The sequence below is a fragment of the Aotus nancymaae genome, unplaced genomic scaffold (genome assembly GCF_030222135.1).
Source record: "Aotus nancymaae isolate 86718 unplaced genomic scaffold, 86718_ANA_hifiasm-v0.15.2.pri h1tg000004l, whole genome shotgun sequence".
In the NCBI taxonomy this organism is placed as follows: domain Eukaryota; kingdom Metazoa; phylum Chordata; class Mammalia; order Primates; family Aotidae; genus Aotus; species Aotus nancymaae.
This window is the reverse complement of record NW_026988415.1, coordinates 65,580,436-66,046,070: the sequence shown is the minus strand read 5'-3', so window position 1 is coordinate 66,046,070 and position 465,635 is coordinate 65,580,436. Positions and strand designations below refer to the sequence as shown.

The 465,635-nt window shown below is 40.1% G+C and overlaps 7 protein-coding genes and 4 pseudogenes across 16 annotated transcripts; 5 read left to right on the top strand and 6 right to left on the bottom strand.

Annotated features, from left to right (window-relative positions):
- Positions 1-5,769: 5,769 nt before the first annotated feature.
- On the bottom strand, positions 5,770-73,949 carry MAGT1 (magnesium transporter 1). The gene is made up of 10 exons (XM_064362916.1): positions 73,689-73,949; positions 47,490-47,659; positions 43,954-44,071; positions 31,369-31,509; positions 30,757-30,897; positions 29,837-29,926; positions 28,556-28,619; positions 17,775-17,849; positions 11,145-11,235; positions 5,770-8,659 (listed from the first exon to the last, which is right to left on the bottom strand). The coding sequence occupies exons 1-10, from the start codon at positions 73,884-73,886 to the stop codon at positions 8,644-8,646; spliced, it is 1,104 nt and encodes a 367-aa protein (XP_064218986.1). The 5' UTR covers positions 73,887-73,949; the 3' UTR covers positions 5,770-8,643.
- Positions 73,950-81,115: 7,166 nt separating this feature from the next.
- LOC105719611 (cytochrome c oxidase subunit 7B, mitochondrial) lies at positions 81,116-87,893 on the top strand. The gene is made up of 3 exons (XM_012455760.2): positions 81,116-81,258; positions 84,583-84,707; positions 87,691-87,893. The coding sequence occupies exons 1-3, from the start codon at positions 81,219-81,221 to the stop codon at positions 87,769-87,771; spliced, it is 246 nt and encodes an 81-aa protein (XP_012311183.1). The 5' UTR covers positions 81,116-81,218; the 3' UTR covers positions 87,772-87,893.
- A 5,028-nt stretch (positions 87,894-92,921) lies between these two features.
- On the top strand, positions 92,922-265,960 carry ATP7A (ATPase copper transporting alpha). 10 transcript variants are annotated; one of them, XM_064362894.1, is made up of 26 exons: positions 92,922-93,098; positions 108,207-108,311; positions 120,234-120,345; positions 131,857-131,930; positions 163,593-163,733; positions 180,348-180,837; positions 181,346-182,071; positions 203,513-203,719; positions 207,575-207,738; positions 213,797-213,958; positions 215,840-215,916; positions 216,117-216,342; positions 217,538-217,771; positions 219,570-219,661; positions 220,704-220,831; positions 226,001-226,155; positions 226,704-226,838; positions 241,539-241,733; positions 244,139-244,321; positions 246,328-246,544; positions 251,950-252,096; positions 253,700-253,842; positions 255,388-255,591; positions 256,114-256,231; positions 261,119-261,221; positions 261,890-265,960. In XM_064362894.1, exons 5-26 carry the CDS (start codon positions 163,614-163,616, stop codon positions 262,164-262,166), a joined length of 4,503 nt encoding a protein of 1,500 aa, XP_064218964.1. In that variant the 5' UTR covers positions 92,922-93,098; positions 108,207-108,311; positions 120,234-120,345; positions 131,857-131,930; positions 163,593-163,613; the 3' UTR covers positions 262,167-265,960. The 10 variants fall into 10 exon arrangements, with proteins under 10 accessions (XP_064218964.1, XP_064218958.1, XP_064218966.1 ...); XM_064362888.1 differs by lacking the exon at positions 131,857-131,930 and adding an exon at positions 114,994-115,375; XM_064362896.1 differs by lacking the exon at positions 120,234-120,345.
- LOC105719610 (large ribosomal subunit protein eL15-like) lies at positions 147,291-147,892 on the bottom strand (annotated as a pseudogene).
- On the top strand, positions 156,478-157,205 carry LOC105719572 (renal cancer differentiation gene 1 protein-like; annotated as a pseudogene).
- Positions 199,532-200,470, bottom strand: PGAM4 (phosphoglycerate mutase family member 4). The gene is given in 2 exon segments (XM_021676190.2): positions 199,532-199,866; positions 199,868-200,470. Coding segments are annotated over 2 exon segments (762 nt in total). The 5' UTR covers positions 200,437-200,470; the 3' UTR covers positions 199,532-199,673.
- A 97,495-nt stretch (positions 265,961-363,455) lies between the features above and the next one.
- Positions 363,456-385,027, top strand: PGK1 (phosphoglycerate kinase 1). The gene is made up of 11 exons (XM_012455753.2): positions 363,456-363,617; positions 369,319-369,369; positions 373,158-373,313; positions 373,430-373,574; positions 376,735-376,838; positions 377,789-377,908; positions 381,470-381,584; positions 381,834-382,013; positions 383,648-383,825; positions 384,099-384,197; positions 384,554-385,027. The coding sequence occupies exons 1-11, from the start codon at positions 363,553-363,555 to the stop codon at positions 384,592-384,594; spliced, it is 1,254 nt and encodes a 417-aa protein (XP_012311176.1). The 5' UTR covers positions 363,456-363,552; the 3' UTR covers positions 384,595-385,027.
- Positions 385,028-388,461: 3,434 nt separating this feature from the next.
- Positions 388,462-398,703, bottom strand: TAF9B (TATA-box binding protein associated factor 9b). Its single transcript, XM_012455750.3, has 7 exons — positions 398,569-398,703; positions 397,847-397,928; positions 396,973-397,109; positions 396,757-396,891; positions 395,624-395,699; positions 392,320-392,430; positions 388,462-390,472 (listed from the first exon to the last, which is right to left on the bottom strand). The coding sequence occupies exons 1-7, from the start codon at positions 398,617-398,619 to the stop codon at positions 390,309-390,311; spliced, it is 756 nt and encodes a 251-aa protein (XP_012311173.1). The 5' UTR covers positions 398,620-398,703; the 3' UTR covers positions 388,462-390,308.
- Positions 398,704-412,062: 13,359 nt separating this feature from the next.
- On the bottom strand, positions 412,063-415,976 carry LOC105719582 (solute carrier family 52, riboflavin transporter, member 3-like; annotated as a pseudogene).
- A 2,891-nt stretch (positions 415,977-418,867) lies between these two features.
- On the top strand, positions 418,868-419,188 carry LOC105719606 (large ribosomal subunit protein eL36-like). The gene has a single exon (XM_064360406.1). It carries the CDS (start codon positions 418,868-418,870, stop codon positions 419,183-419,185), a length of 318 nt encoding a protein of 105 aa, XP_064216476.1. The 3' UTR covers positions 419,186-419,188.
- An 11,525-nt stretch (positions 419,189-430,713) lies between these two features.
- LOC105719592 (nucleolar and coiled-body phosphoprotein 1-like) lies at positions 430,714-432,742 on the bottom strand (annotated as a pseudogene).
- Positions 432,743-465,635: the final 32,893 nt, after the last annotated feature.

Sequence of the window (465,635 nt, the reverse complement as noted above, 5' to 3'; positions counted from 1 at the left end):
AGAACCAAGCCAATATAGGGTCGACTGACAGGACATCAATGGCAGAGATATGAATGTCTAAAGCTTTCATAGCCTGGGTAATATTACGTGAATAGTCTGGAACATACACACAACATTCGGTTTTTATCAAAGCGCAAGGTCTCCCTTGGGCCACTGTTAAAATATTCACATACCCAATAGTTTGTTTGATTATGTAGACAGGCTAAAGTCTGTGCCCACTCAGTAAATAAATTACTGTCTCCATGATTCCAACTTCTTTCCAAAAGTAGAATGCCAATCCATATCTTTCTATTACCCATCACTTTCATATCTTCTCAACAGTAGTCGGAGGTCACTGATTGGTTCACAGGAATAAACGGGATCAGTCTCTTGTGCTCTGTCGGCCTGTGGGACTTCATAAGAGACAGGTTTAATTCCAGATAAGTGAACTCAGCTGCTTATTCCCAGAAGTTTAACTGCAGTTGGGGTACCAAAGAGAACTTGATAGGGTCCCTTTCATTTTGGGGAAAATTGATCTGCTGGGGAATCCTTCTTTCCAAGTTTTTAATAGGATCCAATCTCCCAGCTGGGTTGTAACAAGATTCTCTTCCTTAGTGGGGGAAGGGAGTCTTCGATTTCCATATTCAAGGAGTGCCTTTTGCACTTGTCTTAAGTTGACCATTCAATTCTGTAGTTTGAAAGTATCTATATCTATTAGGAGGTCCGCAGTTAAGAAAAGCCTTCCATACATTATTTCAAAAGGGTTGAGCTGCAGATTTCCCTTAGGGGCCACTTTAACTTGTAATAAAGCTACAGGTAATAAAGACAGCCAGGTTTCTGATGTTTCTTGGCATAGTTTAGCAAGAGTCCTTTTTAGGGTTTAAATCTTTCTATTTTCCCTGAAGACTGTGGTCTCCACACTGAGTGAAGGCGGTACTGAATGCCTAGGGCTGAAGATACGTTTTGGGTAACTGTCTCTGTGAAAGATTGACCATTATCGCTCTGTAAGCCTTAGGCAGCCCAAATCTAGGAATTATTTCCTTCAGGAGGAGTTTAGAAATGCCTCTGACACATCTACTGGTCATAAAGCCATGAGCAGGCACAATAAGCTGGAAGGTTTAAAACAAATGGGTCATTTCTGAGCCTGGATATTGGATGGAGCTGACATATCTTAATGAGATTTTCCCAGCTGGATGTCATTATTTATGAAGCACTCATTGGAATATATTAATACAAATCATCACTGATGCTGTAGGCAAGGTTTAGCCAAATGTGCTTAAACTATCACCCAAAAGTGGCTGAAGACCATCTCCCAATTTTTCCACCATGAGTCATACTCTATTCAGCTGTATTCATATTTTCAGGACCCACATGAAAGAACAAATACTAATTGGTGTCAGTGGAGATGTACCAATACAGGTTTGGGGTCCAGGCACGGGTATTACAAAAAATTGTAGTAAAACATGCATAAAATTTACCATTCTAACTTTTTTTTAGGAGATGGGGATCTTGCTATGTTGCCCACATTGGAGTATAGCAGCTATTCACAGGCAGGATCATAGCACACTGCAGCCTTGAACTTCTGGGCTCAAATGATCCTCCTGCCTCAGCCTCCGGAGTGGCTGGGACTAAGATGCACACCAGTGTGCTCAGCTTAATCATTTAAAAATATATATTTAGTAGTGTTAAGTGTATTCACATTGTTGTGCAACCAATTTCCAGAACTCTTTTCATCTTGCAAAGCTGAAACTCTACACCCATTAAACGACTCCCCAATCCCCCTTCTCCCCAGCCCCTGGCAACCACCTTTCTTCTTTCTGTCTCTATGAATTTGACTACTTTAGGTACCTAATATAAGTGGAATCATACAGTATTTGTCTTTTTGTGACTGGCTTATTTCACTTAGCATCATGGCCTCAAGATTCTTCCATGTTGTAGACTGAACTTGCTTCCTCTTTAAGGCTGAATAATGTCCCATTGTAAGTATATACCACATTTTATCTATCTATTCATTCACGGATGGACACTTGGGTTGCTTCTACCTTTCGGCTATTGTGAATAATGCTACTATGAATATGAGCATACAAGTATCTTTTCAAGTCCCTGCTTTCAATTCCTTTGAGTATATACCCTAAAGTAGAATTGGTGAACTCCGGTAATTTGATTCTTAATATTTTGAGGCAATTCTAGATTGTTTTCCATAGTGGCTACAACATTTTACATTTCCACCAATGGTGCACAAAGGTTACAAATTCTCTATATCCTTGCCAATATTTTGTGGTGGTGTTTTTTGTTTTAGAGACAGGCTATTGCTGTTGCTCAGGCTGGAGTGCAGTGGCATGATCATAGCTCACTCTAACTTCAAACTCCTGGGCTCAAGCGATCTTCCTGCCTCAGCCTCCTGAGTAGCTAGGACTACAGGTGACTGTTTTTTTGATAGTAGCCATCCTAATGGTATAAGGTGGTATCTCATTCTGGTTTTGATTTGCATTTCCCTTCTTATTAGTGATAGGCATTCATATTTAACTCCCTTATCATGCACAGGCAAAGTGAGAACACAGAGTTTAGGGGATGTACAGACACAAAGTTCTGAAGAGTAATCTCTAGGTGATTGTTCCTGCCTCCTTTCTAAATAAAAGTCTGTCTCTGTGATGGTTAATATTATCAACTTGATTGAAGGATGCAAAGTACTGTTCCTGGGTGTGTCCGTGAGGGTGTTGCCAAAGGAGATTAACATTTGAGTCAATTCACTGGGAGAGGCAGACCTGTTCTCAATCTGGGTGGGCGCCATCTAATTTGCTGCCAGCGTGGCTAGAATAAAGCAGGCAGAAGAACGTGGAAGGACTTCACTTGCTGTCTTCTGGCCTTCATCTTTCTCCCGTGCTGGATGCTTCCTGCCCTGGAACATTGGACTCCAAGTTCTTCAGCTTTTAGACTCTCGGATTTACACTGGTGGTTTGCCAGGGGTTCTTGGGCCTTCAGCCACAGACTGAGGCTGCCCTGTTGGTTTCCCTACTTTTGAGGTTTTGGGACATAGACTGACTTCCTTGCTCCTTGGCTTGCAGATGGCCTACTGTGGGACTTCACCTTGTGATCGTCCCTTGTGAGAGTCAATATTCCATAATAAACTCCCCCTGGCTGGGCACGGTGGCTCACACCTGTAATCCCAACACTTTGGGAGGCCGGGGTGAGCAGATCACAAGGTCAGGAGTTCAAGACCAGCCTGGCCAACATGATGAAACCTCATTTCTACTAAAAATACAAAAGTTAGCCAGGCATGGTAACATGTGCCTGTAATCCCAGGTACTCAGGAGGCTGAAGCAGGAGAATCGCTTGAATCCAGGAGGCAGAGGTTGCGGTGACCTGAGATCGAGACACTGCCCTCCAGCCTGGGAAACAGAGCGAGACTCCGTCTCAAACAAACAAACAAACAAACAAACAAAAAAGTGTCGAAGTACTGGCCTCAAAGTGATCCATCCACCTCGGCCTCTTAAAGTGCTGGGATCATAGGCATGAGCCACTATGCCCGGCCTAAACTCCCCTTCATATCTTATTAGTTCTGTTCCTCTAGAGAACGCTAATACAGTCTCCCCACCTAAACCCTACTTTTACAGATTAATGGTAGATCAAACTCCTCCTTCTTTAGGAAGTCTGCTCACTAGGGAAACATCTCTCCCATTAGGACTCTTCCCCCAGCAATCCAGATGTCAGGAAGCAATCCCAGTGAGCATGAACTACAGCAACGGTATCCAATCTTTTGGCTTCCGTTGGCCACATTGGAAGAATTGTCTTGGGCCACCCATAAAGTACCCTAACACTAATGATAGCTGATGAGCTAAAAAAAAAAAAAATCACAAAAAAAATCTCATAATGTTTTAATTAAGTTTATGAATTTGTGTTGGGTTGCATTCAAAGCCATCCTGGGTCACATGCAGCCCATGCGCTGTGGGTTGAACTACAGTATGGTTTCCAAGTGTCCACGGAGTAATTTGCATCTACACTTGAAATGTAATCCATAGGGAATTTGCAGCTAAATAGGAAACCTGTAGGCATTTCCCTGGAATAAACTTCAGTAAATTGCTTCACTTCTCTATGGCAGGTTTCTTCAGTAGTCAAAATGAAGGGGCTGATTTAAATGGTATCTAAGGTCCTTTTGGCTTTGACTTTTTGTTGCAACAGCATACTATTACAGTTGCTGATCACATTCTTGCTCAGAATCGGGCAGAACCCATGTAAATCAAGACCTCGAGGCTGGGCGCGGTAGCTCACACTGGTAATCCTAGCACTTTGGGAGACTGAGATCGGTGGATCACATGATGTCAAAAGTTTGAGACCAGGCTTATCAACATGGTGAAACCCTGTCTCTACTAAAAATACAAAAATTAGCCAGGAGTGAGTGGTGCTTGCCTGTAGTCCCAGCTACTTGGGAGGCTGAGACATGAGAATCACTTGAACTTGGGAGGCAGAGGCTGCAGTGAGCTGAGATTGCCCCACTGCACTTCAGCCTGGGTGACAATGTGAGACTCCATCTCAAAAAAAAGAAAAATCATATTAATGTTCCAGTATAATGTTCCATATAATGGTTCCAGTATGGTTTGGATCTCCGTCCCTACCCAAATCTCACATTCAATTGTAATTCCCGATGTTGGAGGTGGGGCCTGGTGGGAAATGGGGCTTGGTGGGAAATGGCTGGATGGGGGCAGGTTTCTCATGAATGTTTAGTACCATCCCTTAAGTACTGTTCTTGCAATAGTGAGTTCCCGAAAGATCTGGTCACTGGAAAGTGTGTGGCAACTCTCCCCGCCTTTTTGCTCCTGCTCTGGCCATGTGATGTGTTTGCTCCCCATTTGCCTTCCACCATGACTGTAAGTTTCCTGAGGCCTCCCCAAAAGCTGAGCAGATGCCAGCATAATGCTTCCTGTACACCTGCAGAACTGCAAGCCAATTAAACCTCTTTTCTTTAAAAATTACCCAATCTCAGGTATTTCTTTACAGCAATGCAAGAACGGTCTAATACAAGTTCCAAGTGCATCCTTTCTAAAAAATATTTCAATGTGTATTAAACAATTTGTAGTTATAACGGCCTCCACCAGCATTTCCTAGCTTCTTCAGAAATCTGACTGCAGATCATCCTGCATTTCAATTAATTTTAATTCAGCACCAAATCTGGATATAAAATATTATCTATCCAAATTTAAATGCATCTTTAATATTTTGCATAATAGAATAGAGCAGGAAAGACTACTAAGGTAATTTAGTCTAATACACTCTACTTAGTATAAAGAAATAGGTTCAAAGAGGTTCAGGTGACACCTCTGGTCATATAGCTAGACAGAAACAGAGCAAGGGCTAAAAGCCAGATCTCTACTTCTTGTTCAGTGTTTCCACTCCATGTTTGCAAATGAGCTGCTGTCTAGTTTCATATAACCTGATAATCTGCCAGGGTAAATTTCAAACCAAGTTTTTATTACCAAAAGGAAATTATCTAGTCAAGGAATGTTCACTGTCTGGGATGAAAAGTAGATCAATTATTGCAAACAGTTATTTATCTACTGATGTTGGTTGTTTTGACTAAGCTAATGGGTAACAACATTAATGAGGGATAGATTCCTAGAAGAATATATCCCAACCCAGAAATACTTAAAGAAATTGTCCCATCAAACTGTCCTTAGGACAATATGAAATTTAAATGAATTTAATTGTAACTTCAAAATGAAATATCTTAATTTGAAAATTCTAGCTTAGTGTTTAAAAATCACTCCTCTTTAGATGGTAATCAAAAACTCAGAATTTAGATTGTAAAAGTTTATTGATACGATCAAAAAGCAAACAGCCAGACATTTGGTTATCTTTATTACTACAATGTGTCATTCTGAATAGTATCTCAAAAATGCATAACAAATGATATTTAAACCATTACTAGAAAAGTAAATGAAGAGTCTACTTAAGGCACTTCATCTGAAAGCTAATTTGAAATTTTCACAAAAGTAACACTATTTTATAAGTGTAGTAAATTAGCTTTCCACAGATTTTAACCAGAATGCTGCCCTTCTCCTTATAGAGAATGTGCTCTTAAAGGGATAAAAAGCAAATACAAAAAACTGTCATTCTGCCAATGTTCATGGTAAATTATCTGGAACTATACAGATTACATGGCAGTAGTATTCCCCTAGTCAATCTGTACAAATCAGGGCATCTTCATACAAGTCTCATAAGAACCACAGCATAGATTTGGCCTGAGACAAGTATAAGAACAGCAGATAAGGAATTCAGAATCTCACAACAGACAGGTGAGTCATTAACAAAAAGTGGCTCCATTAAAGAATAAAAGGTCAACCATATCCCCTCATCCATGAAATCTAGTAATGAAAAAAAAAACCCACATAACATATTTCTTCTGAGACTACTATATCCATCTCTTTCTGCAAACCACATGGCAGAGTTATTAGATGGTAAATAGCAAGAGGCAGTCATAGTATCTTTTTAATGTAATACTTGTAAGATTTCCTTGAAATTATTTTTTCACAATTACAATTCTCCTATTTCCACAATAGTGGCATTTCAGGTTACTCTTTATAACTATGGGGGAGGTTATAGTTAGATATAATGATAACCATGAAAACATTCTTCACAGAAATGGTTAGTACATATGGTTATTTTCACTGACAGAAAAAAAAGACAAAATAAAAAAAAAAAAACCTTCAAATTTGTACTTTGTTTCTCTACCCAAAGGAAGAGAATAAAGGCTAACATAACAGCAAAACATAGAAGAGCTTTCAAGAAATACTTAATTTCTATAAATAGGCAACAAATCAATATTTTGATTTTCCTTTCCCATTCTAAGGGATTCCTTTTCTTTCTTTCTGTCTTTTAATTTTTTTAATTTTTTTTTAAACAGAGTCTCGCTTTGTTGCCAGGCTGGAGTGCAGTGGTGAGATCTAGGCTCACTGCAACCTCTGTCTCCTGGGTTCAAGTGATTCTTGTGCCTCAGCCTCCCAAGTATCTGGGATTACAGGCGTCCACCACCACACCCAGCTGATTTTTGTATTTTTAGTAGAGATGGGGTTTCACCATGTTGGCCAGGCTGGTCTTGATCTCCTGACCTCGTGATCCGCCTGCCTTGGTCTCCCAAAGTGCTGGAACTACAGGCATGAGCCACCATGCCCAGCCAGGGAGTCCTCTTCTAACTGAGCCTATTTTTCTCTTAGGCACAAATGGAATAAGTGGCAAATTCTAATTTGCAGAAACATTTTAGACCATGTATAAGTTACATTAATTTTAGCACTAAGTTATATTTTTATTACAGATAGGTCACCTTAAAAGAAAACTAAGGAGATGGAATGAATCTGAAATCTTTCTAAATACAAGGTAGTTAACACTATGCTCAGGCAGAAATCATAATCCTGTATTTAGAGATACTTTTTTTTTTTTTGAGACAAGGTCTCACTCTGTCATCCAGGATGGAGTGCAGTGGCGTGATCTCAGCTCACTGCAATCTCCGCCTCCCAGGTTTAAGTGAGTCTCGTGCCAAAGCCTCCCAAGTAGCTAGGATTACAGGCATGAGCCACCAAGCCCAGCTAATTTTTGTATTTTTAGTAGAGATGGGGTTTTGCCTTGTTGGCCAGGCTGGTCTTGAACTCCTGGCCTCAAGCAATCCACCTGCCTCAGCCTCCCAATAGAGGTCCTTTTTCATGTTCACAGCTATGGAGATGCACAGGCAGTGCTGGTGTGGTAGCTCACACATGTCATCCTCGCACTTTGGGAGGCCAAGGTGGGTCTATCACTTGAGCCCAGGAGTTCAAGACCAGCCTGAACAACTTGTCAAAACCCCATCTCTACTAAAAATATAAAAATTAGCCTGGCATAGTGGTGCACATCTGTAAATCCCAGCTACTTGGGAGGCTAAGGCAGGAGAATCGCTTGAACCTGGGAGGCAGAGTTTGCAGTCAGTCAGGTTCACACCGCTGCACTCCAGCCTGTGTGACACAGAGAGATGCTGTCTCAACAAACAAAAAACAAAACAAAACAAACACAATCATAGACGGCATTGTATTTCAGTAGGAAATATGCAAGGAGGAGGAGAACTGTCTTTCTGAGGGCTAGACTTGTGCTCTGAAGAATGCTGTTCCATTTTCAGAAGACCATATGGCACATATAATTTCTCTACCCAAAAGGAAAGATGTGTAAAGTATACACATCCATGCAAAGATGGAAAAGCTAAGAATGAATTTCTGATGTAGTTATCTGTAACAGGCATATGTGGGAACACTGAGTCAGGACTTACTTTCCCCATCTTTGGATAAGGCAATATAAAATCAGATGATCAAGTTAACTAAAGTAGTTTTGAACTTTGTTCTAACTAAAACAAAGTAGTAGTTTTACCAATTTTATAATATACTTACTTCTACTAAATTAAATGTTCCATAAAGTTCACTGGGAAGAGAAAGTTAAGAGGAGAATCATTTTCAAATACCTCATGATTTTGACGGAAAATTGCTTGTTAAGGCACTACACATCATCTTTGGTTAAATGATTAACTATTTAAATCACTTGAAAAAAAGAGGTAATACAAAATATACAAGTTGCATTTTTCTTTTCAAACACACATGACTTTTGTTTTTCAGTTTCCAGTACTCCAGTGTCTGTGTATTTCTGGAATCCTTTTTAACTCATCAGAAAGCTGAAACAAAAATATATACCAATCTATTAGTATCTGAAAGAAAAGTAGGCTTTACTTCTAACCACTAAGCAGTATCTTGGTTTTAACAGATAAAAGAGCATTTTTGGGCCGGGCGCGGTGGCTCATGCCTGTAATCCCAGCACTTTGGGAGGCCAAGGTAGGTGGATCACGAGGTCAAGAGATCGAGACCATCCTGGTCAACATGGTGAAACCCCATCTCTACTAAAAATACAAAAAATTAGCTGGGCATGGTGGTACGTGTCTGTAATCCCAGCTACTCAGGAGGCTGAGGCAGGAGAATTGCCTGAACCCAGGAGGCGGAGGTTGCAGTGAGCCGAGATCACGCCACTGCACTCCAGCCTGGGTAACAAGAGCGAAATTCCGTCTCAAAAAAAAAAAAAAAAAAAGCATTTTTGTACATATGTGATCATCTTTGGGCATCAATAACAAAATCTGAGAAACACTGAGAAACCCGTTAGTCTTATGACAAAAGGAAACAGAATAACCTCAAGTTAAAATATCTCCTGAATAGAGTCACTAATTAATAATTTTTTTTCGGCCGGGCGCGGTGGCTCAAGCCTGTAATCCCAGCACTTTGGGAGGCCGAGGCGGGTGGATCACGAGGTCAAGAGATCGAGATCATCCTGGTCAACATGGTGAAACCCCGTCTCTACTAATACAAAAAATTAGCTGGGCACGGTGGTGCGTGCCTGTAATCCCAGCTACTCAGGAGGCTGAGGCAGGAGAATTGCCTGAACCCAGGAGGCGGAGGTTGTGGTGAGCCGAGATCGCGCCATTGCACTCCAGACTGGGTATCAAGAGCGAAACTCCGTCTCAAAAAAAAAAAAAAATATATATATATATATATATTTTTTTTTGGTTTTTTTTTTTTTTTAGAGATGGGGTCTCACTATGTTGCTCAGTCTGGTCTGGGACTCCCAGGCTCAAGTGAACATCCTGCCTTAGCCTTCTGAGTAGCTGGGACTACAGGCACATGACCCTGCTATTGAATCAACACTGCTGATCAAATAATTAACAGAAGTCCCAGCAAAATTACCCTCACGTCCCAGTTATTATTCTGTAGAGGATACATATTATAATTATTATTTTTGAGATGGGGTCTCACTCTATTACCCACACTGGAGTCCAGTGGCACTTTATTTCTAAAAAAAAAAAAAAAATGTAGAGGTGAGAAGTTTTTAAAAACATTTAAAAAATAATTTCTTCTTCAAAAGAAAGTATAGTATGCAGACAAGGAGCTATGTGAATAGATAATGGTATAAAATGTTCTAATCATTATGTATTATAGAGATTTCTAGAATAAATTAGGTGATGGCAGAATAAACCTAAAAGATGTTCCTAAGAAATCACATACAAATATTGTCCATTATAATTATCTTAAATTTTTTTTTTTTTTTTTTTGAGAAGGAGTTTTGCTCTTGTTACCCAGGCTGGAGTGCAATGGCGCGATCTTGGCTCACCGCAAACCTCCGCCTCCTGGGTTCAGGCAATTCTCCTGCCTCAGCCTCCTGAGTAGCTGGGATTACAGGCACGCGCCACCATGCCCAGCTAATTTTTTGTATTTTTAGTAGAGACGGGGTTTCACCATGTTGACCAGGATGGTCTCGATCTCTTGACCTTGTGATCCACCCACCTCGGCCTCCCAAAGTGCTGGGATTACAGGCGTGAGCCACCGTGCCTGGCCAATTATCTTAAATTTATATGCAACATATCTGAATTACAGCTGTCTGAGCATGGTGGCTAATGCCTATAATTCCAGCTCTCTGGGAGGCTGAGCAGAATTGCTTGTGGTCAGGAGTTCAAGACCAGGCTGGGCAACATAGCAAGACTCTATCTTTACAAAAAATAAAAATATTAGCTGGGTGTGGTCATGTGCAACTGTAGTCCTAGCTACTTGGGAAGCTGAGGTGAAATGATTGCATGAACTCAGGAGTTCAAGGTTACAATGAACTATGAACACGCCACTATACTTCTGCCTGAGTGACAGAACAAGGCCCTGTCTCTAAAGATAAATGAATAGGCCGGACGCGGCTCCCCACTATAATCCCAGCACTTTGGGAGGCCAAGGCAGGTAGATCACTTGAAGTCAGGAGTTCAAGACCATCCTGACCAACATGGTGAAACCCTGTTTCTACTAAAAACACAAAATTAGCTGGGCATGGTGGCACATGCCTGTAATTTGAGCTACTGGGAGGCTGAGGCAGAAGAATCACTTGAACCCGGGAGGCGGAGGTTGCAGTGAGCCGAGATTGTACCATTGCACTCCAGCCTGGGCAACAAGAGTGAAACTCCATCTCAAAAAAATAAAAATAAATAGATGAATAAAAATAAAGCCTATGGTCTTTCCTTTAGAAGCTAAAATAGTTTGGAAGTAAAGCAAAAAGAAGGGTATTATAAAGTAATATCAACTCTAATCATTCCAAGTGTTGGCAATCACTTTATAAATAAAAAGTAAGAATCATACCTGTATGGGTATCCATGATATTTAGATCTAAAAATAGAGAGCATCCAACTGAAGAATAATACAACAAGTCCAATACCAGCCACACACATTACTGCAGAAAAATAAAAGGAGAGTAAAATGAGCAAGTTGAATATATTAACTAACCAGGGCAGTCTATACTTTCAGAGAGTGAAAAGGAAGGGGGGTATACATTATTGATAAATCTCAACTTTTCAACAATTTTCATCCTCATTTCTTAATCTTCAGGAATGTGCCTTCCCCTTTAATTTGCTCCATTATCATATAATAGAGTAACTCCTTTACATAATTATGTAAATTCAAATGTGTGAATTCTTTTAAAGCCATTACACTCAATAGTTTACTGTTAGAAACACTGTCTTACTACTGACAAGAAAATTACCTTTTTTTTTTTTTTTTTTTTGAGATAGGGTCTTGCTTTGTTGCCCAGGCTGAAGTGCAGTGGGCACAATCACAGCTCACTGCAGTCTCAACCTCCTAGGCTGAAGCAATCCTCCCACTGCAGCCTCGCGAGTAGCTGGGACTACAGATGTGTGCCACCATACCTGGCTAATTTTTTTTTTTTTTTTTTTTTTGAGGAGACGGTGTCTCACTATGTTGCCCAGGCTGGTTGGTGTTGATCACCTAGGCTCAAGTGATCTTCCTATCTCAGCCTCCCAAAAAGCTGAGATTACAGGTGTGAGTCACTGTGCCCGGCTTATTTATTAAACTTTAAAACCCCTAAAAGTGGCTTGTAGTATTATCGATAAATATTGACTTAGACATCTGATGACATCATTGTGATAGCCTCATTGAAAGTACTTTATTCATGCACAGGTAACTACACAGCCTTATATATGTAACTCAATCAACATGGATCCCTTATTTGAATGAGAAAAAAATTTCTGATCCTTAGCTCTAGATTCATAGGTCTCTCCACTAATCCCACATATTCTACTTTAGCACAGCAGTTACTAAACTGAACTACAGATACTAATCCCCAAATACTCAAGTATACATTGCCATGACCAGAGGTTCTTTGAATCCGTGGAATAAAAATGGCTAAGAACTACAGAGATAGGGATAAAGGAAAGCATGTGTCCAACAGCAATGGAAACTCTAGGGCAGAGGTGTCCAATCTTTTGGCTTCCTGGGGCCACAATGGGAGAAGAACTGTCCTGGGACACACATAAAATACACTAACACTAATGTTAGCTGATGAGCTCAAAACAAAAAAATTGCAAGAAAATCTCATAATGTTTTAAGGAAGTTTACAAATTTGTGCCACATGCAGCCTACAGACCTGACAAGCTTTCTCTAGGGAATCATACTTAGTGACTGATAAGAAATCAACTTTTGGCCAGGCACAGTGGCTCATGCCTGTAATCCCAGCACTTTGGGAGGCCAAGGTGGGCGGATCACGAGGTCAGCAGTTCGAGACCAGCCTGGCCAATACGGTGAAACCTCGTCTCTACTAAAAACTACCAAATAATTAGCCAGCCACAGTGGCAGGTGCCTGTAATCCCAGCTACTCAGGAGGCTGAGGCAGGAAAATCACTTGAACCTGGGCAGCAGAGGTTGCAGTGAGCAGAGATCAATCACGCCACTGCACTTCAGCCTGGGCAACAGAATGAGACTCTGTCTTTAAAAAAAAAAAGAAAAAGAAAAAAAAGAAAATCAATTTTTCAGTTTTGTTTTACTTATGGAACAATTCTTTTTCTTTTTCTTTCCTTTTTTTTTTTTTGAGACAGAGTCTTGCTCTGTTGCCCAGGCTGGAGTGTAGTGGTGTGATCTCAGTTCACTGTGAACTCCACCCCCGGGGTTCAAGTGATTCTCCTGCCTCATGCTCCTGAGTAGCTGGGATTACAGGTGTGCACCACTATGCCTGGCTAGTTTTTGTATTCTTAGTAGAGATGGGGTTTCGTCATATTGGCCAGGCTGATCTTGAACTCCTGACCTCGTGATCCACCTGACTCAGCCTCCCAAAGTGCTAGGATTACAGGAGTGAGCCACCGCGCCCAGCTGGAACAATTCTTTTTCTAATTTTCACACAATATGACTAGGGGCTAATGTGTAAATGTTAAACAATATTTCTCTTTAATTCTTTTCTCATTTACAAAAAACAAGTGCAGCTTGCTGCCAAGGCTCATTTAATGTAATCGTGCTCTTTGAGGTTGAAGCAAATCTGACTGCTTTTCAATATTAAAATAAAACAGAAAAACTGTTCTTGGAGTTGTTACCAAACAGAACTAACATCAGAATCATCTGAATCATCAGAATCATCTACTTCGGTAAAATCGGATTCATCAAATGAATCTCTGGCCAACAACTGTTTGAGAACAATGTTAACATTACACATGGAATGCTACATTTTCTATGATTTGACATTTTCAGTGGTCAAGAATTACTATATTTTGTAAATAGAAATACCACTATAATGGAAATATAAATGGAATGATATCTAGTACATTATTCTATTTACAGCACTGTTTTCAGTGATGGTAGTGGATCACTTGAACTCAGTGAAATCTATTACGTCAATTTTGTTCCCAAAGTTGTTAGAGTGGATATGAAAATAATAATAAAAGCAAGATATTTTGTGGCAAAGTTATCTCAGGGTAAATACTGCAGCCACAAGCCCTGCTAGGAAGTATTCTTGGGGCAAATGGGAAAAGGGTTAACTTAACCAAAGAAGTAAAAGAACTCTATAATGAAAACTATAAAACACTGCTGAAAGAAATTGAAGAGGACATCAAAAAATGGAAAGATATTTCATGTTTGCGGATTGGAAGAATCGATGTTGTTAAAATGTCTGTAATATCCAAAGCAATCTACAGATTCAATGCAATTCCTATCAAAATACCAATGACAACTTCACAGAAATAGAAAAAACAAAATTTATATGAAATCACAAAAGACTAAGAATAGCCAAAGCTATCCTAAGCAAAAAGAACAAAACTGGAGGAATCATATTACTTGACTTCAAATTATACTAGAGAGTTATAGTAACCAAAACAGCATGGTACTGGTATAAAAACAGACACACAGACTAATGGAACAGAAGAGAGAACTCAGAAACAAACCCATACACCTACAGTGAACTCATTTTCGACAGAGCTGCCAAGAACACACACTGGGGAAATTGCAGTCTCTTCAATAAAAGGTGCTGGGAGAACTGGATATCCATAGCCAGAACAAAACTAGACCCCTATCTCTTACCATATAAAAAAATCAACTCAAAGTGGATTAAGGACTTAAATCTAAGACTGCAAACCATTTTTTTTTAGTCTTGCTCTGTCGCCCAGACTTCCGTGTGATGGTGTGATCTCAGCTCACTGCAACCTTTGCCTCCTGGGTTCAAGTGATTTTCCTGCCTCAGCCTCCCTAGTAGCTGGGGTTACAAGCACATGCTACCACACCCAGCTAATTTTTCTATTTTTACTAGAGACAGGGTTTCGCCATGTTGACCAGGATGGTCTGGAACTCTTGGCCTCAAGTGATCTGCCCGCCTTGGCCTCCCAAAGTGTTGGGATTACAGGTGTGAGCCACTGTGCCTGGCCTAAGACTACAAACTATTAATATGAAACAACTACAAGAAAACATTGGGGAAACTCTCCAGGACATTGGTCTGGGCAAAAATTTCTTGATTAACACCCCAGAAGTGCAGGCAACCAAAGCAAAAATGAACAAATGGGATCACATCAAGGTAAAAAGCTTCTGCAGAGCAAAGAATACAATCAACAAAGTGAGGAGTCAATCCACAGAATGGGAGAAAATATTTGCACAGTACCCATCTGACAAGGGGTTAATAACCAGAATATATAAGGAGCTCAAACAACTCTACGGGAAAAAAAATCTAATTAATCAAAAAACATAAAATATCTCAATAGACATTTCTCCAAGGAAGACATACAAATGAAAAATAGGCATATAAAAAGCTATTCAACATCACTGATCATCAGAGAAATGCAAACAAAAACAGCAATGAGATATCTATCCTTTCACCCCAGTTCAAATGGCTTATATCCAAAAGACAGGCAATAACAAATGCTGGCGAGGATGTGGAGAGAAGGGAACCCTTGTACACTGTTGGTGGGAATGTAAGTTAGTATAACCACGAAGGAGAACAGTTTGAAGGTTCCTCAAAAAATTAAAAATTGAGCTACCATATGATCCAGCGATCCCGCTGCTTGGGTATATATCCACGGAAAAACAAACCAGTGTCGAAGAGATATCTGTACTCCCATGTTTGTTGCAGCATTGTTCCCAATAACCAACATTTGGAAGCAACCTAAGTGTCCATCAATAGATGAATGGATAAAGAAAACATGGTACATATATACAATGGAGTACTATTCAGTCATAAAAAAATAAGATCCTGTCACTTGCAACAATATGGATGGAACTAGAAATTATTATGATTATTATTTTTGAGACGGAGTCTTGCTCGGTCACCCAGGCTGGAGTGCAGTGGTGCCAGCTCGGCTCACTGCAACCTCCACCTCCTAGGTCCAAGCAATTCTCCTGCCTCAGCCTACCGAGTAGCTGGGATTACAGGTGCCCACCACCACGCCCGGCTAATTTTTGTATTTTTAGTAGAGACAGGGTTTCACCACATTGGCCAGGTTAGTCTAGAACTCCTGACCTCAAATGTTCTGCCCACCTTGGTCTCCCAAAGTGCTGAGATTACAGGCGTGAGCCACCATGTCTGGCCTTGGAAATCATTAAGTGAAATAATTCAGGTACAGAAAGAAAAACATCACATGTTCTCACTTATCTGTGGGATCTAAAAATCAAAACTATTGAACTCATGGACACAGAGAGTAGAAGGGTGGTTATCAGAGGCTGGGAAGGATAGCTGGGGAATGCTGGGGGAGGTCGGGATGGCTAATGGGTACAAAAAAGAAAGAATAAATAAGACCTACTATTTGACAGGACAACAGGGTAACTATAGCCAATAACAACTATACATTTAAACATAACTAAAAATGTATAACTGGATTGTTTATGACACAAAGGGTAAATACTTGAGGGATGGATACCACAGTCTCCATGATGTGACTATTACACATTGCATGCCTACATCAAAACATCCCATGTATCCCACTAATACATACACCTACTATGTACCCACAAAAATTAAAAATAAAATACTTTTTCTGAGTATTAAAACATGCTCAGTGTAGAAAAGTTAGTCTTTTATTCTCTAAGAAAATGTACTCATAGGCTGGGTGTGATGGCTCATGCCTGTAAATCACAGCATTTGGGGAGGCCAAGACAGAAGGACTGCTTGAGTCCAGGAGTTCAAGACCAGCCTGGACAATGTAGTGAGGCCCCATCTCTTAAAAAAAAATTACCCAGGTGTGGCGATGCGTGCTTGTAGTCCCACCTACTAGGGAGGCTGAGGTGGGAGGACCACCTGAGCCAGGGAGGTCAAGGCTGCAGTGACTTATGATCTCTCTATAATACTCTAGCCTGGGCGAAAGAGTGAGACCCTGCCTCAAATTTTAAAAAAAGAGGCCGGGAGCAGTGGCTCATGCCTGTAATCCCAGCACTTTGGGAGGTTGAGGTGGGCAGATCATGAGGTCAGGAGTTTGAGACCAGCTTGGCTAAAATAGTGAAACCCCGTCTCTACTAAAAACACAAAAATTAGCCGGGCATGGTGGCGGGCACCTGTAATCCCAGCTACTCAGGAGGCTGAGGCAGAAGAATCACTTGAACCCGGGAGGTAGGGGTTGCAGTGAGCTGAGATTGCACCACTGCACTGCCACCTGGGTAATATGAGCAAAACTCCGTCTCAAGAAAAAAAAAAAAGAATGATGCTTAAAGTATCATGATAGTTACTAAAAAATTATTATAATTGAAATTAGGAAAAAACTAAACGTTTTTAAAAAATCAGAATAGTTAAATTACAACATGGAATATAAGTTGGCCAGGCACGGCAGCTCATGCCTGTAATCTCAACACTCTGGGAGGCTGAGGTGGGAAGATCACTTGAGTTCAGGTGTTTGAGACCAGCCTGGGCAAAGTGACAAAACCCCATCTCTACAAAAAGTACAAAATACTAGCTGGGCATGGTGGCACACGCCTGTAGTCCCAGCTACTCGGGAAGTTGAGGTGGGAGGACAGCTTGAGCCTAGGAAGCAGAGGTTGCAGCGGGCTATGATTATGCCACTGCACTCCAGTCCGAGTGACAGAATGAGACCCTGTCTTAAAGAAAACAAAAACAGTATAAGTTTAAAATTATGCATATAGAAAAAGTTATTAGTTATTAAACTCCAGTTTAAAAAGGGGGTATAAAGTGCCAAAATTTTATATATATAGTTTTTAAGATGTTTTTATAAATGGAAAGAAATATATTATAATTTAAAAATAATTAGTTTTCTAGTGGTGGAATAATGGGTGTATCTCCCACAAAATGTTTCATGCTTCTGTTTTTTTCTACATTTTCTATAATGAGCATATGTTACTTTTATAACAGTAAAGGGGTTTAATAACAGACATGACATTAAAAGAAAAAAAGTAGTGAAGGGGTAAAATAACATACTTATACATAAGAGGAAAAGTGATTAAGAGATCACTCTTTTTCCATATTATAGGCAGCATTATTACATTTTGAGTAAGGTAACTTACTCTTTCGCTTTCCAATATCCATGTCAGAGGTAGCAGCTTCACATAAAAGCACCATTCCTAAGGTAACTCCACCATCTTAGAAAAATTGTTTAAGGAGAAATTCACACAGACACAAAAGACACCATTTTACTATTCCCAGTTCTTCATGAAGAAAATTAAAATGAATATATAAACCTTCAACTCTTAATTATAAAAAAACAAAATAAGGAATCTTGTATCTATACAGGATGACAATTATTTACTATAAAGATATAAAAAATTAAAATTGGAAGATTACTTCATTTGTGCAAAGAAAAATTGATATTTTAAACAAATGTCCCACTATAACTTACAGATAAAATATGAATTTTCCTGAAATTGCACTTTGAAATAAACTGTCTGGACATTTAGTTATTGCCCTGACCTCAAACACATTTAAAAATATTAAACAGACTTTTTTTTTTTTTTGAGACAGGGTCTGGCTCTGTCACCCAGGCTGGAGTGCAATGGCGCAATCTCAGCTCACTACAACCTTGACCTTCCAGGCTCAGGCCACTCCCCCACCTCAGCCTCCTGAGTAGCTGCAAGTACAAGTTCTCATCACCATGCCCAGCTAAATTTTGTACACACACACACACACACACACACACTTTTTTGTAGAGACGGGGTTTTGCCACATTGCCCAGGCTGATCTTGAACCCTTGACCTCAAGCAATCCACCTTCCTTGGGCTCCCAAACTGCTGGGATTACAGGTGTGAGCTACCGTGTCCAGCCCTAAATAGCCATTTTGAATATTTCACCCCACCTCCCCTAAAGAACATGTTTGAAATATATAACATTTAGGGAGAATAGTAACTACTTTTCATTTGAAAATTAATTTCTCAAAAATTTCTCCTGGGTGGATTTATTGGTTCACACCTGTAATCCCAACAGTTTGGGAGGCCGAAGTGGGCAGATTGCTTAAGTCTAGGAGTTCGAGACCAGCTTGGGCAACATGGTGAGACCCTGTCTCTACAAATAAATACAAAAAATTAGCCAGGCATGGTGGCACATACCTGTTGTCCTAGCTGCACAGGAGGCTGAGGTAGGATCACTTGAGTCTGGGAGATTGAGGCTGTAGTGAGCTGTGATCATACCACTGCACTCCAGCCTGCATGACAGAACTAGACCCTGTCTCAAAATTCTCCAGATTTTCAATACTTTATTTTTTAATTTTTTCCTGTGGCAAGATGCCAAGTGCATGAATAATTAGCCTTTAAAGCATAAATTAACACATGGACACAGGGAGGGGAGCACTACACACTGGGGTCTGTTGCAGGGAAATAGGGGAGGGACAGCAGGGGGTGGGGAGTTGGGGAGAGATAGCATGGGGAGAAATGCCAGATATAGGTGAAGGGGAGGAAGGCAGCAAATCACACTGCCACGTATGCACCTATGCAACAATCTTGCATGTTCTTCACATGTACCCCAAAACCTAAAATGCAATTAAAAAAAGCATAAATTACTACTAACCTAATTTTATCCTATTCTAATAAAAAAGAAAAATTCCAGCCATGCATGGTGGCTCACGCCGTAATCCCAGCACTTTGGGAGGCCGAGGCAGGTGGATCGCCTGAGGTCAGGAGTTCAAGACTAGCCTGGCCAACATGACAAAACCCCGTCTCTACTAAAAATACAAAAATTAGCTGGATATGGTGGCAGGTGCCTGTAATCCCAGCTACTTGGGAGGCTGAGGCAGGAGAACTGCTTGAACCCAGAAGGCAGAGGTTGCAGTGAGCCGAGATGGCGCCACTGCACTCCATCCTGGGAGACAGAGCAAGACTCCATCTCAAAAAAAGAAAAGAAAAATCCCACACACGCCATGATCACACTTTTATTCAGCTTAATGGGAGCTACATAAATACAAAATAGAATTACCCATGCAAATAGGCAACAGATGGCATGGTTAAATGTTAAAATAAGCAAATTCAAATTTTAAAGCAAATAGAATGTTCTAGTAGAAAAGAGAGACAGATTCACCCTGCAGTTTAGTGAATACTAACAGCACTAAAACACTCCCAAATCAATTCTGCATATATACATACACACTGTATGCTACCACATGTGGGTATCATTAAGCAGAAAGGGAAAAATATGTATTTAGATGAGGCCTGAATTTAGAATTGGCTCTAAAATTTGACTTTTCATCCCTTCATTACCAATTTGCATTCTTTTTAAAATTTTTTTGTTTTGTTTGAGACAGGGTCTTGCTGTCACCCAGGCTGGAGTGCAGTGGAATAATCACAACTCACTGCAACCTTCACCTCCTAAGCTCAAGAGATCATCCTGCCTCAGCGTCCTCAGTAGCTGGGACTACAAGTGCATGCTACCATGCCAGGTTAGTTTGGTTGATTTTTTTACGGTAGAGACAGAGTCTCACTATGTTGCCCAGGCTGGTCTCAAACTCCTGGGCTCAAACAATTCTCCAGCCTCAGCCTCCCAAAGTGCTGGAATTACAGACATGAACCACTGTGCCTGTGCACCATCTTGCATTCTTTCTTCAATAGCCTCTTGTTAAGGATGATGTCCATTCATCATGTTTTTAGTTGTTCAGCCAAGTCTCTTCTCCAGCAATTTTTTTTGAGTTCTTTATATCCAGGTTTGTGCAAAGATTCTCTCTCTTCTCTCTTTCTTTTTGGGACGAAGTTTTTCTCTGTCGCCCAGGCTGAAGTACAGTGGCATGATCTTGGCTCACTGCAACCTCCGCCTCTGCCTCCTGAGTAGCTGGGATTACAGGCGCACACCATCATGCCTGGTTAATTTTTATATTTTGAGTAGAGGTGGGGTTTTGCCATGTTGAACAGGCTGGTCTCGAACTCCTGACCTCAGGTGATCCACTTGCCTCGGCCTCCCAAAGTGCTGGGATTACAGGTGTAAGCCACCGCACCCAACCAAAGATTGATCATTTCTATAAGCTTTGATTACTGGGTACTCTCTGATTAATGACTGAGACTTGTTCTGGGGAAAGCTTGTCTTTGTATCATGGTTTATGTGCTTTTTCTTTGAATGAGCTTTCTGTCTTGCTAAATACCTCAAGGTCTTTTGTGTACTGTTCTTAGCTGTCAAGAGCTATGATGCCCTTCCACATATATTGTTTTATTTCATTTACTGAATCTTTAAAGTTTACTAACACTGTCTACTATATGGCAGGCACTATAAACTGTTGGAAATAAAAAGCTGAACAACATAAAGATTCTAACATGGACAAGATAACACTCCAGTGACAAATATAAACAATACATAAATTACACAGTCCTGATTAAATGTTACTCTAGGAGAACTGAGCAGAAATAGAGGAAGCAGTATTCCATAACATAAAACAACTAGGCTATTAAAAGCTAGCAGAAGGCCAGGCATGGTGGCTCATGCTTGTAATCCTAGCACTTTGGGAGGCCAAGGCGGGTGGATCACCTGAGGTTAGGAGCTCGAGACCAACCTTGGCAACACGGATGTGATGTATCCATTATATAAACATTAAGAATATTGACTACTTTTCTTTTTGTTCATATTTTCAGATTTCTTTGTAATCTTTTTGTTATTTTTAGTTTTTCTGAGATGGAGTCTCACTCTGTTGCCAGGCTGGAGTACAGTGGCGCAATCTTGGCTCTCTGCAACCTCCATCTCCAGGGTTCAAGCAATTCTCCTCTCTCAGCCTCCCGAGTAGCTGGAATTACAGGCACGTGCCACCATGCCCAACTAATTTTTTTGTATTTTTAGTAGAGACAGGGTTTCACCATGTTGGCCAGGATGGTCTCGATCTCTTGACCTTGTGATCCACCCGCCTCGGCCTCCCAACGTGCTGGGAATATAGGTGTGAGCCACTATGCCCAGCCGTATTTTTAGAAATATAAAGGCCATACAACAACATAGAAAATGCTTGTAATATATTAAGATAGCAAGCTCCATGCAAAACATGTCTGTAAGTTCAAAAAAGGAATACCCTACTCATGAAACAGTCATATAGAAATGAATGCAAAAGAATATACAAAAATAAACATACTTTATGATATCAGGGCTTCAGGTTATAGGTAAACATTTTCCATACTGCTATTTTATTTTAAAAATTCAGGAGGCCGAGGCACGAGGATCGTTGGAGCCCAGGAGATTGAGACCACCCTGGACGACAGGGTAGGGCAAGACCCCATCTCTACAAAAAATACAAAAATTAGCTGGATGCAGTAGTGCACACCTGTAGTCCCAGCTACTCAGGAGGCTGATGTGGGAGGATTGCTTGACTCTGGGAAGTCAAAGTTACAGTGAGCTATGATGATCCCACTGCATTCCAGCCTGGGAAATACAGCAAGACTTCATCTCTATAAAATAAATAAATATACAAATATATTTACTGTGGGATTCCATTTACTGTGGTTTTTAAAAAAATTTTGAGACAAGGTCTGGCTCTATGAGCCAGGCTGGAGTACAGTGGTGCGATCTTGGCTCACTGCAACCTCTGCCTCCCAGGATCAAGCCACCCTTCTGCCTCAGCCTCCCAAGTAGCTGGGACTACAGGCACACAGACCCACACCCAGTTAATTTTTGTATTTTTTTTAGTAGAGAAAGAGTTTCATCATGTTGGCCAAGCTGGTCTCAAACTCACGGCCTCAGGTGATCTGCCTGCCTTGGCCTCCCAAAGTGCTGGGATTACAGGCGTGAGCTACCATGCCCAACTCTGTAGGATTCAATTTATGTACATTTAAAAAATAAAACAGGAAAAATCAACCCATAGTGTTAGCAGTTACTTCTGGGTGGGAAGGTAGCAATCAGAAGGAATGATGATGGGGAATGCTCTGAAATGTGGGTAAAATTTTATTTATTGATGTGAGTTCTGGTTACACAAGTGTGTTCATTCTTTGAAAATTCATCAAACTGGGCAGGGTGCGGTGGCTCATGACTGTAATCTTTGCACTTTGGCAGGCCAAGGTGGGTGGACCTGTTGAGGTCAGGAGTTCGAAACCAGCCCCAGGCTGGTTTTTGCACTAAAAATACAAAAAATATTAGCTGGGCATGGTGTCAGGTGCCTGTAATTCCAGCTACTCCAGAGACTGAGGCAGGAAAATCGTTTGAACCTGGGAGGTGGAGGTTGCAGTGAGCCAGGATCGCATCATTACACACCAACCTGGGCAAGAGAGCGAGACTCTATCTCAAAAAAAAAAAAAAATTACCAAACTGTAAACTGTTCATTAATTATTTGTAAACTTTCTGCATGAATGCAATACTTAAAATATAATTTTAAAGGTTGCTTAGATCAGACAACTCATTATATAGTTTGCTTTATCATGAAATAAATTGTACAATATTAAATTAATGATAAATATGTGGATATTTTCCAAAATTGTAACTCCTACTTAGTGGTGGCCTCATTCTACTAATTCTTATCAAACCACAAACTGCAAACTATGTTACTGGTGTTGAGGTTTCATATTTACTTTAAAAGAAAGTAGGGCTGGGTGCAGTGGCTCGCGTCTGTAATCCCAGCACTTTGGGAGGCTGAGGTGGGTGGATCATTTGAAGTCAGGAGTTCAAGACCAGCCTGGCCAACATGGTGGAAACCCATGTCTACTAAAAATACAAAAATTAGCCAGGTGTGGTGGTGCACACCTCTAATTCCAGCTACTCAGGAGGCTGAGGCAGGAGGATCGCTTGAACCTAGGATGTTGAGGTTGCAGTGAGCCAAGATCACGCCACTGAACTCCACCCTGGGTGACACAGTGTGACTCTGTCTCAAAACAAAAAACTAACTAACTAAATAAATACATAAGAAAGAGGGGTCAGGTGTGGTTGTGCATGCCTGTAATCCCAGCTACGGGAGGCTGAGGCAGGAGGATTGCTTTAACCTGGGAGGTGGAGGTTGCAGTGAACCAAGATGGTGCCACTGCACTCTAGCCTGGGTGACAGAGCAAGGCTCTGTCTCAAAAAAAAGAGGGGGAGAGAAGAGTGTTTAAGCCTTCTCTAATATTCCTTACCTCAGACAAAATTATTCATTTTCTCACTATTTCTGGAACACAGCAGTTAAGGCACTGTCTTATAATCTGTTTAAATGCCTGACCTTGAAAAATGTTCACTTTTTGCATTCTAATAACCAAACACAAGACATTCTAAACTGTTCCAAATGTATATGAAACCTTAGGCTAATGTTCAATCTTTAGGCAGAAGTAAAAATAAAATTTTCTAATCTCTTAAACTTCTTATATATTTAAAAATTCAAGACAAAGCTAAAAGACCAACAAACCCCAAATCAACTAATTAATATTTTACTATTTTAATTGCTTTTGCTCCATTATTTAATTTCAAAGTACTATTGAGACGGATTAATTCAAGATACTGAAAATATTCCAAGGTATAATAATTTGTTAATCCATCAAACCATACTTTCCTGTTCTTTTTTTTTTCCCTATGAGACAGAGTCTTGCTCTGTTGCCCAGGCTGGGGTGTAGTGGCAGTCTCGACTTACTCCAACCTCCACCTCCTGGGTTTAAACAATTCCCATGCCGCAGCCTCCTGAGTAGTTGGAATTACAGGTGCATACCACTGTTCCTGGCTAATTTTTGTATTTCTTGTAGAGATGAGGTTTCGCCATGTTGGCCAAGCTAAATCCATCGAACCATAAATGAACATTTTCCTTTTTTTTTTTTTTTTTGAGACAGGGTCTCGCTCTGTCATGCAGGCTGGAATGCAATGGCACCATCTCGGCTCACTGCAACCGCTACCTCCTGGATTCAAGCAATTCCCCTGCCTCCACCTCCTGAGTAGCTGGGATTATAGGCACCTGCCACCATGCCTGGCTGATTTTTATTTATTTATTTTTTGGGGGACAGAGTCTCATTCTGTCGCCCAGGTTGGAGTGCAGTGGCACCATCTCGGCTCACTGCAACCTGTCTCCCGGGTTCAAGTGATTCTCCAGTCCCAGTCTCCCCAGTAGCTGGGATTATAGGCGTGCACCACCATGCCTGGCTAATTTTTGTATTTTTACTAGAGACAGGGTTTCATCAATTTGGCCAGGCTGGTCTCAAACTCCTGATCTCAGGTGATGCGTCCACCTTGCCTCCCAAAGTGCTGGGATTATAGGCCTGAGACAGCATGCCCGGCCACCTGGCTAAGTTTTGTATTTTTGGTAGAGATGGGGTTTCACCATGTTGGCCAGGCTGGCCTCGAAATCCTGACCTCAAATGATCTGCCTGCCTCCGCCTCCCAGAGTGCTGGGATTACAGGTGTGAGCCACCATGCCCAGCCCATAAATGAACATTTTCAACAAAAATTTTAGAATTAAAAAAATTAAGTTTGGTTAATATTTTTCTTTCAGTCCTCTTTCTTTTAATATGGACCAGGTGTATATTGTTAATCTTTCAGCTCACCATTTCATGGCTAGATGAACTCTCCTAGGTTTGGACTGGATGTTAAGCAGTAAGCATATTTTCCATAGTGGCATAAGAACATTTCCCCAAATGTCCTTCAATTAAAATGAAAAGCTTAATATTTTTTCAGAATGCTTTCCTCTCTAATCATCAACATAGTATAATAAAACTGCGAAAGATGCACACATTTACTAAAGATAGAATTTTCAGCAGTTTTGAATTTTTTTTCTTTATACTTATTTGTATTTTCTAAACTTTATTTAATCTGTATTGCTTTTACAATCAGAAAAAATATATTTAAGTTTAAAAAAATTTTTTTAAGTTGTACTTTAAGTTCTGGGGTACATGTGCAGATCTTGCAGGATTGTTGCATAGGTACACACATGTCATGGTGGTTTGCTGTCTCCATTCCTGTTACCTACATCAGGCATTTCTCCCAATGTTATCCCTCCCCAACCTACCTGCCCCCCACTGTTCCTCCCCTAACCCTCCAACCTTCAACAGACCCCAGTGTGTGATGTTCCCCTCCCTGTGTCTATGTGTTCTCACTGTTCAACACCAGCCAATGAGTGAGAACATGCGGTGTTTAGTTTTCTGTTCCTGTGCCAGTTTGCTGAGAATGATGGTTTCCAGATTCATCCATGTCCCTACAAAGGACATGAACTCATCGTTTTTTATGGCTGCATAGTATTCCATGGTATATATGTGCCACATTTTCTTTGTCCAGTCTATCATTGATGGGCATTTGGGTTGGTTCCAGGTCTTTGCTATTGTAAACAGTGCTGCAATGAACATACGTGTGCATGTGTCTTTATAGAACGATTTATAATATTTTGGGTATATACCCAGTAATGGGATTGCTGGGTCAAATGGAATTTCTATTTCTAGATCCTTGAGGAATTGCCACACTGTCTTCCACAATGGCTGAACTAATTTACACTCCCACCAACAGTGCAAAAGTGTTCCTATTTCTCCACATCCTCTCCAGCATCTGTTTTTTCCAGATTTTTCAATGATCACTATTCCAACTGGCGTGAGATGGTATCTCAATGTGGTTCTGATTTGCATTTCTCTAATGACTAGTGATGATGAGCATTTTTTTCATGTTTTTTGGCCTCAAAAATGTCTTCTTTTGAAGAGTGTCTGTTCATATCTTTTGCCCACTTTTGAATGGCTTTTTTTCTTGTAAATCTGCTTTAGTTCTTTGCCAATTCTGGATATCAGCCCTTTGTCAGATGGGTAGATTCCAAAAATTTTTTTCCCATTCTGTTGGTTGCTGGTTCACTCTAGTCATGAAATCCTTGCCTATACCTATGTCCTGAATGGTATTGCCTAGGTTTTCTTCTAGGGTTTTTAAGGTGTTAGGTCTTATGCTTAAATCTTTAATTCATCCGGAGTTAACTTTAGTGTAAGGTGTAAGGAAGGGGTCCAGTTTCAGCTTTCTGCACATGGCTGGCCAGCTTTCCCAACAGCATTTATTAAACAGGGAATCCTTTCTCCATTGCTTGTTTTTGTCAGATTTGTCAAAGATCAGATGGTTGTAGATGTGTGGCATTGCTTCCGAGGCCTCTGTTCTGTTCCACTAGTCTGTATCTCTGTTTTGGTACCAGTACGATGCTGTTTTGATTACTGTAGCCTTGTAGTATAGTTTGAAGTCAGGTAGTGTGATGTCTCCAGCTTTGTTCTTTTTGCTTAGGATCGTCTTGGCTATGTGGGGTCTCTTTTGGTTCCATATGAAGTTTAAAGTGGTTTCTTCCAGTTCTGTGAAGAAGGTCAATGGTAGGTTGATGGGGATAGCATTGAATCTGTAAATTACTTTGGGCAGTATGGCCATTTTCATGATATTGATTCTTCATAACCATAAGCATGGAATGTTTTTCCATCTGTTTGTGTCGTCTCTTATTTCCTTGAGCAGTGGGTTGTAGTTCTCCTTGAAGAGGTCCTTTACATCCTTTGTTAGTTGTATTCCTAGGTTATTTTTTTTTTTTAAAGACGGGGTTTCACCATGTTGGTCAGGCTGGTCTTGAACTCCCAACCTCAGGTAATCTGCCCGTCTTGGCCTCCAAAGTGCTTCGATTACAGGCGTGAGCCACCACACCCAGCCTCCTAGGTATTTAAAAAAAAATTTTTTTTATTAGAGACAGGGTCTGTGTCGCCCAGGCTGGAGTGCAGTGATGTGATCTTGGCTCACTGTAGGCTTGACCTTCTGGGCTCCAGTGATCCTCCAACCTTAGCCTCCCTGGTAGCTGAGATCACAGGCATGCATCACCATACTTGGCTAATTTTTTGGGTGTATTTTTTGTAGACACAGGGTTTTGCCATGTTGCCCAGACTGGTCTCAAACTCCTGGGCTCAAGCAATATGCCCACCTCAGCCTCCCAAAGTGCTAGGATTACAGGTGTGAGCCACTGTGCCCAGCTGATTCTAGTGTATCAATGTCAGGACACCTTGGCTGAGAAGCACAACTCCAGGAACATTACATTTGTCACTTTGTTGATTTGTTCCAGAGTCACTGCTTATGTATTCAGGTGGGTCAACTATGTTCAGTAATATTATGAAATTTAGATTCTTACTTATCTGACATCACTCTTAATTATCTTTGCAGCTTACAGAGGCATCTGCTTTTAGATGTAACAAAATAAAAATTAGCTCAGGCCAAGAAAGTAAAAATATTCCCTGTCATTCAAGAGGATGGAACAACACACACATAAAGCAGCTGCAAAGTCCACAGGAAGTATTTTTGCCTAGCACACACTTCAGCTGTAAAATGTCAAAATATCTCCATCTTTGAGTAACCACTATTTTCTTACTGAGGAATATTGGTCTTTAAAGTAATAGACTGCTTGCAATTATATGAGTAAACATGAATATTCTTGCTTGGCAGATCTAAGTCACTCAATTTACAAGTATAATTTCTATGTAGCCTCAATTTACAACCAAGGTATAGAGCTTCAAATAAGAAGTTTTTGAAGACAAAAATCCCACATTTATGTTAACTTTGTTGTTTCCAAGGAAATAGAACCCTGGGTCCGCTTCACTGTTCAGACAGACCTGATGTTGACCCCTTTATACAGCCTTACACTGTTTTTAGCCTATCAAAACAATGCTTTGTTTAAATTTCACATAAACTCCACTGTTCTCCCAAATCCTATTACAACTCTACCTTTTCTTTGTTAAGATGTTCCATGGTTCTTCTGATACAGAGCCAATAAACCTTGCCCTATCAGACTACAGATTTGTCCCTAGTAGTCTTTAGTTGATTGGACTAGAGAGGATGACACAGTAATGATTTTCAAAGGATATTATGACCTGCATTAAAAGAACAACTCCAGCCAAAAGCTGTAGAGAGAATACTAGACTGTGAAAAAATAGACAAAATACAGCAAGAAAGACTTATTGTAAAAGGATACTAAACAGAAGAACAATGTGTGTTTCAGCTACAAACTGGGCTTGGCTGCTTCCATGGATATAATTCTAGGAGGGAAAAAAGACAAAATGAAATCTTTAAGTATATACATTAAATGTTAGTATGCTAACCCTAAAATGGGATATTTTAAACTATGAAATTATTAATTCACTTGATAAACCATGTGACATACTCTGGGTTTGTGGCATTCATCAGTAAGTTTGATTACTATAAAGTCATTTCTGTATTATCTATTCTCTATTTGTCTTTTCATTGTACTTACACTACGTTTTTTTTGAGACAGGGTCTTGCTCTGTTACCCAGGCTGGAGTGCAGTGGCATGATCATAGCTCACTACAACCCCAAAGTCCTGGCTGCAGCGATCCTCCTGCCTCAGCATCCCAAGTAGATGGGACTTCAAGTAAGCACCACCATGCGTGCTCAGCTAATTTTTAAATTTTTATTAGAAATAAGATTTTGCTATGTTGGTCAGGCTGGTCTTAAACTCCTGGGCTCAAGCAATCCTCCTACCTCTGCCTCCCAAATGCTTGGATATTGTACTTATATTTTCAACAACAGAATATGTCAGAAAACTAGTTTTTTTTTCTTTTCTTTTTTGTTTTTCACAGAGATGGCGTCTCAGTCTGCTCCCCAAGCTGGTCTTGAACTCCTGGCCCCAGGAGGTCCTCCCACCTCAGCCTCCCAAGTGACAGGATTACAGGTATTAGCCACCACACCTGGCCCTGTTTTTTTTTTTTTTTTTTTTAAAGGAGATGAATCTTGCTATGTTGTCCAGGCTGGGCTAGAACTCCTGGGTTCAAGTCATCCTCCTGCCTCAGCCTCCAAAGTAGCTGGGACTATAGGTGCATAACACTGTACCTGGTGAGAAAACTAGTATTTAAGTGTACAAGACCATGAGGTACAGTAAGGTAGGCTCCATGAAGAAAGGGATCACGTTTTTCTTGTTTATCACCATATTTAATAATACTTAGCACAGTGCTTAGAAACAGTAGATGCTCAAGTACTTAATCAATTTTTCTATTTAGTTGAAGCCTGCCTTTCATTCTTAGCTAGCTTGGTTAGAAGGACTCACCAAATGCGATAAGGCACTTCCCACTTGTAAGAGCACTGCATGGTCTTACCAGTGATGGAAGCTTGTTAACACAGAGAGATTGAAAAGTCAAGACTAAATCTACCTCCTTCATATGCTGGCACTGTTCTCACAGGGTAATAATCATGAGTTAACTTTGGTCTACAAAGGAAAGAAATCCCAGACTTCCCTTACCACATGTCCTGTGTGGGGATTCTTATGGGCATATGGTGGTCCTCTTATATGGTTCCACATTTGACCAGATGTCATAGCAAGCACAAAACACTAGGAAAAAAAAATAAAAAAAATTCATGGTCAAACTGTTCTTGCCTTGATTAGATAATAGAAATATGAAAATGTGCATCTGTTTAGCTAAGACGTAGAATTTTTTACAGATAAATGATTTATTAATGCTTATATTTCATCCCAAGGACCATAATTCGATAACGCTTACTTCAAAAGAAAAACACTGCTTTAAAATGATAACTATGCACACACAAATTTCAAAATTGAATACTAAAAAGGCTTTTTAGAATATTTTCTGGCCAGGCATGGTGGCTTATGCCTGTAATCCCAGCAATTTGGGAGGCCAAGGTGGGTGGATCATCTGAAGTCAGGAGTTGGAGACCAGCCTGGTCAACAGGATGAAACCCCGTCTCTCCTAAAAATACAAAAAATTTAGCTGGGCGTGGTGACACGTGCCTGTAATCCCAGCTACTTGAGAGGCTGAGGCAGGAGAATTGCTTGAACCCAGGAAGCAGAGGTTGCAGTGAGACGAGATGGCGCCACTGCACTCCAGCCTGGGCAACAGAGCAAAAGTCCGTCTTAAAAAAAAAAAAAAAGTAATATTTTCTGAACAAATGGAGATTTTCATAGAGATGACAGTCTGTCATTTAGGTAGAATAAAGTGTAGGTACAATCAGTTCCTTGAAGCTCTGGCCATCCTAATGAGATAATGAATGAAACATACTGATTTTAAGACAAAATGAAAATATAAAAACTATTTTCCTCAGCTAAGAAATAAACAAAATGTTACTTCTCCTGTAAAAGCTTACCTAAAAATACATTATTAGGAGTTTTATTCAAATAATTTTTTGTCTTCTAAATTCACTCACCAAAGCTGCAAAAGCCCATCCAGTTTTATTAAAGAGAAATTCCATATTGCTTCTTCGAAGATACACAAGTCCACCAATAACAGCCAAAAGCAATCCCAACATAAGGGGACCAGCATAATTTGGGGGTCTAATCACTCTAATCTAATGGAAAGGAGAGAAAAACATGTTAAAGTATAAATTTCTTTACTAATTATATGGGTCAAAATAAAATCTGAAGTGAAAGCAATCAAAATTAGTGTGGTTACTTTCAGAAAAAATAATCCTTTTATTTTATCCCAATCAAAATAGTCTATAATGTAACCTAAAATAGGACAGAATAGGTACAATATTCTATTTAACCACAACATAACATCTTTTAGATTAAGAAGGATTTGCCAAGTACAAATGGATAACCCGCAATCTTGAGAAGGTCGAAAGAGTGGTTTCAATGCTGAATTCAACAGGGTAATAGAAGGTGTTTGTAATTTCACTCATTCATCAGGACGATTCTGTTTAATGCTACTTATGAAGGGACTGCCAAACTACTACCATCACAGTGATATGGGGACAAGACTAATTAGGGCCTCCCAGTTAGATTCAAAAAGAAACTGTCTATAAAGTGGGGAAACTTACATTGACATCAGTTCTGTCTGCGATCCACCGGGCAATCTGCTCAGCTGAAAAACCCCGCACCTGCAACTCATATGTATCACCCCGTTTGGGTTTCCCTTTTGCAGGAAAGTTGATGAAAGTTGGAGCTGAATTCATGTTTAGCTGAATAAAAAGGAGCCCATGAAAATATACATTATCAGGAAAATAATCTTAATTGCAGTTAACATCTTGAAATTTAGGCATTTTACAAAGACAAGGAGGCCTGGGTTTAGATAGGTTAAGTGATTTGATTTGCCTAAGGAGAGTGAAAACTGATGGAGCCAGGCTTCAAAAGCAAAGCTGCCTGTGACCTTAAGTATTACACTTGACTGACCAAATATACATTTCTTAGTATTTCCTGTGTTGTCTTCTCAAATATATCATCATGTCATGATGGAGAATAGAGGAATGTGATGCTCATCAGTAAACATTTATGAACCTTCTTAGAGTTGACTACTTCTGCATATAGCCACCATTTTGTATTGTTTTTCACTGCCATTTTAGAGCATTATCTTATTATCTTGGTTCCTTCAAATTGAGAATGCACTCTATTTGGAGCTTACTTTAGCTTACATAAAATTATCTTAGTGCTCATAAATGTATTCATTTTGCATAATCTCTGAACAGATTATATTATCTGTGGTATGGCAAAGTTTCCATCCTAGTGGAGTAAAATACAGGTTTCTTAGCTAGGAATGTATATTTGGTCAGATCTTTTTGACATATATGTGTATATACCACCAGAAAACATATAATATTGTTATCTGTTTTATTTTAACATAAATGGTATATTAATGGTATCATTCTGCAATTTGCTTTAATTCAACCATGTTTGAAAGATCTATGATATATATACATATGTATGTGTATATTACATGTACACACATATACATCACTTATATGCACCTGCATTTATGTAAATGCATGTGTATATAAATATATAAAGCCAACCTCACTCTCACAGTTATTACGCTGCTGTTGGACTTAGAGAGTTTTTTTCCTTTTTATCAACTAAAAATTATGTTGCAGTGAGCATCCTTATGCTTAGCACCCTATACCCATGTGAAAGTGATTCTCTAGAAATGGGATTGTCAGATCATCATTTTTAAATTAGCTGGGTGCGGTGGCTCACGCCTGTAATCCCAGCACTTTGGGAGGTCAAGGTGGGCAGATCATGAGGTCAAGAGACCATCCTGGCCAACATAGTGAAACCCCATGTCTACTAACAATACAAAAATTAGCTGGGCGTGGTGGTGCGTGCTTGTAGTCCCAGCTACTTGGGAGGCTGAGGCAGGAGAATTGCTTGAACCTGGGAAGGGGAGGTTGCAGTGAGCCGAGATCCCACCACTGCACTCCAGCCTGGTGACAGAGTGAGACTCCATCTCCAAAAAAAGAGAAAGAAACATTTTTAAATTAAAATGGATATAGTGGCGAGGCGTGGGGACTCACGCCTATAATCCCAGCACTTTGGGAGGCCAAGGCAGGTAGATCACTTGAGGCCAGGAGTTTGAGATCAGCCTGGCCAATATGGTAAAACCCCGTCTTTATTAAAAATACAAACATTAGCCTGGTGTGGTGGTGGGCACCTGTAATCCCAGTTACTCAGGAGGCTGAGGCACGAGAATCACTTGAACCCAGGAGGCAGAGGTGGCAGTGAGTTGAGATTGTGCCACTGCACTCCAGCCTGGTGACACAGCAAGACTCTGTCTCAAAAAAAAAACAAAACAAAACGTGGATATAGCCAAATTGCCCTCCAAAGTGGCTGTGCCGAAATACACTACTACCCAACAATGTAGTGATATATCCATTTCCCTATATCCTTGCCAAAAGTTGATCTGATGGGTGAAGACTGAACTTTATCATTATGGTACTACTAATTTGTGTTTCCCTGATTACTAATAAGATAGCTTTATAACAAATTAGTTATTTGAAAACATCTTTTTGTTTTGTGAGGAGTCTCACTCTGTTGCCCAGGCTGGAGTGCAGTGGTGCAATCTAGTCTTACCTCAACCTCCACTTCCTGGGTTCAAGTGATTATCCCGCCTTAGCCTCCTGAGTAGCTGGGATTACATGCATGCACCATGATGCCCAGCTACTTTTTTTCATATTTTTAGTAGAGATGGGGTTTTACCATGTTGGCCAAGGTAGTCTCAAACTCACGACCTCAAGGGATCCACCCGCCTCAGCCTCACCAACATCTTATAGCCCAATGACACAATCAATGGAGTGAAAAGAAAACCTGTGGAATGGGAGGAATTATCTGCAAATCATTTATCTAATAAGGAGTTAATATTCAGAATAGTCTGGGTACAGTGGCTCACGCCTATAATCCAGCACTTTGGGAGGCCAAGGCAGGTGTATCACTTGAAGCCAGGAGTTCGAGACCAGTCTGGGCAGCATGGCAAAACCCCGTCTCTACTAAAAACACAAAAATTAGCCAAGCATGGTGGCGCATGCCTGTAATCCCAGCTACCTGGGTGGCTGAGACATGAGAATCGCTTGGACCTGGGAGGCACAGATTGCAGTGAGCCAAGATTGCGCCACTGTACTCCAGCCTGGGCGACAGAGTGAAGCTGTCTCAAAAAACAAACAAAGAAACAAAATACAACAACAACAACAAAATTTATAAAATATAAAGACCTCCTACAACTCAGCAACAAAAAACAACTTGATTTAAAAATGCACAACACACACACACACACAATGGGCAAAGAACTTGAATAGATATTTCTCCAAAGAAGATACACAAATGGCCAACAAACGCATGAAAAGATGTTCAACATTACTAATCACTACGGAAATAAAAACCAAAACCATGAGATACCACCTCACACTCATTATGATGGCTATTATCCAAAACAAACAAACAAAAAACTAGAAAACAACAAGTGGTTGCAAGCATGTGGAGAAACTGGAACACCTGTGCACCATTGGTGGGAAAATAAAATGGTGCATCTGCTATGGAAAACAGCATGAAGGTTCTCCAAAATATTAAAAATAGAATTACCATATGATCTAGCAATTCCACTTCTAAGTATATAACCAAAAGAAATGAAAGTAGGTCTTAGAGAGATTATTTGAATACTCATGTTCATAGCAGCATTGTTCATAATAGCCAAAAGGTGGAAGCAACCTAAGTATCCACTGACAAATGTATGGATAAACAAAAGAAGGTGTATACATACAATGCAATACTATTCAGCTTTGAAAAGGAAGGAAGTTCTGACACATGCTATAATATGGATGAACACTGAGGACACAATGCTAAGTGAAATAAGCTAGTTAGTCACAAGAAGACAAATACTATATGATTTCACTTATAGTAGGTACCTAGGGTAGTCAAATTCATAGAGACAGAAAGTAGAATGGCAGTTGTCAAGGACTGGGGAAGTGGGGAACTGAAGTTCTTTAATAGCTATAAAGTTTCAGTTTTGGAAGATCAAAGAATTCTGGAGATTGGTTGCACAACAATGTGAATGTACCTAACACTACTGACCTGTACGTTAAAAAAATGGTAAAGATGGTAAATTTTACATTATGTATATTTTGCCACTATTAAAAATTACAAAAATAACCCCACCAAAAACCCTTGTAGACTTTGAAATTCCTTGGAGGTTAATGAGCCAAAATAAGATATACTATTTTAGGTAGGTATCACTTTTCATACATGCTTAGCTTTTGTATACTATGGCATATGACACTGTTACTTGGAGAAAGATTTAAATCTCTTCCACAGATGGACACACCACCATCCCTATACCTTTAGCTCTAAAATCTAGTTCTAAGATAGGGTAATGGAAAATAATATTAAAAACTATTCAAGGTAAAAAAGTGTAAGCAATAAAAACAAAAATAGACAAATGGGACTATATTAAGCTAAAAAAGCTTCTGCAGAGCAAAGGAAACAATCAACAAAGTGAAGAGACAATTTGTTGAATGGAAGAAAATATTTACAAACTATTCATTCAACAAGAAACTAATATCCAGAATATACAAAAAAACAAACAATACTAAAAAGAAAACAAAAACCAAAAAAATTCAAATTACTCAACAGTAAAAAAGCAAATAATCCCATTAAAAAGTGGGCAAAGGACATGAATAGACATTTCTCAAATGAAGACACACATAGCCAACAGGTGTATGAAAAAAATGCTCAACATCACTAATCATCAGGGAAACACAAATCAAAACCACAGGGAGATATCATCTTCTCCCAGGTAGCACGGCTATTATCAAAAAGAAAAGCTCCTTTCTGCTAGTCTGTCTGTATAAAAAGAAAAGCTCCTTTTCTGCTGGTCTGTCTGTTGCCTCTTTTCAATGTATTTTCCTACTTTCTCTAATAAATCTGCCTTTCTTTACCTCAAACAAACAAACGAACAAAAACTGGTGAGGATGTAGCTGGCAAAAGGGAACTCATGGCCAGGCATGGTGGTTCACACCTGTAATCCCAGCACTTTCGGAGGCCGAGGAAGGCGGATCACCTGAGGTCAGGAGTTCGAGACCAGCCTGGCCAACAGCAAAACCCCATCTCTACTAAAAATACAAAAATTAGCTGGGCGTGGTGACATGCGCCTGTAATCCCAGCTGCTTAGGAACATTTGATCCAGCAATGCCACTACTGGATATGTATCTAAAGGAAAGGGAATCAGTGGAAAGGAAACGAAATCAGTGTATCAAAGGGATACCTGCACCCCCATGTTTACTGCAGCACAATAGCAAAGATATGGAATCAACCTAAGCATCCATCAACAGACGAATAGATCAAGAAAATGTGGTATTAGGCTGGGCGTGGTGGCTCACGCCTGTAATCCCAGCACTTTGGGAGGTCAAGGCAGGTGGTCAGTTGAGCTTAGGAGTTGGAGACCAGCCTGGCCAACACGGTGAAACCCCATCTCTATTAAAAATACAAAAAAATCAGCCAGGTGTGGTGGTGTATGCCTGTAATCCCAGCTACTTGGGATGCTGAGGCAGGAGAATCGCTTGAACCTGGGAAGTTGCAGCGGGCCGATATCGCGCCACTGTACTCTAGCCTGGGCGACAGAGTGAGACACCATCTCAAAGAAAAAGAAAATGTGGTGTATATATACAATGGAATACTACTCCACCATAAAAAAGAATGAAATCATGTTATTTGCAGCAACATGGATGGAACTAGAGGTTATTACATGAAATAAGCCAGGCACAGAAAGATAAATATGGCATGTTCTCATATGTGGGAGCTAAAAAAGTTGAACTCATGGAGGTACAGAGTAGAATGGCAGATACCAGAGGCTGGGAAGAGTGTATGTGTGGCAGGTGGGGGATGGGGCAGAGCAGGCAATGAAGAGAGGTTGGTTAATGGGTACACTCATATAGTTAGATAGAAGGAGTAATATCTAATGTTCGGTAGCAGAGTACGGTGACTATAATTAACAACAATGTATTATATATTTCAAAACAGCTAGAAGAGAGGACTTGAAATGTTCCCAATATATAGAAATAATAAATATTCAAGGTGACAGATACTCCAACTATTCTGACTTGATCATTCTATGCAGGTAACAAAATATCACATGTATACATTTATAAATATGTATAAATATTATATTATCAGTAAAAAAAACTATTTGAGGTAGAAAAAACTGGGTTTTCTATTTTTACAAATCACTAACAGAAGTTATGTGTTATCATCTTAAAATAAATGGAATTAAAATTTTTAATTTCTGAAATAATTACAACCTAAATAGTAGAGAATTAAAAAGCAATTTTTTTTTGAGACAAAGTATTGCTCTATCACCCAGGCTGGAGTGCAGTGGCATGATCTTGTCTCATTGTACCCTCCACCTCCTGGGTACAAGCAATTTTCCTGTCTCAGCCTCCCAAGTAGCTGGGATTACAGGCATCCAATACCACGCCTGGCTAAATTTTGCATTTTTAGTAGAGATGGGATTTCACCATGTTGGCCAGGCTGGTGTCAAACTCCTGAAATCAAGGGATCCCCCCGTCTCGGCCTCCCACCAAGTGTTGGGATTACAGGTATGAGCCACCATGCCCAACCTCAATTTCTTAAACTCTAGAAATTGTTTCCTTTGGTCTAATAAATTCTAAATGCACTAACCCTTTAGGTTACAACATTTTTATAAATGCACTGATTTTGATTTATGGAGATTGCTATGTGAGATTGGAATATGAATAGCACAATGAATGATATATTGTAAAATGGGAACATTAAGCTATTTTTTCAAAATTTACTGAATACCCATTATGTGATTAGCACTGATAGCTATAGGATATGGCTCTGCCATTAACTAAGTAGTAACTATATTCTAAGGGAGACTTTCAAACAACTACAGAGCTAACTCTACTGTAAGACAAAATGTGGATAAACGTATAACAGAAATTTAAGGCAAGTAGTATAACAATACAAGCAAAGGAGTGACTCACTTTTTATCTGGAGAAGTTGAAAAATCTTACGGGGAGTATCTGAAACAAAGCTTAAAATGTAAGCAGAATTTTGAGAGTGGAGAGAAAGCAGGCAGGGAAGAAAGGATGCTTTATGTTGTTGTAAATGAACAATCGACAGTGCTGACATAAGAGAGTGCATCAAAGAATATGATTATGGGAATGGTGTGACTGCAGTAAAGAGTACACGAAGTTAGAAAGACTAAGGAATTCTGGCTTCAGTCTATACACTACTCCTTCCAAAAGTGTGTTGCAAACTGGGGGCGGTGGCTCACACCTATAATCCCAGCACTTTGGGAGGCCAAGGCGGGCAGATCAGAAGGCCAGGAGTTCGAAATCAGCCTGGCCAACATAGTGAAACCCTGCCTCTACTAAAAATACAAAAAATTAGCCAGGTGTGGTGGTGGCTGCCTATAATCCCAGATACCCAGGAGGCTGAGGCAGGAGAATCACATGAATCCGGGAGATAGAGGTTGCAGTAAAACAAGATCAAGCCATTGTACTCCAGCCTGGGTGAGACTCCATCTCAAAAACAAAACAAACAACAAAAAAAAGGGTGTTCCATGGAATCTAGCCAAATGCTCCATTAAGTGATCTGACAATATGAGAAATTCTATATATTAGCGCCCCTACTGGAAAATATAAGACATACCAGCATCAGCATGTTAACGTCTCTGATCTCTGAAAAGCTGTGTTGGGAGACAATTCATGACTTTCTCATGATTCTGCACATCTTGTGGGTAAAGGCACTATCTGCCTTTGTTCTGGACAATCTTCTCAAGGATATTTGTATATCTTTGGAAGACAGTTGAAACTGCCTTTGCAGAATGACTGAGACAGTGTGAAAGAGATCTAACTTAACTGACTCCAACTTGCTTTGAACCTCCAAGCCATCCTTGTTCATTCCTGGTTGTAGGCTGAAGTAACTTTAGGAGAAATTTAGTTTATAGTTTAAACAAAGATGGTGACAGCCCTTTCCCAAAGCACACTTCCTTCTTGCCTGGGAACTAGACTGTCTTTGTATGACTAACATTAGCCACAAGATGAAAAATTATGGTTTAGGAGTCATGCAGCTGGAGGCTACAATATTCTGACCCTCCCTAAACTGTTCCTAAGATCAGTGCTTGAGATATTTTGCAGACCCTGCACTTGATGGATCAGCTCACACCACCCAGATCAATAAACTGGCTCATCTGATCTTGTAACTCCCACCCATGAACTGACTCAGCGGCAAGACAGCTCTAACTCCCTATGATTTCACCTCTGACCAATCAGCACTCCTGGTTCACTGGCTTTACCCCACTCACCAAGTTATCTTTAAAAACTCTGCTCCCCGAATGCTTGGGGAGATTGATTTGAATAATAATAAAACTCTGGTCTCCCGCACAGCTGGCTCTGCGTGAATTACTTTCTCTATTGCAATTCTTCTGTCTTGATGAATTGGCTCTGTCTAGGCAGTGGGCAAGATGAAGCCCTTGGGTGGTTACACAGTCTCCCTCCATAGCAAAAGGGAGGCACACTTACTATCCATTACAGAAAATGTGGGTCCCCAGAACTTGGGTGTTCCTCTCCCATAATGCAGCCCATTGGCCCTCTTTGTTGTTTTCTTAAGAGTTGGTGAGCCGGGCGTGGTGGCTCACACCTGTAATCCCAGCACTTTGGGAGGCTGAGGCAGGCAGATTACCTGAGGTCAGGAGTTCGAGACCAGCCTGACCAATATGGTGAAACCCTGTCTTAAAAAAAAAAAAAAAAAAGAGTTGGTGGGAGTGTAAATTAGTTCAACCATTGTGGAAGACACTGTGGCGATTCCTCAAGGATCTAGAAATAGAAATACTATTTGACCCAGCAATCCCATTACTGGGTATATACCTAAAGGATTACAAATCATTTTATTATAAAGACACATGCACACCTAGGTTCGCTGTGGCACTGTTTACAATAGCAAAGACTTGGAACCAACCCAGATGTTCATCAATGATAGACTGGATAAAGAAAATGTGGCACATATACACCATAGAATACTATGCAGCCACAAAAAGGACGAGGTTTTGTCCTTTGCAGGGACATAGATGCAGCTGGAAACCATCATACTCAGCAAACTGACACAAGAACAGAAAACCAAACATTGCATGTTCTCACTCATAAGTGGGTATTGAACAATGAGAACACATGGACACAGGGAGGGGAATATCACACACTGGAGCCTGTTGGGGGGTGGGGGGCTAGGGGAGGGATAGCAGAGGGGAGGGGGATTGGGGAGGGATAACATTAGGATAAATACCTAATGTAGGTGACGGGGATGGATGCAGCAAACCACCATGGCATGTGTATACCTATGTAATAATCTTCCACGATCTGCACATGTACCCCAGAACTTAAAGTATAATAAAATAAAAAGAATTGGAGTCTTGCTCTGCTGCTCAGGCTAGAGTGTAGAGGCATGATCACAGCTCACTGCAGCCTCAAACTCCTGATCTCAAGCAATCCTCCTGCCCCAGCCTTCTAAGTAGCTGACCACTGACCTTCTTTGGATTGCCCTATGGGAAGTGGGGCTTGGGGAACCTATGCAAGAAAATGCTGACACTATGGCTACTTATTGTGAGTAGTAAAGTCCTTTAACTTGAGCCAGGCATGGTGGCGAAAGCCTGTAATCCCAGCTACTCAGGGGGTTAGGAAGGGAGGATTACTTGAGCCCAGGAGTTCAAGACTAGCTTGGGAAACATAGCAAGACCTAATCTCAAAAATAAACAGCAAAAAGTCCTTTGGTGGACTCTGACTCAAGAGTGTCATATTTTCTGCCAGCATCCCTGAAACTGTAGCAGGCTAACATGTTAGTTTGCAAGTAGGGTAAGAACTTAGCCTCTTCCTAGTTCTTGAACCCTGAAGTAAAAAGAAAGCTTAATTTTGTTTAAACTAGGTTTCCCAAATTTATATTTTTCCAAGAATTCTTATTAATACCGTGTAGAAAAAACTCTGGGAAATGTTATAGCAGGTAATATGGAGACAGTGCTAAATGGAAGGTAAGTAGACCAGTTAAAAGGCTACTTACTACATTAGCTTGAATGAGAGATTAATGTGGGCCTCGGAATATAAAGGAGGTATGGCTATGACATATGTTGTACAAGAAGATGAAGATGACAAAGAAGTGTCACTAATGATGCAGAACACAAGATGAGGTTTGGGTGAAAGTAGAAGAGACAGGAGTTTAATTTGGGACATGATAAATTTTTAGATTGGGAAGTCATTGATATGAAGATGTATATCAAGCCATTATATTTAGCTTTTTCCTTTTATGTTTTATACAAGTAAAATATGTTCAAATACATGAGTTAAACACATTTATAAACAAAGACAAAATTGAATCTATGTCCTTAAGTATTTATATGCAAGGGGGAAGAACTAGTAGAGAGACTGAAGTTAAAAATAGACTGGGCGCAGTGGCTCACGCTTGTAATCCCAGCACTTTGGGAGGCTGAGGCAGGTGGATCACCTGAGGTCAGGAATTCGAGACCAGCCTGGCCAACATGGCAAAACCCCATCTCTACTCAAAATACAAAAATTAGCCGGGCATGGTGATGGGCACCTGTAATTCCAGCTATTCAGGAGGCTGAGGCAGGAGAATCACTTGAACCCAGGAGGGAGAGGGTTGCAGAGAGCTGAGATCAAGCCACTGCTCTCCAGCCTGGACAACAGAGCAAGACTCTGTCTCAAAAAAATTAAATTAAATTAAATTAAAATTAAAAAAATTAGCCAGGTGTGGTGGCAGGCGCCTGTAATCCCAGCTACTTGGGAGGCTGAGGCAGGAAAATTGCTTGAACCCAGGAGGCAGAGGTTGCAGTAAGCCGAGATTGTGCCACTGCACTCCAGCCTGGGCAACAGAGTGAGACTGTGTCTTAAAAACGAACAAAGAAAAATAGTTGTGAGAGGTCATGACTGACAGGGCAGGTGAGTATGGGATACAGGGTACAGGAAAAAGGTTCAGTTCCAAACAAGAAAAGATCTACTTTCGTACTAAGACTAGAGGTAAGGGAGCAAAAATATCAACTCAAGATGGGCCAGAGACTTAACTCTAATACCTGAAATCATAAAAATTCTAGAATATAACATTGTAAAAATCTTTTTTTTTTTTTGAGACTGAGTCTTGCTCTATCACCTAGGTTGGAGTGCAGTGGTGCGATCCTGGCTCACTGCAACCTCCACCTCCTGGATTCAAGTGATTCTCATGCCTGAGCCTCCCGAGTAGCTGGGATTACAGGCACCCGCCACCACACCTGGCTAACTTTTGTATTTTAGTAGAGATGGGGCCAGGATGGTCTTGAACTCCTGACTTCAAGTGATTCAACTGCCTCGGCCTCCCAAAGTGCTGGGATTACAGGCGTGAGCCACCGTACCCAGCTGAAAAACTCTTCTAAACATTGGCTTAGGCAAATAATTCATGGCTAAGACCCCAAAAGCAAATGCAACAAAAATAAAAATTTTAAAAATGGGACCTAATTAATCTAAAAAGCTTCTGCACAGTGAAAGGAATAATCTGCAGAGTAAGTCAACAACCCACAGAGTAGAAAAAAATATTTGGCCGGGCGCGGTGGCTCACACCTGTAATCTCAGCACTTTGGGAGGCCAAGGTGGGTGAATCACAAGGTCAGGAGATCGAGACCATCCTGGCCAACACAGTGAAACCCCATCTCTACTGAAAAAAAAAGATTAGCCCAGTGTGGTGGCACGCGCCTGTAGTCCCTCTACTCGGGAGGCTGAGGCAGGAGAATCGCTTGAACTCAGGAGGCGGAGGTTGCAGTGAGCCGAGATCAAGCCATTTGCACTCCAGCCTGAATGACAAAGTGAGACTCTGTCTTAAAAAAAAAAAAAAAAAATTTGCAAACTGTGCTTCTGACAAAGGACTAATATCCAGAATCTACAAAGAACTCAAATCAGCAAGAGAAAAACAGTCCCATCAAAAAGTGGGTAAAGGAGAAGAACAGACATTTCTCAAAAGAAGATAAATGGCTAGCATCACTAATTATCAAGGAAATGGGAATCAAAATCACAATGAGATACTACTTTATGCCTGCAGGAATGGCCACAATTAAAGTAAAAAACAATAGATGTTGGTGTGGATGTAGTGAAAAGGGAATACTTTTAACACTGCTGGTGGGAATGTAAACTAGTACAATCACTATGGTAAACAGTATGGAAATTCCTTAAAGAACTCAAAGTAGAACTACTATTAGACCCAGCAATCCCACTACTGGGTATCTACTCAAAGGAAAAGAAGTCATTATATGAAAAAGACACATACGCACACATATTTATAGCAGCACAATTCACAATAGCAAAGATATGGAACCAATCTAATTGTTGATCAACCAACGAGTTGATAAAGAAAATGTGGTATAGATAAACCATGAAATACTACTCAGTCATAAAAAGGAATGAAATAATGTATTTTGCAGCAATTTGGATGGAGCAGGGGGCCATTATTCTAAGTGAAGTAACTTAGGAATGGGAAATGAAATATTTTTATGTTCTCATATATGAGTAGGAGCTAAACTATGAGGATGCAAAGACTGATATAATGGACTTTGCGGGGGAAGGGTCAGAGGGGAGTGAAGGATTAAAGACTATATATTTGGGTACAGTGTATGCTGCTTGGGTGATGGGTGCACCAAAATCTCAGAAATCACCACTAAAGAACTTATCCATGTCACCAAAAACCACCTGCTGCCCCAAAATTATTGATATAAAAATAAAAATTTTAAAAAAGAGGTAAGGGAATAAAGATAGGAACCTGGCTGTACTAAGGACTTCAATATCACATAATGCTGGGACTCATGTTGTGGTTTCAAAATTTCCTTAATAAATTATATACTTAAAATGGTTAAAATGACAGTTTATGTATTTTACTACAATAAAAATACGTTATTTGATTACTATTCAATTTTCATATTCTAGTAAGTTAGCATTGATAACTACATTTTATGGTTAGCTTGAGTTTAGCTTTTAGCTTGCTACTCTAGATCTTACATAAGAGCAATCCTATTTAATGACTTATAACCACTGAAAAAAATGTATTCTACTTTGACTGTATTTTACCTATTTTTACATAGCAGAATAAACCAAAGATCTTACCATCTGAAATACATCAGAGCCTTCATCAAAATCCACCATGGCAAAAAATATCCTGTTGGTGAATGCACTGGAGTATCGCCAGGAGTTTGCCAAGATCTGGAATTCTTCATCAGCTTGCCTGGATGCAATGAGATTTGTGAAGATAACATATAAAACACTTTTTGATAGCAATCTCATTTACACTAGTAAAACAAGTCCAAGCAAGCAATAGAAGTTTTTCCAATGGGAGAGATAATAAAAAACACTGACAGGTCAGATTGTGCTGTCAGGGTTAAGACAAACCTTGTTTTGGCATAAGAGAAGCCTTATCCTAAGTTAGGGATTTCACCAGAAGTAGTAATTACCTGACTCCATTTCATACTTTGTGCCTGTTTCTTATCCCACAACTCTTTCAACAATCATTGGAAATACACAGCTAATTGTCTCTACAATAACTTTCAAAACCCTACCTTACTTCTAAGACTTCAAAGACGTGGCAGCAATATATTCACTAAAGAAAGTAGAAATACAATATTAATCCATTTTTAAAAATCTGAAGTACAAATGCTATGTGGTAAATAACATAATCAGATAAGTTATTAGGATGAAAGATAAGAAGACTCTAGGAATTGAAATTAATTGAGGCCAGCTCACGCCTCAATTAATTTCAAAGTGCTAATCCCAGCACTTTGGAATGCAGAGGTAGGTAGATAACCTGAGGTCAGGAGTTCAAGACCAGCCTGGCCAACATGGCGAAACCCCGTCTCTATTAAAAATACAAAAATTAGCCAGGTATGGTGGTGCACACCTGTAATCCCAGCTACTCAGGAGGTTGAGGCAGGAGAATTATTGAACCCAGTAGCACCTAATTTTTATCTAACCTTATTACTAATCAATCTCAAACAGAACCCTTTATTCCCAGTATTTTATTTACTCCTATCCTTCTACCATTGTGTACATCATGCTTGTAACCAGAATATCCTGACTGTATCAACACTTGACCCACTTGTCTAGCCCTAGCACAAGTCTTATTTCCTCCATTAGGCCAATCCTAATCACTCCTATTAACTTTCTTTATGGGAATTTTATAGGATTTATTATATGTACAGTTGATCTGGTAACCACAAATTGCCTCATATTGCCATCTAAATTTTCATAGGTGTAACTCATTTCCTTAACCAGATGATAAGGATAGGACATCTATTTTACAATTCTCATTCCAAGAGCACCACAAATATAGTATTATTCACATTGCTGTTGCTTAATTTTTGTTGAATGAGTGTAGAAAAATTGGGGTTAATATTAAATTTGGTCTTACAGAAAGTAAGATGCTGGCTGGGCCCAGTGGCTCACGCCTATAATCCCAGCACTTTGGGAGGCCGAGGCAGGTGGATCACCTGAGCTCAGGAGTTCAAGACTAGCCTGGCCAACAAGGAGAAACCCCGTCTCTACTAAAAATACAAAAATTAGCCGGGTGTAGTGGTGCAGGCCTGTAATCCCAACTACTCAGGAGGCTGAGGAGGGAGAATCACTTGAACCTGGAAGGTGGAGGTTGCAGTGAGCCCTGATCACACTACTGCACTCCAACCTACACGACGAGAGTGAGACTGCCTCTCAAAAAAATTTTAAAAAATAAATAAATAAATAAAAAGAAAAGTTATCAAGGCTTAGGGTAGCAGAACACACCATTATGAAACAAGCTGTCTATTCCTTTGCATGTCTCAGGCTGTCAGAATCTGGAGCACCTCCTAGTTTTTACTAATTTCTCATACAGTAGTTTGGTCATTTTTTCTTTCCTTTTTTTTTCCACCCCCTCCCCTCAGTCATTTCATTTAAAGTTACTTACCTGATCAGATACACTGATCTAAAAATATAAGTAAAAGGACACAAATTTTTTAATTTTTGAGCACAAATTTTCCCGAATGCTATTTTATTTTTTAGTATCCACCATTTTGAATTGTCCATGGTGTTTTTATTTAAAATAAAAATAGCAATCTTTGCTCCTAAGATAATTCAGAAACAACAAAATAAAATCAATAAACCACTGTTTGATGAAAACATCAGCAAGATTAGTCTCCACCTCCAAGGTTTATAATCACTACACAACAATTGGGAAATTAGAAACATTCTTCAATCATGGATCTTTGGGATTTAAAAAAAAATAATTAATGTAATCATCACCTTACATATTTATTCTTTTTTGGTGGTGAGAGCATTTAAAATGTTATTAGCAATTTCAAAATCTACAATACACTATGGCCACCATGCTGTGTAATAGATCACCAGAACTTACTCCTCTTATCTAACTAAAACTTTATACACTTCCCCTCATGGCCTCTCCCGAGCCTCTCAAAACCACCATTCTACTCTGCTTCTAGGAGTTCAACTTTTTTAGATTTCACATGAGATCACATGCATCTTTGTTTTTTGTTTGTTTGTTTGTTTTTGAGACAGGCTCTTGCTCCGTCACCCAGGCTGCAGTGCAGCGGGATGATTATAGCTCTCTATAGCGTCAACCTCCCAGGGTCTAGTGATCCTCCCGCCTCAGCTTCTGGAGTAGCTGAGACTACAGGCACACCACCATACCCAGCTAATTTTGTTTATTTTTATAGATACAAAGTCTCACTATGTTGCCCAGGCTGGTCTACAATGCCTGGGCCCAAGTGATCCTTCTGCCTCAGCCTCCCAAAGTGCTGGATTACAGACATGAGCTACCACATCCAACTGCATCTTTGTTGTTGTTTTTTTCTTTAAATTACCAGTTTTCTTGTATTCCAAACTTGGATGAAGCCACCATCATTGCACTAGTAAATATCTCAAGCATTGGGTAGACCAGTTAAAATTCTGGAGCCTGTTTCTTCTAAAAATGGTAGGATATTTGTTTTTCCTACCTTCTGGGATTTTGACAATACAAGAGTATGAAGTTGAAAGCACTTATAAATAATAAAATGCTACACCAGTGCTACTGGCATACATTTATATAAGTTGATATTAATTTTTTTTTTTGAGACAGAGTATCACTCTGTTGCCCAGGCTGGAGTGCAGTGGCGCGATCTCAGCTCACCGCAATCTCTGCCTCCCAGGTTCAAGCGATTACCCTGCCTCAGCCTCCCAAATATCTGGGACTGCAGGTGTGCACCACATGCTTAGCTAATTTTTGTATTTTTTTTTTTTTTTAGTAGAGACGGGGTCTCACCATATTGGCCAGGCTGGTCTCAGACTCCTGACCTTAAATGATCCACCTGCCTTGACCTCCCAAAGTGTTCGGATTACAGGCATGAGCCACCGTGCCTGGCCAAGTTGATACTAATTTATAAGATGATTGTTTGATTTTTAAGTTAATTTTATGATGGCTACCACAATACTTTATTTATGCTCCCCCCACTAACATGGATAACCACCAATTGACTATAAAAGAGCAGTAGTATTGCTACCACAGACATCCTAAGTAAGGTATACATATTATTTAAGTACCCACTGCACTAATTTGGCTCTTCTGGGATTGAGAAATGGTTAACGTTTTATGAGTTATTTAAAGTGTAGTTGAAAGTTCATACTTGCAAACGACACACTGTCTATGAAGTTGGAGAGCAGTGAACATGACAATAACAGAGTAATTTCTTGGTGGGGCTTTCACAAGGCGACGGAACTTGTCTCCATTCATTCGTATCACGGGTCTTTTGTTAGTCCATTCCATCAGCTGACTAACCTTTTCAGATAACACCATCTAAAAAAGATAAAATGAGCATGCTATTAATATATTCAACTTGCCATTTAAAGTTCTTTTAATTAGGCAACTTACTTAAAATCAATACTAACAAGCAGAGGTATACAGAAAATGTGAGCCCTAAAACCAAAGTTGGTAGTTGGGCTGGATAATTATTAAGATACATTATTTTATAATATTTAATCAGACATTACACTTTTAATGTGATTGATTATGAATGAATGAATGAATGAACGAACGAACAAATGACACTGTCTTGCTCTGTCATCCAGGCTGGAGTGCAGTGGCAAAATCAGGGCTCACTGAAGCCTTGACCTAGTGGTCTCAAGTGATTCTCCCACCTCAGCCTCCCAAGTAGCTGGAAATACAGGCATGTACCACCATGCTCGGCTGATTTTTGTATTTTTTGTAGAGATGGGGCTTCTCCATATTGCCCAGGCTGGTCTGGAACTCCTGGGTTCAAGCCATCTGCCCGCCTTGGCCTCTGACACTGCTGGGATTACAGGCTTAAGCCACCACACCTGGCCCTTATATATTTAATTTTTGTAGAGACAGGGGTTTCACTATGTCACCCAGGCTAGTCTTGAACACCTGGGCTCACATAAGCCTCCCACCTTGGCCTCCTAAAGTGTTGGCATTACAAACATTAGCCACTGCACCCAGCCAGAATCATTTATTATTTACTAATAAATAACTTAAGATAAAAAAAACAAAATCTTTCATTTGCCAAAAATTTGAAAGAATGTTGACTTAAACCAATGGCCAGTTTTATATACAATTTCATTTCTCTCAAAAAGAAAATACAGTGAAAATCTTGAAAACAAAGAATTAAGTGGGAGCAATCACTCTATTCAATTTTAAGGTTGACTGTGTAGCCACAACAATCAAGACAGTGTGGTACAGATGAACGGATAGGATCACAGACCTACAGAACAGATAAACAACCCAGAAATAGACCCATACAAGTGTAGCCAAATGATTTTGCACAAAGGTGCAAAAACAACTCAGTGTAGGAAGAATAGTCTTTTCAACAAATAGTAATTGGTTATACATAGCCAAAAATATGAACTTCACACCTTATATAAAAAATTACTCAAAATAGATCATATGCTTAACTGTAAGACTATAAAACTTTTAGGAAAACAAATAGGAGAAAATATTCAGGAGCTAGGGGTAGGCAAAGGGTTCTTAGACCTGACAAAAGCAGAATCCATAAAAAGAGAAAAATTGATATAATGGACTTCATTAAAATTCAGCCGGTTGCAGTGGCTCATGCCTGTAATCCCAGCACTTTGGGAGGCTGAGGTGGGCAGATCACTTGAGGCCAGGAGTTTGAGATCAGCCTGGCCAACATGGTGAAACACTGTCTTTACTAAAAATACAAAAATTAGCCGGGTGTGGTGGCACATGCCTATAATCCCAGATACTCAGGAGGCTGAGGCATGAAATTTACTTCAGCCTGGGAGGAGGAGGTTGTAGTAAGCCAAGATAACAGTACTGCACTCTAGCCTGGGTGACACAACTAGACTCTGTCTCAAAAAAATTATAATTAAAAAATCTTACTCTATGGGCTGGGTGCAGTGGCTCACACCTGTAATCCTAGCACTTTGGAAAGCCGAGCCAGGTGGATCACTTGAGGTCAGGAGTTTGAGACCAGCCCTGGCCAACATGGTGAAACCCCGTCTCTACTAAAAATACAAAAATTGGGGGGGAAGATCCACGATGGCCGACTAGGAGCAGCTCAGGATTGCAGCTCCCAGTGAAAGAGCAGAGGGTGAGTGGACGCCACATTTCCAGACGGATTTTTATTGCCCACAGACCAGGAGATTCCCAGGGAGAGGAGCCCCACGGGTCACCAGTGCGGCTGTTTTGCCGGTGCCCCGGTGCAGCGGTTCTCCATACAAAATACAGCGGTCTAGGTGCTCTTTTAGTTGGCGATTGGAGCTCCGTGAAGGCAGAGTCGCCGATTCATCTGATTAAAAAAAGGGGGCTGAAACAGGGAGCCAGGCCAGGAGATTCCCGGGCAAAAAAAGTGCCACAAATCGCAGCACCGCTGTTTCATCCGGCGCAGTGGGTTGCCGCACGGGAAATCACACAGATCCCGGCGCCTTTTCAACAGGCGACTGGAACACCTGGGAGAGAGTCGACCATTCAACTTAAAAAAAAAAAAAAAAACGCTCTGAGGCAGGGAGCCAGGTGATCAGGCTCGGCTGGTCCCACACCCACAAAAAAACAGCAATTGGAAATGCTCTGGGTTGAGAGTTTCACATCAAGCACAGCTGAACCTGGGACTGTCCAGCTCTGTGGGGGAGGGGCATCCGCCATTTCCGAGGCACTCCACCACTACGGAGGTAGTCTGCCATTGCTGAGGCAGCCGGCCATTGCCGAGGCAACCCACCATTACAGAGAGAGCCTGCCATTACAGAGGTGGGCCACCATTGCCAAGGCAGTTCTAACAACACCCATATAAACAGGACTGTAGGGAAGTTCACATGGCAGCTGGGCGGAGCCCACAGCAGCTCAGCAAAGCCTCTCCAGGCAGACAGTGACTAGCCTGCCTCCTTGCTGGGCAGGGCAGCCCCGAAAAAAAGGCAGCAGCACACTGGAAACTCATAAATAAAGCCCTAACTCCCTGGGCCAGAGCACCTGGGGAAAAAAACAGGTCTATGAGTTCTGCTGCAGCAGACTTAAACGTACCTGCCCAGCAGCTCTGAATGAACAATGGAGCACACAGCTCAGCACTGGAGCTCCTATAAAGGACAGACTGTCTCCTCAAGCAGCTCCCTCAACCCCGTATACCCAAAGAGTCACCTCATAAAGGAGAGATCAGACTGACATTTGGTAGGTAACCTTCTGGGACAAAGACAGCAGAAGAAGAAACTGGTAGCAACCCTTACTGTTCTGCAGCTGCTGCAGGTGAACCCCAGGCAAGCAAGGCCTGGAGGGGACCTTAGCAGTCCTACAGCAGAGGGGCCAGACTGTTAGAAGGAAAACTAAGAAACAGAAATAACTTCATCATCAACAAACTGGACGTCCACTCAGAGACCTAATCTGAAAGTCAGCAACTACAAACATCACAGGTGGATAAATCCACAAAGATGGGAAGAAACCAGCACAAAAAGGATGAAAACACCCGAAACCAGAACACCTCTCCTCCTACAAGGGATCACAACTACTCACCAGCAAGGGAACAAGGCTGGATGGAGAATGAGTGTGATGAAATGACAGAATCAGGCTTCAGAAGGTGGGTAATAAGAAACTTTTGTGAGCTAAAAGAACATGTTCTAACCCAATGCAAAGAAACCAAGAACCTTGAAAAAAGATTTAATGAAATGCTGACGAGAATGAACAACTTAGAGAGGAATATAAGTGAATTGATGGAGCTGAAAAACACAACATGAGAACTTCGCGAAGCATGCACAAGTTTCAACAGCCGAATTGACCAAGCAGAAGAAAGGATATCAGAAGTCGAAGATCTACTCAATGAAATAAAACGAGAAGGCAAGATTAGAGAAAAAAGAGTAAAAAGGAATGAACAAAGTCAACGAGAAATATGGGACTATGTGAAAAGACCTAATCTACATTTGATAGGTGTACGTGAATGTGACGAAGAGAATGAATTCAAGCTGGAAAATACTCTTCAGGATATTATCCAGGAAAACTTCCCCAACCTAGCAAGGCAGGCCAATATTCAAGTCCAGGAAATACAGAGAACACCAAAAAGATATTCCTCAAGAAGAGCAACCCCAAGGCACATAATCATCAGATTCACCAGGGTTGAAATGAAGGAGAAAATGCTAAGGGCAGCCAGAGAGAAAGGTCGGGTTACCCACAAAAGGAAGCCCATCAGACTCACAGCAGATCTCTCAGCAGAAACCCTACAAGCCAGAAGAGAGTGGGGGCTGATATTCAACATCCTTAAAGAAAAGAACTTTCAACCCAGAATTTCATATCCAGCCAAACTAAGCTTCATAAGTGAAGGAAAAATAAAATCCTTTGCAAACAAGCAAGTACTCAGAGATTTCATCACCATCAGGCCTGCTTTACAAGAGCTCCTGAAAGAGGCACCACACATAGAAAGGAACAACTAGTACCAGCCACTCCAAAAACATACCAAATGGTAAAGAGCATCAACACAATGAAGAATCTGCATCAACTAACGGGCAAAACAGCCAGCTAGCATCAAAATGGCAGGATCAAATTCACACATAACAATATTAACCCTAAATGTAAATGGACTAAATGCCCCAATCAAAAGACACAGATGGGCAAACTGGATAAAAAGCCAAAACCCATCGGTGTGCTGTATCCAGGAAACCCATCTCACATGCAAGGATACACAAAGGATCAAAATAAAGGGATGGAGGAAGATTTACCAAGCAAAAGGAGAGCAAAGAAAAGCAGGAGTTGCAATTCTTGTCTCTGATAAAACAGACTTTAAAGCAACAAAGATCAAAAGAGACAAAGAAGGGCATTATATAATGGTAAAAGGATCAATGCAGCAAGAAGAGCTAACGATCCTAAATATATACTCACCCAATACAGGAGCATCCAGATACATAAGGCAAGTGCTTAATGACTTACAAAGAGACTTAGACTCCCACACAATAATAGTGGGAGACTTTAACACCCCATTGTCAATATTAGACAGATCAACCAGACAGAAAATTAACAAGGATATCCAGGACTTGAACTCAGACCCGAAACAAGCATTTACAGAACTCTCCATCCCAAATACACAGAATATACATTCTTCTCAGCACCACATCACACCTACTCTAAAATTGACCACATAATTGGAAGTAAATTACTCCTCGGCAAATGCAAAAGAATGGAAATCATAACAAACAGTCTCTCAGACCACAGTGCAATCAAGTTAGAACTCAGAATTCAGAAAGTAACTCAGAACCACACAGCTTCACGGAAACTGAACAACTGGCTCTTGAATGTTGACTGGATTAACAATGAAATGAAGGCAGAAATAAAGATGTTCTTCGAAACCAACGAGAAGGAAGACACAATCTACCAGAATCTCTGGGACACATTTAAAGCAGTCTCTAGATGAAAATATATAGCAATAAGTGCCCACATGAGAAGCAAGGAGAGATCTAAAATTGAGACCCTATCATCAAAATTGAAAGAGCTAGAGGAGCAAGATCAAAAAAACTCAAAACCTAGCAGAAGACAAGAAATAACTAAGATCAAAGCAGAACTGAAGGAGACAGAGACACAAAAATCCCTTCAAAAAAATCAATGAATCCAGGAGCTGGTTTTTTGAAAAGATCAACAAAATAGACCACTAGCAAGATTAATAAAAAAGAAAAGAGAGAATAACCAAATAGATGCAATAAAAAACGATAAAGGGGATATCACCAAAGATTCCACAGAAATTCAAACCATCATCAGAGATTATTACAAACGACTCTATGTACATAAACTAGGAAACTTGGAAGAAATGGATAAATTCCGGAACACTTGCCTCCTCCCAAGCCTAAACCAGGAAGATGTCGAAACCCTGAATAGACCAATAACAAGGTCTGAAGTTGAGGCAGCAATTAAGAGCCTACCACCCAAAAAAAGCCCAGGTCCACATGGGTTCACAGCCAAATTCTACCAGACACACGAAGAGGAGCTGGTACCATTCCTACTGAAACTATTTCAAATAATCCAAAAAGAGGGAATCCTTCCCAAATCATTTTATGAGACCAACATCATCCTGATACCTAAACCCAGCAGAGACTCAACAAGAAAAGAAAACTACAGGCCAACATCCATGATGAACATAGATGCAAAAATCTTCAATAAAATACTGGCAAGCCGATTGCAACAGCACATCAAAAAGCTTATACATCATGATCAAGTAGGATTCATCCCGGGGATGTAAGGCTGGTTCAACATACGCAAGTCTATAAATGTAATTCACCACATAAACAGAACCAAAGACAAAAACCACATGATTATCTCAATTGATGCAGAGAAGGCCTTTGACAAAATTCAGCAGCCCTTTACGCTAAAAACTCTCAATAAACTAGGTATAGACGGAACGTATCTCAAAATAACAAAAGCTATTTACGAAAAACCGACAGTCAATATCATACTGAATGGGCAAAAACTGGAATCATTCCCTTTGAAATCTGGCACTAGACAAGGATGCCCTCTCTCACCACTCCTATTCAATATAGTACTGGAAGTTCTAGCCAGAGCAATCAGGCAAGGAAAAGAAATAAAGGGTATTCAAATAGGAAAGGAGGAAGTCGAATTGTCTCTATTTGCAGACGACATGATTGTATATCTAGAAGACCCAATCGTCTCAGCCCAAAATCTCCTGAAACTGATAAGCAACTTCAGCAAAGTCTCAGGATACAAAATCAATGTGCAAAAATCACAAGCATTCCTATACACCAATAATAGACTTAAAGAGAGCCAAATCAAGAACGATCTGCCATTCACAATTGTTACAAAGAGAAGAAAATACCTAGGAATACAACTAATAAGGAATGTAAAGGACCTCTTCAAGGAGAACTACAAACCACTGCTCAACGAAATAAGAGAGGACACAAACAGATGGAGAAACATTCCATGTTCATGGTTAGGAAGAATCAATATCGTGAAAATGGCCATATTGCCCAAAGTAATTTACAGATTCAATGCTATCCCCATCAAGCTACCAATGACCTTCTTCACAGAACTGGAAAAAACCACCTTAAACTTCATATGGAACCAAAAGAGAGCCCGCATAGCCAAGTCAATTCTAAGCAAAAAGAACAAAGCGGGAGGCATCACACTACCGGACTTTAAACTATACTACAAGCCTACAGTAATCGAAACAGCATGGTACTGGTACCAAAACAGAGATATAGACCAATGGAACAGAACAGAGGCCTTGGAGGCAACACAACATATCTACAACCATCCGATCTTTGACAAACCTGACAAGAACAAGCAATGGGGAAAGGATTCCCTGTTTAATAAATGGTGTTGGGAAAACTGGCTAGCCATATGCAGAAAGCAGAAACTGGACCCCTTCCTGACACCTTACACTAAAATTGACTCCAGATGGATTAAAGACTTAAACATGAGACCTAACAGCATAAAAACCCTGGAAGAAAATCTAGGCAAAACCATTCAGGACATAGGTGTAGGCAAGGACTTCATGACCAAAACACCAAAAGCATTGGCAACAAAAGCCAAAATAGACAAATGGGACCTAATCAAACTCCACAGCTTCTGCACAGCGAAAGAAACAGTCATTAGAGTGAATTGGCCACCAACAGAATGGGAAAAAATTTTTGCAGTTTACCCATCTGGCAAAGAACTGATAACCAGAATTCAGAAAGAACTAAAACAGATTTACAAGAAAAAAACAAACAAGCCCATTCACAAGTGGGTGAAGGATATGAACAGACATTTTACAAAAGAAGACATACATGAGGCCAACAAACATATGAAAAAATGCTCATCATCACTGGTCATTAGAGAAATGCAAATCAAAACTACATTGAGATACCATCTCACGCCAGTTAGAATGGCGATCATTAAAAAATCTGGAGACAACAGATGCTGGAGAGGATGTGGAGAAATAGGAACACTTTTACACTGTTGGTGGGAGTGTAAATTAGTTCAACCTTTGTGGAAGACAGTGTGGCGATTCCTCAAGGACCTAGAAATAGAAATTCCATTTGACCCAGCAATCCCATTACTGGGTATATATCCAAAGGATTATAAATCGATCTACTATAAGGACACATGCACACGAATGTTCATTGCAGCACAGTTTACAATAGCAAAGACCTGGAACCAACCCAAATGCCCATCAATGATAGACTGGACATGGAAAATGTGGCACATATACACCATGGAATATTATGCAGCCATCAAAAACTATGGGTTTGTGTCCTTTGTAGGGACATGGATGAACCTGGAAACCATCATTCTCAGCAAACTGACACAAGAGCAGAAAATCAAACACCGCATGTTCTCACTCATAGGCAGGTGTTGAACAATGAGAACACATGGACATAGGGAGGGGAGCACTATACACTGGGTTTTTTCGGGGGAAATAGAGGAGGGACAGTGGGGGGTGGGGAGTTGGGGAGAGATAGCATGGGGAGAAATGCCAGATATAGGTGAAGGGGAGGAAGGCAGCAAATCACCCTGCCACGTGTGTACTTATGCAACAATCTTGCATGTTCTTCACATGTACCCCAAAACCTAAAATGCAATAAAAAAGAAATACAAAAATATCCGGGCATGGTGGTAGGCACCTGTAATCCCAGTTACTTGGGAGGCTGAGGTGGCAGAATCACATGAACCCAGGAGGCGGAGGTGGCAGTGAGCCGAGATCATGCCATTGTACTCCAGCCTGGGAGATAGAACTAGACCCATCTAAAAAAAAAAAAAAATCTTAATTAAAGAGCTCATTAAGAGGCTGAAAAAACAAGCTACAGAGTAGGAATAGCTAGAATATATATATATTTTTAATTATCGAAACTCAAAAGTAAAAAACCAAACAATTCAATTAGAATATGAGTAAAAGACATGAGATATTTACTCAAAGAGGAACAACAGATGGCAAATAAACACATGACAAGATGTTCAACATCATTAGCCATTATGAAAATGCAAATTAAGAGCAGGAGACAGCACTACACATTTGTTACTAAAATAAAATATACTGACAGAACGAAATGCTAGTGATGATGTGGAGAAAATGGAACGCTCATACCTCACTGTTGGGAATGTACTATGGTGCAGCCACTTTGAAAAACAGTTTGGCAGTCTCTTAAAAAATCAAGCAACTGGCTAGGCATGGTGGCTTACACCTGTAATCTCAGCACTTTGGGAGGCCAAGACGGGTGGATCGCTTGAAGTCAGGAGATGGAGACCAGCCTAGCTAGCATGTTGAAATTACATCTCTACTAAAAAAAATACAAGAATTAGCTGGGCATGGAGGCACACGTCTGTAATCCCAGGTACTCAGAAGGCTGAGGCACAGGAATCGCTTGAACCCGGGAGGTGGAGGAGATAATGCCACTTCACTCAAGCCTGGGAGACAAGAGCAAAACTCTGTTGCAAAAAATAGCCGGGCATGGTGGTTCACGCCTGCAATCCCAGCACTTTAGGAGGCCAGAGAGGGCGGATTCTCTGAGGTCAGGAGTGTGAGACCAGTCTGACCAACAGGGAGAAACTTTGTCTCTACTAAAAAATACAAAATTAGCCAGGCGTGGTAGTGCATGCCTGTAATCCCAGCTACTCGGGAGGCTGAGGCAGAAGAATCGCTTGAATCTGGGAGGTGGAGGTTGCAGTGAGCCAAGATCGTGCCATTGCACTCCAGCCTGGGCAACAAGAACAAAACTTCATCTCAAAAAAAAAAATAGCCAGGCATGGTGGCGTGCGCCTGTAATCCCATGTACTTGGGAGGCTGAGGCAGAATTGCCTGAACCCAGGAGGTGGCTGCAGTGAGCTGAGATCGCGCCACTGTACTCCAGCCTAGGCAACAGAGCAAGAGTCTGCCTCAAAAAAAAATCAGGCAACTAAACATACACTTACCATACAACCCACCAACCACATTCCTTGGCATTTGTCCTATAGAAATTAAAGTTTTGTTTGTGTGTTAAATTTTGTGTTTTTAGTAGAGATGGGGTTTCTCCATGTTGATCAGGCTGGTCTTGAACTCCCAACCTCAGGTGATCCACTAGTTTCGGCCTCCTAAAGTGCTATGATTACAGGTGTGAGCCACTGTGCCCAGCCAGAAATGAAAATTTACATCTACATACAATAAAGAGCTACTGTTTGTTTGTTCTTTTTTAATAGCTAATCATCATGAGGCAGCGGAAAGAAGCATGGTTAGTTGATAGGATTTCAGTTTGAAATTAAATGCGATCATATTTATTATTCCCCTCAATGTGCGCCTCCCACCCCCACGCCCCGCCCCGAGATGGAGTCTTGCTCTGTTGCCCAGGCTGGAGTGCAATGGCGCAATCTCGGCTCACTGCAACCTCTGCCTCCCAGGTTCAAGCAATTCTCCTGCCTCAGCCTCCTGAGTAGCTGGGATTACAGGCACGCACCATCACGCCCGGCTCATTTTTGTATTCTTTTTGTTTGACATGGAGTTTCACTCTTGTTGCCTAGGCTGGAGTGCAATGGCATGGTCTCAGGTCACTGCAACCTCCACCTCCCAGATTCAAGCGATTATCTTGCCTCAGCCTCCCCAGTAGCTGGGATTACAGGCAACTGACACCATGCTTAGCTAATTCTTGTATTTTTAGAAGAGATGGGGTTTCACCATGTCGGTCAGGCTGGTCTCGAACTCCTGACCTCAGGTCATCCACCCACCTCGGCCTCCCAAAGTCCTGGGATTACAGGCGTAAGCCACCATCCCCAGCCTAATTTTTGTATTCTTAGTAGAGACGGGGTTTCACCATGTTGGCCAGGCTGGTCTCAAACTCTCGACCTCATGATCTGTCCACCTCGGCCTCCCAAAGTGCTGAGATGTGAGCCACCACACCCAGCCCCACCCACAATGTTTAATTCTTGTCACGAACGTTAAGAAGGCAGGAGGGGATAACAAAGAAAACAAGAATCTCAATGTAGAGTTAATGCTAATTTATGATTTCTCATCTTTATAGGGTTATGTCTAGAAAAAGCTGGGAAATCATGGAGTGGCTCATCATTCAGAAGCATTTGACCAGTTACATTTCCTATTACCTATATTCTGGCAGTTGCCATTTTAAGACACTTTGACATTTGATTCCCTTTCTAGACTATTAGCTACAAGACAGCAGAGACCCTCACAATTCCTTACCATATGGTAGGCACTTAATAAGTGTGTACTAAATTTCTAACTAATGAAATCTAACTGGGAATTGATTAACTTGCTTACATTAACATGTAAGAAATAAAGGATAATTGCACACATAAACACATAGAAGCAGAACTTTTTTCACTTTAGAAAGTAACATGGATTATAAAAATGCATAATTTGCTTTTGTTTTTCTTTTTTGTTTTTGTTTTTTTTTGAGACAGAGTCTCGCTCCGTCTCCCAGGCTGAAGTGTGAAGTGCAGTGGCACAATCTGGGCTCACTGCAACCTCCGCCTCCCAGTTTCAAGTGATTCTCGTGTCTCAGCCTCCAAAGTAGCTGGGATTACAGGAAGACACCACCACCCTTGGCTAATTTTTGTATTTTTAGTAAACATAGGGTTTCACCATGTTGGCCAGTCTGGTCACAAACTCCTGGCCTCAAATGATCTGCCTGCCTCGACCTCCCAAAGTGCTGGGATTACAGGTGTGAGCCACCATACCCAGCCTGATTTGCCTTTAAGCATATCCAAATTCATCTAATACTGAACACATTTTTATGTCCCAAGTATATCTCTTAAGAATGATGGAAAAAAGACTACATAAAAATTAGTTTTGTAACAGATACAAAAAAATTCTGGTAAGGGCCACAAAATGAATATGCCACAGATGAGAAATCAAACACACTCTAAACCCACAGAAAAATATATACACTCTTGAAAGATTGGTTTAACAGGCTAGGCGTGGTGGCTCTCACCTGTAATCCCAGCACTTTGGGAGGCTGAAGCAGGTGGATTACTTGAGGTCAGGAGTTCAAGATCAGCCTGGATAACATGGCAAAACTCCATTTCCACTAAAAACACAAAAGTTAGCCAGGTGTGGTAGCATGTGCCTGTAGTCCCAGCTACTTGGGAAGCAGAGGCACTAGAATCACTTGAATCTGGGAGGCAGAGATTGCAGTGAGTCAAGATGGCGCCGCTGCACTCCAGCCTGGGCGACAGAGTAGGACTCCATCTCAAAAAAAAAAAAAAAAAAGAAAAGAAAAAAAAGAAAGATTGGTTATAACAAATAATTAACAAGACTGTGGAACAATGAAACAAGTAGTTGGTAAAGGCTGTGGGAGAGAGTGAACCAGGAGGAAGATAGGGTAATAGGCAAGTAGTAATCAAGATAGTCTCAGGAGACTGCTAGTTTATCAATTCAACAGTAGAACTAGTTACCAGTAATTGTCAAGAGTAGGGGATATTTGATTTAAATTAAGACTGCATAGATCAAATTTACTCAGTTTTCCCAACAAAATGAATTGTTATTACTTGATACTGCTTTAATGATTCTCACAGCACAGACAATATGGTTTCACATTTTAAAATACACATTCTATATTTTAAAGCAATCATTACTTTTGCCATATTTTCAAATTAAATTTGACCGTTACCGGCAAATATAAATATGATTTGGCTATTTTATTCAGGGTGACTACATATTCTTATGGGCTGAGAAAAACAAGTGTGAAGCAGTAACAGGTATTTACATAGTTTTACATATTCCTATCTCTATTCAACCATATAGATACGTAATCATGCCAACAGAAGAAACATGTCTTTTGAATTAGTTATAAATATGTGGAGTTTTCTTACACAAGAATTATTGAATAACCTTTTTCAAGCAGGTCTACATAAAAAATTTATGGCCATGCATAGTGACTTAAGCCTGTAATACCAGCACTCTGGGAGGCCAAGGAGTGAGGACTGCTTAGGACCTGGAGTTCAAGACCAGCCTAGCCAACATAGTGAGACCCAGTAACTACATTAAATTATAAAATTGGTCGGGTGTGGTGGCATGTGCCTGCAATCCCAGATACTCAGGAGGCTGAGGCAGGAGGATCACTTGAGCCCAGGAGTTAGAGGCTGTAGTGAGCTATGATCACACGTCACTGAACTCTAGCATGGACAACAGAGCAATACCCTGTCTCTAATATATATATTATTCCTCTTCCTGTTTATTAACAGACAGGAGAGACCAGACTTCTGGCTATTCTTCTCCCAATAATTATCAAGTAGAAGAAATTAGTTCAAAGGAATTACATTGTTTTTTCTCAGGCTCTTATAAAACAAAATCACTTCAAAAGACTGCTTAATGCAGAGGCAATTAGATTATATTCTGAGTTCATTTTTTTGTTTGTTTCTTTTTGTGTGTGTGACAGGGTCTCACTCTGTTGCCCAGGCTGGAGTACAGTGGTGTGATCTCGGCTAACTGCATCCTCAAACTCCCAGGCTCACGTGATTCTCCCACATCAGTTTCCCCGAGTAGCTGGGACTACAGGTGTGCACTGCCATGCCTGACTAATTTTTATAGAGATGGGGTTTCACCATGTTGCCCAGGCTGGTCTTGAACTCCTGAGCTCAAAGGATCCTTGGCCTCCCAAAGTGCTGGGATTACAGGCATAAGCCACCTTGCCCCCACTGGGTTCATTAATGAACCGAAGACAGATGACAACAAACGAATTAGTTTTAAACTTTTGCTGGCTGGGCACAGTGGCTCATGCTTGTAATCCCATCACTTTGGGAGGTCAAGGCAGGCAGGTAACTTGAGGTCAGGAGTTCGAGAACAACCTAGCCAACATGGTGAAACCCTGTCTCTACTAACAATACAAAAATTAGTTGGGTGTGGTGGCACGTGCCTGTAGTCCTAGCTACTCGGGAGGCTGAGACACGAGAATCACTTGAACCCGGGAGGTGGAAGTTGCAGTGAGCCGAGATCGCACCACAGCACTCCAGCCTGGGTGACTGAGTGAGACTCTGTCTCAAGAAACAAAAAAACTTTAACAATAAAATTACATGAACATAGCCTGAAACATTATAATTAGACATTATAATCCTAATTCACAATGACCTAATATTTTAAGATATCCTAAAGCAAGCCTCTCTTGAATTGGTTTTATGGAGAAAATAGCAGCTACTATTTGGAAAGTCTAGCATGTGTCAGGCAGTTACTTCTTGCTTTACAGAGTATATAATTTAGTTCAATTTTTAAAAAACTTTAAAATACAAAAAATAAAAATAAAAAATAAAAATTTAAAAAACACTTTTAAAAGTACTCTTTTTACATTCACTTATCTGTTGAGAAAACAAGATTGGAGAGGTTAAATAACTTGCCCAAAATGCCACAGTTAGTAAAATACTAAGGTAGAAATTCAAACAGGCCATGATCATTCTAAACCAGGGTTTGTCAACAGCAACACTACTGACATCTTGGGCCAAATAATTGTTGTGAGGAGTGATCCTGTCTGTGCACTGTAGGATGTTGAGCAGCATCACTGGCTTCTACTCACTGGATGCCAGTAGCACCCTCCTCTCCCAGCTGCAACAACCACAGATATCTCCAGACATTGCCAAATATCTCCTGGGGACCAAAATCACCCCACTCCCACAATATTGTTCTTAAAAAAAAGAGGGAGACAGGGTCTCACTTTGTCAACCAAACTGGAGTACAGTGGTGTAATCATAGCTCACTGAAACCTCAAAATCCTGGGGTTAAGTGATCCTCCCATCTCAGCCTCCCAAATAACTGGGACTACACGTATGCACCACCATGCCTAGCTAATTTTTAAAAACTCTAATTTTAGAGATGGGGTTTTGCTACGTTGCTCAGGCTGGTCTTGAACTCCTGGCCCCAATAGATCCTCCTACCTCATCCTCTTGAGTGGCTGGAATTACAGGCTCAAACCACCATGCCTAGCTCAAAAACAACTGTTTTGAACTGAAAATAATTTACATTTTTATAATCTTATTTTTATGTATTCAAAAATCTTAAAAAATCATTACTGATCAGAATACAACATAAGAGAAAGATTTAGTGATAAAGAAAGTAAACCAAAACTTCCTAGAGCAAGCCTTTATCATAATAGATAATAAACTTTTTAAACCTGTGTTTCTCAAAGTGTGGTTGGTATAAAGGAGCTTGTTAAAAATGCAGACTTTTTGCAGGGTGCTGTGGCTCACGCCTGTAATCCCAGCTCTTAGGGAGGCAGAGGTGGGAGGATAGCTTGAGTCCAGGAGTTCGAGACTTGCCTGGACAATATAGCGAGACCCCGTTCCTTTAAAAAAAAAAAAATTCAGGCCTGGCGCGGTGGCTCACGCCTGTAATTCCAGCACTTTGGGAGGCCGAGGCGGGTGGATCACGAGGTCAAGAGATCAAGACCACCCTGGTCAACATAGTGAAACCCCGTCTCTACTAAAAATACAAAAAAAAATTAGCTGGGCATGGTGGTGCGTGCCTGTAATCCCAGCTACTCAGGAGGCTGAGGCAGGAGAATTGCCTGAACCCAGGAGGCGGAGGTCGCAGTGAGCCAAGATCGCGCCATTGCACTCCAGCCTGGGTAACAAGAGCGAAACTCCGTCTCCAAAAAAAAAAAAAAAAAAAAAAAAATGCAGACTTTGGCTGGGCATGGTGGCTCACTCCTGTAATCCCAGCACTTTGGGAGGCCGTTTGAGCCCAGGAGTTCAAGACCAGCCTGGGCAACACAGTGAGACTCTGTTTCTATTTTATAAAACTAAAAAAAAAAAACCATGCAGACTTCCGGCCAGGCATAGTGGTGTGGGCCTGTAATTCCGCCTACTCAGGAGGCTGAGGTAGAAGCATCATTTGAGCGCAGGAATTTGAGGTTGTAGTGCACTACGATTGCACCTGGTGATAGCCACTGCACTCTAGCCTGAGCAATATAGTTAGACTCCATCTTTAAAAAAATGCATATTTCTAGTTTTTATCCCCCCAACACATTTGATTCAGTAGGTCTAGGGTAGGTTCCAAGAATACTGAATTTTAACACATACACATTATATACACTGAAGTTTGAGAATGACAGTTCTACAATCTGATTCACATGGGATAGGACTATATGTTATATAAATTTCTATGGATAGCAAAGGAAAATCAAATAAACATCAAGTGGATCAAATGATGAAGAACAGGAAAAAAAATGCCATTTCTTTTCTTTCCTTTTTCTTTTTTTTTTTTTTTGAGATAGAGTTTTTCTCTTGTTGTCCAGGCTGGAGCACAGTGGTGCGATCTCGGCTCACTGCAACCTCTGCCTCCCGGGTTCAACTGATGCTCCTATCTCAGCCTCCTGAGTAGCTGGGATTACAGGCACGTGCCACCATGCCCAGCTAATTTTTGTATTTTAGTAGAGACAGGGTTTCATCATTTTGGACAGGCTGGTCTCAAACTCCTGACCTCAGGTGATCCACCTGCCTCGGGCCTCCCAAAGTGCAGGGATTACAGGCGTGAGCCACTGCACCTGGCCAAAATATATCATTTCTAATAATAAACCATCCCCTGATCCTCCTGGAACAGTTGAAGAATGTGATATTCTACTTAAATATAATGTCTTAATACTTCTTAGACACTTCCTTCACTGGTCCTCTATTTTGTCTTCTCTAGTTAATAGATTTATAAAGGAATTTCTTGTTTCCTCTCTCTCTTGTTTCAATGTAGAGACAGGGTCTCATTCTTTCACCCAGGCTGGAGTACAGTGGTATGACTGTTACCTCACTGCAGCCTCAAACTCCTGGGCTCAAATGATCCTCCTGCCTCAGCCTCCTGAGTAGCTAGGACCACAGGTACATGCTACCATGCTTGGTTATTTTCTTTAATTTTTTTGCAGAGACAGGGTCTTGCTATGTAGCCCAGGCTGGTCTTAAACTCCTGGGCTCAAGCAATTCTCCCACTTTGGCCTTCCCAAAGTGTTGGGATTACAGGCATGAGCCACTGTGTGTGGCCAGGAATTTCTTCAAATTTGAATTGAAAGGTTTCTTGATCATGGTAAATCTCTATCCCTAAAGAAGCTTTTTCTGCCGGGCATGGTGGTTCATGCCTGTAATCCCAGCACTTTGGGAGGCCGAGGCAGGTGGATCACCTGAGGTCAAGAGTTCAAGACCAGCCTGGCCAACATGGTGAAACCCCATCTCTACAAAAATACAAAAATTAGCTGGGCATGCTGGTGCCTGTAATCCCAGCTACTCAGGAGGCTGAGGCGAGAGAATCGCTTGAACACTGGAGGTGGAGGTAGGAGTGAGCCGAGACAGCGACACTGCACTCTAGCCTGGGTGACAGAGCAAAACTCTGTCTTGTAAAAAAGCATTTTCCTAGGGGTGCCTCTTGTTCTTTGTCAAGAGTCCATTATTTGGGTATGGAAAGGCATGGTTCAGAAATAAAAATTTTGTTCCTCTATTGCCACTACACTAAATCCCACTATTCATTTTCCAGATACTCCTTTTATCTTCCAAAGTCACAGCCTTCAAATGGAAAAGTTAAAAATTTCATCTGTGTCCTTCAGGTCATTCTATGAATACTTGAAAATTATTAGGAAGAAACACATCTTCCAAAGACTATAACATGTAAAGATAAGAAGTTTATTAAGTGAACTACTCAGCAACTCCAAAAAAGCAATTAATTTGTAAATAACTCTTAATGAAAATACTTTTTCCCCTAATAGTTTTTTGAGATGGAGTCTAGCCCTGTCACCCAGGCTGGAGTGCAGTGGCACGATCATGACTTACTGCAACCTCTACCTCCTGGGTTCAAGCGATTCTCGTGCCTCAGCCTCCCAGGTAGCTGGGACTGTGGACGCACACCACCACACCCGGCTTATTTTTGTGTTTTTAGTAGAGACAGGATTTCACCATGTTGGCCAAGCTGGTCTTGAACTCTTGACCTCAGGTGTTCCGCCCAACTAAGCCTCCCAGAGTGCTATGATTACAGGCGTGAGCCACTGTGCCTGGCCTCCACTAACAGTTTTTAAACATTCAAGAAAATATACCGATCTAAAGCTTTTAATTTGTATTGGATATATATGAAAGATTTAGTGATAGATATACATATGTGTATATATAAAGAGAGATTTTTTTTGTTTTGAGATGGAGTCTTGCTCTGTTGCCCAAGCTTGAGTGCAACGGCATAATCTCAGCTCACTGCAACATTCGCCTCCCAGGTTCAAGCAATGCTCTGCCTCAGCCTCCCGAGTAGCTGGAGTTACAGGCACCTGCCACCAAGCCTGGATAATTTTGTATTTTTAGTAGAGATGGGGTTTCACCATCTTGGCCAGGCTGGTCGTGAACTCCTGACTTCGTGATCCACCCACCTCAGCCTCCCAAAGTGTTGGGATTACAGGCGTTAGCCACCGCGCCCAGCCTTGTATTGGATATATTTTTTATAAAACAAATTACAGGATTACTATGAAAAAACACATTAGATTTATAAGATATTCACAATCAATTTATTTCTCTCCTTCTCCTTGGCATACATTAGTCTATTTTCTACCATTCAAATAAAACAAAAATAGCAATAATACTCCCAACTGAAATACTTACCAACAAAGTATGTTTAAAGTCTTTCTCTTCTCTTGAAACATTTTAATATGTCTAAAAAAATCACCTCACCACTAGAAGTCAATGTCTTTAATCCTATTTGTAATAATCAAGTGTTAGATTCAGAGGCCCAAGAAAGAGCAGTGAGACATCAGTTTAATTTCATCTTACCTGTTTGCATAATATTTAACTTGATTAGCTCTACCAAAGTAGCTGAAGCTTTAATAACCACAAATTTTCCTATTGTCACAGAGTATCACTCATCAAAAATGGAATATAGGATCTATTAATTACGATTTAAAGCTAAAATCTGATCCTGTCAGCCATTCAAATTTCTTTTGAATTTCAGAAGCAAGAAAGCTAAGTATTACCAGTCTGAATTCCTCTAAAATGCACCTTTCCCCAAAAGTGTATTTCTTAAAAAAATTTTGTGGGTACGTAGTAGATGTATATATTTATGGGGTACATGAGATACTTTGATATAGGCATTCATTGTGTAATAATCACATCATGGTAAATGGGGTGTCCATGCCCTCAAGAATTTATCCTTTGTGTTACAAACCATCCAATAATACTTTTAATTATTTTAAAATATACTACTATGTTATTATTATTATTTTGGGACAGGGTCTGGCTCTGTCACCCAGTACAGTGGCACATCTTGGATCACTGCAGCCTGGAACTCCCAGGCTCACGTGATCCTCCCATCTCAGCCTCCCTAGTAGCTGGGACTACAGGCACACATCACCATGTTCAGCTAATATTTTTTTTTTGGTAGTGACAAGGTTTTGCCATGTTGCCCAGGCTGTCTCAAACTCCTAGGCTCAAGCAATCCACCCACTTCGGCCTCCCAAAGTGCTAGGATTACGGATGTGAGCCACTGCACCTGGCCTCATTCTTTTTTAAATTTAAATTTTTGTGGGTACATAGTAGGTGTATATATTCATGAAGCACATGAGATGTTGTGATACAAGCACAAAATGTGTACTCATCATATCATGTAAAACGAAATATCCATCTCAAGGATTTATGCTTTATATTACAAACACTCCAATTTATACTCTTAATTTTTTAAAATCTACGATTAATTATTATTGACTATAGTCATTCTGTTGTGCTATCAATAGTAAGTCTTATTCATTCTATTTTTTTTTTTTGTACTCATAAAGAATCCCCACCTCCCCTCACCACCCTGAGCTTCTGGTAGTCATCATTCTACTTTCTATCTCCATGAGTTCAAGTGTTTTGATTTTTAGCTCCCACAAATAAGTGAGAACAAGTAATGTTTGTCTTTCTGTGCTTGGCTTACTTCACTTAGCGTAACAACCTCCAGTTCCATTCATGTTGCAAATGACAGGATCTCATTCTTTTTTATGGCTGAATAGTACTCCCAAAACTTATCTGCGTCTTTGTTCTAACCATTAGGGTTTATTCATAAAAATTCTTCATACTTTCAGCTTTTCTAATCATCTACCAGTCTTCAGCTGTTAGTTAAATGAAACGAATTCTTAGTTAAGGTATACATTTCCAACTCCCTCCTTAAGAGATCTGGAACATTTTTGGAAATATAACTGGCAGACAATTACTGAAGAAGACAGTCAACAGAGAAGTAAGCATTTTTAATCCTTAAATGCCATCTGCTCCATTATCAGTCCACCGACTTCCTGGATAGGGCCAAAACCTATCATTGTCTCCTTTCCTTAGTTTTTAATTTTTTGGTGGTGTCTCCATTTATTTGTTTTCAAACTGCTACTAAGCCTATTTCTCTGTAATCAGATATTTTCTAGAGAACTGCAGGGTTTTTTGCACATGTGACGCTTTCACATGTCAGTTCTAAAAGCAGTTTTTTTTTTTTTTTTTTTTTTTTTGAGACGGAGTTTCGCTCGTTACCCAGGCTGGAGTGCAATGGCGCGATCTCGGCTCACCGCAACCTCCGCCTCCTGGGTTCAGGCAATTCTCCTGCCTCAGCCTCCTGAGTAGCTGGGATTACAGGCACGTGCCACCATGCCCAGCTAATTTTTTTGTATTAGTAGAGACGGGGTTTCACTATGTTGACCAGGATGGTCTCGATCTCTTGACCTCGTGATCCACCCGCCTCGGCCTCCCAAAGTGCTGGGATTACAGGCTTGAGCCACCGCGCCCGGCCGAGCAGTTTTTTTTTTTAACATTTACCTAACGTCTTCTATATGCCAGGTACGGCATTAGGCACTTTACAGCCCTCATCTCATTTAATTATCACAACAGCCAAACAAATCAGTATTTTTTCCATTGTGATGAGGAAAATGAGACTCAGAATAACTTGTTAAAGATCATTGGGGGTGGATTAAAGCATATCGTCTTTAAAAGACTTTTTTGGAAAACTAAGGAGGGAGACCTATCTGCCATCCTAGCGTTATGATGATCATTTTCTATTATGGTTTGGTATGCATTGTGTGTCGATCACTTTTCATATTTCATATTATTTCTCTATTATTAGATTCCCAGAAGTAAAAGAATATGAATAATTTTATCAAAGACCACGATCTTTCATTTTTATCATGCTGCCTCTCTAAGATAACACCAGATACGAGGAAGAACAACTTCCCTTCCACAACAGAGGGAAAGGATTCACCATAAAAATAAAACCAGTCACCGCATGCGGTGGCTCACGTCTGTAATCTGAGCACTTTGAGAGGTCGAGGTGGACAGATCACAAGGTCAGGAGTTCGAGACCAGCCTGACCAACATGGTGAAACCCCCATCTCTACTAAAAATATAAAAATTAGCCAGGCATGGTGGTGCTTGCCTGTAATCCCAGCTACTCAGGAGGCCGAGGCAGGAGAATCGCTTGAACCCGAGAGGCAGAGGTTGCAGTGAGCCGAGATCATGCCACCGGCACTCCAGCCTGGGTGACACAGTGAGCCTCCGTCTCAATAAATAAATAAATAAAACCAGTCACTGCAAAAACAAGCCTTTGTTGCCTAGAAGAAAACACAAGCTTTGGAACTAGACAAACCAGTGTGGGATCCCAGCTCAGTTTCTTAGAGCTGTGCTTCTCTGAGCAAGCCCTCAACCTCCCTCTTGCTTACTGTCAGTTTCTTCATCTTTCTTCTACATATATATGTAAAAAATGTATACATATGTATGTATAGTACATATTTAATATAACTGTATGTGTGTGTGTATGGGTGTATGTGTATATATATACACATATAGGGTGAGTAGACACGAGTCTGGCTATATTGCTCAGGCTGCTCTCAAACTCTTGGCCTCAAACAATCCTCCCACCTCAGTCTTCCAAAGTTCTTGGATTATAGGCATGAGCCACCATGTCTGGCCAGTCCCTTTGTCTTTCAAAGGGGGTTAATACTTACTCTGCAATGTTAATGTGTGGATTATAGATAATGAGTGTTAACTATGGTGCCTGGCATGTAGAAGGCATTTGATAAATATCAGTGAATAAATTGCTGGGCTCAGTGGCTCACATCTATAATTCTGGCACTTTAGGAGGCCAAAGCAGGAGGGCTGCTGGAGGCCAGGAGTTTGAAACATATGACCAGAGTGGTCAACATAGTGAGATTGTGTCTCTACAAAACATTTTTAAAAATTTAAAAAGGAGAATAAGTCCACGTTCCAATGAAAACATTGTTAAAGGTATAAAGAATAAGCAGGGCAGCATTCCATTTACCAATAGACAACTATGAGGAACTTGAGTGATTTTTAATCATATTCATTTAGGGGAGGTATCTTTTAAAAAGCATAGATTTTTTGGCCGGGCGTGTTGGCTCATGCCTGAAATCTAAGCACTTTGGAGGCCAAGGCAGGCGGATCACCTGAGGTCGGGAGTTCAACACCAGCCTGACCAACATGGTGAAACCCCGTTTAAAAAAAAAAAAATAGTTTTTTTTTTTTTTGAGACAGAATCTCGCTCTATCGTTCAAGTGATTCTCATGCATCAGCCTCCTGAGTAGCTGGGACCACAGGCATGCCCAACCATGGCCAGCTCATTTTTTTGTATTTTTAGTAGAGACAGGGTTTCACCATCTTGACAAGCCTGGTCTTGAACTCCTGACCTCAAGTGATCCACCTGCCTCAGCCTCCCAAAATGCTGGGATTACAGGCATGAGACACTGCACCCAGCAAAAAAAAATAGATTTTAAGATCAGACATTACCCTATTACATAAAGTCAAATTTACTATAGTAGATAGATGTGGAATTTTTTAAAATAATGTTTTCAAAAACTGACAAAAAAAATGTTCTGCAACAGAACACCCTATTTTGAAACTGTGTCTAAGGAGTATCACAGTAATCTTTTTAAAAACAGCCTAAACCATTCTGAGAGAGAGAAGGAGTAAAAAACTAAAACATCTTTAGCAACCTATATAAATTCCATGCTTACTGATAAGAAAAATCCAATTTTACATTGTGAAATCTAAGAAAACCTACAACTGAACGAACAGATTCCTGGCTGAACACAGTGGCTCATGCCTGTAATCCCAGCACTTTGGGAGGCTGAGGTGTGTAGATCACTTGAACCCAGGAGTTCAAGACCAGCCTGGGCAACATGGCGAAACCCCATCTCTATAAAATATGCAAAAATTTATTAGGCACGGTGACACATGCCTGTAGTCCCAGTTGGGGAGGCTTAGGTAGGAGGATCACCTGAGCCCGGGAAGGTCATAAGGCTGTACTGAGCCATGATTGTGTCACTACACTCCAGCCTTGGCAACAGAGTGAGACCCTGTTTCAAAAACATTTTTTTAAATACATATATATATATTTTTTTTTAAAAGAAAGAACAGATTCCTGATTTTATGTAAGTATATAGTTAATTCAATGTTTGTTGAGGACATTTTGACAGACAATGCTGGCTGTGATGGAAAGAAAAATTAAGAAGTTTCTGCATTCAAGATGCTTACAGTGTTATGGCAAAGACTGGCCTATAAACAAGGACAATACATGTCAGGCACACAGGCTCACTCCTGTAATCTTAGCATTTTGGGATGCCAAGGTGGGAGGATCACATGACCCCAGCAAGTCGAGGCTGCAGTGAGTCATTATAGTGCCACTGCACAGCATGCAGCCTGTGCAACAGGCCCTGTCTCAAAATAAATACATACATACCTACAATGACAATATGATGTGCTGAATTCATTTCAATTCACATGGAGGCACCAAGAAAATTTTAGCCGAGGAAGAAAGAAGATACAGTTTGAGGTAAGATCTGAAGAGTAAGAATCTTCAGGTGAATGAAAGGGTGGGGTAAGAGAGAAGGAAGATATTCTCACTTAAGTCCTATACATGCATGAAAAGGGTTAATGCACTTCCAAAAGAGTACAGAACGATCAAGGAAGGCATGTAACTTATTGCCTTAACATAAAACTTACATAACATAAAATTCACCATATTGACTATTTTAAAGTATACAACTCAGTGCTGATTTCTTTAAAAAAAATTAATTTTTTTTTGGCTAGGCCCTTCTGCTTCCAGTTCAGTGAGAGAGTCAATGAATAAATATAATTTCACTAATAGAAATGCTAAGTTTTAAAAAGCCTTCACTTTTCTTTTTTTTGTTGTTGTTGAGACAAGAGTCTTGCCCTGTTGCCCAGGATGGAGTGCAATGATACGATCTCGGCTCACTGCAACCTCCACCTCCCAGGTTCAAGCATTCTCCTGCTTGAGGCTCCAGAGTAGCTGGGATTAGAGGTGCGCGCCACCATGCCTGGCTAATGTTTTGTATCTTTAGTAGAAACGGATGGGGTTTCACCACGTTGACCAGGCTGGTCTCGATCTCCTTACCTTGTAATCCGCCCACCTCGGCCTCTCAAAGTGCTGGGATTACAGGCATGAGCCACCACGTCCAGCCGAAAGCCTTCACTTTTTAATTAAAAAGAGTAAGTGGAGTAGGCACAGTGGCTCGCACCCATAATCCCAACACTTTGGGAGGCCAAGGCAGAAGCATCACTTGAGCCCAGGAGTTCGAGACTAGCCTGGCAATACACAGAGACTCCGTCTCTACAAAAAAATTAAAAAGTAGCTGGGGATGTTATGGCATATGCCTGTAGTCCCAGATATTCGGGAGGTGGAGGTGGAGGTGGGAGGATCACTAGAGCCCAGGAAGTCGAGGCTGCAGTGAGCCATGATCCTGCCACTGAACTCCAGCCTGGGGAACACAGCAAGACCCTGTCTTAAAAAAAAAAAAAAAAAAAAAAAAGCAGTCATTGTAGAAATGCAGGTATTACCAGCAATACTAGCATATAAGGTGAAATGTGAAAACGTTCCCCTCATCGAGAATCCCAACTGCCCAGAGATAGCCACTGTTAAGGGATTGTCATGTATCCTTACATACACATATACTTATGTATAAGGGATGCTGTTGTTTTTAACATAAAAAACTTCTAAGACATAAAATTATGTATTGCTCTGCATCTTGTTTTCCACATAACAACAGCTTAGAATCCTCCCAAAGAAGGACATCAATTTCTAGTTTCAGTGTCTGAGCCTGCTCACTTCACGGTACTTTTGATAACTGTATATTTTTATTGTACTATTTGCCAATCTAATAAGTAACTCACAGTTATGTTTAATTTCCTAGCTTAGTTTTTCTTCTTATGGAATAGTTCAAATACTTAGGAACATAGAGAAGATAACTTCTTTCTTCCTTAATTCAGCTCAAGTAGACAAGTGTCTGAAGTGCTTAACTGGTATTTGTAAAGTATGTGTACAGTTTTTCTGTATTAGAGGATGCACAGAATGTACAGGAAATAGCATTAGAATGATTGACGTGGGGTTTAAGTCCTTGTTAATTTTCTAAATTTAAGACTCTATTTTTCTTATCTATAAAATTAGAGGGTATAAATAATTGCTAGTAGTCTTAAAGTTGTAGGAATATATGACTCCAAATCACAAAGGTTTGAAAACACAATTTTTTTTTTCTTTTTTTTTTTTTTGAGACGGAGTTTCGCTCTTGTTACCCAGGCTGGAGTGCAATGGCGCGATCTCGGCTCACTGCAACCTCCGCCTCCTGGGCTCAGGCAATTCTCCTGCCTCAGCCTCCTGAGTAGCTGGGATTACAGGCACGCGCCACCATGCCCAGCTAATTTTTTGAATTTTTAGTAGAGATGGGGTTTCACCATGTTGTCTAGGATGGTCTCGATCTCTTGACCTCGTGATCCACCCGACTCGGCCTCCCAAAGTGCTAGGATTACAGGCGTGAGCCATCGCGCCCGGCTGAAAACACAATGTTAAACTTCCTCTACTTGGATTGCTTAATGGTGAGAAGAGAATATTGTATCTCCTCCACTTCCCAAAGCCTATAAATTCCATAAGATCTTAGTTTTGTTCATTTATGTATACCAAGCACCTAGACATTGCCTAGCATGCTTATATTTATGGAATGATTAAAAATGGTTAGGAGCTTTCAATTTGGTAAATTGCTTTGAAACAACTGTACTCTTGGCATAATTTCACTCTTCGGTCTCACTCCTGAAATGAAAATGCTAAAGAGAGAACTCTTGTACATCATTCAGGGAGTTACATCTGCCAACAGTAGAAAGACTCTCAGTCTACTCCCGGGAGGTAAAGTCGAACTCCTCACCCCCAACACCTGATGGGGCCCACACTCAAAAGTGTCAAAACTCATAGCTATGCACGTTCACAAGCCTATAGAAGCCAAGCTGTCACCTACTCCACCCCACTCTCAGACTCTACATCTCCGGAACACGAAGAGTTACAGTTCCTTCTCTCACGAATTCCAACTCCGAAAACCGCGGAACTGAAGCCACCAAAGGCAAAGAAGCGGCAGGGAAAGGGGGTGGGAAGAGGCGAACAGACTCTCAAGCCCCAGTCATTCGGAAAAGCCCGTGTTGCTGGAAACCGCGTCCTCACCTCCTTCTTTCTTTGGGCAGAGGCCGAGGGAACGTCGTAAACTATGAACAGCGCCACTGCCATTGTCGCAGAAACATACCAAAACGACCAACGCGCTGCCATGTTCGCTCCTCTCCCTTCTATAAGCGAAACTTTGCTCTGGCTGGGTCTGAGGGTAGGGCGTGAGAACAGGCAAATCGGCCCCTTGCCTTTCCTCATTGGTCCAGCTCAGTCCTGCCGGGCGGCCCACACACATTACGTCACAGTGCGCTAGCGCTACACGCCCGCTAAAAGAAGGTTCATTTCTAATTGGCCCCCGTCAGCCAATAGAAAAAGGATAATCTGGAGGTTTTTCAGTGGTCCGCTGAAGATAATGACCCGCCCCTTTCTCGATACGTAAGCATCAAGCGCTCGGCCGCTTTCCAAACACGCATGCGCAGTTGTGAAATGTTGCGGTGTTTTCAGAATCCAAAATGGCTTGAAGTTGCTAGAACGGAATCTTTCACGCAAAGACTCATTTAGAAGTCCTTGAAATTCGCCTCTTTCATGTAATATTCTAGAAAAATGGGACCTAGCCTTGTGAGGAATAAGAGCTATCTAGTCCATCATCTTGCCTCCAGCGTACTTCAAAATGAAAAAATAAAAGTAGGAAAGGAAAAATATACTTAATATAACGGAGGGAGATTTTTAAAGGTAAACATGAACAAGAGCTTGTTGAATACCTATTGTGTCCTAGAAACTGCCAGGAGCACTGAAAAAAGGACATCAAAGATTATTTTTAGAAATTGTTTATGGCTTTTTTTTTTTGAGACGGAAATTCGCTCTTGTTGCCCAGGCTGGAATGCATTAACGCGATCTCGACTCACTGCAACCTCCGCCTCCCGGTTTCAAGCGATTCTCCTGCCTTAGCCTTCTGAGGAGTTGGGATTACAGGCGCCAGCCACCACGCCGGCTAATTTTTTGTATTTTTAGTAGAGACGGAGTTTCGTCATGGTGGGCAGGCTGGTCTCGAACTCCTGACCTCGGGTGATCCGCCCACCTCAGCCTCCCAAAGTGTTGGGATTACAGGCGTGAGCCACTGCGCCCTGCCGGCTTTTTTTTTCTTCCAGTTAAACTCCTTGACTTACTATTTAAAGCACCAACAAAGACTTGAATTGCTGGTGATAGACAGCAAATGCCTTCTTTTTATTTATTATTTTGTTTGGAGGATGGGTGCAAAAGTAAGGTTGTAAAGAAGCACTTTCCCTCTTTTTAAAGTTTTTGTGATACTTAGTTTTCATTAAATATCCAATTCTCTCATCTAAAAATAGTGGAAATCCTACATAGATGAAGAAGCTTCCATTTATTTGGACCATTGTGTTTTACCTTAGTGGGTTGTTAAACTGGGATAATTTTGAACTAGAGAATAATTTCTCAAGAAGAAAAACAACAAGATAAAATCAATTTGCCTACAATTTGGATTTATTTTGATGGTGTGGAAAATATTTTATGACTATTATTTTAGGCCCTACTGGAAAAAAAAAAAAGCACCGGAAAATAATTTCAGTATGTTGGAGAGACAAGGAGATGGGATGGAAAGAAAAATAGCTGGTTCGGAAGTGAAGAGATGTAAAATAGAGATACGAAAATATTTAAATCATTTATGGAAACATATTAAGAAAATGCAGGCGGGACGCGGTGGCTCATGCCTGTAATCCCAGCACTTTGAGAGGTTAAGGTGGGTGGGTGGGTGGATCACCTGAGGTCAGGAGTTCAAGACCAGCCTGACCAACATGGCCAAACCCCGTCTCTACAAAAAATACAAAAATTAGCCAGGTGTGGTGGCTCAGGCCTGTAATCCCAGCTACTTGGGAGGCTGAGGCAGGAGAATCGCTTGAACCCTGGAGGCGGAAGTTGCAGTGAGGCGAAATTGTGTCATTACACTCTAGCCTGGGCAACAAGAGCAAAACTCCGTCTCGAGAAAGAGAGAGAGAAAGAAAGAAAATGCACAATAAAAGTACACTGAGAAATGCTGTGTGATTCAATTTATGTGATATATGACATTCTGGAAAAGGCAAACTCATTGGTACAGAGAACAGATTATTGGCTGCCAGGGGTTGGGGGTAGGAAAAGGGGTTGATTATAAAGAGGTCAAATAAGGGTATTTTTATGATGCTGGAGCTATTTTGTCCTTAACTGTGCTGGTACTGACACAATTTTATGCATTTGTCAAAATGCATAGAACTGTACACCAAGAAGAGTGAATTTTACTATGTGTATGTTTTAAAAATAAAAATAAAAATTTTTAAGTTTAAAAGAGATATCTTACCTATCAGATTGGCAAAAATCCAAAAGTTTGACACTACATGCTATTAGCAAGGCTGTGGGGAGATAGGCACCCTTTATATTAATACAGTGCTGGCAGGAAGGCAAAATGTTACAACTGTGGAGGGTAATTTGGCAATATCTAACTAAACTACACATGTATTTATCTTTTAATCCAGCAATCCCACATCTAGTAACCTACCTTGAAGAGATACTTCCAACAATATAAAAATGTGTGTGCACAAAGTTATTCATTTCATCATTATTGAAATTGAAATATTCTTGAAACTGCCTAAATGTTCAAACATAGGAGATTGATTGAATATACTATAGCACATATACACCACAGATTTTGCAGCTGTAAAAAAGGAATCAGGAAGACTTATGTAAAATGATAATGGATTTTATGCTACATTTGTGTAAAATAGAGAAATAAGAAAACATACAGGTATTTGCCTATTTTTGCAAAAGGAAATACACAAAAGATAAACCAGAAAGTAACGAAATTGTTTACCTACAGGAATTGGTGGAAATGGAATGCAACAGTTAGGGGAGGGAATGACTTAGGTACATCAGTCTGTTTAGTTTTGACTTTTGGAATAATGTTAATATTTTAAATAGTCAACATGTACAATCAAATCGTTTAGTTTTACAAGATGAAAAAGTCCTAGGGATGGATAATGGTGATAATTGTACAACAATGTGAATATCACTAATGCCACTGAACTGTATATATTTTATTTATTTATTTATTTATTTGTTTGTTTTGAGATGAAGTTTTGCTCTTGTTGCCCAGGCTGGAGTGCAATGGTGTGATCTCAGCTCAATGCAACCTCCGCCTCCCGGGATCAAGAGATTGTCCTGCCTCAGCCTTCCAAGTAGCTGAGATTACAGGCATGTGCCACCACACTTGGCTAATTTTTTGTATTTTTAGTAGAAACAGGTTTTCGCCATGTTGGTCAGGCTGGTCTCAAACTCCCGACCTCAGGTGATCTGACCGCCTTGGGCCTCCCTAAGTGCAGGGATTACAGGTATGAGCCACCACACCTGGCCTATTTTATTTATTTTTGTTTTTGTTTTGAGATAGGTCTCAGGCTGGAATGCAGTTGTGCGATTTTGGCTCATTACAACCTCTGCCTTCTGAGTTGAAGCAAGTCTTATGCTTCAGTCTCCGGAGTAGCTGGCATTACAAGCGTGTGCCACTGTGCCTGGCTAATTTTTTTGTATATTAGTAGAGACAGGGTTTTGCCATGTTGACCAGGCTGGTCTCGAACTCCCGGCCTCAAGTGATCCGCCCACCTCGGCCTTCCAAAATGCTGGAATTACAGGTGTGGGCTATCACACCCAGCCCTGAAATGTATATACTTTACAAATGTAAATTTTATGTATATCTAACAACAAGTTGTTTGGTGTTTTTTTTTTTTTTTGAGACAGGGTCTCATTCTGTTGCCCAGGCTGTAGTGCATGGCATGTTCTTGGCTCACTGCAGTCTCAATCTCCAGGGCTTAAGCAACCCTCCCACCTCAGCCTCCCGAGTAGCTGGGACTACAGGTGTGCACCACCATGCTTGGCTAATTTTAATTTTTTTTTTTTTGTAAAAACGAGGTATTGCTATATTGTACAGGCTGGCACAAGATTTTTCTTTTCTTTCTTTCTTTTTTTTTAAATAAAATCTATAAGAATGGGAGAAAAACTAAAATTTAATACAAACAGAATAAAGGGAGCCCAACTTTCTTTTTTTTTTTTTTTAAGACGGGTTTTCACCATGTTGGTCAGGCTGTTCTTGAATTCCCGACCTCAGGTGATCCACCTGCTTTGGCCTCCAAAGTACTTGGATTACAGGCATGAGCTACCACGCCCAGCCGAGGGAACCCAACTTTCAAATTAAAAACACAATCACACTAAAGATAAAAAAAGAACTAAATACCTTATCAACACACTACTTTGACTACATATTCTTAGTCTAAGGAAAAAAGTAACTGAAAGCAAATCTTGAACTCTACTTTGTAGGTTTGTTTTTGATATGGGTGTAGCAATTCTGAAAATATATTGTGTGTAATGTAATATGGGAAAACATTGATGTTGTTGAAGGCCAGAATTCTCACTGTGGAAGAAGGGAGATACAGATATGCAATGAGGGAAAGTAAAGAACATTTGGGCATTGAACAGGAATTGGATGTATTAGCATAAACTTATCATTCATAACATATATTCTTAACCATATTTATTGAAAATACTAGCAGCAATTACATCCCCCACTTGTGCTGGTGCACAAACTTAAGTTACTAATTGTCATCCCCACTAGAATGGATTAAGGTTCTTTAGAGACATAGCTGATTCCAGTAGTGAGGCAGGGAAAGTACAACATCTTGAACATCTTGTGTCAGAAAATAAAGATGGTCAAAAAAATGATGGAGACATTTCAAAAAAGACATAGGAGCCAGCTTGAAGAAAATCCTAGTGACCACATGTGGGATCATTAAAATAAATAATGACAGTAATGAATTATAAGTAATCAAATTCATGAATCCATACTGATAATAAATAGAGGAGAAAATAAAATTCTTTCTTACAGAATACCTGCTATTAAACAGAGAAGGAGAAAATCACTGTTTTACAACCTTTTAGGCAAAAATCATCAATGGGTATAAAAACTTAGTGGAGTGAAACTTTGATGAAGGTCAGGATATTCACATAGTTTCAATGTATTCTTCACAAGTTACATATTAATAACGAAGGGCTAACTTTATAGTGTAGAAACCTGGAGGGCACTACTTCAACCACTTGATTAAAATTGTCATTACCGGCCGGGCGCGCTGGCTCATGCCTGTAATCCCAGCACTTTGGGAGGCCAAGGCGGGTGGATCACGAGGTCAAGAGATCGAGACCATCCTGGTCAACATGGTGAAACCCCGTCTCTACTAAAAATTCAAAAAATTAGCTGGGCACAGTGGTGCGTGCCTGTAATCCCAGCTACTCAGGAGGCTGAGGCAGGAGAATTGCCTGAACCCAGGAGGCGGAGGTTGCAGTGAGCCGAGATCGCGCCATTGCACTCCAGCCTGGGTAACAAGAGTGAAACTCCGTCTCAAAAAAAAAATGTCATTACCAATAATGAGACAAGCTAAGATCATATGCCTCCTGATAAAGATGCTCTAAAAAGAGACATCTGTTATGTAGTATTTCTGCTAGTACATAAACAGTCCCTTCATGAGGAAACATCAAATGAAAACAAATTGAGGGCACTTTTACAAAATAACTGGTCTGCACTCTTCAAAAATATTACAGAGCACAAGGAGGTCCATTACCAGTTTTGCCACTTATAATTGCCTGATCTTCAACTTAGTCTGAGCTTTATCTTGATCACTTAAGAATTCTGCACCTCATTTCCTCCAAATGTAAAATTGAGAGAATAAAGTTTACCAGTAGTGAGAAAAAAATACTGCCATGAAATACAAAGAAAAGCTGAGGAACAATTAAGTTTTAATGGAGACTTCCAGCCTGGGCAACATAGTGAGACTCCATCTTTTAATAAAAGTTAGCTGGTGTCTGGTTGGTGGAGGACCTTTGGGCACCCCCCCCCAACATGGAAAGTGCCTAACTTCCGGATGAGGAAAGCCCCTCCTCCCTCGCAAGGAGGGTCCCTTATCTCACTCTGTCTACCGCCTTGGCTCGGCCCGATTCCCGGCAGACAGTCCCCGCCCCCCCAGTCCCTTATCTCACTCTGTCTACCGCCTTGGCTCGGCCCGATTCCAGCAGCCTTCCGGCCAGGCAACCGACTGAACCAATCACCATCCGCCCCATCGGCTCTCCAGTAACTTCCGGCCCGACAAGCTCCCCGCCCGGCAGACATCCCCCCCCCAACAGCCAACCTGACTTATTGCCACCTGCCAAATCAGCTCTCCACTCCCCCAATCCTTCTACCCCTATAAAAACCGCCGAACAAAGAAAGCCAGTGCGAGACTGCTGACTCTTCCCCCGTTACGAGTCCAGTCCGCCCGGAGACTCTCCAATAAAGCCTGAACTCCTCTTTCATCTGGTCTAATTCGGTCGCGCCTTGGGGTCCAAGTTATGAGGGTCCGGGCAGGTCAGACAGCTGGGTGTGGTGGTGCACACCTGTGGTCCTAAATACTCAGCATGCTGAAGTGGGGGGACTGCTTGAGCCTGGGAGTCAAGGTTTCAGTAAGCTATGATTGCATGACGGGACTCTAGCCTGGGTGACAGAGGGAGATCCTGTCTTGAATAAATAAGACTAAGACACATGACAAGTAATTCAATGCAGGGACCTGAACCAAATTCTGGGTAGAGATCTTGGAATAATTGGTGAACTTGAAATATGAGCTGCATTATATCAATATTAAGTTTTCCGAATTTGATAACTATAATGTAGTCATGTCAGTTAATTTCCTCCTTTTTGAAAATGAATCCTGAAGTATTAACAGGTAAAGGCACATGATATATACAAGTTATTCTCAAATGGTTCAGAAAACCCACCCAAATATATATATGGAGAAAGAGAACACAAGTGGCAAAATATTACCAATTACTGTATCTGGGTAATAGATATACAAGAGTTCTTCCCCCCAATATTTTATTATGAAAATATCCAAACATATAGAAAAATTCAAAGAATCCTACTGTAAACACCTACCACCAAGATTCTACAATCAACAGCTTTCTAAATTTCTTTTATCACATATTTATCTACATATTACCGAAGATTTTACTATTCTTGCAACTTTTCTCTAAACTTGAAGTTATTTGAAAATTAAAAGCTAAGCCAATTAGTATAGCAGTAATAGCAGACCAAAAAATATAAAATAAGTAAAGGAAGTTTTGGGGAACAGAAAGAAGAAAGAGCTAGTGTGGAGATACCAAACCAAAGCTTTTGGAACTTGAACACCGTTTTGAAGCTAGTGCCTTAGACAATTCGGCCAAAGATCAGTGTCTCGGCTGCCCTCTACAGAGCTCTAAACCTGGCTTCAAGGAGTTCTTTCGTGCTTCATTAAATACCACTATACGTCATTTTAAAGAGCCGGGAACTACATTTCCCAAAAGGCCTTTATTTTTCCTCGCGGTAACAGGGATTGCAATTACTATAGGTTTTACAAATCTCGCGAAATTTCATCAACTCTCATTACGGATCCCGGCTGAAAGCCATTTTGTTTTTCAGCGCTCTTCAAGGGTACTTGAAGCGAATTTGCACCAAAGCAGCAGCTGTGTTGCTGCAGTTCGATCTTCACCTTCACGATGTTTCCGTTGGTCAAAAACGCACTAAGTCGTCTCCAAGGTGAGTAAAAATTACGCTAAATCGTTTACAACAACCTTATATCAATTTTTCCTCGCGGCCTCTCGTGTCCTTTCCCTGTACCAACATCTCGGCCTTCTAATCTGAATGCTGTCTGTTTTCCGTCTGTCCCAAGTCATTGGGATGATGTCCTTACTGACTTTATCACCCAGTGTTTCTCTTTCGGTTTTCAGCTCTCTTTCTGTTATCAGAGTGGTAATCTAGCACTGCTTTTTAATTCTTCAGTAACCTTCGATTTCAGGAAAGGACACTCTTGGTAGACACCTCTCGTTCCTTAAGTGATGTCCTACATTTTAGCTTTGGGGATATGTTTACTCCTAACCTCGTATAGAAGAATATCTTCTCGAATTCCTATTACTGTGATAGACGGCAATGGTAAATCTAGCTCTTCACCTGGATTAATTGCAGGGAAACAACTCATATGGTATCGATGCACCTTTTAAGTTATTTGTGGGTTAACAGTGTTAGCTGACCGGGCGCGATGGCTCACGCCTACAATCCCAGCACTTTGGGAGACCGAGGCGGGCGGATTCACCTGAGGTCAGGAGTTCGAGACCAGCCTGGCCAACATGGTGAAACCACATCTCTACTAAAAATACAAAAATTAGTCGGGCGTGGTGGCAGGCGCCTGTAATCCCAGCTACTTGGGAGGCTGAAGCAAGAGAATCGCTTGAACCCGGGAGGCGGAGGTTGCAGTGACCCGTCTTAAATAAATAAAAAATATTAGCTGTCTCGAAAGCAGTCGTGGTCATTTTTTCTTACCAAAAAGTTTGGCAAGTACAGGGAATTTTGAGACCAGCATTATGTAGTGAGAATGCAATAGATTGAGGAGAAAAAATTAATTTTAATACTTGATTTGCACTGAAGGTCACCTTGGGTAACGTGGGCAGTTGTTATACAATGAAGATGCCCCTGAATTACTATTTAGTTTGTTTAGCTCTCTTTTGATTTTCACTTAACATAATCATTGGAGGATATTATTAGGTTGTGTTCTAAACAGTTAAGCAACTTTGAAAATAACCACAAAATATTAGCAGGACTATTTTTATATTCCAAAAGCAGCATTTATTATTTCTTTTACTTTGTGCATATAACTTATTTAGCCTCTCTCAATCTCAGTTTCCTTCTTTGTAAAATAAGTAATTTGTAAATAATGCCTAAATTGTAAATAATGCCTGCTTCATGGGGTTGTTGAGGATTATATGAGATCATGAATGTGTGGTAATGAAACAGTTGTCACAGAGGAGAGGTCTAATGATATCCACCAGAGTTACTTGAGTGTGTTGAAGTTATGAGATGTTGCAGAATTTTTTGGTAGTCCTAATTTCTTTGCTCTTTGAGCAAATAGAGCCATTTTGTACCTTAGGAAAGATTTTTTGTTTTTTTCAGTGTGGAATTCATATGCCCACTTTTTATCTTTTCTGGAGCAGAATATATTATGAAATGTTTGTAAATTTGCTTATCCCAGTGTGACTAAAACATGAAAATGGAAAGCTATGTAAGGCACTTAGAAAATCCAATAATGGTCAAATAACTATCTCGAAGTAACTCATTGTACCACATAGAAATCATTCTATTATTAATTGCTAGTGAATGGGCAACCTTGCAGTCAGTTTCTTTCTTTCTTTCTTTTTTTTTTTGAGACAGAGTTTCGCTATTATCCAAGCCCCCCTTTTTAGTTCCTCCAGGGGCCATTTTTAAAAATTTTCTCCTCTTTCTACTAGTATAATAATAGCAGCAGAGTTTATCATTCTGCTCAAAAACTTTTACCACCTCCCCCTGCCTACCAAAAAAAAGTGGTCTTCCATGGTCCTTTCTAGTTTTATCCCGTTACTTACTTATACACCTTGTCCTTCAACCAAACTTAATTAGTTTTCTAGTATGCTGAACTTTTCTATGTCTGCCTTTTGTCAGATTTCCCTTATCTCACGTTTCTATAACCAAATCCTGTCTGCCATTCAAAGTGCTTAGCTAGGCTGGTCTGAAGGTAGTGGTTTGTCTCAACTGATTGCTCACAGTCAGTTACAGATTGAACTTCCTTGTTCTACTCTAGTCTTAGGGAAAAAACAACAACAGCAACAACAACAAAAAGTGCTTAGCTAATTCTGCTTCCTTATACGATATTGATTTGTGTCTACATGTGTAATATTCTCTAGACTGGAAGTTACTTGAGGACAGGATTTGTGTCTTAACACTTTTTTATATACCCCATTTATTTTAGCATGGTGCCATATTCATTAATTTTAAATTTGTCTCATTTTTTATTTTTAGAGATAGAATTGCTCTGTTACCCAAGCTGGAGTGCAGTGGTATGATCATAGCTCACTGTATCCTCTAATTCCTGGACTCAAGTGATTGTCCAGCCACAGCCTCTTGAGTAGCTGGGACCACAGGTGTGCATGTACCACCATGCCTGGCTAATTTTTAATTTTCAATTTTTCTCTAGAGACAGGGTCTCACTATGTTTCCCAGACTGGTCTGAAACTCCTGGCCTCAAGCGATACTCCTATGTTGGCCTCCTAAAGTATTGGGATTACAGATGTGAGTCACTGTGCCTGCCTATTAATTTTTTACAAATCAAGATTACTCTAGTTTTGGCAAGTTTTTTTTTTTTTTTTTTTTTAAAGATGGGGCTTCACCATGATGGCCAGGCTGGTCTTGAACTCCTGACCTCAGGTGATCCACCCACCTCGGCCTCCCAAAGTGTTAGGATTACAGGCGTGAGCCACTGCGCCCGGCTGGCAAGTTTTTTTGTTACTATAGTAATTTTATGATCATAAGCATTTAGTGTGCTTTAATTTGAAGTTCATTTGAGTTTCTTTGCCCTTGTATGTTGTAAGTTGTTGGACTCCACTGAGTAAACTTTAATGAAAATTTAAGTCATAAGTATTCATATTAATCAATGGGAGCTGAAGTTTCAGGGGTTATGCAAATACCACCTCATAGAGAATGTTACATCATTCATTCTTTGCTTTTTTTCCCCGACACTATTATGAAAACTCTCAGATATACTGAAAAGTTGGAAGAATTGTATGAATACCCATATACCCGCCACATATATTCTACAGTTAACATTTTGCTATATTTGTTTTATCATATATCCATCTGTCAATCTTATTTTTGGTGCATTTCTAAGTACATTGGTTTGCCTTGATTAATAGCTAAAATATGTTTTAACATTTTATTGAACTACATAATACTGTAAAATTAACTTCCTTGGCTTTCCTTATTGGCAATATCAATGGCATATGTTCTCTTTTCCTGACAATTGATAATAATGCTTCTGTATTTTTTTTTTTCTGTAAGTTCGAAGCATTCAGCAAACAATGGCAAGGCAGAGCCACCAGAAACGTACACCTGATTTTCATGACAAATACGGTAATGCTATATTAGCTGGTGGAGCCACTTTCTGTATTACTATGTGGACATATGTAAGTACTATTGATTGATAATTTCTATTTTGGATGTTTTCATTCTCATTTAGTCTGTGCATTCAAAGTATTTTAACACAGTAGTGTACATATTTAGTTAGGAGGGACTTGAGAGATGTAATCTAATTACTCACCCAGTGCAGAGATTACTTTCCCCCAGCATTCATCTATCTTCTGTTCTTAACATTCCCAGTAATATATTGCTTAGTGGATCACAAGGCAGCCCTTTCCATATTGCTCCTTTCCTGGAGCCTCCGTCCCCCAGGTTCAAGTGATTCTTCTGCCTCAGCCTGCTGAGTAGCTGGGACTATAGGCACGTGCCACCATGCCCATTTTTTTTGTTTGTTTTGTCTTGTTTTTTGAGATGGAGTCTCCCTCTGTCACCCAGGCTGGAGTGCAATAGCATGATCGCGGCTCACTGCAACCTCTACCACTACCTTCAGACCAGCCTAGCTAAGCACTTTGAATGGCAGACAGGATTTGGTTATAGAAACGTGAGATAAGGGAAATCTGACAAAAGGCAGACATAGAAAAGTTCAGCATACTAGAAAACTAATTAAGTTTGGTTGAAGGACAAGGTGTATAAGTAAGTAACGGGATAAAACTAGAAAGGACCATGGAAGACCACTTTTTTTTGGTGTTTTTTCTTTTTTTTGAGACAGAGTCTCACTCTGTCGCCTAGGCTAGAGTGCAGTGGTGCGATCTTGGCTCATTGGAGCCTCCGTCTCCCAGGTTCAAGTGATTCTTCTGCCTCAGCCTGCTGAGTAGCTGGGACTATAGGCACGTGCCACCATGCCCATTTTTTTTGTTTGTTTTGTCTTGTTTTTTGAGATGGAGTCTCCCTCTGTCACCCAGGCTGGAGTGCAATAGCATGATCGCGGCTCACTGCAACCTCTGCTTCCCAGGTTTGAGCGTTTCTCCTGCCTTAGCCTCCCGAGTAGCTGGGATTACAGGCGCCCGCCACTACGCCCAGCTAATTTTTGTATTTTTGGTAGAGACGGGGTTTAACCAGGTTAGTCAGGCTGGTCTCGAACTCCTGACCTAGTGATCCGCCTGCCTTGGCCTACCAGAGTGCTGGGATTACAGGCATGAGCCACCACACTCGGCCTTGTGTAGCTGTTAAAAGGTTCATATGGTGAGTTAAAATCTGACTTTTTATTTTTTTTGAGTTGGAGTCTTGCTGTGTCGCCCAGGCTGGAGTGCAGTAGCACGATCACAGTTCACTACAGCTCTGCCTCCTGGGTTCAAGCAGTTCTCCTGTCTCAGCCTCCCTAGTAGCTCGGATTACAGGCACCCAACACTATGCCTGGCTCATTTTCTTGTATTTTTAGTAGAGATGGGGTTTCACCATGTTGGCTAGGCTGGTCTCAAACTCCTGACCTCAGGTGATCCACCTGCCTTGGCCTCCCAAAGTGCTGGGATTACAGGTGTGGGCCACCACGCCCGGCCCTGACTTTTTTTCATATGTTACCCATCATTTCATTGTAACACAGAAATTCTGACCTACTTCCTTGTAACAGCTATCAGATAATAGAAAATTGCTATCATGTCTCCTGAATTTTCTTTTTCAAATTAAACATCCTTAGTTCTAGTGGTAATTTTTTTGTTGCATGGTTTGACAGATGAGATGTAATGTAACTTTTTATATTTTAGTTTCTTTACATCTTAAATTTGACAATATATTTATTTATTTATTTATTTTTGAGACGGAGTTTCGCTCTTGTTACCCAGGCTGGAGTGCAATGGCGCAATCTCGGCTCACCGCAACCTCCGCCTCCTGGGTTCAGGCAATTCTCCTACCTCAGCCTCCTGAGTAGCTGGGATTACAGGCATGCGCCACCATGCCCAGCTAATTTTTTGTATGTTTAGTAGAGACGGGGTTTCACCATGTTGACCAGGATGGTCTCGATCTCTTGACCTCGTGATCCACCCGCCTTGGCCTCCCAAAGTGCTGGGATTACAGGCATGAGCTACCGTGCCCGGCCGACAATCTATTTTTTAGTCACTGTACTTAATGGCTAAAAGTGGGAGTCTTGAAGTCTTAATACATAACTTGGTTTAAAAACATACAAATTAACCCTCACCTTAATAAAGAAACTTTATTTAAATAAATAGGCCTTTTAAATTTTTGTTTTGATCATCTGAAATCAAATATAATATTAAAATGTGCAATTAGGCTGGGCACAGTGGCTCATGCCTATAATCCTAGCACTTTGGGAGGCTGTGGTGAGCGGATCACCTGAGGTTAGGAGTTTGGGACCAGCCTGGCCAAAATGGTGAGACCCCATCTCTACTAAAAATACAAGTTAGCCAGGCATGGTGATGGGCACCTGTAATCCCAGCTACTCGGGAGGCTGGGGCAGGAGAATCACTTGAACTCGGCGGGTAGGGGAGGGGTGGAGGTTGCAGTGTGCCACTGCATTCTAGCTGGGGGAGAAAGCAAGACTGTTTCAAAAAAAAAAAAAGAAACTGTGCTTAATTAGAAGGATAAACAGATGTTGAACAAATGTGTGATCAGAAGAGCTTTTGGAGGTGAAATGTTCTTTAATGATAAGGAGAGTACAAAGCGCTCTCTGGCAGTTATTTAGGTAGTTGTGGTTGAGGGAATCAATGTTTTGAGGGGGTAGTATAGAAATGTGAAGCATAAATTTGAATTAAATAAAATTTAAAAAATTCATTTCCTCAGTGATACTAGTCACATTCCAGGTGTCCAGTAACAACATGTAGCTAGTGACTACTCTTTTGGACAGTGAAGATATAGAACATTTCCTTCAGCTCAAGAAGTTCTGTTGAACAACAACACTGCTCTAGAAAATCAGGATAGCAATTAGGTTTGGCCTGTATGGAGGGTACTGTATCCCAGGTGAGTTTTTGTGTATTTTTAACCTATAGAGCAGAATGTCTGTCATTTTCAAGAAATAGTCTCCAAGGGAGAATGTACTATGGTTTAAACACATAACTGACAGCATTTTAATTCTTACAGGTAGCAACACAAATTGGAATAGAATGGAACCTGTCCCCTGTTGGCAGAGTCACCCCAAAGGAATGGAAAACTCAGCAATAATCCCAGCTGGTGTAATAATGAAGTGTTGAAAAAAACAGCTCATAATTGATGCCAAGTTAAAGCACTGTGTACCCATTAAGATATGGCATTATTGAAGAAATAAAGTATATTTGAAACCTTCATTTTAGGTTTTGTTTCTTTGTAAATGAAACCAAGCTTGATCACTTTAACCGTTGTGTTAATATTAAAGTCAAATGCTGTGCCACTTCTTTAATAGGTTTTTTTGTTTTTGTTTTTTTTGAGACAGAGTCTTACTCTGTCCCCCAGACTAGTGCAGTGGCGCCATCTCGGCTTACTGCGACCTCTGCCTCCTGAGTTTAAGCTATTCTCCTGTCTCAGCCTCCCAAGTAGCTGGGACTACAGGTGCATGCCACCACACCTGGCTAATTTTTGTAGTTTTAGTTGTCAGTGTTTCACCATATTGGTCAGGCTGGTCTTGAACTCATGACCTCAGGTGATCCACCTGCCTCAGCCTCCCAAAGTGTTGGGATTACAGGCTTGAGCCACGGCACCCGGCCCTTAAATAGCTTTTATGAGGTAATGTGAAAGGAAAATTTGCTTTTGACCTGGAAGTCAACTTCATAGTAAGCTGAAATTATGTTTGTAAATAACTGATTACATAACTATTTTAGATCACCTTTGAGCCAAAAATTTGGCCCGCATTTTGGTTGTGCCTATACTGTCTGCCTCTCGCGTATTTATACTTGGAATTAGCATTATTAACTCCTTTTCACTTCTGCCTAGAGAACTTAGAGTCTCATCAGACCTAAGGGAAGAGTGGTCCTATAAAATGAACTCCTAGCCTGTCTGAAGACTAGCTACTAGTTCATTTGCTGTTTTGACATACTCATTTTGATTATAGCTCTAGGTTTTTTTTTTAATCATACTTATTATGGATGTTTATGATATTAAAGAATCTATCAAATGCAGTCTGTTCCCAGTTATCTACTATTAGTCACCTCTCCTATTGATATAACAGTGTTTCGATTTGTGGATTATCTTGAGTTTAGTATATAACATTGGATTTTATGTATGTTACCTGAATAAAAACAATACCTGCTCCACATATTTCATTACTTTCTTGGCTGAGAGCTGTAATCTAGTAGATTTCTTGATAGTGATCAAGTAAGCAGAAAGTAGAATTTCAATCAAGTAACCCATCTATATTAACTAAATTATTTTTTGCTTATTACATAGAATGCTAGAAGTATGCTGCCATGGCATATATCCTCGTTTCTCATCAAATGGACCAAAGTCAGTGATTTTATTTGAATAGGAAAAATCAAGCATCATTGTAAATTAAGTTGCACATTTAATAACCATATTGTATCACTGTTTAATTAATTTGAACCAACACTTTATGATATTTCGTATTTAGAGTGTTCAAAATGGTACTATTCAAATGCATATAACCCCAAGACATACTGAAGTAAAATAGACATGTATTTAAGGAAGTGTCAACCTTCAATTATATACCGTTTTGTCACTGAATTAACACTTTATCACGATGTGGAGGCAGTTTCAGTATGATTTGTAGTACTCAGGTAAGTGATAGTTGTCATCTATATGACAATTTAGAATGTTTTCTGTGTTCATTTGCCACCAATATTATATGTTGCTTTGTGTGATAAAATCTGGTGGTGGTAGTATCTTTGAACAAACTTCTTGAACTTAATTTTGTAGTTAATCTTGTCCTGATGAGTAATTCTAAAACTACTATGACCACTACTAGAAATGAAGCAGTTTTTTTGTTCCATCACAATATATACTGACCTGGGAGCTTTCCTAGTGCTCTCAGAGCCTAGTGCTTTCCCCCAAATTTTCTCAACTTACCGGCAACGTCAATTTGAGTTTTAGTCATACCTAGAGTTGCAAGGTCGTCAAATTAGCCTTCCATCCTGAAGTATCTGTATGTCTGAAGAATTTAGGTAAGTTATTTACCTTAAAAGCATTGCCAATCCTTTAAACTCTATTTGGATGGCTATGAAATATTTTAAAATTAGGGTGAACGTCATAAATCCCATTCTTTTTTCTTTTTTGAGATGGAGTCTTCCTCTGTCGCCAGGCTGCAGTGCAGTGGCGCAATCTCGGCTCACTGCAACCTCCTCTTGCTGTGTTCAAGCGATTCTTCCACTTCAGCCTCCCGAGTAGCTGGGACCACAGGCGCGTGTCACCACGCCCAGCTAATTTTTGTATTTTTAGTAGAGACGGGGTTTCACCATGTTGGCCAGGATGGTCTCGATTTCTTGATCTCGTGATCCACCCGCCTCGGCCTCCCAAAGTGCTGGGATTACAGGCGTGAGCCACCGTGCCTGACAATCCCATTCGTTTTGTTTTGTTTTTTTTGAGACAAAGTTTGGCTGTGTCGTCCAGGCTGGAGTGCAGTGGTGCAATCTTGGTTTACTGCAACCTCTGCCTCCTGGGTTCAAGGAATTCTCCTGAGTCAGCCTCCTGAGTAGCTGAGATTACAGGTGTCCACCACCACACCCAGCTAATTTTTGTATTTTTAGTAGAGAGGGTTTCGCCAAGTTGGCCAGGCTGGTCTTGAACTCCTGATCTCAGGCGATCCACCTGCCTTGGCCTCCCAAAGTGCTGGAGTTACAGGCATGAGTCACAGTGCCTGACCTCATAAATCCTATTCTTTTATGTATTTATATATTTATTTTGAGACGGAGTTTTGCTCTTGTTGTCCAGGCTGGAGTGCAATGGCGCGATCTCGGCTCACCACAACCTCTGCCTCCTGGGTTCAAGCGATTCTGCCTCTTGCCTCCCAAGTAACTGGGATTACAGGCATGCGCCACCAGTCCTGGCTAATTTTGTATTTTTAGCAGAGACGGGGCTTCTCCATGTTTGTCAGGCTGGTCTCAAACTCCGGACCTCAGGTGATCCTCCCGCCTTGGCCTCCCAAAGTGCTGGGATTACAGGCATTAGCCACTGTGCCCGGACTTTATAAATCCCATTCTTAATTTCACTCTAGAACAGGATTATTTTAGCACCTGTGTTCTGTTATTTTAGATTCATTTAACTTACCTAGAAATAGGGTACTGTGGTAGTTGTAGAGGTACAGATGTTGAGTTCCCATCCTCCTGGTTTAACGTCATTGGGGTTATTAATACACTTCATAAGCATTTTAGGGACACCTGCTATCTGTTCAACCTCCAGCAAACCTGATTACTTCTTGAAGACATTCCCTTCTATGCTTGTGCATTGGTAAGGAGGATTAGGGATGATGCATTTAAAGATAGAGTTTTAGGCTGGGCCTGGTGGCTCACACCTGTAATCCCAGCACTTTGGGAGGCTGTGGCAGGAGGATCATTTGAGGCCGGGAGTTTGAGACCAGCCTGGGCAACGAAGGGAGACTCCCATCTCCACACACGCAAAAATAAAAATTAGCCAGGTGTGGTGGTGTGTGCCCGTAGTTCCAACTACTTGGGAGTCTGAGGTGCAAGGATCACTTTAGCCCCAGAGTTTAAGGTTACAAGGACCTGTGATCACACTTCTGCACTCCAGCCTGGGAGACAGTGAGACTCAAAAAAAAAAAAAAAAAAATATATATATATATATATATATATAGGTTTTTATGTTAAATATTAAAGTGAGTAAGAATGTACATGGTTGGCAGAGGATCTTGCAGCTCATAGTGATAAACTTTAATATTTACATAAAAATACTAGTGAGCTAGTAGATTCAATATCCTGCTTCTGATAAAGCTGTATTTTTGGTTCCTGCCTTTTAATGAATTTCTTTTGGAAGCTTAATACGATGTTAATAATAGTTACAAACCAACTTGCTAATATTTGGAAACCCACTTAAAAGCCATATTCATTTCATATGATCTGATTTTCAAGATTTTAAATTTGGGGCTGAGTTTGTATCTTAATTAAGGCTGTGCACATTGGCAGAGTCCTGAGGCTAATTTTATATTTATGTGGATGGGTATAGAGGGGAATAATAATTCTGAAATACTTAATCACAGACCTAAAATGTAGATCTATGGGTAATTTTAAATGTTGCCTGTCAAGGTTTAATAGGGACTTGACAACAGGTAGGATGGAAATTATTTTGACACTTAAATATGCTTGCTTTGTGCCAGACACTGTTCTAAGTCTTTTGCAAATATTTACTTGATATTTGTATTTTGTGTACTATTCTGATTTCTGCAACATTATTAGACTCTATACTCGTCCGTGGGAACTGAGTTCAAATGGTTCCAGATGAAGATACAAACTGTCCTGTGATTAGTTTTGTTATACATCTTATGACAGATACTTCATGAAAGGAAATATGAAAAGGCTACATCATGCTTTGAAATAAGTGAGATGGAGCCTCTCCCTCTTTTACTGTTAATGTTCATAGTTTTAAAAAATCCTAGACTTTTCCTGCTTTTTAAAATGTCAAGTTGGAAAACAAGAATAAAATAATACCCTTTTCTAAAATGTTTTCTGTACCACTTACTGCATTGTATTACATTTTATGCATCTCATTTCTATATTAACTCATGGAAATAAAAGACTAACATTTTTGTGTCACTGGAATCTTCTAGGTGTTTAAAATGATGGACGAGTGAATAAATGGGGGAGTGGGTCAGAGCTTAGAATGGCGACATGAAGGTGGTGAGGTGACGTCCCTGCCCCCTCAACACACATATAAATTATGAATTTATAAAAATTTTCCTCTTGATGTCATTTTTCAGTGGAGGGACCAGGGGAAGTTCATAGCTCTGGCATTTACATCTGGAATTAGGCTACACGGTCTACCGGAAGCAAGTTAACACAGTCTAACAGATGCACGCTAATTTCATGCTGGGCAAAGATGAACTATGTGGAAGATGACTTATAAGGAGCTTTTATGTTACATCTTCGCCTGAGGTTAGGAAACTACAGATGACAAAGGCACTATTTTAGTATGGGTTTTCTAGTTTTGTTTTTGTCGTGGAGGCGGGGTGGGGTAGCGGATTCCTACACTAACAAAGACCCACCAGAGGCTGCGTGTCGGTCCGGGGGCAGCAGGGGGCGGGAGAAGCTTGACTCTAGACCTTGCGTTCCTTTTCACGTGACCTGTCGCTCTCTTTCCCGTGGCGGCCCTGCTTCCGGCAGGGGCATCACCCGGAAGTGGGGGTAGTCGAGGGAGGGAGGGGTGAAGGCGGCTGGTCGCGGCGGCGGAGGGTGGGAAAAGAGAAGCGGAGGGAGGAGTTGTTGCTGCCGCCGCATCCGCGGCTAGTGTAACTTCTCCGATTGTGTGAGCTTTGTTGGAGCCTGTGTACGTGGATTTATCGCTGCCACGGTCTGCGTAGCTCCGGAGGTTTAACCATAGGATAGAGAAACCAGGTAAGTCCTACATTGGCTTCCCGTCGTCCATTCTCCTAGAGGGGGTCTTCTGTGCTGTTAGTTTGTACTTCGAGTGTGGTAAGAAGGTCATGTTAGTCTGGGGCAGTCTCGAAAGTCTCACTTCTCCACAATTCAGGTATTTACTACATTTATGTTTTACCTCCCCTAACAGGGGATAGACGAGGGGATATGAAATCCTGATCTGTGTTACTTTCTTGTGCCCTCTTGGAGGGAGTGTCCTGATCATCCATGGCCTACGTTACCCAATTAGTTGAGGGTACAATAAAGTTTGTGGTAGGTATTGGAAATCACATGGACTGGGGTTTTTGCTTAGTGACACCTCTTTATGCTTTGGAAGCCAAGGTTACTAAAATGACCATAACAGATGAAATAATAATTGAAAAACAGGTGTTTGGCTTCTTGTCTTGCTCGGGGAGTGTAAGGTAAACTGAGAGAACACTCTTGTTTCCACTTAGTTTTGTTCATTGTGCCCCCTTTCCAGTAAAGTTACTCTCCATTCTTGTCCAACCCTGTAGCATCTTATCTTTGACACTTTCTTCATTGTAGACTTTGAGATTATCTTAAGCACAAACACTTACCGTTTCACAATTCAGCATTTTCCCAGGATCTAATCTTTGTTTTAATCACAGACTCTTTATCTACAACAGTATGGCTTTGTATTGAGACTTAATATGTGCAGAACATTGAATTAGATGATAATAAGGTTATTATTTTGCGGGGTGCAGTGGGGGGAGCGATGCACAAGAAATAAGACAGAGTTCCTGACCTCAAAAGAGTTTACATACAGTAGGCTGGGTGTGGTCACGCCTGTAATACCAACACTTTGGCAGGCCGAGGCAGGTGGATCACCTGAGGTCAGGAGTTTGAGACCAGCCTGGCCAACATGGCGAAACCCTGTCTCTACTAAAAATACAAAAATTAGCTGGGTGTGGTGGTGGGCGCCTGTAATCCCAGCTACTTGGGAAACTGAGGCAGGATAATCGTTTGAACCTGTGGAGGTTGCAGTGAGCCGAGGTCAAGGCATTGCACTCCAGCTTGGGCTACAAGAGCAAAACTCTGTCTCCAAACAAGAAAAAAAAAAGAGTTTATGTACAATTGAGTCTGAATTGAGTCTGTTGAATTCAGCCATGAAAACAATGGTTTCTAGTAGCCCCACTGACTGAATTACTAGGTTGCTTATTGCATCCTATTTAATGGTTATTTTGAACTGGCATCTTACTATGTTTAAAATGTTCTTGTGTCTAAGGTCATGACATGAGAGGGTTTTTTTTTGTACTTGAGGGTCTCGGTGTAATAGGAAAGAAAGATACACGATTACCTAAACGTTTAAAAAAATCTCACTAACATTATATATTAGAAACAGGAAGTGTTACGAGAGTGCAGGGAAGCGAGAATGTGAACTGGGCCTTGAAAACTAGATAGGGTTTAGCTTTGCAGTAATGGAGGAAGAGGAAGACAGTCCAGATAGAAGAAATAATGTGAACAAATCTGTGTGGGTGTCTGGAAAGTTGTCTGACATCCAGTAACACACTGTGTGTCAATATCCCTATGTCTAACAGTCACATCTTCCAAGATGTCACTGATTAAAATCAGAAAAAATATAGAATACAAAAAGCTAGTCAGCTCACAGATGTATCCAACTGCCATCCAGCCAATAAAAAAGCTTATACAGGGGAAAAAATACATGGAAATGACAAAAACAATGTTAATGTACGAGGCTTAATTATGATGTAAACTCAAATCTAAAAGAGAAAATAAAGTAAAACTTGCTATACTTTAATTCTGATTGAGTGTTGTGCCTTAAATATAAATCGGAATCAGTTTTTAAATCGTTGGGAATGAATAACATTTTCTGAAGTGAGAACCTGTTCCAGGTTTTCCCCAAGGAATCTCTGCTTTTCCTTTTTTCCTCTAAATTGATTTCTCTTTATTGGTCTTCTTAACTTAATAGGGATTATTCTTTTCCCATCACAGCCTTAGACAGATCTTCTTGATTCCTGCCCTCAAGATAAGGTTAAACAGCAATTCCTCCAAAGGATGGGTTAACATCTCTATTCTCTAATGCGGAAGGTTGATTTTCTTTGAAAAATGCATGCAGAAACAGTAAAATGTGCTTACAAAATAAGAGAGAGAAAAGAGTGCAAAATAACCCCAGCTAACACACTTCAATCTTCACTTCTGTGAGGGCGCTAAAGGGAATACATTTTTAAAAAATAAATTCCTTATTATAACTGCTTTTATCTATATATTTAAAAGCTCTTGGCAAACTTTATTAATCAAGACTTTTGACATCCTGATGAGTGAAAATAATCTTCATTTGCCTGTTGGGAAAGTAAATTGCAAGGAGAGATTTGTCTGAGTTCATAGAAGCACTAGCACTGTTTGCAAACTGAAGTGATTTCCTAATTTTTATGAGCCCAAATGTATGAGATATTGGTAGACTACATCAGTTTTCACAGATACTTCTTTCTTTGAAGGAAATGAGGGTAAAGTACCCCATTTTGAGCCAGTTATGTGTACTTGTGTACCATGTTTTCTGTCCACGTTTGGAATCATACAGCTATGTCTCAAGGAAGAATAAAGAATTTTACTTATTTTTCCTATTAATCTCTAGTGTAGAAGTCCAGTTTTTCAGATCTATAATCAGGAGTACATTTTTAACAATTTACCAATTGAAATAAATGGGTTATTTCACATTGTAGGGATATTGTTTTAGACTGACCATTAACCTTATTATTATTTTTAAAAGATGTTATTGTTATTATTTATCTGTGTATTTATTTATTTTTAGAGACAGGGCCTCACTCTGTGGCCTAGGTTAGGATGCAGTGGCACAATCAGAACTCACTGTAGCCTTAATCTCCTGGGCTCAAATGATCCTCCGGTCTCTCAAGTAGCTGGAAACACAGGTGCATGCCACTATGCCCAGCTACTTATTTATTAATTAATTATTATCTTTAAGAGATGGGGCTTGCTTTGACACCCAGGCTGGAGTGCAGTGGTACCATCATAGCTCACTGCAGCCTCGATCTCCCAGGCCCAAGCAGTTCTTCCACCTCAGCCTCCTGAGTAGTTGGGACTACAGGCGTGTGCCACCACTACCAGCTAATTTTTAAATTTTTTGTAGAGACAGCATTGTGCTGTGTTGTCCAGGCTGGTCTCAAACTCCTTGCCTCAAACAATCCTCCTGCCTCAGCCTCCCAAAGTGTTGAGATTACAGATGTGAGCCACTGTGCCCAGACCCTTAGTTGATTTTGTTTGTAAAAAGGTAAGGTGTTTTCTCCATCTGACTTTGGACCAAACCAAGAACAGAGCAGAGCCTCCTAAAGATACCCATTGCCCTGCTGCTGTACACTTCAACAGCTTGCACAAGGGAACTCACTTGGAGAAATTGTGTAGTTTTAAAACATATTTTGTGTAAAATAACTTGCTCTGCTATAAACCACCATTAAAGACCAATGTTTTCATTTGGTACTTAAATGTTTTTGGAGTGAAAATTACCAGTAAGGTAACATGACCCCAACAAAAAATATGGTTTAATTATATTAAAGAGTACCATATTGGCCAGGCGTAGTGGCTCACGCCTATAATCCCAGCACTTTGGGAGGCCGAGATGGGTGGATCACGAGGTCAAGAGATCGAGACCATCCTGGTCAACATAGTGAAACCCCGTCTCTACTAAAAATACAAAAATTAGCTGGGCATGGTGGCGCACGCCTGTAGTTCCAGCTACTCAGGAGGCTGAGGCAAGAGAATTGCTTGAACCCAGGAGATGGAGGTTGCGGTGAGCTGAGATCGCGCCATTGCACTCCAGCCTGGGTAACAAGAGCGAAACTCTGTCTGGAAAAAAAAAAAAAAAGAGTACCATATTGGTTTGTAACTTAGTAAAGGTATTCACTTCCTTGGATTTGTACTTTGTGATTTAGTATGTTGTACTCTGGACTGGTTATGTTAACTGAAAAAATAAAGTACTTACCTGGAAAAAAAAAAGGTAATGTATTTTGTTTTGTGCCATCATAATTGCTGCTGATCTTGCATGTGCAATTGATGTCTCAATCAAAGCAGATACGGAGGGAAGAATATCTGAATTACTTCTCTCCCTTACTCCCACTTGAGAGTTTGCAGAGCACTCATTGTATACTGCTTGGAATTGTGAAGAAAATGGTTTCTGCTTTCTTGAGTGTTCACCTGAAGTGTGCTACCTGCCACTCAGGAGAGGAAAGCATTAAAAGAGCTTCTATTAAGACCTGAGAAACTGTCAACAGAGATATAAGAACAGAGAGAAAGAAGTTAAAAATGGAAAGCCCTCTAAAGAAAATTCTCAGTACTATTTAGGATAAACTTGTAGCTGACCCACAGTGTCATGAGGATACTTGAGTTGATCCTTGAGCTAACAGAAGCTTAGTTGTTAAAGAACTCTAAGTGTAATCTCCTTTGTTGTGGTAGGAATAAGAGAAGATATCTAACTTTTTTGATGATGATAAAATTGTTTGCTCTAAGACTTATAAATTTATTGTTAATATTATTTTAATTATTAAAGTAAATTATTAAAGTATATGTATTAATTGTTTTGTTTTTTTATTTTTTATTTATTTATTTCTTTTTTTACTGTATTAATTGTTAATGAATGGATTGTATTATTAAAACAATAATATTAAATTATTTGCATACAGCCAGTTTCTTTTCTTTCTTTCTTTCTTTTTTTTTTTTTTTTTTTTTTTTTTTTTTTGAGACGGAGTTTCGCTCTTGATACCCAGGCTGGAGTGCAATGGCGCGATCTCGGCTCACCGCAACCTCCGCCTCCTGGGTTCAGGCAATTCTCCTGCCTCAGCCTCCTGAATAGCTGGGATTACAGGCACGCGCCACCGTGCCCAGCTAATTTTTTTTTGTATTAGTAGAGACGGGGTTTCACCATGTTGACCAGGATGGTCTCGATCTCTTGACCTCGTGATCCACCCGCCTCGGCCTCCCAAAGTGCTGGGATTACAGGCTTGAGCCACCGCGCCCGGCCCCTCTTTCTTTCTTTCTTTCTTTCTTTCTTTCTTTTTTTTTTTGAGACAGTCTTGCTCTTTTACCCAGCCTGGAGTGCTGCAATGGCATGATCTCAGCTCACTGCAACCTCAGCCTCCTGGGCTTAGGTTATCTTCCTACGTTAGCCTCCCAAGTAGCTGGTATGTGCCACCATGCTCTGTTAATTTTTTTTATTTTTAGTAGAGAATGAATTTCACCATGTTACCCATGCTGGTCTTGGATTCCTGGCTTAAGCGATCTGCCTGCCTCAGCCTCAGCTTCAGTACTGGGATTACAGGAGTGAGCCATCATTCCTGGCCCACTTTCTTTTTTATAATTTTTTTATAATTTTATGATTTTACACCATTGGCCTGAAGGAAAAGCCAGCTTCATTTTGACCAATAAATGCTTGCTTCTATTTTGCTGTTAATTCTAAATATTACTTTTTACTTCAGATTTTAGCTACAATATCTTGTTATTAATTTCTAATCACAACTGTTAGTGCATTTCTTATGTTATTAGTAATCAGATTGGTATCATATATCCTCAACTATTGTTCATCTAAAGCAAAGGGTTTATTTTGCACATTTGTTTCTGCCTAGGTCATAATAGGATTAATTTTGGCCACAGAAATCTTTATAGCCTTCAGATAGTTTTAGAGCCTTAAGTTCTTTCAGTGATGATGGGAAAAGTGGATAATTTATTTAGTACAGAATATTATTTGACCTTGAGTGCCAAGGTATGATTAGAATTGCTTAAGAGTTTGTCCACTGTGTTTATTACAAAAATAACCCACAGATTCCTGTTTCTTCTTTTTTTTTTCTTTCTCTTTTTAGATTCCTGTTTCTTAACTTTAGGGCAAGTAATAAGTTATGGGACCATGACTCTTTTACTGTTTTTTTTTTTGGATGCAAATAAGTGAAGGTGACCAGAACTGTTCCTCTATCTGGTGTGAAAAATAGCTCTGGTACTTTATTGTTTGCATTTTGGTAAGAGTACACATACTGTTTCATAGGGCCACATTTTATTCCCAGACCTAGCAAGTAGTTAAACTGGGATTTAGATCTAGTCAGCCTTGGATTCAGAACCTGTGCTCTTACCTAACATAAAGGAGCTGTATTTTTAAAAGTATGTAGACATTTGAGCAAAGTAGGTATATTGGAATTAAGTTCCTTGTTTGCCTTAAAATTCACACATTATCTTTTAATGTGTGAATGAGCAAATTGATTTTGTGATTAAATGATTAAGATATTGGTAGGTCATAATTTCCTTGGTAATTTTAAGCTAATCTCAAAAGTAAGGAACCATCATTTTGTTTTTTAGCTAATTACGTTAGCCAAATATATGCTAGGCCAAGCGCTGTGGCTCACGCCTGTAATCCCAGCACTTTGGGAGGCCGAGGTGGGTAGATCACTTGAAGTCAGCAGTTCGAGACAAGCCTGGGCAACATGGTGAAACCCTGTCTACTAAAAATACAAAAATTAACTGGGCATGGTGGTGTGTATCTGTAATCCTAGCTACTTGGGAAACTGAGGCAGGGGGATTACTAGAACCCAGGAGGCGGAGGTTGTAGTGAGCCGAGATTGCACCACTGCACTCCAGCATGGGCAAAGGGGAGTGAAACCATGTCTCAAAAAAAAAAAAAAAAAAGATATGCTAAAACACCTAATGTTTATTTTTGTTTATTTATTTATTTTTGAGATGGAGTCACAGTCTGTCACCCAGGCTGAAGTGCCATGGTGTGATCTTGGTTCACTGTAGCCTCTACCTCCCAGTCGCTCACGCCTGTAATTCTAGCACTTTGGGAGGCCATGGCAGGCAGATTGCTTGAGCCCAGGCATTCAAGACCAGCCTGAGCAACAAAGGGATATCTTGTCTCTACAAAAAATACAAAAATTAGCTGAGTGTGGTAGCACATGCCTGTAGTCCCAGCTACTCAGGAGGCGGAGGTGGGAGGATCCCTTGAGCCTGGGAGGTTGAGGCTGCAGTGAGCCAAGATTACGCCACTGCACTCCAGCCTGGGTAAGAGAGTAACAGAGCGAGACCCTGTCTTGTCTGGGAAAAAAAAAGAGCCTGTCTTGTCTGGCTCAGTCTAGGTGCTGGACTGTCTGGGTGGGATCCCAGCCCCTCTGCTTACTACTTGTATGACACTGGTCAGATTTCATACCCCTCTGTGCCTCAGTTCCTTCAAATTTGTAAAATGGGGAAAATAACAGTACCTGTCTCGCAGGATTATTAATGATCTAATACATGTACAGCCATAAGAACAGTGTCTGGCAGATAGTAAACATACAATAAAATGTAGTTACCTTGAATATTTTAATATATTATTTACTGTAAAAGTAATTTTAGTATCCTATATAATAAAATTATAAATTATAGTTTTGCTATACTATAAATTTAGTAGACTACAGGAACAATAAAGTAATCAATCAATACTTACAAGCAATATTTAAATTCCCTTTTTAGAAAATTTTTTTGGAGACAGAGTAGCCCAGGGTAGAGTTGCAATGGCACAATCTTGGCTCACTGCAACCTCCCAGGTTCAAGTGATTCTCATGCCTCAGCTCCCCGAGTAGCTGGGATTACAGGTGTGTGCCACCACACCTGGCTAATTTATTTATTTTTAGTAGAGACAGGGTTTCGCCATGTTGGCCAGACTGACCTCCAACTCCTGGCCTCAAGTGATCTGCCCACTTTGGCCTCCCAAAGTGCTAGGATTACAGGCTTGAGCTACTGCTTCTGGCCCTGCCACCACGCCTGGCCCAATATTTAATTTCTAAATTACACCATAGAAAATTGGCCAGTGTGGTGGCTCACGCCTGTAATCCCAGCACTTTGGGAGGCCAAGGTGGGTAGATTGCTTGAACCCAGAAGTTTCAGACCAGCCTGGGTGACTAGGTGAAACTCCATCTCTACAAAAAAATACAAAAAATAGCTGGATGTGGTGGCGTGCGCCTGTAGTCCTAGCTACTGGGGAGGTTAAAGCGGGGAGATTGCTTGAGCCTGGGAGGTTGAGGCTGCAGTGACCTGAGATCATGCCACTGCACTCCAGCCTGGGCAACAGAGCAAGACCTTGTCTCAAAAAAAAGAAAGAAAGAAAGAAAGAAAGAGAGAAAGAGAGAGAGAGAAAGAAAGAAAGAAAGAAAATGGAAAACTCAGATTGAGAGGGCCCAGTAGCCTACAGTATACCTTCATATGCTAACATGGCATCTGAAATCTCATTATGACAGCTGGCAAATCAAATCACTGTGATGCACTCATCCTATTTTTCTATCAAGAAAACTCATAACAATCTGCTTCTGTAATTAACCGCAGGCTCTGGGCCATTGAGATGTTCCACATTCCGTAATTGTCAAATGCTGAACCATACTTCTACTGAATAAGTTGTGAGACAATGTAAGCAAGAGAAAAGGCCTTATGTATGTCTAACCTACTCTGAAAATAGCTGCATTCTTACAAAGTTGTGTGTAAGTTCAATTTTTACAAAGCATGTCAGCATTTTGATTAGTAAATTTTTATTGTGTGCTTATCGTATATCCAATGTTTATGGTGAGCTATACAAAGAAGCGTAAGGCATATGCTCCCACATCTAGCAAGAGAAAGAAGTTTAATACCAAGCAAAGAGAAATTCGGTACTACTAAACTATGAAACTGATTCAAGGGTATGTGGAATTTAAAAAGAAAGTGGCTAGGAGTATTTGACATGATTTTTCATGAAGAAGGTGGGACGGACATCAATTCATTTACTTACTCAATAGTAATTTATTTATTTAAGACAAAGGCTTGCTCTGTCGCCACACTGGAGTGCAATGGCATGGTCTCGGCTCACTGCAACCTCCGCCTCCTGGGTTCAAGCGATTCCCCTGCCTCAGCCTCCCAAGTAGCTGGGATTGCAGGCATGCACCCCACATCCGGCTAATTTTTTATATTTTAGTAGAGACGGGGTTTCACCATGTTGACCAGGATGATCTTGATCTCCTGACCTCGTGATCCGCCAGTCTCGGCCTCCCAAAGTACTGGGATTACAGGCGTGAGTCACTGCTCCTGGCCTCAACAGTGATTTATTGAGTAGCTACCATGTTCACTGGTGGTATGATAGTGAACAGAGGAGATATGGTCCTGCTTTTGTGGAGCTTACAAAATAGTGAAGTAATAGGACTTACATATGTGCAAGAAAACATTCTAGGTGAGGGGACCAGTTCTAAACAAAGTCATAGAAATAAATGGTAAGATCATGGGCTGTATGGCAATCAGTGAAGGGACTTGCCTGACTGTAGTAGAGATTTTATGTTGGGGAGGAGCATTGCAAGTGATAAATGTGGATCATCTTTTGAATGCTTTGAAGAACTATTTAAGTCTCTCTAAAAGTCCTTTGGATATACAGTTTTGAAGAGTGTTTGGGGCTTTGGGGTCATACTACCTTGGTTTGATCTCATCTCCACTCTAATGAATTTTATTTTTTTAAATTTTTTAAATTTATTTTTTGGTTTTTCTAATGAATTTTATAGTAAGTTTTATGTTTATGTTTAGAATTTTATGGTAAGTTTTCTTAGTGACACAACTCTATAGGCAATAAAATGATACTTACACTGAGTGGCTAAGGTCAGTAACACTTGTATCAGTTAAGCAATTTGCACAGGAGGTCCAAGGAAAGGTTGGGAGAAATAAAAAGAGGTTAGGCAAGGAAAGAGAAATAAATGCATTCTGTGATGGTTGGTAGAATGTCATCAGAAATGTATTTAAGCAAAACTATACATTTGCCTAGCTTTTGTTTCTAGTTGTGTTTCTTTTCTTTCTTTCTTTTTTCTTTTTGTGACGGAGTCTCGCTCTGTCGCCCAGGCTGCAGTGCTCACTGCAACCTCCGCCTCCCGGGTTCAAGCAATTCTTTTGCCTCAGCCTCCTACAGGCACACACCACCACGCCCGGCTAATTTTTACATTTTTAGTAGAGACAGGGTTTCACCATGTTGGTCAGGCTGGTCTTTAACTCAACCTCATGATCTGCCCGCCTTGGCCTCCCAAAGTGCTGGAATTACAGGCATGAGGCACCGCACCCGGCCCTAGTTGCGTTTCATTAACAGTAGTGTGTTTTCCTTGTCTAAATATGAGGAAGATAAACTTAACTGCAACTATTTGACTTGGGCATCTGAGAGCTAACAATGGTTAGTTTATGTTCTACATTTGAAGCATCTGGTCAATTTTAGATTACCTTCTATATTTGAAGCATCTGGCTAGACCAGTTGTGTCCCAGTTTTGTATTTCACCTAAATTCAACTTGGTCAGAAGCTTATGTAAGTAAGTATTGTTTGTAACCTGTGTTAGTACTCTCTTAACATGGCTTAAGGCATGAATGGATTGCCAAATTAATACCTGTTATGACCTGTATTTTTTCTTGTGACCTTTGGATTTAATGTAAGTATAACAATGCTCTAAGAACATTTGACAGTATTGTTCAGGAACTTGTTTTTGGAGACAGGGTCTGGCTTTATTGCCCAGGCTGGAGCGCAGTGGCACAATTACAGCTCACTGCAGCCTCAACCTCCTGGGCTCAAGCAATCCTCCTACTTCAGCATCCCAAGTAGATAGGACCACAGGCATGTGCCACCATGCCTGGCTAATTAAAAAATTTTTTTTTGTAGAGGCGGGATCTTACTTTGTTACCCAGGCTGGTTTTGAACTCCTGGGTTCAAGTGATTCTCTTGCCTCAGCCTTCCCAAAGTGCTGGGAGTACCCAGGTATGAGCCATCATGCACAGCTGCTTATTCAGGTGCTTTTAAGACATTTTTTCCACCAGAAAAGTAGAAATGATCATATCAGACCCCCTTTGTCTCCTCCCAATCTTTTATTATGGTGATTTTTAACCTTGTTATAAGGAAGAGCTTCTTTTAATCTCAGTCATGAGATCAGGGCAGATACTGACAGTGTAGTCCCTGAGAAATAGTTGCTGGCTGTGCTCTTCTTCCTTTCACACTGGGAATCTTAGCTGAGATTGTAGCAGAGATAAGACATTGTGGGGAACCAACATGGAGTTTTATAGGAGGTGAGGTGTCTAGATCTACCAGTAGTTCTTGATTTGCAGGTTTGAGACTCCTACCTTATTTCATCCATGGCTGTTGCGTTATACAAATCTAGTGGGCAGCAGCCACTGTCTGTAAAAATTATGACATGGACTTATGCAATGTGGCAACCCTGGAAGCTACCCAAACCACTTGTATTTCTAGTCCTGGATTCCCTTCAATACCTACTACATACAGCGGCCATGATAGTCCCAACATGTTTGTCATTTGAATCTCTTTGCTTCCCACTTTAAGATTCCCCTTTAATCCAACAGATAAAATTTACATCTTTGTCTAAGGATTTCAAGGAGTTGCATAAATGTTCTTATTCTATTTAAGTATACTCATCAAAGAAAATGATAATACCTGCCCCATCTAATTCATAGGTTATCAGTATCAAGTGGAATAATGTATGCAAAAATACTTCATAAATTAAAGAATACTACACAAATATAATATTCTTTTTGGATGTATTATGTTGTAGTGGAAAGAACACTAATTTGAATCAGATTTCTGGCATCTCAGTTCATTCTGCTATTACCAAACTGTGACTTTGGACAAATTACTTTGTGCTTTGGGGGCTTTGTTTCCTTACCTATAAAAGGAAACTAATAATGCCATTCCTATTTACCCAGAAACCTAAAAGTTATTTTTCCCTCCCTCCACATTCAATCACCAAATTTATTGTCTAGTTCTTAAAATTTCTTAAATTGGTCTTCTCCTCTCTGTCTCCATTCAGTTCCTAATCATTTCCCTTTGGGGCAGGAACCTGTTAAAAAAATTGTGGTAAAATATACGTAATATAATATTGACCATTTTAACCTTTTTTTTTTTTTTGAGACAGAGTCTTGCTCTGTCACCCAGGATGGAGTGCAATGGTGTGATCTCTGCTCACTACAACCTCTGCCTCCCAGGCTCAAGCAATTCTTCTGCCTCAGCCTCCTGAATAGGTTGGATTACGGGCACATGCCACCCCTGGCTAAGTTTTGTATTTTTGTAGAGTCAGGGTTTCACTATGTTGGCCAGGCTGGTTTCAAACTCTTGACCTCAAATGATCTGCCTGCCTTGGCCTCCCGAAGTGCTGGGATTGCAGGCATGAGCCACTGTGCCCGATCCCATTTTAACCATTTTTAAAGGTACAAGTCAGTGACATTGAGTACATTATCAATGTTGTACAATCATTACCGCTATGCATTTCCAGATTTTTTTTCATCATCCCAAACTGAAACTCTGTACCCATTGAATAATAGCTTCTCATTCTGCCTTCTCTCACCCCCGGTAACCTCATTCTATTTTCTGTCTCTATGAATTTACCTAGTCTAGGTACTTTTTGAAAAATAATTTTGACGTTTATTTTTGATTCAGAGAGTACATGTCCAGGTTTGTTACCTGGGTATATTGCATGATGTTGAGGTTTGGGGTACAATTGATCCTGACATCCAGGTACTGAGCAGAGGACACAATAGTTTTTCAGCCCTTGCCCCACTCCCTCCCCACCCAGTAGTCCCTAGTATCTATTGTTGCCATCTTTATGTCTATGAGTATTCAATGTTTAGCTACCACTTATAAGTGAGAACATGTAGTATTTGGTTTTCTGTTCTGTGTTAGTTTGCAAAGGATAATGGCCCCCAGCTGATTCCATGTTGCTGCAAAGGACATGATTTTATTTAATTTTTTATGGCTGCATGGTATTCCATGGTGTGTATATACCACATTTTCTTTATCCAATCTACCATTGATGGGCATCTAGGTTGATTCTATGTCTTTACTATTGTGAATAGTGCTGCAGTAAACATACAAGTGCATGTCTCCTTTTGGTATGACAATTTATTTTCATTTGTATATATACTCAGTAATGGGATTGCTGGGTCAAATGGTAGTTCTGTTTGAAGTTCTTTGAGAAATCTGCGAACTGCTTTCCACAGTGGCTGAACTAATTTACATTCCCAGCAACAGTATGTAAGCATTTCTAGGTAGTTTTAATAAACGGAATCATACAATATTTGCCTTTTTGTGTCAGGCTTATTTTACTTAGCATAATATCTCAAAGTTTTATCCATGTTGTAGTATGTGTGAGAATTTTGTTCCTTTTTATGGCTGAATAATACTCCATTGTTGGGTAATAACATTTTAACTGGTTTTCCTAACTCCAGGCTTGCCCCTATCAAGTTTGTCCTTCATGATCTGACCTCACTTACCTTTACAACCTCCTTGTTGTTACCATTCATGCTATATGCCTCAGCCATACCAGCGGTAGTCCATGCTGTTTGACAACTCTGTAACTTTATTTATGGCTCCTTTGTCTGAAATTTATTTCCATTATTGTGGAAAACTCCTACTCAGTCTTCAAGACCCAGTTTACCTAACAATAGTGGATGGGTTAAATTATGATACATTCATATAGTGGACTTCTCATCAGCCTTTAAAAATTATGGCATATATATTAGTGGTTGAAAGCACAGACTCTGGACCAAGCTTACTGGGATCAAATTTCAAATCTGTCACTTACTAACTATGTGACCTTGGGAAAGTTCCTTAACCTCTCTGTATCTCAATTTTGTCATCTATAAAACAGGCATTGTAATTGTATCTATCCCATGAGGTTGTTGTCAACATTTGATTACTTAAAACTATTAGCTAGGCTGGGCGCAGTGGCTCACGCCTGTAATCCCAGCACTTTGGTAGGCCAAGGTGGATGGATCACTTGAGATCAAGAGTTTGACACTAGCCTGGCCAATGTGGCCAAACCCCGTCTCTACTAAAAAATATATATATAAATTAGTCAGGCATGGTGGTGGGTACCTGTAATCCTAGGTACTAGGGAGATTGAGGCAGGAGAATCATGTAAACCCAGGAGGTGGAGGCTGTAGTGAGCTAAGATCATCCTACTGCACTCCAGCCTGGGCAACAGAGCCAGATTCTCTCAAAAAAATAAAAATAAAAATATTAGCTATTATTTTTCTTTTATTTATTTTTTAGTTTTTAAATTTTTTGTAGAGACAGGGTCTTGCTATGTTGCTCAGGCTGATCTTGAACTCCTGGCCTCAAGGAGTCCTCCTGCCTTGGCCTCTTAAAGTGCTGGGGTTACAGGTGTGAGTCACCATGCTTGGCCAAAAGTATTAGCTATTGATATATATTAATATTTACTGTCATAGAAAAACGTTTATTATATAGTGTTAAATGAAAATAAACATGCTATAAAACAGAATATTATATCATTTTTGTTAAAAATGTGTATGTTGTTGAGTGTGGTGGCTCACGCCTGTAATGCCAACACTTTGGGAGGAGCAGGCAGGAGTGTTGCTTGAGGCTGGGAGTTTAAGCAGCCTGGGCAATAGAGGGAAACCTCATCTCTACAAAAAATAAAAAATTACCTGGGCATGTGGTACATGCCTGGAGTCCCAGCTACTCAGGAGGCTGAGGTAGGAGGATTGCTTGAGCCTAGGAGGTCGAGACTGCAGTGAGCTGTTACTGTGCCATTGCACTCCAGCCTGGGCAACAGAGTGAGACCCTGTCTCAAAAAAATGTGTGTTTATATGTATACACACATATTATACCCTCCTAGAATTACACACACACAGAGACACACACACACACACACACACACACACCCCTCAACATGTTAGCCTTTATTATTTCTCGGTGATAAACCAATTGATTGCTTATTTTTTATATTTGCTTATCTATATTTTCTGTTTTTCTCCATTTGATATTTATTTCTTACATTGGAGAGGGTGAAAAAAACACAATTAAAGCATCTCTTCTGTGAAGCCTTCCCTGAATTCCCTTCCTTCATCCTTTAGGCCACCAGCATACCTTGCATCCCTGAACTACTTAAAGCCTGTGTCGTATTCATTCACCTTTTAATTCCCAACTGAGACTAGTTCAGAGCCTAAAAGATACATATACTTAGCTATATTAGTAAGGTGAAAATGGAATTATGTCCAGGCATTTTACACATGTTATCTCATATACACCGCTCAACAGTCTCATGAATAAGAGTTACCTGTATTTTTCAGATGAGGAAACAGCATCAGAAGAGACCAAACAATTTGCTGAAGGTATACAACTAACTAGTAAGCAACAGAATTTGGATTCAAATTCAAGTCTGTCTGATACCAAAGGTATTCTTTTCAATGTATATTGAATGAATGAATGACCTAATAAATGTATCTGCTGTCTCAGGTGACATAATTTATGAAAGATTTATTGGTAAACAAATATGCTGTATGAATGTAAAGATATGTTATTGTTATTTTCTGTTATAGTTCCATTTGCACCCTAGATTGTGACTAGGCAAACCAGCTTCCCTTCTCCCATGCACAGTTTTTTCCCTCTGTTATTATAAATTGGCAGTTTTGGTTCTCCATTTGTCTTTTTATACTGCCCATGCTCTTTCCACCCTTTAGGAACCTGACTCATAATTATGATATGAAGCTTTTCAGATTAATCTAGCCACGTTTGTCAAATTTACTGTTGGGTGTGCATGTTCAGGAAACTAATTTAAAAATATCTGGCCAGATATAATTTGTTTCAGTGATGCCAAAGTATGGTTATTTCTAGTTTAATCTCTTTACCCTTTTCTTTTTTTTCTTTCTCTTTTTTTTAAGACAGAGCCTGTTTACCTTTTTTGTGCTGATATGTCCACATTTAATTTCCTTCATTCATATTTATACCGATTTCAAAAGAAGGTGTTGTCAATGATAAAACATTAGACAGAATTAGTTTTTAGACAGAGGATGTTAGTAAGTTCAGCTTATGTCTTATTTAGGTTTATATTTTTGTGTGTATGTGTGCACACACATGTACGTGTGTACAGTCTTCATCAAAAGAAAAAGTGCAGATAGTCAAGAGGTGTTTTAATAATTTATTTCACAGATACAACAGAATATACTAAAGCAAAATTTAGAATTTGATTATAGCTTGACTCCCTACAATTTTTTTCAGAATTAAAAAGATGAATCCCCTTTTAATCAAACTAACTGAAGGGAATATCTACTCTGTGAAAATTGCCTGTCTAAAATGGGGGGGGGAATAATTCCCTTTTAAGTAAAGCACTTTTAAAATTCTGCCAGAACCAGGTTTCTAAAGATTTCAACCTATTTTTGTAGTGTTAGTTTTGTGAGATGACAAAGTTCATCTTAGTGATTTCTAACTAAGAAAACACACAACCACAGAACTGAGGAATGGATTATGGAAAGGGAAACTTCCTGCAATTTATGATGAATTTACGGAAATAGCAAATACTTAAATTCCATAAATATTGTTACTGATAGTTACTTGTCTTGATTTCTGTTGAACAAGTGTGCATTTGAATTAGCACACAATTTCTTTTATTCCTAACAATTCAGTATATTTTCCATAGCCATCAATATTTGGGATTCTGCTTGCTTATGATTACAAATCACTTGAAACCTGCCAGTTGAAAACTCTCAAGGGTATGAAATGATATGGGCCTTCTGTGAATTCATTCTTTTTTATCTGTATAAAATACTTGGCTAAACAGTTGTCCTTGACAATTTTAAATTACTGTTTCCTTTCTTAAAAACTCCTTTCCTGAAGCTGATCTCCTACGCATTTCCAGTACATAGTTTCTCATCCTTATCTGTCCTGACAGTGATTAAGCTTTGAATAAGAGAGAGTGTTACCATATTTTCACCTTTATTGGCCTAAGTCTTTTTTCTTTCTTTTTCTTTTTTTTTTTTTTCAAGATGGAGTCTTGTTCTGTTTCCTAGACTGGAGTGCAGTGGCATGATCTCGGCTCAGTGCAGCCTCCACCTCCTGGGTTCAAGTGATTTTCCTGCCTCAGCTCCCCGAGTAGCTGGGACTACAGGCATGCACCACCACACCTGGCTAATTTTTGTATTTTGGGTAGAGATGGGGTCTCACCATGTTGACCAGGCCAGTCTCGAACTCCTGACCTTAGGGGAACTGAACTCCTGAACTCCTGACCTTGGCTTCCCAGAGTGCTGGAATTATAGGAATGAGCCACTGAGCCTGGCCAGCCTAAGTCTTTAAAACAGGACATGAAAGGAATTGAAGGGTTGGGTATGGGTGGGGATGTAGATCTAGACTATATTTATGGAATGTTTGCTTCCTTCATGCTGAAAATTGTTCTTTGGACCTTGGGGTGAAAAGAGAAAATATATGAAAAATAAGAATGTTATGAAAAGTGTAAGTATTCTGAAAAATACATCAGTATACTACTTTGTAATCATACCGTGTAAATATTTCAGTTATAAAAATTATAGATTTTCTCCCAATATGTCAACCGCTTTAAGAAAGTATTGGCAAGATTGATTATATTCTTTCCTAAGAGGAAAGATAACTTTGCATAACCACCAAGGTGGTTTACTAACATACACCACATATGAAGAGATTTATAGTCTTCACCAACATGAGTCAAATGCTAGTGTGTATAGGGTTGGTGGTAAAACCTACCTGGTACCTTTTTGGTTTTCCTGATTAAATGGTGCTAATGAAGCCAGGGTTATAGGCTTCTTCTCTGTGGGAGTCACTTGTCCTTTGGAGTCATTAGGTATACCACTAACTCTGCTCCACAATTTTCCGAATGAAGTTTGTTCATCCAGTAAGGGAGACTAGTACAGAGTAAAAACTGTTCAGCAAAAAGCCATCATCAGTACCCATGCCCTTATCCTCCTGATGGGGAGGGGAGGGTCTGTAATGTCCAGGCTTTCAAACTTGCATATGCATTTTTATTATTTATCAATGGAGGGTGCACTTAGAAATTTATTTCTTTGGACTTCTGCACTATTCTGCTTATAAAGTGTTTCTGTGACTGCTTGAACCTGGGAGGCGGAGGTTGCAGCGAGCTGAGATCAGGCCATTGCACTCAAGCCTGGGCAACAGTGTGAGACTCTGTGTCTAAATAAATAAGTAAGTAAGTAAGTAAGTAAGTGTTTCTGTGGTTTCAACTCTAGGTCCCTTTTTGCCTTTATCTCCCGACTCTTTTGTCTCAAAACTTTACGCTCTCAGAGAACTAAGGAAAGACTTGGCTCATTATATGCATTTGCAGAAAGTAATAAGGCTTTTTTTTTTTCATCTCCATAAAGTGATCTCAATACATTTCTCTAGAGTGACAAATCTACAGTTTCAGAATTGAAACTAAACAACTCTTTTGGGGTTTATTAGATTCTTCTATATGAAGTAGAGCAATTTTAGGTGAGCCTCTGGGAATCTCAAGAAACTGAATTTCCAGTGTGGCTCATAGTCTTTTGTAATCTGTACAAATCTATAGTATCTTTTATTGAGTATCATTGAAGAATGAGGTACTTTGGAGAAGGGAATTTCCAAATAACTGAAGTATACCCTTTACATTTTTGTCATTCAGAGATCTTAATGGGGATCTGATGCATACATCCTACAAAGGCATCCTTGAAATACATTTACTTTTCCAAAATAAAAATTCTTTTTTTGCTGATTAGAACATTGACAAATGGTCAATGTAAAAACAAAATCCAGTCAATATTTATTTATTCATTTACTTTTTGAGATGGAGTCTTGTTCTGTTGCTCAGACAGTAGGGCAGTCTCAGCTCACTGCAACCTCTGTCTCCCAAGTTCAAACGATTCTCCTGCCTCAGCCTCCCAAGTAGCTGGGATTACAGGTGCCTACCACCATGCTCATCTAATTTTTGTATTTTTAGTAGAGACAGGGTTTTGCCATGTTGGCCAGGCTGGTCTCAAACTCCTGACCTCAAGTGAGCTGCCCACCTCAGCCTCCCAAAGTGCTGGGATTATAGGCGTGAGCCACCTCCCCTAGCCCCAGTCAATATTTAGATATCTCTCCTTTCTGAGATTTATTTTTTCTTACAGCATTTATCACTACTTGACTTTTGCAATTTTTTTTTGTGAAACAGAGTCTCTGTCATCCAGGCTGAAATGCAGTAGTGCAATCTCAGCTCACTGCAACCTCCACCTCCCTGGTTCAAGAGATTCTCCTGCCCCAGTCTCCCAAGTAGCTGGGATTACAGGTGCACACCACCACACCTGGCTAATTTTTGTGTTGTGTCACCATGTTGGCTAGGCTGGTCTTGAACTCCTGATTGCAAGTGATCCTCCTGTCTCAGCCTCCCAAAATTTTGGGATTACATACGTGAGCCACCATGCCCAGCTCACTACTTGATTTTATACATTTCTTTGTTTGCTTATTGTCTGTCTCCCTCACAAGAATGTGAGCCCCATGAAAGAAGAGACAGTGACCCTCTTCACTGCTGTATCACCAGTACCTAGATTAGTACCTGAAACAAAATAGGACTTCTATAATTATGTGCTGACTAAATGAAGAAAGTAGAAATCACTGTGAATTCCACCATCCAGGGATTAGCTACTGTTAAAATTCTGGTATCCTTCCTTTCCTTTTCCCTTTCCCCTTTTTCCCCTTTTCCCATTTCCTTTTTCCCCTTTCCTTTCTTCCTTCCTTCCTTCTTTCTTTCTCTCTCTCCTTCCTTCCTTCCTTCCTTCCTTCCCTCTTTTTTTCCTTTCCTTTCCTTTTCTTCCGTTTCTTTCTTTGGAGTTTCACTCTGGTTGCCCAGGCTGGAGTGCAATAGCGCGATCTTGGCTCACCACAACCTCTGCCTCCTGGGTTCAAGTGATTCTTCTGCCTCAGTCTCCTGAGTAGCTGGGATTATAGGTATGCACCACCACGCCCGGCTAATTTTGTATTTTTTTAGTAGGGATGGAGTTTCTCCATGTTGGTCAGGCTGGTCTCAAACTCCCAACCTCAGGTGATCCGCCTGCCTTGGCTTCCCAAAGTACTGGGATTACAGGTGTGAGCCACTGTGCCCGGCCTCTTTTTTTTCTTTTTTAAAGAGCAACTGATCTGGTATGATTTATAACAAAAGTATTTTTCTCTTACATACACATTCTCATGTGTATATATAAATTTATACAACATTTTAATAAAAATAGGACTATTGTCAATGTTTGACTTTGTAGCCTCTTTTTTTCACTTAACTCATCAGAGATGTGATGTCATTAAGCAAACAACTATGTGTTTTTAATGGAGATATGACAATATATTTTTCCAATTCCATATTGATATTTAGGTTGGTTCCAGTTTTTCACTCACATAAACAACCTTGTGATAAGCATCCTTAGCCATACATCTTAGTACAGTTGTCTGTACCTTTCCTCCCCTTTGAATATATCCTTAGAACTGGAATTTCTCGGTTACAGGATATGCATATTTTAAGGCTTTTTTTTTGAGACAGGGTCCCACTGTGTCACCCAGACTAGAGTGCAGAGCTGTGATCATGGCTCACTGCAGCCTCAAGTGATCCTCCTGCCTCAGCTGCATGAGGAGGTGGGACTATAGGTATGCACCACCATACCTGGCTAATTTAAAAATTTCTTTGTAGAGACAGAGTCTTACTATATTGCCCAGGCTGTGTATTTTAAGGCTTTTGATAAATATTGCCAACTTGTCTTTTGGAAACCCTGTAGGGATTGGTGTTAGTTTATACTAACATCAGCAATATATCATAGTTTGTTAACTCAAAATTATTTTGATATTAATGATTTTGAAAAAGACTTTCTAAAACACATTAAGTATTTTAGTGCTTTATTGCTTTTCTAAGCAGAATACCTATATCTGATTTATTTATTTGTTTATTTTTGAGACAGAATCTCACTCTGTAGCCCAGGTTAGAGTGTAGTAGCACGATCTCGGCTCACTGGAACTGCCGCCTCCCAGGTCCTGGTTCAAGTAATTCTCCCGCCTCAGCCTCTGGAGAAGCTGGGATTACAGGCACGTGCCACCACGCCCAACTAATTTTTTTATTTTTGGTAGAGATGAGATTTCACCATATTGGCCAGGCTGGTCTTGAACTCCTGACCTCGTGATCCACCTGACTCAGCCTCCTAAAGTGCTGGGATTACAGGTGTGAGCCACCACACGCAGCCCCACCTGACACACACACACACACACACACACACACACACAGACACACGACCTGACATGTGCTCCACCTGTTATTGCTGGGATCACAGGGATGCACCACCACGCTGGGCTAATTATTGTGTTTTTAGTAGAGACGGGGTTTCTCCATGTTGGTCAGGCTGATCTTGAACTCCTGACCTCAGGTGATCTGCCTGCCTCAGCCTCCCAAAGTGCTGGGATTACAGGCATGAGCTACCGCGCCTGGCCTGGCATGGTGCCTTTTGACCAGGCATCTCTTATCTTGGAAATGGACCCCTCATTCATCATTTGACTCCAAAGTGAAGCTTTGGCTCTATTACCTTGGTTTCATCACTGCCTGAAATATTCTTCTGACAAGTAGTGTGCCTGAACTTAGAGTATAGACTTCCCTGACATATTTTTGTTGCTCAGTGCCAAGTTTTAAAAACTTATGGTAAAATACACATACCATAAAATGTACCATTTAAACCATGTTTAACTGTACCAGTTCTGTGGCATTAAGTATACTCACATTGTCGTGCAACCATCACTACCATCCACCTCCAGAACTTTCTTCAGACCAAACTGAAACTCTATACCCATTAAACAACACTAGTGGCAGTTTTTGCTTATTGTTCTTAGCTTTGTGACCAAGGCTGCTAGTTAGGAGAAATGTTACTCTATTTGTACAAAAAAAGACTTTAAAAGAAATGTGATTAGAAATCTATTATTATCCCGAAAGCATAATCCATAAATGAAAAAATGGATATACTGGGCTTTATTAAAATGAAAGCTGTTGCTATGTGAAAGAAAATGAAAAGACAAGCCATAAACTAGGAGAAGATATTTATTTATTTATTTTAGACAGTGTCTCACTCTGTCACCCAGGCTCTGGAATGCAGTGGTGCGATCTCGGCTTACTTCAACTTTTGCCTCCTGGGTTCAAGCGATTCTTCTGCCTCAGCCTCCCGAGTAGCTGGGACTACAGGTGCATGCCCCCATGTCCGGCTAATTTTTGTATTTTTAGTAGAGACAGGGTTTCACCATGTTGGCCAGGCTGGTCTCAAACTCCTGACCTCAAGTGATCTGCCCACCTCGGCCTCCCAAAGTGCTGGGATTACAGGCGTGAGCCACCGCGCCCGGCCTTGGAGAAGATATTTTTAATCAATTTTTTGTTTAAGAGATACAGTCTGTGTTCTCCAGGCTGGACTTGAACTCCTGACCTCAAGCCATCCTCCTACCTCAGCCTTCTGAATAGCTGGGACTACAGGTATGTGCCACTGTGCCCAGCTGCAAATCACATTTTTGACAAAGACCTGTATCCATAATAAACTTCTAAAGCCCTTCAAATTTAACAACAAGGAAACAATCAGACAACAAAATGGGCAAAAGATGTGAATAGACACCTCACCTAGAGGATATGAAAACAGCAAATAAAGGAAATGATTAGGCAGATGAAAATTAAAACCAAAGTGACAATTATAACAAATGTACTACTCTGGTGTGTGATGTTGCTAACGAAGGAGGTTATATGTATATGGTTGTAGGAAGTATTTGGGAAATCTCTGTACTTTCTGATCAGTTTTGCTGTGATCCTAAACACCATCTATAAGTAAAGTTAAAGTGAGTTTGTTTGTTTTTTTGTTTGTCTGAAAAAAAAACAAACAAAAGCGGCAATACCAATTGTTGGCAAGTATGCGGAGCAACTGGAACTTTTATACGTTGCTGATGGGAATACAAAATAATACAGCCACTTTGGAAAACAGTTTGCTAGCAGTTTCTTATGAAATTAAACCTATATCTCCAATATGACTCAGCATTTCTACTTCTAGATATCTCTCCAAGAGAAATGAAAACCTATGTTTACATAAAAACCTGTATATGAATGTTTATAGTAGCATTGTTCAACATTAGTCACCAAAAATTGGAAACAACCCAGTTCTTTCAACTGGTGAAAAAGATAAATAGATTGTGGTATATTTATACCATGGAATACACTCCTTGATTTGTGCAATAACATAGATGAATCTTAAAATGCATTTTGCTAAGTGAAAGAGACCAGAAACATAAGGCTATGTATCATTTCATTTATCCATTTATATGAATAATCATTCCATTTATATGAATAGCTAAAAAACCAAAACTACAGAGAGGAAAACAGTGGATGCCAGGGTTTGGGGGTATAGGGAAGCATTGATTATAAAGTAAAGGCATAGCATGAGGGAATTTTGGAGGTGATGGGATGGTTCTGTCTCTCTCTCTCTCACACACACACACACACACACACACACACACACACACACCCCCTCTACCCCTCTCTCTCTTGTCAACTGTCACCAAATTGATGGGCATGTTGTCAGTGTTAATATTTGGTCTGGTGTACTAATTACCCCCCCAAATCTATATTATCAACTTGGTAGCATATATAATACAGTTTAAAGGAAACAAATGATGATTTATTAACTAATATGTCATATGAAAAGTCAGAGAAATGTGTTTTTTAGTTTAAAAATATGAATATGGATATACACATACATTTATTTATCAATAACTTCTTACTTCAGTGGAACTTACTGGTTATACCAGATAAACTTTTTCCACTGCTTGAGCTTTCAGTAGACCATTTGTGTCAGTTAGTGATAAATTTTGTGAGCATAACACCTACGTAAGTTTCTCAGACTCTGTTACAGAAATGCATTTATCTTGCAGTTTAGGCAGCCTGGGATGGAAGGTAAATGCTTTCTTTTTATAAGTATCTTGAAATTTCAAGTGTTAGAGAGAAAAAGATTTTATTTTTATTTTTATTTCTTATACCTCTCACAGGGTTAAGATTTTAAACTAAATTTTCAAAAGACCTCATTCAGTTCTAGTTCCTTTTATTTACCCATACAAACTTAAATCTCTTCATAACCATCAGATGCCATACCACCCTTGTGAAACAACCTGCTGGAACCAGACATGTCTCAGGATTTTTATAGGATTGGGCTAACCAAAGTGAGATTTGAAATTGTTTAAGGAATATACATGGGTAGTGAGCTGACCTTTTAATTCCTAGAATTTATGGACTTAACCCTACAAGGGTTGTTACTCTGTTTATTTCTGTAAATAATTAAGACACGTGTATTGTAGGAAACTTCACAATGTACAGCAGAAATTATGAGTACTACCAGAATTACTACTCCTGAGGTAACTATTTATTTAGTCTTCCAAACTTTGCTATGTAGGTATATACATGTGTGTCTGTCCAGGTCTCCTTTTAAAAACAAAAAACCCTCATTTTAATATTCACTGTATTATTGACTGCCTTTGTATGTCAGAAACTTTCAGTATAATAGTTGTGTATTCTACTCAATATATGGAATATTATTTATTTTACCAATTCCCATTTTATTAGTCTTTTAACTTATATCCGCTTGTGTGGTGGCTCACATCTGTAATCCTAGCACTTTGGGAGGCCAAGGCAAGTGGATCACTTGAGGCCAGGAGTTTGAGACCAGCCTGGCCAATATGGCGAAACCCTGTCTCTACTAAAAATACAAAAAAATAGCCGGGTGTGGTGGTGCACACCTGTAATCCCAGCTACTTGGGAGGCTGAGGCACATGAATTGCTTGAACTTGGGAGGTGGTAGTTGCAGTGAACTGAGATTGCACCACTGCACTCCAGCCTGGGTGACAGAGCGAGACTCTGTCTCAAAAAACAAAAAAAAAGAAATACATATATCCACTTAGTTTTGCTCTGATGAACATTACTATATTTATATCTTGGAGTATTTCTCCATTATCCCTCCATTTATTTCCTTAGGATATATTCCTGAAAGTAGTATGGTCAGGTCAGCAAGTGACACTTTTTTTAAACTTACTTTTTATTATCAAAGTAGTACATATGCTCATAATAATGAAAAGACAAAAGGTGCAAAAAGGTATAAGGTAAACAGTAAAATGCTCTGACTTAACAGTAGCCCTCTCAGAGGAACTGTAAAATGAAGATATAAATTTATGTTAATTTATACATTCTATATATAATTCATGTGTGTTAGATGATGTATTTGTTTTCTTGAAACATATACTCTAATTACAGAGTTTACTAAGGTTGAGTTAATATAGAGAGATATTAGAGAGTTTAATAAGGTTGGCAGTTAAATATATCAAAATAGTTATACAATTATATCATGTATATACCAACAATCATCTAGAAAATATAATGAAAAAAGCTCTTATTCATATATCCTCTTATTTAGTTTATTCCTTAGTATGTTTTTTTGTTTTTTTGGGTGCCCTCCCAAAAAAACCAGAAATATATGAAGGAATAAACTTAATAAGAAATTTGCAGGAAGATTCAATATTGTAAAGAGAGGTTAAGTCTATTCAAGTTAGTCTATAAATTTAAGAGATTTTGATGGAGGGAGGATCTGACACAATGATGTTAAGGTTCATATGAAAGAGTAAATATTTGAAAACACACAGACAAATTCTGAAAAAGAAGGATGATAAGAGGGATGTGCCTTATTAGGCAAAAAATACATTAAAATGTACAACAATTTTAAAAAGTAACATTGTACCTAATGTATTGTTCACTTAAAAATGTGTTAACTCTCATGGTAAGTGTTCTTACTTCAATAAAATAAAATTTTAAAGAATTACTTCACCCCCAACAAAAAAAGTACTGGTACCAAAATAGAATAACAGATCAATGGAAGAAAACATCCAAAAGAGACCCCCGAATAATAATTTAGTATAAAATAGTGGTAGATTTTCAGGTAGATGAGGAAAGAGTAGCTTACTTAACAAATGGCATTGGAGCAACCAGTTAATGATTTTAAAGAAAAAAAGTTTCTTATGTTATATACTGAAACTACAATAAATTCTAGATGAGTTAAGGATTTAAATGTAAAGTACAAAAGGTACTAGAAGAGAGTATAAGTTGAGGTAAGGAAGGCCTTCCAAAGCCTGATACCAAAGGCATGGTACTTAAAAATTAAAACCTTTGCTGGGTGTGGTGGCTCATGCCTGTAATCTCAGCACGTTGGGAGGCCAAGCTGGATGGATCACTTGAGGTCAGGAGTTTGAAATCGGCCTGACCAAATGGTGGAACCCTGTCTCTACTAAAAATACAAAATTAGCTGAGCATGGTGGTGCACACCTATAATCCCAGCTACTTGGGAGGCTGAGGCAGAAGTGCTTGAACCCAGGAGGCAGAGGTTGCAGTGAGTCAAGCTCGTGTCATTGCCCTCAAGCCTGGGCAACAAGAGCAAAACTCTGTCTCAAGAAAAAAAAAAAAAAAAAAATTAAAACCTTCTACATAGGGAAAAAAACCACAAATAGATAAAAGATAAACAAGAAATTTAAAAAAGACTAACAATATATGACAAGTAAATGATGACTATCTTTATTATGCAAAGATCTCTTGCCTATCTATAACAAAAAAGGTAAACACCTAAAAGAAAAATGCACAACGAAAGTAAACAGGAAATTCACAATTGAAGAATACAACTGGTCAAAAAATCTCATAAAGTTATTGGAGATAAAAAACAGATGATAATTTTTCGTATAACAGATTGACAAAGCTTAACAAAATTTTCATAATACCTGATAAAAGTGTGGATAGACAGTCTCCTATACTGCTAGTGTAAGCGTGACATGATATCTTTCCAGAGAGCAATTTACAGTATGTATCACAAGCCTGAAGAAGTACTATTTATATTTAGAACATGTGGAAAAATTAAAAATAAATAAGTACTATTTATATATGTTGTTAGTTGGAGTATAAATTGATACAGTTTTTCTGGAGGGTAGGTAGGAACTATTTATCTAAGTTTAGGATATACATGCCCTTTGTCCTAGCAATTACACTTCCAGGAGTTTTATCTAAAAGATATGCTCATGAAGATGTATATACAAGGATATTCACTGAAGCAAGGTTTATAATAGCACAGAACTGAAAACAACCTAAATGTTAATCAAGAAGGAACTCATTAAATAAAATATAGCACATCTACACAATGGAATATTACAACTATTTTATAAAAGGGTAGTTCTATCTATCTTTTTTGGGGATAGTTTTTTTTTTTTTTTAAATTGTGGATGTCTGTATGTTCTTAAAAACATTTTTTTTTCTTTTCATTAATTAGAGATGAGGTCTCACTATGTTGCCCAGGCTGGTCTTGAACTCCTGGCGTCAAGCGATCCTTGGCCTCTCAAAGTGCTGCGATTATAGGCATGAATCACTGCACCTGGCAGGAGGTCTGTATGTCTTGATACAAGATGTAAAAGATATGTTAAATGGAAGCTGCAAGGTGTAAAGTAATACACGTAGTATGATCCCATGTGTGAAAGAAGAAAAAATAGGGAAGATGGGCATTAAGGAGGCTTTAAAATGCACTGGGTATAATAAAATTTTCATTTTTATCTTTAGAGTATAATTTGTGAGTGAATTATTTTCAATTTTTTTCCCACTTACCTTAAAAGCTTTGTTGATTGTGGATCTGAGAACATCACATTATAAAATGTAAATTTTGTAGATAGAAAATTTAAAGATAGAAAATATCTTTAAATTATTAGACAGTTTAAAGCTTATGAGAATATAAGAATAATATTATTGCATTCCTTTGCTTACTAATTAAGTATATCACACTAATAGAATTTGTTTCTATGGAAGCAGTGTTAACTCATAGGCCTCAGATGGAAATGATATGTCAGGGTAGAGATTCAGATCTTTGAGCCTTTTGAATAGATTTTTCTCAGAAAAAGAAAGGTGTTCTCTCAGGTTTACTATTTTTAGGCAGGTTGAGATGACCATAATGTCTTAGTTATCCAGGCAGTATGACTTCCAAAGTTATTTTGCCCAATGTAGATTGATCGATATTTGTTGAATTGAGTCTAAAAAAGAATATTTTCTCAACTCCAAACCATCATATTATCTTCTAATGTCAAAATCTTCATTTAACATGACAACTTCTGTAATTGCTCATTCATGGGGTTTTATTGTAACTTACCCATGACTTGTTCCTAATTTGGTAAATTTTCTATGTTACTAGTTTTGGAGCAAAAGATTTAATTCAAATGTTACAAATTCCTTTGTCCCAAATCTATCCCCAAAGTCAGAACAGGACCTGCTGTTTTCCTCAACCAGTTTAGGAACTCCTTTCTTTCTTTTTTTATTGCTGGGGGAAGAGCGTTTTGCTCTGTTACTCAGGCTGGAGTGCAGTGGGGTGAACATGGCTCATTGCAGCCTTGCCTGGTCCCAAGTGATCCTCCTGTCTCAGCCTCCTATGTAGCTGGGACCACAGCCACGTGCCACCATGCCTGGCTAATTTTTTTATTTTTTATAGAGACAGGGTCTCATTTTGTTGCCTAGGCTGGTCTTGAGCACCTGTGCTCAAGCAATGCTCTTGCCTTGGCCTCCCAGAGTGTTGGGATTACAGCCCTCTTTCTCTAAGAGTATTATTTTCTGTTCACAATTGAAGTTTTCTAGGCTTTTACTTTTTGTTTGTTTATTTATTTTTTTGAGACAGAGTCTTGCTGTGTCACCCAGACTGGAGTGCAGTGGCATGATCTCAGCTCACTGCAAACACTGCCTCCCGGTTTCAAGCAATTCTCGATTCTCATATCTCAGCCTCCTGAGTAGCTGGGATTATAGGCAAGCACCAGCACATCTGGCAACTTTTTGTACTTTTAGTAGCAATGGGGTTTCACTATGTTGGCCAGGCTGGTCTTAAATTCCTGATGTTAGGTGATCTGCCTACCTGGGGGGCTCCCAAAGTGCTGGGTTTACAGGCATGAGCCACCATGCCCTGTCTTTCTAAGCTTTTAAACTAATTATAGAGAGATTTTTTGGTGCTGCTTTTTAAAAATTCTCCTTTTGTGGTTGAACAAAACTGTGTCTTTTTTTTCTTTTTGATTCTCTTACAAATTTAAGATTAAATAATCTTACAAATTTGAAGACTAAAGAATCACATTCTGCTCATTATTTTAGTGCCCAGCACTCAAATAATTCCTTTTTTGATATGTTTTCTGTCAGCCCTCTCTTACTGTTGTTTTCTTTACTTCCTTAATTGCAGTCTCCTCTTTGTTATTTTTAACCTTTGCTCATTTCTGCTTTTAAGCAGGAACTGTATATGACCTGCTTACTCTTGGGTTTTGGAAAAAGCTATCTACAATGTCAAAGCTATAGAAGAAAATAAATGCATCCAATTCAGGCAAATAAAATGTTTGGCTAATTTCAGCATTTTCTTTATTATTTTCCTAGATAATAAAGTAATACATGCAAAAAATAAAAATAAAAAAATACAAATTTGTTTTAATGAAACTAAAGTAATATAGAATTATATACAGTAAAAAGAGATTCACTCCCTCAAAGGGTAATCACTGTTAATAGTTTGTATTCTTCTAGACAGTTTTCTAGTCACAGATATGCTTTCATGTCAGTATATGCATATTTAGCTGATTCTTAACTGCTGTATAGTATTCTATAGTATAAATACACCACAACGTATTTATTTATTTCCTAATTGGTAGACATTTAGAGCGTCTCCAAATTTTAACTTTTTTTTTTTTTTTTGAGACAGAATCTTGCTCTGTTGCCCAGGCTGGAGTGCAGTAGCATGATCTCGGCTCACTGCAACCTCCGCCTCCTGGGTTCAAGCGATACTCCCGCCTCAGCCTCTTGAGTAGGTGGGATTACAGGTGCCTGCCACCATGCCCGGCTAATTTTTTGTATTTTTAGTAGAGACAGGGGTTCATCATGTTGGTCAGGCTGGTCTTGAACTCCTGACCTTGTGATCTGCCCACCTCGGCCTCCCAAAGTGCTGGGATTACAGGCTTGAGCCACTGAGCCTGGCCTTAACTACTTTAAATATGCTTACACCTAAAACTTTATACATCTGTGTAAGTATTTTGTAGTTAGATTCTTTTAAGTACAATTGCTGGGTCAAGTTATGCACATGTTGTATGTTGATAAGTATTGCAAAATTGCCCTTCAAAAAAGGCTGTAGTGACTTACACTTCATTAACGGTATGATAAAATGTTTTTGTATGCCCTTGACCATCCTTAATAGATAGATACATAGTCTTTTAAATTTTTTCCAACATTATAAGAAAAAACACGATGTCATTGTTTTAGTCTGTAAATTTCTCAAATTTGTGTTTTTAACTAGTTTAGTTGAACATCTTCTAACAACTAAATTATATGTCAAAAAAGTTTGTAAATTAGAACATACACTATAAACCTCCAGCAAGAAAAAAGTATACACAGAAGAAAGTGTGTAATCATTTATCCCTCTTTTTCTGCATATGTTTGGAATAAAGTAACGTAATATACGAACTGATGATCTTTTCAGGTGCCTATAAAGAACTCTCAACTGGTAGACTTCAGCATCTGTTGGCATGATAGGCCAAGTGGTATTTAAAATTTTTTTAGAGACAGGGTCTCACTCTGTAGCCCAGGCTGGAGTGCAGTGGCATGATCATAGCTTACTGTAACCTCGAACTCCTGGGCTCCGGTGATCCTTCCTCAGCCTCTGGAGCAGTTGGGACTACAGGTACACTACCACGCTCAGCTAATTTTTTTGTAAAAAAGTTTATTTGAAGACGGAGCCTTGCTATGTTGCCCAGGCAGATCTTGAATGCCAATCCTCCAGTGATCCTCTTGTGCCAGGCCCCAAGTGGCTCTTTTCTACCCTGGTCTCTCGCTTGTTATCTGGCTGAACAGTCTCAAGTCTGCCAATGAGAGTAACTGAGCTTTGTGGATCGTTGTGTCATTCCTCAGTATGGTAATTTTTAAAATATATTAAGGAATTCATTCATTCATTCATTCGAGACGGAGTCTCACTCTTGTTGCCCAGACTGGAGTACAATGGCACGATGTCAGCTCACTGCAACCTCCACCTCCTGGTTTCAAGTGATTCTTCTGCCTCAGCCTTCCAAGTAGCTGGGATTACAGGCATCCGCCACCACGCCCGGCTAATTTTTGTTTGTTTTTTGAGATGGAGTCTCGCTCTGTCGCCCAGGCTGGAGTGCAGTGGCACGATCTCAGCTCACTGCAACCTCCGCCTCCCGGGTTCAAGCGATTCTCCCGCCTCAGCCACCTGAGTGGCTTGGATTATAGGCGTGCGCCACCATGCCCAGCTAATTTTTGTATTTTTAGTAGAGACAGGGTTTCACCATGTTGGTCAGGCTGGTCTCGAACTCCTGACTTTGTGATCCACCCACCTTGGCCTCCTAAAGTGCTGGGATTACAGGCGTGAGCCACCGCACCTAGCCGAGGGCTGAGGATGTTATTTAATGTTTGTTGTTGTTGTTTTTTGAGACAAGATCTCACTCTGTCGCCCAGGCTGGAGTGCAGTGGTGCCATTTTGGCTCACTGCAACCACTGCCTCCCTAGCTCAGGTGATCCTCCCACCTCAGCCTCCTGAATAGCTGGGACCACAGTCATATAACACCACACCCAGATAATTTTTTTGTAGAGATGGTGTTTCGCCATGTTGCCCTGGCTGGCCTCAAACTCCTGGACTCAAAGTGATCTGCCCACTTTGGCCTCCCAAAGTGCTAGGATTACAGGTGTGAGCCATCATGCCTGGCTGGCAATTATTTTTGACTTTATAAATTTTTCTTATCTTTTAGATAACCACACCTGGCCTGGCAATTATTTTTGACTTTATAAATTTTTCTTATATTTTAGATATCTGCTTTAGCTCGCTACTGTTTAACATTAATCTGCCTTGGTAACTCTTTATTTTGTGTTTATAGGCCAGAGTCCCTGTAGACATATGTACTAATTACCAGAATTACACAATAAAATTGCAGAGCTAAATAGTAGCAGAATTGTAATTTGCCAAATTATTTTAATAGGTCAATACTGAAAGGACAGTATTATTTGCTGACTTTTATTAAGACCTATATTAAGATTCTATAGTGTTATATTTCTAAGGCTACAAGTTTTTTCAAGAATAAAAATATGTTTAATTCCGAGTTTTACTCTCCATCCCAAGGTGTGACATAAAATAAATTTACAGGTGTGACGAGTTGGACTGAGTTACAATTTTTTAACCTCAAGATCGTTAATGGCTAGTTCCCACCCTTAAGGTCATCTTATGTGTCCATATGCGGTAATGCTTTTTTCATTAGATTTTACATTTCAATCACAGACATTTGTTGAGAAAGATGAGGTAGGCTGGAAACTGTGACTCACATGTAATCCCAGCACTTTGGGAGACCAAAGTGGGAGGATCACTTGAGTTCAAGAATTTGAGACCAGCCTGGGCAACATAGTAAGACCCCATCTCTACAAAAAAAATCAAAACTTAGCAAGGTCTGGTGGTACATGCTTGTAGTCCTAGCTACTCGGGAGGCTGAGGTGGGAGGATTGCTTGAGCCTGGGAGGCAGAGCAGAGCATCACACTACTGCACTCCAGCCTGGAGGACAGAGAAAGAGCCTATCTAAAAAAACCCAAAAATCAACAATGTACTGTCTATTTCAAAATAGCTAGAAGATTTAAATGTTTCCAACACAAAGAAAAGATAAGTGTTTACGGTGATGGATATCCTAAATACCCTCATTTGATCATTACACATTGTATGTATGTATCAAAATAGCACATGTATCCCATAAATATGTAAAATTATAATATATAAATAAGAAAGTTTTCCTAGTCCTGAAAAAAGGAATTTAAGCAACCACGACCTGCTCTTTTTTTTTTTTTTTTTTTTTTTTGAGATGGAGCCTTGCTCTGTCACCCAGGCTGGAGCACAGTGGCACAATCTCAGCTCACTGCAACCTCTGCCTCCTGGGTTCAAGCAATTTTCTGCCTCAGCCTCCTGAGTAGCTAGGATTACAGGTGCGTGCCACCATGCCTGGCTAATTTTTGTGTTTTTACTAGAGATGGGGTTTCACAATGTTGGCCAGGCTGGTCTCGAACTCCTGACCTCAAATGATCCCCCCACCTCGGCCTCCCAAAGTGTTAGGATCACAGGCGTGAGCCACTGTGTCCGGCAGAGTTGCTCTTAAAACAAGTTATGAGTATGTTAATAGGAAAATATTTGATAAGAACTAATTCATAATAATTTGAAATGACTTATTCCATCATTGTATTAGTTACTTGGTCTTTCAAACACATAACTCTATTTACATAGGAACCTTAGTTCCTTACCATGCATAAGCAGTAATACTGGAAACTGGGCATCTTGGTTCAGTAAGAGGAAAGAGTCAAATTGAGTGTTTTACTAAAGCAAATCCTTGATTTGTTAGTATACAAAAGGAGCCATACAAATTGTTTAGTTGTTAGATAACTGTAATTATTTTTTATCTATTCTTTCTAAACTAAATTTGAACTTCAATTTTTTTAAAGTTATCATGGTAGCTGGATATATTGGTGATGAAGCAAAAAAACATGTTAACTGTAGAATCTAAGTGATGAGTACGTGTTTATTGTATACTTCTTTCAAATTTTATGTATGTTTAAAAATGATTAATTCATACTGTTAGGATTACAGTACTACCCACAGCAATCTACAGATTCAGTGCAGTCCATACCAAAATCCCAGTGACATTTTTGCAGAAATAGAAAAACCCATCCTATAATTTGTAGAAAATTTCAAGGGACTCCAAATAGCCAAAACAATCTTGAGAAAGAAGAATGAAGTTGGAGGATTCACATTTCTTGATTTAAAGCTTGCTACACACCTACAGTAACCAAAAAGCAGTGTGGTGCTGGAATAAAGACATATAGACCAATGGAATAAGATAGTCCAGAAATAAACCCTCACATACATGGTCAAATGATTTTCAACAAGGGTGCCAAGACCGTTCAATGGGGAAAGGACAGTTTTTTCAGCATATCATGCTAGGTAAACTGGGTATCTACATGTAAAATAATGAAATTAGACCCTTACCTTATATATTAGCATTAACTTGAAATTGATCAAAGATGTAAACTTCCCATTCTGTTGGTTGCCGAATCACTCTAATGACTGTTTCTTTTGCCGTGTAGAAGCTGTGGAGTTTGATTAGGTCCCATTTGTCTATTTTGGCTTTTGTTGCCAATGCTTTTGGTGTTTTGGTCATGAAGTCCTTGCCTACGCCTATGTCCTGAATGGTTTTGCCTAGGTTTTCTTCTAGGGTTTTTATGCTGTTAGGTCTTATGTTTAAGTCTTTAATCCATCTGGAGTTAATTTTAGTGTAAGGTGTCAGGAAGGGGTCCAGTTTCTGCTTTCTGCCAGATATAGGTGAAGGGGAGGAAGGCAGCAAATCACACTGCCACGTGTGTACCTATGCAACAATCTTGCATGTTCTTCACATGTACCCCAAAACCTAAAATGCAATAAAAAAAAGATGTAAACTTAAGAGCAAAAGCTGTAAAACTTTTAGAAGAAAACATAAGATATGATATTGGATTTGGCAATGATTTCTTTGATAATACCGAAAGCATAGGTAACAAGGGAAAAAAACAGATAAATTGGGCTACATCAAACTCTAAAACCTTTATGTATCAAAGGACACTGTCAAGAGAGTGAAAAGATAATCTGTAGACTGGGAGAAAATATTTGCAAAGCATTTATTTGATGAGGGATTAACATCCAGAATATTTAAGGCCGGGCGCAGTGGCTCATGCTTGTAATCCCAGCACTTTGGGAGGCCGAGGCGGATGGATCACGAGGTCAGGAGATCGAGACCAACCTGACTAACAGGTGAAACGCCGTCTCTACTGAAAATTAAAAAAAAAAAAAATCCAGAATATTTAAACAACTCATCAAAAAACCCAATTCCAAAAATAAGCAAAAGACATGAATATATATTTCTTCACAAAAGATGTACAGATGAACCACACGTATATGAAAAGATACTCAACATCACTAGCCATTTAGGAAATACTGCTTCATACTTATGAGGTTGATTATAATTTTTTTATTTTATTTTATTTTTAGAGACAGCGTCTCATTCTGTCACCCAGGGTGGAGTACAGTGGCCTGATCCTAGCTCACTGAACCCTTAAACTCATGGGCTCAAGCGATCCTCCTGCTTCAGTCTCCCAAGTAGCTAGAACTACAGGCACATGACACCACATACGGCTAATATATTTAATTTTTATTTTATGTAGAGACCCACTATATTTCCCCAGGCTAGTATCAAACTCCTGGCTTCAAGCGATCCTCCTGCCTTGGCCTCCAAAGCACTGGGATTATAGGCATAAGCCACCTCACCTAGCCTATACTTTTTTTTTAAACAAAAAATAACAAGTATTGGCAAGGATGTATAGACATTGGAATCTTTGTGCACTGTTGGTAGTAATGTTAAACATAAAATTACTGTATGACACAGTAAGTCCACTTCTAGTTGTATAGCCAAAAGAATTGAAAGCAGTGACTTAAACAGATACTTGAACACCTAAGTATTCTTTTTAATCTTTAACAATATGAGAGGTAAAAAAAATCTCATTCTTTATGTGCTTCTTAAATTATTAATGAGGTTGACAATCTTTTTTTGTTTGTTTTTTTTGAGACAGGATTGCCTAAGCTGGAGTGCAGTGGCATGATCATAGTTCACTGCGTCTTCTAACTCCTGGCCACAAGGGATCCTTCCACCTCAGCCTCCTGAGTAGCTGGGACCACAGGTGTGCACTACCACACCTGGCTAATTTTTTTATTTTTTGCAGAGACAGGGTCTTGCTATGTTCCAAGACTGGTTTCAAACTCCTGGGCTCAAGTAATCCTCCCACCTGGCCTCCCTAAATGCTGGGATGATAGGTGTGAACCACTGGTGCCCCGCCATTGACAATGTTTTCTAAGTTTCATAACAACCTAACATTTCTTCTCTTGTGGATTGCTTTCTCCAATACTTTGACCACTTTTCTGTGTGTGTGTGTGTGTGTGTGTGTGTGTGTGTGTGTGTGTATTGGGGGGTGGTATTCTAACTGAAATAAGCATTTTGAAGACTCGACACATGCTGACAAATTTCAATAGCTAATATTTATGCTTTCATAATAAAGCTGATTCACTCAGCATTTACTGAATTCAAACTTTATATAAGTATTGAAATAGAGACAGTCTTCAAAACCTTTACAAATCAAAGGTATTTTCTGTACAGAACATACAATTATAGGTTTGATTACCTCATCCTTTTTTTTTGAGACAGGATTTCGCTCTGTTGCCCAGGCTGGAGTGCAGTGGTGCGATCTTGGCTCACTGAAACCTCTGCCTACCAGTCAAGCGATCCTTCTACCTCTGCCTCCCAAAGTAGCTGTGACCACAGGCGTGCACCACCACACTGGGTAATTTCTGAAATTTTTTTGTAGAGACGAAGTCTCACTATGTTGCCCAGGCTGCTCTTGATCTACTGGGCTCATGCTGCCTGCCTCAGTCTCCCAAAGTGCTGGGATTACAGGTGTGAGCTACCACGCTGGGCCCATTGTTGTTAACTATAGTCACCCTACTGTGCTATTGAACACTAGAACTTATTCCTTCTATCTAACTGTATGTTTTTTAAAATTTTTAATTTATGTGGGTACGTAGTAGGTGTATATACTTATGGGGCACATGAGATACTTTGATATAGGCATGCAATGTGTAATAATCACATCAGGGTAAATAGGGTATTCATCCCCTCAAGCATTTATCCTTCATGTTGCAAACAATCCAATTATACTCTTTTGGTTATTTTAAAATGTACAATTAAATTATTATTGACCTTGTCACCCTTTTGTGCTATCACATAGTAGGTCTTATTTATTCTTTGTATTAATAACTACTTTTTGTACCCATTAACCGTCTCCTCTTCCTCCTGCCCCCACCAACTACCTTTCTCAGCCTCTGGAACTATCCTTCTTAACTGTATGTTTGTACCCATTAACCAACCTGTCTTCATCTCATCCCCACTGTTCCACACTTCCCAGCCTCTGGTAACTATCATTCAACTTTCTATCTTCATGAGATCAACTTTTTTTTAGCTCCCATATATGAGTGAGAATGTGATATTTGTCTTTATGTGCCAGGCTTATTTCACTTAACATAATTACCTCCATTTCTATCCATGTTGCTGCAGATGACAGCATTTCCTTTTTTATGGCTGAATAGTATTCCATTGTGTATATATATATCACCTTTTCTTTATCCATTCATTCGTTGATTGACACTTAGGTAGATTCTGTATCTTGGCTATTGTCTTTTCACTTTCTTGATGGCGTTTTTGCAGGACTTAATTTTGATGATATACAGTTTATCTTCTTATTTATCGTTTGGACTTTTGGTGTCATGTCTAAGAAACCATTATTTTATCCAAGGTCACAAAGATTTACTCCTGTGTTTTCTTCTATAAGCTTCATAATTTTCTGATATTTAGGTCATGTTGTTCCATTTTGAGTTAATCTTTGTATGTGCTGTGATGTAGGGATCCAACTTTATTCTTTTGTATGTGGATATTTAGTTGTTCCAGCACCATTTATGGCAAAAGACTGTGCTTTCCTCATTGAATTATTTTGGCACTCTTGTTGAAAGTCAGTTGTTGTTAACACATAGGTTTATTTCTTGATCCTCAGTTTTATTGCATTCATCTATAGTCCTGTCCTTAGGCTAGTACCACACTGTTTCTTCAACACTGTAGGTTTGTCATAAGTTTTAAAATCAGGATGTGTGACTCCTCCAAACTTTTGTTTTTTTTGATACAACTGTCATTCCAGCTGGAGTGCTGTGGGGCAGTCATAGCTCACTGCAGCCTTGACCTCCCAGGCTCAGGTCATCTTCCCACCTTAGCCTCCGAGTAGCTGGGACTACAGTCATGCACTACCTATAGTGCTCAGGCTAATTTTTTGTAATTTTTTATTTTGCCATGTTGCCTTGCCTGGTCTCCAACTCCTGTACTCAAGTGATCCACCCGCTTTTGCCTCCCAAAGTGTTGGGAATTACAGGCGTGAGCCACTGCTCTCAGACTTTCTCCAAACTTTATTCTTTTTCAATACTTTTAGCTTCTCATATCCTTTGCATTTCTATATGAATTTTTAGGATGCTTGTCAATTTTTAACAAAAAAGCCAGCTGAGATTTTATTAAAAGTTTTATTAAAGTTTGTATTGAATCTGTAGATTGATCTTGTTGGTGAGTACTGCCATTTTAACAATGCTAAGTGTTCCAGTCCAGGAGTCCCCAACCCCCAGGGCTTAGACTGGTGTTGGTCCCTGGCCTGTTAGGAACCAGGCCACACCAGCAGGAGATTAATGGCTGGCAAATGAGCATTACTGCCTGAGCTCTGCCTCCTGTCAGATCAGTGAGGGGCATTAGATTCTCATAGGAGTGTGAACCCTATTGTGAACTGGTCATGCAAAGGATTTAGGTTGCATGCTCCTTATGGAGAATCTAGCTAATGGCTGATGATTTGGGGTGGGACAGTTTCATCCCCAAATTATCTTCCACACCCCTGCCATCCTGGTCCATGGAAAAATGTTCTTCATAAAACCAATCCCTGGTGCCAAAAAGGAAGGTTGGAGACTGCTGTTCTAATCCATGAACATGGAATTTCTTTCTACTTATTTAGGTATTATTTCATTTCTATTGAATTTTCAATGTACAAGTCATGTACTTAAAAAAAATTTATCCTCGAGTATTTTGTTCTTTTCTATGTTATTACAAATGGTATTGTTTTCTTAATTTCATTTTCTAGTGTTCATTGCTAGTATATATAAAAGCAAGTGATTTTTATATATTGATTTTATATCTTGCAACCTTGCTGAATTCATTTGTTAACTCTAATAGTACTTTTGTAAATTCTTCAGGATTTTCTGTGGATAAGATGATCTCATCCTGTTGGAAGAGTTTGTGAAGGACGAGTATTATTTTTTCCTTACATGTAGGTTTCCTTTTCATTCTATTGATTGTGTCCTTTGATGCACAGAAGTTATTAAGTTTAATGTATTCTCATTTGTCTGTTTTTGTTTCCATTGTCTGTGGTTTTGGTGCCTTATCTAAGAAGTCATCTCCAAATTCAATGTCATGAAGCTTTTCTCTGTTTTCTTCTAGGAGTTCTATAGTTTTAGGTCTTATGTTTAGTCTTTGATCCATTTTGAGTTAATTGTGTATGTTATAAGGTTAGGGTCCAACTTCATTCGTTTGCATGTGGATATCCAGTTTTCCCAGCACTGTTCGTTGACACTGTCCTTTCCCCATTGAGTGGTCTTGACACCCTTGTTAAAGTCATTGGCACCTTAAAGGTAAGGTTTTGTTTTGCATATCTGTAAGGCTCTCTATTCTAATTCCATTGGTCTATATGCCTGTCTTTTTGCCAGTACCACACTGTTTTGATTACTGTAGCTATGTAACATGTTTTGAAACCATGAATTGTGAATCTTTCAACTTTGTTCTTCTTTCTGATTTTTTTTTTTTTGGCTATTTGGGGGTACCTTTAAATTTGATAGAAATTTTAGGATGGATTTTTCTATTTCTGCTAAATATTTTGTTTGATTTTTTTTTTTTTTTTTGAGACACAGTTTTACTCTTGTTACCCAGGCTGGAGTGCAATGGTGCCATCTCGGCTCACCGCAACCTCCGCCTCCTGGGTTCAAGCAATTCTCCTGCCTCAGCCTCCCAAGTAGCTGGGACTACAGGCATGCGCCACCACACCCAGCTAATTTTTTTGTATTTTTAGTAGAGATGGGGTTTCACCATGTTGACCAGTATGGTCTCGATCTCGTGACCTCCTGATCCACCTGTCTCAGCCTCCCAAAGTGCTGGGATTATAGGCGTGAGCCACCGTGCCCAGCCGGTTTGTTTGAGTTTTGATAGAAATTGCAGTGAATCTGTAAATCACTTTGGATAGTATTGACATTTTAACAATATTAAGTCTTCAAATTCACGGACACAGGATGTTTTCATTTATTTGTGTCTGATATTTTTGTAATTTTTGGTATACAAGTCTTTCACTGCCCTGGTTAAGTTTATTCCTAAGTATTTTGCTTTTCTTTGATGCTATTGTAAATGGAATTCTTTTCCTTAATATCCTTTTTGGATTGTTCGCAGTGTATAGAAATACAACTGACTTTTGTGTGTTGATTTTGTATCCTGAAACTTTCCTGAATTGATTTATTAGTTCTAACTCTGTGTGTGTGTGTGTGTGTGTGTGTGTGTGTGTGTGTGTGTTCATGTTCATGTGTACAGTGTTCAGGGTTTTTTTTTTTTTTTTTTGAGATGGAGTCTTGCTCTGTCACCCAGGCTAGAGTGAAGTGGCATGATCTCAGCTCACTGCAACCTCCACTTCCCAGGTTCAAGCGATTTTCCTGCCTCAGCCTCCCAAGTAGCTGGGGTTACAGGCATGAGCCACCATACCCAGCTAAGTTTTTGTATTTTTAGTAGAGACAGGGTTTCACCATGTTGGCCAAGATGGTCTTGAACTTCTGACCTCCAGTGATCCACCCACCTCGGCCTCCCAAAATGCTGGAATTACAGGCCACTGCACCTGGCCTAGGGTTTCATATGTGTAAGATTATGTCATCTGTAAACAAAGATCATTTTACTTCTTTCTCTCCAATTTGTATGCCTTTTATTTCTTTTTCTTTTATTTACTTGTTTATCTATTTTTGCCCTAATTGCTTTGGCTAGGGCTTTCTATATACCATGTTGAATAGAAATGATGAGAGTGGGCATCCTTATCTTGCTCCTGATCCTAGATGAAAAGCTTTCAGTCTTTCTCCATTGAGTAGGATAATAGTTGTGGGTTTGTTTTACTTTATTTTGTTTGTTTAGAGACAGGCTCTGGTATGTTGCTTAGGCTATACTTGAACTCCTGGGCTCAGGCTATACTTGAACTCCTGGGCTCAGGCAATTCTCCCACCAATTTGGTATCATGTGGATACAACACATAACAAAATATATGTACATACAACATAAACACATTAAACACACACACACACACACACACACACTATAGCTTTTACTTCAGAACTCTAGCCATGAGATAGCAACACAAACTCACTGGTTTACAAAAGATGGTTGGCTCCAAATTATTTCTGGCAAAATTGGTACCTGTTCACGAGGCTAAACTTTAGTTGCCCTGATAGGCAATGTAATAAAGGCTGTTGACCAAAATTTGAATAAAGCAGTTTTCATGGTGGTTTGATTTTAAAAACCTCTTTTACTCTTTTTTTCCCCTTTCCAAATGAGTTTAGGGTTAAATTCTCAATGTTTACATTTTAGCCAGAAGTGGCCTCCAGGTGGCCTTGAATTAGTAATACTATAAACAGTAGGTTTTACCTCAACACAAGTGGAAAAAGTAACAGCAGATTTAAAGCAGACAGAAAAGAAAATAGAGAAATAGAGAACTTAAGAGACTTTATATTTAACCCCATAGTTGCAGGTCAACCATTTGAGCTCTGAATTCCTCTTGATGTAATTCGCCCATTAGTTTAAAAATGTGCACAAGAACAGGCCATTATATGTAACCAGTTGCTGTCCTAGAAAACCTTGCATGCCCTTGAACTTTCCCATTTCACAAATACTTGCAAGTAGAGGTGCCATAAAATCAGCTGGGATGCCTGAAGGGAGTCATTCTCCTTGTCTTTTCTCATTCTTAAAGGATTTATTTCCAACGTTTTCTTTTCATTTTTTTAAGGGAGGAAGCAAGCTGTATTTTGGGGTTCAGTGTAGTGGAGCTGAGAAACTCAGTCTCTAATTCATCTGTGAATAGGACAGTTCAGTTTTTCAAGCAAATGCACAGGCTAGCCAATTGAGATTAATTTTGGGAGGGAAAGGCAATGGAGAAGACCCTTTAGGATGTACCTCCAAATCAAAATTAGAATGCCAAAGCACGACTTCCTAGGAAAAGAAAAGACAGCACAGAATGATCCACAAGATCATCAACGAAGCATGAGGTCCAGGGCTCAGGAGGACTTACCAGTCATCCAGGAAGAAGCTTGAAGTTTGGGGGTCTTTCAATGAGCCCATGCTGGTACCTTAGTTCTCAGTTCGGGTGATGCCTTCCTGGAGTCCTAAGTCTTCTCTGAGCCCCACGTTGGGCACCAGTTAATTGTTAATGGAAAAACCAGAACTGATGCCTTCCTGGAGTCCTAAGTCTTCTCTGAGCCCCACGTTGGGCACCAGTTAATTGTTAATGGAAAAACCAATCTCTGTAAAATATTTTAAGAGGTCTATTCTGTGCCAATAAAGTGACTGTGGCCTGGGGAACAGTCTCAAGAGGTCCAGAGAAAGTGTGCCCCCTTTGTTCTAGTTTTTAAAGGTGGAACTTGGGATCACTAATTTGACACCTTTCTTCTGTTCTCATATAAGCATTCAGTAGTATAAAGTTTTCCCTAAGCTACTGCTTTAGTGGCATGCCAGAAATTTTGACATGCTATGTTTTCATTTTAATTTGTTACTTTCTAACTTCCTTTTTGATTTATTTGATGCATGGGTTATATAGAAATGTGTAGTTTCCAAATATTTAGAGATTTTTAGAGATCTTTCTGTTTTTTTTTTTAATTTTGAATTTAATTCCAATGTGGTCAGAGAATATACTTTGACTTTAATCCTTTCGAGTTAAGTGTGACTCATTTTACAGCCCAGAATTTGGTTTATCTTGGTTAATGTTCCATCTGCATTTGAGAAGAAAGTATATTTGCTGTTAGGTAGAAAAGTCTATGAATGTCAATCAAGTGAAATTGTTTGATAATTTTGGACAAGTCTACTATCTCCTTGGCTAGAGACAATACTGCTACTTGTTCTGTCAGTTGTTGAGAGAGGGGTGTTAAAATTTCCTACCATTCTTGTGAAGTTTTTTGAAATTTCTCCTTGCAGTTATTTTACATTTTGCATCATGAATTTTGAACCTCTGTTATTAGCTACATCTGCATTTAGGATTGTTATGTCCTTTTCATCAGTTGGCCTTTATCATTATGAAATGCTGGTCTTTATTCCTGCTTATATTTTTTGTTCTGAAGTCTACTTAAATATTAATATAGCCTTTCAATTTTCTTTTGAATAGAAGTAGCAGGGTATGTCAATTTGTCTCATTAATTGTGATAATAATTTGGATCATTTGCTTGAGTATTTTTTTACTGTAAAGTTAATTATTGGAAGACCAGCTCCCAATATATCAATGTGGATTCAAGATTTCTCAAAGTGATCAAGTGGTCGGTGAAAAAGAAAAAAAAGACAAACAGTTTTCTTCAAAGCTGGGCCCAGGAGAGACACCACATAAAGCCCCTCTGTGGATGGCTGGAATTCCCCTGAAAACCACAGTTTTTTATGAAGGAGGGGGAGTGAGGCTACACAACAGTGTGGAAATGATCATATAAAAAGAATACATTTGCAAAAACTGGTGCACAAAAATCACAGCGTGGTATTATAAAAGCAGAACAATGTAAAGATAACTTTCTGTGTGTCAGCATAGAAATCATACACCTTAGCAAGAGTAGAGGTTAAACATAAACTTATGATTATCAGCAAGAATACAGTGGGCTCACAGCTGCAGGAGGAACAGGATCTAACACAGGACAACCAGCCTGACCACAAAGCTGCAAGAGGAGGGACCTCCATGCAGGCCTGGAAGAGCAGTGGGAGAAGAAGACTTTCACATCCTTATCTCCACCACAGAGGTTTTTCCTCATGACAGACGCCCCTCATGTGTCTGTTTACAGGCTCTCCATAAGGGTCGCATTCCCTTTCCAGGGCCATAATCAATATGCCTTTCCTGGGAAAGGAATTTGGGTAATAAGCCTCTCCGTTACACGTCCATTTATAGGCTCTTTGTAACGAGAAGCTTATTATGTGCTGTCATCTCTCTCCGGCAGTCAAGCTATGTGGTTAGTCCCTTTCACAGAGTTCCTGGTTTTACAACAATAGCTCAGCAGAGCCAAAGTTATAAGTTACAGCTCAGCTTTTCACATTATTCTTCATTTTTTCTCAAATATAATCGATACAGTAAGTAACAAGCATCACAAAGCAAATAACTCATTTCAGGTAAATCAAATTCTAAGAGAATTTACAGGTTAAAAATCAACAACAGGCTGAGTGCGGTGGCTCACGCCTGTAATCCCAGCACTTTGGGAGGCTGAGGCATGCGGATCACGAGGTCAGGAGATCGAGACCATCCTGGCTAGCACGGTGAAACCCCGTCTCTACTAAAAATACAAAAAATTAGCCGGGTGTGGTGGTGTGTGCCTGTAGTCCCAGCTACGTGGGAGGCTGAGGCAGGAGAATCACTTGAACACCTGGGTGGCGGAGGTTGCAGTGATCTGAGATCATGCCACTGCACTCCAGCCTGGGTGACAGAGCGAGACTCTGACTCAAAAAAAAAAAAAAAATCAACAACAATTTCTTCTTGTTATTTCAGAAAGCTCGAGTTTTGCCAATTCTTCCAGAAGCTTAGGGTTGCTCAGTCACCACTGAGGGGTCCACAGTGTTCCCAGCAGTTAATTATTTAGTATTCTATACTTATTTATTAGTAACTAGTTAAGTAGTTTGTAGAGTGGTACTTTGAGATTATATAAAAATCATTTCTCGTCAACTTTTTTCACTAATTTTAACATGCATTAATAGTGTTTTTCCTCAGTTGGTTATTACTATGAAGCTTGCCAAATGGTGATTTTCTTGCTTTATTATTTTTTCTTCACTTATTAGTTGGCATTTTTCTGTGAGGCAGAACTTTCCTTTCTGAAGTATTTGTTAACATGTTGAATTAAAATATGTGATAGTACTAACACAAAACATAGGAAGGATATAGTATACAGATGCCATCCCCAAAGATTTCCACATCCTAATACCTGGAACCGGTGAATACCTCACATGGCAAAGTGAACATTGAAGATGTAATTAATTTAAGGATTTTTTTTTCTGTAGATACATTGGCTGGAAATAATTTAAGGATCTTGGGCCAGAGGAATTATCCTGGGTTATTTGGGTAAGCCTAATATGATTGCAAAGGACCTTAAATGTAAAAGACAGCCACAGGAGAGTCATAGAAGGAGATATGAGGACAGAAGCAGAGGTTGGAGTGATATGATTGGAGGCTGGAGGCCGCAATCTAGTGAATGCCAGCAGCCTCTAGAAGCTGGAAAAATCAAGGAACTGGATTCTTCCCTAGAGCCTCCAGAAAGGGACACAGACCTGCCAACACTTTAATTTTTTTTAAAACTCTTTCTTTGACTGCAAGATTACATCCTTTAGTCTCTGTTATTTCCTGTAAGTTGAAAGGTAGCTTTAAAGGCTTGTTTAGATAGGAGTTAAAGCTTTTTGCTGAGAATGCTTATAGGTGATGCATAGGAGGCATATGATGCCTTGTCATTCCACTATTAGTGATACTAATATTGATTACTGAGTTAAGGTGGACTTTGCTCCCTTTACCTCAGTTTACCCAGTGAGACCCATTTTGGACTGCTGACCTCCAGAAATGTAAGAGAATACATTTGTATTTGTGGAATTTGTTACAGTAGCAAAACAAGGAGGTATTAACTAGAGTTAACATGTTTTAAAAATTTCTGCCTTCTCCAGGCTGAGGTAAAAGTTCTAATTTAAGGTAGACTGTAATACATCAAGGAGGCATGTTATAATCTCTAGGGTACTAAAATAATAGATTTTTGAAAAATATAACTGACAAGCTATTATTTGGCTAAAAAGAAATAAAGAAAAATATTTGGTTAATCCAAAAAAAGGCGAGAAAGGATAAAAAGGATCAAAGAACAAATAAACAGGTAGCAAGATGATAGATATAAACCCAGATATATCAGTAATGTCACTAAATGCAAATAGACCAAATAATACAGTTCAGAGCAGAGTTTATTAGAAGGTTTGAACAAAAACAACTAAATACTGTTCACAAGAGACACACTTTCAATGTAAAGGTCACAGAAAGTTTGAAAGTAAAAGGATAACAAAGTATTTTATGGAAATAATAAACATATTATGGAAATACTATCTGAAAGATAGCTGATGTGGCTATGCTATTGTCAAAGTACACTTAAGAAGTATTACTTGAGAGGAGAACACTTTGTAATGTTAAAAAGGTTAATTCAACAGATAGATATAATATTCCTAAGTTTCTACACACTGAATAGCATAGCCTCAAAATATATAAAACAAAAATTATCAGAACTGAAAGAGGAAATAGGTCCATAATCATAGTTGAAGATTTTAATATACGTCTCTCAGTAACTCATAGCATAATCTTCCCACAAAAAAAACTGGAATCCCAAATGACTTCTGTGGTGATTCTTCTATTTAGTAAAGAAATAACACCAATCTAACACCAGCTTTTTCTGGAGAATTGAAAAAAGTGAACACTGCCCAATTCTTTTCTGAAGTAACCTTTATATCAAAGGTTACCTTTATATCAATGTAACCTTAAAACCTGACAAGGAAAATCTCTTTCAGTAAGTTGTGACATCAGTGGAGTGTCCACATGGGGAAAAAATTAGCCTTGATTACTGCCTCATATGAGCCACAAAAAGCAGCTGCAGATGGCTCACAGACCAAAACTGTAAAGACAAAAAATTGTGAAATGATAATTATTCTAGACCAGCATTGTTCAATAGAAATATGTGAGCCACATATGTAATTTAAAATTTTCTAATAGCCACAATAAAAAGTAAAAATAAATGTGAAATTAAGTTTAGTAATATAGTTTAAGCCAATATCTCAAAGTTACTGTCATTTTAATATCTAATCAATCAATATAAAATTATTAATGAGATAGTTTACATTCTTTTTTCCTACTAAGTCCTTGAAATTCACTATGTATTTTGCACTTATAATGCATCTCATTTCGAACAAGACACATTTCAAGTACTCACTACACACATGTCATTAGTGACTACTAGATTGGACAGCATAGATATAGAACATTTTCACTGCAGAAAATTTTATTAAGCAGTGCTATTCTTGTCTCACCTATAGTTTTTGAATTGTTTCTTCATATTGTCATTTAACTTCATCCTTTATTCTCTGTTATTTCCTATAAATTGGAAGTTAACTCTAAAGGCTTAATTAGATACAGATTAAAGATTTTTGGTGAGGTCAGGTATGGTGGCTCACCCCTGTAATCCTAGCAATTTGGGAGGCCAAGGCAGGTGGATCACTTGAGCTTAGGAGTTCGAGACCAGCCTGGACAACATGGCAAAGCCCCATCTCTACTAAAAATACAAAAATTAGCTGGGGCTGAGGTAGGAGGATCTCTTGAATCCAGGAGGTAGAGGCTGCAGTGAGCCAAGATGGTGCCACTGCACTGTAGCCTGGGAGACAAACGTTGTGGGGGGCAGAGACAGGGAAGATTTTTCATGAGAATACTTCATAGAGGGTACACAGAAGGTAGGTAATGCCTGGTTGTCCCCATTATTAATGATACTATTGATCACTGAATGGAGGTAGACTTTGCTCCATTAATTTTCATCTTGCAGTCAAGAGAAAACTAGAGTATCTGGCAAGGATCTCAGAATGTTAGTAGTTTCCCACCATATCTGGCCATCTGACCAAGAAGAAATCATTTCCCTGCTTTCAGCTTTCTCATCTCACAGGAGAATTGAGAGATTATCTGTCCATTCATTCAACTGACCATGCACCCAACAGAAAACTCTTTATCAAGCAACTGTATTGGTGCACTCTCTCTTTCACTCTCTTATGCTCTTGCACTGTTTCTTTCCATTCTGGTTTTCTCCCTTAATTCACATTTGGAAGGTTTGGAATAGAAGATTTTCATCCCGGTAAGAGGGTGAAAAGTAGAGGCATATATCAGTGCTGCAGCCTTCCTTGTTATCTGCCACTAGTTAGGAGTCCCTATGGAGACTCACAAAAGTGATTATTTTGGAGTCTGTGATTGGCCAAGTATGTGTGACTTGGACCCATGCCATTAATCTCTGCTTTTTTACTGTACAGTAATAATACTTATTGTATAATTATAAGTAACACTTATTTAGCAATAACTACTGCTAGGTACTACACATATATATTTACCTAGTTAATAATAGGCATAGTTTCCTTCTTAAGTTTTCCTGAGATTTCATGCAATTTCATTGGTCTGAAATGTATTATAAATTATTTCATTCTTCTGTGGGAAGTATTTATTATAAATGCTTAGGTGGGTTGAGGGCAGATATTTGAATAAGTAACTTCTAATGATAATTCAGTTCCTCTGATATTATTTTCTAAAGTAGATATAACAAATTGTTCAGGATGATAGAATAATATGTTCCTAATGATAGACAATGGAGACTCAGAAGGGTGAGGGGGGCAGAGGGGGATGGACAATGAGAAATTATTTAATGGGTACAATGTATATTATTTAGATGATGGATACGCTAAAAGCCCTGACTTGACCAATACGCAATCTATGCATGTAACAAAATTGCACTTGTACTCCGTAAATTTGTACAAAAAAGAATAATATGTTCCTAGATTCTAGATATTGCCCACATCATCTTAATTAGTCAGTCCACTTTGTTGTAATAATTGTGGACTGTATTGCTTTATTATTACTTGGCTATTAATTTACAGTGCTGAAATGATAATATTGTATCTACTCCTTTAGTATATTCTTACTACTTTTAGGAGAAAGTTTTGAGAAATGTGTTTAAATCTGAATGTTATGTTTGTGAAGAACTAGTATAAAGGAAATTCCATTTTTTAATATCCACTCTAAAAAATTTCATTTCCTTTTTTATATCCACTCTAAAAATAAGCGTATGATGAGCCAAGAACATCCACTAATGACTAGTTGTTACATTCTTTTATCTTGATCCGTTTGAACTCATTCCAAGTTATTGTACTAATCTATTAAGCTGATTGTTCATGAAATAGGAATCAAAGCCAAGTATTTCACATTTAAAGTATATATTACAACCAGTTCTTGCCAGAAAATCAGAAGAGACAGGAAATAGTCAAGAAAAATTATAAGAATACATTATAAATGAAATAAAATTACAAGGAAATGACTGACAATGAAATGTATCTTTCCATGTATTCATAGTTAATTTTGATTCTCCAATTCTTCATTGAAATTTCTGAAATAAAAAAATAAGTGTGTTACCACTTCACATCCATTAGGATGGCTATTACAAACAACAACAACAACAAAAAACTCAGAAAATATCAAGTGTTGGCAAGGATGTGGAGAAACTGGAACTCTTGTGCATTGTTGATGAAATGTAAAATGGTCCAGTCATGGTGGAAAACAGTATGGTGGTTCCTAAAAATATTAAATATAGAATTACCACATGATCCAGCAGTTCCACTTTTGGATGTATAACCAAAACAATTCAAAGTAGGGACTTGAACAGATATTTGTATGCCAGTGTTCATTGCAGCATTATTCACAGTAGTCTAAAGGTAGTAGCAGCCCAAATGTCCATCAACAAATGAATGAATAAATACATTGTGGTATGAATATATATATATATATATATATATATATATGATATGATAGAATATTAGCTCTAAAAAGGAATGAAATTCTGACACATGATCCTACATTGGTAAACCTTGACTGTGTTATGCTAAGTGAAATAAGCCAGCCACAATAGGACAAATATTATATGAGTTTACCTATATGGAGTACCTAGAGTAGTCAAAATCATAGATATATAAAGTAGTACAGTGGTTACCAGGGTCTGAGGGTGAGGAAGATAGGCAGTTATTTTTTAATAGGTACAGAGTTTTAATTTGGGAAGATGAAAAAGTTCTGAAGATGGATGGTGGCGATGGTTGCACAACAATGTGCATGTACTTAATTCCACTAAATTGTATACACAAAAATGATTAAAATGGTAAATCTTGTATTTTACCACAATTTTTTTTTGAGACAGAGTTTCACTCTTGTTGCCTAAGCTGGAGTGTAATGACATGATCTCAGCTCACTATAACCTCCACTTCCTGGGTTCAAGCAATTCTCCTGGCTCAGCCTCCCAAGTAGCTGGGATTACAGGCACATGCCACCACGCTCGGGTAATTTTTTGTATTTTTAGTAGAAATTGGGCTGCACCGTGTTAGCCAGGCTGGTCTTGAACTGCTGACTTCAGGTGATCTGCCTGCCTCAGCCTCTCAAAGTACTGGGATTACAGGCATGAGCCACCATGCCTGGCCATTTTACCACAATTTTAAAAATCTTTTTAAAAAAGTGTCTGCCTTTCTCAGAAAATATTCATTTTGCTATAGCCCATACATACTTTTAGAGAAAAGATAAATATTGTATAAAACTGTGTGAGGAAAATCATCTCTGACTTCTACTGAGTATTCTGAATGGCAGCAACTTAAAGAATAGCCACAAAACCTGTTGGACATATCCATTTATAATAGGATATTGCACCAATGGCTTTATAGTGCAAACATCGGGGAAAATTCAGTGATGGGAAGAACAAAATGGAAGTCGGTAGTTTTTCTTCTTTGTTCTGTGATATAGTCCAGACTCTTCCCTCACAGACAATGGAAACATGGTAGAAACTCTCTACCATGGTTGGTCAGTTGAAGAAGGAAATCATAAAAATTATATAAATAAGCCAGGTACGGTGGCTCATGCCTATAATCCCAGCACTTTGGGAGGCTGAGGTGGGCGGATCACAAAGTCAGGAGTTTGAGACCAGCCTGGCCAGCATGGTGAAACCCTGTCTCTATTAAAAAAAAATTATGTAAATATAGGTTAGTCATTTTAGAAAAAATCTAAAATGTAGATTCATTTGTTCTTCAATATTTATTTTTATTTTTTTATTTTTATTTTTGGAGACAGAGTCTCTCTTTGTTGCCTAGGCTGGAGTGCAGTGGCATGATCTTGGCTCACTGCAACCTCTGCCTCCTGCGTTCAAGCAATTCTCCTGCCTCAGCCTCCCAAGTTGCTGACCACAGACAATGCTGCCACACCCAGCTAATTGTTTGTATTTTGGTAGAGATGGGGTTTTACCATATTCCCAGACTGGTCTTGAACTCCTGAGCTCAGGAAATCCGCCCACCTTGGCCTCCCAAAGTGCTAGGATTACGGGCGTGAGCCACTGCTCCCGGCCTTATTCTCCAATATTTATATGTAGGGCCATAACCTTTTCTTTGCATATGGGTCCTTTGGAATTCTTCCTTTCCTTCCTTGTATAAACCACACCCGTATTGCTTCCTTCCAGATTTCTAGCTTCTAGTTTGGTTTTATTAAAATAGAGAACAAATTTAAGAGATGAGAATTCTTTTAGGTTTTTATGATTGCCCCCCAATCTATTTTAGCAGTACTTTGCTACTCACCTTATCGAACATTCCTAATGCATTCAATTTTGTTTTCATAGAAAGAACAACTCTCCTTTTTGCTGTTATTTAATCAGTGTACATAATATTTAATTAAATCACTTGGCCATGAGAAGTTCAGTGGACATAAACAGCTTGAGAGCAAATACAGCTTAATCTCTATATGCCAACAATTCTACTGGTGGGAACAAAGAGTGTGCATCTAAGTACTAAGCATGCTGTGGGCATCTGAATAGTTTAGTGATAGAAAAGAGACCATCAGTTAACCCATTGGAGGTTGGTTAAGAGGACTTTTTACGGAATAAAATTTGCTTTCTCTTAATGTATCCTAACATTTTTCTTGTCTGAAAATGGAGATCTACGTCATTGTTTTTAATGGCCACATGGTATTTATTATACACGCATTAAGCTGGGTTCTTGCTTGCAGACAACATAAAACAGTTGTGACTCTCTTAACCAGAAATAGGAATTTATTGGTTAGGCCATTTGGATTGCATATAGAGACAACAGAAGTCAATCAGCGTCAACCAGGCTTGGAAAATGGGCAGGAACACAATGAGACTAAAACAGGCCAAGGACATGCCCCATGAAGTCTAGTGAGGACCTCTTCACTGGCACTGGCTTTCTCAGGACTTTTGCCACTGCCATTGTTGGCATCTTGACTGTGTTGCTGCTTTTGCTGAGAATGATCTTGATCTGTCCTTGTGTATTCATGTTACTTTCTCATGATTCAAAATCCTGAGCAGAAGCATCTGACTAGCCAAATCTAGAATCACTTAGCAGCATCTCAGCTTCAAGGGAACAGGGAAAAGGCATATCTGTCTCCTCCCTTCTCCCTTCCTCCCACAACACACACACTTTGGCTTTAATAATGGGAGCCAGGGTTGTACTGTTTATTTCCAAGATGCTCGAGGTGGGGGCATTTTCTTGACATGGGATGTGTGTTTGAATGCTGGCTAGCCAAAAATAAGACAGCTATTACACTGTGATGCACTGGAGTTTATTTAATTAATATCCTATTGTAGAAAATTTAGATTATTTCAATGTTTGTTCTGTTTTAAGCCACATAGTAATGGACACATGTGAGCAATCTACTAGGGGGAATAGTTATCTTAGCTGTTTTAATTACTTAATTTTAATTTTTAAGTTGCTATAAACATCTGTGTGCAGTTTTGGTATAGACATGTTTTCAACTCTTTTGCGTCAATACCAAGGAGTGCAATTGCTAGATTGTATAGTAAATTATCTTTAGTTTTATAAGTAACTGCCCAGTTGTCTTCCAAAGTGGCTGTACTATTTTGCATTTCCACCAGCATTAAATGAGAGTTCCTATTGCCCCACATCCTCTTCAGCACTTGGCATTGTCAGCGTTTGGATCTTGGCCATTCTGCTAATAATAGGTATGTGGTAATGTCTCATCATTGTTTTAATTTGCATTTCTCTGATGACATATGATGTGGGGCATCTTTTCATATGCTTGTATATTATCTGTATATCTTCTTTGGTGAGGTGTCTGTAAAGGTCCTTAGCCCATACCATCAGGTTGTTTTCTTAGCACAAGACTTTTTAATAATTAAAACTTTTAAAGACACTTTAATGTCTGGCTGGGTAATTAGCGTTTAGCATCATTATTTTTTAGTAATGACATTCATAAAATTAATGGGATACTTGAAATGTTTGGCTAAACTAAGTTGTCCTTTTCAGCCTCACCAAACTTTTATTTTTTTTGTAGTTTATTCGTAACAAGTTACAACATAAAATAAGTGTTTTTTCTTATTAAGAACTTATTTTATATTTGTAGCTGCGACTACAGGCATGTGCCACCGTGCTCAGCTAATTTTTGTATTTTTTTGTGGAGACACAGTTTGAACTATGTTTCCTAGGCTGATCTCGAACTCCTGGGCTCAAGCGAGCTACCCACCTCGACCTCCCAAAGTGCTGAGATTACCCATGCGAGCCACCATGTCTAGTCTGTTTTTTCAACTTATTCTACACAAGTGGTTAAATACTGACAGTTATTTTAGTTTTCATAGGCACTTAATGTTTTTGCATTTGTAGGTTTTGGTACTATTTTGTCTTAGAAGTAAAATTGTAAGTTGGATTTTTCCCTATAAAGGAAGCAATAACATTACAGGCAGTTCTTGATTTAGACATAGATTGTGTCTGACAAGTTAAATCAGGTGATTTAAAAATAAATTTTCTTTTCTTTTTAATATTTTTATATTCAGGGGTATATGTGATTATTTGTTATATGGGTGTTACATATGTAATCAAGTGATTGTTTTGATGAGGGAGAAAAGGCATTTCAGTCCCCAGATAGTCTTCATAGACTCTAAGATTCCTGCACTAAGACCATATTTAACACATAACATTGTTGAAAAGTAGCTGACTCCGTTGCAATTCCAAATAGTTGCATTCTATTTCCCCCTACCTTCCTGAGATAATGATAGCTGCCTTGCAAGAAAAGTTTCACACACACACTAAAAACATGTTTCTACCTTTTATCTATTATTGACATGGCAGCAGTTGCTCAGCCCCTGTTGGAAAGGCACATAGATACCTTAGGCATATTTCTTACTTTTGGGGAACCTGTCTTTACCTGTATTTATCGCAGGGTATTGGTATTTTTCAAGCATTCTCTCCACACCACTCTCACCTTTGGCTGGTTTTACTTTATGCCTTTTGCAAATATTGCTCTGTTAAGTTAATCTTTTGAGGTTATTGTTAGCTTTGGACTCCAGCCTGAATTGGCTGTATGAACATAGATAAGTCTCAGCTTTAGCTTCCTTAATTTTAAAAGGAGGTTATGATCTTATTTACGTAGCAGGATTGTTGTGAGATGCATGCAGTGCTATAATAATCTGAAGTATCTGTATTATTATCATAGGACAACTTATTTGTAATGTAGAAATGCTATGACTAGCCTAGGAGTCACAAAAATGGCCAGTGAAGTACATTGCCTTTTTTTTTGTCCTAAATTGTTTATTAGGTATGAATTTTACAAACTTTACTTATATTAGCGGTAACAGTGGAGCTGGAGAGTATTGCACCTTCTCCAAGCTGCCCGGCGAGAACCACCAGTAGTGTAGTGGAACTTATGGCCCTTTCCGAGGCCACAGCTCTTTTGGCCTGCAGATGTCAGCCCACGCATCTCCTTGTGCTTGTGGACTGGTTTGATGATCCATTGGGTGTCAGGATTTCTTCTGATAGCTTTATGGAATGGATCAATGAGAATAACCTCAAAAAATTTGTATGTGGAATCTTCACCAACCCAATGAGAATTTAGACTTTTAGAGCCCAACAGTGGTATCCAGCTCGCTCCTCTGCAACAGACTGAAGGCTTCGAGCAGACTTTAGCTGGTTAACACCATGATGGACAGGCTTGCCGTAAGTTGCACTCTTAGGAACTGGGCGTTTTTGGCCACCATGGCGAACACGAATCCTATGTATAACGATAACCTTGCTTGGCCTTGTAGCCCAGTTGGGCTAGGTGGGGTGGAGAGTCCTGTGGAGAGCAGAGAGCTGGCAGTACTGCCAGCAGCAGACCCTCAGAAGAAAGCACATGACATCAGACTGCTTCTTTCTCCATAGCTCCTGGATGTACTTGTATGCACCCATCTTGGCTTACCTGATGGCTGCCGCCAGAAGGAAAGGCATACGTTGCCTTTTAATTTGAATGTTCTGTTCTTTTTTGACCTTATTAATGTGTAAGTGTTGCTACCTAATCTTTTAGGAATGGTCAAATGAAAAGAACTGTTATTTTATTTCCCAAGACAGAGTCTCACTCTGTCACCCAGGCTGGAGTGCAGTAGTGTGATTTCAGCTCACTGCAACCTCCACGTCCTGGGTTCAAGCGGTTCTCCTACCTCAGCCTCCTGAGTAGCAGGGATTACAGGTGTGTGCCACCATGCCCGGCTAATTTTTGTGGTTTTAGTAGAGACAGGGTTTCACCATGTTGGCCTGGCTGGTCTCAAACTCATGACCTCATGACCTGCCCGCCTCATCCTGTCAAAGTGCTGGGATTACAGGTGTGAGCCACCACATCCAGCAAGCACTGTTATTTTAAAAACATACACCTGTCTACTCTAGCTGTTTCATCTGGAATCTTAGTCCTCTGTTTATATAATGCTGGTCGTTTGATGAAAGAAATTAGACACTCAGTATTTTGGAAACAGGTTAAGTATTAAGATTAATTTTCATTTTAAAGGTTTATACAATTTAGAAAAAGGAGATGCATTATATAAAATAATGGAGAAGCTAATGCTTTCCTCTTCTGTTTTCATTTTAGAGGTGGTAGTGATTTTAAATAAATAAAAGCAAATGAGTAGGAAAAAATTAATTGATCTGGAAATATGTTATAGATACCTTGAAGGCCACTAGTTGAATGTTATTTGCATAGCTAGAAATCATCTATTTATTTAATAAAATAGGCATGTTTTATAGCCTTGGTATAAATAAAATGGGTTATTTGGGCTGTTTATGTGTGGTGGAACATATATATCATTGGTTTTACTTATTGAATTATTTCAGTTTCAGTAACTTTTCTGTTAATTTCTGCACACTTCCTATATTTTTTTCTTTTTCATTTCCCATTAAAATGAGCTAGCTTTATGAGATGAAATAATTTAGGCCTACAAAGAGTATAGGGAGTCCTATAACATACCTGTATATTCACTACCCAGCCTAAGAAGTTAAACATGAAATATATAGTTGCATTTCCCTTTTGTTCTCCTCTCCAGTCACTCCTCTCTCCACCTCAATCTCTTGAATTCGGAGTTTATCATGTCTGTGCACATTTTTATATTTTTACTATCACAACTATATATGTGTGCATACAAAAACAATGTATAACATTGTTTTATGTTTTTAAACCTTTTAATCCTTTTTTTAGATATAATGTCAACATTTTATTTCATTTTTTATTTATGAATATTGTTTTATTTTATCTTGCATATTTTTAAAATGTATTAGATGGTTTCAAACTATCACAAGTATTCATATTTATGGGGTACAGTTTGATGTTTTGAAACATCTACATGTTGTACAATGATCAAATCAGAGTATTTAGCATATCTATCACCTCATACATTTATTATTTCTTTGTGATGAGAACATTCAAAAGCCTCTCATCTAGCTATTTTGTAATGTACAATACCTTACTGTTAACCATCCGCACCCTACTGTGCAATAAAAACTCCAGAATGTATTCCTTCTGTCTAAATGTGACTTAGTACCCATTTACCAATTTCTTTCCCTCCTTCCCTCTCCAGTCTCTGTAACCACTGTTCTACTCTTTGACATCAACTTTTTTTCTTTTTTAAATTCCACATGAGCAAGATCATGTGGTATTTGTCTTTCTGTGTCTGGCTTATTTCACTTAACATGATGTCTTTCAGTTCCATTCATGTTTTTACAGATGGCAGAATTTTATTCTTTTTTATGGCTAAATAGTATTACATGTATATATATACACCATGTTTTGTTTATCCATTTATCCATTGTTGGACATGGATTGATTCCATATTTTGGCTATTGTAAATAGTGCTGCAATAAACATGACAATGCAGTTAATCTCTTCAACATACTAATTTCATTTCCTTTCAATAAATAGTAGTGGGATTGCTGGATCATATGGTAGTTCAATTTTTACTTTTATGAGGAATCACTATACTGTTTCTCATACAGGCTATACTAATTTACAATCCCACCAACTGTGTATAAGTGTTCCCTTTTCTCCATATCATCAGCACCCCCTTTTCTTTTCTTATTTTGATAATAATCATTCTAATTGGAGTGAGTCGATATCTCCTTGTGGTTTTCATTTGCATTTTCCTGGTGGTCAGTGGTATGGATTGGATCTGTGTCCTGGCCAAATCTCATGTGGAAATGTAATCCCCAGTGTTGGAGGTGGAGCCTAGTGGGAAGTGTTTGGAACATGGGGGCATATCCCTCATGAATGGCTTCGCATCATCCCCTTGGTAATAAGTGAGTTCACATGAGATCTGGTTGTTTAAAAGTGTGTGGCACCTCCTGTTCTCTCTCTCTTGCTCCCACATCACCTTCTATCATGAACAAAAGCTTCCTGAGGCTTCACTGGAAGCTGAGCAGATACCGACACCATGCTTATACAGCTTGCAGAACTGGGAGTCAGTAAAACCTCTTTTCTTTATTAGTTATCCAGTCTCAGGTATTTCTTTCTTTTTTTTAAATTGACACAGGGTCTTGCTCTTTCACCTAGGCTGGAGTGCAGTGGCCTTATCACAGCTCACTGCAGCCTTGACCTCCTGGGCTTAAGTGATCCTTCCACCTCAGCCTCCCAGGTAGCTGGGAATACAGGTGTGTGCCAACAAACCTGGCTAATTTTCGTATTTTTTGTAGAGACTGAGTTTTGCCATGTTGCTCAGGCTTATCTCAAACTCCAGAGGGCTCAAACATTCTGCCTGCTTTAGCATCCCAAAGTGGTGAGATTATAAGTGTGAGCCACTGTATCTGGCCAGGTATTTCTTTATAGCAATACAAGAGTGGCCTAACACAATTAGTGATGTTGAGTGTTTTTTCATGTGCTTGTTGGCTGTTTGTATGTCTTCTTTTGAGAAATGTCTATTAAAGTCTCTTGCCTATTTTTTAGTCGGGTTACTTTGTTGTCATTAAGTTGTTTATATATTCTGGATATTAACCCCTTGATAAATGTATAGTTTGTAAATATTTTCTTCCATTCTGTAGATTGTCTCTTCACTTTGTTAATTGTTTCCTTTGCTGTGCAAAAGCTTTTCAGTTCTATGTAATCTCATTTGTCTACTTTTGCTTTCGTTGTCTGTGCTTTTGTGGTCCATTCAAAAATTCCTTGCTAAGCCCAATGTTGTAAAGCATTTCCTGTATGTTTTCTTCTTGTAGTTTCATAGTTTCAGATTTTACATTTAAGCATTCAATCCATTTTGAGTAGATTTTTGTATATGGTGAGAGGTAGGGGTCTAGTCTCATTCTTCTGCATGTGGCCATTCAATTTTCTCAGCACCGTTTATTGAAGAGAACTGTATGTGTTTGATATGGTTTGGATGTTTGTCCCTTCCAAATCTCATGTTGAAATGTGATTCCCAGTGTTGGAGATGGGACTTGTGGGAGGTGATTGGATCATGGGGGTTGATGGTTTGGCATCATCTCCTTGGTGATAAGTGAGATCTAGTGGGTTTTCTTTCGCTGTCTTTTACAGGAAGGAGAAATCTGGTTTAAAATATTCTGGGAGCTCTCCCTTTTCTCTCTTGCTCATTCTCTCACCATGTGACATGCTGGAGTCCCTTTGCCTCTGCCATAATTGTAAGCTTCCTGAGACTCTCACACGAAGCAGATGCCAGCACCATGCTTTTGTACAGCCTGTATAACCATGAACCCAAATAAATTCTCTTTTTTTGAATTGCCCAGTCTCAGGTATTTCCTTATAGCAATGCAAAAATGGACTAACAGTGTTCTTAGCACTTTTTTTTGAAAATCAGGTGACTGCAGGTACATGAATTTATTTTAGGGCTCTGTTCTGTTCCATTGTCTGTATACTTGTTTTTATACCAATACTATGCTGTTTTGATTACTATAGCCTTGTAGCATATTTTGAAGTCAGGTAGTGTGATGCCTCCAGCTTTTTTCTTTTTGCTTCATATTGCTTTGGCCTTTTGGGGACTTTTGTCATTCCATATGAATTTTAGGGTAGTTTTTTCCTATGTGAAGACTCTCATTGATATTTTTATAAGGATTGCATTAAATCTGTAGATCACGTTGGGTGGTATGGCCATTTTAACAATATTCTTCCAGTCCATAACATGGGATAGCTTTTCATTTGTTTGTGTCTTCTTCAATTTCTTTCATCAATGATTTATATTTATTTATTTATTTATTTATTTACTTACTTACTTATTTTGAGACAGAGTCTCACTCTGTTACCCAGGCTGGAGTGCAATGGCAGGATCTCAGCTCACTGCAACCTCTGCCACCCAGGTTCAGGTGATTCTCCTGCCTCAGTCTCCCACGTAGCTGGGATTACAGGCTTGCACCACCATGCCCAGCTAATTTTGTATTTTTAGTAGAGATGGGGTTTCATCATGTTGTCCAGGCTGGTCTCGAACTCCTGACCTCAGGTGATCTGCTCGCCTTGGCCTCCCAAAGCACTGGAGTTACAGGCATGAGCCACCACACCCGGCCAGTGTTTTATAGCTTTTAGTGTAGAGATCTTTCACCTCCTTGGTTAAGTTTATTCCTAAGTATCTTTTTTTTTTAATAGCAATTGTAAATGGAATTGTTTTTTGATTTTTTTCAGGTGGTTTGCTATTAGCATATAGAAACACTACTGATTTTATTAAGTTGACTTTGTATCCTGTGACTTTACTGAATTCATTTTTTAGTTCTTTTTTTTAGTAGATTCTTTAGGGTTTTCTGTATGTAAGATCATGCCACCTGCAAACACGGACAATATGATATCCTTCTGAAACTTTTTTTTCTCAACTATGTTTATGGGATGTATCCTTGTTGCTACTCCTAGCTCTACCTCAGGGTTTCTCAGTCTCAGTGCTATTGACATTTGGGGCCAGATAATTCTGTTGTGAGGGGCTTTCTTGTCCATTACAGGGTAATTGGCAATATCCATGGTCTTTATCCACTAGATGCCAGTAGTAATCCCTTACTGCACTCTGAGTTGTGACAACCATAAGTGTCTCCAGACATTGTGAAATGTCCTGTTGGTGGTGACGTCACCCCTTCTCTCAGTGAGAATTGCAATTGTAGTTCATTCATTTTAACTTCTATATCATGTTTCATTATAAATATACCACAACCAATTTTTTAATTTTCTTGTTGATGGACATCTAGATTATTTCCAAAGTTTTAACTATTACCAACACTATTGCAATGAGCATTTTTGTTCTTCTTTCCTTGTGTACATGTGTGAGATTCTGTCTATGGTAGTATGCTTAGGAGAGAAAATGTTGAGTTTTAGTATATGCATATTCAGCTATCACAAAGCAGTTTCCATAATTGTACTAATTTACACTCTAACCAATGGAGCAAGAGAAATCCTGTTTCTCCACATTCTCACCAACACTTGGTATTGTCAGATTTTGAGATTTTTATCTACCTGGTGGAGGTGCATTATATTCATTGTGGTTTTAATTTGAATTTCCTTGATTACCACAAGGATCACAAATTATGCAGATAGAGTCGTATCCAAAAAAGAATTAAGGCTGGGCGTGGTAGCTCACGCCTATAATCTCTACACTTTGGGAGGCTGAGGCGGGTGAATCACTTGAGGTCAGGAGTTTGAGACCAGCCTGGCCAACATGGTGAAACCTCATCTCTACTAAAAATACAAAAATTAGCCAGGCCTGGTGGCATGTGCTTTTAGTCCCAGCTACTCAGGAGGCTGAGGCAGGAGAATCACTTGAACCTGGGAGGCAGAGGTTGCAGTGAGCTGAGATTGTGTCACTGCACTCCAGTCTGGGCAACAGAGTGAGACTCCATCGCAAGAAAACAAAACAAAACAAATCAAATTTAAAAAAAATTAAATCTTACTGCATGATAATTTATTGAGAATACAGGAGCCTTTCCCAAATTATAAGTACTAATTATTTTAGGGGAATTTTAGAATGATATTTGAGCTTCTGTGACCAGCTTTAAGAAGTGGTTTTGACCAACAGAATGGGAAAAATTTTTGCAATCTACCCATCTGACAAAGGGCTAATAACCAGAATCTACAAAGAACTTAAACAAATTTAGAAGAAAAAAACAACCCCATCAAAAAGTGGGCAAAAGATTTGAACAGACACTTCTCAAAAGAAAACACTTATGCAGCCAACAAACATGAAAAAAAGCTTATCATCACTGGTCATTAGAGAAATGCAAATCAAAACCACATTGAGATACCATCTCACACCAGTTAGAATGGCAATCATTAAAAAATCTGGAGACAACAGATGCTGGAGAGGATGTGGAGAAATAGGAACACTTTTACACTGTTGGTGGGAGTGTAAATTAGTTCAACCATTGTGGAAGACAGTGTGGCGATTCCTCAAGGATCTAGAAATAGAAATTCCATTTGACCCAGCAATCACATTACTGGGTATATACCCAAAGGATTATAAAACATTCAATTATAAAGACACCTACACATGTAATTTTATTGTGGCACTGTTTACAATAGCAAAGACTTGGAACCAACCCAAATGCCCATCAATGATAGACTAGATAAAGAAAATGTGGCACATATACACCATGGAATACTATGCAGCCATGAAAAGGATGCATTCATGTCCTTTGCAGTGACGTGGATGAAGCTGGAAACCATCATTCTCAGCAAACTGACACAAGAACAGAAAACCAAGCACCGCATGTTCTCACTCATAAGTGAATGTTGAACAGTGAGAACACATGGACTCAGGGAGGGGAACATCACACACTGGGGCCTGTTGGGTGGTGGGAGGGCTAGGGGACGGATAGCAAGGGGTGGGGGGATTGAGTAGAGATAACATTAGGAGAAATGCCTAATGTAGATGACAGGGCATGGATGCAGCAAACCACCATGGCATGTGCATACCTGTATAACAAACCTGCACGATCTGTACATGCACCCCAGAACTTAAAGTATAATTTAAAAAAAAGTGGTTTTGAACAATCAGACTTCATATGTGCCATGTTTTGTACTCAATTTCTGTAGTTTCTGTTTCCAAACCAGAGATGATCATCTAGTCATAATATTGTTCTTCCTCTTAGAAAATGGTATTACTGATGGTGATTACCATCTGTGCTTAGGGAGTGGCTCAAAATACATTAATAACTTGAAATTATTCCTCTCAGTGTTGTTGGATGCTCTTGTTCTCAGAGTCACTCATCACTAATAGCTGCATGCCAAATTTGTCTCTTTGATACTGTGGTTTCCTGGAAGCCTACATTTTTTTCTGTACCATATGAAACTGTTTATGATCTTACTCTGTTTTCTGAGTCATTTTGCTAAATGCAATGGGATGTTACAAAAGATATTCCTGGTTTTGTACCTACCTTTAAGACATTTAAAATGAAAAAGATGGACATAACATATATAACAAAGTCAATTAGAGTTGTGTGTACATGTAGTAGAGTAGTGAGAGTGAGATGGAATTCCTCAGGTTTTGTGTGTAAAGTCCAATTTAAGTAGAGTTTTGAAAAAAACAATGCAGGTGAATTATGAAAGCAGAAAGAAATATATATTAAAAGCTGATATTACTTACATTAAGATGTAGTGGGAAAAGTGGCTTTATTAATGTAATTTTTATTTGTGCTCACACATTGTAGACTCCTCAATACCTACTCCCTGGGTGAATTATCCAGTGCCTCTCTGCCTAACTGGTCTCTATCAGGTCCTCAGTAAGCCTGAGAGATAGTCCAGTACTTTGGTCTGGAACATACCCTATAATAAAACTGTATTTCAATCTTACATTCTTAAACAGATAAACTAGCCTTCATCTACCAAAGGTGTTCTATTCTAAAAGTTTATTGCCAATTCTGTTTGTTGAATTCGATGTTTTCCCATAAAATGATGTGGTCAACTTTGGTAATCCTGCTAGATCAGGCCTCAAAAGCCCCATTTGACCCATAGCCAAATGCTACAAGAAGAATAAGGAAGAGTGTCCTTTTTTAGGCTCAGGACCATCCTTAGATAAAATTTTGATAGGATCTGTTTGTTTTAGACATTCTTCTACTTCCATTTTTATACCCTTGTATTGTTTCCCACTGACCCCTCCTGGGTCCCTAATACCTTCATGCTTGCCTTAAGTACTCCATCTTGGACTCTCCACCTGAACTCATCCTATTTGTCCTTTACTCCCAAACCTGCCTTTCCTGTCCAATCTGGGCTTTTGTTCTCTTGTAGTAACATACCTTATGTAGGTATTAAGAGATAAAATTCCAAGTATCAACCCCCTAATTATCAAAAAAGAGTTTATATTTTAAAAAGAAGATACACTGGATGTTAAGACAACTGACCTTCAAAAAGTCACTTCATGGGGGAAAAGAGATATTGAAGGAGCTATTCTAGATTAAATGAGATAAAAGAGACATAATAACCAAATGCAATATGTGAACCTTGTGAGGGTCCTGAATAGTTAAATTGGACTTCTTCAGACCAGAAAAATTATATACAAAAGGACACTATCAAGAGAATGGAGGCTTTGGGTAAAAGCGGCTGAAAGATGGTTTGGCTGCTCTGGTTGGATTCTTCCATCCCAGTGAGACTGGAAAATAGGGTCTGTAGGCAGGAACATAAGGCTGATTCACACTTCAGCTATGACAGGAAATATCTCCTCCATAGAGCATAGGCCAAGTAAATGACTTTGTAACTTTACTTCATCCTCCCCTTTTACATAGGGTGTACTCCAAGTAGAGGGTATTTAAACTCACAACAACTCTGTAAGAGGGCCTTTTCAGCCCCTGTGGTCAGGCCTGCTCCCACACTGTGGAGTGTACTTTCATTTTCAATAAATCCCTTCATTCCTTCCTTGCTTTGTTTGTGTGTTTTGTCCAATTCTTTAAAATGTCAAGAACCTGGACACCCTCCACCGTTAACACCAGCCTTTCCCTGTGGCTGACCCTGAGGAGTTAGGAGTTTCTTCACAGCCCTTCTTTCTCTCTCTTCTCCCTTATCTTTAGACCCCTTTTCAGCATCTTCCCTGGGCATTGCTGTGAGTTTAGGCTGGCCAGTTTTAAGCAGGAGCAGTGGCCGAACAGTAGACCTGCTGAAGGAAGTGGAGTTGCAGATCTGAGACGCAGCATTTTCATTAACTAAACTTCTTGAAGCCACATCTACAGTATCAGCTCAAGTGAAAGAGCTTGCCGTCAAATGTACAGAAAATGCACGTTTCCTAAAACATGACAGGACCTTTTGAAAGAAGGCTGTGATTCTTGGAAACCTGACAATTGATTTGTATGCTTAGTTGTTTGATACTGACTGTGTAATAATTCATACTTCCTCATATGTGATCATTTCACATGTGCCACATATATAGGATAATTTCTAGCAGTTATCTATATCCTCAGAGTGAAATTTTACTTGGTTCTCTTGACTTTTGTAAAAGCAGAATACTGATGCTATTTTTGATGTTGACCAGTACTTGTTTATTCTTACTTTCTGCCCTTTAAACTTTCTTATTTATGTATTTATGTATTTATTTATTTATTTTTGTTTTTTGAGATGGAGTATCACTCTTGTTGCCCAGGCTGGAGTGCAATGGCGCGATCTTGGCTCACTGCAACCTCCACCTCCTGGGTTCTAGCAATTCTCTTGCCTCAGCCTCCCTAGTAGCTGGGATTACAGGCGCCTGCCACCACACCCAGCTAATTTTTTTTTGTATTTTTAGTAGAGATGGGGTTTCACTATGTTGGCCAGGTTGGTCTTGAACTCCTGACCTCAGGTGATCCACCTGCCTCAGCTTCCCAAAGTGCTGGGATTACAGGTGTTAGCCACCATGCCCGGCTGCCCTTAAAACTTTCATAGAATCCTTTATGAAATTTAATTATATCAGTAGTTAATATTAATTGTGCCACGGTGCTACCAGTGGCAAATTAGGTGGACCATTATTTGTTGTGCAACAAGATGCCAAGTATGGTAGAGTTTGAAGTTGAGCTTCATCTTATGGACCAAGGGAGGTAACTTTAAGGTTGCCAAAGGTAGTTCCAGCTCCATTAAGCTAAGTTCTCTAGAGCAAATGATTGTCTTATTTACTTCAATACCCCTGCACCTAAAACAGTGTCACACAGCACTCACTAAAGGTTTATTGAATAAAAGAGGTGACTAACATAATAAAAAGGTATTTTTCTTCCTATATTTAGCATGAAGACTATAGTTTTGTCTCTAAAAAATGTATGAATTGGGCCTTTGTTGACTTGAAGAAAAATGTTATCTTTTTCACAGAGATTTGAACTTTGACAATAGCTTTTAAAAATGTGATAAATATTTTTGTCCTTCTATGATTTTTTTTTAAAGTCTTTATTTCAGAAAATGAAAGACTGTCTAGAAAACAGAATTTTTTTTCCCTATTTCCATGATTACTGCTTTTACAGTTAATATTTTTTGTTTTTGGTATTTTTATATGTTTGATTGCTGTCTTCAAAGTGCCTTATCAGATTTATGGCTCTGTACTATGACTTTGGGAGCTTTACAGGTTATTTACATAATTCTAAGTTACTTTGCTTCCAATACATCAAATTTAAATAATGTGATTGTTTTTATATTATTTGACCTTAGTGACAATGTTCTATTTTGCTTGTTTTGTATCTTCTGTTGGTTTTTGGTGGTTTGTGTTATGTGTCAGTGATCAAGCCAACTAATTCTCTAGCATATGTAACTTCTGGATATCTTTGATATGACATCTTAATTTGTAGATATGGAGATTTGTATAGCATGATATTCTGAAGCTCCACAATGGTGCAATGAAAGGCCATGGATGGGCAAAGAATAGTTTTGTTTAGCATATTAAGTCTAGTTCTGGACCCCTCCCTTTTTTTTTTTTTTTTCGAGACAGAGTCTCGCTCCGTCGCCAGGTGCCAGGCTGCAGTACAGTGGTGCAATCTCAGCTCACTGCAACCTCCGCCTCCTGGGTTCAAGCAATTCTCCTGCCTCAGCCTCCTGAGTAGCTGGGACTACAGGCGCGCAACACCATGCCCAGCTATTTTTTTTGTATTTTTAGTAGAGACGGGGTTTCACTATGTTGGTCAGGATGATCTCGATCTCTTGACTTCGTGATCTGCCCGCCTTGGCCTCCCAAAGTGCTGGGATTACAGGCGTGAGCCACTGTGTCCAGCCTGGACCTTTTTTTTTTAAAGTTAAAGATCACATATAAGGTGTGATTTTTATAGCAAAGAAATGCTTATTTCAGTATCAGGAAAAATATTTTTCCTACATGTCCTGAAAATTGCAATTTTAAAAATGTACAAAATAAATTATAATTAAAAGCAAATTTTACTTCTAAAAAAAAAAAGAATGGAAGACAACCAACTGGATAGGAGAAAGTATTTGAAAGTCATATATCTAATAAGGGATTAATATCCAAGAATATAAAGAACTCTTACAACTCAACAACAACAACAAAACAACCTTATTAAAAATTGGATAGAGTACTGTAATAAACATTTCTTCAGAGATATAGAAATAGCAAATATGCACATGAAAAGATGCTTGACATCATTAGTAATCAGAGAAATGTGAATCAAAACCACAATGAGATACCACTTCACACCTGCTAGAATGTCTAGAATAAAAAAGTCAGATAATAAGTATTGGAGGTGGAACAATTGAAGCCCTCATATACTGCTGATGGGGAGTGTAAATGGTACAGTCACTTTGCAAAACAGTCTGACAGATCCTCAAACAACTAAACATAGAGTTATTATATGACCCAGCAAGTGTACTCTTAGGTATTACCAAAGAGATATGAAAACACAAAAGTTTCTACATGAATGTTTATAGCAGCATTATTTGTAATGCCAAAAGATGGAAACAACCCAAGTGTTCATCAACTGACACATAGATAAAATATGGTATTACCTGTGCAGTGGAATATTATTCAGCCACAAAAAGGAATGATGTACTGATATGTGTTGTAACATGAACACTGAAAACATGCTATATGAAAGAAGTCAGTCACAAAAGACCACATATTACATGATTCCATTCATATGAAATGTCCAGAAGAGGAAAATCTATGCAAACAAAGTAGATTAGCAGTTGCCTAGGACGGATGGCTTAGCAGGTGATGAGTGATAGCTAAGGGGTATGTTTTGGTTTTTATTTAGGTGATGAAAATGTTCTGAAATTGCCTGTGGTGATGGTTGCACATGTCTGTGAATATACTAACAACTATTGAATTCTACACTTTAAATGTGTGAATTATGTAATATGTGAACTACATCTCAAGAATGTTTTAAAAATGGTGTTGGGAAAACAGGGCATCCACATGTAAAACAACGTATGTTGGATCTTTACCATACACCGTGTATAACAATTAACTGAAAATGTATTAAAGACCTAAATATAAGAGCCAAAACTACAAAGACTCTTAGAAGAAATCATAGCAGTAAATCTTCATAACTTTGAATGTGGCAATGGTTTCTTAGATATGACACCAAAAACACTAACTAAAGAAAAAAGATAAATTGGACTTCACAAGTTAAAAGCTTTTGTGATTCAATGGACACCATCAAGAAAGTGAAAAGAATGGAATGCCAATACATTTTACACATCGATGTACCTTGAAAACATTATGCTACGTGAAAGAATCCATACACACAAGGACATATATTGAGTGAATCCATTTATATGAAATGACCATATAGGCAAATCCATAGAGATAGGAAATAAATTAGCGTTTTCCAGAGGCTGTGAGTAGGGAGGAATGGGGAGTGTTGCTAATGGGCATAGGATTTCTTTTTGGAGAAATGAAAGTATTCCGCAACTACATAGTCATTATGGTTGCACATCCTTGTGAATATACTAAAAACTGCTGAACTATATACCTTAAAAGGCTGATTTAAAAAAAAGTTTCTTCTAAAAAAAACCAAGATACATGTGCAGAACCTGCAGCTTTGTTACATATGTATACGTGTGCCATGGTGGTTTGCTGCACCTATTGACCTATCCTTTAAGTTTCCTCCTGTTACTCCCCACCCCCCAACAGGCCCTGGTGTATGTTGTTCCCCTCTCTGTGTCCATGTGTTCTCATTGTTCAACTCCCACTTATGAGAGAGAACATGCGGTATTTGGTTTTCTGTTCCTGTGTTAGTCTGGTGAGGATGATGGCTTCCAGCTTCATTCATATCCCTGCAAAGGACATGATTTGATTCTTTTTCATGGCTGCATAGTATTCCATGGTGTATATGTACCACATTTTCTTTATCTAGTCTATTATTGATGGGCATTTGGGTTGGTTCCAAGTCTTTGCTATTGTAAATAGTGCTGCAATAAACATACATGTGCATGTGTCTTTATCATAGAATGATTTATATTTCTTTGGGTATATACCCAGTAATGAGATTGCTGCCTCAAATGGTATTTCTGATTCTAGATCCTTGAGAAATCGCCATACTATCTTCCACAATGGTTGAACTAATTTACATTCCCACCAACAGTGTAAAAGCTTTCGTATTTCTCCACACCCTCACCAGCATCTGTTGTTTCCTGACTTTTTAATAATTGCCATTCTTACTGGTGTGAGATGGTATCTCATTGTGGTTTTGATTTGCATTTCTCTGATGATCTGTGATGTTGAGCTTTTTTTCATGTTTCTTGTCCGCATAAATGTCTTCTTTTGAGAAGTGTCTGTTCATATCCTTTGCCTACTTTTTGATGGGGTTGTTTTATTTCTTGGAAATTTGTGTAAGTTCCCTGTAAATTCTGGATTTTAGACCTTTGTCAGATGGGTAGATTGCAAAAATTGTCTCCCATTCTGCAGGTTAAAAGGCTGAATTTTATAGCATGTGAATTATATCCCAATTTTTAAAAGAATGTATATGTTTTAGTTCAGGCTTCTATAACATAATACCACAGAATGGGTGGTCTAATTGTTTAAAGCTCCACAGAAACTAGTTGGAGAAGTTACAAGAGTCCATTAATCATCTTGCTTTGTTAGTATCAGCGGGTATGGTTCAGCAGCATTTTCTGTTAAAGTTTCTCTGAGCTCAGCAAAACTAAAATGATACAGTAATACTTTTTATACTATTTGAAGTAAAAGGTACAAAAGGTTATACACTGAAAATTCTTTTTCCCACCCTTATTCCCTAACCACTCATTTTCCCTCACCAGAGAAACCACTGTTTCCATGGGCTATATTAGATTGATTTATGTGAAATTACCAGTGTTTGATTATTTTGATTTCATGTGGTTCAGCCTAATATCAATGAAAAAACAGAGCCCTGTCTTCATGGAGTTTTTATTCTAGTGGGAAGTATATTACTTAATTATTGCAGTGGAACAAATTACCCCAAAATTTAGTGGCTTAAAGCAACAAGCATTTATTATCTAACATTTCCTATTACTCAAAAATTTGGGAACAGCTTAGATGGGTGGTTCTGGCTCAAGGTATCTCGAAGTTGTAGTCAATATGGTGTCTGGGGCTGCAGTAGTTTAAGTTTAATTTGGGTCTGAAGGAGCAGTTTTCAAGACGGTTCACTTACCAGGCTATTGGCGGGAGGCCTTAGGTCTTTGCTGGTTTTTGACATGAGGCCTCAGTTTCTTGCCGTATGCATCTCTCCACAAGGCTGCTTGTATGTCTTCATATATGGTAGGTGGCTTACCCCAGATTGCATGATTCAGGAGAGAGGACAAGGAGGAAACCACAACACTTTTTTCCCCTCTTGCAATGTTTTTTATGACCTAGTGTTGGAAATCACACCTTATCACTTCTACCTTAGTCTATTCATTAGAAACAAGTCATTAAGTTCAGGCCACACTGAAGGGGAAAGGGTTAAAATCCACCTCTTGAGGGAAGGAGTTGCAAATAATTTGTGGACATATTTTAAAGCCACCACAGGAAGACAGATAATAAGCAATAAACAGAATAAATAAGCAAATTATGGAGTATGTTAGAAGGTGTTAAGTTCTATGAAAACGAAAGAAAAAGAGGTAAGGGGAATCAGAGTATGTTTGTGTGGAAGGGATGTAGGTTGCAGTTTTAAATAGGGTGATCAACATAGTCCTTATTAAGGTTAAATTTGAGCAAAGACTTGGAGACAAAGAACTTAGCCAAGAAGTTATCTGGAAGAAGAAAGTCCCAAAGCAAGAGAATAGCTAAAACAAAGGCTTTGAGGTAGGAGTCATCCTTGCATAAGGAACAGTCAGGAGGCCAGTATGACTGGCACAGAGAGGGATTTGGTGAGTGGTAGAAGAGGAGGCCAGGTAAATTTGAGGGGGACAGGCATGACAAATCATGTGAGACTTCGTTGGCCATTATAAGGATTTGGGGCATTTTTGGTTAGTTCTGAATTTCTACTTGGAGATGTTAAATGAGATTATTTATGGGAAACCTTAGTAATCAGGAAAGCACTCTATGAAGTCTAGTTACTTGTATTAAAGTATTGGAATTTTTATTTTTAGTTAGCATAGCCAAAGAAACAACATTTTTTTTACTTCATCAAAGGTGATAAGAATTTTTTTTCTAAGCAAGAAGAATGTTTACCGTATTTTATTACTAGCATATTTTAATTTTTTAAACATGATACTTAAGAAACTAGCATATTTTTAATTGGGGAGGTGGGGGAAAGGTTGAGGAAAGATTATTTGCATGGTTGAAATTAATGAGTTTATTGTTTCTAACAGGAATGTAAAGAAGAAATCAAAATGGATCCAAATATGGGTGTGAATTCTGTTACCATTTCTGTTGAGGGTATGACTTGCAATTCCTGTGTTTGGACCATTGAGCAGCAGATTGGAAAAGTGAATGGTGTGCATCACATTAAAGTAAGTTACTCTTTGGAAACTGAAGTCAAATGCCATTGAAGAGAATTCTACTAGGAAATTACTTCTAACACTGAGATAGAAGCAGACACACTGACACATTTGGGAACAAAAACCATCGTACTTATCTTGAAGCTAAATAAGTTTTCTTTGACCCATTAATTCCTCTTATGATATAAAGAAAAAAGATATATTTTCAATTTAAAAACATCTGAACATGGAATCTTGATATTATGGTTGTATATTTATAGATTTATATTTTATAAGTATATGAGTATTTATATACTGTTTATTACTCTGAATCTCATACTGAACTAAAATGTATGTATATACTGTTTATTACTCTGAATCTCATACTGAACTAAAATGTATGTTCTCAGATGATGAGTTGGGGTTTTCTTTTTCTTTTATAACATGGTGATTAATTTGCAATGAAAAATTGAAGGGAAAATGTCTAGAGAATTACTAGTATACTTTGGTTTTTATTTTGAATTTTTTTTCAGACAGGGTTTTTCTCTGTCACCCAGGCTGGAGTGCAGTGACAAAGTTACAGCTCACTGCAGCCTAGATTTCCTGGGCTCAAGTGATCATCCCATCTCAGTCTCCCAAGTACCTAGGACCACAGGCGTGCACCACCATGCCAGCTAATTTTTTAACTTATTTTTTGTAGAGATGGGGGGTCTCACTATGTTGCCCAGGCTCCTTTCAAACTCCTGGACTCAAGCAATCCTCCCACCTGAGCCTCCCAGAGTGCTGGGATTACAGGTGTGAGCCACCATGCCCAACCAAAATTACTAGTACACCTTGTATGGTATACCTAAGGAAGACTCTATTATTATTTTTTTTCCAGACTCTTGGGCTTTAAGTTGAAGACTCTATTGTTTAACATTCCTTGAGCATCAATAGCATTCTAGAAATATCTGTGGTTAAATATGTAGTTCAGATTATAAAAAAGCCTTCTGAAGACTGCATGAAGTACCTGTGTTTATCATAAGAAACTTCATGCATGTATAGCAGGAATTGGAAAATGATGGTCTGCAGGCCAAATCCAGTTTGTCAACTGTTTTCATATGACTCATAAGCTAAGAATGCCTTTTATATTTTTACATGGTTGAAAAAAATCGAAAGAATAATACTTAGGAACATATGAAAAGCACATGAAATTCAAATTTTTGTCTCTGTAAGTAAAGTTTTAATAATGTAAAGTTTTATTAGAGCACAGCCACACTCATTCATTTATGTATTGTGTATGACCCTTTTTTTCACTACAAAAACAGAGTTGAATAGTTGTGGCAGAGCCCATATGTGGTGTCCTCATTGGTAGGTGATATACTGCCAAATGATTTACCACAGTGGCATGACCATTTTATCTTCTCACCAGCAATGTTTGTGTTCCACTTTGAGATTGTTCCATTTTCTCCACATTCTCTCCAACACTTTGTATTGTCAGCCTTTTAAATTAAAGACATTCTAATGGGTATGTAATATTATGTCATTGGGTTTTTGTTTTCTTGTTACTGAATTTTGATTATATATCCTTAATATAAAGTCTTCTCTCAGATATGTGTTTTACAAATACATTTTTCCAGTCTGTGGCTTGTTTTTTCAGACTCTTAAAAGTTCTTTTGCTGGGCAGAAGTTTTTATTTTTGATGAATTCATTTATCCACTTTTGTCCTTTTATGCCTTACGCTTTTGGTATCATATCTAAGAAATCATGGCCTAACTCAAGGTCACAAAGATTTTTCTCCTGTGTCTTTTCTAAAATCTTTATAATTTTAGGTTTTACATTTAGGTCTATGAGCCATTTTGAATTAACTTGTATACATTGTTAGGTACCGGTTGAAGTTAATTTTTTTTCAGATGTGGATGTCCATTTTTCCCAGCATCATTTGTTAAAAAGTCTATTCTCACTCCATTGAATTGCATTCGGACTTTTGCTGAAAATCAATTGACTATATATTTATATTGGTTTATTTCTCTCTGCCCTATTCTGTTCCATTGATCTATATGCCTGTCCTTTGGCCAATATCACACAGTTTTGATTATTGTAGCTTTATAGTAAGTATTAAAATCAGATACTGTGATTCCTTAACTCTTTCTCCTTTTTCAAAATTGTTTTGGCTATCCTAGTTGCTTTTCTTTTCCTTATAAATTTTAGAATCAGTTTATAAGTTTCTACAAAAATGTCTGCTGGGATTTTCATTGAGATTGTGTTGATTCTGCAGATCCATTTGGACAGAATTAACATCTTAACAATATTGAATTTTCTAATCTATGCACATAGTATATCTCCATTTATGTAGGTATTCTCTGATTTATTTTATCAGGGATCTATAGTTTTCAGCATGCAGTTTCTGTACATATTTTGTTAGATTTATATTTAAGTATTTTTGTTTTTGAATGCTGTTATAAATTGTACTGTTTTAATTTTAAATTTCAGTTGTTCATTATGAGATTTTTGTATGTTTACTTTGTATCCTGGAATCTGGCTAAACCGACTTATCAAACCTATTAGCTTTTTGGTAGATTTCTTGGGATTTTCTATGTAACTATGTCATCAAGGTATATAAATAGTTGTTGTTGTTGTTGTTGTTTTTGAGACAACAACAGCCTGTGGCCCAGGCTGGAGTGCAGTGACACAGTGTTGGCTCATTGCAACCTCCATGTCCTGGGTTCAAGCAATTCTTGTGCCTCAGCCACCCCAATAGCTGGAATTACAGGTGCATGCCACCACAGCTGGCTAAGTTTTGTATTTTTAGTAGAGTTGGGGTTTCGCTGTGTTGGCAAGGCTGCTCTTGAACTCCTGGCCTCGAGTGATCTGTCCACTTTGGCCTCTTAAAGTGCTGGGATTACAGGTGTGAGCCACTGTGCCTGGCCATATGGTTTTATTTCTTCCTTTGTAGTCTGTATTTCTTTTATTTTTCCCTTGTATTATTGAACCTTCATTACAATTTTGATTAGGAGTGGTGAGAGTGGGCGATGGTGGGGGGAACATTCAGTCATTTACCATTAGCATTGTGTTAATTGTAGAGTTTTTGTAGATGCTATTTATCAGATTAATGAAGTTCTTTCTATTCCTAGTTTGCTGAGCATTTTTTTAAACATCATGAATGGATGTTGAATTTTGTCAAGTGATTTATCTGCATATAGAGATGATGGTATGATTTTCCCCCTCTAGTCTCTTAAGCTGGTGAATTACATTGATTGATTTTCAAATGTCGAACCAGCCACACATTCCCAGGATAAGCCCCACTTGATCAAAGAAGACTTACTTTTCATTAAAAATTTTTGGGTGGGCACGGTGGCTCACACCTGTAATCCCAGCACTTTGGCAGACTGAGGCGGGCAGATCACGAGGTCAGGAGTTCAAGACCAGCCGTCAATATGGTGAAACCCCGTCACTACTAAAAATACAAAAATTAGCCAGGCGTGGTGGTGCATGTCTGTAGTCCCAGCTACTTGGGAGGCTGAGACAGAAGAATCGCTTGGAACCCGGGAGGCAGACGTTGCAGTGAGCCGAGATTACGCCATTGCACTCCAGCCTGGGTGACAGAGCGAGACTCCATCTCAGAAAAAAAAAAAAAAATCAAGCATATACGAAGGTGGAGAAACTAATAATAGTACAAGGATCCACCCTATACCCATCACCCAGAAGAATCCTTGCTATTTAATTTGCATGCCATTCTCATCAGTTGAATTTTATAATGTATTTTGCTGATGGTTCTAAGAGTTGGTCCAGGCCTTCCTGCCTATTGTAATCTGTTAAGGTAGATGTCTCTGACTAGTGGATTGGAACTTCCTAGTGTATCTTCACACCAGTTCCCATTTCTAAGCCTTTTGGCCACTCCCTGGCACCACCCCTGACCACCCCTTTCTCTTGTCACTCTTCCCAATTCTCAGCACTAAATATGGTGTGTATAATTTCAGTACTCTTTCCCACGCTTTATGCAGTTTATTTTTGAACCTATTTTTTTCCCATCTCTCCAACTTGTATCTCAGGATCCAAAGAAATTAACAATATCTCATGCCAAAATGTTGAGGATTCCTACTGTAATGACAATAACATACAGAAGATTTTGCTTAAATATTATGCTTACTCTTTTTTTTTTTTGAGACAAAGTCTCACTCTGTCGCTCAGGCTGGAGTGCAGTGATGCCATCTCTGCTCACTGCAACCTCAGCCTCCTGGGTTAAAGCAATTCTTGTGACTCAGCCTCCCAAGTAGCTGTGACTACAGGTGCACGTTAACATTCTCGGCTAATTTTTTGTATTTTTAGTAGAAACAGGGTTTCACCATGTTGGCCAGGCTGGCCTCAAACTCCTGATCTCACGTGATCCACCCACCTTGGCCTCCCACAGTGTTGGGATTACAGGCATGAGCCGCCACACCTGGCCTGAATTGCTTACCCTTAAACATGTTTATTTTTGCTGTTAGGCCTTAATGAGTCAATATTGGATGTGTAATTTTAGCTGAGTTGTATTCTCATTTGTGTAATATGCTTATCATTTTAATATGTTATTTTATCATTAAAACAACTATTTTTTTTGAGATGCAGTTTTGCTCTTGTTGCCCAGGCTGGAGTGCAATGGCGCGATCTTGGCTCACTGCAGCCTCTGCCTCCCAGGTTCAAGTGATTCTCCTGCCTCAGCCTCCCGATTAGCTGGGACTACAGGCATGTGCCATGACACCTGGCTAACTTTGTATTTTTCGTAGAGATGGGGTTTCTCCATATTGGTCAGGCTGATCTCGAACTCCTGAGCTTAGGTGATCTGCCTCACCTCGGCCTCCCAAAGTGCTGGGATTACAGGTGTGAGCCACCGTGCCTGGCCTAAAACAACTTTATATAGGTAGTGATTCTATTTGCTGGAGGTTCTCTGTAATTTTGCTTTTATACAATGTTTATTACAGTAATGGTAGAAATTTGATCAGCTTGCATCAATACCAGAATGGTTTTCCTATGACTAGTTGAGATCCACATGCAATACATTTTTTGACCTACCAGGAGCAGATGTTAATATTATAATAAAAGCTTTGTCCAACTGGACATCAGACTTAGCACAAAATTCAAAATTAGAGATGTGATGGATTCTTTCTAATTATCAGAAACTCATTATATTTTTAAGTATGTGAGTGAATATTTTGTGTATCTCCAGGTCACATACTTGTGAGAACTCTACTTTTTAACTATTCTTGATCTAAACATTAATTTTTACCTATTTATTTTTCAGAGATTTCAAAATGGTTTTGGCTCTTTAGTGAAATACAGGATTTATACTTTATCTCTGCAGTATTCTTATGTAAAATTCTGACTTCTCATAAGATCTTGAGTAGATTGGTTTTAGTTTGCCTTGTTTTTATTACCCTAAATTGGCTAATTAGCTCATCATTATTCTCTATGAAGTTTGATACATTTCCTTAATTCAGGAGACCTATGAAGTGTGGTGCTAATATGTGGACAATTCTTCTCTTCCTAATCTGAAAGTATAGGTGATTTTTTTCATGTCTAAGTTTTATATTCATCTTGGCCAGAGAGGACAAAGTAAACTTTGGATCCATATTACTATTTGTATGGGGGAAAAATCAGTTTTTCTCATTTGTTCACTGTACATTCTGATTAGCTAAGTCTATGTTGATAGATGTGGCTAGAAAATATTTATTTACATAGTGCATATTCCTTCTCCTAAGTTTTCTGTACTGTGTTGACATCCATGTGAATACTTAAATATGAACTTTCCATTTTCACATGCTCCAGAAATAGAGGGTTTTTTTTTTTTTTTTTGTATTCACCATCTACCTTGGCATAACTCCAGTCTTAGAGGCTCCCACATTGCTTCTTCCTGGCAACATCCCCAAATAGGGATACAGTTGCCTTTAAAGATCTTTGGGGATAGAGCCAAGTTGGAAAAGCTGAGAGATGACAGGTAATTATTTTATGTATTTATCTTCAAAATATTCAAATTTATATAAAAAATTTTTCCCTTAATCATAACTATGCAAAAATTAGATGCATATTTTGCAGTTTGTTGATTAGGAAAGAGAATAGTAAAAGTAGCTCTGCAACCTTCAGTGCTAAAGCTTTAAAAATGAGTTGCTTAATATCAATGAGTAATAGGTATGACACATGCATTTGATTTATCCTCAAATGAAACTAATTAAACCTCCTCCACTTGATCTAAGGTGGGGCTGGTGTTGAAGGCCAGAACAGAAGCTGAAGCTTACTAATTAACTAATTATATAGTAGTGTCTGTGTTAATTCCAGTAAAGCTGTTTTAACCATTTGGAAACTAGTTCATGTAATTTTTTGCCAAACGACTTAGGTACTTATTGTCCACTGACAGCTAAAGTATTTTCCAAAACTCTCAACTCTCTGTCTAGCAAACTATTGTAAGTGAATATTTGTCTCTGCCAACATATCCACACATAACTATAAAACCAGATTCTGCTTTGATGTTTGTAAGTACATTCTTGCTTCCCAAAACAGCCTATTTGTACCACACTCATATATAAGATGGCTATTTCCACTGCATCTTCCCAAAGTTTACTACTGCTTAATAAGGTCTGTTTAAGGTCAAACAAATGCAATTGGATTTTGATTACATTGAAAATGAAGAATAGCAGCAATATAATATGAAAGCACTTTGTGTTGTCAACAGTGATTTACACAAATCGCAGTGACAGATACTCAAGACTACTTTCCAGGGCACATTCATAATTTGATTGCCAAAAATAAAAGAAAACACACTTGTTCTGTCTTTTTCAGTTCTGCCTCTCCTCTTTCAGTCAAAAGCCCTTTTAGTAGTAACATTTATTCCTTTTTTCTTCTTTTAAAAAATATTTTACTAAGGGTAAATGTCTTTTAGGCCCAGAGACAGATTTTCTGTGAAGTTAATGAAGCTTAAGTTTCAGAGCTCGTCATTTGCATTAACCTTCTTCTAAGACTCTAGAAGCAGTATTAGCAATGTGTTCACATAGTCATGCTTTTGTACAATTTGAAAAAGTAAAAAAATTTAAGCACGGCCCTTCAAGACTGTTGTCCACTTCTTCAACTCTTCTTCTGTTAGACCTTCCCTTTGAGTTGGTGTGATACTGGAGTGGCCATGAGTATTTTGGGGATGTGACTAAGGGGAGGTTGAGTTGGGGATATGTTTAGTTCGGGGTTAGTAGGCTATTTGGCTATAGGTGGTTCTTTATCACTTCTGTGTTTAGTGGAGTTTTTGCTAAGAATTCCGATATAGGGATGGCTTCTTGGAACACCCCTACCCTTCATGGTGCCAACTCACTCAGCATCATGACATGAAGGTGTGGGGCTCAGTGTAAAACTGGTAAATGAATGTTACCAGTACAAAGAATATGTAAGATTAGTCACTTCACAAGTAAAGTTGAAATGCCCTGAAATATTATAGCTCATATATGAAAGAAACTCAACAGTTTTCTCAAATTTGACAGCAGCTCAAAAATTTACCAATGCCTCGTTGTTATGTTGAAAGGAACCTTTCTAAACTGTCATTAATTAAAAATTTTTATCTAGAGGAAAGACTGAACTATTTTTATTTTCTTTATATACAAGTGATTTTATAAAGTTGTCAAATGAAGCACTAAAAAATATATAGTCAAAAACATAGGAAAAGAAAGTATCAGAGAGCTATATCAGGCGTTGTTAATAGAAATGTTATTCTTACAGATTTTTATGATATTTGTTAGCTTTAAAAATTTATGACTTGTGATTTTTTTTAAAAAAAATTTTATTTTTGTGATGGAGTCTTGCCCTGTCACCCAGACGGGAGTGCAATGGCACAATCTCAGCTCACTACAACCTTCGCCTCCTGGTTTCAAGCAATTCTCCTGTCTCAGCCTTCTGAGTAGCTGGCATTACAGGTACCCGCCACCATGCCCGGCTAATTTTTGTATTTTTAGTAGAGATAGGGTTTCACCATGTTGACCATGCTAGTCTCAAACTCCTGACCTAAGATGATCTGCCTGCCTCAGCCTCCCAAAGTGCTAGGATTATAGGCGTAAGCCACTGTGCCCAGCCATATAACTTAAGATTTTGTTATGCACTCAGAATATTTTCTTTGGTACAAAATTTTGTTGTTTATAGTTTTGTGTTGTTTTTTAAAGAAGGCCCTTCAAATTGTTTAATTTTGAGACACCACAAAGTGTGGATTCACCTCTTTCTAGACATCATATAGAAAACTATCTTTGCCCAAACATAATTTATAGTCAAAAGGTAGCTCAACATGATCATACATAAATATTGATTACTTTTTATAGAATGTTAAAGCTTAAAATTTCTGCAAATAATTAATGGGAACTAGGCCTAATACCTGGATGACAGAATAATCTGGACAACAGACTCCTATGACATAAGTTTACCTATATATCACAAACTTTCACATGAACCTCTGAAGTTAAAATAAAAGTTAAAAAAGAGTGCACACAAAAATAATATTTCTGGATTATAACTTCTAGGATTATAATTAAGACTCAGGTGCAGTTAATTTAGAAACCAGATTTGGGGAGAAGAGTGTTTCAACTAAGTCAAGGAGCTCTTGCTTGTGTTTGGAATGAAGTAATATAATTGTGATACTAAATTATATAAAGTTGCTTTATTGAAAAATGCAACAGCAGAACAGATTAGAGCTTTAATTAACATAATTCAAAGAGAGTGAATAGTCAGGAAATCTCTAATTTTGGAATAAATAGAATATGACTATTCGCCTCTGCAGCTTTAGTATTTAAATACATTCTGGGAATTGTGTCCTAAGTTATACAATAAAATAAATGTAATTTTCTTGTTTGTCTTGCTAGTGCTAAGACTGTAGACTTTAAAGGGATTAACCTGAAGTTTAATTTAATTACCCTTGTGGTCTGTTCAAGGGAAAAGTAGAATAGGCAGATAATGTGAAGATCTTTCCCCGGGGTTGTTTGGACTTTTTGAAAGTGGAAATGTAAAAACAAATTTAATTAGATATAAGTACTGAATGATTCCAAAGGTTAATGCCTTATTAACAAATTAGTTTGTCCCTGAAACTTACAATGCTAACTTTTTGAGTGCTTTTCCCCTTTAATTAGGTAAAAGCTATAGTCCATTCTCGTGTTTTTTTTTTTTTTTTGAGACAGAGTCTCACTTTGTCACCCAGGCTGGAGTGCAGTGGCACGATCTCTGCTTACTGCAACCTCTGCCTCCTGGGTTCAAGCGATTCTTTTGCCTTAGCCTCCCAAGTAGCTGGGACTACAGGTAGGTGCTACCACGTCTGGCTAATTTTTGTATTTTTAGGAGAGACAGTGTTTCACCATGTTGGCCAGGATGGTCTCCATCTGTTAGCCTTGTGATCTGCCCGCCTCGGCCTCCTAAAGTGCTGGGAATACAGGTGTGAGCCACCTCACCCCGCCTCTTAATATAGACCACATCAATAGAAAAATGACCACATCAATAGAAAAATGACCACATCAATGCTAGCAGTTACTAAATTCCTCCTTTGGATCAATAAATACATTCCTCACTCCCCTTAAAATTAATTGGTGTTTTTATTATTGAAAAAGTAACACATATGCAGAGTAAAATTCCTTTCCCAAGGGAAACCAGTTGTCCTATATATATATGTATTCTTCCAGAAAGACTATTAATATAAAACTTTTTTTTTTTTTTTTCTGGGGAGACAGAAAACGTCCTCTTATTGTCCAGGCTGGAGTGCAGTGGTGTGATCTCAGCTCACTGCAACCTCCACTTCCCGGGTTCAAGCAATTCTCCTGCCTCAGCCTCCTGAGTAGCTGGGATTACAGGCACCCGCCACCATACCTGGCTAAGTTTTATACTTTTAGTAGAGACAGGTTTTGCCATGTTGGCCAGGCTGGTCTCGAACACCTGACCTCAGGTGATTTGCCTGCCTTAGCCTCCCAAAGTGCTAGGATTACAGGTGTGAGCCACTGCGCCCAGCCAAAATTATTTACATGTACATAAGTCTATCTACTTGATGCGCGTGTATCCCCTTTTTCTGAAAAATGGAAGCGTACTATCTACATCATTCTATACCTTGCTTTTTCTAAAATTAGCAAATATGCCTTAGATATTCTTCCACATCAATATATAGAGACCCATCTAATATTTTTCTTTCTATATGGGACTCTTTTTTTGGCTTCTTAACTTTTTCTATGGCAAATGACAGTGCACTGAACATTTTGTTTATCAAACTGGTACTCTGTCACCAATACTATATTAGAGTAGCATAGGCATTTTTATTATTATAAATTAGTAGGTAATAATCATTTATCCATGAGGATGTAGAATCAACTTCAAAGAGGCTTAAGTTTCTGATTTAGTTGAACTCTATTCTGAGGATCAAAGGAAGGTCAAATCCAAGACAAAAAATTTAGCAGTGAAGGAATGGTGTGAAGAGGAACTTTTACTATTTCTTTTGTATATTTTTGTATTTAAATTTTTATAATGAACAATCATGCATTTGTTGTATAATTTTTGAAGCAAAGTGAAAATACATTAAAAATGGCCATGCTGTAATCCCAGTACTTTGGGAGGATGAGGTGGGAGGATTGCTTGAGACCAGGAGTCGAAGAACAGCTTGGGCAACATAGCAAGTCTCTGTCTTTTAGAGAGAGAGAGGCGGGGAGAAGAGAGAGAGAGAATGAATATATTAGAAATGAAAATTATGACAGAGTACTCAGTTTAAAGATAGGTTAGTTCATGAAAAGCAATGCTACAACTTAATAAAAACTAACAGAATCTCTGCATCTTTTTCATCTTAAAATATTTGATTTTTGAATTTTTAGATTTATTTTGGACTATTATTTAGTTTCTAAGAATTGTCTTTTTCTAGTTTGTAACCTCATTTAATAGTTTTAAAGTGGTAACTTTTATTTAGCTCAGTCAAATAGGATAAATGTTCATGGAGCTTGATGTCTTCCTCTTATGATATTTTAATTTTCAGTATTCTATATTGAAGCATCAAATAGTGTTACCCTATTAATGTAAACACATTATTTTTTTCAACAAACTGTAATGGAATTTGTATTGAGACTATATGTATTACAAATGAGAATCCTTTTGTGTATTATAAATAGTTTTTAGTTCATTCAAAAATATGGGTGGTGAATCAAACATATTAGAAATTCAGGATAATTGATTAATCATGTCACTTTTCTGACGTCAATCTCCATATCTGTAAAATAACAGAATCCTTTCAAGCTGTGAAAAATTTATCACCTTTATGTTGAGTTGCTATATGAAAATGTAAGAAAGTAAGATTTAAACTATCTGAAGACTCCCACACTGAGCAGCATGTGTACCTGAATTTATTATGATCATATATAAATTGATTCCTGGGGGATAAAAAGGAATTTCAATGTGCTAAAACTTTAGCTAAGTTATTTTCCCATAGTGACTTTTAAAAATGTGGAAATATTAGAACGTCCTGATTGTCAGTTCTGCTAAAAATTCAAATATGTTTTAAAATCACTTCAAATTTAAAGTAGCATGGGAGAATATGTAAAATGTGAGGGGGAAAAAAACAATTAAAATTTCATTCAAACACTAGAAATATTATATACTTTCAGATTATTTATAAGCCACACATTGCTCAAATCATAGACATAGAATTTTAGTTTTTCCAGGGAAACTGTAGATCATCCAGCCTAATCATTTATAGATGGAAAGAGTGTAGACTTTGGAGTTACATACACCTGCATTTGAATCCTAGCTCTTTCATTTTCTTGTTGAGTTTCTTGGGCAATTTATTCAATTTCCTGGCTTTCATATAGGAACCTGGGTCATCTTTGTCTTAGTCTGTTCAGGAAGCTATAAGAAAATACCATAAAGTGGGTGGCTTATAAACAACAGAGATGTGTTTCTCACAATTCTGGAGGCTGGGAATTGCTTGACCAAAATCAAGGTGCTGGCAAATTTGGTGTCTGGTGAGGATTGACTTCGTGGTTCATAGATGACGCCTTCTCCTTGTGTCCTCACATGGTGGAAGGGACAGGGCTGCTCTCTGGGATCTCTTTTTAAGGGCACAAATCCCACTCTTGAGGGCTCTATCTTCATTACCTAATCACCTCTAAAAGGCCCTTGGCCAATATTATCACCTTGGGAATTAGGACTTCAACATATGAATTTTTGAGGGACACTTTCAGATTATAGCGCCTTTCCTTATCAAATAAGAAAGAATATAAAAGAAAAAAGATATACTGATGACACCCTAAGAAGTGGTAGTAACATAGTTTTTTGAGCTTTTATAGAAAGAACTAAAAAGACTATTTTATCTAGTCTCTCAGGAAACAAGCCCTCAGAGGTGTGGTGATTTGTTTAAGGTTCTAGCTTTCATATTGCCTAAGAATAGAAGATACAGTCTTTGTGGGTTTATGCAAACTATACAGAAATCATGTGCAAATTCAGGCATATACTGCGCCTGAATTTCATGTTTGACATTTCAAGAGACACAGAACACCACAAAGATTAAAATAATGGATCTTTACAATCCCTGTGACAGTCAGCACTCTCTACACCACCATTAATACTATGGAGGCCACAGAGTACATTTAGTTTATTTTCCTTTTTTCTCTCCCACTACTGCCTTCATCAAAATACAGTGAATAGTCCTCTACCTTGAGTCTTTCCTATGAGCTGTATTCATAATTTGTAGGCTGTTATATTTATTGTCAGAGGAACTTTTTTTTTTCTTTTTGGACGGAGTCTGGCTGTCTTGCCTAGGCTGGAATGCAGTGGCATGACCTCAGCTCACTACAACCTCTGCCTCCCGGGTTCAAGCGATTCTTGTGCCTCACCCTGTTGAGTAGCTGGGATTACAGGCTCCCGCCACCATGCCTGGATAATTTTTATATTTTTAGTAGAGACGGGGTTTCACCATGTTGGCCAGGCTGGTTTCAAACTCCTGGCCTCAAGTGATCTACCCACCTCGGCATGCCAAAGTACTGGGATTACAGGCATGAGCCACCGTGCTGGCCCAAAGGAACTATTGATACAATGGAAAAATATTTCCTCTGAAGATAAAAATTACACCATTGGCTCCTAATAAAACATTCTGAAAAAAAGAAGCTGTTGAAATATTGGAACAATGTGGGGAGTAGGAAGGTGGGGTAGGGCGGGGAAGGGAGGTTATTTTTGGAAGAGGGGTCTGGGTTAGGGGACATATGAAAGGAGAGCAGCACAGACCCAGAATCAGACTGCTGCCAGCACTTTCCAGCTCTATGGAGTCTGCCTGGTTTTGCTCACCATTGTATCTCTAGCAGCTAGTATAGTGCCCGGCACATAATGGGCATTCAGTAAATGTTTGTTGAATAGATAAGTACCTTTTTTTTTTGAGACAGTGTCATATTCTGTCACCTAGACTGCAATGCAGTGGCACGATTTTGGCTCACTGCAGCCTCAACCTTCGGGCTCAGGCAATCCTCCCACCTCAGCCCCCTGAGTAGCTGGGACTACAGGAGTGTGCCACCATGCCCGGGTAATTGTTGTATTTTTTTTATAGAGACAGGATTTCACCATGTTACCCAGACTGGTCTGGAATTGCTGAGCTCAAGCCATCTGCTCAACCACCTTGGCCTCATAAGTGCTAGGATTACAGGTGTGGGCCACCCAGCCTGACAAAGTGATTTTTACTTTTAAAATGAGAACAATTTCTGACTGGTTATGTTGGTAAATTGATGTTTTTGGTGTGTGTGTAGGGGGGTTGCAAGGAACCCCTGCAGGGGATTGTTTAAGGTGTACCAGATATAATGTGTTTAATGGGCAAGAATCCTTTACATTGGTACTTTATCAGAAAAAGTATAGTAGTAACTAGAGTAATACCACCTAAGAATGGTCTGTGATGATGGAAATACTGTGTATCTGCCCTGTCTGATGTGTCTAACCACGTTGGCCAGTGAACACTTGAAATGTGGCTAGTGCAACCGAAAAGCTAAATTTTTAATCTTATTTAATAGTTTTTTTTTTTTAATAATCATCCAGTAAAAATGACTTTTTTGGGTATATAGTTCTATGAACTTTCTTTTAGTTTTGTGAATGTTAACACATGTATAGATTTAACACTACCACAACCAGGACATGGCACAGTCCTGTTACCCCAAAAAACTCCCTCTTGCTACTATTTCCCCTACCTCTTACCCCTGGAAACCACTGCTCTGTTCTCCATTTTTTTTTCTAGTTGGAAAGTTTAAATTATTTAAAGAGTCATTTTCTTAATCGTAAAATCACCTCAGGGAGTGAAATTAAAGTTTAAAAGAGGCCCTCTTTAAAAACACAAGGACACAAAAACCTTCATCTGATGGTGGCTACTGTTATATTGCATCTCTTTCAAAAGTATATATCAAAAGCATCTTTCTCAACTATATGTGGTTTGACTATTCTGAGTTTTTTTTTTCATGGAAAATGTCATATAGTATAAATCAAAACCAAATATAAATTATTTCCCCACTTCTGTTTTGGATCATTTATGCTATAGTGATCTCTTCCATCCCTAAGAACAAACTAGCCAACTAGAATTATCAGAGTTTATTTAGAAACTTTCCATGCCATGGGTATATTTAATATTTTCACCCAAAGACATAGTCATCAATTATCAAGCTAAAGGAAGAAATAAAAATATGTTCATTAAAATAAGTGAAAGATTTAACTAACTATTGTAGACAATTTAAAGAGAGATTTTCTACTCTGAATTACTTTTAATTATATTTTTGAGTTTTTATTTTGTGGAACAAAGCTTTTCACTGGAAATTAGTAACACCCATATTTAACTGGTTTTTGAATATTAATATCCTACTGCCATCTCAAAATCAATAGGCCCAGTGCTAAATTCATCATCTCCACTTTCCCTCCACTTTAACCTCTTAATTTCCTCCTCTTTTTCTGATATCAGTTAATGGCACCACCATCTATCTATCCACTGGCCCAAGCCAGATACCTTTAAGTTACCCTAGTCACCTCCTTTACTCTACACATCTTGTTAGGAGGTCCTACCCTTCTAAATGTATCTTGGAGCTGCCTCTTTTCTCTTTGCCCCCAATATTAATACCTTAATTCAGACCCTCTATTGTATTATTGTTACAACTGCAGTAGCCTCCTAGCTGATAGCCCTTCCTCCTATATCACTCCACCCTACTCCACTATCATCTTCCACACTGCCTCCAAAATGATCCTTCTCTAAAATGAAAATTTAATCTGCTGAACTTTTTCATAGCTTTCTATTACCTATAGGATAAATTATAAACCATTATTGGCGTATAGAACCCCATAATAGAACAGTTGCCTAATTCTCAAGCTTCTTATCTTTCTCTATTTTTTGCTTCCATTTGTCTGGAATTCCTTGCCTCATATATCCTTGCTGATTCCTGTTTGTCCTTTAACACTCAGGTACTACCTCTCCTAAGAAGACTTTTCTGACCTATATTCCCAAGGATGAATGGGTATCCCTTTTCTGTATTCTCTGTCCTATTGTTCCTGTGACATGTGCAGCTTTGTATCCTGAGAATTCCAGTTCCTGACACACATAATAAGTGCTCAATAAATATTAGTTGCTCTGTGGTTAATCTTATATAATTAACTGCTGTTACAAAGAACTTTCCTATTTACTTACTCATATGACCCTTATAATAGCCCTGGAAGATAATAGGGCATCTTTGCTCAGTTTTCAGATGGTAGAACTAATGAGTATAGTTGGCTAATAAGTGGAGTGCTACTGTTGCAATTACAGTAGCCTCCTAGCTGATAGCCCTGCCTCCTGTATCACTCCACTCTATTCCACTGTCATCTTCCACACTGCCTCCAAAATGATCCTTCTCTAAAATACCAACCCAGTATTTGTGCTTGTGCGTGTGCATGTGTGTGTGTGTATGTGCATCTTCATCATGAATCTTTGTAAGACGTCAGCCAAAGAGATGCAGTCATGACAATAAGTTAAATTATATGCAGTAGCTAAGCTTTAAAAATATAATAGTTGTTTTATTATCTAATTGGGAAAAACAATAAAGATGTTCTTATTTTGAACAAAATTAATACTATGCTCTAGTGACTTAGGGGGATATAGGAGTATATGCTATAAAATCCTATGAATACTGCCTTCACTCATAAACTGGCATGTTTATACCTTTTCTTGCAAACAAAGTTATCCTAATTGGACATTATTTTTATTTTTTAAATTGATATATAATAGTTGTACATATTTTTAACAAATTGAACATTTTAAAAGATTAAACTTCATATTACCTTTTATTTTTCTGTAGCTGATTCTGTTTCATGTATAACATTTTCAATTGGTAGAGTGAGAATTGTTGGAGTAATTTATGAAAGGAGGTAGAAGGAAATTGTACTTTGTTGTGAAATTCTAGGGTGTGTTTGTCAATATACATGTTTCAAATACCTGATAGGTACCACAGTCACATATATCTACATATATAACTTTACCATTCTTGTAGGTACACAAGACATTTTATGTTTCTTTCTAACAAGAATAGTAAAGATGAAAACTAATAGGGAAACTCCGTTAGATTGAGTTGTCCCACTCTTCTTGAATGCGGTGTGATGATTGATATTTTAAATCCTATGTCATAGAATTTAATTAAACTGACTTTTAGAATTTCTTTCCAAAAGGTATCACTGGAAGAAAAAAATGCAACTATTATTTATGACCCTAAACTACAGACTCCAAAGACCCTACAGGAAGCTATTGATGACATGGGCTTTGATGCTATTCTCCATAATCCTGACCCTCTCCCTGTTTTAACTGACACCTTGTTTCTGACTGTTACTGCTTCACTGACTTTGCCGTGGGACCGTATCCAAAGCACATTGCTCAAGACCAAGGGTGTGACAGACATTAAAATTTACCCTCAGCAAAGAACTCTAGCAGTGACAATAATCCCTTCTGTAGTAAGTGCCAATCAGATAAGAGAGCTGGTTCCGGATCTCAGTTTAGATACTGGAACACTGGAGAAAAAGTCAGGAGCTTGTGAAGATCATAGTATGGCTCAAGTTGGTGAAGTCATGCTGAAGATGAAAGTGGAAGGGATGACCTGCCATTCATGTACTAGCACCATTGAAGGAAAAATTGGGAAACTGCAAGGTGTTCAGCGAATTAAAGGTAATGTGTCTAGTGTTGTTTGATTGTTTTCTTAGGTGTCTGTTTTGATATTTTAACTTTCTGCTTTCTTCTTAAGCATAAGTTTTGAATGCATGAGACTAGAGTGCTTGCTGTTTCATTGAGGTACAGCATATTCCCAGGATTAATGTCATTAAAGTTAATGATTATAATTAAAGGTTACCTGAACCTTGAACTAAAGAAAAGGCAGTGGGGTTGACAATTCATGGAATTCAGGGTTCTTAACACAACATGATTAGGATACTCTTTACCTCTAATGTATTTCTACTAAGGCATGGAGAAGCTTGGAGACCATAGCTACAGTGGTCATATCTCCTACTTGTTTCTAGTCTATGCCAATAATATGTTCTGGAAAAAAAAAGTTAAAAAAAGATGATGATGAGAATGAGAGAGAAACAATTATTTGTGGTTATTGATTTAGAAAACAGAATGTTTTCTGAAGTAGCCCTGGAATAACTGAATTAAATAATTGTTTCCTTTTATTAACTAGTCTCCCTGGACAATCAAGAAGCTACTATTGTTTATCAACCTCATCTTATCTCAGTAGAGGAAATGAAAAAGCAGATTGAAGCTATGGGCTTTCCAGCATTCGTCAAAAAGCAGCCCAAGTACCTCAAATTGGGAGCTATTGATGTAGAGCGTCTAAAAAACACACCAGTTAAATCTTCAGAAGGATCACAGCAAAGGAGTCCATCATATACAAATGATTCAACAGCCACTTTCATCATTGATGGCATGCATTGTAAATCATGTGTGTCAAATATTGAAAGTGCTTTATCTACACTCCAGTATGTAAGCAGCATAGTAGTTTCTTTAGAGAATAGGTCTGCCGTTGTAAAGTATAATGCAAACTCAATCACTCCAGAATGCCTGAGAAAAGCAATAGAGGACGTATCACCAGGGCAATATAGAGTTAGTATCTCAAGTGAATTTGAGAGTACCTCAAACTCTCCCTCCAGCTCATCTCTTCAGAAGAGTCCTTTGAATGTAGTTAGCCAGCCTCTGACACAAGAAACTGTGATAAACATTGATGGCATGACTTGTAATTCCTGTGTGCAGTCTATTGAGGGTGTCATATCAAAAAAGCCAGGTGTAAAATCCATACGAGTCTCCCTTGCAAATAACAATGGGACTGTTGAGTATGATCCTCTACTAACCTCTCCAGAAACCTTGAGAGAAGCAATAGAAGACATGGGATTTGATGCTACCTTGTCAGGTAATTATAATTTTTTCTTTGATTCCCCTAATGTTCTTTTATTTCCATTTTGCTGCTTCTTTTGGTATTTATCGATGAGAAATGATTCATGGGCACTGTAATTTCACCTTTGCAAATAAGTCCTATGGAGGTAGCCAAAAGTGTATGCAAAGATGCATATGGATGTTTGTATAATTGCTCATAATATTTAAAAACTAGAGACAATAAATAACTTATGGTACAACAATAAATAACTGATGATGAAGTGCTATAAAGCCACAAAACGTTATGGTATTAAAGATAATTAATGCCACAGGAAAGTGTCTGAGATATTTTGTTAAATGAAAAAAAACCTGAAAAGCTATATATACACTGTGATGAAAATTTTATTAAAAAATGTGCCTGAATTAATACCATGTATATATTGTTATGTGTATGAATGAGTAAGATTCCTGGTAGGACATGAACCATAATTTTAACAGTGATTATCTTTGGGTGGTAGGATAAATGTGATTTTTGTTTCCGTTGTGCTTTCCTGGTTTTATAAGTTGTTTTTACAACAAGAATGTATGTATGTAGCCATGTATTTATATAATGGGTGAAGCCAGTGCTCTTTTAAAAAGAAAAGTAGTTGAAATAAATAATAGGATTAACTGTAGTTTTATATTTAGGCATTGAAATTAAACTGACTTCAGAGCTGTCCCAAAGTTTTCATATTTCCTGACAGCTCTTACTTTTGAACTGAAACAAAAAATGTATATCCAATAGAATTTAATTATGTGAGAATTTTCTTTTGAACCAGAATTAAACCTGACCTTGAATTAAACTGAAAAATGCCCAAATGAAATTTTTGCTTGAAATAACAATTGAAAAGTTATACAACCAATTTCCAGACAATATAATTAATCTTTGCTATCCTGATTAGAATGAAAGATATCAAATAGTAATATTCCCTTTTTAGGCTCACTAAAACTGAGTAAAACATTTTACTAAACGTATCTCCAAATTGTTATGGTCGATTAATGTGAGAGAGGACTCAGAAACATACCATTATTAATTTTTAGTTCTTAATTTTAGTATTGATGACAAATGGTAGAAATGATAGAATTCTTACTTTTTAAAATTGACACATAGTTCACACACCATAAAATTTGCCCATTTAAGTTATACAATCCAGTGGTTGTTAGCATATTTGCAGAGTTTTCCAGCCATCATCACTATATAATTTTAGAACATTTCATCACTCCCAAAAGAAATCACATATCCATTGGCAGTCATTGCTCATTTCTCCTTCCCCTCCCCAAGCTCCTGATAACCACTGTTCTACTTTCTGTCTCTGAATTTCATTATTCTAGGTACATCATTTAATTGGAATCATATAACATTTGTCCTTTTGTGCCTGGATTCTTTTATTTACCGTAATGTTTTCAAGGTCCATCCATGTTGTAGTATATGAGCGCACAGTACATGAAGTCCATACTGCCATAAAACAACAGGAACAAACCTTAACTACCCACCTACAGCCACAGTCATCTCCGTTTTCCTGGCTCACCTTCCTTAAAGAAGGCATTACACTAGCCAACCTTTCCGGGCTAACCAACCAAGCTTCTATTGGATTCCTAGAGAGGTAGAAACAGCATTAATAACTTTAGAGATGAATGCTGGGCCGTTGTCAGATTGTATGGTAGCCGGGAGTCCGAAGCGTGGTATGATGTCCTGGATAAGGTGAGTGGCTACTGTTTCTGCAGATTCAGAGGCTGCGGGGTAGGCTTTGATTCAGCGTAGCTGATGAAGCTGACGCCGAGGATGACAGGTACCCTGGGAGTTGGTTTTTGTACAAACAGTGCAAGAGGATTGGACTTCCTGTATTGTATTAAGGAGGTGGTGGGGGTGAAAGAGCGGGCTGAGGAACTGGTATAAAGCTTTAGGTCCGATGTGGAGTGAGTTGTGTATGTCTTGGATTATTTGATACTTTTGTTTTTCAGGGAGAATAAGGAGGTTATGTTTGAAGGCCTATTTGCTTTGGAATTGAACTTCGGGTGAGGACTGAAGGTTGGCTAGTTTAGTGGGGGAGTATTGAGGGTTGTAGGTTTTGGAAAGGAAGCAGAGGGTGGCTGGAGGGGCTTTTTCGCTTGCTGTGGCTCTGGCAACTGAGTCAGCAAAGGCATTGCCTTTAGTTACAGGAGTAAGTGTGGATTGGTGTCCCTTGCAGTGGATGATTGCTACCTTGCTGGGGAGCTGGATTGCCTGAATAAGCTGAGAAATGAGCTTTTTATTGAGAACAGGGGTACCTTTAGTGGTGAGAAAACTTTGTTTTTTTTATATTATGTAATGTGTGTGTGTAATTAGGAAGGCATATTTGGAGTCTGTGTAGATGTTTACTGCTTTTTTGGTTGTTTAGATTAGCGCCTGAGTGAGAGTGACTAATTCAGCTTGTTGTGAGGTAGTTCCCAGGGATAAGGGCTGAGTTTTAATGATGTTAGTGTCTGTGACGATGGCATAGGCAGCCTTTTGGGGTCCTGGGGTGTTAAGGGTTGAATTACTGTTGACGTAGAGGGTGACTGAGGCTGTTGGTATTGGCTGGTTAGATAAATTTGGGCGCGGGGACTGGCTGAATTTAAGAATTTTTTGAGCACGAGTGTTGTGCTGGAGGTTTTGAGGGGAGAGGGACAAGAGTGGCAGGGTTTAGTGGAGAGCAATGTGAAAGAGTGATAGCAGGGTTTGGGACTACTGAGTGTACAGGTATGACGGCTGCATTGATGAGGCGGAGATTTTGGACTAGTTTATACTGGCTAGAGGGTTTTTGTACTGGCAAAATGGGAGTATTACATGGAGAGTTAACTGGGATTAGCAGACCTTATTTCTTTAATTTTTTTTTTTTTTTTTTTTTTTTGATAGGGCGGAGGCCTAGTTGGTGAGTTTTGGAGATTGGAAATTGGGGACAGGCGGGAAAGGAGGTAGGATTTTTTTAGGTGGATGCGTACTGGCTGGTGATGGGAAGCTACAGTTGGAGTACTGGTGTCCCAGACTTGGGGACAGACGTCAGGGAGAAGTTGGGTAGGTTGGCAGGAGGTTGGTGGGTCTGCAGCAAGGGAGAGGAGGAAGGCATTGGCGTGAGGAAAGAAGATAGTAGTTTTCAGTTTGGCTAAGATATCTCGTTTCAGGAGAGGCACTGGACATGAGGGAATGACTAGAAAGGAGTGTGTGAATATAGAGGAGTTAAAAGAACACGTAAGTGGAGGGGTTTGGCTGGGAATGGAGGGAGTTCCGTTAATTCCCATGACAGAGACCTGGGAAGGGAAAGGTTTTCCAGAATAAATGGGAAGTACAGAGTAGGCAGCCCCCTGTGTTAAGCAAGAAGGAGACACTTTTACTCGCTACTTTGAGCACGACCCTGGGCTTAGCAAGGGTAACCAGGTCGGAGAGCCAGGGTCCTGCTAGTTGTCCACTAGCCCTAACAGTTCTGGGAATGGAGAGTTTTGGATGCCTGGCTCCTGGACAGCACGAACAGGTTCCAGGCCTCCAGTGACTGTCCCCTGTTGTCCAGTATGCCGATCTGGAGAGACCGGGACCCTGGATGAACTGGGGCAGTCAGACTTCCAGTGTCCCATAAGCTGGCAGATGGGACAGGGCTTGGTGGGTGGACGAGGCTGGGGACAGGCCTTAGACCAGTGTTCTTTTTTTTTTTACATTTAAAACACGCACCCGGAGGAGTGCGGGAATTGCTTCTAGGTTTCTGGTTTCCTGCCGGCTTCAGGGCTGCCACTAGAGCTTGGGTCTGTAAAGTGACCTTCTGCTTCATTCGGGCTTGGCGGGCTGCCTCAGCTGTGTCTTCCCTAGCATTAAAAACTTTAAAGGCCATTTTCACTAGGTCTTGTATGGGGGTTTCCGGACCTTCCTCTACTTTTTTGGTTTTTTCTGGATGTTAGGGGCCGATTAAGAGATAAAATGGGAGGCTAGGACAGTGGCCCTATTCTGGGAGGCAGGGTCTAGTCGGGTGTAACGGACTAATGCTTCCTGCAAGCGGGTGAGGAAAAGGGCAGGGTTTTTATTGGGGAGTTGAGTGACTTCCTTTAATTTGTTATAGTTTACGACTTTGTTAGACATAACATTTATGCCCCTGAGGAGGTACCGGATTATGCGGTCCTTCTGGGGTATATTAGACCTATGACCAGCCTGATAGTTTTACTGAGGGTCTTTATTTGGGACTACTTTAGGGCTTAAAGGGACCTGGTTATTTATAGCGTGGTCCTTATCTGCTTGGTGTCTGGCTGCAGCAAGGATACGCTCATGCTCCTTTACTGTGAGTGTGGAGGTACAGATAATGCAGATGTTATGCCAAGTGAGGCTGTGTGCCTGAGTGAGATATTGGAATTCCTTGATATAATTGGAGGGGTCTGCTGGGAACGAGCTAAGTTGCCGCTCAATTTGTGACAGATCTTGGAGTGAGAAAGGGACATGGACCTGAACTAAGCCTTCTGTGCCTGCTACTTCTTGAAGAGGGGCTAGGATTGTGGGTTGATGAGAGCGGGTATGGGCGGCTACTGGGGAGGCAAGAGGAGGTGGGGCCTCTGAAGCAGAAGGCGCAGAGAGGGTGGGGGCATGGGCTGCTGTCGGAGAGGTCAGGGGAGGCGGGGCCTCCGGAGCGAAAGGCACGGAGAGGGTGGGGGTATGGGCTGTCGCCGGAGAGGTCAGGGGAGGCGTGGCCTCCGGAGCGAAAGGCGTGGAGAGGGTGGGGGCATGGGCTGCTGCCGGAGAGGTCAGGGGAGGTGGGGCCTTTGGAGCGAAAGGTGCGGAGAGGGTGGGGGTATAGGCTGTTGCTGGAGAGGTCAGGGGAGGCGTGGCCTCCGGAGCGGAAGGCGGGGAGGGGGTGGGGGAGGAGCGAGCGGCTGAAGGTGGCTCTTCTCTCTCCTCTTCTTTTCTTTCCCTTCTCTTTCCTTTCTTTCCTCTCTCTTTTCTTTCTCTTCTCTTTCCTTTCTTTCCTCTCTCTTTTCTTTCCCTTCTCTTTCCTTTCTTCTCCTCTCTCTTTTCTTTTTTTTCTCTTTTTTTCTAGCTTTCTTTTCTCTCTTGTCTTTTTCCGTTTATTTGTGTATTGGCAGATTTTCTGACGAGGGATAAGGAGGGGGAGAGGCAGTGAAGGAGGGTTTATGAGGGGTGCGAGCTAGAAGAATTTGATGGGTGGAGCAGGAGGAGCAAAGATCAGGACGGGTACGGAGATCCCAGAAAGCCTGAACATAGGGAATTTCATTGTCTTTGCCAGTGCGGCGGCAGAAATTATTGAGATCCTGAAGTATGTTGAAATTGAAAGTGCCAGTCGGGGGCCAATGTGACTGGTTATTAAGTTTGTATTGGGGCCAAGCAACCTGGGACAAGAATATGAGCATTTTCTTGTGCAGGGTTTGCGAATATCCCAGTCTAGAAAAATTTTGGAGTAAACACCCTAAAGGGGTGTTTGGGTCCACTTTAGACTCCGTGTTCCCCATGACCGGGTGACGAACCTACCGGTGCTGGATAGGGAGAAAGCAAGGAGAAGGCGTCCCTTCTCATTGCAGACCCTACGGACTGGTGAAGTTAACAGTCAGAAAGGCGTCCCCGTCTGTCTGTTACCTTCGTACGGAGGCTCCAGGAGCCGGAGGACTGCCTCGGCTCGGCCGAGTCTAGGGCGAGGAGTCCGGAAGGTTTGGCACCGGGAGGCTAATCACCGTGGCCACTAAAGAGGAGGAGGGATAATAAGGTAGGTAAAAGCCTTACCTTATCCGGAGTTCTGCGGCGGTGAGGCAGGCAGACCGAGGTTGGGGGGGGCCGCAGCCGGGCCACGAGGGCCAGGTAACGGACCGGCCAACCCCTCCCGGGTTTCGGCACCACTTGTCTGACCTGCCCGGACCCTCATAACTTGGACCCCAAGGCGCGACCGAATTAGACCAGATGAAAGAGGAGTTCAGGCTTTATTGGAGAGTCTCCGGGCGGACCGGACTCGTAATGGGGGAAGAGTCAGCAGTCTCGCACCGGCTTTCTTTGTTTGGCAGTTTTTATAGGGGTAGAAGGATTGGGGGAGTGGGAGAGCTGATTTGGCAGGTGGCAATGAGTCAGGTTGACTGTCGGGGGGGTGGGGGGGGGATGTCTGCCAGGCGGGGAGCTTGTCGGGCTGGAAGTTACTGGAGAGCTGATGGGGCGGATGGTGATTGGTTCAGTTGGTTGCCCGGCCGGAAGGCTGCTGGAATCGGGCCGAGCCAAGGCAGTAGACAGAGGGAGATAAGGGACCCTCCTTGCGAGGGAGGAGGAGCTTTCGTCATCCAGAAGGCTGCTGGAATTGGGCCGAGCCAAGGCGGTGAGATAAGGAACCCTCCTTGCGAGGGAGGAGGGGCTTTCATCATCCGGAAGTTAGGCACTTTCCATGTGGCGGGGGGGGGTGCCCAAAGGTCCTCCACCAGACAGTATATATTAGAACATCATTCCTTTTTATTGCTGAATATTATTCCATTCTATGGATATATCACATTTTTGTTTCTTCATTCACCAGTTGATGGGAATTTGGATTGTCTCCACTCTCTGCCTATTATGTATAATACTTCTAGGAACATTTGTATGCAAGTTTTTATATGAACGTATGTTTTTATTTCTCCTGGGCATATAACTAGGAGTGGAATTGCTGGGTCATATGGCAATTAAACTTTTTGAGGGACTGCCATACTGTTTTTCAAAGTAGCTGTACCATTTTACATTCCCACCTCAAATTCTCACTTTAATGTAGAAAATCACAAAATCTTAATCTTTTGAGATTTTAGATTAGAATCTGGCCAGCTATGGTGGCTCATACCTATAATCCTAGCACTTTTGGAGGCTGAGGCAGGCAGACCACTTGAGCCCAAAAGTTCGAGACCAGCCTGGGTAAATGACTAAACCCTGTCCCTACAAAAAATACAAAAAAATCAGCTGGGCATGGTGACATACACCTGTAGTTCTAGTTACTCAGGAGGCAAAGCTGGGAGGATCACTTAAGCCTGGAAGTCAAGGCTGCAGTGAGCCGTGAGCGTGCCATTGTACTCCAGCCTAAAAAAAAATAGATTTTAGATTAGAATCTAATCTAAAAAATTAGATTCTTTTGCTCTAAAAAAGCGATGCATCGTTCTCTATTAGAAAATTTTCAGAGTAAGGAAAGATGGCCGCTTAGGAGGAAGTCGGGATTGCAGCTCTGAGAGAAGGCACAGAGGGTGAGTGGACGCCGCATTTCCAGACAGATTTTTACTGCCCACAGGCCAGGAGATTCACAGGAGAAGCCCCACGGGTCGCCAGCACCGCTGGTTTCAGTGGCGTGGCCGCTCAGCCTACGCCCTGGGGCAGGGGGCAGTGGCTTCTTATGCAGAGCGAGAGAGTCAGAGTTCCCTCTGAGCCAGCAAGGGGAGCTGAAGCAGGGAGCCAAGCCACGAGACCCCGGGCAAGGGAGCACCACGAATCTCAGAGCCACTGCTTCGGCTGACGCAGCGGCACACAGGGCAGCGGATTTTAACTGCCCACAGACCAGGAGATTCATAGGCGGAGAAGCTCCACGGGTTCCCAGCACCGCTGGTTGGACCAGAGCAGCCGCTCGGCCTGCACCGGGGGCGGGGAGCAGCGGCTCCTTGAGCAAAGTGAACGAGACTGTGTCCCCTCTGGGCCAGCAAGGGGAGCTGTGGCAAGGAGGCAAGCCAAGAGATTACCGGGCAAAGAGGGCCCCTCTGGAAACACGGCTGAACCCGGGACGGTCCAGCTCTGTGGGGGAGGGGCGTCCTCCATCGGGAAACACCCTGCAGTTCCCGGGGCAATTTTCCGTAACCAAGACAACCCGCCACTACAGAGACTCCGTCACTACAGGGGCGGGCCAGCATAGCGGAAGCAGTTCTAACTACACCCACAGAACTGCAGGGAAGCTCACATGGAAGCTGGGCGGAGCCCAAAACAGCTCAGTGAAGCCTCTGCAGGCTGAGTGTGACTAGACTGCCACCTTGTGGACAGGGAAAACGGTAGCAACACAGCTGAACAGCATAAAGCGCTAACCCCCTGGGCCAGAACACCTGGGGAGAAGAAAAGGGGGTTTATGAGTTCAGCTGCTGCAGACTTAAAATTACCAAAATCAGAAAGACAGCAACTGCAAAGTCAATAGGCAGATAAATCCACAAAGATGGGAAGAAACCAGCGCAAAAAGGATGAAAACACCCAAAACCAGAACACCTCTCCCCCTACAAGGCAGCATAACTCCTCACCAGCACGGGAACAAGACTGGACGGAGAATGAGTGTGATGAAATGACAGAATCAGCTTTCAGAAAATGGATAATAAGAAACTTCTGTGAGCTAAAAGAACATGTTCTAACCCAATGCAAAGAAACTAAGAACCTTGAAAAAAGACTTGATGAAATGCTAACGAGAATGGACAACTTAGAGAGGAATATGAGTGAATTGATGGAGCCGAAAAACACAACACGAGAACTTCGCGAAGCATGCACAAGTTTCAACAGCAGAATTGACCAAGCAGAAGAAAGGATATCAGAAGTCGAAGATCAACTCAATGAAATAAAACGAGAAGGGAAGATTAGAGAAAACAAGGTAAAAAGGAATGAACAGAGTCAACAAGAAATATGGGACTACGTGAAAAGACCTAATCTACGTTTGATAGGTGTACCTGAATGTGACGAAGAGAATGCATCCAAGCTGGAAAATACTCTTCAGGATACTATCCAGGAAAACTTCCCCAACCTAGCAAGGCAGGCCAATATTCTAGTCCAGGAAATACAGAGAACACCACAAAGATATTCCTCAAGAAGAGCAACCCCAAGGCACATAATCATCAGATTCACCAGGGTTGAAATGAAGGAGAAAATACTAAGGGCAGCCAGAGAGAAAGGTCGGGTTACTAACCCACAAAGGGAAACCCATCAGACTCACAGCAGATCTCTCAGCAGAAACCCTACAGGCCAGAAGAGAGTGGGGGCCGATATTCAACATCCTTAAAGAAAAGAACTTTCAACCCAGAATTTCATATCCAGCCAAACTAAGCTTCATAAGTGAAGGAAAAATAAAATCCTTTGTGAACAAGCAAGTACTCACAGATTTCGTCACCACCAGACCAGCTTTGCAAGAGCTCCTGAAGGAGACACTACACATAGAAAAAAACAACCAGCACCAGCCACTCCAAAAACGCACGAAATGGTAAAGAGCAGCAACACAATGAAGAATCTGCATCAACCAATGGGCAAAACAGCCAGCTAGCATAAAAATGACAGGAGCAAACTCACACATAACAATATTAACCCTAAATGAAAACGGACTAAATGCCCCAATCAAAAGACACAGACTGGCAAATTGGATAAAAAGCCAAAACCCATCAGTGTGCTGTATCCAGGAAACCCACCTCACATGCAAGGATACACAAAGGCTCAAAATAAAGGGATGGAGGAAGATTTACCAAGCAAACGGAGAGCAAAAGGAAGCAGGAGTTGCAATTCTCATCTCTGATAAAATAGACTTTAAAGCAACAGAGATCAAAAGAGACAAAGAAGGACATTACATAATGGTAAAAGGATCAATGCAACAAGAAGAGCTAACGATCCTAAATATATATGCACCGAATACAGGAGCACCAAGATACATAAGGCAAGTTCTTAAAGACTTGCAAAGAGACTTAGACTCCCACACATTAATAGTGGGAGACTTCAACACACCATTGTCAATATTAGACAGATCAACGAGACAGAAAATTAATAAGGATATCCAGGACTTGAACTCAGACCTGGAACAAGCAAACCTAATAGACATTTGCAGAACTCTCCACCCCAAATCCACAGAATATACATTCTTCTCAGCACCACATCACACCTACTCTAAAATTGACCACATAATTGGAAGTAAATCACTCCTCAGCAAATGCAAAAGAACGGAAACCATAACAAACAGTCTCTCAGACCACAGTGCAATCAAGTTAGAACTCAGAATTCAGAAGCCAACCCAGAACCGCACAGCCTCATGGAAATTGAACAACTTTCTCCTGAATGTTGACTGGATAAACACTGAAATGAAGGCAGAAATAAAGATGTTCTTTGAAACCAACGAGAACGAAGACACCACATACCAGAATCTCTGGGACACATTTAAAGCAGTCTCTAGAGGAAAATATATAGCAATAAGTGCCCACATGAGAAGAAAGAAGAGAACTAAAATTGACACCCTATCATCAAAATTGAAAGAGCTAGAGGAGCAAGATCAAAAAAACTCAAAACCTAGCAGAAGACAAGAAATAACTAAGATCAAAGCAGAATTGAAGGAGATAGAGACACGAAAAACCCTACAAAAAATCAATAAATCCAGGAGCTGGTTTTTTGAAAAGATCAACAAAATAGACAGACCACTAGCCAAACTAATAAAAAAGAAAAGAGAGAATAGCCAAATAGATGCAATAAAAAATGATAAAGGGGAAAGCACCACAGATGCCACAGAAATTCAAACCATCATCAGAGATTATTACAAACAACTCTATGCACATAAACTAGAAAACCTGGAAGAAATGGATAAATTCCTGGACAGTAGCCTCCTCCCATGCCTAAACCAGGAAGAAGTCGAAACCCTGAATAGACCAATAACAAGGTCTGAAGTTGAGGCAGCAATTAAGAGCCTACCACCCAAAAAAAGCCCAGGCCCAGATGGTTTCAGAGCCGAATTCTACCAGACATACAAAGAAGATCTGGTACCATTCCTACTGAAACTATTCCAAATAATCCAAAAAGAGGGAATCCTTCCCAAATCATTTTATGAGACCAACATCATCCTAATACCAAAACCCGGCAGAGACTCAACAAGAAAAGAAAACTACAGGCCAATATCCATGATGAACATAGATGCAAAAATCTTCAATAAAATACTGGCAAGCCGATTACAACAACACATCAAAAAGCTTATCCACCATGATCAAGTAGGATTCATCCCGGGGATGCAAGGCTGGTTCAATATACGCAAGTCTATAAATGTAATTCACCACATAAACAGAACCAAAAACAAAAACCACATGATTATCTCAATTGATGCAGAGAAGGCCTTCGACAAAATTCAACAGCCCTTTATGCTAAAAACTCTCAATAAACTAGGTATCGACGGAACGTATCTCAAAATAATAAAAGCTATTTATGACAAACCGACAGCCAATATCATACTGAATGGGCAAAAACTGGAATCATTCCCTTTGAAATCTGGCACTAGACAAGGGTGCCCTCTCTCACCACTCCTATTCAATATAGTACTGGAAGTTCTAGCCAGAGCAATCAGGCAAGAAAAAGAAATAAAGGGTATTCGATTAGGAAAGGAGGAAGTCAAATTGTCTCTATTTGCAGACGACATGATTGTATATCTAGAAGACCCTATCACCTCAGCCCAAAATCTCCTGAAACTGATAAGCAACTTCAGCAAAGTCTCAGGATACAAAATCAATGTGCAAAAATCACAAGCATTCCTATACCCCAATAACAGACTTAAAGAGAGCCAAATCAAGAACGAACTGCCATTCACAATTGCTACAAAGAGAAGAAAATACCTAGGAATACAACTAACAAGGAATGTAAAGGACCTCTTCAAGGAGAACTACAAATCACTGCTCAACGAAATAAGAGAGGACACAAACAGATGGAGAAACATTCCATGTTCATGGTTAGGAAGAATTAATATCGTGAAAATGGCCATACTGCCCAAAGTAATTTACAGATTCAACGCTATCCCCATCAAGCTACCAATGACCTTCCTCACAGATCTGGAAAAAACCACCTTCAACTTCATATGGAACCAAAAGAGAGCCCGCATAGCCAAGTCAATTCTAAGCAAAAAGAACAAAGCGGGAGGCATCACACTACCGGACATCAAACTCTACTACAAGGCTACAGTAATCAAAACAGCATGGTACTGGTACCAAAACAGAGATATAGACCAATGGAACAGAACAGAGGCGTCGGAGGCAACACAACATATCTACAACCACCTGATCTTTGACAAACCCGAAAAAAACAAGCAATGGGGAAAGGATTCCCTGTTCAATAAGTGGTGTTGGGAAAACTGGCTAGCCATATGCAGAAAGCAGAAACTGGACCCCTTCCTGACACCTTACACTAAAATTGACTCCAGATGGATTAAAGACTTAAACATAAGACGTAACACCATAAAAACCCTAGAAGAAAACCTAGGCAAAACCATTCAGGACATAGGCCTAGGCAAGGACTTTATGACCAAAACACAAAAAGCATTGGCAACAAAAGCCAAAATAGACAAATGGGACCTAATCAAACTCCACAGCTTCTGCACGGCAAAAGAAACAGTCATTAGAGTGAATCCGCAACCAACAGAATGGGAAAAAATTTTTGCAGCCTACCCGTCTGACAAAGGGCTGATATCCAGAATTTACAATGAACTAAAACAGATTTACAAGAAAAAAACAAACAAGCCCATTCAAAAATGGGCGAAGGATATGAACAGATACTTTACAAAAGAAGACATACATGAGGCCAACAAACATATGAAAAAATGCTCATCATCACTGGTCATTAGAGAAATGCAAATCAAAACTACATTGAGATACCATCTCACGCCACTTAGAATGGCGATCATTAAAAAATCTGGAGACAACAGATGCTGGAGAGGATGTGGAGAAATAGGAACACTTTTACACTGTTGGTGGAAGTGTAAATTAGTTCAACCATTGTGGAAGACAGTGTGGCGATTCCTCAAGGACCTAGAAATAGAAATTCCATTTGACCCAGCAATCCCATTACTGGACATATATCCAAAGGATTATAAATCGTTCTACTATAAGGACACATGCACACGAATGTTCATTGCAGCACAGTTTACAATAGCAAAGTCCTGGAAACAACCCAAATGCCCATCAATGACAGACTGGACAGGAAAAATGTGGCACATATACACCATGGAATATTATGCAGCCATAAAAAATGAGGAGTTCACGACCTTTGTAGGGACATGGATGAACCTGGAAACCATCATTCTCAGCAAACTGACACAAGAACACAAAATCAAACACCACATGTTCTCACTCATAGGCGGGTGTTGAACAAGGAGAACACATGGACAAGGGGAGCACTATACACGGGGGTCTGTTGGGGGGGAGGGGGAATAGCGGGGCGGTGGGGAGTTGGGGAGGGATAGCATGGGGAGAAATGCCATAGGTGAAGGGGATGGAGGCAGCAAATCATACTGCCACGTATGCACCTATGCAACAACCTTGCATGTTTTTCACATGTACCCCAAAACCTAAAATGCAATTAAAAAAAATAAAAGTTAGTAAGGCATTTTCTCTACTCACAAGACATTGCAGTTTAGCAGGAAAGACCAAAAAAAAAAAAAAAAAAAAAAAAAGAAAGTTTTCATACAGAACACTAGAATGTTAAAGAGCCTCTAATACCAAAAGTCTGAACAAAGTATACGAAATCTATTATTGCAAAAGGAAATAATTATGAAACCAGAAGAAAAATTTAAGTTGGAAATAAGTACAGTTATATCAAGGAGCCATAAAAATGACTAAAATTAGTTTCAGCAAAATTTCGTTTTACCTATCACCACTTAATTTTTTTTTATTTTTATTTTTTGAGAGGAAGTCTTGCTCTGTCGCCCAGGCTAGAGTACAGTGGTGCAATCTCGGCTCACTGCAACCTCCACCTCTCAGGTCCAAGTGATTCTCCTGCCTCAGCCTCCTGAGTAGCTGGGATTACAGGCTCATGCCACCATGCTCAGCTAATTTTTTTTGTGTTTTTAGTAGAGATGGGTTTCACTATGTTGGTCAGGCTGGTCTGGAACTCCTGACCTCAGGTGATCCCCCCGCCTCTGCCTCACAGAGTGCTGGGATTACAGGCATGAGCCACCGCATCTGGCCCAGTTAATTTTTTTTTTTAATTTTCAAAATAACAGTGTTGAAATTATATTGATTCACATTTCACTAAATCGTAATGTTGGGTTATTTCTCAGAGTTTCTATCAGAATACTTTGACATGCATAATGGATTATGCTGTAAATGATGAACACCACATAAATTAGTTTATATTAGTATCACTAAAACAAGTTACTTACATTATAATATTCCTATGCCTCTTATATATAGGAACTCGAATATCATCATCTTATATCACATGTGGTATAAAACTGAAATATTTTTCATGTTCAAATGTGGTATCTGTTATTACAGTAAGCAAGGGCATCATAAATTTTTAGATTGAACTCAAAAACCCAACTTTTTCTATTCATTTGGGTTTATGTTTTTGCAACTTTCATTTTTGCAAGTGTGGTTCACAAACAAGCAGTACCTGGGACTTTGTCATAAGTGAGACTGGCCCACCACAGACCCAGTAAATCAAATTCTACATTTTAATTTTAATGAGCTCTCCAGGTAATTCATTTGCACATTAAAGTTTGAGAACACTGATCTATATAATGTGATTCATTGACCTTTAAAATCTCTAAATTAAATATGTATTAACTTTGTTTACACAAAGGAGTCCAGAAGTTTGATTGAAGGTAATATTAGTCATAATAACGTTTTGATCAACAATGGACCGCATAGACGATGGTGGTCCCATAAAATTATAATGGAGCATATATAGAAACCTCATATAAGGCATTTGATATTGGCATAGCAGATCAAATAGGAGAAATGTTCTATATTCATTAGCTAGGACATTTGGTGTTCCATCTGAAAAAAATACATAAATAAAAATAAACATAGCATCTAGGTTTGAGTAAGTATACTCTGATGGTCACACAGTGATGAAATTGTTTAAAGCATTTTTCAGAACATATTCCCATCATTTAAGTGAGTCATGACTGTATAGTATTATATAATATAATTTAAAATAGTGGTTTTTTTTAGGAGAAAAGGCATATAAATTTATTTGATCATAGTTTTACATGACATGAGAGCCTTCAGAATGAAGACCCAAAGATACAGGAGAAACTGCCCATTTCTGTGCTTAGATTTAACACAATATGGATAGCTAAAATAGCTAGCATTTTATTATTATTATTGGAGACAGAGTCTCACTTTGTTGCCCAGGCTGCAGTGCAATGGTGTGATCTCGGCTCACTGCAAACTCCACCTCCCGAGTTCAAGTGATTCTCCTGCCAAGTCTCTCAAGTTTCTGGGATTACAGGCACGTGCCACCATGCCTGGCTAATTTTTGTATTTTTAGTAGAGACCGGGTTTCGCCATGTTGGCCAGGCTGGTCTTGAACTCTTGATCTCAGGTGATCCACCTGCTTTGGCCTCCCAAAGTGCTGGGATTACAGGTGTGAGCCACCGTGCCCAGCCAAAATAGCTAGCATTTTATAAGGGTTTATGTAACAAATATGAGCAGAGCAAAAGCAACTTTTCAATTACCTTAGGTGATCAAACCAGAAAATGGAATTCAAGAGTACTTGGTCAGTCTCTGGCACCATGTATAGCATCTACCTAGTCCTTAGGAACTATGACTGCAGCACGTTCAGTAACTATTTTTTGAGACCAGCTCTTGCTCTGTTGCCCAGGCTGGAGTGCACTGACACAATCATGGCTCACTGAAGCCTTGACTTCTGGGGCTTAAGCAATCTTCCCACCTCAGCCTCCTGAGTAGCTGGGACTACAGGCATGTACCACCACACCCAGCTAATGCTTTTCTATTTTTTGTAGAGATGGAGTCTAACTATGTTGCCTAGGCTGGTCTCAAACTCCTGGGCTCAAGCAGTCCACCCACCTTGGCCTCCCAAGGTGCTGGGATTATTGGTGCGAACTACCATGCCTGGCCTCAGTAACTTTTAACAATGTCTTTTACATCAACCTACTATTGTTAAGGGCCCCGGGAATCAATTATTCCACAAATGATTATCAGGAGCCAGTTATATGCCCTGCATCTGTTAGGGCTTATAACATATATACTAATGGCCATGATGGGTAGGTAAAAAACCTTGACATAGTGAATGTCACCATAAAAGAATTGATAGAGTTTAACTACAGTGACTCATATTATTGGGACAAAAGGTTGATATGAAATGACTGCATTCTGTGATTCTGCTAGAGATGAATTTGAGATGTCACCAGAATTGTAACTACCCATTTTCAAAGTGTAAGTGTCAGTGCTGATCCAGGTCTCACAGCCTCCTACCTCTGCGACCCATTCTCAGACAGAAGGATGAACACATTTTGCCTTTGTATCATACTAGTCCTAGATGAGCTATAAATCTTAAAAGAAATAGTAAAAGGCCAGGCGCAGTGGCTCATGCCTGTAATCCCAGCACTTTGGGAGGCCGAGGTAGGTGGATCACCTGAGGTTAGGAGTTCAAGACCATCCTGGCCAACATGGTGAAGTCCTGTCTCTACTAAAAATTCAAAAATTAGCCAAGTGTGGTGGTGGGCACCTGTAATCCCAACTACCCAGGAGACTGAGGCAGGAGCAATGCTTGAACCTGGGAGACATAGGTTGCAGTGAGCTGAGATCACGGCATTGCACTCCAGCCTGGGTGACAAGAGCAAGACTCCATCTCCAAAACAAAAAAAGGTAGTGAGAAAAATTGGAGATGCCTTTTATCCTATCTATATCATCATTTCCTTAAAGTAAAAAGATACAATATTTGAAGTAATCACTAATCAATTAAAGCAAACTAAATACTTGATTAAATTCCTTCCTTTTTGTGACTTTTTATTTATTTATTTATTTTTTTATTGCACATCACTCCTTTATTACACTGATCTGGAAAAAGGATTTAGTACAGTTATGCTCAAGGGAACACTGGACCCATGTGGCAGAGCCAAGCAACTAGAACGTGATTCAGAAATCAGTGAGACACTTGGACAGGACCAAGAGGCATTTCACTGCCACAAAACAAGGTGGGGAGGGATTTGGAAACACACAGCAGGAAGCACTCCTGCCCCTCAGAGGTCAAGGAGCTGATCCCATATTGGTATGAGGAATGGTTTATATTCTGATGACCATATGTGGTACTATTTCAACCGCCACAAGAAACCCCAAAAGGGCTATTGTTTTGTACTATTTATATATACTATACTTTCTTTTTTTATATAAAAGTAAATGTAACACCTAAACTAAATTCAGGATTCATCCCAACCTTCGAGAGCCAGCTTCTCTGGGGTCAGGGAGGAAACAGTTGTCACATCACCATGCAGGTTACATTCGTCTGCCACTGGAATGATTAGAGCCCCCAGGCAGTGGCCTGACTGCAGATAAGCAGAGGACTGGCTCCTGGGGGCAGACAGGCTCTCTTGCTTCTCTTCATTGATCACAGCTTAGCATGTTCCTCCCTTCAAGTCCTTAGTAAACAAAGCACTTGCAAAAGCCCATCACTACCTTTCAACTCTCTTGGATAAGGGGAGCCTTTCTACAGCTTGGACTGAGAACCTATGCCCTACAAGTGCAATTCTAACTAGAATGTATGAAGGGAGTGGGTACAGGAGACAAAATGGCTAAAATGAAAATGGGAGCCACCAGTCCCCATCTGCATCTACACCTCAAGATGTCTACAGATGTGGTCAGTGTGACATGTGCAGGAGGGAGGGGTAGAGGGATGCAACAGGCAGGGAGGGTGCTCCTGGGGACAGCAGCCTGCCCGCTGGCCTTCACTTCTTGGCCTTCCCCTGGGCAGCCACAGCTTCCATGGCTTTACGCACAGTCTCTTCATCCCCCAGGAACTGCATGGGCTTGATGGGTTTCAAATTCTTGTCCAATTCATAGACAATGGGAATACCAGTCGGCAAGTTCAGCTCCATGATAGCCTCTTCAGAGAGACCCTCCAGATGCTTGACAATGCCGGAGGCTGTTGCCATGGGCTGCAATCAGTACCCGTTTCCCCTCCTTGATCTGGGGAACTATTTCTTCATTCCAGAAGGGCAGAGCTCTAGCAATCGTGTCCTTCAGACTCTCACAGGAGGGTAACTGATCTTCTGTTAGGTCTGCATACCTGCGATCCTTACTGATGTTGCTGTAGAAAGGATGGTCGGGCTCCATGGGAGGTGGTGGGACATCATAGGAGCGCCTCCATATCTTCACCTGGGCCTCACCATGCTTTGCAGCAGTTTCTGCTTTATTGAGACCAGTTAGACCCCCATAGTGCCGCTCATTGAGGCGCCAAGTCCTCACTACTGGCAGCCACATCTGATCAATGGCATCTAGCACTGTCCAGAGGGTCCGGATCGCTCTCTTCTGCACTGAGGTGAAGCAGATGTCAAACTCATAGCCAGCATCTCGCAGCGCCTGCCCGCCACGCTTCGCCTACTCGTGGCCCGCCGGGCTCAGATCGGCGTCGTACCAGCCGCTGAAGCGGTTCTCCAAGTTCCACGCGCTCTCGCCGTGCCGAATCAGCACGAGTTTGTAGGCGGCCATGGCTGCGGGATGGGGATGCGGCACCGACTGGAGTTCGCAGATTCCGGAGACGACTTTTTATTTTTAACTAATTTCAAACTTACAAAAAACTGCAAGAAATAGAGAATTCCTGTTTACCAATTTCATGCAGATTCCACAGTTAATATTTTACATTGTTTATCATTCTCAACAGATATACATTTATATATACACATACATGTATTTTTTCTGAACTATTTGAGAGTAAGCTGCAGATATGATGTTTATAATTATTTTAAAGCCACTTTAGATTATTTATTTATTCTTAACATTACACCAGAGGCTGAATCTCACATCACTTTTGAGTATCAGATTGGAAATCCTTTCTTGAAAAATTTGAGTCGGTTTGTAATTGTTGCCTCAAGTGCAGGAAAGTCAACTTTCCTTTGAATTTATTTAAAAGTGTAAGTAATGCTGTCACAGCTGGTAGAAAAATTCGTTAAAAGAAGCCAGCCATTTTATTCATTGTTACCTTGTAACACCCTTACTATCTCTGTGGCGGACGGAGAAGCCTTTGGTCTTTTTTTTTTTTTTTTTTTTAATATATATAATTTAGAAGAGAGAAACAGGAGAAGGAGAAAGAAACAGTTAACTCTCACACTGAGTGAGAGAATCCAGAAAGATGGAATCCAGGAGAGGAAAGCAGCTTCCACATTGAGTAGAAGAGAATAGAGAGAGATGGAGTTCAGGAGGGGAAGACAGGCTTCCACCAAGGGAGTGTTCATGGAAGCGGACTCCAGAGGGAAAATCCAGGAGAGAGAAAGATGGCTTCCACGAAGGGAGTGTTCGTGGAAGGGGATCCAAACATGGAGTCCCGCCTTTGCTCTTTTGCTTGCCACACGCACAGAGGTAAAAGACACAATTTTATGGATCTTTGTTTAGAGGTCATGCTAAGGTAGCTAAAAGGGACTACCTCTATGACTTATAATACTGTACTTCCAGAGTGTGAAAATTGCAGCTGGTATTCCAGGTTACCTGTGGTACCTAAAATAATGAGAATGCTCTGGAACAACAGGTAAAGTGATTGGCATAATAAGCTTTTTTTCATTGTCCAAGTTCATAATTAAGCCTCAAGAGTAATTATGAGAGAATGAAGGAACCTTCTGGTTAGATTAAAATAATGGTTTTATTCAAAAACAAAGCAATTTCTTTTTGGCTACTGAACCTCCTTTTTGTTTTTCTTTGTTTTTTAAAAAATGTAACAGCAGTACTATTTGGTAAATTTCACAGTCTGTGTTCTAAATAATGTTCTCACAATCTGAATCAGTATCTTTCTAAAGTGATTCCATTAAGACCAGAGACAGGCTAATTAAGGAACACTTTACCATTCAAAGTGTCCTTTGCTGGGATCATCCAAAATCCAAACCTCAGTGTCATGTGGTATTTCCATGTGACAGACTTGTACATCTACCCCCTGAATCTAAAAATAAAAGTTGAAATTATTTTTTTAAATTATCCTTTGCTATACTCAGACCTAGGCTGGCAGCACTGCCATCACCTGAGAGCTTGGTGGTAATGCAGAATCTCAGATCCCATCTTAGATGTACTGAGTCAGAACCTGCATTTTAACAAGCTCCCCCAGGTGATTGTATATGCATTCAGATTTAAGAGGCATTAATATACTTATTTGAGAAGTCGACATCATTATTCTTGAGGGAAATGGTCAGGCTTTTGTTAAAGTTTTTTTCCAAACATGCTCTTCTTCACATCCTGAAAACCAACTCTTCTGTGCAGGGGTTCTTTTGTGTGTTATCTAAGTAGGCATGAACTGGTGTTTTGTCCAAGGACAAGAATGAACAAATTAGATAGGCTAGTGGGAATTTGCTCTTTTCCTCCTTTTCTCTATAATGGAAGAGAAAATTTTTGGCTTTTTTTTTTCAGATGCAGGGATGTGTTAGAATAATTTCTCCCTTCTTGGAAGGTAATTAATACTGCAGTGGATAACCTAAAACAAAATAGCAGATTTTCAGAGATTTCAAGAGAGCTTCTGGGATGATTTCAGCTTCTACAGTCCATAAAGATTCTATAAATACCGTTGTGCAAAATAGACTTTTTGCTGACTTATTCCTTGCCTCTTCTTCCACTGTCCACAAAGACATTTAAAAATTTAAAGATATTATATATGTATATTAAAAATTCAAATAATAGGGCCAGGCATGGTGGCTTATGCCTGTAATCCCAGCATTTTGGGAGGCCAAAGCGGACGGATCACAAGGTCAAGAGATGGAGACCATCCTGGCCAACATATTGAAACCCCATCTCTACTAAAAATACAAAAATTGTCTGGGCGTGGTGACGCACACCTGTAGTCCCAGCTACTTGGGAAGCAGAGGCAGGAGAATAGCTTGAACCCAGGAGGTGGAGGTTGCAGTGAGCCAAGATTGCATCACTGCACTCCAGCCTCGCGACAGAGCGAGACTCCATCACACACACAAAAAATTCAAACAATGTAGAAGCATAGTTAGAGGAAATTTATTCATCTGTCTGTCATTGTATTCCTGCCTTAACCCTATTCCCCAGAAGTAGCCACTGTTAATAGTTTGGTATGTAACACCCAGCCTTTCTTATGCATGTTCTCATCTATGCATACACTAAAATTAAAAATAGATATGTCAGCACACTGCAATGCTGTTTTGCAAATTGCTTTTTGTTCCACTTAATATATTGTGAATTGCTTTGATGCCAGTATGCCAATTATCAACATGATGGTAAAATTTCATTATAAAAATAAGAACTATCCATTAACAAGCTACTCTCTCTCTCTAAGATTGGGAGTAGAGTTAATGGCTAGAAGAAACAAAGTTTTATTTATTCAGGTAACTCAGATTTTCCTAGAATGGGATGGGAAGTATTGAAATTGGAAGTCAAAAAAAAAAAAAAGAAATTGTAAGTCACTGCAGAAGAAAGTATAGAGATAATGCTAAGGCATAGTAGGAAGTTGCTGGTTTTAAAGGAGTAGATTATCAGTGCCTGGAGTTATGGATTATGATGCAAGACAAGGATGCTTTTGAAGAATGTTCAATACTGCATATGAAAAGAATCTTTCCCTTTCCACCAGACATGAATGAGCCGTTGGTAGTAATAGCTCAGCCTTCATCGGAAACGCTGCTTTTGACTTCAACTAATGAATTTTATACTAAAGGGATGACACCAGTTCAAGACAAGGAGGAAGCAAAGACTTCATCTAAATGTTACATACAAGTCACTGGCATGACTTGCGCTTCTTGTGTAGCAAACATTGAACGGAATTTAAGACGAGAAGAAGGTGAGATACTCTTGAAGCTTGTTATTTTATCTGCTAGTTTGGGAACTCCATCTTTTTTGTTCTTTTACATGTTTGGTAAGTATGTTTATGATTCTTGGTAAGGCCTCATAAAGATTTTCAGTAATGTGTGGGCCAACCCTGATGTCCTGGAAGCCAGTTTTTGTTAGTTATTTTGTTCCCTTAGATAAAGTTTCTATCTTGTTTACCTCATGATCATATTCGTATATGTGTGAAATTTGTAAAAAGATACAGAAGGAAATATACAAGATTACTATTTTTTATGGATCTTCGTTGTGTTGGAGTTTAAGGAACATAAATTTTCTTAAGCTATGCCTAAAACTGACAATTATAATACCTAAGAGTTTCATTATTACTATACCCAGACTAAGCACCAGACCAAAAACAAGTTTGTTTAGAATTATATTGTTCTCTTTGCTTCTGGTAAAAATGTTCACAAGTTACTTAATATTGTATACAAGTATTAATTTTAAGTTGCAAAATCTTAGAAAATCTATACCATAGTTTTTAAAATTCAGTCACACTCAGATGTTTTAGCTTATTAATTTGTACTCATATTTATAGACTTCCCAGTATAACACAGTAGATTTGTTAACCATGAAGATATGTGATGATGGCCAGGCTCAGTGACTCACACCTGTAATCCCAGCACTTTGGGAGGCCAAGACAGACAGATTGCCTGTCTGTCAAGAGTTCAAAACCAACCTGGCCTACCTGGTGAAACCCTATCTCTACTAAAAATACAAAAATTAGCTGGTCTTGGAGGCGCATGCTTAGAATCCCAGCTACTTGGGAGGCTGAGGCAGGAGAATTGCTTGAACCTGGGAGGTAGAAGTTGCAGTGAGCTGAGATCGTGCTAGCCACTGCACTCTAGCTTGTGCCACAGGACAAGACTCCACCCCCCCCCAAAAAAAAAGATATGTGATGAAGTGTCATGAGATCAAAGTCGTAGATTTGGTACTTAGGCTGCCCTAGCCCTAGGTGTCTTAATGATACATATGATTAGTCACAGAGCTGAATAAAGAAGTATGGACTAGTGTAAACTTATCCCCGCTATTAAGAAAATCACTCAAAATGTATGTAGTAATCACATCACCTCATATATTAATATTAAGGGCAGAACATCATTATAACAAAATGTGTAGTATTCAGAGCCATCTTCAGTTCAATATTATCTTGTCTGCATTCTATGATTTCTGCTTCAGTTTAGCCTCCATTATTTCTAACTGGAGTGTACTCAAGGCTAAAGTTTCTATTATTCTTTTTTAGATTAATTAAAAAAAGAAAAGGAGGGAGGTTGCCAAGCAAATGAAAGCAAAAAGAAGCATTCGAGGTTTATATTATTTAATTTAAGAACCAACTATTTTGGGGCAATTCAGAAATAGCTATTTTCATGAGACAAGGAATGTCTATGCCAAATACAATTTTTTTTAAGTCTGTTAAGCTGATTCTTCCAATTACTTCCATATTTTCCCCTTTCCATCCACTTAACCCAGTTAGAAATAACTTTAGCCTACCTGGGGTCATTACATTCACTTTTTTTTAACTAAGTAGTGTTGGTCTTCTCTCAATTTAGTCTGCAATATACATATATATATTTTATAATATGTATCTATAAATATATATTAATATAATATATAAATATATAAAATATATATGTAATATATATTTTGAGACAGGTCTCACTCTGTTGCCCAGGCTGGAGTGCAGTGGTACCATTTCGGCTCACTGCAACCTCTGCCTCCTGGGTTCAAGTGATTTTCCTGCCTTAGCCTCCTGAGTAGCTGCAACTACAGGCATGTGCCACCGCCTGGCTAATTTTTGTATTTTTAGTAGAAACAGAGTTTTACCATGTTGACCAGGCTGGTCTTGAACTCCTGACCTCAAGTGATTCACCCACCTGGACCTCCCAAAGTGCTGGGATTACAGGCATGAGCCACCACACCTGGCCCTATATTATATTTTAAAAAAATAAATAGAGTTCTTATTGTAGTTTGAAGAGTTTTTAAAACTATATGCAATTTAAATAAGTATTGAGCTTATGTTTTTGACATTTGAAAAATCAAATTTTCCCTTCTGTTTCTGTTTGCACATAGATCACATTCAGCTGAAGCAAAAACATTTTTTCCTACTTTCTCTATACCTTTTCTATATTACTGACACTTCGTCATGAACTGATCACTTGAATTGTTTGATAGCAACAAAGCCCAAAATGTAAGCACTTTATGTAGAAAAATTAGATTATATTAGGTATTTTGTTTTTTTTCACTGTGTATATGTTTATTTTTTTAAAATTTTTGTTAGTATATAGTAGGTATATATATTTATAGGGCATATGAGATGTTTTGATACAAACATGCAATGCATAATAATCACATCATGGAAAGGGGGATCCATCCCCTCAAGCATTTATCCTTTGTGTTATAAACAATTCAATTATACTCTGTTATATTTAAATGTATGATTAAATTATAATTGACTATAGTCACACTGTTGTGCTATGACATACTAGGTCTTATTCATTCATTCTTTTTCTTTGTACCCATTAACCATCCCTACTTCCTTTTGCACTCCCCCACTATCTTGTTTACTGATTTAAAGCTATTAAATTAATATTTAATCATTTTTTATCAAACTTCAGACTTGATCTATGGATTATTGATCTCCATTCCCTATCAGATAGCCATCAAATGCCATAGATTCCTAGAAAGAGCTTCTATTTTTGCTCTGTAGAATTAATTTTCTTCCTGCCAATGATAGCAATTGCTGGCCTAGAGAAGTAGAATAGTTGTTAAAAAAGGTTTGCAGTAGTGAACAGCATGAATGCCATAAAATGAACTCCTCTTTTTTTTTTTTTTTGTTAACAAGTTGTGTGGGACTTCTTTTCTAGGAATAAGAGCTTTTTAGATTACTGTGTGCCAGACACTAAAACCTGATAATTTAAATAAATGACTATTATTTGATAACATTATACTGTATATGTTGGTATATTATTGGATTCTTTCCTGCAATTATGATTTCCTAAGTGCATGAGTTCCTTTCTCTCTCTATTTTTTTTTTTTTTTTTTGAGACAGGATCCTACTCTGTCACACATGGTGCATTGCAGTGGCATAAACACAGCTTACTGCAGCCTCGACCTCCCAGGCTCAAGCAATCTTCCCACCTCAGCCTCCTGAATAGCTGAGACCACAGGCATACACCACCATACCCAGCTAATTTTTGAAATTTTTTGTAGAGATAGGGTTTTGCCATATTGCCCAGGCTGGTGTCGAACTCCTGGACTCAAGTGATCCGCCCTCCTTGGCCTCCCAAAGTGCTGGGATTGCAGGCATGAGCCATCATGCCCAGCCAAGTCCCTTTCTCTAGTACTGTGTCTTATTAGCTTCTAAGATACAGTCTCAAGCAAGTGCAAGAGTCTTTATTTTTTAAAAGATATGTATTTAAGTATTTACACATGAAATGATGTGATATCTGGGACTTTCTTCAGCGTAATCTGGGTAGAGGGCAGTGAGTGGAGGGTGTAGGAATATATATGAAATAAGATTAGCCTAGTATTATGAAGCAAGGTGATAGGTACATAAAGTTTATTATCTTCTTATACACACACACACATACATAATAATTGAAAATTTCCATTATAAGAAGTTTAAGAAAAATGAGACTCTTTTACAATAGTTCTAATTATTTGGGGTCAAGACTGGTATAAAAGTTAAATAATAAATTTCTCCAGATTCACTTTAATCCTTTCATACTTGAGAAATGCTAAAAGGTAATTATAATATTACTCTTTTTATAAAGAATGTTATCTGTATTATATTTCTTATCAATGCTTTTAGGAATATATTCCATACTTGTGGCTCTGATGGCTGGCAAGGCAGAAGTAAGGTATAATCCTACTGTTATACAACCGCCAATGATAGCAGAGTTCATCCGAGAGCTTGGATTTGGAGCCACTGTGATAGAAAATGCTGATGAAGGAGATGGTGTTCTGGAACTTGTTGTAAGTAAGAGTTTTTGTGTGATTAATAAAATTTCTAGAAAAAAACTTGGTAAGCGTTCAGAGAAGAGTTGTGAAGATAATTAAAGGTGGGAAAAATAAGATATGATGAAAATCAAGGAAACTGGAAAATGGAAGGATATGGTATGATTTAATAGTAGTCTTCAAGCATGGAATGTAAAAAGATGATTGTTATATCTCTATTAACCAAAAAAGAATTGAGTTTGAATGAACAAATAAAAATTAACTTTTAAAATGTAGTATGATTCCTATTTGGTAGCATGTAATTAAATAAATTCCAGATGCATTAATGACTCAAATTTTATAAAGTCACAAAACCAGGTGTAAGGCATATTGATTTAAAGGGATCACTTTCTCCAACCCAGCAAATCAGCTGCTGGGATTCTTTCCTATGGAAATATCATATAGGACTGGGCACGGTGGCTCACACCTTTGGGAGTAATCCCAGCACTTTGGGAGGCTGAGTCGGGTGGACTCACTTGAGGCCAGGAGTTTGAGACTAGCCTGGCCAACATGGTGAAACCCCATCTCTATGAAAAATACAAAAATTAGTCAGGCATGATGGTGTGCACATGTAGTCCTAGCTACTCAGGAGGCCGAAGCATGAGAATCACTTAAACCCAGGAGACGGAGGTTGCAGTGAGCCGAGATCACACTACTGCACTCCAGCCTGGGTGACAGAATGAGACTTCATGCGGAAAAAACAAACAACAAAAAAGAAATATGCACACCGGGGCTTGTCGGGGGTGGTGGGGAATTGGAGAGGGCTAACATTAGGAGAAATACCTAATGTAGATGACAGGGGGATGGATGCAGAAAACCACCATGGCACGTGTATACGTATGTAACAAACCTGCACATTCTGCACATGTACCTAAGAACTTAAAGTATAATAAAAAAAAGAAATATGAGCATACATGAGATTATATTTATTATATAATTTTAAGAGCAAAAATTTAGAACCAATCTATAAATTATATATAGACATTATAGAATACAATACGGCTGTTAAAAATAGTAAAATAGATCAATAGTAACTGACAAAGATTTCAAGGACATATTATTTACTTAAGCAAAACAAGTTGTAGTGTAATACTTATGGTATAATCCAAAACTACATGTGTGTGTACTTATATAATGTATATGTATATAAACACCTAGAGAAAGGACTAGTGTATACACATGATTAACAGTGTTATCTCAGAAAAGAGTGGGATTGAGAGAGAAGAGCAAAGAGAAACTTCCATCTTTTCAAATTGTTTGAAATTTTTACAGCTAGAATGTATTTAAGTTTTATTTGTATAATTTAGAAAAGTAAAACAAAAAAATTAATCTTGTACCAAAATAAATCCCAGTCTAAGCAAAAATTTGAATGTAGGCTGGGTGTGGTGGCTCATGCTTATAATCTCAGCATTTTGGGAGGCCGAGGTAGGAGGATCACTTGAGCCCAGGAGGTCAAGACCAGTCTGGGCAGCAAGTGAAACCTCGCCTCTACAAAAAGTAAAAATTTAGGCTGGCTCACAGTGGCTCACGCCTGTAATCCCAGCACTTTGGGAAGCTGAGGTGGGTGGATCACCTGAGGTCAGGAGTTCAAGATCAGCCTGGCCAAAACATAGCGAAACCCTGTTTCTACTAAAAATACAAAAATTAGCTGGGCGTGGTGGTATGTGCCTGTAATCCCAGCTACTTGGGAGGCTGAGGCATGAGAATCATTTGAATATGGGAGGCAGAAGTTGCAGTGAGCCAAGATCATGCCACTGCACTCTAGCCTGGGTGACAGAGCGAGACTCCATCTCAAAAAATAAAAAATAAAAATAAGAATGAAAAATTTAAAAAGTAAAAATTTAGCCAGGTGTGGTGGCGTGCACCTGTAGTCCCAGCTACTGGGGAGGCTGAGGTGGGAGAATCACTTGAGCCTGGGAGGTTGAGGCTGCAGTGAACTGTGTTCATGCCATTGCACTCCAGCCTGGGTGACAGAGCAATACCTTGTCCCTGCTTCCACCAAAATTGAATGTAAATAATGAAACCGTGAAATTACTAGAATAAATATTTGGACCAATTTTTTCAATATTATGAAACTTCCAGACATACAGAAAAGTCAGACAAATTGTACATTAGATACCCTCTATACACCAGCTAGATTCTACAATTAATATTTTGCTATATTTGCTTCATCATACATCAGTCCATCAATTCATCACTGAAATAATTTTAGACTCACAAGAAAGTGCAAAAATGGTACAGAAAATTTTCATGTAGCCTTCATCTAACTTTTGCCAATGATAACATCTAATTCATCATTTAAAAAACAATATTGGAGTAGGAAGCATTTTTCTAAAATGTGATACAAAACTAATAAAAGAAAAGATTAATAGATTGATGAATTCAGACACCTAGCCATTTCTTCTTGGGAGAAAAACACCAAATAGAAAGTCAAAAGGCAATTAAAATAATTGTAATTCATATCATAGATGAAGGTTAATTTTCTTAATATATAAAGAACTTTTATGCATCAATAAGACAAGAGTCAGCAACCCCAAATTTCTTTTCGATGATAAAGGATATGAACTGTCAGGTCACAGAAAAGCAAAAACAACACCTCTTAAACATGAAGAGATGTTCAACTTCATTTGTAATGAGTAAAGCAAATTAAAATGGCACTGAAATACCATTTTCACCTATTGGATCGGTAAAGTTAACAATTTTGTTAACACGATGTTTCTGATCTCTCTTATGTTGCTGGTGGAGTGTACATTGATACAGGCTGCCAACAGAGGAATTTGGCAATATCTGTGAAAGTTGAAATTGCACATAGTCTTTGCCTCAGGAGTTCCACTTGTAGGAATTTATCCAACAAACATGTTTGCCTATGTATGAAATGACATGTATGCAGAGATGTTCATTATAGTATTATTTACAATAGCAAAAGATGGGAAAAAACTAGATTTCAGTCATTAGGGACTAAATAAAGTATGATACATCCGTATCATGGGATGCTGAGTAGCTGTTAAAAAGAATGAGTAGGCTTATTTTATTTTTTTCAGATGGAGTTTTGCTCTGTCGCCTATGCTGGAGTGCAGTGGTGCGATCTCGGCTCACTGTAACCTCTGCCTCTTGGGTTCAAACGATTCTCCTGCCTCAGCCTCCTGAGTAGCTGGGATTACAGGCATGTGCCACCAGGCCCAGCTAATTTTTGTGTTTTTAGTAGAGGCAGGGTTTCACCATGTTGGTCAGGCTGGTCTTGAACTCCTGACTTGGTGATCTGCCCGCCTCGGCCTCCCAAAGTGTTGGGATCACAGGCGTGAGCCACCATGCCTGGCTGGCTTTTATATATTTTTAAGGATTGAAAAATAATAGTTTTTTTGAAATACCATAAAACTCACCTTTTTAAAGTGTACAACCCAGTGGTTTTTAGTATATTCATAGACTTGTGCAGCTATCACCACGATCTGATTTCAAAACATTTCATCCCCATTAAAATAAAACTCATACCTATTAGTATTCATTCTTTAGTCCTAATCTCTTCCCGGTACTAGTTTTACTCTCTCTACCCTAGGCAACCACTAATCTACTTTGTATTTGTATAGATTTGCCTATTCTGGACATTTTCATATAAATGGAATAATATGTGGTCCTTTGTAACTGACTTCTTTTATTTACCATAGTGTATTCATGCTTGATCCATGTTGTAGCATGTATCATTACTGCATTCCTTTTTATTGCCAAATAATATTCCAGTGTATGAATATACTACATTTTCTTGATTTATTTATCAGTTGATGGACAGTTGGGTTGTTTCTACTTTATGAATATTGCTGCGATTATAAATAATGCTGCTATGAACATTAATGTACAAGTTTTTGTGTGAACTTATGTTTTCAGTTCCCTTGGAGAAATGCCTAGAAGTGGAATTACTAAGTCATCTAGTAACTCTATATTTAACCTTTTAAGGGACTACCAGACTGTTTTCTAAAGCAGCTGTACCATTTCATATCCCCACCAACATTGTATTGATGTTCCAATTGTTCCATATGCATGTCAATACTTGCTATTATCTTTTTTTTATAGCCATCCCAGTGGAAGTGAACTGGTCTCTCATTTTGGTTTTGATTTGCATTTCCCTGATGACTAATGATGTTGAGCATTTTTCCTTGTGCTTATTGGGCTTTAATAAACACTGTTTGGAGAAAGAAACAATTGGATTTTTTGCCCATTTTAAATTGGATTGTTTGTCTTTTCATTACTGAGTTGTAAGAATTCTTTATATATTCTAGATTCAAGTCCCTTATCTGATATATGCTTTTCATATATTTTCTGGTATCGCCGTTTTACTTCCTTGGTGATATCATTTAGAGCACAGAAGTTTTGTGGGTACAGCATAGTTGCATATATTTATGAAGTACATGAGATGTTTTGATACAGGCATGCAATGAGTAATAATCACATCATATAAAATGGGGTATCCATCCCCTCAAGCATTTATCCTTTATGTTACAAATAATCTGTTTATACTCTTTTAGTTATTTTAAAATAACTAAGGGAAGCGACCTGCTTGATGGCCTTATTATTAAGTTATTATTGACTATAGTCACCCCGTTGTGCTATAAAATACTATGTCTTATTCATTCTATTTTTTGTACTCCATCTTATTTTCTTGAATAAATGCTTCCTAGATTACTGTAAGCTTTTGTTTGATTTCCAGATTTCTGGAAAAAGATGATTCTTACAATTTCTGCCAGTTTTCTCATTGCTTTAACAGAGGAGAGAGTTTTAGAGGTCTTACTGTACCATTTTCACTGATATCCCTTCATTAGATATTCATGAATAAATCGTTCTTAATTTGTTGTATGCCCTTTGGTCAATTTCCAGAGTATTTCAATGGCTGTTTTTTGATACTTTTGTCAGTTTTATCATTGCTTTTTGAGGAAAGAATTTGCTGAGCTCCTCACACAGTCATTCTAGAAGTCATGCCCATCCATTTTAGAATTTAATGCCCAGCTAAATTATAACCCCACTCAAGATATAGGGAAAAAATACATTTTTAGATATACAAAGTCAGAACACTTTTGCCATCCATTAACTTCACTAGAAGTAATACTAGTGGTTATGTACTTCAGCAGGATGAAAAAAAATCCAGAGAGAAGCAAGGCTTTGGATATAAGAAACAATGATAAATGTCAAGTCCTCTATCACTGAGTAGTAGTGACAGGAATTGGGAAACTTTTGGTTTTTTTTTGAGACTGAGTATCACTTTTATTTCCCAGGCTGGAGTGCAATAGCATGATCTCACCTCATCGCAACCTCTGCCTCCTGGGTTCAAGCAATTCTCCTGCCTCAGCCTCCTGAGTAGCTGGGATTACAGGCATGTGCCACTATGCCTGGTTAATTTTGTATTTTTAGTAGAGATGGGAGTTTCTCCACGTTGGTCAGGCTGGTCTCGAACTCCTGACCTCAGGTGATCCGCCTGCCTTGGCCTCACAAAGTGCTGGAATTACAGGTATGAGCCACTGTGCCTGGCCTTGGGAAACTTTTAATGAGATCCTCTTCTATCTGGGACCATATGTTTGTTCAATGTGATATAAAAATGGCATTCTAATGATCATATATAAAGCATACTAGCAATGCAATTAAGTCTTGTGTGGCAATCCCATGAGTCTTTTTAGTTAAAAGTGGTAACTCAGGCCGGGTGCAGTGGCTCACGCCTATAATCCCAACACTGTGGGAGACCGAGGTGGGTGGATCACTTGAGGTCAGGAGTTTGAGACCAGCCTGGCCAACATGGTGAAACCCAGTCTCTATATAAAAGACAAAAAATTAGCCAGGCACGGTGAAACATGCCTATAATCCCAGCTACTTGAGAGGCTGAAGCAGGAGAATCACTTGAACCTGGGAGGCGGGTGTTGCAGCGAGCCAAGATCACACCACTGCATTGCAGCCTCGGTGACAGAACGATACTCTGTCTCAAAAAAAAAAAGTGATAACTCATGTTTAATGGTAGAAAAAGTGTATTCCTGAATAACAAATTCTTTGTCTTTAATAGGTGAGAGGAATGACGTGTGCCTCCTGCGTACATAAAATAGAGTCTACTCTGACTAAACACAGAGGGATCTTATACTGCTCTGTGGCCCTGGCAACCAACAAAGCACATATTAAATATGACCCTGAAATTATTGGTCCCAGAGATATTATCCATACAATTGAAGTAAGTGCCAAGAATTTATGTTTCTGTGTTCTTACCTATTTAATCAGCACTCCAGTGAATAATTTCTGGTTTGCATCAGATAGAGGCAATGAAAAAAAATCTAACTCCTTTGAATACTTCAAACAAGATCTGTCTCAAAATTTACTGTAAACGTGTCTGCATTTTTTTTTTTTGGTATTTTTCAGGAAAAGTTAGGCAAAAGTACATTTATGCTATTAATCAGGAACAAACAAGTTAGAACCGCAAAACACTTAAAATATTTAGAAAATGGAAATAAAGTTTGATTTGTTATAAATGAGATTCATATAGTTATTAAAAAAGTGAAACATCCTTCTTGATGGTCTTTTGTTTGTTAGGTCAAAAGGAAAGACCTATTTTTAAGTTAAAGTAAGAAATTTAAAAGACCAAAGCCAGCTGGACATAGTGGCTCATGCCTATAATCTCAGCATTTTGGGAGGCCTAGGCAGCAGAATCTCTTGAGGCCAGGAGTTCAAGACTCTCCTGGCCAACAGAGTGAGACCCTATCTCTGCAACAAAAATTAAAATAATTGGCCAGGTCTGGCGACATGCACCCATACCATTAGCCACTTGAGAGGCAGAAGTGGGAGGACTGCTTAAGCCGAGGAGTTCAAGGTTACCGTGAGAGAGACCCTGTCTCTAAAACAAACACACACAACCCTTTCTTTGTGACAGATTCATCCTGTGTTCTTCAATAAATCTTAAGTGATAATACATGTGAATGTATTTTAAAAGTTTCGGTATGTTATAGAATTGGCATTCAAGTGATTTAAAGCATTTTAATAGTTCAGTTAAGATCCTATTAGTATAGATGACATTACCATTACCATTTTTGTGAAACTAGTGTTACTGAGTATCTACTATGTGCCAGTTACCAAGATTGCAAAGCTTCAACCCTTAATTCCCACAGCAATGTGGTTATATTCATTTTGGAGGTGAGGAAACTCAGGTTAAGAGAAGTTACTTATCCAAAGTCACATAGCTAGTAACTGTCATAACTGGGATTTGAGCCTAATTACTCTGACTCTGAAGCTCATGCTTGCTCTATTCACTGTGCTGCACTGCCAACAAATGTAAGATGGCAATATTTCCCCTAGCAGTTGGAAATATAATGTGTAGTACTATCTATGGTCAGATAGGTCTTGCTTAGGGGTAGTTTATTTTTTATACTTTGTTTTATTGGGGTAAAGGATTTTTGTTCATGTTCTTTTTCTGATAAAACAAAAGTAAATACTGCATATGTAAGGCCTTGAATAATATATTTAGTATGGTGCTTTTTTTCTTTTTTTTTGAGATGAAGTCTCTGTCGCCTGGGCTGGAGTGCAGTGGCACAATCTCGGCTCACTGCAACCTCCACTCCTGGGTTCAAGCAATTCTCCTGCCTCAGCCTCCTGAGTAGCTAGGACTACAGGCACCTGCCACTATGCCCAGCTAATTTTGTGTGTTTTTAGTGGAGATGGGGTTTCACCATGTTGGCTGGTCTCGGACTCCTAACCTTGTGATTCACCCACCTCAGCCTCCCAAAGTGCTGGGATTACAGGCATGAGCTACTGTGCCCAGCCTGGTGCAAGCTTTTATGGCCTATTAATGAGAACCTTTACTGAAGACAGTTGTACTTGAGTTAAACTGTTACATATAGGATAGATATTAACCAGAATTAGGGAAATATTCATTTCTTTGATCAAAGATTAGAAACAAAGATAATCAAGAGCAGGAAGCACATCTTCATCTTTGTATTCCCCAGAGTGACTTGCCCTCAGTAATCGAACTGTCCTTAATGACAATACCATGGCTTAGAATTTCTCTAATATTCATAATATTTATATATTCAGTGAAATAATTTTTTCTCATGAATTTCCTTAGAGCTTAGGCTTTGAAGCTTCTTTGGTCAAGAAGGATCGGTCAGCAAGTCACCTAGATCATAAACGAGAAATAAGACAGTAAGTACTTTTGGAGTGTCATTAAAAAACAGATTTTGACTCCTTGTTACAAATGTAACATCCTTTTTGCATGTCAGTTTTTATATCATCCTTATACTGGATGAAATGGTCATAACGTATATTTCTCTATAGTACATAGAATCTTTACCCATTAGCTATTGATGAACATGATTTTTCTTTTCTTATTTTTTCCATATAAGATGGAGACGGTCTTTTCTTGTGAGTCTGTTTTTTTGTATTCCTGTAATGGGGCTGATGATATATATGATGGTTATGGACCACCACTTTGCAACTCTTCACCATAATCAAAACATGAGTAAAGAAGAAATGATCAACTTTCATTCTTCTATGTTCCTGGAGCGCCAGATTCTGCCAGGATTGTCCATTATGAATTTGCTGTCCTTTTTATTGTGTGTACCTGTACAGGCAAGTGAATTGTTAGCAAATATATTTGTTAATAATGAAAAATAAGCAAAATTTGGCAGGCAAGGTTTGTTTTCAACTGCAAAATAGATGTTAGCCAGAAGTCTGATCATTTTATGCCATATGCTTTACAAAAATAATCTTCAACTAAGTAGTTATTTAAGTAGATAATAGATGCCATTTAACCTCTAAGAAAGAGTTTAAGTTTTCTGGATTTGGTATTTATATCTGCTACTATATATAACTTTCTTTTATTTTTCAATTTTTATTTATCTTTTTTTTTTTTTTTTTTTTTTTTTAGAGATGGGGTTTACCTCTGTCACTCAGGCTGGAATACAGTGGTACAAGCACAGCTCACTGCAGTCTTGAACTCCTGGGCTGAAGCAGTTCTTCTGCGTCAGCCTTCTGTGTAGCCGGGACTTCCAGGCACTAGCCATTGCACCCGGCTCAATGACTTTATTCTTGTTATTTCTTCCTGGCACTTTAGTTCATTACTTTCTGTATGTTTTAAACTCTTTTTTCGAGATAAACTTTTACTGTGGAATAGAACACTTTTATCAAATAAATTTTATCTGATCCTTATAAAAGGCAATAATAATTTTTTTTTAAATCTTAGTTTCTCTGTTTTAATGAAATAACCTTTCCAGTTATATTTACCAACACAAACAGCCAACGGATTTGATAGCTTGTGATACACTTAGTTTGACTTTTGGAAAGATGGTTGAGTTTTATACAAAAAATCCTTGAAGAAAATGTAATTCCTTTCCTAGTTCTTGTTTTTGCTAGCCTCAAAAAGAAAACTCTGCTGGGTCTGATGGCTCAACCTTGTAATCTCAATTACTTGGGAGGCCGAGGCAGGAGGATTGCTTGAGGCCAGGAGTTTGAGACAAGCCTGGGCAAGATAGCAAGACTGTCTCTTAAAAAAAAAAAGAAGAAACATCTGATTTTCTTTGTCTTATGGAATATTCATTGGATCATAGATGATAGCCCCCAAAGGCTTGTGCAGCGATTTGAATACCTCCTTCTGCATGTACATCTATTGAAATACAAACACTATTGTTTTGGCTTAATATCCCTTTAGTGTTTATGGATTAGCTAAAAGCCAAAGAAAGAGAATATTGATACTTTAAGTTATTGAGATATATATGTGAATTTCAGCATTTTAAAAAATTCAATGATTATCATTTCTATATTGCAGTTTTTCGGAGGCTGGTACTTCTACATTCAGGCTTATAAAGCACTGAAGCACAAGACAGCAAATATGGACGTACTGATCGTGCTGGCAACCACCATTGCATTTGCTTACTCTTTGGTTATTCTTCTAGTTGCAATGTATGAGAGAGCCAAAGTGAACCCTATTACTTTCTTTGACACACCTCCTATGCTATTTGTGTTTATTGCACTAGGCCGATGGCTGGAACATGTAGCAAAGGTAAAGTAAGAAAGGGTGACATTTGTTAAAATGTTGGGTGGGTAAATGACATTAACATTTTTTAGGCCAATCATTGGAAATACATGTTGTTATGTAGTTAACCATTTACTGAAAGAAATATTTTCATTTTGGCAGTATTTTAAGTTAAATATCCATTTAGAAGATATACCAAATATGGAATTAATACTGTAGATAGTACAATATGTTCATTTATTTTAAGAGAGAAAGACAAATGAGAAGTACTTATCACTTACTTACTTATATCACATCATTAATTGAAAAATTGACATGACCACATGGTTTAAAATAATGTTAGAAAAAAATTTACCCATATTCCCTTGCTATAATATAAATCATGTTCTAATTCCATTCTACATACCTTTCTATTTAACAGAGTTGCAAATATAGTATGAATACTACTTTGTATGCTTAACATTATCAAGTTTTTCCACCATTTTTGCAGTCTAGATAATTATCTAATATTTTCTGACTAAGTCTGTCAAGTCAGTTTGCTCTAATTTACTAAACCGTTCAGGTTTTGTTCACCATTAAATTGTTTCTAATTTTTTATTTTTAGATAATCCTGCATCAGACATATTCATGTCCAGTAGTTTGTCATTTCCATTGAGCTAATGTCTTAGAAGACATTATAAAGGATGCAGTTAGTGGGTTAAAGGGCATAAATATTTCTTTGGTGCATGCTACAAGTTGTAACAGTTTTTGCCAGCAAGGGTATGTCAGTGAAGTATTTTCACTACAACTTCACCAGCATCACATCCCCTCCAAATTCTTGCTAAGTTAATAGACTTTAAATGGTATTACAGGGTTATTTTAGTTTATATTTCTTCCATTAATGGTGGGGATAAACATTTTTTCATCATCGTATATTTATATTTCCTTTTGAATGATTTGGCTGTATATGCCCTTTGCCTGTGTGTTTATTGGGTTCCTCATGTTTTTCTTATTAATTTATATAATTTCTTCATAAATTATACCTAATAATACCTTTTTTTTGAGACGGAGTCTCACTCTGTCACCAGGCTGGGGTTCAGTGGCACAGTCTTGGCTCACTGCAACCTCTTCCTCCTGGTTCAAGTGATTCTTCTGCCTCAGCCTCCCGAGTAGCTGGGACTACAGGCATACGCCACCACACCTGGCTAATTTTTTTTTTTTTAAGTAGATATGGGGTTTTACCATGTTGGCCAGGCTTGTCTCAAACTCCTGGCCTCAAGTGATCTGCCTGCCTTGGCCTCCCAAAGTGCTGGGACTACAGGCGTGAGTCACTGCACCTGGCCCTCCTAATAATACTTTTAAAAATATTTTGTGTACCTTTAGGCTGGGTACAGTGGCTCACACCTGTAATCCCGGCACTTTGGGAGGCCGAGGTGAGTGGATCACAAGGTGAGGAGTTCAAGACCAGCCTGGCCAACATGACAAAACCCTGTCTCTACTAAAAATACAAAAATTAACTGGGTGTGGTGGCACGTGTCTGTAATTCCAGCTACTCAGGAGGCTGAGGCAGGAGAATCGCTGGAACCCAGGAGGTGGAGGTTGCTGTGAGCCAAGATCTCGTGCCACAGCACTCAAGCCTGGGTAACAGAGTGAGATTCTGTCTCAAAAAATAAAGTAAAATATTTTGTGTACTTTATCTTTTTGAAGTGAAACATTTTCTAGTTTGTACAAATTAATATTCCTAAAGCTGTCTTTTGGGTAAATGCTAAAGATTGTATTTTTATTTTCGTTAAGGCCTGAACTTTTTCTTCCTTAGCATTTTCAATGTGTTTGTTTTAATTTATAGGGCAAAACCTCAGAGGCTCTTGCAAAACTAATTTCACTACAAGCTACAGAAGCAACTATTGTAACTCTTGATTCTGATAATATCCTCCTGAGGTATTTATCTTCCCTCTTCCTCTTTTTTTAACTTCTTAAGAAAAATTTCAAATATACACAGAAGTAGAAAAAGAACTATCATGAATTCACATAATCTATCTCCCAGAGATAGATTATGTTCATGATAGTGGGCTGGGGCCACTATCTTCATCTCACAAAATTATCCACACTTTACCATACTTCATATATCTATTTTATCTTTCTTTCTTGTTGCAGTAGTATTAAACCAAATTTCAGTCATATTGTTTTACCGCTAACTATTCTGTATTATCTCTAAAAAAGGACATATTCACATGTAACTATACTACCATATTGTACCTAACAAAATGAACATTAATTCCTTAATGTCACCTAAGACCCAATTCATATTCACATTTCTCCTGTTATCTCCAAAATGTTTTAAGTCTCTTTACCTGAAATACAATTCAAACAAGATCTGTGCATCATCACATTTGACTATCATATGGCTTATGTTCTTTTAATCTAAAACAGCTCCTCCCTTATTTCTTCTCACTCTCCTTACTTCCCTCCTCCCCACAGAACAATTGACTTGTTGAAAAAATAGCCATCAGTTGTTTGGTAGAATATCCCACAATCTGAATTTGTATCTTTGCTTCCTTGTGGTTTCATTTAACTTGTTCTGTAACTCCTGTGTTACTTGTCAGTTGGAAGATAAAGCTAAAGACTGGATTAGATTTCATTCTTTTGTTTTTCTCATTTTTATACTCATAAAATTGTTTAGACAAATTTAAATAAATTTTTAGTTAAATGAAACCCATTACATTATTTTTTTAAAGTTTCACTTTTTAATTTAATGACTGTCCAAAAAAATAACTTAGAGTGCCTAGTTTGTGCCAGCTACTGTGCTGTTCACTAACAGTAAGCAAGACTGACATAGTAGTTCCTAGCTTAAATGTTGGTTCTAGCTTCCATTGTTAGTAATTATGGAGCCACAAGTTTGACGTGAACTAAAAAGCTTGCATGGAGAGGTCAGGGTAGGAAGCATATTATCATGATGCTTTTTATGTTAACTTATATCCAGTGAAGAACAAGTGGATGTGGAACTTGTACAACGTGGAGACATCATTAAAGTGGTTCCAGGAGGCAAATTTCCAGTGGATGGTCGTGTTATTGAAGGACATTCTATGGTAGATGAGTCCCTCATCACAGGTATGTTCTTTCAAAGGATCATGACCAAAATATCAAGAAAAATAGGGATGAAAGGTTAAGCACTTTTTGTAGAAGCTATGAATAAGTAAATTATGAACAAAGAGAAAAAGTCATTTTAAGACTGCATTAAATCAGTTTTCTCAGATTTACTTTGTGGTTTTAGTTATGCTGTTAGTCTGTTTTCACACTGCTATAAAGAAATACCTGAAACTGGGTAATTTATAAAGCAAAGAGGTTTAATTTACTCACAGTTCTGCATATCTGGGGAGGCCTCAGGAGACTTATAACCATGGTGGAGAAGAAAGGGAAGCAAGGACCTTCTTCACAAGGCAGCAAGAGAGAGAAGTGCTAGCAGGGGAAATACCAGATGCTTATAAAACCATAAGGTCTCATGAGAACTCTTTCACTACCATCACAACAGCATAGAGGGAACTGCCTCCATGATTCAGTCATCTACCCCCCTCAACATGTGGGGATTACAATTCCAGATGAGATTTGAGTGGGGACACAGAGCCAAACCATATCATCCCACCCCTGGCCCCTGCAAAATGTCATGTCTTTTCACATTTCAAAACCAATTATGCCTTCCCAACAGTCCCCCAAAGTCTTAACTCATTTGAACATTAACTCAAAAGTCCACAATTTAAAGTCTCATCTGAGACAAGTCAAGTCCCTTCCACCTATGAGGCTGTAAAATAAAAAACAAGTTAGTTCCTTCCAAGATACAATGGGGGTACAGGCATTGGATAAATGCTTCCATTTCAAAGGGGAGAAATTGGCCAAAACAAAGAGGCTACAGGCCCCATGCAAGTACAGAATCCATTGGGGCAGTCATTAAATCTTGAAGTTCCAAAATGATCTCCTTTGACTTCATGTCTCACATCCAGGTCATACTGATGCAAGAAGTGGGCTCCCACAGTCTTGGGCAGATCTACCACTGTGGCTTTGCGGGGTACAGCCTCCCCCACCTCCACCAGCTCCTTTCACGGGTTGGTGTTGAGCGTCTGTGGCTTTTCCAGGTGCACAGTACAAGCTGTCGGTGGATCGCTACCTTTCTGTGGTCTGGAGGATAGTGGCCCTCTTTTCACAGCTCCACTAGGGAGTGCCCCAGTGGGACTCTGTGTGGGGGCTCCAATCTCACATTTCCCTTCTGCACTGCCCTAGTGAAGTTTTCCGTGATGGCTCCTCCCCTGCAGCAGACTTCTGCCTGGACATCCAGGCATTTCCATACGTACTCTGAATTCTAGGCAGAGGTTCCCAAACCTCAGTTTTTGACTTCTGTGCACCTGCAGGCCTAACACCACATGGAAGATGCCAAAGCTTGGGGCTTGGCCAGGCGCAATGGCTCATATCTGTAATCCCAGCACTTTGGGAGACCAAGATGGGAAGATTACGAGGTCAGGAGATCGAGACCATCCTGGCTAACATGGTGAAACCCCGTCTCTACTAAAAATATAAAAAATTAGCCAGGTGTAGTAGTTCCAGCTACTCAGGAGGCTGAGGCAGGAGAATCACTTGAACCTGGAGAGATTGAGATTGCAGTGAGCCAATCATGCCACTGCACTCCAGCCTGGGCAACAGAGTGAGACTCTGTCTTAGAAAAAAACAGCTTGGGGCTTGCACCCTCTGAAGCAATTGTGTGAGCTGTATTTTGGCCCCTTTTAGCCAGGACTGGAGCTGAAGCTACTGGGATGCAGGATGTGGTATCCCCAAGGCTGCACAAAGCAGCAGAGGCCCTGAGCCCCAGCCCACAAAACCATTTTTCATCCTAGGCCTCAGGGCCTGTGATGGGAGGGGCTGCTGCCAAGATCTCTTGACATGCCCAGGAGATGTTTTCCCCATTGTCTTGGAGGTTAACATTTGGTACTTATGCAAATTTCTGCAACCAGCTTGAATTTCTCCCCAGAAAATGGGTTTTTCTTTTCTATTGCATTGTCAGGCTGCAAATTTCCCAGGCCTTTATGCTCTGCTTCCCTTTTGATTTCAAACCATCTCTTTGTGAACACATAAAACTGAATGCTTTCTGAATAATCCAGGTCAAGTCTTGAATGCTTTGCTGCTTAAAAATTTCTTTTGCCAGATACCCTAAATCATCTCTCTCAACTTCACTATTCCACAGATCTCTAGGGTGGGGGCAAAATGCCACCAGTCTCTTTGCTAAAGTATAGCATGAGGAACCTTAACTCCAGTTCCCAATAAGTTCCTTATCTCCATCTGAGACCACCTCAGCCTGGACTTCATTATTCACATCAGTATCAGCATTTTGATCAAAACCATTCAACAAGTTTGGCTGGGCGCAGTGGCTGACACCTGTAATCCCAGCACTTTGGGAGGCTCAGGCAGGTGGATCACTTAAGGTCAAGAGTTCAAGACCAGCCTGACCAACATGGTGAAACCCCATCTCTACTAAAAACAAAAAATTAGCCAGGTGTGATGGTGCATGCCTGTAATCCCAGCTACTTGGGAGGCTGAGGCAGGAGAATCACTTGAACCAAAGAAGCAGGAGTTGCAGTGAGCCAAGATCACGCCATTGCACTCCAGCCTGACAAGAAGAGTGAAACTCCATCACAAAAACAAAAACAAACAAAAAAACCATTCAACAAGTTTCTGTGAAGTTCCAAACTTTCCCACATTTTCCTGTCTTCTTCTGAGCCCTCCAAACTGTTCCAACCTCTGCCCATTACCCAGTTCCAAAGTTGCTTCCACATTTTCAAGTATCTTCATAGCAATGCCCCACTCCCTGCGGTAATTTACTCAATTTACTACATTAGTCCGTTTTTACACTGCTCTGAAGAAATATCCATGGGAGGCTGAGGCAGGAGAAATGCTTGAACCCGGGAGGCGTTGCAGTGAGCCAAGATCGTACCATTGCGCTCCTCCCTGGGTGACAGAGCAAGACTCTGTCTCAAAAAAAAAAAAAAAAAAAAGAAGGAAATATCCAAGGCTGGGTAATTTATAAAGGAAGGAAATTTAATTGAGTCACAGTTCCACCTGATTGGGGAGGCCTCAGGAAACTTAAAATCTTGGCGAACATTAGAGAGAAGTGCCAGCAGGGGAAATGCCAGACACTTATAAAACCATCAGATCTTGTGAAAATTCACTCACTATCACGAGAACAGCATGGGGGAAACGGCCCCCCATGACTCAATCACCTCCTTCCCTTGACATGTAAGGATTATAGATCCCTCCCTCAACATGTGGGGAATACAATTCAAGATTAAACTTGGGTGGGGACACAGAGCCAAACCATGTCAGCTATTGAAGGCTTTTATCACTGGAGATTATTAGTTATAGGATGCATAACCAAAGGAAGTTGTCTCGGTTTCCTGTAGACTTGATAGACTTTGGCAAATTTTCCTGGGCAAATACCTATTCTGCCTTTCTGCTGTAAAGACTAGTCTAATCTGAGCTATGATACAAGTCCAGGTTTTCCACATTAGGATCTACTCTAAGCGAATAGGCCTGGCATAGTTTTAGTGATCTTAAGTAACTAAGGCCAATCTGAAGCAGAACCAAAATACCTTGCCCATCTCAACTCTCTGATAGTCCTAGAAGAAGCTCAGTTTATGCACCATGTGAAAATAATTTAGGACTGTATGTTTCTTTATTTTTTTTGAGACAGAGTCTTACCCTGTCACCCAAGCTGGAGTGTAGTGGCACAATCTTGACTCATGGCAACCTCTGCTTCCCAGGCTTAAATAATCCTCCCACCTCAGCCTCCCGTGTACCTGGGACTACAGTCATATGCCACCATGCCTGGCTAATTTTTGTATATATATGTATATATATATATATATATATATATATATATATATATATATATATTTTGTAGAGATGGGGTTTTGCCATGTTGCCCAGGCTGGTCTCAAACTCCTGAACTCAAGCCATCTGTCTGCCTCAGCCTCCCAAAGTGCTGGGATTACAGGCATGAGCCACTGTGCCCAACCAGACTGTGTGTTTCTCAATAGGGGTGCTATTGCCCGTTTGGATGGGCAATTCTTAGTTCTGGGGGACTCTCTTACACACTGTAGTACAATTCAGTGTCCCCGACCCTGGCACTGGCACACTAAATGGAAGTAGTAGTGTAGTATTGGGATGCGAGATTAAAATAATTCACCAAGACAAAAGTATGCCAAATTGCAGGGTCTTTATTGCCGGCGACCGCTGAGGACTCACGTCTCTCTAACCCGCGGCCCTGAGGTGGGAGTGTCAAGGCTTTTTATACCCGAAAGACCACCTTGGGAGTGGGGTTGAGGAATGGGGAGGGGGATCAACGGGCCCCAGACATTCCGAGGGCTGGTGGGTTCTGTAAATCATCTCCTGGGCAGGGACGGGGGTGGGGGCCTCCGGACATTCCGAGGGCTCAGGGGCTTATTGTCACTTAAATTGCTACATAAATGATTCACAAAAGTCAAGACAAACATTAGTTTACATATTGGGTACCGACAAAAGTCAAGATAAACGTTAGTTTACATATGGTTTGGGTACTGGTGGAAATTACAGATCTTAGTTCACAGGGGCCAAGATGAGATTAGCTTGGGCTGTGCGTTCCGATAAGCAAAGGCCGGCAATTCTATCAGTTACTGATGAGAAAGGTAAACAACAGCAAAGGCCAGCAATTCTGTCAGTTACTGATGAGAAAGGTAAACAACTTCACCTGGTGGACATTATCCAGAGCAGACTAGCAGTCTTATTTACAGAAACCAAGTCAGCAGTTATTGCAAGGAGAATGGGGCAGTTATTACAACTCATTTTTGGAGATTCATCTTTGTCATATAAAATGGCATTGCTCAGGTTCTGGCTCCAGGCCAGCTATAGCACAGTAGCACCCCCTTCCCCATCCCATGCAGTCTTTATTACAAGCAGAAACTGCCTCCCACATGTCTAAATGTTCCTTGAGAACAGGTTAAGAACCAATGTTCTAGGACTAGGGTGAAACTCTAAAAGCGTCTGCCAACAAGAGTTACCATACAGGTTTTTCCAGTTCAAGGTTTATATTCCTGGGTTTGACCTAGAACTGTTATAAGGAGAAAGGGAAAGCAACTTTCACCTAGGCATTTGTTCAGATTCTATTTTATATCTAGATATTTTTGACAAGTAACAAATAATAATATGTTTCACGAAAGTGATCATTTATGCTCCTTAAATCTATCTTTACTCTCCATATAGGGGAGGCAATGCCTGTGGCTAAGAAACCTGGCAGCACAGTGATTGCTGGTTCCATTAACCAAAACGGGTCACTGCTTATTCGTGCAACTCATGTTGGAGCAGATACAACCCTTTCTCAGATTGTCAAACTTGTGGAAGAGGCACAAACATCAAAGGTAATTTAACTCCCTAGGAGAAACACAAACTATTTTCTTTAAAGCCTTCTCAGTATAAATCTTCACCTAGTTTTTATGTTTTCCAATGAAAAATTTTAGTTGCATTAATATGGGGTTTGTTTGTTTTTGTTTTTGTTTTGAGACAGAGTCTCACTCTGTTGCCCAGGCTGGAGTGCAGTGGCACCATCATGGCTCACTGCACCCTTGACCTCCTAAGTTCAAGCGATCTTTCTGCCTCAGCCTCCTGAGTAGCTGGGACTATGGACACATGCCCCCACACCCAGCTAATTAAAAAAAAATTTTTTTTTTTTGTAGAAACAGGATCTCCTTAAGTTGGCCAGGATGGTCTCGAACTCCTGGACTCAAGCTATCATCCTGCCTTAGTCTCTCAAAGTGTTGGGATTACAGATGTGAGCTACCACACCTGGCCATTAACATGAAGTTTGTTAAAATATTTCCATTTGTGCTAACTCCTAAAGATACTCTGCATTCAGTATCAGAAAAGACTTTGATATGCTGCTTCTTATTATTGTTATTTTTAATTCTAGGCTCCTATCCAGCAGTTTGCAGACAAACTCAGTGGCTATTTTGTTCCTTTTATTGTTTTTGTTTCCATTGCCACCCTCTTGGTATGGATTGTAATTGGATTTCTGAATTTTGAAATTGTGGAAACCTACTTTCCTGTAAGTGACTTGTAATAACTTTTTACTATATGCAAAACAATTTGTGAGTTTTTCGCATAGTAATTCAGTGGAAATAACTTTAATAATTACCAGGATCGTTAAAGGGATGGAGTGGGAGGGTGATAAGAATAATATTTGCATTTTTATAATATAAACGATTTCCTTTTGAAAAAAAATTATGACTTGTCACTTTCTAAAAGGAAATACCAAACTTTTACATGTTATGCTTAGTCTCATTTCTGACATGGTTTTGCTTTGACAAAGGACTATAGATATATTGAGGAAGAACTCAGGATTTCAGCTCTGTCATTTACTATCAATGTGATCTTAGACTACTTAATTGCTCTCTGAGCTTCAGTTTCCTCAACTATAAAGTGAGATTTTAATAATACCCATTTTGTGTAACTTAAGGTTGTTGTGAAGGTTAAATAAAATAATATATTAGAAAGAATTTGTAACTTAGTAAATGCTTTATACATATATTATTAGTGCCTACTCATCTAATTCTGTGATGCTGTTTATGGTGTCATAAAGTGGTAAAGTAGAACTGGACTGTACCTCAAATTAGATAAACTTTAAATCATGTAACTTTTGCTATTCTCAGTTTTCTTATCTATAAAATAGCGAATATAATACCTAAGATACAGGATTGGAATTAGTATAGGTGAAAGCATCTAACATACTGCTAGATGCAGGAGACAGCCAGGAGTCCCCCAGCAAAACCGCACCTTCAAGCCTAAAACAGCCTGAAGGTTGAAAAGCTGGACTGCTGTTCACAGATGAAGCCTGCCCTTCCACCCAACCCTGCACTGATTCTTTCTGAATATTGTCCACCTACGCACTGGGAGAATGGGGGTGGGGCCCTGGGAAGTTCACACTGTTTGTATAGGGATGGAGCCTGGCCTGTCCTGTTCCTGGGTGGTACCTGGGGTTCATTTGGTGAGGTGGAGAGCCTGTTAACAGGACTCAATCTTGTTTTGCCGAGTTGTTTTTCCTTTTTCTTTTTGCCCAATAAATTCCGTTCCCCCTCACCCTTCAAAGTGTCTGTGAACCTAATCTTTCCTGGTCGTGTGACAAGAACCTGTTTTTTTCTACAACAACATGTAAATATGTACATACATGAAGTTTATGAAAGCATAAGCCCAGATATCTATGAAAGCCCCTTCCAACTCTGTTTCTGTATAGATCTATAACTCTTAGATGAATATTTAAGTAGTTGAGAACTTAATAAGAACCTTACACTGTAAAACTATTACTGATAAGAGCTGCAGTGAGCCATGATTGCACCACTATACTCCAACATGGGCAGCACAGCGAGACTCCTATTCAAAGTAAATAAAGAAAGTCTTACTTTGTTGTGTTTATTTTATTTTTTATTCAGGGGGTACATGTGCAGGTTTATTTATTTATTTGTTTTTTTGAGACAGAATCTTGCTCTGTCGCCCAGGCTAGAGTGCAGTGGAACAATCTCGGCTCACTGCAACTTCCACCTCCCAGGTTCAAGTGATTCTCATGCCTCAGCCTCCCAAGTAGCTGGGATTACAGGCTTATGCCACCATGCCCAGCTAATTTTTGTGTTTTTAGTAGAGATGGGTTTCACCATGTTTGTCAGGCTGGTCTCGAATTTCTGACTTCAGGTGATCTGCCTGCCTTGGCTTCCCAAAGTGCTGGGATAACAGATGTGAGCCACCATGCCCAGCCCATGTGCAGGTTTATTACATGGGTATATTGGGTGATGCTGGGGTTTAGGCTTATGGTGACCCCATCACCCAAATAGTGAACATAGTACTCAACAAGTACTTTTTCATCCCTTGCTTCCCTCCCTTCCTCTCACCTTTCGGAGGCCCCACTGCCTATTGATTCCATTTTTATGTCCATATGTAACCATTGTTTAGCTGCCGCTTATAAGTGAGAACATGTAGTATTTGATTTTCTGTTTCTACATTAATTCACTTAGGATAATGGCCTCCAGCTTTACCCATGCTGCACAAAGGATGTGATTTCATTCTTTTTATGGCTGCATAGTATTCCATGGTGTATATGTACCACATTTCCTTTATCCAGTCCACCATTAATGGGCACTTGGGTAATTCCATGTCTTTGTTATTGTGAAGAGTGCTGTGATAAACATACATGTGCAGGTGTCTTTTTGATAAAACAGTTTAAATAAAGGAAAATCCTTTGGGTAGATATCTAGTAGTGGGATTACTGGGTTGAATGTTAGTTCCATTGTAAGTTCTTTGAGAAAATCTCCGCACTGTTTTTCATAGAGGTTGAACTAATTTACATCCCCACCAACAGTATATAAGTGTTTCCTTTTCTCTGCATCGTTGTCAACATCTGTTATTTTCTGACTTTTTAATTATAGCCATTCTGACTGGTGTGAAGGGGTATTTCATTGTGGTTTTAATTTGCATTTCCCTGATGATTAGGAATGTAGAGTCTTTTTTCATGTGTTTTTTGACTACTTGTATGTCTTTTGAGAAATGTCTACTTACGCCCTTTGCCCACTTTTAAATAGGGTTATTTATTTTATATTTATTTATTTTGCTTATGTTTCTGACAGATTCTAGATATTAGTCCTTTGTTGGATGCATACTTTGCAAATATTTTCTCCCATTCTGTATGTTCTGTGTTTATTCTATTGATTGTTTCTTTTGCTGTGCAGAAGCTCTTTAGTTTAATTAAATCTCCTTTATTAATTTTTGGTTTTGTTGCAATTGCTTTTGAGGTCTTAGTCATAAATTCTTTCCCTAGGCCAATGTCCAGGTTTTCTTAGGATTTTTATAGTTTGAGATTTTACATATAAGTCTTCAATCCATCCTGAGTTAAATTTTATATATGGTGAGAGATAGGAACCCACTTTCATTCTTCTGCATATGGCTAGCCAGTTTTTCCAGAACCATTTATTGAATAGGGTGTCCTTTCCCTATTGTTTGTTTTGGTCAACTTCGTTGAAGATCAGCTGGTTGTAGGTGTGTGGCTTTATTTCTGGGTTCCCTATTTTGTTCAGTTGATCTACATGTCTTTTTGTATCAATACCATGCTGTTTTGATTACTATAGCTTTTAGTATAATTCGAAGTCAGGTAATGTGATGCCTCTAGTTTTATTCTTTTTGCTTAGGATTGCTTTGGCTATTTAGGTTCTTTTTCCATATAAATTTTAGGATTGCTTTTTAAATTCTGTGACAAAGGATATTAGTAGTTTTATAGAAATTGTATTGAATCTATAGATTGCTTTGGACAGTATGGTAGTTTTAATAATATTAATGCTTCCAATCCATGGGCATGGAATGTTTTTCCATTTGTTTGTGTCCTCTTCAGTTTCTTTCATCAGTGTTTTATAGTTCTCTTTGTAGAGATCTTTCACCTCCTTGGTTAAATGTATTCCTAGATATGTTTTGTGTGTGACTATTATAAATGGCATTGAGTTCTTGATTTGGTTCTCAGGTTGGACATTGTTGGTGTATAGAAATGCCACTGATTTTTGTGTGTTGACTTTGTATCCTGAAACTTTACAGAAGTAGTTTATCAGGTCTAGGAGTCTTTTGGAGAAATCTTTATGGTTTTCTAGGTATAGGATTTTGTCATCAGGAATAGAGATAATTTTTTTCTTTGAGATGGAGTTTCACTCTTGTTTCCTAGGCTGGAGTGCAATGGGCAATCTCAGCTCACTGCAACCTCCACCTCCTGAGTAGCTGGGATTATAGGCGTGCGCCACCATGCCTGGTTGATTTTTGCATTTTTATTCATTCATTCATTCATTCATTTTGAGATGGAGTCTTGCTCTGTCACCCAGGCTGGAGTGCAGTGCCTCCATCTTGGCTCACTGCAACCTCTGCCTCCTGGGTTACAGCATTTCTCCTGCCTCAGCCTCCTGAGTAGCTGGGACCACAGGCGTGTGACACCACACCCAGCTAATTTTTGTATTTTTTAGTAGAGATGGGGTTTCACCATATTGGCCAGGCTGGTCTCGAACTCCTGACCTCGTGATCCACCCACCTCAGCCTCCCAAAGTGCTGGGATTACAGGTGTGAGCCATTGCGCCCAACTGAAATGCTTCCATTATTTACCCAAAAGTTATTCAGGAGTTGGTCGTTTAGTTTCTCTGTACTTGTGTGGTTTTTAGAGTTCCTCTTGGTATTGATTTCTAATTTTATTCCACTGTGGTCTAGGAAGATGTTTGAGCTGATCTAGTTGTTTTTGAATTTATTGAGACTTTGTTTATGACCAAGCCTATGGTCAATATTAGGGAATGTTCCATGTTCATATGAGAAGAATGTATATTCTTTGGTTATTGAGTGGAGTATTCTGTAGATATCTATTAGGTTCGTTTGGTTGAGAGTCCCATTTAAGTGCAGAGTTTCTTTGCTAATTTTCATCCTTGATGATCTCTCTAGTGCTGTCAGTGGGGTATTGAAGACCTCCACTATTATTGTATGGCAGTCTACCTCTTTTTGTAGGTCTAACAGTATTTGTTTTATAAATCTGGATGGTCCAATGTTGGGTGCATATATATATATATATATATTTTTTTTTTTTTTTTTTTTCTTTTTGAGACAGAGTCTTGCTCTGTCACCAAGGCTGGAGTGCAGTGGCGCGATCTTGGCTCACTGCAACCTCTGCCTCCTGGGTTCAAGTAATTCTCCTGCCTCAGCCTCCTGAGTAGCAGGGATTACAGGCACGTGGCACCACGCCCAGCTAATTTTTGTATTTTTAGTAGGGACGGGGTTTTACCATGTTGCTCAGGCTGGTCTCAAACTCCTGACCTCATGATCTGCCGGCTTCAACCTCCCAAAGTGCTGGGATTACAGGTGTGAGCCACCTCGCCTGGCCGGGTCTTGTTTTTTTGTTCCAATTTGCCGTTCTATGTCTTTTAAGTGGAGTATTAAGGCCATTTACATTCAAGTTTAATATTGATATATGAGGTTTAATCTTCATGGTGGTGTTCATTAGTTTCTTTGTAGTCTCAATTGTGTAATTGCTTTATATGGTTTGTGAGCTTTGTATTTATATGTGTTTTTGTGGTAGCAAGTATCATTCTTTTGTTTCCATGTTCAGAACTCCTCTGAACATTTATTGTAGTTCTGGTCTGGTGGTGATGAATTTCCTTACTGTTTGCTTGTCTGGGAAAGACTTTATTTCTACTTCATGTATGAAGCTTATTTTGGCAGGATATGAAATTCCTGGTTGCCAGTTTTTTTGTTTTGTTTTGTTTTGTTTTGTTTTTGTTTTTAGGGAAACTAAAAATAGGCCCCCAATCACTTCCAGCTTGTAACATTTCCACTGAGAAGTCTTCTGTTAGCCTGATGGGTATTGCTCTCTAGGTAATTTGGCCCTTTTGTCTAGCTAGCTGCCTTTAAGATTTTTTTCTTGTGCATTGACTTTGGATATTCTAATGCCTGTGTCCCTTGGATATGGTCGTCTTGTATAGTGTCTTGCAGTTCTCTGAATTTGAAATTCCTTTACTGAATTTTTCAGTTCCAGCAGTTCCATTTGGTTTTTTTCTTAATATGGCTACTTCCTCCTGCATATCCTGAATCGTTTTTCTGGTTTCTTTATATTGGATTTCAAATTTCATTTGGATCTCATTGAGGTTTCCTTGCAATCATATTTTATTTATTTATTTATTTTTTTTATTGCATTTTAGGTTTTGGGGTACATGTGAAAAACATGCAAGGTTGTTGCATAGGTGCATAGGTGGCAGTATGATTTGCTGCCTCCCTCCCCTTCACCTATATCTGACATTTCTCCCCATGCTATCCCTCCCCAACTCCCCACGCCCCCGCTGTCCTCCCCCCACCAACAGACCCCCGTGTATAGTGCTCCCCTCCCTGTGTCCATGTGTTCTCCTTGTTCAACACCCACCTATGAGTGAGAACATGTGGTGTTTGATTTTGTGTTCTTGTGTCAGTTTGCTGAGAATGATGTTTTCCAGGTTCATCCATGTCCCTACGAAGGATGTGAACTCCTCGTTTTTAATGGCTGCATAATATTCCATGGTGTATATGTGCCACATTTTTCCTGTCCAGTCTATCATCGATGGGCATTTGGGGTGGTTCCAGGTCTTTGCTATTGTAAACTGTGCTGCAATGAGCATTCCTGTGCATGTGTCCTTATAGTAGAACGATTTATAATCCTTTGGATATATGCCCAGTAATGTGATTGCTGGGTCAAATGGAATTTCTATTTCTAGGTCCTTGAGGAATTGCCACACTGTTTTCCACAGTGGTTGAACTAATTTACACTCCCACCAACAGTGTAAAAGTGTTCCTATTTCTCCACATCCTCTCCAGCATCTGTTGTCTCCAGATTTTTTAATGATCGCCATTCTAACTGGCGTGAGATGGTATCTCAATGTAGTTTTGATTTGCATTTCTCTAATGACCAGTGATGATGAGCATTTTTTCATATGTTTGTTGGCCTCATGTATGTCTTCTTTTGTAAAGTATCTGTTCATATCCTTCGCCCATTTTCGAATGGGCTTGTTTGTTTTTTTCTTGTAAATCTTTTTTAGCTCATTGTAAATTCTGGATATCAGCCCTTTGTCAGACGGGTAGGCTGCAAAAATTTTTTCCCATTCTGTTGGTTGCCGATTCACTCTATCGACTGTTTCTTTTGCCGTGCAGAAGCTGTGGAGTTTGATTAGGTCCCATTTGTCTATTTTGGCTTTTGTTGCCAATGCTTTTGGTGTTTTGGTCATAAAGTCCTTGCCTACGCCTATGTCCTGAATGGTTTTGCCTAGGTTTCCTTCTAGTGTTTTTATGGTGTTAGGTCTTATGTTTAAGTCTTTAATCCATCTGGAGTCAATTTTAGTGTAAGGTGTCAGGAAGGGGTCCAGTTTCTGCTTTCTGTATATGGCTAGCCAGTTTTCCCAACACCACTTATTGAACAGGGAATCCTTTCCCCATTGCTTGTTTTTTTCGGGTTTGTCAAAGATCAGGTGGTTGTAGATATGTTGTGTTGCCTCCGACGCCTCTGTTCTGTTCCATTGGTCTATATCTCTGTTTTGGTACCAGTAACATGCTGTTTTGATTACTGTAGCCTTGTAGTAGAGTTTGATATCCGGTAGTGTGATGCCTCCCGCTTTGTTCTTTTTGCTTAGAATTGACTTGGCTATGCGGGCTCTCTTTTGGTTCCATATGAAGTTGAAGGTGGTTTTTTCCAGATCTGTGAGGAAGGTCATTGGTAGCTTGATGGGGATAGCGTTGAATCTGTAAATTACTTTGGGCAGTATGGCCATTTTCACGATATTAATTCTTCCTAACCATGAACATGGAATGTTTCTCCATCTGTTTGTGTCCTCTCTTATTTCGTTGAGCAGTGATTTGTAGTCCTCCTTGAAGAGGTCCTTTACGTTCCTTGTTAGTCGTATTCCTAGGTATTTTATTCTCTTTGTAGCAATTGTGAATGGCAGTTCGTTCTTGATTTGGCTCTCTTTAAGTCTGTTATTGGTGTATAGGAATGCTTGTGATTTTTGCACATTGATTTTGTATCCTGAGACTTTGCTGAAGTTGCTTATCAGTTTCAGGAGATTTTGGGCTGAGTTGATAGGGTCTTCTAGATATACAATCATGTCGTCTGCAAATAGAGACAATTTGACTTCCTCCTTTCCTAATCGAATACCCTTTATTTCTATTTCTTGCCTGATTGCTCTGGCTAGAACTTCCAGTACTATATTGAATAGGAGTGGTGAGAGAGGGCATCCTTGTCTAGTGCCAGATTTCAAAGGGAATGCTTCCAGTTTTTTCCCATTCAGTATGATATTGGCTGTCGGTTTGTCATAAATAGCTTTTATTATTTTGAGATACGTTCTGTCGATACCTAGTTTATTGAGAGTTTTTAGCATAAAGGGCTGTTGAATTTTGTTGAAGGCCTTCTCTGCATCAATTGAGATAATCATGTGGTTTTTGTTTTTGGTTCTGTTTATGTGGTGAATTACATTTATAGACTTGCGTATATTGAACCAGCCTTGCATCCCTGGGATGAATCCTACTTGATCATGGTGGATAAGCTTTTTGATGTGCTTTAGTAATTGGCTTGCCAGTATTTTATTGAAGATTTTTGCATCTATGTTCATCATGGATATTGGCCTGTAGTTTTCTTTTCTTGTTGAGTCTCTGCCAGGTTTTGGTATTAGGATGATGTTGATCTCATAAAATGATTTGGGAAGGATTCCCTCTTTTTGGATTATTTGGAATAGTTTCAGTAGTAATGGTACCAGTTCCTCTTTGTATGTCTGGTAGAATTTGGCTGTGAACCCATCTGGGCATGGGCTTTTTTTGGGTGGTAGGCTCTTAATTGCTGCCTCGACTTCAGACCTTGTTATTGGTCTATTCAGGGTTTCGACTTCTGCGTGGTTTAGGCATGGGAGGAGGCTACTGTCCAGGAATTTATCCATTTCTTCCAGGTTTTCTAATTTATGTGGATAGAGTTGTTTGTAATAATCTCTGATGATGGTTTGAATTTCTGTGGCATCTGTGGTGATATCCCCTTTATCATTTTTTATTGCATCTATTTGGTTATTCTCTCTTTTCTTTTTTATTAGTCTGGCTAGTGGTCTGTCTATTTTGTTGATCTTTTCAAAAAACCAGCTCCTGGATTTATTGATTTTTTGTAGGGTTTTTCGTGTCTCTATCTCCTTCAATTCTGCTTTGATCTTAGTTATTTCTTGTCTTCTGCTAGGTTTTGAGTTTTTTTGATCTTGCTCCTCTAGCTCTTTCAATTTTGATGATAGGGTGTCAATTTTAGTTCTCTCCTTTCTTCTCATGTGGGCACTTATTGCTATATATTTTCCTCTAGAGACTGCTTTAAATGTGTCCCAGAGATTCTGGTATGTGGTGTCTTCGTTCTCGTTGGTTTCGAAGAACATCTTTATTTCTGCCTTCATTTCAGTGTTTATCCAGTCTACATTCAGGAGAACGTTGTTCAATTTCTATGAGGCTGTGCGGTTCTGGGTTGGCTTCTGAATTCTGAGTTCTAACTTGATTGCACTGTGGTCTGAGAGACTGTTTGTTATGGTTTCCGTTCTTTTGCATTTGCTGAGGAGTGATTTACTTCCAATTATGTGGTCAATTTTAGAGTAGGTGTGATGTGGTGCTGAGAAGAATGTATATTCTGTGGATTTGGGGTGGAAAGTTCTGCAAATGTCTATTAGGTTTGCTTGTTCCAGGTCTGAGTTCAAGTCCTGGATATCCTTATTAATTTTCTGTCTCATTGATCTGTCTAATATTGACAATGGTGTGTTGAAGTCTCCCACTATTAATGTGTGGGAGTCTAAGTCTCTTTTCAAGTCTTTAAGAACTTGCCTTATGTATCTGGGTGCTCCTGTATTCGGTGCATATATATTTAGGATCGTTAGCTCTTCTTGTTGCATTGATCCTTTTACCATTATGTAATGTCCTTCTTTGTCTCTTTTGATCTTTGTTGCTTTAAAGTCTATTTTATCAGAGATGAGAATTGCAACTCCTGCTTTTTTTTGCTCCCCATTTGCTTGGTAAATCTTCCTCCATCCCTTTATTTTGAGCCTTTGTGTATCCTTGCATGTGATGTGGGTTTCCTGGATACAGCACACTGATGGGTTTTGGCTTTTTATCCAATTTGCCAGTCTGTGTCTTTTGATTGGGGCATTTAGTCCATTTACATTTAGGGTTAATATTGTTATGTGTAAGTTTGATCCTGTCATTTTGATGCTAGCTGGTTGTTTTGCCCATTGGTTGATGCAGATTCTTCATTGTGTTGCTGCTCTTTACCATTTCATGCATTTTTGGAGTGGCTGGTGCTGGTTGTTTTTTTCTATGTGTAGTGTCTCCTTCAGGAGCTCTTGTAAAGCTGGTCTGGTGGTGATGAAATCTGTGAGTACTTGCTTGTTCACAAAGGATTTTATTTTTCCTTCACTTATGAAGCTTAGTTTGGCTGGATATGAAATTCTGGGTTGAAAGTTCTTTTCTTTAAGGATGTTGAATATCGGCCCCCACTCTCTTCTGGCCTGTAGGGTTTCTGCTGAGAGATCTGCTGTGAGTCTGATGGGTTTCCCTTTGTGAGTAACCTGACCTTTCTCTCTGGCTGCCCTTAGTATTTTCTCCTTCATTTCAACCCTGGTGAATCTGATGATTATGTGTCTTGGGTTTGCTCTTCTAGAGGAATATCTTTGTGGTGTTCTCTGTATTTCCTGGACTTGAATATTGGCCTGCCTTGCTAGGTTGGGGAAGTTTTCCTGGATAATATCCTGAAGAGTATTTTCCAGCTTGGATGCATTCTCTTCGTCACATTCAGGTACACCTATCAAACGTAGATTAGGTCTTTTCACGTAGTCCCATATTTCTTGTTGACTCTGTTCATTCCTTTTTACCTTGTTTTCTCTAATCTTCCCTTCTCGTTTTATTTCATTGAGTTGATCTTCGACTTCTGATATCCTTTCTTCTGCTTGGTCAATTCGGCTGTTGAAACTTGTGCATGCTTCGCGAAGTTCTCGTGTTGTGTTTTTCAGCTCCATCAATTCACTCATATTCCTCTCTAAGTTGTCCATTCTCGTTAGCATTTCGTCAAGTCTTTTTTCAAGGTTCTTAGTTTCTTTGCATTGGGTTAGAACATGTTCTTTTAGCTCACAGAAGTTTCTTATTATCCATTTTCTGAAAGCTGATTCTGTCATTTCATCACACTCATTCTCCGTCCAGTCTTGTTCCCGTGGTGGTGCGGAGTTATGCTGCCTTGTAGGGGGAGAGGTGTTCTGATTTTGGGTGTTTTCATCCTTTTTGCGCTGGTTTCTTCCCATCTTTGTGGATTTATCCGCCTATTGACTTTGTAGTTGCTGTCTTTCTGATTTTGGTAATTTTAAGTCTGCAGCAGCTGAACTCATAAACCCCCTTTTCTTCTCCCCAGGTGTTCTGGCCCAGGGGGTTAGCGCTTTATGCTGTTCAACTGTGTTGCTACCGTTTTCCCTGCCCACAAGGTGGCAGTCTAGTCACACTCAGCCTGCAGAGGCTTCGCTGAGCTGCTGTGGGCTCCGCCCAGCTTCCGTGTGAGCTTCCCTGCAGTCCTGTTTATATGGGTGTAGTTAGAACTGCTTCCGCTATGCTGGCCTATCCCTGTAGTGACGGAGTCTCTGTAGTGGCGGGTTGTCTTGGTTACAGCAAATTGCCCCGGGAACTGCAGGGTGTTTCCCGATGGAGGACGCCCCTCCCCCACAGAGCTGGACCGTCCCTGGTTCAGCCGTGTTTCCAGTGGGGCCCTCTTTGCCCGGGAATCTCTTGGCTTGCCTCCTTGCCTCAGCTCCCCTTGCTGGCCCAGAGGGGACGCAGTCTTGTTCACTTTGCTCAAGGAGCCGCTGCTCCCTGCCCCCGGTGCAGACCAAGCGGCTGCTCTGGTCCAACCAACGGCGCTGGGAACCCATGGAGCTTCTCCGCCTGTGAATCTCCTGGTCTGTGGGCAGTTAAAATCCGCTGCCCTGTGTGCCGCTGCATAAGCCGAAGCAGCGGCTCTGAGATTCGTGGCGCGTCCTTGCCTGGGGGTCTCCTGGCTTGACTCCCTGCTTCAGCTCCCCTTGCTGGCTCAGAGGGAACTCTGTCTCTCTCACTCTGCATAAGAAGCCACTGACCCCCGCCCCAGGGCGTAGGCTGAGCGGCCACGCCGCTCAAACCAGCGGCGCTGGCGACCCGTGGGGCTTCTCCTCCTGTGAATCTCCTGGTCTGTGGGCAGTAAAAATCCGTCTGGAAATGCGGCGTCCACTCACCCTCTTTGCCTTCTCTTGGAGCTGCAATCGCAATCATATTTTAAATTACTTATTTCAGTCTCATCTTAGAATCCTTTGGAGGTGTGAAAACGCTTTTTGTACTGCTGGAGTTCTTGCACTGATTCTTTCTCATCTGAGGGAACTTTTGCTTCCTGTTTTTTAATTTGCTATCATTTCCATAGGACTTTTTCTCTTCTTCTTTTTTTCCCAATGAGTGCTTTACTGTGGTGCATGTTGTGTATGATCATTTAACTTTGATTCTTGATGCTTTCAGGGGGCCAACGTGTTATACAGATTCCTTGGTTGTGGATAGCTTCTACGCCGTAGCTTTCTCAGATGCTGCTTTTTGTAGTGAGGTATTAGCCATTAGAGCTGACACTCTCCTGTAGGGTTTAGGGTGCAGAAGTCCCTGTGGGCTTATTTTATGGGCTAGAACTAAGCCCTTCTGTTCGCAGATTTAAAATTTTATGGTGCAGTTCAGGCTGCTTACCAGTAGATGGCGCTCAAGAGTAAGAACCAGCAAGTAGGTTGTCAGGTGGAAGCACCTGCCCTGATGCAGGGGTGGTGGGAACAGATTACATTAGGGTGCACTCCCACTCCTGATCCTGTGCCGGCCAGAACATGATCAGCTTCCCTTTTGTGCCCTTCTTGTAGGGCTCCTGATCTTCATTTTATAAGGACTTTGTTCTTTGGTTCCCATGAGTATGCCCCTCTGATAGCTACCACTAAAATGGGTTTACGGGAGAGTCTTTTCCTCCAGACTAAAGCAGGCAACTCTATGATTTGTCTATTTCTCTTTCCTAGGAGAGTGCCACTCTGTTGAGAGAGGGAGTTGAGCATTCCCTTTTAAAAAGCCCAAGCAGCACGTGGCTCACTTGCAATAGGGGTGGAGCCACCATGTAAAGAAATATGCTTTGTCCAAGTGTGCACTAGCTGGCCCTGGTGGGAAATACCACTGCTTCATCCGCAGCACTGTGGGTGTGGGGGAAAGGGTGTGGCAGGAGATTATCTCCCCTCCATGACTATTCCTGGGTGACGGTACTGCCACTTTCAGTGATTGGCACCATGCCCACATTTCCTTTATCCCAAGGGGAGCTTTGGCAGGCTGCACCTCCCTTAAGGGTGGCCCACATCAGGGGTTAGATCTCTAGGGATCCTGCAGCTCCCTGAGGATCCGCTGGTCCCCTGTGCTGCATTCCATCATGGGTGACAGAGTGAGATGCTGAATCAAAATAAAGTGTTACTTTGTTGTGTTTCTCTATTTTTAAAAAATGCCATGCTGTACACTGTTTCATCATGCTGTTTGTTCCTTTAGTTGAACAAGCAGAATCATAACAACTACATATCTAGTTCATGTTATGGTCATTACTGTAATTTTTTTTGAGACAGGGTCTTGCTCTGTTTCCCAGGCTGGAGTGCAGTGGTATGAACAAGGCTCACTGCAACCTCAACCTCCTGAGCTCAAGTAATCCTTCCACCTCAGCCTCCCAAGTTGCTGGGACTACAGGTGCAAACTACCATGCCTGGCTAAATTTTCTGTTTTTTGTAGAGATAGAGTCTCACTATGTTGTTGCCCAGGCTGGTCTCAAACTCCTGGGCTCAGGTGGTTTGCCAGCCTCGGCCTCTCAAAATTCTGGGATTACAGACATAAGCCACCATGTCCAGCCCATTACTGTAATATTAAAAAGTTTCTTTAAATGATTCATGTCTGTTTAGTACACATTGAACAAAAGGATTGTTGGGAAGTATTTTTTTTTTTTTTTGAGACAGGGTCTCGCTCTGTTGCCCAGGCTGGAATGCAGTGGTACAGTCATGGCTCACTGCAGCCTCAAACTTCTGGGCTTAAGCGATTCTCTTACCTCATCCTCCCAAGTAGCTGGGACTACAGGCATGCACCACCATGCCTGGCTAATATTTTTTTTTTTTTGAGACGGAGTTTCCCTCTTGTCTCTCAGGCTAGAATACAATAGTGGATCTCGGCTCACTGCAACCTCTGCCTTCCAGGTTCAAGCAATTCTCGTGCCTCAGCCTCCCAAGTAGCTGGGATTACGGGCATGTGCCACCACGTACAGCTTATTTTTGTATTTTTAGTAGAGACAGGGTCTCTACTATGTTGGCCAGGTGGGTCTCAGACTCCTTACCCCAGGTAATCTACCTGCCTTGGCCTCCCAAAATGCTGGGATTACAGGTGTGAGCCACCTTGCCTGGCCATGCCTGGCTAATTTTTTAAAAAAATTTTTGTAGAGATGAGGTCTTACTATGTTGCCCAGGCTGGTCTCAAACTCCTGGCTTCAAATGATCCTCCTGCCTTAACCTCCCGAAGCACTGGGATTACAGATGTGAGCTACTGCACCATCCAGCAAGTAGTTTGGAATGTGTTTCCTTCAGAAATTTTTCTCATGAGTTCAGGATGTCTTAGATTTCTTCTAAAACTATCAGTTATATTTTTCCCACATGAGCAAACACTGAATGTCATGAAGAGCTTAATTAGTCGATACACTTGGTTCACATTGTTGCGTCCAAAAGGATTTTGTTGAAATATGACTAAGGTCCCTTTGCATGTCACGTAATTCTTTTTCATTATCTTTCAAGAATGGCATGAAAGGCAGATTTATGGTTTTACTATGTAGAGATTAAGAATTCTGTTTATTCAGGATCAAATTTTTGAAAATTATGTCTCACATTTACAACTATTTCTGAAGATTTCTAATAAAAATATTTATTTTCAATATGGAGCCCTTATATTCAGTCCGTAGTTTGTAATTCTAGAATCTCAGTATGTCTCAATTTCTTATATTCATGAAAGAAAGAAAGTGTTTTCTTACCCGTAACTAAAAAATATATGTAGGTAGCTAGAAAGGATATGTCACTTTTGAAATTGTGGTTTTATTTAAATAATGTTAAGTTTTGTTTCTTTGGTTTTGTACAGCTCTAAATCAATAATCAAAATTTATGCCTTTCTTCTAAAGGGCTACAATAGAAGTATCTCCCGAACAGAAACGATACTACGATTTGCTTTCCAAGCCTCTATCACAGTTCTGTGTATTGCATGTCCGTGTTCACTGGGACTGGCCACTCCAACTGCTGTGATGGTGGGTACAGGAGTAGGTGCTCAAAATGGCATACTAATAAAAGGTGGAGAGCCATTGGAGATGGCTCATAAGGTAAGTCAGTTCCCAAAACTAGAACTTGTCCCACCAAACTATCAGTAGCACCCCTGTTGAGAAACACATACTCCTAAATAATTTCTGCGTGGTCCATGTGCTGAGCTGCTTCTAGGACTATCTGGGAATTTAAGGTAGGAAATGTGTTACTTTGGTTCTGCTCCAGATTGGCCTTAGTTACCTAAGATCCCTAAAACTACTCTAGGCCTATTCTATTAGAGCGGACCCTAATGTGGAAAACCTGGACTCCTATCCTAGCTCAGACTAGACTAGTCTTTATGGCAGAAAGACAGAATAGGTATTTGCCTAGGAAAATTTGCCAAACGTTAGCAGCCTTCTAATCTATTTGTGTGTGACTTGATGTTTGTTTTCTTCACTGGGACCTTAAATTACAGTGCAGTTTCTTTGCCTTTGCTGCCACCACTCAACAGTTTGCAGCTATGACTTTAGGAATATAATTCTATCTCTGATCTCCTATTAGGATTTCCATAATAAACTCAAGGCTACTTGACTCAAGCTAAAACCATGTTTCTACTAGTATATTCTTATTTTGAGGACGTAAGCTATATACAGAGCTTTATAGTAAACATAGAACATAGTTTAGAACAAATCTGGAGCCTAGCCAAAGAATACAGACTAGTAATTTTTATAGACATTTTAAATATTGATACAATTTCAAACTTAAAAGTTGCAAAACTAGCCAGGCATGGTGGCTTACACCTGTAATTCTAGCACTTTGGGAGGCTGAGGCGGGCAGATCATGAGGTCAGAAGTTCGAGACCAGGCTGACCAACGTGGTGAAACCCCGTCCCTACTAAAAATACAAAAACTAGCTGGGCGTGATGGTGTGCCTGTAATTCCAGCTACTCAGGAGGAGAATCACTTGAACCTGGGAGGCCGAGGTTGCGGTTAGCCAAGATTGCGCCACTGCACTCCAGCCTGGGTGACAGACCAAGACTTTGTCTCAAAAAAAAAAAAAAGGAAAGAAAGTTGCAAGACTAGTATGAAGAACTCCTATATGCCCTTTACCGCAGTTCTTGGGGCTCTTTTCCTAAGAATAAGGACATTCTCTTATGTAACCATAGTATAACTATCAAAATCAATAAACTAATATTGATATAATACTGTTATCTGTAGCCCATGTTCCAGTTTCCTCAGTTGTCCTAATAATGTGCTTTATATCTGTTTTTTCTCTTGTCCAGAATCATACTTTGTTGGTTTGTTTATTTTTCTTTTTGATATGTATATATTTTTATTCGCCTGCCTCAGCCTCCCTAGCAGCTGGGATTGCAGGCATGCATCACCACGCCCAGCTAATTTTTTGTATTTTTAGTAGACACGAGGTTTCACCATGTTGGCCAGGTTAGTCTCGATCTGCTGACCTCAAGTGATCCGCCCACCTCAGCCTCCAAAAGTGCTGGGATTATACGTGAGCTACCACGCCCGGCGGGTTTGTTTATTTTTGAGACAGAGTCTCACTCTGTCACCCAGGCTGGACCGCGGTGGTATGATCTTGGCTCACTGAAACCTTCACCTCCCGAGTTCAAGTGATTCTCATGCCTCAGCCTCCCAAGTAGCTGGGATTACAGGTGTGCACCACCACACTCAGCTAATTTATGTATTTTTAGTAGAGATAGGGTTTCACCATGTTGGCCAGGCTGGTCTCAAACTCCTGGCCTCAAGTGATCTGCCTGCCTTGGCCTCCTAAAGTGCTGAGATTACAGGTATGAGCTACTGCATGTGGCCAGAATCATACTTTGTATTTGGTTGTCATTGCTTTCATCTTGGTTCCTTAGGCTACTAATTTTTCAGAGTTTCTATTTTGAGTTTACTATAAGATGACTGTGTTCTCTAATTCTAGATTCTTCCTTTTTTCTATCTGGGCTGAGTTTTCCCACATTGGTTCACTGAGCTGTCTTCTCAGCCTCAGATTTTAACCTAGACCTAACCAATAAAGCCTAAGTGACCAAAAGGTCTTATCTGGTGCTCATTTCAACTTAATTACTTACCTTTATTCCTACAATCATTTCCCTACTGCTTAGATTTCCCTATCAGATCTATAATTCATTAGTATTGGAAGCCTTTCTTTTTTTCCCTTGAGGCACTAGAGGCATCTCTTAATTACCTATTAACAGTCAACACTTAAAAATTAGCTCTAGTTGTTTAACATATATTCATAGTCATTTAGCATGAATAAACAGTTCAACATTGACAGAGGAGAGAGCTATTAAGTATAACTAAGATATTTCTTCTTTTATTTTCCCAAAGACCATCAGTGTTTTAAGTCAAAGGTCAGTTTACTAAGAAACTAAATAGTCATCTGTTTCTGAAAACAGACCTTTTTCTTATTTCTGTAAAGGTGATGTGGAGGATTATCAAATCATTGTATCTTAATTTTCTTACAGGTAAAGGTAGTGGTATTTGATAAGACTGGAACCATTACTCATGGAACCCCAGTAGTGAATCAAGTAAAGGTTCTAACAGAAAGTAACAGAATATCACAGCATAAAATCTTGGCCATTGTGGGAACTGCTGAAAGTAACAGTGAACACCCTCTAGGAGCAGCGATAACCAAATACTGCAAACAGGTACATTTTTTTTCCTCTTGTTTATTAATGTAGTCATCTCCCATGGGAATTTCCCAGATCAAATCCAGACTGGTGTTTGACTGTGATTTACATATGTAGTTGGTATGAGGCTAAAAAGACTTGTATTTTCTCATTTAATTGTATATATCTCATTTCTTCATACAGACAAATATACAGATGAAAACAAATTAACTATATTCCTATCACACAGATAACTCCTGTTGACATAAAAAATTAAAATAGAAGTAATACATATTTATGGTATGACAATTCAGATAGTTCAGAGAATTACATAATGAAAAGTGTAAACCTCATTCCCTACCCCCTTCCATAATTCCTCTCTCTAAAGTTTAACAACTGTTAACCTATTAACAGTCTTTTAAAATGACAGCTTTATTGAGATATAATTCATATACTATAAAGTTTACCTTTTTAAAGTGTACAATTCAATAATTTTAGTATAGTCACCAAGGTTTACATCTGTTAACCATTTTTAATAAATATAGCCACATAGATGTTTTTATCATATTTTAAACTTTATACAGGAAGGTCATACAATGATCAATCTTTGTTACCTTCCTTTTTTATTTTAGTAAGTGAATTTTCCTATCAGGAAATGCTGATCTGCCTCATTATTTTTAAGGGCTATATTGTATTCTATAATGCGATTTTTTTTTTTTTTTGGCTTTTACAGTATACACTCAACATCCTTATCAGTTTATACAAGTCTGACTCTACATTAAATGCCTATCAAGGCAATTGTTAATTCAAAGGATGCATGCAGTTAAATTTTGATGAATGCTACCAATACCCATATGGTGAATATTACCAATGCCCATGGTTATACCAGTTTATACCTGCACCAAAAGTTATGAGTGCTCATTTCCCCACATTCTTACCAACACTTTATTTTCTCAATGTAATAGGTGAAAAAATATTTACTTGATGGTTTGCTTTGCATTTTCTTAATTTTGAATAAGGTTAAGCATCTTTTTATATATTTATTGGCCATTTGAACTTCTTTTCCTCTAACCTGTTTGTATCCATGGCCTATTTTTCCACAGAGTTGTTTGTCTATTTCTTATTCATTTGCATGAATTCTTTCTGAATTATCTCACATTAATTTTAAACTTAAAATGTGGCAGTTTCTACCATTGGTGTTGCCATTTATTTATTTGGTCTTTCCCTTTTACCTATTACCTATTACTGACCTGGCTTCCTTACACCCAAATCAAACAGCAGAGAGGATGAAGCTATAAAGAACCAGGAAACAATGAGGGCCCCAGAACTTTTTGGCTTACTAAAGACATAGACTAGAAAGCAGATGGAGAGCCTCTGGCAACTAAAAGCCCTATTCTTTGTTACCCTTTGCCCTGTACTGAATAGAAAACCTGACTTGACTATAGAATTTAAAAATTAATTTGTAATTATCTACTGGAAAGAGCAGAGAATACTGATAAACTTTCCGTGTTTTCTTTAAATTTTAGAGAGTGGGATTAAAACAAAGATTTTTTTTTTTTTTGAGATGGAGTCTTGCCCTGTCGCCCAGGCTGGAGTGCAGTGGCAGGATCTCAGGTCACTGCAACTCCACCTCCTGGGTTCAAGTGATTCTCCCGCCTCAGCCTCCCTAGTAGCTGAGATTACGGGTATGTACTATCACACCCGGCTAATTTTTTTTTGTGCTTTTAGTAGAGACAGGGTTTTACCATGTTGGCCAGGCTCATCTGAAACTTCCTGACCAGGTAATCTGCCTGCCTCTGCTGGGATTACAGGCGTGAGCCACTGCACCCAGCCAAAACAAAGATTTTGAGGCTCTTCTATAACTTTGAATGTTATGTTTGATGCTCTATTTCTTTGTCCTTATCAAAATCCACTGTCAAGTAGGTAATAAATGACAATTTTGTTATAAACATTTAGAATTAACTAGGGGTTATTTTTTATTTTGCTAATGAATGACCTTGTATTCTCAGAACAGCCGAGGAAATCCTTTTGTTTCTGTTTGTTAGGAGCTGGACACTGAAACCTTGGGTACCTGCGTAGATTTCCAGGTTGTGCCAGGCTGTGGTATTAGCTGTAAAGTCACCAATATTGAAGGCTTGCTACATAAGGATAACTGGAAGATAGAGGACAATAATATTAAAAATGCATCCCTGGTTCAAATTGATGCCAGTAATGAACAGTCATCAACTTCGTCTTCCATGATTATTGATGCCCAGATCTCAAGTAAGCTAATTTTCTTTATAGTACCAAGTATGGGGCAGTTATAGACAGATGGCTAACTTTATAACCCTGAACTATTATATAAGAAACAAAAATTGGCATCATAATTTCATTCCCTCAAATCAGCGTTACCCTATGCCTTCTTATCATTTCATTCAAGTTAGTTGAGAACGTTTCCCAACTGTGCTCATTGACACCACCATAGGGTAATGAGGTCTAGCTTTAGCTGATCATCCATGATCATTCTTTTCTCACTACAACTACTCCAACCCTTTTCTATCTTTCACAAGATCCTGTGACTCCTTTGTCACCTCTACAAATTATCTTATTTTTTATATAGAAAATTGTAGTTCTCCTGGGCATAGTGGCTCACGCCTGTAATTCCAGCACTTTGGGAGGCTGAGGTGGGTGTATCATGAAGTTAGGAGTTCGATACCAGCCTGGCCAACATCACCATCTCTACTAAAAATACAACAATTAGCTGGGTATGGTGGTCCGCACCTGTATTCCCAGCTACTCAGGAGGCTGAGGCAGGAGAATCGCTTGAACCTGGGAGGCGGAGGTTGCAGTGAGCTGAGATCACACCACTGCACTCCAGCTTGGGTGACAGAGCGAGACTTCATCTGAAAAAACAAAACAAAATTATGGTTCTTGGGCATGTGTTCTTACATTTTTTTGCCCAGAATCATTTCTTTTTTCAGGGAAGGAATGATTCATCTTGCCTAATGAACCTCTTCATCAAGATCCCACCCTCTCTTGATTCATCAGGGACATCACTCTTTCTGTTATGTCCCCTTGCTTCTTTATTTTTCATCTCTTTCTGATTTAGCTTTTTCTCCTAAACCTGTAAACATTTCTTCCATCAAAATCACTATATTCCCATCTAGATTTTGTCTTTTTCCATCTATATTCTCATATAGATTCTGTCTTTTTCTCTTATATCCAAGTTCTAGAAAGGGTAATCTAGGCTTGTTGAATTTACTTACTCCACAGTCATGCCTCAGTTCATTCCAGTCTGACTTCTCCCACATCCATACTACTGAATACTGAATCCATTCTTTCTAAGTTAACTGATGACCATGGACCTCAGTGCTCTCTCCAGTGGTCAATTTTCAGTCATCATCCTGCAAGACCTCATTAAGATATTTGACAATATTGACCATTCCTTCCTTCCTAAAGGATGATTCCATGACCCTATTTTCTCTAGATTCTTCTCTCACCTCCCTGGCTGTTCCTTTTTTTTTTGAGAGGGAGTCTTGCTTTGTCACCAGGCTGGAGTACAGTAGTGCAATCTCAGCTCACTGAAACCTCCACCTCCTAGGTTGAAGCAGTTCTCCTGCCTCAGCCTCCCAAGAAGCTGGGAGTACAGGCGCGTGCCACCACGCCTGGCTAATTTTTTGCATTTTTAGTAGAGACAGGGTTTCACCATGTTAGCCAGGCTGGTCTTGAACTCTTGACCTAAAGTGATCCACCTACCTCAGCCTCTCAAAGTGCTGGGATTACAGGCGTAAGCCACCGCGCCCCTGGCTGTTCCTTTTAATTGTCCTTTGATTCCTCATTTCTCCTGCCCTCAAATGTTGGATGTTGTCAGGGTCTTGTTCTTTGTCTTTTTCTCATTTTATAATACATACTCTCTCTGTACAATCTTATTCATGCCCATCACTTATTCTACCACCCACAGACTTCCACTACCACTCCAAAATCCATATCTTTAGCCACGTCCTGTTTCCTTGGCTCCATGCTGATCTGTTCATCTGCCCCCAAAACATGATCTACCCACCTAAGGATTCCAACACCTTCCTCCCAATTTGTGACTGAGTGATTTTGCTAACATGGCAAATCTAAACATATCATTTTCTAACCAACACCTCTTATTACAGTGGTTTATAAGCTGTTTTTGAGCCATAGACCTTTGGAGGAGTATGATGAAAGCTATGGGCCCACCCCTCAGAAAATTTTTGTTTCAAGAAATTCACATGTATCCTGAAACCCATCCACAGGTCTCTGCTAAGGATCCCAGCTTTAATGGTTCTCTGTCTCCTACTGGACAAAGGCCAGTCTCTCTGGACTTTAAGATCTGTTCCCCATGATATGTCTCCTGCCTCCCTGCATCACTCATCTTGTCTTTTTTCACTACCGCATATGTACTCCATGTTCCATCCCAACCTAACTACTTACAGTTCTTCCTTATAATGTGTCATTTACTGCTTATTAGATCATTTCATTTACCGTTTTCTCTATTTAATGTTCTTATTCACAAATGGCATCTGCCTTGTGAACTTATACTTATCTTTCAAGACCCAGCTTATATCTCTCTTCAGTGACACCTTCAGTGACTGACATATATTGGCAGAGGTATTTGCTCTTCTTCCTGAATCATAACTGTACTTAATCTCTGTTATTGTACTAGGACAGTGTATGATAATTGTTTATTTACCTGCCTGTTTCTACTAGTCTGTGACTTCTTTATTATCTATCTATGAACTTCTAGTATCAAGCACACTGACAAATAGGAAATTCATTTAACAGCTTTTATTGAGCACCGACTGTGTGTTGTGCACTGTTCAAGACACTAAAGAATCAGCAGTAAAAAAGATAAACTAAGTTCTTATTTCATGGAGCTTACATTTTTGGTGGAAGAATGCAAGAGAATGAGGAAATAAGAAAATATAATATGTCCAATGGAGATAGTGCTATGGAGAAAAATTAAGTGGGTCAAGGGGCATAGGGGTGCTAGGATTAGTGGGTTCTGTTTCACATAGGGTGATCAGGGTAGACCTCACTGAGAAGGTAGTGTTTGAAAGAAGACCTGAGGGGATGAGAGAAAAAGCTATGTGGATTTCTGTGGCAAGAATATTCCAGGCAGGAGAAATAGTAAGTACCAAAGCCTTGAGTCAGGGGTGTGCTTGACTTGTTTGAGGAATGGCAAGGAGGACATAGTGGCAATCGCAGAGTAAATGGGTGGGCAAGGGGTATCAGACAAGGTCAGAGAGGTGGTTTGGGACTAGATATGTAAGGACAAAATCAATCTGACGGTTTTGAGTAGAGAAGGAACAAAATCTGACGTAATATTTTAAAAGTAAGCCAGGTGCGGTGACTCACGCCTGTAATCCCAGCACTCTGGGAGGCTGAGGCGGGTGGATCACTTGAGGTTAGGAGTTTGAGGCCAGCCTGGCCAACATGGTGAAACCCCATCTCTACTCAAAATACAAAAATTAGTCAGGCATGGTGGCAGGCACTTATAATCCCAGCCACTCGTGAGACTGAGGCAGGAGAATCGCTTGAACCCAGAAGGTGAAGGTTGCAGTGAGCCAAGATTGCACCACTGCACTCCAGCCCGGGCGACAGAGCAAGACTCCATCTCAAAAAAAAATTTTTTTTAAAGTATTACTCTGGCTGCTCTGGCAAAAGTACACTGTGGTGATGTGGGGCAAGGGCAGAAGTAGGGAGATGAGTTGGTGAATGTTGTCATAATCGAGGTGAAACATAATGGTAGCTTGGACCAGTATAGTACAGGTAGTAAGAAGTGGTAGAATTCTAGATGTGACTTGAAGGGAGAGTCACAGATTTTTCTCATGGGTTGTATATATATGGCATATGAGAGAAACAGGAGTCAAGAATTATGCCAAGGTTTGTGGACTAAGCAGTTAGAAGGATGGAGTTATCATTTAAATAAGATGGGGGAAAACCACAGGAGGGACAGTATTGGGAAAAAGATCAGGAGTTCAGTTTTGTACATGTTAAGTTTGAGTGCCTATTAGAGATATCCCAAGTGGAGATATCATATAAATGGAAATATCAAGTAAGCAGTTGGCTACATAAGTTTGGAGTTCCAGGCAACAAAATGGGTCAGAGAGATAGATGTGGGATTCCTCTGCTTATAGATCTGTGGTGTCTAGTAAAATAGCCACTAATTACATGTGACTATTTAAATTCATTTCAATTTAATTTGAAATTTATCTTTCAGTCATACTAGCCCCGTTTTAGTACTCAATAGTCACATCTGCGTGTTAGTGGCTATTGTATTAAACATAGCGGATATAGAACGAACATTTCCAATATCACAGAAAGTTCTCTTGGACTACAGTGGTATAGATGGTATTTAAAGCCATGAGACTGGATAAGAACCCCAAGGTGCGAGAGTAGATAAAGGGAAGGAAAGAGTTAAGTACTGAATCCTGCAACACTACAAATTAAGAAGTTAGGGAGATAAAGAGGGATGGGCAAAGAAGGCCAGAAATGGCCAATGAGGTGGTAACCGCTAAGAATGTGGTATCGTAGAAGCCAAATGAAGGAAATAGTTCCAGGAGGGCATGAACAGCTGTGTTAAATTCTGCTAATAGGAGAAGTAAGATGAGGACTGAGAATTAACTATTAGGATTATTAAAGTAAAGGTCACTGACTGTGTAATAATTAATTGGAGTACTAGAGTCAAAAGCTTTATTGGGGTAGTTTCACAGGATAATGGGAAGATATGAATTGGAGACAGCCAATACAGATACTTTTGGGGAGTTTTGCTATGTACGGAAGCAGATAAATGTGGTATCTAGAGAGGTGTGTGAGATCAAGAGAGTTTTTTTTTTAAGTTAGGACAATGTACAGCAGAGATAGAAAAGTTGTGCAGGAGGGGGCAGGGAGAATTGTTGGAGAGATGTTCTAGAATAGGGAAAGGAGGGGGTCTAGTACACAAGTAGAAAGGCTGGCCTTAAATTAGGAGCAGAATCAGTTTATGATAACAGAAGGGAAGCCAGATACACAGACACAAGAGGCACAGGTAGTTGACTGGATGTGGCAATGAGAGCTATGGAAGTTCTTTGCTGATTGCTTCTATTTTCTTTCTGAAGTAGGAAGCAGAGTCATCATCTGGTATTAGGATGGGGCAGGAGAAGTTGGAAATTTGAAGGGAGATGAGAAGGTATGAAATAACCATCTAGAAGAAATAGAGAATGAATGGACTACAAAAATATAGTCAAGTTTCCAGATAGCACTAAGAGCCCACTTAAAGAAAATGAGATGTCAGCTTGATTATATATTTTCATCCAGCCACATTCAGCTACTGATGCACAATAAGTATTTTTTAATTTGATTGAATTTCTATGGAAGGTTAAAGGGAAAGCCTCACCAATAAAGTTAAGATTTGAACTGGCTCTTGAAGAATGTGATGGAGTTTGGTGTCTGGAGAGGAGGAATAAGAACATTTCAAATGAAGGCAGCAATATATGCAGAAGCCCAGAGGCATGGAAGAGCAGAGTATGTTCTTAGAAAATTTGAACATCACTGTTGTAGGCTATGTTCTTCAAAAAATACAATATAGTGACTGTGCAAGGTTAGACAGGAATAACTTGCTTCACGGGTTTTTATAAAGATTAATTGAAATCACTAAATGTTATTTCTGTGCTTACTTTCAGATGCTCTTAATGCTCAGCAGTATAAAGTCCTCATTGGTAACCGGGAGTGGATGATTAGAAATGGTCTTGTCATTAATAACTATGTAGATGATTTCATGACTGAACATGAAAGAAAAGGTCGAACTGCTGTATTAGTAGCAGTTGATGGTAAGGTTTTCCATAAGTATGCTATGACTCAGTGTTATGATCTGTTATTGTTGTATTAATTTATGTATTTTTGAGAGACCTCTGAACTATGAACTATGAGGGCTATTCAAAAGCATCTTGAATGCAAAATGAAAATGTCAACAACACATGATTATTATTGATTAATTTAAAATTCTCTCACATTTGCCTGCCCTTGTTACTTTCTTCCCTAGCCTGTGTTTTAAAGCTAATCAAGGATTTTTTAAAACCTAAAAATAACAGTAAAATAATAGCAAAGTAAAATAATATTCATAATCCCATCATCCTAACATAATGTCAGGGTTTTTTTTTTTTTTTTTTGAGACGGAGTTTTGCTCTTGTTGCCCAAGCTAGAGTGCAATGGCGCAATCTCAGCTCACTACAACCTCTGCCTCCTGGGTTCAAGTGATTCTCCTGTCTCAGCCTCCCAAGTAGCTGGGATTACAGGCACACACCACCATATCCAGCTAATTTTTTGTATTTTTAGTAGAAATGGGGTTTCACCATGTTAGCCAGGCTGGTCTCGAACTCCTGACCTCATGTGATCCACCCGCCTCAGCCTCCCAAAGTGCTAGGATCACAGGTGTGAGCCACTGCACCTAGCCCACAGTGTCCATTTTAATTTTGTACATTCCATTCCTAGTTTTGTTGTAATGTGTGTGTGTGTGTGTGTTTGCAGAATTACAGTATTAGTACATAGACCATTTTTTACTGGGTACATTTTATCATAGTTAAATTTTACCTCAATAAAGTTGAATAATAATTAAAAACACTTGAACACATACTATTTTATCATGCTTTATTTTAGTTAATGCTTTCTAACGTTGCTATATAATTTTTCTATAATACTGCATAATTTCTCAAACTTACACACTATAATCATTACCCTCTTGTTGGAAATTTAGGTTGTTTCTAATATTTCACTATTGTAGATGACACTACAAGAAACATCTTTGAGGTTATATGTGCTTTCTTTTGTTAAATTATTTCTTAGGGTAAATTTCTAGTTGTGAGATTAATTCCACTCAACATTTACAATATTTGCTAAGTATGAAGGCAGTATTTTACTATGGCCTTTTTAGGTCTGGAAGAAGCAGAGAATACCATTTTACTTTTATTTTGTAAATAGAATAAAATAATAAAATTTATGGTAATATCTTTCCCACTATAAAGTGCCTATTTTATCTCTTACCGCCCCCCCCCACCCTTTACTTTAAAAAGAAAAAAGTTTGTCTTCAGTTTCATTTACCTTTACATTAGATGAAGTGTTTGAGGCTATTGGAAAATAACCTTTCTAAGGAATAAAAAGGATCTTTTAATATCCAGTAAGGCCTCTCTTTCTATTTTCCTATCATTACTCTATTAGTAACCCCTACATCACTCTGAAATTTTCATAACCAAATATGGAGGCTTGCTACAGAGTTTGTAGTATTAGTCTGTGTGAGCTCAGAGATATTTTAAGTTAAGCCATGCCCTGAACAACTTTACTTAACAAAATTCATTTCATTCTGAAATTTCAAGTCAAAATGGTATTCTGCTTTCACCATATTCCAAGTTCTCTTATTTTGTGCTGTTCCTATATTAGATGAGCTGTGTGGCTTGATAGCCATTGCAGACACAGTGAAGCCTGAAGCAGAGCTGGCTGTCCATATTCTGAAATCTATGGGCTTAGAAGTAGTTCTGATGACTGGAGACAACAGTAAAACAGCCAGATCTATTGCTTCTCAGGTAATTGATAGGGGTATGTGATAACTTCTAATTCTTGATATACATTTTATGTCTTGCCTTCAAATGCTAAGAAATTTACATTACCTACTATTTTCATTATCACTGAGTAGTCCTATCTGGTTCCTTCAAGAAAATTTACCATGCTTTGCTGGAAGGACTTTGGGCTTTGTGTGTTACTGTTATAAGTAAAAAGGTATTTGCTTAGTTTATGGGATGCTTGTGTGACACTGTACACCAGCTCCTGTTGATGCATCCTTTGAAATGTTGCTCATATTCTTTACCAGTGCTGCCAACCTAAGCCAGGCTCTCTTGATCTCATACCTGAAACACAGAAATAGCTCCACACACATCCCTCTCTAGTCCATCCTAAACACCACCGATGGAACTATTTTTCTAATGCAGTACTTTGACATGCCATTTTTCTGCTCCTGACTCCCACATTTGCCTTACCTCTAAAATTTTTCAATCTTTTTAACTTTGGAATGCCTTCTCCCTTCTTCTAATAAATGATGCAAGTAATGTATTAATACATTCTTGTGTAAAAAATACAGAAGGATATAAAGTAAAAATGTTGTCCTTTTTTCCCCATGCTCTCCGTCCAGTCCTACTGATCCCCACACTGCCACTTTTTCTTATGCACATATGTGCATATACAGAGTACATATACAGTATAATTCTGGTCTTTTCAACATCAGATCATTTTGAACAGATTTTTTAGTAGTTTGCTTTTTTTACTTAACAATATACTTTGGAGCTTCATCCATATCTGAACATAGAAAGTTATTTTGGCAGGGCATGGTGGCTCATGCCTATAATTCCATCACTTTGGGAGGCCAAGGCAGGCGGATCCCATGATGTCAGGAGTTGGAGACCAGCCTGGCCAATGTGGTGAAACCCATCTCTACTAAAAATACAAAAATTAGCCCGGCATGGTGGTGCGTGCCTGTAATCCTAGCTACTCAGGAGGCTGAGGCAGGAGAACCGCTTGAACCCAGGAGGTGGAGGTTGCAGTGAGCCGAGATTGCACCATTGCACTCTAGCCTGGGTGAGAGAGCGAGACTCCATCTCGGAAAAAAAAAAAAGAAAGTTATTTTACTCTTTCTGTACTGCTGCATGAAATTCTATGGTATGGATGTATTATAATTTATTTAACCATTTCCCTAATGATGGTTTTGAAAATTTGGATGGTTTTGAAAATTTTGTTTTTGCAAACAAGGCAATAATGAACATCTTTGGACATGTATCTTTCTGTACATATACAAGTCTGTCCAAAATAGAGCTAGACGTGAAACTGCTAGACCAAATGATGCTCACACTTTGATAGATGCTACCTAATGCCCTCCAAAAAGAGTCCCAGTTTACACATCAGCCTCTGGTATATAAGAGAGCTCATTTCTCCACATTCTTCCTATCATTAGATTTTATCAGTCTTTTACAGTGTGGATATCTGGTGAGTGAAAACTGATGGCTTGTTATTGCTCAATTATGTTTCAGGTACTGATTATTATTTTTTCGAAATGAATTGAGTTTATTTTCCTCACATAGGTTGGCATTACTAAGGTGTTTGCTGAAGTTCTACCTTCTCACAAGGTTGCTAAAGTGAAGCAACTTCAAGAGGAGGGGAAACGGGTAGCAATGGTGGGAGATGGAATCAATGACTCCCCGGCTCTGGCAATGGCTAATGTGGGAATTGCCATTGGCACAGGCACAGATGTAGCCATTGAAGCAGCTGATGTGGTTTTGATAAGGGTAAGTGCCATGGCCTGACCTTTGAGGAGTATGAGACTGCCCTACATGGTCAATGATAGTGTCATAAAGTATATTGAGCACAATTCTGTCTTAAAGTTCATGCTCTCGGCCATTAAGATTTTGAGAATATGGAGTGGGAGTATGGGAAGTCGTGCTAATTACCGTCTGACTTTCTCAACGCAGCTAATAAGCAAGTGAGAATTATAAGTTTCTAAAGTGAAGAATAAAATTAAGAATGGATTTAGAATAAAATGATCTTCAACAAATAGTTGCTGAGATTATTTTAAGTAGATTTAATCCTCGTGCCAGCATATACCCCAATAGTGTTTTCAGAACCCTGAGGAAAATTTCTAAAAAACACCTTCTGAGGCTGAGTCCAAGTTTTAGCATTATCTGAGATTTGTAGTTAATTCACATATTACTCTAAGGTAGATGTAATCTTCAGTATACACAGTATCAAATGTAAAAGTTACTGGTTCAGTTAGAGTCTCTTACTAATATCACAAATATTTCTGTTCTCAGAACGATCTTCTGGATGTAGTGGCAAGTATCGACTTATCAAGAAAGACAGTCAAGAGGATTCGGATAAATTTTGTCTTTGCTCTAATTTATAATCTGGTTGGAATTCCCATAGCTGCTGGTATGTGACTCTTAGCTAGTATCGCTTTTTCCACTGAAGTCATTAGAGACCTAACATATTGGAAGCCTGTCTTCTTCTTCTTAGTTTTGAGCTTAGTTTTTGTTTGTAGCCTGCTGGCATGGTAAAAGGTAATGTTAAAATCAATCATTTTAATTTTCAGTAATGTTTATCATAGCTTAAGAATATATAAGCATTCTGACAGATTTTTTTCACTCTAACTTTTTTGTTTGTTTGTTCTGAGACGGAGTCTTACTCTGTTGCCCAGGCTGGAGTGCAGTGGTGCAATCTTGGCTCACTGCAACCTCCGCCTCCTGGGTTCAAGCAGTTCTCCTGCCTCAGCCTCCTGAGTAGCTGGGACTATAGGTGCCCACCACCACATCTGACTACTTTTTGTATTTTTACTAGAGATGGGGTTTCGCTATGTTGGCCAGGTAGGTCTTGAACTCCTAATCTCAGGTGATCCACCCGCCTTGGCCTCCCAAAGTGTTGGGATTACAGGCATGAGCCACCGCTCTCAGCCTTCAGCTTTGTACTTTGGAAAATCTCAAACATACAAAAACATTGAAAAAAATGGTACAATGAAAATCTGTATGCCTTTCACCTAAACTCACCAACTGATGATATTTTGCCACATTGCTTCATCTATTTCTCCACATATTTGCACAGAGATATGTATTTGTTGGCTTACTAATTAATTTTTTTTCTAAACAGATTTACCTTTAATCTGACTACTCAAACACAAATACTGTTAGCAAGATTAATTCATGGAGCAACTGATTTTTAAAGAATTATACGGAGAGAGATCCAAGATGGCTGATCACTAGCAGCTCGGGCTCCTAGCTCCCAGTGAAAGCGCAGAGAACGAGAGGACGCCACACTTTCAGACGAATATTTGTTGCTCACGGACCAGGAGATTCCCAGCAGAGAAGCCCCACGTGTCGCCAGGGCGACTCTTGTGGCCGGCGCGGCGGTTTTGCTGGTGCCTTAGCGCGCCAGTTTTTGGTGCAGAGTCCGGAGATTCCCGGGCAGAAAAGCACCATCAATCTTAACACCGCGGTTTTGGCTGGCGCAGTGGACTGCTCAGATTTCGGCGCTGGGAATTAACAAGTTGGACGTCTGCTCAGAGACCTAGTTAGAAAGTCGGTAATTACAAAGACAACAGACGGATAAATATATAATGAAGGGAAGAAATCAGCGTAAAAAGGCAGAGAATACTCAAAATCAGAATGCCTCTCCCTCTACAGGGGATCACAATTCCTCATCAGTAACGGAACAAGGCTTAATAGATTATGAGTGTGTTCCAATAACAGAAGCAGACTTCAAAACGTGGGTGATAAGAAACTTCTGTGAATTAAAAGAACTTGTTCTAACCCAATGCAAAGAAACTAAGAACCTTGAAAAAACGTTTGACGAAATGTTAACGAGAATGGACAATTTAGAGAGTAATATAAGTGAATTGATGGAGCTGAAAAACACAACACGAGAACTTCGCGAAGCATGCACAAGTTTAAACAGTCGAATTGATCAAGTAGAAGAAAGGACATCAGAAGTCGAGAACCAGCTCAGTGAAATGAAACGAGAAGACAAGATTGGAGAAAAAAGGATGAAAAGGAATGAGCAAAGTCTCCAGGAAATATGGGACTATGTGAAAAGACCTAATTTACGTTTGATAGGTGTACCTGAATGTGATGAAGAGAATGAATCCAAGTTGGAAAATACTCTTCAGGATATCATTCAGGAAAATTTTCCCAACCTGGCAAGGCAGGGTAATATTCAACTCCAGGTAATACAGAGAACACCACAAAGATATTCTTCAGGAAGACCAACCCCAAGGCACATAATTGCCAGATTTATTAGGGTTGAAATGAAGGAGAAAATACTAAGGGCAGCCAGAGAGAAAGGTCAGGTTACCCATAAAAGGAAACCTATCAGACTTACAGCAGATCTCTCAGCAGAAACCCTACAAGCCAGAAAAGAGTGGGGACCAATATTTAACATCCTTAAAGAAAAGAACTTTCAACCCAGAATTTCCTATCCAGCCAAACTAAGCTTTATGAGCGAAGGAAAAATTAAATCTTTTTTGCGAACAAACAAGTACTTAGAGAGTTCACCACCACCAGGCCTGCTTTACAAGAGCTTCTGAAAGAAGCACTATACATATAAAGGAACAACCAATATCAGCCTTTCCAAAAATATATCAAAAAGAAAAGAACATCAACACAACGAAAAATTTACACTAACTAATGGGCAAAACAGCCAGCTAGCATCAAATGCCAGTATTAAAGTTATATATATTCTAATCGGATAAAAAGCCAAAACCCATTGCTATGCTGCATCCAGACCCATCTCACATGCAACGATACACAAAGACTCAAAGAGAAGGAGGAAGATTTATCAACCAATCAGAGAGTAAAAATAAACAAATAAAAAGCAGGAGATACAATTCTCACCTCTGATAAAGTAGACTTTAAAGTAACAAAGAACAAAAGAGGCAAAGAAGGACATTACATAATGGCAAAAGGATCAATGTAACAAGAAGAGCTAAAGATTTTATAGATCAACGAGACAGAAAATTAACAAGGACATCCAGGACTTGAACTCAGACCCGGAACAAGTAAACTTAATAAACATTTTTAGAACTCTCCACTTCAAATACACAAAACATACATTACCACCTCACACCTATTCCATAAGTGACTACATAATTGGAAGTAAATCACTCCTCAGTAATCGCATAGCATTTCATAGGTTTAAATGAAATATTGGTTGGCTGTTCGTTTGTTATTTTCTTCCCTTATTCCTTCCTGTTTACATCAAGTATAATTATTGGTATAAAAGAGGTTTTCAATACCCATTACTAAACTGCATTCTAGCCTGAGCAAGAAAGCAATACTCCCATTCTCTCTCTCTCTTTCTCTTCGTTTTTCCTCCTCTTCTTTATTCTTTTTCTTTCTTTAAAAAAAAAAAAAAAGAATTATACAAGTATATTTTCTTCTAGTCTTTTTTTTCCTTTAATTCTGCATCAGTTTTTGTCTTGTTATATAGTTGTGATTGTTGCGTACAGAGAATTTTCTGCTCTTCACTTAATATTCTGTAATAGTCCACTGGTTTTTTTTTTAGGTTGAGAGACAAGATGAGAGAGAGAGTGAAAAAAGGATATAACTGAGAAAAAGGAATTTAGAGTTATTTAATAAGCATCTGAGAATCTCCTAAACTTAGGGACCTGGTAGGAGTTAGTAATGACATAAGAGAAATAATTATCATTTTCTTCTTGTTCTCTCCTGTTTGAGAGCCAAGGAAAGACATGAAATGACATGAGAACAATTACAAAACTGTCTATCAGCAACGACACACAAATGCTGAGAGGACAAAGAGCAAAAGAACAATCTAAGTTCAGTAAGATTAATTCATGGAGCAAGTGATTTTTGAAGCATTATACAAGTTAGCCAGGCATGGTTGCATGCACCTGTAATCCCAGCTACTCACGAGACTGAGGCAGGAGAATCACTTGAACCCGGGAGGCGAGGTTATAGTAAGCCGAGATCACACCATTGTACATTGCACTCCAGTCTGGGCGACAGAGCGAGACCCTGTCTCAAAAAAAAAAAAAAAAAAAAAGAATGACACAAGTAATACATGATCACTATAGAAAACGTAGGAAAATAAGTCAGGTGCGCTGGCTCACGTCTGTAATCCCAGCACTTTGGGAGGCTGAGGCAGGCAGATTGCCTGAACTCAGGAGTTTGAGACTAGCCTGGGCAACACAATGAAAACCCATCTCTACTAAAATACAAAAAATTAGCCGGGCATGGTGGCATGCGCCTTTAGTCCCAGCTACTTGGGAGTCTGAGGCAGGAGAATTGCTTGAACCCAGGAGGCAGAGGTTACATTGAGCCAAGATTGTGCCACTGCACTCCAGACTGGGTGACAGAACAAGACTTTGTCTAAAAAAGAAAAAGGGTAGAAAAATATAATTCTAGGCCTGGCGCAGTGGCTCAGCCTGTATCCCAGCACTTTGGGAGGCCAAGGCGGGTGGATCACGAGGTCAAGAGATTGAGACCATCCTGGTCAACATGGTGGAACCCCGTCTCTACTAAAAATACAAAAAAATTAGCTAGGCACGGTGGCGCGTGCCTGTAATCCCAGCTACTCAGGAGGCTGAGGCAGGACAATTGCCTGAACCCAGGAGACGGAGGTTGCGGTGAGCTGAGATTGCGCCATTGCACTCCAGCCTGGGTAACAAGAGTAAAACTCCATCTCAAAACAAAAACAAAAACAAAAATTAGCCAGGTGTGGTGGCATGCGCCTGTGGTCCCAGCTACTCGGGAGGTTGAGGCGGAAGAATCGCTTGAACCCAGGAGGCGGAGGTTGCAGTGAGCCGAGATTGTGCCACTGCAGTCCAGCCTCGCAACAGAGCAAGACTCCGTCTCAAAAAAAAAAAAAAAATATATATATATATATATATAATTCTATTTCATCCTAATCATATGAGCAAACAGTCACATGTCTGTCAAAACCAAGTGTGGATGAGATTGTAGAACATGAACTCCTGTACGTTATTGGTGGGATTAGGAATTGCTACACCCACTTTGGAGAACAACTGAAGAATATCCACGTTAAGTTGAAGATGTGCCCATGTTATGACCCAGTAGTTTCACCCCTAGGTATATACCCTAGAGAAACTGTGAAATATGGGCACGGGGAGACATGTACAAGAATTTTAACAGCAACACTCTATTAGTGAACAAATGGCAACAAGAAAAATCTCCATCACCAAGAGGATAAATGCTGAAGAAATATCAAAGATATGATTTGCATGTATGTTAGAAACACATTGATAATCTATTTAGTATTATCTACTCTAACTAATCCATCCTTGTTTCCTAGGAGTTTTTATGCCCATTGGTTTGGTTTTGCAGCCCTGGATGGGATCTGCAGCAATGGCTGCTTCATCTGTTTCTGTAGTACTTTCTTCTCTCTTCCTTAAACTGTAAGTATGATAGCTTGCTCACATGTGTATTTTGTATTCCTTTTATCATCCAGTCATTCTTGGTAGGCTTCATTCTTGTATTGATCAATGATAAGCCCAAACCATTCTTGATAAGAATTATTATTAGCTGCCGGGTGCGGTGGCTCACATCTGTAATCCCAGCACATTGGGAGGCTGAGGCGTGTGGATCACCTGAGGTCGGTAGTTCAAGATCAGCCTGGCCAACATGGTGAAACTCCATCTCTACTAAAAATACAAAAATTAGCTGGGCCTGGTGGTGGACGCCTGTAATCTTAGCTACTCCGGAGGCTGAGGCAGGAGAATCTCTTGAATCTGAGAGGCGGAGGTTGCAGTGAGCTGAGATCATGCCACTGCACTCCAGCCTAGGCGACAGAGCAAGACTCTGTAATTGTTATGTAATTGTTACTTTGTGTACTTTATGCGTAGCAACCATAAGCACTAACTGGGATAAAATATAGTTCACTAGCTCTGAGAAGTAGGATTTCTGATGATGTGACTCTACACAATTCATTTCAAGCTATTTTCCTACCAGTGATCACCTTTATACATTTCATATCAGGCAAATCTCCTTCTTTCTTTTGTACACATAGCAGTCATCTCATTTACTTTCAGTTATTTCAAACTGGTGTACTTTTGCATGTGTCCAGTTACAGGAAACCAACTTATGAGAATTATGAACTGCCTGCCCGGAGCCAGATAGGACAGAAGAGTCCTTCAGAAATCAGCGTTCATGTTGGAATAGATGATACCTCAAGAAATTCTCCTAAACTAGGTTTGCTGGACCGGATTGTTAATTATAGCAGAGCCTCTATAAACTCACTACTGTCTGATAAACGCTCCCTAAACAGCGCTGTTACCAGTGAACCTGACAAGCATTCACTCCTGGTGGGTGACTTCAGGGAAGATGATGACACTACATTATGAAAGGCCACAGAGAGTGCTGCTAGTTTATCTTGTCATGCACTGACACAGCATTCATGATGTTACCTTCACTTTTCAAAATACTGTAGAAGGATTTTATGTTGGTCTCATGCTCTTACATTAGAGATTCTGTTTGAGTTGTGTTTATCTATTGGCAAAAATATCTTTTTCAAGGCATCAGCGCTGAACATAGCTTTATTTAAACTGGATTTCCAGTATATTTTTGTTTTCACTAACAACAGATAAGGCAGAGCAGTGAGGTTTACAACAAGCCCTACAATTAGAGATTGCTGAACTGCTGCTAAAGTGATATTTTTTTATTTGACCAAAAAAGGGCCCAAGAAGAAGATATTTAAAAATTTGAAGATTTGAGAGCTGAAGATATTCATGCTATTGAATTCAAGATATTGAAGATGCTCTCAAGCCTGTATCCCTGCCTCATTGGGGAGCGATGACATTCAAAGCACTGTGTATAAAGCATCTAGTTTTAGAAGGAAAACAGTTGCAACTATTTAAAAATAGATGTGCCTTATTTATTACAGGCTTTCTTTCCCCCATTCTCCCTGCATCCTTGTCCTTGCAGTTGCTTTTTTAGATGCTTTTGTTATTTTCTTTTAAGCTAACCAAGTTTAGGTGGTTTTTCATTGATTAAAAATAACTGACAACTGTTCTAACATTTTGCTCCTTTTTACATTTTGTAGCTGAAAAGAACTTAAAGGTCTGTAGGGTTCCCTGTCTCCCATCTTTCCACTGTAGTAAAAAGTAAATCAAATTATTCCTTCAACTTTCCTAGCTCTGTGCTCAGTTTCATTTCACTCCTGCCGAGTTGGGCTCTAAGTTGTTCTTCTCGTAGTCTGTTGATCTCAGTCCGGAAACTTAACATTATGAGCCTTTTCTGCTCAACAGATTTTCAAAGATTAACACTATTATCTTTAACATATACAGGTCATATAAAATTACCTGGATTCACTAATTTTTTTTTCTTTTTTGAGATGGAGTCTTACTCTGTCGCCCAGGCTGGAGTGCAGTGACACCATCTTAGCTCACTGAAACCTCTGCCTCTTGGGTTCAAGCAATTCTCCCTGCCTCAGCCTCCTGAGTAGCTGGGATTACAGGTACCCCCCAATACACCCAGCTAATTTTTCTATTTTTTAGTAGAGATGGGGTTTCACCATGTTGGGTAGGCTGGTCTTAAGGAACTCCTGACCTCAGGTGATCTGCCTGCCTTGGCCTCCCAAAGTGCTGGGATTACAGGCGTGAGCCACCATGCCTGGCCTCTAAATTTGTATTTTTTGAATTGAGTACAATCACTTTGCTAGTATATATAATTTAATAGATTTTATTTATCTTTTAGTGTTTCAGATAACCTCTCAAAAAGACTTTTAAAATAATGCTATTACACAAGGCTCCGTTTACCAAAATATACAGTAAAATCATAATACAGAAACTAAAATTTCCCTAGGTTATGATGCTTTTTAGCCAAATATGTACTTTACTCTTGTTTAAATAAAACATTTTTCTTGCCTAGTTAGTGTGGTTGGCAAATTTAGGAGCTTGTTCCCATTGCTAAATGGATTTAGAAATTCCCTTGTGAGTGCCTGGTAGCTAACACACTGGTCAGAGATCTTGTACTTATAAGACTATTTAAATTTATTTTTTTGTTACAAGATGGATTTCATATTCAGAATATGTAAATGAAGAGGACTCATAAGTAAATTTCTAACATTTTGTTCCCATTACCATAAGCAAAGCTGCTGCTAACCCAACATCTGGCACATAGGATTTGTACTCAGTAAATGTTAGTTCTTTTCTCCCCTTGATGTCAATAATAAATACAAAAAATCATTTTTCTAAAGCAGAGTCTTAAAATCGGGTGGGAGTAGGGGATGTAGTTCTTCCTTTCCTACCTATTTTCTCTTTTATCCTTTCATATATACACACGCAAAGTTTACAGTCTTATTCCATGCTGTCTTTCAGATTTAGAAAAGATCTAATTTCTGTCTCAGCTATCTCAAAGAGAGGACTGAAGCTTTTTATGAAGGTGCTATTGATCTAGAAAGGCAAACCCTTTTCAATGAAATATTAATGAGTTTGTATATCTAGGCCCTTTTTAAAGACCAATGCCTATGCCATCCTCCATGCTTTCAGTTTGAGTTTTATTATTTATCATTTTAATTCCAGTGGCGCATCTTATAACACAATTTGTTTCTTCTGGAAGACACAGCTGATAGGGCAAATGTTGAAAAAAGAAGCATCCCTCCTTCTCTCTCCCACACACCTCAAGCAGTTGAACACAGCCAGTTACTCTTCCATTATTATGTGTGCCTTTGAGTCATCCTCTTGGTCTTGTATGCATATTGTGGGACAGTGGGAATAGCAGCTTGTGGTCTTGAAATAATCAAAGATATAATGTCAGCTCTTACTACAAGAACAGAAAACATGCTGTTTAGACAGAGTCCTGCTTTAAGTAACATGTAGCCACATTTGAATCCTCTACCACAAGTCTTTTTTGCAATCTTGAACTTTCATTAGTTTTAGAGAGAGACTATCACAGGAGAAAGACGTGATTATGGAGAGAATCAAAAATATTGCTTTAAGTTAGTACCTAGCTTTAAGTCAGGAGTTACTAATGAGAACAAATTTTATAAATGTGTGTTTGTGTGTATTGACATACATATATATATACACTTATATATGTACATACACATACCTATGCACATATTACCATACCGAAGGGAAATGGATTTATATTTGAACTTGATATTTAAATATTGGAAGTTCTCTATATGTATTTCATTTATCACTCTTCTGTATTCACTCAACAACCATGCCCTTAGTCTGAGATAACAAGGATACTTTAATATCCAGTGCTGGTTCAGACTCACCTATGGGGCACCTTAAACTTAAATATCCAAAGATGCCTTTTGAATTTCAAAGATTAAAACACAGCTAGAGTAGTAGTGTTGTAGTCTTAAGATGTATGGTTGTCATTTGTGAAAATAGAAATGTTATTTTTCCTAGTTTAGTATCAGCATTTTAGAATGTCAAATTTCATGCCTTGTGAACACGTAATTTTATATTTTAATTTTTTAAAAAATATTCTGTATTTAGATATATAGAATGCTTAAAATAGCACTGTGGACAAGATGTTTCTAAAACTTTAAGTGTGCGTATTTTTCTGTATACAGCTTAAAATCAAAAATATGTTAAGAGTTTTTTTTCTATTACTTATGGATCATGCTTTGAAATCATTTTTCTTGATATTTATTTTACTCCATTTTGTTATTTTCTCTGGCTGAGGCATCTGGTTACTGGTTATTTTAAAAAGAATAAAGACATTCCTGGAATCACTCCTTTTGGGTTTTTGTTTGTTTTGTTTCTTTTCTATATTTTAAAGTATTATTTTACAAAATAGAAAAAATATAGATTCATGCCAAATTATTACCTATTTTTACATTAACTTTCTGCAGTCCCTCCATCTGGTATAAGTAAACCAGATAGAGCACAAAGCATGAGTTCTTGTTCTTCAGTTAAAAGAGCTTCTTTAACAGTGTTGATAACAAATGCCTTTTGTAGCCAAAACCAGGAGTCTCAACCTTATGTTTTTAGTTAAAGAAATGTTTAGCTAAACATTGTTAAACATTGATTATTTGATACCCAAAACAGCAGTGGACAATGTTGTGCAATATCCATCTACTGTAGTTAAGATATTCGGTAATTTGTTTTTCATAAGCATGTAATTGATTATATTTCTGCCAAGGATGTGCCTTCAACTTTATAATTATAGTGTGAAAATTTTTTTTTGTCTGTCTCTTTTGTTAAATCATCTCTATCAGCAGTTCTGAACTACCTTTGTTATGTTTTTAGATTTTTTTTTCCAACTGTTCATCTATGATGGGGCTGGATTATAGGCAGCACTACATATTCGTTAAGGATGGGAGGGAAGAAATCTATTTTCCTTCGGACTCCACTTCACCTGCCATATCATTCAGTGAGGATGAGAAAAAAAGAAAGAAATATTATTGTTTTCCTTTCCTTTGTAGTCTCTAATACATTCTTGCTAGAATGTCTACTCCGAATGAGCTAAACAGAGAAAAGAGGTTTTCTCGCCATTGGGGAGCCCTATATAGAGTGTTTGAAGTTCCCACCCAAGATACATTCCCATACCCAAACACTCCTTTTTGAGTTAAGGAAAGCATTGTTAACTTATTTGTGAGGAAAAACTAATTTCCATTTCCCCAAAAATCCTTGAGTTTACTCAGGGTGAGGAGATAGGATGGGAAATGGCTACATAAGAGTAAAATCCCCTGCTGGGTGCAGTGTCTCATGCCTGTAATCCCAGCACTTTGGGAGGCCGAGGCTGGCAGATCACCTGAGGTCAGGAGTTCAAGACCAGCTTGACCAACATGGAGAAACACCATCTCTACTAAAAATACAAAATTGACCAGGCATGGTGGTGCATGCCTGTAATCCCAGCTACTTGGGAAGCTGAGGCAGGAGAATCACTTGAACCCGGAATGCAGAGGTTGCGGTGAGCCAAGATGGTGCCATTGCACTCCAGCCTGGGTAACAAGAGCAAAACTGTGTCAAAAAAAAAAAAAAAAAGTAAAGTACCCAGGGCATCCACTCAGCTTGCCAGCCTCTCTTTCCTATTGGCACCCTGACCTCAGAGAAGGATGTGCAGTGATGGCTACCTCCCAGGTGAGCCTTCAAAACCTTCCAGATCAACAAAACAAAAACCCTTCTGTTGGAAAATGCCTGCTACATTAAGCCATCAAAGTCCCTGCTCAAATTAAAGAGAAATAGAGCTGCCTCTTTCACAAATTTGACTAGGGCCAGCCAGCCCTACTTGTTTAACAGCTTCACCTTCCTAGGTGTGACTCCTAGTCGTAAACATAAAGTGAGAGATAAAAGGCAAGGCTTCTGAAAAGAAGGTTTAAGTGAAGTTGCTAGTATAAAGGAGGGTCTCATGCAGTTTAAGAAATCTGAAAACATCTGTACAGTCAATCTCCCTCTGGAAAGTTTGAAGTAGGTTGAGTAGTCTTTGGCATACTGTACCTATTGCCCTTAATGGTTCCAAGCTTTTAATTGTCATCACTCTCTCTGCAGTAAGGCCTGCCTGTTAACCGAAGTGCTGCCAATACTTCAAAATTATTTGCTTCACTTCACCCAATCAAAACTTCAATTTCTTTAAAAAAAATCTTAATTGATACATAATTGTACATTTTTATGGGGTACAATTCAGTGTTTTGATACATGTATACATTGTATAATGATCAGATCAGGGCAGTGAGCATATCCATCACCTTATGAATTTATTATTTCTTTGTGGTGAAAACATTCAAAAGCCTCTCTTTTAGCTATTTTATAGCATACAATTACCTTACTGTTAACCATAGTCACCCTACTGTGCAATAGAATACCAGAACTCATTCCTCCTATCTAATTGTAACTTTGTACCTGTTGCCAACCTCTCCATCATTCCTTCTCCACCCCTCCCCAGCCTCTGGTAACCACTGTTCTACTCTCTGCTTCTATGAGATCAACATTTTTTTAGGTTCTGCAAATGAGTGAGATCATGTAGTATTTGCCTTTCTATGTCTGCTCATTTCACTTAATGACATCCTCCAGGATCATCTATCTTGTCTCAAATGACAGGATATCATTATTTTTATGGCTGAATAGTATTCCATTGTGTAGATATACCATATTTTCTTTAACCATTCATCTGGTATTGGGCATTTAGGCTGATTTCAAGTCTTGGCTATTGTGAATAGTGCTGCAGTAAACATGGAGGTGCAAATTTCTGTGATGTACTGATTTTGTTTCCTTTGGAAATACACCCAGTAGTGGGGCTTCTGGATCATATGGCAGTTCTATCTTTAATATTTTCAGGGACGTCTGTACTGTTTTCCATAGTGGCTGTATTATATTCCCATCAGCAGTGTGTCACTATTTCCCCTTTTTTCCACATCCTTGCCAACACTTGTTTTTTTTTTAATAATAGATATTCTAAATTAACATAATGAAGAGACAACCTACATAATGTGAGAAAATATTTGCAAATTCTACATCTAACAAGGGGTTAATATTCAGAATATATAAGGAAATTAAACAACTGCAAAAACCCTATTAAAAATTGGCAAAAGACATTAACAGACATTTCTCAAAAGAAAACATACAAATGGCCAACAGGTGTATGAAGAAATGCTCAACATCACTAATCATCAGGAAAATACAAATCAAAATCACAATGAGATACCATCTCATTCCAGTTAGGATAAGTAGGCCCCATCATCAGCACTCCCACGCTCTTCTTGCTTTTTATAGCTCATTGCCTTCCACTTTTGAATCCACGATTTCTTTAAAACTACCACATCCCCATAGTGATGGAAAGAGTGCTGATTTTGGAATCTACCACACCTATTCGCAAGATACTAACTCTACCACTTACCAGCTGGGTGACTATTTTAGTTTCTTATTGCTGTTGTAACAAATTACAACAAACATAGTGTGTTACAACCAACTTATTATCTTACAGTTCTGAAGATTAGAAGTCTGAAATGGGCCGAGATCGGAGGATTGCTTGTGACCAGGAGTTCAAGACCAGCCTGGGAAACATAGTGAGGCTCTCTCTATAAAAAAGTAAAAAAAATTAGCTGCATGTGGTGGTGCATGCTGTATGCCTAGCAACTCAGGAGGCTGAGGCGGGAGAATCACTTGAGTCCTAGAAGTTCAAGATTGCAGTGAGCTATGATTGCACCACTATACCACTGCACTCCAGCCCAGGTGGCAGAGCAAGACACAATCTCTGAAAAAGAAAAGAAAAAAAAGGATGTGTATTAGTCTGTTCTTGCATTGCTATAAAGAACTACCTGAGACGGAGTAATTTGTAAAGAAAACAGATTCAATTGACTCACAGTTCTGCAGGCTATACAGGAAGCATGGCTGGGGAGGCCTCAGGAAACTTACAATCATGGTGGAAGGCAAAGAGGAAGCAGGCACATCTTACACGATGGAAGCAGGTGAAAAAGAGTGAAGGGGGAGGTGCTACACACTTGTAAACAACAAGATCTCGTGAGAACACACTATCATGAAAACAGCAAGGGGGAAGTCCATCTACATAATCCAATCACCTTCCATGAGACCCCCTCCTCCAACATTGGAGATTACAATTCATAGGTGAGATTTGGGTGGGGACACAAATCCAAACCATATTCCACCCTTGCCCCCTCCCAAATCTCATGTTCTTCTCATGTTGCAAAATACAATCATCCCTTCTCAACAGTCGCTCAATATCTGAACTCATTTCAACATTAACTCAAAAGTCCACCATCCAAATTCTCATCTGAGATGAATCAAGTTCCTTCTACCTAAGACTGTGTAAAATAAAAACCAAGGTAGTTAATTCCAAGATACAATGGGGATACAGTCATTGGGTAAATATAGGCCCCATGCAAGTCCAAAACTAAGCAGGCCAGTCATTAAATCTTAAAGCTCCAAAATAATCTCCTTTGAGTCCATGTCTCATATCCAGGCAACACTGATGCAAATGGGTTCCCAAGGCCTTGGTCAGCTCTGCCCCTATGGCTCTTCAGGGTACAGCCCCCACAGCTGCTTTCACAGGGTGGCATTGAGTGCCTACAGCTTTTTGAAGTACACAGTGCAAGCTGTTGGTGAATCTACCATCCTCGGTTCTGAGGATGGTGATTTTCTTCTCATAGTTCGACTAGGCAGTGCCCCATTGGGGACTCTGTGTGGGGGCTCCAACCCCACATTTTCCCTCTGCATTGTCCTAGTAGAGGTTCTCCATGAGAGTTCCACCCCTGCAGCAGACTTCTGCCTGGATGTCCAGGCACTTCCATACATCCTTTGAAATCTAGGCAGAGACTGCCAAGCCTCAACTCTTGCCCTCTATTCATCTGCAGGCATAACACCACATAGAAGCCACCAAGGCTTGGGGCTTGCACCCTCTGAAGCAACCCTCTTGGCACCTTTTAGCTATGGCTGGAGCTAGAATGACCACAATGCAGGGTGCTATGTTCTGAGTCTGCACAGTGCAGTGAGGTCCTGGGCCTGGCTCACGAAACCATTTTTCTCTCCTAGGCCTCCAGGCCTGAAAGCTCTCTGAAATGTCTTCAAGGCATTTTCCCCATTGTCTTGGATATTAACATTCAGCTTCTCCTTACTTATGTAAATTTCTGCAGCTGGCTTGAATTCCTCCTTAGAAAATGTGTTTTTCTTTTCTATCACATGGTCAGGCTGCACATTTTCTAAACTTTTATGCTCTGCCTTGTTGATATTCACTTGGGGTGGCTGGCAAGATATTAACTATTAGGAAAAGTTATAAAGTGTAATCTCTAAACTTTTGGAAGGCCAAAAGTTTTTATTGAGGCAGGTTGAAGGCAGCTGCCTCATTAACATTAGCATAAGAAAGAGAACTGATCAAAGGCCTTCCAAATTTAAGTCTGCTTACCCCACATCCCTTTGTCTCCACTCTGTTTACTCGTGTTAATTTTGTGCTGGTTGCCCTCTGGGGAGGATCACAGGGGAATTACCCATTAATGGTATTTACTCTGGGCCCAGGAACCTAAAGTTTTATCAGTCATAATACCATTCCCTTAACCATGTTAATTATCCACAAGTGTGTTAACTTAGAACCTCTATTGTAACGTCTACGGAATACAAGTGTGGATGAACAGGTAGTCTTGGTCGATTGGTTGTATTTTGCTCTCTGAAAGCAGCATCATTGAGTCAGGGTCTGTAGGCCAGACTTCTGCTGGTGGTGACCAACATCTCACTGCTTTCTTTTTAAATATGTTCCAGTTTCAGATCATCTCTTTAGTCATGCATATGACCATATGCTGTTAGAAGTAGCCAGGCCAAATTGATATGGTTTAACTGTGCCTCACCCAAATCTCATCTTGAATTATAATCCCCATAATCCCCACATGTCATGGGAGGGACCCAGTGGGAGATAATTGAATCATGAGGTGGTTTCCCCCATGCTGTTCTCATGATAGTGAGTTCTCATGAGATCTGATGGTTTTATAAGTGTTTGGCATTTTTCCTGCTGGCACTCATTCTTTTTCCGGCTGCCTTGTGAAGAGATGTTTTCCACCATGATTTTAAGTTTCCTGAGGCCACTCTAGCCATGCGAAACTGTGAATCAATTAAACCTCTTTTCTTTATAAATTACCCAGTCTCAGGTATTTATTCATAGCTGCACAAGAATGGACTAATACACACATCTTGAACATTTTGCTGCTTAGAAATTTCTTCTGCCAGATACCCTAAATCATCTCTCTCAAGGTTAAAGTTCCACAGATCTCTAGAGCAGGAACACAATGCCACCAGTCTCTGCTAAAGCATAGCAAGAATGACCTTTATTTTAGTTCCCAAGGAGTTCCTCTTCTTCATCTGAGACCAACTCAGCCTGAACTTTATTGTCCATATCACTATCAGCAGTTTGGTCACAACAATTTAACAAATCTCTAGGAAGTTCCAAACTTTTTCTCATCATCCTGTCTTCTTCTGAGCCATCCAAAATATTCCAACTTCTTCCCATTACCCAGCTCCAAAGCTACTTCCACATTTTTAGGTATCTTTATAGCAATGCCCCACTCCTAGGTACCAATGTTTTTTTGTATTCGTCCATTCTCACTTTGCTATAAAGAACAACCTGAGACTGGGTAATTTGTAAAGAAGAGAGATTTAATTGACTCACAGTTCCACAGGCTGTACAGGAAGCATGGTTGGGGAAGCCTCAGGAAACTTACAATTATGGTGGAAGGTGTAGAAAAAGCAAGCATGTCTTACATGGTGGGAGCATGAGAAAGAGAGTAAAGAGGGAGGTGCTACACACTTTTAAACAACCATATCTTGTGAGAACTCACTATCATCAGAACAGCAAGGGGGATGTCCGTTCCCATGAGCCAATCACCCACCAGGCTCCTCCTCCAACACTGGGGATTACAATTTGGACATAAGATTTGAGTGGGGACACAAATCCAAACCATATCAGAAAGCAAAAGAGCCTTACTTCTGATATGGAGAAAATTTGAATATTTTAGTTGCTTAGATAGATCAGACTAGCCACAACATCCCTTTAAGCCAAAGCCTAATCCACAGCAAGACCCTAACTCACTTCAATTCCACGAAGGCTGAGAAAGGTGAGGAATCTGCGGAAGAAAACTGGAAGCTAGCCAAGGCTGACTATGAGGTTTGAGAGAAGAAGTCATCTCTATAACATAAAAGTGCAAGGTGAGGCAGTAAGTGCTGATGGAGAAGGTGCAGCAAGTTATCCAGAAGATCTAGCAAAGATAACTGATTAAAGTAAATACACTAAACAACAGATTTTCAATGTACACAAAACATCCTATTGGAAGAAGATACCATCTAGGCTTTCACAGCTAGAGAGGAGAAGTCAATCCCTCGCAAGCTTCCAAAAAAGAGGCTGATTCAATTGTTGGGGGATAAAATGTAGCTGGTGACTTTAAACTGAAGCCAATGCTCATTTATCTTCTGAAATCCTAGGGTTCTTAAGAATTATGCTAAATCTACTTGTCTGTGCTCTATCAATAGAACTATGAAGCCTGGATGACAGCAAATCTGTTTATAGAATGGTTTACTGAATATTTTAATCCCACTGTTGAGACCTGCTGCTCAGAAAAAATAGATTCCTTTCAAAATATTGTTCTTGACAATGCACGTAGCCATGTAAAAGCTATGATGGGGAAGTACAAGGAAATTAATGGATTGGTGTGGTATGCAATATACAACAGAAAGTGTGTGGTTCTACTAGCTTTCATGCATGTAAACAACACCATAATGAGTATACAAAATAGTTCTATCACCCCAAAAAACTCCCTGATGTTATCCCTCTGTCACGCCCTTCCTTCATATGTAACCTCTGGTTATATATTACATACAAACTGATATATATATATTACATACAAACTGATCTGTTTTCTGCCCTTATAGTTTTATCATTTCAAGAATATGTCATATAAATAGAATCCCATAATGTGTGTAATGTTTTAAGGCTTATTTAACTCAGCATAATGCTCTTGACATCTATTAAATTTGTTGTGTCTATTAATGGCTCTTTCCTTTTTATTGCTGAGTAGTAATCCATTAAATACATTTACCACCGTTTGTTTAGCCATTCATTCACTGAAAGACATTAGGATTGTTTCCAGTTTTTGGTGATTATAATTAGAACCCCTATAAACATTTGGGTACAGGTTTATTTCTGAACATAAGTTTTCATTTTTCCAGGGATGTGGTTATTCACTGGGGACTATTTTGCCACCACCAAGGGATATTTGACAATATCTGGAGACTTGGGGTGGGGGCAGTGCTACTGGCATCTAGTGGGTAGAGGCCAGGGATGCTGCTAAACATTGTACAATCCATGGGTCTGTGTGTTAGTCTGTTCTCACAGTGCTATAAGGAAATATCTGAGACTGGGTAATTTATAAAGGAAAGAGGTTTAATTGACTGGCAGTTCAACATGGCTGGGGGGTCCTCGGGAAACTTACAATCATGGTGGAAGGCAAAGGGGAAGCAGGTACATCTTACATGGCAGAAGGCGAAGGGGAAGCAAGACACATTCCCAAGGTGGTAGGAAGGAAAAGGACTGCAGGAGGAACTACCTAGCACTTATAAAAACCACCAGATCTTGTGAGAACTCACTATCATTAGAACAGCATGGGGGTGTGAACCCTGAAAATTTGAGACAGGTCTCAGTTAATTTAGAAAGTTTATTTTGCCCAGGTTGAGGACACACCTATGACACAGCCTCAGAAAGTCCTGATGACATGTGCCCAAGGTGGTCAGGGCACAGCTTAGTTTTATACATTTAGGGAGAAATGAGACATCAATCAGTATACGTAAGAAGTACATTGGTTCAGTCTGGAAAGGCAGGACAACTTAAAGCAAAGGCAGGAAGACTTGAAGAGGGGAGGGAGCTTCCAGGTGACAGATAGGTGAGACACAAATGGTTACATTCTTTTGAGTTTCTGATTAGCTTTTCAAAGGAGGCAAATCAGATATCAGACATGCATGCAGTGAGCAGAGGAGTGACTTCGAATAGAATGGGAGGCAGGTTTCCCCTAAGCATTTTTTAGCTTGAGTTTTCCTTAGTGATCCTGGGGACCCAAGATATTTTTCTTTCACAGAGGAAACTGCCCCATGATTCAATTACCTCCAGCTGGTCTCTCCCCTGGGGCGGGGGGGGGGGGCAGGGAGGGTGTGCACAGGGAAGGAGATTATAAGGACTATGGTGATTACAATTCAAGATAAGATTTTCAGCGGGGACACAGCCAAACCATATCAGTCTGCCTCCCACAAAAATGAATTAGCCAGCCTGAGATGTCCGTAGTGCTAAGATTGAGAAACCCTGGGTATACCCAGGAGTACAATTGCTAGATCATGTAGAAAGCATATGTTTATAAGAACCAGCCAAATTGTTCTTCAGGGTGGCTGTATCATTTATATTTCCACCAGTGCTATAGAAGAGTTCCAGTTGCTTCACATCTTTACCAGCAGACTAAGATGTTTTAAACAGATGCATAACAGTATCTTATTTGTGCCACCTTTTAAGAGTAAGGAAACATTCCCAGAAGCCCAAGAAGAATCCACCTGGTGTCTTATTGGTCAGAATCACATCACATACCTATTCCTAAACCAATCACGAGCAAGTGGAATGGAATTATTATTTACCATCTAGAGGGCATGCTGTTTGGGGCTTCAATATATATATATGTTATCTAATTTCTTTATGCCTTCCCTTTATTTTCTCATGAGATAAAACAAAAAGGTACTACCTACAAGAAATCCCATACCTTGACACTGTTCTTGAAAGACCACGCAGTGACACCTTCATTGTCAGTGGATTCAACAGGGGAGAAGGAAAGAAGAAGCCATTTCCCACACCCATTTCTGTTTCCAGGAGGCATTATCACAGTACCAAAAACAAATCAATCCTAAATCTGCCATTTTCCTCTCTTCTTCCTCCCTCCAGTTATTTCTCCAGTAGGGCAAACTGGGAAATTAGATGGCCTCATCTCAGACCCAGGAGAGGAAGGAGGGAGTTGTGTACTGAGTTAAGAAAAGCATCTGACAACAATAGAATTCCTTTTATTATTTTAGGGAGATAAAACAGTGCATACAAATAAATGTTTCTTTTTTGTGGCATCACACTTCATTGATTTATAGACTGTGCTTGGTTGGAAGAATGTGTAATTCTGAGAGTGTCCAGTTCAGCATTCTGGTATATTCACCTACAAAAATAGCACTCACTGTGAATTTATTTCATAAATTACTTAAAAAATGAGCTAAAGTATGGCTTTCACTTTACCTTTCTTGGTAACTTAATTGGGAGAACTAAGCACAAATGGTTTCTGGAGGGAAATTCATAAAGAAGCCATCTCTGAGTGGCAAAGAAGGGAAGGATAACTTACTGGTAAGCTTCTAAAGACCTTTTTATGAAGGAAAGTCTGATAGGGAATAGTATTCCCCGAAAAATTAATGATAAGACAGTTTTAGGAGTGGTATCACTTAGTATGACTGTAAGTTTTTAAAATTTTTTTTGTGGTTTTCTAAATTGTCTCAGCCAAAACAAGTATTTTTGTTTTAAAGCATAGGCCTCAAAGCATATCCAGAGTGTTCAGAAAAGCTGACTGTGCCATGGGCAAGAGACATACAGGATCCCAAAGAGAAGAAGGCACTAGCCTAACCCACCAGCAGACAGTACATTGGATCAACAGAAGCCACATGGGAGCTTGGACGAATGGGACATGCCATAACAGCTCTGCTCCTCACTGGCTGGGTGACCTTGTGCCACTTACTCATTCCATGACTCAGTTTCTTCATCTAAAAACTGAGACAATGATAATATTTACCACATAGAGTTGTTTGTTACCTGGGTAAATACATATAAAGCACTTGTTACAATGTCCGGCACATGCTATATGTGCTATAATTTTCACTATTAGCTATTATACCTATTAGAAACAGAGAGGATACACAGTATGAGAGTGTTAAAAAACTAAAAAGAGAGTCACCCTCCCACCCCTAATGAAAACATTGCACCAAACCTCATGGATCCTGGTAGAGAATGTCTCCTTATCCACAAACAAAAGACCTTGTCTGGGGGTAGCTCACCTCCTCCCCATTATGAAGTTATTACACAACATATGATTCCACCTTTACCTCTTTCTTTGAACTACGCCTTTACTAAAACCTTGTGGTTCCAGAGCTTAAGAGTGGGCCAGGCATGGTGGCTTATGCCTGTAATCCCAAAACTTTGGGAGGCCAAGGCGGGTGGACCACCTGAGGTCAGGAGTTCAAGACCAGCCTGGCCAACATGGTGAAACCCCATCTCTACTAACAAACAAACAAACAGACAAACAAAAGAAAAACCCTACAAAAATTAGCTGGGTGTGGTGGCAGGTGCCTGTAATGCCAGCTACTTGGGAGCCTGAGGCAGGAGAACTGCTAACCCAGGAGGCAGAGGTTGCAGTGAGCTGAGATCATGTCACCACACTCCAGCCTGGGAGACAGAGTGAGGTTCCATTTAAAAAATAAAATTCGAGGGTCACCGAGCTATCAAAGAAAGGTGAGTCCCCAAGTTTCTGGAGTGTGACATACCTGGTAGAAGGCAATTTTGGCCCCTGATACACTAGAGGTATGTGAAGGTTAAACTATCAAAACCTGGCTAGAAATTTCTCAGTTCTGCCAAGGACTGGCCCTGTAACTGGGTTTTTATGTGTTTCTTCTTCCCTCTATATAGTAGTTGTCTCAAATCAGTTGTTGATTGTATGGCAGTTTAAGGATTCAGTCTCCTTGCAAGCTTCTCTTGGGCATCATTTTAGGGGAAAAAACAAATTCTGTACCTTAAACCAAATTTCATGCAGGACAAAAATGGAAAATCTCTTCAGATAGGCAGCCAAGTTTGTTGTAAAATTAAAGGGTCAGAGGGGAAGGAAGTATAGTGAGACAGCCTGGTCACGAGACTTGAACATAGCTGGAACCTAGATGTAGAAGCAGCACACTGGTTTCAGGAAGGAAAGAGAGGAAGACAGGCCTCTCTCTACCAGTCAACTGTGCAATTCTAGGTACATTTGCTGAAACTGCTCCCAAAACAGGGCCAGAACCAGCTGAGCAACCCTAAAAGCTTCCAGGGAGCAAGAAGAGATCTGGAGGAATTTGTGAGGGCAGGAGGTAAAATCTCATTAGAAACCTGTTTGCTTTTGTAACACATGCCAAGCAGGATTTTGACACTTGTGAAGAACCTCCCCAGAGCCTGGAGAAGATGAAATCTGAAAAGGAAGAGAATGCTTTTTGCTTTTGACTACATGTCCTAAGAGGTGTCTGTAAAAATATGTAAAGCAATCATCTTGATTGCTGATTGACATGTGACAGCAACCATCATGAAATTTTGAAGATTCCTGAGAGAAGGTCCTTATTTTAGAAAAAAATCTGACCACAGAAGGAGGAACAACAGGAACGTGTACCAATTGTACTGTATTAGTCAAGGTTCCCTAGAAGGACAGAATAAAACTCATATATATATATATATATATATATATATATATATGCTATAGAGAGTAAAAAGTTCCTCTTCAAAGTTTCTGTTCTTGTTAAAGAATAATAATAATGATAAATGTTAGACATAATAGTTTCTTTTAAAGACTTTCTTCAAAGCCTTTTTGCTTCTTGCTAATAACTCTTTGTTAAGCCCTATCCTATGTAGTTATTAGATATAAGGGAATAAGTACATTCTATGTTCTTGTACTTTAACCAAGATATTTGTGCTAGACAGGCTCACAGGCACGTAGTACATTCTGTGCTCTTACTTTAACTAAGATATGTATGTTATTACTTTTCTAAGTTATTTTGCAAGCAACTTCCTCTCCCTTCCTTATTTGGACTTCCTCTTTTCCTTTGTTCTCCATTGCCTTTACCTATTTAGAAAAGTTTTAAGTTGTTAGCCAATTGGGTTCAATTGTGAGATCTGGTTCCAACCAACTGAGATCACACACAGCAGTAAGGACCCAATGTGTAAGGAATAAATATGCCTGCCCTTCCTTTGTTCAGTGTACTCTTGTGGCAAGATGGTTAATGAGCAGTACCCTTTCAGTAGAAAGTAAATTTGCTTTGCTGAGAAAACTTTTTGTCTGAATGCTAATTTTTCCTTGTGGTACCTAGGAACAAGAATTCTGTTTCTAACACACACACACACACACACACACACACACACACACACACGGGAGTTTATTAACTTACATGATCACAAGGTCCCATAATAGGCTGTCTGCAAGCTTGAAGAGCAAGGATAGCCAGTCCAAGTCTCAAAACTGAAGAACTTGGAGTCTGATATTTGAGGGCAGGAAGCATCCAACATGGGAGAAAGATGTAGGCTGGGAGGCTAGGCCAGTCTCACCTTTTCACGTTTTTCTGCCTGCTTTATATTTGATGGCAGCTGATTAGATTGTGCCCACCAGATTAAGGGTGGCTCTGCCTTCCCCAGCCCACTGACTCAAATGTTAATCTCCTTTGGCAACATCCTCACAGACACACCCATGATTAATACTTTGCCTCCTTCAATCCAATCAAATTGACACTCAGTATTAACCATCACATGTACCAAGAGCTTCTCACAGGTATGTTGTTTTCCTTGACGCTTGATTGCATCCCAGCAATATACAGGACATTATGAGAGAAGTCCTTGGTTTCTCAAAATGGTACCAAAAAATAGATAGCATTGTTAGAGACTGAGGGATCAAGAAAAAATAATTTTTTCTTCAAAGTAACTCACTTCAGAAATTCCACCATAGACAGTGGCATTACATAGAGGTAGATAAGCATTTATTTTAATATTGCCCAATAAGCCTCTAATCCCTGATGCTTATACCTTTCCACCCATACCAAGTGGCTTAAGCATTTCTTAAGAGTTTGAGATCCCCATATACATCTCAAGATGGGTGTTGCTATAACTATTGTGCAAAATCTGCTATGCAAGTTATTACAATGCTTTAAAAATGTACTTCCCTGCTCAGTATAATAAACTGTCTAAGACAGCATATACATTTGTCCACAGACGGCAAATGCTAAAAGAGAAATGGGGTTTTGCTACGTTGGCCAGACTGGTCTCGAACTCCTGACTTCAGGTGATCCACCCACCTCTGCCTCCCAAAGTGCTGAGATTACAGGTGTAAGTACTGTGCCTGGCCTATGGGGTTAATTTTCATTCTGGCCACTGCAGTGGTTCTTGATTGGGTTTCACCACACTTCAGATGTGCCAGGAGCAGGCAGTTAGAAGGAGCAGGTAGAATTCTAGACAAAACTCTGGGCTCATATTATCCACGGTCTATGCAGTAGTCTTTGGGGAACAGGCATCAAGGTCTGTATTTGTACCACCTCTGCTGAGGTGGTAAGGGCACCTTATTTGAGGTCAGAAGCATTGGGTATGAATTTCAATCATACACACCTTCTTGGTACCTGGGCTCTTGTCTGGTGTCAAGGAAGAATCAGGTCCCATGGACTTAAAGAATGGTGAATGTGGAGACTTCATTAAGCGGTGTAAGTGGCCCTCAGGAGAAGGGGAGCTGAAAGTGGGATGGTGCAGGAAGAAGGCCAGGCTTCAGGAAAGATATTTGTCCACAGATGGCAACTGCTGAAACATCATTATCTGTAACATACATGCTCTGGGACTCCAGATGTCACAAGCAACTGCTAGACACTGCTGGAAGCTGGTACAGGGTTCGTTCCTGCCAGCATCTAAAGGCAGTCAACCTTGCTCCTGTACCCATTCAGCTGTGTACTCCCCCTCTCTCAAGGGGTTCGAGCTCAGTTTGAGCAACATGAGTACCCCTCAACACCCTTGCAAGTCACTCAAGAGGGTCAGGGAACTCTACCGTCCTCCAGTCTCACTACTTCTCTGGGCCTCCTTTTCTCTTCTGTAAAACTTCATGGAGAATCATATGACAAGACTGAAAATTGTCAATGCTAAGCTACTCTGAAGTACTTTTTCTGTGCATCAAGTTCCATTATACCCCTTAGACTAGAGCATGGACCCTGGGTCACCTCCTCTCTCATTTCCTCCATCCCCACAGTTTGACAGTTCAAATAGTAGCACTGTCAAAAAACTGCCAAGGGTGAAAATAGAAGCCGCCATTCCTTCCACTTCCACAGAGAAAACCTGGATTTTTTTTTTTTAATAAGTTGTTTACAGTTTAATTTATAGCAAGCTTTTTTTTTTTGAGACAGAGTGTTGCTCTGTTGCCCAGGCTGGAGTGCAACGGCACAATCTCGGCTCACTGCAACCTCTGCCTCCTGGGTTCAAGCAATTCTCCTGTCTCAGCCTCCCAAATAGCTGGAATCACAGGTGCCCACCACCATGCCTGGCTAATTTTTTGTATTTTTAGTAGAAATGGGGTTTTGCCATGTTGGCCAGGCTGGTCTCAAACTCCTGACCTCAGGTGATGTACTCACCTCTGCCTCCCAAAGTGCTGGAATTACAGGTGTGAGCACTGTGCCTGGCCTATAGCAAGCCTTTGACTGAGACTCTTAGAGTGCCTTTTCACAGATGGTATAGGGTGTTATTTGAAGGAGTGTCACACTCCTCATGAGAGTGAGTCATGACTTCCGTGTGAGTCAACTTTTTTAAACCTTCACTATGACTCCATTCCACATTTTGAACTTTCCACAGACCCTTAGTCTCTGCCCCGTCTACAAGTTCAGCAACACCTTTGAAGGATGCTGTTAAAAGCAATGTGGTCATCAGCCTTGGAAAGCTCAGAAGTTCTCCTTAGGTATGATAACCCTTGTAAGTATGACAAGATTAGGGTTCTGATCTCAGAGTTGTTTATCCCCTGCTGGAAAAGTGTTTGATTTGGCTGCTGACAAATCTGTGCGCTCTGTATTATGTAGACTCCAGTGAAACAGTGAGGTCAGACTGCTATTTCCTGATGGGCCAGCCCTGCTCTTCAGAAGCCAGTTGTGAAGGTTTCAGTGTCAAGGGGAAAATTAAGCTTGAGGGGGGTGTGTGTGTGTCCCTCTGCTTAAGCTCTGGTGACCTTGGGAGGGTTTTGAGCTGATTATTTTCTGTAGTGATATACAAGGTAGGGACTGACCTGATAACTGAGGGTTGGCGTGAGTTCCAACATCCTCAGCAATTGTTTGATGCAGGGGCAAACTGAGGAAGAGGCCATGGGAATTGTTAGAAATCAAGGTTGGGCCAGGCATGGTGGCTCACGTGTGCAGTCCCAACACTCTGGGAGGCCAAGGCAGGCAGATCATTTGAGGCCAGGAGTTCGAGACCAGCCTGGCCAACACAGTGAAAATCTATCTATACTAAAAATATTACTTTTTTTTTTTAAGGCAGCGTTTTGCTCTTATTGTCCACGCTGGAGTGCAATGGCATGATCTCGGCTGACCACAACCTCCACCTCCCGGGTTTAAGCAATTCTCCTGCCTCAGCCTCCCGAATAGCTGGCATTACAGGCATGCGCCACCATATCTGGCTAATTTTTGTATTTTTAGTAGAGTCAGAGTTTCTTCATGTTGGTCAAGCTGATCTCGAACTCAGGCGATCAGCCCACTTTGGCCTCCCAAAGTGCTGAGATTACAGGCGTGAGCCACTGTGCCCGGCCTAAAAATATTATTATTATTATTTTTGAGACGCAGTCTTGCTCTGTTGCCAGGCTGGAGCATAGTGGCACAGTCTCGGCTCACTGCAACCTCTGCCTCCTGGGTTCAAGCGATTCTTCTCCCTCAGCCTCCTGAGTAGCTGGGACTACAGGCCAATGCCAGGCTAATTTTAGTATTTTTAGTAGAGATGGGGTTTCACCATGTTGGCCAGGATGGTCTCGATCTCTTGACCTCGTGATCCACCCACCTCAGCCTCCCAAAGTGCTGGAATTACAGGTGTCAGCCACCGCGCCTGGCCTAAAAATATTATTTTTAATGGCAAAAGCCACAGTTACTTTTGCACCAACCTAATGCAAATGTTAGCTGGGCATGGTGGTGCATGCCTGTAATCCCAGCTACTAGCTGAGGCATGAAAATTGCTTGGACCTGGGAAGTGGAGGTTGCAGTGAATGATTATCATACCATGGCACTCCAGCCTAGGCGACAGAGCAAGACTGTCAAAAAGGACAAGGAAAGAAAGAGAAAAGGAAAAGGAAAGGAAAGGAAACAAATCAAGGCCAAACCCTGATAGGTTATGCCATTTGTTTGCAGAGTGTGGTTTCTGGAACCAGTAACATCAACATTACCTGGAAATTGTTGAAAATTCAAATTCTTGGGCTGCTTTCCAGACAAGTGAATCTACAACTTCTGGGTGGGGCCCAGCAATTCACAGTTTAACAAGGCTTCCAGGTGATTCTGATTCATGCTATTGTTTGAGAACTACTGGGTTAAGAGCTTTAGTTTTTAACCCTGGCTGCTTACCCAGTTGTTTGTTTTAAAATAGTTTCTGGGATGGGGCCCAGGATCCCCAGATAATTCTAATGTTCAGGCAGGATTGAGAACCACAAACACATTCTATCCTTAGAGGCAAATTACTTGGGATTACGCTGAGTTTTTGTCATGGGCCTTTCATCTCCTTGTTGGGATAATAGATTGGAGTTTTAGAATTATATTAAGTTCCCTGGTCCAGGGCCTGTCTCTGATGGAATTAAGGCCTAGCTAGAGAGTGATGTCTGTGCTTCTTGGTAGAGAAGCTAGGGTCTGTCTGGCTGTTGGTCCCCCATCTCTCTCCTCCCTTAAAATCTAGAAGAAGGCCGGGCAGCCTGGCTCATGCCTGTAATCCCAGCACTTTGGGAGGCCAAGGCGGGTGGATCGTTTGTGGTCAGGAGTTCCAGACCAGCATGGTCAACATGGTGATACCCTTTCTCTACTAAAAATACAAAAATTAACCGGTCGTGGTTGCGCACATCTGTGATCCCAGCTACTCTGAAGGCTGAGGCAGGAGAATGGCTTGAACCTGGGAGGCAGAGGTTACAGTGAACTGAGATCACGCCGCTGCACTCCAGCCTGGGCAATAAAGTGAGACCACGTCTCAAAATAAAAAAATAAAATGAAATAAAATAAAATAAATAAAAAATAAAAAAATAAAAATCTAGAAGAAGCAGTTGGCCTTTCTTGTAGAGAGGCCTGGAAGAAGAGCTTCTGCAGAAGTAGTGAATGGGGGATGATGGTTGCCAAAATATAGTTGATTCAAACAAGGCGTCTCTAGTTATTTTAGTTGTTTCATCTTCTCCCAATTATGCCCAACTCCATTAGACACGAGGTCTGTGACTTTAGGCTAGGCACTTTTTTTTTTTCATTTTAGGTTTTGGGGTACATGTGAAAAACATGCAAGGTTGTTGCATAGGTGCATACGTGGCAGTGTGATTTGCTGCCTTCCTCCCCTTCACCTATATCTGGCATTTCTCCCCATGCTATCCCTCCCCAACTCCCCACCCCCCCTCTGTCCCCCCCTCCCCCCAACAGACCCCAGTGTATAGTGCTCCCCTCCCTGTGTCCATGTGTTCTCATTGTTCAACACCCACCTATGAGTGAGAACATGTGGTGTTTGATTTTCTGTTCTTGTGTCAGTTTGCTGAGAATGATGGTTTCCAGGTTCATCCACGTCCCTACAAAGGACGCGGACTCATCGTTTTTGATGGCTGCATAATATTCCATGGTGTATATGTGCCACATTTTCCCTGTCCAGTCTATCATCGATGGGCATTTGGGTTGGTTCCAGGTCTTTGCTATTGTAAACTGTGCTGCAATGAACATTCGTGTGCATGTGTCCTTATAGTAGAACGATTTATAATCCTTTGGATATATACCCAGTAATGGGATTGCTGGGTCAAATGGAATTTCTATTTCTAGGTCCTTGAGGAATCGCCACACTGTTTTCCACAATGGTTGAACTAATTTACATTCCCACCAACAGTGTAAAAGTGTTCCTATTTCTCCACATCCTCTCCAGCATCTGTTGTCTCTAGATTTTTTAATGATCGCCATTCTAACTGGTGTGAGATGATATCTCAATGTAGTTTTGATTTGCATTTCCCTAATGACCAGTGATGATGAGCATTTTTTCATATGTTTGTTGGCCTCATGTATGTCTTCTTTTGTAAACTACCTGTTCATATCCTTCGCCCATTTTTGAATGGACTTGTTTGTTTTTTTCTTGTAAATCTTTTTTAGCTCGTTGTAAATTCTGGATATCAGCCCTTTGTCAGACGGGTAGGCTGCAAAAATTTTTTCCCATTCTGTTGGTTGCCGATTCAATCTATTGACTGTTTCTTTCGCCGTGCAGAAGCTGTGGAGTTTGATCAGGTCCCATTTGTCTATTTTGGCTTTTGTTGCCAATGCTTTTGGTGTTTTGGTCATAAAGTCCTTGCCTACGCCTATGTCCTGAATGGTTTTGCCTAGGTTTTCTTCTAGGGTTTTTATGGTGTTAGGTCTTATGTTTAAGTCTTTAATCCATCTGGAGTCAATTTTAGTGTAAGGTGTCAGGAAGGAGTTGAGTTTCTGCTTTCTGTATATGGCTAGCCAGTTTTCCCAACACCACTTATTGAACAGGGATTCCTTTCCCCATTGCTTGTTTTTTTCAGGTTTGTCAAAGATCGGGTGGTTGTAGATATGTTGTGTCGCCTCCGAGGCCTCTGTTCTGTTCCATTGGTCTATATCTCTGTTTTGGTACCAGTACCATGCTGTTTTGATTACTGTAGCCTTGTAGTAGAGTTTGATGTCTGGTAGTGTGATGCCTCCCGCTTTGTTCTTTTTGCTTAGAATTGACTTGGCTATGCAGGCTCTCTTTTGGTTCCATATGAAGTTTAAGGTGGTTTTTTCCAGTTCTGTGAAGAAGGCCATTGGTAGCTTGATGGGGATAGCGTTGAATCTGTAAATTACTTTGGGCAGTATGGCTATTTTCACGATATTGATTCTTCCTAACCATGAACATGGAATGTTTCTCCATCTGTTTGTGTCCTCTCTTATTTCGTTGAGCAGTGGTTTGTAGTTCTCCTTGAAGAGGTCCTTTACGTTCCTTGTGAGTTGTATTCCTAGGTATTTTATTCTCTTTGTAGCAATTGTGAATGGCAGTTTGTTCTTGATTTGGCTCTCTTTAAGTCTGTTATTGGTGTATGGGAATGCTTGTGATTTTTGCACATTGATTTTGTATCCTGAGACTTTGCTGAAGTTGCTTATCAGTTTCAGGAGATTTTGGGCTGAGACGATGGGGTCTTCTAGATATACAATCATGTCGTCTGCAAATAGAGACAATTCGACTTCCTCCTTTCCTAATTGAATACCCTTTATTTCCTTTTCTTGCCTGATTGCTCTGGCTAGAACTTCCAGTACTATATTGAATAGGAGTGGTGAGAGAGGGCATCCTTGTCTAGTGCCAGATTTCAAAGGGAATGATTCCAGTTTTTGCACATTCAGTATGATATTGGCTGTGGGTTTGTCGTAAATAGCTTTTATTATTTTGAGATACGTTCCGTCGATACCTAGTTTATTGAGAGTTTTTAGCATAAAGGGCTGTTGAATTTTGTCGAAGGCCTTCTCTGCATCAATTGAGATAATCATGTGGTTTTTGTCTTTGGTTCTGTTTATGTGGTGAATTACATTTATAGACTTGCGTATATTGAACCAGCCTTGCATCCCCGGGATGAATCCTACTTGATCATGGTGGATAAGCTTTTTGATGTGCTGTTGCAATCGGCTTGCCAGTATTTTATTGAAGATTTTTGCATCTATGTTCATCATGGATATTGGCCTGTAATTTTCTTTTCTTGTTGAGTCTCTGCCGGGTTTTGGTATCAGGATGATGTTGGTCTCATAAAAAGATTTGGGAAGGATTCCCTCTTTTTGGATTATTTGGAATAATTTCAGTAGGAATGGTACCAGTTCCTCTTTGTATGTCTGGTAGAATTCGGCTGTGAACCCATCTGGACCTGGGATTTTTTTGGGTGGTAGGCTCTTAATTGCTGCCTCGACTTCAGCCCTTGTTATTGGTCTATTCAGGGTTTCAACTTCTTCCTGGTTTAGGCTTGGGAGGAGGCAACTGTCCAGGAATTTATCCATTTCTTCCCGGTTTTCTAATTTATGTGCATAGAGTTGCTTGTAATAATCTCTGATGATGGTTTGAATTTCTGTGGCATCTGTGGTGATATCCCCTTTATTGTTTTTTATTGCATCTATTTGGTTATTCTCTCTTTTCTTTTTTATTAGTCTGGCTAGTGGTCTGTCTATTTTGTTGATCTTTTCAAAAAACCAGCTCCTGGACTTATTGATTTTTTGTAGGGCTTTTCGTGTCTCTATCTCCTTCAATTCTGCTTTGATCTTAGTTATTTCTTGTCTTCTGCTAGGTTTTGAGTTTTTTTGATCTTGCTCCTCTAGCTCTTTCAATTTTGATGATAGGGTGTCAATTTTAGATCTCTCCTTTCTTCTCATGTGGGCACTTATTGCTATATATTTTCCTCTAGAGACTGCTTTAAATGTGTCCCAGAGATTCTGGTATGTGGTGTCTTCGTTCTCGTTGGTTTCGAAGAACATCTTTATTTCTGCCTTCATTTCAGTGTTTATCCAGTCTACATTCAGGAGAAAGTTGTTCATTTTCCATGAAGCTGTGCGGTTCTGGGTTGGTTTCTGAATTCTGAGTTCTAACTTGATTGCACTGTGGTCTGAGAGACTGTTTGTTATGGTTTCCGTTCTTTTGCATTTGCTGAGGAGTGATTTACTTCCAATTATGTGGTCAATTTTAGAGTAGGTGTGATGTGGTGCTGAGAACAATGTATATTCTGTGGATTTGGGGTGGAGAGTTCTGTAAATGTCTATTAGGTTTGCTTGTTCCAGGTCTGAGTTCAAGTCCTGGATATCCTTGTTAATTTTCTGTCTCATTGATCTGTCTAATATTCACAATGGGGTGTTGAAGTCTCCCACTATTAATGTGTGGAAGTCTATGTCTCTTTTCAAGTCTTTAAGAACTTGCCTTATGTATTTGGGTGCTCCTGTATTAGGTGCATATATATTTAGGATCGTTAGCTTTTCTTGTTGCATTGATCCCTTTACCATTATGTAATGTCCTTCTTTGTCTCTTTTGATCTTTGTTGCTTTAAAGTCTATTTTGTCAGAGATGAGAATTGCAACTCCTGCTTTTTTTGCTCTCCATTTGCTTGGTAAATCTTCCTCCATCCCTTTATTGTGAGTCTTTGTGTATCCTTGCATGTGAGGTGGGTTTCCTGGATACAGCACACTGATGGGTTTTGGCTTTTTATCCAGTTTGCCAGTCCGTGTCTTTTGATTGGGGCATTTAGTCTGTTTACATTTAGGGTTAATATTGTTATGTGTGAATTTGATCCTGTCATTTTGATGCTAGCTGGCTGTTTTGCCCATTGGTTGATGCAGATTCTTCATTGTGTTGATGCTGTTTACCGTTTCGTGTTTTTGGAGTGTCTGGTTCTGATTGTTCTTTTCTATGTGTAGTGCCTCCTTCAGGAGCTCTTGTAAAGCTGGTCTGGTGATGGTGAAATCTCTGAGTGCTTGCTTGTTTGCAAAGGATTTTATTTTTCCTTCACTTATGAAGCTTAGTTTGGCTGGATATGAAATTCTGGGTTGAAAGTTCTTTTCTTTAAGGATGTTGAATATCGGCCCCCACTCTCTTCTGGCCTGTAGGATTTCTGCTGAGAGATCTGCAGTGAGTCTGATGGGCTTCCCTTTGTGGGTAACCCGACCTTTCTCTCTGGCTGCCCTTAGTATTTTCTCCTTCATTTCAACCCTGGTGAATCTGATGATTATGTGCCTCAGTGTTGTTCTTCTAGGGGAATATCTTTGTGGTGTTCTCTGTATTTCCTGGGCTTGAATATTGGCCTGCCTTGCTAGGTTGGGGAAGTTTTCCCGGATAATATCCTGAAGAGTATTTTCCAGCTTGGATGCATTCTCTTCATCACATTCAGGTACCCCTATCAAACGTAGATTAGGTCTTTTCACGTAGTCCCATATTTCTTGTTGGCTTTGTTCATGCCTTTTTACCCTGTTTTCTCTAATCTTGCCTTCTCATTTTATTTCATTGAGTTGATCTTCGACCTCTGATATCCTTTCTTCTGCTTGGTCAATTTGGCTGTTGAAACTTGTGCATGCTTCGCGAAGTTCTCGTGTTGTGTTTTTCAGCTCCATCAATTCACTCATATTCCTCTCTAAGTTGTCCATTCTCGTTAGCATTTCGTCAAGTCTTTTTTCAAGGTTCTTAGTTTCTTTGCATTGGGTTAGAACATGTTCTTTTAGCTCATGAAAGTTTCTTATTATCCACTTTCTGAAAGCTGATTCTGTCATTTCCTCACACTCATTCTCCATCCAGTCTTGTTCCCTTGCTGGTGGGGAGTTGTGCTCCCTTGTAGGAGGAGAAGTGTTCTGATTTTGGGTGTTTTCATCCTTTTTGCGCTGGTTTCTTCCCATCTTTGTGGATTTATCCGCCTATCGACTTTGTAGTTGCTGTTTTTCTGATTTTGGTAATTTTAAGTCTGCAGCAGCAGAACTCATAAACCCCCTTTTTCTTCCCTCTCGGTGTTCTGTCCCGGGGATTTAGGGAGTTATGATTTTCCACTGTCTTGTTGTTGCTTTCCCTGCCCACAAGGTGGCAGCCTAGTCGCACTCAGCCTGTAGAGGCTTCGCTGAGCTGCTGTGGGCTCCGCCCAGCTTCCTTGTGAACTTCCCTGTAGTCCTGTTTATATGGGCGTAGTTAGAACTGCTTCCGCTATGATGGCCCGCCCCTGTAGTGACGGAGTCTCTGTAGTGGCGGGTTACCTTGGTTACGGCAAATTGCCCTAGGAACTGCAGGGTGTGTCCTAATGGAGGACGCCCCTCCCCCACAGAGCTGGACCGACCCGAGTTCAGTTGTGTTTCCTGAGGTGCTTTCTTTGCCCAGGAGTCTCCTGTCTTGACTCCCTGTTTCAGCTCCCCTTGCTGGCTTACCGGGGACTCAGTTTCACTCACTCTGCAGGAGGAGCCACTTCCCTTGCCTCAGGGCACAGGCCGAGCGGTTGCGCCAGTCAAACCAGCCGCGCTGGCGACCTGTGGGGCTCTTTCCCCTGTGAATCTCCTGGTCTGTGGGCAGTAAACATCCGCTGCCCAGTGAGCCATTTAGTCAGCTGAAGTGGCGGCTCTGAGATTCGTGGCGCGTTTTTGCCCGGGGAATCTCCTGGCTTGACTCCCTGTTTCAGCTCCCCTTGCTGGCTTACAGGGGACTCGGTCGCACTCACTCTGCAGAAGGAGCCACTGCTCCCTGCCTCAGGGTGCAGGCCTAGCGGCGGCCGCGCCACTCAAGCCAGCAGCGCTGGCGACCCGTGGTGCTCTTCCCCCTGTGAATCTCCTGGTCTGTGGGCAGTAAATATCCGTCTGGAAATGCGGCGTCCACTCACCCTCTGCGCTTTCTCTCGGAGCTGCATTCGTGAGTTCCTCCTAATCGGCCATCTTGGATCCAGTCCCGCTAGGCACTTCTTTTGCTTTCATTTCTGCATTTTAGAAGCAGGACCAATGCCTGTCATTACTCAAAATGTTAAGGGGACAGGCGGGGATGAGGGAAGGACCAATAAAGGGAGATTACCCACATTTGTCAGTGTTTAAGATACACAAGACAGTAAAACCATCTCCATTATGCAGTGAATGTGTGTGTGTGTGTGTGTGTGTGTGTGTGTGTGTGTGTGTTGCAGGGGGTCTCAACTCTTTATCATAATCGTTTTAAAAATGATTTAAAAGTGTTTTTCAGGGGCAAAATTTAGTTTATTCATTTAAATATTGAATTCTGGAGCAGCAGTGAGATAATACAAATTTCTGTTTGCAGTTAAGCCAATCTGTTATTTCACATCTCCTTCTCTTGACTTCCTGTCATAATAAAAGTATGCTATAGACAGTAACGTTCATATACATTTGGGGGAAAGTATATTGAACACAGGTAAATGTGGTAACATCAATTGCAGGACTATGTGGTAGACGTTTACATTACTTATCTCACCATATTTAACCCTTACAAAAATCTTGTGAGATTCTTATTGCCTTTTACAGATAAGACTGAGCTTTATGTGATCTGACTTCCCCAGGAAGACACCATGTCAGGCATAACCAGGATTTAAACCTGAATATGCCCGATTTGAGGGAGCTGCTCTTCTTCTTTCTTTCTTCTTCTTCTCCTTCTCCTTTTCTCATTTATTTATTTATTTTTTTTTGAGATAGTCTCACTCACTCTGTTGCCCAGGCTGGAGTACAATAGTGTGATATTGGCTTACTGCAGCCTTCGCCTCCCATGTTCAAATGATTCTCCTGCCTCAGACTCCCAAGTAGCTGGGAATACAGGCATGTGCCACTACGCCCAGCTGATTTTTGTATTTATAGTAGAGACAGAGTTTCACCATGTTGGCCAGAGTGGTCTGAAACTCCTCGCCTCAGGTGATCTGCCCACCTCGGCCTCCCAAAGTGCTGGGATTATAGGTGTGAGCCACTACGCCTGGCCTCCTCCTCCTCCTCTTCTTTATGTCTTGCTCTGTTGCCCAGGCTAAAGTGCAATGTGCAATCTCTGCCTCCTGGCTTCAAGCAATTCTCCTGCCACAGGCTTATGCTCGGCTAATTTTTGTATTTTTAGTGGAGACGGAGTTTTGCCATGTTGGCCAGGTTGGTCTCAAACTCCCAACCTCAGATGATACATCCACCTCGGCCTCTCAAAGTGCTGGGATTACAGGTGTGAGCCACCATGCCCAGCCCTTTTCTTCTCATACAATCACCAGAGTTGTCATTTCCCTGACCCTCACATTAACACTGTCAATTATGAAAGCCAGCCAGGCTGAAGGGAGCTCTTTCTGATGGACATATAGGTACAGGACAAATAAAGGATTTGCTCCAGATGACTCACTGAAGCTAAGACTGGAATCTAGTTTTCTTGACCATCTGCCAAACCACAAAGTACATCTTAGCTCAAAAGATAAAGGAGTATCTTCTTGCTGCAGCAACGCCGACACTGACGAGAAAACGAGAAAGGGGTTAGCATGTCTCCCCTTCTCCTTGGGTTCTGAAATAGGGCCCTGACATTTCAGATAGGCAAAAGAAGGTCCTTGCAAAGCTGTTCAAATAGCAAGAATGATATGGGTTCACATTATCAGGGACAATAGGTATTGGAGTTGAGAATTCAGCTTTCCTTTGGGCTATACTTTGGTCCAGGTTTTTTAAAGGTTCAGCTTTGGATTTCAAAATATAAGTGGATAAAGTTAAGAATGCAGAAAAGAAGCAATCATAAATATATTTATTTATTTGAAAAGCTTTTACATAGTTTTTACTTTGTGCTAGGTGCTGTTCTAAATATTTTACCTATATGAACTCATTTAATCTTCATAACAATGTTATGCAGTGGGTACAATTATTAGCCCCATTTTACAGATGAAGACATTGAGGCTCTGAGAGGTGAAATGTTTACCCATGGCTACAAAGTCAATAAGTGGCAGAGCCCAGAGTTAAATCTTGGCAGTCTAGCTCCAGACCCCATACTTTCAGTCATAATACTGTGCTGCTTCTTGAGGCTACAAGCAGAATTCTAAAACCATAGACTCAGAATTGGAAAGGCAATTAATGGACTTTTAGTACAACCTTCCAATCAATAGAGAAATCCTTTCTATGCCCTTCTTGCCTTGCTTGAAAATTTTCAGTGTCAGGAGCTTGGTTGGTATCTCAAAAGTAGATCATTCCAATATGGACTGTGTCTGATTGCTAAGAAGTTTATCTTAACGATAAACTGGGGAACAATAAACTGGGGAAGCTGGGGAAGAAACTCTTCTCAGTTCCCGTTTGCTGTACTTGTTCAAACCACTTTATTTGGTATAGACAAAGAAAAGGATATACCCTGTACCTTACAGACTCTTAAGAGAAATAAACATTCATACAGTGGCTACTATACATAGCAAAATGTGCTACATGCTATAATATGAATACAGTCATGCATCGCTTAACAATGAGGATATGTTATGAAAATGCATTATTATGTGCTTTTGTCCTTGTGCGAACATTATGAAGTGTACTTACACAAACCTAGATGGTGTAGCCTGCCACACACCTAGCCTATATAGCATAGCCTTTACAGCATGTTATTGTACTGAATACTGTTGACAATTGGAACACGATTATCAGTATTTGTGTATCTAAACATATCCTAAATATAGAAAATGTACAGTAAAACTATAGTATAGAAAATAAAAAATGGTACACCTGTATAGGGCACTTACCATGAATGGAACTTGCAGGACTGGAAGTTGATCTGGCTGAGTCAGTGAGTGGTGAGTGAATGTGAAGGCCTGGGACATTACTGTAAATTACTGTAGACTTTATATGTACTGTGCATTTAGGCTTTGCTAAATTTATTTTTAAAATTTTCTTTCTTCAATAATAAACGAGGCTGGGTGTGGTAGCTTGTTCCCGGACCAAACTGAGGGTCGGGCTTATTCTCATGGCCTAATAACGAGATGCAGATGAACTGGGAAAGGAGGGAGTTTTTATTTCTGTAACTGGTTACAGGGAGAAGGCCCAGAAAACATTGCCAGACCAAGTCAAAATTATGAAGTTTTCCAGAGTTTACCTTCTAAGCTGTATGTCTACATGTAAGTGTGCATTTATCTAAAGACATAAGTGATTAACTTCTTCTAATATATAACTAAGGTCTGAGTCCTGAAGACCTTCCTTTGGAACCTCAGTAAATTTACTTAATCTAAATGGGTCCAGGTGCTGGAGTGATTACCCTTATCTTGTCTCCTGCTGAACCACAGAGATTTGGGGAGTTCCTTCAGACCCCCAATAAACTTGTTTGTGCAGGTTTGGGGAGTTTCTTCAGACCCCCCAATAAAAACTTGTTTAATCCTAAATGGGTTCTGTTAAAAATTCCTTCATTATTTTGTCATGCTTCAAGGCCCAGGAGGGCCCAGGCAGAACTCTGGGTGCTTTTGTTACATCCCAGCCTTCGTTGTTGTTATCAGTAAGATGCAGTGATAATCAGTATTGTAGGAGAATAAAGGGGTAAAATTCTTCAGGCCCCTGATGACTTTGATTCTGTGCTTTTTCTTCTAACAAGTCCCTCATTTTAGATCTGCTCTTGGCCTACGTCCCTAACTTCATCTGGAAGTATCCATTGACCTTTGTCCCATTCATTGCATCCATACTGTCTTTTATTATTCCAACATGCCAGTCTCATTTCTTTCTTCAGACCTTTATACTTACTGTTTACTTGCTGGGATATTTTTCTCCCAGATGTTTATGTGGCTCTTTGTCATTCAGGTTTCACCATATATGACACCTCTTCTGAGAGGTCTTGCCCTGGTTAACCAATTAAAATAAGCCACATGCAATTCTATCACATCTTTTTTTTTTTTTTTCGTTCTTGTGAGGGACTCCCTGTGAGAAATTTTGCAAATGCCTCCTGTTAGCTGGGACCACAGGTATTCGCCACCATACCTGGGTAATTATTTATATTTATTTTTTTGTAGGAATGGGGGTCTCACTTTGTTGCCTCGGCTGGTCTTGAACTCCTGAGCTCAAGTGATTCTAAGTGATTCTTGTCTTGGTCTCCCAAAGTGCTAGAATTACATGAGTGAGCCACTGTGCCCGGCGTCCTATCACATTTTTAAATTTTTTCTGCATGGCATTTATTGCTGGCTTTAAAAAGTCTTTGTTGGCCTGGGATTACAGATTACGTCTGTAATTCCAGCACTTAGGGAGGCTGAGGCGGGTGGATCATGAGGTAGGGAGTTCAACACCAGCCTGGCCAACATAGTGAAACCCCGTCTCTACCAAAAACACAAAAATTAGCTGGGCATCTCAGCACATGCCTGTAATCCCAGCCACTCGGGAGGCTGAAGCAGGAGAATTGCTTGAATCAGGACCTGGGAGATGGACATTGCAGTGAGCCAAGATTGCACCATTGCACTCCAGTCTGGGCTACAGAGCGAGACTCTGTCTAAAAAAAAAAAAAAATTCTTTGTTTAGAGTTTGTCCCCACCCCCGCCTCTAGAATGTAAATGCGATGGCAGGAGCCATCTTCTCTGTCTTTCATACTCCTGAATTCCTAGTGTCTGTAACAGTGTTTGGTATATCACAGGCACTCAGTAGATACCAAGGAAGGCAATGGGTATGGAATTAGGGGGTCTTAGATCTGGTCCTGGCATTGTCCCTAAGTCACTGTTTGTTTGTGATCAAGATCTTTTCCTCTTTGGGACATGCCTTTTTCATCTATAAACTAGACGGTTGAGGTGGATCTCTCTAAACTCCCTTGTAGCTTCAGTATAACTTCTTTAAGCCATGGAGGAATCCTTGATATTTGCAGCAAAAGAATCCCTCTATGCTTTTCTGTCTTCCAAACCATGCTTGGGGTGGGGGGACTTTTCTTGTCCAAAGGCAGTGCAAGGCTAGCATTAGCACTGGACAGTGAAGCCCTTGAACAACCCCCCAATGGCAACTGTTGCCCAAATGTCCAGTATCTGGCCTGTTCCTGGGCTTCTTTTGTGGGGTCTTCCAGAGCCAATCTTGCTGCTTCCTCTTCCTTTTGCCTCCTCTCCTCTGCCTCCAGCCGAGCCTTCTCTTCCGCTTCCTGTTTCCTCCGCTGGTTCTCCAGTCGTTCCTCTTCAGCCATTTCCATCAGGTGTTTTTGTTCTTCTGCTAACTGCATTTCCAATTCCTTTACATCTCAGCCTTTGTATAAGGGCACTGGCTCTTTCAGCTTTTAATATTTAACTTAACCACTCAGTCAGTGCTGAAACAGTTGTTAAGAAGGCCTGTGTTAGTGAGACCTGGCCTGCCACAGGCTCACACTTGTAATTCCAGCAATTAGGGAGGCTGAAGTGTGAGGATCGCTAGAAGTCAAGAGGTCAAGATCAGCCTGGACAACATAGCAAGACCCTATCTCCACAAAAAAAAAAGTTTTAAATAGCTGAGTGCCTGTAGTCCCAGACACTTGGGAGGCTGAAGTGGGAGGATCGTTTGAGCCCAGGAGTTTGAGGTTACTGTGAGCTAATTGTGCCATTGCACTCCAGCCTGGGCAACGAAGTAAATCTCTTTCAAATAATAATAATTATTATAAATTGTTTACTTTATAAACTTTTAATTTTTTTTCACTTTTGACTCTTTTGTAGTAACAGCTTAAAACACAAACACCTTGTACAGCTCTACAAAATATTTAATATTTTCTTTCTTTCTTTTTTTGAGACAGAGTCTCACTGTGTCACCCAGGCTGGAGTGCAGTGGCACAATCTCGGCTCACCACAACCTCTGACTCCCGGCTTCAAGCAATTCTCCTGCCTCAGCCTCTCAAGTAGCTGGGACTGTAGGTGCCTGCCACCACACCCAGCTAATTTTTATATTTTTAGTAGAGATGGGGTTTCACTATGTTGACCAGGCTGTTCTTGAACTCCTGACCTTGTGATCTGCTTGCCTCAGCCTGCCAAAGTGCTGGGATTGTAGGCATGAGCCACCGTACCCAGCAATATTTTCTTTCTATATACCTTTATTCTATAAGTATTTTTTTCTATTTTAAAATATTTTATTTACTTTCTAAACTTCTTAAAACCAAAGACACAGACCGAGGCAGGTGGATCACTTGAGGTCAGGAGTTCGAAACCAGCCTGGCCAACATAGTGAAACCCTGTCTGTACTTAAAAAAAAAAAAATACAGGCTGGGCGAGGTGGCTCACGCCTATAATCCCAGAACTTTGGGAGGCTGAGGCGGGTGGATCACGAGGTCAAGAGATTGAGACCATCCTGGTCAACAAAGTGAAACCCCATCTCTACTAAAAATACAAAAATTAGCTGGGCATGGTGGCGCGTGCCTGTAGTCCCAGCTACTCGGGAGGCTGAGGCGGGAGAATTGCTTGAACCCAGGAGGCGGAGGTTGCAGTGAGCCAAGATTGCGCCATTGCACTCCAGCCTGGGTAACAAGAGCGAAACTCTGTCTAAAAGAAAAAAAATACAAAAATTAGCCAGGCATGGTGGTGGGCACCTGTAACCCCAGCTACTCAGTAGGCTGAGGCAGGAGAATCACTTGAACCCGGGAGGTAGAGGTTGCAGTGAGTCAAGATCAGGCCACTGCACTCACTCCAGCCTAGATGACAGAGTAAGGCTCCGTCTCAAAACAAACAAACAAACAACAACAAAAAACCAAAGAGACAAACACACACATTAGCCTCGGTCTACACAGGGTCAGGATCATCAATATCACTGTCTTCCACCTTCACATCTTGTCCCACTGGAAGGTCTTCGGGTGCCAAATAACATGCATGGAACTGTCACCTACTATGATAAAAATGCCTTCTTCTGGAATACCTGCTGAAGTACCTGACTGTGACTGTTTTACAGTTAATTTTTTTTTATATCTAAGTAGGAGGAGTACACTTTAAAATAATGACAGAAAGTGCAGTACAGTAAATATATGAACCAGTAATATAGTTGTTTATTATCAAGTATTATGTACTGTATATAATGGTATATGCTATGTGACTGGCAGCACATTAGGTTTGTTTACTTCAGCATCATCACAAACACATGAATCAGAACGCATTGTGCTATGATGTTATGAGAGCTATGACATCTCTAGGTGATTGGAATTTTTCAGCTTCATTATTATCTTATGGGACCACCATAATATATGTGGTCTGTTGTTGACTAAATGGTGTTACGCGGTGCATGACTGTACAAAGGTGAGCTGCAGGAGTACAGAAGAAAGTGAAACTAATTCCAGGAAAGGTGGTTTAGGTAAGGTATCCTAAAGACAGTAATAGCTATATCTTGAAGCTTGGATAAGATTTCAATAAGCACAGCTAAAGCAGAAAGGCAGAAATGAAACTTCAAATAAACACAGAGGTACTCTCTTCCTATGGCCGCCCTTTGGCTAGCTGAAGACCACCAACAGGAGGCCCTGGTCTGCCTTTCTCGTGTCCCCTTAGCTGGTTTGCTTTTCATATAGTGGTTTAGAGTATGGGCTCTGCGTTTGGATCCCAGTTTGGCTATTCATTACCAGGGCCACATTATAAGTTTTGTAGACCCTATGCGCTTTTACCTTTGTGAGTCCCTTCCTTCCTTAAAAACAAAAACAAAAATAAACTGGCCAGGCACAGTGACTCATGCCTGTAATTCCGGCACTTTGGGAGGCTGAGGTGGGAGGGTAGCTTGAACTTAGGAGTTTGAGACCAGCCTGGACAATGTGGAGAGACCGCATCTCTACAAAAATAAAAATTAAATGATTAAGCCAGGCCATAATCCCAGCACTTTGGGAGGCTGAGGCGGATGGATCATCTGAGGTCAGGAGTTCGAGACCAGACTGACCAAAATGGTGAAACTCCATCTTTGCTAAAAATACAAAACATTAGCCAGGCATAGTGGTGGGTGCCTGTAATCCCAGCTGCTTGGGAGGCTGAGGCAGGAGAATCGATTTAATCCGGGAGGCGGAGGTTGCAGTGAGTCGAGATCATGGCATTGTACATTCCTGGGCATCAAGAGCAAAACTCCATCTCAAAAATAAATAAAATAAAATTAAATAAAATAGCTGGGCCCAGTTGTGTGGGCCTGTAGTCCCAGCTATTCAGGAGGCTGAGACAGGAAGATTTCTTGAGCCCAAGAAGTTTGAGGCTGCAGTCAGCTATGATGGAGCCACTGGACTCCAGCCTGGGCGACTGAGTGGGACCCTATTTCAAAAACAAACAACCATAAAAACCTATAAAATTAGATTTTACAACTGTGTTGGTATGCAGACAAATATATAATTAGATATTAAAACATTCCCTTCAACCTAAATGTTCATTTTTTATTTCTGTTTTAAAATGGAAATATAGCATTTTTATTGGCCCCTAAAAATATTGTAGGCCCTAGGCACTGAACCTACTGTCCCTAATGGGTAACTCATTTTTCTTCATTATCTTTATGACCTTATGCTATGTACTTAAACTCTTAGAGACTCAGATTTCTCATCCATAAAATGAGAATGATGTAACACCTATATCATCAGATTGTAATAAGGATTAAATGATATCTTGCATGACAAACCACTAGCACACAATAAATGATACTATTAAATATTAGCTGTGCACATAGTAAGGCAACCATATAATTTATCATCCAAACTAGAATACTTTTGAGAGTGACAGGGGGATAGGCCAGGCGCAGTGACTCATGCCTGTAATCCTAGCACTTTGGGAGGCCGAGGCAGGTAGATCGCCTGAGGTGAGTTATTTGAGACTGGCCTGATCAACATGCCAAAACCCCATCTCTACTAAAAACACAAAAATTAGCTGGGTGTGGGGTTGCATACCTGTAACCCCAGCTACTCGTGAGGCTGAGGCAGAAGAATTGCTTGAACCCAGGAGGTGGAGTTTGCAGTGAGCTGAGATCACACTACTGCACTCCAACCTGGGCGACAGAGCAAGACTCCATCTAAAAAAAAAGAAAAAAAAAAGCCAGGTACAGTGGCACCTTGGGAGGCCAAGGCCGGCGGATTACTTGAGGTCAGGAGTTCAAGACCAGCCTCGCCAACATGGCGAAACCCCATCTCTACTAAAAATATAAAAATTAGTCGGGCGTGGTGGTGTGCACCTGTAATCCTGGCTACTCGGGAGGCTGAGGCAGGAGAATCGCTTGAACCCAGGAGGCAGAGGTTGCAGTGAGCCCAGATCACACCATTGCACTCCAGCCTAGGAGACAAAGCAAGACTCCTAAAAATAAATAAATAAATAAATAGTGAAAAGGGGGTAATAATAGGATGGAATGACAGAGCATTCAGCATAAATCAGGGCACGATGGTCACTCACTCTATATGACTTCCTTTACAGCACCCTCCTCATGGTAGTCACCTTTCTTTAGACACCCATTTCCTTTTGGCAAGCTTTCGAATGAGCTTATTTAATTTAAAACATGGTGAACAGAAAAATTCTAGGTATGGTCTGACCAGGAGAACAATATATTACTAATTTAATCTAAGTTTATATTAGCTGCTTGAGCAATTTTGTAACATGGTTAGCTCACTAAGTAAAACTCTTTAGTTGTTATAATTTCTCAGAGATTATCAGCAGTTTTTTTCAAAACTGTATCTAAGAAGTCTTTTTAATATCTTAAATTGTTTTTTAATCCGGGCTTGTAGACTTCAACTCCTATAACATTTTGCTTATTTATCAGAGTGCTTACTTCCAGGTAACATGACTTTATCGTGTATGGGAATCCATCTCTCTGAAAAATATTGCTCAGGGCAGAGACCATCCCTCACATGCTTTGCTGATGTGCACATCACCTACCATAGTGGCTGAAACAAAGTAGTTACTTAACAAGTGTGTATGGAGTGAATTAACAAATAAATACATGCATTTAAAACATTTATTCTCTGACCAATACATCAATTATCTTTGAATTTAGCTTCCTCTTAGCCATATTTGTTGCATCCTTTCCAACTTGAAAATGTTGGTTTTTGTGTATTTCTATTTGGAAGCTTCAAATAAAATATAACTGAGTCATCTGGATTTCTCTTTGTTATCTCTTAGTCTTATATCCAGAGTGACCAGCTCAATTGATATCTGTTATTTTTGGTTCCCCTTGTGAAAGAAAATTAAATTTTGGGACTCCAAACTCATTTAGCCAAAGAGAAAAGTCAAGTTGGGAAATGGGTCACGCACACCTGCCTCCACCTTTTGGGTCCTAAATAAGATGTCTACAAGATGAATAGCTACCCACCTCCCCAATATTTTGCCCACAAAGAAATTCCTGTTGAGCTGTTAAAACTTCACCATGACAAAGGGACTTAGACTCCCACACAATAATAGTGGGAGACTTCAACACACCACTGTCAATATTAGACAGATCAATGAGACAGAAAATTAACAAGGATATCCAGGACTTGAACTCAGACCTGGAACAAGCAAACCTAATAGACATTTACAGAACTCTCCACCCCAAATCCACAGAATATACATTCTTCTCAGCACCACATCACACCTACTCTAAAATTGACCACATAATTGGAAGTAAATCACTCCTCAGCAAATGCAAAAGAATGGAAACCATAACAAACAGTCTCTCAGACCACAGTGCAATCAAGTTAGAACTCAGAATTCAGAAACCAACCCAGAACCGCACAGCCTCATGGAAAATGAACAACTTTCTCCTGAATGTTGACTGGATAAACAATGAAATGAAGGCAGAAATAAAGACGTTCTTCGAAACCAACGAGAATGAAGACACCACATACCAGAATCTCTGGGACACATTTAAAGCAGTCTCTAGAGGAAAATATATAGCAATAAGTGCCCACATGAGAAGAAAGGAGAGATCTAAAATTGACACCCTATCGTCAAAATTGAAAGAGCTAGAGGAGCAAGATCAAAAAAACTCAAAACCTAGCAGAAGACAAGAAATAACTAAGATCAAAGCAGAATTGAAGGAGATAGAGACACGAAAAACCCTTCAAAAAATCAATAAATCCAGGAGCTGGTTTTTTGAAAAGATCAACAAAATAGACAGACCACTAGCCAGACTAATAAAAAAGAAAAGAGAGAATAACCAAATAGATGCAATAAAAAATGACAAAGGGGATATCACCACAGATTCCACAGAAATTCAAACCATCATCAGAGATTATTACAAACAACTCTATGCACATAAATTAGAAAACCTGGAGGAAATGGATAAATTCCTGGACAGCTGCCTCCTGCCAAGCCTAAACCAGGAAGAAGTCGAAACCCTGAATAGACCAATAACAAGGTCTGAAGTCGAGGCAGCAATTAAGAGCCTACCACCCAAAAAAAGCCCAGGTCCAGATGGGTTCACAGCCGAATTCTACCAGACATACAAAGAGGAACTGATACCATTCCTACTGAAACTATTCCAAATAATCCAAAAAGAGGGAATCCTTCCCAAATCATTTTATGAGACCAACATCATCCTAATACCAAAACCTGGCAGAGACTCAACAAGAAAAGAAAACTACAGGCCAATATCCATGATGAACATAGATGCAAAAATCTTCAATAAAATAATGGCAAGTCGATTACAACAGCACATCAAAAAGCTTATCCACCATGATCAAGTAGGATTCATCCCGGGGATGCAAGGCTGGTTCAATATACGCAAGTCTATAAATGTAATTCACCACATAAACAGAACGAAAGACAAAAACCACATGATTATCTCAATTGATGCAGAGAAGGCCTTTGACAAAATTCAACAGCCCTTTATGCTAAAAACCCTCAATAAACTAGGTATCGATGGAACGTATCTCAAAATAATAAAAGCTATTTACGACAAACCGACAGCCAATATCATACTGAACGGGCAAAAACTGGAAGCATTCCCTTTGAAATCTGGCACTAGACAAGGATGCCCTCTCTCACCACTCCTATTCAATATAGTACTGGAAGTTCTAGCCAGAGCAATCAGGCAAGAAAAAGAAATAAAGGGTATTCAATTAGGAAAGGAGGAAGTCAAATTGTCTCTATTTGCAGACGACATGATTGTATATCTAGAAGACACCCTCATCTCAGCCCAAAAGCTCCTGAAACTGATAAGCAACTTCAGCAAAGTCTCAGGATACAAAATCAATGTGCAAAAATCACAAGCGTTCCTATACACCAATAACAGACTTAAAGAGAGCCAAATCAAGAACGAACTGCCATTCACAATCGCTACAAAGAGAATAAAATACCTAGGAATACAACTAACAAGGAATGTAAAGGACCTCTTCAAGGAGAACTACAAATCACTGCTCAACGAAATAAGAGAGGACACAAACAGATGGAGAAACATTCCATGTTCATGGTTAGGAAGAATTAATATCGTGAAAATGGCCATACTGCCCAAAGTAATATACAGATTCAACGCTATCCCCATCAAGCTACCAATGACCTTCTTCACAGAACTGGAAAAAACCACCTTAAACTTCATATGGAACCAAAAGAGAGCCCGCATAGCCAAGTCAATTCTAAGCAAAAAGAACAAAGCAGGAGGCATCACACTACCAGACATCAAACTCTACTACAAGGCTACAGTAATCAAAACAGCATGGTACTGGTACCAAAACAGAGATATAGACCAATGGAACAGAACAGAGGCATCGGAGGCAACACAACATATCTACAACCACCTGATCTTTGACAAACCTGATAAAAACAAGCAATGGGGAAAGGATTCCCTGTTCAATAAGTGGTGTTGGGAAAACTGGCTAGCCATATGCAGAAAGCAGAAAATGGACCCCTTCCTGACACCTTACACTAAAATTGACTCCAGATGGATTAAAGACTTAAACATAAGACCTAACACCATAAAAACACTAGAAGGAAACCTAGGCAAAACCATTCAGGACATAGGCGTAGGCAAGGACTTCATGACCAAAACACCAAAAGCATTGGCAACAAAAGCCAAAATAGACAAATGGGACCTAATCAAACTCCACAGCTTCTGCACAGCAAAAGAAACAGTCAATAGAGTGAATCGGCAACCAACAGAATGGGAAAAAATTTTTGCAGCCTACCCATCTGACAAAGGGCTGATATCCAGAATTTACAACGAGCTAAAAAAGATTTACAAGAAAAAAACAAACAAGCCCATTCAAAAGTGGGCGAAGGACATGAACAGATACTTTACAAAAGAAGACATACATGAGGCCAACAAGCATATGAAAAAATGCTCATCATCACTGGCCATTAGAGAAATGCAAATCAAAACTACATTGAGATACCATCTCACACCAGTTAGAATGGCAATCATTAAAAAATCTGGAGACAACAGATGCTGGAGAGGATGTGGAGAAATAGGAACACTTTTACACTGTTGGTGGGAGTGTAAATTAGTTCAACCATTGTGGAAAACAGTGTGGCGATTCCTCAAGGACCTAGAAATAGAAATTCCATTTGACCCAGCAATCCCATTACTGGGCATATATCCAAAGGATTATAAATCGTTCTACTATAAGGACACATGCACACGAATGTTCATTGCAGCACAGTTTACAATAGCAAAGACCTGGAACCAACCCAAATGCCCATCGATGATAGACTGGACAGGAAAAATGTGGCACATATACACCATGGAATATTATGCAGCCATTAAAAACGAGGAGTTCACGTCCTTTGTAGGGACATGGATGAACCTGGAAACCATCATTCTCAGCAAACTGACACAAGAACACAAAATCAAACACCACATGTTCTCACTCATAGGCGGGTGTTGAACAAGGAGAACACATGGACACAGGGAGGGGAGCACTATACATGGGGATCTGTTGTGGGGGAGTGGGGGGGACAGCGGGGGGGTGGGGAATTGTGGAGGGATAGCATGGGGAGAAATGCCAGATATGGGTGAAGGGGAGGAAGGCAGCACATCACACTGCCACGTATGCACCTAAGCAACAACCTTGCATGTTTTTCACATGTACCCCAAAACCTAAAATGCAATTAAAAAAAAAAAAAAAAAAAAAAAAAAAAAAAAACTTCACCATGGGCAATGCAAATTGATATGTTATCTTTAAGGGTGCAATCACTCTATCCTGCCAGACAAAAATGTGTAACTGATTGTTCCCCTATCCCATTTTGTCTGTGTTATCTTATGTAAAATGCAGATTCCCACATTTTTCCTCTGCCTCTTTTGTTTATGTGAAAATGGTGTGCTTCTCAATATCCTGCCCTTTCCCTTTAAATTTGGAGACTTGAAAATCATCTTCAGAGAAAAGCATAGACTTGTCTCTGGGGTGTGTCCGAAACTTTGGCAAATAAATTTCCTAAAATGATTGCAACTTGTCTCATCATTTTTTTCAACTGACAACCCTTTCACTATCGGAAGTGTCCTGTTGTGGTTGATAAATTATGTATGGTCATCCTTCTTATGTCACCTTCCTTCTTTTTGTTCAGAAGACAGCTTAAGAAGTTCTTCCTGTTGTCACCAGTATGTCTTATGAGTCTCAGTTGCATTAATGACACTCTGTTTATAGTCGTGGGACATTTTTACATTTGTCCTAGGTAATGTGTGCTGCAGTTTCTCTTCATTTCTAAAAAAGCCAAATAGCCAAATAAACAGTGATAGGTTTAAACTGCAGAGAGTAAAGGGTAGAAGATCAGGATTGGGAGGAACCACTAAACACTTCCATAAACCACCAAAAGCATTGTTGTTAGATATAGTGAATTCCAAATTTCTCTTTAAAGAATCAGTATATCAGTACATTCAGCTCTCTTATTCTTTAATTCTCCTTTGTGAAGTTTAACTTCCTGGTTCTCTTTGCCGCCTTGCCTCTAGTTTTGGTAAACAGCTTTTCCACCAGTTCTAATCAGTAGTTCACATTTGTTCCCCTCTTCACCTGCTTTGACCTGGGTCACCCCTGGTCACCTGCTCTGACCTGTTCCTTCCTGCCAAACTACCCACCCTGCCACTCTGGCTTGTACTCCTGCTAGCTTTAAAATAGTCAATTGGAATTAGTTAAGACTGTGCGGTCCAACTCTAGCCAGTAGGGGAACGACGTAGCAGTAGTGGCTACCTCTATTAGGAATAAGAACTCCTTCCCCTCCCTTGTCCAGGTGTGCACTCTTCGTTGCTCCATCTGTAAGATGCACCCTTCTATAGAAGTAAATACCTTGTTGAGGAAATTTATATTTGAATGCTACTTCTTTTGCAGCACCAAAAATTTACATATAATATTGTGAACTCTCCTTCCCTGGAGAACTTGCTAAGTAGGCTTGTTACCAGAAAGGGGTCCAGATCCAGACCCCAAGAGAGGATTCTTGGATCTTCCACAAGAAAACTAGTGGAAAAGAGAATTTGTGTGCTACGTCAATCAGGCATTCAAATAACAGTAGTAGTACAGGATATATGTGTTTTCTTTCCTTGATATTTAGGAAAGTCACCGTAAGGTAAATCTTTTCAGGAGTTATTTTAATCAATGACGTTTATCCGATTCCACTGGTGGTGGTTTGCTAGTGCTTCTAAAAGTTGCTCCGTAGCACTGAGGTTCGGTAGGTACAAATGTGTTTGCTTGAGAAAAGCTAAAATGCTAACAAGGTTTTAATAGACTGGGCCAAAATTCCAACTTGCATATTAAGGATGACTAGAAATAGTAGAATTGACAGAGATGATTGGTAAAGTCTCTTGATACCCAACTGGTTAGGTATGAAAGTAATATGAACACATTAATGTTGAATTTTATGGACAGTATATTATCTGAATAAAATTGATTCCGTGTAGTCTTTTTTTTTAACAGCCACAATAGTTTATTTACAATTGACCTCTTTATAAGATATTTACAAGACAACCAATTTTACACATCAGAAATGGTATCAAAAGTTATGAATTACAACACAGACAACAATATGAAATGGGCATAAAACAAAGTTGAAGTAGACAGACAAGCAATTTCTTTTTTTAAAGATTTATTAACACTAGCTTAAATGTTGTTAAAGAAAAACAAACAACTGTGTTTTAGGAGAACTGCAGGGCCTTCAGTTGAAGTTTGAATTCACAGTGTTGTATCCCATGTAGGGAAAAATAAGACTAATTTTCCCCCCACACTCTAACACACTGTAATTTTGCTTTCGGAACTTTACTAATCTACTCTCCAACCTCCTTCTCAACAAAGTCAAATCAAAGGAGAATTAACCTAGAAGAGGGGACAATAAAGTAAGAGGTCCTCAGGGAGAGGGAGAACCAAGGAAATAGAATCTCCTTCAGTCTGGCCAGATAGCACCTCATAGATTCTTCTCAGTCTAGTTCAAGTCAGAAATTGGGGAGTCCCCTGGGTAGGGTACAAACATAATGGTTAAATTTGCTAACTCGTATCCAAAATTAGGAATCCCATACATGCTGAAATCAAGAAGAAACTGAGACGGATCAAAAAACAAAGTCAAGAAACACTGATTGGGTGGGTCTTTTTTCTTTTGGGACACATTATGAAGAAATATAACATAGGTCAGAATAAGAAAACTCCATAGGGTAAAGTGAAAGCAAGTTTATTAGGAAAGTAAAGGAATAAAGAATGGCTACTCCATCTGCCCTTTTGGAATGAAGAAATGTTTTCCCAGATCAAGGAAGGGAATACTGATTGCAGCCCATGGCAACAGCCTTTGGGGCACTGTTGAGCATCTGGAGGGTCTCTCTGAGGAGGCTGTCATGGAGCTGAACCTGCCAACTGGTATTCCCATTGTTTATGAATGGGACAAGAGCTTGAAACTTATCAAGCCCATGCAGTTCTTGGGAGGATGAAAAGACTGTGCATAAAACCGTGGAAACTGTGGCTTCCCAGGGTGAGGCCAAGACGTGAAGGCCAGTGGGCAGATTACTATCCCAAGCAGCACCCTCCCTGCCCATCACATTCCTCTGTACCACCTCCCTCCTGCCCATGTCACATTGACCACATCTGTAGTCATCTTAAGTTGTAGCTGCAGATGGGTACCAGTGGCTCCCATTTTCATTTTAGCCATTTTGTCTCCTGCACCCACTCCCTTCACACAATCTAGTGAGGATAGCACTTCTAGTGCATGAGTTCTCAGTCTAAGCTGAGGAAAATCTCTCCTTGTCCAAGACAGTTGAATGGTAATGACTTGGGTTTTTGCCAGTGCTTTGTTCACTATGGACTTCTGGAAAGGAACCATGCTAAGCCATGACCAATGAGGAGAAGTAAGAGAGCCTATCTACCCTCAGGAACCTGTCCTGTACTCTGCTTTTCTATAGTCAGGCCACCGCCTGGGAGCTCTACTCATTCCAATAGAAGATGAATGTAACCTGCACTGTGATGTGAAAAACAACTGTTTCCTCCCTGACCCCAGAGGAGCTGGCTCTAGAAGGTTGAGATCAATCCTGAATTTAATTTATGTGTTACATTTACTTTTGCAAAAAAAAAAGTATATATAAATAATATATACAAAACAAAACCCTTCTGGGGTTTCTTGTGGTGACTGAAATAGTCCCACATGTGGTTATCAGAAAATAAGCCATTCTGGCCAGTGTGGTGCTTATGCTTGTAATCCCAGTACTTTAGGAGGCCGAGGTGGGTGGACCACCTGAGGCCAGGAGTTCAAGACTGGCCTGGCCAACTTGGCAAAACCCTGTCTCTACTAAAAATATAAAAATTAGCCAGGCATGGTGGTGGGCACCTGTAGTCCCAGCTACTTGGGAGGCTGAGGCAGGAGAATTACTTGAACCCAGGAGGCAGAGGTTGCAGTGAGCCAAGATCACACCACTGCACTCTAGCCTTGGTGACATAGTAAGACTCCATGTCAAGAACAAAAGAAACCAGATAATAAGCCATTCCTCACACCAATATGAGATAAGCTCCTTGATCTCTAAGGGATAAGAGTGCCTCCTGCTGTGTGTTTTAGAACCCCTCCCTCACATTGTTTTGTGGCATTAAGACGCCCCTTGATCATGGTCAAGTGTGTCTTTCACTGCCTGATTTTTGAATCATATTCTAGTTGCTTGGCCCTACTACATGGGCACAGTGTTCATTTGTGCATAATTGTACTAAATCCTTTTTCCAGATCAGTACAATAAAGGAGTCATGTGGAATTAAAAAAAATAATAATAAAAGAATGGCTACTCCATAAGCAGAGCAGACCCAAGGGCTGCTGGTTGGGTATTAAAAAAATTTGGTGGCCGGGCTGAGTGGCTCACGCCTGTAATCCCAGCACTTTGAGAGGCTGAGGTGGGCGGATCACTTGAGGTCAGGAGATCGAGACCAGCCTGGCCAACATGGTGAAACCCGTCTCTACTAAAATTACAAAAATTAGCTGGACGTGGTGGTGGGCACCTGTAATCCCAGCTACTCCGGAGGCTGAGGCAGGAGAATTGCTTGAACCCGGGAGGCAGAGGTTGCCGTGAGCCGAGGTCGCACCACTGCACTCCAGCCTGGTGACAGAGCAAGACACTGTATTAAAAAAAAAAATTGTTGTTGTTGTTGTTGCTTGGCTATTTTTATGGTTATTTCTTGATTATATGCTAAACAAGGGGTGGATTATTCATGAGTTTTCCAGGAAAGGGGTGGGCAATTCCAAGAACTGAGGGTTCCTCCCCTTTTTAGACCATATAGCATAACTTTCTGACATTGCCATGGCATTTCAAAATTGTCATGGCACTGGCTGCAGTGTCTTTTAGCATGATAATACATTATAGTTAGCATATAATGAGCACTGAGGACCACCAGAGGTCGCATTCATCACCATCTTGGTTCTGGTGGGTTTTGGCTGACTTCTTTATTACATGCTGTTTTATCAGCAAGGTCTTTGTGACCTGTATCTTGTGCTGACCTCCTATCTCATCCCGTGACTAAGAGTGTCTTAATCTCCTGGGAATGCAGCCCAGCAGATCTCACCCTTACTTTACCCAGCACCTACTCAAGATGGAATTGCTCTGGTTCAAGCACCTCTGACAGGCTTAGTATCCTTCTGCCTTGATTTATTAGGTTTAGGCTTGCTTCAAGATCTTGATGACCTTTGGAATTCCTTCCCAGGTCTGGGATTCTCTAACTACTTTTTAAGGCTTTATTAACAATAAAGTTCAGTTGGTTGTATCAGCAGATGATCCCAGGATGGATAAACCATAGGGCAAGAAAATCTTGGCCTCTGTTAGGAAAGGTACAAATAAGTAGCAGTCAGTTTAGGCAGCTCTTAGTGGAAATTTCAGGATTTATCTTTCTCAAGCTGGGTTTTTCAACCTCATTCATCGAAGTCAAGGATAATGGTAGCCTATGTCTTATTCTGCCTGAGTCCCACATCCACTCCTCACTTTTCCACCTCAAAGCAGCTAAGCTGGGCACAGTGGCTCATGCCTGTAATCCTAGCACTTTGGGAGGCTGAAGCATGAGGATCAGTTGAGGCCAGGAGTTCAAGAGCAGCTGTGATAACATAGGGAGACAGCTTCTCTACAAAAAATTTTAAAAAATTAGCTGGATATGGTGGGACACGCCTACAGTCCCAGCTACTTGAGAGGCTGAGGCAAGAGTGTGGTTTAAGCCCAGGAGTTCAAGGCTGCAGTGAGCCATGATCGTGGCGCTGCACCGGCCTGGGTGACAGTGTGAGCCCCTGTCTCAAAAAAAATGAAAGAAAAGAAAAGCAGCTGACCTACCTTCTGGTATGGGAAAGACCAGAGTGCCCAAAGCCCCACCTACTTCAAAGACTCCCTAGTGACTGGGAACTATATAAACCACAATTTTCGAGACCGGCCTCTTACACAACCTTTTTATTTATGGCCAGACCTTTCTGGTCTTGGTGATTTATAGCTCGCCTCTCAAATTCCTACCCCAGCCTCCCCTACTTTCAACCCCAACCAGCACCAGTTTCTGTTTCACAAGTAAAACTATGCCTCAGTGAACTGCACAGTAACTTTCAGTTGCCCTATTGGGTTTTGCTAAGATGGCCCAGGAATTTGGACATGGTTCTAGCCCCCCAGCAGCGTTGAAGATTTCTGTATCCCTCTCAGCAACACAGAACAGTTTTCCCCCTGCCACTCCCCAGTTGGCTTCATGGTCCCACAGTTCAGTTCTGCTTTTCTCTAAGAGCACAGGAAATTCCAGCTGATGGGTAACATCCCGGGAGACTGTGGGCTGACCAGAAGCCTGGTGGTTCAGTGCTCAGCAAAAAGCTTTTGGCCTAGTTTACTGTTGATGATTGGGCTTTCAATTGAATTCCTGGTTGCAGATGAGGAAACTGAGGCTGAGACAAGTATATAACTTGAACACATCTGATAAGTGACAGAGCTGGGATTTATTTATTTATTTTTCAATCTAATTTCTTTTCTTTTTTTATTGTACTTTAAGTTCTGGGGTACATGTGCAGAATGTGCAGGTTTTTTATGCAGGTATACATGTGCCATGGTGATTTGCTGCCCCCACGAAGCCGTCATCTACATTAGGTATTTCTCCTAATGCTATCCTTCCTCTATCTCCCCCACCCCCAGAGCTAGGATTTAAAGCCAAGTTTGGCTGACTTCAAAGCTGAGTCCTGGCCAGGCACACTGGCTCACACCTGTAATCCCAGAATTTTGGTAGGCCAAGATGGGCAGATCACTTGAGGTCAGGATTTGAGACCAGCCTGACCAACATGGTGAAACCCTGTCTCTACTAAAAATACAAAAATTAGCCGAGTGTTGTGGCAGGCACCTGTAATCCCAGCTATTTGGGAGGCTGAGGCATGAGAATCACTTGAACCTGGGAGGTGGAGGTTGCAGTGAGTGGAGATCGGGCCACTGCACTCCAGCCTGGGCGACAGAGAAAGACCCTGTCTCAAAAAAAAAAAAAAAAAAAAAAAGGAAAAGAAAACCACACAAAACAAAACAAAAATACAACAAAGCTGAGCCCTACTTTAGGTCAGGTCAGCCCAAGGACTTCCCACCCCTTTTCCTTACTTTCCAGGAAGGTGATGGGTGTGCCCCCACTACAGAAAACACAGTCTCCAAGTTTTTTCAGGTCCAGGCAATGTACAATGTGCAGTTCCCCCTGCTGAGAGATGCAATGGGGAACAACTTGCATTCTGCCTGTGCAAACTGTTAAATGTTACGTCCCTTTGTGGTCCAGTTTTGGCACAGAGTTAACACACAAATGCAACTTCTCAATCCCTTTTCTTAAAGAGATTCTTTTTTGTAGATTTTCTTAAAAGGCTAGTGGAATAATTTACACAGCATGCCAAACAGTAAAGTTTGATAAAATTCCTCTTCTCTTATCCATCCCCTTAAAGTCTGCACAGGCAGGGGTTCAAATATCTGTCTCTTCCCACACCCCGCCCCCCACCACCATTCTCACATCCTTTCTTCACTCCATGGTGCTGTCTCCACTTCTTTTGTTTCAGCACACCTAAAAACCTGGGCTCTTTGCCTTCAGGGTTCCAGGACACATATAACCTCCCAGGATGTCTAATCTGGTCTCTGACTCTGGCTGTTTTTCCTCCTGTAGGGAGAATCCCACCTCCCTGAATTTTGGTGAATAATAGTCTCCTTCTTGTTACACCTGTATAACCTAGAAATGATCGCTAAGTTAGGCACACCTGAAAAACTGATGTTATCAATGAACACGATGTCTTTTTTTTTTTTTTTTTTTTGTAGACAGAGTCTCACTCTGCTGTCCAGGCTGGAGTGCAATGGCGTGATCGGCTCACTGCAAGCTCCACCTCCTGGGTTCAAGCGATTCTCCTGCCTCAGCCTCCCAAATAGCTATTACAGGCACCTGCCACCATGCCCAGGTAATTTTTGTATTTTTAGTAGAGATGGGGTTTCACCACGTTGTCCAGGCTGGCCTCAAACTCCTGACCTCAAGTGATCCACCTGCCTCGGCCTCCCAAAGTGCTGACATTACAGGCATGAGCCACCATGCCTGGCCTGATGTCTTGATCATTTCAGAACAAACTTAAAATACTGAGGCTTATACTTTCATAGTCTTCTTATATTTGGGATACTTTAAAAGCCTCAATTCCTGCTTAACAAGAATTGGTATTTATTGAGCACTTACAAAATGCCAAGTCCTGTCCTAGACAATTTTACCAATGTTATTTCATTTAATACTTCCAAAACTGAGGTTTTAAGGGGTCATATCACTCATACAATGACACAGAGCAAGGATTCAAATATGATTTTGAAGCCTCAATCTTTTCCACTCTATCAAACTACCTTTTTATAGGTGAAGTGAGGCATAAACAATAATAGTAATAATTACTTTATGGCTAAAATATCTAAAGATGCTTCCTAGTTCTACTTTTTGAAATTATTAAACATGTTATTTTTGCCACTGAATTAAAAGCAAAATTTGGTGATAGCTGTCTTGTATTCTGTATCAGACATAAACTGAAAACCTAGTAATTGTTTTTATTATAAATGTTTGACTAATCTACAAATATACTGTCTTTTCAATACAAAAAAGTCCTGAAGTATTTCGTTTTGGGAGAAGTTTTCTTGTTGGTCTGCAGTCCAATGCTCTACCCCTGAGCTCTACCCACTCCTTGGGAGAAGTTTTCTAAGCCTTTTGGTCAACATTGATTTGCTGGGGATGTTGTTATATTCAAAATTAAATATACGAAATCACGTGTCAATGATATTGTTAAGGGGGCACTATGCTCTTGTTTCATTTTATTGTTTTCTTTTTTTTTTTTTTGAGCTGGACTCTCTCTCCATCACCCAGGCTGGAGTGCAGTGGTGCAATCTTGGCTCACTGCAACCTCCGCCCTCCAGGTTCAAGCAATTCTCCTGCCTCAGCCTCCCAAGTAGCTGGGATTACAGGTGCCTGCCACCACTCCTGGCTAATTTTTGTATTTTTTAGTAGAGATGGGGTTTCACCATGTTGGCCAGGCTGGTCTTGAACTCTTGACCTCAGGTTATCCATCTGCCTTGGTCTCCCAAAGTGCTGGGATTACAGGCATGAGCCACTGCGCCCAGCCTCGGTTTATTGTTTTATCCTAAAGGAATCTGTGTATCAAAACTGGTTTGTGGAATTGCCATTCATCTAACAAAATAATGCAATTTCTAGTGGATTTTTATTGCCCTTTCTACCTGTTATGGGACTAGAAGTTACCTGAGCAACTTAGTGGAAGAGGAAAGTAACTTGAAGTCAGGAAACTTGCTTTATTCTCATGGCTTTTCTTTTGACAAGTCACTTCACCTCCCATAAAAGTTCATGGCACATAGTAAATGTTTGATATTTTCATGGTTCCATACTTAAAGTCAGTTTATCATTTGTGCAAAAATGTAATCTCCTAAATTGATTGTATGGGTATACACTTCCTTGGCTGATGCCTCTATTTCCTTGTCCCTCTTTTGTGTTCTGGTCAAACTCAACTATACTCTTACTTTAAAAATTAGAAGAGATAATTTTCCTGACTTTATATATCAAAACCTATAGCAAATAACATAATTAATGAAAAACCTACAGATGTCATACTATTAACCAAAAGATACACTTTATCACCACTATTGTTTTATATATTATTATATTAATTATTAATATTATTGGAGGTTGTGCCCAACATGATAAAACCAATAAAAAAGGCATAGAAAATTCAAGAATTTGAAAAAGATAAAACTTCCTTTACTTGTGATAGTGTAATCATTAACAAATTAAGCCTAATAGAATGAACACTCAAATTCTGAAAACCAGTGAAAGAGTTCAGAAAGATTAACAAGAACAACAAAAATTCAAACATTCTGATACCCTTGCATTATGCAATTTGAAATAAGATATCCCTCAAAATAGCAACAGGATCTAAAAGGTTTCAGGAAACAACCTAACACAGAAAGCACGAGATTTCACAGAGCATATGATATATCTAAATATATCAGATCCATGTTTAGGGTGATATAACATGGTAAATATGTGTACCTAGCCACCCCCCATTAGTTTGCAAATTCAATGCAATTCCAAACCAAATTCCAACTGGATTTTGGGGAAAAGCTGGTACATTTACTTACATTTATATTGAAAATTTTTTCTTTTCTTTTTAATTTTTCTAGACAGGTTCTCACTCTGTTGTTCAGGCTGGAGTGCAATGGTGCAATCATAGCTCACTGCAGCCTTGAACTCCTAGGCTCAGGTGATCCTCCCACCTCAGCCTCCAGAGTAGCTAGAATTACAGGCATGTGCCACCATGCCTGGCTAATTTTTTAAATTTTTTGTACAGATGAAGTCTCCCTATGTTGTCCAGGCTGGTCTTGAACTCTTGGGCTTAATCAATCCTTCTGCCTAATTTTCCTTAGACAGAAGTGAAAAGAAATTAGGGAAGGAGGAAATCAAATTGTCTCTATTTGCAAATGACATGATTGTATATTTAGAAGACCCCATCGTCTCAGCCCAAAATCTCCTCAAGCTGATAAGCAACTTCAGCAAAGTCTCAGGATACAAAATCATTGTGCAAAAATCACAAGCATTCCTGTACACCAATAACAGACAGACAGCCAAATCATGAGTGAACTCCCATTCACAATTGCTACAAAGAGAATAAAATACCTAGGAATACAACTAACAAGGGATGTGAAGGACCTCTTCAAGAAGAACTACAAACCACTGCTCAAGTAAGTATGAGAGGACACAAATGGAAAAACATTCTATGTTCATGGTTAGGAAGAGTCAATATCATGAAAATGGCCATACTGCCCAAAGTAATTTACAGATTTAATGCTATCCTCATCAAGCTACCATTGACTTTCTTCATAGAATTGGAAAAAAACACCTTAATTTTTATATGGAACCAAAAAAGAGCACACATAGCCAAGACAATCCTAAGCAAACAACAACAACAACAAAAACCAAAGCTGGAGACATCACGCTAGCTGACTTCAAACTATACTGCAAGCCTACAGTAATCAAAACAGCATGGTACTGGTACCAAAACAGAGATACAGACAAATGGAACAGAACAGAGGCCTCAGAAGCAATTCCACACATCTGCAACCACCTGTTCTTTGAGAAACCTGACAAAGATAAGGAATGGGGAAAGGATTCCCTATTTAATAAATGGTGTTGGGAAAACTGGCTAGCCATATGCAGAAAGCTGATACTGGATCCCTTTTTTATACCTTATGCAAAAATTAAGTCAAGATGGATTAAAGATTTAAATATAAGACCTAAAACCATGAAAACGCTAGAGGAAAACCTAGGCAATACCATTCAGGACATAGGCATGGGTAAGGACTTCATGACTAAAACACCAAAAGCAATGACAACAAAAGCCAAAATAGACAAATGGGATCTAATTAAACTAAAGAGCTTCTGCATAGCTAAAGAAGCTATCATCAGAGTGAACAGGCAACCTACAGAATGGGAAAAGTTTTTTGTAATCTACCCATCTGACAAAAGGCTAATATCCAGAATCTACAAAGAACTTAAATTTATAAGAAAAAAAAAAACAATGCCATCAAAAAGTGGTTGAAGGATATGAACAGACACTGCTCAAAAGGAGACATTTATGCAGCCAACTAGCAGATGAAAAAAGATCATCACTGGTCATCAGAGAAATGCAAATCAAAACCACATTGAGGTATTTAAAAAAATAGAATGAATAAGACCTACTATTTGATAGCAGAACGGGGTGACTATAGTTAACAATAACTTAATTATACTTTTTTTGAGATAGAGTCTCACTCTGTCACCCAGGCTGGAGTGCAATGGCTCTATCTCAGCTCACTGCAACCTCTGCCTCCCTAGTTCAAGCGATTCTCCTGCCTCAGCCTCCTGAGTAGCTGGGATTACAGGCTTCTGCCACCATCGTGGCTAATTTTTGTATTTTTGTAGAGATGGATTTCACCTTGTTGTCCAGGCTGGTCTTGATCTCCTAACCTCAGGTGATCTGCCTGCCTCAGCCTCCCAAAGTGCTGGGATTACAGGCATGAGCCACAGTGCCTGGCCAATCATGCATTCAATAATAAGTAAAAGAGCATAATAGGATTGTTTGTAACACAAAGAATAAATGCTTGAGGTGAAGGATACCCAATTTACCCTGATGTAATTATTATTATTATTATTTTTAAATTGTATTTGGGCTCTAGGGTACATGTGCACGTCCTGCATCCTGCAGGATTGTTGCATAGGTACATACATGTCAGGCATTAATCCTGGTGTTATCCTTCCCCATCCTCCCCACCCCCCACTGCTGTCCCTCCCCTGCCCTCCCCTCCACCCCCCCACCTAGCCCTGTGGGTGTTGTTCCCTTCCCTGTGCCCATGTTCTCATTGTTCATCACCCGCCTGTGAGTGAAAACATGTGGTGTTTGTTCTTCTGTTCTTGTGTCAGTTTGCTGAGAATGATGTTTTCCAGGTTCATCCATGTCTCTACAAAGGACATGAACTCATCATTTTACATGGCTGCATAGTATTCCATGGTGTATACGTGCCACATTTTTTTTTTTTATTTTTATTGCATTTTAGGTTTTGGGGTACATGTGAAAAACATGCAAAGTTGTTGCATAGGTGCACACATGGCAGTGTGATTTGCTGCCTCCCTCCCCCTCACCAATATCTGGCATTTCTCCCCATGCTATCCCTCCTCAACTCCCCCCCGCCGCTGTCCCCCCCACTCCCCCGCAACAGACCCCCGTGTATAGTGCTCCTCTCCCTGTGTCCATGTGTTCTCCTTGTTCAACATCCTCCTATGAGTGAGAACATGTGGTGTTTGGTTTTGTGTTCTTGTGTCAGTTTACTGAGAATGATGGTTTCCAGGTTCATCCATGTCCCTACAAAGGACGCGAACTCCTCATTTTTAATGGCTGCATAATATTCCATGGTGTATATGTGCCACATTTTTCCTGTCCAGTCTATCATCGATGGGCATTTGGGTTGGTTCCAGGTCTTTGCTATTGTAAACTGTGCTGCAATGAACATTCGTGTGCATGTGTCCTTATAGTAGAACGATTTATAATCCTTTGGATATATGCCCAGTAATGGGATTGCTGGGTCAAATGGAATTTCTATTTCTAGGTCCTTGAGGAATCGCCACACTGTTTTCCACAGTGGTTGAACTAATTTACACTCCCACCAACAGTGTAAAAGTGTTCCTATTTCTCCACATCCTCTCCAGCATCTATTTTCTCCAGATTTTTTAATGATCGCCATTCTAACTGGCATGAGATGGTATCTCAATGTAGTTTTGATTTGCATTTCTCTAATGACCAGTGATGATGAGCATTTTTTCATATGTTTGTTGGCCTCTTGTATGTCTTCTTTTGTAAAGTATCTGTTCATATCCTTCGCCCATTTTTGAATGGGCTTGTTTGTTTTTTTCTTGTAAATCTTTTTTAGCTCGTTGTAAATTCTGGATATCAGCCCTTTGTCAGATGGGTAAGCTGCAAAAATTTTTTCCCATTCTGTTGGTTGCCGATTCACTCTATTGACTGTTTCTTTTGCTGTGCAGAAGCTGTGGAGTTTGATTAGGTCCCATTTGTCTATTTTGGCTTTTGTTGCCAATGCTTTTGGTGTTTTGGTCATAAAGTCCTTGCCTACGCCTATGTCCTGAATGGTTTTGCCTAGGTTTCCTTCTAGTGTTTTTATGGTGTTAGGCCTTATGTTTAAGTCTTTAATCCATCTGGAGTCAATTTTAGTGTAAGGTGTCAGGAAGGGGTCCAGTTTCTGCTTTCTGCATATGGTTAGCCAGTTTTCCCAACACCACTTATTGAACAGGGAATCCTTTCCCCATTGCTTGTTTTTATCAGGTTTGTCAAAGATCGGGTGGTTGTAGATATGTTGTGTTGCCTCCGACGCCTCTGTTCTGTTCCATTGGTCTATATCTCTGTTTTGGTACCAGTACCATGCTGTTTTGATTACCGTAGCCTTGTAGTAGAGTTTGAAGTCCGGTAGTGTGATGCCTCCCGCTTTGTTCTTTTTGCTTAGAATTGACTTGGCTATGCGGGCTCTCTTTTGGTTCCATATGAAGTTTAAGGTGGTTTTTTCCAGTTCCGTGAAGAAGGCCATTGGTAGCTTGATGGGGATAGCGTTGAATCTGTAAATTACTTTGGGCAGTATGGCCATTTTCACGATATTAATTCTTCCTAACCATGAACATGGAATGTTTCTCCATCTGTTTGTGTCCTCTCTTATTTCGTTGAGCAGTGGTTTGTAGTTCTCCTTGAACAGGTCCTTTACGTTCCTTGTTAGTTGTATTCCTAGGTATTTTATTCTCTTTGTAGCAATTGTGAATGGCAGTTCGTTCTTGATTTGGCTCTCTTTAAGTCTATTATTGGTGTATAGGAATGCTTGTGATTTTTGCACATTGATTTTGTATCCTGAGACTTTGCTGAAGTTGCTTATCAGTTTCAGGAGATTTTGGGCTGAGATGATAGGGTCTTCTAGATATACAATCACGTCGTCTGCAAATAGAGACAATTCGACTTCCTCCTTTCCTAATTGAATACCCTTTATTTCTTTTTCTTGTGTGATTGCTCTGGCTAGAACTTCCAGTACTATATTGAATAGGAGTGGTGAGAGAGGGCATCCTTGTCTAGTGCCCGATTTCAAAGGGAATGCTTCCAGTTTTTGCCCATTCAGTATGATATTGGCTGTAGGTTTGTCATAAATAGCTTTTATTATTTTGAGACACGTTCCGTCGATACCTAGTTTATTGAGAGCTTTTAGCATAAAGGGCTGTTGAATTTTGTTGAAGGCCTTCTCTGCATCAATTGAGATAATCATGTGGTTTTTGTTTTTGGTTCTGTTTATGTGGTGAATTACATTTATAGACTTGCGTATATTGAACCAGCCTTGCATCCTCGGGATGAATCCTACTTGATCATGGTGGATAAGCTTTTTGATGTGCTGTTGTAATCGGCTTGCCAGTATTTTATTGAAGATTTTTGCATCTATGTTCATCATGGATATTGGCCTGTAATTTTCTTTTCTTGTTGAGTCTCTGCCGGGTTTTGGTATTAGGATGATGTTGGTCTCATAAAATGATTTGGGAAGGATTCCTTCTTTTTGGATTATTTGAAATAGTTTCAGTAGGAATGGTACCAGTTCCTCTTTGTATGTCTGGTAGAATTCGGCTGTGAACCCATCTGGACCTGGGATTTTTTTGGGTGGTAGGCTCTTAATTGCTGCCTCGACTTCAGACCTTGTTATTGGTCTATTCAGGGTTTCGACTTCTTCCTGGTTTAGGCTTGGGAGGAGGCAACTGTCCAGGAATTTATCCATTTCTTCCAGGTTTTCTAGTTTATGTGCATAGAGTTGTTTGTAATAATCTCTGATGATGCTTTGAATTTCTCTGGCATCTGTGATGATATCCCCTTTATCATTTTTTACTGCATCTATTTGGTTATTCTCTCTTTTCTTTTTTATTAGTCTGGCTAGTGGTCTGTCTATTTTGTTGATCTTTTCAAAAAACCAGCTCCTGGATTTATTGATTTTCTGAAGGGTTTTTCGTGTCTCTATCTCCTTCAATTCTGCTTTGATCTTAGTTATTTCTTGTCTTCTGCTAGGTTTTGAGTTTTTTTGATCTTGTTCCTCTAGCTCTTTCAATTTTGACGATAGAGTGTCAATTTTAGATCTCTCCTTTCTTCTCATGTGGGCACCTATTGCTGTATATTTTCCTCTAGAGACTGCTTTAAATGTGTCCCAGAGATTCTGGTATGTGGTGTCTTCGTTCTCGTTGGTTTCGAAGAACATCTTTATTTCTGCCTTCATTTCAGTGTTTATCCAGTCTACATTCAGGAGAAAGTTGTTCAATTTCCATGAGGCTGTGCGGTTCTGGGTTGGCTTCTGAATTCTGAGTTCTAACTTGATTGCACTGTGGTCTGAGAGACTGTTTGTTATGGTTTCCATTCTTTTGCATTTGCTGAGGAGTGATTTACTTCCAATTATGTGGTCAATTTTAGAGTAGGTGTGATGTGGTGCTGAGAAGAATGTATATTCTGTGGATTTGGGGTAGAGAGTTCTGCAAATGTCTATTAGGTTTGCTTGGTCCAGGTCTGAGTTCAAGTCCTGGATATCCTTGTTAATTTTCTGTCTCGTTGATCTGTCTAATATTGACAATGGGGTGTTGAAGTCTCCCACTATTATTGTGTGGGAGTCTAGGTCTCTTTGTAAGTCTTTAAGAACTTGCCTTATGTATCTGGGTGCTCCTGTATTAGGTGCATATATATTTAGGATCGTTAGCTCTTCTTGTTGCATTGATCCTTTTACCATTATGTAATGTCCTTCTTAGTCTCTTTTGATCTTTGTTGCTTTAAAGTCTATTTTATCAGAGATGAGAATAGCAACTCCTGCTTTTTTTTGTTCTCCATTTGCTTGGTAAATCTTCCTCCATCCCTTTATTTTGAGCCTTTGTGTATCCTTGCATGTGAGGTGGGTTTCCTGGATACAGCACACTGATGGGTTTTGGCTTTTTATCCAATTTGCCAATCTGTGTCTTTTGATTGGGGCATTTAGTCCGTTTACATTTAGGGTTAATATTGTTATGTGTGAGTTTGCTCCTGTCATTTTGATGCTAGCTGGCTGTTTTGCCCATTGGTTGATGCAGATTCTTCATTGTGTTGATGATCTTTACCATTTCGTGCATTTTTGGAGTGGCCGGTACTGGTTGTTTTTTTCTATGTGTAGTGCCTCCTTCAGGAGCTCTTGTAAAGCTGGTCTGGTGGTGATGAAATCTCTGAGTGCTTGCTTGTTCTCAAAGGATTTTATTTTTCCTTCACTTATGAAGCTTAGTTTGGCTGGATATGAAATTCTGGGTTGAAAGTTCTTTTCTTTAAGGATGTTGAATATCGGCCCCCACTCTCTTCTGGCCTGTAGGGTTTCTGCTGAGAGATCTGCAGTGAGTCTGATGGGCTTCCCTTTGTGGGTAACCCGACCTTTCTCTCTGGCTGCCCTTAGTATTTTCTCCTTCATTTCAACCCTGGTGAATCTGACGATTATGTGCCTTGGGGTTGCTCTTCTAGAGGAATATCTTTGTGGTGTTCTCTGTATTTCCTGGACTTGCATATTGGCCTGCCTTGCTAGGTTGGGGAAGTTTTCCTGGATAATATCCTGAAGAGTATTTTCCAGCTTGGATGCATTCTCTTCGTCACATTCAGGTACACCTATCAAACGTAGATTAGGTCTTTTCACGTAGTCCCATATTTCTTGTTGACTCTGTTCATTCCTTTTTACCCTGTTTTCTCTAACCTTGCCTTCTCGTTTTATTTCATTGAGTTGATCTTCGACCTCTGATATCCTTTCTTCTGCTTGGTCAATTCGGCTGTTGAAACTTGTGCATGCTTCGCGAAGTTCTCGTGTTGTGTTTTTCAGCTCCATCAATTCGCTCATATTCCTCTCTAAGTTGTCCATTCTCGTTACCATTTCGTCAAGTCTTTTTTCAAGGTTCTTAGTTTCTTTGCATTGGGTTAGAACATGTTCTTTTAGCTCACGGAAGTTTCTTATTATCCACTTTCTGAAGGCTGATTCTGTCATTTCATCACGCTCATTCTCCATCCAGTCTTGTTCCCTTGCTGGTGAGGAGTTGTGCTCCCTTGTAGGAGGAGAGGTGTTCTGGTTTTGGGTGTTTTCATCCTTTTTCCGCTGGTTTCTTCCCATCTTTGTGGATTTATCCACCTATCGACTTTGTAGTTGCTGTCTTTCTGATTTTGGTAATTTTAAGTCTGTAGTAGCTGAACTCATAAACCCCCTTTTCTTCCCCCTAGGTGGTCTGTCCCAGGGAATTAGGGCGTTATGATTTTCCGTTGTTGCAATGGTTTTCCCTGCCCACAAGGTGGCAGCCTAGTCACACTCAGCCTGCAGAGGCTTCGTTGAGCTGCTGTGGGCAAATTGTCCTGGGAACTGCAGGGTGTTTCCCGGTGGGTGACGCCCCTCCTCCACAGAGCTGGACCGTCCCATGTTCAGCCGTGTTTCCGGAGGTGTCCTCTTTGCCCAGGAAACTCTTGGGTTGAGTCCCTGCCTCAGCTCCCCTTGCTGGCCCAGAGGGGATCCGGTCTCGCTCACTCTGCACAAGGGGCCGCTGCTCCCTGCCTCGGGTGCAGGCAGAGCAGCCGCGCCAGTCCAACCAGCGGCGCTGGAAACCCGTGGAGCTTCACCACCTGTGAATCTCCTGGTCTGTGGGCAGTAAAAATCCGCTGCCCTGTGAGCCGCTGCATCAGCCAAAGCAGCGGCTCTGAGATTCGTGGCGCGCCCTTGCCCGGGAATGTCCTGGCTTGAATCCCTGCTTCAGCTCCCCTTGCTGGCTCAGAGGTGATTCAGTCTCTCTCGCTCTGTACGTCCATCCGCCGCCCCCCACCTCAGGGCGTAGGCCGAGCGGCGCGCCCCTCCGCTCAAACCAGCGGCGCTGGTGACCCGTGCGGCTCCTCCTCCTGTTAATCCCCTGGTCTGTGGTCAGTAAAAATCTGTCTGGAAATGCGGCGTCCACTCACCCTCTGCGCCTTCTTTCGGAGCTGCGATCCCGACTTCCTCCTAATCGGCCATCTTGAAAATTCCCAATTTTAAATACAAAATGTCAACAGTGGCTCCCTCTTGATGGAGAGATTTGGGGTCATTTTAGTTTTTCCCTCTATACAGTTCTGCCTTGTTTGAATTTTCTAGGTGACTACCCAATTAAAAAAAAATGGAAATCACCTAAAAGAACATACCATCAGTCACCGTTGCGTCCGCCTTCTCCCCTGCTGGGTGCACCTCCAGCCGCAGAGATTTCCAGCTGGGGCACAAGAACTGCCTAGGCCGAAAGAGCTGCTCCTCGGTCACAAAGCGTAGTTGCACTCTGTAATGCAGGCGCGCCAGGACCCGGGCCGGAGCCGGGGTCGCTGCCACGGTCCAAGCGCTTCTACCTGTGAGCCTTAGTAGAGCCTTCCCCGCGCTGCTCTGGGCACAGAGCATATGTGCCACATTTTTTTGGTCCAGTCTATCATTGATAGGCATTTGGGTTGGCTCCAGGTCCTTGCTATCGTAAACATCACTGCAATGAACATATGTGTGCTTGTGCCTTTATGATAGAATGATTTATAATTCTTTGGGTATATACCCAGTAATGGGATTGCTGGGTCAAATGGAATTTATATTTCTAGATCCTTGAGAAATCACCACACTGTCTTCCTTAATGGTTGAACTCATTTACACACCAACAGTGTAAAAGTATTCCTTTTTCTCCACATCCTCTCCAGCATCTGTTGTCTCCAGATTTTTTAATGATTCCCATTCTAATTGGCGTGAGATGGTATCTCAATATGGTTTTGATTTGCATTTATCTAGTGAACGATGATGAGCATTTTTTTGTATGTTTGCTGGCTGTATATTTGTCTTCTTTTGAAAAGTGTCTGTTTATATCCTTCACCCACTTTTGAATGGGTTTGTTTGTTTGTTTTTCTTGTAAATCTGCTTTAGTTCTTTGTAGATTCTGGATATTAGTCCTTTGTCTGATGGGTAGATTGTGAAAGTTTTTTCCCATTCTATTGGTTGCCGGTTTACCCTAATGATTGTTTCTTTTGCTGTGCAGACGCTCTTAAGTTTAATTAGGTTCCATTTGTCTATTTTGGCATTCGTTGCCATTGCTTTTGGTGTTTTGGTCATGAAGTCCTTGCCCGTGCCTATGTCCTGAATGGTTTTGCCTAGGTTTCCTTCTAGAGTTTTTATGGTGTTAGTTCTTATGCTTAAATCTTTAATCAATCTGGAGTTAATTTTTGTGTAAGGTGTAAGGAAGGGGTCCAGTTTCAGCTTCCTGCATGTGGCTAGCAAGTTTTCCCAACACCATTTATTAAATAGGGAATCCTTTCTCCATTGCTTGTTTTTGTCTGGTTTATCAAATATGATATTGTTGTAGATGTGTGGCTTTGCTTCTGAGGCCTCTGTTCTGTTCCATTGGTCTATACCTCTGTTTTGGTACCAGTACCATGCTGTTTTGACTACTGTAGCCTTGTAGTATAGTTTGAAGTCAGGTAGCGTGATGCCTCCAGCTTTGTTCTTTTTGCTTAGGATTGTCTTGGCTATGCAGGCTCTCTTTTGGTTCCATATGAAGTTTAAAGTGGTTTTCTTTCCAGCTCTGTGAAGAAGGTCAATGGTAGCTCGATGGGGATAGCATTGAATCTATAAATTACTTTGGGAAGTATGACCATTTTCACAATATTGATTCTTCCTAACCATGAGCATGGAATGTTTTTCCATCTGTTTGTGTCCTCTCTTATTTCTTTGATCAGTGGTTTGTAGTTCTCCTTGAAAAGATCTTTTACCTCCTTTGTTAGTTGTATTCCTTGGTATTTTATTCTGTTTGCAGCAGTTGTAAATGGGAGTTCTCTCATGATTTGGCTCTCTGTCTGTTATTGGTGTATAGGAATGCTTGTGATTTCTGCACACTGATTTTGTATCCTGAGACTTTGCTGAAGTTGCTTATCAGCTTAAGGAGGTTTTGGGCTGAGGCGATGGGGTCTTCTAAAGATACAATCTTGTCATCTGCAAATAGGGACAATTTGATTTCTTCTTTTCCTAATCGAATGTCCTTTATTTCTTTTTCTTGTCTAATTGCTCTGGCTAGAACTTCCAATACTATATTGAATAGGAGTGGTGAGAGAGGGCATCCTTGTCTAGTGCCAGTTTTTAAAAGGAATGCTTCTAATTTTTGCCCATTCAGTACGATATTGGCTGTGGGTTTGTTGTAAATAGCTTTTATTGTTTTGAGATATGTTCCATCAATGCCTAGTTTACTGATAGTTTTTAGCATAAAGGGCTGTTGAGTTTTGTTGAAGGCCTTCTCTGCATCTATTGAGATAATCATGTGGTTTTTGTCTTTGGTTCTGTTTATGTGGTGAATTAGGTTTTTAGATTTGTGTATGTTGAAACAGCCTTGAATCCCTGATATGAAGCCTACTTGATCGTGTTGGATAAGCTTTTTAATGTGCTTTAGGATTTGGTTTACCAGTATTTCATTGAAGATTTTTGCATCAATGTTCATCATGGATATTGGCCTGTAATTTTCTTTTTTAGTTGTGTCTCTGCCAGATTTTGCTATCAGGATGATGCTGGTCTTATAGAAAGAGTTAGGGAGGATTCCCTCTTTTTGTATTATTTGGAATAGTTTCAACAGGAATGGTACCAGCTCCTCTTTGTATGTCTGGTAGAATTCAGCTGTGAACCCGTCTGGACCTGGACTTTTTTTGGTCAGTAGGCTATTAATTGCTGCCACGAGTTCAGACCTTGTTATTGGTCTATTCAGGGTTTCAACTTCATCTTGGCTTAGTCTTAGGAGTGTGCAAGTGTCCAGGAATTTATCCATTTCTTCCAGATTTATTGGTTTATGTGCATAGAGTTGTTTGTCATAATCTCTGATGGTAGTTTGTATTTCCAAGGAATTGATGGTGACCTCCCCTTTATTGTTATTTATTGCATTTATTCGATTCTTCTCTCTTGTTTTTTATTCCTCTAGCTAGTGGTCTATCTTGTTGATCTTTTTGAAAAACCAGCTCCTGGATTTATTGATTTTTTGAAGGGTTTTTTGTGTCTCTATCTCTTTCAGTTCTGCTCTGATCTTAGTTATTTCTTGTCTTCTGCTTGCTTTTGAGTTTTTTTGATCTTGCTCCTCTAGCTCTTTCAATTTTGATGATATGGTGTCGATTTTAGATCTTTCCTTGTTTCTCATATGGGCATTTATTGCTATAAATTTCCCTCTAGACACTGCTTTAAATGTGTACCATAGGAGCTGGTACGTTGTGTCTTCATTCTCGTTGGTTTCAAAGAACATTTTTATTTCTGCCTTCATTTCATTGTTTATCCATTCATCATTCAGGAGCAAATTGTTCAGTTTCCATGTGATTGTGCAGTTTTGAGTGATTTTCTTAATGCTGAGTTCTAATTTGATTGCAATGTGGTCTGAGAGACTGTTATGATTTCAGTTCTTTTTCATTTGCTGAGGAGTGATTTACTTCCAATTATGTGGTCAATTTTGGAGTAAGTGCAATGTGGTGCTGAGAAGAATGTGTATTCTGTGGATTTGGAGTGGAGTGTCCTGTAAATGTCTATTAGGTCCACTTGGTCCAAATCTGCGTTCAAGTCCTGGATATCCTCATTGTCTTTCTGTCTCGTTGATCTGTCCAATATTGTCAGTGGAGTGTGAAATTCTCCCACTATTATTGTGCGGGACTTTAAGTCTCTTTGTAGGTCTTTAAGAACTTGCTTTATGTATCTGGGTGCATATATATTAAGGATAGTTAGCTCTTCTTGTTGCATTGATCTTTTTATCATTATGTAACGTCCTTCTTTGTCTCTTTTGATCTTTGTTGGTTTAAAGTCTATTTTATCAGAGACTAGGATTGCTACCCCTGCTTTTTTTTTTGCTCTCCATTTGCTTGGTAAATGTTCCTTCATCCCTTTATTTTGAGTCTATGTGAGTCATTGCATGTGAGATGGGTCTCCTGAATACAGCACACTGATGGGTCTTGATTTCTTTATCCAGTTTGTCAGTCAGGTTGCTGGGTGGGAGGTCCTTCCCTGGAGTTTGTTTGCAGGTGAGATTGGCTCCGCCTTCCCAATGGTGTCTCTCCTTCCCCAGCTGGATCTTCCTGGTTGGGGTCAAGCTGGTATATTTGCTGCCAAGCTCTCTAGCGAGGGCTTCAATTTGAATTCTGTGGAGGTGGGCCTGCCAGGCCTTATGGTCTGTTTCCCTGCTTTCAACTCTGCCTCACTCTTTGGGATGGTCCGTCCTGCTGGCATTAGTCCAAACTCCAGCCCAGGTCCCTGAGACTACTTGCGGTGCCCAGTGGTAGCTGCTGCTCAGATTTGCATCAACTACCCATGGCGCCCCACCATCAGGCAGGGCTCTCGTGGACTGTGGGTTGCAGGAGGGATGGGGTAAGTATGGAATCCGATTTGGAGCACCGAGGGGATTAAATCCCCCGACCCTCCGAGCCAGCTACATGTTTCAGGTGGGGATGCACCCCCATCTCAATTTGCCCCCCTGTGCATCTCTTGCCCTGCAGCTCCTTCCCTGGGCCTATTTTCAGAGCCCTATCTGTCCCACAGAAATGAACCCAGCACCTAGTTTGGAACCGTGAAGTCCTCTAGCCCTCTGCGTCTCATTCCCTGGGAGCTGCATGCCAGTGCTGGCTTCTCTCAGCCATCTTGGCTGATGTAATTATTATATATCATGTGCCTGTATCAAAACATTTCATGTATCCCATAAGTATATACGCTTATGTACCCTTCCAAAATTAAAAAAGTACAGTCAAGTATGTATGATAATTTGATACACCATAAAGATATGCCTCAAAGCATTGGAACAGCAATAGATTTTTTAAGTTTGTAGTGAGCTAATTCACTAATTGGAAAATATAGCTGGATCCTTTCCTTACATTACAATATGCATAAATGGAATTTAGAAAAATTAGACAGAGTGGGAAAGGTAAAGCCAAATGTACAGTAGCCAATAATCTAATGAGGCAAAATATTTTAAACAGGAATTCAAAAGAAAAACCATAAAGCCAAAAAAAATGATGACTTTTTATGATAGATACCATGATTAAAATTTCTGGTCAACAAAGGACATTATTGACAATATTAAATAATAGATGACAGAAGATATTTAAAACGTTAAAACCAACAAGGGATCAATATCAGAGTGTGCATTAGTTCCTACAAATTATTTTTTTAAAACCCCCCAAATCCAATAGAAAAATAAAGAAAAGATATAAGTAAGCCATCCAGGAGTGGTGGCTCATGCCTGTAATACCAGCACTTTAGGAGGACGAGGTGGGTGGATCACTTGAGGTCAGAAGTTTGAGACCAGCCTGGCCAACATAATGAAACTTCGTCTCTACTAAAAATACAAAAATTAGCCAGGCATGGAAGGGCACACCTGTAATCTCAGTTACTTGGGAGGCTGAGGCAGGAGAATTGTTTGAACCTGGGAGATGGAGGTTGTAGTGAGACAAGATCGTGCCACTGCACTCCATCCTGGGCAACAGAGTGAGACTCATCTCAGTAAATAATTAAATAAATAAATAAGCAGGTCACTGAAAGAAAAGTCCAAGTGGCTATCAAATATATGGAAAGAGGGCTGGGTGTGATGGCTCATGCCTGTAATCCCAGCACTTTGGGAAGTTGAGGTGAGTGGATCATGAGGTCAGTAGTTCAAGACCAGCCTGGCCAGCATGGTGAACCCCATCTCTATTCGAAATATAAAAAATTAGCTAGGCATGGTGGTGCATGCCTGTAACCCCTGCTACTCGGGAGGCTGACACAGGACTATTGTTTGAACCAGGGAGGCAGAGGTGCAGTGAGCCGAGATCGCACCACTGCATGCCAGCCTGGGCAACAGAGTGAGACTCTGTCAAAAAAAAAAGAAAAAAGAAAAAATTCTTAAAGTCACTAACATTCAGATATCACATCAGGATCCCACCAGCCAAGCTGTCTTGTCTCAAGTTGTATTAAATCATCTCCATGTTTCCTCATCCCTCTGCTCCTAGTGTTTCTTCTAATATCCCCCCTTTCCCTTCCTCCTCTCCCTGCTTCCCATTCTTCCTTTGGTTTGGCATAGGCAAAACGGTCAACCCTCCCTCCTTTCCCTACTTTCTTGGATCAGCAGCTCATGTCATCATGTCATGTTTCCTTCTCTTTTCCTTTGTATGTGTTTGTCCTCTCTCTCTCTCATTTAGTTTCTCTCAAGCTTCCAAAATGGTTCTTACTGCTTCAAGGAAAGAATGAAGGAAGGAAAGGAGAGGGGAAGAGGGGAAGGGAAGGCAAAGGAGAAATATCTGTGAAAAAAAGCAGCCTGACATTTCAGCTGTTTGCAAACTCATAACACATTCTCTAGTTACATGTCAGAAGAGGAGGATCGAAAAGAAAAAGCAGAAGAAGAAAAGAAGTGAGATAAATAGTGATAGTCACTATTTATAAAAATTGACTGTCAATAAAGTACAATGAGATATCACTTTAATACCACCAGTATCACAGAAAGTATCAAAGTGGATAATACCAAGTTACCGATGTTGTGAGCAGATGGGCCATCTTGTGCACTACTCTTGAGAGTCTTAATATTATAGACTTCAGGAAGTGGCTCACATTACTTATAAAAGATTTTCAAAGTCATGTTTTGTTATTGTATTCAATGTAATACTGCCTTGATGATTGTAAATGCATCTATCCCAGAAATTCCCATTTCTTAGGGAGCACATTGTTAAAGCAAATCAAAATGGAGATCAGGTCTGAAAAATCCTTGAGAAGACCAAACCAGTTAAGCCTCATATGTGATCTAAGTCTTGCTTAAATTGCAAACACAAGTAAAGCTTAATTTGGGTCATTGCTGATAAATGCTTATGTTAGACTAAAAAAAACTTAACATCAGCCAGTTGTAAGCAGACAACTAACATATGATTATGTGACTAGGAACTTTCCAACAAGGTATCTTAAAAAGGCAATTTTGTAATTGAAAACAAATCAAATAATTTGTTTATTTTGCTGCTACATTTTCCCAATAAGTTTTGTCATCAGAACACCAAACCTTTTTTGGTTTAATGTTCCTCAACTCATAAATTGCTTCCTGCTCAAATAAACTCTTTAACATTTTATCGTGCCTCAGATTTTTCTTTTACAATGTATACATATATATTAACAGTTTCTGTAGTGGATACTTGTCCTGTGAGTCCAAGAATTGTGAACAGTGCTAGAAAGTATATTATATATCTTTGTGTGCATATGAAAATCTATACAAAGGAAAGAAATCCAGTCAACTATACTGTTTCTCTCTTTCCTCTGTGGCTACCAGTGCTCTTAATACAAGGGCTAGAAGATCCACGCAAAGATGGTGTACTGGTGTCGGCCTACAGTTAAGGAGAAAAAAAGGGAAGAACTTTTCAGTGAGCTTCATGGTGCACTAGGCACAAGCTGGGCACTTTAAGTTGTCTTGTTTGAATCATCACAATGTTATGAGGGAGTAGGTATTATTATTATCCCATTATATGGATAAGGAAACAGGTTCAGAGAGTTTAAATAATTTGTGAAAGGATGCTGAATTGGAGTTCAGGTCTGTCTGAGCTGGATTCTTTTCACTCCATCACCACAAGTGACTGTGGGAATAGGTCGGACCCTGGAGGTAAGGCTGGAGAAACCTTGAGCAGCACACGTTGGTAAGTACATTGACAGATCTAAGTTTACTGTAGTTGTATTTTTTTAGGCTTACTGTGAATGTAATATACTGATAATAGGCATAGTCGCCTAAGGTATATAAATGCAAATTGTAGTGAAATGAGTGGCTTCAAATCAAGGACTCCTGTATTTATTCACATTACGGTAGAGGTGGCATGTAAACCTTGATTTTTTTTTGTCCTCATCATGATGATTATCTTTTAACCAGACTGAGTCAGTCATAGACCCTCCACTACACATGCCTCTCCAGTGGTGAAATTTAGGGCACATCGAGAGAGTTCTTTTATTTTGCAGAAGGGAGAGAAGGATTAGGAAATGTGTTAATTTTCCTAAATTAAATTAGGTATGCAAGTACCTTCTCTGTGTCCATGTGCTGACAATTTTGGCTGTAGAAGAAAGAATAGCAGTCCTTGCTGATACACATAGAGGACTTTGGAAATGAATTTATTCTGGAAGTTAACTTTAGGCAAAGCTCTTTGGTTTTCTTGAAGCAGTTATGAAATACTTGTTTTTTTTTTTTTTTGTTGTTGTTGTTTTTTTGAGACAGTCTCGCTCTGTCGACAGGCGCCAGGCTGGAGTGCAGTGACGCAGTCTCGGCTCACTGCAACCTCCGCCTCCTGCGGTCAAGCAATTCACCTGCCTCAGCTTCCCGAGTAGCTGGGATTACAGGCGTGCGCCACCACGCCCAGCTAATTTTTTTGTATTTTTAGTAGAGACGGGGTTTCACTATGTTGGCCAGGATGGTCTCGATCTCTTGACCTCGTGATCTGCCCGTCTCGGCCTCCCAAAGTGCTGGGATTACAGGCGTGAGCCACCGCGCCCGGCAAAATACTTGTTAAGAGAGAGAAATGTAAACTAAACTTCCTCTTTTCTTTGCAGCAAAGTCAAAATGGAAAGACCATTCCTTCAAATATGAGCATCATACATGCGAAGAGTTTTTTTTTTCTTATAGTTAAATCTAAGGCCTGGGACTAACAAGATGGGTTCAAAGAGTCTCCTGCCTCTTCAACAGTTCATTTTAATTGAGCTTTCTCTGCTCATGTGTTCTGCATTCAGAAGATTGCCAACTTCACAGATGCCATTAGTGAAATTCATGCCCTTCCTCCTCATAGCTTCGCTAATTTGCTTGGGTGTATTTGCAACTGGAATGGAATTCCATTTGGAAGACTGGTGAGGGAGCCTTTGAGGGACTTGAATACCTGTCCCTTTTGAATTTAGTAGAAAATAAGATTCAAAGTGTGAACAACTCCTTTGAGGGCCTGTCCAACTTGGAAACCCTGCTGCTGAGTGAGCCACAATCAAATTACTCATATTCACAATAGTGCTTTGTCCCTCTTGTCAAATTGAAACATTTAAGCCTATCTCGAAACATTACCAACTTTTCCAGTATTCTTAAAGCAGTCCAGCATCTTCCATGCCTGGAAGACTTTGATCTTACTAGTAATAGCATCATTTCCTTGGACAACAACCCCAGGTCATTGCTCTCTCTATCCCACCTGAGCCTGCAGGGGAACAAGCTAATGGAGTTAAATTTCTCTGCTCTGTCATTGCCTAATCTGACTACTCTGGATGTCTCTATGGATAGCTATCGACTCATCCAGAATATGTATCTGGAAACTCTGTCCCAACTTAGGAGTTTGAATCTGAGTGAAACATTGGTAAAATTAGAGATGCTTCCAGCCAAACACCTGAAAAATCTAAGGGAAATAGACCTCCGTAACAGGAAGCTTAGAGGGGGTCACTTGAACACAGTGTGTAACCTCCTGAGAAACGTACCCATATTAGAAGCTTTGGTTTTTTGGAAAAATGCTGTTGATACAAGTGGCATAAAGTACCTTGCCAACTGCACCAGGCTTTTGTCCCTTGACTTGAGTCAAAGCAGTGGTCTGGTTCACCTCAATAACAGTGAATTTGATGCTATGCCCAGCCTCCAAAGGCTGAACCTAAACAAGTGCCAACTTTCCTTTGTCAACAACAGGACCTGGAGTTCCCTCCAGAACTTAACAGCCCTAGACATTAACCACAAGTTTAAAAACTTTCCTGATTTTGCATTTTCACCTTTGAGGTGCCTACAATCTCTCTCTCTACAAACCCCATCATAGAACTCAGTAATATGACTTTCAATGGGCTGTATCGATTGAAGGAGCTCAGCTTGGCTGGATGCTGGATAGTGGCAATTGACAGATACTCCTTTGCTCAGTTTCCAAATTTAGACAGCTTGAACCTTGAAGAAAACAATATTCAGACTCTGAAGTGCAGAACCTTTCAATCTCTGAAGAAGCTTCATGTTCTGATTCTCTCCCGGAATCACCTGAAAACTATAGAAAAGAATGCATTTTCTGGCCTCACTTCTCTATGTAATCTCGAACTGGCATACAATAGCTTGTTAGGTTTTCATGCAGACCTTTTCTTGGGCTCTGAAAATCTGGAATTTTTGGATCTCAGTGTTAACAAAATTACATATGAAACCACTAGGACCTTGCCATTTCCTCCATTTAATTAACTAATTAATTTATTTATTTATATTTCGAGACAGAATTTTGCTTTTGTCGCCTAGGCTGAAGTGCAGTGGCATGGTCTTGGCTCACTGCAACCTCTGCCTCCTGGGTTCAAGTGATTCTTCTGACTTGGCCTCCCATGTTGCTGGGATTACAGGTGACTGCCACCACGCCCGACTCGTGATCCGCCCACCTCAGCCTCCCAAAGTGCTGGGATTAGAGGTGTGAGCCACCATGCCTGGCTGGAAAGAATTTTTTTTTACAGGAAAAGTCCTACAAATTCCTGTAGTGAGGGGAATCCTAGGGACCTAGAGAAAATTGGCTTATAGCAGGAGTAGTGGGGTACCAACACTGCCTTTTTCTGATTGTGTCTTCAGGAACGCTTTGTCTTTTGTTGCTGGCATTTTTCTTTGGTTTTTCCCTTTATCCCTAAGATTACGGAAGAAATTTGTTGAAGAAAAGACCCTGGAGCCCGTGCAGTGGCTCACTCCTGTAATCCCAGCATGTTGGGACAGTGAGGTAGGTGGATTACTTGAGGTCAGGAGTTCGAGATCAGCCTGGCCAACATGGTGAAATCCCATCTCTAATAAAAATACAAAAAATTAGTTGGGTGTGGTGGCAGGTGCCTGTAATCCCAGCTACTAGGGAGGCTGAGGTGGGAGAATCACTTTAACGTGGGAGGCAGAGGTTGCAGTGAGCCAAGATCGCACCATTGTACTCCAGCCGGGACAACAAGAGCAGAAGTCAGTCTCAAAAAAAAAAAAAAGAAAGAAAGAAAGAAAAAAGAAATGAATAAAAAAAGACCCCGAAGAGCAGAATTTTAATGAGCTGGAGTAGCACCTCAGTTGCTCTCTTTTCTCACCTCCCTACACACCTGGCATAATCTCCTCATTGAATTAAGATAGGAAGAGAGGTTGCAGTCAAACAACCTCAGGTGGCATAGGAACATATTATTTTTGGATTGGGGTAGGTATAGTTCTCTTCTAATTTTTCCTGATTCTTCTGTGGCAGGGAAAACAAAACATAAACATCTCTATAAATTATCCTGCCATGAAATTAATAATTGAAAATGACTAGAAGACTGAGATCACTGGGCATGATGCTAATTAATGACGGTCTAGGATCCCTTGAAGCTACAGTGTGTGATGTGAGGAACACAATGCCAGGAGATGGGTGATGGTTGTAGTCTAGTAGGAAAATGCATGTAGGTACATATATATTTAGTCCTTCTTAGCAGGAAAGGTGAATAATTAATAATTTTAACTGGTTTGGTTTTTGAAATAAGACAATCATGCTGGAACAGAGACTAAATTTTACATGCATGTTCTAGGAAACCAGATAAAGAGTGTGCTCATCTGTGTACTTGGGGCTGGCTGCATAAAGTTCAGGGCCTATTGTAAAATGCAAATATGAGGCCACTTGTTCAGAATTTCAAGGCAGAGATGCAGAGCATTAAACTGAGCACAGGGACTTTTTCAGTGAGAATCCCTGTGTGAGAGCACTGGTCTCATGGGCATAACACTGGCCCTACTTGTAACTGTCAGCCAGGGGTGGCAACTAAAATCTCCAGATAGAAAACCAGTGGGAATTTTCCCAAATAAGATATTAATTAATCCAGTAAAGGGATGGTTGTTTCCTTGAACAAAATTCTCTCTCCAGTCTCTGAGATCATCTAAGAAAAGAAGTGGAATTGTTGGTGTTATTAAAAAAAGAAAATACCACCACCATCATAGATAAAATAGTCTCCCTTAAGGCATAAGACACAATTGTAATTCTTGTCGTTTTAGTCTTGCAAGGAATTGGGGCTGTGTTTCAAGGCATACCCATTGTACAAGGTTTGCATGTTGTCTGTATATATATCCAATATTTACTTAGCCAGGATATGGGGAAATTCATTTCTTAGACTAAATTACTAGAATTGCGGGTGTTTGTTTTTTAACAGAGCCATGAGGACATTAATGAAAAAAAAATTTGGAAAAGATTATATAGTCAATTTCTCTATCAACCAATCTGAGGGAAAACAAAGGTTAAATTTTAACAGAAAAAAATTTAGATGAGAAAAAGATAAATTTTCCTGCCAGTAACAATATATTTACATTAAGCTTAATTTACTAAAAGGAACTGAAATTTTCTATGAATACTGTAAAAAGGAATAAAAACCTCTCTGTTAGGTATTATTTATATGGGGCCCACCTCAAAGATTTTCAAGCTCATCTTTCAAACCAGTTTCAATGCTAGTTCTGTATTTGTGGGAAAGGAGTAATGTCTCCATTTACTGAATATGTTTCCTTGTTACCACACATTTGCTCTTAATAACAGGATTAACAATTGGCATTAAAAGGCAGAGTCAAAATTATTCCTGTTACTCACAGTGTGATCCACAGACCAGCAGCATCAGGATTCAGCATCACTCAGGAATTTGTCAGAAATGCAGAATCTCAGCCCCACTCCAGGCCTGCTGAACCTATATTAAGATTCCCAGGTGATTCCCCTGCATATTACAGTTTAAGAAGTAAATTTTTCTATTTTCAAATATTAACTCCTCTTAGGTGATGCAGTGATCAAAATTTAATCATTAAATATTATTTGGATTTATTTTATTATGATACTTCTTAAAAGAAGAATAACAATGATATAATTTTACGCATGTGTAGTTTATTACTGTTTTCAAAGCACTTTAATGCTTACAATCTCATTTGATACTTCTATGATGGATAACCCATTAAACTAAAGCACTCTAGTGATTCTACCAATAAATATGAAGTTAGTTAAATACGGTATTGCTTTTTCTTAAAGGACATTTAAAAATCCAAGAACAGCCTATAGGTACAGTGAAACTGAATAAATTAGGAGTGGAAAATAGACATAAGATATAAAAGTTTTGAGACAGAGGAAAATATAGTTAGGATATATTTCTAATCATGAAAATACACATTCATAGACTCTCAGAAGGGCTCTTCATTATTAGGTAGATTTAATTATTGCTTCTAAAATAATGCTCATTATAATTGTCACAGTAAAAAGAATACAGGCTCTGGAAGTAACATATGTGTTCATTTAAAACAGTAAGCAGGGAAATGGAGCAAGATGGCTGAACAGAAACCTCTATTCATCATCTTCCCCAGAGAAACAGCAAATTTAACAACTATCTACACAAAAAATCACCTTCATAAAAACCAAAACTCAGGTGCACAATCACAATGCCTGATTTTAACTGCATATCAGTGAAAGAAACACTGAAGGAGGGTAGGAAAGACAGTCATGAATTACTGGTGACACCCTTTCCTCATCCTCTGAGAGCAGTCATGTGGTGTGGAGAGAAAATTTGTGTACATGTGAGAGAAAGAGTTCAGTGATTGTGAGACTTTGCATTGGAATCCAGTGCTGCCTGTCACAGCAGAAAGTAACACTGGGTAGAATTCAGCTGATGCCCACAGAGGGAGCATTTAGATCATCCCTAACCACAGGGGAATTGTCCATCCCAGTCGTTGGAACTTGAGTTCTGGCAAGCCTTGCCACAGAGAGCTAAAGTGCTCTGGGGCACTGATATGGTTTGGCTGTGTTCCCACTCAAATCTCAACTGAATCATAGCTCCCATAATTACCACGCATTGTGGGAGAGACCCAGTGGGAGATAATTGAATCATGGGGGCAGTTTCCCCCATGAACAATGTTCTCATGGTAGTGAATAAGTCTCAGGAGAACTGATGGTTTTATGAGGGGAAAACCCTTTTGCTTGATTCTCATTCTCTCTTTGCCTGACACCATGTAAGATATGCCTTTCATCTTCTGCCATGATTGTGAGGCCTCCCCAGCCATGTGAAACTGTGAGTCCATTAAACTTCTTTTTCTTTATAAATTACAGAGTCTCAGATATGTCTTTATTAGTAGTGTGGAACAGACTAATACACTACGTTGGTACCAGTAGAGAGGGGCACTATTGTAAAGATCCCCAAAAATGTGGAAATGACTTTGGTGCAAGCCCCAAGCCTTGGCAGCTTCCATGTGGTGTTGAGCCTGCGGGTACACAGGAATCAATAATTGAGGTTTAGGAACCTCCACCTAGATTTCAGAGGATGTGTGGAAATGCCTGGATGTCCAGGCAAATGTTTGCTGCAGGGTTGGGGCTCTCATGGAGAACCTCTGCTAGGGCAGTGCAAAAGGAAAATGTGTGGTCAGAGCCTCCATATAAAGTTCCCACTAAGGCATTGCCTAGTGCAGTTGTGAGAAGAGGGCCACCATCCTTCAGACCCCAGAATGGTAATTCCACCAACGGCTTACACTGTGAGCCTGGAAAAGCTGCAGACACTCAACGCCAGCCCATGAAAGCAGCTGGGAGGGAGGCTATACCCTGCAAAGCCACAGGGGCAGAGCTGCCCAAGACCATGGGAACCTACCTCTTGCATTAGCATGACCTGGATATGAGAATATGAGACGTGGAGTCAAAGGAGGTCATTTTAGAGCTTTAGGATTTGACTACCCCACTGGATTGCAGGCTTGCATGGGACCTTCAGCCCCTTCATTTTGTCCCATTTTTCCTATTTGGAATGGGTGTATTTATCTAATGCCCATACCCCCATTGTATCTAGGAAGTAATGACTTGCTTTTGATTTTACAGGCTCATAGGCAGAAGGGACTTGCCTTGTCACAGATGAGACTTTGGACTGTGGACTTTTGAGTTAATGCTGAAATCAGTTAAGACTTTGGGAGACTGTTGGGAAGGCATAACTGGTTTTGAAATGTGAGGACATGAGATTTGAGAGGGGCTGGGGTGGAATGATATGGTTTGGCTGTGTCCCTGCCCAAATCTCATCTTGAATCATAGCTCCCATAATTCTCACATGTTGTGTGAGGGACCCAGTGGGAGATGATTGAATCATGGGGGCAGTTTCCCCCATACTGTGCTCATGGTAGTGATAAGTCTCACAAGATCTGATGATTTTATAAGGGGAAACGCCTTTCACTTGATTCTCATTCTCTCTTTGCCTGTTGCCATGTAAGACATGCCTTTTGCCTTCTGCCATGATTGTGAGGCCTCCCCAGACATGTGGAACTGTGAGTCCATTAAATCTCTTTTCTCTATAAATTACCTAGTCTTGGGTATGTCTTTATCAGTAGTGTGAAAATGGACTAATAGAGGCCCGAAAAAATTTTGAAAGGCAGTCATATTTAAAGTGCTAAAAAATAAATAAATAAACATTTACCCTAGAATGGTATCAGGTTGGTGCAAAAATTATTGTAGTTTTTGCAACTACTTTTAATGGCAAAACCTCAATTACTTTTGCACCAGGCTAAATATGTCTGGTGAAAATATCCTTCAAACATGAAAGATAAATACTTTCCCAGACAAACGAAAGCTGAGGGGTTTCGTCAACACCAGGCCTGTTCTACAAAAAATGCTAAAGGTACTTCAACATAATAAAAGCTATATACAACAGTCTCACAGTTAGTATCATACTGAATGGGGAAACATCGAAAGCCTTTCCTCTAAGATTGGGAACATGAAAAGGTTGCCCACTTCCACCATTGTTGCTCAACATAATCCTGGAAGTGCTAGCTAGGGCAATCACACAAAAGAAAGAAATAAAGAGTATCCAAATTGGAAAGGAAGAAGTTAAATTATTTTTGTTTGCAGATGATCTGATCTTACATTTGGAAAAACCTAAATACTCCATCAAAAGACTATTAGAACTAATAAACAAATACAGTAAAGTTGCAGGATACAAAATTAACATAGAAAAATCAGTAGCATTTTTGTATGACAACAGCAAACAATCTGAACAAATTAAGAACATAATATCACATATAATAGCTACAAATAAAATAAAATACCTAGCAATTAACTTAAGCAAGGAAGTGGAAGATCTCTACAATGAAAACTATAAAACACTGATGAAATAAATGGAAGAGAACATCATAAAATGGAAAGATACTTCCTGTTCATGGATTGGAAGAATTGCCAGGGTTGGCCCTGCAGACCCCAGCTGCACAATGGATGAATAAATTCACTTAAGCACAAATCTCCAGTGAAAGAGTGGGTTAGGGGTGTCCATGGACACTCACAGATACTCCTGAGAGAGATGGCAGCCACAGCCCTGACCAGCTGCTATTCTGGCATTCAGAGCATTTATTCAGTATAGATTTAATAACAGAGGCTCTGAGTCAACACGCTTATGGATAATGATTAAAGGCCAGGTTCTGAGGCCTAAAGCAAACACTATTAGAGGGTAATTAACTTCTGCCAACCCTCCTAGTAGGAGGCAGTCAAGTACGGATGGGCAAAGGTTGGTCTTAGGACCACAAGCAATTTAGATAAACTCCTTTGCATTCCCCTGTTAACTGCCCTATGCTTTAAGCCTCAAGATAAAAGAACTAGCCACCTTCAGCCCATTCTCTCATCTGAAGCTATGTAAACTGCCTAGCCTTCCAAGGGCATTTGGTGACTATTTCCTATAACTGTCTCTAATATTTTTCCCTTAATATTTTTGCCACCACCCTGACTGAACTACCACAAAGAATCACTATTGTTAAAATGTCCATATTACACAAAGCAATCTACAGATTCAATGCAATCCCTATCAAAATATCAATGACATTCTTCACAGAAATAGAAAAACCTATTCTAAAATTTATAAGGAACCACAAGAGATCCAGAATAGCCAAAGCTATCCTAAGCAAAAAGAACGAAACTGGAGAAATCACATTGCCTGATTTCAAATTATACTACAGAGCTATAGTAACCTAAACAGTATGGTACCAGCATAAAAACAGACACATAGATCAGTGTAACAGAATAGAGAGCCCAGAGATAAATTGCTACATCTACCATGACCTCATTTTTGACACAGGTGCCAAGAACGTACAGTGGGGAAAGGACAGTCTATTCAATAAATGGTGCTGGGAAAACTGGATATCCATATGCAAAAGAATGAAACTAGACCCCTATTTCTTGCCATATACAAAAATTATATCAAAATGGACTAAAGATCTTAAATTTAAGACCTCAAACTATGAAATTACTATAAGAAAATATTGGGGAAACTCTCCAGGCATTGGACTGGGCTAAGATTTCTTGGATGATACTCCACAAGCACAAGCAACCAAAGCAAAAATGGACAAGTGGGATCATATCAAGTTAAAAAGCTTCTGTACAACAAAAGAAACAGTCAACAAAGTGAAGAGACAACACAGAATGGGAGAAAATATTTGCAAACTGCCTATCTGATTAATAACCTGAATGTATAAGGAGCTTAACCAACTCCATAGGAAAAAATCCAATAATCCAATTAAAAATGGGCAAAAGATTTGAATTGACATTTCTCAAAAGAATACATGTGAATGGCAAACAAGTATAGGAAAAGGTGCTCAACATCACTGATTATTGGAGAAATGCAAATCAAAACTTCAATGAGATACCATCTCACCCCAGCTATGATGGCTTTTATCCAAAAGACAGGCAATAACAAATACTGGAGAGGATGTGGAGAAAAGGGAACCATCAAATACTGTTGGTGGGAATGTAAATTAGTACAGTCACTGTGGGGAATAGTTAGGAGGTTCCTATAAAAACTAAACGTAGAGCTACCATATGATCCAGCAGTCCCATTGCTGGTTATATACCCAAAAGAAAGGAAATCAGTATATCAAAGAGCTATCTGCATTCCCATGTTTATTGCAGCACTGTTTACAATGGCCAAGATTTGGGAGCAACCTAACTGTTCATCAACAGATGAATGGATAAATAAAATGTGGTACATATGCACAATGGAGGACTATTCATCCACAAAGAATGAGATCCTATCATTTGCAACAAAATGGATGGAACTGGAAGTCATTATTTCAAGTAAAATAGCTCAGACACAGAAAGAAAAACATTGCATGTTCTCACTTATTTGTGGGAGCTAAAAATTAAAATAATTGAACTAATGGAGATGGAGAGTAAAAGGATGTATCCTTCACAGGCTGGGAAAGGTAGTTGCTGGATGGCAGGGGAGGAAATGCTAATGGGTACAAAAAATAGAAAGAATGAAAAACACCTAATATTTGCGAGCAAAACAGCGTAACCTTAGCAGAAAATAACCCAGACCAGGTGCAGTAGCTCACACCTGTAATCCCAGCACTTTAGGAGGTGGAGGTGGGCGGATCACCAGTCAGGAGTTCAAGACCAGCCTGGCCAACATAATGAAACCTCATTTCTATTAAAAATACAAAAAATTAGCTGGGCATGGCAGCAGGCACCTGTAATCCCAGCTACTCGGGAGGCTGATGCAGGAGAATCTCTTGAACCCAGGGGGTGAAGGTTGCAGTGAGCAGAGATTGCACCACTGCACTCCAGCCTGGGCAACAAGAGCAAAACTCCATCTCTAAATAAATAAATAAATAAATAAATAACCTAATTGGGCCATGTGTGGTGGCTCATGCCTGTAATCCCAGCACTTTGGGAGTCCCAGGTGGGTGGATCATCTGAGGTCAGGAGTTCGAGACCAGCCTAGTGAAACCCCATCTCTACTAAAAATGCAAAAGTAATTAGCTGGGTGTGGTGGTGTGCACTTGTAATCCCAACTACTTGGGAAGCTGAGGCAGGAGAACCACTTGAACCTGGGAGGCAGAGGTTGCCGTGAGCCGAGACCAAGCCACTGCCCTCTAGCCGGGGCAACAGAGTGAGCCTCTGTCTCAAAAATAAAATAAAATAAAATAACCCAATTGCACATTTAAAAATAACTAAAAGAGTATAATTGGATTGTTTGTGTAAGGCAAAGGGTACCTCATATCCCATTTACCCTGATGTGATTATTATGTATTGTATGTCTGTATCAAAATAGCTCATGTAACCCATAAATACATACACCTACCATGTACCCACAAAATTTTTTAAAATGGTCTACTCTGGGTACACTGCCTATAGGGTAGCCATGCTTTGCAAGGAAGAGTAATTTAAAAATATTTTTTAATGCAGCCATTGAGAAAAATGTGGCTTCATCACTAATCCTGCCTTGTGGATCCAGGAGAGAACTTGTTTGTGAACTTCTGGTACTGACCCCTGGTTTTCTTTTCTGAATTTTCTCTCAAACATAAAAGAGCACACTTAATATTGTGCATTATACACAAGTAACTTTATGTATGTGTATGTGTGTCTATAAATTGTTGGGTAGAACTTTTGAATCATCTCTTTGAAAATGCAAAATTATAACCCCTTGCAATGAACTATGCTAACAAGATGAAGAACTGCTCATAATCCAGTTTTCAAAATATTTATTTTATTGCGGTAAGAGATCCATACCATAAAATTTACCATTTTAACCATTTTAAATGGTCATTATGTTCAGTGGCATAAGCATGTTCACATTTTGTGCAACCATCACCACTGTCTGTTTCTGTAACCAGGCATCTTAACTTCAAAGTGCATTTTAAAACTTTTTTCCCTTTCTTTTGAGTTTCAAGATGTAACCTTGAAGCAAACTGCAGAAGTCTTTTGCCTTAGTCTTGAAATAGACTCCATGCCTCTCCCTTTCTCACTGTATATACTTCCTTCACATTTCTCTAACCATATGCTAGTATCTAATTATGTGTCTACTTTAAGTCCCAGGGCCTAATCTTGAGACAGACAGACCATGCCTGGAGATCCAGCTGCAAAATTCCAGAGATTACCTCAAGGCCAACTAGTCAACAACCCGTCCATTGTTTAGCTGATGCCAGTTCATGCTCCAGGTGGACTGGGACCCAAGATAGCCACCAGAACAAGACACACAGACATTGTGTTCAGCACAATCCTTGCATGCCTTTCATATCAAATTTTCCTTTTTTAAATTCTTGCCTTCTCAAAATTTGAAGTGATTGCTTTGGATGGAAATCCAGCCACTACCCTATTACTAGTTTTGGCTAATAAAGTCACTTATTTTCCCAACAGACTTCACTCTTGTTTATATATATTTATATATATATATATTTACATATATAAATTTTATATATATTAAATATATTTTAATATTTATTTATTTATTTTTGAGAGACGTAGTCTTGCTCTGTTGCCCAGGCTGGAGTGCAGTGGTGTGATCTAGCTAATTTTTGTAATTTTTGGTAGAGAAGGGATTTCACTAGATGTTAGCCAGGGTGGACTCGAACCCCTGATCTCAGGTGATTCAGCCACTTTGACCACCCAAAGTGCTGGGATTACAGGAGTGAGCCACCATGCTCGGCCCTCACTTTTGTTATGACTGGACTCTGCAAGCAGCGAGCAACTGGACCTGTGTTCGGTTACATTTCCAGAACTTTTCATCATCCCTAAACTGAAACTGAAACTCTGTTCTCATTAAACAGTAAGTCTCCATTCCTCCTTCCCCCAGCCCCTGGTAACCACTGTTCTACATTCTATCTCTACGAATTTGATGACTCTATGTACCTCATATAAGCAGAATCATACACTATTTGTCCTTTTGTGTCTGGCTTATTTCACTGAGCATAATAAATTCAAAGACTGTTATTCATTTTTAATATGCAAAATAAAAATAAGATATATGTGTACTGCCATGAAAATCTCTCTAATACATATTGAGTGAAAAAAAGCAAAGGTTTCAAAAGAGTTTCACCATGTTGGCCAGGCTGGTCATGAACTCCTGACCTCAGGTGATCCTCCCGCCTGGCCTCCTAAAGTGCTAGGATTATAGGCGTGAGCTACCACACCCAGCTTCTTTTTAATATAAAAAAGCTGGGTGTGGTGGCTCACATCTATTATCCTAGCACTTTACGGGGGGTGGGGATGGAGTCTCACTGCCTCCCAGGCTGGATTTCAGTGGTGCAGTCTTGATTGACTGCAACCTCTGCCTCCCGCGTTCGGGTAATTCTCCAGCCTCAGCCTCCTGAGTGGCTGGGACTACAGGCGTGAGCCACCACGCCTGGCTAATTTTTGTACTTTTGGTGGAGATTGGGTTTCCCCATGTTAGAGAAGGCTGGTCTCTAACTTCTGACCTCAGGCGATCCACTCGCCTCAGCTTCCCAGAGTGCTGGGACTACAGGGGTGAGCCACCTTGCCCGGCCTTTAATATATTTTTAAATACATGCAAGTCAAGGACATTCAAAAGTTCTCACAACAATTCCGTTGGAGCATTTTCTTTCCCATCAAACAACTATCACTTAATCAAAATTAATCTGGAACAAAACTCTTTGTACATTGGAAATGGAAAGCCTATTGCAGTTTGGTCTTAATTTCCACATAAATGTCATGTTAATTTTTAATAAATTATTTGGGGAAAATGTATTTTATTATAGCATGCAATTTTATGCCCAGGTTAGGCTAGAGGTGTGGCTGATGTTCCGGAATCTCATTGTACTCTTAAGTAAAATAATGAGCATCCTTCACGACGTACCCTGTCTGGGGTTGTGAGAAAGCTGCAGTGTCCAGTTTCCCACCCATTCCCTGCTGTCTCTGTCCCACTCATCCCTGCTTCTTACTTTCTCTGTTCCTTCTTTGACCCAACATTACATTTCGAGGCAAAGATAAAAGAGGAAATAGTGATGTCTTGAAAGGAGTTCAGAACAAAGTAGCACGGCCTTTGGTGAAAGCATTACCAGTGGGAAATAATTGAGAATTGTGCTGTGCTTGCAGTGTCAGAATCAGCACTGTTTTTTTGTGTTGGTAAAAATATTTCATGTGCCTAAAGGGAGAGCATCAGGGAGTTTGCAAATTCTTCACAAGGACCCAGAAATAGCTTAGAGGTGGAGATACGTGATTTTCCTGTTGGCTTAGTTGAATAGCCTTAATCTTAGATTTTCTACTACTATTAAGTCAGGGGAAATAACATTGAACTACCTCATTAGCAGCCTTCCCTGGGTTAACTACTGACTATAAAAGTGTGCTGAAAATAGCCTTTATTTTTGTCGAAGCTCATCCTATACACTAACATTTGCTTATTGTAAGCATGGATTATTTTATCTCTACAAAGCTGTGCTCTGTATTAGATTTTTAATTCAATGAGTGGTTATTGCTAGAATTCCTACAAAAAAAAAAAACCCTTTGCAGATATTTTTGTAGGTAGTTTAATAGATATTTGGTTTAAGAAAACTGCAACATTTGCATTAGGTGCCTGATAAATGAGCTCTGTCAAAAGAAGCTGACATATTAAAGAAGACCTTAAAACAGTAAAAAAAAAAAAAAAAAAAAAAAGCAAAACCATGTGTATATTATCCTGTAATTTTGTGAAAAATGAAGAGGGACTTTCAAGGTATGGAGTAAGAGAAAGACTTATTTTCATTGCTTATCCTTTTGCATGATTTGAATTTTAGTCAACCTATGTATGTATATATGTATGTATATGTTTTCCATTATTTTTTCTATGCCCATATTCTTTGACCTAGTATTTTGACTGCAGCAATTAAGGAAGTAACTGGACAAATACTTAAAGATAGGACTATTTCTTGAAGCATTGTTCAATAGCGAAAACTTGGAAACTGTAATTATGTTCAGCAACAGGACAGTGGTAAGATAAATTCTATGTCCATATAATGGAATCTGATACAGGCCTCATAAATGACAGTACTAATTTATATATTTATTGAAATGGAAAGATGTCATGGTATATTATAAACTAAAAAAGCAAGTCACAAAACAATGTCTAGCATGATTTCACTTTCATATACATGCATTTATATCTCTATATGTGAAGGAGCATATCTATAAGGATACATACCAGAATTTTATTTTTATTTATTTATTTATATTTTTGAGACAGAGTCTCACTCTGTCATCCAGGCTGAAGTGCAGTGATGCGATCTTGGCTCACTGCAACCTCTGCCTCCTAGGTTTAAATGATTCTTCTGCCTCAGCCTCCTGAGTAGCTGGGATTACAGGCGTGTGCCATCATGCTCGGCTAATTTTTATATTTTTAGTAGAGACAGGGTTTCACCATGTTGGTCAGGCTGATGTCGAACTCCTGACCTCGTGATGTGCCCACCTCAGCTTCCCAAAGTGCTGGGATTACAGGCGTGAGTCATTGCACCCAGCCCAGAATTTTAACAGAGATGACCATTGGATGGTGAAACTTTGGGTGATTTAAAATTTTTCTGTTAATATACCTGTATTTTCTAATTTTTCCTCAGTCTGTATTATTTGTGTGTATGGTTTATCTGTGTATGTGTGTGTGTGTATCTCCAAAATGATTATAACTAAAAAAAAATTTTTAGGCCAGGCATGGTGGCTCATGCCTGCAATCCCAGCACTTTAGGAGGCCAAGGCAGGGGTATCGCTTGGGCCCAGGAGTTCAAGACCAGCCTGGACAACATAGGAAGACTCTGTCTCTGAAAAAAAAAAATGTATGTGTGTGTGTGTGTGTGTGTGTGTATATATATATATATATATATATATGTATTAAACCCTTAGCACTGGAAATATACCAGTATATCAGTAATAGTGGGTGTCTTTGTGAGGTGGAACTGGGGGACAATTCTTCATTTAACTTTTCGTGTCTTCCAAATTTGCTATAATGAATATCTATATTTTATTTATTTAATTAATTTATTTTTTGGAGATAGAGTCTTTCTCTCTCTCCCAGGCTGGAGTGCAGTGGTGTGATCGTGGCTCACTGCAGCCTTGACATCCCAGGCTCAAGCAGTCCTTCCACCTCAGACTCCTGAGTAGCTGGGACTACAGGCACATGCTGCCACACCCGACTAATTTTTAAAATTTTTTGTAGACATGGGATCTCCCTATGTTGCCCAGGCTAGTCTTGAACTTCTGACCTCAAGCAATCCTCCCACCTCAGCCTCCCAAAGTGTTGGGATTACAGGTGTGAACCACTGTGCCCAGTCTTATTTTATATTATAAAAAGAATGATTGAAAAGTAATGTTAGGGACCATCTTAAAACACTGCATGATTCCAAGTGTATGACACTCTGGATAAAGCAAAACTATGGGGACAGGAAAAGGATTAGTGGTTGTCAGGGATTACAGGAAGGAAGAGATAAGTAGGTGGAGCACAGAGATTTTTAGGGCAGTTAAATTATTATTTATGATACTGTAACGGTGGATATGTCATTATACATTTGGCAAACCCACAGAACATACAACACTAACAGTGAGCCTAATGTAAACTGTATACTTTAGTTAATAATAATAATAATGTTTTCAGTATAGATTCCTCACTTGTAATAAGTGTACCACACTAATGCAAGATATTAATAGTAGGGGAATCTATGTATATGTGAGGGGGTGGGCAAAGGGGGAACGTCTATGGGAACTTTCTGTACTTACTGCTCAATTTTTCTATGAAGCTAAAATTGTTCTAAAAATGAAGTCTATTAATTTTTTTTAGAAAGGTAAATCATCACAAATGAAGAAAATCATGGAGAAGTTCCTAAATGGCAGAGTTGACCCTCTCTTCAAGCTCTATGAAGCTGCAGATTTGAGGGCCACATCCCGGGCCCTCGACAGGCATCCACTGTCAGTTGTGGTGTGCATTGTCCTGCGCAATTCAACAGACTGTCTTTCTTTGATTTCCACAGGTTTTGCACTCAGGCAAGGATGGAAATGTATCAGAATAAGCAAAAGTGATAGAGTTAACTGTGCACTTCCTGATAGTAAACAAGAACAAATATGGGAAATAAATAATTGTAATATTAACATTTTATATAAGCAGACTACTGTGGCCAATGGCTAGATGGGAACGTGAAGAGGAAATAAAGGGAGATGGTAGAAGGTTAGGAAGCATTGATGGGAAAGGGAGAATTTCAGAGGTAAAGTGTGGAATGAATGTACCTCATAAAATTGTTGAGTAACCAGATAATATTTGTGTTATGTACAGAATTATATCAGATATATTTAAATGGCATGACATATATAAAGCACTGAAGAAAAAAATGTTTACCCTAGAAAAGTATATTTGGTGAAAATATCCTTCAAAGTCATTCATGTTTGAAGGATATTTTCACCAAATATACTATTCTAGGGTAAACATTTTTTTCCTTCAGCGCTTTATATATGTCATGCCATTTAAATATATCTGATATAATTCTGCATTCCTTCTCTGTGTTATCTTGAGTTTTCTTGAGTTTCCTCAACACGAATATTTTGAATCCTCTGTCTGAAAGGTCACATATTTCTGTTTCTCCAGGATTGGTTCTTGGTTTCTTATTTAGTTCATTTGATGAGGTTATGCTTTCCTGGATGTTGCTGGTGCTAGTAGATATTCTTTGGTGTCTAGGCATTAAGGAGTTAGGTATTTATTGTAGTCTTCACAGTCTGGGGTTATTTGTAGCTGTCCTTCTTAGGGAGGCTTTTCAGACATTTGAAAGAACTTTAGTGTTGTAATCTACTTTAGGGGGCACCCCAAGCTCATTAACGCTGTAGTTTCTGCAAACTCATAGAGGTACTGCCTTGATGGTCTTGGAAAAGATCTGAGAGAATTCTCTGGATTACCAGGCAGAGACTCTTGTTCTCTTCCCTTAAGTCTCCCAAACATACTGAGTCTCTCTTTCTGTTCTGAGCCACCTAAAGCTGGAGATGGAGTGACACAAGCACCCTGTGGCCATCACTACTTTGACTGCTTTGGGTCAGAATTGAGGCCAGCACAGCACTGAGTCTCCCACAAGGCCTGGTGTAACCATTACCTGGCTACTGCTTAGGTTCACTCAAGGCCCTGGGCCTCTTCAATCAGCAGGTGGCAAAGCCAGCCAGGCCTGTATTCTTTCCTTCAGGGCAGCAAGGTTCCTCAGGCCCCAGGTGGGTTTGGAAGTGCCATCTAGGGGCCAGGGACTACAGTAAAATATCTTAGATGTCTACCTGGTGTTCTACTCTATTGCGGCTGAGCTGGCACTCAAACCACAAGATGCAATCCTTCCCACTCTTCCCTCCTTTTTGCAAAGGAAGATGAGCCCCATCCAGTAGCCACTGCCACCCTAGGCCATGAGAAGTACTGTCAGGCTATAGCCGATGTTCCCTTAAGCCCCAAGATCTCTCAAGTCAGCTTGTGGTGAATGCTGCGTGGCTTGGGACTTACCCTTCAAGGCAGTGGTTTTTCCCTATGGCCCAGGGCATGTCCAGAAAATGTCATCCAAGAGTTACATCCTGGATTCAGGGACCCCAAGTGATTGCTTGGTGCTCTACTACCCCCCTGTGGCTGTTCTGGCACCTAAGCCCCTTTACTTTTTCTTTCTGCTTTCTCAAGCAGGAGTTTTTCCCGGTAGCCACCACAGCTGGTAATGTGCTGAGTCTCCTGTGAATCCAACAAATCTCAGAGGCTCACTGAAGGCCCTCGATGTAGTACCTGGGTATTGCTGCTCGTTATTCAGGGTCCAAGGGCTTTTCAGTCAGCAGATGATAAATGCTGCCAGGACTGGGTCCTTTCCTTCAAACCAGTGGGTTCCCTTCTAGAAATGTCATGTAGGAGCTAGGACCTGGAACAGAGGCCTCACAATTCAGACCGGTGCCCTATCCTGCTGTGACTTAGCTGGTTTCCTGGATGCAAGACAAAGTCCTCCCTACTCTTCCCTCTCCTCTCCTTAAGTGGAAGGAAGAGGTCTCTTTTGGAGCTTCAAGCTGTACAGCCTGGTGTTACGGGAGGGGTCATGCCAGTATTCCCTTGGCTGTTCCAGCTGGTATCTCAATATGTCACATTGTGCCCCCTCAGTCCACTGTCTTTAGGTCTGGTTCAAGACTAGGATTTGGAGAATCGACACTGCTAAATCTACAGAATATGATTTCAGGCCTTCCCACTAGAGTGAGAATAAGGTTAAGTACCAATTCTACCGACAAAGGCAGCGAAGTTGATACCAGTGGCATTTTTCTGGACAAGGGAGATGGACTCATCCTTGAACACAACACGAAGAATCTCCTTCATCACCAAACAGCTTTCAGGGATAGATGCTTTGTTTCCAATCGAGCATGCTATTCCAGTGTACTGAACATACTGTATACAAAGAGGCAAGACACTGATTTGTAAACTGCTCAACTGTTCTGACTGGAAGGGAGGCCTAGAGTTCTGCTGTCACCCATTCTTCCCTTGTCCCCAACTCCATGTCCTTCTAAGGAGCATGATTTGAAAACTACTTTCCTAGGTTAATGGGCATGTGCATCAATGGAGAGAACAGTATAAGCAAGTGAGATGTAGACTAAGCAAAATTTAGATGGAGAGGCACATTTTAAAAGATCAATAACTTCGAAAACTCTAAGTTACTAATTTTTTTTGGCTAACTCAATTGGAAGTAACACTACCAAATATTTCAGTGTTTCCAATTCCCAGTTGAACGCAGTGTTTCAGAATTTCAGATATTTCTTAAGATCCTCAAAAACACTGGTGCTGTCAAGTCCAAGTTCCTCGTACAGGAATTTAATTTGGGCTGTAATCTAAAAGAAACACATTTTAAAAATTAGAAGGCCTTTGTAGTAAAATGCCACTGTTGAAACTTCTCTTTGTCTATCCATCTTCACCTAACCCTGAAGTCAGCAATTTATGACAAGAATACTTTTATTTGGGACAGAGACAGCAGGCTTCCAACAATTAAGATTAAATTATTTTCTTTAACAGAGCTCACTTATCAAGTACTGGAGACATTTCTCTTGATTGACACAGTGTCCCTCCATTCCCTCCTAGTTCTCACCCATAGACAGGACATTTGTGAAGTAGCTTTGTCATAAATCCTGCTGCAACCACTGAAAACTTATAAATACAACATCTCTCTAGTTCAGGTATCTGTCTACAGGGGGGCTTGATAACATACCTTTTTGTGAGAATCCTCAATGACATGATTGCCTCTGAATCATCTAGAATAATATTAGGGGCCTGATAACCTGAAAGAGTTAACATGTAGAACAATTAGAAGACTGTTTGGAATCTTCTTTGGAAGATCCAGACCCATTTCTCCCCTGTTCTTTGAGTACTCAGTTCAAATAATAGTGAAGGAATAAAAAGCAAAAACCACCATCGTCAACAAAAAGATGGGAGGGGACAAGCAGCAGAAGACAAACTCCTGACACAGGGAAAGCAGGAAGAGGCCATATGGAAAAGACTATGTGGTGCCACATGGAGAAGGCTGAAACCCAGGAGATCATCAACCTGCCCTGTGGAATCTGAGAGTCTTCTGCCCTGAAAACGCCAACTATAGCAATGTGTGGGAGTAACAAATGGAGAGGAATACAGGGAGACTGTCTGACTTAGCATGCAGTTGCAAGGCAAAAAGGAGGGATTCGTATTTCATAAAGCCGAAACAACTATCTAGAGGAAATTCAAGCACCTAAACAGTCTGGGCACTGGTGGCCCAAAGCAAAAACCTCAGAATCCATCTTTTAGAGATTCCCAAGAATAATGGCTCAATAAATATTGTTAAATGAAAAAAAAAAAAAAGACTAGGACTGCCTAAGAGTTGCAGTTCTTATGGCCTAGACTGTCTGTCTTTCAAGTTTACCTGGAGACACAGAGTGCTGTAGCCCTCAGTGGCAAGGTTTGCAAGCACTCAAGGTCAGATCGCTAGGATTTGCGATTCCCTTCTGGCTAGGGCTGGTTTAAATGCTCGCTCTGTGGGCGGGTGTCAGCTAAGTTTGATTCAGATTTCCTTTCTACTCTAATAGGAGGACAGTGAGTCCAGTGCCTCAAAATTGCTGTGCTCTGCCTCCCCCACCTCCCGGAGACGCTCTCCACACCATGCTTCCGTTGCCAGGGTGGGGGAGGGGTGGCCTTATAGACCCACGACTCTCTTCAGTGCCTCTTTCAGTGATATGAAGTGAAAACCAGGTAGTATGAGTGTTTACCTAATTTTGGTTTTTATGAAGGTGTTGTTTTCTGTGTAGATAATTGTTAATTTTGTGTTTTTGCAGAGTGGGGGGATGGCCCATGGAGCTTTCTATTCCCCCATCTTGCTCTGTCTTGACCTATCAAGAAAATGAACTTATATTTTACAGTCATGGAGGCTAAGAAATCCAAGATTGAAAAGCTACATCTGGTGAGGGCCTTCTTGCTGGTAGAAACTTCCTAGAGAGTTCTAAGGTGGCACAGGGCAGCACATGGGAAGGGGGCTTACTGTGCTAGCTTACATGCTAGCTCAGGTCTCTCTTTTTTCTCTTACAAAGCCACCAGTTCTCCCCCTATGATAACTCATTAACCTGTTAATTTATTAATTCATGAATGGATTAATCAGTTCTTGAGGGTAGAGCCTTCATGAACCAATCAATCACCTCTTAAAGGCCTTACCTCTCAATACTGCCACATTGGGGATTAAGTTTCAACATGAGTTTTGGAAGGGACATTCAAACCATAGCAGTATGCATCTCTAAAATATAAGGACATTTCCTTACATAATCACAATACCATTATCATATCCAAGAAAAAATTAATAGTAATCCCTTAATATCATCTAAAACTAGTCATATGCATATTTCCCTAATAGCCTCTAAATGTCTTTAATGCACTCAGCATGAAAACATGTACTAGAATGTAAAATGTTAGCATGTGTTGCATGTAGAAAGGATAAGCATTATTTCTAGCGTGTGTGTGTGTGTGTGTGTGTGTGTCTGTGTGTACTGGATTGCAAATCTAAAATGTTTTTTGTTTTTTGCTGTGGGACATGGTATAAAAAGTTGAAAAGCTTTTATGTAGGTGGTGAAAGTATCAATAAAGTCAAAAACAGAAGCAAGATGTTCAACAACACTGCTTCTCATCAACATTTTCTTGGAGGTTCCAGTCAATGTGAAAGAGAGAGAAAAATGTATAAATACTGTAAAGGAAGAGACGAAACTGTCATTGGTTTCAAACAATATAATTTTCTTCTAGAAAATCTGAGAGAATATATATAACTAAAAAGCTTTGTTTATTGTTTTTGGAAGTAATGTTGGCTGGGCGTGGTAGCTCACACCTGTAATCCCAGCACTTTGGGAGGCCGAGGTGGGTGGATCAGCTGAGGTGAGGAGTTTGAGACCAGCCTGGCCAACATGGTAAAATTCCATCTCTACTAAAAATACAAATATTAGCCAGGCATGACGGCGCATGCCAGTAATCCCAGCTACTCGGGAGGCAGAGGCAGAAGAATCGCTTGACTCCGGGAGGTGAAGATTGCAGTGAGCCGAGATCACACCACTATACCTAACCTGGGCGACAGAGCAAAACTCTGTCTCAAAAAAAAAAAAAAAAAAGAAAGTAATGTCAAAAATTTAATTCCCATTTGTTCAGTCATTCACATCCATATTCAAATTTTCTTCCACGTGCAGTTCACAGTTATCTCTAGATTGGTGAGTGGGACAGGGTTGTTTGGTTTTGATCAAACTCACAGGAAAATGAGACAATATTGGCTGGGTGTGGTGGCTCATGCCTGTAATCCTAGCACTTTGAGAGCCTGAAGAGAGAGGATTCCTTGCAGCCAGGAGTCCAAGATAAGCCTGGGCAACAGTGTGAGATCCTGTCTCTACAAAATTAAAAAAAATTAGCTGACTGCCGTGGTGTGTGCCTATAGCCTCTGCTACTCGGGAGGCTGAGGCAGGAAAATGGCTTGAGCCTGGAGGGTGGCTTTAGCCCAGGGGTTCAAGGATGTAGTGAACTATGAACATGCCACTGTACTCCAGAATGGGCAATAGGGCGAGACCTTGTCTCTCCAAACAAAAAAACAAACGAACAAAAAAAGAAAATGAGATAGCATCTGTTAAGTTCAGATATAACGCCCTGGCATTGTTTATTTTTGTTGTGTGTTCTGATTTCCTGCTATACTTTTGTCCATGCTTTATTTTATTTTAGAGACAAAGTCTCACTGGAGTGCAATAGTGTGATCATAGCTCACTGCAGCCTCAAACTCCTATGCTCAAGCAATCCTTCTGCTTCAGGTTCCTGAATCACTGGACTATAGGAGTGCACCACCATACTAGGCCTCCATCTTTTATTTTTTACCTTTTGATTGACGTATACATACATAAAAGCAAACATACTGTAAGCTGATGAATTTGCAGAAACTGAAAACACCTATGTAATGGGCAGCCAATCAGCAAACAGAACATTGTTAGTGTTGCGGGGGCGGGGGGAACGGCAGTGGAGGAAGGGCTTACAGAGTAAGTAATTTGGGTAAACACCTTTTATCATCTGAGTTTTGATATATATTTGGTTTTGTTAAAGCAGAGCACATTTTAAAATATATTCCACAACCAAACTAATATTACTTTTAAATTATATGATAGCTTAAATTGTCTGACGCTGCTCACCTCCATTGGTAAAAGTAATTAAATTACACATATATAATTTATTGTCCTTTATGCTTAATGATAGCATGGCTAATAGTGAGAGAAATGTGATGTGGTGGATGGTTCAGTATATGACCAATAATTATTTTAATACTGTGCATATGTGAACATAAAATGGTTGCAAGTACTGGGAATAGCAAACCACGGCAAACTGCGTCAGGCCTCTGGGGAGGCGAACTTCCCTAAGCCTTCATGTTCCAGTTGCAGAGTGACCTTGTCTCTGTTACAGTACATAACAAACTTAAGAACTTAAAACCCCTTTTGTAGCATTACAGAATAACCAGAATTGTAGGCTCCTTGTGAGACTCGCTCCCACCAGCTGCAGTGTCTATTGATAAGCATATGCTTTTAGTTCATGAGAAACTCACATAAACTGCCACTGTTATCAATTTTATGTTTGATGCACAGTCTTCCTTCACCGATTCACCCTGCCAGCTGCACTATAGATAACAGTGATTGTGCTCAATAAACATGTGGAAGTCAGAGCTCGGGGCCTTCACTGCCTCCAGTAAAAAGTGATGGTCCTCTGATCCCACTTTCTCTCTTAATCTTTCTTTTTCTCATTCCTTTGTTGTCACCAAACTCGGGGTACCCAAGGGAGGGGTGTGGGGCTTGTTCCCTACAGTTAGCACCCCAGAAGCCTCCTTGTGTCCCTTTCAGTCATTACTTGCCCCTCAACTCCCCAAATAATTAAAACAAATGTAACAGATTTAAAGTGGTGGCAACAAGAGGAATTATTGTAAACAGAATCATACTCTAAGCACACTTGCTATAAAGCAAAAAATATTTTGTAATTTGGGTAAACACCTGTTATCATCTGAGCTGTGATATATATTTGGTTTTGTTAAGGCAGAGCACATTTTAAAATATATTCCACAGCCAAACTGACATTAGTTTTGAATTATTTGGTAGCTTGAATTATCTGATGCTGCTCACCTCCATTGGTAAAAGTAATTAAATTACACATATATAATTTATTGTCCTTTATGTTTAATGATAACATGGCTAATAGAGAAATGTGATGTGGTCGATGGTTCAGTATATGACCAATAATTATTTTAATACTATCCATGTGTGAACATTATCTTTTAGTTTGTAACCGTAATAGTAGATTTTGCTGGAATTTATGTCTGTCTTATAACCAAAAGAGGGTCTGGCTGCTTGTTGCTTGCAATAAGAAGTTAAAATAACAAGAGCCAGATATGATAAAAAAGAGAGTGAATTTTATTTTCTGTTGCCAGCTAGGGGTAAAGTGGCTGGAATCCTTTCCAGAAATTGCCAATTTCCAATTTCTGGAGAGAGGGCAAGGGTTTAAGAAGAGGGGCTTGGAATGCAAGAGAGGAAGGGGGCTAAGAGGTGACAGGTGGTGTGACTTGCTCTGATGACTTCTCTTGAATCATTGTTCCATCTGGTGAAGGAGCTGGCACCACTGTGGGCCTGACAGGTTACAAATCAATCACATTCAATCTTGCAGTCAATCTTTAGCCCAGAGGGAACTCCCATCTTGAAGTAATCTCCTGCTGGGGAGAGAATTCTGGAGGTGCCTGTTTCATGTCAGGATTTGGTCCTTGACACTTCTAAGGAAATATATGACCAGATAACTGAGCCCGGTGTGAACTTAACAACCATTCAGGTAAATAAATATGCATATGGTATGTGAGCATAAGGTGGGAAAGGGTCATAAGGTGGGAAAGGGGAGTGGAGTTTTAAAGGACATCCCGAGTCTGTATTTCAAGAAAAAAGAAAACACATCTGTAGTTTGTCTCAAAGCTATGTCTTGAGACTGGGGAGAAAGAAGAAAAGGAAAAAATGTTTTAAAACATGGTTTGAAGCTAAGCTGCTCTATTACACACTGATATAATTTTCGCAAAGGCAGTTTCAGTTCCCTCATCTTATGATTAGGCCAATGTCTGTGCAAACTTGACTTACTTTAAACTGTTCTTAAAATGTTTATTTTGCCCTCTCTTTTCTCATTTGTGTTAATTCCAGTCTTTGATCATGAGCTATTTGACTGCTCTACTCTCACTGGAGAATTAGGCATGTCCCAGGGTTGATCCCTTGGGAAATGGCCTGACTGAAAAAAAACATTATTTGTAGTGAGAAATATAACTGTCATAGCCTGTAGATACCAGAAAGTTGCAGTTCACAAAGCTTACTGTGTATTAGATTCACCTCGGGTACTTGAGCGGTTTTATAACTTCCCTTTACGTGCATTACACTGTTGTTCCATTTGGAGTTTCATCAGACATATGATTTAGTAAACCTAGTAGGGCTCGGGCATCTGTGTGGCAAGCTACATGGAACGAGGCTGTTTTTGTAATAGCTCCTCCATGACCAGGTCTGTACCTCGCCATTTTCCAGACTCTCATGTTTCAAACCCCCATTATTGTTACTCTCCCAAGCCTGCCCTTTTCTGATACTATTCATTGCACTATTCCTTTTAGCCTTTCTTTCAGCATGAAAATCAAATAACTTATTGTTCACATTTCAGAACCCTAGTTAACAGACTAATGCATAATAACATTTGTATCCTTGGTAGGTTCAATGCAGAAAATCTGAGCAAGGGAGCTACTTAGCTTATCAAAAGCCATTTGAAGATCATTATCAATTTTCTTTTTTTTTTTTTTTTTTTTTTTTTTTTTTGAGACGGAGTTTCGCTCTTGTTACCCAGGCTGGAGCGCAATGGCGCGATCTCGGCTCACTGCAACCTCCGCCTCCTGGGTTCAGGCAATTCTCCTGCCTCAGCCTCCTGAGTAGCTGGGATTACAGGCACGCGCCACCATGCCCAGCTAATTTTTTGTATTTTTAGTAGAGACGGGGTTTCACCTTGTTGACCAGGATGGTCTCGATCTCTTGACCTCGTGATCCACCCGCCTCGGCCTCCCAAAGTGCTGGGATTACAGGCGTGAGCCACCGCGCCCGGCAATTTTCTTTACACATCTAGCTGTCTTTGCATATTTCCCAGAGGCTAAGTGATTCAACAAAAGCTCCTTGCGTTTTGTGTTCTCATTGTTGATGATCTCTGCCATTTTACTATGTGGTCTAATGTGACTGCACATGAAACCATACTTGACAAGAAAAGGGACAGAAAGAAGTCTCATTTACCACCACAGAGAATGCTGAATGCATCAACTTTTGTGTGAATTTCTACTGTTGTTTCATGGTATCTGGATTCTCTAGCCAATTTATAGCCCAAGGACATGCCAGTCTTCTTGATTTCCTTTTCCGTATGTTCACTGGGGCACACTGGTATCCAGTGAGTTGTTTAGGTAGCAGTGACTACTGATAGCTTTGGGCTCTCAGAAAATCTTGGGCTTTCCTAATGTAGCTCATGGATGATCTTGTTTCTCTAACCCCAATTTTTTTTTAAATTATTTATTTTGAATAAGTAATACATTAACATGGTTTGAAAATTAAAACAAAATAACAAGATTTACATTTAGAACCCCCATACCTACTCCTGTCCCCATCTAACTTACACTTCCTACTCCCATAAATAACTACATTATTCGTTTCTTATATATTCTTTCAGTGTTTCTTCTTCTTCTTTTCTTTTTTTTTTTTGTAGAGATACGGGTCTTACTATGTTGCCCAGGATGGTCTTGAACTCCTTGCCTCCAGCAATTATTCAGCTTTGGCCTCCCAAAGTGCTGGGAGACAGTCATGAGCCACCATGTCCTGCCAGTGTTTCTTTATGCAAACACAAGTCATATATATATATATCCGTAGAGACAGGAGACAGGGTTTGTCTCTGCCACTCAGACGAGAGTGTAGTGGTGCCATCATAGCTTACGGCAGCCTTCAACTCCTGGGGTCAAGCAATTTTCCACCTCAGCCTCCTGAGTAGCTGGAATTACAGGTGCGTGCTGTGCTACCATACCTGACTAATTTTTGTATTTTTTGTAGAGACAGGGTCTATGTGGCCCAGGCTGGTCTTGAATTCCCTACCTTACTCTCCCAAAATGCTGGGAATTATAGGCATGAGTCACTGTGCCCAACCAAAAAATATACATTTTTTTTTTTTTTTAGACGGAGTCTCGTTCTGTCACCCAGGCTGGAGTGCGGCAGTGGCACAATCTCGGTTCACTGCAACCTCTGCCTCCTGGGTTCAAACTATTCTCCTGCCTCAGCCTTCCAAGTAGCTGGGACTACAGGTGCGTGCCACCACACCTGGCTAATTTTTGTAATTTTAGTAGAGACAGGGTTTCACCATGTTGGCCAGGCTGGTCTCGAACTCCTGACTTCAGTTGATCTGCACGCCTTGGCCTTCCAAAGTGCTGGGATTACAGACGTGAGCCACTGCGCCTAGCCAAAAAGATACATTCTTATTTTCCCCCTTTGGTACAAAAAAGGTAGCATATTAATGTATGCTGTTCTGCATCTTGCTTTCTTTCCCTAACTACATCCTGGAGATCTTTCCATATCAGTACTTACAGAGCTCCCTCATTCTTAAGGTTCCTATAGTACAGTATTCAATTGTATTGATGTACCATAGTTTATTTAACTAGTCTTTATTGACAGACACTTGGGATTTTTCCTGTCTTTTGCTATGACAAACAACAAGAAAATGTACATACATAAATACACAAAGTACAGATTTATCCTTACACTAGATTCACAGAAATGGAACTGCTGGCTCAAAGGGTAAATGTATTAAATCTTTGTGTCACTTAGAGTTTACCTGCCATATGTGTGAAGAAGAGATCCAACTTTTCTATATAGCTATGCAGTTGTCTCAACACCATTGATTTAAAATAAAAGTCAATTATTACACTACTGATTTGACTTCTATGTGCATTTGGTACTATTTATAAAGTTTTGATTCTGTCCCATTGATCTTTCTACTCATGTTCCAGTGACTCAATGTGTGCTTTTCTCATTTTGCAAGGTTAGCTCATCATAGTTTTATTAGGGAGGGGACTGTTACTGTAACAAAGATTGTACACAAGTAGTTTAAACAAGATAGAAGTTGATTTCTCTGTCATGTTAACAGTATAGAAGTGAGTGGCCCAGGGCTGGTGAGGAAGCACTACCATCACTTAGGCCAAAGTGGCTGCCCCAGCTTCTGCCATCTCCCAGTCAGCAGAAGGCAGAAAAGGGCCAAAAGACAGCATGAACTTTCCTTTTTAGGGTCACTCTGTGGAAAGGGCTTACATCAGTTGCCTAGAACTTGGTCACATGGCCACTCCAAGCCACAAGGAAGAAAGAGAAATGTAGTCTCTTGCTGGATAGCCATGTGTTTGATTAAAATTTAGGAGTTCTATTAGTAAAGAAAGGGAAAAATGGTCTCTCTTACAATGATAATCTGATGGTAAGGACCTCAATGTAGAAGGTATTGGGTCATTGTAACCTAAATAGTGGCATAAACTTTCCTCCAGGAATTCACAATAGAGGATTGGTGCAGAGAAGTCTAGGGTTCACTAGGCTCTACCTCTTACCTTCATATTTTTGAGGTTCTCTTTGCTCAGAATTGTATTTACTGTTTGTTAGAGCTCTTGCATGCTCTTTCTCTTTCTTTCTGTATATGTTGCTGTATGTGTGTGCATTTTTTTCTTTTGTTCTTTTCTCACTGCTTTACTCACATGTCCCTGGAGATATCAAGGTATTTCTGAGGCAACTCTTTGGGCTTGTTAATGTACTAATTGGCAAAAAGAAGCCTCTCAGGGAACAAAAGCCTGAGTCTGTTTATACCTCTGAATTTCCTATCTCTCTTCCTTTGATATCTCCCTTGAATGTGATAAAGAACAGTCAATTTAAGTGGCTCAAGTCGCTCTTTTACATTTACAGAAGGCCACACTTGTATATAAAAGGGGATCTGGGTAATGGGTAACTAAACTAAAGGATAGGAAAAAGCCACAAAGGAAAGATCCTATAGCCTTAGAGAGACCATATGATTTATCACCTAAACTGGGATACTTTAAAGAGTTTAGGGAGGCTGGGCGTGGTGGCTTACACCTGTAGTCCTAGTTACTTGGGAGACTGAGGCAAAAAGATTCCTTGAGCCCAGGAGGTTGGGTCTGATTGCAGTGAGCTGATTGCTGGACTGCACTCCAGCCTGGGAGATGGAGTGAGGTCCTGTCTTTAAAACAAGCAAACAAACAACCCCGCCCCCCGCCACCACGGCCCCCCAACAAAAAAAAGAAAAAATCACAAGAAGATTTTCTTTTGGCACACACATGTTTTGATAAGTTTCTTAGCTATATCTGTCTCTAATACCGTGCTACTGGCATTTTTCTGAAAAACGTATTTTTTTCAATATGCTCTTATTAAGTTTTTTCATAAAACTGCCTGCAGTGTGTCTCACAGTTGCATTTTATGGTTAACAAACGTAACATTACAGACATCTTCAATTGATTTTTTTCTCTATAGATCATGTCTACCTAAAAGGAATACGTGCAGGCAAAATATGGAGAGGTCATTTGGGACAAGGTTGAGAACTGCAGCCTGGGACACACTTCCAGGTTGCCTTGAAGAGTACTCTGGAGAACAAACGGGAGGCTCGAATTTTTTAAGAAAAAATGATGAATCAGGAGAGGGGGTAATTGCAAAGTTGTTTGTCAGGAATTCTCATTGGTTTAAAGAAATAACATTGGGCCCAGTGTGGTGACTTAACACCTGTAATCCCAGCACTTTAAGAGGCTGAGGCAGGTGGATCACTCGAGGTCAGGAGTTCGAGACCAGCCAGGCCAACATGGTGAAACTCCGTCTTTACTAAAAACACAAAAATCAGCCAGGCATGGTGATGTGGGCTGGTAATCCCAGCTGCTTCGGAGGCTGAGGCAGAAGAATCACTTGAACCCGGGAGGCGGAGGTTGCAATGAGCCGAGATCACACCACTGCACTCCAGTCTGGGTAACAGAGTCAGACTCTGTCTCAAAAAAAAAAAAAAAAAAAATTGGGAGGCTGAGGCGGGTGGATCACGAGGTCAGGAGTTCAAGACCAGCCTGGCCAAGATGGTGAAACCCCATCTCTACTAAAAATACAAAAATTAGCCAGGTGTGGTGGTGGGCATTTGTAATCTCAGCTACTCGGAAGACTGAGGTAGAGAATGCTTGAACCTGGGAGGTGGAGGTTGCAGTGAGCCGAGCGAGACTCCGTCTCAACAACAACAACAACAACAACAACAAAAAGCCAGCAAGGGAGTCTCTCTAGAGCAAACTAGCAAGATGGAATCTCGTATCGACATCATAATCTAATAATGGGAGTTATATCTCATCATTTTTGCCACATTCTATTGGTCAGAAGCCAGTCATAGGTCCAGCTCACATTCAAGGGGAGGGAATTATAAAAAGAAGTGAACATGGCTGGGCGCGGTGGCTCATGCCTATAATCCCAGCACTTTGGGTGGCTGAGGCGGGTCGATCATGAGGTCAAGAGATTGAGACTATCCTGGCCAGCATGGTGAAACCCCATCTCTACTAAAAATACAAAAATTAGCTGGGCGTGGTGGTGCGTGCCTGTAGTCCCAGCTACTTGGGAGGCTGAGGCAGGAGAATCGCTTGAACCCGGGAGTCGGAGGTTACAGTGAGCCGAGATGGCGCCACTGAACTCCAGTCTGGTGACAGAGAGACTCCGTCTCAAAAAAAAAAAAAGATGTAAACACTAGAGGGCAGAGATCATGGGCACCACCTTAGAATTCTTCCCAGTGTTCCCTGGGAAATGGCTCTGAGATTGAGATTTGTATGCAGGTGTATTACTGGGGGTTGCTTCTGGGAACAACACCTGTAAAGGAGTAAGGAAATCAGATTTGGATAGAGAGGGAGAAGTTTCAATAGAGGCTTCAGTCAACCCCACAGACAGTTCTGAAGCAGAGTTGGTCCTTAAGAGATGTCCTGAAAGGAAGCAAGGAAGCCAGGCCTTTGGAACTGCATTGAGCAATCATTGATGGATGCCCCTGGGAAGTGAGTATAACCTTAGGCAAGGCAGCTTCCTTCAACAGAGCGCAGTTTCTGGGGAGATACTCAGCTGTGAGCCATCAGCAACCAATACTCCCAGCAGCTAAGAATGAGTGCCTCAGTTCTGAAAGAGGGAATCTGAGTGACATATCATCTGTTCCTGCTCAGTCCCTGCCTGCAACCAATAAGGCTGGTGGCAGGCCAAGTTTTCATTTGTATAGGAGTATAATTTTGTAACTTCACTTCAGCCTTTCATTGGTCGCTTTATGCAACCGATCAGACTGATCATGGGCCACTACTTCATTTGCATGGGATGTACACCAAATGACAAATGGGAAACCTCTAAACGGTATTTAAACCCCAGAAAATTCTGTAACCAAGTTCTTGAGCTGCTTGCTCAGGCCTGCTCCCACCCTTTGGAGTATACTTTTGAAACAGACTCTGCAAAGATCATAACTGAGGAAATGATGACAGTGAAAGAGATCAGACCTACCTTATCTTCTTCTAACCTCTAAAATGTCTTTGCTCATTCCTGGGTATAGGCCAAACTAGCCTTGGGAAGGCATTTATAAACTCTGAAACAAAATTGCTAATAGCCCTTTCCCCTTCTTGTCTGGGGACCAGTCTGCCTTTGTAGGACTAACAAATTAGGTACAAGATTAGAAATTACGTTTCAGGGGCCATACAGCCTCTGGCTGCAGGAGTCTGAACCTCCCCAAATTGCTCTTCGAATAACGTCACTGTTGCAAAACCTAAGATCAATGCTTATTTTGCAGACCCTGCATTCTGATGCAGAACATGACACCACTCAGACTGATACTCTGACTCAACTAGTTCTGGCGATCCCACCTAGGAAGAACTCACTTCAGCAAGAACTCACTTTCACCCCCTGTGATTTCATCTTCAACTCGACCAATCAACACTCCCCGCGTTCCGAGCCCATACCCCCCAAATTATCGTTAAAAACTCTGATCCCCGAATGCTCAGGGAGACTGATTTGAGTGATAATAACTCTAGTCTCCTGCACAGCCATTCTGCGTGAATTACTCTTTTGCCATTGCAATTCTCCTGTCTTGATAAATTGGCTATGTCTAGGCAGCGGATAAGATGGACCCATTGGGCGGTTACACTTTTGTTTTCAATAAATCTCTGCTTTTATTGCTTCATTCTTTCCTTGCTTTGTGCATTTTGTCCAATTCTTAGTTCAAAACGCCAAGAATTTGGACACCGTCCACGGCTAACAGGACTACAAGCACGGCTGGCTAATTTTTTGTATTACTTTTGGTATTTTTAGTAGAGATGGGGTTTCGCTATGTTGCTCAGGCTGGTCTCGAACCCCCTGGCTCAAGGAATCCGCCGGCCTTGGCCTCCCAAAGTGCCAGGATTAAAGGCGTCAGCCACAACGCCTGGCCCACTAAACTTCTCTGTGCATCAGTTACTTCATTTGCTTAACAAGGCTGACAGTACCCACTTCGGCGTTTTGTGAGCATTAGTTAATACATGAAAAATGCCATATGTGTTTGCCATTAGCATCAATCACGCCATAACCAGAAAAATTACATTGCATTTTTGAGTTAAAAATGGTGGGGGCCAGAGTGGACCTAGGCCTTTTCCGACTTCGGAGAGGTCTTTACTGTTAAGCAAGTCTTAACTAGCAGAATTCCATGAAGGGAGCTGGGAAACCAGGGATTTTCAAAAGGAGGTGGTATTTGTGCTGATGCCTGGTAGTGCGGCCACGAATTCCAGGGGTTGGGGGTGGCGCCTTTTCCAAGGCAGTCCTGGGCTTGCGCAGGGCTGCGGCTGCTCTGGGCGCACTTCCGGGAAACGCAGCGGCGCCGACCTTGGGCCTAGCACACTCTTCACGTCAGTTCCCAGCGTCACCCGGATCTTCGCTACTTCACTTGTGGGCACCCCGGCGTTGCCTCCCGCTCCTCCTCTAAGTCGGGAAGGTTCCTTGCGGTTCGCGGCGTGCCGGACGTGACAACTGGAAGCCGCACGTCTCACTTGTACCCTCGCAGATGGACAGCGCCAGGGAGCAATGGCAGCGCGCCGACAGCTTTGGGCCGTGGCCAATAGCGGGTGATTCTCACGGCGCGCCAGGAAGGGGCGGTGCGGGAGGCGGGGCATCGGGGGGCGGTGCGGCCTAAGCTCCTGCCCGCGCGGTGTTCGGCATTCTGCAAGAGTACCGAGCGCACGTCCGCAGCCGCCTCCCTAGCTGTCTGAATCAGCGACCTCTCTCCCGGCTGTATTCCCAAAATGTCTCTTTCTAACAAGCTGACGCTGGACAAGCTGGACGTGAAAGGGAAGCGGGTCGTTATGAGGTAATTCTGCACGTTTGCCCGCGTGCCCTGTGTGTTCTGTCGCAAACCTCTTTGGCTTGAGCCGACTCATTCTCTTGTCTGCCCTAAGTTGCTTTTAGCTTTCGGCTGGGCCCCAGGAGTCCTAGGCTCGGAGGGCGAGGCTGCTCACAGGTTTGGTGGTTTCTAGCCGCGTTTTCCCAGCCCAGAAACCCGCCGAAGTCACCCTTCGGGGATGGATCCCACTAAGGAAGGGCTGGGATTGCTGCTGGGACCCATTTTGTCTTTTTTCCTATTGCTGAAATGCAGTTCCGTTGCCTCCACCTCCCAGTCGGCGAGATGGGACTTAATGCTTATCCTGCAAATCTCTAGGCTTCAAGGAAAGGACCTTGAAAGGTCATTTTGTTAATTTCCCTTCCCCCAGTGCCCTAGACCGTCTCAGACAAATGAGAAACGGCCCACATCTCACAGGTCTTTGCACAAAAGGATATGTTTCCAAGAGGATGTTGGTTTAACTGTTCAGGAGTAGACCTCCTGTCCCGCGCCGCTAAATAATTGGGGTGGGAGGGTAGGGCGGGGCGCACCGGAGGAGGCCCTGCAGAGCTTATGTAACAGGCCTCTGCTGCCCTGCAGTGTGGTAACGTTGGACTCTTGGCCACAGGATTTGCATCAGGATTATGACATACTAGGTAATGGTAGAGCAGGGTGTGGCTGCTCATACTTGCTGGCCTCCAACCGCATCGCCACGTGTGGCTAGAAAAGCAGAATATTAGAGGCAGGGGAGGGTTCCTCGTGCACTTTGGGTCTCTTGCTCTGCGCATGTGAATCTCTGGTCACTAACCAAGATGGCTTCTCTCTTACCTGCCAGAATTGTTAGTATAGTGTGAAGCTTTTACATTTATCCTTTTTGTCACATGTGGTATAATATTTGTGCATACCAGGAGCAAGGTGCAGGAGGATGATGTGGTATGTAACTGATGGACTTGACTGTACATATACCTTAACAGGATCCAAGAGTGGTTTTTTTGAGGGGCCATAAAGGTTTGTGTTGATAGCATTTTGCAGCCTTGACCTTTTAGGGTAGTGGTTGATTGATGGGTAGGCATGTGGCTGGTGTAATCTAGCCCCTTTCCCAATTTGGGCCGGTTCAAATGAGGGTTTGTGCTGGATATTAACAGACACATAAGTCAGTAGGGGAGCTCCCTTTATTCTAGCTTTAACATATGAGGACACGTTTGAGTTAGGGAACTGTATGGGTGCCCTAAAAGTACACGTAGCTCTCCCCTTCACTCTAATTACATTTTGGCCAATATTATGTTGCAGGTAACCTTCTCTGCCCTGCTATGGAGATGGAAGAACCCAATAATTTATGTCCATGAAAAATACCTGGTTTCCACATTTCCCCAAATGGCATAGGCCTTTGTAATCTGGACAAAGTAGGAATCACAGCCATGTTAGTACTAGAGGAATGCCCTTTCTGGCCCTCATACAATCCTAAAAAAAGGGGATAGACCCTGTAAAAAACAGGACAGGTGGACCTTGGCATGCAACTAGGTCTTAGGTTTTAATTAGTTTCTCATATCTCCACTGTGTTCAAGGCTTACCTTTCTAGATGGATGGACCAAACTAAAAGACAAGGAGTGGGACATCATGCTGATCATCTTCCTGTAATTGCAGTCTTGGGCTTTATTTCCACCCTCTCTAGGGAAACTGGCTTGAAGAAGCTAGCTGGGGGTGGGATTGGAGGAGCTGCTTAACGTTTCTCCCTCTGGACCTAATGAAGTTTCATTTAACACAGACACTAACCCCAAGCCTTGAAATGATTGGCAAGTCCTGTTTTGCTGATGGAAAATGACCTGTTCAAAGTTACTGAACTACCAAGTTGGTAGCAGAGTCAGGACTAGAATTTGGGTTTCCTTGGCTATCAACTAGATCATCTGAATACTCGAGACAATGACCAAGGATACGTGAAATAGACCTTTCTTCTGTAATCTGGATACCCTCTACTTATTGAGGCTGAGGACAGGAAGTTACATCATTCCCTGATTATTAATGTATTTCTTTTGAACAGAGAGTCACATTGTAGGCCTACTTTTTTGGAGGCCCCTAGGCAGCCATGCAGTGTCAGCTCAATTCCTTTTTATTTCAACGTGGTGATTGCTGGCAGTGTTTCTGTAATGGGGCTTCCTGAGTAGTGGCTGCCTCATTTGTCGTCTTTCAGTTCAGTGCAGAACTGAACTCGGGTATTTGCTGACTCTTCTGGTCCACTGATTTGGATTGCCAAGGGAAATTGATTTGTTGAGGGAACATGGGATAGCCAGAAACCTCTGACTTGTTAATTACCAGGTTCCACCTTAGTGTTTTAGGATGCCAGAAACCTCTGACTTGTTAGTTACCAGGTTCCACCTTAGTGTTTTAGGATGCCAGAAACCTCTGACTTGTTAGTTACCAGGTTCCACCTTAGTGTTTTAGGATGCCAGAAACCTCTGACTTGTTAGTTACCAAGTTCCACCTTAGTTTTTTAGGACTTCAGTTGACTTTACAGCCTCTTTGAATATACTTCTGCTTATTTTTGCGGTCATTTCTTTTTTTTTCTCTCATAGGTTGCCAGTCATCCATTGCGTGCTTGTAAAGCACTTCCTTTTTGCTTGCTCCCACCTTTTTTTTTTTTTTTTTTTTAAACCTCACTGGTTTTCTTTAACTTGTTGTAACTTGTAAAGGAACTGCCTTGGTGTAGTGGGAAGAGAAACAGGAAAAAATTGAGAGCAGAGGAAAAAAGTCTCTAAGACAGCCGTAATATCCTAGTTTTCCAGTTAGGGGAAGTGAAGCATTGATGGACATGGTTCCTTTGAGAGTTTTTAATGGAACTGGACCTGGGATCTGAGATTTCATGTGATAGAGACTTGATATTCTTATTCCAGCTAAATCAGTGTATTTTTTAATGTTTTATTTTGAAATAATTAAAGATTCACAGGAGGTTACAAAGTTAGTAGAGTGGTCTTGTGTTCACCCATTTTCCTCCAATGGATGCATCTTACATAATTATAGTACAATATCAAAAGTAGGAAATTGACATTGGTATAAAGTGTGTATACTTCTCTGCCATTTTATTACATGTGTAGATTTGTGTAACCACCACCACCATCAAGATACAAAACTATTCGATCACCACCCAACAAGATCGCCTTCATGCCACCCCTTTATAGTAATAACCGGCCCCCTTCCTAACTCCTAGTGACTACTGATCTGTCCACTGTTTCCAAAATTTTGTCACTTCAAAAATACTATACAGATAGTATCATATGGTATATACCCTTTTGGGATTAACTTTTTTCACTTAATATCCTCAAAATTTATCCACATTGTCACATGTATCAACAGTTCATTTCTGTGTATTGCTGAGTAGTATTCCATGGTATGGATGTATCATAATTTGTTTATCTGTTAAAGGATATTAGGGTTGTTTCCAATTTGGGGCTATTAGAAATAAAGCTTCTGTGAACATTTGTATACAAGTCTTGGTATGGACATATGCTGTCATTTTTCATGGGTAAACGCCTAGGAGTGGAATTACTGGCCATATCCTTTTGAGGTATCCCCAGACTATTTTCCAAGGTGGCTGCACCATTTTACATTTCTACCAGCAGTATGTGAGTAACTAGTTTCTCTGCATCATTACCAGCACTTGGTGGTGCCATTTTTTTTTTATTATAGTTATTCTTTGTTCAGATGGATATGTAGTGATAATTGACTTTGTGCCTGAAGCAAAGCTTAGGCGTGTTATAAGGAAATGAAAAAAAAAAAAGGAAAGTGTGCATATTTTATGTAAAATGGAACAAGTAGAATCTGTAAGCAAGAGCAGTTCCTGTGTTGGAGTCCTCAGAGGAGAAGCTAAAAGCAAAGCTGTTGTGCGTGTAAGAGATGAGGGGAGGTAATCCAGAGGGCACTGAGGAGAGAGTATAAAACAAGTCTAATTCATTAGTAACTGACACCATGGCAGCTTGGATAGACAAGAAAGATTCTTAGGTGTCTCTGCCCAAAGATATTCCTCCCTGTAAGGGTTGAGGGTAGAGAGTAGCACTGCAAGAAATGGTGTGTGCCCACCCTTTTTCCATTAGTTCTTTTGAGCATAGGTCTTCTGGGAGGTTGCATGGGGGAAAATGACCCATGGTAATGGGATACTCTCTCTTTTCTTTGGAATGTACTTTAAGGCTGGCAGGCTCCTTGTTCAGGATATTTAAAGAAGTTGCTTAGAGAATCAAGTGGCCTGAAAGTAGAGTGTATTTCTTTCATCAGAGTCGTACTGCCTTTAATTTTGAACACTTTAAAAAATGTTTTAATATAGATTTCCCTCAACCTACCTTTGGAAAGGCTGTTCTTCGGTGAGGTAGATTGGAATTCAGGCCTAGTGGGTATAGGAAATTGGGGGTCTGGGAAATTGTAGGAGTCTGTAATTGCCTTACCCTTATAGAGGAAGGGGTATTTAAAAAGGCAGAGGAAAAAGATGGAGACTTATAATCAAGGATAGCAGCAGTCTTCTTGATTAGGTCATACTTTACTGTAGTCCCTTTGCAAGTGATGCTAGCTGTTGTGGTTGATTACTTGTCAAATCGCAGAATTACATTTTGGAGAAACATATAACAACAGCTAACACTTTTACGGCACTTAATGTGTGTCAGGTACTCTTCTAAGCACTTTACAAATTGCGAACTTACTTAATTCTCTCAATAACTATGAGGTAGATACTGTCATCCCCATGAGAAAAAAATCACTTAAAAATGATCTTGGCAGGCAAAACTCTTGGACCTTAAAAATAACTGCCATGCATTGTTTTCATTCACATTGAAGTAGGCTGAGGTTCCAAGGAGTTCAGAATAATTGGTTCTTAAGAATGGTAAAACAGTAATCTGTTGGGTAAGAGAGACTGCAGTACATTATTTTCTTGTGTCATCTTGATTACTTCCCTTCTAATTTGCCTTTTTGTCAGGTGGACTGGGGCACATGTCCCACCCTCTCTTCTCAGGCGTTTTGAAAGATGCTACCTTATGTTGTGTGTATATTACTTGAAAGATATTGTGTGAACTTTACTAGACACTGGGTTTCTTCTCCCTAGTTTTAAGGCCTCAGACTTTCTCCATAAAGAATGATTTTCTCTTAATGTGTTTTATTTTTCTAGTTAATTTTTTTCTTTTGAGTCATGTTAATTTCACAAGGATGCCGAAATAGTATCAAATGAATTAGGATCAAGATGCATTCCTTATTATTCCTCACCCCTCCAGCTGCTACTCAGATACTATCATGCCAGGCCCAGACAGATATCTTTTTATATGGAACTGTGGCTTTAGCTTCTCAGATCTTCAGGGCTAGTTCCTGTGATTTAAGTTAGTTTTTTTTTTTTTATTAATTCTTTTTAAAGTGTGAGATACATACCTAAAAGAGCACAAATTATAAGCTCAAAGAATTACCACAAAATGATCATATCTGTATGATCACTGAGGTTAAGAGATAGAACATTACCAGAACCCTAAATCCTTTGGTGTTTCATTCCAGTCACTACTCCCTCCATCCTCCCCATGACTAAGCACTATTTTGACTTTTAATGCCACTGATTATTTTGAAGATGAGATTTGGATTTCCAACTTATTTAACTGGTTCATTAAAAGTGCATCTCCTAATCTTTGATGGAACAATAATTTGATCATGGTTCTGAATCTTTCTTTTTTAGAGTTGACTTCAATGTTCCTATGAAGAACAATCAGATAACAAACAACCAGAGGTAAGGTCCCTGCTAAGCCTTGGGCTGGGTTTAAGATGTGTGTAGGTACATAGGATGAAATGGTTTTCCTTTCATATTGTATTACAGAACTGGAGCAATTTAAGACATATGATTTTGGCTTTCTATCAACCCACTATCTGATCTGCTTTCTCATTTATGAGAATATTCAAATATAAGCAAAATCTTAAGAAAGTGATTCCGCTCCCCTTGTTTTTTGAAAATCAGAAGAATTTGGAGTTCACTTTCTTTTTTTCAGACAGGGTCTTGCTCTTTCACCCAGACTGGAGTGCAGTGGTATGATCATGGCTCACTGCAGCCTCAACCATCTGGGCTCAAGCAATCCTCTGGCCTTAGCCTCCCGAGTAGTTGGGACAACAGGTGTATGCCACTACGCCTGGTTAAATTAAAAAGAAATTTTTTTGGTAGAGATGGGGTCTCACTATGTCGCCTAGGCTGGTCTCAAACTCCTGGACTCAAGTGATCCTCCTGCCTTGGCTTCCTAGAGTGCTGAGACCACAGGTGTGAGCTACCATGCCTGGCAGAGTTATTCATTTTTAAGAATATAAAAGTTGGCTGGGTGTGGTGGCTCACACTTGTAATCCTAGCACCTTAGAAGGCCGAGGCAAGAGGATTGCTTGAGGCCAATAGTTTGAGACCAGCCGGGCCAACATAGTGAGATACCATCTCTATAAAATACAAACACATAAGAAGAATATAAAAGTTTAAGGTTACTTGGCTTCTCTTGCAAAATGAAGAACTATGTAAAAGAAGGATTTTAAAAGTACCAGTAGTTATTAAGGTTACATATAGTTTTACAAGCCCCCCCGTTCCAGATGGCTCAGATAAAATCAATTTTTGAGAATTTTCATTTGTTTTTGCTTCCAAAAAACAGAAGACTTCAGAAGTACATTTTCAGTCAGTTTAGCTGCTCCAACGTCTTGGATCCTAGATTTAGAAACAGAAATTTTAAGTGAGAGTACTGCTCTTGCTTTTGACTAGATTGTAAAAGATTTTTATTTATTTATTTTTGTCTTTATTTTCTTTTTAATTTTTTTTTTTTTTTGCTTCTTATAGATTGCATATATTTATGGGTCACATGAGATATTTTGATATAAGCATGCAATACATAATAATCACATCAGGTTAAATGGGGTATCCATCAATAAGGTTTTTATTTACTTTTTTTCTTTTTGCCTCTTTCTGTCACCTAGGCTGGAGTGCAGTGGCATGATCTTGGCTCACTGCAATCTCTGCCTCCTGGGCTCAAGCGATCCTCTCATCTCAGCCTCCCAGGTAGCTGGGACCACAGGCATGGGCCACCACACCTGGCTACTTTTTTGTATTTTTTTTGTAGAGACAGGGTTTCGCCATGTTGCCCAGGCTGGTCTTGAACTCCTGGACTTCACGTACGTTGGCCTCCCAAAGTGCTGGGATTACAGGCATGAGGCCCTGTGCTTGGCCTGTTTAAAATTTTAAATGAAGGCTGGCAAGGTGCTTTCCAATGATCTAGACCGGTGCTATCTAATAGAATTATAATGTGAACCAAATTGTATTAATTAAATTAAAGGGACATTTAACTTTTTTTGTACTAAGTCTTCAAGATCTGTTATGTGTTTTTATACTTACAGCACATCTCAGTTTGATCTTGTTATATATCTAGTACTCAATGGACATACATGACTAAGTAACTATTGGACAGTGCAAGTCTAGACCCAGAAACCCTTCAGGTATTGGTCCCAGAATAGAGCCTGTCATTTTGTCAAGTACTTCCCTGCTGCACCGTAGTGGTAGGGTCTTTTTACAGGCAGATCTGATCCCTCTTGATCTTCATTATTATGCAGCACACAGAAAAGTTTGGAAATATGCCTGTCAAAGTATTTTAAGAGTAAAGAGCAAAGAAACATGTTTGGAAATATTTTCATTTCCAGAAATCCATGGAGTTGATTAATAAAATGAAGCATTAGAAATAATAGAACTTGCTGATAAGGGATAGTCCTGAAAACTAATTGGTTCCATTACACAAACTTTGTACTTGATACAGATTTTTAAAATTTGATAGAAATGAGTTCTTATATCTGCTAAATATTAATAGCATAAGATATTTTAGAAATATAACTTTTTTATCATTCAATTTTTTGCTCAAATGTTACCAGACTGTCCTGGCCATCCTGTCTAAAAATCTCCTCCACCATTGTTCCTCAATCAGAACACTGGTTTATTTTTTCTGTATTTCACCATCTGATATATTACATGCACACACACAGACACACATGTTTATTGTCTCTCCCCATTAGAATTACACTTCCATGAGAATAGAGACTTTTTAAAAAAGTTTTTTGTTTTATTCTCAGAACCTGGAATGATGCCTGGCACAAAAGAAGCATTCAGTAAATATTTATTGAATAAATAAATGCTTTTCTTGATCAATTTTAATTTCTTATAAACTGGCAAAATGGCAAGTTAGTAGCAAGCTTGTAACAAAACTTTTGAATGTTTAAAGGGAGTTAACTTTTTGATTCATTTGTAATCTAATAAATGTGATACATTGTGGAAACCAAGCTCTATACAGTACATTTATTTTTTCCTACGTAAAAAAGTGACTTAGGATCTATTAATGTAATAGGTGCAGAAAAGTTACTACGTGTTTTTGATTTTTCCCTAAATTTCCTTTGATGGTTTCAAGATTTGAGAGTTTTATGTATTTTCCATAGTCATATAAGAAGAGTGTTATAGGGGTCCCCAAGACCACCCACATATCCCACGATGATTTGCTACGACGCAGAGTTGTTCTCATGGCTAAAGTTTATTATGGTGAAAGAATGCATGACAAGATTAGCAAGAGGAAAAGACATGAGGGAGTCTGGAGAAATCCATGGGCTTCCAGTTTCCTGTGAGGGGACATGTCGTGTTCTCCTTTCTTCAGCAGTGAAAAATGCAGTAATTGTCTTCGATGTTTCTGCCTGGAGAAGCCTGCTAGAGACTCAGATCCCAAGATTTTTATTGGGAACTGGTTATGTAGGTATCCTCTGCCTAGCAACTACCAAAATTCCAAATTTAGGCTGGGTGTGGTAGCCCATGCCTTTATTCCCTGCGGTTTGGGAGGCTGAGGCCTGCAGATTGCTTGAGCCCAGGAGTTCAAGATCAGCCTGGATAACATGGCAAAACTCCTACAAAAAATATAAAAATTAGCTGGGCATGGTGGTGTGTTCCTGTAGTCCCAGCTACTTGGGAGGCTGAGGTGGGAGGATCACTTGAGCCCCCAGGGAGGTTGAAGCTGCAGTGAGCCGAGATTGTGCCTCTCCTGCCTCTCCACTCCAGCCTGCTGAGTAACAGAGTGAGACTCTGTCTCAAAAAAAAAAAAAAAAAAAAATTCTAGACTTCTAGAGTGGGGCAAGTGTTTAGCATAAATCATCTTGTTTGTATAGACAGTCTAGGAACAGTGAATAGCCCTTAGTCTTGTCAGTTAACTTTGAAAGCCAAGTTCCCAGATACCAGCCAAGATCCAATTTTGCAAGCAGGTCCTTCTGTAAACAGCAGCCTCAGGTCTGCTGTGTTAACTCTTTTCTGTGAAAGGGGCGGATACATAATGAGATTTTACAATCCTACATAGAGGGTTGGCATTGTATTTAACTTCTTCCCCTAAGGACCACCATTGAATTACTGATAGTAGATTTGAAGGAACTTGGAGAAGAAAAAGAGCTTTATGTTTTATAAGTTTATCAATAAACTAGTTCCCACTAATTTCTAGAAGTAACTTTGTTCTGTTTGTTGTTTCTTTTTGGTTGCAGGATTAAGGCTGCTGTCCCAAGCATCAAATTCTGCTTAGATAATGGAGCCAAGTCAGTAGTCCTTATGAGCCACCTAGGCCGGCCTGATGGTGTCCCTATGCCTGACAAGTACTCCTTAGAGCCAGTTGCTGTGGAACTCAAATCTCTGCTGGGCAAGTAAGTGCCAGGCTCTGGTGCTGATAGACTTTGTGGCGGGGGAGGTTGTCAAGCATGTCGTTACTGGTTCTTAACTTTCAGACTGCTCAAGTGTCTTTATCTCTTCCTCTCCTCAGGGATGTTCTGTTCTTGAAGGACTGTGTAGGCCCAGAAGTGGAGAAAGCCTGTGCCAACCCAGCTGCTGGGTCTGTCATCCTGCTGGAGAACCTCCGCTTTCATGTGGAGGAAGAAGGGAAGGGAAAAGATGCTTCTGGGAACAAGGTAGGACCTGTGATTTTGACATTATTGAGGGAGAGGGCCTGAGTCTGTAAGAGACGGTGGTTGAAGAATAGAGAAAGCTCATTTATTTTTCCTTAGACACCTTTTATTGAAGTATACATAGAAAAATGCAGAGCTTAATGGATTATCTCAAAGTAAACACACTTGTTTAACCACTGCCCAGGTCAAGGGATAGAATCTTACCAACATCCCAGAAAGCCCTCCTTCATGTTCAGGTGGTTTTTACATATGTTTGAAAAGTATGTGAACACCTTTGTGGTGGAAGAGTATTGGGTGAATATGATGGTCATGATGATGTCACCTTGGATTTAAGGCATTTTCTTAAGAAGTGTAAAGCATTTTCCTTTAAATCTGTCTTTAAGATAAGGAGGTACAGGTATCACCTTATTTCATAAAGAAACTAAGTCTCAAAAGAAAACACTAAGTTTTAGGAAGGCAGTCATGATTAAAGTTAGAGGTAGTGGTGCTGTTGATGGGCTTTAGAGCTCAGCCTGTTTGATCAGCAAACTTTTTCTATAAATGGCCAGATAGTCAATATTTAAGGCTTTCTGTGTTGTGCAGTGAGTTCTATCTGCATGTAGTCTCTGTTGGAACTACTCACCTCTGCTGATACTGTGCAAAAGCAGTCATAGATAACCCACCAAACAGATTACTGTGAACTGACAACCAGAATTCAAATATTCAATGATAAACCTGGCTCTTTGCAGATGATTTTGAATTTGCCCGTTGGCTAGAATGGAAGCTAAAGGCATTTTTTAGTACTTTCCACTATTTTGGTCTTGGTGTCTTAGAGAACAATATGCTCTGAGTCTAGTATCTCAGTCCCCTTTGGCTTCTCACATTTCTTAAGGTCATTGGGAGTGCCTGCTTTCAAGCAGTTTCTTTTTTTAGCACCAAAGGTGCTGGTCTTGCCTTATCCTGCCTTTGGCATGGTCTTCCTACAGTGTTAGGAGTCAAATGCTGACCTAAAATTTGGTATTCATTTAAACTGGAACTGATGATGCATGAACTGTAGGGCTTAGAAGTGGCAGGAAGTAACGGGCAAATTGAAGCAAAACTTTTTATTCAGGAAATGATGAACTATGCTAGCTTATGACTTTTTTAGTTAATTGACTTGACATTTACTATGTAATGTCTTTTAATACCTGTGATTTCAGGAGTCAGTCCCAAGTTCAAAATGGATTAAAAAAACAAAGTAAGGCTGGGCACAGTGGCTCATGCCTGTAATCCCAGCACTTTGGGAGGCTGAGGTGGGCAGATCACGAGGTCAGGAGTTCGAGACCAGCCTGGCCAACCTGGAGAAACCCTGTCTCTACAAAAAATACAAAAAAATTAGCTGAGTGTGGTGGCAAGTGCCTGTAACCCCAGGTAGTCGGGAGGCTGAGGCAGGAGAATTGCTTGAACCTGGGAGGTGGAGGTTGCAGTGAGCTGAGATCATGTCACTGTATTCCAGCCTGGGCGACAGAGCAAGACTCCGTATCAAAAAACAAAAACAAACAAAGTGAGGACATGAGGACATAAACATTTTTCCATTATCCAAAGTGCCCATATTGATCTTTTAAGGGTCTTCTCTTTCTTCTAGTTATTTGCAGATCAAAAATGAGAAATGAGTTCTGATTGATATTTTTATTTCCATGGCACCTTTTTTCATGAAGAGCTTTCCATTTACCCCGTTTTTCTTTAAATGACTTTTTAAAGATACAGGATCTTGCTCTGTTGCCCATGATGGAGTGCAGTGGCATGATCCTGACTCATTGCAGCCTCAAACTTGTGGGCTGAAGTGATCCTTCTACCTCATCCTCCCAAGTAGCTAGGACTACAGGCACATACCACCATGCCCAGCTGACTTTTAACTTTTTTTTTTCTGGTAGAGAAATGGTCTTGCTATGTTGCCCAGGCTGGTCTTAAACTTCTGGACTTAAGTGATCCTCCCATGTTGGCCTCCCAAAGTGTTGGGATTATAGGCATGAGCTACTGCACCTGGACTCCTTAACTAGTTCTTAAACAGAGGGGTTATTATGCCTTTTTGATAGAAGGGGAAGTTTCACAGACAGCAACTTCCCAAAGGTTACACAATGAATTAGTGTCAGAGCTGGACATAGAACTCGGTCTCCTTACATTTGAGCAGTGTTATTGTTACTACATATGTCATCTTCCAATCACTAGTGGCAGATGTTGTTCTGTTGTAGAGAGGTTATGGGAGCTCCATAGTCTTCCGTTTTAGCATTAGTGTCTCTGCAATTCTTTGGGTCTTTAGGGAAAAGCCCCATTTTTTATGGCAGTCACCTTCACCTCCTTGATACATACAGGCATAGGAGAAGGCAGTGACTAAAATGAACATCTGCTGTGTGCTGTGTACTCTTCTGTGCCATGTCCCCTTTCATCTGGCGTGCTTCTTGTGAATCTTGGCTTAATCTCCTGCCAGAGACTCTTTGTTTTGCCTATCTTCCCATCTTGCTATCTGTCCCCTTTGGGGTATCCCTTGATGACAAGCTGACATTTTAAAGCTCTATGTTTAACTTCTACATTTTCTTCCTCTCTCTTTTTGTAGAAGGATATTTCTTGTGTTCTCTGATGTCTAGCTTCCAGAGAAGGCCATAAAATACCTCTTTGTCAATGTAAAGTGTTTCTGAGGTCCTTTTCTGTAATGTTTCCATCTGCCTTCTCTATCCGAACTTGCCGTTGTTGCTTTTATGAGGAATATGTGTGGGAGCCCCTTTTACTTCATAGAAAGGCCTTGGTAGCCAGCAGCTTGAGTCAGGTATGATACTGACTTTCACAAAGAGAATGTGTTAAAATGAGGAACTAAGTCAAGGAGAGGGAAGGATAATCAGAACCTTGAGCTGAAGGCTGGGGAGAGGCTAGTGGGATGTGGTTAACTTAATGTGATTAGAGGTTAAGCCGTGGTTCAGGAATATTAGGTTTGCAATTTGAGGGAAGGTAAGGGATAGCAGAAACATGCAGAAATGACCAAAGTACCTGGAATATTTGGAAGAAAGAACACATCCTATTGCTGGTTGTAAAAAATTGCTGTCTCACCTACTCGGTCTTTAGAGATGTTCAAGAGGACTCTTGGTGTATGAAATGCTTTTGTAGTTGCCTTTGGAGCCATCACATTTTCTGTTTCTGTTTTTCTCTCTAGGTTAAAGCTGAGCCAGCCAAAATAGAAGCTTTCCGAGCTTCACTTTCCAAGCTAGGGGATGTCTATGTTAACGATGCTTTTGGCACTGCTCACAGAGCCCACAGGTACCAAGAACCTTGTTGACTACCACACTGAGAACAGTATTCCTGTTTATTTGAGTAGCCCAAGCTCTGGGTTGCTTTTGGAGAGTTCTGTATTATACTGAGATCCTTTCAGCTTGTCTAATTGGAGCTACCACTGTGGCTCTTGTTGAGTGTGTCTCATCCAAAGAGGAAATAAAGGTAAAAAAAAATTGGTAACTGTAGAGCTTTTTATGGAGTTTCAGGAAGAGGTTGCTCTTTTTTACCTTAGATATTTTGTGTAGTTATCCCTTTGTGAATGTTATAAGATCAGATGATCATGCTTTCAGTAGGAAGCCAAATTGAGGAATCCTCTTCTGCTATCATCAACTGGCCAGTTTACTTATTGTGATTAGCTCTTTGGCCTGCTGAAGAGTGTTAACTGGGTATCTTCTTTTTTTTTTTTTTTTTGAGACAGAGTTTCGCTCTTGTTACCCAGGCTGGAGTGCAATGGCGTGATCTCGGCTCACTGCAACCTCTGCCTCCTGGGTTCAGGCAATTCTCCTGCCTCAGCCTCCTGAGTAGCTGGGATTACAGGCACACGCCACTATGCCCAGCTAATTTTTTGTATTTTTAGTAGAGACGGGGTTTCACCATGTTGACCAGGATGGTCTCGATCTCTTGACCTCGTGATCCACCCGCTTCGGCCTCCCAAAGTGCTGGGATTACAGGCTTGAGCCACCGCGCCCGGCCCCTTAACTGGGTATCTTAAATTCAACCTAAGTTCATTACTTTGTACTCTTTCCCCTTGACCTTGCACTATGAGTTAAAAATTGTATCTGGTACTGAAATGTTTTTTGTTGCAATGTAGGGATGAAAACCATGATCTCCTTCAGTCCAGAAGTAGAAATATTTTAGTGATAAGGAGCTGGCCTCTAGGAGTAGGAGGAATGATAGGTACTAACTAGAATTTGAATGTCTTCGGTCTTTTCTAGCTCCATGGTAGGAGTCAATCTGCCACAGAAGGCTGGTGGTTTTTTGATGAAGAAGGAGCTGAACTACTTTGCCAAGGCCTTGGAGAGCCCAGAGCGACCCTTCCTGGCCATCCTGGGCGGGTATGAAGAACTCTTTAAGATCATGCTTTAAGTATTGTTTGACTGGTAGTAGGTCATAACTTGGGCGTTTATTGTCATATAGCTCAGTCACAATGGGCTAACTGAGGAGAATTTAATAAAGGAACTACAGGCTGGGCATGGTGGCTCACACCTGTAATCCCAGCACTTTGGGAGGGCCCAGGCAGGAAGATTGCTTGAGCCCAGGAGTTTGAGACGGGCTTAGGCAACATAGTGAGATCCCATGTCTACAAAAAAAATTAGCTGGGCCGTGGTGGTATCCACCTGTGGTCCCAGCTACCAGGGAGGCTGAGGTGGGAGGATTACTTGAGCCTGGGAGGTAGAGGCTGCAGTGCACTTGCGAACATGCCACTGCTCTCCAGCCTGGGTGATAGAGCAAGACCCTGTTTCAAAAATAAATAAAAGAGCTACATACAGAGGTGAGGGTATGGTTCAGGGAAACCACAAAGGGACAGTACAGTAATTTGGGGCTAGCAACAGCCATCATGATCTCTAGGCCTGAAGGGACAAAGGGAGGGGAATGGTTACAGAATTCAGAGAGGATAGTTGGTGTGGAGAGAGCCATCTGATGGGAACTGTAGCCTTTGGTCAAAGGACACAAGATATGGTACGGAGGGAGCCAGGGAAATACTCTGATCTCCTTTCAGTCTCCTGCTGCCGCACCCCCTCCCACCCACAACGGGCTTTGTTCTCCAACTTTCGGTAGACCTGGAATATGGGAGTGAGTGCTACCTAGTGCCACCTTATGGTTAGGTTTTTATATTCAGACTGACATAGCTGTTACGGGGAAGTGGATGAGAGATTTTTTTGCCCCCTTCCTTGCAGTGTAGTTTCTCTAGGCCATTAACAGTTTTTGGGGGAGAATTTTGTATTTTATTAAACAAGCTTTATGGTAGAAACACTCATATGTACAGAAGAATAGTACTGTGAACTCCCAGGTACCTATTACCCTGTTTCAACAATTAATTGACATTTTTGCTAATCTTGTTTCCTCTATATCCTAACCCTCTTTTTTTGTCAGGAATGTATACATACATACACACACACACACACACACGTACACACGTGTATATTCCTGACAAAGTGAATTTGTTGTCAGGAACATACACATATTCCTGACAAAGTGAATGCAAGTGAAATAAGTATGCGCGCGCGTGTGTGTGTGTGTGTGTGTGTGTGTGTGTATATATATATATATATATATATATAGATACAGGGTCTCATTCTGCTGCCCAGGCTTAAGTGCTGTGGTATGATCACAGCTCACTGCAACTTTGACCTTCCAGGCTCAAGTGATCCTCCCACCTCAGCCTCCTGAGTAGCTGGGGCTACAGGCATGCATCACCATGCCTGGCTAAGTTTTGAATTTTTTTTGTAGAGACAGGGTCTCACTATGTTCTGGTCTTGAACCCCTGGGCTCAGGCGATCCACCTTCCTTGGTCTCCCAAAGTGTTGAGATTACAGGCATGAGCCCATTCCCTGCTTTCAGGAATGTTTTTAAGTTAGTCTTAGACATCATATACTTTCACTTACATAGATTGAGTATCTCTTAACTGAAATGCTTGGGACCAGAAGTGTTTTGGATTCCAGATTTATTTTTGGATTTTGGAATATTTGCATGGTACTTGTTGAGCATCCTAATCTGAAAATATGAAATCTGAAATGTTCCAATGATATTTCCTTTGCGCTCAAACAGTTTTGATCTTGGAGGATTTCAGAGTTTTGGATTAGGGATACTCAGTGATACTCCTGTATGCATCTTGTAACTGATAAGCAGATTTCTTTTAATCACCATATTATACCTAACAAATTAAGCAGTTTTGTTACTATCATCTAATACCCAGTCTGTATTCAGATATTTTTGATTATCTCAGAAGTGTCTTTTTACAGTTCGTTTGTTGGAATAAGGAACCAAATGAAGTCCATGCATTGCCTTTGGCTGTTAAGTATCTCGTGTAATCCCCTATTTATTATTTTCACTCTGTTGATTTGTTGAAGAAACAGAGGCATTTGAGGTGTAAGCTATTCTTTAGAAGAAATTGAGGTGCTTTCTTCCCTTTGTGTGTGTGTGTGTGTGTGTGTGTGTGTGTGTGTGTTTAAAACAATCCACCTATACCCTTGGTGGCGTGTGTGTGTGTGTGTGTGTATGTATTTTTAAACAATCCATCTATACCCTTGGTGGTAACCAATCTTTGCAAGTGAAATAAGTAGTAAATAGTTTCTTGTCATTGGCTCACACACATCACTGTTGTTTCATACCTCCTTTTCACAGATCCTAGCATAGGGTCTCTCACAGGATAGGCATTATCTTGTTTATTGAATGAAGAAGGAAATAGACTCAAGGTGATTTGTCCATGTAAGTGGGATTTAGATATATGGAAATGTTTATGGAAGACAAGCTATTACTTTGTTTCTCTTTAGTTTGGATATTTTTTCTCTCATAGGGAGATGAAAGATGCATGTGTATTTGTCTTATTTTCTTTTACTAGAAAATAAGCTCCCAAAGGGTAGGGATCTTTCTTTTGGCTTTGCCCACTGATGTTTCTCAAAGACCTAGAATAGTGCTTGGCACAGAGTAGGTGCCCAGTAAATGTATTGAATTGGGTGATCCAACAAAAACAAATGCCATAAAGAAAATGTTCCAGGCTGGACATGCTGGCTTATGTGTGTAACCCTAGTGCTTTGGAATACCAAGGCAGGAGGATCACTTGAGCTTAGGAGTTTGAGACTAGCCTGGAAAACATAGTGAGACCTTGTCTCTACAAAAAAATCAAAAAAGAAAAATTATCCAGGGGTAGTATTGTACGCCTGTAGTTCCAGCTATTTGAGAGGTTGAGGCAAGAGGATTGCTTGAGCCTAGGAGTTCCAGATTACAGTGAGCTATGATTGCACCACTGCACTCCAGCCTTGGCAACAGAGTGAGACTTCGCGTTGAAAAGAGAGAGAAAAAAAGAAAATGTCCTAGCAATTGAGCATAGGGTATGACTTTAGGAATATCTATTTTTGTGCAGTATATATTTATTTGGTATACAGTCTGATCTCTGCTGTAAGGTTAGGATAATTCTGAGTGGGCTCCAGGATGTCATAATTAGCAGTCATACTCAGACACAGTTAGCAGTCTTGATGCTCTGAATTGTGTGTGTGTGTGTGTGTGTTGGGGAGTGTGAAAAATAGATATATTTGGAACTCATAGTCCTTAGCCAAGAGTAGGTCTTCTGAGCCCTACTTAAAAAAAGAATATGGGTTTACATCTGTTGTCTGTCAGCTTCTAGGTAGAATTTTTAAAAAGATGTACTGATGGTAAGTTGGGTGAGGAATTTTTAAAAAGATGTACTGATGTCTGGAGCCATACCTTAAAAGAATTTCTTAGAAATGGATTGAGTTTTTGGGTTGGAGAAACATAGGGCAAAGTTAGGCAGTACTTTTGTCACTTTGAGACATGTCTCTGTTCCTGTGCCTTGATATAAAAACTCAGGTTCTACGTAATATATCACTTCTCTAGTACATTGTTCTTTAAGTGATGATTCTTGCTTTCTCTTCTAGAGCTAAAGTTGCAGACAAGATCCAGCTGATCAATAATATGCTGGACAAAGTCAATGAGATGATTATTGGTGGTGGAATGGCTTTTACCTTCCTTAAGGTGCTCAACAACATGGAGGTAGGAAACCAATGCCAAGTGGATGTGAAATAGCTCTCCATGATAATAGCAGGTTGTATAAATGTAAAAAGAAAATGATCTTTTGACACGAGCCCTGAAAACTCCCATTTTTATTTATTTTGGCAAGTTTTTCTTTTGTTTTTGCCTTGTTCCTTTATATTGCATTGTGTGTGGTTCCTGTCTGCTTTGCAAGGCAGTCTTGTTCTTAGTATAGATGCTGACCTTCATCATTTTGGCTCCCCTGTGTAGATCGGTACTTCTCTTTTTGATGAAGAGGGAGCCAAGATTGTCAAAGACCTAATGTCCAAAGCTGAGAAGAATGGTGTGAAGATTACCTTGCCTGTTGACTTTGTCACTGCTGACAAATTTGATGAGAATGCCAAGACTGGCCAAGCCACTGTGGCTTCTGGCATACCTGCTGGCTGGATGGTGAGTCACTTGAGTGGGTTGGTAGTGTGAGTGAATAGAAACTTTGTGGTGTCATTCATTCATTGATTCAGCCAACCAACAAGCATTTTAAAACAATCTCTATAGGAGATCTCTGTCAGAGAGTGCACCGCATGTTGCGGTGAGTCCCTTATTATGGGAGAATCCATGGGAGAAAAGCAGTGCTATTGGACTACTGGCGTCTTCATCAGTAATGTTGCAAAACCTTTTTTTTTTTGAGATGGAGTCTTGCTCTGTTGCCAGGCTGGAGTGCAGTGGCGTGATCTCAGCTCACTGCAACCTCCGCCTCCCAGGTTCAAGCAATTCTCCTGCCTCAGCCTCCCGAGTAGCTAGCTGGGACTACAGGTGCGTGCCACCATGCCCAGCTAATTTTCATATTTTTAGCAGAGGTGGGTTTCACCATGTTGACCAGGATGATCTCGATCTCTTGACCTCGTGATTTATCCGCCTCGGCCTCCCAAAGTGCTGGGATTACAGGCGTGAGCAACTGTGCCTGGCCCATTTTTTGTTTTATCTGTTTTTTACTTCTTCTGTTTAATATGTATTAAGTACTTACTATGTGCTGGAGATAGTGTTATACACTTTCATGTTTTGGGTTGCTTTGGATTATTTTGCTACCTAGAAACCTATATAAGAAAACTTTCTTGGCCGGGGGCAGTGGCTCACGCCTGTAATCCCAGCACTTTGGGAGGCCGAGGCAGGTAGATTACCTGAGGTCAGGAGTTCGAGACCAGTCTGACCAACATGGTGAAACCCTGTCTCAAAAAAAAAAAAAGAAAACTTTCTCATATGAAAAGATTAAGAAGTATACTGATTACGAGCAGGAGAAATATATGTGTATATACTAATATAGTTGATTTTAGGGTGCTTTGAATATCATTTTTACAGCTATATAAAATTGTAACGTTTTTACATGCTAGTTTGCTTAGTTTTTCTTTTGTCAGGCATTCAGGTATTATTTAGTTCAGTGTTTCTCAAAGTGTGTTCCTAAGACCAGCAGTATCAGTATCATTTTTGGAACTTGTTAAAAATGCAAGTTCTTAGGCCCCACCCCAGACCTACTGAATCAGAAATTGGGGGTGGGGCTGAGCAGTCTGAATAAGCCCTTCTGGTGATTCTCATGCATGGCAGAGTTTGAGTACTACTGCTCTAGTTCACTGTCTGTCATTCCCAACACTATTGACATCTGTTGTTTTATGAGTGACTGTTGAATTGTAAGGTTGTTTAAAGCAGCCTTGGCCACTAGATGCCAGTAGCACCCTCCCAAGTTGCAACAACAAAAATATCTCTAGACATTGCCACATGTCTATCCATTGTGGAAGGGCAGAACTGACCCTGCTTGAGAACCATTGATCAAGTCTTCACTAACATAAATAGTATGGCTAAGAATGTCTTTATTAAATAACTTTTGAGGTTTTCCTTTAGACGTGATCTTCCATACAGTAGAATTTTTGAGTACAAAGGGCATGAATAGGTTTATAATTTTAAAGACTGAAGGGTAACATTTGGTTCTAGAAGAAACTCTGGTGTGCAGCCTTGAGTTCTGGTCTTGGTGGAGGTGGTGGTTCAGTAGTTTTTCTTGATAGTTCATCCTCTCTTTCAACTCTGCCCCTCAGGGCTTGGACTGTGGTCCTGAAAGCAGCAAGAAGTATGCTGAGGCTGTCACTCGGGCTAAGCAGATTGTGTGGAATGGTCCTGTGGGGGTATTTGAATGGGAAGCTTTTGCCCGGGGAACCAAAGCCCTCATGGATGAGGTGGTGAAAGCCACTTCTAGGGGCTGCATCACCATCATAGGTAAGTGGTCCTATACAAAGGTAATACCAATATGAGCTGGCAGAATTCTGATCAGAGGAAGGTAGAATAGAGAACAACTTCTGTCTCTTCATTCTGGGTATATCTTAAGAGCTAAACAGGTAGATAATTTACAGAGGAGCCTCTTGTTGGTAAGATAGAGTTGGGGGTTTATCAGCTACCTTTTGGGTTAGAGAGCACACTGCCTTATAGTTTTGGTGCCAATCCTTTTTTTTCTTTTCTCTTTTCCCTTTTTACCTGGCTTTCATTCAACAGGTGGTGGAGACACTGCCACTTGCTGTGCCAAATGGAACACGGAGGATAAGGTCAGCCATGTGAGCACTGGGGGTGGTGCCAGTTTAGAGCTCCTGGAAGGTGAGGTTCGGCTTGCTTGGGAGAAGGGTGGGACTGTGCAGTGAGAGGTGGGTAAAATGGAGTAGAGAAAATTGGTAGGTTCTGTTGTCATTAGCAGTCATTACTAGCTGGGCAGTACAGAGGAACTTCAGATAAAGCTCCTGGCATCCACTGAGGTGGGGAGGGACAGACAGAAACTTGTTCTGAGAGCTATGGTCTAGTAGACCTGGAATCCAAAATGCAAAAGTTCCCCAACTCCTGGCCATATATCCTAAAAAAGAGCTGGCATGTTATTGGGAAGATAAATGTCGGGGGAGATCTGGCTTACTGGGCCCTATAGTAATGCTGTCTATGTATGTGTGCTCTCTCAAAAACAGGTAAAGTCCTTCCTGGGGTGGATGCTCTCAGCAATATTTAGTACTTTCCTGCCTTTTAGTTCCTGTGCACAGCCCCCAAGTCAACTTAGCATTTTCTGCATCTCCACTTGGCATTAGCCAAAACCTTCCATGTTGATTCAGCTAGTGGCCAAGAGATGCAGTGCCAGGAACCCTTAAACAGTTGCACAGCATCTCAGCTCGTCTTTACTGCACCCTGGATATGCCTACATTCTTCAAGATCCCATTTGAATTTCTTAGTGACTAAACCATTGTGCATTTTAGAGTGCATATATTTATATTTTGCCTGTTAGTGAGCTGTGTTAGCTTAGTTTTCTTTTGATGTAGCTTATTCTCATTAGCTTTGTCACTGTTTCACTACTCAGCGTGGAAACAAGATGAAATTACCTTTGTAGGTAGGGAGGTGAAATTGATGATCCATTAAATAAACAATAAAAGTGTTCATTGAAACCGTGATTTTTTTTTTCCTGTCATACTTTGTTAGGAAGGGTGAGAATAGAATCTCGAGGAATGGACCAGATATCTACATTGGTGAATGCAAGAAGTGGGGCAGCAGCAGTGGAGAGATGGGACAATTAGATAAATGTTTATTCTTTATCAAGGGCCTACTTTGTGGCAGACATTGTTTTAGTGCTTTTATTCTAACTTATTTTTATTAGTTACACATGGTCATCCTTTAAAAAGTCAAGGCTTATAACAAAAAAGCCCCAGCCCATTCTTCCCACTCAAGATTCCCACTCCCCAGAGGTGACCACTTTCAACTCTTGAGTTTTCCTGGTATATACCTCTAGGTTTCTAAGTAATATGCTTATATTGTTCACTTCTTTTTTTTTCTTTTTCTTTTAAAGAAATCTGTTAATTTCATACCATGGAAGAAGTCTCTGTTCCACATATATTTCCAGTTCTTCATTCTCTCAGTATAGTTTTGTCACAATTTTAGATCAAAAGTCTATATAACTAATACAGCTGAGCTATGTAGTATGCTATGATTAAATTTACTTATGTAACTTTTTTTTTTTGGAGTTAACAGTGTTTAAAAACATTTCTTTTCAGGCTGGGTGCGGTGGCTCACGCCTGTAATCCCAGCACTTTGGGAGGCCAAGGTGGGTGGATCGAGACCATCCTGGTCAACATGGTGAAACCCCTTCTCTACTAAAAATACAAAAAATTAGCTGGGCATGGTGGCACATGCCCGTAATCCCAGCTACTCAGGAGGCTGAGGCAGGAGAATTGCCTGAACCCAGGAGGCGAAGGTTGCGGTGAGCCGAGCTCGCGCCATTGCACTCCAGCCTGGGTAATGAGCAAAACTCCGTCTCAAAAAAAAAAAAAAAAAATTTCTTTTCTATGTATACCTATCAGTGATTCATTCCCAAATCTTCCAGAAACATGTGTCAATATATCAAAACATACTGAATAATCCTTGTCAGAGCTATCCCTGCAGGAGTCCTTGGTGCTCTTTTTTCCATTTGTACTTGATGCCCTTTAGATAAGCTGTACAGCTGTTGCTCTGGGATTTCCTATAACCTTCTTGGGGATTCCTTTTACCTCCTGTGTTAGACTTCTGTTTTCTAAACTCCCCCTTTTCCTTCTTTCTTGGTCTACTTTTTGTAGAACACAAGACTCTACTAGCTTCCTGAGAAAGGGTACCTGGGAGGCAAAATCTCTTAAGACCTTGTAAGTCTGAAAATGTCTTTATTCAACCCTAATACTTGATTCCTAGTTTGGCTATATATAGAATTTTATCCTGGGTATCACTTTTTGAGACTCGAAGCCATTGTTTGTCACTGTCGAGAATCTAATGGCCATTTGGATTCTTTCATCATCCTTATAATTTTACCTTCCTATCTCTTCCCTGTCCTTTTAATGGAGTTTTGGGAGAGAGCAGAGGTAAACATCATTTGAAAAAGCTATGTCTAACCAGAAATTCTGTGCTGGGCATTTTACATGCAAGATACATATTTCACCTTTAGGTATGAAGAAATAAACTTTGGACAGGATCACAGAGCTAAGTAACAGCAGGGATTCAAGTCCAGGTTTGTCTGGTTCCAATGGCTGATGTTTTTCCAATGTGCCTCCCTCCCTGACATGATGCTTCTAGACTATATCTTTTTTGTTTAACCTTGGATAGAATAGCAAAAGAAAATTTTGGTTGCTCTAAACAAAACTTTGAAAGCTGAAGTTTTTTCTTGGTTCATTGTATTTTAGTTAATACTGTACCCATATTTGTAGTTAATTTTAAATTGTACCATGTTTCTGCATACTTCTAAGGGTACTAAGGAATTCTAGTCCAATTTTTGTGACTTTTTGTTCCTACTGATTACCTTTCCTCCAACATTTTAAAAATTATTTTAAATGTAACTGAAAGCAGCATAAACTCATAAACCTAGCACCTAGACTCTACAATTGCCAACATTATCTATCCAACAATCTCTGATAGTACCTTTTAAGTACTTTCTACTGGACTCAGCTTCCATGATTTCCCTCACCCCCCATTTATTTGGGTTGTTAACCTAGAGAATGAATGGGGGAAATGCCAGTCATAAACAACTTGGCAATTAGCCAATTTGAGTACCTGCCAAATGCTTAAAGACATGATGGTGGGAATATAAGATAGCATTTATGTTCTGAAGGAATTTTTAACCTAGTCAAAGAAGATAGTAGATAAACAATTGTGAGCATATAAACTAGAACAGTGTAAGGGGCTAGGCATGGTGGCTTACGCCTGTAATCCCAGCACTTTGGGAGGCCAAGGTGGCCAGATCACCTGAGGTCAGGAGTTTGGGACCAGCCTGGCCAACATGGTGAAACCCTGTTTCTACTAAAAATACAAAAATTAGCTGAGTGTGATGGTGGGCGCCCATAGTCCCAGCTACTCTGGAGGCTGAGGCAGGAGAATCGCTTGAACCTGGGAGGTAGAGGTTGCAGTGAGCTGAGATCACACCACTGCACTTTAGCCTGGGTGACAGAGCGAGACTTAGTCTCAGAAACCACCCCACAAAACAGTGTAAGGATGCGCTTTTTGATTTAATTTAGAATTATGAATTACTGGTAAAATATTGCAAAGGTATATGCTTTAAGTTGTAAATTCACCTTTAACCGCAGATGATATATATATGTGTATTTATATGCAGGAAAAAAAGTAATTCCTATGTTGTAAGTGAACAATTCAGTCTGTTCTTTAGCGCAGTGTTTTCCTGTTTTCTTCATTTCCCAAATTTCCCTCTAGCACAGGGGTTTACACATGATCAAAAAGGAGTATACAATGAAGACTCCTTAATCAGTCCCCTAGCTACCAGTTTCCCTCCCCAGAAGCAACCTCTGAAGACCAGTTTCCTTCAATCTAAGGCTACTTAATATACAATTAAGAGCATACCACCCATGTGTTTGTATATTTGTATATAAAGATATTAAAATGTAAATGGTGGCATACCTTCTGTTCTGTAGTTCTGATTAGTGTTTTCTTTTCTACCTCTTGAGTATTCCCTGTCACTCTGGATTCCTAAGGCCATAGTGTGCATCACATCTTCCATTCTCCCCCCGTCCCATGCTGGCTATATTCCTATATTCGTACTCTGATCATAGACACTTGTTTGCTACCTATAAAAGGAAGAACTGGAGATGATAACAGTGTCCTCACCCCATTTACCATCAGTACCTCTTTTTAAAAATTACACCTAGAAGCTTAAGGACAACAGATTTAATCCCATAATCTTTTACTCATTTTCAGTTTGCTTCACTATGATGTGTCACATGCTGATTGCAGATAAAAGCAAGTGATTTCCTGATACATAATTAACCATTAAACAAATCTTAATGGCTTTTGGCCATCAGAATTACTGGGCTTTGTTCATCTCCCTTGAATCCTTTAAGTAAAAATGAAAGAGCACTGATAAGCTCAAATTTTTATTAATAACCTTGGAACAAATACATTAATAATTCTTTATAGTCATATAGCATTGTACAATTTTGAAATAACTTTCACATAATACCAATTGAACCCTCACAACAGCCCTGTGAGGTAGGCAGGGTAGGTGTCATTTTCCTACTATAGTGAGGAGAACAAGGCTAACAGGTGAAGTAAGGTCACACAGTTAGCAAATGATGGAGCTAGGACTAGAACCTAGGTCTTCTGACTTGCTGCCTCCCTGAGAACATTCAAGTAATGATATCCTATGCTATATAATGAATATTCATCTACTATGATGTTGATCAGGTCTGTTTTTATACATTTTACTTGCTTTTATATTACCTTTCCCTAATATTGAAAAACACTAAAACTGATGAGACATTTCTTCTCTGTTACTGGACTTTTTCTTGGATATATCAAGCGCTATCCTAAGATGAAACTTCTGTTTTGAGGATCCTTGGCTATAAATTCTAAATTACGATATGAACATTTATTTTACAAAATTCTGCAAAAGTATGTTGAACTTAAGAAAAACAAAACAGGTCTGTTTTTATCTAAAAAGCTTTGCCATCTTTCCCAGTACTACTTTAAGATGTGTATACATGGAAATAAGGGAAAGGTGTTCAACAACATTACAATATTATTGGGAAACCTATGCAGAGTGCACCTAAATGCAAGCCACATAACAGGAATTTGTTTTGCCTTGTTGGCCTTATAGAAGATGGAGAACCATTAGTGTCTTATTTTCAGGTTTGATCTCATTTTATATGTGACATCCTCAGTAACAAGCTAAAAAATGATGTGAATTATACCAATAGGAGGGCTCAAGCAGCAGTGATGAAAACATGTATGTGGTAAAAAGGAACACTTGTTCTTCAGTGATTTTGCCTAGGTCCAGTGTAATTACGTATCAAAACAGATTTTAAGCTACAGCATCTCTGTTAAATTTAGAAATGTGAAATATGGTAGAGTTATCAACTTGGAATACAAGACTAAAACTGAATGTAACTGACACAAAACTCCTGTCAAAAGCACAATAAAGCTCAACAGGCATAAAAACTAAGGGATAAAACCCAACTGCTCTGACATAGAGTGAAAAACAGCAAATGCAAACCATCAGGTTGAAGTGAATTACAAAACATTAGGCATGTACAGCATGTTTTAAAAATATGAAGATGACACTGAGCTGTATTACCAGGAATCATATTTTTAAACTTCAGGTATGGCCTTTTACATTTAAGAGCAATGGAGAGAAGCCTATGGGGGAGGTGCAGAAAATGAATAGGATCTAGAAAGGGAGTTGAGTTGGGGAGTTAAAGAAGGCCAAGAAACAAATACATTCAAAATGGATTTAGAATCTCTCCTCTAAATCCACCCTTTCCAAAAAATGTTTCCTAAATTGAAACATTGGTAAAAATAAAGCTAGTGACAGTGAAAGTGACTATATTACCTTATAAAATAAAGTAGTATTTAAATGTAGATTAGAGATTATGCTGTTAAAGATAAATCTGCTGACCAGGCTGTAGAACCTGAAACTTAAGTGCTGCTGTCAGTGATAGAAGGCAGAAGTGTCTCAAAAATAGAATTGCCATACTAGGACTCAACATTAGTGAAACTTAAGAAACAAGTACATAACTGTTTGTAATTGAAGCCTAATGAAAAACACATTTGTATGTTTACTAAAGAGATCTAACAGTTTTAATATGAAAATACTGCAGCTACGTTTCAGTCTTTTAAGGTAAAACAAGAAGATCTAGAATATTCTAGTTCAGTATACAGGGCTCAAAACCACCTTTCCTTTTGAAATGCATCTATACTAGACTATATTCCTTACATAGTATCATTGTCATCATCATCTTCATGTTTTCTCTTCAGTGGGTTTGCTTCATTGGCCGTGTTCTGTGATGAAACCATGTTGGTGGTAATAAGAATATTTTTGGGCCCAATCATTGAAGGATTAATCAGAACATTTTGAACTGCAGTTGTTGCAGGAACTGTAAACAGAGAAGCCCCCCACCAAGCTATGAATTACCCAGAATCCAAAACATACGATAAAAAGTATTTAACAAAGCTGAATGCAATTCTAATACCAATTTCAATAGCATGAAGTGCAACTATATCATAGAAGAAACACAGGTACTTACACTACAATGAGTTGAATTTAAAAAAATCTTTATTTTTAATTGGCAAATAATTGTGTGTATTTATTTTTTTGAGACAGTGTCTTGCCCTGTTGCCCAGGCTGGAGTGCAGTGGTGTGATCTTGGCTCACTGCAACCTGTGTCCCCTGAGTTCAAGTGCTTCTCATGCCTCAGGTTCCCAAGTAGCTTGGATTATAGGCATGTGCCACCATACCTGGCTAATTTTTGTAGTTTTAGTAGAGACGGGGTTTCACCATGTTGGCCAGGCTGGTCTCGAACTCCTGGCTTCAAGTGGTCCTCCCGCCTTGGTCTCCCAAAGTGCTGGGATTACAGGTGTGAACCATCGTGCTCTGCCAATAATTGTCTATATTTATGGGGTATAATGTGATGTTCTGATCTATGTATACATAAAAATTAAACATGGCTGGGCGCGGTGGCTCACGCCTGTAATCCCAGTACTTTGGGAGGCCGAGGCGGGTGGATCACGAGGTTAAGAGAACAAGACCATCCTGGTCAACATGGTCTTGATTTTCTTCTATTTTCTACTAAAAATAGAAAAAATTAGCTGGGCACGGTGGTGCGTGCCTGTAATCCCAGCTCCTCAGGAGGCTAAGGCAGGAGAATTGCCTGAACCCAGGAGGCGGAGGTTGCAGTGAGCCGAGATCGTGCCATTACACTCCGGCCTGGGTAACAAGAGCGAAACTCGGTCTCAAAAAAAAAAAAAAAAAAAAACAACATACCTAGTACAAGGTTGAAGAAGTTCTGTTGTATTTTAACAACCTAGATTTTCAATTCACTCATGCAAAACTGCACTGGATTCATCACGCAACATACTAAATAAAGACCTATGTTCAAGGTCAGGAATCACACTTCCCTAATAGGCCAGTATTTTTACATAAGTTGCTTGTTGCATGCAGTTAGGTTTCAGAAGATGTGAAATCTAAACATATACATTCATAAACTGCTATGACAGAATTCTGCTTATACTAAGAGTGTGTGTGTGCGTGTGTGTATCCTATGAAGTGAGTAAAGGTACGACTTTCATTTGAATTTACATTTATGTTCTGGATTGCATACACATATTCATCACTAAGTTTTGTCGCTTTCTTGAACTTTTACCTTAAGTGCTTTTCCTTGAAGATGCCTTAGATTTGTGGACCCTAACTGGTTAGTTCATGGTGTTTTTTGAAAATCTGATGAACACACTGAATACTCTTTCCCTCCTCCCTAAAACGTTACATATATAGTAGTTCCCCCTTATCCGCAGTTTGAGTTACTTGTGGTCAACTGTGATCCAAAAATAGATAAGTACAGTACAGTAAGATACTTCGAGAGTGATCACATTCATATATATTTTATTATAGTATGTTGTTATAATTTTTTTATTGTTAATTTCTTGCTGTGTCTGATTTATAAATTAAATTTTATAATTTAGAAGGTTTATAAACTTTAAAGTTATAAATTTAACTGGGGGGTCTTTGAACATAATCCCTCAAGGACAATGGGGGAGACTACTGTATGTAAAATTTCACAGAATTTTAGAGAGCTCATAGGTCCCTCTGAAGAACCCTGATTTGCAGCATTACTGCCACCTTCCTGTTGGGATATTAAGACAAGTTTACCTCTTGGTATAGGAACACAAACTGTTCTACAATTTCAAATTATTCACAAATTCTGTCGCCTACCCCCAATCACATTACCTGGTTTGACAGGTGTGGACTGAGAAGGTGGAATCTGCACCGTAAATCTTTGGCTTGTCACTGACATTGGAGTTGCAACTTTATTTGGGACAGACACTGTTTGTGGGGTCGCTGTAGTTACAATAAACAGACCATGTTAGTTAGGTGACTTATATAGATTTATATTCTGCACTCCTTAGCTTACCACAAACTACCTTAAAAGCAAAGGAAACTAATAAAAGGTGAGGAAAAAGTTATTAGAAATAAGAGCAAAACAACCTTAAAAAATTTACAAGCTTGTTTAGATGTTACAAAATTCAATATAGTGGTAAAGAATGTAGGCTCTGGAGCCTACCTGCTTGAGTTTGAATCCAGGCTCTATCACCTACTAGCTGAGTGTCCTTGGGCAAGTTATTTAAATTTTTGTGCCTCAGTTTTCTCATCTATAAAATGGGGGATAAGATCACCCATTTCATATAATTCTTGTGAGAATAAATACAAGTAAAAATTATTCCTGTAAAAACTCTTCAAACAGCATCTGGTACATAGTAAGCACTGAGGTTTAGACAAAGTTGAGAGTTTAAACTACCAGAATAAAGACCCAGGTTTTCTATTTATTACCTTAGTTGGCACTTTTAATCTTGGTCACTTGCTGAGAATCAGAAGATGACATCTCTGCCCATGAAACTAAAGCAGAGATCAAATAACACCCCTTGAAGTCTCCAGGTGGGCCCAGAAAATTTATTCCCTTTCTGTGTTCAGATACTTTTTAAGCAGAAAAATATCTTGGAGATAACCTAGTCTAAACCCCCAATCATCTAAATTCTACCCATTTTTCCAAGGTACAACTCAAATACTACCCCATTTTAGAAAACTTTCCTTAATTTGCTCAGTTAAATGCCTTATTATTATTATTATCTTATCTCATTCACTAGATTACAAGCCTTGGCTAACATTTTTCATCCTTGTGAGCACAGGGCTCTTTTACCTTGCTCCTAACAGGTACTCAACAAATGTTTGCTTAATAAATGTATTTTGCAAGACTTGAAGACTTAATATATATACTGACATCATTGCTCTCTCAAAAAATGCATTTGTGGAAGTGTATCCGTTTCTAATTTTTTATCTGGGGATACGGGCTTTCCAGTACATCCCTTCCCCCTAGAACCAGCAGTTTACCCAGAGATTAGAGTTGCTGAGGACACTACAACTATCATTTCTAGAGAAAGGTGAAGAAAGTCTAAATAAGGAAAGAAAGCCCAAAGGTACTGAGAAATCCGGGTTTTATTTACTGCTTTCTCTCCCAAACCCAGAAGGTGAGACCTTCCTCTAAAATATCTCCATCCCTAAATAAGTTTTCCCATGTATTAAGGATTAGTTCAGAGAATTTGGTGAAGCATAATGAAGCAATGTAACTATTTTATCAAGAAAAGAAAATTCACAGTAGGTGGGTGTTTTCTTGGCCTAGGAATTGTCAGTACTTTGAAGCAGGTATGGAGTTGAGGCTTTAAAAGTGAATACAGTAGACTGTAGATGTAGTCCCCTCCCACCCCCAATTGAAGAGAGTAAATACTCATGTCTTAAGGTCTATATAACTCATTTAAAATTTTTTTTTTTGAGACAGAGTCTTACTCTGTCGCCCAAACTGGAGTGCAGTGGCGTAATCTTGGTTCACTGGGTTCAAGCGATTCTTGTGCCTCGGCCTCCCGAGTAGCTGGGATTACAGGCACCTGCCACCATGCCCAGCCAATTTTTGTATTTTTAGTAGAGACAGGGTTTCACCACGTTGGCCAGGCTGGTCTTGAACTCCTTACCTCAAGTGATCCACCTGCCTTGGCCTCCCAAACTGCTAGGATTACAGGTGTGAGTCACTATGCCTGGTCAACTCATTTTAATTTTTTAAAGTTTAAAACTTGCATCTTTAGGCTTGGTGTGGTCCTCATGCCTGTAATCCTAGCACTTTGGGAGGCTGAGGTGGGCAGATCACTTGAGGTAAGGAGTTCAAGACCAGCCTGGCCAACATAGTGAAACCCCATCTCTACTGAAAAAAAACAAAACAAAAAAAAACCATAAGTTAGCTGGGTGTGGTGGCGCACACCTGTAATCCCAGTTACTTGGGAGGCTGAGACAGGAGAATTGTTTGAACCTGGGAGGCGGAGGTTGCAGTAAGCCAAGATTGTGCCATTGCATTCCAGCCTGGGTGACAGAGTAAGGCTGTGTCTCAAAAAAACAAAACAAAAACAAAAAACAAAGTAACAAAAAAACCTTGCATCTTTAAAACTATCAGGTGTTTTTTTGGTAGTGCCCTCACTCTACATTTTAAAAATCTCTGAAGTACGTAGAACAAATGTCTAGCTAGGAATAAAAATCACAACTGATAACTAAAATTGGTTAACCTGCCTAGCATATGAAACTGATTACCAGCCTCAAACAGTTGGTATTCATTTAAGTAATGTGAATCCACAAACAGAATATGATGAAAATTTACAAAGATTATAATGCAGATTTCTGTCCACAAGGGTCACAGGTAGGTAATTAGACATGTACAACTGATACTATACCAAAGTGGCTTTACAATCCTGAAATGCAAATTTACATCCTGAGAATATGAAGAGATGGTTTACACACCTCAAAAATCAAATGCTGTTTATACTTGAGCTATATGGCAGCCATGGGACTCAAGTTATAAGCAATAAGAGCCAATAATTTAATACTGATGAAGAGGGATTTTTCTGAAAATACTTTGATTACTAGACTATGCAAGGAACCCAGCAGGAATGTAGGAAAAAAAGTCAGGAAATCTAAGTACATTATTTGTTTTCCTTACTATCTAAACAACAATGATATTAAAAAAGAAACAAGTAATGGATGCTGAATACCATTCTCCACCAAAGGGAACCAGAGCTCTTTGGAGAAGTGGATGATTCTAGGACCTGGGCAGGCAAGTATGAGTTTGGAACATCTTGTTGCATCAGAAAGCAAAAAATGCTCACAGAATGACACAGCAAAAGGACACATACATTTGTATAGAAGGCATAAAGTACACAGCTAAGGGTAAACTGTTTCTGGTATCAGAGTTTGTACCAACAACAATGTGGGCAATGTCCAATTTTATACTCATTTGAGATCAGATGTTCCTTGTGTCTTTCTCATTTTGAAATCCAGTAACATGTATGTTTATAGTTTTACTAGAGGATGAATAAAATTATTAATAATAACACATATACAGAATTTCTGACTCAATTTTGTCTTGCATTATAGTTCAAAACCAAGTGCTGAGGTACTGCTTTACTAGCCAGAAAAGCCATTTTCTCCTTTCACTTACCTATAGTAGGAGTGGTAGGTTTGCTACTAACAGCACCAACACTTAATCGTGGAACTAGTCTCCCTTGGTTAGGTCCCTAGGAGATTTAAAAAACAAATTAATGTTAAGATGTGACACCTTAATTTTCCAGGAATGAAAATTAGGATTGTTGATGTAAATGATTACGGATAATTCATGGCAAGAAAGTCCTGTTTTTGTTCTATCAGTGTTTTAAGTCCAACATTTAATCTGGGGTTTGCATAAACATATATACACGTCTTTATCTATGTAAAAATAGATATGAAGGCCAGGTGCGGTGGCTCACGCCTGTAATCCCAGGACTCTGGGAGGCTGAGACGGGTGGATTACGAGGTCAGGAGTTCAATACCAGCCTGGCCAACATACTGAAACCCCGTCTCTACTAAAAATACAAAAATTAGCTGGGCGCAGTGGCAGGTGCCTGTAATCCCAGCTACTTGGGAGGCTGAGGCAGGAGAATTGCTTGAACCTGGGAGGCGGAGGTTGCAGTTAGCTGAGATTGTGACACTGCACTCCAGCTGGGTGACAGAGAGATTCCATCTTGGGGGGAAAAAAAAGATATGAATACATATATAATCCTATTCAGTATTAAAGTTTAAGATAGAGTGTTATTTGAATGGGGATAACAACTAACTTCTTTGTGATTTTTAATCTTAACTAGTCAATTTCTTAACCCAAAAAGGAATAAAACTCTTATAGTGGAACTTCAGAAAACAAAGGCACCCTATTGTGGGGATAACTTTTTCAGTGGTGGGAGAGCTTTAGGTAATATTTCAGAAAGCCGGCCTAATTCCTGATAGTATATCATTCCCTCTGTGATTAGGCCTCACTAAAAAAACTATGATATAGTGGAAAGATTGGGAGTTATGAGGCTTGGAATCAGTCCTAGCTTTGCTACTAACTTCATAAATGAGTTCAGGCTCCACTTCCTGATGTGAAAAATGATTGCTGCATTAAATGAACACTAAAGTTCCTTCTAGCTATAAAATTTTTTAAAATCAAAAAAATTCTATTATCTTAACCTTTATTCTACTAGCTACAGGAATTTGCTTTTCACAAAGTCCCCTATCATATCCCACCTTTTGAAAAAAGCCAAGTTGACTAAAATTTCTTACCTTTTTAATTAAGGACTTCAGCCTGTAGTTTGGAGCTGTTAAACAGTATCTATCAGGTGGCAGTCTAGGTCCTGCATATGGCTTAATCAGTGGCAAAGGGGTTTGATTTTTCTGCCTTGCAATGTCCAATAAAAACTAAAAAAGAAAAAAATCCTTATTAGAACTACAGATTAAAAACCTGTAAGTAAAAATAACTTCAAATCAAAGTTTGCTCACATCTCTTGGGGGAGGAGAGGTAAAAGACTGATCAGCACGACACTGGATTGCCAGTCTCACATCATCTGCATCAACATTGGGTTTCTTAGCATGGCTTGAATACATTTTTGCATCATCCAGAATTGTAGTCACATATCCTTTAAGAACAAAACAATCTTTTCTTAAACATATGAAGACAGCTTAATATTTATGGCTACTTGTCTTAATACAAGTTTCCACTAATTTGTAGACAGTTTATGAATTTTTTGTTTTCTGTAGAGATGGGGTCTCACTATGTTGCCCAGGCATAACTCGAACTCCTGGCCTCCCACCTCAGCCTCCCAAAGTGCTGAGATTACAGGTGTAAGCTACTGTGACCAGCCTAAATGCTGCCTTTAATAGCTAATTGTCCTGTCTATATGATCAGTTTTAAACAGATATAACCATGTGAGTACTACTGTCCCCTAGCTTGAGCTCCTTTTTAACTGCTTTAGGCTGAATTCTATGATACTATTAACGTAATTTAGTTGAAAATGTTCTTACAACGCTGGGCACCACCTGTAACGCCAGCACTTTGGGAGGCCGAGACGGGCAGATAACCTGAGTCAGGAGTTCAAGACCAGCCTGGGCAATGTGGCAAAACCCTGCCTCTACTAAAAATACCAAACTTAGCCCGGCGTGGTGGTGCATGCCTGTAGTCCCAGCTACTCAGGAGGCTGAGGCATGAGAATCGCTTGAACCCGGGAGGGGGAGGCTGCAATGAGCCGAGATTGTGCCACTGCCCTCCAGCCTGGGCGACAGAGCAAGACCCCGTCTCAAAAAAAAAAAAAAGTTCTTACAATAAAAATATCTTTCCAAATTCACAAGTTAGGCAAGTTTTTGGTGTTTAACTTACGGAAAGCAAATTCCAACATTTGATTTATAACCCTTGGTTCGTACTCTGTAATTCCCATATCCTTCAGGATCTGTGCCATCACCTGTGGATTCAAATAAAACGCCAGATGCAGAATTTGGTACTGGAAATCAAGGCTAGCCTGAAGGGTAGTATTTATATTTATTATACAAGGTTCCTTTTCTTTGGGCTTCAAAGTCCTACTCGCCCTTGTCTTCCCAAGTGAGTCAGTGATCACAACAAATCGCATAGTACGCTTTTGCTGAAAAGTTTTATTTTTATTTTTTGGCGGGGTTGGGGGCCGGTGGGGGGCGGGCAAAGAGAAGACAGGAGTTGGCTTCCCCAGCAGAAGTAGGGGTAGTTCCAGCTGGTTGTCATTTTTGGTTTTGGCAGCGAGTTAAGCTAGCGTCAGAACCCTGGACGCGGAGTCAGGACTGGCAGATAGGTCGAGACGAGGCGGCGGCAGGGGCCCGAAGCCCAGGACACAAAGCTGGGCAGCCGTTCCGCAAGCTCCGCTGGATCGCGACCCCCTGGTAAGGCTTGGCCCGAGCGGCGAGAGAGGGGCCCGGGGGCCAGGGCGCATCCCCATCACCCTCTCCTCCTGGCGGCCCTGACTGGACTGAAGCGAGCGCGCGAGCCCACCCTTAGGCCCTCAGCGTGGCTTTGCCTCACAGGTCCCTGGCTGCACCCGGCTTCGCACTCCGCCGCTCATCCTTCGCACTTACCAAGGCATCTCTCGGAGCGTTCTTGAGAGGCGCCATCTTGCCCGACTCCATGTTATCCAGCGACTCGTCATCCGGGGAGACAGGAGAGACAGGGCAGAGGGGGCCGCTCGCGTTCTCCTCACTCAGGCCACACCCCTGCGGGGAGCGGGAGGAAGGAAGCGGAAGGCGGGGTTACGTGCCAGCCGCCGGGGGCGGGAGTTTCAGCAAGACGCCGGCCAGGGTAAAGAGACGCGCTCGGGCGTCCGTGCTCAGGAAGCTTGGAAGAGGCGGGGAATCCTTCCCCGTGGAGCCTGCTAGGGCCTAAAAGAAGTAGAAGAGCCGAGAGGCTCGACTTCCCAGAGTTGTTCTGCGGCAAAGGGCACCAAATGGGAAAAGCTCACCTTTGCTGGGGTCTCTCCTCACACCTCCACCGCTACCACCATCGCCCCTTTTGGCTTACGGAAATTCCAGACGTAGTCAGTGTTAGGGCTGCTTGGTACAATACAGTTGGACCCATTAGATTTGAATGTCATATCAACAACGAATACATTTTTAGTATATCCCAAATTCGCACAGGCCGTACTTATGCTACGAAATAATTGTTGATCTGATATTCATATTTAAACGGGTGTCCCGGATTTTTATTAGCTAAATCTGGCAACCCTACCCAATAGCCTGCTCTCCACACAGCAGGACTTTGGTCTGCTCTTGTCACACTGAACGCCCTACTGGGGCTGCCCATTTCACCCTGATGAAAAACTAAAGCCTTCACTTGGCCTGGAGCAGCTTCCTGTCTGTCCCTGTTGAGGCCAACGCAGGACCCTTCCTTGCCTCCCAGTTACACCCTTCCCAGCCCCTCCCCACAGAACAGACCGAACAAATTTCGTGAGAACCGACCATCCAGGCCCAGTGACTTTCAAAAATGTGCATCAGTTAACTATGTCTGTCTTAAAATGTCGCAGATAACTCATTCTTACCCTCCACATCCACCAATGCCCTAGCATTTTCCATCTCAGGAACAGGCACCGTGAGTCGCTCAGGCCGGAGAGGGTGTAACCGGCAGGCAGCCATATTGCTGTTTCCCTCACAATCCACACTCAATAAAGCAACAAGTCTTGTCCAGGTGACCTCCCAAATTTCTATCCATGTCTTCACATCTCCATCCAGTACTACTATGATGCTAACGAGTCCAAGCCAACATCCTTACTCACCAAGATTACGGAAATATGCTCCACAAATAGGGTCCCCCCGCCGCCGGGCATTCCTTATACAGCTAGAGAGACCTTTTAGTCATAAATCCAATCACTGTTTTCCTTAAAACCCTCCAGTGGCTCTCCTCACAAACACATACACAAATACATACTGATTTCCCAGGCTTAGTGGGCCTTTCAGTTTTGTGGAGAAGCTCACCTCATCAGACTCGTCACAACCATCCGTCCACTGGGCCGCCATCTTGAAGTTTGGGCCAGCGAGCCAAGAAACACGTTATGGATACATTGTTTCCAGTGAGAGCACATGCTCCCATGCTGAGACGGTGCCTTTCCCCACTCTCACTGTGGCCAGCCTCTGGGTAAAATTAGTAACAGTCCTTTGGTTTAGAATATTTCCAGGGTACAACGTTTAAAAATAGGTGGAGGCTGGGGGCGGTGGCTCGCGCCTATAATCTCAGCAGTTTGGGAGCCCCAGGCGGGCAGATCACTTAAGGTCAGGAGTTTGAGACCAGCCTGGCCAACATGGTGAAACCCTTTCTCTACTAAAAATACAAAAATTAGCCCGGCATGGTGGCTCATGCCTATAGGCCCACCTACTCAGGAGGCTGAGGCAGGAGAATTGCTGGAACCCGGGAGGTGGAGTTTGCAGTGAGCCAAGATTTCGTCTCAAAAAAAGAAAAAAAATAGCTGGTATATTTGCAGGGTACAACATTTAAGAGTATTTTAAAATATCCTAGTAAAAGAAAATCTTTCTTATCTGTTCCGGCCACTGATGTCACTTTCACAGAAGGCACCATTGTTTACCAGTTTCTATTCTATGCAATCTACAAATAGTATCTTGTTTATATATTTTTTATATAAACAAGATGGTACTATAGTCTTAGGGTGACCAACCTTCAGAGAGCCAACCCAGGACATAGATGTGCTAGATGAAGAAAACCCATAACATAAATAATTGTGCATATGTATCATTACTTAAGAATAAGTATTTGAAGTTATATGTTTTTTATGTATTATTTTCTGTTGCATAAGTGCTATTTAAACAAAACATTAGGACTAAACAGTGGCCGTTAGTATTAATTAACAGTAGGATAAGTTAAATAATAGGTGTGAGAATATCTAACAAGATTTTTCATTATATTTCTGTCCTCTGTCACAATTTAACTCTTGCACATTTACATTTTGTAAGTTGTAGTGTGTATTCTTTATATACAGAAGTATAAGACTTTTAAAAGAATATAAATACAGTAAGACAAACAGCTATCACCTATATATATATAATTTTAATTTTTAATTTTTCTGTGTATATAGTAAGTATATTTATGGGGTACATGAAATGTTTTGATGCATGCACACAATGTGAAATCACATTATGGAAAATAGGATATCCATCTCTTTAAGCATTTATCCTTTGTATTACAAGCAGTCCAATTGCACTTTTAGTTGTTTTAAAGTGTACAATTAAATTATTGACTATAGTCACCCTGTTGTGCTAGCAAATGTCAGGTCTTATTCATTGTTTCTATTTTGTTGTACACATAAACCTATCTGTCCCTCCACCCTCCCACTATACTTTCAAGCCTCTGGTTACCATCTTTCTACTCTCTGTGTCCATGAGTTCAATTGTTTTGAGTTTTAGATCCCACAAATAAATAAAATGTGATGTTTGTCTTTCTGTGCTTGGCTTATTTCACTTACCATAATGATCTCCAGTTCCATCCATACGGTTGCAAATGACAGGATCTCATTCTTTTTTATGGCTGAATGAAATACAGCTTATTTATGGCTGTATATGAGTACCACATTAAAAAAATCTTATTTTATGTTCAGGGATATGTGTGGAGGTTTGTTATATAGGTAAACTTGTGTCACAGCAGTTTGTCATACAGATTATCTTGTCACCCTAGTACCCAATAGTTATTTTTCCTAATCCTCTCCCACCTCCCACCCTCCAACCTTAAGTAGGCCCCAGTGTCTGTTGTTCCCCTCTTTGTGTCCGTGAGTTTTCATCATTTACCTCCCACTTATGAGTGAGAAGATGTGGTATTTGATTTTCCATTCCTGTGTTAGTTTGCCAAGGATAATGGCCTCCAGCTCCATCCATGTTCTCACAAAAGACCTGATCTTGTTCATTTTTATAGCTGCATAATATTCCATGCTGTATGTGTACCACATTTTCTTTATATAATCTGTCATTGATGGGCATTTAGGTTGATTCCACGTCTTTACTATTGTGCATAGTGCTGCAATGAACATTCACATGTGTGTTTTTTTTTTTTTTTTTTTTTTTTTTTTGAGATGGAGTATCACTCTGTTGCCCAGGCTGGAGTGTAGTGGTACGATTTTGGCTCTTTGCAGCCTCTGCCTCCCAGGTTCAAGTGATTTCCAGCTAGTTTACACATATATATATATATTTTAGTAGAGACAGGGTTTCATCATGTTGGCCAGGCTGGTCTTGAACTCCTGACCCCAAGTGATCCACCCACCTTGGCCTCCCAAAGTGCTGGGATTAAGGCAGGAGCCACCACACCTGGCCTGCATGTGTCTTTATGATAGAATGATTTATATTCCTTTGGGTATATACCCAGTTATGGGATTGCTGGGTTGAATGGGAGTTCTGTGTTTAGCTCTTTGAGGAATCACCACGCTGCTTTCCAGAATGGCTGAACTAATTTACACTCCCTCCAATAGTGTATAAGTGTTCCCTTTTCTCTGCAACTTTGCCAACATCTGCCATTTTTTGACTTCTTTTTATTTGAGACAGGTTTTCACTCTGTCACCCAGGATGGACTACAGAGGCACGCTCACAGCTCATTGCAGGTTTGACCTCCTGGGCTCAAGTGATCCTCCTACCTCAGCTTCCTTAGTAGCTGGGACTACAGGTGTGTACCACCATGCCCAGCTAATTTTTGTACTTTTTGTAGAGGTGGGGTTTTGCCATATTGCCCAGGCTTGCCTCTTACTCCTGGGCTCAAGCGATCTGCCCACTTCAGCCTCCCCAAGTGCTAGGATTACAAAAATAAGCCACCGTGCCCGGCCTGACTTTTTAATAATGACCATTCTGACTGGTGTGAAATGGTATCTCAGTGTGGCTTTGATTTGCATTTCTCTAGTGATCAGTGATATTGAGCTTTTTTTCATATACTTGTTGGCTGCATGCATGTCTTCTTTTGGAAAGTAGCTGTTTATGTCCTATGCCCTTTTTTAAATGGGGTTGTTTTTTCTTGTAAATTTGTTTTAAGTTGCTTAGAGATGCTGGATATTAGACCTTTGTCAGATGCATAGTTTGCAAATATTTTCTCCCATTCTGTAGGTTGTCTGTTTACTCAGTTGATAGTTTCTTTTGCAGTACAGAAGCTCTTAAGTTTAATTAGATCCCATTTGTCATTTTTTGCTTTTGTTGCAATTGCTTTTGGCATCTTCATTATGAAATCTTTGCTCATTCCTATGTCCAGAATAGTATTGCCTGGGTTGTCTTTCAGGATTTTTACACTTTTGAGTTTTACATTTAAGTCTTTAATCCATTATGCATTGATTTTTGTATGGTATAAGAAAGGAGTTCAGTTTCAATTTATTGTCCATGGCTAGTCAGATATCCTAGCACTATTTATTGAATAGAGAATACTTTCCCCATTGCTTGCTTTTGTCAGCTTTGTTGAAGATCAGATGGTTGTAGGTGTATGATCTTATTTCTGGGTTCTCTATTCTGTGTTTTTGGTCTGTGTGTCTGTTTTTGTATTAGTATCGTGCTATTTTGATTACTATAGTCCTGTAGCATAGTTTGAAGTAGGTAACGTGATGCCTCCAGCTTTGTTCTCTTTGCTCAGGATTGCCTGGGCTATTTGGGCTCTGCTTTTGGGTTCCAGATGAATTTAAAAATAGGTTTTTTGGCCAGACGTGGTGGCTTACGCCTGTAATCCCAGCACTTTGGGAGGCTGAGGCCGGTGGATCACCTGAGGTCAGGAGTTCGAAAGAAACCTGGCTAAGATGGCAGAACTCCGTCTCTACTAAAAACACAAAAACTAGCCAGACGTGGTGGTGGATGCCTGTAATCCCAGCTACTTGGGAGACTGAGGCAGGAGAATTGCTTGAACCCGGGAGGCAGAGGTTGTAGTGAGCCGAGATTGCACCATTGCATTCCAGCCTGAGCGACAGAGCAAGACTCCATCTAAAAAAAAAAAGTTTTTTTCTAGTTCTGTGAAGAATGTCATTGTGGTTTGATAGGAATAGCATTGAATCTGTAAATTGCTTTGTGTAATATGGCCATTTAAACAATATTGATTCTTCCTATCCATGAGCATGGAATATTTTTCCATTTGTTTATGTCATCTCAGATTTCTTTGAGCAGTGTTTTGGAGTCCTCATTGTAGAGCTCTTTCACCTCATAGGTTAGCTATATTTCTAGGTATTTTATTCTTTTTGTGGCAATTGTGAATGGGATTATATTCTTGATTTGTCTCTTGACTTCACTGTTGTTAGTGTATAGAAATGCTAGTGATTTTTGTCCATTGATTTTATATCCTGAAACTTTGCCGAAGTCGTTTATCAGCTGAAGGAGCTTTCGGCCTGAGACTATGGGTTTTCTAGATACGGAATCATGTCATCTGCAAACAGGGATTTTGGATGACCTTTGTTTGTTTCTGCTTGGATGCCCTTTGTTTCTTTTGCCTGATGGCTCTGGCCAGGAATCCAATGCTATGTTGAATAGGAGTGGTGAGAGAGGGCATCCTTGTTTTGGTACCACATTTTCTTTATCCACTCATCTGTTGATGGATACTTAGATTGCTTCCAAATGATGGCTATTGTGAAGAGTGCTGCAACAAACATGGGAGTGCAGACATCTCTTTGGTATACAGATTTTCTTTATTTTGGGTATACCTAGCAGTTGGATTCCTGGATTACATGGTAGCTCTATTTTTAGTTTTTTTTTTTTTTTTGAGGAACCTCCAAACCTCTTCTTCATAGCTGTCGTACTATTAATAATTTACAATCCCACCAACAGTGTACGGGGTTCTCTTTTCTGCACATCCTTGTCAGCATTTGTTATTGCCTATCTTTTGTATAAAAGTCATTTTAACTGGAATGAGATAATATCTTATTGTAGTTTTGATTTGTATTTCTCTGATGGTCAATGGTGTCAAACACCTTTTCATATACATTTTCCATTTTTGTGTCTTCTTTTGAGAATGTCTATTCAAATCTTTTGCCTATTTTTAAATCAGATTATTAGATTGTTTTCCTATAGAGTTGTTTGAGCTTCTTATATTGTCTAGTTATTAATTCCTTGTCAGGTGGATAGTTTGCAAATATTTTCTCCTATTCTGTACGTAGTCTCTTCACTTTGTTGATTGTATTTTTTGCTGTGCAGAAGCTTTTTAACTTGATGTGATTTCATTTGTCTATTTTTGCATTGGTTGCCTGTGCTTGTGGGGTATTACTCAAGAAATCTTTGCCCAGATTGATGTCTTTGGAAGTTTCTCCAATGTTTAGTTTCAGTAGTTTCAGGTCTTAGATTTAGGTGTTTAATTCATTTTGATTTGATTTTTGTATATGGCAAGAGATATATGAGTCTAGTTTCATTCTTCTGCATACAGATATGGATATTCAGTTTTCCTAGCATGATTTATTGAAAAGAGTGTCTTTTTCCCAGTGTATGTTCTTGGCACCTTTGTCAACAATGAGTTCCCTGTATTTGTGTTGATTTGTTTCTGGGTTTTCTATTTTGTTCCATTGGTCTATGTGTCTGCTTTTAGGCCATTACCATGCTGTTTTGGTAACCATAGCTCTGTAGTATAATTTGAGGTCAGGTAATGTGATTCCTTCAGTTTCGTTGTTTTTGCTTAGGATAGCATTGGCTATTCTGGAGTTTTATTGGTTCTATATACATTTTAGGATTTTTTTTCTATTTCTATGAAGAATGTCATTGGTATACTGATAGAAATTTTATTGAATCTGTAGATTGCTTGTACCTTACAGATCTCTTGGCCTGTAAAGTTTTCTCTGAAAAGTTTGTTGCCAGATGTATTGCAGCTCCATTGTATGTTATTTGTTTCTTTTCTTTTGTTACTTTTAGGAGCCTTTGTTTGTCTTTGACCTTTGGGGTTCTGATTATTATTATTATTATTATTATTATTACTATTTGAGACAGAGTTTTGCTCTTGTTGCCCAGGCTGGAGTGCAATGGCATGATCTGGGGTCACTGCAACCTTCACCTCCTGGGTTCAAGTGATTCTTCTGCCTCAGTCCCCCTAGTAGCTGGGATTACAGGCAGATGCCATGTCACCCAGCTAATTTTTATATTTTTAGTAGAGACGGGGTTTCACCATGTTGGTCAGGCTGGTTTTGAACTCCTGACCTCAGGTGATCTGTCTGCCTTGGCCTCTCAAAATGCTGGGATTACAGGCATGAGTGACCACACCCGGCCTGGGTTTCTGATTATTAAATGCCTTGACATAGTCTTCTTTGTGTAGTGATATAGTTTGGCTGTGTCCTCATCCAAATCTCATCTTGAATTGTAACTCCCATATTTCCTACATGTCATGGGAGGAACCAGGTGGGAGGTGATTGAATTATGGGGGCAGGTCTTTCCTGCACTGTTCTTGTGATAGTGAATGAGTCTCATGAGATCTGATGGTTTTAAAAATCGAGAATTTTTCTGCATAAGGTCCCTCTTTTTTCATGCTGCCATTCATGTAAGACGTGACTTGCTCCTCCTTGCCTTCTGCCATGATTGTGAGGTCTCCCCAGCCATGTGGAACTGAGTCTAATTAAATCTCTTTCTTTTGTAAATTGCCCAGTCTTGGGTATGTCTTTATCGGCAGTATGAAAATGGACTAATACAGTAAATTGGTACCAGAAATGGGGTGCTGCTGAAAAGATACCCAAAAATGTGAAAGCGATTTTGGAACTATATAACAAGCAGAGGGTGGAACAGTTTGGAGGGCTCAGAAGAAGACAGGAAAGTTTGAAACTCCCTAGGGAGTTGTTGAATGGCTTTGCCCAAAATGCTGATAGCAGTATGGACAAGAAAGTCCAGGCTGAGGTGGTCTCAGATGGAAGTGAGGAACTTGTTGGGAATTGGAGCAGAGGTGACTCGTGTTATGTTTTAGCAAAGAGACAGGTGGAATTTTGCCCCTGCCCTAGAGATTTGTGGAACTTTGAGCTTGAGAGAGATGATTTAGGCTATCTGGAGGAAGAAATTTCTAAGCAGCAAAGTATTCAAGAGGTGACTTGGGTGCTATTAAAAGCATTCTGTTTTATAAGGGAAGCAGAGGATAAAAGTTTGGAAAATTTGCAGCCTTACAATGCCATAGAAGAGAAAATCTCATTTTCTGATGACAAATTCAAGCCCACTGCAGAAATTTGCATAAGTAACAAGGAGCTGAATGTCAATCCCCAAGACAATGGGGAAAATGTATCCAGGGCATGTCAGAAGTCTTCAGGGCAGGCCCTCCCATTACAGGCCCAGAGTCCTAGGAGGAAAAAGTGATTTCATGGGCTGGGTTCAGGTTCCCTGTGCTGTGTTCACCCCTAGGGACTTGGTGCTCTGCATCCCAGCCACTCCAGCCATGGCTGAAAGGGGTCAATGTAGAGCTTGGGCCATGGCTTTAGAGGTTCAAGCCTCAAGCCTTGGCAGCTTCCACATGGTGTTGAGCCTGCAAGAGCATAGAAGTCAAGAATTGAGGTTTGGGAACCTCTGCCTAGATCTCAGAGGATGTATGGAAATGTTTGGATGCCCAAGCAGAAGTTTGCTGCAGGGGTGGAGTGCTCTTGCAGAACCTCTACTAGAGCAATGTGGAAGGGAAATATGGGGTCGGATTTCTCACAAAGAGTCCCTCCTGGGGCACCACCTAGTGGAGCTGTGAGAAGAGGGTCACTGTCTGCCAGACCCCAGAATGGTAGATCTACTGACAGCTTGCATTGTGTGCCTGGAAAAGCCTCAGGCACTCACTGTCAGACTGTGAAGGCAGCTGGGAGGGAGGCTATACCCTGCAAAGCCACAGGGCTGGAGCTACCCAAGACCATGGGAACCCACCTCTTGTATCAGTGTGACCTGGATGTGAGACATAGAGTCAAAGGAGATCATTTTAGAGCTTTAAGATTTGACTGCCCCACTGAATTTTGGACTTGCAATGGGTCCTGTAGCCCCTTTGTTTTGGCCAATTTCTCCCATTTGTAATGGCTGTATTTCCCCAATGCCTGTATACCCATTGTATCTAGGAAGTAAGTAGCTTGCTTTTGATTTTACAGGCTCATAGGTGGAAGGGACTTGCCTTGTCTTAGATGAAACTTTCGACTGTGGACTTTTGAGTTAATGCTGAAATGAGTTAAGACTTTGGGGGACTGTTAGAAAGGCATGATTGGCTTTGAAATGTGAGAACATGAGATTTGGGAGGGGCCAGGGGCGGAATGATATGGTTTGGCTCTGTCCCTTCGTCTTGAATTGTAACTGCCACAATTCCCACATGTGGCATGTGGGACCCAGTGGGAGGTAATCGAATCATGGGGGTGGGTTTTTCCTGTGCTGTTTTCACAGTAGTGAATAAGTCTCAGGAGATCTGATGGTTTTATAAAGACGAGTTCCCCTGCACAAGTTCTCTCTTTGGCTGCTACCATACTGTAAGACATGACTTGCTCCTTCTTGCCTTCCACCATGATTATGAGGCCTCCCCAGCCACGTAGAACTCTAAGTTCATTAAACCTGTTTCTTTTGCAAATTTTCCAATCTTGGGTATGTCTTTATCAGCAGTGTGGAAATGAACTAATACACCTTCTTAAGTTAATTTTTAGGTATTTAAATTTATTTGTGGCAATTTTAAATAGGATTACTTATTTATTTATTTATTTTTATTTTTTGAGATGGAGTCTTGCTTTGTGGCCCAGGCTGGAGTGCAGTGGCACGATCTTGGCTCACTGCAACCTCCGCCTCCCAGGTTCAGGCAATTCTCCTGCCTCAGCCTCCTGGGTAGCTGGGATTACAGGCATGTGCCACCACGCCCAGCTAATTTTTGTATTTTTAGTAAAGATGAGGTTTCACCATGTTGGTCAGGCTGGTCTCGAACTCCTGACCTCATGATCCACTTGCCTCGGCCTCCCAAAGTGCTGGGATTACAGGCATGAGCCACGGTGCCTAGCCTTTATTTTTTATTCACATTGTTTATTGTTGGTATATAGAAATGCTACTGATTTTTGTATGTTGACTTTGTATTCTGCAACTTTACTGAATTTGTCAGTTCTGATGGTTTTTTGATGGACTCTTTAGATTTTTCCAAATATAGGATTATATCATCTACAAACAAGGATAATTTGAATTCTTCCTTTCCAATTTGGATGCCCTGTATTTCTTTCTCTTGTCTGATTGCTCTAGCAAGTACTTCCAGTACTATGGTGAATAACAGTAGTGAAAGTGGGCATCCTTATCCTGTTCCAGATCTTAGAGGAAGGGCCTTACGTTTTTCTCCATTTAGTATGATACTAGCTATGGGTCTGTCATATATGGCTTTTATTATGTTGAGGTATGTTCCTTCTATACTCAGTTTTCTGATGGTTTTTATCCTGAAGGGATGTTGAATTTTATCAAATGCTTTTTCAGCATCAATTGAAATAACCATATAGTTTTCATTCTTCATTTTGTTGCTAAGATCTATCATGTGTATTGACTTGCATTTCTTGAATCATTTTTGCATCCCAGAGATAAATCTCACTTGATCATGATGAATGATCTTCTTAATGTTTTGTTCAACTTGTATTGTGGCTAAGCTGACACTCAAACAACAGGATGGTTTTTTCCACTCTTCCCTCCTCTTTCCAAAGGCAGAGTAGCCTCACCTTGTAGCCACTGCCATCCCAGGCCATGAGGAGTACTGGCAGACTACCAGCTAATGTTCCTCTAAGGCCCATGGGCTTTTAAGTCAGTTTGTTCTGAATGCTGCCTGGCCTGGGACTCACCCTTGAAGGTAGTGGGCTCCTTTCTGGCTCTGGGCAGGTTCAGAAATGCCATCCAAGAGTCACAACCTGGAATCAGAGACCCCAGGAACTTGCTTGGTGCTCTGCCCCAGTGTGGCTGTGCTGGTACCTAATGTGTCAGGAAAGTCCAATTTACTTTTTCCTCTGCTTTTCTCAGGCAGAAGTTTTGCCTCATAACTACCATAGCTAGTAATGTACTGAGTCTCACATGAAGCCAGCAAGCCTCAGAGGCTCACCCAAGGCCCTTGATGTAGTACCTGGGTATTGCTGCTGGTTATTCAGGGCCCAAGGGCTCTTCAGTTAGCAGATGATGAATGCTGACACAACTGGGTTTTTCATTCGAGGCAGCAGGTTCCCTTCTGGCAAAAGGTGTGTCTAGAGATGTTGCCTGGAAGCTAAGCCTTGTAATGGGGGCATTAGGACTCTGTCTGGTGCCCTATCCTGCTGTGGCTGTGCTGGTATCCAAGATGTAAGACAAAGTCCTCCTCACTCTTCCATGTCTTCTCCTCAAGAAGAAAGAAGGGGTCTCTTTTGGACCTGTGAGCTGTGCAGTCTGAAGTTAGGGGAAGGGTGATGCCAGCATTCCCTTGGCTTCCCTAGCTGGTGTTTCAGTATGTCACATGTCCTCCCACTCAAATCACAGTCTCTGGGCCTAGTTCAGCACTAGGACTTGCCTAGGAGTTGCATTTTTTATGGCATTGGCTACTTTTCAAATTTACTTTGAGACTTAGGGTGCAGTAGCCTCAGTGGTGACTTTTGTAGGAGCTCACATTCCAACCACTGGGATTGGTGATTCTCTTCAGGCTAGGGCTCGTTTACATTCTCCCTCCAAGGGCAGGCATAAGCTGAGTTTGATCAGGTTTTTCTTTCTGCTCTAACAGGACAGCACTGAGGTCAAAGCCTCACAATTACTGTGTTCTCTCTCCCTAGTGCCCAGAGAAGATGCTCTCTATACCACGCTGCCACAGGAGGTAAGAGGGGGTGTCATCGGTGACTTGGAACTGTTTTTTCTATCTTCTCAGTGCCTCTTTCAGTGATATGAAGTTAAAATCAGGTACTACAAATGTGCACCTAATTTTTGGTTCTTATAAAGGTTTTTTTTTTTTTTTTTTTTTATTGTAGATAGTTGCTAAGATGGTGTGCTTGTAGTGGGGATGATTGGTGGAGCCTTGTATTCTGCCATCTTGCTCCACTTCTCTAAAAACCATTTTATAATGAGGTTTTACTCTGTATTATTGACAATCATCAGCAATGTAAATGTAGTTTGGGAAAAGGTTTAAATATATGTCTTTATATTTTTTAGAAAACAAATTTAGTGGGGGCTCTCACTGAGAATGCAGCCATGACTGGGATATATATATATATATATATATATATTTTTTTTTTAAGCAGGAAATGTGTTTATTTTAAAAAAGAACTAAAGCAAAATAACAATCACCTCTGTCCACTCCATTTGAGAGAATACTTCCAGGGTTCTGTGTGTCTAGTCCCCAGCCTGGTGGGGGAGTTCATTTTCAGAGGCCCAGGGGTGGGCCTTCCCTGGCCCCACCAGCAAATCATCTCTCCCTGCCTCTGGGAGGGTAATTACTCTCCAACAAGCAGGGCTTCATGGGCCAGGAAGGATGACAGGAAGAAGTGTGTGGGGTACCATGTCCCTCATGCTGGGAATCTGTAAGCCAAGATGCTCAAGATTCTACCGTTAGCCACCTGTCTTGTAGAAGCCCCTCTGTGAGATTGAGGGGCAAAGGAGAGAGGGCAGGGGCCTGTATCAACCCTTCTGGCCACGTCTAGGTTGTGTTGACTGCCACTCTTGTTACTACCATGGACTGTCACATCAGCAGCAGATGGCCCAGGAGGGCTTGCTTTATGCTGGCTGCTGCTTCCTTTTGTCTCCGTGCCATGCCTGTGAGGTAGTTGGTACTTACTGTAATCCACATTGCATGGATGAGGAAACAGGCACAGAGAAGCCAAGTGACTTCCGCAAGGTCACACAGCCTGAAGGGACAGCTTTGCCCTCCCAGCTGTTTCTCTTCTAACACCCTTGGGCCTGTGTCCAGCTAAATGCTGCTGCAAATCAGTCCTCTCTTGAGAGTCAAAGCAAAGGAGATCTGAACTGATAGTCACAGGTACTGTGATACAGAGTTAGGCGTAGAGCTGTGCCTTACATTTCCAGGTTCCATGGGAGGCCTGTGACCTTCCTCACAGTCCCTAGTGGGCACTTGCGTTCTTGGTTCAAGTACTCAGGCTCTGCCTCTCTGCTCCTGCCGCTTGTTCTGTGACCTTGCCTCTTTGGACCCGTTTCCGGCTGTTGGCGATGGGGGAGGGGTTGGTGGCCTGCCTAGGCGGGGCAGTGCAGGTTGCGGAAGTCAGCGGGAGAGAAGAGCCGCAGCCTGTTTACCAGAGGGAACGTGAGCAGCGCTCCGAGCAGCAGCGAGCCCAGCTGCACCGCCGCCCCGCGCCACAACAGAGCGCTGTGGCTGCGGTTGCGCTGGATCACGCCCAGCATCACCTTTAAGTAGCTAAGGCAGCCTCTGAACAGCACCCATGAGGCCACGATGAGGACTTCCCCACCCCAGTGGCCCTGCAGGAGGGGGGCAGGGGCTCATCACCACCATGGCCATGTTGTAGCCCCCAAAGCAGGTCTTGAGCACGGAGAGGACCCCCAGGAACAGCAGAGACCTGTTAGGCAGGAACATGGAGAGCAAGGAGGCAAGAGTGTTGGCCACAATGCTGAGGATGGTGGCCAGGTGGTAGGCAACCGGCCCATAGGACAGGCAGGAGTAGGTTTGCACAGAGGGCAGCACGACGTTGGTGAGCGCGTGGACAAAGACCACCAGGGTATAGATGAAGGTCAGGTGGGCCGGGCAGCAGGTGGCTGCTTTCTCATCTAGATGCCTCTGGCCCTGGCTGCCATCCACCGTGCCTGAAGGGACCAAGTCATTCTCTTCTTGCGGCCGGATCGAGTGGAGGGTGACCTGGTCATTGAGGAGGTCTTCCATGGAGGCCTCCCAGCACCAGGGTTGACGCTGGAGGACAAAGATCGCCACGAGGCAGCAGGCCATCATGAAGGACAGTAGGAGGAAGAAGACCAGGGGTGAGAAGTGGGTGGGGAGGTAGCGGCTCCCCAGGTGGGATAGGGGTGCTGCTGTTCTGGGGAGGGCAGACTGCAAAGCTCTGGGAACTCCCTGTGCGATGTCAGTCTCCCCTGTGGGCACAGGGCTTGGTATGCTGTCTGACATCTCAGTGACATTGACGCAGGTAGTGAGACCTGAGCCCTGGGCAAGAGCCACCAGGGCAGACAAGAGGCCGCTGAGTCTTTTACCCACAAAGAAGGAAGTCAGATATTAGGTGGGCAGCTGGCTCATGAACGGGAGGAAGGTGACCGAAGAGGCGCAGTCCATCAGGGCCAGGAAAAAGGTGAAGACCAAGAAGGCGATGCTGTGGTGGCTGTCCAGCACCCAGGAGGTCATATTCCAGAGGAAGGCAAAGATGATGCAGGTGACAGTTCCCATGCCCAGCAGGGTAAAGATGATGGGCACTTTGTAAAGCCAGCTGGGCCGGAAGTGATGGAGCAGGGTGACCAGGAGGGGCCCAATGTTGGCCAGCTGGATGACCACTGTGAGGTAGGAGGGCAGGTACTAGCCCTTGGGCAGCTCCATCACCAGCAGGGGCAGCTCTACCCAGAGCCCATTGATGGTCACCCAGGAGCCCATTCCAAAGATGCAGACCAGCAGGTGCATCAGGAAGGCTGTGGCGGTATCTGCCCTGGGCCAGAGGCCTCTGACTGGGATTTTACTTACTTGACAGCATTATTTTATCTTCTGAATTCATCATCAATTTTCACATATCAGTTTGTTTCACTTCATGATAATGTAAATGTGCTCTTAAAGACAACTGTATCTAATGAATTGTGGTCATTTTTTTGTAGGCTCTTGAGACTGTAACTACTTTTAAATAATTGATTTACTGTAAATATTGGGCTGTGCATGTCTGATTTTAGCATATTTTGCATATGAAGACTAATACATTAAGTAATAAAATAACTTCAAAAAAACTGCTGGCTTAACTGAGGTTATAAAATAAATGGCTACAAAACGTACTTAAGTTGTAGAGTTCCATCTTCCCCTACACTCATGGAAACATATAATTTCTAAGTTCATGGAAGAATATTCTTGTCTATTTCATCTTCTGGGTAAACTAAACATTCTTTCTGGGTAAGTAATAACTTATGTATATGTATAGAGTGTTTGGTAGGGAGGCAGTCCAAAATGGATTGGAAAGTATTTGGGACTAGTGGGTCCTTTCTGGAAGAGTCCCAGAGTCATGATGGGATTAGGGTAGAGTTGTCAACCAGGTATCACAAAATGCTACTGTGGGTACTTCTATACCCCAATGCTGTTTTTTAAGCCTTCAGAGCCATTTATCTGTAAACTTATTGTTAAAAGCAGGGAGAGAGGGGTATTATATGTAGATGAAGGCTCATCTCTCCTGCTGGGCTATAGAAACCACCTAGACAAAGAAATTGGATTTAGCCTTAGTTTGGGACTATTTCTCTAAAAGACTCAGAGAATATGAATTGAGAGATTTTTTAACCTAAAAATAATTTAGCCATTGAACAGGAGAGTCCTAAAATATATAAATTGAATCTTAAAATAAACTAAGGTTGATTAAATTTTAACTAGCTGAAGCATAAATAATGTTTCTTTACTAATGAAAACATTTGGGGTGGCAGGGCTAATACTATGGACTAGAAGGAGCTTATGTTCACCACTCACACAGAGAGAAAATGAAAGGGCTACTGAAAATAGACCCTGCAGGCCTATTATCTCAGAAACCAAAGCGGGATCCATCAGGGCATCAGAGAAACAGAGAACAGAGAGAAGCAAAGCTGGGCATCAGCCTGTCTGGGCTCAGCACAGAGCCAGGAGAACCTCTTCAACACAGGAAAGGGTGAATGAATGAGAGCCTCCAGGGGGATTCACGCTGTCCACAGGCACCTGTGTAAGACTGGAATGGGAGAACCACCCTGGCCCTCCCCGCAACCCCCACCATGCTTCTAGACCGAGGCAGAGAGACACCTGGACATTTTGTAGGGGCAACTCCTGAGTCCAGTGGGACTTCCACAAGCCCTGGGCCCTGGAGAAGACCAGCAGTGCTGCCACCTCTCCAAATAGAGGTCACAGGTGCAGTGTCATGTTGCTCCACCACTGCTTGCTGGCCAGGGCTCAGCACCAGCTTTTAGCCCAGCAGTCCTGCTTTGGCCTAAACTCATCTGGCCACCTCTCCCATCTCTGCCACTGGTATCCAGCTGGGCAATGCTTGCTGGAGCCTCCAGTTCACTGGTCCCACTTTTGTGTGAACTAGGCTGGAGGTTACAGCTTTCTGTTTTCACAGGCAACACCCTAATGGCAGAGCATGAGACCCCCACCCACCCTGCCACTGGTAGGAGCTGGGCAACACTTGCTAAAGCTTCTGTCCCAACAGTGTTGCGTTTGCGTGAACTTAGCTGGAGGGCATAGCTCCTGTGGTCGCAGGAAATACCCCAATGGCACAGCATGAGACCTCACCCTCCCCTGCCATTGGTAGCCATGTGGACAACAACTGCTAGAGCCTCCAACCCAGTGGTCCTAATTTTATGTGAACTCAGCTGGAGGGAACACTTTCCTGTTGTCACAGGAAACACCCCAATGGCAGAGCAAATGACCCAACCCACACCTGCCACTAGTAGCCATCGGGGTGACACCTGTTAGAGCCTCTGGCTTAGCAGCCTTGCTTTTGCATAAACCCAGCTGGAGAGTTCAGCTTCTTGTAATGGGAAACACTTGGATGGCAGAGCCTGAGACCCCCACCTGTTCCTGCCACTGGTGGCCAGGTGGGCAAAACCTTCTAGAGCTTCCAGAACGGTAGGCACGCTTTTGTAGTAAACTCAGCTGGAGGGTGCAGCTTCCTGTTGTCACAGGAAACAGTCAGACAGCACAGCATGGGAGCCCACTTGCCCCTACCACTGGTATCCAGGCAGGCAACACCTACAGCTTCTATCCCAGTGGCCTTGCTTCTGGGTGAGCTTGACTAGAGGCACAGCTTCCTGATGTTCCAAGAAACACTTGGATGATAAAGAATGAGTCTCCACCTGCCCTCACCACTGGTAGCCAGGTGGGCAACACTTGATAAAGCTTTTGATCCAATAGCCCCACTTCTCTGTGAACTCAGCTGAAGAGTGTAGCCTCCTGTTGTCCCAGTGGTAGGATGCATCAACCTACTCACCCCCATCACTAATAGCTAGGTGGGCAACACCTGCTGGAGCTTCCAGTCCAACTGTTTTACATCCGCCTGAATGTGCCTAGGGGCATAGCCTCCTATTGCCCTGGAAACCCCTAAACAACAAGACTGGCAATCCCACCCCCACCCATTCCCATAGCCAGATGGGCCACACCCACTAGAGTTTCCAACCCAGCAGTTCCACATCCACCTGAACTCTGTGGGTGGAGATAACCATATGTTTCCCCAGGAAGCACATAAATGGCAGATTAGGGGCAACCTGGCAAGGACATAATTTGGCCAACTTTATCCCCAGCCTGAGGGAGCTCTGTGGACCAGAGCTCTCAAGAAAAGAAACATGGTCACAGAGACAGCAATTGGAGGGGGTTCCTCCAAGACCCAGGAGAGAACTAGTATTGAAGCCAGTCAATGAAACCCACCTTATATCTTTATCAAATCTCCAAGGACATCAAAGAAGAAAAAAATCAAAACAATCTATCCAAAGGACAGAAACTTCACAGATTGAAGGAACATTAACCCACACAAATGAAAAAGAAACAGCACAAGAACTCTGGCAACTCAAAAAGCCAGAGTGCATTCTTTCCTTCAAACAACCACAGTAATTCTCTAGCAAGGGCTTTTAACCAGGCTGAGATGGCTGAAATGACAGAAATAGAATTCAGAATATGGATAGGAATGAAGAACAGTGAGCTTCAGGAAAACATTGATACCCAATCCAAGGAAGCTAAGAATCACAATAAAATGATGCAGGAACTGACAGACAAAATTGCCAACATAGAAATAATGTAGCTGACCTGATAGAACTGAAAAAGACACTGCAAGAATTTTATAATGCAATTGCAAGTATTAACAGCAGAATAGACCAAGCTGAAAAGAATTTCAGAACTTGAACCCTGGCTTTCTGAAATATGATAGACAAAGATAAAGATAAAGGAATAAAAATGAATGAGCAAAGCCCCTGAGAATTGTAGGATTATGTAAAAAGAACAAATCTGTAACTCATTGATGTCTCAGAAAAAGATGGGGAGAAAGGGAACAACTTGGAAAACATTTCAGAATATCATTTATGAGAACTTCCTCAGTCTAGCTAGAGAGGCCAACATTCAAATTCAGGAAATGCAGAGAACCCTCACAAAATTCTTCATAAGAAGACTGTCTCCAAGACACATAATCATCCTCAAAGTTGAAATGAAAGAAAAAATGTTAAAGGCAGCTAGAGAAAGAGGACAGGTCACCTAACAGGAGAAACCCATGACTAACAGTGGACCTCTCAGCAGAAACCGTACAAGCCAGAAGGTATTGGGGGTCTATATTCAACATTTTTGAAGAGAAGAATTTTCAACCAATAATTTCATATCTGGCCACACTAAACTTCATAAGCAAAGGAGAAATAAGATCCTTTACAGAGAAGCAAATTTGGAGGCAATTTGTTACCTACCACCAGGCCTCCCTTACAAGAGCTCCTGAAAGAAATACTAAATATGGAAAGGAAAGACCAGTACCAGCCACTACAAAATCACACTTAAGTACATAGACTAGTGTAGCAACCACACAAACAAGTATGCATAATAACCAGCTAGTGACACAATGACAATATCAAATTCACACATATCAATACTAACCTTAAATGTAAATGAGCTAAGTGTCTCAGTTAAAAGTCATAGAGTGGCAAATTGGATAAAGAAACAAAATTCAATAGTATGCTGTCTTCATGAAACCCATTTCACATGGAAAGACACCCATAGATAGGTCCAAAGATAGAGGAATGGAGATAAATCTATCAAGCAAATGGAAAACAGAAAAAAGAGCAGGGGTTGCAATCCTAATATCAGACAAAACAGACTTTAAAGCAACAAAGATAAAAAAGACAAGGGCATTGCATAATGGTGAAGGGTTCAATCCAACAAGAAGACCTAAATATCCTAAATCTGTTAGCACCCAATGCAGGTGCACCCAGATTTATAAAGCAAATTCTTAGAGACCTACAAAGAGACCTAGATTTACACACAATAATAGTGGGAGACCTCAACACCTTACTGACAGTATTAGACAGATGATCGAGAAGAAAGTTAACAAAGAGATTCCAGACCTGAATTTAACACATCAGATCTCATGAGAACTCACTAAGTATCATGAAAACAGCATGGGGGAAACTTTCCCCATGATCCAATCACCTCTCTCCCTTGATACGTGGGGATTACAGGTCCCTCCCTTCACACATGGAGATTTCAATTCAAGATGGGATTATGGGAGGGGACACAGCCAACCTTATCAATGCAGAAGATTGAAGCTGGATGCCTTTCTTACACCATATACAAAAATCAACTCAAGATGAATTAAGGACCTAAATATAATACTCAAAACTATAAAACCCCTGTAATATAACCTGGGAAATACCATTCTGAACATAGAAACTGGCAAAGATTTCATGATGGAAATGTCAAAAGCAATTGCAACCAAAGCAAAAATTGACAAATTGGACTTAATTAAACTCTAGAGCTCTGCACAGTGAAAGAAACTATCAACAGAGTCAACATGCAGCCTATAGAATGGGAGAAAATACTTGTAAATTATACATCTGACAAAGGTCTAATTTTCAGAATCTACAAGGAATTGAAACATTCAAGCAAAAAACAAGCAAAGGACATTCAAAAGAAGACATACATATGGCCAAGAATAATATGAAAAAATGCTCAATATCACTAACCATTAAAGAAATGCAATTCAAAACCACAACAATGTGGTACCATCTCACACCACTTTGAATGGCTATTATTAAAAAGACAAAAAACAGATGCGAGATATCCCAGAGTTCAGCACGGCGCCAGCCCTTCCGCCACGGTCACCATTGGAGAGTAGCAGCCATGGCTCTTTGGTATCCTATGGCCGTGAGCCTCAACAAGGGCCACAAGGTAACCAAGAACGTGAGCAAGTCCAGGCACAGCCGTCGCCGCAGGCGTCTGACCAAACACACCAAGTTCGTGCGGGACATGATTCGGGAGGTGTGTGGCTTTGCCCCGTACGAGCGGCACGCCATGGAGTTGCTGAAGGTCTCCAAGGACAAACGGGCCCTCAAGTTCATCAAGAAAAGGGTGGGGACACACATCCGGGCCAAGAGGAAGCGGGAGGAGCTGAGCAATGTCCTGGCTGCCATGAGGAAAGCTGCTGCCAAGAAAGACTGAGCCCCCTCCCCTGCTGTCTCCCTGAAATAAAAAACAGCTGCATCCAAGCCCTGGCTCTGCTGCTGCTGTCCTGGGGTAGGGGAGGTCCTTCAAGCATCTGTTTGGTGCCCAAGCCCTGGCCCACCCTTCCTGGGGCAGCAGGCAAGGAGGCCCCATACTGGAAATGACTTTAATGATTAAATAGTTCCTATGCCACACTGAAAAAAAAAAAAATAACATGCTGCTGAGGTTACAGAGAAGAGGGAATGTTTATACACTGCTGGTGTATAAACTTTCTGCCACAGTGCTTTCTACCATTGTAGAAATGAGGAGAAAGAGGTTCAGGAAAAAAAAAACCTGTTGGGTACTATGTTTAGTACCCAGGTGATGAAATAGTTTGTACACTAAGCCTCTGAGTCGGTAGTTTACCTATATAGCAAACCAGCACATGTACCCCTGAACCTAAAATAACAGTTAAAATATGTAAAAAGACATACTGTTAATTGAACACACATGTACAAATTGGGGAAACATTTACAGTCTTCTATCATTTTTCTGAAAAAGGTATAAAGAGTGAATGTATAAAAACATATATATGTATGCATTTGCTAATATGTTTGTAGGAAGATACACAGGTGACTAATCACATTGTCTGCTTCCAGAAAGGGAAAATGAGTGACTGGACAGAGAGGTGGAGAAAGACTGTGCACCAAATACTCATTCTGTGTTTTGATTCTTGAAACATATGAGTGCATTAAGTATTCAACAAAATATTGTACCATTCATGCACTAAAGTAAAATAACTTTAAATCTTAAAAAAAATTAAGTTAAAATGAATAGCATGTTATCTTTGTGGACTAAAATAATATATAAATAGTTAATAAAAATGCAATAACTCTTTAAATGGCTTAGTAATAAAAGGTTTAGTATCTCCTTTAATTATTGATTGATATTTAGTGGTTTATAAGTTATAAATCCATAAATAACCTATAAAATACTAATTAAAAGCTAAAGTAAAACTCTATTACTTAAAAACTACAGTAAAACTCTAATATAAAAATTATTATAGTAATAATTTTTGCTTATATAAATTTATGGAGTATAAGTGTAATTTTGTTACATGTATAAATTCCGTAGTGGTGATGTCAGGGCTTTTATAGTATCCATTATCCAAATAATGTACATTGTACCTATTAAGTAATTTTCCATCCTTCACCCCCCAAATCCCCTTGTCCTTGAGTCTCCATTGTCTTATCCCACATTCAACATTCACATGTACACATTGTTTAGCTCCCACTTATCAGTGAGAACATGTGATTGTTGTCTTTCTGTGTTTGAGTGGTTTTACTTAAGGTAATAGGTTTCAGTTCCATCCATATTACTGACAAAGACATTGTTTCATTATTTTTTAAGGCTGAATAGTATTCCATTGGGTACATATACCACATTTTCTTTATCCAGTCATCCATTGATGGATATTTAATTTGATTCCATGTCTTTGCTATTGTGAATGGTGCTGTTATAAATATATGGATACTGGTATCTTTTAGATATAATTATTTCTTTTCCTTTGGGTAAATGCCCAGTAATGGGATTGCTGGATTGATTGGGAGTCCTATTTTTAGTTCTTTGAGAATCTCTATATTGTTTTTCATAGAGGCTGTACTAATTTACATTCCCACCAACAGTATATTGGCATTTTCTTTCTTCAAATCCTCCTATTTTTTTTGTCATTTTACTAAGAGCCATTCTAAGTCCTATAAGATCATAACTCATTGTGGTTTTAGTTAGCATTTTTCTAATAATTAGTGATGGTGAACATTTTTTCATATGGTTGTTGGTCATTTGTATGTCTTCTTTTGAAAAATATCTATTTGTGTCCTTTGTTCACTTTTTAATGGGGTTATTTTTATTTTGTTGATAAGTTGAGTCCCTTGTAAATTATGGATATCAGTCCCCTGTTGGATGCATAGTTTGCAAATATTTTTTGTCATTCTGTGTGTTGTCTCTTAACTGTTTATTGTTTCTTTTGCTGTGCAGAATATTTTCAGTTTAAGTTTCATTTATTTATTTTTGTTTTTGTTGCTTGTCCTTCTGAGGTCTTAGTCATATATATATATATTTATATATATATTTGCCAGGACCAATGTCCAAAAGAGTTTTTCCTAGATTTTCTTCTAGTATTTTTATATTTTCAGGTCTTACATTTGAGTCTTTAATCCATCTTTAGTTGACTTTTGTACATGGTGAGAAATAGGGGTCCAGTTTTATTCTTCTGGATATGGCAACCAAATTTTCCCATCACCATTTATTGAAAAGTGGTGTCCTTTCCTCGGTGTATGTTCTTTTCAACTTTGTCAAAGATCAGTTGGCTCTATGTATGTGACTTTATTTCTTGGTTTTCTATTCTGTTCCACTGATCTATGCATCTATTTTTATATTAGCATGATGCTGTTATGGTTACTCTGGCTTTGAAGTGCAATTTGAAGTCAGGCAATGGAATGCCTGTAGCTATTTTTTTTTTCCTTAGTATTGTTTTGGCTATTTGGTTCTTTTCTGGTTTCTATGAATTTCAGGATTGTTTTTCCTAATTCTTTGAAAAATGACATTGGTTTTTATAGGGATTGCATTGAATCTGTAGATTGCTTTGGGCAGCATGCTCATTTTAACAGTAGTAATTCTTTTGATCCATAAAAATGAATGTTTTTCCACTTGTTTATTTCATCTATAATTTCTTTTATCAGTGTTTTATAGTTTTTACTATAGAGCTCTTTCAACTCCTTGATTAAATATATTCCTAGGTTTTTTTTTGTAGCTTTAGTAAGTGGGATTGTCTCCTTGATTGTTTAGCAGGTTGATCATTATTACTGTATAGAAATGCTACTGATTTTTGCACATTGATTTTGCATCCTGAAGCTTCACTGAAGGGATATGTCAAATCTAAGAGTTTTTTTTTTTTTTTTGCAGAGTCTTTAGGGTTTTCTAAATATAAATTAATCTCATCAATGAATAGAAATAATTTGACATCCTCTTTTCCATGTAGCACACCTTTTATTTCCTTCGCTTGCCTGATTTCATTGGCTAGCACTTCCAGTACTATGTTGAATAGGAGTGGTGAATTGGACATTCTTGTTGCAGTTCTCTGAGGAAATACTTTTAACATTTCCCAGTTCAATATGATGTTGGCTGTGGGTTTGTCATGTATGGCCTAGTTTGTTGAGAGTTTTTTTTTTAAATCATGAAGTGATGCTAAATCTTTACCAAATGCTTTTTCCACATTTATTGAGATGATCATGTGGTTTTTGTCCTTGATTCTGTTCATGTGTTGTATTACATTTAGTGATATGCATATGTAGAACTAAAAATGCATTCTTGGTATGAAACACACTTGATTATAGTGTATTATCTTTTTAATGTGCTGTTGGATTCAGTTTGGTAGTATTGTGTTGATAGTTTATGTACCTATGTTTATTAGTGATATTGGGTTGCAGTTTTATTCTTTTGTTTATGTTCTTGCCTGGTTTTGGTATCACAGTGACACCAGCCTATGGAGAATTCCTTCCTAAGTGTTTTGAAATAGGTTTTGGAGGATTGCTATTAGCTCTCCTTTTATTTTATTTTTTTTTAGAATTCAGCTGTTAATTCATCTGGTCTGGCATTTTCTTTGTTGGGAGATTTTTAACTACTGACTCAATCTCACTACTCATTATTGAACTGTTCACATTTTCTATCTCTTCTTGGTTCATTCTTGGAAGATTATATGTTTCCAAGAATTAACCCAGTTTCTCTAGGCTTTTAAGTTTGTGAGGATATAGTTTTTCATAATAGTCTGTGATGATCTTTTGTATTACTATGGTATTAATTGTAATGTCTATTTTGTTGTAACTGATTTTATTTATTTGAATTTTCTTTCTTCTTTTCTTGGTTAGACTAGCAGTTTGTCAATTTTGTTTATTTATTTATTTTGAGATAGTGTCTCACTTTGCCACCCAGGCTAGAGTGCAGTGGCATAATCATGGTTTACTGTAGCCTCAACCTCCCAGGCTCAAGCAATCTTTCTGCCTCAGCCTCCCGAGTAAATGGGACTACAGGTCCCACCACACCTGGCTAATTTTTAATTTTTTGGAGTGATGGGAGTCTTACTTTGTTGCCCAGGCTAGTCTTGAACTTCTGTGCTCAAGTAGTCCTTCCATTTCGGCCTCTGGAATTGCTGGGATTACAGGCATGAGTTACTGTGCTTGGCCTGTTTGTCTTTTTGAAGAACCAACTTTTTGTTTTGTTGATCCTTTGTATTGTTTTTCATCTCTATTTTATTTAGTTCTGCTGTAATGTTTGCTATTTTTTTCTTCTGCTAACTTTAGGTTAGGTATGTTCCTGCTTTTCTAGCTCCTTGAGGTGCAATATTAAGTTGTTGATTTATAATTTTTCCTCTTTTTTGATGTAGGCATTTAATGCTATAAACTTCCATGTTACCACTGCTTTTGCTATATCTCATAGGTTTTGGGATGTTCTCTTTCCATTTTCATTTGCTTTAAAAAATGTTCTCAATTTCTTTCTTAATTTCTTCATTGATTCAGTGATCATTCAGGAGCATGTGGTTTAATTTCCATGTATTCGTATAGTTTGCAGAGTTTCTCTTGGTATTGATTTCTACTTTTATTTCACTGTGATCTGAGATGATATTTGATATAATTCAATTTTTAAAAAATTGTTGAGATTTGTTTTATGGTATAACATATGGACTATCATGGAGAATGTTCTATTGATGAGAATAATGCATATTCTGTACTTGTTGTGTAGAAAGTTCTGCAAATGTCTGTTAGGTTTATTTGATTTGAAGTTGATTGTCTGTCTAGATGATCTGTCCCATGCTGTGAGTAGGGAATTAAAAACCTCTACTATTATTGTATTGCTGTCTATCTCTTTCTTTAGGTCCAATAATATTAGATTTATGAATCTGGGTGCTCCAGTTTTGGGTGCATATATATTTAGAATTCTTACAGCCTTTTGTTGAATAGACACCTTTATCAATATATAATAATCTTCTTTGACTATTTTTACTGTTTTTGATTTAGAGTCTGTTTTGCCTGATATCAGTGTTGTTACTCCTGCTTGCTTTTGGCTTCAGTTTTCATGGAATATTTTTGCCATCTCTTACTTTCAATTTATGTGTTTTTATAGATAAGGATTTTGTGAGCAGCATATGATTGGATCATGTTTTAAAAATTTATTCTGCCAATCTTTCTCTCTATATTTTTGTAATAATGTTTTCTTTCTTTTTCAAAAAAATGTTGTTGGTACATGATAGGTATATACATTGATGGGGTACATTAAAACTTTTATATAGACATGCAACAAACAATAATCATATCGTGAAAAATGGGGTATCTATCTCACTAAGCATTTATCTTTTCTGTTAGAAATGATCTAATTACAGGAGAGCTGGCAAGATGGCTGAGTACGAAGAGCTATGGTCTGCAGCTCCCAGTGAGATCAACTCAGAAGGCAGGTGATTCCTGAATTTCCAACTGAGGTACCTGGTTCATCTCACTGGGACTGGTTGGACAGTGGGTACAGCCCACAGACAGTGAGCTAAAACAGGGTGGGGCGTGGCCTCACCAGGGAAGTTCAAGGGGTCAGGGGATTTCCTTTTCCTAGTCAAGGGAAGCTGTGAGAGACTGTACTAGGAGAAATGGTGCATTCTGGCCCAGATACTGAGTTTTCCCATGGTCTTTTCAACCACAGACCAGGAGATTTTCTCTGGTGCCTGACAGGGAAGGTCCTATCCCCATGAAGCCCAGAAAGCTAAGATCCACTGGCTTGAATTTCTCACTGCTAGCACAGCAGTCTGAGGTCTGTTCAGGGATTCGAGTTCTTCCTGGTTTAGTCTTGGGAAGTTGTATGTATCCAGGAATTTATCCCTTTCTTTTTTTTTAAATAAACCAGCCAGTTTATTATTTTATAGTAAGATGTAGAACTTTTACCATGCAGACTGAAATATTGGTGTCAGCATGAACAGTACATTTTCTTCCTAGAGGCAGTTACATGGAAAACCAGGTTATTATCAGTTTTTTTTTTGGCATTTTAGGTTTTGGGGTACATGTGAAGAACATGCAAGATTGTTGCATAGGTGCACATGTAGCAGTGTGATTTGCTGCCTTCCTCCCCTTCACCTATATGTGGCATTTCTCCCCATGCTATCCCTCCCCAACCTCCCACCCCCCGCTGTCCCTCCTCTATTTCCCCCCAACAGACCCCAGTGTGTAGTGCTCCCCTCCCTATGTCCATGTGTTCTCATTGTTCAACACCCGCCTATGAGTGAGAACATGTGGTATTTGATTTTGTGTTCCTGTATCAGTTTGCTGAGAATGATGGCTTCCAGGTTCATCCATGTCCCTACAAATGACACTAACTCATAGTTCTTGATAGCTGCATAATATTCCATGGTGTGTATGTGCCACATTTTCCCTGTCCAGTCTATCATCGATGGGCATTTGGGTTGGTTCCAGGTCTTTGCTATTGTAAACTGTGCTGCTATGAACATTCGTGTGCATGTGTCTTTATAGTAGAACGATTTATAATCCTTTGGATATATACCCAGTATTGGGATTGCTGGGTCAAATGGAATTTCTATTTCTAGGTCCTTGAGGAATCGCCACACTGTCTTCCACAATGGTTGAACTAATTTACACTCCCACCAACAGTGTAAGAGTGTTCCTATTTCTCCACATCCTCTCCAGCATCTATTGTCTCCAGATTTTTTAATGATCGCCATTCTAACTGGCGTGAGATGGTATCTCAGTGTAGTTTTGATTTGCATTTCTCTAATGACCAGTGATGATGAGCATTTTTTCATATGTTTGTTGGCCTCATGTATGTCTTCTTTTGTAAAGTATCTGTTCATATCCTTCGCCCACTTTTGAGTGGGCTTGTTTGTTTTTTCTTGTAAATCTGTTTTAGTTCTTTGTAAATTCTGGATATCAGCTCTTTGTCAGATGGGTAAGCTGCAAAAATTTTTTCCCATTCTGTTGGTTGCCGATTCATTCTAATGACTGTTTCTTTTGCAATGCAGAAGTTGTGGAGTTTGATTAGGTCCCATTTGTCTATTTTGGCTTTTGTTGCCAATGCTTTTGGTGTTTTGGTCATGAAGTCCTTGCCCACGCCTATGTCCTGAATGGTTTTGCCTAGGTTTTCTTCTATGGTTTTTATGGTTTTAGGTCTTATGTTTAAGTCTTTAATCCATCTGGAGTTAATTTTAGTGTAAGGTGTCAGGAAGGGGTCCAGTTTCTGCTTTCTGCATATGGCTAGCCAGTTTTCCCAACACCACTTATTAAACAGGGGATCCTTTCCCCATTGCTTGTTTTTGTCAGGTTTGTCAAAGATCGGATGGTTGTAGATATGTTGTGTTGCCTCCGAGGCCTCTGTTCTGTTCCATTGGTCTATATCTCTGTTTTGGTACCAGTACCATGCTCTGTGTTTGGTGACCCAAGTTTCTAGAGCTGTCAACATGCTTAGCTTTTATTTATTTATTTATTTATTTTTTGGAGGAAGGAAAGAAAGAAAAGGAAGAATGAAGAAGAGGAAGAAAAAGGAAGAGAAAGAGAGAGAGAGAATGGGAGTATTGCTTTCTTGCCCAGGCTAGAATGCAGTTTAGTAATGGGTATTGAAAACCTCTTTTATAACAATAATTATACTTGATGTAGACAGGAAGGAATAAGGCAAGAAAATAACAAACAAGCAGCCAACCAATATTTCATTTAAACCTATGAAATGCTATGCAATTACTGAGGAGTGATTTACTTCCAATTATGTAGTCACTTTTGGAATAGGTGTGAGGTGGTAATGTATGTTTTGTGTATTTGAAGTGGAGAGTTCTATAAATGTTTATTAAGTTTACTTGTTCTGGGTCTGAGTTCAAGTCCTGGATGTCCTTGTTAATTTTCTGTCTCGTTGATCTATAGAATCGTTAGCTCTTCTTGTTACATTGATCCTTTTGCCATTATGTAATGTTGTTCTTTGCCTCTTTTGATCTTTGTTGCTTTAAAGTCTACTTTATCAGAGGTGAGAATTGCATCTTCTGCTTTTTGTTTATTTGTTTATTTTTACTCTCTGGTTGGTAAATCTTCCTCCTTCTCTTTGTTTTGAGTCTTTGTGTATCGTTGCATGTGAGATGGGTCTGGATGCAGCATACCGATGGGTTTTGGCTTTTTATCCAATTAGAATATATATAAGTTTAGTACTGGCATTTGATGCTAGCTGGCTGTTTTGCCCATTAGTGTAAATTTTTCATTGTGTTAATGCTCTTTGCTTTTTGATATATTTTTGGAAAGGCTGATATTGGTTGTTCCTTTATATGTATAGTGCTTCTTTCAGAAGCTCTTGTAAAGCAGACCTGGTGGTGGTGAAGTCTCTAAGTACTTGTTTGTTCACAAAAGATTTAATTTTTCCTTCGGTTATTAAGCTTAGTTTGGCTGGATAGGAAATTCTGGGTTGAAAGTTCTTTTCTTTAAGGATGTTAAATATTGGTCCCCACTCTTTTCTGGCTTGTAGGGTTTCTGCTGAGAGATCTGCTGTAAGTCTGATAGGTTTCCCTTTATGGGTAACCTGACCTTTCTCTCTGGCTGCCCTTAGTATTTTCTCCTTCATTTCAACCCTAATAAATCCGGCGATTATGTGTCTTGGGGTTGGTCTTCTTGAAGAATATTTTTGTGGTATTCTCTGTATTACCTGGAGTTGAATATTACCCTGCCTTGCTAGATTGGGAAAGTTTTCCTGAATGATATCCTGAAGAGTATTTTCCAACTTGGATTCATTCTCTTTGTCACATTCAGGTACACCTATCAAACGTAAATTAGGTCTTTTCACATAGTCCCATATTTCCTGGAGATTTTGCTCATTCCTTTTTATCCTTTTTTCTCCAATCTTGTCTTCTCGTTTCATTTCACTGAGCTGGTCTTCGACTTCTGATATCCTTTCTTCTGCTTGATCAATTCGACTGTTTAAACTTGTGCATACTTCGCGAAGTTCTCGTGTTGTGTTTTTCAGCTCCATCAATTCACTTACATTCCTCTCTAAGTTGTCCATTCTCGTTAACATTTTGTCAAACCTTTTTTCAAGGTTCTTAGTTTCTTTGCATTGGGTTAGAACAAGTTCTTTTAATTCACAGAAGTTTCTTATCACCCACCTTTTGAAACCTGCTTCTGTTATTGGAACACACTCGTTCTCCATTAAGCCTTGTTCTGTTACTGATGAGGAACTGTGATCCCCTGTAGAGGGAGAGGCATTCTGATTTTGAGTATTCTCTGCCTTTTTAGGCTGGTTTCTTCCCTTCATTATATATTTATCCCTCTGTCATCTTTGTAATTACCGACTTTCTAACTAGGTCTCTGAGCGGACGTCCAACTTGTTGATTCCCAGCGCCGAAATCTGAGCAATCCACTGCGCTGGCCAAAACAGCGGTGTTAAGATTGATGGTGCTTTTCTGCCTGGGAATCTCTGGACTCTGCACCAAGAACTGCCATGCTAAGGCGCCAGCAAAACTGCTGCACCAGCCACAAGAGTCACTCTGGCGACCCGTGTGGCTCCTCTGCTGGGAATCTCTTGGGCCGTCTGAAGTGTGGCGTCCTCTTGTTCTCTGCGCTTTCACTGGGAGCTTCGAGCCCGAGCTGCTAGTGATCAGCCATCTTGGATCTCTCCCCTTTTTTGTCTCTTTCGATCTTTGTTGCTTTAAAGTCTATTTTATCAGAGATGAGATTTGCAACTCCTGCTTTTTTTTGCTCTCCATTTGTTTGGTAAATCTTCCTCCATCTCTTTATTTTGAGCCTTTGTGTATCCTTGCATGTTAGATGGGTTTCCTGGATACAGCACACTGATGGGTTTTGGCTTTTTATCCAGTTTGCCAGTCTGTGTCTTTTGATTGGGGCATTTAGTCCATTTACATTTAGGGTTAATATTGTGATGTGTGAATTTGATACTGCCATTTTGATGCTAACTGGCTGTTTTGCCCTTTAGTTGATGCAGATTTTTCATTGTGTTGATGCTCTTTACCATTTGGTATGTTTTTGGAGTGGCTGGTACTGGTATTATCAGGTTATTTAGTGAGTGTGGAATCCAAACAAGAGGAGACTAATCTTAAGACCTACAAATCATCCATGAAGGCTTGGGGCACACTTTCCTAGCACCCAAACACCTTAGCCTCCAGAAAGCTGTGGACTCTTCCCTCTCCGTCTTGTTCTGACTGAGTACCACCACTGATCAGTCACTTCCTGCAGCCATACCCACAGGCCAACTTGGACTAAGAGCTGTATCTCTGGTCACTGGTTTGTGTTGTTATAGCCACTGTTACTAACAGTTAAGGTTCTGAAGGGGGCACGTCAATTGCTCCCATGTACCAACTACGAGACCCATGTACCAACTATGAGACACAATAATCCTGTTAATTTGTTCTCCCAAACCCACTCCACTCAAGTTTATCAGGTAATATGCTCTGTAAGATTCTTTCAACCCCATTAGCACATACATAGATTACCAATAAATTCATCTAGTGTAACCTACCTTCCTACTGAGGATTGAGTTTTTCTTTTCTCCACTTTCTTGATTCTCAACCATGTAGGAATTAATGAAACCAATTCTATGTCACCACTGCAACCAAGACAGCAATACCAAGTGATATATGTTTTTCAAATTAATGTCATTTTGTTCTCCATAGTGTGAAATACGATGCAGTCCTCAACTTAGTACTCAATACTAGGAAGGGTCAAGTTGTCAAAAAATGTCTATCAACAGTAGAAAAGTTTGCTTTCAAATTAAAAAACAAAGCATGTATTGCAAACATCATGTAATGATAAAATTACAGAAAAAAATATATTCAGAATGACCCACAGCATTCATACCACACCAGAATTTTGCCTGTAACGAAACAGTAAATTTTATTCCAAAAAGTAGGTTAGGTCCATGCTGGCTAAAAACCTCAGTCTCAGACCCAATAAATGAGGATGAAATACACAGTGCATGCTTAACATGACATTGCATATACATCAGCCATTCTTTAATGCCCCTTGTTAGGGTTTGGAGGGAAAGACAGATGAAATGTGAATATGTGCACTCACAAATGCAGAATTTTCTTCCAATTATAAAAAGTCATACACGTGACCCTTTACTATGTCTTGGGCAATAGCTAAGTTTTTGTCTGTGGGAATCCACCTTTGAAAATCACAACAAAAATCAATAGGAAATGATTTAACATAAAATATACAAATTTCTAGAATGAGGACTTTCACAGAAAAGGAAGGAGACAACAATGAAAATGAATTTTCTTAAAAAATAACATTCCCTTATTTTGTCCCTGCTACTCAACACTCAAAACCAAGTCTGTACAAAACTAGGTAACACAGAAAAGGACCAGAAAGGATATTACATTGTAAAGTCTTAGGACCTACCCTAAACTTCTGTCCTCATCAAGACCCTCAAAGAGCTGGGGTTCCCAGGTCCACTGGAGAAAGTGAGTGGTCTCTGACCATCACCCCTGCTTCGCCAAAGACGGCCCCAGGTCACTCACTGTCAAACTTCACGTAATTGACCTGAACAGAGATGGAACCTCCCCGGTAGCTGCCCCACTTCTTCTTGGTTTTCTCATGCCGGAAGGACTTGCCTTTGGTGAACTTCAAAACCTAATTGGCTTGCTCTCCCCCGTCTCCAGCTGCACCTCGCTTGGCATCAAAGAAGTTGTCTGCCACTTGTGAATCCACCTCAATTTCCTCCTCCCTGACCCTTCGGAATGGGGATGATGCCCTTTTTTCTCCTTTCTTCCTTTTTGGAAATGTGTTAGGGGTCTGAAGCTTTATCTTTTTAGCCTGAGGAGTCTCTGCCTCATTGGCAGCCTCATTCTGCTTCCGCTTCTTTAATGAACCTGGTTTGGAAACTGCCACTGCTGCCTTTTTCTTTTCTTCCTCCTCGCTGTTCTTAGCTGCTTTTCCATTCTGGGCAGTCAGTGCAGAGGTGCCGTTGGCCTTGAGGGCTTGTGGTCTTGGAGTGCCTTTGCCCTTGGGCTTCTCTTCTTCCTCCTCACTGGAGTCATCAAGGAAGAACTACTGCTGCTCTCATCCTTTCCTTTCTTTGCAGAGGCTGGCTTGGAAGGGGTTGCACCTCCTGCTACCTCCTGTGGCTTCTTCTTAACTGCAGTCTTGGATGTCTTCTCTTCTTCCTCCTCCTCACTGCTGGAGCTGTCTGAATCAGAGCTGCTGTCCCTACTACCCTGAGGAGCCTGCTTGGCAGGCAGAGGTGGAGCTGCTTTGGCAGTCACCTTGGGCTTAGTGGTGGCCACTGTCTTTGTCTTGTCTTCCTCACTGGAGCTGCTGTCAGCCTTTCGCATGAGAGGCTTCTGGCCACCACCCAAAGATTGCTTAGGGGCTGCAGCTGGCTTCACTGCGGGTGACTTGGTGGTGCCAGCTGGCTTATTTGAGGAATTCTTGGTGGTACCAGCTGGCTTGGAAGAATCTTCATCATCCTCAGAGCTCTCTGCTGCTTTCTTTGCTGGAGGTGGTTTAGTTGTTGCTTTAGAGACGACTGCCTTAGCTGGGGGTTTCTTCTCTTCTTCGGAACTTGAATCAGATTCATCGCTGCTGTCTTCACTGCTTCCCACAGGCTGCTGCTTCTCCACAGCCTTCTTGGGAGGCTGGGTTCCCAGGGTCTTTTTTGGTGGGGGAGCAGAAGTTGGGGGTACTGAACTGTATGGACTTGGTTTACTTTTCATGGTTTTTTTCTGCTGTTCTTCCTCCTCACTGGAAGAATTCTCACTGCTGGAACTCTTCTGGGTAGGGGTGGCAGCTGCTTTCACTGGGGCCTTGGCCACAACTTGCTTTTCAGGTACAGTCTTCTTGGGGGTGGCCGCTGCCTTCTCCTCCTCTGAGTCATTACTGCTGCTGCTGCTGCTACTGGCTGATTTACCATTGACTACTTTAGATGCTGCTCAAGCTGGTTTAGGTGGGGCTTTAGCCTGAGGTTTAGCTGCCACAGGTGTTATCTTTAGCTTCTGGTTCTTTGGTGGCTCATCCTCAGAGCTTGAGTCAGAATCAGAATCAGAATCCGAGCTCTTGGCCTTCTTAGGAGAAACTTTGGCTGCCTTGGCTTGGGGCTTAACTCCCTTCTGGACAGGCTGTTTCTTTTGGTCCTCCTCATCATCATCATCACTGGATTCTTCACTGCTGCTGCTCTCTGACACTTTGGCTGCAGCCTTCCCAGGAGGCAGACCAACTCGCTTGGCAGATACAGCAGGCTTCTTTGCTGGAGGCCCTTGAACTTCTCCTCACTGCTGTCCTCACTACTGTCGCTGGATGAGGCCTTCTTAGCTTTCTTAGTCACTGGTCCATTTGCCTGTAACTTTCACTTTGGGGCCTTGGCAGACTTGAGCCAGAAGCTATAGATGTCTAAGAGGGAAGAGGCATTGGCATCCTGCTGTGTAGCTCCTGTCACTTTGGTGAACTTATTGGCCACCTCCGAGAGTTGGTTATCGCGCAGGAAGCTGAGGACGAGGGGATACAGGTCGCTGGGAACCATGCGGCACAAGCTGGCATCCGCCATCCTCCGGGCAATACACGTCACTACCATTGTCGACGCAGTATGACTCAGGAACCCCGAATTTATCCATTTCTTTTAGCTTTTCTGGTTTATTTGCATAGAGGTGTTTGTAGTATTCTCTGATGGTAGTTTGTTTTTCTGTGAGATTAGTGGTGATATCCCCTTTATCACTTTTTATTGCATCTATTTGATTCCTCTCTCTTTTCTTCTTTATTAGTCTGGCTAGCAGTCTATCTATTTTGTTGATCCTTTAAAAAAACCAGCTCCTGGATTCATTGATTTTTTGAAGGGTTTTTTGTGTCTCTATCTCCTTCAGTTCTGCTCTGTCTTCTGCTGCCTTTTGAATTTCTTTGCTCTTGCTTCTCTACTTCCTTTAATTGTGATGTTAGGATGTCAATTTTAGATCTTTCCTGCTTTCTCTTGTGGGCATTTAGTGCTATAAATTTCCCTCTACACACTGCTTTAAATGTGTCCCAGACATTCTGGTACTTTGTGTCTTTATTCTCATTGGTTTCAAAGAACATCTTTATTTCTGCCTTCATTTCATTATTTACTCAGTAGTCAGTCAGGAGCAGGTTGTTCAGTTTCCATGTAGTTATGTGGTTTTGAATGAGTTTTTTAATCCTGAGTTCTATTTTGACTGTCATGATTTTCATTCTTTTGCATTTGCTGAGGACAAATGCATTTGCATTTGTCTTAGTGCGAGATAGGTGGTCAATTTTAGAGTAAGTGCAATGTGGTGCTGAGAAGAATGTATATTCTGTTGATTTGGGATGGAGAGTTCTGCAGAGGTCTGTTAGGTTTGCTTGATCCAGAGCTGAGTTCAATTCCCGGATATCCTTATTAATTTTCTGTCTTGTTGATCTGTCTAATATTGACAGTGGGGTGTTAAATTCTCCCACTATTATTGTGTGGGAGTCTAAGTGTAGCTTTTTAAGAACTTTTTTTGTGAATTGAGGTGCTCCTGTATTGGGTGCATATATATTTAGAATAGTTAGCGCCTCTCATTGCATTGATCATTTTAATGTTATGTAATGCCTTTCTTTGTCTCTTTTGATCTTTGTTAGTTTAAAGTCTGTTTTGTCAGAGACTAGCTTTGCAACCCTGGCTCTTTTTTTGCTTTTCATTTGCTTGGTAAATCTTCCTCCATCCCTTTATTTTGAGCCTATATGTGTCTTTGCATGTGAGATAGGTCTCCTGAATACAGCATACCAATGGGTCTTGACTCTTTATCTAGTTTGCCAGTCTGTGTCTTTTAATTGGGGCATTTAGCTCATTTACACTTAAGGATAATATTGTTATATGTGAATTTGATCCTCTCATTATGATGCTAGCTGGTTATTTTGCCCGTTAGTTGATGCAGTTTCTTCATAGCATTGATGGTCTTTACAATTTGGTGTGTTTTAGCAGTGGCTGGTACCGGTTGTTCCTTTCCATGTTTAGTGATTCCTTCAGGAGCTCTTGTAATGCAGGCATGGTGGTGACAACATCTCTCAGCCTTTGCTTGTCTGTAAAGGATTTTATTTCTCCTTTGCTTTTGAAGCTTAGTTTGGTTGGATATGAAATTCTGGGTTGAAAATTCTTTTAAGAATGTTGAATATAGGCTTCTACTCTTTTCTCGCTTGTAGAGTTTCTGCCAAGAGATCTGCCATTAGTCTGATGGGCTTTCCTTTGTGGGTAACCCGACCTTTCTTTCTGGCTGCCCTTAACATTTTTTCCTTCATTTCAACCTTGGTGAATCGGATGATTATGTGTTTTGGGGTTGCTGTTCTCAAGGAGTATCTTTCTGGTGTTCTTCGTATTTTCTGAATTTGAATGTTTGCCTGCCTTGCTGGGTTTGAGAAATTCGCTGCATAATATCTTGAAGAGTATTTTCCAACTTGGATCCATTCTCCTTGTCACTTTCAGGTACACCAATCAAACATAGATTTGGTCTTTTCACATTGTCCCGTATTTCTTGAAGGTTTTATTTGTTTCTTTTCACTCTTTTATCTCTAATCTTGTTTTCTCACTTTATTTCATTGAGTTGATCTTCAATCTCTGATATCCTTTCTTCCACTTGATTGATTCAGCTATTGATACTTTTGTATACTTCACGAAATTCTTGTGCTGTAATTTTCAGCTCCATCAGGTCATTTATGTTCTTCTCTAAACTGGTTATTCTTGTTATCAATTCATATAAACAATTTTCAAGGTTCTTAGCTTCCTTGCATTGGCTTAGAATGTGCTCCTTTAGCTTGGAGGAGTTTGTTATTACCCACCTTCTGAAGCCTACTTTTGTCAATTTGTCAAATGGATTCTCTGGCCAGTTTTGTTCCCGTGCTGGTGAGGAGTTGTGATCCTTTGGAGGAGAAGAGGCATTCTGGTTTTTGGAATTTTCAGCCTTTTTGTGCTGGTTTTTCCTCATCTTCATGGGTTTACCTGCCTTTGGTCTTTGAAGTCAGTGACCTTTGGATGGGGTCTCTGAGTGGACGTCCTTTTTGTTGATATTAATAGCATTCATATCTGTTTGTTAGTTTTCTTCGTAACAGTTAGGCCTCTCTGCTGCAGGTCTACTGGAGCTTGCTGGAGGTCCACTCCAGACCCTGTTTGCCTGGGTATCACCAGCGGAGACTGCAGACTAGCAGATTGTGGCCTGTTCCTTCCTCTGGGAGCTTTGTCCCAGAGGGGCACCCATCCTCTGCCAGCGAGAGAGCTCTTCTGTATGAGGTGTCTGTCGGCCCCCACTGAGAGGTGTCTTCCAGTCAGGATACACAGGGAGTGAGGGACCCACTTGAGGAAGTAGTCTGTCCCTTATCAGAGCTCAAACACTGTGCTTGGAGGTCCACTGCTCTCTTCACAGCTGTCAGGCTGGGATGTTGAAGTCTGCTAAAGCTGTGCCCACAATTACCCCTTTGCCCAGGTGCTCTGTCCCAGGGAGATGGGAGTTTTATCTATACATCCATGACTGGGCCTGCTGTTTTTGTTTTTATAGGTGCTCTGCCCAGAGAGAAGAGGCAGTCTAGCCACAGTGGCCTTGCTGAGCTGTGGTGGACTTTGCCCAGTTCAAACCTTTTGGTGGCTTTGTTTACACTGTGAGGGTAAAACTGCCTACTCAAACCTCAGCAATGGCAAACACCCCTCCCATCACCTAGCTGGAGCATCCCAGGTTGAGCTCATGGTGCAGTGCTAGCAGCGAGAATTTCAAGCCAGTGGATCTTAGCTTGCTGGGCTCCATGAGGGTAGGACCTGCTGTGCCAGACCATTTAGCTCCTTGGCTTCAGCCCCTTATCCAGGGGAGTGAACGATTCTGTCTCACTGGCATTCCAGGTGCCACTGGGGTATGGAAAAAAAGCTCCTGTGGCTACCTCAGTGTCTGCTCAAATGGCCGCCCAGTTTTATGCTTGAAACCCAGGGCTGTGGTGGTGTAGGCACTGGAGAGAATCTTCTGGCTTGCAGATTGTGAAGACCATGGGAAAAGCTCAGTATCTTGGCTGGGGTGCACAGTACAGTTCCTAATGGCTTCCCTTGGTTAGCAGAGGGAGTTCCCCAACCCCTTGGGCTTCCTGGGGGAGGTGACACCCCACTTTGCTTCAGCTCGCCCTCCATGGCCTGCACCCACTGTCCAACCATTCCCAGTGAGATAAACCATGTACTTCAGTTCGAAATGCAGAAATCACCCACCTTATGCGTCAATCTTGCTGGGAGCTGGAGACCAGAGCTGCTTTTATTTGGCCATCTTGCCCTAGTTCCCCTTGGCAAACATTCTTCTACTTTTTTATGTCCATGAATTGAATTGTTTTGATTTTCAGCAATCACAAATAAGTGAGAACATGCAACGTTAGTTTTTCTAGATATAACATATTTCACTTAACATAATGACCTCCAGTTCCATCCATGATGTGGCAAATGACAAGATCTAATTTTTTTGAGTGGCTGCATAGTACTCCATTGAGTATATATACTATATTTTAAAATCCAATCATCTGTTGATGGGCATTTAGTTTGCTTCCAAATCTTAGCTACTGTGAACAGTACTGCAACAAACATGGGAGTACAGATATCTCTTCAATGTACTAATTTTCTTTCTTTTGGGTATATACTCCCAGCAGTAAGAATGCAGGATCACATGGTTGCTACATTTTTAGTTTCTTGAGGAACCTCCAAACAGTTTTCCATAGAGGTTATACTAATTTACATTCCCCCCAATAATGTATGAGTGTTACCTTTTTTTTTTCACATCCTCTCCAGCATTTTTTAATATCTGTCTTTTGGATAAAATCCATTTTAACTGGGATGAGATGATATCTCATTTTAGTTTTGATTTTCATTTCTCTAATGATGAATGATATTGAGCACCTTTTCATATGCTGATTTGCCATTTGTATGTCTTTGTTTGAGAAATGCCTATTTAAATCATTTGCCCATTTCAAAATTGGATTATTAGATTTTTTTTCCCTATGCAGTTGTTTGAGCTCCTTACATAGTCTGGTTCTTAATCCCTTGTCAGATGGATGGTTTGTAAACATTTCCTCTCATTCTGTGGGTTGTCTCTTCACTATATTTTCTTTGTGGTGCAGAAGGTTTTAACTTGATTTGATTTGTCTGTGCTTGTGGGGTATTATTTAGAAAATTTTTGCCCAGACCAATGTCTTGGAGCATTTCCCTAATGTTTTTGTATAGTTGCTTCATAGTTTGAAGTCTTAGATTTAAATCTTTCATCCATTTTAATTTTTTTGTGTATTGTGAGAGCTAAGAGTCACATTTCATTCTTCCACCTGTGGATATCTATGTTTCCAAGCACAATTTATTGAAGAAACTGTCTTTTCCCCGGCATATTTTCTTGTGAACTTTGGCAAAAATGAGTTTATTGTATATGTGTGGATTTGTTTTTGATTTCTCTATTCTGTTTCATTGGTCTGTGTGTCTGTTTTTATGCCAGTACCATGCTGTTTTGGTTACTATAATTTGAAGTCAAGTAATGAGATTGCTCCAGCTTTGTTGTTTCTGCTCAGAATCACTTTGGATGTTCTGGGTCTTTCATCATTCTATATAAATATTAGGATCTTCTTTTCTATTTCTGTGAAGAAAGTCTTTGGTTTTTTGGTAGGGATTGCATTGAATTTGTAGATTGCTTTGGGTAGTGTGGACATTTTGACAATGTTGATTCTTCAAATCCATGAACATGGAATATTTTTTATTTACATGTGTTTGTCTGGTTTCCAAAATTCATATAGTTATTGATTTGTAGTTTTATTACATCATGGCCAGAGAAAATACTTGAAATTATTTCAGGTTTTCTGAATGATTTAAGAATTATTTTGAGACCTAACATATGGCCTATCCTTGAGAATGATCTATTTGCTGAGAAGAATGTGTATTTTCCAGCCTTTGGATAAAATTTTCTGTAAATTTCTATTAGGTCCATTTGTTTTGTGGCATCGATTAAATCTGATGTTTCTTTGTTGATATTTTGTCTGGAAGAACTGTCTAATGCTGAAAGTGAGGTGTTGAAGTCTCCACCTATTATTGTATTGGACCCTCTCTCTTTTGCTATAATAATATTTGCTTTATATATTTGGGTGGTTCAGGGTTGAGTACATAGGTATTTAAACTTGTTATATACTCTTGCTGAACTGACCCCTTTATCATTATATAGTGACCTTCTTTGTCTCTTCTTGTAGTTTTTTCTTGAAATATATTTTGTGTGATATAAGTATAGCAACTCCTGCTCTTTCTTGGTATTCACTGTCATGGAATATATTTTTCCATCCCTTTTAGTCTATGGTTGTCTTTATAGGTGAAGTGTATTTCTTGTAGGCAAGAAATTATTGGGTCTCAGTTTTTCATTAATTCAGCCATGGCTTTTGATGAGAGAGTTTAGTACATTTAAATTCAATGTTATTGTTGATAAGTAAGGACTTACTCCTGCCATTTTGTTATTTGTTTTCTTGTTGTTTTGTGGTCTTCACTTCCTTCTTTCCTTTCTTCTTGGCTTTCTTTTAGTGAAAGCTATTTTCTCCAGTGGTATGATTTAAATTATTACTTTTGAATTTTTTTATTGGTTGTATATTTTTCAATTTGAGGTTACCATGAGACTTGCAAATACTATCCTATAACCTATTATTTTAAACTGATGACAATTTAACACTGATTTTATAAACACTTAAAACAAAAACTCTAAGCTTTAATTATCTTTCCCTACTTTTTAACTTTTTGTTGTTTCTCTTCATGTCTTTTTTTTTTTTACTATATATGTTTTGAACAGTTGTTGAAGTTACTATTTTTGATTGGTTCATCATTTAGTCTTTTTCCTTAAGAAAAGTACATGCCACAATTACTGTTATAATTTTCTGTTTTTTTTCCTGTGTGCTTACTATTGCAAGTGAGTTTTGTACCTTTATGTGATTTCTTCTTGCTCATTAACATCCTTTCCCTTCAGATTGAAGAAATATTTTAGTATTTCTTGTAGAATAGGTCTGGTGTTGATAAAATCTCTCAGCTTTTGTTTGTCTGGAAAATTGTTTATTTCTTAATGCTTAAGAGATATCTTTGTGGCCTGTACTATTCTAGGGTGGTGATTTTTTTTTCTTCTAGCACCTTAAAAATTTCACACCACTCTCTCCTGACCTATAAGGTTTCCAGTGAAAAGTTTGTTACCAGACGTATTGGAGCTCAATTGTGTGTTATTTGTTACTTATGTGTTGCTGCTTTTAGGAACCTTTCATTGTACTTGGCCTTTGGGAGTTTGATTTAAATGCCTTCAGATAGTCTTCCTTGGGTTAAATCTGCTTGGCATTCTATAATCTTCTTGTACATAAATGTTGATATCTTTCTCTATGTTTGTGAAGTTTCCTATTTTTTTTTTTGGATAAACTTCCTATCCACATTGCTTTCTCTACCTCCTCTTTAAGGCAATAACTCAGGTTTGCCCTGTTGAGGCTATTTTATAGATCCTATAGGCATGCTTCATTTTTTAATGCTTTTTCTTTTGTCTCCTCTGTTTATTTTTGAATAACCTTCTTCAAGCTCTCTAATTCTTTCTTCTGCTTGGTTATTATTATTATTTTTTACAGGTTGATTTGATTTTTATAAATTGTACTTTAGGTTCTGGGATACATGTGCAGATCATGCAGGATTGTTGCATAGGTACATACATGGCAAAGTGGTTAGCTGCCTCCATCCCCCTGTCACCTATATCTGACATTTCTCCCCATGTTATCCCTCGTCAACATTTCCACCCCCCACTGTCCCTCCCCTAGCCTCCCCAACAGACCCCAGTGTGTGATGCTCCCCTCGCTGTGTCCATGTGTTCTCATTGTTCAACACCTGCCTATGAGTGAGAACATGTGGTGTTTGATTTTCTGTTCTTGCGCCAGTTTGCTGAGAATGATGGTTTCCAGATTCATCCATGTCCCTACAAAGGACATGAACTCATTGTTTTATATGACTGCATAGTATTCTATGGTGTATATGTGCCACATTTTCCTTGTCCAGTATATCGTTGAGGGGCATTTGGGTTGGTTCCAGGTCTTTGCTATTGTAAACAGTGCCACAATGAACATATGTGTGCATTCATCTTTATAATAGAACGATTTGTAATCCTTTGGGTATATATCTAGTATGGGATTGCTGGGTCAAATGGAATTTCTATTTCCAGATCTTTGAGGAATTGACACACTGTCTGCCACAATGATTGAACTAATTTACACTCCCACCAACAGTGTAAAAGTGTTCCTATTTCTCCACATCCTCTCCAGCATCTATTGTTTCCTGATTTTTTAATGATCACCCTTCTAACTGTCGTGAGATGGTATCTCAGTGTGGTTTTGATTTGCATTTCTCTAATGATCAGTGATGATGAGCACTTTTTCATATATTTGTTGGCATCATATATGTCTTCTTTTGAAAATTGTCTGTTCATATCCTTTGCCCACTTTTGAATGTTTTTTTTTTTTCTTGTAAATCTGCTTTAGTTCTTTGTAGATTCTGGATATTAGCCCTTTGTCAGATGGGTAGATTGCAACAACTTTTTCCCATTCTGTTGGTTGCCGGTTCACTCTAATGATTGTTTCTTTTGCTGTACAGAAGCTCTGGAGTTTAATTAGATCCCATTTGTCTCATTTGGGTTTTGTTGCCAATGCTTTTGGTGTTTTAGTCATGAAGTCTTTGCCTATGCCTATGTCCTGAATGGTTTTGTCTAGGTTTTCTTCTATAGTTTTTATGGTGTTGGGTCTTATGTTTAAGTCTTTAATCTATCTGGAGTTAATTTTAGTGTAAAGTGTCAGGAAGGGGTCCAGTTTCTGCTTTCTGCACATGGCTAGCCAATTTTCCCAACACCATTTATTAAACAGGGAATTCTTTCCCCATTGCTTGTTTTTGTCAGGTTTCTCAAAGATCAGGTCATTGTAGATGTGTGGCATTGCCTCTGAGGCCTCTGTTCTGTTCCATTGATCTATATCTCTGTTTTGGAACCAGTACCATACTATTTTGATTACTGTAGCCTGTAGTTTAGTTTGAAATCAGGTAGTGTGATGCCTCCAGCTTTGTTCTATTTGCTTAGAATTGTCTTGGCTATGCGGGCTCTCCTTTGGTTTCATATGAAGTTTAAGGTGTTTTTTTCTTTTTTTCTTTTTCTTCCTTTTTTTTGAGACAGAGTTTAGCTCTTGTTACCCAGGCTGGAGTGCAATGGCGTGATCTCGGCTTTGCAACTTCCACCTCCTGGGTTCAAGCAATTCTCCTGCCTCAGCCTCCCGAGTAGCTGGGACTACAGGCTGTGCCACCAAGCCCAGCTAATTTTTGTATTTTTAGTAGAGATGGGGTTTCACCATGTTGACCAGGATGGTCTCGATCTCTTGACTTCGTGATCCACCCGCTTCGGCCTCCCAAAGTGCTGGGATTATAGGCGTGAGCCACCGCACCCGGCCTAAGGTGGTTTTTTCTAGTTCTTTGAAAAAGGTCATTCGTAGCTTGATGGGGATAGCATTGAATCTATAAATTACTTTGGGCAGTATGGCCATTTTCACAATATTGATTCTTTCTAACCATAAGCATGGAATGTTTTTCCATCTGTTTGTGTCCTCTTTTATTTCATCGAGCAGTGGATTATAGTTCTTCTTGAAGAGGTTCTTTACATCCTTTGTTAGTTGTATTCCTACGTATTTTATTTTCTTTGTAGTGATTGTGAATGGGAGTTCACTCTTGATTTGGCTCTCTTTAAGTCTGTTATTGGTATATAGGAATGCTTGTGATTTCTGCACATTGATTTTGTATCCTGAGACTTTGCTGAAGTTGCTTATCAGTTTCAGGAGCTTTTGGGCTGAGATGATGGGGTCTTCTAGATATACAATCATGTCATCTGCAAATAGAGACAATTTGACTTCCTCCTTTCCTAACTGAATACCCTTTATTTCTTTTTCTTGCCTGATTGCTCTGGCTAGAACTTCCAATACTATAGTGAATAGGAGTGGTGAGAGAGGGCATCCTTGTCTAGTGCCAGATTTCAAAGGGAATGCTTCCAGTTTTTGCCCATTCAGTATGATATTGGCTGTGGGCTTGTCGTAAATAGCTTTTATTATTTTGAGATACATTCCTTCGATACCTAGTTTATTGAGAGTTTTTAGCATAAAGGGCTGTTGAATTTTGTTGAAGGCCTTCTCTGCATCTATTCTACCAGAGGTACAAAGAGGAGCCAGTACCAGTCCTTCTGAAACTATTCCAAACAATACAAAAAGAAGGAATCCTTTCCAAATTATTTTATGAGATCAACATCATCTTGATACTACAACCCAGCAGAGACTCAACAAAAAAAGAAAACTTCAGGCCAATATCCATGATGAACATAGATGCAAAAATCTTCAGTAAGATACTGGCAAACTGATTGCAACAGCACACACATCAAAAAGCTTATCCATCATGATCAAGTAGGCTTCATCCCAGGGATGCAAGTCTGGTTCACCATATGCAAGTCTATAAATGTAATACACCACATAAACAGAACCAAAGACTGCTTGGTTATTTATGCTATTAAAAGCCTTTGATGCAGTCTTCACTAAGCTAATTGCATTTTCAAGTCGAGAATTTCTGCTTGATTCTTTTTAGTTATTTCAACCTCTTTGTTAAATTTATCTAATGGAATTATGAACTCCTTCTCTGTGTTATCTTGAATTCCTTTCAGTTTCCTCAACACAGCTATTTTGAATTCTGTCTGAAATGTACCATATCTCTGTTTTTCCAGGATTGGTCCCAGGATTTGTACCTGTTTTTGTGCCTTATTTATTTCATTTGGTGTGCCATATATTTTCCTGGATGGTATTGGTGCTAGTATATGTTTTTCGGTGTCTGGGCACTGAAGAGTTAGGTATTTATTTTAATGTTTACTGTATAAGCTTATTTGTAGCTGTTCTTCTTGTGAAAGTTTTCTAGGTATTTCAAAGAACTTATGTGTTATCAAAAGTATATCTGCTTTCAGGAGCATCCCCAGCCTAGTAATGCTGTGTTTCTTGCAGACTCATAGAGGTAACACCTTGATGGTCTTGGACAAGATTTAAGAGAATTATCTGGGTTACCAGGCAGAGATTTTGTTCCCTTCCCTTAATTTCTCCCATACAGTCTCTCTGTATTTTGAGCCATGTAATGCTTGGGGTGAAGTGACACAACCCCTGTGGCCACCGCCACTATAAATGCTCTGGGTCAGACCTGAAGCTAGCACAGCACTGGGTCTCACCCAAGACCTGCTGTAACCACTCCCTGGTTATTGCCTATGTTCACTTGATGCCCTGGGGCTCTAAGATCAGCAGATAGCAAAGCCAGCTAGGTCTATATCTTTCCCCTTGGGATAGTGAGGATCCTCAGGCCCTCAGTGGGTCCAGAAGTCCCATCTGGGAGGGAGTCAGGGACTAGAGTAAAAATCCTTAGAAGTTTACATGGTATTTTACTGTATTGTGGCTGAGTTGGCACTCAAACTACAAGTTGCAGTTCTTCTCACTCTTCTCTCACTCTTCCAAAGGCAGAGAAGTTGCACCCTGTGGCTTCCACCACCTCTTTTCATGAGGAGTACTACCAGACTACCACAGATGTTTCCTTAAGGCCCAAAGTCTCTTGGTCAGCTTGTGGTGAATGCTGCCTTACCCAGTACTTACACTTCGGGGCAGTGGGTTCCCCTCTGGCCCAGGATAGGTCCAAAAATGCCATCCAAGATTCACATCCTGAAATTGGGGATTCCTAAGAACCTGCTTGGTGCTCTACCACACCCTATGGTATTGTTTGTAACTAATGTGCAAGACTAAGTTCCCTTAATTTTTCCCACTGCTTTTTTCAAGCAAGAGGAGTTTTTTCCCATGGCCACTATAACTGGTAATGTGCTGAGTCTCACTTGAAGCCCACAAATCTCAGAGGCTCACACAAAGCCCTCCATGTAGTACCTTGGTATTGCTGCTGATTATTCAGGGCCCCAGGGCTCTTCAGTTAGCAGCTGATGAATGCCGGCAGGACTGAGGTTTTTTCCTTCAAGGCACTGGGTTCTCTTCTGGTTCAGGGTGTGTCTAGAAATGTTATCTGGGACCTAAGGCCTGGAATGGTGGTCTCATGACTCTGACCAGTGCCCTATCCTGCTGTGGCTGAGCTGGTATCCATGATGCAAAACAAAGTCCTCCCCACTTTTCTGTCCCTTCTCCTTAAGGGAAAGTCAGGTGTCTTTTCTTGAGCTGGGCGCTGTGCAGCCTGGAGTTAGGGAAGGGGTGATGCCAGCACATTGTTGGCTGCCCCAGCTGGTCTTTCAGTATGTCATGTGCCCTCCCAGTCCACCATCTCTGGGCTGAGTTAAGGCCTAGGACTCACCGAAAAGTTGCAGTCCTTGTGGCCCAGATTGCCTTTCAAGTTTACTTAGAGAACAAGAGCACTTTGTCCCTTGGCGGCGAGGTTTTCAGGCACTACTCAAGTTTGGACCATTGAGATGGGTAATTTTCCTTTGGCTAGGGTCGGTTTAAATGCCTCTTTTGTGGGTGGGCATCAGCTGAGTTGGCTCTGTTTTTTCCTTCTGCTCTAACAGGAGAGCACCGAGTTCAGTGCCTCACAATTACTGTGTCCTTCCTCCCCCAGTGCCCAGAGATGCTCTCAGCACCTCTGGGGCAGGGGTGGGGTAGTGTTAGCGATTCAGGTTTGTTTATTCTATCTCTTTAGTGCCCCTTCTAGCAATATGATGTTTAAATGAGGTACCATGAGTGCTCATCTGATTTTTGGTTTTTATGCACGTGTTTGTTTTCAGTGTGATGTTCTTGCAGGGGGTGTGATTGATGGAACTGTGTATTCTGTCATCTTGCTCTGCCTCTCTAATTTTACTTACTTTTCAAGAACCAGGTTTTAAAAAAAAAATCTTTTGAACTTTTATTTTAGATTCGGGGGTACATGTGCAGGATTGTTACATGGCTATATTTTGTGACACTGAGGTTTGGGTTAAAAATGATCCTGTCACCCAAGAAGTGAGCATAGGACCCAATAGGTAGTTTTCTAGCCCTTTCCCCACCTTCTCTTCTTCCATTAGTAGTCCCTGGTGTCTATTGTTTTCATCTTTATGTACATATGTACCCAGTGTTTGCCATGTGGTATTTGGTTTTCCATTCCTCTGTTAATTTGGGTAGGATTATGGCCTTCAGCTGCATCCATGTTGCTGCAAAGGACACAATTTTATCCTTTTATATTCCACAACATATATATATATATATATATATATATATATATATATATATATACACCATATTTTCTTTATCCAACTTACAATTGATGGGCACCTAGTATTTTTTCATCTTAGAAAACTAGATGTATTTGCTATTGTGATCCATGTATTTGCTATTGTGAATAGTGCTGCAATGAACATATGAAGACATATGTCTTTTTCTTAGAACAATTCACTTTTCTTTGGGTGTCTCCCCAGTAATGGGATTACTGGGTCAAATGGTAATTCTGTTTAAAATTCTTTGAGAAATCTCTAAACTGCTTCCTACAGTGGCTGAACGAATTCACATTCCTACCAACAGTTTATGAGTTTACAAGCATTTCCTTTTCTTTGCAGCCTCACCAGCATCTGCTATTTTAAAAAAATTTTTTAGTAGTAGCCATTCTGGACTCATGCAAGGTGGTATCTCATTGTGGGTTTGATTTGTATTTATCTGATGACTAGTAATGTTGAGCGTTTTTTCATATGTTTGTTGGCGGCATGTGTGTCTTCTCTTATGAAGTGTCTGTTCATGTCCATTGCCTAGTTTTAAATGGGGTTATTTGTATTTTGCTTGTTGAATTGTACAAATTCCTTATAGATTCTGGATATTAGAACTTTGTCAGATGCATAGCTTGCAAATATTTTCTCCCATTCTGTGCATTGTCTGTTTACTCTGTTGATAGTTTCTTTTGCTGTGCAGAAGCTTTTTAGTTTAATTAGGTTCCATTTGTCAAGTTTTGTTTTTGCTGCAATTGCTTTTGAGAACTTAGTCATACATTCTTTGCCTAGATCAAGGTTCAGATGGTATTTTTAAGATTTTCTTCTAGGATTTTTATAGTTTGGGGTCTTCCATTTAAATCTTTCATATATCTTGAATTAATTTTTTATATGGTTAAAAGTAGGGGTCTAGTTTTATTCTTCTGCATATGACTAGTCAGTTATTTCAGCAGCATTTTTGAATAGGAAGTCTCTTCCCCATTGCTTTTTTTTGTTGACTTTGTTGAAGATCAAATGGTGTAGGTGTGTAGGTTTATTTCTGGGTTTTCTATTCAGTCCATTGGCCTACATGTCTGCTTTATTTTTTTCACCAGGACCATGCTGTTTTGGTCCCTGTAGCATTATATATAGTTTGAAGTTGTGTAATATGATGCCTCTGACCTTGAAGAACCAGCTTTTGGTTATGTTGATTTTCTTTTGACTTTTTATTTTTCAATTTTATTGATTTCTGCTCTAATTTCTGTCTCTTTTCTTCTTCTTTGGATTTTATTTGCTCTTATTTTTCTAGTTTTCTAAGATGAAAGTATGGATTATCATCTTTGATACGCTGCTGGATTCAGTTTGGCAGCATTTTATTTAGAATTTTTTGCATTGATGTTTATCAGGAATATTGGCCTAAAGTTTTCTTTTTTTGTTGTACCTCTGCCAGGTTTTGGTATCAGGATGATGCTGGCTTCATTAAATGAGTTAGGGAGAAGTCCTTCCTTTTCAATTGTTTGGAATAGTTTCAGAAAAAATGGTACTAGCTCCTCTTTGTACCTCTGGTAGAGTTTAGCTATAAATCTGTCTGGTTCTGACCTTTTTTTTTTTGCTTTCTAGGCTATTTATTACTGCCTTAATTTCAGAACTTCTTATTGGTCTATTCATGGGTTACACTTCTTCCTGGTTCAGTCTTGGCAGGGTGTATGTGTCCAGGAATTTGTCCATTTCGCTTGAATTTTCTAGTTTGTTTGTTTGCATAGAGGTGTTTATAGTATTTTCTGATGGATGTTTGTATTTCTAAGGGGAAAGTGTTAATATCCCCTTTATCATTTTCTATTGCATCTATTTGGTTCTTTTTGTTTTCTTCTTAATTAGTCTAGCTAGTGGTCTTTTATTAATTTTTTTCAAAAACCCAGCTCCTGGATTCATTGATTTTTTTGAAGGGTTTTTTGTGTCTCTATCTCTTTCAGTTCCACTCTGAGCCTGGTTATTTTTTAAAATCTTCTGTGAGTTTTGGGGTTTGTTTGCTCTTGGTTCTCTAGTTGTTTTAGTTGTGATATTAGGGTGTCAATTTGAAATATTTCTAGCTCTTTGATGTGGGCATTTAGTGTTATAAATTTCCCACTTAACACTGCTTTAGCTGCATCCAAGAGTCTGGTACATTGTCTCTTTGTTCTCAGTGGTTTCAAAGAATTTGATTTCCGCCTTAACTTTATTATTGACCCAGGAGTCATTCAGGAGCAGGTTGTTCAATTTCCATTTAGTTGTGTGTTTTGGGTGAGTTTTCTTATCTTCAGTTTTAATTTGATTGTGCAGTGGTCTGAGAGACCATTATGATTTCAGTTATTTTGCATTCATTGAGGAGTGTTTTACTTCCAATTATGTAATTAATTTTAGAGTAAGAGCCATGTGGTACCAAGAAAAATGTATATTCTGTTGTTTTTTGGTGGAGAGTTCTGTCGATATCTATAAGGTCCACTTAACCTGGAGCTGAGTTCAAGTCCTGAATATTTTTGTTAATATTCTGTCTCATTGATCTGTCTAATTTTGACAGTTGGGTGTTAAAGTCTCCCACTATTACTGTGTGAGAGTCTAAATCTGTTTATCAGTCTCTAATGCCCTTCTTTGTCTTTTTTGATCTTTGTTGGTTTAAAGTCTGTTTTGTCAGAAACCAGGATTGCAAACCCTACTTTTTTTTCTTTCCATATTCTTGGTAAATTTTCCTTTATCCGCTTATTTTTAGCCTCTGTGTTTCTTTGCATGTGAGATGGATCTCATGAAGACACCATATCAATAGATATTGACTGTATACAGCTTGCCATTCTGTATCTTTTAATTGGGGCAGTTAGCGAATTTACATTTAAGATTAATATTTTTATGTGTGAATTTGATCCCATCATCATGATGCTAGCTGATTATTTTGCAGAATTTTTAAAAAATTTCTTTTTCTTTTTTTTCTTTTTTTTGAGCTTGATTCTTGCTCTGTTGCCCAGGCTGAAGTACCACGGTGTGATGTCAACTCACTGCAACCTCTGCCTCCCGGGCTCAAGCAATTCTTCTGCCTCATCCTCCCATGTAACTGGGACTAGAGGCACGCACTACTACACCAAGATAATTTTTGTATTTTTAGTAGAGATGGGGTTTCACCATGTTGGCCAGGCTGGTCTGAGCTCCTGACCGCAAGTGATCTGCCCAACATGGCCTCCCAAAGTACTGGGATTACCAGTGTGAGCCACTGCACCCAACCATGCAGACCTGCTGATGTAATTGCTTCATAGTGTCGTTGGTCTTTGTACTTCAGTGTGTTTTTGTAGTGACTGGTAACAATTTTTCCTTTCTATATTTAGTGCCTCTTTCAGGAGCTCTTGCAAGGCAGGCTGAGTGGTGACAAATTCTTTGAACATTTGCTTGTCTGCAAAAAACATGTATTTCTCCTTTGCTTGTGAAGCTCAGTTTGGCTAGGTATGAAATTCTGGGTTGGAAATTCTTTTCTTTAAGAATGTTAAATATTTATCTCCAATCTCTTCTGACTTGTAGAGTTTCTGCTAAAAGCTCTGCTGTTAGTCTGATGGGCTTCTTTTTTGTAGGTGACCTAGCCTTTCTCTCTGCCTGCCCTTAGCATTTTTTTCTTCATTTTTACCTTGGAGATTCTGATGATTATGAGTTTTTGGATTGGTCTTCTCTTGGAGTATCTTACTGGAGTTCTCTGAATTTCCTTGATTTGAAAGTTGGCCTCTCTAGCTAGGTTGGGGAAGTTCTGGATGATATCCTGAAGGATGTTTTCCAACTTGGTTTTGTTCTTTCTGTCTCTTTTAGGTACCCCAATCAGTCATAGGTTCAGTCTTTTTATATAATTCATAGTTCTCAGTTGTTTTATTAACTCTTTTTCATTCTGTTTTTTCTTTTCTTGTCTGCCTGTCTTATTCCAGCATGATCATCTTCAAGCTCTGAAATTCTTTCCTTTGCTTGGTCTATTTGGCTATTGATACTTGTATTTGCATTGTGAAGTTCTCGTGTTGTGTTTCTCAGCTCCATCCGGTCATTAATGTTCCTTTCTAAACTGGTTATTCTGGTTAACAGCTTGTGCAATGTTTTATCATGTTTCTTCACTTCTTTGTATTGGGTTAGATCATGCTCCTTTAGCTCAATGAAGTTCATCATTACTGGCCTTCTGAAGCCTACTTACATCAATTTGTCCATCTCAGCCTCCACTCAGTTCTATGACCTTGCTGGATAGGTGTTGGGATTATTTGGAAGAGAAGATACTCTGGCTTGTTGAGTTTTCAGTGTTTTTGCATTGATTCTTTCTCATTTTCATGAGTTTATCCAGCTTCAATCTTTGAGGCTTCTTACCTTCAGATGGGGTTTTTGTGGGGGCTTTTTTGTTGATGCTGTTGTTGTTTTCTGTTTGTTTTTCTTTTAACAGTCAACCCCGCTTCCATAGGGCTTCTGTGGTTTGCTAGGGGTCCACTCCAGACCCTATTTACCTGAGTTCCTCCTGCACCTGTAGGTGTCACCACTGGAGGCTGCAGACAGCAAAGATTGCAGCCTGCTCCTTCCTCTGGGAGATCCATCCTAGAGGGCACCAACCTGATGCCAGTGGGGATACTCCTGTATAAGCTGTCTGGCAAGCCCTGTTGAGGGGTCTCACCCAGTCAGGAGGCATGGAATCAGGGTCCTGCTTAATGGAGCACTCTGGCTGCCCAATGGGGGAGGGGTTGCACTTTGCTGGGGGGAAATCTCATTCAGACTGCCTGGATTCCTCAGTGCCAGCAGGGGAAAGACTAAGTCTGCTGATCTGTGGTGAAGGTGGCCATCCTTCGTTTCAAGGCTCCATTCCAGGGAGATCAGCATTCTGTCCGTAATCCTGTAGCAGGAGTTGCTGAAATTTCCACAGGGAGGCCCCATCTGGTGAGGAGGGATGGGTCAGGGCCAAGTCTAAATAGGCAGTCTAACCACGATCTGCCACAGCTGCTGTGCTGCGTTGTGGGGAATTCCTCCTGGGTCCAAACTGCCCCATCTCCCCATCTCTGGTAGGGGAAAAATGGCAGGGGAAAAATGGAGCTTCAGTGATGGCTACTGCTTCTTCCCCCTAGGAGCTCAGTCCTCTTAGGCAGCAGGCAGCCACAGTGATGGTGACCAACCCTCCCTATGGGAACTCAATAATCTTAGGCAGTTTCTAGCTAAATGGCTGTTGAGAGTCTGCACAGTTTTGTGCTTGGGACCCACAGCCCTGGTGGCATGGGCTCATGAGAGGGACCTCCTATTCCATGGGTTGCACAGATCTGTGGAAAAAAAGCCTAGTTTCCTGGGTGGGGTAGCACAATCACTCACTGTCTCCCTTGGCTAAGGATGGGAGATCCCCATTCCCCTTGTGGCTGCCAAGAGGGCTGTTGCACCACCCTGCTTTTCCTTATTCTCCATGGATTGTGCTAACTGCCTAGTTAGTCAGAATGAGAGAACCTGAATACCTCGGTAGCTGGAGCAGGATTCACTTGCTCTTTTCATTCTTCTCAGTGGGACCCTCTGACTGCAGCTGTTTCTAGTTGGCCATCTTGGAGACCCCCTCCCAGTAACCCTTTCAATACCTGATAATTTTCCTTCCCCTGAAGTCTCCTTCTCAGAATTGATATAGCAGTCTTCTTTCTTTTTTTTTCCCTTTTAGGGGAGAGATATAATTCATTTTTTTATTGCATTTTAGGTTTTGATTAGTGCTATGATGGTATATTTTCTCCACTCTTTTAATTGTAATCTACCTCTGTCTTTATATGTAAAGTAAGTATTGTGTGGAAAACATAGAGTTGGTCTTTCAAAAAATTCACTCTTACAGTCTCTGTCTTTCAGTTCATGTATTTAGACTACTATTCACATTTAAAGTGATTATCAATATAGTTGGATTAATAACTACTATATTTATAACTGTTGTCTATTCATTGCCCCAATTCTTTCTTTCTTTTTTTTTGATCTTTCACTCTTTTTTCCTTCTTCTCATTTTATGGTTTTGAGTTCCCATCATTTTTTTATTAGAAAGCTATTTATTTATTTATTTATTTTCATTGCATTTTAGGTTTTGGGGTACATTTGAAGAACATGCAAGATTGTTGCATAGGTACGCACATGGCAGTGTGATTTGCTGCCTTCCTCCCCTTCACCTATATGTGGCATTTCTCCCCATGCTATCCCTCCCCAACTCCCCACCCCCCACTGTCCCTTCCCTATTTCCCCCTGACAGACCCCAGTGTGTGATGCTCCCCTCCCTGTGTCCATGTGTTCTCATTGTTCAGCACCCACCTATGAGTGAGAACATGTGTTGTTCGATTTTCTGTTCTTGTGTCAGTTTGCTGAGAATGATGGTTTCCGGATTCATCCATGTCCCTACAAAGGACATGAACTCACCATTTTGATGGCTGCATACTATTCCATGGTGTATATGTGCCACATTTTCCCTGTACAGTCTATCATCGATGGGCATTTGAGTTGGTTCCAGGTCATTGCTATTGTAAACAGTGCTGCAATGAACATTCATGTGCATGTGTCCTTATAGTAGAACGATTTATAATCCTTTGGATATATACCCAGTAATGGGATTGCTGGGTCAAATGGAATTTCTATTTCTAGGTCCTTGAGGAATCACCACACTGTCTTCCACAATGGTTGAACTAATTTACACTCCCACCAACAGTGTAAAAGTGTTCCTATTTCTCCACATCCTCTCCAGCATCTGTTGTCTCCAGATTTTTTAATGATCACCATTCTAACTGGCATGAGATAGTATCTCAATGTAGTTTTGATTTGCATTTCTCTAATGACCAGTGATGATGAGCATTTTTTTTCATATGTTTGTTGGCCTCATGTATGTCTTCTTTTGTAAAGTGTCTGTTCATATCCTTTGCCCACTTTTGAATGGGCTTGTTTGTTTTTTTCTTGTAATCTGTTTTAGTTGTTTGTAGATTCTGGATATTAGCCTTTTGTCAGGTGAGTAGATTGCAAAAGATTTTTCCCATTCTGTTGGTTGCCAATTCACTCTAATGACTGTTTCGTTTGCTGTGCAGAAGCTGTGGAGTTTGATTAGGTCCCATTTGTCTATTTTGGCTTTTGTTGCCAATGCTTTTGGTGTTTTGGTCATGAAGTCCTTGCCTATGCCTATGACCAGAATGGTTTTGCCTAGATTTTTTTTCTAGGGTTTTTATGGTGTTAGGTCTCATGTTCAAGTCTTTAATCCATCTGGAGTTAATTTTGGTGTAAGGTGTCAGGAAGGGGTCTAGTTTCTGCTTTCTGCATATGGCTAGCCAGTTTTCCCAACACCATTTATTAAACAGGGAATCTTTTAGCCATTGCTTGTTTTTGTCAGGTTTGTCAAAGATCAGATGGTTGTAGATGTGTGGCATTGCCTCTGAGGCCTCTGTTCTGTTCCATTGGTCTATATCTCTGTTTTGGTACCAGTACCATGCTATTTTGATTACTGTGGCCTTGTAGTATAGTTTGAAGTCCGATAGTGTGATGCCTCCAGCTTTGTTCTTTGTGCTTAGAATTGACTTGGCTATGTGGGCTCTCTTTTGGTTCCATATGAAGTTTAAGGTGACTTTTTCTAGTTCTGTGAAGAAGGTCATTGGTAGCTTGATGGGGATAGCATTGAATCTGTAAATTACTTTGGGCAGTATGGCCATTTTCATGATATTGATTCTTCCTAACCATGAACATGGAATGTTTCTCCATCTGTTTGTGTCCTCCCTTATTTCGTTGAGCAGTGGTTTGTAGTTCTCCTTGAAGAGGTCCTTTACATTCCTTGTTAGTTGTATTCCTAGGTATTTTATTCTCTTTGTAGCAATTGTGAATGGCAATTCGTTCTTGATTTGGCTCTCTTTAAGTCTGTTATTGGTGTATAGAAATGCTTGTGATTTTTGCACATTGATTTTGTATCCTGAGATTTGCTGAAATTGCTTATCAGTTTCAGGATATTTTGAGCTGAGACAATGGGGTCTTATACATATACAGTCATGTCGTCTTCAAATAGAGACAATTTGACTTCCTCCTTTCCTATTTGAATATGCTTTATTTCTTTTTCTTGCCTGATTGCTCTGGCTAGAACTTCCAATACTATATTGAATAGGAGTGATGAGAGAGGGCATCCTTGTCTAGTGCCAGATTTCAAAGGGAATGCTTCCAGTTTCTGCCCATTCAGTATGATATTGGCTGTTGGTTTGTCATAAATAGGTTTTATTATTTTGAGATACGTTTCATCAATACCTAGTTTATTGAGGGTTTTTAGCATAAAGGGCTGTTGAATTTTGTCGAAGGCCTTCTCTGCATCAATTGAGAAAAAACCACAATCATGTGGTTTTTGTCTTTGATTCTGTTTATGTGGTGAATTACGTTTATAGACTTGTATACGTTGAACCAGCCTTGCGTCCCCAGGATGAAGCCTACTTGATCATGGTGGATAGGCTTTTTGATGTGCTGTTGCAATCGGTTTGCCAGTATTTTATTGAAGATTTTTGCATCTATGTTCATCATGGATATTGTCCTGAAGTTTTATTTTCTTGCTGAGTCTCTGCTGGGTTTTGGTATCAGGATGATGTTGGTCTCATAAAATGATTTCGGAAGGGTTCCCTCTTTTTGGATTGTTTGGAATAGTTTCAGAAGGAATGGTACAAGCTCCCCTTTGTATGTCTGGTAGAATTCAGCTGTGAACCCATCTGGGCCTGGGCTTTTTTTGGATGGTAGACTATTAATTGCTGCCTCAACTTCTGCCCTTGTTATAGGTCTATTCAGGGTTTCGACTTCTTCCTGGTTTAGGCTTGGGAGGATACAAGTGTTCAGGAATTTATCCATTTCTTCCAGGTTTTCTGGTTTATATGCATAGAGTTGTTTGTAATAATCTCTGATGATGGTTTGTATTTCTGTGGAATCTGTGGTGATATCCTCTTTATCATTTTTTATTGCATCTATTTTATTATTCTCTCTTTTCTTTTTTATTAACCTGGCTAGTGGTCTGTCTATTTTGTTGATCTTTTTGAAAAACCAGCTCCTGGATTTATTCATTTTTTGAAGGGTTTTTTGTGTCTCTATCTCCTTCAGTTCTGCTCTGATCTTAGTTATTTCCTGTCTTCTGCTAGGCTTTGAGTTTTTTTGATCCTGCTCCTCCAGCTCTTTAAGTTTTGATGATAGGGTGTCAATTTTAGATCTTTCCTTGCTTCTCATGTGGGCATTTATTGCTATATATTTTCTTCTAGACACTGCTTTAAATGTGTCCCAGAGATTCTGGTACATTGTGTGTTGATTCTCATTGGTTTCAAAGAACATCTTTATTTCTGTCTTCATTTCATTGTTTGTCCAGTCTACATTCAATATCCAGTTGTTCAGTTTCCATGAAACTGTGTGGTTCTGAGTTAGTTTCTGAATTCTGAGTTCTATCTTGATTGCACTGTGGTCTGAGAGACTGTTTGTTATGATTTCCGTTCTTTTGCATTTGCTGAGGAGTGATTTACTTCCAATTATGTGGTCAATTTTAGAGTAGATGCAATGTGGTGCTGAGAAGAATGTATATTCTGTGGATTTGGGGTGGAGATTTCTGTTAATATCTATTAGATTTGCTTGTTCCAGGTCTGAGTTCAAGTCCTGGATATCCTTGTTAATTTTCTGTCTCGTTGATCTGTCTAATCTTGACAATGGGGTGTTAAAGTCTCCCACTATTATTGTGTGGGAGTCTAATTCTCCTTGTAAGTCATTAAGAACTTGCTTTATGTATCTAGGTCCTCCTGTATTGGGTGCATATATATTTAGGATTGTTAGCTTTTCTTGTTGGATTGATCCTTTTACCATTATGTAATGTCCTTCTTTGTCTCTTTTGATCTTTGTTGCTTTAAAGTCTATTTTATCAGAGATGAGAATTGCAACTCCTGCCTTTTTTTGCTCTCCATTTGCTTGGTAGATCTTCCTCCATCCCTCTATTTTGAACCTATGTGTATCCTTGCAGGTGAGATAGGTTTCCTTGATACAGCACACCGATGGGTTTTGGCTTTTTATCCAATTTGCCAGTCTGTGTCTTTTTATTGGGGCGTTTAGCCCATTTACATTTAGGGTTAATATTGTTATGTGTGAATTTGATCCTGCTATTTTGATGCTAGCTGGCTGTTTTGCCCGTTAGTTGATGCAGTTTCTTCATTGTGTTGATGCTCTTTACCATGTGGTATGTTTTTGGAGTGGCTGGTACTTGTTGTTCCTTTCTATGTTTAGTGTCTCTTTCAGGAGCTCTTGTAAAGTAGACCTGGTGTTGATGAAATCTCTGAGTGCTTGCTTGTTCGCAAAGTATTTTATTTTTCCTTCACTTATGAAGCTTAGTTTGGCTGGATATGAAATTCTGGGTTGAAAGTTCTTTTCTTTAAGGATGTTGAATATCGGCCCCCACTCTCTTCTGGCCTGTAGGGTTTCTGCTGAGAGATCTGCTATGAGTCTGATGGCCTTCCCTTTGTGGGTAACCCGACCTTTCTCTCTGGCTGCCCTTAGCATTTTCCCCTTCATTTCAACCCTGGTGAATCTGATGATTATGTGCCTTGGGGTTGGTCTTCTTGAGGAATATCTTTGTGGTGTTCTCTGTATTTCCTGGACTTGAATATTGGCCTGCCTTGCTAGGTTGGGGAAGTTTTCCTGGATAATATCCTGAAGAGTATTTTCCAGCTTGGATTCATTCTCTCCGTCACATTCAGGTACACCTATCAAACGAAGATTAGGTCTTTTCACATAGTCCCATATTTCTTGTTGACTTTGTTCATTCCTTTTTACCCTTTTTTCTCTAAGTTTGCCTTTTCATTTCATTTCATTGAGTTGATCTTCGACCTCTGATATCCTTTCTTCTGCTTGGTCAATTCGACTCTTGAAACTTGTGTATGCTTCACAAAGTTCTTGTGTTGTGTTTTTCAGCTCTATCAATTCACTTATATTCCTCTCTAAGTTGTTTATTCTCGTTAGTATTTCATCAAATCTTTTTTCAAGGTTCTTAATTTCTTTGCATTGGGTTAGCACATGTTCTTTTAGCTCACAGAAGTTTCTTATTATCCACCTTCTGAAGCCTGTTTCTGTCAATTCATCACACTCATTCTCCATCCAGCCTTGTTCCCTTGCTGGTGAGTTGTGATCCCTTGTAGGAGGAGAGGCGTTCTGGCTTCGGGTTTCTTCATTTCATTGCACTGGTTTTTTCCCATCTTTGTGGATTTATCCACCTGTCATCTTTTTAGTTGTTGGCTTTCAGATTGGGTCTCTGAGTGGACGTCCAGTTTGTTGATGATGAAGTTATTTCTTTCTGTTTCTTAGTTTTCCTTCCAAGATTCAGGCCTCTCTGCTGTAGGACTGCTGAGGTCCACTCCAGGCCCTGCTTGCCTGGGGATCACCTGCAGTGGCTGCAGAACAGTAAGGGTTGCTGCCAGTTTCTTCTGCTGTCTTTTTCCCTGAAGGATACCTGCCTGATATCAGTCTGAGCTCTCCTTTATGAGGTGACTCTTTGGATATACAGGGGTCAGGGTGCTGCTTGAGGAGACAGTCTGTGCTTTATAGGAGCTCAAGTGCTGAGCTGTGAGCTCTGTTGTTCATTCAGAGCTGCTGGGCAGGTATGTTTAAGTCTGCTGCAGCAGAACTCATAAACCCCTCCCTTTTTTTTTCCCAGGTGCTCTGTCCCAGGGAGTTAGGGTTTTATTTATAAGTCTTTGTCATGCTGCTGGCTTTTTTCAGGACTGCCCAGCCCAGCGAGGCAGCAGCCTAGTCACTGTCTGCCTGCAGAGGCTTTGCTGAGCTGCTGTGGGCTCCTTCCAGCTGCCATGTGAACTTCTTTGCAGTCCCTCCATGCTTTCACTGAGAGCTGCAAACCTGAGCTGCTCCTAATCGGCCATCTGAATTTCTGTCATTTTTAAGAAGAGGTTAAGTTGCCACTTGGCTGAAAGCTCTAGAGAATAATCCAAAAATGTGTGGGAGTCTGAACTACAGAATCTTTAAGGCCTCTTTCAATTCCCAGATTGTAAGATTCTTAATTAGTCAAGTCATTCAACAGTTACGTGCAGACACAGCCAAGGTGATTATCATATGTGTCTACTTTTAAAGTAGTATAACCATATTTGCAATATTGAGGAATAGCTTAATAAGCAAGACCTTCAGGTTACAGTATTTCTCTATCCCAGAGTTGAGGCTTCTAATGCATTCATATTAGAAACTTCTATATTTTGTCAATTTATTTTTTCAGGAATGGTTTGGAGCTGAGAGGAAAGGGTATGGAGGTTGGGCCACAGGGAGACTAGCTCTTGGTGCCCAAACTCACCAGAAAAGAATCTATTCCAGAAAACCTGTTGAATAATATATAGTAAAAAATGAGATAACCAAGCAGATAATTGGCTAATCAGCTAGTCAATATTTTCTCTTTCTGGAAAGTAAGCAAAAAAAAAAAAAAAAAAAAAGGATATTCTAAAATTTATTGGTAAATAATTCACTTGACCAGAGGAAAGACTGTACAAACTAACCAGATCTCCTGTGATCCATTTGGGCACTTGAGTGCCCTTGTGTATGTACTGTCCTAATATGACCTCAATCTGCTTCTTTCAAACATTCCAAGGTGTATCCTGGGGTTTTATAATGATATGAACACTCACCTTAAGGGTCCCTTATTATTTCAGCCTTGAGAAAGGCCCAATTTTTCTCTTAATACACTAGCTTCTCACTCCCTTGAATCAAGAAACTTTAGGCTTCTTCCAATATTCTAACAATATTAGAATATAGATTGTCAATAGGACCCTCCCAAAACAGGGGAAGAAAGGGTTCATTCAAGATGCCAGTTATGCTGAGTACTAAATGTGGTATAGTGGGAAAAGACCCAGAGTCAGAAATAAAGCACTGCAGAACTATAACAGTTGTTTTGGTACTGCTTTAGTGACAAAACTTCCTTCTGTGGAGTGAATAAAGAGCCAAATCTTATGTTGAGCTACTGTAACTTTTATCCAGTAACAAGGAAAACTATTTGGAAGAGTAAAAGGGGATAAACTTTCTTGGTTTCTTGTCAGTTGCTTGAACTTCTTTTCCTTTTTTTAAAAAATTTATTTATTATACTTCTGGGGTACATGGGCAGATCGTGCAGGTTTGTTACATAGGTATACATGTGCCATGGTGGTTTGTTGCATCCATTGCCCCATTATCTACATCAGGTATTTCTCCTAATGCTATCCCTCCCCAATACCCCCAATCCCCATTATTCTTCCCCTAGCCCTCCCACACCCCAGGCCCTGGTGTGTGATGTTCCCCTCCCTGTGTCCATGTATTCTCATTGTTCAACACCCACTTATGAGTGAGAACATGTGGTGTTTGATTTTCTGTTCTTGTGTCAGTTTGCTGAGAATGATGGTTTCCAATTTCATCCATGTCCCTGCAAAGGACATGAATGCATCCATTTTTATGGCTGCATAGTATTCCAGGGTGTATATGTGCCACATTTTCTTTATCCAGTCTATCACTGATGGGCATTTGGGTTGGTTCCAAGTCTTTGCTATTGTGAACAGTGCCACAATAAACATATGTGTGCATATGTCTTTGTAATAGAATGATTTATAATCCTTTGGGTATATACTCAGTAATGGGATTGCTAGGTCAAATGGTATTTCTGTTTTTAGATCCTTGAGGACTCGCCACACTGTCTTCCACAATAGTTGAACTAATATACACTCCCACCAACAGTGTAAAAGCATTCCTATTTCTCCACATCCTCTCCAGTATCTGTTGTATCCTGATTTTTTAATGATCACCATTCTAACTGGCATGAGGTGGTATCTCAATGCGGTTTTGATTTGCATTTCTCTAATGGCCAGTGATGATGAGCTTTTTTTAATATGTTTGTTGGCTGCATAAATGTCTTCTTTTGAAAAGTGTCTGTTCATATCCTTTGCCCACTTTTTGATGGGTTTATTTGTTTTTTTCTTGTAAATTTGTCTGAGTTCTTTGTAGATTCTGGATATTAGCCCTTTGTCAGATGGGTAGATTGCAAAAATTTTTTCCCATTCTGTTGGTTGCTGGTTCTTTTGCTGTGCAGAAGCTCTTAAGTTTAATTAGATCCCATTTGTCTATTTTGGCTTTTGTTGCCATTGCTTTTGGTGTTTTAGTCATGAAGTCCTTGCCCATGCCTATGTCCTGAATGGTATTGCCTAGGTTTTCTTTTAGTTTTTTTATGGTTTCAGGTCTTACATTTAAGTCTTTAAGTCATCTTGAGTTAAGTTTTGTACAAGGTGTAAGGAAGGGATCCAGTTTCAGCTTTCTGCATATGGCTACCCAGTTTTTCCAACACCATTTATTAAAGAGGGAATCCTTTCCCCATTGCTGGTTTTTGTCAGGTTTGTCAAAGATCAGATGGTTGTAGTTGTGTGGCATCCTTTCTGAGGGCTCTGTTCTGTTCCATTGGTCTATATCTCTGTTTTGGTACCAGTACATGTTGTTTTGATTACAGTAGCCTTGTAATATAGTTTGAAGTCCGGTAGTGTGATGTCTTCAGCTTTTTTTTTTTTTTCTTAGAATTGTCTGGCTCTGTGGGCTCTTTTTTGGTTGCATACGAAGTTTAAGTTGTTTTTTTCCAATTCCATGAAGAAGGTCATTGGTAGCTTGATGGGGATAGCATTGAATCTATAAATTACTTTGGGCAGTATGGTCCTTTTCATGATACTGATTCTTCCTAACCATGAGCATGGAATATTATTCCGTCTGTTTGTGTCCTCTCTTCTTTCCTTGAGCAGTGGTTTGTAGTTCTCCTTGAAGAGGTTCTTCACATCCCTTGTTAGTTGTATTCCTAGGTATTTTATTCTCTTTGTAGCAATTGTGAATGTGAGTTCACTCATGATTTGGCTGTGTGTTTGTCTATTATTGGTGTATAAGAATGCTTGTGATTTTTTGCATATTGATTTTGTATCCTGAGACTTTGCTGAAGTTGCTTATCAGCTTAAGGACATTTTGGGCTGAGATGATGGGGTTTCCTAAATAAACAATCATGTAATCTGCAAACAGGACAATTTGATGTCCTGTCTTCCTATTTGAATACACTTTATTTCTTTCTCTTGCCTGATTGCCCTGGCCAGAACTTCTAGTACTATGTTGAATAGGAGTGGTGAGAGAGGGCACCCTTGTCTAGTGCCAGATTTCAAAGGGAATGCTTCCAGTTTTTGCCCATTCAGTATGATATTGGTTGTGGGTTTGTCATAAATAGCTTTTATTATTTTGATATATGATCCATTGATACCTACTTTCTTGACAGTTTTTAGCATGAAGCACTGTTGAATTTTGTCAAAGGCCTTCCCTGCATCTATTGAGATAATCATGTGGTTTTTATCTTTGGTTCTGTTTATGTGGTGAATTACATTTATAGATTTGTGGAAGTTGAACTAGACTTGCATCCCTGGGATCAAGCTGGCTTGATCGTGATAGATAATCTTTTTAATGTGCTGTTGGATTTGGTTTGCCAGTATTTTATTGAAGATTTTTGTATCAATGTTTATCATGGATATTTGCCTGAAATTTTCTTTTTCAGTTGCATCTCTGGCAGGTTTTGGTATCAGGATGATGTTGGTCTCATAAAATGAGTTAGGGAGGATTCTCTCTTTTTGTATTGTTTGGAATAGTATCAGAAGGAATGGTACCAGCTCCTCTTTGTACCTTTGGTAGAATTCGGCTTTGTACCCATCTGGTCCTGGACTGTTTTTGGTTGGTAGGCTACTAATTGCTGCCTCAACTTCAGCCCTTGTTATTGGTCTATTCAGGAATTCAACTTCTTCCTGATTTAGTGTTGGGAGGGTGTAAGTGTCCAGGAATTTATCCATTTCTTCTAGATTTTCTGGTTTATTTGCATAGAGGTGTTTGTAGTAATCTCTGATGGTAGATTGTATTTCTGTGGAATCGGCAGTGATATCCCCTTTATCATTTTTTATTGCATCTATTTGAATCTTCTCTTTTTTTTATTAGTCTGGCTAGTGATCTATTTTGTTGATATTTTTGAAAACCAGCTCCTGGATTTATTGATTTTTTGAATTTTTTTTGTGTCTCTATCTCCTTCAGTTGTGTTTTGATCTTAGTTATTTCTTACCTTCTGCTAGCTTTTGAATTTGTTTGATCTTGCTCCTCTAGTTCTTTTAATCGTGACTTTGGGGTGTCAATTTTATATCTTTCCTGGCTTCTCTGGTGGGCATTTAGTGCTATAAATTTCCCTCTAGTCACTGCTTTAAATGAGTCCCAGAGATTCTTGTATGTTGTGTCTTCATTCTCACTGGTTTCAAAGAACATCTTTATTTCTTCCTTCGTTTCATTATTTATCCAGTAGTCATTCAGGATCAGGTTGTTTGGTTTTCATGTAGTTGTGTGGTTTTGAGTGAGTTTCTTAATCCTGAGTTCTAATTTGATTGCACTGTGGTTGAGAGACTGTTTATTATGATTTCCATTCTTTTGTATTTGCTGAAGAGTGTTTTACTTTCAATTATGTGGTCAATTTTAGAATAAGTGCAATGTGGTGCTGAGAAGAATGTATATTCTGTGGTTTTGGGGTAGAGAGTTCTGTAGATGTCTATTAGGTCTGCTTGGTCCAGATCTGAGTTCAAGTCCTGGATATCCTTGTTAATTTTCTGTCTCATTGATTTGTCTAGTATTGATAGTGGGATGTTAAAGTCTCCCACTATTATTGCGTGGGAGTCTCAGTCTCTTTGTAGGTCATTAAGAACTTGCTTTATGTATCTGGGTGCGTCTGTATTGGGTGCATATATATTTAGGATAGTCAGCTCTTTTTGTTGCATTGATCCCTTTACCAATATGTAATGCCCTTCTTTGTCTCTTTCGATCTTTGTTGGTTTAAAGTCTGTTTTATCAGAGACTAGGATTGCAACCTCTGCTTTTTTTGCTCTCTGTTTGCTTGGTAAATTTTCCTCCATCCCTTTATTTTGAATTTATGTGTGTCTTTGCACATGAGATGGGTTTCCTGAATATAGCACACCTATGGGTCTTGATTTTTTTTCCAATTTGCCAGTCTGTGTCTTTTGATTGGGGCAGTTAGCCTATTTACACTTAAGGTTAATATTGTTTTATGTGAATTCGATCCTGCCATTTAGATGCTAGTTGGTTGTTTTGTCCATTAGTTGATGCAGTTTCTTCATAGTGTCGATGGTCTTTACAGTTTGGTACATTTTTGGAGTGGCTGGTACTGGTTTTTCCTTTGTATGTTTAGTGCTGCCTTCAGGAGCTCTTGTAGGGCAGGCTCTCAGCAGTTGCTTGTCCATATGCGATTTTATTTCTCCTTCACTTATGAAGCTTAATTTCGCTGGATATGAAATTCTGGGTTGAAAATTCTTTTCTTTCAGGATGTTGAATATCGGCCCCAATCTCTTCTGGCTTGTAGGGTTTCTGCTGAGGTGTCCACTGTGTCTGATAGGGCCTCCCTTTGTGGGTAACCTGACCTTTCTCTCTTGCTGCCCTTAGCATTTTTTCCTTTGTTTCTATCCTTGTGAATCTGACAATTATATGCCTTAGGGTTGCTCTTCTTGAGGAATAACTTTGTTGTGTTCTCTGTATTTCCTGGACTTGAGTGCTGGCCTGCCTTACTAGGTTGGGGAAGTTCTCCTGGATAATATCCTGAAGAGTGTTTTCCAACTTGGTTTCACTCTCCCCGTCACTTTCAGGTAAACTGATCAAATGTAGATTTGGCCTTTTCACATAATCCCATATTTCTTGGAGGCTTTGTTCATTTCTTTTACCTCTTTTTTTTTTTTTCAAATCTTGCCTTATTGCTTTATTTCATTGAGTTGATCATCGATCTTTGATATCCTTTCTTCCATTTGATTTAGCTATTGAAACTTGTGTATGTTTCATGAAGTTTTAGTGCTGTGTTTTTCAGCTCCATCAAGTCTTTTATGTTCTTCTCTACACTGATTATTCTAGTTAGTATTTCGTCTAACCTTTTTTCAAGGTTCTTAGTTTCCTTGCATTGGGTTAGAATATGCTCCTTTAGCTTGGAGAAGTTTGTTATTACCCACCTTCTGAAGCCTGCTTCTGTCAATTTGTCAAATTTATTCTCCATCCAGTTTTGTTCCCTTGCTGGTGAGGTGTTGTGATCCATTGGAGGAAAAGAGGTGTTCTGGCTTTTGGCAATTACTGCCTTTTTGTGCTGGTTCCTTCCCATCTTGGTGGATTTATCTACCTTTGGTCTTTGAAATTGGTGACTTTTGGATGGGATTTCTGAGTGGACATCCTTTCTGTTGATGTTGAAGCTATTTCTTTCTGTTTGTTAGTTTTCCTTCTAACAGTCAGGCCCCTCTACTGCAGGTTGGCTGGAGTTTGCTGGAGGTCCACTCCAGACCCTGATTGCCTGGGAATCACCTGCAGGGCTGCAGAACAGCAAAGATTGCTGCCTGTTTCTTCCTCTGGTAGATTTGTCCCAATAGGGTATCTGCCAGATGTCAGCCAAAACTCTCCTGTATGATGTGTCTCCCAGTTAGGACACATGGGGGGGTGGTTCAGGGAGCCACTTGAAGGGGCAGCCTGTCCCTTAATGGAGCTCAAGCACTGTGCTGGGAGATCTGTTGCTCCCTTCAGGGCTGCCAGGCAGGGACATTTAAGTCTGCAGAAGCAAAACCCACAATCACCCCTTTTCCAAGGTTCTCTGTCCTAGGGAAGGTGGGAACTTTGTAAGTCCCTGGTGGGCTGCTGTCTTTTTTTTTCAGAGATGCCCTGCCTAGCAAGAAGGGAATCTACTTGACAGTCTGCCTGCAGAGGCCTTGCTGAGCTGCCTTGTTGGGCTCTGCTCTGTTGCTCTGCAACCTTCCTGTGTAAGCTTCCTGGTGGCTTTGTTTACACAGGCAGTGTTGAAACCACCTATGCAAGCCTCAGCAATGGCAGGCAAGCTTGAAAGTCCCAGGTTGAGCTCAAACTACTGTGCTGGCTGCAAGAATTTCAAGCCAGTGGATCTTAGCCTGCTGGTGTTTGTGGGGGTGGGACCCACTGAGCCAGCTTACTTGACTCCCTGGTTTCAGCCCCCTTTTTCAGGGGAATGAGCTGTTCTGTCTCGTGGGCATTCCAGGCACCACTTGACTAAAACAGCCACCCAGTTTTGTGCTGGAAACCCAGGCATTGTAGGTGCCAGAGGGAATCTCTTGGTCTCCAGGTTGTGTAGACTGTGGGAAAAATGCAGTATCTGAGTCGGAGTGCTGGAGTGTCCAGAAAAGTCCCTAATGGCTTCCCTTGGCTAGGCAAGAGCGTTCTCTGGCTCCTTGCACCTTCTGTGTGAGGTGATGCCCCACCCTGCTTCGGCTTGCCCACCTTGGGCTGTTCCCACTGTCTAACCAATCCCAATGAGATGAACCTGGTACCTCAGTTGGAAATGTGGAGATCATTCATCTTCTGGTGCTTTCTCACTGGGAACTGCAGACTGGAGCTGTTCCTATTTGGCCATCTTGGCCAACTTTAACTTTTTTTAAAAGGGAGACTAGAATTAGGTAATAATTTGAAATATTCTTTGCCAAAGTTGCAGAAAGAGTAATCTGTTTTTTAATGGGATGTAAAACATTATTTTTCATTCTTTAATTTTCATGACTGTCTATGTCTTCAAGATACCATTACTCTTCTAAGTTACGAAGGTGAAAAAACACTTAAACAAAAGCCATTGTGAATTTTCAGAAACGAATATGCTAATTTTTATCTACCCAGAGTGCAAGGCAGTGGGGCAAAGGCATACTTTTACTTAGTTTTGTAAATAACTTTCTGCACCAAAAGGATAATTTTTTTGTAAGAATAATTTAATTGGGTTAAATTTCTAAGATAGTGTTAGTGACATGTAAAACATTTCTTAGATCAGTGACTAGCTACCAAGAGAAACTGTAAAGGTCAACTCCTTGGGGATACAAATTTAAATGTCACTGAGCATGTGTTCCATTTGAATCTAATAAAGTTTAAATTATGCCTTTGTAATTTAGAAGAGAAATATATTCTTGTGATTTAGTAGAGTTATCATGGAGGGGATTATATGAAGGGATTACAAATAGTGCAGAGAAAAGGGAAGTAATAAGCAGATAAATGAGCAGTTAGAAATTGTCTTGAGATTTATCTGGAGTAACAGAGCTCTGGGTGGATCAAGGAAAATGTTTTGGATTTGGCTTCTCAGAAACATTTTGATATTTTAGTATCAGGCAAAGCCAATTTAACCTGGGTTTGTACACATGAAGTAGAATATAATAA

Bases quoted from the DNA above. Each gene is read 5' to 3' on its own strand.
- MAGT1 (XM_064362916.1), bottom strand. From the start codon at position 73,886: ATGAGGAAAGGCAAGGGGCCGATTTGCCTGTTCTCACGCCCTACCCTC. The intron at 44,072-47,489 runs GTATGAACTTTC...CATTGCATCCAG, and splicing joins AGACAGTGTGTCGTTTGCAA to GCAAGCTGATGAAGAATTCC. The intron at 29,927-30,756 runs GTGAGTGAATTT...TTTTTTTCCTAG, and splicing joins GATGGGCTTTTGCAGCTTTG to TGTTTTGTGCTTGCTATGAC.
- LOC105719611 (XM_012455760.2), top strand. From the start codon at position 81,219: ATGTTTCCGTTGGTCAAAAACGCACTAAGTCGTCTCCAAG. The intron at 81,259-84,582 runs GTGAGTAAAAAT...TTTTTCTGTAAG, and splicing joins CGCACTAAGTCGTCTCCAAG to TTCGAAGCATTCAGCAAACA. The intron at 84,708-87,690 runs GTAAGTACTATT...TAATTCTTACAG, and splicing joins GTATTACTATGTGGACATAT to GTAGCAACACAAATTGGAAT.
- ATP7A (XM_012455754.2), top strand. From the start codon at position 108,207: ATGAGGAAACAGCATCAGAAGAGACCAAACAATTTGCTGAAG. The intron at 252,097-253,699 runs GTAAGGTTTTCC...TTCCTATATTAG, and splicing joins TGTATTAGTAGCAGTTGATG to ATGAGCTGTGTGGCTTGATA. The intron at 261,222-261,889 runs GTAAGTATGATA...GCATGTGTCCAG, and splicing joins TCTTCTCTCTTCCTTAAACT to TTACAGGAAACCAACTTATG.
- PGK1 (XM_012455753.2), top strand. From the start codon at position 363,553: ATGTCTCTTTCTAACAAGCTGACGCTGGACAAGCTGGACGTGAAAGGG. The intron at 369,370-373,157 runs GTAAGGTCCCTG...TTTTGGTTGCAG, and splicing joins CAGATAACAAACAACCAGAG to GATTAAGGCTGCTGTCCCAA. The intron at 373,314-373,429 runs GTAAGTGCCAGG...TCCTCTCCTCAG, and splicing joins CTCAAATCTCTGCTGGGCAA to GGATGTTCTGTTCTTGAAGG.
- TAF9B (XM_012455750.3), bottom strand. From the start codon at position 398,619: ATGGAGTCGGGCAAGATGGCGCCTCTCAAGAACGCTCCGAGAGATGCC. The intron at 397,110-397,846 runs GTAAGTTAAACA...TTGTTCTTAAAG, and splicing joins AATGTTGGAATTTGCTTTCC to GATATGTGACTACAATTCTG. The intron at 390,473-392,319 runs GTAATGTGATTG...CTCTGTTTACAG, and splicing joins GTCCACACCTGTCAAACCAG to TTCCTGCAACAACTGCAGTT.
- LOC105719606 (XM_064360406.1), top strand. From the start codon at position 418,868: ATGGCTCTTTGGTATCCTATGGCCGTGAGCCTCAACAAGGGCCACAAG.